General features: G+C 44.2%; 5 protein-coding genes and 1 long non-coding RNA gene across 31 annotated transcripts; 4 read left to right on the top strand and 2 right to left on the bottom strand.

Annotated features, from left to right (window-relative positions):
• The first annotated feature begins 37,527 nt into the window (after positions 1-37,527).
• Mapt (microtubule associated protein tau) lies at positions 37,528-134,959 on the top strand. 13 transcript variants are annotated; one of them, XM_041635545.1, is made up of 14 exons: positions 37,528-37,740; positions 85,799-85,908; positions 89,143-89,229; positions 91,996-92,082; positions 96,837-96,902; positions 100,069-100,809; positions 104,297-104,352; positions 108,473-108,605; positions 109,652-109,705; positions 112,217-112,482; positions 122,473-122,565; positions 125,813-125,894; positions 126,891-127,003; positions 131,148-134,959. In XM_041635545.1, the coding sequence occupies exons 2-14, from the start codon at positions 85,812-85,814 to the stop codon at positions 131,361-131,363; spliced, it is 2,091 nt and encodes a 696-aa protein (XP_041491479.1). In that variant the 5' UTR covers positions 37,528-37,740; positions 85,799-85,811; the 3' UTR covers positions 131,364-134,959. The 13 variants fall into 13 exon arrangements, with proteins under 13 accessions (XP_041491479.1, XP_041491470.1, XP_041491480.1 ...); XM_041635534.1 differs by lacking the exon at positions 109,652-109,705 and having other exon boundaries at positions 37,552-37,740; XM_041635536.1 differs by lacking the exons at positions 109,652-109,705; positions 122,473-122,565 and having other exon boundaries at positions 37,544-37,740.
• Positions 134,960-136,107: 1,148 nt separating this feature from the next.
• Positions 136,108-258,979, bottom strand: Kansl1 (KAT8 regulatory NSL complex subunit 1). Of its 7 annotated transcripts, XM_041635736.1 has the most exons (16): positions 258,964-258,979; positions 257,164-257,281; positions 213,854-215,225; positions 171,059-171,200; positions 164,504-164,602; positions 159,865-159,980; positions 158,171-158,366; positions 154,705-154,876; positions 146,378-146,560; positions 145,710-145,898; positions 145,208-145,359; positions 140,639-140,760; positions 139,754-139,811; positions 139,240-139,352; positions 138,115-138,367; positions 136,108-137,861 (listed from the first exon to the last, which is right to left on the bottom strand). In XM_041635736.1, exons 3-16 carry the CDS (start codon positions 215,140-215,142, stop codon positions 137,634-137,636), a joined length of 3,312 nt encoding a protein of 1,103 aa, XP_041491670.1. In that variant the 5' UTR covers positions 215,143-215,225; positions 257,164-257,281; positions 258,964-258,979; the 3' UTR covers positions 136,108-137,633. The 7 variants fall into 7 exon arrangements, with proteins under 7 accessions (XP_041491670.1, XP_041491669.1, XP_041491672.1 ...); XM_041635735.1 differs by lacking the exons at positions 257,164-257,281; positions 258,964-258,979 and adding an exon at positions 236,000-236,133; XM_041635738.1 differs by lacking the exons at positions 257,164-257,281; positions 258,964-258,979 and adding an exon at positions 231,872-231,970.
• Positions 258,980-285,677: 26,698 nt separating this feature from the next.
• Cdc27 (cell division cycle 27) lies at positions 285,678-341,765 on the bottom strand. 8 transcript variants are annotated; one of them, XM_041635777.1, is made up of 19 exons: positions 341,608-341,765; positions 327,096-327,171; positions 325,175-325,322; positions 324,551-324,676; positions 321,089-321,186; positions 320,586-320,740; positions 320,272-320,483; positions 319,088-319,202; positions 318,339-318,472; positions 311,791-311,890; positions 310,510-310,717; positions 309,338-309,510; positions 306,177-306,329; positions 305,471-305,679; positions 296,015-296,132; positions 293,727-293,855; positions 290,825-290,899; positions 290,054-290,210; positions 285,678-288,574 (listed from the first exon to the last, which is right to left on the bottom strand). In XM_041635777.1, the coding sequence occupies exons 1-19, from the start codon at positions 341,632-341,634 to the stop codon at positions 288,492-288,494; spliced, it is 2,496 nt and encodes an 831-aa protein (XP_041491711.1). In that variant the 5' UTR covers positions 341,635-341,765; the 3' UTR covers positions 285,678-288,491. The 8 variants fall into 8 exon arrangements, with proteins under 8 accessions (XP_041491711.1, XP_041491712.1, XP_041491714.1 ...); XM_041635778.1 differs by having other exon boundaries at positions 309,338-309,507; XM_041635780.1 differs by having other exon boundaries at positions 309,338-309,507; positions 318,339-318,454.
• A 28,579-nt stretch (positions 341,766-370,344) lies between these two features.
• On the top strand, positions 370,345-374,128 carry LOC121436247. Its single transcript, XR_005972668.1, has 3 exons — positions 370,345-370,499; positions 370,734-370,893; positions 374,101-374,128. It is a non-coding gene; the product is annotated as an uncharacterized LOC121436247 (long non-coding RNA).
• Positions 374,129-377,714: 3,586 nt separating this feature from the next.
• Positions 377,715-380,933, top strand: Myl4 (myosin light chain 4). The gene is made up of 6 exons (XM_041636020.1): positions 377,715-377,947; positions 378,107-378,256; positions 378,502-378,675; positions 379,118-379,195; positions 379,902-379,946; positions 380,804-380,933. The coding sequence occupies exons 1-5, from the start codon at positions 377,935-377,937 to the stop codon at positions 379,928-379,930; spliced, it is 444 nt and encodes a 147-aa protein (XP_041491954.1). The 5' UTR covers positions 377,715-377,934; the 3' UTR covers positions 379,931-379,946; positions 380,804-380,933.
• A 22,764-nt stretch (positions 380,934-403,697) lies between these two features.
• Itgb3 (integrin subunit beta 3) lies at positions 403,698-461,608 on the top strand. Its single transcript, XM_041636164.1, has 15 exons — positions 403,698-403,817; positions 419,237-419,322; positions 428,661-428,856; positions 429,950-430,202; positions 432,945-433,107; positions 433,724-433,885; positions 436,110-436,205; positions 436,782-436,871; positions 437,813-437,947; positions 439,867-440,296; positions 449,483-449,705; positions 451,291-451,391; positions 453,294-453,413; positions 456,830-456,996; positions 458,654-461,608. The coding sequence occupies exons 1-15, from the start codon at positions 403,742-403,744 to the stop codon at positions 458,717-458,719; spliced, it is 2,364 nt and encodes a 787-aa protein (XP_041492098.1). The 5' UTR covers positions 403,698-403,741; the 3' UTR covers positions 458,720-461,608.
• The last annotated feature ends 62,475 nt before the right edge of the window (positions 461,609-524,083 follow it).

The raw sequence follows: 524,083 nt of genomic DNA, 5'->3' as shown, positions 1-524,083 counted from the left end.
GAGGAAGGAAGGAAGGAAGGGAATTAGGCACCGATCTCATTTGAACTGTGGAGGACAGCATGTCTCCATAAAGAAAGACCCCATTGTCTAGGCCTTTTTCTTGGAGTTCGGTCAGAGCCCACAGGCATCTCAGAGCCCACCCCACTTTCAGGGAAGAAGCACATCACAGCAAACAGTGGCTTGAGACACAGTGGACAGGATAGGGTGAAATGCCTGAGCCCTGACACTGACCTGAGGTATTGGCAGACCCTCCCACTGCAGCCAGTGGCCATCTGGCCTGGACAGAGAGGCCACCATAGGTCCTGGCTCATTCCCAGCCCAGGCAGCCTCCCCACGGCTGGCCTGCGTCACTGGACCCATGGGGCAGGCTGTACCCCTGCCAGGCCTGAAAGGAAGGGCTGGAAAGAGTCCAGGCCTCAGCCCCCTCAGCCCTGAGTGAGAGGCAGGCAGGAGGCTTCCTCTCTGGGTCATGTGCCGCAGGAAGTTCTGAAGATGCCAGCCACCACAGGTGCAAGAGCCATGAGGCTGACACAGGCCTTCAAGGAGCAGAACCGTGAGGAGGGTCTGGTCAGGGCAACTAACCTTGCTTGTTTACCAGAGTCCGGGTGGGCAGAAGCCATTCACAGATCTGCTTAGTATGTGCTATTGGAACAGAGACGTACCCATAGGGATTTGGAGAACAGGCCCACACTGGAGTTAACCCAGCATGCAGTGGTCACCAGTGTCCCAGGCACCCCAGTGCAGCCAAATCTCAGCTCCTCGGTGGGAAATCATTCCTCCCTGTGAAAACCCAGCTCCCCCGGGGGCAACCCTCTATGCCCCTCTCTCCCCAGGATGCCTTGGGGAAGTTTTTGTGTGAACAACCTAAGCTCCAGAACTCACTATGGACTGACTCTTTCTCCGCACTCTGCTCCCTGCCCTCACCCGCAGGTGTCTCCCCAAACCCAGGCCTCTCCTCCTAGGACTCCTCTGAGCCCCATTCCTGGGGTCCCAAGCTCAGGCAAAGGAAGCACAGCCTGGGTGTGCAACTCATCTAAGTCCCTGCCTGCACCTGCTGAGCTGCTGGGCCCAGAGGGGCTGGGAAGGGGCAGGAGAGGCCCGGGGCCTGTTTTTGTTTCCTTTCTTTTCTGTTTTTCTGTCAAAGAACTACCACAGCAACTCTGCCTACTGCAAGCAGGTCTAGGCAATGACTCCAAGTCACTGTGGCTGTCACTGTCACAGCCTGGAATGTTTAAACAGAGACACAGAAACTCAGCTTCCTATCAGGTACTCAGCTGGGGACACATTTGAAAAGTAAGAGTTCCTGAGCCCAGTGTTCTGATCTGTACTTCAGTGGGACCAGGTTTCTATGGGTTTGAAGGGTCCCACCTCTGCCTCAAGCTGAGTCTTGAAAATTGGGCCCTGGTCCCACTATGCAGGGTGAGAAGACAGACAAAAGTTCAAGGTACAGAACCCAGGGCAGCATATATGTCCCACCATCTTCTCATAGATTTATGCCCCTGCCAGGGCCCTGGACCCACAAGTCCATTCCCCCCACAGAGGTTCAGACTCTGCTAGACTTTACTGGTCAATCCTTAGACAGGAGGAATTGAGTCAGTAAGATTTATCCACGCCCTATACTCTAGAATATTCTGACATGAAAGCAAAGGTTAATTTTATCTGTTCATCATGTATTCGACCTGATACATCATAGGTGCTCAAGAAAGTAGTCGTCGAACCAATTACGATGTAAATGAATACTCCCCCTTGTTAGCTGGTACTATGGGGACATAAAGTATCTTTACCCACTAAAAGGACAAAGTAGCATCACCTGGCCTGGCATTTGTGTCCAGTGTTAGGCCATCTGGGAATGAACAGAACCCTGTGCTTGGCACAGCCAGAAATCTCAGTGCTGCAGCTGCCACTCTTGGATGGCACTGTTTCTACCCAGAGACCTCCTTCTATGTGCCTGGCCCCCCCAACTTTGCAAGTCAGCTTCCTAGGGATTGAACTAAGTAGCTGGACCAAGCCATATTCTTCCAGAGCAGCCCAGAGCTGGCAGACTCCACCTGGGTGTTGGAAAGACAAGGACACAGGAAACTGCATGTGTGCGCAAGCACACATGAGTGCTACACTATATTGCTTCAACAGACATGCACGCACACACACACACACACACACACGTAGCAAGCTCACATTCCTTAGTATACACCTTACTACACACACACACACCTGTAGCAAGCTCGCATTCCTTAGTATACACCTTACTACACACACACACCTGTAGCAAGCTCGCATTCCTTAGTATACACCTTACTACACACACACACACACCTGTAGCAAGCTCACATTCCTTAGTATACACCTTACTACACACACACACACACACACACACCTGTAGCAAGCTCACATTCCTTAGTATAAACCTTACCACACACACACACACACACACACACACACACACACACACAGTCTAACCTGCTCTCCTCAGAGCCAGTCCTCCCCTACTGGGCCTTTCCTAGTTCATGCAGTTGGAGGCTCTGAGGATATCTATCTGAGCAGGTAGGAGACACCAGTCCCTGGTACATGGAGAACAAGCTAATGGCTAGCCAAGAGTGGCACTGGGGCTCAGCCCCTTGTGCTTTGCGTGGCCTCCAACAGTGGCCTTTACTCAGACTCTTGCTAGGCTTGGGGGCAGGCCTGGGTGATGACCATAGCTGCGGTCTGCTCCCACTTCTTTAGATGTGGGTTTCCGGCCCCGCTAGTCCTCTGCTTCCTGTATCGTCCAGCCTGTGGGACTTAAGGAAGAGCCAAGGCAAGAGCCTCAAGATATCAACCAAGGTTCCAGGTGGCCCACTTCCATGCCGAGGCTGCATCTACTTCTCCCTGATACCTCATTTAATCCCAATCAGTGCTCCATAGGCCTTCAACTTGATCCTTTTTTTTTTTTTTTTTTTTTTTTTTTGGTTTTTCGAGTCAGGGTTTCTCTGTGGTTTTGGAGCCTGTCCTGGAACTAGCTCTTGTAGACCAGGCTGGTCTCGAACTCACAGAGATCCACCTGCCTCTGCCTCCCAAGTGCTGGGATTAAAGGCATGCGCCACCACCGCCCGGCTTAACTTGATCCTTTTAAGGAGTTTGGTGACAGACTCCAGGGTCCCCAGCAGAGAGCCAATGAGGACCTGGGAGAGGAAATGAAAACTCAGAAAAAGCCAGGGCCTGCTGTAGTCAAACAACAGAAAAAGGACTGCACTCCAGGCTCCTGCCTCCCAGTCCAACACGTGGAGTAAAATCCCGTCCTCATCCTCCTAGTTCTTTGGAAACATACGTCTCCCCCACCCCAGGAAAGATCTAGGCCCATTGCTCCCTTACCTCATTTCCCTCAGTAGATATAGACACCACCAGTTCTGCATTCCCAATGAGAAGTTTTTCACCTGATGAGGTGTGGCACCCCCCCAGCTAGGGAGCAAGGGAGCACGCAGCTAGACCCGTCTCCCCGACCTGATCTTAAGTCCGGCATCACCTTTGTTTACCGAGACTTTGAACAAGTGAAACCTTCCCTGTGAGCCCACTTTGCCCTCTGTAAAGTGGACCAATAATACCTACCTGTGCTTTGCTTAAGTTAAAACATGCAGACACACAGCTGATACTTGCTAAACGCTTAGAACGGCTTAGTACGGCAGGTGGTGAGTTATACACCAGCCAAGTTAGCAGGTTTCCAAGAAGGCACCCAGTTAGTTTACCCAGAATCCGCTTCCCTGGAGGCAGTGAGTGGATGGTATGGGTGTCACTACTAGGAAGAGGCGTTGCTATGGGTTACCAGAACAACCAGACCATTGCTGCTGTTTTAGCCTTCAACCCTGATGTTTGTGTGCTCCTGTGCTGCCACCTGCTGGTCAATATATGTGTGTGCAGGTGCTGGAATAATATAAATAAGTCACTTTCCAGGGTTGTGGTGTCCCCAGTGGTCCATGATTGATCCTTTAGGATCTTATCTTTGTGAGGGAGTGAAAGCAGCCTGGGAAGGCATTGTGGTTCTGAGAGGAAGTAACTGCAGCAGGTAAAGGTGGGTAAAGACGATCCCTACTCCACACGTGGCTTGCCCGCCCGCAGACCACAGTGAGCCAGTGTTCTCAGGAGCAAAGGCTTCTCCACAAGGCCTGCCCTAGTGTGCGCATCTCCAAACTCACAAGAACTCATCAGCTGTGGTAGTTAATTCTGTTCCTAAACAAACTCCTCCCAGTGTGGCTGTTGTTTGAGACAGGTTCTGGCCTTGAACTGATGATTTTCCCGCCTCTGGAGATGAGAGCCCCCACGCAGTATTTTCAAGTGCACGCTCTATCTTTGTGCCTCTGGTCTAAGAATGCTCATTTAGGTGCCCCCTGATGTGAGAGTCTAGGAGAGCCAGCCCAAGCCTCACTCCCCGCCCCTCCTGGGATGACCCCACCCACCAAATGACTGGAGGGGGATTTCAAAATCATGGTGATCACAAAGGCCTTCCAGAACAAGAAAGAGAGAGAACAGCCTGCCCACGGACATTCAGCAAACCATCCCCAAGTACAAAGTGTGCTCTTGTCTCGCCTCTCTAGGCCTGGTTCTCCAAAGCCGCTTGCACACCAACCTTGGAGAAATGGTTGTTCAAATACTTTACCCATTTTGAATCAGGTTACTGTAAGCTACAGTATCCGGCAATTTTTGTAAGATGGATCTAGTGATTTTTTTTTTATTTCCAAAGAACCAGGATGTGAAAGTCTTTAAGCTCCCAATGCATTTAGTAAGCTATTTCCCAAATCACACGTGACAGCTTCTCCTCTCGTGAGCTAGAGCATGGAGGAGACCGAAATCGTCCCCAGCAGCAGCTCCGCTAACTTGATATGACAGAGAGTTGTATCAGTCTCGGTTTATACATCTCGAAGTTCCTGTGCGGCTGGATATCTACTTCCATACTCTGGTCTGTTAAGGGAACATTCTTCATTCCGGAGCTTAGAGTATCTGGTCAGTTACCGTCTCCTGCAAGTCCTACCCTGGAAAGCTCTTTGGGATCTGTCACAAGCTCTGTCAAAGCCATAGATGGAAGAAAAAAGGGGGGAGGGCTAGAGAGAAGTTGGAACCGCAGCTACCAAGTTACAGATGGTATCCTTTGGCACTGAGGGTAGCGACATTAATAAAAGACTGCGTATTTCCAAATAGCAAGAAGAATCTTCAAATGTTCTCTTCACAGTGAAATGATAACTGTTTGAGGTGATAAGTATTCTATTAATCACTCAACTCTGATCATTTTCACATCATATGCATGTATCCAGACACCAGACAGACCTCAAAGACATATGCAATTATGTGTTCAATTTTGTAAAATATAAAGCCCAGACAAGTGTGCTAGTGCACACCTTTAAGCCCAGCACTTGGGAGACGGAGGCAAGCAGATCTCTAAGAGTTCAAGGCCAACCTGATCTACATAGCAAGCTCCAGGCCAGCCATGACTATGTAGTAATAACTTGTCTCAAAACAATGTAAAGCCTGTTTCTAGATGCTGTCCCATTTACTGGGCCATTAGGATCCTTGTTTTTAAAAAAAAAAAATACAGCAAATATCTATTATTGATGGAGGAAGGTCATTGGCTAATAAAGGCACTGCCCTGGCCCATTTTATTGGTTAGAGGATAGGTGGGAGGAGTAAACAGAACAGAACGCTGGGAGGAAGAGGAAGTGAGCTCAGAGACTACACAGCTCTCTCGGGAGCAGACGCCTGAGAGAGACGCCATGCCCCGCTCCCGGCATGAAGCTCCGACCCAGGATGGACTAGGCTAGAATCTTCCCGGTAAGACCGGTTCTCACAGATTATTAGAGATGGGTTGATCGGGATGTGAGAATTAGCCTGTAAGTGCTAGAGCTAAAGGGCCAAGCAGTGCTTAAAAGAATACAGTGTCTGTGTAATTATTTCAGGGCATAAGCTAGCCGGGCAGGCGGCTGGGGTGTTGGGGACGCAGCCCCGCCGCCACCCTTATTACTTCATATTATGTCTCTCCAATGCCTGCCCAGCAAGTCAGTCCCCGCCCCTCAGCCTGGGGTTTAAGGCCACCCAGGTTCCGTCTCTTGCCCTGGCCAAACTTAGCTCCCAGGAGCCCCTGAGGACCTGAGTCATTCTTACATGGGTCTTAGACACTCACCCTCCCAATACCCACACTCTGTGGTTCTGCTGACCCAGAACTTTGTCCTGGTTCCCACACTCAATCTTCTCTGAGGCACCGCCAGTGCTTGGCAGTCCAGCTATGCTGGGTACTGTCCAAGGTCCTGGAGAGAAACTTGGGACCTTATCTACGGCAGAGAGGGTCTCACCAAGGAAGGCAGGTAGGTGGGGTGGAGGGCGCAGGTATGTCTCCCCTTTCTACTTATCTCTTCCTCTCCCCACCCCTCCTCTCCTCCTCCCATTCCTCCCTCTTTCTTCATTCTCTCCTTTTCTCTCCAGGGTCTGGTAGCCCAGTCCACCCTCAAATTCTCTATGTAGCCAACTAAAGATGACCTTGAACTTTTATCTTCCTGCTTCTGCCTTTATTCCCTTTATTCTGGGATTATAGGTGTGCACCACCTCACTTGGCTGTGCCTGAAGTCAGGACTTTGTGCATGCAAGCGCTCAGCCAACTGAATCACATCCCCAACCTTTTTATTTTATTATTTTTTTTAAGATGGGAGATTGTGCTGCTCAAGCTGGCCTCCAACGTCTGGGCTCAAATCATCCTTCAGAACTCAGTTTCCCTAAGAGCTAGAACTAACAGGTATATGCCACCATATACATCACAAGTGCACTCTGGAACTGGAGAGATGGCTCAGCTGTTAAAGGCTAGGCTCACAAGTGAGTTCTGATAGGGACCCTGTAGAGGCTAGCCATGGAGGCATAAACCTATAATCCCAGCACTTGGGAGGAAATCGTGAGAAAGTATCCAATTTGAGGTTAACCTGAACTATGAAGCAAGAATCATTAAAAGAAAAGTGTCAGGCCAGTGAGATGGCTCAGTTTACCATGCAAATCTGATTGCCAGAACTCCCCAGAGTTGATCCCAGAATTTACATGTTCTCCATGGTGCACGTGTCCCTCTACACATCATACATACTCAATAATAGTAATAATAATAATTTAAAGATCAAACAGGAAGAAGACAAACCCTTTGTCTTCAAAGAATAGAAACTTCCTCAGAGGAACTCAGGCAAAACAGCCACAGAAGTCTCACAGAACCAGGACAAACAGCCAGGCTGGGCTCATGGAAACAGGACCATGAAAACCTTCAGCCTTCCCATGCTTTAGCTTCTGTGAGCCTTCACTTTCTCCTCTGCCCTCACCGAGCTAGATGACCCTCTCATTTTGCTTTTGGTCCATGGAGGTATTGTTCCCGACTCCATATCCCTGCATCTCTGTCTAGGGGTCATCACCAAGGGCAACAGAGTTTATGTACTCCAGCACTCAGAATCTCAAGAGAGAGTGATTCTGCCTGGCTTTGGTTTATCATTTGGCCAGGCTTTTAATCTTGGCCGTGGATGAGCCTTTGGGCCCTTGATTCCTGGATCCACCTGTGGTTCAACCAGCCAAGGCTGAAGTGAGGCTAAGAAGAGCAGGGTCAGGTGGTGTGACGGTGGTTCCAGCCCCAGGTGAGTGTGTGCATAGCCAATTCTCCAGCTGTAGCGAGCAGCCTACAGCCTCTGCACTGTATGAAATTTTGTTTGGAATGCATATTCCTAGGCTAGACCCAGCCCTGCTAAGTCTAAAACTTGAACTAAGTTGCAGCCATTTGGGTGATTACATGTGAACCAGAATGGAAGCATCATTACTCTAGAGCAGAGGCCGCGTTTACGGAAAAGAGCCAGACAGTAAAGACCTCGGGCTTTGCTTCTTCCATTAAGCCTCCAGTGTGTCTTAGTTAGAGTTTCTATTGCTGTGAAGAGACACCATTGTAGACGGAAGTTTCTGATCTGCCTGGTCCTGCAGTTGTTCAGTCCCAAAGAAACACACAGAGGCTTATATCGATTATAAACTGCTTGGCCTCTTAGCTCAGGCTTATTATTAACTATCTCTTACAACATAAATTAACCCATAATTCTTATTTATGTTTAGCCATGTGGCTTGGTACCTTTTCTCAGTTAGACATTCTCCTCTTGCTTCCTCTGCATCTGACTCTGCCGTTCCTCTTCCCAGAATTCTCCTATTCTTGTCACCCTACCTATACTTCCTGCCTGGCTACTGGCCAATCAGCATTTTATTAAGCTACTACTAATGGCAAATCTTTACAGTGTACAAGAGCATTATCCCAAAGCACACCATGACCACAACAACTCTTAGAAAGGGAAACATTTAATCGAGTGACTTACAGTTCAGAGGTTCAGTCCATTATCATCATGGTGGGACACAGCAGCATGCAGACAGACATGGTGTTGGAGAAGGAGCTGAGAGTTTTACATCTTGATATGCAAGCAACAGGAAGTGAACTAACTCAATGGGCGTGGCTTGAGCATGGCTTGACCTCAAAACCCACCTCCACAGTGACACACTTCCTCCAACAAGACCACACCTACTTCAGCGAGACCACACCTCCTAGTGCCACTCCCATTGGGGGTCATTTTCTTTCAGACCACAGCAGGATGTGATGCCTAAGCAGCCGTACTCAACAGATAACAAAGAGGGAGCAAACACAGCAGGCAGAATTCTCAAGTGATCCCACCCCAGTGTCCTTGACCCAGGTAAAGCTCTCCCCTTGGGTGCAAGGCAGAATCTGTGGCTATGAAGTGATGCCTCCATGGTGCAAAGTGAAGACATTTCACAGACACAAGGCGAGTTCTTAGCTGCCTCTGAGGGAAGCAAAGGAGAGGCTGGCCCAGTGTGCCTGGCTTAATCACGTGAGTTCCTTAAAGGGAGTTTTGAGGTGGAACTGGAGAGGTGACTTGGTAGTTAAGAGCACTGACTGTCCGGGACCTGGGTTCTAGCTTCAGCACCCACACAGTGGCTCACAGCTCTCTGTGACTCTCGTGCCAGGGGACCCAATGTCTTCTAGCCTCTGTAGGAGACCAGGCATGCCATGGTGCACAGACACACGTGTGGGAAAACAACCATGCACATCAAATAAAAGTTTAAAAAATTAAAGTTTAGAGGTAAGAGACAATAATCCTTCCTGGGCAGTGATGTCACACGCCTTTAATCCCAGCACTTGGGAGGCAGAGGCAGAAGGATCTCTGTGAGTTCGAGGTCAGCCTGGTCTACAAGAGCTAGTTCCAGGAGAAGCTCCAAAGCTACAGAGAAACCCTGTCTCAAAAAAAAAAAAAAAAAAAAAAAAAACCAGAGAGAGAGACCCTTAGAGTTGCTCACCTAGAAGGTGAGCAAAGTGTCTCCTTGGAAAAGGTTCTGTGGAAGGGATAGAGAGTGACTTCCAGGCAACAGCAGGAAATGGGACCCTTAGTCCTTTGACCACAGAAATCAAACTATCTAACAACCTGAGTGTGCTGGGAGAGACTGTGGACACCCTGGGATCATAGGCCAAGTAGAAACCTTGATTTCAGCCTGGTGAGATGCTGGGTAGTGGACCCGGCTCCTGATTCACAGAAACCACAAGATGGTACAAGGTTAGAATAGTGTGCCCTGCAGCAACAGCAACGTAGCTCCCCGTGGCCATGCTCTGAGAAGGTCTTGCGAAAGCAGATGGGATGGGTTGGTAGTGCATCGGGCCCCGTCTGGAGTGATGCTGTGAGAAAGGCTCTATCATGCATAAGCAAACCATCCGAACCCACAAGCTACAGAGAGGCCTGGACTACACAGGAAAAAAGTGAAGGGACGGCCCGGAGCTGCTCAGTTCAGGCTCTCAGCCCCTGAGATGAGAACGGGAAGAGTGGTTCTCTATTTCCTACCAGAACTCTGATAACGGGGACTCACAAGCCATGCAGGAGTCATGACATGTGAAAATACCACGCAGTCACCAGTCTGGAGGAAGATCTGTGAGTTAGTCCTGGAGAACAAAGTCTAGGGTCTATATAGTTAAGGTGGAAAAGGCAAGGCTGAAAACCAGGTACAAAAGATATCCTCACCTTTGTCCAAAACAGTGGAAGGATACTTGGGACACTTTTGACAGTGGGTTGTCTCTGAGATTTGGGGCTCGGCCCTCGGAGGCAGTAGGTGGCTGGCTTTCCCCGTAAGTTCCCTGTCTTGTTATGTACTGCTCCATAATAAACAAAATCCAAACAGCATAATACGGTGCTAAACTTAATGTTCTTAGACAGGGTCTCCCAACTGAGGCTTGTCTTGGAATTCACTGTACAGCCAGACTGCCTCCCCCCCACCCTAGGATTATGATTATGAACCACCATGCCAGGTAAAAAGGTCGGGGGCTGGGCTATAAAGATAAGTCACTGTGTAGAGCTGCTTGTTGCACAAGCCCGAGTTTGAGCTCTACAGCCCGTGTAAAGGTAGGAGAGAACCAACTGCACAGTTGACTTCCACACGTGTGCTGCGTCATATGTGTGTGCACACTCACACATCATGAGCACACACAACAATAGGGAGCTTTTCTTTTCTCAGCTTTCCTGTGGTACTGGGGATGACACCCAAGGCCTTGCACACACCAGGCAAATGTTCAACTCGTTAATGTCTTCTGGAATTTTTATTTCCATTTTTTTGTTTGTCTGCTCTTGGTTTGTGGTTTTGTTTGTTTGAGGTGTGGTATCAGATTGATCTCAAACTCACCACGTGGCTGAAGATGATCTGCCTTCTGATCTTTCTGCCTCCTCCACAAATGCAAGGCTAGCAGGTGTGTACCAACTCGCCTGGTTTTGTGAGATGCCAAGGATTGAATCCAGGGCTTTATGCACACGAAGCAAGCACTCTGACAATTGAGCTAGACTCCCCCAAAGGTAACTTTGTTGCCTTTTCGATAAAGTTCATCCCTCTTTCTGGATGCTTCTCTTCTGACTATGGCACTTTCCACAGGACTGGGTGGCTCAGATGTGTGAGGATGGCAGCCACATCTTCACTTGGCATTGACTGGAAAAGGAACCGCATTTCCTGGGTTTGGTTGTTTGGCCAGGAGCCCACCTTGCTGGTCTGAGGTATAACTTCAGTGAGTTAGCCAGAGGTCGGATGGGTGATGAGGGGACAGGGGCTGACTGATGAAGTCCCATCGGCCTCCTCCCATGCCCACATGGCCAAGCAGTCACCTAAATGGAACCCCAGATGTTCCTTGTTTGACTGTTCGAGTTGCTGTGACAAAACCCTTAGGCTGGGAGGCTTAGAGACAGCAGATATATATTTCTTACAGTCTGAAAGCTGGGGGCATGAGGAGTAGATGAAGTCTTGAGTGAGTGTGCATCTTTTACATGAGCACAGCCATGTCACAGATGCTAATGCCTTAGACCCATGGGAATGGCGCAGCCTTCATCTGGTCTGAATACAGATGTTAACGGTGTACAGGCTATGCAGAAACATCTATGGCAACATCCTCATCCTGGATACCAGCAGCCTGAGACTGCTACCCTATAGAGACCATCTACTCCCTACAGAGACCACCTACTCCCTACAGAGACCACCTACACCCTACAGAGACCACCTACACCCTACAGAGACCATCTACTCCCTACAGAGACCACCTACACCCTACAGAGACCACCTACTCCCTACAGAGACCACCTAGTCCCCACAGAGACCACCTACTCCCTACAGAGACCACATACACCCTACAGAGACAACCTACTTCCTACAGAGACCGCATACTGAGAGAGTAGCGAGCCTTGCCTCCTGGCTCCTGCAGTGTATAATATAAATACACTAGGTTCCCAGGCTGCTGGCACATCTCCATAGAGCATACAGTCCCCCAAATTAAGCTTTGTGCTGACTCTCTTATTCCCTTTTTTGTTTGTTTTGTTTTTTAAGACAGGATCTCCCTCTGTAGCCTTGGCTGGCCATATAGATAAAGCTGGCCTCAACATCACAAAGAAATCCACCTGCCTCTGCCTCCTGAATGATGAGATTAAAGGCGTGCACCACCCCCTGCTGGATGGCAAGGTTTAATGCCATCATTGGCTCCTACCAGTTTCTTATGGTTACTGTGACAGCTGGTGACTCCAGACATCAAAAATCTATTTTCTCAGTCTGGAGATCAAAAGTGTGAAGTGCAGATTCCTGGAGGGCTGTGTGCCCTCTGAGCACTCTGGGGTAACTCAGGGTTTAGTGACCCCAGGATCTCTGCATAAACTCAAGATCCTTTTTCTGTGCCCTGTGACCTCCTCCTATCCCTTGGGAATTTTTTTATGTAGTGAGGATGGGAAGAAGGGTCTCATGTAGCCCAAGCTGGCACTGAACTTGCTGCATAGCTGAGAATGATCTTCAACTCTGGATATTGCTGGTTCTACCTCCCAACACTGGGATTATAGGCGTGCATCATCACGCCCAGTCTGTGCAGTGCTGAGGTCAAATGTGGGACTTGTGTGTGCTAAGTAAACAGGCTACCAACAGAGCTCCATTCCCAGCCCTGCTCCCCTGGGTCAGGAGGCTACCTCTGCCTGTCTCCTGTGCTTGGCTTTAGAGCCACATGGGTGACGTAGGACAAGCTCCTCCAGAAGTTCTTAAGCTACGTCTCTGAGACCCCTTAACCAGATAAGGTCCCATTCTCAGCATCTGGATGGACATCTATAGCAGAAAGTGGTCACTCAACTGACTATACCATCCTCTTGATCAAAAGCAAAGGCTCCACGAGGTACTAATGCTGTCCTGTCTCATCTTCAGATGAGCTACAATGACAAGATGCTTAGTTAACCCTTATCAGCGTCAGAGAGAACTTCAAAGAAACCAGGCCGGGTTCCTGGGATGACTCTTCCTGCCCACAGCCACCACTTCCTGCCGGGTTCCAGGGCTGTGGCTAAGAGATGAGATCATGCCCTCAAGGGGAGTCTTGAACGGCATCCTGGGAATTACAGGGCTGGTACTCTAAGATGCACAGCCCCCTTCTGCAGCTTCCGCTCTGCCAGCACAGGAGGTTTTACTAGTGCCAGGACTGCAATTAAGACAGAGACCATCCGCCAAATGGTGCATTCTGGGACCTCGGTAACAAGCTATCTATGCAGCTTATCTCTGCCAAGAAAGAGAGTTCCCAGAAAGCTGGAAAGCAAGCCGCATCCAGACAAGACTCCGACTGGATGCTCTCTGGGGTCACTAGGTCAACCATAGTGAATGACACGTGGACCCAGCAGTCCTGGTCTGCAGTGCTTGAGGGACACTGTGAGAATGAAGTCTATGACAGCTGGGGACACTGCACAAGGCAAGGGGAAAGGGAAGACCAGAGGGCCAAGGAGAACTGGACAGGCATGGTGGCAGGAACGGGATGGTAGGCTAGCCTTGGGCTCTCTTCCTAGCCATACTGCTGATTAGCTGTGTGAACTAGGAGATTTTTACAGAGCCCTTGGGGGGAAATGGGCAAAGAGTCTGAACAGGCATTTTTCAGAAGAAATACAGATGGTTCGAAAAGCACACAAAAAGGTGGCCGATCTGTCTAGTAAAGAAGGAACAGATTTTGAACAAGCAAGACATGAGTGGGGAATTTGATGGCATCTGAGTCGAACTCCCGGTGACGAGCGTTAGCAGCATTCATTTCTTAGCTTTCTCTCTTCTTCCCGTTCTTTATTTCTTTCTCTCTTCGCTGTTGTTGTCATTGTTGCTTTAAGATAGGGTCTAATTGTAGAGCAAGGCCCACCTAGAACTCACTGTGTGGTCAAGATTGCTCTCAAACTCAAAGCAATTCTCCCCTCAGCCTCCTGGGGGCAGGAATCCTAGGGTTTGTTGTTGTTGTTGTAAGGGTTTTTGTTGTGGTTGGTTGGTTGATTGAGATTCTTATTTGGTTTTAGTTTTTCGTTTTTTTATTTGTTGAGACAAGGTTTCACCATGAAGCTGTAGCTAGCCTAGAACTCTCTATCATATCAGTGGTCCTCAGCCTTCTCACGCTGTGACCCTTTTGGAGGTATCACAGTTCAGAAGGAAGGGGATCCTGGCAGTCGGGAGCCAGGGAACAGCACAAGCCACAGTAAGCATAGCAGCTTACAGCCCTGCTCAATGAAGGTTTCCCCAAAGTGACAGCTCTGCTCTGACAGGAGAGGGCTTCCCCAGGGAAGTTGTTACAACTCAGCTCTGGCCTCCAGAGTGTAGCAGTTTGGCTCTGCTAGAGGAAGCTTCCCGAGAGAAAGGGTCACAGTCCTACTCTACTCCGCTCTGCTTCTGACTCCTCCAGCAAAGTTGTAACAACTCAGCGCTGCTAAGGGAAAGCTTCCCCAGCAAAAGTGTTATAACTCCACTCTGTCTCTGCACTGACGAAAGAAGGTCTTCACCCAAACCTCGTTCATGGGATTTATAGGGAAGGAAGAATCCAGGAGAGTGGCTGCCTCTGCCAGGGTGGAAGAAGAGCAGCTGCAAACTGAACAGGCACAGGGCTTATACAGGGCTTCTTAGGGGTTGAACTTTTCCAGAAGAGAGTTTGGTTAGTTTTTCCCTGCTCCAGGATTGGTTAGTTTAGTTTGTTAGGGGCAGAGAGGGCTGAGCTCAAAGCCAAACTGTGTGTCTTTCACTGGCCGTTTTTGTTTTGTTTTGTTTGGGTTTGTTTTGTTTTGTTTTTTCGAGTTTTTCTGTAGCTTTGGAGCCTGTCCTAGAACTCGCTCTTGTAGACCACGCTGGCCTTGAACTTACAGAGATCCGCCTGCCTCTGCCTCCCAGAGTGCTGCGATTAAAGGCATGTGTGTGCCACCACTGCCCGGTTCACTGGCCTTTTTAAGCTTTTTGGCTCTAGTTTTGGGGCCAGGTCATATTTCTTTCACTGACTCTGATTCTAGGGACAAAGTGTGGGGTTTTTTTTGACACTGGTTTCAGAGTCAGAGTGCATTTTTTTTGGTTCTGGGTTTGGAGTTAAAGCATTTCTTTCACTGGCTCAGGTCTCAGAACCAGGTGTGTTTCTTTCACAGGCTCAGGTCTCAGAACCAGGTGTGTTTCTTTCACGGGCTCAGGTCTCAGAACCAGGGTGTGTTTCTTTCACGGGCTCAGGTCTCAGAACCAGGGTGTGTTTCTTTCACCGGCTCAGGTCTCAGAACCAGGTGTGTTTCTTTCATGGGCTCAGGTCCCAGAACCAGGGTGTGTTTCTTTCACGGGCTCAGGTCTCAGAACCAGGTGTGTTTCTTTCACGGGCTCAGGTCTCAGAACCAGGTGTGTTTCTTTCATGGGCTCAGGTCCCAGAACCAGGGTGTGTTTCTTTCACGGGCTCAGGTCTCAGAACCAGGGTGTGTTTCTTTGGCTGGCCCTTTCCCCTTAGCCCTTTAGTAAGTCAGTTCTTCATGTTGTGGTGACCCCCCAACCATAAAATTTTTTTCATTGCTACAGCATAACTGTCATTTTGCTACTGCTGAGTCATAATGTATATATCTATGTTTTTCCAATGTGCTTTCTTAAGTGACCCCTGTGAAAGGGTTGTTTGACTCCCAAGGGTGTCACAACCTACAGGTTGAGAACTGCTATTCTTTGTAGACCACACTGACTTCAAACTCACCAGAGCACTTCCTGCCTCTGCCTCCAAAATTCTGGGATTGCAGCCATATACCTGGATTGAATTTCTCTGGCTGCTCTTGGCTGCCATCTCCTTGCTCAGCCGTCAAAGGTCCAACCTCTCAAAGTCCAGCTCATTCTTTCCTAAGCCCTTTGCCCTGGTATCCTGCGGGCAGGCTTGGGGTTGTGTCCTCACCAGGGCTCAGGGCAGAGCCCAGACAGCCCAGCGACACAAGAGCTAGAGAGAACGGCAGGGTTCTCAAGACAGGACTCAAGGACAGGAACATGGTTTTCAAGTACAGCTCAGGGAGAATTAGATGTGGCTGGCCCGACTTCGCCCAATTACCCAAGCCCTATCAATCCATTCAATTCATGGTAGACCACAGAACCCAAGATGGACCAGAGTCCACACAGGTGGGATGCTTGAGGTACGTGGAGCTGAGAGAGGGGTTTTAGATGCGTGGATGGATTTTCAGGGCAATGTTCCCTCCCCTAACTAGAGACCATCTTTCCTTCCTCAACTCTCTCGAGACCATGGGTTCCTTCCTGCTCTTGCTTCTCCAGATCCTTGCCCTGAAACCAAAATTATTCTAAAAGTTTTCTATCAGCAGAGTTGAAGAGATGGCTCAGAAGTTAAGAGCCTTGGCTGCTCTTCCAGAGGACCTGGGTTCCCTCCGATACATCATCTTTCCTTGTTCTCTCTTCCAGAGGACCTGGGTTCCCTCCTGTACATCATCCTTCCTTGTTCTCTGTTTGCCTTTCTTGCAACCAGTTTCCCCCCCACTGTCTTCTTTTTCTAATATTTGGATATAGTCCTATCTACTCCTTTCTTTACTTTTTACTCGTGTGTGTGTGTGTGTGTGTGTGTGTGTGTGTGTGTGTGTAAGCTAAAGACCTCCATTGCCTGTCTTCCTTAGTCACTCTCCATCTTAATTTTTGTGACAGGATCTCTCACTGAGCTTGGAGCTTTGGTCAGGCTGGCTAACTGTCAAGCCCTAAAGATGCTCCTGCCTCTACCTCCCTAGTGCTGGGATTGCAGGTGCACCAAGTCTGGCTTTTCACATGGGTGCTGGAATCTGAGCTCAGGTCCCCCAGCTTGGAAAGCACACGTTTCCCCATCTTCCCAGCCCCTTCTGACTTTGGTTGATTGGTGAGATCAGCCATCCTTTAAAAACCCTATTGACTGAGGTTTCTGTCCTGCTTGGTTCTGCAGCCGTTCAGTCCGAAAGAAACACACACACAGGGGTCTACAGTAACTATAAACTGATTGGCTTAATTGCTCAGGCTTTCTTATTAACTAATTCTTACATCTTAAATTAGCCCATAATTCTTGTCTATATTAGCCACATGACTTTGTATCCTTTATCAGCGAGGCATCCTCGTCTTGTTTCCTCTGTGTCTGGCTTCCTCTGTTCGACTGCAGACTCAGTCTTTCCTCTTCCCAAAATTCTCTTGTTCTCATTGTCCCACCTCTACTTCCTGCCTGGTCACCCTGCCTATACTTCCTGCCTAGCTACTGGCCAATCAGCATTTTATTAAAACAATACAATGTAAGCGACAGGATACAAGACCATTGTCTAACAACAGAACCCCTCTCTAGAGGGTTGTATTTCTGGTGCCCCTACACTGGAGGCCTTCGATTTGTCCACATCTCCTGTGGCTTGGTTCCTCATGCTGCACACTTCCAGCGTGTCCTCCTGCCTGCTAGCCCACAGTTGAGCCCCACCCTGGGCAACTCTTCAGGGTGAAGGGGAAGGTGTTGGTTTGAGGCAGACTAGAGGGAAGGCAGAAAATCTTATTCTGTGAAGCATGGAATTGGATTTTCTGTGCCCACTGAGCCCTAGCTACCTCCACTTAGGAGAGAGCAATCAGCATATAACCACCAGAGGATAGAGTCCCTTACGTCTCCAACTAGGAAAACTATTGAAGTAGACTAGTTAGGATTATGAGCTCATTTGCATGGCCAGAGAAAGGATAGCCAGACAGGAGGTCCTCCAGAACCACAAAATTCGAAACATCAAAACTGTCCTTGAGAAGGAGAAAGGGTCCCAACAGCTCAGTTAATAGGTGTCTGTCTACATCACCCCACATCGGGCTGATGTCCTGATCCTGAGGCACATGAAGATGGGCAGGCAGGACCCTCCATGACCTCCCCCTCCTCTAACACTCAGCTCTGTTCCCTCAACACACCCCCCCCACACACACACAGTGCCCAGCCCTCACTGCTCACACCCTGCCTCCAGGACATTGGCTTCTGAGACGCTACTGTAGTCTGACTCTTCAGTAACCAGCCCAGATGGAGAGCGTTACTCAGAGTTAGCACTTCAGTGTTGACAGCTGATCTGCCCTGAAATGCGGCATTTGTGCGGGACAGAGGACAGGTTCTCACTTCTCCCAGGGACACTGTTTTCCAAAGGACTACAGAGTTTTTAAGAGTTGAGAAACTCTTAGAGGTCTTCTCCAACCCTCTTCTTTCTTCATGGGACAGGAGGAGCAGGGCTGAAGAGATGACTCAGTAGATAAAGTGCCTGTCACACAAACATTGGGGACTTGAGTTTGAATCTCCAGAAGCCACATAATGCCCACTGGGGTAGCATACCCATAATTCCAGTGCTCCTGTAGTGAGATGGAGGGTAGAGACAGGAGAATCCCTGGGAGTTTGCAGGTCAGCCGGGCAAATACAGCCAAGAACAAGAGACTCTGTGTCAGATGAGGTAGATAGTGAGAAAGGATACTGCAGGCTGTTCTCTGAACTCCGCATTTGTGCTGTGGCAGGTGTATACCTGAATACACACACACACACACACACACACACAGTAATGATAATAGTGACGCAGTTATACCAGACTTTTTAAGGACTAAAGTCAAAGTATATAACTCTAATTTTTTTTTCTTTTGTTCATTTGTCTGCAAAATGCTTCACCTCTACCCATGAGCACTCATTCATTGGTGGAAATGAAAAGGCAGGTCGGGGTCCTGTTGCTGAAACAAAACACTCCAGGGTACTGGAGAAGTCAGGACTAAAGCAGTTCCCTGCTGCACACACTGTGCCGCCACCCGGTTCATCTAGTGGACTCTGACCCTTGCTGTCCTCAAAGAGAACACCCTGGTGTCTAGAATCATCTAGTGTGGTTTTCTTCTTCACTCTGTTCATAATTTAAATTCCACACCCCAGGAGAAAGACGTGATTGTGGATGAGTTGACAAAGCACGCGAGTCCAAGATGCTGCTGTTAGACACAAGAGCCCCTCTGCGAGGGGTGGAGCCAGTGCCCCACATCCCATAGGAGAGAAAGAAGGGTACTCCCTGTGCCCATGCTCCGTGTGACCCTCGTGAATCTGGAAGCAACCAAGACACAACACACAAGTTAGAGGTTTTCTTTTTTAACATCTGGCTCTTTTAACTCCCTGTCTGTTAATGAGCTCTGTGCCCTGTTTTGTTTTGTTTTGTTTTTATAACTTTCTGCATTTGAGCTGGGCAGTGGTGGCACACCCCTTTAATCCCAGCACTCAGGAGGCAGAGGCACGTAGATCTCAGTGAGTTCGAGGCCAGCCTGGTTTACAGATCAAGTTCCAGGACAGCCGAGCTACACAAAGAAACCCTGTCTCAAAAAAAAAAAAAATTAGAAACAAAAAAGAAACAAAATACTTTTGCATTTGGATTGACTCCACCCACTGTTTTGAACTGGGTGTCTTTTTTGAATATGGGTTAATGTCTGTGCAGTGATGTGGGAAGTGATGTATGTTGTGCGTATTTTTCATTGTCATTGGTTAATATAGAAGCTGTTTCGGCCCAGGCTTAACAGAGTAAAGCCAGGCAGAAAAAGATATAGAGAGAGTAGGTGGAGTCAGGGAGAAGCTGTCCAAGGTGAATGAGGCCATACCTCTGATCCCTGGTTACCAGTGGCCTTTACACATCCTTTCCTGTCGGAACAGCCAAAACATCTGCAGGTATTGCCAGACGTTCTGGAGACAAGAACCTCTTGTCTCTCCCTGAGACCACCTGGCTAGAACCTTGTCATTTACAGAGGCCAACCAAGTTCAGCTTGAGGTGGAAGGAGAGAGGAAGAGGCAACATATACAGAAAGAAAGAACATTTGTGTCTAAAAATGAGGAAGGTGTGCATGTTGATTTTGTTGTAATCCAAATTTTCCCCCAAAGCCACCATTAGCAGTATTGCTAGTCCTCTGGCCTCTGCTTCAGCTGTGATTAGACAGGGCAGGAAAAGATAAGGAAGACAGATCCTCACCCCCACACTCACAGCTCCACCTGCTTCATTTCACAATCTAATAAAGCTTGACAGTGGCCTTGGGAGGGAGGGAGCGGGGTTTAATGAAAAGCTGCCCCTTCTAAACAATGACTCAGGCCTTTTGGAAAGCAGAGTGGCTCACTTACCTCCTCCACATGTGTCCCTGAGCAAGGGTGACTGGGGCCTCTCACTCATCTTCTATGTGGTGGTTTCTTTCCAGTTGCATTGCCATTCTTCTGGGGTCCCAGGCTGTGGTGGACCCTAGAATCACACCTATGGCTCAGGAGTATCCTACTGACTTGTTCATTTCTGAGTTCTCCCTGCTAGCACTGTTTTGGAATGAGAATGTGAAGAAACACAGAAGACGCACACAGTTGGCAGTTGAGGGATTAGAATGCTTGCTTAGCCATGCATGAGGGCCTGGGTCCTATAGTCCACCACACACACACACACACACACACACACACACACACACACACACACTTGCATCCACACACGTACACATATCACATGTACATACACACATGCTGGAATAAAGCTCAGTCTGAGTGATGAGAGCATCAGAGCATCTCATTCATCTGAGTCACTTCTCAGTGGACACCTCCAGTGACATTTGACCCTGAAAGGTTACACTTGTAAGCCCAACATTCTGGAAGTGGAGGCAAGAGGATCAAGAGTTCAAGATCACCCTTAGCTACATACGGAGAGCAAAGCCGATCTATCTGAAATACTATCATTAAATAAAACACAAAGAAACAAACCTACAAGACTAGAGAGATGATTTAGCAATTAAAACCATACACTGTTTGCTGTGGGTTGAATGAAAATGGCCCCAAAATGGAGTGGCACTATCAGAAGGTGTGGCTTTGTTGGAGTGGGTGTGGCCTTGTCGGAAGAAGCAAGTCATAGGAAAGCAGGCTTTGAGATCTCGTACATGCTCAAGCAACACCCAGTGCTGCCTGCAGGATCAAGATGTAGCCAGAATTATGACTGCCTGCATGCTGCCAGGGTCCGTCATGATAGTGGACTATACCTCTGAAAATGCAAGCCACCCCAATTAAATGTTTTTCCATTATAAGAGGTGCTGTGGTCATGGTGTCTCTTCACAGCAATAGAAACCCTAACTAAGTCACTGCTCTTGCAGAGGACCTGAGCTGAATTCCCAGCATGTATAACAGTGGGTTCACTACTGCCTATTACTCCAACTGCCAGGAGATAGATGATGTCCTCTTCTGGCCTCCAAGGGCAGCTGTACTCACATGTACACATACACATATATGCATAACCAAAAATAAAGCAAACTTTTTTTTAAAAAAAAATGTCTAAAGAAGAACCTATAGACTCCCAGGAATGTCTATGACCTCTAGCATAGCTTACTCCAGAAGTGTCTGACCTTGTGACATCCCAATGCAATGGTCTCACCAATAGAATTCAAAAAGATATGTTTAAAAAAATTCTCAACATTTTTGGTAAATTTATGAGTATTGTATTGCATTCATAGCTACTGTGGCGGGCATTCAACCCATAGGCTGCTGGTTGGCCATCCCTGGAGTTTCCAAGAAAATGGAAAGGAGGCAAGAGCGGATGTAGAGATGCCCATGAACGACAGTCTCCAGCTGCAGGAAGCCACATCTAAAGCAGAATTCAGGAGCTGGCATCCGGACAAGGACAAGGCAAGCCAGCCTGGGTGAATGGAATCAGAGCCCCCAGCACGGTGCACCTCGAAGCCCAGGGGGTTCTCTCCACTGCCCCAGCTGTCAGCTGATTGCTCACATTCCCGGGTGGAAGAAATTGACATTAGCCATCAGAACGACAACCTCGGCTACCTGCCCAGCCATGAGCTGTAAGAACCGTTTGGCAGGCTGACACTTTAGAAATTTCCATGCACAGTAAGACATAAACCACGGGGGCAGCTAACACCCAGGGATCTCCCAAGGCAATGACGGATGGAAATGCTGCCTGATGCGGCAATGTTTCATTTAATATTTTAGGCTGCAGGTAGTTTCTTCCGCAGACGTAGATGAAACAGAAGCCATTCCCCTGGAGGAAGAATCTCCTACCTGACACCTGAATACCCCAGGGACTTTTTATCATGGCAGACTACACAGTGAGACTAGAAGTTGATTTTTCAGGGCACACACGGTAATTTGAATTCAGCCATTTCAAACTGGTTTGTGGCGGTGGCATGAATTCTCATTGTTTTTAATAATAAAGACTTGGAGTCAGCTATCGGGAGTGAAAGTTGAAGGATCAGAGAAGCAGAGCAACCAGCCACTAGAGTTCTTACCTCTGCCCATGCTCAGACCAAAGGGGTGATCCTGTCTCTATGAATCCTCAGACTGACTGCTGTCTCTATGAATCCTCAGACTGCATCTGAGCTCCTGTCTCCTCCTGCTTTATATTCCTCTCTCCACCCAGCCATTTCACTCCTGTCTCCACCTCCCTAACGTCCACCTCTGCCTGGCCTCGATGGCTAGCCAGTGGCCTAGGTCTGCACTCTGATCTTCAGGGACGCTGTTTGTTAGATCGTAAACAAAATATCACTACAGGTATACTGACCCCTAATTATCTTTTTGGGTTTTTTTTCATACAATCATTTCAATTTAATTTAGAACAGGAGCTCCCATAACCCAGGCCAACCTCAAACTTCCTATGTAGCCTAGAATGACTTTGAACTTCCGATCCTCCTGCCTCCGACTCCTGAGTGCTGGCCTTACACATCAGCAGTGCTGGGGCTTGAACTCAGGGCTACATGAATGCTGGATGAACACTTAAAATTCCTAGCCTTTGCCTTTTAATGTTTAATTTTAAAATTAGACCTTACTGGGTTTTAGAGCAATTTTAAGTCTACAGCGAGTCGAGCAGAAAGTGCAGAGACCTCACAGGCCCCCAACTGCATGCAGCCATCCTTGTCCACTGCCCACAGCCTGAATAGAGAGGTACACTCATCACTCTTCATATGACATGATCAGCCAAAGCCCACAGTCCGCATGATGGCGTGTACTAGTCTGTGTTTTCTTTCCCACTGCTGTAACAAAACACCTGCCCAAGAGACTTAAGGAAGGGTTTATTCTGACTCACAGTGTGAGGTAGGGTCCATCTCGGTGGGAACATCACGGTAACAGATACACGAGATCTGGTCACATTGTTTCTGTAGTCAAGATGCAGGATGGCCAGCCAGCATGGCTTAATCAACAAGCCCCAGGGACTCTAATCTCAGGAATGGTACCGATTTGACCTCTGGCCTCCACACAAGTGCACACATTCACATGCACACACCACACATATACGTGCACATACAAAATAAATAAACCCCATCTACTTGAGAGCGGATGTTAACCATCAGAACATGTACCCCCATCCTAGGTCAGCATGGAACAGTTTCACAGCTTAAAGCCACCATGCTCAGTCTCCCCCTCCCGGCCCCGCAGCCTTCATCCCTGGCAGATGATGATCTCTGCGTGGCATATTTTGAGACAGGGTCTTCCTATGTAGCCCAGGCTGGTCTTGAATTTTCCATCCTCCTACTTCTGCCTCCCAGTGTTGAGGTTTCAGGCATGTGCCATTGTGTCTGGCTTGAGGATTTTTTATGCTGTCAATGTCTAACCGTGTATAACCGAAACCCTCTCAAGTCAGCTAATTTTAGATTTTTAAGAAGAATAAAGGTTAATAAATCGCCAGCAAGTCATTGTGCTAAGGAGCCAGGAGGTTGTGTCACCGTTGGGTTCCCTGGACTTTGGAGACAAGTTCATGTCTGTTGAAGGATAGCTAGATGAACATCATGCTTCTCTGGAACAAAAAAAAAAAAAGAAAAGAAAAAAGAAAAAACCCACTATGTAATTAGAGTCAGCGGTTGTTCATGGGGACGGAGGTCTACCTAGAGCAGAGGCGCAGGCTTGTGGTACCAGCACAGGTAAGGGGGAAGCAGGAAGGTCAGGAGTTCAAGGACATCCTTGGCTACATCCTAAGTTCCAGATCATGCCGGGATACATGAGACCCAGTTTTTAAAAGCAGAAAAGAAAAGCTTTTTCCCTGAACAGAGAACAGCTTGTAAAATAATGCAGCCGCATATGAAAGACAGCCTCCAGGTCATGAGACTGCATGCAGACTTGGAGGTGTTGATACACTTTAGAATTCTGGTGACTTCTTCCAAAAGGAGGGAGCTTTGCAAGTGACAGCACCTGCTGAAGTGAGAAGATTTCGGATCCTCTTTGGTAAGTTTTGAATTTGAGCATCTCTGAGCACCACCCAAGTGAGTGGGCTGTCCTCCAGGCTGAGATACTCAGTGTCAAGGTAAAGACAAATATGGGACGGTAGGGGAACTCATCTACCCAGGATCATCCTCTATCCTTGTTTTGTTTTGTTTTGAGACAGGGTTTCTCTGTAGCTTTGGAGCCTGTCCTGGAAATCGTGCTGTAGACCAGGCTGGCCTCAAACTCACAGAGATCCACCTGCCTCTGACTCCCAAGCCCTGGGATTAAAAGACTGGACCACCACACTGGGACGAATAGATCACATTTCAGCTGTATCAGAGGGAAGGGATTGCCACAGAGAACGTGACTTTTGGCCCCTTGAGCCAGCGCTGTGTGTGTGCTGCTGAGGCAAGCATCCTCACCCACCAGGATCTCTCCAGCTAGCTTTGACTGTCAGGCATCTCATCAGAACACTGGCCAGCAGTTAGGGAGATCAAATGCACAGAATGCTTGCTAGACTATCTAAGTACATCCCGAACGTGAACCTCTGAATGCAAGAAAGAAAGGAAGAAAGAAAGAAAGAAAGAAAGGAAGGAAGGAAAGAAAGAAGAGAGGAATGCAAGTTTTGAAAGCTGGCATCTGTCTCAAAGATATCTCCTGAGAAGTGCTTTCAGGAAATGTTCAGAAAGAGAGAGAGAGAGAGAGAGAGAGACTGTTCATTCATGATTGGAATTAGCAAGTGAGACGGCTTCTTCAAAGCTTCTGGGCTCTTCTCTAGTGTTTCCTGGTTTTGAGCTGATTACAAGGCCCTCTGTAATAAAGAAATATAATTGCCATTGTTTATTATTATCATGATAGCCACGTGTACTGCTAATGCTACATTCATTATTAAAGATTTAAATTTTAGCCAAAGCTTGTCAAAATATGGTCACTCTCCAGGTTATGTGTAAATCTGGTCAATAGTACGGTAGCAAGAATATCATGTGGCCAAGCATAATGGTGCGCACCTGAAATCCCAGCACTCAGGAGACTGGAGTAGGAGGATTGTGGGTTGGAGGCCGGCCTTGGCTATTGTAGGAGTCTATCTGAGAAAAAGCAACAAAACAATATTGAGCTAAAAGTGGGGGGGGGGGGTGTTCTGTGCTGTGTGCATGGCCTGATGCAGTCACAGGGTCTGGACAAGCAGAACGGGGGGGCCTGAGCGTCTGGAGAGGAACCATCATGACAGAAGCAGAGACTGGGTTGGTGCCATTCCGGCTAGAGGTCACATACCTTGAAGTCAGGCAGTCCTAAAACTGGACAGCCACAGAAGCAGGGTGTCCTCTAGACCTGTTGGGAGGAAGCTCACGTGACTCATTGTAACCTTCCAGGACTGTGCGATGAGACGCCTTCTCTACGGTAAGACAGACGCTTAGAGCAATTGTTAGAGTATCTTCCTTCTCAGGCTTGGATAATCACTTGTCACCCAACAGTCCCAGCTGGGGAAAGGTGGGCCAAGAAGTGTTCAGGTGCTGGGCATGGTGGCATCTTCCTGCAACCGCAGCACTCGGGAGGCAGGAGAATGAAGAGTTTGAGGTCAACCTGGGCTCTGTCAGCTTTTCTCAGAACCTTGAGGGGTAAGGTGCAGCGCAGAGTGCCCTCAGCTGGCTCCCGACACACACAGGACCCTGGGTTTCCTCCTCAGCACCACACACAGAAATAAAGAGGAGTCAGCTGTATCATCTTGCTGTGTGACAACACACCTCACAAGAAGCGAGTGTGAGGGAAGACTGGGTTAGGACCACTGGAACGTTTACAGCCCGTCATGGGTGCAGATGGCAGAATGAATGTGCGCACTCAGCTGGCTCCTCCTTTTTATTTAGTCAGGGCTCCAGTCCACAGCATGCTGCCATTTCTTCTGGCCTCACATGCCCGGCTCTCCTGGTCACCAGCCTGTGATCTGTGAGCAACTGCTCAAGTCTTTTGTCACACCTATGAGCTTGAACATCTTCTAACCTTGAACACTTTTTTAAAAAGTGTGTGTGAAGTGTGTGTGTGTGTGTGTGTGTGTGTGTGTGTGTGTGTGTGCAGCTGCCAAAACGCATGCGTGGAGGTCAGAGGACAACCTTCCTTCCGCTGTATGGGACCTGGGTGCAGAACTCAGGTAGTCAGGATTAGCAGTGAACACCTTCACCTACTGAGACATCTCAGTGCTCCGACCAACCTCCAACTTGACTGCCCAAGCAAAATGGTTGTGCCCTGAACTTTGAGAAGAGTTTTCCTCGCCACTGCCTCCCAAGGTGACAGTCTTTGGTTAGCCTGTAGTCTATCTCCTGGCGGTGGCGGCCTGTATCCATATACTGAGCCTACCCACTCTATATGCAGAACTCTTTGATCAGCTGGGTGAACAGGACCCTCGTGGAGACACAGGTATGTGCAAGGGGCTGGGATGTGCGGGGAAGGGGGATCCGGAAGCTTCCCGTGCAATGACTTGTGTCCTCTGCCCCTGCTCAACCCCCAGCTCAGATGTGCCACCCGCATCTCTCAATGACTGTGCCTCAACCTGCCTAACCTTGTGCTTCGGCTGGTCTGACGAGTCCCGGTTAATGAAGGGTAGGTGTGAGGTCATTTGGCATTCCGCTGTCAGGCACTCAGTTTTCCCCAGCCCTCCACAGCCAGGTGTTTCTCTGCATATGTATGTGGCCTGCTGCCCGTGGCCCAGTCTCGATCTGAGACTTCAGGGGCTAACACTGGCATTGTGATTCTCAGGCTGGGACACAGCGTAAGTATCACACGGCGTCCCTTACCATGGTGGGTACATGTAGCATCACAGACTCTGTGAAGCTGACAGCATAGGCTTGAACAGCTGCTGTACCTGAGCTGGGACCTGCCACAGAGCCCTTTCTTCTTGGAGACCCTGCTTAATGCTGGCAGCCTTTCATATGGGTGGGGTATTGGTCAAAACAGCATCCCCAGCTGTGGAATATGCTATCTCCAGTCCCAAAAGGAATTCCCAGACGCTGTTCTCCCTATATCACTCTGGGGAATATCAATCATGTGTTCTTTATCCAAAATTCTTGAGAGTAGAGTGTTCCGATTTCAGGTTCTTCTGGATTTGGGAGTATTTGTACAGACATAATAAGATGTCTTAGGTATGGCAGTCAAGCTGAAACTCAAAATTCATTCATGTTTTATATATACTGTATACACAGAGCTTGAGGGCATTTGTATATTTTTTTTCTTAAAAAAATAATGTTATACATTGAAACTTTTTTGGGGGGGAGATTAGGGAGCTGGCTTGAGTTTGAATCACCAGCACTGACATAAAGAGCCTGGCATGGGTGTGCCTGTACCCCACATTGCGTGGCAGAGACGGGGGTTTCTGAGAACCCAATGGCTGGCCAGCCTAGTCAAAGCAGCAAGCTCTGGTTCAGTGAGAGACCTTATCTCAAAGTAATAAGGTGGGGAGTGACATCTAACAGCCTTCTTTAGCCTCAGCACACGCGCTCACACACACATGTGCATGCATTTTACACACACACACGTGCGAGCACACACACACCAATACAAGGTTTCATCTTTCACTTGTAGTATCAGGCCAGGACTCAAAAGCTTCACACTTTTTTGGTTAGGGATGGTCTATGAGATGCAGTAATTTCATCGTCTGTGAAGTATGTGCCCAAACCATGAGATCCCTCAAATTATTACTGGTTTGGCAAGCTCCCTGCCTCCTCTGCCTCTCTATCTCTATGTGTGTGTCTATGTCTGTATGTGTGTATGTGTGTGGGCACATGCACACTCACACAGGTCCATACATGTGTATGGAGGCCAGCGGTCGACATTGGGGTCTCCCCTTTACAACTCTTCACCTTATTTTTTGAGGCAGGGTCTCTCACTGATCCTGGAGCTAACTGGATCAGCAAGACTAACTGGCCCGCAAATCTCAGGGATCCTTCTACCTCCGCCTCCCCAGGGTTGCGACCACAGGTGCACACTGCCGTATCTGGCTTTGTACATGAGTACTGAGTTCCAAACTCGGCCTCATGCTTGCATCGGTCACCTTACCAATGAGCTCCTTCAATTATTTCCCCCTCAACTGGAATTCATGTGACATACCACCACTTTAAAAATGGGCTTTTTGGCATAACCGGATATCAACATGTAGAAGAATGAAATAGATCCATATCTATTACCATGGGCAAAACTCAAGTTCAAATGGATCAAAAACCTCAACATAAAGCTAGCCACACTAAACCTCATAGAAGAGAAAGTGGGAAGTATACTTGAACACATTGGCACAGGAGACTACTTCCTAAATACAACCCCAGTAGCACAGACACTGAGAGAAACAATTAATAAATGGGACCTCCTGAAACTGAAAAGCTTCTGTAAAGCAAAGGACATGGTCAACAAGACAAAACGGCAGTCTACAGAATGAAAAAAGATCTTCACCACTCCACATCAGACAGAGATCTGATCTCCAAAATATACAAAGAACTCAAATTGGTCATCAAAAGAACAAATAATTCAATTTTAAAAAAATGGAGTACAGGCCTAAACAGAGAACTCTCAACAGAGGAATCTAAAATGACTGAAAGACACTTAAGGAAATGCTCAACACCCTTAGTCATCAGAGAAATGCAAATCAAGACAACTCTGAGATTCCATCTTACACCTGTAAGAATGGCCAAGATCAAAAACACTGATGACAACTTATGCTGGGGAGGTTGTGGGGAAAAGGGAACACTCCTGCATTGCTGGTGGGAGTGCAAGCTGGTACAGCCCCTTTGTATGTCAATGTGGCAATTTCTCAGAAAATTAGGAAACAACCTTCCTCAAGACCCAGTAATACCCCTTTTGGGTAAATATCCAAAGGATGCTCAATCGTGCCACAAGGACATGTGCTCAACTATGTTCATAGCAGCTTTGTTTGTCATAGCCAGAACCTGGAAACAACCTAAATGCCTCTTGCCCAAAGAATGGATAAGGAAAATGTGATACATTTACACAATAGAGAACTACACAGCAGAAAAAAATAATGACATCTTGAAATTTGTAGGCAAATGGATGGAGCTAGAAAACATCATATTGAGTGAGGTAACCCAGACCCAGAAAGACAATTATCACATGTACTCACTCATAAGTGGTTTTTAAACATAAAGCAAAGAAAACCAGCCTACAAATCACAATCTCGGAGAACCTAGACAACAATGAGGACCCTAAAAAAGACTTACGTAGATCTAATTTACATGGGAAGTAGAAAAAGACAGATCTCCTGAGTAAATTGGGAGAATGGGGACCATGGAAGAGGGTTGAAGGGGAGGGGAGAGACAGGGACAGGAGCAGAGAAAAATGTGTAGCTCAATAAAATTAAAAAAAAATAAATAAAAGGGGGCTTTTTACTCATCTGACACATTTTTGTGCATTTATTTGTTGTTGTTGCTGTTTTGTTCTGTTGAGATGGAGTCCTGCTCAGTGACCCTGGCAAACAAGGTACTACAGAGCCCAGACTGACCTTGAACGAGTGTTCCTCCGAACTCAGTGTCCTGAGTGTTGGATTATAGGCGTGCACCATCACACCCGCTGTCATCTGCTACATTTAGCAGGATGTCATTGAATAGAGAGAGACCCATGTGACGCTCTGAGGAATGCCCAGGTGACACAGATCCCTCTATATCAGGCTCAAGCAGGAAACAGAAACCACAAAGTCATCTGACCCCTAAAACTTTAATTAAAAAGAGTCTTTGGGCTAGAGAACTGGCTCAATTGGTAAAACACTTGCCATGCAGGCATGAAGACCTGAGCTCGGATCCCTGGCACCAATATAAAAGGCAAGTGTGTTCGTGCACTCTGGAACCTCAGCACTTAGCCGGAGGTGGGAAAGAGAGGTGAAGCCTGGAAGCTTGTCGATCAGCCTGTCTAGCCAATTGGTGAGCTCCAGTTGCAGAGAGAGCCCCTGTCTCAGAAAGTAAGGTGGAAAAGCAATTGAGGAAGATTTGATGACTCTGCACACACAAATGTACAGGTGCTAATGCAGGTGTGCAAGGACACACACGTGAGCATGTAAACTTGTGCACAACACACGAGAATCTTTACAGGTTAGGGACATAGCTCAGCTGGTAGAGGCTTGCTTAGTATACCCAGGCTCAGTTTTTTCCATCCGTTAGGCCTTGTTGCTGTTTAGCTCACGCCTGTAACCACAGCACTCGAAAGCAGGAGGACCAGATGTTCAAGGTCATTCTCAGGAGCCTGCATATTGTAGGGCAGCATTAAGCCTGGACTGGGCAGTGTTCGGGTAGAGAAAGTCCCAAGAAACACTGCTCCAAGCAAGGCAAAGCAGGCGGGTGGGTGCCCTACAGAAGCTATGGGCTCAAAAGCTGGATTTCCCGCAGTGCCAACCCCAGTGCAAATATCCTCAATGGGAAAGCCACAGCAAGGTAGACACCAGCGCTGGATATTCAGCTAGGGCCTAGAGCCCCTTTGGCATTCTATAAGAAAAAACAAAGCCAACCACACCAGAACCAGCAGGGAAAGCCTCTTCCTTCTGTGTGCTCACTCCAGGGCATTGAGTGACAAAGTTTAACCACAGACTCACCGCTAAGATGAACCACTTACTGGACCCAGCTCCATTAGCACTGAGCAAGTGACGAAGGGCTTGAGACGAAGGGCAGTAAACTGACCAGGCACAGCGGCATAGACTGGTAACCCCAGACCTTGGAAAGCAGAGACAGGAGGATTGCTGCAAGTGTGAGGTCAGCCTGGTGACTACACAGCTAATTCTAAACCAGTCGGGATTACAGAGGAAGCCTAAAGCTAAAATGGTAATAATAGTAATCATAATAGAAACTTCCACAGACTGGATTTTAACACAGGCTAGAAATTTTAGCACAGTCGGGATTGTGAACGCTTGATATCGGTTTTCCGGAAAGGGAGAATCAATTCACAGCATGTTTCAGAAACCCTGAATCTCTTCCAGCAAAGACAGCGCCTCTGGCTTGGTAGGCACTAGGGGCTGCTACTCCGCGGAGCCTGCTCAGTGTCTCTTAAAGTCTACGCTCTGTGAGCCAGAGCGGCCATTACATGGAGCTATGAAGGGAACCCCTCTCCCGCCTCCTCCATAGCCCTGAGGGAAGCCTTGTGCTCCTCAACTTTCCTATTTGCTTCTCACTCAGTGTGGAGAAGAGGAGGGGCTTCCCAGCTGCTATAGTTCCACTCCACAAGCCAACGTGTGTGTGTGTGTGTGTGTGTGTGTGTGTGTGTGTGTGTGTGTGTACTGGGATGAGGCAGGGATACTCAACTCTTGAATGTCTTCGATCACTCAGTCATTCTGACACACTGCTCTTGAATATGTCGATTTCGATTTGTTTTACATGGGAACCATGGAAATCATAGCTGTGTGGGGCTTATGAACCCGAGGGACTCCTGTCAGCCATGGGACGGGACTCCGTGTCTGTCTAATGAGTCAGAGCTTCTTTCTAGATGGAGACAAAAGAAGGCCCCATACTAAATGAAGACCATAACATATACCCTTTAATAAAGCAGGCACTAATTATCCTGGGTTTATTTACTTATTCCTCATTTTTAAGGCATGGTCTCATATAGCCAGACTGGCCTTGAACTCACTTTGGAGCCCAGTAGAACCATGAACCTTTGGTTTTCCTGACTTTACCTCCCAACAGCTGGTATTCTAGAAATTACTCACCAGGCCTGGCTTCCTTGTATTTTTTGACTTAGCATAGAAGCACATTTCTCAAAAATTTGGAAGCTGTAGTCTAGATGAGTTGAGGGTCACCACCACCATGGCTTGGGTCCTCTGGAAATAAAGACAGGTTGCAACAAACCAGGTAATATTAATCTTGTGCCTATACAGCAAAGGGCCAGTATTGTTCTGGCCTCTATTACTCTGGGTCTTATCAATTCCCGTGACCATCAGTGGGCCTGGCTCTGTAAGAGCATGTTGTGGGGCTGGAGAGACAGCTCAGTAGTTAAGATTGTGAGCTTTGCCCACGCCAGGTGCTCACAATCCTCTGGCCTCTGAAGGCACCTGCAGGCCCAGACCCATACCCACACATAGACACACATATAATTAAAAATAATAAAAAGAAATCCAGCACCCTATGTCCCTCATGCTGGTACCTACCGGCTATGTCTTGCAGGTCCTTTGGGGCACGTTCTCTTTTTTTCCTCATTAGGTCGTCTACCTGACTGAGTTACACTGTGACTTAATCCTGGTTTTTATTTAGCTTGTATTTATGCCAAGAGAGAGTTTAGGGGACAGACGTTCTGTTACATGTTAGTCTAGGGGAAGGTTGTATTTTCTTCCAAAAGAGATCGACAAGGGTGCTCCTGCAGGCTCAGAGCTGAGCTGCCTTGCTGGGAAGCTCTGCTTTTGGTGCTACTGAGCAAACTCCACTCAGTTTGGAGTGTCTCGGTGTTCTGAACACCTGACACGCCACACCAAACATATCACGTAGCATGCCAGTGACCTTAACAACCGACTCCTGCCCGTGTGGACTGAGTGTGCACAAGTGATCACAGGTGATAGGGCCCTCACTAACTAGCGCTAACACCCTGCTCACTCTCTGCTCTCTTGGACGATTTTTTTATTTATTTTTATTTTATGTGCATTGGTGTTCTGCCTGCAGGTATGTCCATGTGAGGGAGCTGGATCAGCTAGAATGGAGTTACAGACAGTTGTGAGCTGCCATGTGGGTCCTGGAAATCGAACCCAGGTCCTCTGGAAGAGCAGCCAGTGCTCTTAACCTCTAAGGCATCTCTCCAGTCCCCTCTCTTGGTCTATTACTAAGACCAGTTGTCCTGGGTTGAAGGTCATAAGCAGCAAAGAATCTGTTTACTAGAATGTTCTATCAACACCCGCCCAGGCTGGAGCCAGGAAAAGCTGAGCCTCCGTTCACCATGAAACAGCCTGGCAGAGCTGGGCTTCTTCTAAAGTTAACATGAACCATATGAGTGTCTGTGGGGCCAAGAGGACCTGGCCTTTATTCCCACATCTCTATCAGTCGTTGAGTATGGGGCTTCCCAGAACAGGAGAATTTATTTATTTTTGGTTTGTTTTTGAGATGGTGTCATGTAGCCCAGGCTAGCCTTAGACTTGCACAATAGCCTAGGATGATCTTGAACTTCTGATTCTTCTATCTCTACCTCCTGACTGTTGGAATTATAGGTATGTGCCACCATGAAGAGGGGGACTTTTGTAGCTGAGGCTATCCCTGGAGGTCTGAACAGCCAAGGGCCTGTCTGAGTTCCCCAGAACTGGGCATGTCCTCCCTGAAGATCTGGGCAGCACATCTTCATGTCATCACACACTGTAGCATGGTGATTTAATGTTTTGATAACCATACATAAAATGCATGCTATGTGTCAGGCGGCGGTGGCACACACCTTTAATCCCAACACTTGGGAGGCAGAGGCAGGCAGATCTCTATGAGTTCAAGGCCAGCTTGGTCTACAGAAGAGATCTTCAAGAAACCCTGTCTTGAAAAACCAAAAGGAAAAAAAATAAAAATAGAAAAGAAAGAAAATAAAGTATGCTATGTAATGTACACATTCTAAAGTGTGTGTATGTGTGTGTGTACATAGTTATATGTAGCAAATGCATGCAGGTGCTTGTAGAGGCCAGAGAGTGTCAGATCCCCTGAAATTGTAGTTACAAGCAGTTATGAGCCACCAAATGTGGATGCTGGGTACCACATCTGGATCCTCTGCAAGAACGGTGAGCGCTCTAACCACTGATCCAGTCCTCTAGCTGGCAATTATACATTTTTTTCTTTATGTGTTTAAAAACGTTATCTGAAAAGGGATTTCCTGAGATGTTAAAGGATTCTATGGTGTGAAACAGGTGAACCACTGTACTGTGGCTGGTCTGAGGTATCAACTTGGCACAGCTACAATCATCAGAGAGGAAGGAGCCTCAGTTGAGGAAATGCCTCAATGAGATTCGGTTGTAAAGCATTTTCTCAGTTAGTGGTCAATGAGGAGGGCCCAGGCCATTGTGGGTGGTGCCATCCCTAGGCAGGTGCTCCTGGGTTCTATAAGAAAGCAGGCTGAGCAAGCTATGAGGATCGAGCCAGTAACCAGCATCCCTCCATGTCCTCTGCATCAGCTCCTGCCTCCAGGTTCCTCCCTGTTTGAGTTCCTGTCCTGACTTCCTTTGGTGATGAACAGCAATGTGATAGTGTAAGCCAAATAAACCTTCTTCTTCCCAACTTCCTTTGTGGTCATGGTGTTTTGGTGCAGCAATAGAAACCTAACTAAAATGATCACTCTCTGATAACAGAAGTATGAGCATGACCTTCTTTCTTAAGAGAAACTGGCTTCATCTTTCTCTAGTAGCTTTCCACCCTCCGTCCTCCATGGTCTCCCAACACACTCATCACATCCATACAGTCTCATAACAGATTCAAGTTCAGTTTTCCCAGGGTGCGTTTAGCTCCCACCAACGAAGGTGGACAGTGGCATTTACTGAAATCCAGAACTCACAAGTCTCCTACATTTATTGATCTTTCAGTTGGGGACGACCATATAACTAAAGTGATCCCATGCCAGCCTCCGGGACAACCAGTACCTCCTCCACACGCTTCTCCCCTGCCTCCAGATGGACCCATAAGTAACAACCCAACTTCGTCCCCAGGAAGAACAAGGCTCTGAGAAGTGGTAGAGGCATACAATGGAAGGGGCCTGTTTCCATAATCTCTCAGGGAAGGAGAATTTACATACCCTGACCTGGAGTGCGTACCTGTACCACTGGAGTCTGGTTGGAACCATTAGTTAGGATCCGTCTGTCTCAGTGTCTCAGGTTTTGTGTGTGTGTATGTGTGTGTGTGTGAATACATTTAGTGGCAGAGCTTCCAGACTATCGATCTGGGGTGCCCGCAGCTCATCACTACATAACCCCATCTGAGACTATTCAATAAAGGAACTGAAGCCAGGAAAAGGTAATGAATTTGTCTAACCTCACATGTGATGGCTGAGATTGGGCACACAGTTCCTGCTACCCCTGTCCATTTCCTTTCCCTTATGCTAAACTGCCTTCTACAGTCCTGCATGTGTATGTTTGTGCTGGACCCAAGAGGCCATGAGCTTTCTATTTCAGCAGGAGGGAGGGGCAGAGGGATGGAAGGGGATACATTTTCTTGGCCTGCATTAGCGAGCCATTAGCTACCCACAGTGATCAAATTATCTGGAATGAACACTCAACTCCACATCACATACATTTAAAGGACAGACTCGCTCACAACTCTTTCTAGCATTCATTACCTCCATTTAGTGTGGGCAAATGTGAACATTCGGTATCGGGGGACTACAGTGTCATTAGGTCCTTGACAGTTCTCCATCATACTCTCTACTAAGGGCTCATAATGATAAGTTTGAATGTGAAGGAGTGTCACTTTGATGGTTCCAGATGACACATATTAAGAAAATAAAGTGTAACAAAAGCATTGACCTTGAAGATGATAATGACATAAATACAATTTATCATTTAGTGAGTGCAAGTTGTTACTGTATAAGAAACCAGACACACACACACACACACACACACACACACACTTATTAAATTGCCATAGTCAGATTTGTCATGCTAGCAACCAGCTCCCAAAATCTTGGTGGCTTCTGCAACAAATTTTAACTTTTGCTCATGTTGTATGTACTAGGCCCTTAGGACTTTCCACTCCAGGATCTGGGCTGTGGGAGCAGCCCCAGGCAACATGTCTTTTTAGTAGTGGGAAGGAAGTCAAACACAGAAACTTGCCATGTCTTACGTTTCTGTTTGGACAGGTCCGCATCACGTAGCTGATAACGGACAAGGGTGTATGATTCCCCACCCAGGAAAAAGCAACTACTGGAGACAACAATAAAATGCCAGCCCTGCAAGTTCCTCTTCTCGGGAACAATTTGGCTAAGTTCCTCTGTAGAGACCAGAAATATCCCTTCCACTTGGGGCGACAGGAAACGGCTTTGTTAAAATCTGAGCTTGATTTTGAAGGTTAGGTAGGTATTTGTGGGTAGGAGAAAGAACAGGGAACTTGTCGGCAAGAGGAACCCCAGAGCACAGAGGTAGGGAAGGGATTTAGTTAAGCAGCCCAGCCACAGAGTTAGTGATCTAGAAAAGTGGAACGGAGGGGTGTTTTGATCAAGGGGCAAATTGAATGCTGGGTCAAGGAGTCTGAGTGCACCTGTCTGGAAGCTGGGAGACATCTTTGGGCGAGAGACTGCCATGAAGGAAGGGATCACATCTGAAAACTGATCTGACCAGGAGTGCAGGTGGGCGGAGAGAGGGGAAACTGAGAGCGGGAAGACCACTAAGGTCCTAGATGTCAGAACTGAAGCAGGAGTCTTGAAGCAGGGTGGTGAGAGCTAGAACAAAAGCAAGGTCAGACCTAGAAGTTCAGAACCCGAGACTTAAGAAGTGAGAGCCGCTTCCATCATCCACCCGGAGCCCCCAAGACATTACAGTAATTAAATCCATAGGAAAAAGTTGGTGGCGCCAGAAAAATTGAGCCCAAAGCCTTGCATATTATTTGGTTCAAAGATTTTTCCATGTTTTGCTGCTAAGTATGCATGCATGTATGTATGTGTACCACGGGCATGCCTAGTGCCCTTAAAATCTGGAAGAAGGTGTGGGACCCCCCAGATCTGCAGACAGTTGTGAGATGCCATTTGGGTGCTGGTCCTTGCATCTGAACAGGCTCCAGCTGTCCAAGAGCTTTGGGCTTTGGGGAGATGAGAAACAAACCACAGCCACAGCCCACGGCTACCTGGCTAGAAAGAGGACTAATGCCCAATTTCCACGCGGAAGCCTGACATCCAGCAAGTGGCCATCTCCAGCAAGCACCTTAAAAATTCAGCTCTCAAAGGTGTCTCAACAAACGAGATAAAAATAACTGTGAAAATGCTTTGCAGTGTGGTAAGCCATCATTAAAACTTATCTATTTGAAGATTTTTCTTCCCTAGGGTCACGGTTAAGATACCTAGTGGGTTTGAATGCTCCTTGACTTAAAAAAAAATTTTTTTTGCAAGAAAATTCTAAACTGTATTATGATCAAAGTTAATCTGTTTCAAGAGGATTTGTCAAAGAAATAATTCACTTTGGCCATTAACCAAAAAAAAAGGGGGGGCGAGAAGAAAGCAAGCAAACAGCGGCCCTTGGAAAAGTGGCCTTTATCCAGAGGACCACATTTTGGGAGACGCCAGCAAGAGGCCTCGGGAGGGGGGGGGGGGGGTCCAACGAGTGCCGCCGGGCGAGCCTGCAAAAGTGAGCTGAAAAGCCAACAAGGACCGGCACGCCGCTCCGCCTCGAACCCACGGGGACAGAGGGAGGAGACCCCTGGACTAGACAAAGGCTGCAGCCCCAGGAGGCCGGGGTGCGCGTGCGCCACGGAGCACGCGCGTGCGCGCGGCGGTCAGAGCGGAGGCCCGAGGCGTGGCGGGACCCGAGAAGGGAAGCGAGGAGCAGGGCGAAGCCTGGCGGCGCGGGGATGGGGATGGAGGGCTGTGGGTCGCTCGCGCGCGCCCTCTGGTGGCCGGAGGGGGAGGCGCCCCGCAGGCCTCACTGCCCGCCCCTCCCCTCGCGAGTGTCGCGCTCCCGTGGCTCGCGCCTGCGCCGCCCGCCGGCCTCGGGAACGCGCTCTCTCGGCGGCGCGCGCGCTCCCAGTCTCCGCCACCCACTAGCTCCGGCACCAGCAGCAGCGCCGCCGCCACCGCCCACCTTCTGCCGCCGCCGCCGCCACAGCCACCTTCTCCTCCTCTGTCCTCTTCTGTCCTCGCCTTCTGTCGATCATCAGGTAAGTGCCGCAGCTCTGAAATCCGATCCCCATCTGCCCCCTGTGCGTCATCCTCCTGCCGCCCCTCGCCCCAATATGGATTTAGGGCGCTGGGCATCAGTCAGACGCAACGGAGGGGGCCTCGGCGCTAGGGAGCTGGGAAGGAAACGCGTGCAAAAGATGTACGCACGCGGGTGAATGCGTGTGTCTGTGTGTGCTGGGGTCCGCACCATCCATTCCACGCAAACGGGGGGAGGGGGCGTCTGTGCCAGCAGGGTGGGGCGCGGATGGCGGTGACCTAAGGGAGGGGGTTTTTCTGTGCTCTGGATCACAGCTTTTGCCGCAATGGGCGTGGGTCTGTGTGTGTGGATGGGGGTCCAATGATGACTCCCGAAACTGAACCTAAAATCAGATTTCTCTGTCCCCGATTGCCATCAGTCCCAAGGAAGGTGTGGATTGGATCCTAGAAAAGATGACTGCCTGCATGCCTCTTCCCACACCTCCCTGACAGGGACTCTGACGGGCCTTCACTGGCCCTGATTTAAGGCGGTGTCCCGCCCCCTCCCCTTTTCCTCCTTCAGAAGCCGGCAGGGGACATTTGGGGGCTGGGAGGAATCGAGAGGATGGGGAGGGGTCCAGGCGCTGTCACTTTAGCCGCCCTTCCCCCTGCGCGCGCTTGGTACAGTGACAGGGGCAGCCCCGTGCCCGAGAGAAGGTAGTGCGCGGATCCCAATGTGGAAGCTCGGAGGCAGGGATCGATCACCTGGCCTCGCGGTGTCTGCGGGCTTGCCAGCCGCGGTTCCCCGCTCGAGGGCTCACACCGTCACAGCCCAGCACAGACCTGCGCAGGGGCTGCAGGTGCATTTCAGGGCGGATTCCTTTCTCTGCGTTCTGCTCCCGGCTCCCGGCTTGTGCGCTCCCTGCCGGAGGCACGAGCTGGCGCGCAGGGCTCGCCCCTCACTGCGGCAGTGGGTGTGGACCTGGGTGGGAGAGGAGGGGGAGAGTAGGATGTGTCTCCTCCCCGCTGCTACCCCTCCCCCGGTTTTTTCCCCCTCTGAACGCGAGGTGCCATCTTTTTGCGGCGAGTCACGTCTCTATCGTAGCGTGCCAAGTGCCGTGGCCGGGCTTTGGAGGACCCGCAGAGAAGAGCAGGGTCATGATGATCCTGGCGTTTAGCTTCTGCGCCATGCTCACCCGGTCGTTCACCTGGGGTCTTCGTAGGGAGCTTGCTGCTTTGTTCGTAGAGGTTGTGTGATTTAGGATCTGCCCTCCTAGCCCTGGTTTTTTGGCTTTCGTTCGACGAGGATATTTACCCACGCGCGGCGCGCAGCTCCGTCGTTTTTTTTCCCACACCACTCATTTCAGACCCTTTGTTGGATCTACTGACCTGCTGGGGTCTAGTCACAGCCCCCAGGGCACGCATGGAATGTATGTGAACCCGCGCATCCCTCTCCCCCAGTTCGGCACAGCTTCCGGGAGCGTTAACTGAGCCACACGGGTGGTATTCGAGGTGGATTCTCGTGTGCAGGTGTCCTCAGAGGAACCACATCCCTCCCCACATCCAGGGAGTCCTGGGGACAACACCCCACCATGTTTCACTGCTAGGGGCTCCATCCCCCTCGGGAATGGGGGAGATTCGGCAAACTTGGCTTCCCCACCACCACCTTTGAGACCTCTTGCCTCTCCCGGTGGGAGAGTGTGAGGAGGGGCCCTGGGATGCAGCGGCCACACCCATCCCTCCCAACCCATGGGGAAGAGGGGGGAGGGTTAGGGGTTGCCATGGGAACCATACCAGCCAGAGGAGGAACCTCTGGGCGTTACCCGGCCCCTTACTCAGCAGAGAGTCGGAATCCTGGGGTAGACTGTCAGTGCCAGCTTGTCCTATTGGAAGACTCCGGGGAAGGAGCTCCCCATCCCTGACCTGAGCATTAGTCTCATCGGCACTGGCAACCACAGCCATCCAGATAGGCACATCTGCTGTATTTTTATTATAGGCATACTGACTGACATTATTTTGTTAATATTATTTAAATGAGGGACTTTCACTTAAAAGTCCACATTTACAACCCCCCCTTGAAACCGGAGAGGGATGGAAATCGAACAGGTCCTAGCAGCCTCCCCCATCCTGCAGTAAGCCCCAGTCTTCGAGGTTTTCTGGTTAATTCTACCACTGAATACTGGTGCAGGCGTGCAGTTTTGAAACCAAGCGAGCACCTCTTAAGGGCCTAATCGCCCACGTCGGCTGCCCAGCTTGATCTGCATTTCTGAAAATGTCTCGGCTGGGGGTGGAACGCCCTCTCCCGGCCAGACCGCGGCCTGAGGCTGTGGCGTCGTGCCTGGGCCCGCCCGATAGAGATTTCGAGCAGCTGAAGGATGGATTCAAATATGACCCCATGACGGACTGCTGGGAGCAGGATTCTTGATCCTGAAGAAGCCAGGCTCTTGGAGTGGGCGCGGAATAGGGAAGCCTGAGAGGGAGGTTTTCTATTGTGGCCAGTTGGGCAAAGGTGTCACAGTCCTGTAGGTGGGAGATCGACGGGGGGGGGGGGGGGGGGGGGGATGGAGAACATTTCACCAAGTGCAGAAACAAAGCATGGACCACGCGTCTTCGAATTCGCTCCATTTTGCACTGTATTGGCTGTCGTGTGACGTACTGTGGTCGCCAAGGCCTGGGTTGTTAATGAAAGATCATCAGGGGTTGCTGCTTGGCCCTTGTGCGGAGATTGAGAGGTTCCGTTCCTGGCTCGGCCCTAGCTTTAGCAAACCTGCTTCACTTCAGAGCTAGGAGTTTGTGCTGAAGCCGAGGCTGTGGCGTGCTGAGCCACCCTGGGCTCATCCAAAGGAGTTCAAGTACCCAACAAGAGCTAAGACTTCAACCACTACCTCAGCAGATGGGGGAGCCCTTTTATGTCCCCCGAGGCCCTATTCACTCTCTAGCGCTCAGAAACTTGTAGCTCCTAGTCTTTTTTTCCGGCTGGTTAGCATTGGGTGGATGGTGGGAGCTGGAACAGACAAACCATTCCCTCCAGATCTCTTTTGGCACCCGCCTGGGCTTTTCAGAACTGCCCAAATTTTGCAAGATCCCTGCCCTGCCCTTTCAATTGTCGGGTCTCAAAGCAGTAAAGGAAGTGTGGACCTTCTGTAGGTTAATTCTGTGGTTACAGTTCTGAGATGTCATCTGTGTTTGATGCTGCCGTTTGCGTCTGCCACATAAGAACTGCTTGCCGACTCGCCATTTTGCAAAGCTTCTCTAAATAAATGGTTATCCAGCTAAGTGTGCCCGTCCCTCCCCCAGCTGCCTGCAATGTCTGCTGATTTTTGTGCACTGTTTGCCTTGCTGGCAGATGTGTATAGATTATAGCAGTAACCTGGCTTGGCTTTGGAGGTCATTTTAGGATGATTTGAGTATTCCTTAGCTTGGCTAGGTTTTTTTTTTTTTTTTTGGCGGGGGTGAGGGGTGGGGGTGGGGTGGGGGGAGCTAAGTGACAGCCAGCCCGTGGTGTGTCTATCTGGCCCTGCACAGACCCTGTACACACACATGCATGGTGGTGGAAGGGCGTGGTTCTTAAGTGGCTTCTAGTGTTAGGCTCTGTTCCCTAGAGATGAACAAAGGAAACAGATAGTGCCCAGGAATTGCAAGAAGAAAACTTAGTAATGCTTTGATTGAGGTGAGGCCAGGCTTGTTCCCACCGGGAAAAGGAGCCCTTGTACTGAGCAAGCTCTTTGACCCCCTCGTCCTTGGAAGGCTAGACAGGGCTCTGGTGCCCTTTGTGTAGACTGACTTTTCCTGCTCCCCCTTTTAACATCAACACATCCAGTCCATTGATTTAAAACTTTAAGGATTTTTGTTTTTCTCCATCTCTCCTCAGCATGTTGTATGTGACTTTTGTGATTCCCTGGCTGTGTGTGAAAAGATGCATTGTCTTTCCAATTGAATATATGAACCTTTCCAACAATGTCTTCCCTTCTATGTGTTTTGTTAAGATTTTTTTGATCCCCTCCTAAAAAGGAATCACTTCAAAGGAGATTGTAAAAAAAAATAAAATAAAATATTCTTAGAGACTTACTACAGAGCTAGACATATAATAGGTATTTGGCCCATAATCATTTAACAGATAAGTGAATTAAATGGAGAGACAGAGGTCAGGAGGGTATCGGAGAGAAAGTAGAGTGGGATGCATATTCAAGGTCACAGCATCTGGGAAGCCTGGGGACAAATCCAATCTATTTTCCCGCGTGTCCAGCTGGTGCCCAGACAGCTGCCTGTGATCTACTGCTGCTCCCATAGCTTCCACAGGTGGCTCCCCTGCCCCTTGTTGGTGAAAAGGGAAGCGTGGAGAGGGGAGAAGAGGCCACCTATGAGGTGATCACAGTCCTGTTGCAGGTGACTGGAATGCAGGTGGGGACCCTCACCTTCTCCTCTCCCTCCACTGTCCTCCATTCATCAACACTTCCAAGACCGTCATTTCTCTTCACCCTCAGAAGCACCCCTCTGGCTACTCAACCCACAGGAATTAGGGGTATCTGGCCAGGAGAGAAAGAGAGACGTCCCTAACTGCTCAATGGATCTTTTCCTGGAAAATCATGGTCCTCAGATGGTGGCTGAGATGCCTGGAAAGTAGTTGTGTCAAAGAGGGTGGCTGCTGGCATCTTGTGGGTAGAGGCCAGAGATGCTGCTAAACATTACAGAGCAGTCCCCAAATGGCACTGTCACTGGCATGGGGAAGCCCTTTTGCAGAAACGGTCTTTCTCTGGCACTTTTTATCTCAGTTACATGCATTGCATGTCTTCTAGAACTGCAGGCTGCTGGAGGTGACCTCATATGGTCCTCACAGCTACCTCACAGAGTGTAACTGTTACCATCCCTGAGAGACAGAAATGCTGCAGTCAGAGAGATTTCATAACCAGCGCAGGATGCTCAGCACGTGGCATACAGCTAAGCTCCATGAGGTTTAATAGACCTTTGTGGGCTAGCCTGGGAACCTAGTCAGGCTTTCCAACTACCCGGTCTTTTTGCAAGAACCTGATTGGATCACAGGCTAGACTAAGTTACAGGTGTGTGGACTTAAGTGTTCGGTGTCTGATTTTGACATCTGGAGCAAAGGACTTTGCTCCATCTTGGTGCTCTGCTTATCAAACAGAGAGGGAATCTTCCCCAAGGACATTAACCCCCCACCTGATTCAGGGGTCCTGGACTCATCTGTTATGTGAAGGGGCAGCCAGGTGTGATTGACTCAGAGACAACTATTAATTAAGACTGGGGATGGAGGGCTGGGAAGATGGCTCAGCTGTTAAAATGCCTGTCCCCAGCATGAGGACCTTCCTGAGTTCAGTTCCCCAGCCATTACATAAAAGCTGAGTGCTGTGGTATGTATGTATCTGTTACCCTAGTGGCTGGGCAAGGATGGACACAGGTGGGCCCCTGATGCTCTTTCCAGAAAGTTTAGTCAGATTCACGACCTCTGGGTTCACTGAGAGATTCTGTCTCTACAAATAAGGTGAAAAATGATGCAGGAAGACACCCAATGTGATCATACGTACAACTATGCCTATATACACACACACGGATGCACACACATGCGCACACACACTCAAAGCATATATACACAAAGATTGGAGATCAGTCAGATTCAGCTGTGGTGGGGTGAAGTCATGAAGTGTTGGGGGATGTCTTAGATGCTGTCCCTCCCAGGGGTAGAGCACTGGCACCCATAGCTGAGGCCCAGCTCTGATACATATGTAGAGTTGTGGGCACAAGAAGCCTTCATTTCAAGCATCCCAGGTCTTCCTGGGCAACAGTGGCCCTGGAGGCTGTGCTGGCTGCCTGGTGAGACCCTGAGCTGCATTTACGTTGTTTCTGGTGCTACGGAGACTGCTTGGGCCACAGGCTCACTGCTGCTCTCTGTGAGGTGACTGCAAGGGAGCAAGACTCCCGCCTACTCCCCCCCCCCCCAGTGCCAGGGTCGGAGCCCACACAGTCACACTTGCCTCACTGCTGTCACTTTGCCAACCGAGTGGCTAGCCAGGAATTTCTTCCCTGCCTCCAGCTGCTAGACTTCGTGGGGAGGCAGTGTTGAGTTCACCCCAGATACATGTGGCATTCTGGATTGTTCCGTAGGGGTGTGCATAGAACGGGCTTCTGCAAAATAAGATCTCAAGTGACTTCCAGGCCATTATCTTAACCTTTTCTCTCTGCTCATGGTCCAGCAGGCTCTTCACTGAGCCCAACCAGCTACTCAATAGGAAATCCCAGAAAATGTATCTTGTACCTCAGCTACTCAAGGAACTGGTGTAAGTGCCTGGAGAGCAGGTGCCCAGCACAGAGCAGTGGCCTGCAAGCAGAGGTCATTTGGTTTAGAGTCCTTGGATGCCAGTCCCATCTCCCCCAGCAATCCAACATAAGGTGGTGCTTAGCTTCTGGGGGAGTTTTTTTTTTTTAATATATTCATATGTGACCCAGGGTATAATAATGCCTGACTAGAAGGTTCCCAAGGAGTTTAAATGAGGTGATGGGTGCTCACCATGGCCTGGCACGTGACTGCTCAGCAAATGGCATCCTTTAACAGGATCCTTTGGACGGGCACCTGTGATATAGCATATGGAGGTATCTTGAGCCACTATTGGAATATGCTGTAATGGATAAATTATACCAAGTAGGAACGAAGTCCAGATCCTCTGGAACTAGGCATTGTTGTCTGGGCGGAAGTGGATCTCCAAGATCACACACACCCAGGTTTAAATGTACACACAGGACTCTTGCCACAGCAGGGACTTATCTGTTGTCCCGCTTCTGTCTGCTTCCTTCCTGAAGCCCGCTCCATGCCAGGAATAAACTGCAAGCTCCCCACACCAGCCTTCCCTGCATGCCCTGCACTTGCCCTTCCTCCCTCCCTCCCTCCCTCCCTCCCTCCCTCCCTCCCTCCCAGGAAGGGTGACCTGGCTCCGTGTGTCAGGCCCAGAGGGCTTCTGATTTACTCATTCAATAAAAGCCACTGCTCAGGACTGAGAAAGTAATGGCGGTAAAGGGAAGGCCCTGCCTGTGGGGAGATTTCGAAAGGGGTGATTCCCATCCTTCAGAAGCCAGTAGGTAAGCGGCCATCATGGCAAATGATGTCAAAAGACAGAGTAATGTTAAGTAAAACACACTCCTGGGAGATAGAACCTGGGGATTCCAAACACTCAATAAGCAGAGCCGTGTGTGATTCAATATAACACGCTAAAGAAGTCTTCTCCGCCACGGGATCAAGACTAAGATCAGGATACATCAGTTTTAAATCATTTTAGGAATCGTTTTTAGTTTTGTTTGTTTGTTTGTTCAGTTATGTGTGTGTGAATGTGTGTCATGTATGTAAGGGTGCCCTCGGAGGCTGAAGAGCATCAGATCTGATCTCCTGGAGCTGGACTTACCTGGACTTACAGGTAGTTATGAGCCACAGGTGTGAGTGCTGGGAACCAAACCTGAGTCTTCTACAAGAACAGGACGGGCTCTTAACCACATAGTCATCTCTCCAGCTTCTTGAGCGTGTGTGTGTGTGTGTGTGTGTGTGTGTGTGTGTATCACATGTATTTATTTACTTAATGTGTGTGTATGCATGCCACAGTTCACTTGCAGAGTTTATAGAGCAGTCTGTGAGAGTCAGTTCTCTCCTTCCAGCATCTGCATCCTGGGTCTCAAAGTCAGGTCATCAGGCTTGGTAACAAGCGCTGTACCTGCTCAGACATCTCACTGAACCATGCTTATATTTTTTGGGGGGGAAAATGTATTTATGTGTGTGCAGGCTTGTGTGGCGTATGTGTACACATGCTATGTACACGTGGATATGCAGTGGAGGCCAGAGGACAACACCAGGTACCTTCCTACATTGCTTTCTACCTTATTTGTTTGTTTACTTATTCAAAAGTTTTTATTTGGGCTGGAGAGATGGCTCAGTGGTTAAGAGCATTGCCTGCTCTTCGGAAGGTCCTGAGTTCAATTCCCGGCAACCACATGGTGGCTCACAACCACCTGTAATGAGGTCTGGTGCCCTCTTCTGGCCTGCAGACATACACACAGACAGAATATTGTATATATAATAAATAAATATTTAAAAAAAAATTTTTATTTTATGTCTGTGGGCATTTGGTCTACCTGTAAGAGTGTGCACCATGTATGTGACTGGTGTCCACAGAGGCCAGAAGAGAGTGTTGGATCCTCTGGGACTGGAGTTACAGATGTTTGTGGGCTGTGATATTACTGCTGGGAATCAAACCCAGGTCCTCTGGAAGAACAGCTAGTGCTCTTAGTCATTGAGTCATCTCTCCAGCCCCTATTTATTTTTGAGGCAACATCTCTTGATGAATCCAGAGCTAGGTAATTGACTAGACTGGCTGGATCATGAGTTCTGGGATCTCCTGTCTCCATCCCTGCCTGAGCTCACCTGTTGGGGTTACAGATGAGCATCAGTAGCTCTGAGAACCTAAAGTAAGGGTTCCTAGGCTTGGTGGGAGGTGACTTGGGAGGTAAAATGTTTGTCACACACGCATAAAGACCTGAGTTCAGATCCCCAGCACCCATGTACAAGCCAGGTTAGGCAGTGTGGGTGCTCACGCCTTTAACACAGGCATTTAACCGATGTCTCCCCAGCCCCTAGCTTGTACTTACTTAAGTGATGCAATTGTTGTAGCAAGATATAATAGCTATGTGATGGCTCACGTTATATGATTAGGATAGCAAATAGGATAGACAGAGAAGGTTTCCCACAGCCTAGATGACCTTGAGCAAGAGCTTGGCTGTGGCAGGAGGCTGCCCTGGCAGCAGACAGGCCCTGTGGACCCCAGCCTTGACGAGTTGGTTTTTCATTTCTTACTGCAAGAGGCCAGGAAGGCACCTATCGGGGAGACTGCTGTGTTAAGTGAAAGGCAGGTGTATTCTTGCCTGTCTCTAAGGCCCCCAGAACTCCAAAATCCTTCGCATAGGAAACACATCAGGCTCAAATCTAAATTCCTTCGACCCCATGCTTGCCTGTTGTGACTGTTTGGAAACCAGAGACTGGGGTTGGGTGTCTCCCTCTATGGCCCCACATTTTAAATTTTTTTTTATTTTTTATGTATAAATGTTTGTCTGCATGTATGTCTGTGCACCATGCGTGTGCCTCTGCCTGTGGAGGTCAGAAGAGGCATCAGATGCCCTGGAACTGGAGTTACAGTTTTGAGCTGCCGTGTGGGTGCCAAGAATTGAGCCCAGATCCCGTGGAAGAGGAGGCGTTGCTCTTAGTTGCCGAGCTACCTCTTCTGCCCCTCCACGCCTTCCCTGAGCGCTCCATTTCCAGTAGACTGACTAGCCAGAAGGGTCCACTTGTCACCCCTCCCCCACTGCCCGGTCAGCGTTTGGGTTAGGGACAGATGCTGCCACCGCTGGTTTTTATGTGGGTGCTTGGGGTCTGAACCTGGCTCTCCATGCTTGTGTGGCAGGCCCTTCACCCACTGAGCCATCCCCACCAAGCCTCAGGAACACTTATTTCACCAAGTTATTTCTCTTGTCATGTCCTTCCCTGGTTGCCTCCCCCACCCCCCAAAAAATGGGTTTACAGATGAGTTAACAATCTGAGACCAGTCCTAAGAGAAGCTTAAAGACTGTCTTTAGTTACACACACCCATAAATGTGAATATTTGCTATTGAATGTCTGAAGTTTTTATATTGAGTTTGCTGAAAACCTGGTCACTTTTTAACTTTGATATTGGCAGTACTTCAGAATTCAAGTACATTTATGTTACTAGTCAGAGGAAAAGTTGGCTATGTGAATTCAACAGCGTAACCACCGGATGCCTCTGGGGCACAGTGGAAACCACAGTAGGAACAGGTCTCTTTCAAAGCTGCCCATGGCCTAGAAGACTTGGACAGCATTTGGGGAAATTACCAGCCTATTCCCTGCTTAGTCTTTTCCCAAAAGAACACAGGAAATACTGCATGGCCTCAATCTGTTCTGGGCACTTCGGTTCTGCCTCAGCCCCATACCTACGCAGCCAGATCAGACTAGGAAGATAAATTTTGCACACACACACCAAAAAAAAAAAAATCCTAAATTTGATCAATGGAAGATCCTTACACACTCCCAGGACCTTCTTTAAGCCTGTTGAATATTCTCCTCCAATAATCCCTGGGAATGACAGGCCTCCCGGGTGGCTCAGTGCTGGGCTCCTCCTCCAGGCTCCAGAGTCCCTCCCTTGGCTGTGCCTGGGAAAAGGCTAATCACGGCTGCGCTGTTCCCTGCAGAGTGCTAATGAGAACTGAGCGCACTGAAAATGCTTGCCTTTTGGTGACACAAAAACATAAACAATCACATCCTGGTGCTTAATGGCTGATGGAGAATTGCAGAAAAATTATCTTTTGATAAGCAGAATTCGTGCTATAAGTTGACAGTCAGGACCAAGGCTAAAAATAAGACGTTAAAAGATTTGATCCATCATTTGTCGCTGGCAAGACTGAATTAGAGAAGCTAGTGAACCGCTCACCACGTAGTCTTGGCCATCATCCCCTGCTGCATCCTGAATTTATTACATTTCCCAATGACCAATAAGAGATGTTCGGCAAAAAAGGAGAATTCCTGGACCTCTATGCTTTGCCTGTGAAGTGGGAATGATTCCGTCTCCCCTTGAAGTGGAGTGGATGGTAAGGCCTCAGCCTCAGTTTTCACAGAACTTGAATGAAACGATCCATAGGAATTCCTTCGGGAATCTCAGAAGTCAGTGCTCAGGGAGGGGTTGACTCCCAGCAGCCACTGCGGATGCCTGATCAGAGGTCCCTCGTGGGCTGAGTGAGCCCGATGCCTGACATGGTACAGCTGCTGCCACCCTGTCGCTGTTTCCCGCCAACCGGGGGCAGCTGGTCCCTGTGGTGAACACCAAGTCAGCACAGGCTGTACCCAGAAGGAAGAGCAGGTGGCCAAAGTCCAATTTGAACTAGCCACGTCTGTCCCTATTTTAGAGAGGAGGAGACCCAAAGTCAGGGTGCAGGGCACTAGGTGTGGTAACCTCCAGTGATTCCTAGCCCATGCCAATGCTGGCTTCTCCAGAAAGGGGCTGGGACTTCCTCTCGGGCTCAAACTGTGACCCTTGAATGGAATTTCCTGGGAGCGTTCCTATTTTTTTTTTAATGGAATTTTCAGTTTCTTCCTAATTGATGCAGGCTTGATACAGAACCTCGTATTCTAAATATTCCCAGGGTGGCTTCTGCCTGCCAGTCGGTGTTAGCATGTGACAAAGACTCAACTAAGGCAAGAGTAAACTAGAGCCGGACATTGACTTTGACAGCGTGACCCTCCGGTGGCTTATTACTGAATGGCTTCAACTGAGCGGCCGCTGAAGTTCATTGGCTTAGCCCTGTGCGAGGAAGTCGTCTTCTTGCCCTCCCAACCCCCAGGACTGGGGATTGAACTCAGGGCTTCATGTGTACTGAGCAAATGTTCTTCCAGTGAACCACAGCTGCAGCCTGAATGGAAGGGCTTCTGAAGTAGGGGGCCGATGGGAAATCTGTAGGACCATGGTGTAAGCCCACCCTGACAGGGGCTGTTGGCTTCCCCTCAAGGCTGGGCTTCAGCGTCTTCTGACCCCCACCTCACTGCTCCTTTAGAAGCCCAACACCCATTGCCGTATACTCCTTGCCCCCTGGGCTGTTGCAACCTGCCACCTTCCAGTCCCCTGTGTGGCAGACTCCAGCCTTAACGCTTTCCTCCCTCCACATCGCGGAGTGGACCTACGAGTTTCCTGCAGACACCACCCGGCTTTGTCTCTCTACTTCTGCTTTCACTGCTTCCAAAATGAGTTTAGTCCTTACCCTGGCATCATTATAGAAATGATATTTCCTAGAGAGAATTCTAAAATTTACGTCCAACCCATTTTGCGTTCCATTGCCAGACTCTCCTGGGAGCAACATGTTGTCAGTCACCCCCCTGTCCACCCATAAATCCCCAGTCATGTTCTCTGTCACCTGCTAAACCAAGCCTGCCCTCATGCCCGCCACCCAGACTCTGAACCTCTCATTCTCACTGCCGGCCGTATCTCCTTCATAGGTGGCACCACTTGCTGCTGCCATTCACAGGGCAGTCCTCCTATCTCAGCCTCCTGGGGGCTGGTATTACAGGGTGTGCCTGCTAGAACCCTGGGTGAATGCAGCCGTGTGCTCCTAAGCTATGCAGGCTGGTGCTGGGTGAGCCTGACCTGTTCCAATAAAACAAGTCTCTCCCTGCTGATCCACGGTCCCACTGGTCTGAACACCTAAAAATAAAAGGCACATTTTCTATGAGATACTTGATTGCTGTCTGTTCTACTTCAGACCAGCCAATCAGCCTGTCTCCCCCGTGATCCAGATCTGGCTGGCTGTATGAAGACACACAGAACACAGCAATTATTGGTTGAGTTTATTTTACTAAAAACTGTGCCTTGGTCCTCGTTCTCCCATGAGGTTGAGGGGAGCATTCTTTGCAAAGGAGCAAAGAAATGGGGGGCGGGGGGCTTAGGAAAGAGCCAGATGGTGCCTTAAACCCAGGTCTGTCCCGTCAAGCCCTTGGGGCTGCCTCCTTCAGGCTCCACACTCTCCGCCAACCCAAAGGACCTCTGCAGGAGCCAAAGGACCTGTCTGTAGTGCTAAGGACCTGGGAAGCATGCCCAGCGAACGGGTCACTTGTAACACGAGCTTGGAGAAATTATTTTAACCTGAAAACAAGCCTCTAAACCAGGCTGCTGCTTCATGCAGCCCATGACGGCAGAACCAAATTTAGCAGCATGGACTGGTCCACGCTTACCAAACCCGACTCTCTTAAAATCTTCCAGCTCACAGCCACCACAGCACCACGGGTTTCCGAACGATCAGGCTGGAAGATGGGTGTGAGGGGAGCAGTGTGTAAAGAAACTCAAGGAAGATTCAGGCAGTGTCTCCAGGGAGAGAGTTACTGGGGACAGTTGCCCTGACCAAGGCAGGCAAAGGCAGCTGCTGCTGCTGCCAGGAGGAGAGTCAGAGTGGGCAATGGGTTGGTGGACAGGGGACCCTATGGTGTGCATCTTCTAGTCCATTCAGCCCCTACCTCTGCACTCACAGACTCCTGTGCTTTGTTTAGTCTGGGACCCAGAAGAGGGGGGTGATGGGAACAGAGGGAGGTGGTCACAGGTGAGGCTCAGGTTCTGTTACCGGGAATGGCTCAGGGAGCTTCTGTGGTGTTGAGAATTGAGATCCACCTGCCACAGCTCCTCCTCCGACTGAGATAGTGTCGCTGTTCCTTGCCGCCTCCCACATTCTTACCAGCAGTTTTAAAGAATCTACCAGCTGCAATGAGAAGATGCCATATGCGAACCATTTCAGTCTATAAAAGGTATTCAGGGAAAGAACTACGAAGTTCTGCAAGAAAGTCCCTCAACTGAAGTGTGCAGACCCTGGAGAACAAGTCTCCACTTAGTGGGTCCTGCAGCACTGCAGACTGGGTGTCGATGGCAGCCCTGTATATGTGGGGCAGCAGGGACAAGGACAAGGGTCTCTCTCTCGGTGGCCCGCTAGACAGCCCATAGAAGATTGGTCACGTTGGTGTTTGGAAACCTCATTGTCAAAGGTTGTGCCACATAAGACTCATGGCTATCTTCACTGTGACTCTAATAGAGAGGCCCCTGGGGTGACCACTTGCTAGTAGGACAACCCCTGCCCCTGTGTGGGGTCCCAAACTTGCAAAGAACACTTGAACCCCAAGTTATAATCAAGGAAATAGTACTTTACTTTAAAATTTATGCTGGGCGGTAGTGGCGCACGCCTTTAATCCCAGCACTCGGGAGGCAAAGGCAGGCGGATCTCTGTGAGTTCGAGACCAGCCTGGTCTACAAGAGCTAGTTCCAGGACAGGCTCCAAAACCACAGAGAAACCCTGTCTCGAAAAACCAAAAAAAAAAAGAAAAAATAAATAAAATGTACACAGTGTCATTTAATTTTTAACACAAACCTGTACATTAAGAATTCTTGCTGAGCAGTGGTTTCACACGCCTTTAATCTCAGCACTGGGGAGGCAGAGGCAGGCAGATCTCTGAATTCAAGGTCAGCTTGATCTACAGAGCAAGTTCCGGAACAACCAGGGCTACATAGAGAAACCCTGTCTCAAAAAACAAAACAAAAGAAAGAAAAACATAATTCTTTCTCCTCTGACCTGTGTGAGAGGCTGCTGAGTAAAGTCTTTCTGCCTGAGTTTCATCTTTTAATCCCACACTGGAAGGAGAAAACCGAGCCCCAGAGGTTCTCCTCCTTCCTTGGCTGTGGCCCACATGTATATCATATGTGTGCTTGCATGCATGTGCGCACACGCACACAAAAATTAACATTTTTTTAAATTTAGAAAGAACACGAAAAGAAGACATCAAGACACTGAGATTTGGGGTGATACGGTAGGGTTCAGGAAAGTCGAGAATCTGAAATCACCTGACTAGTTTGAGGCAGATGGGGAACATCTTTTTAGATTTATTTATTCTTATTTTATGTACATTGGTGTTTTGCCTGCATATATGTCTGTGTGAGGGTGCCAGATCCCCTGGAACTGGAGTTACAGACGGTTGTGTCCTGCCGTGTGGGTGCTGGGAATTGAACTTGGGTCTTCTGGAAGAGCAGTCAATGCTCTTAAACACTGAGTCATCTCTCCAGCCCCCAGATGGGGAATTTGAACCCAGGATTTCCCCTTAATCCTTGTACTCACCTGAGTGGGTCCTGCCATTGTCAACTGCAGCCCTGAGCAGGAGGATAGACAGGCATCCCCCACATTCCCCTCATAGACAAAGAAATGGCTGCCTGGCTGCATTGGTTTGACGAGACCTGAGAGTTTGTACCAGATGATAAATAAAGACACAGGTTGCTTTCTCCTTTAAAAGAAAAGCTCAAACTATCCCACACAAGCTGTGCCCGGGCGTAGGTGTCGTTTGTGGCTGCAGTGCTCCCCAACACTGTAGCAATGAGGGATGGGTGAGAAGAAACTCCCACAGTCCAGGCAGCCCCATGGAGCTGAGGAGGAGTGGGTGGAGGCTGCAGGACTGACAGGCTGTCCTGGGAAGCATGTGGCTGCTAGAACTGGAGTGGCCGAGGGAGGCTAGGGACAAGGCCCACGCTCACCCAAATTTCCAGGGATCCAGAAGGAACACGAAGAGGAGGAGCCACCCCAGGTTAACACAGCCCAGTTAAGTAACTCGTCTTCGGATACAAGTTATTTCCCTCCCTGAAACTAAAGGCTAAAAACAGGAAAAAGAATTTAAAGATAATTGGTAAATTAACGAGTTTCTGTCTAGTTTCAAATCAAATCGATTTTACCCCCTTTCCTCATTGTTTATGCCCCATTATGTGTGAGTCCCATGACAGCGTCTCATTCCACTTTTTCAAGCCTCCCTGGGGACCAGGCTCCTCAGTTCGCCCATATGTTGAGGGGCATTTCCCCTCTGTGTCCTCAGCCCCTGACATACTCAGGATACAGAATGAGTGCCAGTCACCAGTGAATGAATGAGTGGGTATGGATTCATGAATGAAGTAAAGGAATGTACAGGGGAAGGACGTTGGACAACGGCCATGTGCGCATCTCTCTACCTTCTAGAGAGTAGTTACAGTTCTGTATTTGGATTTTACATGCTAAAAGTAGAAACACATGCACAATTTGGCAGTGTGTGTGTGTGTGTGTGTGTGAGAGAGAGAGAGAGAGAGAGAGAGAGAGAGAGAGAGAGAGAGAGTGTGTGTGTGTGTGTATTACAGTTGTCTTTTTAAAATTTAAATCGGGTGCCTTAAGTTCCCTGGATACTAGAATGGCACCATGAGCCATAAGTTCCTCATCAGTGACAATGGATCTTTGTGAACAGGCTTAGATCTGTGGCATGGACTGAAGACTAATCACCAGCACTCCAGCTGACTCCAGTAGTTGGGTTTCCAGATAGAGGTATCAAATCAGGGCTGGAGAGGTGACTCAGCAGTTAAGGACACTGGCTGCTCTTCCAAAGGGTCTGGGTTTGATTCTCAGCATCCACACGACAGCTTACAACTATCTGCTGTAACCCTAGTCACAGAGGATACAATGTCCTCTGCTCATCTCCAAGGGCACATGGCGTACATGCACACATTCAGGCAAAACACACACACACACATAATGTTTTCTTTTTAAACAACTGGAATTGACAAAATAAAACACAGGATGCCCAAGAACTGGAGAGATGGCCATTTTTTAAAAGATCTTCCTGTTCTTTCAGAGGATCCAAGGTACCCAGCTCCCAGTCCAGTAACTTCAGCTCAGGGGAATCCACTGCCCTCTACTGGCTTCCATGGTACCTGCACTCACCTGTCCATCTCCTACTCCCTCACATACAAACATAACTAAAAATATAATCTATGAAAAGCATGCAAGGTGTCCAGTTATTTTTGGACAGCAAAAAAATATTTTGCATTGGAGTAGGAGGCTACAGAATGTTCCCTAAAAGTATCTGGTCCTAACCCCAAGAGCCTATGACCTTAGTTGCTAAAGGGTCTTTGCAACCGTGGTTATAATAAGGGCCTTATGATGAAGAAGGGAGGCTGGGTTATCCTAGTGATTTTAGAACAGAAACAGGGGAGGGGACAAGCTAGGCCTCAGTGATGGGACACTCACCTGGCATGCATAAGGCCCTAAATTCAATCTGAAGATGTGGGGGAAGGGAAAGGGCACGAAGGATCAGAGTGATGTGGCCACACGCTAAGGATAGCTGGTACCACCTGGAAAGGGCTTTTCCTCCCCCTGACACCTTGATTTATTTAAATTTAGTTTTTTGAGACATAGTATCACTCTGTAACTCAGGCTGGATTTGAGCTCAATCTGTATCCCAGCTGGCTTCAAATCCATGGTGATTCTCCTGCCTCAGCCTCTCAAGAATTGAGTTTACAGGCTCGTGCCACCACACCCAGCTTTTACACTGTTTCTGCCACCAGAGCTGCCGCTAGGAAATTCACAGCCTGTGGGGCTTCCTGTCCTTACAATGATGGGTGGTGGGGCCCTGCTTAAAGGGGGGACATGACAACAGGCCTAGAAGGTGCTAGAAAATACTGCTGCGTCAGGATTCCCAGAGGACTTTCAAGGAAAGTGGGTCAAAGTGCCTCCATATTTTCTGTCATACCGCACTCTGAAAAGCACTGGACCGGACACTGTCAAAGACTGACATCCCATGTTCCCATGTGAGGAGCGCTCCTCCCAAGCCAGCTCGGAGGTAAGCACAGGCCAGCTCGGTAAAGGTTCCTTTTTATCACCGTTGTCTTTCATACCAGAGCGGTTCCCCCACACTCATGGGATCCACAGTTCTAGACCAACAAGAGATCTGGGGTCACCCAGAATAGAACATGGTTCTTAGACACCAGGATTGCTCTCCAAATACTCAGGGCTTATAAAGAGAAAACACGCTTCATGGGAGAAGGAGGAAAGGCAGGAGAAGAGAATGAACTTGCTATAATAGGCTGCCGCTCACCACGGTGAGATGTCCTCACTGTGCCCCAAATGGCAGAGATCCGGAACGGTGTGGGCTATGACCACAGCCTAGCGACCAGGCGGCAGAGCAGCACACTCTTGGGAGTTCATCCTTCCCGTGTGAGCAGAGGTTACACATGCAGAATCATCTGTCACATGACAGCCAGGGAGGAACTGCTTAATAGAACGTGGTCCTTAAAGAAAGTCAATATGTAGCTAGAGATGCACCTTGCATGCATGGTTCCTTGGCGAGCAGGGTGGGCATGACTGGTACAGTGAGTTAGTAAAGACGGCGCCTGCAGTCTGTAAAGCCACACTCAGAAGGAGAGACTGAACTCAGCATCAACGGCAGCCTCTGTGGGGAGCAGTTGTGAGTGGGACGCAGGAAAGGACAAGTTCACTCTTTTTTTAATCTCCCTTCTTTTCCCTGAGTGTATGTATGGCTTTGCTAAAGTTCACCTCAAAGTATGTACAGTAAGTTCACCTCAAAGTGGGGACACAGCATAGGAAGCTTCTTAACCAGATTGATTGGTGGTTCATGCTTGTAATTCTAGACTTGGGAGGCTATATCAGGAGGGCTTTAAGATCAGAAACAACCTGGGAAACACAGAGACCCTGTCCCAATCACCACTCCCTACTCTCGCCCAAAAGTTTAAGGCTTGCTATGAAGACTGTGCTTTCAAAAGGTTCCCCAGGTGGAGGTGACCAGGGTGGCATCCCTGGGGAGGAAGTTCTGATCTTCACTAACCATCTTATGTCACAGAGAGAGATGGAAGCTGTTGCACTATGCCCTTGCCAGTTAGCCAGAGACAGAGGAACCTTCTAGATGAGGCATAGGGATAGAATACCTCGGAGCAGCCAGGCAGTGGTGGCACATGCCTTTAATCCCAGTACTAGGGAGGCAGAAGCAGGTGAATCTCTGAGTTTAAGGCTAGCCTGGACTACAGAGCAAGTTCCAGGACAGTCAGGGCTACAAAGCATAGAAACTCTTTCTCAAAACAACAGCAACAAAATACATTAGGAGCATAGCATGCATAGGTGTGCACATGTGTCTGTGAAAAACATACATAGAACATATATAGTTGAACCCAGGAACAAGTGTTCTCATTGAGGCAAACATGGATGGGACAGCTGAGCAAAGGTGAAATGGGTTACTGTGTTTAACTCTCTACCTTGACATAGACTGGGACAATCCAACTAGTCACTAGGGTCCTACATGTCATGTGACCCCTCACAGACAATGCTGTTTTCTAATAGCAAATCCTCTTTAAATCAAAAATAACCCCACTGCTATTTTTTTCTCTTGGTGCTTTCATACAGACAGATGATCTCATTGCATGCTCCGGGCCACTCCAGGGCTGGTAGCATTTCCTGTTTGGCAGAGGAGAAACGGATGCTGCCTGTCTCCATCCCCCTGCCTCCCTGGGTGCAGATTCCACGCCCTGCTGCTGCCCAGTCCTTCCCCAAGCAGCCCATTATGGTGGGCAGAAGCCTTCCAGAATCCCTCCTTGCCCAGCTCGTGTGCACACGTGCACGCACAGACACACAGATACACACCACTTCCTTTGAAGGATGGAGAGAACCTTCTGGAGACTGCTCCTTAGGGACCATCTCTCCACCCCAGGAAGCAACCAGGGCACCAATCCCTCAGAAGGCTCAGTACGGCACAGCAATGGTGCTGAGCAGATCCCCTCCCCTGAGGCTGGAATTGGGCTGAGCATCTCCCACCCATCCCCCCCCCCAATCCCCAGGATCCTTCAGCAGACAATGGAAGATCAGCTTCCTCGGCAAATGCACAATTGTCCCCACTGGCATGAACAACTCAACAACGTTTGCTGTGGAAGAAAATCAATTAGGCGTGTGAGGTTTCACTGCCTAGGGAGGCAGGGCATTCCCAGTGGCAAACATGGTACAGAGAGAAAGGCAATGGCACCTGTGCTTTGGCCTGCCCACAGGGTTACCTGGAGGTCCTGGGGGCTCTTGGCCACTCACTGCGCCTCCCACCAGGCAGGCCCACTCTTTGCTGGATGTGAGATAACATGGACCCACCTCCTCTTGTCATCCTGCAGAGCAGGTAAGATACACTGGCAAGAGCCCAGACAGAAGGCCTGACCGTAGCTGTGTCTTGGCTGTCTGTAATGGACAAATGGCTTCACCTCTCTGAGCTCGGTCCCTCGTCTGGAAATTAAAAATAGTAGTGCCCCCCCTGCAGAGTTGCATGAGGAGTAGAAGTGATGTGTAAGGCGCCCAGTGAGCGGGCGTCCCACCCCTCCTGAGACCTACTGTGCTCACTTATGCTAGGGTAGACATGTGTGAAGGGCCCCACACATGGCTCAGCTGTGGGGAGCGTTTACAAAGCATTTACAGGGCCACACAAATGAAGGTAGCGACAGATTGACTCCATTTGCTACGCTTGAGTTTCTCCCTAAACCAGTAGGGCTTATTATTTTTTTTTTTAAAAAAAAAATAATAGATTAGGCCAGTTGTGGTGGCGCACACCGGTAGGATTTGCTGAAGGGGGCAGAGGCAGGAGGATCACGAGTTCGAGGCCAGCCTGGGCTACACCTTAAAAAAAAGTAGATTAGTTATTTTCTAGAGTCTGAAGTAACTCTCCCTGGTCTCGAACTTACTATGTAGCTGAGAATGACCTCGAACTAACTTCTGATCCTCCTGCCTCCACCTCCCAGCGCTGGGGTTACCGGGACACACTACCACACCTAGTTTGTGTGGTGCTGGGGATCAAACCTGGGGTTTAGTGCATGCTTAGCAAACACTTTACTGTCTGAACCATAACCCGGCCCCTCACCCCTATTGTTATACAAGTCGCGCGTGAAGAGATTTCCTATCACCTAAGATCCTAGAAAACTGCCTGAATTGCTTATATTATAGTAATGTATTTTTTAAAGCAGACATCATTTTGGAAAACTGGCCAACTCTTTTTCCACCCTTCTGCTCATATGGAGTAGGCCACGATCTGAATGGCGTGTGTCTGAAATGTGTGTTAGATCCTCAGCCCCCTCGGCGACGGGGTAAGGAGACAAAGCTTAGGTGAAACAGGGGCCCTCATGAATGAGGGTCTGTGGGAAAGACATAGAGTCCACCAGTGCTTCCGGCCTCCAGAATGGTGAAGGACACCTGCCTGTTGCCTCTAAGTCGCCCGGGCTATGGTTCCTACAGTGCCCACTGGACCTACTTTGCTGTCATCTGCCATGACCACGCCTCCCTCCTGGTTCTCTTCACCTCTTTCGTGAATTCTTCTCTGCTGACTGCTTCTACCTACATCAGGCATGCTGGCCAGAAAGAAACTGGAGGGAGGCTGCAAAGACTTCATTGTTAAGCCCCAGCTTCCCACCTGCCTCACCTCTGGAGACCCACAAAAGATCCCTCACCCCCAACACAGAGAGCTCTGCCCACGGTCAATCCTGGTTACTGAGCCTACACATCTAGAGTGGGTTGGTTTACATCTGTGTAGGCTACGTCACCATGGGTCCTCTTCTCCTCCCTGCCTCCCCACCTAACCCTACCCCTGAACATGGTAGGATTTAATTCTCATCTGAGTTAAAGGGGCTGAGACCATGGTAGCTTGGTGTTCTCAGAGTCTATGTCAAGCCCATGCTGTTACCAGCCTTGGCAGACTAGCCTGGGCACGTGGGTGCCTCAGCCAAGGGAACCTTCCAGACGTGCTAGGGGCTTACAGCACGGGTGCCAAGATTGTTCTTCCTAGGCTCCATCATGCTCAGACCCCTGAGCAGGACACACATGTGGTACAGGTCCCAGGCCTTGGGGCCATTTTTGGAGTTTCTATTTGGAGATGAGGGGGTGGCCACTGAGCATGAGACAGGTGGAACATTCCTGGTTCACCTCATCTTTCCGTAATGAGTTTGCACCCGTACACTTGCAGATTCTGTTTACCCCGCTTTAGGGAGACTGAGACTAACCATCCAATGGGCCCCTAGCTCTTTGCATCTTCTCTGGGCACTGCAGAGGTTGCTTGGCCCTACAAGCCCCAGTGTTGCTTCCTGGGAGTTCTTCTCCCCTCATCACTGTGAACTTTCTGTCTTGCCCCCCCCCCCGCCAGTCCACTGCCCACTTACCAGTGGTCTGGCACTACTCTTGCCCCTTCCCAGTCCCCCAGGACTACCAGACTGCAGCTGTCTCGTGGGGATAGGGTGACTGCACGGGCACCTTCCTATGAGCTGAAGTCCCACAGAAACACGGCACACATCCCTGTCATCTGCAAACCTACAGAGACTGCGAGGTGCAATCTGCAGGGTCCAGCTGTTGGGCCCAAGTCAGAGTAGCAGCAGATTGAAGGATAGTAGACACTGGTGTGCACCTGAGTCCTGCCTGGTCCTCAGCATTATCCAGTCCCACCCAGCCGCACAGGTCATTGCAGACATCACAAAGCTTTGCCGCATAGCAGGACAGAGACATGGCTCAGTGCAAATCCAGGGAAGTCTGACGGAGGAGATTTTTTTTCACTCTGTTTCCCTCTGCAGACATTTAGGTGAAAGGTTGCTGATAATGTCCTTTCATTTGTCCCAGCAGTTAGGTCAGGAACTGAAAATACTGGATCAAGACCTCTATGCACGTCTCCATTGTTTGGGGTTTGTTGGATTGTTTTGTAATCTTTAAAAAAAAAACTTCAGATTTATTTTATTTTGGTTGTATGAGTATTTTGCCTGCATGTGTATCTGTGCACCACACTCGTGCCTAGGGACTGTGGGGGTCAGAACAGGACATTGGGAAACCTTGGAACTGAAGAACACGGTTGTTGTGAGCCACACTGTGGGCGCTGGGAATTGAACCTGGGTCCTCTGCAGGAGTAGCAGGTGCTCTTTACCGCTAAGCTGTCTCCTCGTTGCTTTGGTTTTAGGACTGGGTCTCATGTAGGTAATGCTAGACTTGAATTCCTGAGCCTCCTACCTCCATCTCCCAGATGCTGGGATTACAAGCAGGTGGCCCCACACCTGGATTTCCATCAGGACTGAGTGTCCCTTACCGGTGGGAAACATGGAACAGAGCTGGCAGTGGGGACATTCCAGAAGCAGTTGTCCTTGTCGATGAACTCCATACCTGGCCTGAGGCCCTGACAGCCACTGTGTGTCCTTAAGCAAACCCAACCTAGCCAGAGTCCAATGGCTGCTTAGCATCCTCCCCCTGCACACGGGCTTTGAGTGCCGAGAGACCCAGCTCCCAGCCTACAGGGAAGGACAGCTGGCCCTGCGCGGGCTCAGCAGCCGACAGGGAAGGACAGCTGGCCCTGCGCGGGCTCAGCAGCCTACAGGGGAGCCTAAGGGTGGCACAGTAGTAGGTGACAGCACCCTTCTTATTCACCAAGAGATGGGGTATAAAAACCTCAATGAAGCATCATGCCACCGAGCGCCCCTTGCAGTTGCTGCCATGGGGCTCCTCCCACTGCCACTGATGCTGGCCTCTTAAGAGAATAAGAGCCCGGAACAGTCAGATCATCCTAATTTTCCAAGATCAGCTGCACTGCCATCAGGGCTGGCAAGACGACTCAGCAGGTAATGGCACTTGCTGCCAAGTCAGACAACCTGAGTTCAGAATTCACACAGTAGAAAGAGGGAGCCAACTCCAAAAACTAGCCCTCTGCCCTCCACTTGTGCACCCTGGAGCGTACACATACACACACATACACACACACACACACACACACACACACATGCACGCATACTATAATGTAATACAAAAATTTAAAAAAAAAAACAACTCTGCTGCGTCAAAATTGCCTCTTGGCACCAAGCATGGTGGCATATACCTGTAACCCCACCACTCGGGAGGCGGAGGCAGGCAGATCTCTGTGAATAAAAAGTCTATATTGTGAGTTCTGGGCTAGCCAGAGCTACAAAGTGAGGTCATCTGAAAAAAAAATCCTCCTGTCAAATGTTGGCAACTAAGCTAGGGAATTAATATGTTCCTGGGAGGTGTGTCTGATTTGGACTTAGTCTGGAGGGAGCACTAAAGGCAGAGGGAGGGTTTAACCTCCTTAAATGAGGGTTTGGGGACTGTAAGGAAGGGGGAGGGGGGCATCAGAGAGCAGGACCACCAGCAGCTCCAGGGAGCTGTGCCGCAGGGATGAAGCCCCATTCCAAATACCTCTCTCTGCCACTCACGAGCCACACCCTAAGGGTGCCTCTTGGGACTCATTCCCCTATGGAGAGGCATAGTGGGGTCTCCCTCTGCAGGATGTTGAAAGGATCAGCCGTGGGGACCCTGACTGGAAGCAGGATTGTACCAAATATCCTATCTCTTTCCCTCCGTCTGATGGCTGCTGCTGGGGGCCATGAATTAAGTGACTTACACAAACCTCTGCCTTCTGGAAGCCTCTAGCAACCAAGAACCAGACCATCTGGAAAAAAAGGAACTGGGGTCTAGATGAGGCTTGGGGATCTCACAGAACAGGACTCTCCCGTCCCCAGACCTAGGAAGGTCATGGCCAGGTTCACAGTGACACCTTCGTGATGGGTTTACTCTTGATCTAAACCAGAGTAAGACATTCTGGAGGTGCTCCACCTTCAGGCCCCTTGTGGCTCTGGGTGCTCCTGTGAAGATGACTCAAGTCCTCCGCATCCAGGTCTCCCGTGGGCTCGGTCACAGCTGTCTTGGCCAGGCTCACATCAGCCCTCAGTCATCAGTTCCTTCCTGAACAACACGAACCAGTGAGGGCGCGGATTCAGCTCCCACCCCAGTGAGTGCCTTAAGTTTCATTGACACAGCCATGAGATGTTTTGTGCACACACAGGAAGCTGGGGGGTTCAAACCCTAACTCTGCTGGGGTCGTGACTGTGAGACCCTGGGCAGGTCACTCAACCTCTCCGTGCCTCAGTTTCCTACTCTGTAAAGTTGAAGCAATGGGTTATGCAGAATGTAGTAAATTGAGAATGCTCTAAGTCCTTGCTCCAGAGTTTTTCTATCATAGGCGCCCTATGGGATGAAATGGAAAGACGATATTTAAGTATCTTTTACAAGCATTTCCCAAGCCCTCCGTGGTACAGTTCCCACCAAGCTTGGTAGCCGGCTCTGCCTTGGGTGTGACGCAGGCTGCAATAGATCTGTGTGTAGGTTGAGGAGGCTGCCCCAGCTGCAGGTGATAAACCAGACCACAGCTCCTCCACCGCCAGCTGGTGTCCACAGTCTACAGCTCCAAAGGTCATTTCCATGACACGCAGTGGCAGGCACTTACCACTGAGGCTCCTCTACTCGGGCTGTAGTCATTAGCAGGGGTCATGGGAATGGGGCATGTTGAGTGACCCCCAGACACTGGGCAGCTCTGGGCTGGCTTTCCTGCTTCCCGGCCTGGAGCCTGGCTAACCTGTTCATTCCTCATCTGCCCCCTGAGGGTAAACAAGATTCCCATCCGCGACAGTGTTGGGATGGTTCCCACTCAAAGTTCCCATCAAAGGCCAGAGCTCCACAGACCCAGCTACTCCTGAGGTGGCTGTGACAGCCTGTCCTCTGGCCCAGGCCATCTGCCCCTGGGCTCCTTCAGGAACTAAAGCATCCGTTTCCATTACACAGACACAGCTTCCCGTCCCCAGAACCATCCGCAAGCCAACTCACCCATCTCAGCCAGTAGAGCCACTCCCAGCCATGTGGAGTCATGGTGACAACCAGGACATCATCCCAATGGGAGCCATGCTGCTGGTCAGCAGAGGCCCAGCATCCTCTTGGGAGACTGAAGGTCCTCTGGGCAGTGCGGGGCGGGGGGGGGGGGTGCGTGCACACCCGGTTTACCCTCCTATGACCTCTCTGCAGCTGTATGGGGAACTGAATGGGCTTGGGATTTGTCTTGTGAGGAAGAACCCTTGAGGCCTGAGCATGGATGGAGGCAGGCTTGCTTCCCGCCTGCTCTACCCCCACAGACCAGTTACACCCTTGAATTTCTCCCCCCCCCCACACACACACCTCTTGCCTCCTGTGTCAGACAGAACTATGATGGCAATATACGGCTCGTGGTGCAAGCATTTCTTGAATTTTAGGTAAGAGCCAGGCAGAATGGGAGACCTGGAGTCAGTGGTCCCTGAACCCCTTCCCGTTGGGTTTTCACGTGAAGAGAATTTGCCGTGGGTTCTATGCTCCAGGACTTCCCCTTACTCCCTCCCACTCTGTCATCTCGGGCTCTGTCCCCACTCCAAAGGCACCTTTGTTCAAGCAGGTGCCTTACAGTACAGGCAAGAGGGAAGTATGGACAATTTGCAAGGAAGCCACTTGGGGTGGAACACACAGAGAGTCTTAAAAAAAAAACCAAGTTGCTGCTCTCTGATGCAGAATGTCACTTCCGGGAATCTGACCTAAAGAAATAATTAATGAGGAGACAAGCTTTGTATTAGAGCCAGACAGGGTGGCACATGCTTGTCACCCAGCGCCCTGCAGGCTCAGGCAGGAGGTCTGGAGTTGTAGGCCAGCCCGAGCTACATAGAGAAGTCTGTCTCAGCAGATGAGGGCAAACAGTGAAGACGTTTGCTGAACCTGTTGTTGATAGTGGAAAATCTCAGACAAGAACTCAGCTCCACTATTTAGAAGATAGTTATGTAGCACAGTGCTCAACCGTTAGAAAACTGGGCCCATGGAACTTTTTAAAGATATATTTTTATGTCTTTACCTACATATATGTATGTGCACCACATGTTTACCTGGTGCCCACAGAAGCCAGGAGAGAGCACTGGATCCCTTGGAACTGGAGTTCTGGAGTTAGATGGTTATGAACAAGTATATGGATGCTAGAAACCAAATCCAGGTCCTCTCCAAGGCGTGAGCCGCCACTGCCCGGCATCACAGTGCTCTTAATGCTGAGCCATCTTTCCAGCCCTCCAGTGTAATCTTTTTTTTTTTTTTTTTTAATTTTCGAGACAGGGTTTCTCCGTAGCTTTTTGGTTCCTGTCCTGGAACTAGCTCTTTGTAGTCCAGGCTGGCCTCGAACTCACAGAGATCCACCTGCCTCTGCCTCCCGAGTGCTGGCCCTCCAGTGTAATCTAAACTGTTTCAAAATGTACAGGACAAGCTAGGTGTGGTGGTGCATGTTTGTAATTCCAGCATATGGGAGACTGGGGCGGGAAGAGCAATGCAGGTTCAAGTCCAGCTTAGGCTGCACAAGTCAATAAATACTCATGTCTTAGTAAATACATAAATAGATTTAAAAAAAAACAGGAAAGAGGAACTGGGTGGAAAGATTAGCTGAGATGTCTCCATTGGCAGCGATTTCTATCTCTATACTTCATAATATAGGTACACATTACTTATAAAATACGGTGTTTAAAGTTGGATTAGATAGTCCACTGGTGTGTATCTGTAGAGCCAGCTACTCCACAGACTAAGGCAGGAGGATCAGTTAACACCAAATGTTTGGGCTAGCCTGGGTAAGAGTGAGATCATGTCTCCTAATATAAAATAGGTTGAGAATGTCTTAAAGACCTTTCACCACACTTGTCTGTAACCACAACATATAGTCTATCTTAGGCGTGAAAAACCTTAAATTCAAAGCCAACGTGAGCTGCATAGTGAGATCCTGTTTCAAAACAAAATGCCAACCAATTTATAAAGCATATGGTTGAACAATGGACCCACATGGCATGAGCCCACCCCAGCGAATGCCTGAAGTGTTTGGGATTAGGAGTGTTTTAGATTGAAGGGGGTGTTTTGGGTGTGGGGTGGAGTATTTGTTTAGATAAGCCAGTTAAACATCCTCTATCCCAAAGCCCTAAATCCAAAATTCTCAGAAATCTGAATTTTTGGAACATCAAAATGTTTTGGATTTCAGGGCTGGAGAGATGGCTCAGCACTGGTTAAAAGCACTGGCTGCTCTTCCAGAGGACCCAGGTTCAATTCCCAGCACCCACATAGCAGCTAACAATTGTCTATAACTCCACGATCTGACACCCTCACACAGGCAAAACCTGCAGGCAAAACACCAATGCAAATAAAATAAAAATAAATTTTTTACAAAGTTTTGGATTTCAAAGACTCTATGGAGAGGTAGCTCAGCAATTAAGAATATTTCCTGCAGGGCTGGAGAGATGGCTCAGTGGTTAAGAGCATTGCCTGCTCTTCCAGAGGTCCTGAGTTCAATTCCCGGCAACCACATGGTGGCTCACAACCATCTGTAATGAAGTCTGGTGCCCTCTTCTGGCCAGCAGACATACACAGAGACAGGATATTGTATGCATAATAAATAAATAAATAAATATTTTTTAAAAAAAAAGAATATTTCCTGCACAATTATAGAGACTGAAGGTCGGATCAGGCACTCCAAACTGAGCGTCCCAAACATGCCCATAATCCAGCTTTTATGAGGATGGGTGTAGAACGATCTCGGGGCTTGCTAACTTCCAGTCTAGCCTAGGAAATCTGTGTCCTAGGTTCAGGGAGAGATCTTGCCTCAAAGGAATAAGCAGAGAGTGACAGAGACTAGTGCCGTCTTCTGACCTGTAGACCTATGTTAATACACAGGCATATCACTCATAAATGAGTAATGATAATAATTATAACGCACGAGTAAATAAATGCATACATCTTTTTCTTGAGCATTTTAAGTTTTAGATTTCAGCTCAGGAATGCTCGCCCTTTTTGTTTCATTTTGAGACAGGGTCTTCCTATGCAGACTTTACTGTCCTGGAACTCACTCTGTAGACCAGGCTGGCCTCTGCCTCCCAAGTGCTGAGATTAAAGGCATGCCCACCTTGCTGGCCCGGGATACTCACCCCGGGGTAATATCATATGAGTGACTCAAGGGCTCTCTGTAGTAAATGGACTCATTATCTGAAGGGAAACTTTTCTACGGTCCCTCTGTGCCTTGCCCACTACTCAGCTGGAACATCACTACCCATCCCAATTCTTAGGAATATGGAAGCAGCTGATTCTCACATAGTGTATGTGAAAATATGGACATAAATATTCATGCGTGTAAATATGTGCTTGATTATATTCATAGTATAAAGGTATATACCTAAGTAGAGACAGGTGAAACGTAGCCCCCTTAGCAGTTAGTGAGGCTGGATCCTGGGCCTGTGGTGGTCACTGTATTATTTGGGCAACTCTACTGTAGGTTTGAAACTTTCCAAAATAGATATCGGAGGGAAGGGGCACCAGCCAGGCCTCTGCCCTTCGGGCACAACAGAAATTGAGGCCATATGGTTCAAAAGTCTAATTCCCTGAGTGTTGGTGTTCCTTACATGTTGGGGGTGGGGAGGTAACCCTTGGGCCGTGGTTGTCAAAAGTCCACACTTCCAGGGTGTTTCGCTCTACTGACTTGTGAGCTGGGAAGTCCTGGTCTGTGGTGGGGATACGCTGACTTAGCAAAGTGCACCAGCTGAAGCACGTACCTAGGCAGCCAGTTCCTCCCTGCGCTGTGGCGGCCCAACCTCCCACCCCAAACTATGGATTCAGCCCATCGCCTCTCCTCCATCTCACAACCCTTGCTTAGATTTCTCATTCCCTTTTCTGTTCCTATTTCTTCCTCCACTGCCTTTCTGCCAGTACTTATTAAACTTTAAATAATTCCCCTTGGGCTGACGAGATGGTTCAAATACAAACCAAACCTAAAGACCTGAGTTTGATCCTCAGAACCCATGGTGGATGGAGAGAGCCAACTCCTGGAAGGTGTCCTGTGATCACCATACGTGTGCCAGGGTACACATCCGTGCATGCATGCATACACATAATTAAAATCCCCCAAGTAGTAATAATTAAAGAATAATTTAAGTAAGCAGTTATCTTTATGACAAAGTAAAGCCAGTGCCTCTTTCATTCATCCTTAGCCCCCTTCCCAGCTGGGTATGATTTGGTTTGTTTGTGTGGGTGTTTTTGTTTTCTGTGCCGGGCCTTGAACCTAGGGCTTCATTCGTATTAGGTAGGTGCTCTACCATTGGGCCACATCTCTAGTCCTTTCTTTTATTTTCATTTTAAGACAAGATCTCACTAAGTTGCCCAAGCTGGCCTTGACCTCCTTATGTAGCCCAGGGAAGTTTTGAACTTTTGATCCTCCTATCTCAGCTTCTGGAGTAACTGGGATCACAGGCCTGCACCACCAGGCCCAGCTCCAGGCAGGTGTTTTTGTTAAGACATCCTTGACATTTCCAACATGGACACCCTCTTCCCAGGAATCCAGAGGCCTGGACGTGGCCTTTCTCCCTGGACCACTTGTAGCTGTCAGCAGAGCCAGGTAGATGCCTCAGTGACAAGCATGTCCCCAGTCACAGTGGCTTCATGACCAGGACACTGCCTGCTGTGTTTTCCAGCCTGAACTTCCTTGAGTCCTAAGGATTTCTGTAGTTTGCTTCCCCAGCCTCTCCATGTACAGCCCCTCTGCCCGGCCTGTCCCTTCCTCCCACCTCCCTTTCCTTTGGGTCTCAGCATGAATATTACTTCCCCAGGGAACTTTTCTCCAAACCTGTCCGGGCCTGTGACCTACTTAGTAGGAAAATACAGGAAGAGCTCAATAAAGGTTACCCACACCCCCAAGCAAACCCAAAACCCCATTGTTTATTAATCCCTGCTTACACCTCCCCTCTTTCCTTGTTGGTCTCCCCACCTGCAATCCAGCCCCCTAGTTCTCAAGTATAGAGTGTTCTTGGGTGTATTCATATCCACAGCATGCACTTGAGTGTGACAGATGACATTTCTTTTACTGTTACTAGATCCCTGATGCACAGGCTCCCAGGCAGGTGACCATGTCGCTTAGTCCCCGAGGCATCCACCTCTGACAAGCTAAGTGCCTGTACGGATGAGGTCTGGTGCTCCGAGGAGAGGTGTACCCACCTGTGGAATTTACGCAGTCACTGAGAACTAAAGGAGGGGACAGTGAGATGGCTCAGAGGACACGCAGCTGCCGCCCAGCCTGACAACTTATTCGGTCTCCGGATCCCTATAGTAGACGGAGAGAACCGACTCCTACAGCTGTCCTCGGACCCACCTTCTCATGCTCGTGCCGTGCCGTGTCAGACACACACACTACACAGATACATCGATAAATACATAAGTGAGTGAGTGGGTGAGAAAATTAAAGGAGAGAAAGCAGAGATGCTCTCCGGGGTCTTAGATGTTGCTTCAGCCCAGCACATGACAAAGCAGGAATTCAGGGCTCAGGTGGTTATGTAGTTCACCCAGGATCACACAGCCCACACATCAGGAACCAGACTTTGAACTCAGTTTCGTGGTGCTTTTATTTGTGAGATCATTACAATAAAATTGCATGTATTAAAAGAAAAAAAAGAACCAGAATCTGAACTTACATTTGTCCCTCCCACCCCCCGATAATTGTTTGATTTCCAAGATTAGCTCTTCTATCTATGACTTCCATCCCAAGATATGATCACTGCTGTTTAGAAATGAGCCCACCATAACTCCGAATACACCTATTTCTGCTTTGTCATCGCCGCCTGGTCCCTGCCAGCAGACCGGAGAAGTAGGTCACGGCTGCAGGGACCGGGCGCTGGCTATTGCTTCTGTTTCCGGGACCAAATGAAGGCGAGGCCCAAACCTGCCAGGAGTATCACCCTCCACGGACACTGCTCGGGTTTCATATCCTGACCCTGGGGAGCCATCGCCATCTTTCACACTGCTGAGCTTTGCCTTCTAGAAGCCTCTGCCTGTGGCTGCTGTGTAAAGCACTGTCTAGAGGAGCAGGCCTGGGCAATCACCAGGCGTTTGGTGAGCTAGGAGCATCCCTCTGCATTCTCCCAGCGGTCCTTGACAGATGACACCTGCTGGGTACTGAAGGCGGATTGTCCTGTATCCCATGCCATCATACAGAGCAGTTACATCCCCAGTCATTAGGTACCCAGAGCTAATCTTTGCTCTAACAGCCCCCTTCTCTCCATGACAAAATAACCATGGAATGAGATATTGTAACAATGACTAGAAAAGAAACAGTTGCTTGAATTAACTCTTGTATATCTCACTGTGACAAGATTTTTATGAAAGTTACAGTAAATGTCTGGGCATGGGGGCGCATCCCTTGAGTCTCAGACTCATGAAACAAAATCGGGTGGATCTCTGTGAGTCTGAGGCCATCCTGGGCTACATAATGAGTTCCAGCCCAGCCCAGAGCTGCATAGTGAGACCCTGTCTCAAAGCAAAATCAAACAAAATAATTAAAACAGATAAGTAAGTGTTAGGCAGGGTGTGTGATCCTTGCCCTTAATCCCAGCACGGGAGGAAGAGGCAGAAGGCTGAACATAAGTTCAAGGCCACCCTGATCTACATAGTGAGTTCTGGGTTAGCCAGGGCTACAAACAACCCTGTCTCAACTCCTCCCCATCCTGAAAAATAGTATAGAAAAGGAGAAGGGGAGCCGGACGTGGTGTGACCCATGCCTTTAATTCCAGGACTTGGGAGGCTGAGACAGGGTTGCCATGAGTTTGAGACCTGCCTGGATTGCATAGCGAGACTTTCGTCATAAAGGGGTGGAGGACCAGGCATATAAATCCATTAGAGCACTTGCCTAGCATATGTGAGGCCCTGAGTTCAGTTCCCAGCACTGCAAATGGAAAAAGAAAATACCCAAGTGTTTATTAGTATATCCCTAAGAAAAACCCCAAGTGTTTATTAGTATATCTCTAAGAAAACCCGCAAGTGTTTATTAGTATATCCCTAAGTTTTGATCTTATGATTGAAGCCTGACAGGGTGAAACTGTGTTTTATGTTATTTGAATTTTTTTTTTTTTGAGATAGGGTCTCACTCTATAACCCAGGCTGGCCTGGAACTGTGGCCAGTCCCCTGCCTCAGCTTCTCTTGTTGTGGTTACAAGCTTGAGCCACAACAAACAGCTCTCTGCTTTTATGAACCACAGCTGGATTGCTAATAAATGAATTTAGAGGGAAGGGAAGTGTCTGCAAAGGTCACATTTAGCAAGCATTAGACCATGCCCCAAGTTAGAGCTTTGCTTTTTATTCACCTTTTAACTTTAGACACTAAAAATCTTCCCTTTTCTTCCTTCTTATCCTCCTCCCTCCCTCCTTCCCTCCCTCCCTTCCTTTCTTTCTCTCTTTCTCCTTTTGTTTGAAACAGGCTCTATATCTTGGGTTGACTTCAGATTTGCTACATAGTCAATGATGACCTTGAACTTCTAATCCTCCTGCCTCCACCTCTGGGGTTACAGGTGTGTATCATCACACCCAGTTTGTGCAATTCTGGGGATCCAGCCCGGAGCTTTGTGCATCTTATATGGACACTGCACATCCTGAGCTATATCCCCAGTCCAGCATGGTTTTAAAAGGAGTGGAGAAATGGCGTGCGTGTGTGTGTGTGCATGCGTGCCCACGTATGCACGTGTGTGTGTGTGTGTGTGTGTGTGTGTGTGTGAAGCAGAGATGGTCTAGCAGTTAGGAGTGTAGTCTGCTCCTCTAAAGAACACTGGTTCAGATCCTGGCACCCATTTCAGGTGGCTCACAAGCTTTTGTGCCTCCAGTTCCGGGGGATCTGATGCCTCTGGTCTCCTTGAGCAATCGCACACATGTGTACACATCCAGATGCACATATATACACGTAATTAAAATAAATCTTTAAAAATAATATAACTCGAGTTAAGAAAATATAGCATGTCTAAGTAAAAATGTGTACTTCCTGATCAAAACTACAGTTGGCAATTCAGTCTTGCCTTTTCATATTCGTTCATTCATTCCTTTGGACGGTACTGGGCACGAGACCCGGCGCTACATCAAACATGCTTGGTGAGCACTCTACCGCTAGCCAACTCCCAGCTCTTGGCTCACACTTTTTTGTTTGCCTATTTAGCGTTTTTAAACGGGATCTCCAGTAACCAAAGCTGGTCCTGAGCTTGGCGCATAGCTGAGGGTGACTTTGAACTCCTAATTCCTCACCTCCACCTCCCGAATGCTGGGATTACAATGGGACCTCTGTGCCTGGCTCTTTTTTTTTTTTTCATACTTAAGCAAGTAAAACCTCCAGGTCGGTGACAGAATTGCAGGCCCTGGCCTTCCATCCCTCCCTCTTTATTGCTATGCTCTTGTTCAAGCTGGGAATCTGCTAGTTAACCACAGGGACAGGAGTCTCCAGGGCAGAGGCACATGCTGCCCCCAGCAGCTGGAAGTTCTGACTGCTCAGATCTTCCTCTTGAACACGTGTGTGTGTGTGTGTGTGTGTGTGTGTGTGTGTGAGTCCAAGTATGTCAGGAGAGTTGGGAGTGCTCCAAATCATTTCCACGGAAAGCAAAGCGCGGTAAAGAAGGACCCCTTTGAAAGGCTCATCTGGACTTTGCACGTGTTAACTCAATAGAGATGGCACCAATGGTTTATAGCTTAGGGAAAGTACGTCTTCCAGCGGGGTCTTATCACAGACAGCTATAGACTGCTGGCCGGTAATGCTAACCAGCTTTTAGTCGTGTGGTCTGGTGTTTCTGTTTTGGAAAGGGGAGTGTTTGTTTTTTCTGGGTTTTAATTGTTCGCTTTTACTGTTTTGAACTCTGGAGCCCACCTCTTTATTACTCGTCCTGGGGAAACTGTTTGTCCCCGACGGCACATCCCAGACCCGTGTCATTGCAGAGTTGAGGGAGGACTGTGGTATAGCTGGGTCAACCGTCCTCGGACTGGGAAGCTGAGGCCGCTAACACAAAATGCCTTCTGTTCAGAGCAGAGCAGCCCATCTGCGGGCTCTGAGACCCCATGGCCTTCCTTCTGGAAGGAGGAAAATGCTCTGGTTTTAGTGCTGTTCTTGGTGTTCCGACCATCTTTGCAGATTGACGTGTTCTCAGGTGGTTGTTTCTGTTTATTAATTTCTAAAACATAATAAGCAATGATATGTTAGATTTAAGAAGATAGACACAGTGATTATTGTGAGCTAAATTCTTTTTTAAGGCTTATTTATTTTTTATTTTATGTGTACGGGTGTTTTGCCTGCATGTATATCTGTGCACCACATGCATGTCTGATACCCAAGGAGTGCAGAAAGAGAGTGTAGGGTCCCCTGGAACTTGAGGGACAGCTGGCTGTGAGCAAACATGTGTGTGCTTGGGTTTGAACTTGGGTCCTCTGGAAAAGCAGCGAGTGCTCTTAACCACTAAGTCATCTTTGCAGCCCATGAGCTAAATTTCTTCCAGACTCCTCAATAGGAGGAGTGACGTCACTATCAGGCTTCTCTCGTAGGAGGAGTGACGTCACTACCAGACTCCTCATAGGAGAAGTGACGTCACTACCAGGCTTCTCTCTCATAGGAGGAGTAATGATGTCACTATCAGACTCCTCATAGAAGGAGTGACGTCACTATCGGGCTTCTCTCTCATAGGAATAACATCACTATCGGGCTCCGCACTGTGGCTTTGCCCCTTTCACTTACAATCATTAGTGAGCGCCCATATTTAAAAGCAGCTCACCAAATCTAAGTGCTACTTTGTTCTATTCTCAGAGAGTAGTATATATTGTGAGTTTTAATTTAATTTTTTAACCATAGTTGGGACTGATAAGATGGCCTGGTGGGTAAAGGTGCTGGTCACACAAGCTTGAGGACCTGAGCTGGATCCCCAGAGTCCACATAAAAGTGAAAAGAGAGAACCACAAACTTGTTTTCTGACTTGTGCACGCACGTGCCTCCCCATATCATACATACACAAACACACACACGCGCGCGCGCACATATTGACTTCCACATGCACGTGCCCCCATATCATACACACACGCACACAAGAGCACACACACCAATGACAATGATATTGATAAGTGAGATAAAGCTTAAGAAAGCCTTGGCTGGACAGTTGTCCAGATGATATCGTCGGCATTTGGTTCAGGTACCGGCTCCTTCATCACTAGACTTTTACTGGCCAGGGCTGCTGAGCAGGGAGACCCAGGCAGCACCCTGGCAAGTGTGAACCTACAGGGCATGACACTTCTAAGAATCATAGAAAGCTGGTGGCCGGGACAGTATGCATGTGGGCACAGTCCAAGGGGAGAAGCCAGCTTTTGTCACTGACTGGCTGAGCCACTTCCCACATCTCGCTCAGCCTCATCACACAGTGGCATCCTCTTTCCTTCCCACAGAGAAGGTGGACCCTGGACCTGAGGCCATCTCATGGTTTTTCTCCTTTGAGTCTAACCATTGTGGGTTACTGAGTGGGAAATGCACAAGCAAGCACTTGGCTCTGTCTGCATGGCTAGCTGCCTGTATCCTGGCCTCCTGGAATGACCTCTGGCGGCGTGGGGGCAGGGGGGTGATCAGCAGCTGATGCTATGCAGGGACTTGTCCCTCCTAAGAGACCTCCCCATCCTCCCCATTTTTCCAGCAGCCTGGGCAGCCGCCCCTGGGTACCCAGCCCTAGCTCCTCCTCTCTTCCCACCTCCTTTCTCCCCTCCTTCTCCTTCTGCTCACAAGGCCAAGGCCTCTTCAGAACTCCATTGTGCAGCTTGATAGTGCTCCTGGCCCAAGATTGCCTGGACCAGTGGTCAGGGGTGGGTCTGCGGGGGGGGGGGGGCTCCGATACTCACCATTCCTGTCCTTTGGAACCCAGAGGTGGCAAAGGAATCTGTATTCTGCAGGACTAAGTGGCTTCGCCAACAGCCTCCAAGTCCAAACCTGAGGGTGATGTTTTTCGTCCTTTGACAACTTCTAGCTCAGTCTCTGGCTCCTGTGGTCCTCAAGGAGCTGTCCCCTGAAGCTGGTGCAGACTGTCAGCCATCTTTAGGCCTCGTGTCTCTCGGATCTGGGTCCTTCTTATAGATGCTGTCCCATCCCACCCCCTCTTCTCTCTCTCCACTTCGGTAGTTTGCATGGTCGCACATGCAGGCCTGGAAGTAAGACATGAGGGGGGTGGAGTTCATCCTGAGGTCCACTCTTCCAGTCTCCTGCTCATTTCTGAAGTGCCTGCCCATGCGGAAGTATTGCCAGCGGTGTTGTGTGACCCTGATACCCTGCCTGCCCAATGTTAAGAGGAAGACATGGAAGTCTGTGATTCCTGCCTGTGTCTCCAGATTGTTCGATTTGGGCCCAACCCTCCAGGGAAGGAGCCGGGACCAGGGAGCCCAACCAGGGAATTCTCCCAAAGTGAAAGTGTGCTCAATAGACCTGTTTCTGACACCCCTCAGCTTCGTCTGCACTCCCAGACTTGGAGGGTGGCAGGTACCTCTGAAACCCTCCCTCCACCCCAGCACCTACCCTGACAGCCACCTGGCCTCCTTACACACGATCACCTGCCCTTTCCTGTTTATGAGCAGCACCTGGTGTGCGTCCCTCTGTGCAGGGATGGTTGATTGGCCGGCCGGTCCCTGAAGACATTTTTTTTGGCAGGGCCTTTTACCTATGCCCCTTGGCTTCCTGGTAGGGGGCAGCCCGCATTCCACCACTGCCCTGCCCTCTGGGATTCCACCTCCAAATACCAATCCTGAGATTGTACAAACAGTGGGTAAGCCACCTTGGCAGCTTAACACAGACAGAATTTCCTCAGCAACGTGGTTGAGCCAGATTGACAAGCACGGAAATCTGTGTACAAGCCATTCCTTGGGGTGAATTGCTTTTTACCCTGTGGAGCCAGAGAGCCCTGCTGGGCAGCTGGAGACAGGAACGCTGAGTCTGACCAGCACCAGTGTCTGCAGGCCAGCTGGGAGTCCTACCTTCTGTCCAGGATCAAAGGGCATCTCTATTTTTAGACATGGCCAAAGAAAAGAAATTTAATTTCATGCCTCTTATGCAACGTCTTATTTGGAATGTTTTGCTGCTAAATTTATTTGTTTATTTGCTTGTTTGTTTATTTTGTTTTTCGACAGGGTTCCACTATGTTACTCTGGCTTGCCTAGATTTACTATGTAGACCAGGCTGGACTTGAACATGTGATAATTCTGCCTAATGCCAGTCGTATAAGCACGGACCCACCACACCCACCCGACTGTGGTTTGGCTAGCGACTCCTGAGACACTAAGAGACCCAGATTAGACGTGCAGCATGTCCTAGTTCTCATTGACAGGTTTTCCCTCTTGATATGCACGTGTGCACGCAGTATACTCACATACACACGTGCACACACATGCATGTCTACATACATGCATGCTTGCACACACATGCACACACATGCATGCATACACACAGTACATGTATACACATATACATACACACATGCATATACACACATGCATGTCTACATGCACGCATGCTTGCACACACATGCATGCATAAACACATGCATAAACACATGCATGCATATACACAGTACATGTATACACATATACATATGCACATGCATATACACACATGCATGTCTACATACACACATGCTTGCACACACATGCGCACACATGCATGCATAAACACATGCATAAACACATGCATGCATACACACAGTACATGTATACACATATACATACACACATGCATATACACACATGCATGCACACCCGCTCTCTCTCTCTCTTCCACCCCACTGAACCACTGAAATGTTTTGTCGTTTTCAGTTTTCCAAGTAGAGCTTCATTTCCTACTATAAGCCTAAGTTCTTTGGGCTTCTTTCTTTTTCCCTCCCCCCTCCTCTCTCTCCCTGCACCCCACTACTCTCCTCCCACCAGCCTCCCTGTTTCTGGACATAATTCCTATCCAGACTCTCTTTGGATCTTTCTGCTACACAGTGGGCATTTGGCATCCAGCAAGGCTGCTGCTTCAATAGTGCGTCCTTGAGGCCCAGAACCTAAATGTGCCCAGGCCTCCTTTTCTGGTCTGTCCCTGACCCAGATTTCTGCTCTGTCCACTCTAATTGGTCCAGGTCTGCAGTACACTGCCAGCCCCTCCTCAGTGGGCCGGACTCTGGGGCAAGGGTGTTTTGTTTTGCCCAAATGAGAGTGTGTTTATTGCTCTTCATCAACTGTCAACATGGCGGATGTTTGAAAACACTGCAGTGGAGAAAATGTTCACTCACAAGGGGACATCTCCCAGGGGCGCGGGGGGGAGGGGGTCCCCAACATACTTTTGAAGAACGCTTGTTCTTCCTGCAGCCTGAGGATTTTTGTCTGCATTTACAGACACTTTCTATAGACGTAGTATTTGTGAACACTTTTCCCTGGCACTCTTTGCTCTCACAGGGACCTCTCTGTAGGCCCCTCACCCCTCCTACAAAGTGCTTGGCTTCACAAAGGGTGTGCCAGGACAGGGTTTTGGCATGGTCCCCGGGGTGTCACGGGACCAGGGGATGATCTCACAGGGTCTGCCATCTGCCCTGCCTGGCCAGAGGCTGCATCGGGAGGGCCAAGGGGCACCACGTGCCCTGGGCATTTTCAAACAAGAGCCCTTAGTGAGAACAGGCAAGTCTCACAGTCTTCCTTTGGCTGACGGGTGTTTCTCCCTCGTAGGCTCCAGGGGCATCTGCAAGGGCAAGCTTGGGTAGAGCATCACTATAACACAACCTGAGGAGAACCTCTTCCCCGAGAAGCTGTTTGGTGTGAAAATACAGTTGTCCCATAAAGGTTCAGTCGCACTAACGGACAATCAAACGCTAACGATAACCGCCAGTTAATAACTTATGTAGCTTTAGAAGCACATGTATCCATTGTTTAACCCCCACATCTTATAGGCAACTGAGGCTCAGAGAGGGTGATTGCTTGGCCTAGGGTCACACAGCTAGTAATGAAAGATCCAGGCAGTCAAGCCAGAGTATGTTGTGAACTCTGACCCTGCTGCCACTACACAGAAGGGCTGGGGCCACCGGACATGGTGGCCCATACCTGGACCCCGACCACTTGAAAGCAAGGGAGATCAAGGCCAGTCTGGGAAACACCCACCTCTCCGCTGAAGAGAGAATTCAAGCCTCCTTGTCCTTGACCCAGGGAGGCATTTCTTACCTGTGTCTGCCGACACCGTCTATTTTCTGTCCTTCCAAGACAACACCAAGATCAGGTCATTCATTACTGAGAGACAACTGCTGGTTAGCCGGCCCTCCTGACACTTCCCCCTCCCCCTGCCCCTCAGGACGGTGGCCTCAGACTCAAAAAATAGGAATGAAGACATCTGAAAAAATACCACCTGCCCTTCCCAGTTCTCCTCTCCCTTCCCCAACTTCCCTGTCGTTCCCAGCTAATGAAAAGTCTTTGCAAAAAGGGCCAGCCAATTGCTGCCTGTTCCCTGTGGCCTTTAGAACTCCTGCCTCCCCCAACCCATACGCACACACGCGCGCACACACACATACGCGCGCGCACACACACATACGCGCGCGCACACACACATACACGCGTGCGTGCAGACACACACGCGCACGCACACACACTGCTTATGAACAAATCCCCAACAAGCTGAGACTCTCCGATGGAAAGATCCAGGCTCAGTTCGTCCCCCAGACCTGCCTCATCTTCCCTGCTTCCCATTACCCGGCCAAGGACTGCACTGGGAGTGAGGAGCTGGCACCCCAACCTTCCCCTGAGGTTTTCCTTCATTCCACCTCTGCTGAAACCTCCCTTCCCCTCCTCTCCAGCGGACCCACCCTGTCCATGGCTACCTTCCCTCACCTCCCTCAAAGCAGAGCTCAGGTTAGCCCCTGAATGCCCCTCTTCTCTATTTTCCAAAGTCCCCTTTCTCAGTGGCCATGTTTCACGGCTACAGGTCTCTCAGGGCACAGCAATGCAGCCACTACTGTGACACCTTCCACACACGCATTTCCGTGACACTCACGGCCACCTTGCATGACACCCATAGCACTTCCCTGTTACACATGAAGGCCCTGCAGTTTGGCTAGGGCAGGTAGCCCAGCATCTCCCCTCTGGTGGGTTTCCAAGCTGATGTAAACCTGGCTTTTTGACTCCACACTGCTGTTTTGTCTAGCCAAGTGTGAGGAGAGGGAGATTCAGGCTCCAGTTCATCTACTAAGCCGGACTCACTGCATTCTGGGAGGAGGTGGGTCAAGTTGGGGGTCTTCCCAGTGCAAAGAGGCTTGATACAATGTGGGCATCTCCACATCCTGAGATCTGGGAAACCTGGTTTAAAGGGAAGAAAAAGAGTCCTCTGGAGGCTCTCCTGTGAGCTCCCTAAGCCCCTGCCATGTAGATGAGGCTGCACTTCCAGGTGCCTCTGGGGAGACAGATGAGGGCTGAGGAGAAAGTTCAGTGGGGATATTAGCCCTTGTGCAAGCTTGAGGACCTGAGTTCAAATCCCTGTGTAAAGCTGTCACGTGAGTGTCCCTAATCCCTGTGACACAGAAGGTAGAGACAGGACACTCTCCATAAGCTGGAGGCCAGCTAGCCTGCCGTATGCAGAGGCAAAGAGAGTGAGAAGGGAGAGTTGAGAAAAGGTCTCACTATATAGACCAGGCTAGCTTTGAACTAACTGATCTGCCCACCTTTGCCTCCTGAGCGCTGGGATTACAGGCATGTGCCACCTTTAAGGCTGAACTGTTTGGCAATATCAGTAGTGACAACAAAGCATTTAATTCAAACAAGCAAGCGAAATCTCCAGAAACTCTTACTTAAAACCAGAATTGTAACCGGGTGGTGGTGGCGCACGCCTTTAATCCCAGCACTCGGGAGGCAGAGGCAGGCAGATCTCTGTGAGTTTGAGGCCAGCCCGGTCTACAAGAGCTAGTTCCAGGACAGGAACCAAAAGCTACAGAGAAACCCTGTCTCGAAAAATAAAAAAAAAAAAAAAAAAAAAAACAGAATTGTAGCCAGGCCATGAAGTGCACATCTCTAATCCTAACGAGGTATTGGGGGAGGGGAGGGGGTAAGCAGGAAGATCATGAGTTCAAAGCTAGCCTGAGCTATATAGCAAGCTATTTCAAAAACACCAGAACTGTTCTCTCAGGCACAATGTGTGACTTCTCTACACTGGTGGACATGAGCCAGCTGACATCAGCCATGGCATCTGTGTGCACACGGCAGTGCCACCTCCTTCTCTGAAGCCACTTCCATTCATCTTTGCACACAAACGCTGACTGTTCTCCCATGATAGAGCCTCTGAGTCACCCCAGCTCCTCACCAGCATGAGCCTCCTCCATGTGTGCACATTTAATTTGGTTATTCTGCTTTACAGTGTGTGTGTGAGAGAGAGAGAGAGAGAGAGAGAGAGATCGATCTGTCTTCTCTCCAGCCCCCCAGAGCGCCGGTCCCCACCTGCCTTGCTAGAGAAGCAAGTGAAAACATCCAGAAGGATGTGTAGCCTCTGAGCTGCCAGGACCTGGCTTCGGGAAGGCGCGTATTTTAGCCTTGGAGGAGCCAGCTTACCCTTTAGCTGCAGCCTGATGCCCTGGCTCTTTTGTGTCCTTAGGGAAGGGATTTCCTCGAAGCCTGGGCTCCAGGGGAGGCTGGTGCTTCAACTTGTATGGAAAAGTGGAAGAGCTGGACCACAGGCACACACAGAGCATAAATACAAGGAGAAGGTCCTCTGAGGAAACTAGGGATTCCCTATGGGATGAGCCAATGATAACTCATGTAGCCCAGGCTGCCCTCAAACATGATACGTAGCTGAAGATGGCTTGAACTCCCTCCATCTCCCAAGTACTGGGGTTTTTTGTTTCTTTAGTTGGTTGGTTTTGTTTGGTTTAGTTTAGTTTTTCGAGACAGGGTTTCTCTGTGCAACAGCCCTAGCTGTTCTGGAACTCACTCTGTAGACCAGGCTGGCCTCGAACTCTTCGAGATCCACCTGCTTCTACCTTCTGAGGGATTTAAGGCATGCACCACCACTGCCTTGCCCAAGTACTGGGTTTTGAACCCTGGCTCTCTCTTATACTTTTTGTGCAGCTTCGAGAAATTAATCTTTCTAAGCCACCTGTGAAAGCAGGCGTAGTAACCACCTGTTGTAATAATTAAATAAACCAATACCAGGAACTGTTTGAAACTTGATTCCTGACCTTGGGAGAATTCTGCTTCCTCCTACAGACCCTGGCAGATTCAAGGGGAACAGAGCAGGGAAGGGGAGCAGAGGGGAGATGGGGGCACAAGCTAAAAATAGACTCTTTTTAAGTATTTTTCCACTTTATGTAATTGAGTGTTTTACCTGCATGTACGTATTGTACCACATGCATGCCTGGTGCCCACAGAAGTTGGAAAACGGCACTGGAGTTGCGTATTGTTGTGAACCACCATGTGGGTGCTGGTAACTGAACTTAGAACCTCTGCAAGAACAAGTGCTCTTAACCTCTGAGCCTTCTGTCCAGACCTGGATTTTTTGAGACAGGGTCTTACTATGTTGTCCAGGTTATCCTTGTTCCTGAGTGCTGAGATTATAGGTCAAAAATAGCCCTTGAGAGCAAAGCCCATTGGGAGGTAATTTGGGGATGCAATCCCTACTTACTTTTCAGCATATACACCTGATATCTATTTTTTATTTAATGGGTTTTGGGGCCAGGCCTGAGGCTTCTTTGTTGAGACAGTCTCATTATGTAGCCCTGATATTCACTATGTAGACCAGGCTGGCCTCGAACTCTCAGAGATCTGCCTGATTCCGCCTCTTGAGTTCTGGGGTTAAAAGCATCTGCCACCATTCCCAATTAGGATTTGTTGTTATTGTTGTTTAAAAAGAACAAAAGCAAACAACTTTATGGACATAATTCAAGTGCTGTAAATGTAGTGCGTGTTTTCAGGACATTGGCAAAGCAATGCAGCCATCCCTATTATCCGAGTCCAGTTTGGGTTTTTAACCAGAGGCGGGTGAGGCCGACCCCTCCTTCCTTCAGATCTGAACCTGGCTGAGGACGGCATTCCGCTGAGTCACAGCACGGGTGTCCGAGGTGATCCTGGGACTGACGTCTGGCGCCCCCTAGCGAGGCTTGAGCGCAATTCTGGTCCCCACCCGGCGCAGTCCTGGGAAGCTTCTGGGGTCCCTGTCTCTCGCAGTGCGTCTGCCCGCCCGCTCCGTTGAGTCACGGACCCCGGACCAGCCTCACTCCGGTTCCCCCCAAACTCCCCTCCCACTCCCCTTTATACAAAGGAATGATAGCTTGTGGGAAACGCAGCGGTGTGACACAGGAGTTTAAAGGTGGGTTTTAGTGTCACAAGATCTGAGTTTGAACCTTGCCCGCTCTAGCTATGAGGGTTACCCAGTTTCCTCAGGTATGAGAAGGTACTAATTCTTTCTCCTGGAGTGGTTGCCCTTCAGAGTTTAGCCTGTAAACTCCTCAGGCAGGAGTTTAGAAGCCACCCTATTTAATTACCCAGCTACCAAAGGTTGTTGAGGCCCCTCCCTTACCCAAGGAGCTCCCCAGAAACTCCAGTGCTGGTTACTAAACAGTGTTGCCGTGAGCAGGACCCAGACAATGAGGGACGCCTGGTGTATCTTTTCCTTAGCAAGAAACGCCCCCAGACCCGAGACCTGCAGTCCAGGGAGGTACCCTTCTCCCTTGGGAAGAAGGTTGGAAGATCTGGGAATTGGGAAAGACCAGGGCTTCCTTTTGGAGCCTGCAGGGACGTTCTCACCAGGGAACGGCTAATTGATATTTGTAGACTTCTGCAAGTCAGCCCCAGATGGGGGATCAGGCCCCAGCCCCATTGGGCACCTTGCCCCCAGGGTAGCAGGGTGGGAACCCAGAGGGCATCAGTCAGGTCCTTGGTAGACTGAAGTGTCTTAAAAACCTGTCAAGTCCCGGGGGTCCCTTCCGGCTCTGGGATTCCCATCCTGCCCACCTTAAAGGTTTCCAGTGAGCTCAGCAGCTCTGCCATGGAAAGGAACCCAGGGAAAATGGCAGACATGCGGAGGAGAGCAAGCATGGCTCCAGGAGGGCTCCAAAGGGGCCAGTGAGGGGGTCAGCTGCTGGGGGTTCCCTTGTCCACCTCCGGACACTTTAGAGGGCCACCTGAGATGTCAGATGGGGTGTATGGAAGACTTGTAGGCCGCTAGACAAAAGGGCCGGTGTCTTTCAGCCTGGGAAGTCCCTGTTCTTTGGAAACAGGAGCGCCTGGGGGCTTCATCTCCGCATTCCCAGGCCTCGGAGGGTCTGGTAAAGGTATGTGTTACATGTGATTAAATGTGATGAAAATGGCAATGTCAGCGGGATAGCCTGCAAGGGCACCCAGGGGCCTGTGGGGAGCACACAGTGAATAGCTCCTGCTTCAGCGGGTACCTGGTAAGCACTTCCTGATGCCGGGTCTTGGGGTTCTGAGGCATCAACCTAGACAGGTGCCCAGTGGGGCTCGTCTGCACCTGTCATCAGTGTGGGTCATAGGCTGGGGAAAGGGCCACTCCCTCTTGCTCGCCAGGGATCTCTTCTTTCTGGGGTTTTGGTCCAATGGACCCTCAAGGATGTTCCAGAACATTCTTTCCTTTCCTCACCATCCCTTTCTCCCTTCCTCTTCTCCTTCCTTTCTCCTGCCTTTTCTATGGTGCAGATGGAACACAGTACATGCTAAGCTAGTGTTCTACCATGGAACTACATGCCCATCTTGGCTTGGCTCCTGGGTCCTGAAATCCCCAGCTGACCTAGCCCAGCCTGGATGGTATAAAGAAGGACAGCTGCCCTCCCAGGACTGGGGGACTTCCCTACTTATACGGTTTTTCCTATTCCCCACAAAGGAAAGGAGCAGCCCTTGAGACGTGCACAGCTTGTTTATTTTACACAGTGAATAGTAGCCTGTGTTTTTAAGGATGACTTAATTTCTGCTCAGACCCCTGTAATTCATCGCACTTCCAGAGGGTGTGTCTGGCCCTCTATAGCCCTGAGCGGATGTTGGGGGTGTGTGCAGGGGCAGAAGGATCATTAGGTCATAGCATGGATGGTGGTGTCTGAGGGGGTCGAGTGGGACAACTGACCAATCAGACACACCCTGGACCGTCATCCCCAGCTGGCAAACTCCGGGGCATCACCCAAATGCTTGAGCGATGCTTGGCTCTCCAGCTGCGAAGTTCAAATGTATAAAAACTTCTAGGAATAGCCGAACTCAACATGGAAAGCAAGCAGAACCCCACACTGAAGATACAGGGAATACGGCCAAACCACCCTGAGTGTGAGTGATCTCATCTGATCCCAGAATCTAAGCAGGGTCAGGCTTGGGTGGGAGAATACAGGGAGAGACTACAGAGCAGGGATACTTGCTGGCAACTCATTTATTTTTAAATTATTGTTGTTGTTATTATTATTTGGAAGGGTATTGAAAATATACTGGAGCCGGACGGTGGTGGCGCTCGCCTTTAATCCAAGCACTTGGGAGGCAGAGGCAGGCGGACCTCAGTGAGTTTGAGGCCAGCCTGGTCTCCAGAGTGAGTTCTAGGTCAATCATAGTGAGACTTTGTCTTGAGAAAAGAAAAAAGGTGGACAGTGAATGAGGAGAAACACCTAACATAGACCTCTGGCCTCCATTTGCACGTGCATACATGAGCACATGCACCCTCTCAAGTGTGTTGGTGCGCACACACACACACCAGTAACTTAGTAAACAAAATGGAATACCTCTGTATTGAAAAAAAGAATCCCCTAGTCTTTAAAGCGAGTTCCAGGACAACCAGGGCTCCTTTACACATAGAAGCCCTGTCTTGCAAAACCAAACCAAAAATAAATAAATAAAAATTTAAGACTCCATAAAAACAAAGATCCATGAGAAAATTTTAATTTTAATGTGAGTCAGAAGGGGCGGGAGAAACATCCATATCATATAAGCTTATTGTGTTCCAGTTGTTTCTGCTTTGTTTTCTTTTTCAACTTGACACAAGCTAGATTATGAGGAGGAACCTCAGTTGAGAAACTGGCTCCGTCAGAGTGCCCGCAGGCGAGTCTACAGGGGTATCTTCTTGACTGATGATTGGCATGGCTAGACCCCGCCCACTGTGGGCAGTGCCACCCCTGGGCGACGATCCTGAGTTGTGGAAGAAAGTAGGCTGAGCAAGCCGTGCCGATCAAGTCAGTAAATGTAGTTCTTCCATGGCCTCTGCTTCAGTTCCTGCCTTGAAGTTGCTGTCTTGAGCTCCTGCCCTGGCTTCCCTCTGTGGTGTGTGGCCTGAGAATTGAAAGATGAAATAACCCTTTTTCTTTTCCAAGTCACTTGTGGGCGTGGTGTTTTATCACATCAGCAGAAACCCAATTCAGACAAAGTGAGCGGAATGGCCGAGTAGGACCTGGTAGCCTTGGAGAAGGGACGTTGTCTCTCAACAGAACTGCCCTGTTGTCCAGCCCCTTCTCCTGTCCCTATGGTGTCCCTCCACCCTACCTCTCTTTGCCCAGCCAACCAGGCCCCTGCCTCAAGTACACTTGTGGATTCTAATCTTCCAGTCTAACTTTGGAAGTCAGTCTACCGCTTTCTAAGGTGCAATCCCTGAGCCTACACCTTCCTTTCCATCTCCTCTACCCACCATCTAGTTCTGGCCTTTAAACTTTCCCCCGGGACCATGGCCGTCACCTCCCTGCCAGCAAGCACTCTTACTCTCCCTTTAGCCCTGCTCATCGCCGCCAAGTTCACCTTAGGACAGCTCTTTGGTGCTGTCCCTGGGGATGAGCAGAGTCTAACCCAGCCACTTCACCCTCCTCCAGACACTGCTATGCCCTGCAATTTAGTCTGTTCATCACTGACTGGGGGGACATGCAGGGGCTGGAGGAGGGTGCTGGCTGCCGTGGCAGAGGCAAATCTTCCTGTCTAGATGCAAGGCAGGGTGCTACCTGGGGTCCAAAGGGAAGACGGTTCTCTCTGCAAAAGTGCTCTCTTGGCTTTGTGCCCATCTTCCCTGTCTGGGGCCTGGCATATAGCCCAGTTGTAGACGCTTGCCTAGGAAGCAGAGCCCTGGATTCCACCCTCAGCACTGCGTGAACAGACACAGTAGTAACTAGTTTATGTAAACCACTCGGGAGGTGGAAGTTTAAGGCCATCTTTGGATGCGTAGCTAGTTTGAGACCCACCTGGGATACCTGTGACCCTGTCTCCGCAATCCATAAAAGGAGTTCCAGAGTCAGAGACAGGAGCTGAGATTGGGGTAGGGGTGTGGCTTACAGATATTAAAAAAAAAAAAAATACAGGCTCGGGTGCTGGAGAGATGGCTCAGCCGTTAAGAGCACTTGGCTATGATTCCAGAGGACCCAGGTTCAATTCCCAGCACCCACATGGCAGCTCACAACTGTCTGTAACTCCAAGATTTGAAGCCCTCACTCAGACATACATACAGGCAAAGAACAACAATGCACATAAAATAAAAATAAATTTAAAAAATTTAAATACTTTAAAAAAAATAAAAGACCCATGCTGAGCATGCATGGTATTAACTAGCCGATAGCCAGACAGGCCATGGTCCCGGGCAGGCCATAGTCCCAACCATCTGCCTGAGAGGCTGAGACAAAAGGATCCTTTGAGCCCAGAGGTTTGCAGAGCTGGTTTACAGTCAGTTGGCATTCACAGAACAACATCATCCACTCTTTCCTGACAAGAGAGGCCGCCAATCACCTTCCCTCCACAATGGCTGAGCTACTCTCTAGTCAACAGCACTTCCCAGTGACGTGGAAAGAGCAGGGGATGGCCACAGGTCAGCCGCGTCACCTGGTGGCTTTGGATATGAGCTAATGTGATGGCAGATGACTGACAGGGACATTGGCCACTCAAAGAGACTGAGCATCAGTCTTCTGAATGGGAAGTGAGGAAACTGAGGTCCTCGTACTGTGACTTGGGAGGAAGGGTGCCTCTCTCCTTGTTCCCCAACTCTACTGTCCTAAGAAGTCAGGTCCCTGGGCTCAGCATCCCAACCATAACTCTCTCTCTTGCCTTATTTTTCTCCAGGCTTTGAACCAGTATGGCTGAACCCCGCCAGTTTGACACAATGGAAGATCATGCTGAGGGCTACACTCTGCTCCAAGACCAGGAAGGAGACATGGACAATGGCTTAAAAGGTCAGTGAACAGCCATGCAGAGCGGGCCAGTCACAGTGGAACACAGTCCATGTCTGCTTTAGCAGGGGCTAGCAAGAGGGGGTCAAGTCCCACTTTTTAAAGGAACGGTTCATAATTTGTCGTATTCGATCATTAGTTTGAGTGGGCTAAGAAAAGTCAAAACTCATGTTTGAGAATTCACCTCCCCAGACAGTGCGACAAAGACTGGGGGAGAAGTTGTCACTCTTGGCTCTCCAGGACCGTCAGACCCTTAGCTACACAAACCTGGCTATCTGGCCATCTGGGAAGAATAGATTCCTCTGGGTTTCTGAGTATATCCACATTAATGAACTTCCTCAGCAGTGGGGCACAGCACGGTGCCGCTGGTTGGTAATTCCAGTACTCAAGAGGTAGAGGCAGGAGGATTGCTGCAAGTCCAGAGCCAACCTGGTTTACACAGTGAGTTTCAGTTCAGTCAGGACTGCATAGAGAGACCCCGTCTTGGACTGCCTTAGAGGCGGTTCAATGGATCAGAGCACTTGCTGCTCTTCCAGAGGACCTAAGTTTGGTTTCCAGCACCCACAGCCATCAGCCCACAAAATCTGTTGTCTCCAGCTTCGGGGAGCTAACATCTGTACTTATGTGGCATTTCCGGATTCGCACACACGTACATAAATAAAAAATAATAGAAGTTAATTTTTAAAGCACTTCTCAAGTTTAGTTTAATTCATTAAAACTGCAGTCTGTAATGTGGTCCTCTTGGTCACTGGTTGTCCATTTCACTGCGTGCATGTGTTTGGGAGCTTGGGGGTTCTCTCTCTCTCTCTCTCTCACACACACACACACACACACATAGGCACAGTTTCTATGATAACACTCTCTACACCTCTTCACAAAACAAAATCCAGCAAAATTATTCTATACTAATATGCCACAGAGAGAGAGAGACTGAAATTGCTACCCCTTGGAAGGTACTGTGAAACAAAAGTGTGTTGTCCTACCCATAACTGTGCTCCCCCAAAAGAGCCAAAGAAGCCTAAGATTTCCGTCAAATTTAGCCTTGCTGCTGAGGGTTTAGGATGGGCTGTTTGTAGGTGTGGGGTTGCTCTGACTTGCAGAAAGGATCACAGTTCTAACAACACTTCAGGAAAGTGACAAAAGGCTGTTTGGATTAACGGTGAGAGCAGAGAGTGTCTAAGTGGGTGCTAAAAGCTGGAACAGGACTAGATGTAGCCAGAGAGGCTGTGGGTGGGGCAGCTGGTCACGCACGTGTGGTCACACACTCTTGAATTAGAAGGTGCTTATGTGTTACAGTTTCCAGGCCTTCACACAGGGTGGGGGCTTCTTCTCCTTCCTCCCTCTGAGGATAATGTAAATGATGAGGATGGGGGTACAAAGCGAGTTTGAGGCCAGCGTAGGATACCTGAGACCCTGTGGTAAAGACAATATCAAGGGCCTTCTTTGACTGTGAGGTTGTGAAGCGTCTCGTCGCTCACTGTATTTGAACACCATCTGCCTTCCCTCTTTGTGCGCTGATTTGTACATAGAACCAGCTCCCCTCCATCACCCCAGAGTCTCACCGTTGCCCAAGGGGCAGCATCTGTCCTCCACTGAATGTCCCAGCAGCCCTGCAACCTAGCAAGCGCCATCCGCGCTCGGTGCTCCCCGCCCGCTGGTTCATCACAGCCCTGGCCAGACTTTACATCTCGTAGCTCCCTGGGGACCTCGCACTATCTCACTTAGTCTGGACCTCCTTGACACAAGCCTCAGGTTTGCCTCCAGCAGCTTTGTCACCTGAACATGCTTCCCTCCTTGTCTTGTCATCACCAAGGACAGGGAAGAGTTTTTTTTTTAAAAAAAAAAAAAATTATTATGTATACAATATTCTGTCTGTGTGTATGTCTGCAGGCCAGAAGAGGGCACCAGACCTCATTACAGATGGTTGTGAGCCACCATGTGGTTGCTAGGAATTGAACTCAGAACCTTTGAAAGAGCAGGCAATGCTCTTAACCACTGAGCCATCTCTCCAGCCCCCCAGGGAAGAGTTTTCTGAGACCGGGTCTCCCTATATAGCCCTAAGTATGGTACTCACTAAGTACACCAGGCTGGCCTTGAACTCACAGAGATCCACCTGCCTCAGCCTCCAGAGTGTGAGGGTTAAAGTACATGCATCACCACACCCAGCCCAAGGGCCATTTCTTGCTACAGTATTGCCTTGGCAACTATGGCCCTCAAGCCAATAGCCTTCGTGTGTGTGTGTGTGTGTGTGTGTGTGTGTGTGTGTGTGTGTACAGCCAGCTAGCTGAGAATCATTCTCAGTCTACACATGGTTGAAAAAACTGCCATCATGAGTGTATGGCTCCCACCTTCAAGATGTCTCGAGTCGGGAGGATGTAGCCTCCTAGCTAAGCACAGCTCTGGCCTGAATTCTACCTGAATTAGATTGAATGGGCTCCAGGTGGGCCGCTCTTTGTCAGCTGGTGGGTGCTCAGACTGCACCTGGTGTGGGTGTTTAATCTCTTGAGGAGCGTGAGGTGATACAGGACTTTTCCCCATGGCCAGAGTCGTTTGTCCATCGGATCCAGTGGGCAGCTGGGGATTCCCAGTCAACATCAGCACCAATGGAGGGAGGAAGGAAGGGAGAGAGGAAGGGAGGGAAGGAGGGAGGGAGGGAGGAAGGGAGGGAAGGAGGGAGGAAGGAAGGAAGAAGAGCCTTGCACATTCCTGTTGACACCCAGTGCTACCGTGAGCCCTTAACCAAGGCCAAATAAGACACACAGAACGACCACCACCTATGGTGGGTCTCACATGCTGGGCAAATAGCTTTCGTAATACATGCTTTAAGCACAGCCACGGTTACAAAAGTCCAGGAGAGTTAGCAAAGGAAACCCTTTGGCCAATATAGGCATGAAAGCGGGGGGACTTTTACTGCACCGAGGAGGTCACTGAGGTGAGCTCTGAGGCACCGTGACCTGAAGGTGGCAGGCCACAGGAAAGGGCTTTCTAGATCCACTGCCAGGTTGTCAATATAAGAGCCTTTGCCTCAGCTGGACTGGAGTAACTAAAAGCTTTGTCTTCTCCCACCCAGGAACAGATACACATCACCCACATCTTCATCCGGGGACCCCAGGGAGTGGAGTATGGTTGGGGGGGGGGGGGGGCGGAAGCTGGTCCTTTCATGGTTTCATCATGAGGATACAGCATCCACACCGAAGGTTCCTCTTGAGGTCTGAGCACTCACTGTATATGTTCCAGAGTCTCCCCCACAGCCCCCCGCCGATGACGGATCCGAGGAACCAGGGTCCGAGACCTCTGAGGCTAAGAGCACTCCAACCGCTGAAGGTGGGGCCTCCCTACTCCCACCAGGGCCTTCAGCCTGTGCTTCCCTTGCTCTGAGCTACCCCCTCCAGGCTGCACTCGCTGCTTCCTGTGTGCTGGCTGACTGAGCTTTCTAGGCGCTTCGCAGGGCAGTGCTTTGGGAGCTGGGCCCTGCTTCTGCGCTTGGCTCAACTGTGTGCCTTGATTGTCTTCATATGTGCGTGCTCTAGATGTTCCATGCTTGGAGAAGCTGGGCTGCGCAGCACAGCGGGGGCTCACACACTGCTCGGTAGGGTTCCCATCTGCATCCACTACCCTCTATGACCCCCTCAGCAGCCCCCACTTACTTTCTTTCAGGCATCAACCAGGGTCCAGAATGCTCATTTGGCTGAGGAGGGGGACAGGTCAGACACCTCCCTGCTCATGTGTTAGGAATGCTTTCTTGGGCTCTGGACTTTGCACAAGGAGTATGTTTTATCTCTTCTGATCTGTCCACTCCAGATATTTGGTGTCTGGATTGTCATGAAGCTGCTTGTCTTTTTCCCGAAATGCTCCCTGGTGTCTCTTGCTTCCCATGTGGGTCAGTCAAGACCACCACATTTCGCTGGGCAGTGGTGGCACACGTCTTTAATCCCAGCACTCGGGAGGCAGAGGCAAGAGGATCTCTGTGAGTTCAAGGCCAGCCTGGACTACAGAGGGAGTGCCAGGACAGCCAGGGCTACACACAGAGAAACAGAGAGACCCTGTCTTGGAAAAAGGGGAAAAGAAAAGACTACTGTGTTTGGCTGCAGGAAACGGAAAGCCGTTCTAACTGAAGAGGTTTACTAGTCCTGCATCGCATCATAAGATGTCTGCACGTGAGCACAGCTCCCCAGTGTCATTTGTGTGCTTCTTACCATCTCCTGCTATCCTAGGCGGTCGACTGTTGCTTCGTAGTTGAAAGATGGCCGCTGCACTCCCAAACACTGTATCTGCCTTGGGACCAAGAACTCTGGCTGGTGAGATGGCTCAGAGGGTAAAGGTGCTCATCCTGCAAGCCTGGTGACCCGAGGTCAATCCCTGGAAACTGTAAAGGAGACAACAGCTTCTCCATGGCATCATGGCCTGTGTCCAGATGGGCACATTACCCACATGTCCCGTAATAATGAATGAGAGCTGGGTGGTGACACACGCCTTTAATCCCAGCACTCAGAGGCAGAGTCAGGTGGATCTCTGAGTTTGAGACCAGCCTGGTCTACAGAGCAAGTTCCAGGATAGCCAGAGCTTCACAGAGAAACCCTGTCTCAAAAAATCAAAATAATAATAATAATGAATGAAAATTTAAAAAAAAAAGAACAAAATAGCCTAAAGGAGAAACCCTGTCTCAAAAAAATCAAAATAATAATAAGAATGATGATGAATGGAATTTAAAAAAAAAAAAGAACAAAGTAGCCTAAAGAACCCCAAAGCCAGATGTGTGACCAGAATTAAGAAACTGAGAGTTTTATATGAGTTCAGCGTGGCAGTTTCCGCTTGCATTCATGGGCCAGAACCGGGTCTCCGGCCAGCAAGCCTGGGGGTTTTGTGCATATTGTTTTTCAACCTATTGAGTAGAAGAAATCCAAGGAAAAGGACGCTGAGGACAACTTCTAACTAACTGTCCATAATCCTGCCCTTCCGTCTCTCGAACCTTCCAAGGAGGCTGGAAAGTGCACTCAGAAACCTTCCTGCAGCCCTGCGCATTATTTGGGAGTTCTATTAGAGAAGGAGAATTTGGCCTCCGCATCTGCCTTTGGAAAAGCCCAGAACACAGTTGCCAAGCTCCTGCCAATTCCTCAGCATGCTGGCTCATCCCTGAAGGATGCAGGCAGCAAGGCCTGGTGAGAACCTCCTGTCCTGAACCAGTGATGCAAGACATTTCCTGCTCTTCCTGTTAGGACGGTTCTGCAAGCTGTCTGCCACCCTGAGAAAGCCCTGAAACTCGATGCTGAACCTGGTGTGGCTTCCCAGACACAGCCCTCAGTGCTGCTCTGTGGGCATTGTCCTGGGAGAAGCTCCCGCTCACGCAGTCTGGAGTTTTATCTGCACTGGAGAGGATCGTAGTGAAAATGGCTTTTGTGGACTAAGATGCGTGGAATTCTGGGAATCTCTCAGAGCTACCCACTCCTCAGGTGTGCGTGCCCGGCATGCCTGGTGGAGAGACAGAGGGCTCCAGAGAACTTCTGAGTCGAATTGTTTCCCTTGAAGAGATGCTGCCCCAGCTCCCAGCCTGTGATCCCTATCTCTTGCCTCCGCAAGGCGGCTGGACCTGGCCCAGTTGTTGCCACATAGGGAACTCTGTACCTTTTCACTGGAGATTGGCCCGGCAGGGAGTTAGAACTGGTGGACCAACAAGGTCACCGAGAGGTGGCACTGCAGTTCTGTAAATGCAGAAACAAAGGCTCAGAGGTGACAGAGTGCTTGCCCCAAGCCTCACAGAACAACAACAGCCTCATCTCCTCCTCGGCTTCCTCACACTGCCTGGGTGCCCACTGCAGACACCCTGCCTTGCCATAAGGACCGCACAGTTGCCCTCAGGATTTCACCAGTTCTCTTGAGAACCCCCGGGGAATCAGAATACATCCGTCCGCTGTAGTACTTACATGGCCCCCTCCGGGCTTTCTAGGCAGGTGGCTTGGTGCCTCACTTCTTCCTGGGGAAACGGGAGGAGGGCTGCGGCCCTGCTTTGAGCTGGCTTTTCTTGCATGTGGCTGGCAGGCCCTGTCCCTGCACTGTATACTAAACAGAAGGGTGACTATCCGTGGTTTCCAGACGTGACTGCACCCCTAGTGGAAGAGAGAGCTTCTGACAAGCAGGCCGCTGCCCAGCCCCACACGGAGATCCCCGAAGGAACCACAGGTGAGGGCGGCTCTTAGAGCCCCAGGGCTGCCAGGGCCCAGCTGCCCGCCTTGAGCGGGTTGTCCTCACAGGCAGATGTGTAAGTGACTCTGGCTTCTGGGGATCTTGGCTAGTTAACAACGGCTGCCTTGGAGTCTAGACAAGGGAGTCTAGACAGGGTCCCCTGTTTCCTGCTGGATCCTGCCTCAGTCAACGTGTCTATTTGAGATGTCCTCAGCAAGATTCTCTGTAGAGGATAGACCTCTGCCTTCCTCACACTTTCTCCAGTTCCGGCTGTAGCAAGGGGCGGGTCGCACTTAGGGGACAGTTTACCCCTTGGGCACCAAGCATACTGTAGTGACCACATAACCGGGTCTTTTGGAAGGTCTGATGGGCTGGTCGTAGAGTTCAGAAGTGTGACCATATGTCCATTTCCAGGACTGTGCTGCTGCCTTCCAATCCTGTCTTTGTATCCTGCCCCACCCATGTGGACGATGGGGGAATTGATCAGACAGCAAGCGCACCAACAGAAAGAGCGCTGGGCTTGGCGCTGCTCGGTCATTCATAAGGCAGCCTGTGCAGGGCCCTGGACAAGATTCCTTGCAGCCCAGAGCCCTGGGTATCCTTCCCACGTGTCATCTTCCACGGGCTCATGAAGCTCTGGCAGTTAGTATGGTGAACCCGAGGCGTCCGGTTACCTACCAAGAACTATTTAATCTATGTGCGTGGGACATGTGGCAGTGGAGATGGGAAATGTCCCTTTCTGAGGACGGCTCTCTGCAACCATGCTAGTTAGTTATTCTTTTCCTTGTGATGACCAAAGATGTCTGACAGAAGTAGCTTAAAGTCTGTCTGGGCTCATGGTTTGAGGGGATGGGGTCCACGTGACAGGGAAGGCATGGTGGCAGCGGTGGTGATGACGCTGGTCATGTTGCTTCTGCAATCAGGAAGCAGAGAGAGATGGATGCTGGTGCTCATGCTTCCTCCTTTTCCCCCAGGACATCAGCCCACGGGATGGCGCTGCCCGTATGCAGGGTAGGTCTTCCCTCTGCAGTTAATCATTCTGTGAATACCCCTCAAAGACACACCAAGGGGTGCGGCTCCTCCCAGAGGAGTTGACTTTGCAGAGTAAACACCGCCTCCCTCGCGTCCTGAGAACGCTCATAACAGAGCCAGCAGTGCCATCCCCGTCTCTCAAGATGTGTTTCCACTCTGCAAAGTGATAGACTTTGCAAAGTAAGGGCTTCCGAGGCAGGTAGACCAGATGTTCTGAAAGCCTGGCCGGGCCTCAGCTTCAAGCATGAAGGATGCTTGAAGGCTACAGGACACCTTATAGGGTGAGGTCGTGGGTGCCTTGATTTTTGTCTCTGGCTATCCCTTCAAAGTTTTGTCGTGGAAGAAGTTTGTCTTCTGTCTGGGATGAAAATTCTCCCCTTATTCATCTCTCCTGGGTAATCAGAAATGCTTTATACTCTTCACGCTCACAAAACAGCCTGCAAAAGGCTAGAATGTAGCCTGGTAGAGTGCCTGGCTTAGCATATGTGAGACCCAAGGCCTTGATCCCTACCGTGTTATAAACTGAGTATGATGGGGGGGGACGCAAAAAGAAAAAAAAACCCACAGCTTATAACTGTTCATCAGAAGGGCCAGTCTGATGTGATAGTCAGGCCCACAGCCATGTTCTAACCCAGCCCCTACTCTGGGCCAGTGGGGCAGGTGTGTAGGAGGAGGCAGTGGCTGCTCTCCACTCCCTGAGGGGCTTATAGGCTGCCATTCCTCTCGTGGAGACAGCACTAGCTTCTCAAACATATCCAGATGCCTGACAGAAACGACTCTGGGAGGAAAGCCTTATTTTAGTTCATGGGCTCAGAGGGTTCCTAGTTGTTTGAGTCTGAAAGACCCCTGGTGCGGGAAGACTCTTACTCAAGTCTCAGGATAACACCCCCGCCCCCAGTAACTCACGAGAGACCGTCCTTGCTGCAATCACACGAGGCTTTAATTGATGAGATGAGATGGGAACCAGTGCACTGGGGCCGAGACTCATAACCCACACAGGGGACGATTTCGACCCCGAGTGACCTGGAGAAGGGGTTTTTATAGGAAGAAACCACAGCCCAATAATAGGGGCAGGGAGGGTGTCACCGAAAGTCACAAGGGGACAACTCCCTGCCTCTCAAGATCACTCAAGGTCATAATCAGCTAGTTCCTAAAATCACAAGGGGGAAACTCCCTGTTTGTCAAGTTCATTCTCAAGATTACAATCTAACTTTATCTTCAGCTAGTTCCTGAATCAAAGTCACTGAACTGGCTAATCCCTAGATTTTTGATTCTTGAGTGTAGCATTAGCGTGCTTTCTCCTTCATCCGCTTTTGTCATCTGCCTCCACCCTGGTCCATGGGACGGTGCTACCCACATTCGTGATAGGTCTTCACTTCAGTGAGTCCTACTGATAAATACCTTCAGACATAGCCACCTGTGCACCTCAGCTGTCCCCGAGGTGGTTCCAAATGCAGGTCAGGTGACTGTGAAGATTGCCCACCACAGAGCCCTTTCTTGAACCCTTCCAGAATCTTCCCTCTCAACTCCCATGTCCTGCTTCTTTAAAGATCAATGCCTCTGCCTCAGGTTCTGGAGGATGCGTCATCCCTCCTCTCAGGGATCTAGCTGCACACAGTGCCACCTCTGTGCAGGATGACTCATTGCCGCTAGTGACCCATTGGGCATGATCTAAGATGCTCCAGTGCCATCTCTGATCTGTGCCCAAAATTCCACGGGAAAAAAATACAGTCATCCATCTTGGCTGCGAAACAGGCTATTGCAATGGCCTTTTGTTCAGCCACCGTAGCGGGGCCAGCCCTCCCCTGACCTGTTGTGTTCCTTGGCAGGGCCCTGACTGCAGTCCACCAGATCTCAAGCCAGAGGGAACAGATGCCAAGTATCTGTCTCTAGGTGGTGCCTTGAAGACCACGGAGATAAGCTAGGCAGGCCAGCACAGGGCTGTTTTATCCTAGCCCTTGAGAACTAAGGTGGGAGGTTCAAGAGTTCAAGGCCTGCCTGGGGCACGTAGTGAATGCAAGGCCATTATGGGCTACATGCCAAGACCTATGGAGCACTCCAGCCCCAGGCCATTCACCTCTTGGTGGGTTTAGAGTCGGGCAGGTTTGCAGCTGTTGGTGGAGCTGGTGCCTTCTCTTGTACTCACTTGAACACATGTTTGATACTTCTTAGTGCACAGTAAAGCTGCCCAACCATGCTGTGTGACTTCCACTGCAGAAGGCCTGTCTTCCTGGAGAGCAGAGAACCTGGACCTCCCTGAAAATGCTCCTCCACCCCACCCCCAGGTGTTAGTGATACACCGTTTGGGTTTCACACCTGGGGCAGGACATGGAAGATGAATAGATTCTCCTGGTGCTGGGACACTGACTGAGTCCCAAAATGCCCACTTATGTCTGCTAAGGACTCTGTGACTACCTAGCAGGATTTGCCATCATTCTGAGCCTGTCTTCCATTTCCGTAATCTTGCTCAGACCAAATCCACACTAGGACTTTGCCTTCACAGACAGTTGAAGCAATGTGACCATTGTTGTGTTATCTGACACGGAACTGTCACCAAAAGACCTTCTGGGCAGCACAAAGCCCCTAGCCGCGTCTGAGCTGATAATTGGTGGGTGGAGAACTTCCGAGTTCCCTGCCGCCTCCCTGGGGCCCCACCCTCACTCAGCCATCTGGCTAGGTGCTTCCCGGACACCATGTGACTCTGCAGTGACTCAGGCTCTTTCCTTGCTGTGCTGTCCGTGGCAAGTGAAGTAAAAACTGGCGCGCAGTTTTAGGTACAAAAACTGTGCACCTTAGTCCAGAGACAAGGCTGGCGGTCAACCTTGCATGGTATGAGCATTTCTGGAAGGCGGCAGCCTGTGGTGTGTGTGCCTCAAGACCTTGAGATCAGCGTGGGCTGGCTTGCTTTATAAACCCCACCTCTGGACTTGTGTGTGTGCCATCCCGTAGCCGTGTCCTGATTTCTCCCGTGTTCTCCAGATAAGGGCGTACTCACTTGAATACGTCTCGTGCGCTCTGGGACTTTCTCAGCCTTCTTTATTTGGGGTGCCTGTCATCTCCTTAAATGGTTAAAAAATGCAGAGACCCAGAAAAGCTGCCCACTGGCCCTGTTGGCCTTGCTCCAGCCAGGTAGTGCTGGTTTCAGGTGTGATGTGTGTGGGGTGTAGAGGGAAGAAACTAGCAGCCTGGGGTACCTCCTGTGTGTGAGACTTTGTTTTCCATACCTTCGCTATCCTCCTACAAGACAAACCCCAGTCATCTTGAGGTTCCCAATGAGGAAACAGGCTCAGAGAGGCCAGGCAAATGGCAGATCCTAGGTCCACACCACAGCTGCAAACACAATCTCCCCCTGAATCCCTATCCTCCTGAAGTGCTGACCAGGACCGGCAGTGCCACTGTGAATCCTCTCTGGTCTCCTGAGTTCTGACAGCTTTGTGGAGCCAGGCAAAACAGCAGGACCTCTGACCCCTGCGGAGAAGCTCTTTCCTCCTAGGTCGCAGTCACCTGGAAGGTGTGTGGGTGCTGTGGGTTCTGTGTGAGCACCTCTTGTCACCACTGTCCCTAGCCGTGGCCTTTGCGGAGGAGCGGAGCACAGCAGCTAGCCCTGCAGGGCACACCCCTCCTGCATGGTTCGTGCGTGAAACACGAGGCACAGAGAGCACAGGTTGAAGCAAGTAGTAACTGTCTGCTTCTGTCCTCCCTTTGCTGCCTCGGACCAGCTGAAGAAGCAGGCATTGGAGACACCCCGAACCTGGAGGACCAAGCCGCTGGGCATGTGACTCAAGGTCAGTGGTCCAAACCACCCCTAGGAGACTCGGAGCTCAGGAGGAGGGAAATGGGAGCACTCAGTGGGCTCTACCTTGAAAAGACATCTTAGCCCTGAGTCCTAATTTACAAGTCCAGGAGACCTGGGGGAGTCGTCTTTATTTATTACACACGGAGTGTTCTAATGCCATTCTGATTCATTCCCGCGGTGTGTTTCAGGCTGGGGTTGCCCTTGCCTAGACCTGAGCAAAGTGGGCGATGCTCCCACAGCGTCCTCTGACCTGTCAATCATCACCATTGACCATTTAAGCTTCCATTTTTTTTTTTCCGAGACAGGATGTCTCTGTAGCGTTGGCTGTCCTAGAACTCTCTTTGTAGCCCAGGCTGGCCTCAAACTCACAGAGATCCACCTGCCTCTGCCTCTCGAGTGCTGGGATGAAAGTAAAGGTGTGTGCCACCACCCGGCTTCTCTGTGGTCTTCATGCCTCATTATAATGTTCTTCTCAGGGATCAAAGTGCTGCTTTCAAGGCAAGTAGCTTTCTGCAGCTGTTTATCAAAAATACATTTTTTAAAAGGAATTTTTTTAAACCGTAAAGAGTCTTGATTTTAGGAAATGGAGACCTCCAATATAGATACAGCATGAGCCGGCTTGTTTCCTATCATTTTTCTAGATAAACAAACTTGAATGTCCTGTATAACAGGGGGACTTACAGACGACAGAGGACCTGGGAAGCCGTGTCCTTCGCTCTATAAAGCGATAGAGGATTTGTCTCCTGTTAGCTGCGCTGTCTGCCTGTGAAGGACTGTGCCTCACTGGCCTCTAGCCTAGTTCATCCCCCTCCTTTTGGTGACTCGGATGCTAGGCTCCTGAGGAGTTAGGGGGGGACACTTTGTCAGGATCCTGGTTCTCTTGTACCCCTCCACCACTCCCAGAGTTTAAATGGTTCAGGTTTGTTTGTTTTTATTTGTTTGTTTGAGATAAAGTCCTCTCTAGCTCCAGTTGGTCTCCGTAGCTTCCAAGGATGACCTTGAACTTTTGATCTTCCTGCTTCTACTTTACCGAGGTTGACCACCACACCCAATTTATCCTGTGCTGGGGAGCAAACCCAGGGCTTCACATGGAGAACAGAGCTGCATCCTGGCCCCTGTTTCATGTTTGCTGAGTAGTTTACAGTATCCTAGAAACGAATGGAAGACCCTCCCAGCCCAGATCCTCCCTCTAAGTGTTTTAATGGGCCCCTCATCAGCTCACACACACACACACACACTACTGTGTGCGTGTTTACTTTGCAGCCCCTCGAATGGAGTCTTTGAAGGTCTTGCAGTGTATCAGACTCCAGGACATCCCAGCCAAAAATAATTTCTAGGGAGCATTTTCTTGAAGGTAGTGGAGGCCCAAGTCTGTTGGGTGGCATCATGGCTTGGAACCGCCTTAGCCTCTGGTCCATGAGCTGGCTGGTACTGGATAGCCAGACGCCGCCAGTTTCCCACTTCTGTCTTTATTGTTGTCTCTACTTGAGACAGACCAAAGGCCTCAGTAAGGAACCTGATAAGGAGCAGAATGGGTGCTTTTTGTGACAGTAGCTGTTCTATGCAGGGTGTGTTTATTGATTAGCTGTCATATGACAGCCTTGACACTGGGACCATAAATGAATGTAACTGTGAACTCAATCTGGCGTAATAAGGAAGGAGAGGGCCAGGCCGGAGTTGGGTCCTTTGTTAGTGAGCCAACCACAACGAGTACCACTGGGTTAGAGACAGCGGTTTAGTGTACATGTTACTTGTGTGTGTCCAGAGTTACACATGCATGTGGACACACATGTTCTCTCTTCTTCTCTCCCCCAAATTTCTTTTCTATATCCCCAAAGCCTTTGAGGTTATAGGCTTTGTTGGAGGAGAATTCGGGAGTTGTTTGAGACCTTTTGTTGGGACCAGGTAGGCTGTTCAGAAAATTCGGAATTACGAAAGTATGGTGGCACATGCCTGTAATCTCAACACTTGGAAAGTGGAGATAGGAGAATCAGGGGTTCAAGGTCATCCTTGGCCACATAGTGAGTTTGACACCAGCCTCAGGTACAAAAGACCCTGTCCCAAACAAGCAATCAGCAGAAGCAGAGGGTGCTCAGAATTGCTCAGTACGACTCAAGTGGACGCCCATCCTTAATGCACAACCCGGTACTCTAAAGAGGGTTTTACATGGCTATCACGTGATCCAAGTAACAACAATGGGCTCAGGCCAGCTGAGCTGGTGGGCGGTGTGCTGGCTGAGCAGTTAGAGCAGGGGTCCCATGGCTCCTGCCTTAGCTGGGGCAGAAGGCAGGCCAAGGAGGGTGACCGCAGAGCCATCCACGTGCTGCAGTTCCACGGAGAGGAATCGTACGGCAGGTCAGTCAGCAAAGCTCCACGCCAGCAATCACGGTTTGTGAATCTTCTAAATCAGAGCAAGGCCGGAGGTCAGGTAATTTATGATGCCTGTTGGTTCCACCTGCCCAAAGAGAGGAGAGAGACACACACAGAGAGACAGAGAGAACAGGGACCACTGTCATAACCCAGCGAAGGCCACCTGGAGCCCAGCATCTCCAGGAACTTGAGTTCTGTGAATGGTAGGTAAGCATGCATCTGAGCCCATAACCACATCCTGGACAGCCACAGAGATGCCAGCAGGCTCTTGCCCAGCCAAATACCAGAGGGCCTCAGAGGTCACCAAGTCCAAGTCTCCCTTTTACAGACAAGAACACTGGTGCCCAAAGAGGGCCATGCAGCAAGCTAGTGGCAGACAGACCAAGAGAGCATTTATTCCAAGCAATGAACTAGGCCTGAGATGAGCTCTTGTCTCTGTTGGGAGAGTCCTGGTACCTTTGAGGGGACTTTCATTATGGCAAGTACTACAGTCCCCTTTAAAATGTCTGTACCCTTGATAACCATTTGCCACCATTGCCTCTTCAAGCCCGGAGGAGGTGAGAGTGTCTAGGCAGTGGAGAGAGGTGTCTGAGAGGCTCCTGAGCAGGAACCTTAGTGTTCAAGTCCGGCCTGGACTGAGCACCGAAGTTTCTGGGATCTCACTGGTACCTCTAAGTAAAAAACAGTCAGATCCTCCAGGCTTGGTGATCACTCACTGTCCCCACAGCCTGTCAAGGTGGGCCTGCCTGTTCTGAAGCCCCCCTCTGCTGGATATCTCCACACAGAGCCGGAGAAGGTCCAGAATTTCCCAGAAAGTTTGCTTGGCGAGCCAGGGCGCCCTGAAGGCCAGGCTCCAGACTCAGGGATCTCTGATTGGATCTGCCAACCGGTGCCTAGCGTGTCTGGGGCTCCCCTCCTGCCACAAGGCCTCAGAGAGGCTACGTGCCAACCTTCGGGGACAAGACCTGAGGATGTAGAGAGAAGCCACCGGCCCTCTGAGCCGCTGCAGCAAGAACCGCCTCTGAAGGAGGGATGGGGCAAAGACAGGCTGGGGAGTGAGGAGGAGGTGGATGAAGATCTTGACATGGATGAATCATCCCAGGAGTCCCCTCCCTCCCAGGCGCCCCTGGACCCAGGCAGGGCAGCCCCTCAGCCTGTCTCCAGGGAAACCACTGGCATGCCTGGTTTCCCAGGTGAGGGTGCCGTCCCACTTCCTGTTGACTTCCTCTCCAAAGTCTCCACAGAGACCCAGGCCTTGCAGCCCGAAGGGCCTGGCACAGGGCCCATGGAGGAAGGGCACGAGGCTGCCCCAGAGTTCACATTCCACGTGGAAATCAAAGCCAGCATGCCGAAGGAGCAGGATTTGGAAGGGGCGACATTGGTGGGGGCCCTTGGAGAGGAGCAACAGGCCCAGGGCCCCTCTGTGGGAAAGGACACCCAAGAGGCTAGCCTTCTGGAGCCATCCGAGAAGCAGCCCGCAGCTGGACTGCCGGGAAGGCCAGTCAGTCGGGTCCCTCAACTTAAAGGTCTGTGGTTCAAGCCCCCTCACTCCTCCCCTGGTACCCTCCAGGCTGTGGACACTGTCACTAAGCTTCTTGCCTTCCTTGACTCCCGCACCCTGATATTCCAGGATAGCCACTAAACCCACCGCCTGGGCCGCCGCCCCCTCCCCAACCCTGCCGGCAGCCTCTAGTAGCACGTGTTCCTTTCTGCCCCCTCCCCAACCCCGCCCGGCAGCCTCTGGTAGCACGTGTTCCTTTCACGCTTGCCGTCATTCTGCACGTCACGGACACCTGGCCCTGTGCTTTCTGCCCTGTTTGGTTCTCTGTCCACTTGGCGTATCCACATGGTCCACCAGCCCGCCAGAGGTTGGGAGGCACGCTACAGAGAGTGGATAGCAGTGTCCCTCATTTTGGAAGGCTTATGATGTATTGCCATATTCACGATCTAGAACCTTCCCAGAGTTGGCATAATTAGTCCCACTTTTCAGGTGAGAAAACTGAGCCTCAGAGCAGGAAATTGACCTTGTGATAAATACCCAGAGTAAATAATGGTTGAAGTCAAGTTCAGAATCCAGTTAGGTCTTCTCTGAAAGGCACCTTCTTGCCATGGTCCCCCATACTGCCTTCCAGAAGGTGCTGGAGTGTATCCTCCTGGTGCAGAGCCAGTGAGTCCACCTGCCTGTCTTCTGATGCTCTCATCAACAGACAGCATGTCACATTGCACAGGTGACATCTGTCCCTGTGGGGGTGGCTAACAACCCCCCAAACCTCTGCCCAAACCTGCTTGCCTCAGGAATGATGGATAAAGTATTATCTTCCAGGTCTAAAGTGACCCTCCTGTCAGTCAGGGACAGGCCGGGTCCCTGTGTGCAGCCCCATCTGGAGCCCTGTGGAGGCTACAGGGTGGGAGCAGCCTCCAGGCAGCGGCATTCATGGCTTTAAGACTTTAAAATATTTGTCATCTGGGCCTTCGAATGGCTCAGTGGGTAAAGATTCTTGTCACCAAACCTAATGACGGAAGTTCCAGCCCCAAGACACACATAATGCAAGGACATACTGCCTCATGAGTTCAGAGGTCAGAGGACAACTGTGGGGGTCAGATCTCTGGTTGGCCTTTGACCTCCCTTTGCCTATGGTGGCATGTATATGGTACAAACACACACACATTCATGTGCTCTTGTATAATAAATAAACAAATATGTCCGAGTAGACTACTTGACGTTTTAGAATTATTTGTGGGGCCCAGAACCTAATGCTTCTTAAACACAGAGTGAAATGCATCTGCTAACTACTGACTAAATTCCACTTATAGAGAACACTCCAACATCATAAATAGAAGAGCCTGTCAGGACGGTGGCACAAGCCTGCCATTCCAGTCCATTCCAGCTAAGACAAAAGGATCACTGCAAGTTTGAGGTCAACCTGGACTACATAATGAGTTCAAAGCTAGCCTGGGCTAACTAGCAAGATGTGTTTTTGAAAAGACCTGGGCATGATGCTACACATGCCTTTACCACTGTACTCAGGATGGAGAGAAAGGGGGATCAGGAGTTCAAGACCAGACCCTTCTACATAAGACCCTGTCTTAAGGGGCTGGAGAGATGGCTCAGTGGTTAAGAGCATTGCCTGCTCTTCCAAAGGTCCTGAGTTCAATTCCCAGCAACCACATGGTGGCTCACAACCATCTGTAATGAGGTCTGGTGCCCTCTTCTGGCCTGCAGACATACACACAGAGAGAATATTGTATACATAATAAATAAATAAATAAATATTTAAAAAAAAAAAAAAAAGACCCTGTCTTAAAACAAAAGTTAAGGCAGAGTAGGGGAAACCTATGTCCTGTTTTAAACTCCAAGGCAAAGAAAGACAAATGACTGCCTTGGATTTTTTTTCCAAATTAATGTTCTATCAAATTCTGGTCCTCCAGGTGTTGACAGGTGTGTGAGGTAGGGGTAAGGATAAGACACAGAGAATTTAGAAGAGGAAAAAAACAGGCTAAACAAAGCTCAACAACTTCCACGGTTGTGGGAGTCATCGGAGCCTGTGCACAGGGACCCTCTAAGGAGTATGGGTCGTCTGGATTTCCCAGAGATATTTGATACCCTGCTAACATCTCCCAGAACAGGGCTTGTTCCTCCCTGGATTCAGGAAGTGCTGATCTAGCAGGCGGATTCCCAATAAGGGCAGTGATAAGTGGGTTGCTCCAGGGAAAGAATTCACCAGAACAGAAAGTGGGAGAGGGTGTTAGCCACACTCCAACACAGTCACAAAGGGCAGCTCAGCAGAAACTGCACAGAAGCATTCTAAAGAACTGCTTTCGCAGGTAGGGTCGGGATTACTCCATCAGGCTGTGTCCCAGGATCAATCACAACAGTTGGCGCTCTTGTGGTTATTAGCCTTGCGGAAATGGTGCGGTTTATCCCCCCTGAGTCAGAACTGAATTGGCACAGCCGTTTGTCCTAAACAGACACAACATGGTTGACAGAGAAATGAATGGATAAGATCCATGGATCTCCTATTGCCAGGCAGATTCCTGGGTACCTGTTGGTTGCATACCCAGCCTCGGTACACCCAGAGTCTGTATGCTACCTCCCAGATGACTCCTCCACAGTAAAATGGGGAGAACCCTGGGCTGGAGAGTCAGCGCTGGTCACTCTGTGAGTTCAGTCTTCATCTACTTGCAGGTTAACAGTGATGCTGGGTTCCCTGAGCAGGATGTGGCTTATCTGAAGGGCCCTGGGGAGTGACAAGGTGCCCTCATGGATGGGCTGTGTCAGCGTAGGAAGGACTCCTTCAAAAGCAGCTGGGGCTGATGTGGAAGGTTCCTGTTAGTGAGCTGCTTCGGGTTAAGGGCTACACTCTGCAGCAAAGGGGAGAATCTCCTCACTGGGCTCATCTATTCTGGTAGCAAGTGGCCTGGAGTGGGGGTTGGGATGGTCAGCATAAGATGGCCAAGAAGGTGGGGTAGGGAAATGGAGGTGGTTTCACTTCAGCCTTGAGGCCCTAGAGGGTAAGCAGAGATCTCACAGGAAAGCCAGAGAGAGAGAGAGAGAGAGAGAGAGAGAGAGAGAGAGAGAGAGAGAGAGAGAGCGCCCACTCAGATACAACCCACTCTGATACAAAGATCCTTAGCCTGGAGTCAGGACAGGCTGGGCTATCCTGTTCATGGCCTTGGGGAGTTTAACTGGCCTTGCATTCAGTGTGGTTGGCCAGGCTAGAGAGTGAGCTTGCCACAGCCACAGGTCATCGGGCACCTCTAACAGCACCTGCTGCCTTCCCTCTGCATGTCCCCACCCTCAGCCAGGCTGCCGCCCCCTCTTGCCAGGTTGCTCTGAACAATGGCCCTGTGTGCTGTGTGGTACTAACAATGCAAGATTCAGTAGGTCTGAGGACTAAGAAAATCAGCCTTGTGTCAACCAAAGGGAATTCACACCACCACCCCTCAACTCTGGTGTGTCTACAAACCTTAAGCGCAGGGAGTCACGTGCTTTCTCGTTTTGTATTTTCTCAGCTCGAGTGGCTGGTGTCAGCAAAGACAGGACTGGAAGCGACGAGAAGAAAGCGAAGGTGAGCTCCTGACCAGCCAGGAGGCTCTGCCCCGCGCTGTGTCTGCTGTGGAAGCGGTTGTCTCTAGAGTGCAGCTGTCATTTAAAGGCCGCTGCTATTTACAAAGGCAGAGTTTCTCTCTTGATACTTAGTAACTCAGTTCTTCCTCTTGTCATCTCCTCATAGTTTAAATAGAGGCGCGTGTGAGTTTTCTGTGATGAATGTTGGGACGTGCATTTCCCACCCTTACTAGCACCGATCTGGGCTCAGTAAACACAAGGTATTTAATATCTGCAGAGTACACTGGGCGATCAGAGAGGCGTGAGCTAGAAACAATCTCCAGACAAAAGCAGGGAGGGTTCTGGGTGAGCCCTCGAAGAGGAGAGCTGGGAGGCAAATGGGAGGAGCCCTGCTGTCTCCCATCCGCCCCACCCCAGAGCAGGAAATAGCAGACCTGGGAAGAAGGGACAGACAAGCTGAGGCTAGGGAGAATGGGCAGGTGGCCTTTGTTGCTGAGTTGTTTGTAGAATTGCTTAGGCTCTGAATTAGCAGCACCTCCTTGAAATGGAGTGTCGAAAAGTGTGGGATGGAAGACACAGATTTGTCAGTCTTCTGCACTCTAGCCCAGTAGATAAAGCATCCCGAGCCCCGCTCATCCTTTGTTTTTTAATCTGTAGTCCACTCCCTCCATGATTTTTTATCTTAGAAACCCCTAAAGCTGTGCAGTGGTGTCTTCCTGAAAAAATCCCACCACGGCCCAGATTGGATCCGCTGGGCAGCCAGCGTGAATGCGGCCTGGAACTACCTGGCCTGTAGTGGGCGCCAGAGCCTCAGTGAGTCTCCAGAGGTGGATGCTAGTGCTAGGATCAGCGGAGGTTGAGGACCACTCCCAGAAGACCCTGTTCTCCACTCTTTAGGACTCCTTGTCATGGGTGCTCAGAGAGAGGCAACTGAGCCCCGTGCAGAGACTTAGCCCTGCCCCACTTCTTGAACCGGGAGCGACAGCTGCTGCGTCAGTCAGTCGTGATGCTCATTTTGCTCTCGGGGAAGGGGCAGGGAGTCCTGGCCTCACCTTTCACAAGTGTGCATGTACTCTTCATGTATGTGTTCATTCAGTACACAGTCCCTGCCCTGGATTGGCTCACAGGATAGCAGGGGCAAGGCTGGGCCGAGAATGGTGCCCGTGGAAGGGGTCTTGTCCAGCTAGGGAAGAAGGGGCTCCGGTACCCGCTCTAGCTTTTCCCCCTTGCCCTTCCCTCCTGACACTGGTGTCACAGACTGGGCCCCAGCCCCTTCAGCGAAGGGATGAGGAAACACACAGGAACAGCACAGCAGTCTGGTCAGGACTCCACGGAGCACCCCCACTTGCGGTTCTTTATTCAAGGGTCTGGTCTCACCCTGATCATATCAGGGCCACCCTTGCTGGTCAGAGTCCCCAGAGCAACCATGAGTGTCAGCCCTCAGCCTTTAGGTACCCCTGGTTCAGGGAGCCGGGCCCTGCTTGTAGAACATCCAGCCTCGCAGACACTCATTTCCTCGGGTGGAATATGTTCTGGTGTTAACTTTGGCCAGATCAAGACTCTCTAGATAGCATTAAGATTAGTTTTGCCTTCGTTTAATCAGAAAGTATCTATGTATGTGCGTGTGTGCGTGTGCATATGCACGTTGTATGTGTGTGAATGCCTGTATGTGCGTGTATGTGTGTGCTCCTGTGGCATGTGTGTGTCCCCAGAAGCCTCTGCTTAACTCCAGCACAGTCCTCCTTAAAGGATTAGGATTCTGTTGGCATGGCGGAAAGAGAAGGTGGGTGTCAGTGAGCCCCAGTGGGTGCTTCTCCTGAGGCTGAGCGACCCATGACACATTGGTGTTCTTTCGGGGAACATCTTGCTGCCTTCTCTCCGACGGTCTCCCGGTTCTTACCAAGCACCCTTAAGCCAGTGTTCTGCAAGTAGAAGGCACAACAAGGCCCAGTTGCTAGAGAAAAAAAAATGTACCAGAACGTCTATCCGTCTTCAGCATCTCTTTCAGAAGTTCTGTGCTGTGTGATTTTAATCATGTCCATCCCACGGCAGCTGTGCAGCTTGTGTGTAACTGATAGAGGACAAGGTTGCCGTCCTTTCTTACTGACAGTGCTGCTTTGCCCTGTGGCCCGCCTTCTTTATGTTTAGTTTTTTTGTCCTTTGTTTCAGTTTGTTTCCCTCCCCCATTGCTGACTTTTATTTTGATTTTATTTATCTTTATGTTTAAGACATCCACACCCTCCTGTGCTAGAACCCTGAGCAATAGGCCCTGCCTTAGCCCCACACGCCCCAGTCCTGGTAGCTCAGACCCTTTGATCAAACCCTCCAGCCCTGCCGTGTGCCCTGAGCCAGCCACCTCTCCTAAACACGTCTCTTCTGTCACACCCCGAAATGGCAGTCCTGGAACAAAGCAGATGAAACTCAAGGTAAGGAAATAACCGTTGGTGAGGCGCAGGCTGCTGTACCATGGTGTTCAAACGCTCTCGTCCCCTAAACTCACAGGCAGCACTAGATGGTTGAAGAAGGGACAGGGAGGGGACCAGGGACTAGGGCCTGTGCTTCCTGCCCCCTCTCTCCTGAAAAAGCAGTCCCCAAGATAACCAGAGGACCCCGGCCTAAAAACCGAGGCTCTGAGCTGAGCACGGTATCTGATGCTTGTCACCAACTCCAACACTGAGGAAGATGGAGCTACAGAGTTACAGGCTAGCCTGGGCTACAGAGTGAGTCTCTGTTTAAACATAAAAACAGAAAAAGAAGCCAGGTGTGGTGATGCTTTTAATTTCAGCCCCTGAGGACTAAGATGTGGGGGCCAGCCAAGAATACAGAGAAACTTTTTTTCTTAAAAAAATAAATAAAAAGCCGGGCGGTGGTGGCGCACGCCTTTAATCCCAGCACTTGGGAGGCAGAGGCAGGCGGATCTCTGTGAGTTCGAGACCAGCCTGGTCTACAAGAGCTAGTTCCAGGACAGGCTCCAAAACCACAGAGAAACCCTGTCTCGAAAAACAAAATAAATAAATAAATAAATAAATAAATATAGCCACGCGGTGGCAGCGCACACCTTTAATCCCAGCAAAGGCAGTAGGATCTCTGTGAGTTCGAGGCCAGCCTGGTCTACAGAGCAAGTTCCAGGACAGCTAAGACTGTTACATAGTAAAACCCTGTCTCAAAAGCCAAAGTTAAACCGTGCAGTGGTGGCTTGCATATGCTTTTAATCCAAGCACTTCGGAGGCAGAGGCAGGCAGAACTCTGAGTTTGAGACCAGCCTGGTCTACAGAACAAGTTTGAGGACAGGCCCCAAAGCTACAGAGAAACCCTGTCTCAACGCCCCCCCCCCAAAAAAAACAATTAATTAATTAAAAAATAAAAATAAATGACGAAGAAAACCTCAGGTCCTTCTAGAGTTCCTATGGTAGCTGGCCACACCTCCAGGTGGGTGCATCCATCCCAACAGCTCCTTCTCTCTCTGCTTCCTCTGGAGTTTGTGGTTCATGTGGTTTCTTTGTGAAGTTCATACCCCGTCTAACGGGCATCTAACTGACCACCGGATCTGTAGCCACCCACAATCCGCTGATTGTGTCTGCCCCACCTGTGGCTCCCAGCTTTCCGCCAGTGTTCACAGACAAAGGTTCTTAGCACACCTAAGGAGTCACAGAGACCCCAGGGCCATGGAGAGAGAGAAGAAAAAGACGTGGCTTGGCTGTTGCGTGCTCTGCTGAAGGCCGAAGCACAAGTGTCTTCGGGAGGCCTCTGGTGAACCCAGCCTCCGTCAGCTACGTCTGTAGTGAGGAATCTGGAAAGGGGTGTCCCCACGGCCTGGTCTTCCTGGGTCAGCCTACTGGTCTACCCTGACCCTGGTCTGGCTCCCAGCACTGCTATCATTTTATAACACAGGCGAACTCACAGTTCATCTAAGAGGAGACAGGAACCTGATACTTGATGTGCCGGTGAACTGGGGGTGCTGTGTGCCCCACAAACCCTCGAGACTGTGCAAGACCCTTCCAGCATCCACCTCCACCTTCACCTTCTTCCAGTCGAGGTGGGAGGGTAGGGTTGACCTTTCCTTGGTGATAGTCAGTCACCTTTCCCAGTGGTGAAACCTTTTACCCTAATTCGGTTTACAGGGGGCCGATGGTAAAACTGGAACCAAGATCGCTACACCTCGGGGAGCAGCCCCTCCAGGCCAGAAGGGCACATCCAACGCCACTAGGATCCCGGCCAAGACCACGCCCAGCCCAAAGACCCCTCCAGGCTCAGGTGAGAAGGCTCTCTGGAGTCTTAATCCAGAAGCTTCCAGAAGGTGTAACGCTCGCCTCAGGAGGCCACTGACAATTAGAAACCCCTGGCACCGACTAACAGTTTGCTGCAGTTTGCTGAGTGCTGGAGCATCTGTCTGAGGTGGACAATGAACTCTTGCCTTTCAGCCAATGAAGAGATCTTGCTCATTTTGAAAGCATGAGGAAAACACAATCATGTGGCTAATGAGTGGCAGGGAAGGAGCATGCCCCCTAATCCTTGGCTCTGGGGAGGTAGCCCCAGCATGAGGTGCAGTAGCCGCTTTGGAGGAGCAGTAGCCAGGGCAAGACATCGTGCGGATCTCCCACAAATCCACCTCATGCAGCCGGGATGTTAGGAATCTTCTAGCAAAATTCAAGGGTTTTAGCTGAGCACTGACATGCCATGGTCATTACTCCGGCCTCCTGTAAATAAAATCCAGTTGGCATTGAGAACCTGACCAGGCTACAGTTGGCTGTTTCATGTCCAGTAGAGATACCAGGAACAGAAAGAACCCCTGGGGAGCTGCTCCCAGAAGGCACTTGATGCTATGTGACTGATTCTGTGCTGTCCGGCCTGCATTCCTGGCTCTTGGTGCCACTGCCCTCCTGGCCAGAGGCAGCCCCTATTGCCCGCTGCATGCTTCTGCCTGGCATTGTAAAGGGTACGGCCTGCCAGTTGGGCTGTGTTTACACTAAGTAACTGCATCTGCTATGTCCCTTGTGTGCTGATGATCTACTAGCATTAACGGCGCGTCAAGTGGATTTTCATCCCGGTGCTTTCCCTCAGCGCTGTGCTGGCCCCAGTCACACAGTAGCCTGGAGCAAGTGCTCGCCTTGCTCCTCCAATCTCACCTGCCCTTAGGTGGCTCCACACTGACGGCTGCATCTTCCTCACTGGTCCCGCACCTGTTCCTGCTTCTGTCTCTTATACTAGGTGGACCAGCCAGATGCTGCCACCTGAAGAACTCACAGAGACCCCTGTGAGCCTGATTATAATGAGGCTGTCTGTGGATTTTTCTTTTTAAGCTTCCAAGCAAGAGCAGAGAAAACTACCCCCTGCAGGGGCAAAATCTGAGAGAGGTAATTCCGGGTCCACTGCTCTGGGTGGGCCGACCCTCTTGGTGTGTGTTCTGCCCCTATGCTTGTCTGCAAGGCTGGGAGGGCCTCCTGCTTCCAGCCCAGGCTACCCCAGAGGCCCAGGTTTGAAACATCATGTTTACTTTTCTCCTCAAGTGTGGTTTGTACTGGGGGCATCTGTGAATACCATCCTGGGTGTCTGCATTTCCTTCAGGGACTAGGGCTATTTGTGGGGTGGGGAGCATATGCCTGTGGGGGTGCTGGAGGTTTGGACTGTCTCGAACCTAAGTTCTTTTTTTTTTAAATATTTATTTATTATGTATACAATATTCTGTCTATGTGTATGCCTGCAGGCCAGAAGAGGGCACCAGACCTAATTACAGATGGTTGTGAGCCACCATGTGGTTGCTGGGAATTGAACTCAGGACCTTTGGAAGAGCAGGCAATGCTCTTACCCTCTGAGCCATCTCTCCAGCCCTCGAACCTAAGTTCTAGTGGCAAAGTGTCACTGGTAGGCAGAGGGTTTTGTTGGGCTGAGTTTTTTTTTTTTTCCTCTTTGTTTCTTTTTCTTTTGTTTTGTTTTATTCTGGTCTTTTTGATGACATAAAACAAAGTAGAACTTGAGGGCTAACACCCAAGGTGTCCTTTAACCTACATGTACACATCATGGCCTGCATGCTCCTGCACTCATGTGACACACACATCATAGGCCATATACACTGCACACATCATAGGCCATATACACTGCACACATCAAACACACACAGAAAGTTTTGACACTACTGAGCATGTGGTATCTTCAGCATTTTTCAGACTTGATCAATATTTTGATCTTAGAATCTTAAGAATACACTACTTCACGTAAATATGTAGTAAAGAAAATGGCCGAAGTAAGTTTAGAGCAACTTCAGAAATCGTTAGAAGTTCTTGGGCTGAGTTTTTTTGTTTTGTTTGTTAAGAAATGTCATTTCTGGGTTGGGAGATGGCTCAATGATTAAGAGCACTGGCTGCCCTTCCAGAGGATCTGGGTTCAATTCCCAGCACCCATATAGCAGCTCACAACTGTCTGTAGCTCCAGCAACCTCATACAGCCTAACCAATGTACATAAAATAAAAAAAAATCATTTTGAAAAAAAGAAGAGGAATTATATTTCACTCTTGAGATGTTACAGACAGATGTGAGCCGCCATGTGGATGCGGGGAATAGAATCTGAGTCCTCTGAAAGAATAGCCAGTGCTCTTAACTACTGAGCCACCTCTCTGTCGGGGGTCTAAACCCCTACACCTCTCCACACACCCCCAATACCCTTCTCAAAATAAGGTCATGAGGGCTCCAATCCCCCACATCTTTCAGATGAGGACGTGGGCATAGTGAGGGTCATTGGCTCACTCAAGGTACTTCGCTAGTGTGAAGAAAAGAACATAAGTCACCACCGTCCTGTGTCCCAGGGGGCATGTAGGCAGAGCTAATCCCAGAATAGCGGTGGCTCCACATATCCCAGAACTTTGATGCTTTAGGGGTTACTAAGACCTGGAAGTGGAGACTGAACATTGGTGTATGGGCAGAGATTGGCTGCAGTAAGCGTGTTTGCTGCGATGTTTCTCCTGCGGGTTGGAAAGCCTAAGAAAGGCCAGTTTTGCAGGCCTCTATCAGATCTGGATGGGGGCCCAAAAATTTGCATATCACAGGTCCCATCTCCTGCCGAGAACAGCAGAGGTTTTCAAACACAAAACAAAAAACTTATGGGTGTGGGGGCTCAGTGAACTCTAGGTGTGTCTGCGGCTTACTTAGTACTAGCACAGAAGGGTGTGGGGGTGAAGGACGAAGGGAGAAGGATGGACAGAGCCTGCCCAGAAGTCCAGGCAGCCTTCCTGGAACTGATGGTGTTGGGAAAGGTGTGTGGGGAAGGGCATTCGCGGACTGGAAGGGCAAGGCAGGGTTCAGCAGTGGGGGGTGTGTGGCTTGTATGGAAAGCTCTGTGGTTCCTGCTTCGGCAGCCCTACAGTTAGAAGAGCCTGGATGTGCCCCTGGCAGCCTCAGATCTGCCCTGTGAGGGAAGGGTCTGGAGGATCCCAGCTTGAAGACTGCCCTGGGGCCCTGTCATTGCATCACCTCAGTTAAGGAAGGACAGGTAGAAGGGGGTTTGTGGAGCCACACCCCATCACTTCCTTCTTCAAGGCGAGACCTCAGCTCAGTGAAAGGGGGTGACACACAGCTCGCTAGAACCCATCTCCTGACTTCAGGACACGTCAGGGCTTGGGGAGAGTCGGGCCATCCCCGGAGGAGGTACCATGTGCTGGAGCACTGATGAGTTGAGAAATAGTTGTCACTGTGTCTAAGTGGCAGGGCAGGAGCAGACACTTCTTCACAAATGGGCCTCTCCCAGATTCCCCTCTGGAGCCTAGCAGTGGGTCACACACACACCCCACCCCCACCCCCGTCCAGTGGCCTCAGGGACTTCACAGATCCCCATCCACCTGGCCTCAGTTCCTTCCTCTCTCCCCACCCTCCAGGTGAACAACCAAAATCCGGAGAACGCAGCGGCTACAGCAGCCCTGGCTCCCCTGGGACCCCTGGCAGTCGCTCCCGCACCCCATCCCTACCAACGCCGCCCACCCGGGAGCCCAAGAAGGTGGCAGTGGTCCGCACTCCCCCCAAGTCGCCCTCTGCCAGTAAGAGCCGCCTACAGACCGCCCCTGTGCCCATGCCGGACCTGAAGAATGTCAAGTCCAAGATTGGCTCCACTGAGAACCTGAAGCACCAACCAGGAGGTGGCAAGGTAAGGGCTTGACCAGCTGCGCGAGTCAGGTCAGGGTGCAGCCTCCGAAAGGGCCCAGCACACAGGCCACCAAAGCACCAGCTCCTCCCTCCCTCTCTTTAGCCTTGCTAATTGGACAGTGGATTTCCCTGGGGACTGCCCAGGTTGGGCTTGGTCTTCCCACTTGGTTCTGGGGAAATTCGAGGTTTTACTATATGACTGTCATGAAATTTCGAGGCCCTGAGGCACCCCCTTCCTTGCTTTTCATCCGAGCATTGCTCAGGCTGACTGACATGTCCTCAGGGTTCTAGAATCTGTGACTGAGAGATTATGTGGGTGTCAGCAGGCCTGACTCCCCGCTGAGTTTCTCCCGAGTCGTCCTCTGTGCACCAGGGATGTCTTACCTTGAGTCCTAGGCTCATTTTATGAAGACATTAGCCCTGTGGGATTGGGTTCACTCTCCTGACCTCATTTCAACACAGTCCTTGATCTAAAGGTCTTATCTCCAAACATACTTCCATTGTGATGTTAGGGTGTCAACATGTAAATGAGGGAACACACAGTCTGTCCCCTCCCACCCAGCACCGGAGTAAGGGAAAGCCAATGAGGGACTTGACGCTGTGATCCATTGCTGAGTCTGCTGTCCTTGTCTTCTGGACAGCGTACTCCTGGGGCAGCACACCTCTGGGGTGCTAAGGCAGCTCCGCAGACTTTAGGGACAATGCTTAGTTGCTGGGGGGAAGTTGGCTATAGCCCCCATGGGTACCTTGCCTGAAGTCCTGTGTTTTGTTGTGGGAAAGCCTTAGGCCCTCCCATTCGCTCTGCACAGTGGGCTTTGCACAGCATCTGGGTCAAAGGACATAACTCGTGTCTTCTTTTCTCCAGGCCGGAGGCTGGCTTTAGGTTAATGTCACTGGGTATCAACTTGGACCATTGACTTGGTCCTAGCTTGTGAACCCTGAGAGTCACCTGTGCTCTCTGACCCCCGCAGATATCTACCAGCCTATTTCAGAAGGGGCCCTGGAGCCAGCTGTGACATTTGAGAGGACCACAAGCTTGAGGCCAAGCCTCAAAAAAATAGGCAAGCACATGGTGGTACAAATCCTTAATCCCAGCACTCAGGAGACAGTCAGGTAGATCTGTGGTATGTGAGTTCCAGGCCAGCCTGGTCTATGCAAATGATCTGCAGGCTAGCCTGCTTCAGAGAAAAGGAGGAAGAGGAGGAAAAACCCCACAAAGCCACATGCTTGCCTCTGAGGAAAATGAACAATGCGATTGCAGTGACTTGCTTTAGCAAACAGGCACACGGTGGCCATCAGCACCTTCCTGGTCCCAGTCCCAGGCCCTGGAGCTCCTCTGGTAGCCACCAGCTGCCCATACCCCCAGTGACAGGACGAAGCTGTGGGTGTGGAGCTGGACCCTCCCCGGGGAAGAGGACCAACGGGCAGAAGAGGATGTGCGTTCTGAACACCACGGCCAGCAGCTCCGTGTGCCGCTCCCACCTCTGAGCCAGGCCTACGCAAAGGCCCCTCTTGCAGAGGAAGAGATGATGACGGTTTATTTGTTGCTCACTTGTTGCATTGCAGGGGATGCTGGAGGGAGGGGGAAAAGTGTCTCTCGGCAGCAGCGGCTCTGGTTCCATAAAGATCCCATTGTGGCTTCCCATGTGGTTTATAGAAGGAAAGGTTCATGGGACCCGCATGGCTTGATCAGGACTTGAGCAGAGCTAACTCCGAAGCTACTCGGAGTCTCTGTCGGCACCACAGCTGCCATCTGCCATTTGACTTCATTGTCTCCAGACTCCTAGTCCTCATCCACTTCTCAAAAATGACTGTTAGGGCCGGCAAGATGGCTCCAGAACCCCCGTGGGTGGAGAGAACTGACTCCTGCAGGCTGTCCTCTGAAGTGCGCACCCAACAGATTAAAAATGTCAAAACAAGAACAAATGGCCTTGGGCAGTAGTGGCGCACACTTTTTATCCCAGCACTGCCTCCGGCAGAGGCAGGCAGATCTCTGTGAGTTCAAGACCAGCCTGGTCTACGAGAGCTAGTTCCAGGACAGGCTCCAAAGCTATAGAGAAACCTTGTCTCGAAAAAATCAAAAACAAGTGACCTCTTAGAAGCTGCATCTCGGGACACCTGTGACTGTCACTATCCCGGGTGTCAGGAGTTAGGACTTCCCAGACTCTATGAAGCACCTAACTGGTTCTCCCATCTTCTTTCCCAGCCTCAGCACCAAGACTAGGAGGCAGACCCATCAGGGCTTTTGTGGGACGCATAGTGCGCAGTACCTGCAACTCAGAGACCTTGAGGCTGACAGCCTGTCTCCTCACCACCCCTCATGCCAGTCTCGACTGCTGCCAGGCCCCTGTCCCTTCTGCCCCTTTCCTGTTCATGCCCCTTCCTTGCTGGCTCTTCCTGTTCCCATTTCAGGTCCTGGACAGCACTGTGTCCAGTGATCTCTGTCACTCTGGTGACCCCAAACTGGGCTCTTCAGTCTCACCCCTGCTGCCTACCCCTTGGGAACGTCAGGTTCTTGCTTTATCCTGAACTGCAAGGCCACCACCAGCTTAGAACGCCCTTCCCTCTTCTCTCTTCCCCCTGAACTCCCCTGTCTAGTTAGCCTTGAGCATCCTGATAACTGAGGGGAACTCAGCTCCCCGAGGCCTTGAGGGCAGTGAGCCCTCACGAAACAGGGCTGCTGGGTGTCATCAAGGACTCAGCAGAGCCTGCAGTGTAGGCAGAGGATGGTTGCCCTGTCAGGCCCTGCCCAGTGTGAGGTGGCTTGCCAGGTTGGACAGCTCTTTCAAATGAATACCAGGAACTGGCCTGAACAGGGAGTACAGCATTCTGCAACGTTCCGCAGAAGGAAGGGCTCGGCCGGCCCCATCTGAGGAACTGTGCTGGGTAGTAATGATGTTTTGCCCATATCCTCACAGGGCTAGAAGGAACAGCGTGACTTGTCCTGGGAGCGGTGACAGCATGGGAAGTGACAGACAGAGCCAAGAATAGCCTCCCTCACATTCTTTGAGGGCAGGAGGGTTGTCCTAACAAGCCTCAGCCCTTCAAGCAAAGAGCTACGCAATGACAAGCCATTTATTTTGGGTTGATGGACAGGGCCGGTAACGCCCCCTGATGAAAGATTCGCAGAGCTGAGTTGACATCTTGGGTCCCTGGAATGTTTGCTTAATGAGACCCTATCTCAGAATCATTAACCGCCGGCCATGAAAGGGCAAAATTCTAAGAGTCCTGAAGAGTAGGGCCAGGGATGTAACTCCATTGGCAGAGCGTTTGCCTCGCATGCATGAGGCCCTGGGTTCAGTCCACAGCACCAGATAGACACTTTGTGGTATGGTGCAGACAGGAACTCCCAAAACTCCAGAGAAGCAGGAGGATGAGAAGTTCAAGGTGGAGCTCCGTTGCTTGGATTATTATTATTATTATGTGTAATGATAATATAATATAATAATGTGATTTTAAAAAGAGCCTGGTGAGATGGCTCAGTGGGTTAAAGGTGTTTGTTGTTAAGTCTGACGACCTGAGTCCGATTCCCAGGGCCCATGATGCTGCAAGGTGTCTCCCGCTTGCAGGTTGTCCTCCAGGCTTCAGGTCCCCACTTCCCCCACAGAAAATGAATGACATGGCCGGGCAGTTAAGAGCGCTTGCTCTCGCAAAGAACCAGAGTTCCAGTCTCAGCACCCACCGTGGACAGCTCACAAACTGCTTGTGACTCTGGCCCAGGACATCTGCCACTTTCCTCTGACTTCCTTGGGTATCACACAGACAGCCAGCCAGCCAGACAGACAGACAGACACACACACACAATAAAAAGTACACTGGGGTCGGCGAGATGGCTCAAGTGAAGGGTGCTTGCCACAAAACCTGACCACTTACCTGAGTTTGACCCCCAGGACCTGGTGGAAGGAGAGAACCGACTCCAACAGGTTTTCCTCCGATGACCACAAGCACACTGTATCATGTTCACATCTCTACAGCCGCACAAATAAATACATGTAATTTACATTTTTGGGGGGGGACGGTTCGAGACAGGGTTTCTCTGTAGCTTTGGTGCCTGTCCTGGAACTAGCTCTGTTGCCCAGGCTGACCTTGAACTCCCAGAGATTCGCCTGCCTCTGCCTCCAGAGTGCTGGGATAGCTGAAATTAAAGGCGTGCGCCACCACCGCCCATGATTTTCATTGCTACTTTGTAACTGTAGTTTTGCTACTGTTATGAATCATAATTAAATATCTGTCTTCCAGTGGTCTTAGGTGACCCATAAAAGGGTCGCTCTTACCCCCAAGGAGTTCTCCACTCAGGTTGAGAACCACTGCTCTAGAGAATGGAGCCCTGGGAAGCCCACCTTAGATCGTTCTGTCCAGTGGCTTCTCACGGGGCATGAAATGCAGTGAGTGCTGTATTCTTGGGATGGAGGAGACCACGCGTTGTAAGTATTCATCCGTGACCGGTGAATCTGTGAAGGTGGAGGCAGGGAAACTGTAGTTCAAGGCCAGCCTCAGTTACGTAGTGAGTTCAAGGCCAGCCTGGGCTACCTTCAAAAAAATTTAATTATAGAAATTCACACACATTAAGTAACAGGAGGTGACAGTGAAGTAAGAGATGAAAGGACGTGCTAGGGGTGTGGCTCAGGGACCCAGGTCCCCTCCTGACACTAACACCTAACCTGTAGCCTGGGATCCTTGAGAGTTTGTCTTGTTCTTTTGTTTTGGTTTGGTTTTTTTGGGTTTTGTTGTTGTTATTTCGAGACAGGGTTTCTCTGTAGCTTTGGGGCCTGTCCTGGAACTAGCTCTTGAAATCAGGCTGGCCTCGAACTCACAGAGATCCGCCTGCTGAGCCTTTACCTGCTGAGCCATCTTGCTGGTCCATTAGTATTAGTATTAGTGGTATTTAGTTTTTTGAGACTTGCTATGTAGAAGAAGCTACATAGGTTTGCCCTACGATTCTCCTGGTTCAGCCTCCCAAGGGCTGGGGTTACAGGCATAAGCCACCACAATTGGTGCATAAGTATTCTTCTTTAAGACCTAAGAAGATCATAGGGAAAATGTGAAAACCTTTATCTGTTAATTAATTAATTCTGGGACAGGGTCTCCTGTAGCTCAGGCTAACCTTGAACTCACTCTGAAGCCAAGAATGACCTTGAATTCACTCACCTCTACTTCCTGGGTGCTGGGATTACAAGTGGGAGCCACTTAAAACAACAACAACAGGCTGGGCGGTGGTGGCACACACCTTTAATCCCAGCACTCAAGAGGCAGAGGCAGTTGAATCTCCGTGAGTTCCAAGATAGCCAGCGCTGTATAGTGAGACCCTGTCTTAAAACGAAAAGAAAGAAAGAAAGAAATTGCACTTCTTTCTAAACTAGTTTTTGGCTAGTGTTCAAGCATGGAAGCAGCCTGGTTGGCTGAGCAGTTGGAGCGCTCCTCTGAAGATTTCCAAGTCCCACAAGTCAAAAGTTTGCAGAGCCTGGGAACACCAAGGGCAAAGGGTTGCTATATTACAGGTGACCACCAGGTGGCGATGGAGCGCTGTAGACATCCGCCTCCACTCCTGGACCACCCATAGTTGTTGCTTCTCTGCAATGGTTATCTTTCCTGCTCCCTTGGTCTTTTTCTATCTCTCATCTCGGCTCGGCTCATTTCTCTGTTTCTGTCCATCCCATTCTCCTTCTCTTTCACCAATGGTCATATGGAAATATGAGTTTTTAAAAATTTTTAACATTCATTTAAGTGTGTGTGTGTGTGTGTGTATTTAGGGGTAGGAGTTGGAAGTGGAAGTGTTTTCAATGTATTTTATTTTTTGGACAGGGGCTCATTTATTCCAAGCTGCCCTCCTGTGGCTGAGAATGGCCTTGAACTTCTGATGTTCTTGCTCTACCTCCCAAGTGCTAAGATTACAGGCTTGCATTACCACATCCAGTTTTATACGGTGTGAGGGCTTGAACCTAGGGCCTTATGCATGCTGGGAAAATTCTCTATCAACTAGCCTACGTCCCCAGTCACCGTTGAAAGGACAGCCTTAATAGTGGCTGGCCTTGCTGGGCAGTGGTGGTGCATGCATTTAATCCCAGTACTTGGGAGGCAGAGGCAGGTCGATCTCAGTGAGTTCGAGACCAGCCTGGTCTACAGAGCGAGTTCTAAGAGAGCCAGGGCTGTTACACAGAGAAACCCTGTCTCGAAAAACAAAAAAAGCAAAACAATAGTAGCATAATAACAGTGGCTGGCCTTGGTACTTCATTGCCTTTCCCAGGTTGACTGGACTGAATACAAGCAGGCTTTCAGCATCCATCCCCGAGCTTTCTGTGGGCCCAGCTGCCCACACCAGGTTCATTGCCCAAATGAGGCATTGCCCTGGCCCACTGTCCAAGTGAGGCCCAGCCCAGCGCTGCTAGCACCACTCTGAAAGCTCCTTCATCTAGAGGCTTGGGGCCAAGAAGGGATCCCCCAACAGTTCTGAACCCAAGCAGACCCAGAACAAGGCCCACCAAGGACTTGAAATGGCTTTGGGGGTCTCTGGGAAGTGGGTAAATTAAAGTGGACCCGGCCAGATTCTCAGGACTGCTTCCTGACCACAGCCACTTCCCTCCTGAACAGAAGGCTCTCAGATGGAAACATCCTCTCCCTCGGGGGTATTTCCAGTGTCTAGTCAGAGCCAAAGCCCAGTTCGGCAGAACCGTATATGCCACTGTTGCTACGACTCAGGTTTCACAATGCCAACCACCGCCCTCTTCTCCGCACTCTGCAAAGGGCATTGGCTTAACGTGGCCAGTAACCATAATTCCAGTCTGCTTTGTAAATATCTGTCCATGCCAAAACCCACAACAGTGTGTTTCTTTTCCAAGAGGTTAGAATAAGAACCAACCACCCAGGGAGGTGGGGGTGTCTCTGTATGTGATTGCTTAATGTCCTGTGACTAATTTGGTTTCTTTGTATCCAGAAGACAGCTACCTTCCTCCAAAAACTGTTGTCTTTGTTAAGTACAGAGTTATATAATCATTCGTGTTTCCTTTTTCTCGTTGGCTTCCAGGAAGCTCAGTGCTGAATCTAAAAGCCCTAACTGCATATCTCAGTGATTACCCTGTGTTGTGACACCACCCTTTTATGTCTCCTTGTTTTAACTGAGTCTGTGTTTTCTTTTTTTATTGATATTTATTGAGCTCTACATTTTTCTCTGCTCCCCTCCCTGCCTCTTCCCTCCCCCCTTCAACCCTCCCCCAAGGTCCCCATGCTCCCAATTTACTCAGGAGATCTTCTCTTTGTCTACTTTCTACTTCCCGTGTAGATTAGATCTATGTACGTCTCTCTTAGTGTCTGCATTGTTGTCTAAGTTCTCTGGGATTGTGGTTTGTAGGCTGGCTTTCTTTGCTTTATGTTTAAAAATCACCTATGAGTGAGTACATATGATAATTGTCTTTCTGGGTCTGGGTTACCTCACTCAAAATAATGTTTTCTAGCTCCATCCACCTTCCTGCAAAATTCAAGCTGTTGTTATTTTTTTCTGCTGTGTAGTACTCCATTGTGTAAGTGTACCACGTTTTCCTTATCCATTCTTCAGTCAAGGGACAGTTAGGTTGTTTCCAGGTTCTGGCCATGACAAACAATGCTGCTATGAACATAGTTGAGCACATGTCCTTGTGGCACGATTGATCATTCTTTGGATATATACCCAAAAGTGGTATTACTAGGTCTTGAGGAAGGTTGTTTCCTAATTTTCTGAGAAATCACCATTCTGATATCCAAAGGGGCTATACCAGCTTGCATTCCCACCAGCAGTGCAGAAGTGTTCCCTTTTCCCCACAACCTCTCCAGCATAAGTTGTCATCAGTGTTTTTGATTTTGGCCATTCTTACAGGTGTAAGATGGAATCTCACAGTTGTTTTGATTTGCATTTCTCTGATGACTAAGGATGTTGAACATTTCCTTGTACTCCAATTTTTTTATTTATTGGATTATATGATCTTTTGGTGTCTAATTTCTTGAGTTCTTTGTATATTTTGGAGATCAGACCTCTGTCTGATGTGGGGTTAGTGAAGATCTTTTTCCATCCTGTAGGCTGTCGTTTTGTCTTGTTGACTGTGTCCTTTGCTTTACAAAAGCTTTTCAGTTTCAGGAGGTCCCATTTATTAATTGTTTCTCTCAGTGTCTGTGCTGCTGGGGTTTTATTTAGGAAGTGGTCCCCTGTGCCAATGTATTCAAGTGTACTTCCCACTTTCTCTTCTATAAGGTTCAGTGTGGCTGGCTTTATGTTGAGGTTTTTAATCCATTTGGACTTGAGTTTTGTGCATGGTGATTGATATTCGGGTCTTCTATTCAGTTCCAGAGTCTGTATTTTCTAATTCTAAACTGCTCCCGGTCTAGTTTTCTAGAACTCACAGAGATCCACCTGCCTCTGTCTCCCGAGTGCTGGAATTAAAGGTGTGCGCCACCACTGCTGGCTTATTTTTACAGAGGTATCATACTAGGCTCAGGCTGGCCTGAAGCTCACTATGTATGTAGTTCAGGAACTCCCCTTGTGAGAGCCTGGCACTGCCAAACGCCCACAGAGAGGAGCAAAACAAGCTGCTGGCTTTGTCAGCAGGGGGTCCAGGGAGCTGAGTCCCCTTTCAGGAGGCCATTTGGAGGACTGGATTGAGCGTGTTTAGAACACCTGTCGTTTCAACTTAGAAGTCGTGTTTCTAGGAGTCTGTGCCATGAAGATGATCCACAATACGGAAACATTCCTTGCCAAGATATGTTCACAGTGGGCTGTTCATACTGAACACGGAGTCGATGCAAATATTTGGTAGCCCAGGAACAGTCCGGACAGTGAGTTCGCTTCTGGAGAGCAATTTTACCCATCTTGGCTAGCAGCTATGAGGCAGACAGTAAGCCAGCGCTGTGGAGGAACTGGAGGCAGGAGGCCTTGGTGTTCAAGGTCATGCCTAGCTACACACTGAGTTTTGAGACCAGCTTGGGATACATGAGACTCTTTCCAAAATCTGAAACCATGTCTGTGAAAGATAAAAAAAAAAAAATCACTTTTTTATCCACGTAAACCAGATTTCCAATATTCAAACCCTAGGTCAGGGCTAGGTTTAGACTTTCCCCAGTGCCCCACAGTTTGAGAACAGCCAGTAGCTCCTCCAGCTGCCACCTCAAAGGGAAGGAGAGCTTCTTCTGAAGCCAAATGTGAGTGACCATGGTCCCAGAACATGAATTTAGGTCACCCCCAAATAACACATTCTGATCTGATGATAGTGTAGTGAAGGTTTCCTAATAACACAATAGAATGAAATTATAAATGGAGGTAGTTTTAAAAATTTTTTAAATTTCAACTTAAGCTGGTCAGGTAGTGCACACCCTTAATCCCAGCCCCTGGGGGGCAGAGGCAGGCAGATTTCTCTAAATTCAAGGTTAGACTGGCCTACGAAGTGAGTTTTGGCACAGCCAGGGCTACCTAGTGAAATCCTGTCTCAAAACAGGCCCCTCCCCCCCAAAAAAAGAGCTAAAAAGTATTTTTAAATATTTATTTATTGCATGTATGAGTGTGTGTGCCACTGCACGCATGTGGGAGGGGACGTGTGTAGTCTGGTGGCAACCATCTTCACCCTCACCAAACCATCCGCCATCTCAACTCAAGACAATTTGGCTGGGAACCTTCACATTCCAACTCTCCAGCGGCGCGAGGAATCTTAGACGCTGTCTTGCACGGGCGTGGGCTTTGGGGGGTTTGTTGTTTTTCTTCTGAGAACTGGACACAGGGGACTCCCTGTTTACACTCGTCACTCCACTCCAACCTTCCCACATCTGTTCTCGAGTCCCCAGTCCCATTTTCGTTCAGATCCATTTTGTGATCTCTGAGTCTAGTAGGTTGGCAGTGTGCCTTCTCAGGCAGCTTCCTTGCAGCCCGCACCCCCCAGGAGGCGGGGCTCAGACCTGGTTCTCCCCAGCAGCACGCAGGTCAGGGGTCACTGCGCTGGGTGTGGTCATCACTCATTCTCTTTTCTGGCTATCAAAGGTGCAGATAATTAATAAGAAGCTGGATCTTAGCAACGTCCAGTCCAAGTGCGGCTCGAAGGACAATATCAAACACGTCCCGGGCGGCGGCAGTGTGAGTACAGTCACACGCTCCCTGCAGTGCGCTGCAGCCTTTGCTGAGACACGTGTCATAAGTGTGTACTTGGGAAACATTGCAGAGAATAAATCCCCGCAGGCTCAGGGCCTCTGGTGTCCCTACACTTAGGTTTGCTGCCCCCAGACTCCCCTCCCCATGTTCAGTGAAGAACCCAGCAGAATCGGGACAGCAACTGGCTCCGGCTGGCCCTTCCCTGAGAAGCTGGGTCCCCGCAGTACCGTGCCCATGTCCCTAGAAGCCCCACAGCCTGCTAGAAATGGGCTGAAGACTGTGGCACCCAAGCCTGGACTGTCACCTCTCCGGAGCCTCATCTCTGGAACAGTTCTTCTGTGGATGGACGGTCCATATGATCTGAGCAGATGCTAAGGGCTTCCTGTCCCATGTCAACGGCAGAGAGGGTCCTAGTCACCCTCCATTTCTCATCTGGGAAGCAATTCCTAAGCCTCAGTTAAAGTTTAAAACCAGCCCCCACTCACCCCCCCCCCCAATACAGGGACTCTGGCTGCAAAGAGTCTAAGAGAGCTTGCGGGTGGTATCTATTGCCCGAGTCCGGTTTGCCAGAGAAGATTGCTTAGGGTTTTAAATTTGTCCTCTATACACCACTGGGGACCCAGCTTATCGGCAAGTGAGTCAGTGCGAGATGTTCTCAGGCTTCCCTGATGGGCTTAAAGACTCCAATATCCTCCTGGCTAGCCTGTGTCCACAGGGCAGGATATGCAAACTGGCCTGGGTTTCTCCAGGCCAATTCCTTCATCCCCAGCTCTGGGTCAGTCCCAGGAGAAGCCCTGGCTCTCTGAGAGAGTTCCTGCTGGCTCAATCTTGTGACTGTGTGCCCTGGCCCACAGGGTTTATTCTTGCAATGTGCTTCTGCCTCCTGCCCTGGCACCTGCCCTGCCTTCTGCCTCTCGGACCTTTGGCCCCAGAGCAGCAAGTGCTGGCCTTGTGGCTACTGCTTCTTATGCTTCCTCACGGTGTCTGCTGTTTCCTCTGTCCTCTACTCACGGTGCTCCTGCCATCCCCACCCTGTACTTGTGTTTTTTTGCTTCAGAAGGAGAGGCACGGCTGTTGGCTACACTGTAGTTATTGTCCAGCCTGATGCCCTCTCTGTGTACATTCAATAAACTGTTCTAGAAAGAGATGGGTGGGGGAAAGAGATGGTCACTAACGACTCCCATTGCTGTCTTTGTCCCTGGGCCCTTTAATGTTGTCATTTAGGGTGTGTTGACCTCCCAGCCCAGGCCTGCTGTGGTTGGGGAGGAAAGACAGGGCATCTGGTTTGGCTCATGTCTGGCCTGCTGCTGGGGCTGAAGGCTCTGGCTCCAGTGGGCTGCAGAGGGCGGATGCCCCTGCAGGGGAAATGGGGAAGAGCCAGTGCAGGGCAGCTCTGGTCACATGCTGGTTGCCTGATGAGGCTCCAGTGCCCAGGATGTCAGGGAACTTTCCTAATGTGTGCAGCAGTGTGTCAGCCTGTGGACTGACCTATGACCTTATATAGAGTCACAAGATAAACTATGGGCTGACCATGAGGACTGTCCTTGGCCTGTGGCCACTGTTGTCTACAGGATGGACCTGTAGAGAAAGCTCTCTTGAGGGAGGGAGCTGGTGGTTATAGCCTCTGGCATTTTGGGTTGCAGGATCCCTGGCCTGGACTGCACATCTGGCTTGTTGCTGGCTCTTGCTAGGGTAGAGGGACTTGCAGCAGGCAGGCTGCTCCTCCATCTGTGCCTCCTGGCTGGGCTGTGGCCTCCTCTCTAGGGCTGCTTCCCCACGCCCCGTGCATTCCTTCCTCCTCTGGTCATTCCAGGCTTCCAACATCTCTTACCCTGCCACACCCTGCCACTGACTCGAGACTCTACCTGGGCCTGGAAGAGTGAGGCTCTGGTCCCTCTAGCATTCCTGTCTCCTCTTGGAGATCTCAGGCTCCCATGGGTTACAGAGCGCAAGTTCTCCTGTTGGGGGAGCCAACCCCTTTGCTCTCCCATCATCACCTGCCCCAGAACTCCCACTATACCCTGGAAATGTCTGCAGAAAGTCTTCGGGACCATCTGCTCTTCGTCCACTTTCACAGGGGCAGGGTGACACCCCAGCACACTGACGTGTGACTCCAGCACACTGACCGGTGAGGCCACAGCCCGCCTCTTCCATCAAGTCCATTAGCAGAAAAAGAAACACATTGCGCGCACACACACACACACGCGCGCGCGCACACACACACACACACACACACACGCACACACCCCACAACACAGCATACAATCAGCACAGCTCTCCATGAAAATGAGAGGGGTCTGTCCGTTTAGCCATCTATAGAACCTTGCTTTGCCAACTCTCACATGGACAGGAGATGACCCTCTCCCTCACTGGAATGACCCCACTGGTGGCCTATATAGGAGACCCATTTGGAAGGTGGCAGTTAGTGACCAGCTCTCTATGCTGCAAGCCACAGTTCTGAGAGACTGCCTTCCAGGAGCCCCATCTACCTGGGTGGCCTCCTTCAGGGTGTTCTCTCGGGACGCAACTGTCATTCCCCAGAGCAGGCCTTTCTGCTGTGCCACATGAAGGGTCCTCGGGCTGGCAGGTCTCTCTGTGTGTCCTGTCTGCTCACTCACGCTTGCTGAGCCACTAAGCCTGTGATTTCTGCTGTGTGCCTGCTCTCCCTGTTAGTGTCACTTTGCTTTTTCCAATAGAGGATGAAGTGTCCAGGGGACACCACATGGCTCTTACCTGAGTCATAGCACTGTCCTGGGTCCTGTATGCCACCCGATGGTCCAGGGCTGTGGGAGTTTCCTGGATGTTCACTCCTCCTTGCCACCTCTCCTCTCTGAGTCCCTTCTGAGGAGATCACCTGGAGGCTGCAGGCCACTTCCTCCACTTCCAATCACTGTGTGTGATTGGTCTTTCCTCAGTGAAAAGATTTGTGTTTATATATTTAAATATCTGCTAAATAGTGTGATCAAGGACCAGGCGTCCCTGTTTTTCCTTGAGAGTTTCTTTGGGTTTCTGGAATTGAAGATGGTCCCATAGTCACTTTGTGAGGACCCAGTTTTCTGGGGGCGTGGGGATTGTCTGGATTTGGGAAGCATATTATCCTCCCTGAGTGGGGTGTATCGGAAGCTGGTGGAAGCCACTGGCAAGTGGTCCATTGGAATTTGCTTTGTGTTACCCCCCTAGTAACACAACCCCCTTTATTCTCTGTCTCATTCCCACCCTTTCTGACCTGCAGGTACAAATTGTCTACAAGCCAGTGGACCTGAGCAAGGTGACCTCCAAGTGCGGCTCCTTAGGCAACATCCATCATAAACCAGGTAGCCCTTGAGGAAGGCAGGCTGTGGGATGGGAAGGTGCTGGCTAGGCCGGCAGGTGCCTCCTGGAATACAGCAACCTGGGCAGTAAGCATTAAATGTGAAGGTGCTGTGTGACCCGGGAGGTGTGACTGTCCCTGCCGGCTCCTGAGCAGGGCTTTTCCAGCCTAGACAAGGGGTGGAGGGAGAGGGAGAACTGGTTCCAGATTCCATCGTGTGGCTCTCCAGAAAAGCCTGTAAGACAGGACCAGCCGTGGGACTGATTGGACCCCCAAAGGCCAGTTCTGTGGACATCTCAGCTTTGTCTCCGCCAGCACAGGGGTCACTTCAGCAGCTATGACATAAGACCTTTCTGGGCTGTTGTCCTACCTTCGCTGTGACTTTGTTTAAACAAAGCACCCTTCCCAGGATAGTAGTACAAGTCACCTCCCCTCCTGCTACACCCTGGTATGGTGACCCAAGTCAAAGAGGCAGACGGGGTTAGGCTCTCTCCTCATTGTGCATTTGACATGCAATGTGATTCCAAGGTCTTGAGGGGCTGTGGCTTCAGGATGCTCAAATGAAAAAAATCTCCATTGCTGGAAGTTTAGAGTTCAGCATGCCTTCTCCTGGCCAAGCTTCCTGTACCTTTGAAGCATCTCAGGAGAAAGATTTTGTGGAGTAAATACCCGATGTACATCTCAATTAGAGAAGGGGCAGGTGATTTGGAAGCCCTTACAAGGACTCCCTTGTGGCCAAGCCTCCTTCCAGATAAAGCAGAGCCCCGACAACTCCCAGAGGGTGGGCTGTGCTTGTGATCCCTGACCCAGCCTCTGCAGGAGTCAGAATGGGCACATTAATGAATGTTCCCTGCCAGGATGGTGACAACTAACCTAATTGCTATCAAGCCTCCAGCAGCCCCGGGCACTTTGCTCTGCAGGCCGTGACCTCATTTAATATATGCTAAGTCCCCCAGACCACAGACGATGACAAGAGTCTCTTGTGTGGGTTGTGTTCCAGGAGGGGGCCAGGTGGAAGTAAAATCTGAGAAGCTGGATTTCAAGGACAGAGTGCAGTCGAAGATTGGTTCCTTGGATAATATCACCCACGTCCCTGGAGGAGGGAATAAGAAGGTAAGGGGGGACAAATGGGGAGGTCACATGGGGAGGGGGGTTAGTGGAGTGAGCTAGGCCGGTCCTAGAAGGCCCCATATGGACTATCTAGCGATGGGTTCTCACCCTGAGCTCAGTGTACCAAGAAACACGGCATGAGACCAAAGACAGATCTTTTCCGCTGGTTGCCAGGAAAGCTAGCGCAAACTAGCGATACTGAGGATGAGCCTCAGCTGGTAGAGCGCTTGCCCAGCACGCACAGAGCCTGGGTTCTTTCCCAGCACTGCATAGACTGGGCATAAACTGTAATCCCGGGTGGAGGCAGGAGGGTCAAGGGTTCAAGATCACCCTTGGCTGCATCGTAGGTTTCAGGCCAGCCTGCACTACCTGAGATTCTCAGCAGACAGACAAAGGACAAAGTCTGCGGTTCTGAAGAGAAGTGCTCCCACTGCTCACACTGAGGCTGCTGTGTCTTGTCTCAGGGCTGAGGACTGGGTACCTAGTAGACATGGGTATGTGTGGGGTAAAGGCACACAAAGGTGTGTGTGGCTCCGAGCAAACTCCTCTTGCCCCCGCACAGGGTGTGATGAATGTAGGGCCGCCCTGGCTTCTCCTCTTTGGTACAAACCACCTCCACACTTGCCTGGCCCAGTATCGTGCAGGTAGTCTCCTCGGCAGGGTCCTCCCGGGAAATAACTGAACAGAGGGAATTTTCTGGAATCAGACCTAGCCCAGCACGAGAAAGGGTACTTACCCAAGGTGGCTCAGTTGTCTTTCTACTTGGCCATGTTGGGTGGTCCCTGGGAGTCCCCTGCCTGGCAAGTCCCTACAGCTCCTTGCTTTCCTCTGCAGCTGCATGCCTGCATCCACTGCTTATATAAAGCCCCTGGTGACCATGAGGCACCAGAACAGCTGAAACGCCTGGCCGGCACACACACAGCCAGCAGGCTGAGGGGTTCTTCCCCGAGATGGCCTATAAGGGCAGATCCTCTGGTCTTTAGGACCCCAAAGCGGACACAGACCTTTGTTGCCCGAGAGCAGGAGATCCTCCAGTCTTGGAAGCTGACAGAAGCTGAAGAAAGGAGGCCATACCTGAGGGTTACTGGGCAGGCTCCCTTCTCTGGGAAGGTGGGAAAGCCTCATCAATGGCCAGAGTTCTGCTAATTCTGCCGCACATCGCTCAATTTAAATACAAAACCTCCTGTATTTCGTTCCCATACGGGACCTCTTGGCCATAGGCAGTCATAGGCCTGACTCTACCTCAGTCTGATCCAATAGGACTGGAGCAGATCTAGGCCTTGGAGATTCCCTGGGTAAGGGAAGTTCTCCACCAACCTGGGAACTTCTATGCCCTGGGGGAAGCTCTGGGCAGGCAGGACTCCCCCGGGGGCCTGATGTAGGCCGAGCTTCAGTGTGCGGGCCTGTTTCTCCTTCAGAGAAATACCAGCACCCCAGAGGTGGGGTGAGATCCAAACAAAAGAAGGTCCCTGTGTCCTAAGACTGGAAAGCTGGAGACAGGTGGATCAGGAGTTCAAGGTTACCCCTGAGCTGCACAGAATTGGAGCCAGCCTGGGCTACCTGAGACCTTATCTCACAAAACCAGAAACAGCTGGCCATAGTGAATCAAACACCTTTAATCCCAGCGGCAGAGGCAGGCAGATCTCTGTTGAATTTGAGGGCAGCCTGGTCTATATATCGAGATCCAGGACAGGTGGGGCTAATAGAGAAACCCTGTAACACACACACACACACACACACACACGCACGCACGCACGCACGCACGCACATGCGTGTTTACATACACACGTTTTAATGAAAGATTCTCTCAAGTACAATAATATGGAAGATCCCTGTTAACCAAAAAGAAGAGCATACGAACGCCTGATTTTTCTCAATGTCCACAGTCAAGCTCCCAGCAAGAAGGACTCTTCACCTAGGGTCTCTGACCTCAGAAGTTGTATGGAAATACCGTGTGTGTGTAGCATACATATATGCACACTTGGCTCAAAGTCTGGGATCCAGAACAAGGTTGAGACATTTTGTGTCTACCCCTTTTATGTAGAGACATGCCTCAGACTGCTTTCTGCTTCCCTTTAGACTACTGGCTATAGCATTGTGTGTCTGCACCCGCAACTGTGTGTGTGTGTTGCATGTACATGAGTATGCAAGTGAGCACACCCATGTACATACATGCAGAGGCCAGAGCAGAACATTAGGTGTCTTTCTCTTTCTTTCACTGTCTACCTTTTTGCCTTGAGACAGGGATAGGGTCTCTCACTGAACTGGAAGCTTGCTGTTTTTGCTAGACTGGCCACAAGTGAGGTTCTGGGATGTAACTGTTTCCATCCCCAAATGCTGAGTTTACAAGTTATAGACATGCACAGACCTGCCCTGCCTTTTTACTTGGGTGCTGAGGATTCAAACTCAGGCCTTTGTGTTAGCAGAGCAAGCACTCCTATCCACTGAGCCATCTCCCTAGGCTTGTGATATCATTTCTTAAAAAGGGCTTTTTGGCATTACAACTTCTAGGTGGGTGCCACCTGAAAATACCTTAATAATCTTGGACAAAGAGTGTGTGTAGCTGTGACCGCTGGTACCAGTGATTCTACAGCAGGCCCTTTTCTCTTGTGGCTACCCCTTTGGTGCTTTTAGCAGCAAATTGGCAACAATCTAGCAAAACACAGAGTCCAGAGCAAGGGGTGTGTGTTCAGCATGCCTGAGGCTACGGGTTGCATCCCCAGCACAATTAAACAAACAAACAAACAAACAAACAAGGGATGGCGGGATTGCTCAGTGGGTAAGAGCACCAGCTGCTCTTCCAGAGGTCCTGAGTTCAATTCCCAGCAACCACATGGTGACTCACAAATATCTGTAATGAGATCTGGCGCCCTCTTCAGACCTTAGGCATACATACAGGCAGAACACTGTGTACATAAACATAATAAATCTTTTTTTTTTTTTTTAGATTTATTTATTTATTATGTATACAACATTCTGCCCGCACGCCAGAGGAGGGTGCCAGATCTCAGTACAGATGGTTGTGAGCCACCATGTGGTTGCTGGGAATTGAACTCAGGACCTCTGGAAGAGCAGCCAGTGCTCTTATCCTCTGAGCCATCTCTCCAGCCCCCATAATAAATCTTAAAAAAAGAAACATAAGTAAATAGTCATACATATTTAGGATAATATACCCATGTAAAATGATGCATGCAAAGTCACTGGAGGTTGTTCCTATTCGGCATTGTTTGTAGTTGCAGAGAAATGGAACCTCCCCCACTTCTGTCAGGGAGGAGATAGATTTCGATGTAGATGCTGTAATGGGATAGAATAAGTAGCCCTTGGCATGAGGAAGTTCTCTGTGGAATAATCAAGTATTAAGCCTGAACCTTGGTGGCACACACTTGTAATCTCAGAAACTGAGAGACAGAGGGATTCCTAAGGATAGCTAGTTCCAGGCCAGCCTGGGCTAAATAGTAAGATCTTGCCTTAAAACAAGCCAGGCCAGTGAGATTGCTCAGTGGGTAAAGGTGTTTGCAGTCAAGTCTGATGCCCTGAGTTTGGTCCCCAGGACCCAGATGTTAGAAGGAGAGAACCAACTCATACAAGTTGTCCTTTGATCTCCCCACATGCACTAGGGCACATGCATGCACATACACACACACATACACACACACAGACACATTCACACACACATTCACACAAACACAAATGAATGTAGAAAGATTAGACAAACAGCCAGGTGTGCTGGTACATGCCTTTAATCCCATCACTCAGGAGGCAGAGGCAGGCAGATCTGAGTTCCAGGTAAGCTTGATCTACAGAGCCAGTTCCAGGACAGCCAAGGCTACACAGAGAAACCCTGCATCAAAATAAAATAAAGGAATGAACCGGGCAGTGGTGGCGCATGCCTTTAATCCCAGCACTCAGGAGGCAGAGGCAGGAGGATCTCTGTGAGTTCGAGGCCAGCCTGGTCTACAAGAACTAGTTCCAGGACAGGCTCCAAAACTGCAGAGAAATATATATATATATATTCATATATGAGTGAATGAATGAATGAATAAAAACAGACAAACAAAAGAATGTTTTCTCCCTTCACAGAGTCTGTCAGTCAGGGCTTGTCTGCGTTCCCTAGGCTGTCACTCATCTCACCCTATACTTCTTGCAGATTGAAACCCACAAGCTGACCTTCCGGGAGAATGCCAAAGCCAAGACAGACCATGGAGCAGAAATCGTGTACAAGTCGCCTGTGGTGTCTGGGGACACATCTCCACGGCACCTCAGCAATGTGTCCTCCACGGGAAGCATCAACATGGTGGACTCCCCACAGCTTGCCACACTAGCCGATGAAGTTTCCGCTTCTTTGGCCAAGCAGGGTTTGTGATCAGGCCCCTGGGGCGGTCAATAATCGTGGAGAGAAGAGAGAGTGAGAGTGTGGAAGAAAAACAAAAAAGAATGATCTGGCCCCTCGCCCTCTGCCCTCCCCACTGCTCCTCACAGACCAGCCGACCGGCTTGTCACCTAACCTGCTTTTGTGGCTCGGCTTTGGCTGGGGACTTCAAAATCAGTGATGGGAATAAGAGTAAATTTCATCTTCCAAATTGATTCGTGGGCTAGTAATAAAATATTTTTTAAGAAAAACATGTAAAAACATGGCCAAACCCAACATTTCCTTGGGCAATTGCTATTGATTCCCCCCCCCCCCCCACCCCCCTTTGAGTCTTAGAGGGTGAAGGAGGCTCTGAAGGTTGTTTCTGGGGAGTTTTAAGGGACTAGGGCAACTGATTGCCACAGCCCCACCCTAGGGGCATCAGGGACAGCAGCAGCAACAAAAGGTTAGGAACTTGGTGTGTTTGTGGAGCTATAGGCAGGCAGGCGATGCTAATGTGTGGATGTGAAGCGGGCCTGAGGCAGCAAAGGCTGAGAGCTGGGTGTCAGGGAGTCAGAGGAGAGGGGAGGAAGACAGGCTCCTGCCAAGTCGCTTGGGAAGAACAGGTAGCCCCAGTCACCTGCAGCAGCCTTAGAAGGCACAACTGCCTGTTTGGTAAGGCCCTGGGAAGTATGTGCCCCTTCTGTAGGGCAGCTGGAAGGTGGTATCTTGTTGCTTGGTTCTCTGAAGGCTGACCTTGACATCACAGGGCACTGGTTTATTCCTCCCTCTCTGCAGGGTGGGAGTCCTGAGCTGAGGGGCTTCATTCTCCTCTCACAGAAAACCCTGCTTTACTGAGTTCTGAAGTTTGGAATTGCAGCCATGATTTTGGCCACTTCACAGACCTGGGACTTTAGGGCTAACCAGTTCTTCATAAGGACTTGTGCCTCTTTGGGGACATCCGCCTGTTCTCAAGCTTGGTCCTCTGGCATTTCTGCAGGGTGAGGGATGGAGGAGGGGCGGACAGGCCTCCCACCCCTCCCACAGCCACTGCAGCCCCTCCACCTGTCCATCACACCCACGTGTCTGCCGAGAGCCAGTCACTGCCGTTCTCTCATCCCGTCTCACTGTCCAGGGTGCTTAGCCTCCCCGCCCCCATCCTGGCCCTGGGTAGATGTGGGTAGTACCTGCTCTACACTAAGAGCTGGAGTCCAGGGAGGGCAAAGATTTGAAGCTCAGTCTCTAGTCCTACGTTCCACAAATCCAACCAGTGTGCCTGGTGATGACCCTGGACACTCTGTCTGCTTTTTTTTTGTTTTAAACTTTAAATAGTGGTTGCCTCCTAGGTAGGCCTGGCCCTCTTCTCGTGTTGAGCTGGAGGCAATTCAGGTGCCAATGTGTTGGCACCAGTAAGAGCAGACAAGACTCCCAGGGCAGGGCCACATTCCTCTCATCCTTCTCTTCCACCCCAGCTTGTGATTGCTAGCCTCCCAGAGCCCAGCCACCAGTAAGTCCCTGTGCACATAATCAGCCCTCCACACCCCAACTTGGGGAACATACCCCCTGGGAATGTTTTCCTCCAATCCCCATGGAAGCGGTGCTGCCTGCCCTGCTGGAGCAGTCAGACATCTTCATAGATACAGCCCTTCCCTCCCCGTCTACACCCTGTGCGTTGTAGTTGGATTTGTCTGTTTGTCTGGGTTCACCAGTGACTATGATAGTGAAAAGAAAGGAAAAAAGAAAAAAAGAAAAAAAAAGGATGCATGTATCTTGTAATATTTGTCAAAGGGTTCTAGCTCACCACCAGGGATGGAGGTCCTGGGTATTTCTTGGCTCCAGGCCAGTGCAGTGCTTCACTGCTAGGACACCCTATGTTTTCAAAGTTTTCCTCTGCAACTGGGACCTCACAGACACTGGATTGTGACATTGGAGGTCTCTTAGCTGCCCAGGCCTGAAACACAGGACCAGAGAGACTCCACCTGTCAGGGAGAGCTTCCTGCTGGCCTGTTTTGCAGAGTGAAGATGGTCCTGCCTAATCACAGCCTCATGTCCCACAGCAGCCCTGTAAGATGGGCTGATAACTACTGCATTCCGAGAGACAAGGGCATCAGTGTCAGCTGCGAGAGCTGTGGCCCTAGAAATCCCATGATTCTCCAGAAGACATCCTTGGGCCCTCACCACAGGGCTTGGGATGAACTGCCCCACTGAGGAAGGGGACATCGTAGGAGACTCCCTTGGTGTCCGAAGTGTCAGCCCACTGACCTTGCATGAGCATCTCCTACAGCTGCAGGGAAGAGGCCTCAGAAGCATAGGAGCCTCAGGCCCAATTCTATCACTTCTGGCTTGGATACAGTTAAGGAGTTAAGGACAGACACTGTGGATGGTAGAAGGAAGCAGCCAGCCTTTCCCATTAAAGAACAACCTATGGAGAAGCTCCCAGATGCTGACGGGCCCAATGGAGAAAAGGGAAGTGTGGCTTGAAGCATTGTCCCTTCATCATGGCTACCTATTCTGGTTTTTATCTTACTTCCCATTGTCCATTCTGCAGTTCCTGTCCTTGAATGGGAACACTAAAATATCTCTTGTAGGGAAAACAGCCCCAAAATAATTATTTGGAGTTATCAGGTCAGTGCTGGCTGATAGGCAGTTTACAATGAGTTTGGCTTGTGACTTCAGTGAGGACAATCCCCCAGGGGCACAGCACCTGTCCTTTCTTCCCATGCCTCCCTAGTCCAGAGCTGATGTCTTACTTAGGGTGGGCTAGATAGGGTATACCATATGCCTGGTTCCTCCAAGCTCTTAATTCACTTTATCAATAGTTCCATTTAAATTGACTACAATGGTAAGACTGTATCCTGTTTGAGATTGCTTTGTGCTATGGGGGGAGGGGGGAGGAGGAACATGTTAAGATATTTCACATGGGCAAACGGAAGCCTTGGAGTGTAGCCATCTGTAACCTTCATGATTATGACCACTTGCTAGAGAGAAGTGCCATGGCTTTAGCCTGGAGGCTTGTGACAGGCTTTCCCAAGGCAGAGACAGCCAGCTAGTTCCCTGCCTTCCCAGCCAGGTGTAGCTCCCAGGTTTGTGTAGGAATCTATGAACTACTCTTGTCTGCTGCCTTCTTTTGGTGTCCAGAGCCCACCATCCTGCCTCACCCTGGCTTCCTTCCCTCTAAGTCACTGGCACATCAGTTACCACTTCTGGACTGGCTTCAGATCCACAGCCTACAACTACTAGCAGTAGCCAAGACCTCTTCCTTTAGTCTGTTCTCCAGTGAAGGGCAGAGGTGGTAACCAACTATATGACTATGGTTTTATGAGCCTCCAAACCTCTCTCTGGCTTCTGGAAGGGTTACTTTGGGCAGTAGCTCAGTCTCACCCTCCTGATGGATTGTAGCCTGTGCAGTTACTGTGCTGGGCATGATCTCCAGTGCTTGCAAGTCCTATGATTTCTTTGGTGATTTTGAGGGGGTGGGGGAGGGACATGGAATCATTTTAGCTTAGCTTCCTGTCTGTGAATGTCCATGTAGTGTATTGTGTTTTAACAAACGATTTACACTGATTGTTGCTGTAAAAGTGAATTTGGAAATAAAGTTATTACTCTGATTAAACAAAATCTCTGTTCATGAGTTCCAAATACAAGAAAACAAATTTACAAGTTCCTTTCCATTGAGAATTCAGAACAGGAAATGAAAAGTAAAACCAGACATTGGAGCGGCAGTTTTGGGGTCCTGGAGATCTAGAGTACAGACTTGGTTTATTACCTTTGGCAAACTATCCTCAGACAAGGCTACATTACATTAGTTCCTAGTTCCCAGTTCATTTGAAGCAAAGAAGTTTGGGGTGAGGTGTATGAGATTCCTCACCCCTGGAACTTAAGTGTGGTGGTCTAGGCTAAAGTAAACTCAAAAGCCCATGTTGTAAATCCTACATGCATACCCATGTACTGCTGCTCTCTTACACCTTAAATCTTACTATAGATCTGCTAGGAATACAGCAGCTTCTTGCTTGCAACATCTCAATCTCTGCCCCAATTTAGTGCTATAGCATGTGACCAGAGGACTACCTTGGGTGTCAGTCTGTCCACCTTGAGACATTGTTCTCCTGCACATGTGTGTGCTGTTACCTGATTCCTTGCTGCTAAAGATTCTTGGATCTCAGCCTCCCATCTGACATAGGAACACTAGGATTACAGATGCCTGGCTTTAAGCTCACATTCAGGATCTCACACTGTACACTTCATCCACTGAACCATCTCCCTGAGTTCTTTGGTAATATGTCAAGGTCATATAGTCTTTAGATTTCCAATCTCAAAATACTTGTCTTCCCCAGTTCATTGATGTGCGTGGCCTCTGAAGGCAGCTGTTTTAGTCTAGTATATCCTGATGCATATAGAAGCAACACAAAAGCAGAAAAATGGAATAACAGCTGAGTCTTAGAGAAGGCTCTTAGCCTTCTTAGACAAAGTAATTTCCCCCAGGTAGCAAGAACCAACTTAGATACATGCAAATTACATACATTTTCATTGATCACTCCCCTCAAAGTCTGAAGGTGACAAGTAAAAATCCCCATTAAAGAGAAATTTGAAATTCTATACTGCTTACCTCTTAAAGGAACAATGAGAGGGAATAAATCAATTTTGCTTCACTTCAGAGCAGACTATCTCTTACCTTAGTCAAACACCCTTCACAACACCTAGCCAGCAAATCTCCAAACCCCAAAGAATGCTTGGGCTGCCACCATTGCCAGGCACACAGAGAATAGTATATCAAGAAAAGCATGACACATGACTTTCTGTATCTTTTTTTTTATTATTTTTTTCATTTTCCTTCCTTTTTTTTTTAAGCACTAGTCTGTGCTTTGCGAACAGAATCAAGACATTAACAAAGATCAGCTTCTCTGAAGAAAAGCATTTCTATAGAACAAAGACAGCTACATGTTCGCTGCCATTACACAGCTCAAAGCAGGAAAAGAAAATATTTACAAAATACAAGTTTTTTTAAATTTTTGTCTTTTTTTTGTTTTTTTTTACAATGCTAAAAGGGTTATTCAGAATTTTCAACCTTATAAATAGAAGAAGCACTTTATGCATAGGGATATGGTGCATTATTGTTGTTTAAAGAAACAATGACAAACCTTTTAACTTGCAAACAAAAAAAATCACTAATGTTGAAAATTGTGAAAAAACCCCAACCATTAAGCAGTCTGCCTACTATTTTTGTATAATTATAAAATGGCAGAAAAAGAAAATTCCTTTCCCCTCCCCTTTTTTTGGTGATGTGATCATACATAAGACAGGCACAAGGCTAACAGGAGGTTGGTGGGGACAATGGAAACCACAGCTAGGACCAGACAGTGTTCCACAGGCAAGGGGAGCAGAGATGAGGGAGTCTAAGTGACTGACAGGGACGTGAAAGAACAGGGCATGTGACTACTACTGAGTGAAAACATGGTAACAGAAGTGATGCTGTGTACTCTAGACTTCCTAACTTTTAGGGGTGTGGGGATGGGTTAAGCAGTCCAAACCCCTATCTTCATAGATGTTCTGAGTGGAAGGACTAACGTGTCTGTGTGCATGAACAGGAAAGATGGGAAAGGGTAGAATAGGGTGACCTGAGCAGCTGCAGCAGAGTACTGCAGCCAAGGAGCCAAGACAGATGACCGAATGCAGATGAAACTGGAAATAGGTCTTCAAGGTCCAGGTGACAAGGAGAAGCTAGTTGTACTGCTGGCTCAGAGCTCAGTGAGAAGACCTGGCCAACAGAGCAAAGAAGCTGGCTGGAAGGGAGCGCCAGCACAAGAAGACCAAGGAGGGGTGCCCAGCTAGAGCTAAGCTGGGTCAAGCCACAGACTGGAGGGAAGGGGTAAGAGCCCAGATTGCTTTTATTCTATCCCATCCTAACCTAAGGAGACTGTGCTGACTTGGAGCTTTCCACCCACTGCCACCTGGCTGGTCCACCCTACCCCACAGGTGCAAGGGAGAGGGTAATCATCTAACATTGGGAAGTCCAGTGATCCAACAGTGCAGAGGATATGCAGGACCAGGCCAGCAGGGTTTCTTCCTGAACTTGTCTGCCAACTGGAGGAAGTGCTCAGGTGTGACATGAAAACAAAACAAGGAAACAGAAACAACAAAACCAAACCAACCAAAGGAGAATCTAAATTCCTTAAATTCACTAAAAACTGTGAAAATTCCAGCATATGATGTTTGAATATCAAACGCAGAGATTTCTGAAGCTTTAATGCCAATAGTAGAGAGTCTATATAGAGTCTCATTTCCTGCTCATCTGTGAGTTGGGCGCTGAGCTGCGACTGCTGCTGTCAGATGCCGACTCTTGAGGGAGACAACAGGAGGTGAGGTGGGTGCCACCTCCGTCTCCCGACCAGTCTTGCTGCCTGAGGTGCGGCGAGTACAGCGTGCTGCCATGTCCTGTGCATCCAACTGCTCCTCACATTCTGCCTGGGGACTGTAGGCCAGAGGGAAGGTCCGCCGCTCCCATGGTTGGACAGACTGTAGACAGACAAGATATTCTGGTGATGACGACCTAGTTTCAGCTCATTTCCTGGGCCTTCACACTTGTGGCCCAGCGTTGATAACCAGACTGTCTACTACTATTGGGAGAAGTTTAAGAAGACCCCTCCCCTAAGGTGGGTAACCCAGCACATTTCTAGTGTACTTCAAAACAAGGGAGAGGAAAGCTCTATCTTTAGTATATGCTGCCTCCTCACATACCCTCCCGCCATTTAATGGAGATACCCCTCACCTGTTCATCTAGCCCCAGCTCTGGTGTGGAGCAACGGGTGTCTTCATTGGCCAAGTGTCGCAGACTGTCCCGAGCCACAGGGGTGAGGGGGGCTGAGAGCAGTTCTGGGCTAATGGGACTTCTAGGAGATTGACCATGGGAGAACTCTGACAGAGAGTGGCTACTACTGACATCAGGAGAGGCAGGCTGTGGGGTGGAAGGGTTGGCACTGCCCAACTGTGGGGTGGTCCGGCCGTCTGATGACCTGTAAGACCTATGAATCAACGAATAGACAAGCGAGTGAGTACCTAGGTAATAGGCATTTCTTCTGTTTCTTTCTGGGGGGCAGGGGTAGTGAGAGGAGGAGTTATGGGAGAAAAAAAAAGCATCTACTCCAAAGCAGTTAAAATTCGAACTGACAGTAATGATGTTCTAAGATTCATTAATTCCATTTGCTTCCACTTTTACTCACATGTAGGCATAAAAACATGACAACTAAAAAAAAAAAAACAAAAAAACAAAAAAACAAAAACACAAAATAAAAAAAAAAACCATGACAAATAAGCACTGAGTAACCATGAGTCTAAGAGAAAGTCCTGACTAGTGAATTCACAATAGGGACTAGTTGAGGTTTTGAAAACAAGTCAAAGAAAGATAGGTGGACTCCTGCCTCCGTCTTTTTAGTATAGTTTAGTGTGTGTGGGGAGAGGTATTAATGAGCATGAGCGAGGCAGAGGCAGGCGGATCTCTGTGAGTTCGAGACCAGCCTGGTCTACAAGAGCTAGTTCCAGGACAGGCTCCAAAGCCACAGAGAAACCCTGTCTCGAAAAACCAAAAAAAAAAAAAAAAAAAAAGAGCATGAGCACCATGTTGCAGCATAAGGCATGGAGTTGGACACCTTCTAGCTGAGTTTCTTCTACTGTGGGTTTCAGTAGTCAAACTTAGAGGGTGAGCACTTTGAACCCACTGAGTCATTTAAAGATAAGATTACAAAACCTGTCCTCATCAAAAAGAGGATCATATTGTGAGGCCTTCTAAATTCCTCCGGCTAAATCATCAGGAAACCAATAGGCCTGTAATCATACTTTCTTTGGCTACCATCCTCCCTCCTTCAACAGATTCTGGGAACCTGTGCCTGCCCATTACCTGCTGCCCCGACGCTGGGGTGGCACACTTGTGGTCCACAGCCACCTTGCCCTCTCCATCTCCTCACATTTGGCATGAAGGGCAGCAAATGCTGCATCAGAAAGGTCCTCAATCTGCAACAGAGCAGTTTCATTAATCTCTTTTTCCCAGGAAGCTAAGGTTATGAAATTGACAGAATAAATCTAGAACAACCCTCTCCAGAATGTAGATGCTTCTAGTTAGAGAGAGAGAAGACAATGAGCTCAAATTTGAAACCTTGTTTCTTTTTTTTTTCTTTTTGCTTTTCAAGACAGGATTTCCCTGTGTAATAGTCCTAGCTGTCCTGGAACTAGCACTTGTGGACCAGGTTGGCCTTGAATTCACAGGGATTCACCTACTTCTGCCTCCCGAGGGCTGGGATTAAAGGCCTGCGCCACCACCGTCCAGCGACATCCCTAAATCTTAAGGCATTTTGAGTGCATGCACCCATGACTGGTGTGTGTGTTCCTCTAAGACAGCATAACTATTGCATTACCTCCTCATTCTCTTCATCAGGACTCCCCTTCAGAGACTGAAGATCAACCTCTCGCCAGCTGAAAAACACAGGAATTTGAAAAAAAGAAAAGAAAGAAAATTATGGGACTGTAAAATTATGAAGCCTCACACGCAAATACCAACAAAGGCCAGAAACAGAAGCATCAAGTTGAGGCTGGTAAGACTGTCAAACTCAAGTAAAATTTTAACTGTTTAAATAAACACCATATAATATCAATTGATTGGTATCATATAGGACATATCAGTCAATCTTATAGGGGCTGGAAATGAAGATTTATAAGAAGTCTGATTTGATATTGGGACAACACGTTCAGTATTTTAAAACACAGTCTGAGTGGCCTGCCAGGTTGTGACCTTGAGTAGGTGGATCATACAAAGGAATAAGAGAAGCTATAACTTCACTCCTATCAAGCACCCACCCACCCTGCTCCACTAACTTTCCCACCCTCTTATTTGCTCTTGCTTTTTGAAACAGCAGTCTCACTATGTAGCCCAAGCTGGCCGCAAACCCACTGCAATCCACTCACCTCAGTCTCCCAATTGCTAAGATTACTGATATGAACAATCCATGCCTATAGCACAGGTTAGCCTTGAACCTGGCAATGACCATCTAGCCTCAGCCTCCCAAGGTCACAGATTACAGGCATGAGTTACCATGTCTGTTCACCCCCATTTTATTGTTTTTTTGAAGACCCACTATGCATTCGGGGGAGCTGGGATTATGAGTGTGGATTCATGCCTGGCCCCAGACTCCTCTTTCAAAAAGAAAACAACTTAGGGATAAAGACTGCTTGGTCAGAAGAGAAAAAGTAGATACAGGAAAACGGGAAGAGAGGGAGAGGAGCTGATTAAATAGGGCTTCTACCTTGGAGTAAGGATTTCTTTGTATTGTAGTTTCTCAACACGAGTTGTTGCAGCAACAGACATCGGGATAACAATGTTATTGATATCAAATGAGCTCTCTCCCCTTCTCCTCCTCACTGGCTGCTGTAAGACAAAAGTTTACATTTCAAGAGAGGTACAATGCGACAAATTTAAAACCATCAGTCATATGACAGGATGATCATGCACACAACACAGGTCCTGGGGTAGCAGTGGTCACCACAGTATCTAAACAGATTATCCCTGGCAGCCGAGTTTTTGGGGGCAGGGGCAGCAGGTGTTGGCCTCAAGGAGTAAATCCCATTTTACAAGGCTCCCTCTTAAATTGCTAGATTTTACAGGTGGGTGTCCTAGAGCCAATTTGGGTTCCTATTCCCTCATTCTCCTAACACTCTTCTTCTTCTTTTTTTTTTGTTTTTTTGTTTTTTCAAGACAGGGTTTCTCTGTGTCTTTGGAGCCTGTCCTGGAACTAGCTCTTGTAGACCAGGCTGGTCTGAACTCACAGAGATCCGCCTGCCTTTGCTGGGATTAAAGGCGTGCGCTACCATCACCCGGCTCTAACACTCTTCTTTTAAAATCCTAAAACCCCTGTTCCAGAGCTAGAGAGGGCTGTCATTAAGAGCACTACTTGTTCTTGGATAGGACTAGGGTTTAGTTTCTAGTACCAACATGGTGGCTCACAACTGTCTGTAACCCCAATTAGGGAGATGACACCCTTTTCTGACCTTTGCAGCCACATGTAGCAGTACAAATATATATGCAGGCAAAACACACACACACAATAAAATTAATCTAAAAATCTGTTTTACCCTTTCTCCTTTATCAACAACCCTGGCTCTTAAACACAATGTTTCCACTCTGTGGTGACTAGTTAGATTAAATGCATTGTTTTCTCTCATCAGAAAAGAGGCTCAAAAGGCAGGTCCACCTTAACAAACTATCTTACCTTAAGCTGCCATGAAAACCCTTTCCTCTTGAGGATCTCAACTCTTCAGCTAAGTCTGTACCAACCACTTTCTCAGCCCTTACATAACTCTTATCTATCTTCCTTTCTTTTTTTTTTTTATTTTTTGGTTTTTCGAAACAGGGTTTCTCTGTAGCTTTGGAGCCTATCCTGGAACTAGCTCTGTAGACCAGGCTGGACTTGAACTCACAGAGATCCGCCTGCCTCTGGGATTAAAGGTGTGTGCCACCACCACCCGGCTCATCTTTCTATTATGTTGGGGGAGAGAGGAATGGAAGGAAACTGAAAAGAAGGAACCTGTCTATAGCTTCCATCCCCTCACCCCACAAAGGAAATGTGTTCACAGTAAGTGGGAACATCAAATCTTTGGAGAACTAAGACTTTCAAGGGTTCAGTAACAAAAGGAGAGTATGACATCTATGGTAGACAGGACACTAAGAATGAATAAAGCCAGGTATGGTGCTGCACATCTTTAATCCCAATACTTGGGTGGCACATGTAGGCAGATTTCTGAGTTCAAGCTTAGCCTGGTCTACACAGCAAGTTCTAGAAGAGTTAGAGCAACATAGAGTGACCCTGTCTTAAAAAGAGTCCAGACAGAATGAATAAAGCAAAGAGCCAAAAGATCAAATCTTTTAGACAGAAAAAAAAAAAAAAAAAAAAAAAAGCCTCTATTAGCTGCTTCTGCCCGGAGAGCAAATATCTTATCCTGAAACAGCCTGTTAACTGTGAGAGGCCATAGGGAAACAGTGGGATGACAAACATGTTGTCATGGCAACAACACAGCTGGAAACACCCAAGAGCCTGCATTCACACTCAAACCACCAAGTGTGGCCAGCCCACAAGGGAATAGTAAGAAAGATAAGCTACTAGCTCCAACCAACTATTATATCCATCTCCTTGGAAGGTAAGATAATTCCATCATCTTAAGACACTGTAAGAAGCCGGGTGGTGGTGGAGCATGCCTTTAATCCCAGCACTCGGGAGGCAAAGACAGGCAGATCTCTGTGAGTTCGAGGTCAGCCTGGTTTACAAGAGCTAGTTCCAGGACAGGCACCATAGCTACCAGAGACCCTGTCTCAAAAAAAACCAAGGAAAAAAAAAAAAAAAAGACACTGTAAGAATATTAAAAACAACAGGATTTCAGATGGTGCCATGAATGATTTCAGGTCATCACAATTTTCAATTTGCTTCTTTATCAGCAATAGTAGACCATCATTAACCTCACAAAGTTTGGGTCATAGGTTAACTAAAATGGTTGAGAATTTTGGAAATCTTGCCTGGTTGAGTTCTGCAAGTTAAGCAATAGTGGCTGCACATCCAAAAGCTTCTGTCACTACCACATCTTGGCTGAAATTCCATGACCCACATAAGAAATGAGTCTGAAAGAAGCCTTGGGAGAGATAGTTTTCTATCTTTGTCAAGAATGAAACTCCTGCTAGAAACAGCTATGAATGTCCCCAAAGCATCTCAGGCCTCTGGGCTGTATCCTTCTCTCTTAAACACCCATTGTGCTAGCACTCATTCAACTCAACTTAACTACCTTTTCCAATTTAGAGTCAGAAAAGGGGGGAGGGTGGTAGCATTGAGAATAGTAAGTCATTTCTAAATCTGGTTTCACAACAGAAAGAAACAGGAGGACTCAGCCTAATTCTCTCAAAGTGCAGCCATATCTATTCTCTAAATTTTTCTAAGGAATTTTTTAAAAAGTCACTGGATTTCAAGACACACACAAAACAAACACAATTTGTTTAAAGACCACTAAGAAGATTTTAGTACAAGTAACAACTACTGTGAAGCACAGCTACAAATACCCTGAAAGACCCTGTCTTGCCCGCTTCGACAAGTTACCCCTTGCTTCTCAACCTAAATTTGGCATATCACTCTGCTTAATGGAAGAATCCTGATTCTCTGAATAAATGAAGCAATCAGAACCTGAAGGAGCTAGGTGTGGTAGTACATGTCTTTAACCCCAGAACTTAGGAGGCAGAGGCAAGAGGATTTCCGTGAGTTAGGCCAGTGAAATACAGACAGCCAGGACTACATAGATAAACCTTGTCTCAAAAGAAAGAGCCTAAAGGATTAGTACAGTGCCGTGCATAAAATCTGTACTTAATAAGGTTGAATTCCAAATGATCTAGTTCTAAATCAACACTCCCCAGACTTATCAGGGCTGACAGATGAAAAAAAGAATGCTGACTTACCAAGTCCTGGAGCTTAGAGCTTAATTTTTTTCTAAAATAAGAATTATTCTTTATCATCACATTATGTGAAACCCTTTCCTAGTGTTTGGCTGAGTGCGGTAGTAATACTACACACCTATTCAGACAAAGTCTGTGAGTGGAAAAGGTGAAAGAAAGCTTTTTGGAAAGGACAGTCTGGCCTGTAAGAGCAAAGACCAATATGAGTTTGTACCTCATTCCAAGAGTTTAGCGAGCACATTTTGTGAGCTTAGAGCTTCTATAACATCTCTTTTCTCAGGCCAAGGTTGTGTGGTGTCCTGGTGAGAGAGCTGACTCTGAAGTCAGTCTACAAGGGTTTGAATCACAATCACAACCCTCACAAACTGCCCTTTACCTTATGAAATACACTCAACCCTGTGCAGCCTTAGTTTTCATGTCCACAAAAATCAGGATTCATAATACTATTTATCAAAGGACACTGTAGGATTAAATGGGATGGTGTGTATGAACAGTGATCCTTTGGCCTCATCCTCCTGAGTGCTAGAATTATAGACCTGTGACATCAAGTCTAGTAGTTACACTTATTATTGTGATTACTATAAAAGGAATGCTTGGATAACTATACTTAACTTCTACATATACATGTTTATTTTTTTTTTAAATATTTTTATGGTTTATTTAACTTTATTTTATGTGCATTGGTGTAAAGTGTCAGATCCCCTGGAACTGATCTTCAGACAGTTGTGAGCTGCCATGTGGGTGCTGGGAATTGAACCCGGGTCCTCTGGAAGAGCAGTCAGTGCTCTTAACCACTGAGCCATCTCTCCAGCCCCCTACATATACATGTTTAATTACACTATGTTTGCTTTGGCTAAGCAAACAGATTCTTGAATAGGATTTGGTGGTGTACAAGGTAGTGAGTATGCTTTAAATGACCTTCCATTATGCCATAGTAACCTGCCGCATCCTACTTCTGCTCTGTACATCTGAAAAAGCATGAGTTCTGCCTTCTCCCTTCTATCATCACTCTCTATTCTTAGTATCCTACTGCCATTCATCAATAGAAGAAACAAGGAACTGTTGTCTTGAATGCCTTAAAAAATTAGGGCCATGGTATTCAAGTTCAAGGTGAAGCAGATCCTAAACAATCACAAAGCACCTTCAGAGAATCTGCCTCTAGAACAAAGGTCTAGACCTTCTAACAATGCCCTAGTACTACTTTCCTGGAAAAAATAAAAATCAACCATCAACAACAAAACCCACACCCATGCCTCTATATGATTCGTTTTTTACTATGAAAACCCGAGGGTCAAGTACTACAACTACACTCTACATTGGTCTCTAGAGTTATTATGAGTGCCCTGTAATCTGTAAAATGTCCTATCAACTCCACACAGGTACTTACAGACGTGCTGGCTGCAACCTGTGAGCCAGAGCTGGTAGGTGTTGTGGAGGTGTCTGATGAGGTGGAGAGTTGTCTCACCGGGGGGCTGTGTGATGGATGGTGGGTAGCTGTCAAGTAGCTCGAACTGCTCATGTCTGTGTGATGCTTCAACACTGCAGAAGTCAACAGAAAGGAGAGGAATACACTGCTAAATGGATATCATAACCAGTTCTACTTCCAACATGTTAGGAATGCCAGCAATGCATACTAAAGGCAAAAAAAAAAGTTTCTTTGTAGCCTAGAGGATAAAAAGTTGCAGCAACTAGTTGATGAGAAATAGGGGACTGGGCAGATGTTGTAGCATAAGATGTGACCTGCATTTAGAAGCAATAGTGCCCCGTGCTGTGCCTTTCTAGCAAGTAATGGTCAAAGCTTGGGGTAGGGGGTTTTAAGAGAAGCTTGGGCTGTCCCAGAAAGCTCTGAGCAAGTGCCAATGCAGGTAGAGGTGCCGGCCTGGCCCTACCTTCACTTCTCTCAGATGAATGGTCTCGCAATCTCATTTTGCTGTGGTTTGGGTCATGTACTGGTGGCGGCAGATTGAGCAAGCGCTCTGCTTTTGGAGCAGTCACTCGCTCCACCATGGGCACAGTCCCCACATCGTCTAAGTGCTGCCTGTGGGTCCTGTCAGGCCGGGTTTGGTGATGGGGCAGCTCTGAAGAGGGGAACAAAAAAGAGCTGTGAAGTACATTCACTCAAATCTTATTTGAGTTCTGAGCTCTTCAGTTCTTAGGCCAATGCTATATATCCAGGGCAGCATCATAGTCTTTGGGATTCAACCTTCTAGTTAATGGCACAATAGCTAAGACGGGACAGGGAGTCACAAACAGAAATGTTAACACCCAGGCTTCAGTCAGAAGTCAACCTGCCCACAGGTGGACCCAGTATGTTACTATTGGCTGTTCACTGACCATTTTGGGTTTTACTTGTTTGAAACAGTTTCCAAAGTCTATCTGAGAGCATCCAAACCAAACAGATAGGGTAGGTAAGCTGTGAGCTGAATTTGTATTAGGTAACTAAAAGTTTTTTCCAATCCCAGAATATTGGCATAGCAGACCAGTAACTAGAGAATATAAAAGTTATAAAATACAGCAATAGTGATTCCAGAAGACTCCTTAGTTCCCTAAAACTTACTGGCTGTTGTAAGGAAGGAGTTGACCAACTTATGCCTGTCTTTACGAACTGGATCTGACAGACTGCATGGCATGGGTGCTCTGTGCTTAAGTGAAAACTTTTTGGTAGGTTTGATCTTGTCAAAAGGCTTGTTTTGCCACTGAGACTTCAACATGCTCTGGAAGTGCAGGCTTGTGGGAACATCTGTAAGAAACACAAAACATCGTGGGTTAGTCCAAGAACCTGGCCTCTGGGCTCCTCTCTCATTGAAGGGTGTCTGGTTACTGACTCTCCAGGTCAATATACCCTTGTCAAACAACTTTCTAGCTTAGCAAAACCAGGGGATGTCATATAGAAGACCCATTTATGTGAACTTTATTGATGTATACCTAAGTAAGTAGTGCTACCACCTTGGCCTTTTATCTACAAGTTCCAGTGGAGGTAAAAATATAATACATTTTTTGTTATATTGATGGGAGACTTCGCTTCCCATGTTGATCTTATTGATGTGGCAGACTTTGAACATCCTATTTCAATTCTTACATTTAAACCTACTTCATTCTACATGTACAACCATGATGTACTTTTATGTTCCCATGGGGCCTAACTTCTGTGATACAGCACACCCTATGCTATCCAGGACCACAGAAGGTACTTTATCCTTCCGGTACAAGCTATGCCATCCTCCTTGCTCTAGAGTGCTATCATCTTGTCTTTTGATTATCAGTGTATTTCTTCTTTTTTTTCTTCCCTTTTTGGATTTTTAAGACAGGGCTTTTCTGTGTAACAACTTTAGCTGTCTGTGTCCTGGAACTAGCTCTTATAGACCAGGCTGACCTTGAACCCACAGAGATCAACCTGCCTCTGACCCCCCCCCCCCCCCAGTGCTGGGATTAAAGGGATACACAACCACCTCCCAGCCTATGTATTTTATAAAGCCGATCAGTTAATGTTAATTACTAGAAAACTAATTACAGTTTTTTACTTCCTCACTACTGTTTTCTTTAAAATCACACATCCCCAAAACCCTCTAAGACAAGGTCTCACTATGTAGCTTAGGCTGGCCCCCAAATTCCTAGACTCTAGTGATCCTCCTGCCCTAGTTTCCTGAATAGCTCTGACTGTAGGTATGGACCCTCATGCTCTAAGTTGTATTTTCCTATGAATTAAGTATTTTACTAATTCCTTAGGAAAATAATTTCTCTGTGAAAATGCTTGAAACAAACACAACACTTAAGAAACTTAGGCAGTAGGATTGCCATAAGATCTAGGCTACAGTCTAAGAGAATGTCACAATAAAATCAAATAGGCCCTTGAGAGCCATCTCAATTTAGGTGACCCACTGTTCATTTACAGTACATTTCTGGTCTATACTACTGCTTTTGATTTTGTGTGTGTGTGTGTGTGTGTGTGTGTGTGTGTGTCAGATCTCTCTATGAAGCCTTTGCTAGCCTGGACCCTGTTATGTGCACCAGGCTGGCTCTGGCCCAAGCTCAATTCCCTGCTACCTAGAAAACAAATGTCAGCCCTCAGGCTACAGGAACAGGGGAGAGGGGAAACCCACAAAAAACAAAAATTAAAACACTTGTGGCACTGCCTTGCTAAATACAGATCAAAGTGGGGACATGGGCATGGATAGAGTATTCTAGTACATGAACACACATCTTCTTCTTTTCTTCTTCTTCTTTTTTTTTTTTGGTGTTGCTAGACATAGAACCCAGGCCATGTACTTGCTACATATACTCAAGCCATATCCCTCCAAGCCCTGTTTAGGTTTTCTTAATTTCTTCTCTATGATATTTGGTAGCCATCAATAACATTTACCCCTCCACCCAACAGAGCGAAGTTGAAAACTGTGTTGATATGTACAAGAGGCTGGTCTTGCACTTACACCAAGCCCAACCTTGTGTTTTAATTACTGAGAATTATAGGTAATGTATGTTCTTTTACTTTTGGATTTTTTTTTTTTTTTGATTTTTCGAGACAGGGTTTCTCCGTAGCTTTTGATTCCTGTCCTGGAACTAGCTCTTGTAGACCAGGCTGGCCTCGAACTCACAGAGATCCGCCTGCCTCTGCCTCCCGAGTGCTGGGATTAAAGGCATGCGCCACCATCGCCCGGCTTACTTTTGGATTTTTTGAGACAGGGTTTCTCTGTAGTTTTGAAGCCTGTCCTGGAACTAGCTCTTGTAGACCAGGCTGGCCTTGAACTCACAACCTGCCTCTGCCTCCTCAGACGTGCACCAACATCCGGCACACACACACACACACACACACACAAAAGACAAGATTTCTTTGTGTAGCCCTGGCTGTCCTGGAACCAGCTCTATAGACCAGGCTGGCCACAGGCTCAGAGATTCGCCTACCTCTGTTTCAAGTGCTGGGATTAAAGGTTTATGCCACCATTGCCTAGAAAAACTCAGCTTTTTATTTTTAACCTTTTTTTAAAAAAGATTTATTTATTATACAATGTTCTGTTTGCATGTTTGAATGCACACCAGAAGAGGGCAATAAATGGTTGTGAGCCACCATGTGGCTGGGAACTGAACTCAGGACCTCTGGAAGAGCAGTCAGTGCTCTTAACCTCTGACCCATCTTTCCAGTCCATAATCAACCTTATTTATTTATTCATTTGTTTGTTTATTTATTTAGTATACAATATTCTGTCTGTGTGTGTGCCTGCAGGCCAGAAGAGGACACTTCTTTACAGATGGTGTGAGCCACCATGTGGTTGCTGGATATTGAACTCAGGACCTTTGGAAGAGCAGGCAAACCTCTGAGCCATTTCTCCAGCCCCCATACTCAGGTTTTAAAACAGGGTCTTGCTTCATATTCATAGCTCAGGCTGGCTTTACACTTGGGGTGATCATCTTGCCTAAGATACCAAGTGTTAAGATTAAAGACACTAGAAACTACACTTGGCTTTTTAAAACAATAACAAAAAAATTTATTTTTAAATTATGTGTGTGTTTGTGTCTCTATGCGTAAGGCATAAGCATACAGTGCAGGTATCTACAGAAGCCAAAGGCTTCAGATGCCCTTGGATCAATACGAGTGCTGGGAGCTGAACTCAACACGTATGCACTTAACAGTTGAGCCATCTCTCCAGCCCCCTCAATTCTGGTGTTTGTTTGAGATGGGGTCTCTCTGTTACGTACTCTGGCTATCCTGGAACTTGCTATGTACAATAGGCTGGACTTGAATTCAGAGATTCACTTGTCTCCAAGTGTAAGCCAACAAGCCATCCTCATATTGAGGTGGAGTCTACATGAAAAACACTGTCTCAAAAAATAAACTTCTGGGGCTGGAGAGATGGCTCAGAGGTTAAGAGCATTCCCTGCTCTTCCAAAGGTCCTGAGTTCAATTCCCAGCAACCACCTGGTGGCTTACAACCATCTGTAATGGGGTCTGGTGCCCTCTTCTAGCCTGAAGGCATAAACACAGACAGAATATTGTATACATAATAAATAAATATTAAAAAAATAAACTTCTATCTCAACCCACAAAAAAAGAAAGTAACCTTCCCACAAGATATACTATGTAACAGTGGAACAAATATTATGGGAGTTTGTAATCACTTAAAACAAACAAACAAACAAACAACTGGATTTAAGGCCTATTTCGTGAGATAGAACCCTTACCTGACACTGCTGATGTAGCCAAGAACCTAAAACTACATAGATCATAAACCCCTAATAGTAGTAGGGGAAAACCTACTATTCTGCTAAAGAAATATATCAATGAAATGATTCCCAATGACATATTGCTATACCCATAGATCAGAACATTATTCAACCCTCATCAGAGAAGCTATTTCTTGTAGTTGATAGTAAATAACACAGAGACCCACAAATGGAGAATGTGCTGAGAGAGATATTTTAGGGCATTTAGACCTAAATATGTCCTTATCAAACTCTTACTCCCTCAAATATCTATGAAGAAGAGAGCACAAAAAGATTCTGAGAGTCAGAAGTGGTATACAATTTCAAGCAAACAGCATTTTCCAGACACAACAGGACCAATGTGACTTCATGCATAAGACCTATACAGGTTCAAACTACACAAAACTGCAGTACTGAAAAGCAGAAGCAGAAAACAAGGTCCCACTCTAAGCAAAAAGCTATTTGCAGTTGATACCCTCTGAGAATGGAGTGTCACTGGTCTATCAACCACATCCCATGGCAGGCTCCATACCCCAGAGTAGTTGGCCAATACAAAATGGATTTCATAATTTTATGTGTGCTTTTTATTTTGTTCTATAATTTCTAATTTATTGATTTGTTTGGATTTTTAAAAAAGATTCATTTATTTCTTTTATGTATATGAGTGTTCTATCTGCATGCAAATCATTATTCCAGAAGAGGGCATTAGATCCCACTTTAAATGGATGCGCACCATCATATGGTTGCAGAGAATTGGAACTCAGAACCTCTGGAAGAGCAGCCTTAACCACTCAACCACTGAGTCATTTCACCAGCCCTGGATTTTCATTTTCACTTTTTTTAAAGTTATAAACGGATTGACCCATTAGCTCCATTTTTTTTTTCAGAGAAAGAGAAAAAAAACCATGAAGTAGTTGGGTATGAAGATGGGGAGGACCTAGAAAAAGTTGGAAGAGAGACAAGACTATAACTAAAATGTATCCTATCAGAAAAAAAAATTTAGTGCGTGCTTTTAATCCCAGCACTCAGGAGGCAGAGGCAGGGGATCTTTGTGAATTTTAGGCTTTCCTAGACTATAGAACAAGTTCTAGGATAGCCAAAAATACACAGAGTAACCCTCTTTCAAAAATCAAAAACACACAAAGAGTTTTAATTAAAAAAATATAAATTCCAGGGTAAAAGGGTATTTTCTTTGTAATATTCACCACTAAAACATTGTTTGGGTCTTCTAGTCTGTCTAGTTTATTTTAATTTTCAGTACTTGTTATTAAGCCCAGGACCTTGTGTGTATAGGCAAACACTCTACCACTGAGCTACAGCCTCGGCATGTGTTTAGATTTTTTGGTTCTTCCCATGTCCTAGGAAGAAAAAATTGTTCAGCTGTCTTAGGCTGAAGCTAACATGTATCATTGAGCCAGGAAGTGGTAGCACATGTCTCTAACACCAACACTCAGAAAGGCAGAGTATCTCTGTGAGTTTGAGGCCAGCCTGGTCTTTAGAATGTATGTTATCTGACTAGTCTCTGGTCTAGCTCCACTTTATTTTTTGTTTGTGATAGTATCTCATGGTTTAGTCTTGGCTGGCCTAAACCCCATAGAGATCTGACTGCCTTTGCTTCCCAAATGCTGGGATTAAAGGCTTGTGTCACCAACTCCAGTTCACATGGCGCCGGGGAAGGAATTCAGTGCTTCACCCATGCTAGGCAAATGCTATACAAATTGAACTATATCCCAAGCCCCTATATAAATGCCATTTTAACTGTACTCATGAATTTAAAGAAAATTTATAGCCCTCTTACTTCATTGTTAAAACTAAAAACAGGCCACTTTTAGTGGTACAATTAAAAAATTTATTCATTTTTTTAAATGAGGGTAAAAGGGTCAAGGCTATAGTTCAGTTGTAGAGTACTTTTCTAGGATGTACAAAATCCTGGGTTTGATTCCCAACACAGACAGACAGACACATGGAAAAGTGAAGTGAGGGATGGAAGATAAGACAAATGGGATGGGTAGGCTAACAAGGAGAGGGGGAAGAGGGATTCATCCATTATAAGTCCCTATTCTAAGTCCTAAAATAAATACACCTAACAGCTGAATGTGATGGTGCTGTTTCAAGCTCAAGGTTAGCTAAGACTACATATAGTGATATCTCAAAACAATACAATGTAAAACAGACTCACACTTGCCAGAACTTTACTGTAATTTCTTTTAATAGCTTCTATGAATGAATGAGCAGAAACTTGTTAAATTCCCCAAACAGTGGACAATACAAGTTCCTAGACATTGTTGGTTTGAGTATACATACTAACTGAATAGTAGTTATCCTAGGACATGGGAAGAACCAAAAAATCTAAACACGTGCTGAGGCTGTAGCTCAGTGGTAGAGTGTTTGCTTATACATACAAGGTCCTGGGCTTAAAAACAAGTACTGAAAATTAAAACAAACTAGACAGACTAGAAGACCCAAACAAAGACACGAGATAATCAAAAAATGTTGGGCATGTAGTGCTCGTCTGTATAATTCCAATACTTAGGAGGAAAGGAAAGAGGGTGATCACCAGTATGAGGTCAGCCTGGATACACACTATGATACTCTGCCACAAAAAAAAAAAAAAAAAGTAAAAACGCAGTAGAGATTAATTCAGTTATAGGATGTTCTACTTTCCATTTATATAAGATTAAAGTGTTATAATCAAAGAGGGTATAGTACTTTATCAGGTAAATAAAAGGAAAATACAAATTCATTATTAACATCATCTTAAATTATTACTTCCTCAAAATGAAACATGACTAGAAACTGCATCCTGAGTTCACCAAGTTCTGATATGCCGTGGTCGTAAGTCTGCTATTGGAGTATTTTGCAAAGCTCACTTCCTTCTCCTGCTGGAAAGCCACAGTCTCAAGTACACAGGCCGGTAGTTTCCCACAAAACAGCATTTTCATTGCTCCTTTTGATCTTTTTGTTGTTGTTTTAAGAAACAGGGTCTCACTACATAGCCTTGGCTGGCCTTGAACTCACAAAGATCTGTTTGCTCTGAGTGATGGGATTGTGAACAGCACCTCACCTTTTTTTTTTCTAAACTTTCTCAGTCATTTGAGGTGGGATCTTACTGCAGTATAGAACTTGTTATACCTACCAGGTGGGCCTAAAACTCAACTCATGGCAGTTGCTCTGCTTTTCTGCCCCCACCCAGGTGCTATGATTGTAAGTGTACACCATCATATCTGGCCCTTTTATTTTAAGACAGAGTCTATGTTGCCAGCAGAACTCCTCCCCCTAAGACAGGGTTTCTCTGTGTAGCCCTGGCTGTCCTGGAAATGGCTTTCCACACCTGGGTGGCCTCAAACTCAAGGGATCAATCTGTCTCTGCCTACCGAGCACTAAGAATAGAAGTATATGCCATGCCTAAAATGTGCTGAAGGTGACAACACAAAATTTCAGGATAAAGACTGTGATCCTAACAACTCTTATGAACTGATTAGGAAACAAAATAAAATTACTATTTATTTTTGTTATACAGGGCCACAAAACAGCTATCACTAAGCTGCTAAGTGTAGAGGGGGAAACATCAATAGACACTCATCCAATGTGTGATACATATCTGTGATTCCAGCATTCTGGATGCATAGGCAGGAGGATCAGGAGTTTAAAAGTCACTCTTGGCTACACAGTGAATTTGAGGCCAGTACAGAATACATGAGACCCCAACTCACACTCTGCTCCTAAGTGAGGAGTATGGCTTAGTAAGAAGTAACCATCCATAAAATACTTAAAGGAGTCAAAACAATACTAATCTTGCCGGGCAATGATGGTGCCTGCCTTTAATCCCAGCATTCTCTGAGTTCGAGGCCAGCCTGGTCTACAAAAGCTAGAGCTAGTTTCGGGACAGACACCAAAGCTACAGAGAAACCTTGTTTCGAAAAATAAACAAAATCCTAATCTTATCTCAAAAAAACGTGGGGGGGGGGGGGGGGGAGAGCAAGGCATGGTGGCACCTCTCTTTAATCCCAGCACCCTGGAGCAAATGCAGGCAGTGAGCTCAAGACCCAAAGCAGGTGCTGAGAACCAAACTCAGGATCTTTGTAAGAGCAATACAGCTCTTTACTATCATCTTTCCAGATTTTTCTTTGATTTTATGTTATTATTTAAGTATGTAGCCAGTGTACAACATGCACACCTAGTACTCATGGAGGCCAGAAGAGGGTGTTGGATTCTCTGGAAATTGAAGTCATATGGGTGCTGGGAACCAAACTAGGGTTCTCTGGAAGAGCAGCCAGTGCTCCTCTCAACTGCTAAGTAAATTCCAATCCCTTACTTTTATTTTAAATATTTTTATTTTATTTGTATGTATAAATGCACACCACGTGCATCCAGTGCACTCAGAAGCTAGAAAAGACACCCTGGAACTGGAGTTATAGATGTCTGGGAATCAAACTTAGGTCCTCTTCAAGAGAGCAAGTGTTCTTAACTTCTGAGACACTGCTCCAGCCCCTTCATATATAACCTCCCTGTCAAAAGATGACTTATGGAAGATGTTCTTTCCTATTGAATTACAGGTCAAACAGCAAAATTCTGACAAGTTTTTGATGACAGAAAGGGATACTGAGTATCTGACATCACTGATTTTCTTTCACTTGGAACCCTATCAGATCTCACTGGTTAGACTTAAAATTCTGATGTCTTTCTTACCATCTGGAAATGCTAGAACAGGGTGAACACAAGAATCCAACTGAGAAAGACGTTCCAACAGAGGGGCTTCATAGTGAATTTCAGGAGGCATGGTGTTTACGCTGCCTGAACCACAAAGAGCACAAGAGGGATTGACATCACAGCCAGAGCGGGTGGTGCTATTCCGGTTAACCTGTGAAAAGCAAAACAAAACTGACAATTTGTTCTAATAAAAACCCATCCTTGCTGGATATTGGCACATGCTTTTAGTCCCAATCACCTAGATCTCTCAAACTGTCCTCAACTTTCAAAAAACAAGACATAACTCATGACTGATAAAAATTAAACATGCACGTTGAATGATCCCATTCACAATTTTTCTATTAGATTAATTCCAAAGATACATTATTTTCTTTAAACTTCCTTTACATACAAAGAACAAGATAGAGTTAAATGAAAGTACCCCAAAGACTTAATTATTTAAAACTACAAGCTTTTTTCTTTTACATTTTTAGGCTTTAAGACAAAAGGCTGAGATGTCTAATACAGAATCCCTATAATCTTGTGCTACAAAGAACAAGCCCGGCACTTGCCAAGCATGATTCATGATGCCATCTAGGCAACACCCAATCTGCAAGATTCTGCCTGGGGAATGGCACTGTGAAAAGGAATGCTAGAAAAAAGACTAGTTATCATAATAAAACAAAACAGGAGCACTGAAACTCTACCCCAAACTGTCATCTCTCTTTCCCCCTCTCAGAATTCACAGAAATGATTTCATCTTAGTTTTCCCTATTGAATGCTGGCTTCTGTTATTTTTTTGAGACAGGTTTGTACTATGTTTCCCAGATTGGTCTTCAATACCCATGAATCCCTTATTCTCCTGTATGCCACAGTATAGATATGTGCACCACACCTGGCTTATAATTATTATGTCTCTTCTGTTTCCCCTTTTGAAGGAAAAGTGAAAAGAATGTCTCAGGTAGTCAAAGTTGACCCCAAATTCCTGATGCTGCTACTTCTACCACCCAAATGCTGAGAGCCTGTCGTATGTGTGTGTCTGAGAGAGAGAGAGAGAGAGAGAGACAGACAGACAGACAGACAGACTGAGACTGTCTGCCTGTCTTTGGAAGTGCTCAATGTTCCCTTACCCCTAGAATAACTGGATCAGCGCCCCTGAACTATACTCACAGCCCCTTCAAAGACATGTCTTCAGTACTTAAGAACAATGTGGTCTTTATCAACATTCTACAACTGCTTCTGTCTGAATATAGGTTGCACAGAGGGTCTAAATACAAAGATTAGGTTAGGTAAATTGAAGGGGAAAAGTCTAGTAAGCTGCAATGTTCAATACTACTAAAAATGATACTGAATACATTGTTGTAAACACAATTACTGTTTCAAGACAAAATTATCCATCCTACTCAGTTAATCAGGACTTCAAGATTGTAACTAATCAAACAACCAAAAACCTTAAACAAAATACAAAATCAAACCAACCAATGAACCAACCAGTCACCAATACACCTCTCAATTAAAATAAAAGATTTTCAGAAAAAAACAAAAACAAAAACAAAAGCTGAAGAGATGGTTTATCAGTTAAGAGCAATGGTTGCTCTTCCAGAAACCTAAGTTCACTTCCATATAAGTACCATTAAAAATCTATGACATTTACAGAACTTTTTAGCATGTGAATGTTGGGAATTGAACCCAGGTCCTTTTAACCCGAGCCACCTTTCTAGTACCCATAGAACTTTTTAAACAACAACAAAAAGAACTATAGTTATGCTTGATGGCAAAAAGCTTTCTTTGTGCTATTTATTTATTTAGACTTTTTTTTGAGCCTGTCCTGGAACTCTGTAGACCAGGCTGGCTTCAAACTCACTTGCCTCTGTATTCTGAGTGTTGGGATTACAGGATTACTACTGTTATGTCCCTTTTCAGTTCCCATTCTCTTTCCTAATTCATCCCCAATATCTAGATTGGGGCTCAAAAATAAATCTTTGAATTTGTATTCGAACAAAGAGTTTGTGATACATCCTGTCAATTTTAAAACTTAAAATCTAAGAGGCTAAAGTTCAAAACAATAGTCTGGAATTCAAGACCTTTTATACTTTATAATTTATGGTTAAGTCTCATTTTAGACTATTTCCAGTAAGTTTATTTTACTGAAACCTTTGTTCTAACAGCAGTATTAATATCTACAAACGATAGACATGTACACAAAACATCCACACACATAAAGTAAAAATAAATCTAAAAATAAGAACCCCAGAAGTATCAAAACATGGTACAGTCCTGTTATCTCAGCAACCCAGTAGGCTGAGGCAGGAGGACCACAAATTCATGAGTAAGAATTTTCATTTTTATCTAGTAATTGTATCATCAATACCTAGGACAGTTCAAAGTTCAACAAAAATTTTACAAAGGAGTAAATACATAAGAACAAAAGAATTCATAAAGGAAAAAACACTCTGTCCTAGTAACTTACCAGCCAGATACTCCAATATACACATTATATAGATTTCATAAGTTTCAAAAATAAACCCTGCTATTCAAAGACTAAATAATCAAAAGCTTATCACAATTATCTAGTCACCTCTATTTTCTGTGAACATGAACATATGTTTAGTAATAGATATTTGGAAACTGTATTGGAAGCTGGGCAAGGTGGCATATAACTTCATTTTCAGACCTAGGAAGTAAAGGTAGGAGGTCTAGGAGTTCAAGACCGGCCTGGGCCAACTAACAGCTACTGTCTCAAAAGCACAAAGAAAGCAGCAAAGAGCAAAGGAAGAAAGGAGGATTGAAGAAAATAACAAGGAAAAAAAATTGTAATGATTCTTTTTTGAAAGAAAGAGTATGTTCAGTTTCCAGGACCTAGGAGGGTGATTTACAACCATCTATACCCAAGCCCAAAGGGATCCTTCATCCTTTTCTGATCTGAGTACACCAGGCAACACACAGGGAACACATACTAACACACAGACTACTAAACAAAATTCTTTTCTTGTCTCCAAATTTAAAGGTGGGAGGAAGGAGCTAGAGGTGGTTAAGAGGGCATACTGCTCCACCACACCTGGTTAACACTGTTGATTTCAGCAAAAACAGTACAGGTGAGAAACAGAAGTGTTCACGGCAGCACTTAAAAACTTCCAGAGACTCTTCTTTTGTTTCAAAACTCAAGCCAGGAGATTTCAAATCTGGCTGCAGTCATCTAAGAGCTTTTTGAAAAACAAGACCTCCCAATGAACAAAGTATACATGTGAAACTGCCACATCAAACATGGCATGCTAACTCAAAATTAAAAGGGAAAAATAATTTCAATCCTAACTCCAAACAAACTAAACCAAGCTCTAGGGAGGAGCAGGTTTAGGAACTTAGTACTTTTTTAAGGCTCTCAAGAAACCTTGGGGGCTAACCTACTTTGAAAAGCATTAGGTAAATGGAGTGAGGTTGAGAAGAGACTGATCTTGCGAGTACTCACCTTCTTAGAAAGAGGAACAATGCTGCTGGGCCTAACAAGCCTCCGCTTCTTACAGCTCACTACAGGCCTTGTTCGGGCTGCCACACAGGTGCCATCAGATGATGAAGAAACTAAATTCAGCCGTTGCTTTTTATGTAATTGTTCCTCAGCATCAGAGCTATCACCTGGAACATGGTCCGCCAGGACAGGCTGAAGACTACAAAAAGGGAGGAAGATACATTTCAAAACACAGAGGAAACAAAACCTCTAATGTGGGCTCCATTTCCTGACTTTCAAATGTTCAAAGACACAAACAGGTCTTCTTTTACAGGAGCAGGTCAACTCTGGATGAGAGCACACACTTATCTCTGTGTGTGCCTACTCATAAGGCTCTCAGTGCACAACACCTATCATGTCTGAAAGGTGCAAAAGTCAATAAACTCAAGTATTCATTGTTAGCTTTTCTCCCATAACAGAAATATGTCTAACAAAAACTATAGAAAAAATTATAATTAATAACAATTTTGCAAATTTGTTTTGGAGTTTTTTTTGGTGTTGTTTTTGGAGATACGGTTTCTCTGTGTAATAGCTCTGGCCATCCTGGAACTCACTTTGTAGGCCAGGTTGGCCTCGAACTCACAGAGATCTGTTTGCCTCTGCTTCCCGAATGCTGGGATTAAAAGCAGAGAACACAATGGACCAGCCAATTTTGCAAACATTAATGAACAGTGTTAAAAACAGTTCTCCTGGGGCTGGAGAGATAGCTCAGTGGTTAAGAGCACTAGTTATTCTTCCAGAAAACCCAGGTTCAACTCCCAGCACTCACATGGCAGCTCACAACTGCCTGTAATTCCAGTTCCAGGGAACCCAAAACCCACGGCAAAAACACCAATGCATATAAAATAAAAATAAATAAATAAAAAACAGTTCTCCTGTGATAATGAATTCTAAAGATAAATAATATTTTATTCACATGCACAGGGAACTTAGGAATCTTCACACAATTTAACTATAGGATTTTTGTTGACGCCATGACCAGTCAGACAACGGTAGGTACAAAGGATTACATACATGTACTAAATAAAATAACTTGGTATTGGGAGGTAGATGCAGGTTGATCTTTGAGTTCGAGGCTAGCCTGGTCTACAGAGTGAGTTCTGGGCCAATCAGGGCTACAGAGAATCCCTGTCTAAAGAGAAAAAACAAAAAAACAAAAACCTTGGGCACAGTGTAAGACACACAAAGTATTACTCAATAATAGGGTTGCTTTAGTCAGCCCTGGCTGGGAATAACTAGGCACTCCAAATTCCTTTTTTTTTTTTTTTTTGCATTTTTTAAAAACTGATTTTATTGAACCATACATTTTTTTCCCCCTTTATTCTTTCCTAACTCCAACTTTTTTATTTTTTGAGACAGAGTTTCTCTGTGTATCTTTGGAACGTGTCCTGAAACTCATTTTGTAGACCAAGCTTGCCTTGAATTCAGACATCTGCCTGCCTCTGCATCTTGAGTGCTGGGATTTAAAGGTATGCATCACCAACATCTGCCCCCCCCCCCCACCCCAATTTCTTTAGCCCATTCTGGCCTTGAACTCGTGATCTTCCCACCTCCGCCTCTTTCACCAAATCCTACTGGTGTGTGCCACTACAACTGGCCAAATTCAACTTTTACATACATGGGCATTAAGCATGAGAAGTAAAGGAGATAAAAATTACCTGTTAACAACCCCATTGACAGGTCTCAGTGCTCCACATGATTTGGTAGACAAGGACTCTGAAATATGACTAACAGGAATACCATGGTTTTCTGAAGGCTGAGAAACAGACTCAATCTGAGTAAAGAAAAGAAATAAAAAGCACATTAGCACTAACCCCTGCAACACCATTTCACTGAAATCTCTGACATGGAACTTGAAAAACAAAATGTGGGGGCTGGAGAGATGGCTCAGAGGTTAAGAGCATTGTCTACTCTTCCAAAGGTCCTGAGTTCAATTCCTAGCAACCACATGGTGGCTCACAACCATCTGTAATAAGGTCTGGTGCCCCCTTCTGGCCTGCAGGCACACACACAGATAGAATATTGCATACACAATCAATCAATAAATTAATTAATGAAGTAGAGAAGATGGGAACATTAAAAACAAGTATATGACTTAAATAAAATAACTGAATGACAAAGAAAGACATTATTCTATGTAATGACAGTTGTTTGTAATCATAGCACTTCAGAGGCTGAAGCAGTGGGACTGAGACTCTAATATTTAACTTGACCTATGCTGATACACCTGCCTCAGAACAAAACAATTGCTTTGTAAAATTTCATTAGCTTTCTTCACGTAAGGGCTGTTATATAACTTGGCTGAGCCACACTCCTAAGGGATCTTAACATTTGATTAAAAGTAACTCACTGCACACATGTGCCATTCTCTCTGTTCTGTTTTTTTTTTTTCTTCCCTTCCTCCCCCAATTCCTTCTTTTGGACAGTCTCATGTATCCTAGGCTGGCCTCAAACTGACTATACAGTCAGGCTGACCTTGAACTCTGATTTTCTATTCCTATCTAGCATAGGATATACTATCATATACCCAGCTTTACATTTCTTTCTATTTATTTATTTGTTTGTTTAGATTTTTCGAGACAGGGTCTCTCTGTGTAGCCATGGCTGTGCTGGAACTTACTTGCTCTGTAGACCAGGCTGGCCTCAAACTCAAGAGCTCTGTCTGAATCTGCCTCCCAAGTGCTGGGATTAAAGGTTTGTGTCACCACTTCTTTACTTTAGGTTTCCTGATGGAAATTATTTAGTTACTTGCTGCCAATAAGTTGAAATGCAACTGAATTTAGTACATTGATCTTTTATCTCGAGACTTTTATATAAAAGGACTTATGCTTTTGAAAACTTCTGCATAAGGATTTCAAAAGTTTTGCTTTGTCTTTTCCAGTTTGAATGACTTGTGCACTAGCCATGACAAAGTACAATGCCTTTGCAACATTCCTTCTATACAGGCAAAAATGCAGTATGTTTTATAGTGAGTATACTTTTCTGAGGAAGTTTGCTTCTAGTCACAGCTCGCTGTCAATTTTATTTTTAAATTACATTTATTTGTATGTGAGTGAGTGCACACCAAAGGACACATGTAGAGGCCAGAAGACACCCTGTGGGAGTTTTCCTTTTTTCCACCACACGAGTCCCAAGTATTGAATTCAGGTCATCAGGCTTGGTGGCAAGCATTCTTACTTGTTCAAGACAATTTTGTTTTTTTTGAAACAAGACTATCCAGCTGGCTTCTAACTCTAATGATGCACCAATAGAAACCTTTTCGTTGTTCATGACACGTTCTGTTATATCCATTCGTTTGATCTGTTACTATGGCTAGAAATTTTCCCTTCTACTTTTTTTTTTTTTTTTTTTTTGATTTTCAAGACAGGGTTTCTCTGTAGCTTTTTGGTTCCTGTCCTGGAACTAGCTCTTGTAGACCAGGCTGGCCTCGAACTCACAGAGATCCACCTGCCTCTGCCTCCCGAGTGCTGGGATTAAAGGCGTGCGCCACCACCGCCCGGCTTCCCTTCTACTTTTTTCCCCATGAGTTTTGGATACACTGGAATTAAGCTATTTTGAAAAAAAATTTGCAAATACAAATTCAATTTCTTAAACAAAAATATGGCTATTCCTTTATTTATATTTGGTTCACTGTAACCACAAATGTTACCACTATTGAGTCAACACACAATGAATAGAAAATAGAAGAAACCTATCTGTACTGAACATTCACAGGCTTTTGGGGTTATTATTCCCTCAACACTGTATTTACACACAATGTATGTTATATTATGTATTAGAAGCTATTTAAATGTTATTTAAGAGACAAAAGTATACATGGGAACATGAGTTATATGCAAAATTACCATCTTCTCTATTTGATGTTTATTGATGGGGAGAGATAAAATAAAGGGGCAGTCAATCTCGAAACTGTATCTCTTAAAGAAACTGAATATTTCATCTATGTTGCCAAAGCAGCACTAAGCTGTTTATAAAATTTTATTATTTGTTTCTTTTTCTTTTCTTTTCTTTTTTTTTTGATTTTTCGAGACAGGGTTTCTCCGTAGCTTTTGGTTCCTGTCCTGGAACTAGCTCTTGTAGACCAGGCTGGCCTCGAACTCACAGAGATCCGCCTGCCTCTGCCTCCCTAGTGCTGGGATTAAAGGCGTGCGCCACCACCGCCCGGCAAAATTTTATTATTTGTAAAATCTGTAGTGTTAAGTCTTTATGTTGGCAATTTTATCTTTTCTCTTTTGTATTAATAACGACCTACTAACTTTACTATCTTTCCAGAAGACAAACGTTGATATTTGAATTCTATTGTTCATCTTGGTTTTGCCCTTTCTTTTTTTAGTTTTAAGATTTATTCATTTTTATTTTATATGTATAAGTGTCTTGCCTGCATGTGCAAGCACGCCCTGCAGAGGGCAGAAAGCACTGGATCCCTTTGGACTGGAGTCATAGATGGTTGTGAGCCTCCACATAGATGCTGGGAATCTAACTTCAATCCTCTGGAAGAACAGCCTGTGTTCCTAACCTAAGCTATCTCTCCAGCCCTCTTGGGTGTGCATTTTAAAAAAAAAAAAAAAAAGATATATTGGGGGGGGGGGGGCCTGGAGCGACTGCACAGTGGTTAAGAGCATTGCCTGCTCTTCCCAAGGTCCTGAGTTCAATTCCCAGCAATCACATGGTGGCTCATAACCATCTGTAATGAGGTCTGGTGCCCTCTTCTGGCCTGCAGGCATACACATAGACAGAATATTGTATACATAATACATAAATAAATAAAATTAAAAAAAAAGATATATAGGTTTCTTGGGGGTTGGATAGGCCTATATATGAATTGTTTTAATTAGGCTAACTAGTGAGTGGTTCCATTCCCTGGGATAGGGTTCTAGACTTCATAAAAGAGAGAGCTAACTAAGCACCAGAATCTATGGCTTTTGACTTCAAGACAGCTGATGGAATATGTTGACTACTTATGTCACAGGCTCCCTGAGTTCTGTGCCATGACACCGTATACCCTGGAAGTATGAGCATTCTTTCATCAGTTTAGCTGATCACAGCAACAGGAAAGGTAACCAACAGAGTTCAAAGCCAGCCTGCTAAACTTAGTGAGACTCGGTTCTCCATTCTTTTTTTGTTCGCTTGTTAAGAAACAGGGTTTCTCTGTGTACCCCTGGCTGTCCTGGAATTAGATCTGTAGACCTGGCCTGGAACTCACAGAGATCTGTCTGCCCCTACCTCCAAGTGCTGGGATGAAGGCATGAGCCACCACTGCCCAAAAAATCAGGTCGAGACAAGCAAGCAGAACCAAAGTAGCAGAACCAGGTAAAGACCAACCAAACATTCAAACATCTCTAAGCTCTTCCTTGGGAAAAATACTTTATTTCACCAAATCCTGAGTTCACACTAATAATAACAGAAAATAAATGATGATAAAGTATTTTGGGTTGCAGATGAAAGCAAACTCCTTAGTTTAACTTAAGCAACAACAACCACCACCATCCAGAAAGTCTCGTTCATCTATTGGGAAGCATAGCCAAAAGAAAACATTAACAAAGTCTATAGTTTTCAAAGACACTGAAACTTCTACCAAGTAATGTTACTATTCATAAAAGTCAGTACCTTTTTAAGGAGAAAGGATAAAGAAATGAAATAGGATCCAATAATGTAAAAGATTATTAAGATGATAGTTTTATTCTTATTACAAAATAAGAATCATTCACAAAAGTGTTTTTGGTATTTCTGCGGTATTCTCTAATCCAGTATTTTCCCCTTTGCTCTTTTATTTGTTCTTTGAGAATTTTGTACAGTGTTTGATCATACATCCACACCCACACACACCTGTCCATCTCCTCCCAGGCCCACTCTTTCCTTTCTTACACATCCAAATTGGTATCCTTAAAAAAAAAAAAAAGAGCCAGGTGTTTTAACCTCAGCACTCTGGGAAGATGAGGCAGGAGGGTCTGTGTATTCAAGGTAAACCTGATCTATATAATGAGTTCCAGGACAGTCAGGACTATGTAAGAGAGACTCTATCTCGAACTCCCAGCCCCTCCCCCAAGTTCAACTGTGCTGTCTGTATTCTTCTGAATGTGTGGCCTTCCCCTGGAAAAAACTAACTCCCTCTCAGCAGCTTCTTGGCACTATACTGGTCCAGAAGAGTTACCCTATCAAAACTGTATGCACATGTTACCTGTATGGTGCCCTGATTTCAACCACTACTCTGTAACCTTGTGTTTGAGCTGGTTACAATTGCTTGACCTGTTAAGAGCTACCTTATTTCTTTCCCCCCTTTCTATCTTTTATACTTACCAATTTATCAGTCCCATGATCTGTCTTCACCTCAGAACTAAGTGAAAATAAGTCTGTTGTATGGTCTGGGAAAGGTGCCTCCCCAAGGACTATCAACCCCTGTAGGACAAAGAGTAGAAAAAACAGTGTGAGCGGTATAAACTGCAAGCTTAGGAATTAATCTGAAATTGGTAGGGGCAGGGAATTTGTTAACCAGGTCTTTTCTCTTAACCTATGGCTCAAAAATAGCCTGGAAAAGCAGTAGCTTTACTCTCCTGAGATTTTTTTCAGGGTTTCAGGTACAGCTCAGTGATAGAGCACTTTAACCCTTCTGGGCAAGGCCTTGGATTCTAACCTTGTCAAAAAGGCTTCAACAAAAAGTTGAGAACAGTGACAAATTCAGCAAGATGTTGGGATTCAGATCTAAGCCAGAGAGATGATTCAATAAGTAGGGGAGCTTGTTGCTATGCCTAATGATATACATGAAGAAGAGAGCTGATTCTATCAGCTGTCCTTTGGCCTATAAGTTCTGACTGTGGCATATGTGTGCATATATGTGTGGGCACACCTACAAATAAATGTAAATTTAAAAGAAAGATTTAGACGCTCACACCCTCCTTTTCCTTTACCCTCATTCACCTGTCGTTCCTTTTATTCTGACCTACCAGATCTAGAATCTTATCAGAGTATTTTATTGTACCTGATAAATAATCAACTAGATTTTATTAGGTTAACATGAGCAACGGAAGGTTTTCAGTTAAATTGATCATAAATGTGTATAATTACTACACTGGGCTACTTTTGTGAATAATGAATTCATGAACTTAAAGAACTTTATCTGAGCACAAAAAAAAAAAAATAAAATAAAAAAGGACAAATGGAATAGTCTGTGCAACTGAACAACAAACTTCTTAAAACACGTCCCAAATGTAGATTCCTTGGAAACTAAATAATGCCTAAAATTGAGTCTGTGCTTAACGATTTCAAATCCAGGCTTTATAATTATCATATGAAAGAAGTTATGACAGCAAACAAAATTAAGTTTTTCAGTTAGCTAGTGGAACATGCCTATGATTCCAGTACTTGGGAGGCCGGAGTCAAGAAGATCTTGAGTTTGAGGCCCAACTGAAATACATAATAAGACTTAGCATTGAAACCAAACATTAGTAGCTTTGCTTTATCTGGCATGTGTGTATGTGTAGTAAGTGTGCATGAATGCATCTAATGAAGTTAATGTCAAGTTGTCTTTCTCAATCCCCCTACATTTTAAAGAAGCAGAGTCCCTCATTGAACCCGGAGCTTGTCAATTTGGGCCAGTCTAGCTCACCAGCTTCTCCAGGGGATCTTATGTCTCTGTCTCTCCCTATCCCCATTACTTCTCCCTCTTGACACTGGCTGCTCTTCCAAAGGACTCATGTTTAAATTTCCAGTACACATATGATAGCTTACAACTGTCTGTAACTACAGTTCCTGGTGATGCAGTGCCTTCTTCTGGTCTCTGTGGGAACTAGGCACACTAGTGATGCACAGAAATATAGGCAAAATACTCATACACATAAATGAAATTTAAGAGAAACTTCCATCTGAGTATAATGGCTCATACACAACAATAGAGCATTGAGGAAGATGAGGCAAGAGGAAGGCCACAAATTCAAGATCATTCTTCTGGCCAATAAAAGGACTGTCTCAAAAAACATAAATCTTAAAAATACTTTCTTACTATTTTGTTAAATATAAACAGACCCCCTAAACCTTATCACTTAAAAGTTAAAAAACTTTTTGCAAAAGGCAGTGTTCTTGTGCATTATTTCCGAAAAATATTCCATCTAAACGGCACACAATGGTAATGCTTATCATCTCAGAACTTGGACGGAATTCCAGTTCAAGGCCAGTTTAGGATATGAGACCCATCTCAGAAAACAAAAAGAAACTCATGAGGCTGCGATAAGTATTTGGAGTGGTGATTAATGGGGGAATCAAGACAAGATCTTGAAGCAGTTCATGCTGGCTCTGAACTCACAATTCTCCCATCTCAGCCTTTAAGAGGTTGGAATTGAAGATATGTACCATCACATTCATCTAGGTTAATTTGTTTTTAAACAAGGACCAAAAGATTAAGAATTGGGAGAGACCACAAAGGTGTATAGTCAAATAAATTATTAAAGTATAAGTCTTCAGCTGATTCCACTCATCTCCCTTCCATCTTATTAAATCCAGTGTGTGTATTGCACGCCCATGTGCCTCAGTCTAAGTGCTAAAATTACAGGCCTAAGCCGCCACACACCTGATTTAGCTCTTTCTGTATCCACCCCCACCCCTTTTTTCTTATTTCCCACGGAGACAGTTTCTCTGTGTAGCCCTGCCTGAACTGGAAATCACTTTTTAGACCAAATTGGCTTCAAACTCAGAGACCAACCTGTTTCTCTTTGCCTGGCACCGCTAGGTTTGGTTTCATTTTAATCTATCTTCAAAATTTTTCTTACATTATAATAACTGATGTATAATTTCACAGATGACAAATCAGGAAGAATAAAAAAATGGTAATGGACGCTCAAGATTGCTTATGGAAAAGAAGTTGCTGTTAACACCAAACCCAGCTTGGTCTCTATGCTTTTCCTCAGTTTTAATTACTATATGTGAAATTTCAATACGTGTTGAAATGATGAAAAGAACAAAAGAACATACAGAATGTGTTAAAAAGAAAATATTGTGAAGATAGTTTATAATTATCTGTCTGATATAAGCCTCTACCCAGAGATATCACCTCTGGAACTTAAAGATGCGTGAATGAACTTCTACATAAGAAAGAGCATGAACGTCAAATTACAGATGCTGCTAGAGATGGCTCAGCAGTTAAGAGCACTGACTGTTCTTCCAGAAGACCCGGGTTCAATTCCTAGCACTCACATGGCAGCTCACAACTGTCTATAAATCCAGTTCCACGGGATCTGACACCTTCACACCAATGTACATAAAATAAAGTTAAATAAATCATAAAAATATCTTTCGAAAGAAAAACAAAAGAAAGGTGAAATCAGTCAGGCGGTAGTTAAGGATAAATGCCTTTAATCCCAGCAGAGACTGATCTCTTGAGTTCATGGCCAGCCTGGTCTACAGATGAAGAGTTCCAAGATTAACGACGTTACAGAGAAACCCAGTCTCAAAGAAAGAAAAGGAGGAAAGAAATATTAATATATAAGCAAAGTAAATCAGGAGTAGTGAGATATATATATATATACACACACACCTCTATAATCCCTAGTAACTAAAGAGGCAGAGAGAACTTCAGCCAAACCTGAGGATAAGCTGAGTTACAAAGTTTAGGTCTAGGCTAGAGTGTGCTACACAGTAAGAGACTGATTAAAAACCTAAACACACAACACAGTACCATCATAAAAACAAAAACTAAAAGCCAAATGATTGCAGACACCTTTAACGAGTATGTGGAAGGCAGAGGCAGGAGGATCAGCCATTCACGGTCATCCTTGGTTACCCAGCTAAGTAGAAGCAAGTCTGAGCTAAATGGCACCTCGTGAAGGAAAGGATGGCAGAAAATGTAACTGAGTTTTCTAATCTGCAACAAAATTAATGCTTAAATGTGACAAATACTTACAAAATTTCATGTTCCCTACTGTACTCAAAGACAAATTTACAACTCAATAGCTATCACCAAGCATAAACTTATCTCATAAAGGGGGAGATATAATTCATGCAAGCTTGGCAAATCATGACAGCAAATTTTAGCAGGACTTAGCATACTTGTTTTTCTACAGTTTGCCATATTCTACTATCACAGGTGAAAAATATCCTCCCCCTTTGTGCGTAAAAAAGTAAACAATTAAAATAATTGCTAAAGTGAACAACAGCTCTGGAGATGGGCACTCAAATCTCAGCTCTGTGTGTTCATTTAAATGACCTTTCATTTCTTTATATTTAAAACTATGGAATAAATTAAATAAAAATTAAAGTGTGAGTTGGATCTTATGGTTCAAGCCCATGTCTAGGCTACTAAATGAGTTAATGACAACCTGGGTTACTTAGTGAGACCTTGAAGATAGAGCACAATCTTAGTCATTGTGCAGAATATGCAAAGGTGGAGAATTTAACCCTCAGAATCACCAAACTAATTAATCAAGATGAACATGGAGAACATTAAAATACTTATGATAGGGGGACCTGGAACACTCAAAAATAAAAAAGTCCGTATTATAGTGCTATATAAAAATCAAATTCATGTAATGTATAATTGAAGAAAGTTTTAAGAGTTAGCTGCTAGGCACAGTTGATGATTACCCCTTCAAAATTCATGCTGAGAATCTGAGGTTGTGCAGTTATTTCAAAGCAGTATCTTTGTAGATGACATCAAGTGAAGATATGCTCTTCAGTGTGGACAGTAAATACAACAATTTTTGTATACTTTATAGTTATTTACCTAATTTGTGTGTGCATGTTACATGCATGATATGTATATGGTACATGCCATATGTAGACTTGCTGTCCCTTCAAGCTTTATATGATTCTTGAGCAAGACACAGGCTGTCTGTTAGGTATTTTAATCAAGATGTATTTCATAATTGCTATTAATTCCCTAGGTCGAGCTGAAATATTTACGGTATACAAAGTAACAATGGATCAATTTTATAATGGAGACTATAAAACATACATGTACGCACATGCATTGAATGTATGTAAAATAGGAGAAGCAACAAAAATGACTGTATTATACTAGCCTCAGGAAACTCATTCTCAAATATATAAATTCACACTTAACTTATTAGCTGTAAAAGCCTCCAAGTAGACACTGAAAAGGTGTCTGTGACACAGTAATTTACTTGGGATAGGCACAGTTTCTTAGCTTCTACCCCACTTCACAATCTATGCCAAGCATTTAAAAAAATTCCCGTGACAACCACTTAAAGAAACTAAAATATTTACTAACACTGGAATATATTTTAGTTTTGCCCCCATTGATTTTTTTTTTTAAAGAGACGTTATTCAGGGAACAAGAGTACTTTAAGCTATGTCTTTGATGAACTTGTTTGAGTTCAACTGTCAAAGGCCCACACATAAAAAAGTAAATAAAACAAAATAGAAAGTCAAGTATAGTGGGGCAGTCTTAAAATCCTAGAGGTACGAGAATGGCAGAGATGAGCAGAACCCCAGGGTTCTGGTCTGCTAGCTCTGGTTAGCAAGCTCTAGGACAGACGCAAATGACTCTTTGTCTCAAAAGAAAAGATGGGCAGCATCTAAGGAACTCACCTAAAGTGTTGCTTTGGAGCGCATACGCTTTTGTGTGTACACTTGTGCACAGTTTTTTTAAAAGACTTTTTACAAGCATAGGGCATTTTAAAGAGCATTAGGCTTTATCTAGGCTATGCACTGGCCATGCAGCTCCCACACTATTTGTAAAAGACTTAGTAATAAGCATAAGTATATGCATGTATACTCTCAGAGGCCAAAAGGCACCTTACTTTTCGTAGCTAAAGTGACAGGTAGATGTGAAGCCAAACATGAATACTAGGAATGCTTTCAGAAGAGCAGGAAACACTATTAACCGCTGAGCCATCTCTTCAGCCTCCATCTTGAGCTTTAAAATGTTTGCATGAGACTGATGATCTAACTTAGCAGATTAATGGGCTTGTCAACCAAGTCTGATGACTTGAGTTGGCCCTCAACATCAAACTATTATAAAAAATGCTTTGCAAGAAGAATGTAAGCACCATGAAAGCAGGACGTTTGTTCTCTAATATATCCTACCAGAAACCACTGTGGGTACATGGTAAGCACTCAGTATTTGTTGAGGGATTTGCTTCCTATGCATAATTTCTCAAGTAAAATTCAAAACAAACGGAAAATATTTTTTCCAATACAGCTTTATAAGAAGAAACACTGCTCAATGTCACTGTAAAGATAATCAGTCCTCTGCAAATAGAAAATAAAATTCTTATGTTTTATCTAAGTTTTTGATAAGCTTTTATTGAATTTTTTTGCCAAAAAGAGAAGCCTAGCAATAATAGAGAATATGTCTAATCAAATAAGCAAAATGAAAAAGCAGCAGACTTCATGCCTTTCTCAAAATGAAATAGACAGATAGTCTGTAGTTATATTATATGGTATCTTTATCATATTTTTAATATTTATTTATTTATTTAAATATTTATTTATTATATATACAATATTCTTTCTGCATGTATGCCTGAAGGCCAGAAGAGGGCACCAGACTTCATTACAGATGGTTGTGAGCCACCATGTGGTTGCTGGGAATTGAACTCAGGACCTTTGGAAGAGCAGGCAATGGTCTTAACAGCTGAGCCATCTCTCCAGCCCCCCTTTTTTTTTTATCATATTGGACCAGATTCCATTGTTTCTAATCACATGTCAAGTGAACGTTACATTCTATTTTCTGAGCTACACTATAGTACCATCAGGCTTAGACCATTAAACTATTAGGTCAAGTAGTTAAACTATGTATTTTGATATTGTTAAAGAGTTATTGAAAGAATGGTAAGAGGTGGAAAAAAAGAGGTAATGGAAGATTTTAAACTCATCAGAAAACACCAGAAATGTATCCCTTACCTTATTAGCACGTATCTGTTTATAAATATCCGTTTGCTGACGAATTCGATATTCCAAGTCAGAAACATGGGCCTGAAGCCAGTTCCAGCGACTGACAATAGCTGCTCGGTCTGCAGCCCATCTCCATTCAGATCTGCGTTTCCTACAAGAAAATAAACTGAGTGAAATCCAAGAGCCGCATTACTATCTATACCAAATGGGAAGAGGAACAGAGTGGGTAGATTCTTATACAAACTAACTATGATGTAAAGACAGACAAAAAAAAAACAACCAAAACAGACAATCCACTTTCCTTCCAAAGCTAATTTAAGTAGAGGTAAAACTAAGTAGAGGTGTTTATTATACCCTGATACTGGGAGACCAAGTTTTTCCTGAAATTGCTTTAGATTCTCAGGAGATAAAAGACATTTTCTTTGTTAAAACAGTATCTTAATAAAACTTCTTAAATTCATTCTTCCTACCTACCTACCTACCTACCTACCTATCATCTATGTTTATTTTGAAGCAGGGTCTCCCTATGTAGCTCTATCTGGCCTCGAACTAAGAGAGATTCACCCGCTTCTGCCTCCCTAGTTCTGAGATTAAAAGTGTATGCTACAACATCCAGTTTAATAACAATTTTTTCTAATCTAAGAAGCCATTAAAAATTATTACAGCTACAGAAATTCAAACTTCCTGAATAAAGATAAATATATAAAACTTCATAGCAGAGAAGAAAGCTTCATATTCTTAGCCAGAATCATAACCTGAATGAAAGCCATTATAGAAATTTTACAGATAAAACTCAGAAAGCCATAAATAATTTACATAAATTATAAAATATACTTTTTAAAAAAATCTCAATTAAGTTTAAAAACTGATTTGCTTGGGTTTTTGATATTGCTGCTGCTGCTCTTTAGAGGCAGGGTCTCATGTATTTCAAGTTGGTCTTAAACTTGCTATACACCTAAGGATGACCTTGAATTCCTCATCATCCAGCCTTATGGCAGAGTTAAAGTTGTGTGCTATATTGGGGAAAGGGGTGGACATTTAAAATTTTTTATTTTATGTGTACGGATGTTTTTATCTGCACATATGTCTACTCATAGTGTGCATGTCTGATATTCATGAAGGCCAGCGAAGGAGTTGAGTTCCCCGTGAGCCACCATTTGAGTGCTGGGAATCAAATCCAAGTCTTCTAAAGAGTATCCAGTGCTCTCAAAACTACGGTGCCCCCTTACTAGACCCTACAAAATAGTTTTAATTGGAAGCAGAGAGCAGGAATTCAGAAAAGTGAAGTATGATCAAAACTTGAATGATCAGGTATTACAGACTTATTATAAAGTGGTAATACTTATGGCAGTGTAAGATGAACAGAAGACCAAAAGAACACAATACAGACTACCAAAATTGATAGGTGGATACATGAATTGTCAGCTCTTTACGTGGACAAAATTAAAATCATGTTTTGTTATGACTTGCTGCCATGATTCTGGGTTGTGAAGTTGCTTTTCTCCTATAGTCAATCTTAAAATATAAAAATAAGTATTTGAGACTTAGAACAGGTAAGAATTTTCAAGTAAGACACAGAAATACAATCAAAGTTTGAACATACAACAAAAACTTAGTGAACAAAGTTAAACAACACTTATTCATACCGTTTTCAAGAGTAATTTGGCTAGGTTAAAAAAAAAAGTACAAGCCCAATCACAAAGAAATTCTGCTTCTGAGAACACACATACACACATAAATAGTGAATATTTAGTATGCTTGACTCAACAATCTCTACTAACAAGTGCTTGTCCTTTAACTCTGTTCACTACATTTTTGTTATGTTGAAACTTTGTGTTTCTGTGTCTTATTTGATAATTCTTACCTGTTCTAAGTCTCAAATATTCATATATAATATATATGCTTCTGAGGCGTGCACGAGGAAATAGGTGCATTATGTAATCAAATTCTGCTAATGAAGGCAAATAAATTATAGTTTATTCCTTAAAATTTTTTATAGTAATAAAAATAAAATCAACCAGAGTTCTATATCGACATGACTAGATCTTAAGACAATGCTAAATGGAAAATTCACATAAAAGCAAAAATCAGCTGTAAATGTTATCACAGATACACACCATCATTAAAGAAATACGTTAAAAAAAAATTTAACGTAATACTAGTTAGCAATTACAGTATAAACCAATGCCTAATTTCAACAATACAGAATGAGAAAACATGGGGAAACACGACACACAGGCACGTGCGTGCGCGCACATACACAGACTATTATTCTTACAGATCAATTAAAATGTATAAAAATATACTTGGAGCTGACATGTAACAGAATCAGGGTCACTGTCACAGTTGGTGGATGAAGAATCCAGGCAGTCTCTTGACAATGATCCTGATCTGAGCTCATAAGCCTCCAAGTCTTCTCAAGAAACTGTTCCAAAACATGAATCACTTTAAACTATCCAAGAGAGACTGCTATAGCCAGTAGCCTTTAAGTTACCCACCCACTTGGGTGTGGCCTCTTATGCTATAAACGCCAATGTAAAGCATACATTCTCTTTCTCTTCCAGCTGCTGGATTTGGTTCCTGTTCCCCATTCATGCAGAGGAGCGTTATCTGTGAGTCTACCCCTGGTGTAGGAGGATATAGATATGAATAATTTGCATTAGTATAAATCTTGATTAATTGATATAAATTTAAGGTCAATTTTGTTATATGTATTTCTGATCTTGATTAAGGTATTGTGGTTGTGTAGTTCATTGAAAAATGTAATAATTAAGAAATATAGATTGTTAATGGATAATCATCTATAATAGTCAAGTTTGTAGTCATGTTAGATTTTCTAGATATGCATAGATATATTTCAGATAGACATTCTTCATATCTTTCAAAGACTACAGAATATGGCATTTAAAATGTTTTACTAACTTAGGACTTATCATGACAATGAGGCATATCTGCTCCTGGCAGCACCAATCTACTTCAAGAGGAAGATGGACATCAAAGAGACTCCTTATGGAGTTTGCCAGCCATTTGGGCAAGAAACTGCTCTTGCCTGGACTGGTTCACTGAACATGCAGTACCCGCAAAGAGATGACTGCTAAACTTGCCAAAAGGTGAGATGATCCTTCGGGGTTCCTGCTTCATAAGAGTCTGCGAGACATTCTGCAGGACACACAAAAAAAGTGACTAAACTGTCTTTAAAACTTCCTGCTTCATAAAAATCTCTGCTGGATACTATGGGCCTATAGGCTAAAGATGGATGCCCCAAAGGTACAAAAAAACTTTGGATGACTGTCCAGGAAATGAGATGTCTCTGTCATTTCAAGAGTTTTGAAAGTTGCTTATAATGTACTTTCTGTTAAAGTAATATTATATCCTTCTGGAGTTTTTGGTGGAATTTTAGAATTTATAAATATTGTTTTCCTTAGTTATTATAAAAGATAAAATATAAATATTGTAACTGTAATTCTTGCTTGATAACTGTTTTGTTATATGTAATTTTACTATGTTAAAGTTAAAGCCTTCCGTTTTGTTTAAACAGAAAAAGGAAAAATGGTGTAGGAGGTTCTTCTGTCTATGTGTTGCTTTCATTGGTTGAATAAAAAAACTGCCTTGGTCTTTTGATAGGGCAGCACTTAGGTAGGCAGAGTAGACAGAACTGAATGCTGAGAAGAAGGGCAGACAGAGAAAACCCCTGATCTCCTGCCTGGGACAGAAGCTGGTTAGAATCTTGCTAGAAAGCCACAGTTATGTGGCAATACACAGATTAACAAAAATGGTTTAAATTAAGATGTAAAAATCAGCCAATAAAGCCGGGCGATGGTGGCGCACATCTTTAATCCCAGCACTTGGGAGGCAGAGGCAGGCAGATCTCTGCAAGTTCGAGGCCAGCCTGGTCTACAAGAGCTAGTTCCAGGACAGGAACCAAAAGCTACGGAGAAACCCTGTCTCGAAAAAAAAAAAAAAAAAAAAAAGCCAATAAGGGGCTAGAGATAGTGGGCCAGGCAGTGATTTAATTCATACAATTTCTGTGTGATTATTTCGGGTGTAAGCTAGCAGGGTGGCCAGGACCAAAAGCAGGCCCGCTCCTCCTGTTACACACCCCTAAATAAATAACCTTTTATTATACTTAATTCTGAGCTATTGTGGGATTTCTTTTTAGAGTCCATCTTCATCTAGCGCCCAATGTGAGCATTCCCTGTGGAAGGACGGTTCACTGGTATCTCCTAGTAGGCTGAGAATTAGTGTAAGTAGGCACTCAGAATGAAATTTTTTCTCTGTCTTTTCTTGTAAAGGTATAGTGAAGAAACAATCTTTTAACTCAATAACTTAAGTGATATCCCTATAAGTGATCCCAATAACTATAATAACTATCCTTTTGGTAATAGAGAAAGCAGAGGAATTCTTTGTAAAGGGCCCACAGGTTGAGTTACCTGGTTGACAGCTCTTATATCTGTCACCATTCTCCATTTACCAGATTTCTTTTTAACAACAAATACAGGAGAATTCCAAGGGCTGGTTGATTCTTCAAGATGATGAACTAAGAGTGCACGTAAATGATATTGTAATTGTGGGTTTGGTAGATACAGGTGTGGACGTGAGTAACACGACTCCAGAATCTTGGCATCCAAATTGGCCTCTTTGAAGAGACACACGTTCAATTCCTAGGAACTGGAACCCTATCTCAAGTGAAACAAAGCACGAGATCAGTTGAATGCATAAGGCCAGAAGGACAGAGAGGAAGGCTGAGGCCATATGTGGGTAAAATCCAGTGAATTAATTTATGGGGTTGTGACCTGCTGCAGCAATGGAATACCCAGATTAACATTCCTGCAATCCCAGAGACTCTGGAAAGGATAATTAAAATAAGGTACTATACACAAAAGTCACCAGCCACTCAGGCTGTACAAGAACACAAAGCAACAGCAAACCTTTAGAGGTACAGGTACCAACAGCCCTACATTTAAAATGGTTAACTGAGAAACCAACATGGGTTAAACAGTGGCCTTTAACAGAAGACAAACTGCAGGCTTTAGAACTGCTGGTATAGGAGCAAGCAGGCAGGGCCTTGTTGATCCAAGCCACACCTACTTAGCATAAAAAAAAGCAGTTTTGATCAGAAAAGGATTACAGATATACAAAAGGACAGATTCCGACATAAAAACCTCTAAATGGGCCACGGTGTTTAAAAAAATGTATGCAGGCTTGTGAGAAGAGAGTATAGAGAGTCATAAATGGAAGTAAAAGGTTTAGAAAAAAAAAGTCTTTAAAGAGACAGATTACAGAGAGTCATAGATTAAAGAAGTAATGATAATAAATATTAAAAGTAATAGAGTAAAACCAGTAAGCCATGTAAAAATTGAAAATACAGAGTCTGGATTATGTATACTGTTTGTGCTTCCTTTGAATTTTTTGACTACGAAGGAGCTAAATTATATATATATATATATATATATATATTTATATTTTTTAAAGGTATTATCGTGCCTTCAAAATTTAGGTGTAAGGATATGTTGCTTTGGCAAAGAGGTTCTTCTTTTGTTTCCAAAGAGGATGAGAACCTGTGGAATCCTTCCAGACTAATATGGTTTGATGGTCCAAGACACCCGGCGCCCAAATTACTTTGCCCAACAAACAGCAGGAAGCAGTTTGGAGAGAATTACAGCCACATTCCCCAATATTGTTTATAAATGTTTGCTTACATTTAAAAGGAGATATGCTATAGAGACTTTCATTTGTATGGATCTTGGTTTATTGGTACAAATTTAAGATCAATTTTGTTTTATGTATATTTTTGATCTTGATAAGGTATTGTGTTTGTGCAGCTCATTTAAGAATGCAATGTATAATTAAGAAATATAGGTTAATAGAAAATCATCTACAATAGTCAAGCTTCTAATCATGTTAGATTTTCTAGATATATAGAGATAGATAGGAATTTCTCAAATCTTTCAGAGACCTTTAGAATATAGGACTTTTCATGACATGAGACACATCTGCTCCTGGCAGCACCAATTACTTCAGGAGGAAGATGGCCATTGCAGAGGCTCTTTATGGCATTGGCTAGCCATTTGGAAGAAAATGCTCTTGCCTGAACTGCTTGACGAGACTTACAGGACCCACAGAGAAATGACTGCTAAATTTGCCTAAAGGTGAGACAATTCTTTGGGGTTCCTGCTTCCTGAAAGAGTCTGCCAGACAGTCTGCAGGACACAGAACAAAGTTACTGACAAACTGCCAATATAGGCAGGAACTGTCTTTGAAATTTCCTGCTTCATGGAAAAGTTTGCTGGATATTATGGGGCCTGTAGGCTGAAGATAGATGCTCCAATATCACAGAAGAACTTTGGGTGACTGTCCAGGCAGAGAGATGTTTCTGTCAATTCTAAAGTTTTTGAAGTTGCTTACAATTAACTTCCTGTTTACTTAGGTATTATTATATCCTTCTGGAGTCTTTGATGGAGTTGAGGAATATAGTTTTCCTTAGATATGATAAAAGATAAAGTAGATATAAATATTATAACTAATTCTTGCTTGATACCTATTTTGTTGTATGTAATTTTTCTATGTTAAAGTTAAAACCTTCTTATTTAAACAGAAAAGGGAAGGTAATGTGGAATTCCCCTCTGTATGCTATGAATACCATTGGTTAATAAAGAACTGTCTTGGGCCTGTGCAGAGTAGAATAGACGTAGGTGGGGAAAGCTAAACTGAATGCTGGGAGAAAGGAGGGAGAGTCAGTGAGAAACCATGGAGTCTGACAGAAACAGACACACTGAGACTGCTGGTAGGCCACGGCCTTATGGTGATGCACAGATTAATGGAGATGGATTAAATTAAGATGTAAGAGTTACTCAATAAGAGACTAGAGCTAATGGGTCAAGCAGTGATTTAATTAATAGAGTGGAAGCCTCTTGTTTGTTCCCAGCTCCCCAGACTCCTGAAATAACCACACAGAAACTGTATTAATTAGATCACTGCTTGGCCTATTAAGTCTAGCTTCGTTTTGGCTAGCTCTTACGTATTAATTTAACCTATCTCTATTAACTTCTGTACTGCCACAAGGCTGTGGCTTATTCGGTAAAGTTTCAGTGTCTGTCTCCAGCGGTGGGGCTATATGGCTTCTCCCTAACGTTACCTTCTTTCTCCCAACATTCAGTTTAGTTTGCCCCGCCTAGCTCTGTTCTACCCTATCAGGCTAAGCCAGCTTCTTTACTAATCAATGTTATTCACAGCATACAGAGGAGAATCCCACATCCTACAACAAGAGATGAAATTTATTTGCTATCTCTGAGTTTATGTATTTTAACAACAACAACAAAGTTTTTTTTTTCTTGTATGTTGTCATGCCAGTTAGAGGAAAAAAGCAAAACACTTTAAGTATGTTTAAAAACATACTGAAAGATAACAAATTTCAATATAGCCAACTAAAACTAGTTCTGGTTTATAAATAATAATAGGTTTCTTTGTAGTTTACCTGAACTTCTGTTTTAATAGTCTTCACAGATTTAGGAGAGTATTACTATATACCTCTGAGGATATTCTACCAAAACAACATAGAATATTTGAGGAGAAAAAGGTCATAAAAACAAGCTCTATAATCAGTCTAAAACTATATGCTGAAAATACCTATTTCCCTTTGCAAATATAAGATTCATCTTAATGTTAGGTTAATGAGTCCAAATAAAAAAAGTAAAGTATTAGTTTTTGTTTTTAGTTCTTATTCTGAGGTTCCTTTGGTACTTAAAATCATCTTGAATGGTACAGTCAGTGGAAATATTTTGTTAGAAGAACCACTAAGTAATCTTTCAATGTGAGGACCAGGGTTCTTCTGTTTTTCTAAAAATTATACAGTAGATTCTGAAAACCATCAATGACATCTTTTCTACTGTATCACCACAGTTGAAAATTACCCAAATAAAAAAGCGCTGCCAGGTACTGGTGGCGCATGCCTTTAATCCCAGCACTCGGGAGGCAGAAGCAGGTGGACCTCTGAGTTTGAGGCCAGACTGATCTATAAGAGCTAGTTCTTAGACAGGCTCTAAAGCTACAGAGAAACCCTGTCTCGACAAAACCAAATGCAAAAGCACTAAATTAGGAGGGTCATGAATTTGAAGATAGCTTAGGCTGCCTAATAAACAGCAAGACATCCTCCAACACAAACATATAAATATATTTATCCCTGAGACAGTATGTAGCCTTACTGTCCTGAAACATGCCATACAGATTACGTTGGCCTCTAACTCACAAAGATTCACCTTTTGCTGGTAGGGTTAAAATTGAATACATAGCAGCAATACCATTTTTAAGACAGAAAGTGCGAAATGATCTGATTTTTGCTAACAGTGAAGTGAGAATTTGCTGTATTATCCCGTTCACTCAATTTATTAGTAGGCCATAAATCTATATAGGATTATTATCATCATCAAAACTATGCACTTTCATAAACCCCATCAATGCCTGCCAGTACTGCCCAAATCTGCAGAACAATACAAAGCAACATATTTTTTTTAAAAAAATATTTATTTATTTATTGTGTATACAATATTCTGTCTGTGTGCATGTCTGCAGGCCAGAAGAGGGGACCAGACCTCTTTAAAGATGGTTGTGAGCTACCATGTGGTTGCCGGGAATTGAACTAAGGACCTTTGGAAGAGCAGGCAATGCTCTTAACCACTGAGCCATCTCTCCAGCCCAAAGTAACATATTTTTATCCAAGATAAATTACAGAAAGTTACTGATCTCGCTAAAAGTAACAACAAAACCTAAATTCTGCACTACATCACAAACACCTGGCTCTGGTACTACCTCTAATCAAGTCACCTAGTTTTACTCAAGAAGGAAAATTTAGGAAGTACAATAAAGGACTTTGGGCTGATAAGTTGGCTCAGTGATTAAGGGCACTTGTTGCAAAGGACACAGGTTCAATTCCCAACACCCACATGGTGGGTTCTCTGCCTCCTCAGGCATTAGGCCCGCATGTGGTGCACAGAGACACAAACAGGAAAAATACTCATATACATTAAATAATAAAAACTAAACTAGCTAAATATGTAAATAAAAATAATAATAAAAGAACATGACTGGTTGAATTTTATTTCTCTTCCTTGAGATATAGCAAAAAAATTACATTAAAGCAACAATAAATATGCCAGGACTTCAGGGTGATATGTCTGAGTTTGTTTGTTTTTTTAATCCCATTTACAATCCTGCCTCCAGTTCTTTCTTTATAATCCACCAAAGAAAAACCCAATTAAGAAATCCAAAGTAAGGACTGAAAAGATTGCTCAGGTTAAGAACACTGGCTGTTTCTTCCAAAAGTCTGTACATAACAGCTCACAAATATCTATGAGATTCGATGCCCTCTTCTGGCATGCAAACATATATACAGGTAGAACACTATATCTATAATAAACAATCAATCAAATACTTCCGAGTCTTAATAGAAATCCTAAGTAAAGCTATGTTCAACCAATAATGGCAGGTTAAGTTATTTCAAAGGCTTCCAAGAGTATGAGAAAGAAAGCCTGGAATCTTGTTTAGAATTCATGAAACCAAAAGAAAAAAAGTAAGCAAAACTGAGGCTGTTCCAGAACATGCAAAGAATACAGCTGCCAGTATCCCAGTAAAAGAGTGACTAAAAGGTAAGAGGAGGAAATCTCACAGTTACTAACTCCAGGGGAAGCAAAAACAAGTATATTTAAAAGCAGTGTGAAATACAAAGTAGAATTAAAATAATGTTCAAGCAATGTTTCCACTTTTTACTTTTTATGATTCTAGAGCTGTAAATTGACCTTTGGAAATAACAGCAATAGTTATGCCTCATAGTTATGTTATTCATAAAATGATGAAATCCTACTATCAATGCAGTGTGTATATTAGATAAGAACATGTAATAACGATAACCTTGGCTTCAATTCTTTATCTTAAAAGGTAAAGAGAAAAAGGTGAAAGAATAAGATGAAAGAAATTTCTAACAGACAAATCCAAAAAACAGGGTTCTGTTTTTAAAGATTTATTTATTTTTATTTTATGTTTCTTGGTATTTTGCCTGAATGCATGCCCGTGTGAAGGTGCCAGATTCTCTAGAACTGGAGCTGCAGACAGTTGTGAGCAACCACGTGGGTGGGTGCTGGGAATTGAACCCAGGTGCTTAGGAATAGCAGCCAGTGCTCTTAACCAGTGAACCATCTCCTTAGCTCTGAAACTGATGTTTTTAGTTTACTTACATCTCTGACCTTTTGCTGTTGTTTTCAAGATAGAGTAGCCATGACTGTCCTGGAACTCATTCTGTAGACCAAGCTGGCCTTGAAACTCCCAGAGATCCACCAGCCTCTGACTCTTGAATACTGGAATCAAAGGAGTGCGCCAACACAGCCCAACATCAACTCTGACTTTCTTAAGCCTTGGTCTTTATAATTTAAAAATTCCACCCTAGATGATAAAACCTAGCTTCAATTAACATTAACCACTTCCTTCCAATTTATAGGCTGAGGAATAAGATATGAGTCAAGAGGAAAGACTAATTTGCCTGGTGTAAAATAACCCTTAAATAAAAAAATAAATAAATAAAAATCCAAGACAGAGGAAAGAACGTTTTTTTCAAATTTTCTCTTAGTTTATCCTCATTTTCCTTTCTACTAAGTTACAGCTTACTAGAGGTGTTTGTAGTAATAGCAAGCCCATTCCATTGGTGTTTTTACAATGCTGACACACCGTTCAAGAATTGTGTTTTACCATATTAACTCTGATGTTAAAATGAGATGTGTGTATGCTGGTAGATTATTCAGCCAAGAAGTTAACACATTTTCAATTCTCTCAACCCTCACTACCATTAGCAAATATTTAAATAACTATCATTTAGGAGCAGTGATTTTAGGAGGTAAGAATGTAAGAATCCTATTGTTAGGTTATTAAGATTTTTTTTGAGTAGTAGAGGACAGATAATAGCATGAAATGTTAGAATTATGACACCAGATTTATATGAGAATCTACAAAGATTCCTCTATGTTATTTATTATCCAAAGTATCAACTGAAACCTGCATGGTGGATAGAGTGGAGCGGACTATATTTTAAGGGAAATGCATGATATGTCAAGGGTCTCAGAGTTGGGGTGGTGGGGACTTTATATTCAAATAAGACATAGAACACCTAAGCAAAATTAGACCACACAGAGACATATGATGCATGTTTAAGCTTTGTGAAGCAATGTCAAGTAGTCTGTTCGTTTTGACCTCTGTGCACACATGCAAGAAAGCAACATTTTTGCTTGATGAATTGAAAAAAGTTAAAAAAAAATGGCCATCTGCTATGTTTCATAGAAATGCTGCTATAACCATTTTAGAAACAGCAATTTCTTCTAAAGAACATAACACTTATCAAAAGAAACCTTAACAAAGTTTTGTTACATGACCAAAAATGCTCCCACATAAAAAATCTAACCAAGGATGATCTGAGATAGAAGGTTAACTTGTTCTTGCCTACAGGAAAGCATATACATCACATGTATGCTTGGTGCCCAAAGAAGCCAGACAGAAGAGGATGTCAAATCCCTTGGAACTGAAGTTACAGACAGTTGTGAACTATCACGTGGGTGCTAGAAATTGAACACAGATGGTCTGTAAAAGCGGCCAGTGCTCTTTTAACTGCAGAACCATCTTCTCCAGGCCTACCCTCACATTTTAAAACTCCTACAGAAAAAATCTCCAAGTTAAGATTCCTATTTACATAGCTCCTGTTATTTGCTTGTACCTGAGTGTTCTTTTGGCCTCCACAAATGTTAATCTTTTTTTCAAATGACTGCAAGTTTTAGAAGCTTTGGGGTGGGATTAAGACGAAGATGCTTAAACTGTGTAGCCCAAGTTGTACTCAAACTTGAGGCAATTCTGCCTCAGTTTCCCAAGTACTTTGATTACAGGTGTAAATGAGCCAGCACTCTCAACTAGAAGTCATTATAAAGACAAGATCCCAATCATTTTACCTGCAAAGCTCTTAATGATTACAATAAAACAGCAGCCGATTCATTCAGATCTGAACATACTCTACAGTTTAAAAACCATTTTTTTTATATTTGTTTATTTATTATGTATACAATATTCTGTCTGTATGCCTGAAGGCCAGAAGAGGGCGCCAGACCTCTTTACAGATGGTTATGAGCCACCATGTGGTTGCTGGGAATTGAACTCAGGACCTTTGGAAGAGCAGGCAATGCTCTTAACCACTGAGCCATCTCTCCAGCCCTAAAAACCATTTTTGTTCTAAAAAATTGACTAATTTTTATGTCTTATCCGCTGAAGTAATATGAACAAGAAACCCTATACAAGGTCTCCAACCCAAGTTTCTCATTCAGGAGCTCTGAGGCAAGGTCGAATAATTTCTATTAGTTTCTTAAATGATGAACCAGAGACATGTTTAAATTAATGACTCAATTTAGCCAGATAAGGGTCAACCATGAGACTCCTTAACAATATCAACAATTTAATTAATAGAGGATGAGAGCAAGGCTAGACAAAAAAGACAGATTAAGCAAACAAGTCCAATTCCTAATATTAAAAGGAGAATCACTGCTCTAAATACAGAAATATTTCTAGACTAAATTTCTTGCCCAATTTAAGAATTCTAGGCTGGGCGGTGGTGGCGCACGCCTTTAATCCCAGCACTCGGGAGGCAGAGGCAGGTGGATCTCTGTGAGTTCGAGGCCGGCCTGGTCTACAAGAGCTAGTGCCAGGACAGGCTCCAAAGCTACAGAGAAACCCTGTTTCGGAAAAAAAAAAAAAAAAAAAAAAGAATTCTACATGCTCTCAGAATTTATGTATCAATTTCCAAGGCCGAATTATTCATTCTACACGCTACATAGACCAGTGGTTCTCAACCTTCCTAATGCTGTGACCTTTTATCACAGTTCATGCTGTGGTAAACATCCCAAACCATAAAATTATTTCGCTGCTACTTCATAACTGTAATTTTGCTACTATTATGAATTGTAATGTAAATACCTGATATGCAGGATATCTGATATATGACCCCTAAAGGAGTTGCAATCCTTAAGTTGAGAACTGCTGACATAGACAGTAAGGGTTCCAAAATGGCTGCAAAGCATGTTACGGGCTCATTATTATATGATTAACAAATGTCTGACACCAGCCTCAATATTTCTACTGACTAGGCCTTTTCTTCTTCCTATTCTTCTCTCCCCCACCCCCTGAAACAGGGTTTCTCTGTATAACAGCCCTTGCTGGCCTGGAATTCACTCTGTAGACCATGCTGACCTCCAACTCTCAGAGATCCACTTGCCTCTGCCTCCCAAGTGCTGGAATTACAACAATTGCACTACAGTGACAAATATTCAGAATTCCTTATTTCTAAAGAACAGAGGGGGAAGGAACAAGGAAAATGTGCCGTGTGTGTGTGTGTGTGTGAACAGCTAAAGCGAGAAAGAGTCTTACAAACAAATCACTCAAACATAGCACATAGCTGTTCACAGAAAAAAAAAAGGAGGTGAGGCATCCTAATAGAAATAATATTTGGAAACTTGGGCTTGCAGTTATTAAAAAAAAACAATTTCAGAGACCCTATATCAATCTATTTGAAATCAAAGAATTAAAGCACTTTTTACATAGGATCTTAGTGTTTTCTATTTTGGTTAAAGCACCATAATTTTCTAAAATAATTTATACCACACAGTTTCACACAACATAGAGGGCAGCCTACCAGGGAGGTTTGGATGATATCCACAGCTATGCTTAAAGGTCTAAATGAAGGTGCCCTTTGTCTTGCTCTTTCAGGTCTGAATCCATGGTAAGTAGCTTCATTGTTTCTGGGCTTATAACAAAGCAGTGTGTTCCAGTACAGCACTGTGATAGAAAAGAGCTGCTTAACTTAATGGAGGCAAGGAAAGAGCCAGGGTAGAGAAGAGGGCCAGGACAAGGTTACTTCTCCAAGGATATGGCCTCTATGTGGCTCTTCCTCTTAAAATTTCACCACCACCAGTTGAGGACCCTTCAACACATGTGCCTGTGGGAGAATTATCTTTTCTCTTCTTCCTCAATATTAAGTAATCAGTCTAGGACCTCACATCTTAAACAAGTCTTAAAGTCCCCATTTTTTGTTTTGAGAAAGGATCTTTATAAGTTACTTTGGCAGCCCTTGAATTTGCAATCTCCTGCCAGAGCTTCCTAACTAGGATGATAGGCCCCAACCAAGGCAGGACAGCAAGTATGTGACATTTCATACTTAAACTCTAAAAAGTGACATATGCATCATCTTTCTTCTATGTTTTTGGTATTTGAGAAGGGATTGTTATAATGCCAAAGATGGCCTCAATTTCCTTGCCTCTGCCTCTTGAGTGCTGGCTCATATCAGTATATAGCACGGGCTACAAATATTTCTCATGAAAAAATAAAAACATGAAAGAAACAGTACTTGAAATAAAAGAGTTGAAGCAAAATAACTAACTGGAATGAGTTTAGAAGGCATGATTATATACAATTCAGAACATGTTTCCTTCTCCCTACATTAAGTCTATTCCTTCCTTATTAAAATGAGGGTACTACCCTACTTCAAAGTGTTGTTATACCGGGCAGTGGTGGCACACACCTTTAATCCCAGTACTCGGGAGGCAGAGGCAGGTGGATCTCTGTGAATTTGAGGCCAGCCTGGCTGGTCTACAAGAGCTAGTTCCAGGACAGGTCCAAAGCTACAGAGAAACCATGTCTCGAAAACAAAAAAAAAACCAACCAAACAAACAAGCAAAAAAATCTCAAAGTGTTGTTACACTGACTTATTATTTAATGTCTCTAGTATAATGAAAAGTAGATGCATTATACTAAGTGTGAGCACAATCTCTAGATTTTATGTGCAGGTATGTGTGCACATACACGATTGTGGGTGACAGTGGAGGTCAGAAAGTGTCTGATCCACTGTAGCTGCAGTTACAGGCAGTTTTGAGTTGCATGATGGGAGTGCTGGAAATCAAATTTTAGTCCTCTCCAAAAGCAGCAAGAGTTCCTAACTGCTGAGTCATGTCTCCAGCCCTTATCTCTAGATTTGAGGGGAAATAAGTTATTGTTTTAATGTATTACATTGGTGAAGATGATGTTCAACAACAATAGCAATTGCACACAGGGCATTACATATGTACTTCTCAAATACACTGAATTCTGCTTGGAAATACTAGCAAGACCAAAGATGGAATCGTAAATTTTTTGTTTTACTAATTTTAGTAATTTCTGTTCCAGAATAATAAACTCTAATTTCCTGGCCCCTATATAAACGTCAAAATACTTTTAGCAAAAGAAATTAAAAAAACAAACAAAAAACATGTATGGGGTTTGGAGTGACAGCTTGTTCTGGCAAAGGACCTGGGTTCAATCCCCAGCTTCCACATGGCAGTTGAAAACCATCTGGCTCCATCCAAGCTCCAGGGAATCCACTGCCCTCTTCTGATCTCCAGGAGCATCAGACATACAAGTGGTGCTCAGACAAACATTCAATCAAACAGAGCATGGTAACACAACAGAGACAAACAAGTTCAGAATGTGGGGAGCAGTATAGGGTAAATCACCTATTTTAATAAGTGGATGAGAAGGGGATTATTACTGATTAAATAAGGTTTAAAGGACATAATAGAAAAAGATAGTGTGTTTAGGACATTTTCTAGACCCTGATCTGAATAAATTTACTTTCACATATACACAAATATATATGTAAATACATATAACAAAGAACAATAACTGAATGCTGGCCATTTATTACAATATGTAATGAAATAATTTTAGTAGGAAGAGTGTAATTTCAACCAAACGAACCACCATCCCTTTAGAATACAGGCTAGCATATATACAGGAAGAATAAAATAAAATGCATGAAATATGTATTTAAAAACAATACTGCAATGAGGGCTAAAGAAAATAAATGAAACATCGACAATATATTGATAACTATTGACACTTCCTAATGAGTTTCTGAAAGTCCAATTGTCTCTTTCTATACTTGTGAACCTATAAATGTCTATACAACTAGGTCATATGACTACAATTGGCTGGGCGATTTTTTGCATTGCTTTGCTTCATTTTAAAATAGAATACTTCTTTAAAGATGCCAGACCTGAGAGAGAAAGTGCCCATCTGCAATACAAACACCTGGATGGCCTAATCAGGACTTTCATGAGTTTAAGATCAGTCTAGGCTACATACCAAATACTAAGTCAGCCAGGGCTACAAAAATAAGACCTTGTTTCAAAACAACAGGTGAGATGTGTCATGCACCTATATGCATCCGTGCACATGCACACACAAGAAATGAAAATGTTAAAAAAAAGTACTGGATCCTGTACCTTCTTGCTAATTTTCTGACAGTTCTCTTGACAGACTGGACATTAGAATGGACATTTGAACATTTCTTCCTGCTCTATCTTCACCTATTACTGTTACCTGTTACTGAATTATTTAGCTATTTTCACCCCATGTCCCAATTTTTTTTTAAAATGCATGTCGGACTGGGCATGTCAGTACAGTGCCTATAATCCCAGTACTCAGGAGACAGGGCAGGTGGAAATCTAAGAGTTTCTGGCCAGCCATCAAAAACATGTCTCATATCCTTGATGACACTGTAATTCCACAATTAGATGATGGCTCTTTACTTTTTTCGTCCTCAAATTCTGAACTTTGAGGAACAATGTCTTATTTTTTTTAATATCACTGGAAGACCAGCACTTTAAACTGCAAAGATAATAAATAAATATGCTACATGAATCAAAGTGCCACAGAGGTTGTGACCATATAAAGAGCAGATTGCAAACAAGGCATAATTCCTAATATAAGATAAAGTATAACTAAAAAAAAGATATAAAACACATTATATACTTAAAACTTCAGGATTATTTACAGTAGTGCTACTTTACCAATTATAAAACCAACAGAGGTCAAGAATATAGCACAGCTGGCAAATACTCCCTGATCAAACCGAGAATCTAGTTTCAGATCCCCAAGCACTCATGAAAAGCTGGGCATGGTGGTAAGCAGCTAGCAGTAAGATATGAACTCATTGGTTATCCATCCTTCACAAATCAGTGAGTTCCAGAATCAGGAAGAAACCCTGTTTGGAAAAACAAGGGTAAGTAAGACAGGGTGGTCCATCAGCACTCAAGGAGACTGACTGCTGCCTGTGAATTCAAGGTCAGTCAGGTCATTAGCAAATTTCAGGCCAGCCACAGCTACAAAGGGACACCCGGCATCTCCAAAACAAGTAAACAAAACACTAAATAAATAAGATAATAGAGATTTGGGAAGACTCCTAATGTAAACCTATACCCTCTATACATCTGAACTGCCACACTTATAAAAACGAGTATAAATAAAATACACGAGCCAAAAATAAAAAGGGGGAGGATAGCAGACATTCCATTAGAATATTAACAGTCCACTGACTTGATTGTGTGACATAAAAACTGAAATGCATTAGCTTCTGCTCTTAACTAAAATTTAACACGTAGGTGATCAGATAGTCCAAGAATAAATTTACCAGGATTACATAGTCTTGACAGATAAAAACCAATGGGAATTGTGGTGAACAGGCAAGAAGAACACGACACCACAATCATCTGACCACCTCATCTCACACAAGCCATCCTAATTACCTCTGGAATGATGAAAAGGTTCCAGTACCCAGCTTGAGGCTGATGTACTTTCTAGAGTGTAAAGGATTCTGGCTGGCTGAGGAGCAAAATGCAGAGCTGGGTTACTACTAGTCTTAAGGAACAATAGCCTCTTTTGTAATAGAGCTTAGCAAAGTTTTCAAAAAATCTGGCATGCCTGCACATACATGAAGGCCAGGGAATAAACTTTAGGGAGTCATTTCTCTATTTTTATTATAGGATCCAGGGATGAAACTCAGGTTGAATCCTTGTGTAGTGGTATATGCCTTAAATCCTAGCATATTGGGAGGCAGAGGCAGAAGGACCTTTGTGAGCTTGAGGCCAGCTAGAATTCCGTAACAAAATTCTGTCCCCAAATAAAATAAAATTCAATCAATCAGACCTACACAGCAAGCTTTTCTTTCCCCCCTCCTGAACCCATTTGACATCCCAGGGTTAATTTTTTTCTTAAAGCTTTTATTCCTTGCAACATGATTTACTTGAGGCACATTCCATTTTACCCAAATTCAATCTTTACAAAAGAAGTATCATGGAAAGTGTGGTATAGTACCACATGGCTTACAGATCAGCACTTGGGAACCTGAGTTTCAGGACCTTATGCATAGGAAGACCATTTCAATAAACCATCACGCACAGTAAAACAAAAGAAGGAAAGACAAGAATTTGTTAAATGCAATCTTTTAAGGACCATTGGTGAATGGCACACAAAGCTCAACAGACACCTAAGATGTATTAGTGACTGAACCAAAAGAAGGACAATGAAACTCCACTTCCAAACCAGTGATCACTACAATTACACTTCTTTCATGCCACTGTTTTTATGAGTACTTTACCGAGTAAATGAAAATGTACCTGTATACTCAAAAACAAAACTTTTGAGAAAGATGTTACAAAGAGGGACAATACTGTGACAAAGGAATAAACTATGAAGTAACTGGATAACCAGGAGGTGGTGGCACACACCTTTAATCCCAGCACTCAGGAGGATGAAGTAGGCAGATCTTTGCGTTCAAGGCCAGCCTGCTCTACAGTGAGTGCTAGGACAGCCAGGGCTACACAGAGAAACTCTGTCTCGAAAAACCAAAAGAAATCAAAAGCAAAACAAAAATCACCAGAAAAAAACCACATCATGCACTGCTGTGGTAGGTTTGTCATAGATATACTAATATTCATACTATTTTTGACAAAGGTCCAATTTACATTACAGTTCAATCATTTTGTTTCGATTCTGAAAAGCATATAATGATATACATTCATAACTGTGTAGTATGTTATCTTCTCCCCCCAAAAAAGCCAGAGGACGGTGTTCCAACAGTTCAGCATCTTTATCATAGGAATATGAACTCTTCTGCCCTTACCAATTCCCTGTTTTCTATGACCGAAAGTCTTTCTGTAGGGATAAATCCCGCACCTTAGGGGGCGCGTTTGCCTCGGGCTAATGTCTGCCTATAAATTTGGCGAGCATGCTCGGAGCTGTCTCTTCTGCTTTCCTGGTCTCCGCAAGAAAGGTGGTTCTGTAAGTCGATTTCTACATTAAAACTATATATATTTTTACAATCTGTCTGCATTCGTTTACGCCGCTACATCTTTCCTTCTTTTTAATTTATATATATCCAGCATATATACAGGATATATAATTTATATATATCCAGCATATATATATATATCCTTCCTAAAATATTGTCAAAATATAGCAAGCTAATTGTTATGTGTTAATTCACATAACCTCTATCATCACCTCCCTGGCCCAAGTGACTATTTTCTCACTAGGGTACTCCAATAGTCCCCTAATCCTTATTCCCCTGTTCCTGACTATGGCAATAAAGCATTCCTTTCAAACTAGATCAGTTCAAATTTAAGTCCATACTCAAACTAGTAATGGTCCTGACCCCAGGCTGACTAAAACATCGGAAAACACAAATACTTACATTATAATTCATAAGTTAGTCATGAAGGAGCAACAAAATAATTTCATGTCACCACAACATGAGGAACTGTATTAAAGAATCACAGCATTAGGAAGGTTGAGAACCACCACCTTAGACTAAGGCCTACAATCCTAAAAACAAAAGCGCTGTAAGAGAAAAAGATGCTATGCGACAGAAACTCACATGGAGCCGATTGTATTAGGGGAAAGAAAACATCAAAGAGGAAAGGGGAGGGGGGAGACTAGCCTCTGGGGACAGGAGCAGCAGAATGGGACAGAAAGGGAGAGAGAGAAACAGAGAAAAAGAATGCAAGATGGGAGAGTTGGGCAGGTCCCACAGAGAATGCGCACTGCAGCTAGTGGCTGCAGCTGAGGATGTTTGCTGTCAGAGCCCAAAGGTCAGGCCAGTACAGTAACTGTCTCAGCCTCCCTTTAAGACCTTTCTGATTCTATCTTCTATTTCCCCTTGACTTAATTGAGCATTGCTTGCTTGCTGAGACTACATGCAGGTTCCATCTCAGCGATTTTGGCACCTGCTGTTTCTTCTGCCAGAAACACTTGGTCAAATGCTTATCTTTTATTTGTTGTTGTTTTGTTTTTTTCATTTTTCAAGAGAGGGTTTCTCTGTAGCTTTGTAGCCTGTCCTGGAACTAGCTCTGTAGTCCAGGCTGGTCTTGAACTCACAAAGATCCACCTGCCTCTACCTCCGGAGTACTGGGATTAAAGGCGTGCGCAACTACCGCCCAGCCAAATGCTTATCTTTATATACAAACAGTATGTCCGTAGTTAGACTTGAACCGTCCTACTTATCACTATATTGCCTATGGTTCTACCCTCTGTACATCCCTGCTTTATTTTTTCCCATAGTCTTTATCAAAAGAGGTGACAATTAATTTGTTATCTTGACAAACCCTCCACAAGAAAATAGGATTTTCTGTCTGGCCTTCAAAAATAAGCAGTCAGTAATTATTTGGTATATTGACAATTTAATGAATGATTAACAAATAATGATTCTTTAGGATGACATAACTGAAAACTGGTGGAAACTGAAGCCAGAATGGAAGGCCTAGCCTTTGCTTATAGGACTGAAATTCCTCTTTTAGAAATGTTCACAGCCTGAAAGGCTGGGTTTCTGTTCTTGGGAAATTCCCTTATCTATTTTTCAAGGCCCCAATATAGCAACTAAGTACATAAATATATTTATTTTACATTAGATAATTATATATATTTCATAAAAATACTTAAACAGGTATTCATACCATAAAATACAGCATTATTCATGTTTATAGCAAAAGTGCTATAAAGTTAACTGGCTAAAAAATACTGTGTGTGGAAGGTCCCTATCTACCAGATTATTTAGAAATAATAATAATAATAATAAATAATCTATTCTAATCAAGCAACTTTATCTCATGAAAACGAAAGGACTCACATTAAAAACAAGTGTCTAGCCCAAATAAACTTGTCTACAGGAGCACCAAGTGCCAATACCTTGATTAGGGTGGGAGGAATGAGTGCCTCTCAACTCTGCTTACAAAACAACTTCATGTCCTAAGTCTCTGGCTCCTAATTCAACAAAACCTACTCTCATGGTTGAGAATGAAAGAGGTAGTCCCTGTTATCAAAAGTAACAGCCCTTCTTTTTTTTTTAAATATTTATTTATTTATTATGTATACAATATTCTGTCTGTGTGTATGCCTGCAGGCCAGAAGAGGGCACCAGACCCCATTACAGATGGTTGTGAGCCACCATGTGGTTGCTGGGAATTGAATTCAGGACCTTTGGAAGAGCAGGCAATGCTCTTAACCACTGAGCCATCTCTCTAGCCCCAGTTCTCAGGTTTTAAAACACACAATGATGACAAGAGATGAATATACTTCATACTGTTGTCAGTAATACTAAAAGTGGCTACTACTTAGCAAAGTCTGAAGAACCTAATACTTGATATTCACTATTTTCTGTTATTTCTAACAACCTAACAAAATAAATATAACATCTCAGGGAAACATTTTTTTAAGAAATAAAATTGCCGGCTGGAGAGATGGCTCAGTGGTTAAGAGCACCCACCACCTGCTCTCCCAAAGGTCCTGAGTTCAATTCCCAGCAACCACATGGTGGCTCACAACCATCTGTAATGGGGTCTGGTGCCCTCTTCTGGCCTGCAGGCAGAGCACTGAGAATACTGTATACATAATCAATAAATAAATCTTAAAAAAAAATTAAAAATTAGCTCAACAAACACACACCTAGTCAATACAAGCAGAAACTCAGGCTCAGGTTTATATACTCAGTATGTAATGGATTCTGAATAATATCAGGAGACTACTGGAACCAATAAAAAGGAGGGGGTGGAAGTCTTAAAATATTTTAGTAGAAACTGTAATATAATTTCTCAACTTCATGAGTTTACTTGAGTCTTCCCCGGTCCTTTACAAAATAGTTGAGTACTCCACCATAGGTATTTAGTTGCTTTGAAGTAAAGAAAAAAAATGTGAAGATGTATCTGGAATATAGTCTAACAAAATGAATAATGATGTTAATAAAAGAGAACAAGGATACTACAGGAATTTCAGTTAGCATGTCTTAATTTTTAATTCATTGTTGTGAGGGAGTGAGGTGATGAGTATGAGAGTGTGGGTGCACACATGAAGGTCACATGACAACTGTCAGGTTCTCTATGTCTTGGGTTCCAGAGACTGTAATCAGGTTACCAATATTATGCAGCAAGCACTTTGACCTGAGTTAATTTTTAACTACCTCTAGACAGCCTACTTAAGTGGACCTATTCAGAGATCAGACAATGTGACCACACAATGTGGTAGCATTATGGAAGCAGATAAATATATTTAACAAAGCATCTTCTACCAAACAAGTACCCCATATTTCCTGCCAGTGAGTTCAAAAAGTCATGTTCACTACTCATTAAGGGCAGGTATCCAATCACAGCTGAGAGGTTTTCTGAATAGAAACCTAACTGCACTATCTAAAAAATTTTCCTTTTCCAAAAATGGAAGTAAGTTCCATGGTTCAAAGAGAAAAACAGAAAAACAAAGATGGTGTGGAAAAAAAACCTATGTTCATTACCTTCAAAATGGCAACAGTCTTTAAAACCCAAAGGCTAGTAACTCAACACCCCATTCTGTTAATTCTCAACTTCCTAAGCCAGTTGCTTGTGAAGAACCTAAAACAACACCATTCTATATAGACATACTTCAGACCAGAACACATTTCCCTTTCTGAGTCTTAACATAGCCCACAAAGTTCCTATTGGCTATGGTTCCTACCCGTACAGGATATTAAGGAGACACGCTAAACTTTCTTCCTTGTACTTATATAGTCTGGTCACACTGACAAACATTGGTAAGCCTTCTTTCAGGATGCTTAATTTGTGCTTTCCTAGACTAAACAGTAAGTACAATTTTTTAAAAATTTTTTTAAATATTTATTTATTTATTTATTTATTTATTATGTATACAATATTCTTCCTGAACTTCAGAAGAGGGCACCAGACCTCATTTCAGATGGTTGTGAGCCACCATGTGGTTGCTGGGAATTGAACTCAGGACCTTTGGAAGAGCAGGCAATGCTCTTAACCGCTGAGCCATCTCTCCAGCCCCCAGTAAGTACAATTTTAATCAGCAAATTAAAGCACTTTTTTGATGGTTATATTTCAAAGTGCTTTTGTTAGGACGGTGAACAAGGCAATCCAATTTCCCTAACAATAGATTTACCTTACAGACAAGGAATGAGACTAAAAAGGCCCAAACCATGTGTGCAAGTATTAAAAATAGTGTTTCTAATGGGAAACATAACGGGTAATAGGAGAGAATGAGGTGTCTTTTAAAGCTAGATATGAAGACCTTCATTTTTCCTTTTCCAACTGAAAGTGGCAGAAACATGAACCAGAGTAAAGAGCTGAACCAGGATAACAAAAGATGTGCAGCAAAGCTTGTAAGCAGAGGGACCCCAAGTGAAGAGGAAGGGGATACAGCTTAATGAGCATTTCATTAGTTTGCCTGAGCCCAGTGAGACAAGTGATAAGAGGTAAGAATAGCAAAAAGCAGAGCCTATATATCCTGTAGGAACTTTGTAGAGCCTCACTTTTAGGTTGTGACAGGAAGGAAATTTGAGCAGGGGTACAACATGTTATCATTTAAATTGAGGTCACGTGAATGTTGTTGGAGAACACACTGTAGAGGATCAAGAACATCGGGGATATGTAGAAGGCAGAGGTTGTCCAAGCACAAGATAAAAATAGGGCGAAAGTAGCTAAACTGCACAGTACCCTCTGAATTCAGAATGCAATTTGAAGGGAAGAGTTGACAACATTCACCAGTGGGTAAAACACAAGATATGGAGAAGGCCACACACAATGACCCTGACATCTGCCTCACTCACAGGAATGTTTCTGATCACCACAAATATAGGAGCCTTGGATGACAGATAAGTCCTTGAACACAGAAATTGTGCAATATGTTCTAGTTCAATGAATAAACAGTTCCCAACAGAACTAAAATGGTGTAATTATTTTGGTGAGAAAATATTAAGGCTACTGGGTGTGGAAACTAAGGACTTTTGGGGCAAAGAGAACATGATGTTAAACATTCACAAAATTAAATACAGGCAAATGTTTAAGTATAGAAGCCTATTGAGGGGACACTTCTCATTCTAAACACCACACATTCCCCTGAACTCATGTATGGAGCTGGAGATGGATCCATGGCTGAGAGCACTAGATGCACTGCCAAGGGACCTGGGTCTGATTGCCAGCACCTATATGGCAGCTAACAGTTGTCAATAACTCCAGTTCCAGGAGTTCGAACATGGTCTTCTGGATTTTGAAAATATTGTACACGTGATGCACAGACTTAAGTGCAAACAAAATGTACACATATAAAAGTAAATAATTCTTAAAAACTGCTCATTTACAAAGAGAAATCATACAATTTAGCCAACAGTGATTTGCTACAAGATTATAATTTTCTCCACATCTGGCAGGATGTTTATGTGCATATGCTTATTTTCTGAGACAGTATGTCAAAATGTATATTCTTATGTTTATGTACACAAAGCCAGAGACCAACTTAATATGTCATTTCTCATGTGTGAATCACCTTGTTTGTTTTTGGTTTTTCCTGACAGAAATTTCTCTGTGTATCCATTCTTAGCTGTCGTGAAACTCATACATATAATAAAAAATAAATAAAATTTTAAAAAAGATTGCTGAAGACATATTTTCCCCTCTTGTAAAAAAACATGCATGGTTAATGTACATAAAAAAGCATGCCTGGTCTATAGAGATGACCCAGTGGGTAAAACTCCTGGCATACAAACCTGACAACCTGAGCTTGATCCCCAAAGGGATAAGAACGAATTCCACAAAGTTGTCCTCTGACCTCATATATACACCCCTAAACCACTTAAAATTTAAAACCATAATACCCGGGATAGGTACTGTGAGTTTCCTTCCTTTAACCGTCCTGTAAACAACATTCCTTTGACTTTGGGAACTAACTCTCCAATGGAAAGAATTCTTAGAAAACATTAGCCAAAGCACAATAAAAATGGACTCAAAATTTTAAAAAGCATTCAAGTAAAAACTTCCCATTAGTAACTTAAGGAAATAAGCTTAAGCTTGAATGAACACACACAGCACACAAAGAGTCTGTAACACATTTTAAGAATAACATAAAAATCATCATTTCTCCGTCATTTTGAGATGGGTCAAGGCATAGAATAGCTCTGATACAACCATCTCAAATTTTAAAACACACACCTCCACAGTCAGATTAACATTTATTTCTACCCTAGAAAACTTGCAGAAAAAAATATCTTTAATACAAACAGAAAACTCAAAGTAGATCACAGATCCATATAAATAAAAAAATTACTGAAGCACAAACTTCCTGAAAGAAAGCATGAAGCAAAAACCTCAGAATCTTAGATAAGGCAAAAATTGATACAAAAGGCAAAAGAAGGTCAAAAAATAACAAATGAGCCACAGGATGGTATTGCTAAACAATGAGCAGGCATTATGAGAAATGTGGTTAGGCTATTTTCTCTTGGTATAAATATCCAACTCTGTACTTATACAAACCTAGATAGCATAAGAAAATCAATTACTCAATGTGGTCTTTTGAGGCAATTCAAAGGCTCGGTACATGTAAGATGTACTAGGATTCAACCAATATAACACCGCATACTATGTTGCAGCAAATTATAATAAGTAAGAAAACACTAACAATAAATAGTACCAGAGCCAGTAAGATGGATCAGCAGTAAGACTTCCTTTTCTGAGCAAATCCAGCAACCATAGCACATATGTTCACATACAACATGTGCATACAAACAGTAAAAAAAAATGGTTAATGATCTGAAGAGACATGTCTCCGCAGGCATACAAATAACAAAAAAAAATACTTATTAAAAAGATTATCAACATCATTCTTCATTAGAAAATCTAAAACCCAAGCTAGCCACTTCCTACCCGCTAGTATGACAAAAAGCAAATAAACACTGGAAAGGCATGTGCAGAGCTGGAATTCTCATTCATAGCAAACCAGATTATAAAATGATAGAAAAACAGGCAGCTTCTAAAAGTTAAGCAGAAGTTACTGTATGACTCAGTGATTACACCTCTAGGTACATGAAAATACATGTTTATACAAAGAAACTTGCACATGAGTCTTCATAGTAAAATTGTTTGCAGAGTCAAAAAGTGCAAAACACCCAAAGCACATCAAAAGATGAACAAACAAAATGTCTCAGACCCACACACCAGAATACTATTGGATCAAACAAAAAGTATTATCGCTGGATGTGGTGGCACATGCTTTTTTTAATCCCAGCATTCAGGAGGCAGAGGCAGGTGGAGCTCTACGATTGAGGCCAGACTGGTTTACATAGCAAGCTCCAGACCAACCAACACTATACACTATACAGTGAGACTGTTTCAAATCTCTCTTACCTCCCACACACAGAAATGACAAAAAAGTAGTAAATAACTGAGAACTAATATATGCAATATTATGATATATGCTAAAAACATCCTAATTGAAAATATCTAGGATCCAAAGAAAAATTTCAAGATTCCATTTGTGTAAAATATCTAAAAGCCAATCTATACAGGCAGAAAATTAATCATGACCCGAGGGAAAAGAAAAGGAACAATGTTTTGCTAATAGGAATAGTATTTATTTACAAATAATAAAAATCTTCTAGAATTAAGACAGTTGTAATAGAACTATACAAGTCTGCAAATATGCTTAAAAACAAAAAATGAAACAAAAATCCTTGTAGATTTTGTGTGTGTGTGTGTGTTTTAAACATTTCTTTCTTAAGGCAAAAAATGGTGGGGAAATGTATGGAGATCAGAGGACAACTTGCAGGAACTGGATCTCTTCCATGTGTCCTGGGAAGCACACTCAAGCCATCAGGCTTGGGAATAAATGCCTTTCCCATTGAGTCACCTTGCTGGCTCCTACTACATACTTTTAAAAGGTAATAAAAAAATGAATTATATCTCAATTTAAAAAAAGCAGCCAGATGTGGTGGTCCATGCCTGTAATTCAAGCAGCCAAGAGAATGAGGTAAAAAAAAAAAAAAAAACCCTAAGATTTAGACTAGACTGTCTCTAATGAAGGAATAAATGAAATCTTTAAGAAAAATTCTGGCCGGGCGGTGGTGGCGCACGCCTTTAATCCCAGCACTCGGGAGGCAGAGGCAGGCGGATCTCTGTGAGTTCGAGGCCAGCCTGGTCTAAGAGAGCTAATTCCAGGACAGGAACCAAAAGCTACGGAGAAACCCTGTCTCAAAAAATCCAAAAAAGAAAAGAAAAAAAAAAAAGAAAAATTCTGAATCAGTGTCAGGCCGTTGTGGCACACACTTTTAATCCCAACACTACATGAGGGAGGCAAAGACGGGCAGATCTCTGTGAGTTCGAGGCCAGTCTGATCAACAGAGCAAGTTTGAGGACAGAGTTGTTACAAAAAGAAACTGTCTCAACCACCCCCCCCCCCAAATACAGAACAGAACAAAACAAACTACATGGATAGATAGAAGAACAACAACAACAACAAAATCTGACTCTATGCAATCATAAAAAAAAAAAAAAGAAGAGGGTAGGGGTGGGTGTCTTGCCGGCAGCACATGCCTTTAGCCTCAGCACTCAGGAAGCAGACACAGACGCATCTCTTGAATTCAAGGCCAGCCTTGTTCTACACAGTGAGTTCCAGCACAGGGCTACACAGAGAAACCCTATCTAGAAAAATAAGCACACAAAACAAAAAACAAACAAGTAACAACACACACACACAAATATACCACTTTTAGGGGCTGGAGAGATGGGTCCAAGGTTAAGGGCACTGGCAACTCTTTACAAAGGTTCCAAATTCAACTGCCAGTATCCACATGGCAGTTCACAACTGTCTGTAACTCCTGCTCCAGGAGATTCAACACCCTCAAACAGACATACATGTAGGCAAAACAACAATATACAAAAAATACAAATAAACGGTCATAGAATATTATTTTAAGATATGTTACTTTTGTTTATGCTCTGGAGTATTTGTTTAATGATGTAAGATGTACTTGATTAAATAAAACTTACCTGTGGCCAGGAGGCTGTTAGCAACTAGCTGACAGGAAGTGGTAGGGAGGAGCCAAGTGGAGAAGGATTCTTAAGGAGGGACAAGGAGAAGCTTGAATGGCTTTTGGAGATATGGGAGGAGGAAGCTAGCTACTTGCTATTCAGTCTCTGAAGAGAATTCCACCTTAAACCTTGAATCTTGAGTTATTTAAAGAGACAGAGATTTAGTTAAGATCCTTTTGTAGCTTTGAAAAGAGTCAGTGCCTGAGGGAACAGAATTCCCTCAGGCTTCAGTCCTAACTATGGCAGGCTTGTGGAGTTGTTGATTCTAAAAGCCCCAGATTAAAAGGCAGCAAAAAGTTAAAGAGGACAACTGGTGTACAACATGGGTCACCAAAATGTTATGTGAAGTTTTACTCTTTTGACTTTTGTGAGGGCCCACCACCCAGCTCCCAAATAAGTCACACACAGAGGCTTATTCTTAGTTATAAATGCCTGGTTTTAGCTTGGATTGTTTCTTGCCAGCTTTTCTTATATTATCCCAGACTACCTTTTGCCTTGGGGCTTTCCTCTTTTCTTCTGTACATCTTACTTTTGATTTTACTCCACGGCAGGCTGAGTGGATGGCCCCTGACATCTTCCTCCCCTTGTTTCTCCTCTTCCTTGGTTATCCTTCTATACTCTCTCCCTGCCTGCCTCTCCTATCCTTGCTCCTGCCTATTGGTCATTCAGATCTTTATTAGGACATCAGGTGTCTTACACAGGCAAAGTTATCACAACCTCACAGAGTTAAATGACTGCTGCATAAACAAGTCACACTCTTAAAGTAATATTCGCCAACAATAAATGATTTTTAACAAAAAATAAACTGAAGGCCATTAGGGTAACTTAGCAAATAAACTTGCTTGCTACCAAGTCCCTGGGACTCACAAGGTAGATAAAGGGAAAACCAAATCTCACAAATCATCCTGCCTGCTCTCCACATTTGTACTATGCACACGGACACACACACACCCCGATACACACACACTCCGACACACACACACACACACGAATGAACAAATTAATGAGCAAATAGCTGTTTTGTTCTTAAAGTTGGTATCTGCAACTCACAGCCTGGGCTACAAGTCTCAAAACAAAAAGGGGGTAGTGAGAACTATATATAAATTCATTTCAATAAGGCTGTTTTGAAAAACTCCAAGGGTTTTCCTCACTTATGGCTGACCTAGATAGAAGAAAAAAGTGATATATAGTCTAGTAAAATGCCTATTCATCTTAGTTCCCACTCCCATTTATAATTCCTTTTAAGTATTTCCACTGTCCAAACACCAGAAACATTGTCTAAATTCTTTCTCTGACAGGATATGAACCAGTTTCTGGGTGACATCAGTTGGATCCACCATTTCAAGGGCTACCTTCTTAGAATAACTATAGCGTCAAATGGCATATGGTATAGACTAAATTTAAAATGTTGTCTTTGTTATTATTTTAGTATGTTTATATAAACTCAAGTGTCAAAGTACTCACAGAGTGCAGAAAGGACAACAGATCCTCTGGGTCAGGATTCTATCCCTGTGGTCAGAGTGGTAGGAAATCAAACTCCCGTCCTCTACAAGAGCAGTTTGCATCCAACCAGAGTCATTTCACCAACCCTATTATTATTACTTTGGTATTTACTTAAGACAGAGTAAAAAGTTCAAATTAGGTTTAGTCTATGTTAAGTTTAAAAAATAAAGATATTTGCTTAATACTATATATAGTTTAATATCTAGATAAAAGGTTAGGATGTGAAATTGCTCCAAATGTATAATTTTATAGTAATGGTATATACCTAGTGTGTGTTGCCTTGGGAAAGGAAGAAGAAAAACAGGGAGGAAAAGAAAAAACCCAGCAACACTCACACCCAGGTCACTAACAACATACCTCACTATTTTCTTACTAACAATACTCAACATCACTGATCACTATCAACATACCTATTTTCTTAACTAACGACTCAATACCTTTTGATGTAGAAATGTTCGATGAAATAATAACCTGGCCAGGTAGACCACAAAAAGAATCAATTTTTAAGGAAAGAGCAGGGTTGGGGGCTGATGAGGTGGCTCATCAAGTAATAAATGGTGTTTGCTGCCAAGCTTAAGTCTGAGCTCAGTCTTAACGATTACTAAAAATTCACAATACTTAAAGATCACTAACTGCTTCTTCATGTTTGCAAAACTAGACAATGTATGCAGCTATTAAAGTACCTATAGTTCTCTTTAAAATACTTAAACTATTTTAAAGTGGAAAAATGGTTTTCCTTGTTTTCTGAACTAAAATTTCCTTTAGTTTGCAAATGTGAATGTATATAAAGTGAAACATGTATTTAAATCCAGGAGAGATCTAGAGATAAAGAAAAATCACATTTATGAGTGGAGGTAAACCTGGGAAGAGGCATTGGGGAATAGGATGGTCAATGTGATCAAAATACATACTGTATGCATAAGGAAATTTAAGAAAATGAATAAATTATTAAAAAGAAATCTGCACACTTAAACTCAGAGGTTATCCAACAGAAGAAAGTTCAAAGAAAAATTCTGTTAATAGAAAATATTTCAGAAACCTTTAGACTTAGCTTACCTTGGAAGAAAACAGTTAAAGAGCTTTTCTTTCTGAAGAGTGCATATAAGAGTCAATGTCACTGGAAGTAGTGTGGCAGCTTAAAGGTCTAAGTCAAAGTCTTGAAATATTACACTTAACTCTTTCACTAAACTGATGGAAACAATAGGTTTGAAATAAGTTTCAATCTAGGCCCCCAAAACTGATAATATCTCTGCTACTATGGTTTTACTACTTACTACATAAAGTGTCCCACCACAAAAGTCAATAGTTTGGGGACACTATTTTGTTCTGTTTTAAATCAAACATCAATCTGAGGATGCAGCTAAGTGATGTGTGTGTGCAAACTAAGACCCTTGCTATACTGAGGTAAGAAAGGGGAATGTTATGATCAAAATCACTTCCTGACCCTTTTTCAGACAGATCACAGTGTTCTCATTGCTAATTAAAATTTAGATGAAGTTGTCAACTGATGTGGGAGTGTCATATACCAATCTGTTGATTTCATTGGTTAAGCAATAAAGAAACTGCTTGGCCCTCATAGGTTAAAACATAGGTGGGAGGAGTAAACAGAACAGAATGCTGGGAGGGTAGAGGAAGTGAGCTCAGACTCAACAGCTCTCCTCTGGGGGGCAGACACCTCAGAGAGATGCCATGCCCCGCTCACCCGGCCAGACGCACGCGATGAAGCTCCGACCCAGGATGGATGTAGGCTAGAATCTCCCTGGTAAGCCACCTCGTGGGCTACACAGATTATAAGAAATGGGCTAGTCCAGGTGCGAGAGTTAGCCTAGAAGAGGCTAGATAGAAATGGGCCAAGCAGTGTTTAAATGAATACAGTTTGTGTGTTGTTATTTTGGGGCATAAGCTAGCCAGGCGGCCAGGGTGCTGGGGATGCAGCCCCGCCGCTCCAATTACAACAGTCAACTTTCTTTAGTTTATCAAGGAAAACCTCCCCACTTCTAATTTGCCATAAAGATGATGAACCACCAATTAAACAGAGGCAGAAGAACCTCAATTTTCCAATCTGCCTGAGCTGTAGCCTAAGACCCAGCGCAAATACAAGTAAACAACAAAATAAAACAAACCAACTACAAATACATTATTAATAGTCTATAGTTTACAGATAATGTATGTTTCCAAAAAAACTGAAGATACTGGCCCCTCCTCCAGCAGTCATCAACAGTCAATAGTTCTTGATGGAGGATTAGGCCCTCATTTATGCCTGGTGTCTAAGCAGAGGAAGATGTTGGATTTCCTGAAAACTAGAGTTACTGATGGTTGTTACTGGTAACTGAACTCAGGTCCTCTTCAAGTGTAAAATGGGCTCTTAACTGTGGAACCATCTCTCAAACACCACAATTTTCTTTTTCTTACACAACCAATTTGCTAATGCAGAATCTGGAAATGACAGTCAATTCCTCAAATTCTTCATCTAGAGCTTTGAAAGGGGGTTCTGAGAGGATACTTAACAAGAAAGTATGAGGATCTCAGTCAGAACCCCCAGCACATGTCAAAAGCTAGGCACAGTCGGGCAGTGGTGGCTCAAGCCTTTAATCCCAGCACTTGGGAGGCAGAAGCAGGCAGATCTCAGTGAGTTCAAGGCCAGTCTGGTCTACAAAGCAAGTTCCAGGACAAGCAGGACTGTTACAGAGAAACCCTATCTGGGGTGGGGGGGAACGGGACACCCAAAACAAAACAAAACAACAACAAAGAGCTAGGCACAGCATACCTCATGACTGTAATGCCAAGGAGAAGGTGTAGATTGTAGGCTCCCTGGGCCTTGTTAGCTAGACTTTCTGGTCAATCATTGAGCTCTAACTTCGGCGAAAAAATAGGTAAGACCTCTAGAGAAACAATGGAGGAATGCATCACTGTCAGTATCTAGCTTCCATATGCATAAGACAAGGACGTATACTTACAGATACACACAGTTTCTCTCTCTCTCTCTCTCTCTCTCTCTCTCTCTCTCTCTTTTTTGTTTTTTTTCTAGACAGGTTTCTCTGTAGCTCTGGAGTCTGAACTGGAACTAACTCCAGGCTGGCCTCGAACTCACAGGGATCTGCCCGCCTCTGCCTCCCAAGTGCTGGGATTAAGGACGTGCACCACCAACCACCCGGTTCATGCACACTTTCTTAAATAACTTCCTATGGAATACTTTTGTGTTGTTAAAACAAAAATTTCCTTTTCTTAGGATTTAATAAAGTTATTGTTTAGCTCTTGATTTTCATCTGTACAATAATTTTATACAATTTTTAACATACACACAAAGTAAGGAGGCAGGGTTCCAGAGGATCAAAGCCAGCCTGATCTAAATTCAGTTCCAGGGCTAGATGGAGATCCTATGGGGGAAAAATTATGCAGGATCAAGATAGACCAGTTTATCAACTTTAGAAACCCTTTCTGTTATGAGCCAGGTATCACACAAGACGTTACAGATAGCACACAACTGTAATCTCAGTAGTCAAAAGAGGCCAAAGCAGAACTGTGAATTCAAGATCATTGTGACTATCACAGTGAGTCCCTATCAAAACGGAAACCAGCAATCAAAAAGTTCCACCTTCATCTGAAACGTGTCTAAGAAAAAACAATCTCTAAGTAAAACAAATAAAAGATGCTCCATCACATTAATTTTTCCCTTTTTATTTATTCCTTTGTTCCCTATTTGAGAAACCTAATAAGATGTTAACATACAATGAGCTTCCACAAAACATCTCAGAATGCACTCATTATTGTGAGACTTGATTGTGAAAAGCACCAGGATAAATGCTTCATTTAACCACAGGATTCTGAGACTTTCTCCATAGCACATATGAACAAGCTTTTAATTTTCACAACCATTTTATCCTCTTTAAACACCACAGGAAACAAGGTAAGCTGTCAAACCACATATCATGTCTATTTTGCATAGGAAAATATTTTTAACTAAAAAGTATAATATTGACAGGAATAGTGCTTTAAATCCAGCACTGGGGAGGCAGTGGTAGCTGTCAGTTCGAGGCCAACCTTCTACATAGCGAGTTCAAGGACAGCCAAAGCTATGTAGAGACCTGCCTCAAATAAAATAAAATAATGTAGTATTGCTTAGTCTAGCTCATAAAGTTACTAACTGTCCAAGCTGTTACCCAGGGTTCTTTCCTCTCCATCGATCGAGGCAAAGCAGAAAAATCTTCAAAGAAATTTTTTATAATATTTTACCTTTTATGATTATGTAAATAATATGCCTATTTAGCTGTCTAAATATGTATGTAATACTAGAAGAATATTTATATGGAAAAATGCATATAATAAATATATGGAGAAAGTATTACATTATTGTGTTCCAATAAAGATCTATTTACCATGTAACTTTCAGAATATAAACTTAGGAACAAAGGAGATCGATTTCTATTTTGTCAACACAGACTTCTGTGTTCAGCATTATGAATGCAAAAATAGGAGGGTCCCATAGACCCTCACCATAAAAACTCAGTGCAATATAAAATATAAGCCCTTTCGTGTTTGGGTAAAACAACAGTGAGTGCTAAGCTGCCAGATGTATCTAAAAAGATGATCATTAAGTATTATCCCTAAATAATCTCAAATATAAAGGTAACATTTAATACTAATCAATGATCCCACCAAATTAAAGCGTCAAGGGTATTAGAGCCACATAGGACTCTTTGACTACCTACCACCCATTCAACTTAGTTTTCCAAGAAATGATTTGTTTAATTAATTTATTTTTGTTTTGTTTTTTGAGATATGGTTTCATTGTGTAGCTCTGGTTGTCCTGGAACTCACAGAGATCTAATCGTCTCTGCCTCCCCAGTGCTGGGATTAAAGTCATACGTCACCACTGCCCAGCCGAAAGTAGAATTTCTAATCAGAGTAAGAGTAACCTTACTCAATATATTCTTTATGGCTAACTGGTTATTCACGGAGTATAACAAAATTCAAGTTAAAATTTTGCTTCAAAATCATAGAAAAAAACCTAAGTCACCATTCTTCAACAAAAAGATCTTCACACTGGATGTCATCCTTTAGTTTTCTTTCTCAAACATCAACATCTTTTTTTTTTTTGCCAACTTTTTTAGTTTCCATCAGAATCCTGTCAGTTTCCGAAAACCAAAATCCATCCACGTCATCAAGTTTCTAGTGTGTTAAATCAAGGAAAGATAATACTGGGAGTCAAGACCTCTATTACAGTAATGACTTTTTAACTTTAATAATCTTTAACAAGGAAGTCACCTGACATGTCACTTTTTCTTATTTGTAAATGACAAATTTGTGCTTGTCCCCAATCTTATCTCTAAAATTCTCCAGGACATAAATATTATACCTAGACCATTCTTTCTTCTATGTCTGTCACTCTCATTCAAGGTCTTATCTGAAGCAAGGCTATAGCAATGACCCCTCTGTCTTATACTACATTTAGTTTTATACTACCAGAAAGTCACCAATTGATCCAACTAACTTTACTATCTTTTTAAAATAAAACAGACATAGGTAAAACCTTACATATTTAATACCATCTATTATCCATGAAAAAATTAAGTTTGACATTTCTAGACTAATATGGCTATTGATTTCTGTACAATGACAAGACCACAGATAGTTTTTTACTGATAACCAATACAACAGTCTCTCTCTGAGTTCCCTCATCCTTAGAACTGACCCATTTTATCTCTTATTGAAATTATGTAATATCCTTGACCCAAAGTCAATTTGTGTCTCTGTTCTAATCTTTTTCATCTTAGTCCAAAGTAAATCACTCCTCCCCATCCAAGGGTCCAGTATTATTGCCCATAATATGTAAATTCCTACTAGAGGTTGTGGTATACACACTTTTAATCCCACCATTCAGGAGGCAGTGGCAGGTGGATCTCTGCTGGTTCAAGGTTAACCTGGTCTACACAGAGTTCAAGAGAGCCAGAGCAAAATATAGATCCTGACTCAAATAACAAAAACAAAAGGAAAAACCAAACAACTAATACTTTATAAATGCCCATGATATATACTTGGTACTAGGCACACAATGTCTAACAAATGCTTCTTTTACTACCATGATGGAGATGATAAAAATTAATAAAACCCAATACTCTTTAAACACAAGAACCAAACTTTTCATTCTCACGTGTCATCATTCCTTACTTCCAAAGTGTTTCCTTGCCCTTTTGAGGCAAAATTAATATGGATAACTAATCCAGAAAAGCTAGTCTCCAAATAATAAGAATCCACTGAAAGTTATTATTATTATTCTTTGCTCGGAGAATTCTGAACTCTTCTAGAATAGACACTGTGACTAACTTCAGGATGACATATTCGTAATAACTATTAAGGTAACTCCTCTGATCAAAGGGATGGGATAAAGCTTATGCACCATATTGAATGAAAGCCACCATCCTGCAAGGAATGTGAAAGCAGTTCCAGGCTATACCCTTCCATAAAGTTCATCAGTCAATCTTATTCATTGAATTAGAGATATTTGCTATCGGTGGTATAATAATAGGACTTGGAGGGTAAGGGTAAGAAAGGAGGATCAGGAGTTCAAGATCATCCTTAGCAACATAGTTCACTTAAAGGTTAGTCTCAAATTTTTAAAGAAAGAAATTAGAGCTGGGTGTAGTGGCAGACAAATTTAATCCAAGCACTTGAAGGGAGAGGTAGGGAGACCTCTGGGAGTGTGAGGTAGGCTGATCTATATAGCAAATTCCACACCAATCAGAGCTGACTGATGCCATCTCAAAAAAAAAAATAATAATTTTTTCTATTTTTTAAAATTTTTTTATTTATTTAACTTCATTTTATGAGCACTGGTGTGAAGGTGTCAGATCTTGTGGAACTGCATTTTCAGACAGTTGTGAGCTGCCATGTGGGTGCTGGGAATTGAACCCGGGTCCTCTGGAAGAGCAATCGGTGCTCTTAACAGCTGAGCCATATCTCCAGCCCCCTCAAAAGAATAATTTAAGACATTTGATGAACTAATACTCTAACACAGTGTATTTAGAGCAAACCACAGAAACATATTTTTTAAACACTGTTTTAGACATTTATGGAAATAACCCATATTTAACACAATATAAAACTATGGGGGGGGGGGAAGAGCTCGCATACACACAAGCAAGTGCACGCACACAAGCAAGCGTTTAGTGGTTAAAAGTATGTGCTGCTCTTCCAGAGGACCCAGGTTTAATTCCCAGTACCTATATGTCAGTTTACAACTATCTGCAACTCCAATTCTAGGAAACCTGACATCATCTGGTATCTGAACTCCACAGGTACATGTGCGATATAGACATACAAACTACATGTGTGGCACAGACATCTGTTGATGGAGGTGGGTCTTGTATCTATTTGTTGCTTTCATTGGTTAATTAATAAAGAAACTGCTTGGCCCTCTGATAGGGTAGAATTTAGATAGGCGGAGTAAACAAAACAGAATGCTGGGAGAAAGAAGCTGAGTCAAGTGAGCCGCCATGATTCTCCCACTCCAGACAGACACAGGTTAAGATCTTCCCTGGTAAGCCACCTTGTGGGCTACACAGATTATTAGAAATGGGTTAGATCAATATGTAAGAGCTAACCAATAAGAGGATGAAACTAATGGACCAGGCAGTGTTTAAAAGAATACAGTTTCCGTGTAATTATTATGGGTAAAGCTAGCCAGGTGGCGGGATGCAGCCTGCCGCTCATATTACAACAATCTGTGCAGCAAAAACACTCAATGATATAAAATATTTAAAAAAATAAAAACATAAAAACTATAGTAACAGATGAGGTGGCACATGTGTTTAATCCCCATACCAGGACAGACAACTACAGAGACACTGTATCAAAAAAAAAAAAAATGCAAAATCATACATATACTATACACATACACAATTCATCACTGGGACTATACATTTACCTAAAAAATTTCCATGTCACATTGTATCTCAGCTCTATAATAAATAGAGGACCCACTTCCTGACAGGTTATCATTTACAATAAAGTCTTAAGTATTCTCAACATGGAAAACAATCAACTATACTGAGCAAATTTTCTACTTACCTTTACAAGCCAAATTACTCCTGTGAATGTTTGACAGTATCTGCATATGAATTTCATATACACATGGTCAGAAACAAATGAATGTTAAGCAAGTTTCATCCTGTTTTCATCTTACATAGGCCTGTCCTCCCAGTCTTCTGAATAAGGATCTTGCAAAATCCACTATAGATAGGGTGTGCCAAAAGAATACTTGGAAAAGAAAAATCTCCTGGGAGAGTGCCAGTTTAAAAAGAATACTATTTTCATCTAACTGGACATTTATATAAACCCTGGACTGGGAGGAAGAATGCTTCTTTACCCCAGACTAAAACTTCTAAAAGGCAAATAAGTGAATGAAGAAGTCAACTATGCTTACTTCATGCATCTGAAAAGCAGATATCAAGTTGTGTTGATATGGACAGATCAGATGGCTTTACATACTTTATTTGTTCTACACATATCAATTTTACAATGTCACGGCTTTACTTTTATTTCTATGGCATTTTTCAGTAACAGGGACTCAAACCTAAGGGCCTTAAATTTACATTGATTTATTTATTTATTTATTTATTTATTTATTTATTTTGCAAGACAGGGTTTTATTGTGCTAACAACCTTGGTTGTCCTGGAACTTGCTTTGAAGGTCTCAAACTCACAGAGATCAACCTGCCTCTGCCTCCTGGGATGAAAAGTGTATACCACCACCAGCAAGGGCCTCAGATTTCTATTGGACTTTTAAAAAGTTACCATTTTGCAAGGGGGGGCAGCACTTGGGGCGCACATTACTGTTTAAAGTGAGGGTGGGTCTGGGGTTGGCAGCCCAACAGGGCTACATAAACAAAAAACAACAAAAGGTGGAGGGAAGCTAGACAGAGATAGCTCAGCCATTAAAGAATGACCACTGCTGCTGCAAAGGACCCAAGCTGGGTTCCCAGCCTGCACATCAGGCTGCTCATAACTGCCTGTAACTCCAGATCCTGAGAATCCAATAACCATCTATTCTCTGCAGGAACTATATGTACCATGTGCACATACCCACACACATACAGAATTTTATTATATGTACTTACCAATAAATACAAGACAGAAAGGAAATTGGTTTCTCATTTTGTTTTTGGGGAAGGGAGAGATTAAATGATAGTTTTCATTAGGGAGATTATTTTATCAAATATTATCATTCCAACAAGCAGTTTTACTAAGTGAAAAGGATTTTCATCTGGAACAAGATCTTTGTCTTTATTCTTACTATACCCCACCCTTCTCTTCCACTCAAAACAGCATAATCTTACGAACCGGTATTTTTCATTTCTGCAGGTGAACACATACCTACACTAAACAGTTAACTGCAAGCACACATACAGAGCATCACCAGGCTGGCTGCCTGAGAGAAACAAGAGGCCTCCTCCAGCTCTGCCACTGACTCCCTGAAGCTCAGGCTGACTCCCTATTAAAATATAAGTGTTGAGAGTTAAGTAACCAGGCCCCTCAACACACACAACAAAATGCAAGAATATCTCTGTTGGAACAGTGCAGACAGCCTTTCCCAGACAAGGAGGTATGACCCAATAATTACAAAACAAGTTAACAATAATGAAAAAGGTGCAATCTCTAAGTGTTAAGGAAGAAACTCAAGCCTAGAAAGACAGAATTAATTCTCAACAGCAGTTGAGAATTCTTTTTACTACGCTATGCACTCTTGAGGAATAATATCGCAAATTCAAAGAAAATAAAACTCTATTCCATTAATCCTATTTTCTGATGCTTGCAAAACAAGCTAACAAAAATAAAGCATCAGATGTTGACAATAAACAAACCTAACTTTGGCACTGAAATGACAGAAATGCAAACTAAGCAATGAAAACCAATCAGGATACTCTTCAATGTTCCTCCATACCTTTCAAGTTCTTGTAGTAACTAGATTTTTAAGAAGAAACTTTCTTTCTTTTTTTTTTTTTTTTTTTGGTTTTTCAAGTCAGGGTTTCTCTATGGTTTTGGAGCCTGTCCTGGAACTAGCTCTTGTAGACCAGGCTGGTCTCGAACTCACAGAGATCCGCCTGCCTCTGCCTCCCGAGTGCTGGGATTAAAGGTGTGCGCCACCACCGCCCGGCCTAAGCTTTCTTTCTTGAGACAGGGTCTCTCCACATCAGTGGTCCTCAACCTATGGGTCCTGACCCCTCTAGGGTCACACTATCCTTTCCACAGGAGTTACCTAAGACTACTGTAAAACAAAGATATATTACAATTCTTAAGAGCAGCTACATCTGCAGCAGTTAATGCCCCAAATTCTGACTTACCTTTCTTCAAAATCCCACAAGCATTATGAAATTTTCCCTATTTACTATTAAGAAATAAAAAGGTAGTTCCACTGCACCCAAAAATATCCAAAATTAAAGAAAGTCCTTCACTGCCATTGAATTATTACACACCAGCAAGTTTATTTGGAAGAAACAGATTTGAAGGCTTTAGAAGGCTACTACACAAATAGAACACAGGTTAGCATAAAATTAAGCCCAAAACTAAAGCATGAAACAAGAAAGAAAAAACAACATGAACCCAGGAAAGAAGTTTTTGAAAGGCTACTCATTCCTTTGGCCTGGGGAAATAGTTCAGTTGGTAGTGTGTACTTATCCCTAATGCGCAAAGTCCTGTTTACTATCAGAAACTTATAAGGCACAGTAGCAATCACATGTTATCTCAGCACTCAGGGTAGAAGGAGGAGGACCCTATCTCCCCAGCCCCGCAAAAAGTATAATCCCTCATCAGGCAGCAGTGGCGCACACCTTTAACCCCAGCACTCAGGAGGAAGAGGCAGGTGGATCTCTGTGAGTTCGAAGCTAGCCTGTTCTACAAGAGCTAGTTCTAGGACAGGCTCCAAAACTACAGAGAAACCCTGTCTCGAAAAAAAAACAAAACAAAACCCACAAAAAACAACAACAAAAAATTGGGTTGAAGAAATGGCTCAGCGGTTAAGAGCCTGTTCTACAAAACCAGTTTCAGGACACCCAGAGCTTTTAAACAGAAAAACTGTCTCAAAGGCCAAAATATAAAAAGTAAAGATAGATTAATTCACCTTCAAGTAAGCTTCCTTAAGTATATGAATGTAGGAAAAAAAAATGTGAGCTGGGTGGTGTGGGTGGTGATGGTACACGCCTTTAATCCCAAGCACTTAGGAAGCAGAAGCAGGCAGATATCTGAGTAAATTCCAGGACAGCCAGGGCTACATAATTAACTTGGCTGAATCAAAATATATATAGCCGAGTATGGTGGTACACACTTTTAATCCTCAGAAAACTAAAGCAGGATGATTTTTAATAAGGGCCAGCCAAAAGTGCATATTACAACTGATTTCACAAAACAAAAACAAGAGCTAAGAGTCAACTCAGTGGTTAAGAGTACTTGCTGTTCTTGCAAAAAAAACACAAGTTTTGTTTCCCAGTACACACACAGCAATTCATAACAGTCTGTAACTCCTATTCCAGGGAATTCCACATATCATCTTCTGACCTCCAAAGGCACCAGGCATATGCATGGTTCACATACAATTTGGGGGTATGGGGTTGAGACAGGTTTCTCTGTGTAGCCTGGGCTGTCCTGGAATTTACTCTGCTGGCCTTGAACTCAGATATTAAGAACTCAAATTAAGACAAAACAAAAATTGAATCTTATACACACACACTTGTGTAAGCATACACCATGCTTAAAGAACAGAATCAAGAAGTAAAAAGTGGATTACATAAAAGGGCAATGTTTATAAGATTCTGAAGCATTTTCGAGTTAGTCCTTAGAATATGATACTGTGAACTACATATTGGTCTTTTGTCTCCTGGCACCAAACTACTAGAAAGAATCCTTGGGGGCTCTCCAAAGTGATAATCTTTTTCAATGGTTGAACTGATGGCTGGCATCCAGAAGTAACTTGCAGATGGGAGCTAGTCACCAGAAAGACAAAGGTGGGCTTAGACCACTGAAATTTTTGGTCCTACCCACAAAACAGAAGTGAAAGGTAATTTTAATTTCAGATCTATCTAGCCAAACTTCCCAATAAAAATCAAAAGGGACAGAATCTAGAACGTCAAGATAGTTGCACACATTAAGGGGTTTCTAGAGAATAGAATGTGGAGTAAAGACACTGAATCTCTGCACCTCCCTTCCTCATCTCACCCATATGCATGTATTCACCTGTTTTCTTTTTAATATCAACAACAAAAAATGACAAATATTAAGACAGTGTTTCTGCGTACTGAGTTGCTAAAGCAAATCAATCAAATATGAGAACCAAATTTTAAGAATATTGATTTATAGCCAAGTAGTCAGAAGCACAGATAAAACAATCTGGGGTTAGCAATTGGTTTTCTGAAGTAGTACTGGGGGGCAATCTCGAAGACTATATCCTCCTACTGTGAGATCTGGCACAATTACCTCTAGAAATATCAGAATTAAAATTAAATTACAAGACAACCAGCTGCTATCCACTACAAGTGACTACTTCCTTGTTGAGGGGGGAAATTAAAACTATTCATATTCATGGTCACGGATGCCTTCTCTAGGTTGACTGTTAAAGACAGTTGAAAGCAGAGGGGAAACAAGTTTGCTTTTCCAACACAAAGAAAATCTCTTAAAATAGCAGACCAGGTAGGGAAGTTGAAAGTGCAATGGAAAGCACTGCTAAATTTCAACCAAGTTAACTAAATCATCACTTGTCCCAACTTCCTAAAAGCAACAAAATGTCAAGTTACACATTAAGGCTTAAACCATTCTATAGTTACAAAAAAATCTACTCAGTTATGTTTTCTAGTTTCTTTTCATAAGATTTTAAAAACTTTTAGCACACAGCAACATATTATAGCAGAAATGCCTTCCATTTTTCCACTTCAGGTATATGCATTTACTTACCTTAAACTAGGAAAAGATTAATGCAACCTAGTGGTCAACATACAAAGATTATATTCTTTACAAAATGAGGATTTAATTAAATCTTGCCCCACTATTTTACAAGAATGACAGCATCATCATGGGTTCTACTCACAGGGGTACATGGCATTGCTCAGGATCAGCTCGAGTCAGCTCTTCCTCTTCAATATCGGACTCCCCTCCTGAACTACTGTCCGTGACATCTGAATCAAATGCTTGTTCACTGCACCTCAGATTGGCTATGCCACTAGCTGTAAATCTCTCCAATTCTTCTGAAATTGAATCACTTTTCAAGAAGTTGCTAAGTCCCTCTGAAGTGGTAGTCTCACTGGCAGCTTTTCTCAAGGCAGCTTCAGCCTTTCGGGTCAACATCAACTGGCTCCGGGACCTCAGGGATTCCAAGTTTGGCAGTTTACTCAATGTCTTTTCCAAAAACCCACCCAGTTGGTGCTGTAAATGCCTCTCCACCTGCTTGGCTTGCACAACCTGTAATCGCTTCTGTAACCTGCGGGCACGGATCTCAATATCAGCCTGCCGCCTTAGCAAAGCTGTTATCCTTGTGTCAGAGTCTAAAGCACTAAAACGAATGGAAGACAGAGGAGACTTTTTGACCTCTAACTTAACATTTGTCAGGTTAGAGCTGGAGTCTGTACTAGGTGATAACCTACTGCTTCCTTGAAGTGCCGGCTGTTCCATGGAATTGACAGAAGATTTGTTTGCAGTACTATTATTGCTGTATAGAGTTGTGTGTTCTATATCAAGGCTTCTATGTGGAAGAGTGCAATTGGTCATACCCCCCTTCAAGTTCCCAGAGTCAAATGCCCCCACTTCACCTCCCCGCAGAGCAGATGAAGTGAGAGACCGTTTTCCCCCATTGAGGGAACTGGAATTGTCATGATCCGAATGTGTTGAACTTTTAGTCAATTTCTTAGCCAACCCATTTACAGGCGCTTGTGGCAGAGCTGTCTGACCACTTGTATTCATGGTTCTAAGGTTTTCTAAGGAAAACTCCAAAACTGGCTGTCTCCCCAACAGCTCAGCTCGGAGTTCATAGGACTGAGATAAAAGAGGATGAGATTTAAGGACTGTCTGCTTGCTGAAAACCCCTTGTAATTTCAAAGACTCCTTTGCAGGAACAGATGTTACATCAGAGCAGAGATAAGATGCCACCAATGGTTGCAGCTTTCCCAAGTCTTCCTTGGTAGGATTATTTCGGAAGTCTAGACCGGAATCCTCTGCAGCAATGGCTTTTCTTTTGGTTCCGTTGGCAGAAATAAGGATATTGGCGTTGCCGTTATTTTCGGCACTGCCAGGGGACAAGGTGGAGGATGGGGGAGCCAGTTTGAACCGGATGTGGTGTGCTTCAGCTGCTGCGTCAGTGAGAGCGGGCGCCATCGCAGCCATTCAGCACAGAGAGACAGGAAGTCCAGCCTCTTCCAGTGCTGAGGCCAGCTCCACGGCCCCTTACTGCCTCCCCTGAGAACAGACTGAAAGAGAGAGAAAAAAAAAAAACAGAAGTCAGAAATACAAGGACATTCAAAAACAACACACATTTTCAACAGAAGCACCACTTGAGGCTATCATCCAAACTCTGTCTCCAAAAAACGAGAATTAACTATGAAACCATTCTGGAGTCTTCATATCGTCTTTCACTTGGGGTAGGAGAGGAACACAATCCTTTTACAAGAAAATAATTTAACCCTTTGGGCCACTTGTTAACTACAGGTTGAATATTGTCAAAAATAAAAGTCTCATTCTGAAATAATCACAGATCTTTGTCAGGTAGTGGTGGCACATGCCTTTAATCCCAGCACTCTGGGGGCAGAAGCAAGAAGATCTGAGTCTGAGGCCAGCCTAAACTACAGCATGAGTTCTACGATAGCCAGGGCTACACAGAGAAACAATGCCTTGAAAATCCAAAAAGGGGATGGGGGCAGGAAGAAAAAGAAAACCTCTTTAAATGTTAAATTATTAGATTTAATGACCATATAAGATGAATACCCAGTAATAAGAGAAAAGAAAATTTCTTATTCTCATTAAAAAAAAAAAAAAGTTATGCCAAGTCTTAAGGATCTGTGTTATTTTTCTGCCTGGGAATCTAGCTTTCATAAACTTCCTCACAAATTTACATTGTTATTACCAAGCTAGCTACAACATGATGTAACATCAATTTGCTTCATTTTCTTTTCTTTCAGATAGCACATAGTATCTTTTCTACTGGGCTATTTCTCAGCGCAAATCTGTGTCTTCAAATTAATAGTCCAACATAACCCCGTCTCCTTTACCCAAAAACACATCAAAAGAAATTACACTCTTCACTTCTCTAGAATAGCTTCCATCACCACTGCACTCCAGGAAAGTGAACCAGTAATGCCATTATCAAATTATTATTAAATCAACAGTCCCATTCTGACTTTCTTCTAAGCATTAATTAGGTAGTGTTAACTTTCTTGAAATTTCCTTTCCTGATATCCTTAGCATTGTAATTCTAACCTCTTCTTCCTTTTGAACCTCTTAAAATGTTGGTACTGCCCAAGATTTCTTTCTTTTGCCTTCTCCCTGAATTCACTTACTTAGCAACAACTACTAGTATAAGAACCACTTACTCTCAGAAAAAAATTCTGAGGGGCACTCATTAACTTTCTAATCCTCTCAATCTTGGAAGTTCAGAATTCACTTTCTTCTTTCAATGAACTTTTTCCTTTCTTGTCCTAGCTCATTTTCTTAGTGACATACCTCAATTAACTGCTGCTTCTTCATTCCCGATTCATCTATCTGGGTCTGGAAGCAAAAGGAAACCTATATAAAGGGCTACATCAGCTACCCCTAAAAGCACAATCTCTGTACCGCTGAAGATCTCAAAATACATGCCCCGCCCCTCAATTATTTGGTTGCTGTTGCTGGTGTATGTGTATACTGGTGCTTGTAGGCACACTTATGCCCACAGTGTGAGTGTAGCCCATTAGAAAACTTTTATCAACTGGCTGTCTCCTTCCACAGTAGATTCTAGACACGGAATTCAGGTCATCAGACTGCAAGTGCACTTTTACGTACTGAGCTGTCTCACCAGCCTTGAAAGACCATTTTGAAGGCCAATTTTTCCACAATAATACTAAAACATCATTTGCCTTAAAAAAAAAAAAGAATATAATGGGGACTAGAGATGGCAGTTAAGAGTAATGTCTGCTCTTCTAGGACCGAGGTTCAATTACTAGCACTCACATGGCATCTCACAATTACAACTCAAGCACCCAGGGTTTTGACACCCTCATAAACAGACATACACAGGCAAAATACCAACACTAAAAATCATTAAAAAATAATAATTTATTTTTATATTTATTTTTGGATGGGGGTGTGTGTGCATACTACAGCACACCTATAGACGTCAGAGGGCAATGTGCAGGATTTGGTTCTCTCATTGTACCACGTGGGACCAAGCAATGGCATGCAGGCCATTAAGTGCCTTAAGCTCACTGAGCCATCTCTACTGGCCCTGCCCTTTACAGACTGTGTTAAACATTTGCAATCAGAGTCCAAAAACAAAGATAAGTGAAACTGCTGGTATTTTAGAACAAATCAAGACAATAGCACCAAACAATTCAAGTAGTCACAGTATTCCTCATTTGTACCTTAAAAACTAACGCGATCCACATTAAGATGTTCTTGGGGCTGGTTAGATGGCTCAGCAAGATGCCCACCACCAAAACCGACCATTTGTGTTTATAAGCGATTCCTTTAAGTAGTCCTGTTTTCCAGACATGCACTACAGCATGAGCCTATCTACAAACAGTGTAAAAAAATTAACTATCAGTAGATTTTTAAAAGATGTTCTTGATATAATTTTAAAACTATTAATTTTCAATAATTACATCATTTACCTTTCCCTTACTGCCCTCTAAATCCTCCCAAAAAAAAAAAAAACCCTCCTTGCTCTTTTTTCAAAATTCATGGCCTTTTTATTTTTTGTTACATTTATAAATATAACCAGCTCAGTCTACATGTTACTTTGTATTCAGGGCTGACCATTTTTGTATGGGGTAACAAATTGGTGTGGGCTCCCAGGATTTTATTAACTCTTGACTCCCAAGCGCATTTTTGATAGTCTGTGTTGAAAGGGAAAATATGTGTAAAAAATTTCAGCTTTATAAAATCTCAGGAAAAACTCTTTCCCATCTTAAAATCTTTATTTTTTGAATATTCTGTATGCATGTATTATCTGTGCACCACAGTGTGTTATTGGTGCCTGAGGAATTCAGGAGAAGGCACTGGATTTCCTAGAACTGGAGTTATGGATGGTAGTGAACCACTATATAAACACTGGAAATAGAACACCAATCCTCTGGAAGAGTTAAGAGTTATCTGTGTGCTCTTAACCACCAAGGTGTAGTGATATTTTGTTTGTTTTATCAAATAAAGCTTGCCTGAAGATCAGAGTGCAAAGGTAAGCCACCAGAGGTCAGGGGTGGTGGTTCACACCTTTAATCCTAGTACTTGGGTGTCCCAAACCTTTAATCCCAGCCCTATTGAGGTGGAAACAGGAAGAAATAATGGCTAGACAGGGAGAGGAATATAAAGCGGGAGACGACAGGATTCCCCCCTTTGGTCTGAACATTGGTAGAGGTAAAAGGTCTCTCTAGTGGCTGCACCCTCTGTTTCTCTGATCTTTCAGCATTAACCCCATACCTGACTCCAGGTTTTCATTATTAAGAACAATTAGAATTCGTGCTACACCAAGTCATTTCTCCAGCCCCACCACTGTTACTTTTAAGTTGTCAAGTTGAACCAGCCTTCTTTTCAGAATACCATCTTTTTATAAAGATTTATTTTTATGTGTATGAATATTTTTCCTTCATATATGCATAAATTTATGTATGTGTGTGTACTGTATGCATGACTCATGCCAGAGAAGGTCAGAAGACAGCAAGGAATTCCCTAGAACTGGATCACTGAGTTGTCATATGGGTACTGGAAACTCTTTGCTGCTCAGCCATCTCTCCAGCCCATGGAATACTATCATTATGTCACAAAACAGATAGATGAACAATGACTAGTCAAACCAGTACAAAGCACAGCAACATAGCCTGGATACCTCAAGATGGAGTGTTTGATGCCTAAATGAGATACTTAGCTAGACCATACCTTAAAAAACCTGGGTCATTAGCAAATTTCTTTATAAAATGAACAAAGTAAAACTCACTTCAAGGAAAATCACTAATATTTGCTGGCAATGATAAAAATCAGGGCTTTCCAGTATTTCAAAAAACTGTACAGAGAACCATGAGCTTTAACCAACTTAAAAACATTAGTTGTGGCGTCTACATGAATTTCTGTTAAGTTTCAACACTTAGAAGCTCTGTGAGTGACCAAGTGTTACAATTTTGTTAGAAAACTCATATATGGGGCTGGAGAGATAGCTCAGAGGTTAAGAGCATTGCCTGCTCTTCCAAAGGTCCTGAGTTCAATTCCCAGCAACCACATGGTGGCTCACAACCATCTGTAATGGGGTCTGGTGCCCTCTTCTGGCCTTCAGGCATACACACAGACAGAATATTGTATACATAATAAAAAAATAATAATAGTAATAATAAAGTTTGTCTCTATAAAAAAAAAGAAAACTCACATATGTGTAAAATCAACTGCAAGACAAAAGATTTTAATGTAACAGAGTATAAAAACTGAACTGATTACTCAGGGATTGAGACAAATTCTCACACAGCCTAGCCTCCTACTTGAAGGAGTTCCTTCTCCCTCTGCCTTCCCAGTGCTGAAGTTACAGACAATACCACCATCAGATTCTCAGTAACTTTAAAAGTGAAAATAGAGTCTTGAGACCATGAAGTTTCTATTCACTAAACTAATCCTCCTACCAAAAGAGAGGAATAACTTCCAATTTGAGCAAGTATTCCAAGTGAGCAGGTTTGGGGTCACATCATGGCCTGTTATCAATTACTTAACTATTCTGTTCCATCAACTTCATCTACTTATAGACCTATACCACCTACCTTTTAAGACTGCTGTGATGATTACAAAAGACATTTTCATTTACTTAGCCTATTCATCACCATTTATGCCCCAGTAATGCTTAAGCATGCATGGACAGCCCATTTATGGCAGTTCTCCAGTTGTTCTTATCCTGGGTAGTCCCAGATGCTCGTGTTACTGTCAAGCCCAAGGTTTCACCTTTATGCTGTCTATCCAGCATTTTGGGGGCCTATTACCTGGCCAATATTTGATTATCAACACAAAGGTTAATATGTAAGAAATAAATTCACTGGGTGTGGTAATGCACACCTTTCATCCCAGCACTCAAAGAGACAGAGATAGGCAGATCTCTTGTGAGTTTGAGGTCAACCTCCTCTTTACATAGTGAGTTCCAGGCCAGCCAGGGCTACAAAGACCCTGTGTTAATAAGAAATAAATTTGTGTGCACATGTGGGAATGGGTAGAATGACCACAGAAGACAGAAGAGGACATCAGATCCTCTAGAGCTGGAGTTTCTAGCAACTGGGTGGTTGCTAGAAATTCAGGTCCTCAGGGAGAGAAGCAAGTGTCCTCAGCCACTAAGCCATCTCTCTAGTTCACATAAGACTTTTTGCATGCCCAAGTGTGCATGTGCATTGAGTGTGTGTATAAAACAAAGAATCTATTATATCATCATTATACTAAGTACTCATGCACGTAAGAAGAAATCACCAAAACATTGGATATGGAGCTTAACAAATTTGCTTCATTAATTACAATTGCCATAAAATACATTTACTACCGGGTAGTGGTGGCACACGCCTTTAATCCCAGCACTTGGGAGGCAGAGACAGGCAGATCTCTGAGTTCGAGGCCAGCCTGGTCTACAAGAGCTAGTTCCAGGACAGCCAGGGCTGTTACACAAAGAAACTCTGTCTCAGGGAGAGGGGAAAAAAACCACTACAATTTAAGACTGTTTTCTTACTTTATTTTTAATGTATCAATTTTTTAAAAAAAAATTTGTAGTGGGCTTTCATAAATGGAAGCAGGAGGACCAGAAGTTCAAGGCCAACCTCTATTACGAAGAAAGTCTAAGTTCAGTCACAATTACAGAAGAATTTGCCTTAAAAACTAAAATTAATTTTTTAAAACTTTTTTTGTGTATGAGTGCTTTGCTTCATGGTAGGTGTACCACAGGCATGTCTATTCTCAGAAGTCATAACAGGATATCAGATTCCCTGGAACTGGAGTTACAGCTGCTGTGAGGCACCATGTAGGTGCAGGGGAACCTAATTCATGTCTGCTGCAGGAGCAAGGAGGACCCTTAACCATAGACCCAACTCTCCAGCCACCAAAATTAGATTAAATTAAAAAAGAATGAGTAATGAGATGACCAAAGAATTTAAATTATTAACTATTCATATAAAGAAATATATGCAACATGGAATAACAATGCTATCTGTATTTACTGATATAAAAATATTGTTAAACAAAAATAAGCACTACACAACTTAGAAGTCCCATTTTGTTTTATAAGATAGGTAGTGAAATTTTGTCCTTTGTAATGGCTACATCATAAAAGAGTATTAATTATCAATAAAAGAGAGACAGAAAATAAGAGAAAAAAGTTTTAGGAAGTCAAAAATATGAGTAAAGCGAAACATGCACACTTTTCTTCCTTTTTTTAAATCAAGACACAGTCTCAACTATGTAACTATGACTGTCCTATAACTCACTATGTAGACCAGGCTGGCCTTGAACTCACATAAATCAGCCTACTTCTACCTCACAAGTGCTAGGATTAAAGGCATGTGCCACTATACCCAGCAACCATAGTATACTTTCTTAAAGTTAACAAACAGTGAAATGTTAATGAAAACAATCACAGCAATCTCAATCTTACAAATCCCCAAAAGCGCGACTTAACAATCCAAAACCAAAAGACAGCTCAGAGTTCATTCCTAGAACCAATGTAAAGGTGGAAGGAGAGAACCAACTCCACAAGATTGTCCTCTAACCTCCACACGCACAATGTGGATCACGTGTGCCCACAAGCCCCCCCAATATACAAATACAGTAAGCTTTTTAATTAAAGGAGAAAAAGGAGACCAGAAATCCTTTAATAAACAAAACAAAGTCTGTTAAATTTGGGGCTGCAGAAATGACTTATTGGTCAAAAGCACTAGCTGCTCTTCCAGGACTTGAGTTTGATTCCCCACACCCACATCTCACAATCATCTAACTCTAGCTCCAGGAAATCCAATACCCTCTCTTCTGATCTCCACATGTATCCAAGTGAGGCATAGACATACATGCAAGCAAAACATTCACACATACTTTAAGCTTATGATAAAGCACTTGTCTTCAAAGAAATCAAGGCATGTGGGCTGGAGAGGACCAGGGTTCAATTTCCAGCAACCACACAGCAAACAGCTCACAAATGCCTGTAACTCCAGTTCCAGTATATTTACGGCTGAGATTATATTTTCCAATTTATTGATGGAGTTAATAAATTCCAGTCTAATGTATGTTTAGTTTTAGCTAATCAAGTAGAATACAATCTGACAAGAACAGATGGCTCAGATGGGCACTGGGATGGGAGGCAGAAGCAGAGGCAGGCAGATCTCTATTCCAGGACAGTCAAGGCTATACAGTGAGACCCTGTCTCAGAAAAAAACAACAACAAAGAACTGTGTAGTACCTGACTATGTAGTACCTGCTGACACTGATATAATTAATTTTGTGAATTGAGCTTGCATAAACAAAAGGATCACCAAAATCAAGGTATTTTAGCTAAAGGAGAGCTGGATAATAGTTTCTCAATTCCAAAGCAATATTTTAAAGACAGGAAGATGAAAATTCATTCAGAAAACATTTTGGGAGGGCTGACAAGATGGTTCAGACAATTAAGGAGTGGGCTTAAGCCTAACCACCTAAATTTGATCTCAGAACCCACATGGTAAAAGTAGAGAACATAACTCCTATGGGTAATCCTCTGGTCTCTACTCATAGACTGTGGCACACATGCACACAGACATATACAAGCATACATAAACACATGCAAAAAGTTTCAATTAAAAAACTTACAATCTACTAATACCATGGACAGCATCGTTCTGAGGAACTAAGACTGGATGGTGTTAGTTACATGGTTCTGTGTTGTGTTGTGATTCTATCACTCTTACTTGTGATAAAGTTCCAAAAGCAAACTAAAAATCAAGTGGCACTTGGAAAACAAAAATATATGCCCAGAGGGCAATTTCTCAACCATAGCATTACTAACATCTTGGATTGGAAATTTTTGGCATGGTGGAAATGAAGGACAATTCTATGCAAAGCAAAATATCTGACAGAATCTCCAATTTAATAGATGCCAGTAGTACCTTCTGCGGGAGGGGGGAGGGCACGGCTCAGACTGTCAAGTGCACCCCCAATGACAGCAAAGCAAAACCACAACTCCCTAAGAACTTTTAGCTAGACGTGAAGTTTTCTCTTCCCACTGCACTTCTGAGTAATATAAGTCAGAACCTACATATAAATACTTCATTTTTATTCCTTTTATAACCCTAGTCAGCAACTCAGGTGAAGAAAACTTACCTGTAAACATGTATTCCGAGGGGAAAAAAGAAAAAAAAAAAAAAAACCCAAGAAAAAAACATGCACTTGAAGAGACCCAAGCAGAAGGCTTAAGGCCATCTGGCTAGCCATTGAGGCAAGTATTACAATCAACCAAACTTATACTGGAAATAAAAGCAAAAATCAAATAAGAAAATCCTACTGTCCCTAACAAGACTTCTACTAATGGAATTTTCAACATTACCTCATTACACAAAGCAAAATTTTAAAAAAATAAAGCTAAAAAGAACACTTTTTAAGCACAGGAAGGTTAAAAAAGCATATATAAAGCTGGCAAGATTTTGGCTGAGCTCTAAATCTAAACATCGTTAAAAGTTCAGTATGGAGGGCTGGAGAGATGACTCAGAGGTTAAGAGCATTGCTTGCTCTTCCAAAGGTCCTGAGTTCAATTCCCAGCAACCACATGGTGGCTCACAACCATCTGTAATGGGGTCTGGTGCCCTCTTCTGGCCTGCAGGCATACACACAGACAGAATATTGTATGCATAATAAATAAATAAATAAATAAATAAATAAGTAAATATATTAAAAAAAAAGTTCAGTATGGAAACTTTTACAAGGACAGAGCCGGGCAGTGGTGGCGCACGCCTTTAATCCCAGCACTCAGGAGGCAGAGGCAGGTGGATCTCTGTGTGTTTGAGGCCAGCCCGGTCTACAAGAGCTAGTTCCAGGACAGGCTCCAAAGCTACAGAGAAACCCTGTCTCGAACCCCCCCCCCCACACACACACAAAAAGAAAACACAAGAACAAGAAAATGGTGATGTCTTTTCTAGTGAGAGGCTCTAGGAAACCACAGGACATACCAACACAGTTAATATAAAGAATGTTCTTGAATATTTAGCATATTAATAGAGAAGGCAATTTTAAAAAAGAAAAGGCAATTTTTTTAAAACATTGGGAAAGTACTTTGATGTGGGACCATGAATGGCCAACATTTACTCAGGCTTAAGATAACCAGATTACCATTAAGTTTCTCAAATGTAAGCTGAGTTCTGAGAGAAATCAGTTGGATAGACGGATTACAAGTTAAAATAGAAAAAAAAAGTCTAGAGATCAAGCATTAATGACTAAAACAATGCAATGAAAACATCTAAGATTGTCATCAATGATGTGGGATGTCCTTCTGTCTATGAGTTGCTTTTACTAGTTAATGAATAAAGCTACTTTGGCTTACGGCAGGGCAGAATATAGCCAGACTGGAAGACATATACAGAGAGAGTAGGCAAAGTCACAGAGACATTACAAAGCTGCCGAAGGAGACAGATGTCATGCAGCTGCCCAAGAAGCAGGAGGTAACAAACCACGAGCCTCATTGTAAATATAAAATAATAAAGAATATGTTAATTTAAGATATAAGAGTTAGCTAGAAATACGCCTGAGCCATCGGCCAAACAGCTTTGTAATTAATAGTTTCTGTGTGATTATTCGGGCCTGGGCAGCCAAGAAATGAACAAGCAGTCTCTGTTTACAATCAAAGTAAAATACTCTCAAAGCTTAAACTGGGAAGGTGAAGGGGCTGAAGTCTACATAAAAGTCAAATATATGGTATATATAAAAGTGTGATATTTACAAAGACAACATACATAGAAAGTTCTCTCTATCCATCCCAATGTCACCTTCTTTATGATCAAATTCTTTCACTGATTATTTCTCAGGCTCAGATTTGGCAAATCCTCTCTATTACTAACCCTATCAGTGCAGCCCAAGTCCTCACCAACTCACACCTAGGTCAGCATAACAGTTTCCTGTTATTTCGGTAGTGAAAACTATGGTTTACTTTTTTTTTTTAAGAGTGATTTGTTTTTATTTTATGTGCATTGGTGTTTCACCTGCATTTATGCCTGGGTGAAGAGTGTCATATTCTCTGGAACTGCAGTTACAGACAGTTCTGAGTTACCATGTAGGTGCTAAGAATTGAATCCCGGTTCTCCAAAGAGCAGACAGTGCTCTTAACCACTGAGCCATCTCTCCAGTCCCCTATGCTGTACTTCTTATCGCCTTACTTCCATACTCTTGAAGTTGCTATATTCTTTTCCTCACAAGTTCAAATTCTTCAAAATGAAACTTAAAAATAAGCATCAGAACAAGTATACTGCAGGATATCATGGACCTAGAAACTTCCACCCCACAGACTTACTACCTCTACCTGAAAGACCTTTCTGTCTTTTTAGTCCAAAACATCATCTCCAGAAACTCCATAGAATTTCTCTTCCAAATGTTCCAACTGCCAATTTATTAAGTCTAAGAAAAACAGAATTCCTTCACAGTTTTCTTTTTATCCGATTATCACCTTTATCTAGATAGTATAATCATTAAGTACTATCATGGAGACAGTTCCTAGGCATGCCTTCAAATACAAACTAGTTTTGTTAAAAATCTAATTAAATGACAGAGAGAACTTGGGAGATGACCCAAAGAGCAGCTGGAATAAATCAGATGATATACTATAGTTTCAGAAAACAGCAACAGCAACAGTGATCACTCTGATCAAGTAACTAGAAGCAACACCACAGGACACCCCTCTCCCCCAAATACATCTTTTGGTCTTCAGAGAGAGAGAGTTTCTCTGTGTAGCCTTGGCTGTCCTGGAACTAGCTCTGTAGACCAGGACTGTCTCGAACTCAAAAGATCTGCTTCACTCTGCTTCCCAAGTGCTAGGATTAAAGGTGTGTGTGCACCACCTCCCAGTAGTAGTCTAATAAAAATATATGCATATATACTGTGGAATGTGCTAAAGAAGAACAAAGTATTTTTAAAATGTGGGTCGAGCCACCTTAATACTTTCCTATGGTAACAACTGAGCCTCTTACCTAAAAATGTGTCATAATTACTAAGGGTATGGTAACTAGAAGATAGGTCATGAACAAGGCTGTTCATGGGGCCAGAGAGAAGGCTCAGCAGGCTTACTACCAAACCTGACTTCTTCAATTTGATACCTGGAGTAGAACGGTGGAAGCAGAGATCCAACTTTCTTTTTTTTGGGTTTTTGTTTTTGAGACAGGGTTTCTCTGTAGCTTTGGAGCCTATCCTGGAACTAGCTCGTATAGACCAGGCTAGCCTTGAACTCACAGAGATCCGCCTGCCTCTGCCTCCTGAGTGCTGGGATTAAAAGCATGTACCACCACTGCCCGGCAGAGATCCATCTTTCACAAGTGGTCCTCTGACCTTCTTCCCCCCACCTCCACAAGAAGACATGTACGGAATCTTACATGCTTTTTTAAAAATTTATTTATTATGTATATATAGTGTTCTGCATGCGTATCTGCCTGCACTCCAGAAGGGGACACCAGATCTCATTACAGGTGGTGGTGAGCCACCATGTGGTTGCTTGGACTTGAACTCAGGACCTCTGGAAGAGCAACCAGTGCTCTTAACCGCTGAGCCATCTCTCCAGCCCAGTCCTCTGACTTTCACAGCCGGGAAGCATGCACACCCACATGCCTACATACACACAGAGAAATAAATATAAAATGTTAAACTGCTATTTACTAACAATAAATGTTCTTTTACTATGTCTGCCAATGTTGTTTTACATATAGTCTTACTTAATCTTCACAGTAACTCTGTTCAGTAAACCTACAGTCCTTATTTTATAGTGAGGAAAACCTAATGTTTCAAGATAAGTAATTTGCCCAAGGTCACACTAAGTTGTACAACCACAATCTGGCTAAAGAGTTATTTTTTTTTAAATCCATGTATATATGGGTATACCTATTGCTTGTAGGCCTAAGGAAGCACAAAAGGGTGTCAGATCCTCCAAGTTCCAGACAGTTGTGAGCAGTCTCATATTGGTGCTAGGAACCAAGCTCCAGTCCTCCAGAAGAACAGGAAATGCTCTTAACAGCTGAACCATCTCTAGCCCCGGGCTCATGCTTACACGTTTACAACTTTATACTAAACAGAGTTCAAGGCTAGGTTTAAAATGGAAGGTTTAACATGGAAGGGCCTTAACTGCTTGACATTAAAACTTGAATTTTAATTTTTAGAGGAAAGTCAATGAGAACACGAAACTCTGTTATTTCCAATATATATTTATTAAAATATATATCAAATATTTTACTAAACACCTACAAAGGATAACAAGACCCAATAAAGGAAAACACATTAAGAGACTCAGACACAGACAGAGAAGTAGTCAAGGTAGGTTTTGCACAGGAACAGGTCTAAGTAGAATTCAGCATTACACAAACAAATGCAAACAAGCATACAGATAGAGAAAAAAATTCCATTCCATCATCAAACTCAAAACTAATTTCTGTCCTTCAATAAATATTCTTTATTCAAATGAATTGTGATTTCAATCAGTGGTTTACGTTCTAACCAACACCTCATTACATGTCTACTAATGTCAAGTCTAAACCACAGGAAGAATAAGACACTAAAAATTGTACAACCTCATTAATGCTAAAAATAAGATATAAATTAGGTGTAAAAACAGATTTCCGTGTTTTGTCTTAAGGAGTAAGGAAAGTTTCTAAGACAGAAACATTCTGAATGATTCTAAGAGTGGGTAGTTTACTCCACTTCATGCAGACACCGAGTTCGAAACTCATAGGCTCAAGGACCCTGAAAGTATTGCAATAGATACACAATCTGTTTACCCCACTTTCCCAGAAGACACTTGAGCTGAACAAGTGGGTCAAAAACCAACTCCATCCTGAAACAAAGAAGCAGTGTAGGACAATCTAAATTTTTATAAGCAAAGTGAGAAGGTGTTCCGTGGGAAGAATGATCAGCACGTTCACCGTAACTCTAGTGACACTGGACTTACTTCAGACCCTCATTAGGTACAATAATTAAGGCAGTAGCAGTAATAATCTCCAGCTCTTCATCCTTCTATCCATTCTCAACAAGTCTCCAATCTTGCCTATACATATCAACAGCAAGAAAGGGAAGGAGGAAGATCAGTTTATGGGATGCTTAGATGAATAATAAATTCCAAATTCTCTACTCCCTTAGCATTCAACATTATCTGAAGCTCTCTACATTCTGCCCTCACTTCACTCATCAGAACAGGCTATATCTCCTGCTCCTCCTTTATGTTTACCCATTCTACCATTTCAAGGTTCAGCTCCAAATTACAAAGTCATGCAAGTATCCCTCCTTCCTTCGAGGCTGAGTTAGCGCTCTCTCCCTCCAGCCTCATAATCTGTACTACCTTGACACTCTGAGCAATAAATAGCAGTCAGTATAATATAAACACAGATTTCATCTCATCACTCATTAGGCTATGTATTTCTTAAATAGACAATATGGTTTGTGTTAAATCTATTTCCTACAAGCAGCACAGTGCCAGCAGACCAATACATCCTAAGTAACCCAAGTGTTTACACTGAAGAATAAAATGTAGATCCACTAGAAGAAAGTTAATGGAAATGTCTGATCATGAGGTGATACAATCTAATAAGTTATTTACCAACTGAACAGAGGGTAAACCTCATCAATCTCAAGTTCCACTCATTCATATAGCCAACTACCTATACCCAGATTGGAAAGCTTAAGACAAGGAGGTTTCACTACATGGTCCTGGTCTGTATGGAACTCACAGAAAACTGCTTGTTTCTGCCTTCTAAATGCTGGGATTAGAATCTGTTTCACAATCATTTGGAAAAATTTTTAACTATATTAAAATTAAATTTGGCTACATTATACTTTGAAGGCAATGTCTACCAAATCTTAAATGCAATTACTCAAACTTTTTATCTAGCAACTATATACTTCTAGGAATCTACCCAACAGAAGTACTTTTATTGGTGCAGAAGATATATGTAATCTTTTCAATGAACTGTAATATTTTAAAAAAAGTTTAAATTTTAAAAATATAAAACCATCTAAGAAGTATGATCCAATTTATGCATGTTTAAGACATAGAAACAAAGAAAGAAAAGAATGTGAGAAAAATTTAAGATTTGTCTGTGCACACCCATAAAGGCCAAAGGGCAGCACTGGATTTCCTGGAGAAGGGCTTACAGGTGGTTGTGAGGCCACCTGGCATACATGCTGAAAACCAAACTTCAGGCTTCTGCAAAAAACAGGAAGTACTCTTAAACGGCACCCCCGCATCTCTCCAGCCCCAGAATGCTTTTTTTTCAAGGATGATTATAGAGTCAAACTATTAACAGTGTTTATCTATTTCTACACTATCATGAATTCAAATTCCTTACCAGTCTTTAGCTCACAGACGGAAACACACAGAGCCTTTATCTCTAACAAACTTGGTGGTTTTGAACAGTCATAAAATTAGAGACTTCTTGAAGAGCCCAAGGATATTAAAAAAGAAAAGGGTTATTCTCCAGGATTCAAAATCAAATTCCAGAATTCCACCAAAACCTATTTTATCCCTTCAAATTGAATTAATGATTAAAAACATTTTCCAAGCTGGTTGGTGGTGGCTCACGTCTTTAATCCCAGCACTTGGGAGGGAAAGACAGGGAGATCTCCGAGTTCGAGGCCAACCTGGTCTATAGAGTGAGTTCCAGGACAGCTAGGTCTACATGGAGAAACCTTGTCCTGTTAAAACAAAGAAACTTCTCCAATACCAGAGAATTGTTAAAAATTAATACTATTAGCCTTCTTTTGTTCCATTGAATTACTACCTAAAAACAAAACAAAAAGCCTGAATTACATACAAATATACGTATACACATATATTTGAGGTCTTCATATAGTCCCTATTCTCCACATAAAAACAGCGTAGAGAAACTTTCAAGACTTAAATATTTCTTTGTGCATATGTACATGGGTGTTGCTAGAGATCCCCCCTGCAGAACCTCACAAGTGCCAAACAAACAAACAAGCATTCTACCACTAAGTTACACTCCTGCCACACAATACACTTGCATTTATTTAAACATTCTATAAAATCCCTGCACTAGTAAACATCAGAAACTAGCCCTAACCCTCCTCTTCACTCTCTTGAAGTACTAACAAGTAGTCAATAAAGGCCAAACAGCAAATACTGAGAGAATCTGAGTTCTTATCTTAGCAAATTACTCAACCTTAAGAAAAACCTCAACATTCCCCCGCAACTGAATTTAATCAGGTTTGACCTTAAACTGCACTATTTTCTGGGTTTGTTTTTTTTTTTAAAAAAAGAAATTAAAAGGGGAGAGACCTTATTGTTTATGCCCCTGAAGCAACTTTTTCTAAAGATCAGAAACTAATATTTACATTTGTAACTAAAATCTCAGTTCAGAGTCCTGGTTCAAGTAATAATTGTTGGTAACAAAAATTACACTGAATTTAGCTCTACTTTACATTTAACAATGTCATCAATTAGAGAAGAAATTTACCTACAAAAACTTAGAACTAGCAGATCACCGCCTCAGGAGGCAGAGGCAGGCAGATCTCTGGGAGTTCGAGGCCAGCCTGGTCTACAGAGCAAGTTCCAGCACAGCCAGAGCTTACAGAGAAACCCTGTGTGTGTGTGGGGGGGGGGGGGGGGTAACAGGGATGGGGGGATGACAAACCAGACCTTAGAACTAGAATTTTAAAACAACAAATTCAGAGGCAATGATTACATAAATAATTCTTTGGCATAGTCATTCAAATGCTAAAATTCTACGAAGCTGGGGCGAAATCTTAGAAAAGCAGACTTGTGGAAAATAATTTTTATGTAGGGCATGTTGTCATACACCTATAAGCCCAGTACCCAGGAGACTGATGCAAGGTTCTTAAGTTAGCTGTAGTGAGTTGGAGGCCTGCCTAATAGACCATGTTTTGAAAAGCTCTGAGTCAGCATTACAGTTTAGCACCACCACCAAAAAACAAAACAAAAAAAAAAAAAAAACAACCTTTTTCTAAACAAGTAGCATTTGCCAAGCTATGGTAGCCAACACAGGATAAAGAGTTTAAAGGGGGAATAAAGAAATGGATTAGAGAGTTGCCAGTACCCATACCAGGCAATTCACAACCAACCTGCAACTCCAGTTGCAGGGGATCCGATGCCACTGGCCGCCAAGGCATCTACACTCCCTCTCAAAAAAACAAGCATACACATAACTAATAAAAATAAATCTTTTTTAAAACCTAAGAAAAAAAAACCTTAAAAGGTACCCCCTCACCTAGGTTCATAAAGGTTTAAAACAATCATTACAATCATTAAATTTTTCTTGCAGACTATCCCTGTTTGCTTTTCTTTCAAGACTGGGTCTCACTATGTAGTGCAGGCTGTCCTGGAACTTACTATGTAGACCAGGCAGGCTTCAAACTCAAGAAATTCACTTGCCTCTGCTCGTGCTATTTCACCTGGCTCCCAAGTTTATTTTTCATTCATGGGAAATTGGTTACCTCACCCTATCAAAATTTAGAAAAAATCTTAACATTTAAAAAAAAAAAGGTATCTATTCCAGCATTTGTGAGTACAAGCTTTTTGGTAAATCACAACTATTATCTAGGTAAGTTTTCCCAATAGCCTATATTCAAAAGCCAGACCTGTAGCTAAACACAAAAACAAATCCCAGAGTATTGTCTTCACTGTTAGCTTTGAAAGACCTGTCTTTGTATCCTTTCTTCATTTTAAATAAACCCCTACCTTCATTGGTTAGGCTGTTTTGGTCTCAGGAAGGATATTTTACATTAGTGTCCTTGTTCACAGACAGTGCAGGTGCCTCAATAGAAAAAAAATAATAAAGGACCCCGACACCTTGCCTGCAGACTGTTTAGTAAAAAACAGATTTGGATCATTTCCTTTACCTAAAAGAAAAACAAAAAATAACTTCTTTTTATTGTATTGCTTTTGAATTTTCTTTAAATCTACAATAAGAATAATTTTTCAATCTGAACATATTTATAGTTTCTAACCTAATAAATTCCATACTAGTTCACAGACACTAAAATATGTGCAAAACATGACCAGAGTGCATGAAGTAATTTGTCACACAAAGTAGGACTCTTATTGGTACTTCCCATTCCCCAAAGGTAAGCACAAAACTCAGATGGACAACTAAAGACAGCATGAATTAGGAAAGTCCTGTGAGTAGAGGCAGGAAGCAATATATCTGAATGCTACCTGTAGTCTGAGGACAGTTATCACTGTCACATACTTATCTATACTATTCTAAACAGGTCCTGGAACTGGAAGCAATATTTTATATATATATCATGCAAAATTTTTTCCAGAAAGTGACTTGCATTTCTGTGTCTTTTTTTTTTTTTTTTGGTTTTTCGAGACAGGGTTTCTCTGTGGCTTTGGAGCCTGTCCTGGAACTAGCTCTATAGACCAGGCTGGTCTCGAACTCACAGAGATCCGCCTGCCTCTGCCTCCCGAGTGCTGGGATTAAAGGCATGCGCCACCATCGCCTGGCTGCATTTCTGTGTCTTAACTGCCTCACTAGAAAGGCGGTGGAGAAGATGATCCCTAGGAACCCCCACCCAAAGAAGGTGAATAGGAAAAGGTAAAGATTCCCATTTAAACCCAAAACTTTCTATATACTGCATAGATTAACGTTTTAAAGAGGATCTTGAAAAAATTTTCCAAAATAAGGAAACAATTTCACTCACAACCACAACTACTCAATATTAAACTATCATTTAAAACAGGCATCACCAACCACAAAGGCCACATGCTTGTAGAATAAATGAAACAGGCCATATTAAACATACCAAACCTAAAATTTGTTCGCTTTAATAGTGATTAATGCTGGGTGTGGTAGTGCACCACCTTTCGTCTCAACAGAGAGAGGCGGGGCTCTGTGAGTTCGAGGCCGGCCTTTAGGACTGTTACAGAGAAACCCTGTCTTGAAAAACCACCACTACCACCAATCATCATCATCACCATCATCATCTGTGGTCAAACCAACAAAATTCAAGCTGGGCATAGTGGTGCACACCTTTAATCCTAGCACTATGGAAGCAGAGGCAGGTGGATCTCTGTGAGCTCGAGGCAGCCTGTTCTACACAGGGCTTGTTCCAGGACAGCCAGTGCTAAACAGAGAAACCCTAAAACAAAACCAAAAACCAAACAAGAACAACAAAATCCAGGGTCTGAACTATAGAAACAGTGATTACAGTGTAGCACTACTAGAGATGAAAAGATACTGGCAATGATTCAAGGAGAAAAAAATACAAGGTTCTTTCCTTCTCACCTTGATAAAAATTCACAAGTTAAACGTTTTCTAGAATTTTCCTCAACAGAATAATAAGTTATCAAAGAGTGCTCTGCAGATTTTAACATTATGGCAAAACATGAAAGACAGATACTAATGGTCTGAATAAGGTTTTTATGAAAGATGCAGCAACCCAATAATTCAGATTCCTATAGGTGGAAAGTCCAAAATCTGTAATATGTAACTGACGACTCTGATTATGTACAAAACAAACCATAAATATTTGCTTCACATATACTTGACTGTGGTAGTTATCAAAAATAAGTAAGTTCACCAGAATAAAGATGTTAAGAACTTATGTGACAAGCCGGGCGATGGTGGCGCACGCCTTTAATCCCAGCACTCGGGAGGCAGAGGTAGGCGGATCTCTGTGAGTTCGAGACCAGCCTGGTCTACAGAGCTAGTTCCAGGATAGGCTCCAAAGCTACAGAGAAACCCTATATCGAAAAACCAAAAAAAAAAAAAAAAGAACTTATGTGACAGCTGATATTCCCCAAGTAGTTCACATTTCAAAAGTAAAGTCAAACCACTCCAAGTTCTGAGATCACAACAAATCACAACACATATTCTAAAGGTCAAAAGATCTGTACACTCTGTTAGCTAAACCTGGTGGAAATCCAATTCAGAATTCCATGACTAAGGATCATTATCTCATACTTATAATACATTTTCAAAATTTCCAAGGGATGAGCATTTTTACCTTGCCTTATTTTTAGAACACATCACATTGCACCTATCACATGACATGATGTAACTGTTAGCAAAGAAAATGGTTCAATCCATTGATAACATACATGGCAGGAAAAACAGATCAATGATACCCAAGAATCACATTTCATATTTATTTTTTAAACTTAGTAACTTACAGGGAAGAAAATGTACTTTTGGATAATTAGAATTTATCCAATCCTGGGAAAACTGTCATGAGGAAATAGGAAACCTAGTAGCATGCTTCTAAAACAAGAATTACAAACAACTTCTCTATCAAAAAGGCAACAGAGAAACAATCAAAAGTATCCACTGTTGGGGGAAAAAGCCTCAACAGACAACACCTGCAATTAATTGAAAATTTTAAATTGGTGAGAGTATGTAAGACGAGGAACTAAGTACAGCCCATGGGAGAGGGGGAAGGGAAACACGCCCACTTTATGCCTTTGTAAATACTGGTACTTTAAATAACCTTGAAAAGAAAAACAAATACGTGAGGAAATACAAACTACAGACCATTCTAAGAAACAGAAGTCACTTAAATGTAACGATTGTCCTTACTTGAAAGTAGTTTTGAGAAGAAGTTCTGTAACTATATCATGATTATGCAAGGCAAGGATTATGTAATTTTATCGTTTATTTTAAAATGTTCTCGGAATGTATCAAAAAAAAACCCACAAAACACTAAAGCATTGTGATCTCTTCAATGGACAAAGGACCGCTTCCTTACCTACAGCTTAAAACATTAACATATACCCCCAAACAAACAAACAAACAAAAACCCACGATGATTGCTTGCCACGTGACGAAGGATATGGCAACACAAGGATTGTGAATGGAGGGGAGGGAAGCTAGGTTGGAGGACTAGCGAGATTTCTCTTAACTTTGGGGACTGCAGGATTCGGGTATCTCGATCCTTAAGGTACCAAATTCTAACCCCCAGGAGTTGTACAGCTAACACCCTCAAGTGCGGTTTTATTAATAGGTCACGGGAAAATGCTCCAGTGACCTCCAGGATAAAGGAGGAAAAAACAGGCGGAGGAAAGAGCAATTTAAAGTGGCGCCATCATGTCACCCCTTTTCCCCTAAGGCAATCAATAAGCAATAGTTAAGTAACGAGTTTCTCTAAAAATCCACTTTGGGATTCCAACATTGGAAAACAAAAGGATTTCTAGGTAAAACATAGGGGGGTAGGACTGTTTACAATATGGAAAACAATTATAAACTATTTGCTGAGAATCGAAAGACCGTCAGCCGGAAAACAGGCCCCCCCAAAAAAACAGTAAGATTCCAACTCAAAAACAAATGAATGCCTCTTCCTCTTTAGTTACAAAAAAAAAAAGTCTGCCTGAGTCTAGATCGAAAACGCAAATGACCTCAATATACAAGCAACAAAAATGTTAACAATCAGAGTTGTGATTCAAACCGTGAAACAGACGTACAAGACGTGTTCAAGCAAAGAAAGGCCTTTTGCAGTCAAGAGAAGTTCAAGGGAAGAGCAAGAGTTTGTTTTTGGTCTTTTTAAAATATATATGTATATATACGGAAATAAACCATGTTCTCTGGGCCGCCTTTTTAAATAGAACGCCAAAGGAAAGCCCGGCGAACGAGGCGGCAGCTGGTGGGGAAGGGCCCCCGCACACCCCCGCCCTTGGGGCGACTCCCAGCCCGGACCCGCAGCGGGGAAGCCCGGAGAGGCCATTTAAAGTTCCGGGGATTTTTCGTCCCCTGCCCTGCCTTTCTAGTTACAACTAACAAAGAGAGGGAGAAATGGGAGCCACAGGGAGAGCGAGGAGAAGGAGAAAGGGCAGCGGGAGGAGGAGGAAAGGAGCAGCAGCAGCACCTACCACGTGATGGAGGAGCGTAGCCCGGGCGGATTCGGCCCCACAAAATGGGCGCAGTTTGCAAACAGCCCCCCGGCCTGGGCGCCGAGGACCAGCGGGCGGAGGCGCGCGGCGGCGGCTCCGACCCGGCCCGCCGCTCTCCTCCCCCCCGGCGCCCGGAGCCGCCCTGACTTTCCGGGCGGGGGGGCGAGGCGAAGGGGGAGGGGAAGGCGGCGGCGGGGAGCGGCCGCTTTTTCTTCTCTTTTGAGCCCTTTCTCCGGCCTTCCTCCGTTCCGGCAGGTCTGGGCACGGTCGGGCACCGCAACCCCGGAGGGCGGGCGGGGGCAGAGGGTAAAGCCGCCCCCCCTGCCCCGCACAAACAAGCGCCACCGTCTGCAGCCCGCGCCCGCACCCCGACCGCCACCCCGGGCTCTTCTTCCCGGCCGGGGAGCGCGCTTCGGCCGCCCCCCAAGCCGCCGCGGCGAGACGAGTCGGCTTCGCTAAGGCGCTTGGTTCTCCCGCCGGCTCGGCGAGCGGTGGCGGTGGCGGCGGCGGCACTGGGAAAATGGCGGCCGAGCTCCTTTTCCCTCCCCCCCTTTAATCTGAAGCGGAGGGAGAATGGAGCGAGCAAGCGAGCGGGCGAGTGCCGGGGACACGGGGAGGAGGGACAGCAGCGCCTCCGCCGGCTGCGGCTGCGGCGGGCCGCTCCGCCCCGGCGCGCCGCCAGGGGGCGCCCGCCGCGCCGCCCCCGCGGGCTGCCAGGAGGCGCGGCCGCCGCCGCCTCAGTCATGGCTCCTCGCCGCGGCCGCTGCTTCTGCACCTCTGTTTGCGGAAGCCGGGGCCCGCTGCCTGGTACGTGCGGCAGCGGCACGCAGCACTGCGGCAAGCGGCGCGGGGCCCTCGCTCCGACCGAGGTGAGGCTAACCTGAGGCGCTGAAGCCGTCACGTTCCCTCCGCACCGGGGCTGGCGGTGCCGCGCGCCGGTATGAGGGGAGGGCGGACTGGCGCGGCAGAGCGAGAGGACGTGAGCGAAGAACTGTGTGTACAGTGAACGAAGGAAGCTGCTGCCGCCACACTACCCCAGGGCCAACCGTGCTCTGAGCGGGCAGGAAGCTCCCTGACCAGTGACGCGGTCCCTGCCACCCGCCCTTTGTCCTACACCCTGCTCTGTACACTGCAGCACACGGCTGGCTGCTAGCCCTAGCTCCACGCTCCGCAGCCGCCAAACCAAAAAATAAGCGGACGCCATTGCGCAGGCGCGAGCTACGGTCGACTCCGGGCTAGCCCGGGCAGGGGCAGCTGGGACCAGAGGGGAAGTGATGGCCCACCAGCGCCGGGCCCTCTGGGAACTGTAGTTTTCGTTAAGAAGCCCGCGTCTTGTTTTAGGTTTCGTGGTTTGCCAGATCCGCCAAAATAGGCAAAAAAGCATTCGTTACACAATGATATTTATGTTTCCTGCTACCAACAAATTAAAGTTCACTGCCCCGCTTAAACTTCATCAATGAACAACAAAAACAAACTTGCCATGTTCCTACCAGCATTGACTTAGAAGTGGTGGCACCTTATTCCTCATGACAACTAGTTTGTGGGCACGATATTGATTCTTTCCTCCCAAATAAGGTCTTAACATAAGATATTTGTTTTTCTGGATTTAAGAATCTCAGTATAATGCAAAGTGCCACATTACACAAAGTACAAATCTACCACACTTTAAAGCTAAAGATGCTAAAAATCAAATACCATAAAACTAGTTGCAACAACTAAATCACCAAACTCAGCAGATGAAAAGGATAAAGTCTATCAAAAAGGAAGATGCAAAATGCTCAATACTTTTTTTGTGTGGTTTACCAAAGCCAGTTTCCGGTGTTAGTGTCACTTAAGCGTCTCAGAGAAAAAAAAAAAACCCTTTAGTTACAGAGGTTTGTCAGCCCACAAAGTCACTAACTCACCAGGTTTCTGCCCAACATCTCCATCTATATTTCTCTTGAGTTTCCACCTGTATTCTTTTTTTAAAATTATACTCTCAAGCATAATCTTGGTTCTCAAATATACAGGAGGGCAGAATAGAGTCCTAACGTCAAATTACACATGGATAAACTGATGTATGTATGTATGTATGTATGTATATATATATATACATACATACATACATACATACATATCCAGAAAAGATCTTTAGTTTGGGCTTTTTAATTCAAAATCTAGGTAAGATTTATTTAACTATATACATATATGATATACACAAATATCCACATAAGTAGTAATGCTACAGAAGATGTTTATACATAATTCCAGGACCAACAGATGGCAAAAGAGAGCCCCAATCTAAAGATTATGAAATCCAAATTACAAGAATGGCAATACCAAACAAGGCAAAGCTTTCTTCAATGTATACTTAAATATTAGTGAAAGAAACTCATCACAACATGATCTTGCTACTATCCCAACTCTTAAAAACTTGATGATCTAGCTAGCCAGTTCATGGTGGCCCACTCCTTTAATTTTAGTACTAGGGAAGCAGAAGCAGGCAGATCTCTGAGTTCAAAGCTAGCCTGGTGTACATAGTTCCAGACCAGCTAGTACTACATAGTAAGATCTTGTTTCAAACAAACAAAATAAAGACATTTTTAACCTAACTTTTGGAATAGTCATAGTTGGACTGTCCAATTGGCCAAATATTTTACTGGTTATTAATTAGGACTGAACAAGAAGAGTGGAAGCCACCTAGGAAGACTCTGAAAGAACTGGGAGAAAGCCATCCATCTTAAAATAAAAAACTAGTACTCCTCCCCCCCACACACACACTAACACTTTAAACTGTTAAGTTATCTTACACCATTAAGATGCCACCAGCCTCAAAATAGGCAGAATGGATAGCTGGCATTGACTTTGGCCCTGATGACAGTTACATCATTGTAACAACTAATTCTGACATCTTGATGACTTCTGGACTTCCGGCTATATAAAAACAATATAATATTTGCTTTTTTTAAAAAAAATATTTATTTATTTATTATGTATACAATGTTCTGTCTGTGTGTATGCCTGCAGGCCAGAAGAGGGCACCAGACCTCACTACAGATGGTTGTGAGCAACCATGTGGTTGCTGGGAATTGAACTCAGGACCTTTGGAAGAGCAGGCAGTGCTCTTAACCTCTGAGCCATCTCTCCAGCCCCTAATATTTGCTTATTTAAACCAGCTGGAGTTACATTTCTCACACCTTAAGTTAATAACATAAGGATTTATTTCTAAAATTCTAGAGTATGCGCTCCAGGAGAACCTGTTCAAAAACAAAAAAAAAAAAGGTATAGTCTCTCTCCCCCCTCCTTTTTTTGTTTTGTTTTGTTTGTCAAAACAGAGTTTCTCTGTGTAGTCTTGGCTGTCCTGGAACTTGCTCTGTAGACCAGAATGGCCTCAAACTCACAGAGATCCATCTGCCTCTGCATTCTGAGTGCCTTCCTAGCTCAGTTTGGTAGAGCATGGGACTCTTTTTTTTTCTTTTTCTTTTAAATTTATTAGATTTTTTAAAAACTACCAATCCAAGTTCCCACTCCCTCCTCTCCTCCCTTTCCTTCCACACACCCTCCCACCCCATCCCCATCTAATCCTCAGAGAGGATAAGGCACATTGTTTTGTGGAAGGTCAAGGCCCTCCCAACTATATCTAGGCTGAACAACGTCTATATCCAAAGTGGTAACACACATCACTGCCTGACTTCTAGTGGCTTAGTTTCGCCCTTCTGATCTTTAGGCAAGCTTTATTTATTAAAACATAAATAAAGTATCACTGCACCACCTGGTTAGCTTTCCTTTTATAAATCCCAACTAAAAATCAAGACAATTTTCCTATTCATACTAATACCACAACTCCAGAATTACATAAATATACTCACTTCTAATATTCATAAAGAAAAAAATAAAGCTGGGCTTGGTGGTGGCACACACCTTTAATCCCAGCACTCAGGAGGGCAAAGGTAGGTGGATCTCTATTAGTTCTAGGCCAGCCTGGTCTACAAAGTAGACTCCAGGTCAGTCAGGGCCATTACAAAGAGAAACCATATCTCAAACAAACAAACAAACAAACAACTTCTAAAGCAACTTCATGATTTAACTATATTAGCAACTAAAACAGTAACATTCAAAACCCTAACTGTGAAAGCACTTCTAAATCTAGAAATAGCCTGGGAATAATTCAAAAGATAGCATTAAAATTCAACCCAAGCCATCACAATAGCACATTGTAATCTCAGCCATTCAGGAGTCTAATGCAGGAAAATCCTGAATTTGATGCCAGCCTGGGCCAGGAAGGGTTACTCCACATTGGCAGAGAGCTTACCTAGCAGGCACAAAATCCCAGCCAACCCGTCATTGCATACTCCAGACATGATGGCCAAACCTGTAATCCCAATACTTAGGTGGAGGAAGGCATTATCTTCTACAATACAGAATTAGTTCAAGGCCAGCAAGGGATACATGAAACCGTGTCTAAATAAGTCAATAAATAATTTTTCATAAGTTAGTTGCCAATTCAAAAAAAAACATAAAATCTGTTCTGATAGCATAGCAAACCTAGGGATTTTGAAAGGTGACATCATTCCCTCCAAATGAAAGGTGCATCATTCTAAGGCAGGGTCATTCCACCCCCAAACCCCACGTCCGTGTCTCTGTGTATGTTTCCGTGTTTGTGTTGGGGAAACACATTATCTATGTGAATGTACATAACCATAAGGAGGCCCAAGGAAGACTTCAGCTCTACTATGTTGCTTTACACTTATTTTTTGAGACAGGGTTTGAACCAAAGTTCACCCATTTTGGCTAGGCTAGTTAGCCACAAACTCTTGGATCTACCTGTTTCTGACCTCAGACAGACAGTGCATCACTTTTATGAGGATGCTAGGTGTTCAAACTGAGGTATTTGTGCTGGTACAACAAGTGCTCACTGAGCTATCTCTCCAACCTAACCATTCTTTCTAAAGCCACTGAATTTGGGGTTCTATGTATACATAAAAACATACATTGATAGAATAAGAAATTTCTAAAGCAGGGGGCTGGAGAGATGCCTCAGTGGCTAAGGGCACTAGCTGCTCTTCCAGAGTTCCTGAATTGAATTCCCAGCAACAACATGGTGACTCACAGCCACCTATAATGGGATTTGATGTCATCTGTCTGATTCCCTTTTCTGTCCTGCAAGCATACATGCATATAGAGCACTCATATACTAAATTAAAAAATCTGTATTTAAAAAAAAAAAAAAGGTCTGAGCCGGGCGATGGTGCTGCACGCCTTTAATCCCAGCACTCGGGAGGCAGAGGCAGGCGGATCTCTGTGAGTTCGACCAGCCTGGTCTACAGAGCTAATTCCAGGACAGGCTCCAAAGCCACAGAGAAACCCTGTCTCGAAAAACAAAAAAAAAAAAAAGGTCTGAAGCTACTGAATAAAAATAAATAAATAAATAAATAAATAAATAAAATAAAAAAAAAACCTTTAACACCAGTATCCAGAGGCAGAGGCAGGCAAACTCTTTGAGTTTGAGGCCAGTTTGGTCTACATAGCAAATTCCAGGATATCCAGAGCTATACAATAGAGTCCTTGCCTCAAGGGAAAAAAAAAGGGGAGAAAATTTGTTTGGGTATTAATTTAAACAAATATTTTAAGAAAATCAGCAATACTTCTGCCAAGATAAACAAAATTATGTAACAAAACACAAAACTGTTATCTTTTCCAAAACAGAGAAGTTTTCTGTTTATTGGTAATCATTAAGAGATTTTGTTCTTTGAGACAGGGTTTTCCCATGTAGGTCAGGCTAGCCTTGAGCTCATGAACAGCCCCTGCCTCTGACTCCCAAATGGTAGGTTCACAGGCTTGCATTACCATGCTTGGCAGAGAAGGTATTTATAAAAACAAGATTCTGAGAGGACTTGGATAGAGGATAGAATTCAGACTAATTCAGACCATTCCTAGAGAGACACACACTGCAAAACCCACACAAAAAAACCACATGTTCAGATGATGAAACCTGAAGACATCCAACAAATCATCAAGGGCACAAAGTTATCAAAGAGATGTTATGTTACTGAGAACACAGGAACATGACTAGAATTCAGGAAATGCTTAAGTCTCTATCTTACCTTTGTAATTCATTTACTAAAAAAAAAAATCCTATTAATTTCCTCAATAGGTTTTTCATTTTTGAGTTAGACTAAAAAAATAAAAAACTCAGTATTTTTTTCAACCATATTCCACATTAATTCCTACAATCACATTAAGACACAAATTTAGCCGGGTGGTGGTGGCACACGCCTTTAATCCCAGCACTGGGGAGGCAGAGGTAGGCAAATCTCTGTGAGTTTGAGACCTGCCTGGTCTACAAGAGCTAGTTCCAGGACAGGCTCCAAAAGCTAGAGAGAAACCCTGTCTCGAAAACACCAAAAAAAAAAAAAAGACACAAATTTAACAAAATTATCCCAAATAAACTAATTTCAAGCAAAAACAAAAACCATATAATAACAAATTTCAACTATTTTCTATGTTAAAAGAAGAGGAAAGTCAGGCATGCTGGTGTTGTGTTTATAATCTCAGCTACAAGAGGCCAAAGTAGAAGGATCTCAAGCATAGGCCAGCCTCATCCACACAGCCAGACCCTACCTTGAAAAAGGAAGATGGGCTGGACACATGTCTGCAGAGGACCCAGGTATGATTCCAGCACCCACATAATGGCTCACAACCATCCAGAATCCAACACCCTCTTCTGACCTCTGCAAAGCAATAGGCATGCATATACACATATGCAAGCAAAAGATAGTTCTAAAATAATTTTTAAAAAAATACTTTACTAGGCAATATATTACACACCTGTAATCCTAGTATTGGGGAGAACAAGACAGAAGGATCAAGAGTTCATGGACAGTCTGGGTTATATAGTGAGTGACTTTTGGATCTGCCTAAGGACAAAGAAAACTATGGTAAAAAGAAAGGGGGAAAAAATCTCGCAATTCCTAGAATATCTATGATAGTACTATCAAAACATGACCTTGTCCAGCTGAGCAGGACAGCACAGACCTTTAACTTAAGCACTTAGGAGCTCTAGAGCCAGTCTGATCTACATAGCAAGTTGCAGAAATGCCAGGGGCATAGAGTGTAAGACCCTGATTCAAAAACAAAATAATTTTTTTTAAAATAAAACCTTGGGCTGGGCGGTGGTGGTAAACATCTTTAGTTCTAGCAATTGGGAGACATAGGCAGGCGGATCTCTGAAAGTACGAGGCCAACCTGATCTATAGAAAAAAAAACAGTAAATCTATCCAATGTTATTTTTAAAATGGCAAAAGAAAAAAGATGAAAGCTATCGAAAAAAGATGAAAGCTATCAATTGACAAAGATCAATTAGTAAGATGTTAGTCGCTTCTAATTCTCTCTTCTGGCACCTTTTTCAGAAGACTGTCTAAATCATTATAAGAAGTCCAAAATGAATTGTTACTTAAAAGCATAACCAAAATGAGGTAGCAATGCAAGTACCCCAATTAAAAGAAAAGTTAAGGGAGCCAAGTAGGCGACAGGGACCTAAAGTGTTAGACTTGTCACCTCTACCCTAAGTGTCTCAAAATAAATAAAAGGTTTACAAAGGGAAATTTTGTGACCTAATCAAATCATATTTAATTCTGCCTTTTCCATTCTCAAGTGTTTTCTGTTGCCCCAGGAGATATTTCTAGGTTTCTTCCATCTTTAACAGACTTTTAAACATCAGTTATACCTTTAACTTTTTATTATCTTCATTGAGTTATTAGGAAATTAGGCACATTTCAATTAAAGTCATTATCACTCTGATACCAAAACCAGACAAAAACCACATGATAAAATTATACAGATCAATGTCCTTTATGATATAGTCATAAAAATCCTTTAAAGCAAAAATGAATTCAGAAACATACAAAAAAAGGATGACCTTTGCTAAGTGTGGTTTTCTCCCAGTAATTCAAGGTTAGTTTAACAGCTGTTGCAATACACAATGTTACTAGAGGACAAAAACCACATGATTAGAGCTGGAAAGATGGCTCAGCAGTCAAGAGTACTAGCACATGAATGATTACATCTCCAGTCCCAACACCCTCTTCTGGTTTCCTTAGGCACTGCGCACATGTAGATACATGACATACATACAGGCCAAACACCCACACAAATAAAAATCAATCTTTAAAAAAAAAAAATCAATACCCATGTGACAATCTAAATATTTTTTTAAAAAAATCACTTGGCAAATTATAATAAAAGATATTTAAGAACCAGGTAGTGATGGTGCACGCCTTTAATCCCAGTACTTGAGAGGCAGAAACAAGCAGATCTCTGTGAGTTCAAGGCTAGCCTGGTCTATACAGGTAGTTCCAAAACAGGATCCGAAGCTACACGGAAAAAAACTGTCTCAAAAAGCAGAACAAGCCAGGCGGTGGTGGCGCACGCCTTTAATCCCAGCACTTGGGAGGCAGAGGCAGGCGGATCTCTGTGAGTTCGAGACCAGTCTGGTCTACAAGAGCTAGTTCCAGGACAGGCTCCAAAACCACAGAGAAACCCTGTCTCGAAAAAAACCACAAAAAAAAAAAAACAAAAAAAAAAAGCAGAACAAAACAAAAATAGAATTTAACAAGCTAGAAATTGAAGGAAACTTTCTCAACTTGATTAAATGGTAACTATGAAGAATTCATAGTTGAGTTTGTTTGTTTGTTTTTTGGGACAGGGTTTCTCTGTGGTTTTGGAGCCTGTCCTGGAACTAGCTCTTGTAGACCAGACTGGTCTCGAACTCGGAGATCCGAATGCCTCTGCCTCCTGAGTGCTGGGATTAAAGGAGTGCGCCACCACATCCTGGCTGATTTTTGTTTTTTTTCTAAGATATGTAGCTTGGGCTGGCTTGAACTTGTAGCTAACCTCCCACTTCAGACTCTTGAGTGCCAGGAATATACTAGATCTACACTGCTATAAAACCAGACCTAGAGAGAGAGAGAGAGAGAGAGAGTGAGTGAGTATGGTGTGTGTGTGTACGTGGGTATAACATTCATACTTTGGGGGGAAGAAGGTTGAAGGGAGGACAGGGTCTCACTGTGCAGCCCTGGCTTGTCTGGAACTTATTATTTAGACTAGGCAAACCTTGAACTTACAGATATCCACTGCCTCTGCTTACAAATACTGGAATTAAAGCTGAGCAAGACCAGATTCAAAATCTTGGTAGAAAAATGCTTTCCTCTAAGATCAAGAATAAAACAAATTTGTACACTATTACTACTTCTAGTCAATATTGTATTAAAGGTTATCTAGCATATGCAAATAGTCAAGAAAAAATAAAAACATCTGATAAAAAAGAAAAAATAAGACCACTTTTATTTGCAGAGAATATAATCTTGTATATAAAAAAATCCTAGGGCTAGAGATGGCTTAACAGTTAATAGCACTGATTGCTCTTACAGAGGACCTAGGTTCAATTCCCAGGACCCACATGGCAGCTCACAACTGTCTGTAACTTCAGTTCAAGGGGACCTGGCACCCTCATACAGACTTATATGCAGGTAAAACACCAATGCACATAAATTAAGTATTTAAAAAAAGAAAAGAAAATCCTATACAGAACTAACTGGGTGTGGCACATGCCTGAAATCCGCTAGCACTTAGAAGTGGAAGCAGAAGGCTAACCACACTACTACATAGTAAATCTGAGTCCAGCCTGGGATGCATGACAGAGATCCTGTCTAAAGAAAAGAAACATCAGAAAACACAAGGAGGAAATCACAAAATATTGGCACTAATAAATCCAATAAGGCTATGTCATGTCAATATACAAATAATACGACCGGGTAACAACACTTACTATCCTGTGGAACTTGCTTCGTAAACCAGGCTGGCCTTGAATTCACAGAGATCTGCCTGCCTCTGCCTCTACCTCCCAAATACTGACATTAAAGGCATGCACCACCACTGCACGTATAGTAATTGTATTTCTACTGAGGAGGTGGCTCAGTGATTCACTATATAGCCCCAGCTGGCCTCAAACTCAGGTTGATCCTTCTACCTCAATCTTCCAAGTGCTGGTATTTACAAGTATGCGCTACCTACAGAGCTCAAAAAAATACTATTAAAAAATAAAAGCCTCAGGCCAGCAAGTGGCCTAGGAGGTAAATAAAGTCCTGTTTCCAAGCCTTATGATGGCCTGAATTCAACCCTGAGGACCCACATAGCGAAAGAAGAGAAACTAACTCATACAAGTTGTCCTGTGATCTCCATACAATTTCCATGGTATGCTTCTGTGATCTCATACATACACAAGCACATATACAAAATAAATAAATGTACAAAAAATTTTAACAGAAAAATAAAACCAGGGATAGGATGTTGTTCAGCTAGCAGAGTGCTTTTGTGATACGCTTGAAGCACTGGAACCCATCCCCAGTACCACATAAACCATCCTATAGTTCCAAAACTCATAAAGGAGAACAGGAGAATTACACGTGAGTTGAAGGCCTGCCTAGGCTCTATGAGCCCCATCTCAAAAATAAAGTAAGTAAATGAATACCAAGTGTGGTACTATATGCCTGTAATCCCAGAATGTGAAAGCTAAAGCCAGGCCTTGTAGTCTACATAGCAAGACTCTGTCTCAAAATAAGATAAAGGAAATGAAAAGGTAGGTCTGGGTGATTATTATAAATCCAGGAGAGGAAATCAAGCTGTCAAAGACCCAGAAAAGGTCAAAGGAACGAAGAGGCTAAGGCAAGTTTTCCTGAATATTAAATTTAAAACCATGCATCTTCAACTGAGAAAATATGAAAGCCAAGGGACAATGTGATTTATTTTTAAAAGACAGAAAAATCCAGTGCTGGAGATATGGCTCAGTGGTTAAGAGCACTGATTGCTCCTAAGAGGACACGGGTTCAATTCCCAACACCTACACTGGCATCTCATTTACTGGCTGTAACTCTAGTCCCAGGGGATCCAATGCCCTCTTCTGTACTGTATAGGCATAGCACACAGACATACATGCCGGCAAAACACCTCTACATAAAAAATTAAAATTAGGAGGGCAGTGGCGGCTCACACTTTTAATCACAGCACTTGGGACATAAAGGCAGGCGGATCTCTGAGTTTGAGGCCAGTTTGGTGTACAGAGTGAGTTCCAGAAGAGTCAGGAAACTCTAAGAAACCCTGTCTTTAAAACAAACAAACAAACAAAAAAAAAAAAAAAACAATGGGAGATGGCTCAGTGGTTAAGAGCACCGCCTGCTTGTCTAAAGGTCCTGAGTTCAATTCCCAGCAACCATGTGGTGGCTTACAACCATCTGTAATAAGATCTGGTGCCTTCTTCTGGAGTGCAGGCATGCATGTAGGCAAAATACTGTATACACAATAAATAAATAAATCTTTAAAAAAAACCAAAAAACAAATCAAAACAAAGCAAACCATGGAGGGAAAAATCTATGGGTTATCAACAGAAGGTATACGAAGTTAAAAACATATTTCAGGAACTACTTACAAATATGAATAAATTCACCCTAGACTCCTACAGGATAGAAATCAAATTCAAGAAGCCCTAAGGTTCTTTTTTAGGCCAATGTAACAAAACCTCACCCCAACATTCCTTAGTGCCAATCCAGTCAGAGATAGTTGAGAACCTCAATGAAGCTTCTAGTTACTACATGACAAAGGGTTATCAGCAAATTGGCTCTGCTTTTCCAAAAGCAAATAAAGTTGTTGGCAAAGTTCCTCCCATTCTCTTTATTTTTATAAGTGTAACAAATACATAGCCTTCTATTTCGTACTTACAATCTTTTATAAGGCCTTGCATCCTGACATTCTTAAGATTTAAAAAAAAAAAATCCTCCAAAAGGCAGACGCGGAGGTCAACACCAGGAATCCTAAAGCACTCTAGGGGTACAAAAGCAGAATCATCAAGCCCCGCCTAGTTTAAACAGTGCTGTAGGCAGTACAGGCCGGTCTGCAGAGTGAGAAGCTGTTTCAAGAAACAAAAACAAAACAATCTTCAGGAGCTGGAGAGCTGGTTCAGCAGTTCAGAGCACTTGTTCTCTTCCAGGAGACTCAGCACTTACATGGTAGCCCACAACCAACTACAACTCCAATTTCTGGAGCTCCAACACCCTCTGCTGACCTCTGAGATCAATAGGCACTTAGTATGGTGGTGCATATACATACATGCAGGCAAAATATCCATACTCTTCAAGTAAAATAAACACAACTAAAACCTTTTTTTCTTAATCTTCAAAAATTTTTATTTCAGCCAGGCATGTTGGTTCCTGCCTTCAATCTCAGTACTTAGGCGGTTAGAGACAGACAGATCTCTGTGAGTTCCAAAAGAGGCAGGACTACACATTGAGACTCTTGTCTCAAATTAATTAATTATTAAGTTTCAGCAGCACATGGTGGGGCAAGCCTTTAATCCCAGGACTTGGAAGGCAAAAGCAGACTCTGTGAGTTCAAGGGCAGCATGGTCAATACAGAGTCCCAGGCCCACTACCACCACACAGTGAGACCCTGTCCCAAAAAGAAACTGGAGGGGAATGGCTCATCAGTTAACAGTGCTTGCTCCTCTTCGAAAAGACCTGAGTTCAGTTCCAAGCAATTGGCTCACAACTGCCTATACCGCCAACTGCAGAGGATCCAATGCCCTATTCTGGCTTCCTTGGGCACTGCACACACATGACACATATAAATAACAATAAATCTTTAAAAGTAAATAGAGGCTGAAGAAATACTTCAGCGGTTGGAAATATTGGTTGCTCTTCCAGAAGACCTGGGTTAATTCCCAGTGCTGACATGGCAGCTCACCACTGTCTGTAATTGCAACTCCAGGGGTTCCAACACCTCCACAGACACATACAGGCAAAAATACCAATGCACATAAAATAAAAAGTAAATTTTTTAAAAAGTAAATAAATATCCCTTTACAAGTCACAGCACTAAAGGTCTTCCACAGTACAGCGGTTCCGTAGTCTGAATTTTTATCTTGCCCTTTTATCCCAACACTCAGGAGGCAGAGACAGGAGGATCTCCGTGAGTTCAAAGACAGCATGGTCTACAGAGTGAGTTCCAGAACAGTCAAGGCTACACAGAGAAACCCTGTCTCGAGAAGCAAAAAAAAAAAAAGAAAAGAAAAGAAAGAAAAGAAATTTACCCTTAAGCATAATTTATCTTTATATTCCCATTCATCGTGTTGCTCCATTTAGATATAGCCTCAATTTTCTTTAATATAAATATATAAATATAAATAATGCTACAATTAATATTTTATTTACAAATTTTTATAAATATCCTTTTCCCCTTTGGATAAATTCATAGAGCTGGAACCCCCCAACTGAAAGACATTTTTAAGTTTATTGATATGTGCTGCCCAGTATCTTGAAGAAAAATCTGGTCCAGTGCACATTCAGAGTTTAGAGAATTTTTAGCATCTCTGACAGTTTAATTTGCCAATTTAATAGGTGAAAATCATTCACTTTGTATACCTTTAATTAGTTATCAGAATAAAAATGTTTTTCATATGCTTCTTGGTGATTTGTTTCTTTTTGTGAACTTTCATCATTTTTACTTTCTCTTGACAAACTTGAAAATCAGTTGAGATAATCACATAAATTAATTTTGGCTCCCCCTGCTGGTCATATATAACTATGATCAAGAAGCAGATAAACCGGATACAACTATTGTTACAAACACCACATACACACAGTGTTCTTTGTCTCTTAAACTTATACTGAACATTTTCTAGAAAAGGTGAAGGCAAAATCACTCAATGTTTAAGAACAAATGTTAACAGTTCCCTACCAAATATACTACCTGACTGGTACATTATAGGTCTACATTATTAACTTTGCTATACTTTAATTATATGAAAACATTCTGGTTACTTTTTGACACTGGAGTGTCATCAAAAGCAAGCAGAAGCAAAGGGCTGAGATACAGCTCAATGATAAAGTGTATGCCAGCACAAGTCATAGGTTGAATCTGAACTGGAAAGAAAAATAAAAAGAAGAGTGGACGGGCTGGAGAGATGGCTCAGTGGTTAAGAGCATTGCCTACTCTTCCAAAGGACCCGAGTTCGATTCCCAGCAACCACATGGTGGCTCACAACCATCTGTAAAGAGGTCTGGCGCCCTCTTCTGGCCTTCAGGCATACAGACAGAAAATTGTATACATAATAAATAAATATTTTAAAAAAAAAAAAAGAAGAGTGGAGGGGAGCTGATAGTATAGTCTGGCAGTATAGTGCTTCCCTAATATGCATTAGGTCATAGGTTTGGTCCCCGGCATCACAGAATGTAACTGTAATTACTGCCAGCCCTCATCCCAAAGCTGCTTACACTTACCAGCCTGGACTCTACTGGCAAAGAGTTACGCCAAGACTGGCAAGCAGATACAGCTGGTTCAGCTTTTCCATTTCTATTGTCCTAAAGATGTATATCTCACTGTTCTTGGAAGACCCAAGTGGAGGATCACCGTAAGTATCAACTACATAGAGGATTTCAAGTCAGACTGGGCTACAGAGTAAGACGGTCTCAAAAACAATAAAGAGGTATGTCCCAATGTCCTTAAACAATCTACTCCAAACATATTTACTAAGTGCAAGCAAAGAAAATAAAAAACACTCAGGAGGTAGAGGCAGGTAGATCTCTTGAGTTTGAGGTGCAGCCTGGTCTAAAAAGTGAGTTCCAGGACAGCCAGGGCTGTTACACAGAGAAACCCTGTCTCAGAAAAAAAAAGGAAAATAAGAAGAGCCAGCCTTCACTCCAGAAGAACTTGGGGACTACACAAAGTGAAAGAGAAGTAAACTAGTGGCCACTCAGCATTAGATGTCCTAGATGTGGAGACCCACAGCAAGCAATACAAGCACTGCACACTGAGAGACCAGGGTTCACAAGATACATTCAGTGACATCTTGTGCTATTGTTAATTGTTATTGTTAATGCTACTGTGATAACTGTTATTAAAGAAGTAGGAGGAGAGCTAGGCGGTGGTGGTGCACACCTTTAATCCCAGCACTTGGGAGGCAGAGGCAGGCGGATCTCTGTGAGTTCGAGACCAGCCTGGTCTACAAGAGCTAGTTCCAGGACAGGCTCCAAAACCACAGAGAAACCCTGTCTCGATAAAGAAAAAAAAAAAAAAAAAAACAAAAACCTGCCAACACATCTATACCTCTGAGTGTGAGATGATGTAGCCAGGCTATCAAGAACACTTGGCTAAAGCAACTGAATTGTACCTCAAAAGCTGAAAGAGCCAAAATAGAAAAAGAATATGATCATTTAATAAGATCTACATTTACCAGGTCACTTCTGATAGAAGCTTAGAAGATAGGTGGCAATCAAAGAGAATAAATGAGGTGACTGAAACGTTATGCAGGCAAAAAAAAAAAAAAGTCTGAACACAGAAAGCAGAAGTGAAAATGAGCAGGAAAACATTTATAAAGAAGGCGGAAGGCCAGAAAGATGGCTCAGCAGGTAAAGGGAACTGCTGCCAACCTTGACAGCCTGAGTTTAATCATGGTGACCCACACAATAGGAGTAAAAAGTGGATCTGATCCCTGAAAGTTGTCTTTTGATCTCCCAATGTGCACTGTAGCAGGTGTGCACAGACACACGTATACAATAAATAGTAACTAACAACTTGAAAATGAATAATTCAAACATAAGCCTGAGTTTAAAAAAATAAACCTCAGGTGATTGAGGTGGCACAAGAAAGACTCTGGAGGACATTGAAACCCATCTTGAGTGATGGGTTGGATAACAGTACTGTCCGTAATCAGGATACAAAGATAAAAAGAGGTTGGACTTGCAAAAGTAATGAGTCCACTTTGTTCTGTCATTATCATATCTAATACACTGATTTTAAAAACTTAAAATATAAAGAGATAGCTACAGGGAGATATCAAGGAAGTAACTGTGATTGAAGATTAGAAGACTAGGCAGAGCCAGAAAACACACACCTGCAAATCATCAGCATACAGAGTCATTTAGGGCTCACTACAGACTCCCCCAGAGCTCCCACACAAGATGAGGAAACAGGGTCAAGGAAAGCCAGATGATTCTTAGGAGCAAAAAAGGGAAAAAGTCTACAAAAAAAACTGCAAAAGACTCGCAAGAAGTGGCACTGATGACAGGATCACCCATCACCCACTTTATTTGTTGTACTGTGTAACAGACGTTCTTTGTTAGTTTTTGATTTTTGAGACAAGGTCTAATATGTAGCCCTGGTTGGCCTGAAACTCACTATGCAGACCAGGCTGGCCTTGAATTCACAAAGATCTGCCTGTCTCTGCCTCCTGCGAACTGGCATTAAAGGCGTGCGCCACCACGCCTGGCCTGAGTAAAGTTTTTTAGGGCTTGACCTTGCAGCCCTCTCCTAAAAAGACAACATCAATCAACTCAAAATCACTGGCCAGGAATGGTGATATAAGCTAGTAATCCCAAAGGGGTTCAGGCAAGAGAATCACCAGTTCAAGGCCTGCCTGATCTACCTAGTGAGTGCCAAGCAGCCAAGATTATGTACCAAGAATCTGTCTTGGGGGGAGGGGGAGAGCCTCTAGACCAGCATGCAGCTCAGCTGGAAAAATGCTGCCTAGCATGCAGAAGCCCTGGATTTGGGATCACTAGCGCTACATTTAAAAAAAGGTGGGGGGGCAACCTAGAGAGATGGCTCAGTGGTTAAGAGCACCCCCTGCTATTCTTACAGAGGACCTGAGTTCTATTTGCAGCACCCATAAGGCAGTTAACAACCATCTGTAGTTCCAAGGGATTTGATCTCTTCTTCAGAATGCCTTAGACACCAGGCAAATATGTGGTACACATATATAGATGCAGGCAAAACAATCATACATAAAATTAAAAACAAACAAAAACACCAGGCATGGTATGGCTATAATCCCAGCATTTAGGAGGTGAAGTTCCAGGTCATACTCAGCTCCATCATGAGTTCAAGGCCAGCTTGACCTACATGATACCCTGTTTTTTTTTTTGGGGGGGGGGGGGGGTAATTCTTGGGGACTGGAGAAATAGAGCAGCAATTAAGATCAAAGATCCACATATGATACCCAACACCCATCCAGGCTGAGTGATGCACATCCATCACCTATATAACTCCAGCTCTAGGAGATCTGACATCCCCTTCTGGCCTTCCTGGGTACCCACACACAAGCAGCACACACAGACACATACATAATTAAAATAAAAAAAAAATTTCTTTTTAAACTAAGATTCTGACGGGCATACCGGGCGGTGGTGGCGCACACCTTTAATCCCAGCACTTGAGCAGCAGATGCAAGCAGATCTCTCTCAAACAAGGCCAGCCTAGTCATCGAGTGTTTCACTCCAGCCAAGGCAACAGTGAGAATTTGTCTCAAAAAAAAAGTTAAAAAAACAAGCAAGAGGGTTCAGCAGGGAAAGACTCTTGCCACTCAATTCACAGAAAACATATAAAGGTACAAGGACAGAGCAAACTCAATAAAGTTGTTCTCTAACCTCCACATATACCCTGTAGCAGCATAACAGACATAATTATAACAAAATTCTTTATGTGTGAAAAGAAATAATATTTTAAGCTTGTTTTGAACCCCCCCATCTTCCCCCCAAAGAAGGCCAGAAACAACAGTAAGTATCTACAGCGCAAGCGTTAGGAGGTGGAGATGAGAAGATCCCAAGCTCACTGGCCAAGTAACAAAGCCTATATGGTAAGCTCCAAGTTCAGTGAGACCCTGTCTTAAAAAAATATGGTGGACAGTCATTGGGGATGACACTCAACATTGACCTCTGGCCTCCGTGTGTGTGTGTGTGTGTGTGTGTGTGTGTGTATGTATACCTACCTATATATACACATACACCACGCACACACACATATACATACACACACACATTAAAAAAGAAGCTAGGTGGTGATACACACCTTTAATCCCAGCACTTGGGAAGCAGAGGCAGGTGGATCTCTTGAGTTTGAGGCCAGCCTGGTCTACACAATGAGTTCTAGGACAGTCAGAGGTATAGAAACCCCGTCTCAAAAAAACAAACAAATAAATAAATACAAAGAAACAGGCTGGTGAGACACCTCAAAAGGTAAAGACACTTACAAGCCAAGTCTGTCAACCTGAGTTTGATCCTCAGAACCCATACAGCAGAAGGAAAACTGTCTCTTCCATGTAAGCTATGTGTACACACAGACACTCAGAAATAAGAAACATTAAAAAATAAAAATTTAGGTGAGGTGTAACCATACACACCTTTAATCGCAGCACTCAGGAGGCAGAGACAGGCATGGATCTCTGTGAGTTCAATGTCAGCCTGGTCTACAAGAGCTAGTTCCAGGACAGGCCCCAAAGCTACAGAGAAACCCTGTCTCAAAAAATTGTTAAGAAGCAGAAACAACAACAACAATAATAATAAAGGGGCTGGAGAGATGGCTCGGTGGTTAAAGAGCATTGCCTGCTCTTCCAAAAGTCCTGAGTTCAATTCCCAGCAACCACATGGTGGCTCACAACCATCTGTAAAGAGGTCTGGCGCCCTCTTCTGGCCTTCAGGCATACAGACAGAATATTGTATACATAATTAATAAATAAATAAATAAATTTAAAAAAAAAATAATAATAATAATAAAAAAAATGTGACTTGACTCACTGGTAGCAGCACTCGCCTTTAATCCCAGCACTTGGGAGGCAGAGATAGGGTGGATCTCTGTGAGTTACAGGACAGCCTGGTCTACAGAGTGAGTTCCAGGATGGCCAGAGATACACAGAGAAACCCTGCTTCAAAAAACAAAGAGCTAAAGAGATTGTTCAGTGGTTAAGACCACTGACTGCTCTTCCAGAGGATCCACATGACAGCTCACAACTCTAACTCCAGTTCCAGGAGATCTGACACCCTCACATAGACATACTTACAGGCAAAATACCAATATACATAAAATACTAATAAATAAATAAAAATGTAACTCCTATCTGAAAATATAGAAAAAAGCACAATTTCTGTCAAATTAAATATATTTTGAAATGTTCTTAAGTATAAAAATGGGAAGGAAAAAAATTCTTTATGGTGTATGCCTGTAATCTCAGCACTTGAGAGGCTGAGTCATTTGAGTTCTAGGCCAGTCTAGGCTATACAGCAAATTTTTTTTTTTTTGGTTTTTTCGAGACAAGGTTTCTCTGTAGCTTTGGAGCCTGTCCTGGAACTAGGTCGTGTAGACCAGGCTGGCCTCGAACTCACAGAGATCCGCCTGCCTCTGCCTCCAGAGTGATGGGATTAAAGGTATGCGCTACCACTGCCTGGCCATACAGCAAGGTTCTACCTCAAAACAACAAAGTTTAGACTTAGCACGTTTTACAATGATCAAACGATTGGTAGGGAACATAAAAAAAAAAAAAAAAAAAAAAAAAAAAAAACAAGACAGCTACGTAACTACATTTTCCCAAGTAGTTAATAGATAATAATTCATACACACTAAAGGACACTGACTTTTGGTCTGTATTTTTGTCATGCCAAAGGACTGTGATCTAACAGTAGAAGTTATAGTATTATAATACCCCAAATTTACCAATAATAGAGGTAAAACATTAAACATTACACACATCTTTAAAAAGTAGGCCTCAGTATATTTAATATCTTAATGCCAAAGTAATAGCAACATGAAATCTAATATACTAATCATAGAGGTCAGCAAGTCCTAGCACAAAACAGTTGTTAAGAAGCAGAAACACAGGGGCTTGGAGAGATGGCTCAGCAGTTAAGAGCACTTCCAAAGAACCTGGGTTCAATTCCCAGTACCCACATGGCAGTTCACCAATGTCTGTAACTCTGGCCCAGGAGTTCTGGGACTTCACACAGATACACATGCAAGCAAAACAACAATGCACATAAATAAAAATAAATATATTTTTTAAAAAAAGAAGTGGAAACATAATTATACAAGGTCTTCCAGTTCCTAGGCACTCGAATTATAGGTTGCTTCCCCATTCAATCCCTCAAACTGTAGCATGAGAAAAAGGCTGGAAAGAATGTGTCGCCTTGGACCCTTATCCATTCTCCAACAATATTCAACTCATTATCCAACAACAGCAGCCAGAACATACATGAGGATAAGATTCAGTCTACATTACCTAAAGATTTCCCCAAAGTCCAAATATTTCGGTTGCACAGACTGCATTATTTTGATTTCCCCCGGTACACTCTTCTGGCATTAACTAAGCAGATCACCACAAAACAATCTTAACTATATTGTTATCTAACTCTCAAGGAAGGCCAGGCTGACAGAGGACTTCTAGCACTACTTATCAGTTCTTGGTCCTTTCTCTCACTTCCTCACTCTCACGCCTCAAGTTTTGTCCTCTGTTTAGTCCTAACCAAGAGTTCTTTTGCCATCTCTAAACAGATCAGAAAGAGCCATAAGAGACACAGAACAATCATAGAAAGTTTTTTTTTTAATCAAATGGTCACCGTCCACATGGCCCAAATAAGAAAGGTCTGCCCTGTGAGAGAAAAGACACAATGGCTACCTGTTGAAAAACATTAGTGTAAGGGTTCACGCACTGGCCTAAGGAGCAGCACAGCATTCAAAGAGCTGTACACATAAACCTTAATATACTATATGAAACTTCATAGTAAACAAATGGTTAATGACACATCTTTTGTAACACATGAATCAGCTACTGATTTGCAAAAGTGGGACACACCCAAGTTCATATGACTCCAAAGTACCTGTTTGAAAATGGACCTAGAAGTCTGAATTGCCAACCCATCTACCAAGTTTAGAACAGAATTTTACAAATATGTAAGCTGTAATAATTTAAAGTTTAAAAAATGGACTCATCATTACTATAAAAGTTAATTTGAGAACTTCATTAATATTTTAACATCAATAACCAAGAACAGCAATAACACAAATTCTAAGATGCTAATTGTTCTGAGGATGAGTATACTGCAAGGTAATTGAAGAATAGCAAATTCAAGAACACTCTAGATAGATCTGGTCAGAGGCCAACACCTATAATCCTATCTTTTGGAATGTTGAAGTAGGACATTCATGAAGTTAAGGCCAAGCTCAGCAACATAAAAAGTTCCAGACCAGTCCAGGCTACAATGCGACCCTGTCTCAAAACACAAATAAATGAACAAATATTCTTGCTTCTAAATACACATATGAAGTAATAAGGAAAAGCCAATCCATCTTACCTTAAGAGGCATCCAGATAGCATTCATAGTGTCAGGAATAGTTTAGACGAGACTCAGAAAGAAGCAGGAAGAGACTAAGGAATTCCCTCAGTTACCACGGATAAGGAAGTGGGAAGATCTGAAAAGGAGGAGTTTTCATTTAGATGGAAGAATCTAGAATATGTAAATAGCTTATTCTATCTGGGAAGGATATTAAGTGGCAACAGCCTACCCATCCTAAAAAGTGTACAAGTGCTAGGTGTGGTACACACCTTTAATCCCAGGACAGAGGAGGCTGAGGCAGGCTGTTGTCTAGGAGTTCAACACCGGCCTGGTAGACACAGTGAGGGGGGTGGGGTGGGGAGGAGACTGTCAGGTAAGGCTAGAGATGGTATCAAACAAAGAAAAGGGTAAAATATACAATTCACTTTGGGAAGTGCATATGTGTATCTCTAGATGTGTGTAGAAATATTTTACACCAAAGGACATAAATTTTAAATAATCAGAAACTACTTATCAAAGATTCAGAAAACCAAAATCCTAGAGGAAAAGTTATTCTCCCAGAGAATTTCATAAGCACTTCTGAAAATGATTTATTAACTAACCACCTGAAAAAGTCTACAGCTACTTTTATTTAATAAACCTAAAACTTTTATGACAATTCCTATGTCCTAACTTTTCTTAAAATTGTTTCAGAGCTGATTCTAAATAATAATAATAATAATAACTATTCTTCACTGAAGTACTACAAGCAAAAACGGGGGGGAGGGGAGAAAAGACCCCTTCTTGCCCAGAGATCTTTAAAAGCAGACCAGAGGAACTGATTTTGAAGATGGAGGGTGTTAGGTTTGCAGGGACTCAGAAGGATGGACTAAATGACCCTTGTAGGAGCCTTAAGTCCTAAGCCTGAATGAAAATTCCAGCTTAACCAGTTACTGCTTCACTTAAAATGGAGGCTTGCCCGAGTAGGAACACAAAATAACACACTCACCTCTCTAAAAATAATTTCTTAAAAATCAGAGTCAAAGCCCCCCGTTTTTTAAATAAATAAATAAAGCTCTGGAGTGGGTTTGCTCCCTCTCCGCGTTTTGTCACTTCGGTTAGGGAGACTTGGCATCACTTTGCTAACCGCTCATCGGATTTGGGGGGTGGGGACCAGAGGAGTTTGACTCTTGACCCGACTCTCAGGCAAGCCTGAGCGCCCCCCGCCCCCACCCCGTGACGCGACGCGACCCCCGGGCGGCGAGTCCGCGCCCCTCCCCCGCCTCGGACCCTTGTCCCGGAGCTTCCCCCACCCCCCGCGGCCCGCGACTCCTCCGGCCCGGTCCCCATTGTTAGGAGGGGGCCGCCGGGGCCGGGGCTCGCGGCCCGGAGCCCGTGGCCGTTGCCCGACTTGCCTCAGGAGGGGGCGGCCCGAGGGATGCTGCTTCCCGTCCTGCCGGCCGCGGTCCGTCCCACCTCGCTCGGCCTGGCGCCCCGGGGCTCCGCTCGGCGACCCCCCCCTCCGCCACAGGCCCGCTGACCGCCAGTCTCCGGGTCCGCCGCGGCCCACGGCCCGAGGCCCAGGCTTTGCGGGTGGGCGCCGGCCGGGGGTCTCCGCGCCCCACACATGCGTCCCCGCGTCCTCAGCCCGGCCGCCTTCAGGGCCCTCGGCGGCGCCCGCTCCCGCGACCCCTCGGCCTCCCTCCGCCCCGCGGCGGCGTCTCCCGCGGCGTCCCCGGGACGGGACGCCCCACTCTGCGCCACCATCACCCCGACCCGCCGCGCCCCCACCCCCCGGGGCAGCAGTGCCAACGGCAGCTCCCCCGGCCCCGGACCTACCTGCACGGCTCAACCAAGCCTAGAGTGGGGGGGGCGGGCAAGCTTCCGCCCTCCTCTGTCTCTCATTGGCCCGTCTAGGGCAACTCGCGTGCGCCATTGGCTAAAAGTGGACGTCCGTCAGAGCTGTGGGGCGGGACGATTGGGTGGGGGGGGAGAGATGCTGGTGCCTCGGCGTCTCTGTCTCTGTATCTCTCTATCTCTGTCTCGGCCCTAGGAAAGGAGAGGCTTGAGCTGGACAGAGGTGGAAGAGGGCCTAGTGAGAGAAATAAGACTAAGAATCCCCACAGAGCTTCAGAGCAATCCATCACTCAACCCTAGCCTCAGTCCCTCAGGTCCTCTTCTCTGTCACCCCCAACCTCTGCCCCTCACCCTTCCAGGTTCTTCATCCAGGAAGCGATGTGATGGAAACCTGCCCGGAAGGCCATAGGGAGAAAGATGCTGTATATGTACATTAAATACACACATATAAATGTTTATTTATAAAGTCAAGCAGATTTGAGGTCACGAGGGCCTGGAAAGGCCACACATCTCACAGACAAGGAAGGAATTGAGAGAGCTGATAGACAAAAATCACTCTCAAAGGTGGTGACAGTGGTTATCTCCTGGGATGAAATGGACTTCCCAGGAGACCAAGAGAAAGACTTAAGCTCAGGCACATCCTTTGTGGATACTGATTTTCATACCATTCATAAACATTCCAACTAAAAAATATATTAATTAGCCAAGCGTGATGGCCTACTCCTATGATTCTAGCACAAGAAACTAAGGTGAAAGAGTATTAAGTTCAAGAGCCAGCTTGGGCTACAAAGAGTATTTAAAAAAAAATTTTTTTTTAAATTTTAAACCAGGTCACAAAATCAGAAACAAATCACAAGAACACGGTCCACCGAATCAACTAACTGGGGCTCATAGGGACTCACAGAAATAGAACTAACAATCGGGAGCCTGGTTAAGTCTCACCTAGGTCCTCTGAATGTATCTATGGTTGTATAGCTTGCTGTTTTTGTGGGACTCCTAAAAGTGGGAGTGGGGGGTCTCTGACTCTTTTGCCTGTTTGGGGGACCTTTTCCTCCTATTGGATTACCTCGTCCAGCCTCGCTATTAGGGTATATGCCTAGTCTTACTGTAACTTGTTATGCCAAGTTTGGTCGATACCTCTAGGAGGACTGTTCTTTTTTGAAGGGAAAAGGAAGAGGGATAAATCTGGTGGGGGGCAGGGGGAGAAAGGGGGAGTGTAGGGGAGAGACTGGGAGGAGAGGAGGGAGAAACTGGGAGGTGATATATGAGAGAAGAATAAATTCAAAAGAAAAGAAAATCAGGACAACGTCCAGATTTAGCAGGGAGTCTTACTTTAATTCAGTTTCAAATACCAGTAATAAATGACTGTGTCTCAAGGAATCCCCTAACATGGGAGAGAGCAAGCAATCCCCGGATAAGGAGTTTGACATGCTAAAGGATCAATTTTTCCAAATCATAAAAGGAAAAACAGCTAAAATTAGGACGAAAAATAATGGCGAGGCAGCATGAAGGCAGAGGAGCATGGAAGGGTCTATTACAGAACAAACACCAAAACTATGAGAGCCTTAGGTCTTGAAGCTACTTAAAGGATGCTTTAGGCCCTAGTAGACACGTGACAGCAAGAGCCAAAAAGGAAAGACCCATAAATCAGAGGTCTTAACTGTTTCGGTGTCAGTGACACACAGGGACTCTTCCTCAGAATGTCTCTAAATCATATCAAATGCATCTAGGGTCCCAGGAGAATCACTTGGGGTACAGAGAAATTCAAAGAAAGCTAGTTCTACTAATGTATGTAGAATGCGCTGGGTATGTGCCCCATGTCCAGGGAGGCTAGGCACTGATCCCTGGAGTAGCTGGAGTTACAATCTGCCGGAACCACTGTGTGGGTGCTGGAACAAGTCTGGGCCCCATGCAAGAACAAACAATGTGCCCTCTGAACCTCCAGCCCCTAAAATTTTAGGACAAGCATGGTGGTACATATTGCTAATCAAGGGCCTGGAAACTGTGTAACAAAAAAAAAAAAGGGAAGTTTTCAAATTATTGTTAAAAATATACTATAGCAATATAGGATCCTCTTAATAATCAAGTAATAATTAGTTGAGTGACATTCTAACTTCGAAGTCATAAATAAGTTGCATTCTTAAGAAATCTGAAACAGCTGTCAAACACTATGAAGTCACAACACACTGGTGACAAAGTCACAGGTACTGCTAAAGCTACTAAGGTTTGTTGTCGACATTCCCAACTGGAGGAAATGTTAATTTTTTCATGATTTGGAGCAAAACTTCATGGAGTTCTTAATGTGTGGACCAGAGACAAAAAAATAAAAAATAAAAAATAAAAATAAAAAAAACTAAAGAAATTATCCACTTCACCCTCCATGTACTCCCGGCCACTCCTCCTTGTCTTGTCTTTCCCCGTCCCTTGCCTCCAAATACTTTCTTGTGTTCCGCACCCCTGCAGATGTCTGACCACCCTGGGACACAAAGAACAAGGGACTAGAACGAGAGCTGGAGAAAGAATATATATGTATCCTGTCTCTCTTCAAAGGAAAAGAAAGGGCTGGGGAAGAGCTGACTGGGAGTACTTGTCCAGCATGCCCAGGGACAGAACGGGAGAGAAGGCTTGAGGCGTGTGGCAGATCTGTGACCGTGAGGAAATAGAGGCTTCAGTGGGATGTCATGAGGTATGTCGTTAGTTACTCTCAAGATTCACAATAACATGAGAAAACATCCTTAGTCAGGTGTGGTGGCGTTGGAAACCCTGCACTTGGAAGATCCCGATGGGAGGCTACCTTGGGCTACACAGCAAGACCTATCTTTATTTTACTTTATTCTGGATCCTGCCTCTTAATTGGGGGAGGCTGTGAGACTGAGTGGAAGTAGAAGGGACACAGAAGAGCTTGGAGGAGGGGGATGTAGGGCTGGGAATGATCTAAACACAGTACGCACATGTGAAATAATTTTTAGAAAGTTCTCTATCTGTTCACATTTCCTCAGTTGATTAATTCTGCTTGATCACCTTCAGTGTAACTCCTTGCTTATTTGCTACAAAATGGGCCAGTGCAGGGAAGAGGGAGGTGGTTCTGTGGTTTAGAGTGCCAGCTAATCTTGCAGAAGTCCCAGGGCCAGTCCCCAGCACCCATATGGTGGCTCACGAACACCTGTAACTCCAGTTGCAGGGAATCTGATGCCTTCATCTGACTTCTGCAGGCACACACGTGGTGCACATGTGTTCATGTAGGCACAAGCTCAAACATATAAAACTAAATTTTTGCCGGGCGGTGGTGGCGCACGCCTTTAATCCCAGCACTCGGGAGGCAGAGGCAGGCGGATCTCTGTGAGTTCGAGGCCAGCCTGGTATACAAGAGCTAGTTCCAGGACAGGCACCAAAGCTACAGAGAAACCCTGTCTCAAAAAACCAAAAAAAAAAAAAAAAAAAAAAAAAACACCTAAATTTTTATTTTATTTTTTTAAATATTTATTTATTTATTATGGACACACTATTCTGATTGCATATATGTCTGTAGGCCAGAAGAGGACACCAGACCTCATTACAGATGGTTGTGAGCCACCATGTGGTTGCTGGGAATCGAACTCGGGTCCTCTTGGAAGAGCACGCAATGCTCTTAACCACTGAGCCATCTCTCCAGCCCCTAAATTTTTATTTTAATTTACTGGATTAGAACTGAGTTACCTAGTATATCTAGGCTCTATCCCCAGAACCAACACATACATGCATGCATACATACATACATACATACATACTTACACATACATACATACACTATTTGCTTGCTTCTAAACCAGGTGTGGTAGTTCACACTGTAATCCTAGCACTCTGGAAAAAGAAAGATAACCCCAAATTTGAGACTAGTCTTGTCTTCCTAGTAAGTTCCAGGCCAACATGGGCTTCAGAGTGAAATCCTCTCAGAAAGCCCCCCAAAAAAGAAGCAAGGCTTGGTGACATTTGCCTTAATCCCTGCACTGAGAGATATATGCAAGAGGTCACCCGCAGCTACATTGAAAATTTCAGGCAAGCCTGGACTACATGAGACTCTGCCTTAAACAAAGAAAAGGGAGGGATAATAATAATATATAATAACAACAACAACAGCAATGTTTTCCTATTAGAGCTATTATGAGAACTTAGTTAATATATGTAATAGGTTTGTTATTTGTATTTTAGAGACAAAGTTTCACTGTGTAGCTCTGACTGTCCTGGAACTCACTCTGTAGAACAGGCTGGAGCTCACAGAGATTCCCCCTATCTCTACCTCCCAAGTGCTGCATTAAAGGTGTGTACCACCTTTAATGGGTTTTTAGCCCAAAGGGCTAGGTGATGTAGTTCAGTGGTCCAGCATTTGCCTAGTAAGCATGAGGTCCCACATCTCTTCTCTAGCACTGCAAAAAAATGTGCCTGATACAGTTAACATGCTCAATCCTTAAATATCATTATTGCTATATTTTTTGGTATCTTATATTCCAGACCATCCCATGAAAATTCTGTGATGATTATTTGTATTAATGATGATGAGAAACAGCAAATTAGATAAAAGAGAAGACTTACCCCGACTCCTGTTTCTCACTTAAATATTTCAAGGCTTGACTATCCCATTTGTTTTTCCAGTTCTATTTTCCATTCTTCGGAGAAGGAAGACCAGCCTTTCCTTAAAGAACTTTGCGTATTCACTCAGTGGGAAAGGAAGGCTGCTCTAATTACGTGGGGCTAATTCCCAAAGGCCATGCGTAAGTCGATGCGTATCAATGAAGATCAGCCAACCCTGTCACTACTGGAATGGCCCCTGTGATATAATCCTGGGAAATGAAGATGGACATGCTCCATGTCCCAGCAGCCCCACTGCTAGCTTTATAGAAAATGTGGAATCATAATAGCAGTGTTTCCTAAAAGAACATTTCAGTAGCAGTGTGCCGATGGCCTCCAGCTGGAAATGCCCCAGATGGCTTACCGTAGCATGGCTAAATCGTGGGTTATGTTGGGCAATTTGGTTTGCTTTGGTTGGTAGGCTGGTTTTGGCATTTGGCTGTTGTTTGGGAGTCTGTTGGTTTTCGGTTTGATGTTTGTTGTTGTCTGTTTTAAGACAAATTCTTAGCCGGGCGGTAGTGGCACATGCCTTTAATCCCAGCACTCGGGAGGCAGAGGCAGGCGGATCTCTGTGAGTTCGAGGCCAGCCTGGTCTACAAGAGCTAGTTCCAGGACAGGAACCAAAAAGCTACGGAGAAACCCTGTCTCAAAAAATCCAAAAAAAAAAAAAAAAAGAAAAAAAGAAAAGAAAAAAAAGAAAGAAAGAAAGAAAAAGAAAGACAAATTCTTCATATGCAGCACAGCTTAGCTTGGAATTCATTATGTGGTCCCAGCTGGCTTTGAACTCCTGGGCATCTCCCACCATCCACTTCACTAGTGCTGAAAAAGGATGTTTGCGGTGCCATGCTCAGCTTTAAATTGTAGTTTTCTTGTTTGGATTATTACTATGTGTGAGAGTGCATGCCATAGCCCAGATGTGGAGGGCAGAAAAAAACCATTCAGGGATTGCTTCAATCCCTGGAGCCCCGATGAGGTTGAAGAAAGAAATCCAAATCAAAAAGTGGTCCAGGATGTCCACAGGTGTGCCAAGTATGTACACACACTGATAAATAAACATACGAAAAGTCATACATTTTGTGTTATATTTAACAATAAGAATAATTTAAAAAATTTTTAAATTTCTACAGAAAAATAAACAAGATATGTAACAAAATATAAGAAGCAAAATACAAATGGGTCTTTCAAATTTTTAAATTTCATTTTTTTTTTGATTTTTCGAGACAGGGTTTCTCTGTGGCTTTGGAGCCTGTCCTGGAACTAGCTCTGTAGACCAGGCTGGTCTCGAACTCACAGAGATCCGCCTGCCTCTGACTCCCGAGTGCTGGGATTAAAGGCGTGCACCACCATCGCCCGGCTAAATTTCATTTTTTTATGTTGTGTGTGGGGTGTGCACATGCAACAACACTTGTGTGGAAGTCAGAAGACAACTTTTCTGGGGTGGGGGTTTCAAGACAGGGTTTCTCTGTGTAGCCCTGGCTGTCCTGGAACTCACTCTGTAGACCAGGCTGGCCTCGAACTCACAGAGATCCTCCTGCCTCTGACTCCTGAGTGCTGGGATTAAAAACGTGTGCCACCATTGCCCGGCCCAGAAGACACATTTTGGGAGTTGGCTCTCTCTTCGAGTGGGTCCTAGGAATTGAACCAAGATCAGCAGGGTCACCTGCAGAGTCTACCCTCTGAACCATCTAGCCAGCCTCCTGAAGTTTTTTCCTTAAGAGATTTATTTATTTTATGTGTATGAGTGTTTTGCCTGTATGTATATATGCATCATGTGTATGTCTGGTACACTAAATGATGAGAAGAAGGTGTCAGGTCCCTTGGAACTGGAGTTACAGGTGGGTGTGAGCCATCATGCAGTCGCTGGGAATCAAACCCAGGTCCTCTGCAAGAACAAGTGCTCCAAACCAGTGAACAATCCCACCACCACCACCCTGCAAAATGGTTTTTTTTCTTTCTTTTTTAAAATTTATTTATTGGGCTGGAGAGATGGCTCAGAGGTTAAGAGCACTGGCTGTTCTTCCAGAGGTCCTGAGTTCAATTCCCAACAACCACATGGTGGCTCACAACCATCTGTAATGAGATCTGGTGCCCTCTTCCTGACTGTAGGCATAAGCAGACAGAATACTGTATACATAATAAATAAATAAAATGTTAAAAAAATAACTTATTTACTTAATTTTGGTTTTTCAAGACAGGGTTTCTCTGTGTGATAGCTCTGGCTGTCCTGGAACTCCCTATGTAGACCAGGATGTCCTTGAACTCAGGAAGATCTGTTTGCCTCTCCCTCACAAGTTCTGGGATTAAAAGCATGTGCCACCTCTGCCTAACTCTTAATTTTATTATTGAACTAGGATTTTATATGTAAAATCTGATGGGACAGTAAAGAAAGGGAATTAGCAGAGGGGAAGTGACAGTTAGATGTCGTCCTTCCAGACAGACTTGTGGGAGTCTAGTCTGTGAGGACAGAATTCAAAGGACCTGTGACAGTAGGGATTGGACAAAACTCAGATGGTATGGAAGTCTGAGTGTAACTAGCCCCCATAAACTCAGGGATTGGCACTATCTGGAGGTGTGGCTTTGCTGGAGTAGGTGTGATCTTGTTGGAGGAAATGTGTCACTTTGGGGGCAGGCTTTGCGGTCTCATCTATGCCCAAGCCATGGCCAGTGCTTCAGTTCATTTCCTGTTGCCTTCAGATCAAGATGTGAGGACTCTAAGGTCCTGCTTCAGCACTGTGTCTGCATGCATGCTGCCTTGCTTGCCACCATGAGGATAATGGACTAAACTTCTGAATGTGAACGAGCCCCAGTTAAAAGTTTCCCTTTGTAAGAGTTGCCACGGTCATGGTGTCATAATCATGGTGTCTCTTCACAGCAATAGAAACCCTAAGACAGACAGTGTACATAAAGTGTGTTACATGTAGCACTGAAAACCCAGCCCTGAGAGACCTGCTTTCTATTCAAACCAGGATGTAGACACAGACTAAACTTTTGTTTCCTGGCCACCCAGAACCCAACAATTACACAAAAACTATATTAATTACAATGCTGTTTGGCTAATGGCTCAGGTGTATTTCTAGCTAGCTCTTATTTCTTAAATTAACCCATTTCTATTAATCTGTGCATCACCACGAGTCTGTGGCCCATCAGCAACGTACTGGTGTCTTTCTCTTTTGGCACCTACATGGCATCTACCTGACTGTGCCCTCTTTCTCCCTTCATTCAGTTTAGTTTTTCCACCTAGCTAAATTCTGTGCTGCCATAGGCCAAAGCAACTTCTTTATTAACCAATGTTAATAAAATATAGTCACAGCATACAGAGAGGAATCCCACATTATCCCCCCTTTCTGTCTAAGTAAAAAGGAAGGTTTTAACTTTAACATAGTAAAATTACATATAACAAAACAGTTACCAAGCAAGAATACAGTTACAATATCTATTCTATTTGTATTAGGCAAAAATTAAAGAAAATATTCCATCATCTATCTTACGTTTGTGAGTCTAAAGTTTTGTATGTAATCTATCTTTCAATACAACTAAGGAACACTTTAACTATCTGTCGTCAACTCCATCAAAGACCCCAGAAGGATATAATATTACCAAAGTAAACAGGTAGTGCATTGTAAGCAACTTCTATAGTTCTAGAAACAACAGAGACATCTCACTGCCTGGACAGTCACCAGAAGTTCTTTTGTAACATTGGAGCATCCATCTTTAGCTTATAGGCCCATAATATTTGTCAGACTCTTCAGTGAAGCAGGAAACTTGATGATCTGTTCTGCTTTGTACTGGCAAAGTCCGTCAGTTGCTTTCTTCTGCGTCCTGAAGAATGTCTGACAGACTCTTTCATGAAGCAGAAACCCTAAAGGACCATCTCACCTTCGTTTGGTAAGTTCAGTGCTCATTTTTCTGTGGGTCCTGCAAGTCCAGTTTATATAGCATACCGTCAAGTTCGTGCCCAAATGGCTAGCCTTATCACTTTGAAGGCAAATTCCATAATGAGTTTCTTCAATGCCCATCAGCTTCTCTGAAGTAATTGATGCTTCCAGAAACAGACATGTCTCACTGTTGAGAAAAGTCTAAGTTCTTAAAACCTTTTAAATGCCATATTCTGTAGGTCTTTGAAGTATTGAAGATTGTTTATCTAACTGAAATATATCTCTATATATCTATGAAACCTAATAACATGACTACAAGTTTGACTATCTATTAATTGTAATTTTAATTATGCATTACATTTTTTTTTTTTGGTTTTTTGAGACAGGGTTTCTCTGTGGTTTTGGAGCCTGTCCTGGAACTAGCTCTTGTAGACCAGGCTGGTCTCGAACTCACAGAGATCCGCCTGCCTCTGCCTCCCGAGTGCTGGGATTAAAGGCGTGCGCCACCACCGCCCGGCTTATGCATTACATTTTTAAATGAGCTGTATAAACATAATACCTTAAACAAGAGTAGAAATATGCATATAACAAAATTGATCTTAGCCATTTTCTTTTCTTTCTTCAGCATCTAAGCACATTTTAAAGCATACTGTATCTGCTCAGGAGGTTTCTTAGTCTGCACCTGACTTTCTGTGTTATGCAGCATTTTTCTGATCACATGAGCTAAACTGTTAACCTGCTAGGGCAGCAGCTGTGTGGCTAGCTTCTGGCCCAGGCAGATGGCTATGCTCCCTTCAGTTTTGTGAGAGCCTAGTCTCATGCTCCTGAATACTGACCCCAGGGCCACATCTACCCGGTCCAGCTCTGGGAAGTTGCTGAGTGCTCATGAACAGCAGTTGGCTGTTGTGAGTTCCTGTGGAGAGATCCTGGTGGTGATGGCAGTGGCAACAGCTTGCATGACTCTCCCTCAGTGTGGTCAAACACGATGCTGGGCACCAAGCTGGACCTTCTTGTGGGCCACCAGCTCACAAATAACAGCACAGAGACTTATTATTAATTATGAAAACTTGGCCTTAGCTTAGACTTTTTTCTCAACTAGCTCTTATAACTCAAGTCACCCTTTTTCTATTAATCTACATTAATTTTGAAGAGCTCCACATCTTTTTTTTTCCTGTGGAAGCAAATGTATAACCTCCAATATGGCTCAATTACTTCTCCTCTGTACCATAGGTCTGACTTCTTCAGTGTCTCACTAGAGTCTGTTGAGCACCAAGATTTATCCCTCTGACTTCCTTCTGATTTGGCTTCAGCTCTTTATTGAACCAATCACAGTGACACATCATTACACAGAGTAAACAAATATTCTGTGACAGATGGTAACTTTAAAGATATGCTGTCTGTGGTACTTAATGCATTAATAATTTATTTAGGCTTGAAGGAGAGTGAGAAATAAAACTTAGAGACATCAAATTTTTATTACAGTTTAAATATTAAACATTTTAATTTTATACTGGGGGGTGGTGGCTCATGCCTTTAATCCGAGCACTCAAGGCAGTTAGATCTCTGGGTTTGAGGCTAGCCTGATCTACAGAGTGAGTTCCAGGACAGCCAGGGCTAAACAGAGAAAAGTTATCTCAAAAAAAAACAAGAAAAAAATTTAATTAGAACTTTTTTGTATGTGATATGTACATAAAAGAATATTAGGCGTTCTATTCTATCTTTTTCAGTCTTATTCTTCTTTGAGACAGTTTCTTATTGAACCTTGGGTTATGGTGGTAGCCTGCTATCTCTGCCCCACAGCACTGAGGTTATAGGAAGAGAGCACAGCTATATCCATCTAGAGATTTGAACTCAGGTCCTCATGATTGCACAATATTCTTACTCTGCAAGAATTCTCTCCAATACACTAAACATTTTTTAAAATCCTTTGTGTGTGTGATGTATGTGTGTGATGTATGTGTGTGTGATGTATGTGTGTGTGATGTGTGTGATGTATGTGTGTGTGAGATGTATGAGTGTGATGTATGTGTGTGTGATGTGTGTGTGTGTGTGATATATGTGTGTGGGTACAGGCATAAGGATGCCACAGAGCATGTGTAGCAATCAGAAGACAATTTACAAGATTGGATTCTCTGTTAAAACCTTTCATAGGTCTTGAATAATGACTTCTTAAGTATTCACTTCATATTTAAAATTTTTTCAAAAAAAATTTGTCCCAGTTTTCCTCTCCGCTGCTATGATAAACACCATGTCCAAAAGCAATATGGGGAGGAGAGGGTTTTGTTGAAATATGTGTTGCAAGCCAGGCAATAGTGATGCACACCTTTAATCCCTGCAGTCAGGAGGCAGATGCAGAGATGTGAGTTCAAGGTCAACCTTGTCTACAAGGTCAGTTCCAGGACAGGCTCAAAAGCTACATAGAGAAACCCTGTCTCTGAGAGAGACAGACAGACAGAGAGAGAGAGAAAGAGAGAGAGAGAGAGAGAGAGAGAGATATTACAGTTCATCACCCAGGTTAGCCAGGGCAGGAGCTCATGGCAGAAACCTGGAGCCAGGCTGAAGCAGAAAGCATGGAGGAAATGCTGACTGGCTTTCTCAGTGACCTTTCTTATACAGCCCAGACCCACCTTCCCAGATAGCACTGACTACAGTAGACTGGGCCCTCCTGCATAAATAAGCAACCAAGTATTCATCACAGAAAGGTGAGAATCCAATCTTAACTGGGAAATTCTTCAGTAGGGATTCTCTCTTCTCAAATGACTCTAGGAATTCATAGTTAGCTTCAGCTATCAATTTGACAAATTGCAAGAACCATTAGCATAAAAGACCTGATCTTGGTATGATGTGGTGTTGTCCACTTAGTCCTAGCAGATGGGATAGGGAGACAGCAGAATCATTAATTCAAAGTTAGTCTTATCTACATGGCAAATGTGAAGTGGACCTGAGACAAGTGGCACTTGGTCTTAAACATGGAGGTGGAAGTTTGTGACCCATCAGCAGCTCCTGAATAAACACACTGAGAATGGTATTAGTTAAGAATGCTCAGCTGATAGCTCAGGCTTATTACTAACTAGATTTTACATTTAAGTTAATCCATATTTCTTATTTATGCTATGTCACATGGCAGTACCTTTACGAGGACATCATAGCTGCTGCTCTTTCAAAGTTACCAACAGCCTTGCCTTTAAAGTGGTTAACTGACAAATCTGTGTGGTAGAACAATGGCTTTCGACTTCAGAAAAGTTACAGGTATTAGAACAGCTGGTGCAGGAGCAGTGAGATGCTCCGCATATTGAAGAACCAGCCAGTCCTTGGAATTCTACCCACACAGGTTTGTCAGTTAACCACTTTAATCATTTTCTCAGAAGCATTCTTCATTTCACGGTTGTTTCTGAGACCGGAAGAATGGTAATCTGCTTTCCATTGCTGCAATAAATCAATTTCCCATAAATTCATTGCCATGTCAGGCATGTATGGCTTTATTTTCCTACCGGTCTTTCTGGCCCTATACACTCAACCCAGCTTGCACTTTGTTTTACCTGAGATAAAGTTCTAATCCCTAGAATATGAATATTTACCTCCTGACACATCTATTCCTGTATCTACTAATCCTTCTGTATCAAAGCTATTTGTATGTTTAGCTTTGGTTTCTGATCATTTATAGCATTCTATACTGATGCAAATACATCAGGAAAGGCAGGTTATAAGTCTGGAGAAATAAGTAAAGTGGCTCAAGGGCCTTATAATTCAATACAAAAATCAGAGTTGTATGTCATTCTTACAGTATTATTACATTCTTCTGAATCTCTTAATATAGTTACTGACTCTCAGTATGCAGAAGGCGCTGTCTTATATATCAAAACTGCTAAACTTATTCCAGATGACTCAGAATTAACTGTGCTATTTATTCAATTACAACATGGAAACAGAAATAGAAATCATCCATTGTATATAACATACATCAGATTCCATATGGGTCTACCAGGCCCTCTAGCACAAAGTAATGATGAAATTGATCATTATTAATAGGAAACGTTCTAGAAGACTCAGAATTTCATAACAGCAAAGGAAAGATTTTTTTCCATTACTTGTCAACAAGTCAAGAAAATTATAAGGAAATGTCCTACTTGTTCTTAGTATAACCCAACTCCATTACTTGCAGAAAGTAACCCAAGAGGTACTTAAAGAAATGAAATTTGGCAAATGGATTTGTTTCATTTTGCAGAGTTTGGAAAATTAAAGTATGTGTACCATACCTGAATATATACACATAATATGCATGTATGTGTACATATTCATATATTCAGGTTTTCAAAGGGCAACTGCTTTAAGCTCTGAAAATGTTGATTTTGCAATTACACATTTATTTGAAGTTATGGCCATTATGGATATACCTGTATAAATTAGGGCTGACAATGCTCTAGCATATGTCTCTAGTGAAATGAAATGTTTTCTGCATATTATAACATAAACTATATTACAGGCATACTACACAATCCTACAGGACAAGCAGTCATAGAAAGATATAATTGCTCTTTGAATAATATACTTAATAAACAGAAAGTAGTAATAAAGACCCATAGAGATAGATCACACAAGCCTGGCATTGTGGTGCACACCTTTAATCCCATCACTCAGGAGGCAGAGGCTGGTGGAGCTCTGTGAGTTTGAGGCCAGCCTGGTCTACAGAGCAAGTTTCAGGACAGCTAGGGCTACACAGAGAAACCGTGTCTGGAAAAACAAAACAAAACTAAAAAGAGATATTTACACAGTGCCTTATTAACTTTAAAAGGAAAAACAGTTGCAGAGAGATATTGGGTAGTAGGGAAAAAACCCTGCTGGATTAAATAAGCCTGTATATTGTACATTTTAAAGATGTGCTGACCTCAGAATGGAAACCAGGATATGTGTTGTATTTTAGAGAGATTTTGCTTTGATTTCCACAGGAGAAGAAAAGCTGTGGATACCATCAAGATACAGAAGATTAGAATTGAACAGGAGAGTCCTCCTGAACTTATAAAGACTAATAAATGCTTTTTATTTGGTCACATATGAAAAAATAAAAATATTATATTTTTAATGATAATTTACCAAAGGTACTTACTGGCATGAAAGGAAAAATGGGTTCTCTTAAACTATGTGTCTTAATTCCATGATAGAATGTTAGACTGTAGATTACCATGTTGCCCACACCATCTTGGATATCAACTTTTAAATCCAGTTAAGAGATTTAAGATGTTTTAAGCAAATTCAAAGGGTTACTACAGTTCAAGCTTGTTTTCTACATCTCTAAGAGTTGGAGTGACTTAGTGCTAAGATAAAACATTTGATCAGGTCAGTGATAGCCCATGCCTTTAATCCCAGTAGAGACAGACAGATCTCTATGAGTTGGTTGTTTTCTAAATTCTTGAGTTACTGTGAACAAGGTGGTGGTGGTGCACGCCTTTAATCCCCCCACCCAGAGACAAAATTCACGTACAGCTACTGTTTGGTATGTTTGCATACTAGAAAAACCACATACCATACTTAGAGATTATTATTGAAACCCTATACAGGATTACTAGAAATTTGAAATGAATTTCCCTTATGACCTAAAAATAAATACACTTTAAGATTGAATTTATAGAAGGGGGATATAGGGATATTTATCCACACAAACCAAGGCATGCTTATTTCAAATTTTCAAAAAAAAATTAGTTAAAAGATCATATTTTTTATGCTCCCCCCAAAACATTTTGCCTCAGCAAAGATATAACCTGCCAAAGAAAGGAACTCCCCAAAGTTAGGGGCAGGTCATGGCTTTGTTTTTGTCTTTCCAGGAGAATAAAAGCATCCAAGTAAGGAACCCAGAGACCACTGGACAAGTGAGACATTTGAAGAAGGACGGATCATCAAGAGAAAATGTCCCAAGAGAAAGAGTAATTAGCCTAATGGGATAGTGTACCTCCAACAGGGCAGAACTTCCTAGATCTTCCCAAATGCTTTGTTTCTGCTGCTCTCTGCAGACATAAGGGGCACTTGGTCTTTTCGTGGTCCCAGTACAAGTAAAAATTAAAGCTGACTTTGGAGTTGGAGTGTGGCTCTCTCCTTCTCTAAACCCAAGCAAGCTTGTTAAAGGAAAATTCAAAACCTCTGTCTCATGTCAGAAGAGCCACCAGATGTGGGACAGAAGAAAACCAAAATTAAGGGACTATTCTATTACCACTAATCTCATAACTCTTTGGTTTTGTTTTGACTCTTTAAAATTTTTCTTAAAGGGGGGCTGGAGAGATGGCTCAGAGGTTAAGAGCACTGACTGCTCTTCCTGAGGTCCTGAGTTCAATTCCCAGCAACCATATGGTGGCTCACAACCATCTGTAATGAGATCTGGTGCCCTCTCTGGCAAGTAGGCATATATGCAGACAGAACACTGTATACATAATAATAAAAATCTTTTTTTTAAAAAAAATTTTCTTAAAGTATCAATATTATCTCAAAATCTATGAGATTATTATACACATATAAACTTTCTGTCCTGATATTAGTAGTCATATAGAGTACTAGCTAATTCTAGAAATAAACCTCACCAACCTTCCTGTATGTGTTTTGGGGTTTGAGTCTGAAGCAGGTAACTAGGAACTGAATTTGTGTTCCCCAGATGTGCTTACCCGTTGTGGTCCTCTAACCTTTCAGACACTTGCTGAATCTGCCATTTAAACTGTTTACGTTTCCTATGATGAACCATGGCCATTTGGAGCAGAGACCTCTGAGATCCAAGAAGACCACAGGGCCCCGCAACGACAAATCTACCTGGGTTGTGCTAACTCCACTAAACTGACAAACACCACCCAACTTCAGCTTCGAACTACAAACTGCTCAGGACAACTTCAGAGTGACTAGCAAAGATGGTCCAGCCTCTCAAATTGCTCCAGCCAGGACTTGAGATGAGCCCTGCACTTTCCCATCACACAGAGACTGGACAACAAATGATACAGGACTTGACGGTTACGTCAATTTTCTCAGGATCCCCTAAAGAGGCCATGAGCCCCCAGACAACAGGAAGCAATTTTAAAGAACTTGATGCTCACATTCCTGAGAGGAGGGGAGGTGGGGTTTTGATCTTTTGGTAGGTTATAGGTAATTTTGTATTGTTTAGGCGGGTTGGTTGCAAATTGTTATTGGTCAAGGTGAAGATGGAAACTAAACAAAGTAGGTTAGATTAAGGGATTTCTTTCTTCATTTTTCTTTCCCTCCCTCCTTCCCTCGATCCCTCCCTCCCTCCTTTCTCTCTCTCTTTTTCTTTCTTTCTTTCTTTCTTTCTTTCTGTCTGTCTGTCTGTCTGTCTTTCTTTCTTTCTTTTTTTCCTTTCATCAAGAGTTGGGAAAAAAGTAGGGGTGAGGGATGAAAAAAAGAAAAAAGGGGGAAGGTATGGGAATGACAGGATAAAAGGATAGATTATTGAATCTACTTTTAAACTAAAAAGCAACTGTTAATCTCATTTTTTTTTTTTGGACAGGGTCTTAAAAAACCAAAACCAACAAAACCATACCAGGGGCTGGAAGGTTATATCAGTGGTTAAGAGCACTGGCTGCTCTTCTGGAGGACCCAGGCTCGATTCCCAGCACCCACACGGCAGCTCACAACTGTCTGTTGTCTTCAGTTCCAGGGAGTCCAGACAGTCAACACATGAAATAATAAAAATAATTTAAAAATATGGATCTTGGCTGGGTGATGGCACCACATGCTTTTAATCCCAGTACTAGGGAGGCAGAGGCAGGCAGATTTCACTGAGTTTGAGGCCAGTCTGGCCTACACAGCAAGTTCCAGGACAGCAAGGGTTACACAGAGAAACACTGTCTTGAGAAACAAAACAAACAAAATATATAAAAGAATATTTCTTCAGTTTTGTGAGGTTCTTAACAGCAAAAAAATTTTAATTCAGTTTTTTTTTTTTTTTTTTTTTACTTTCCACAGGAAGTTTTTGTCATGTGATTGCTCATATATGTGTATGAGGGCCTTCCTGTGTGTGGAGGCTGGAGAATACTCTTCCTCAGCTGCCACCCATCTTCTCTTTATTTAAAATATTTTTTTTTCAAGATAGAGTTTCTCTGTGTAATTCTGGCTGTCCTCGAACTAGCTCCATAGACCAGGCTGAAGTCTTGAACTCACAGAGATCTTCCTGCCTCTGCCTCTTTAGTGCTGGGATTAAAAGTGTGCACTACTACTACCTGGATTTTTAAAAATAAAAAAACTTTTTAACCTGTGTGGGATTTTCTTCTGTATGCTGTGATTACCACTGATAAATAAATGGATTGCTTTGGGGCTATAGCATAGCTATAGGGGAACAGAGCTAGATAGGAAAAACTAAGCTGAATCCTGGGAGAAAGGGGGCCGAGTCAGGGGAAGCCATGGAGCCACTGCTGGAGATAGACAGGTTTAAACTTTACCGGTAGGCCACGACCTCATGGTGATGCATAGATTAATAGAGATGGGTTAAATTAAGATGTAAAAGCTAGCCAATAAGAAGCTAGAGCTAAAGGGGAGATGGGGAGAGTAAAGGGAGAAGGGGAGAATGGGGGGAACTTGGGGAAAAAGGAGGATTGGGATAAAGGATTGGGATAAAGGATTGGGATAGGGGAGCACGGAAGCACAATTCTTAGTTAAGGGAGCCACCTTAGAGTTGGCAAGAGACTTGAACCTAGAGTGGCTCCCAGATGCCCAAGCCAAGGTCCCCAGTCAGTTCCTTGGGCAGCTGAGGATAGGGAACCTGAAATGACCCTATCCTAGAGCAATACTGACGAATATCTTGCATATCATCATAGAACCTTCATCTGGTGATGGATGGAGATAGAGACAGAGACCCACACTGGAGCACTGGACTGAGCTCCCAAGGTCCCAATGAGGAGCAGAAGGAGGGAGAACATGAGCAAAGAAGTCGGGACCATGAGGGGTACACCCACCCACTGAGACAGTGGAGCTGATCTATTGGGAGTTCACCAAGGCCAGCTGGACTGTGACTGAAAAAGCATGGGATAAAACTGGACTCCCTGAGCATGGCGAACAATGAGGGCTGATGAGAAGCCAAGGACAATGGCACGGGGTTTTGAACCTACATAATGTGCTGGCTTTGTGGGAGCCTAGCCAGTTTGGATGTTCACCTTCCTAGAAATGGATGGAGAGGGGAGGACCTAGGACTTACCACAGGGCAGGGAACCCTGACTGCTCTTTGGACTGGAGAGGGATGGGGAGAGGAGTGGGGGGAGGGGGAGAAGGGTGGGAGGAGGGGGAGAAGGGTGGGAGGAGGGGGAGGGAAATGGAAGGCTGGGAGGAGGTGGAAACTTGTTTTTTTTTTCTCCTTTTCTCAATAAAAAAAAATAAAAAAAAAAGAAGCTAGAGCTAATGGGCCAAGCAATGATTTAAATAATACAGTTTCTGTGTTATTATTTAGGGGTTTGAGCAGCCGGGAACCAACAAGGGGCCTTCTCCAACACAGTCCGTATATTATGGGTATGCAGTACCCATAGACCAGAGAGGGCATTGGATCTCCAAGTACTGGCGTTACAACAGTTGTGAGTAGGTGTTGGGAATCCAACCTGGGTCCTCTGGAAGATCAACCAGCGCTCATATCTGCTGAGCCATCACTCCAGCCTTGGTTTCTTTTCTTTCATTTAGAGAGAGGTTTTCTAACTGGCCGGATGCTTGTCTAGTAGGCTAGAATATCCTCCCCATTGGCAGGATTATGTTCACCACTGAGCCTGACTTTGTCTGAGACAAGGTCTCTCTAATGTAGTCCAGGCTGGCCTCACAATCATAGGTACCTGTCTCCTAGCATGCCAGAAATAAATAAAGGAGTGCGCCACCATACCTTTGAAGGATGATTAATAAAAACTCAGAGACAGAGAATTGGGGTTCAACCTGAAGACCAGAAAAGCAAAGCAGCCAGCCACTGGCTCTTATCTCGACCAGTCTGAAAAACAGTGATCCTGCCTCCAGGAATCTCAAAATGAGCCTGAGCCTGAGAGCTGTCTCCCCCCATTTTATACTCCTCTCTAGTTCTGGGATTAAAGGCCTGCATCTCTACTGCCTGGTTTCTATGGCAAGCTAGTATGGCTACTGGGATTAAAGGTGTTTGTCATTGCTGCCTGGTCTGTAAGACTGGCTAATATAGTTGTTTACTTTTCTGATCCTCAGGCAAGTTTTATTTACAAATGAAATGATACTACATACCTTGCTCTCCCTTGTTCTCACATTTGCCAGGCAAACACTCATTGAGCCATTCCCCAGCTCAGCTCTCAGAATTTTTTTGTTTTTGTTTGTTTTTCGAGACAGGGTTTCTCTGTGGTTTTGGAGCCTGTCCTGGAACTAGCTCTTGTAGACCAGGCAGAGATCCACCTGCCTCTGCCTCCCAAGTGCTAGGATTAAAGGCATGCGCCACCACCACCCAGCTTGTGTTTGCTAGACAAGGTCATTAATAGCTTCTGATGGCCTTGAAACTGTCAGTGAAGATGACCTTGAACTCTTGATCCTGTCTCCACCTAACAAGTGTGTGCGCGCGCAAAGCTCAGCAATGTTCTACAAGGGTAGATGGTGGTTTTATGTAAATGAAGGTTTTGTTCCAAATTATTCCATGGTAGAATTCTGATTTAATTACCCTCATCTAGTGGGTCTTTTTATTTTTAACATTATTCATTCATGTATGTGGGTACATGTCTGTGTGTATGATGGGCATGCATGTGGACAATTTTGGGGAGTCAGCAGCAACTGCCTTTACTGGCTGAGTCAACTCATGGTCCTCCATTCCCCTTGCCTGTGATGTCTATTCTTGGTTGTCAACTTGACTATATCTGGAATGAACTAAAACCCCCATGGAGATACACACCTGTGAGGTATTTTTGCTTAATTGAAGTGGGAGGATCTACTTCTAATCCTAACCTTTGAGGTAAGAAAACACACTTTTAATCCAGATCTTTTGGGTTGGGAAAATCCACCTCTAATCTGGACCAAGCCTTCTGCTGGAAGCCTATAAGAACAAGGAAGAGGGAAGCTTTTGGTTTTTAGCCTGCTTGCTCTCCCTAGCTAGTGGATTAGAGTTTACTTCTCTGAGACTCTGGCATATACTGAAGACAGTTGAGACATCCAGCCTCGTAGACCATTTAACTATTGAATTCTTTGGTGTAGGTCCTTCTTTGTGTTGCTTGCATTGGTTAATAAAGAAACTGCTTTGGGCCTGTTGATAGGGCAGAACTTAGGTAGGCAGGGAAGACAAAACTGAATGCTGCGAGAAAGAAAGTAGAGTAGGAGAGACGACATAGATCCTCCGCCTGAGACAGAAGCCGGTTAGAATCTTTGAGGGTAAGTCACTGCTTTGTGGCGATATACAAATTAATAGAAATGGGTTAAATTAATATAAGAGTTAGCCAATAAGAAACTAGAGCTAATGGGCCAAGCAGTGATTTAATTAATACAGTTTCTGTATTAATGTGGTTATTTCTGGGCTAAGCAAGCCGAATGGCCAGGACGAACAAGAAGTAGCCTCTCCTTGCAACAATTCTTGGACCCTTCGTTCATAGGCAACCATTGATTTACAGCTGGACCATGTTTGGAAATCATGCTAATGAATCCCCTTTCTCTAAATATGGCTTTATTATATGAGCTGTTGGAGAACCCCAACACATTGCCCTCCTAACCAATCTAAGAAGGACCCGGGTTCAATTCCCAGCACCCATATGGCAGCTCTCAGCTGTCTGAGAGTCCAGTCTCAGGGGATCTGACACCTTCACACCAATGCACATAAAGTTAAATCAATCATTTAAAAAAAAAGTATAGCCGGGCGGTGGTGGCGCACGCCTTTAATCCCAGCACTCAGGAGGCAGAGGCAGGTGGATCTCTGTGAGTTTGAGGCCAGTCTGGTCTACAAGAGCTAGCACCAGGACAGGCTCCAAAGCTACAGAGAAACCCTGTCTCAAAAAACCAAAAGAAAAAAAAAAAGAATTTTATCAGTGGGGTAGGAAAACTTGACAGTATGCCACCAGGGCAGGCAGTATTCTGTCTCCTTAAAAGGTGAGAAACTCTGCCTACCTTCTTTCTTCTTCATCTCTTCCAGCTCCTGTCCCCAGAGGTCTCTTCCCTCCCCACGCCCTCTATCTCAATAATTCACCTAAGCACTTAAGCTGTCTGCAGGTCATATTTGCCTGTCCCTCACATGATGTGAGCTCTCACCTGCTGCCAAGGTCCCTCTTGCTGAATCTCCCCCCGCCCCCCGTTTGTGTAAACCTGGCTGTCTAGGAACTCGCTCTGTAGACCAGCCTGGCATCGAACTCAGAGATCTGCCTTTCTCTGTCTCCCAAGTGCTGGGATTAAAAGCGTGCACCATCACCGCCCGGTCTGAGGTCACCACTTCTAATCCCACATATTTTTAGGCCCTTTCCCTGGAGCTGAGGCATAAGGTCAGTGAAGTCCAGTCTGTGTTCTGCCTTGCGCTTTTGTGTTTTCCACTTTCCCCGGGGACTCTGCTTCCTTCAATTTCTGTTCCATTCTGCTGTGTTCCACTGGACAGCTCTGCTCCACTGCCCACCACACACAGGCTTATGGGGGCGTTGTTAAGTCTGGCAATGCTTTCCACCACGGACAGATGACTGACGTCTCAGCGACTACTGTTAAGTTAGTATTTGATTCTGATTTTAACTTTATTGTTCTCTGACGACTTCATCTACGTATACCATGCATTCCAGCCATGTGTGCCACATTACTCTCTGACCCCCTCCCACTGCAGGTCAGTGTATGCTCTGTTCTAGTCTTGGATTATTGGAGGATGAGATTCACAACTAGGCTACTGCTGTTATTGACACCCCCAGAGGTCTCAAAATTCTTTTCTTTGATAAATTATACTTCCTTTTTTTTTTTTTAATGTGCATTGGTGTTTTGCCTGCATGTACATCTGTGTGAGGGTGTCAGATCCAAGGAGTGGAACTACAGACAGTTGTGAGATGCCGTGTGGATGCTGGGAACTGAACTCAGCCACCTCTCCAGTGCCCTCTTTCTTTTTAAAAAAATATAATTGGCTGTAGAGATGGCTTAGTGGTTATGAGCAATGGCTGCTCTTCTGGAGGACCCAGGTTTGATTTTCAGCACTCACATGACATGTCTTGTGGCATCAGAAGTGGAGCACATACGTACATACAGGCAAAATACCCACACAAAATAAAAATAAATAAGTTTTAGAGATGGGGCTCAGCAGTTAAGAGCACTGTTTTCTCTTCCAGGGGTCCCAGGTTCAATTCCCACCACGCACATGACAGCTCACAGCCATCTGTAACCCATCCCAGGGGATCCGATGTCCTCATACAGACATACCCGCTTGCAAAACATCATTGCACACAAAATAAAAATATTTTTAAAAAATTTAAAGAGAATGCAACTACATTTATTAGTTTATTATTTCTGTGTATGCGTATGGGCGCACACACAGCAGTCAGGATGCCTTGCAGGAACTGCTTTTCTTCTGGATCCTAGGACTGAAGTCAGGCTGTCAGGTTTGGCAATAGGTTCTTATACCTGGTGAGCCATTTTGCTGGCACCCAATGTTTCTCTTTTTCTTAATACAGATGCCATTTCAGAACTGAGTCATAATGGAAACTACTGAAAATTCCCAAGAGTAAGGATACAGTCAGTGGTTTTGAAAGGCAGCTGAAGTATAAATGAATGTTATAAATCGGGATAATCAAAGGAAACACATTGAAATGTTAGTAAATTTACAGGACATTCCATTGAAAGAGAAAAATTATTGGGGTCCGAAGATAAGGCTCAGCAATAAGTGCTCCTGCTGCTCTTACAGAGGACCTGAATCTATTTTCCAGTACCCACGTCAGAAGGCTGACAACTGCGTGAATTCCAGCTCCAGATTTAACACCTTGTGGCCTCTGTGCAGACTGCACTCATATGGCCTACATACACACGCACACAGACACATCCAAACACAAAACACAAAAGAAAAAGAAACTAAGAACTACTGTTGGGGGCTGGAGAGATGGCTCAGTGCTTAAGAGCACTGCCTGCTCTTCCAGAGGACCTGGGTTCAATTCCCAGCACCCACATGGCAGCTCACAACTGTCTGTAATTACAGTTCCAGGGGACCCAACACTCATGGCGAAACACCAATACACATTTTAAAAAAAATTAAGAACAGAACTACTTTCTGTACTGTCAAGTTGCTTCATATGTCTCCTTGCTTAGAGATATCTCAACTGAGAAAGTACTGAAGAAAATCTAGCACCTTATATGTGTTCTTTGGGTGTCTTGAAGAGGTCACACCAATCCAGCTATAAGTTCTAGATTAGGGGGTCACAAAACTTTCTCCATAAAAGCATTATCATAAATATCAGGCATGGAGGTGCACACCTATAATCCAGCATTTGAGAGGTAAAAGCAGAGGAATCAAGAGTTCAAGGCACCCTGAGCTTCATTAGACCTTGTCTTAAGACAGTAACAAAAAGCACCCCCAAAACAGACAGACAGACAAGCAAACAGGTTGGAAGGCACTGAGGATAGTAGGGGTACTGGCTGCACTGGAAGAGAACCAGGGCTGGGCTTCCAGCACTCATTAACTGTAATTCCAGTTCCAGGGGATCTAACACCTCTTTCTCAACTCAGGGGGAACCAGGCATGTACCTGCTACACAGACATATATGTAGGCAAAGCATCCATACACATACAGTAATAAAATTTTGAAGTCACACAAAAAGAAAAACAAAGAACTTGACCAGAACACCAAACCCCACAACCCTCGCAGTGACTATGAAAACAGTGAGTGACCAACTTCACCAGAGGAAAACAGTCATAACGACATGTACAGATGGGCACAGCTTTTTACATATATGTAAACAAGAAAAGAAAACTGGTAGCAATTGACAGCCGCTCCAGGTCATACGCTCACTGTTCTCTACAGACTCAGAGGAGCAGTGTTTGGGGATGCCTCACCAGTTTCTGCATCACCTCCATTTAACTAATGCCACAGAATATCTGCAATGGCTTTAGTTTTACCAAGCACTTCAAGCACTGCTTGAAATCCTGTCAGGTTGCTAAGGACAGATTTCATCTTCTTTGTACCAATGAGAAAAAGGTTCATAATTCATTAAAGTTAATTGTTCAAGATCACTCAGTTAGTGAAGCTTAAGACCTATATTTTTAGATACTAGTTTAGTGCCTTCAGAACATATGGGGTTCCAGGGCCGTGGAGATGGCTCAGCAGTGAGAAAAGGTGCTTGGTGCCAAGCCTGATGATTTAACTTCCATCCATGGGACAAACATGGCAGAAAGAGAACGAACTCTAGTAAGTTGTCCTCTGGCCTCCACACACATGCTGCGGCATGTACCTATGCGCATATAACACATACACGCACAAAATAAGAAAAGATGCTGCTTCAGATTAGGTAGCAATGTCTATAATTCCAGCATTTGAGAGGCTGATAGGAGGGACAGTGAGTTTGAGGCCAGCATGGACTATATAGCAGATGCTGTCTCAAAAAACCCAAACAGAAAAACCAAAATCAAACTCCCCAAAAGCAAAACAAAACAAAATGAAACAGAAAAACAACAGTCAACCAAACAAAACTCGGGGTTATGCAGCCTGTAAGTCAAGCTACATGGGATGCAATGGGAGGAGGACCACAAGGTTCAAGGCCCATGGGTTACGTAGTCCAAGGTCAGCCTGGGCAACTCAGCCAGCCTGTATCAAACTGAAATTATTATTATTATTTTTGGTTTTTCGAGACAGGGTTTCTCTGTGGCTCCAAGCCTGTCCTGGATCTAGCTCTGTAGACCAGGCTGGTCTTGAACTCAGAGATCCGCCTGCCTCTGCCTCCCGAGTGCTGGGATTAAAGGCGTGTGCCACCATCGCCTGGCTTTCAAACTGAAATTAAAAAAAAAAAAAAAGAAACAAAACAACAGAGTTGTGGGGCAGAGAGATGCCTCTGCAGTCAAGAGCACTGATAACTCTTGCAGAGTACCAGGGTTCAATTCCCAGCACCCACATGACAGCCCACAACTGTCTGTAACTCCAGTTCCAGGGAATTCAACTCCTCACACAGACACTCATGCAGGCAAAACACCAATTCATTGCAAAAACAGGGTTCTACTTAGTAAGCAGTGGCAGGCAGATCTCTGCAAACTCATGGCTAGCCTGGGCTACACACTGAGCTCCATGACAGCTAGGGAGGGCTACAAAATTGAGACGTTGTTCAAAACAAAACAGATAAAAAGATGAAACACTCCAAACCAACCAACCACCATCACTGACAAAAACAAAGAACCATCCCCCAAAACAGAGGGTTCTAGATACAGCCCAATGGTAGAGCACTTGCTTAACGTATACAAAGCCCTGGATTCAATCCCAAAGCCCTGGATTCAATCCCCAGTACACAATCAGAAACACACACACACACACTCACATACCACACAAGATTCTCTCTCCAACTCAGCCTTGAAGGAAACACATATTATCTGTACACTCAGCTTGAATCCAGAAGTTAGTTCCTGGCTGTTGGAACAACACGGTGAGACCTGTCTCTAAGAAAGTACTTGTTTTCTAGGCAAGAGACAGCACTTTGCGTCTGTCCTTCACTGTGTTTAGGTGACAGTAAGCGGGGCTTCCCAGGGAAGTCAATCTCCACGCTTTCTGTGTTGTTCTTCTTCCTCCAAGTCTGAAAAGACCTTTTCATTTTCCCTTTCTCTGAGATAAGCTGAATAAGTTTGCAAACTAGTGTAAAACTTAATTTTGCATATTCTATTTTCCCTAGATCTTAATTTTCATGTACATTTACACAGGGTACTTCCTATGTAGCTAAAATCATCTTGAATTTCTGATATTGTCTCTAGCTCCTGAGCACCTTACAGGTACATACATCATGGCCAGTGAGCACTTTGCAGGTATATACATCATGGCCAGTGAGCACTTTGCAGGTACATACACCATGGCCAGTGAGCACCTTACAGGTACATACATCATGGCCAGTGAGCACATTACAGGTTTATACATCATGGCCAGTGAGCACCTTACAGGTACATACACCATGGCCAGTGAGCACCTTACAGATACATACATCATGGCCAGTGAGCACTTTGCAGGTATATACATCATGGCCAGTGAGCACCTTACAGGTACATACATCATGGCCAGTGAGCACTTTGCAGGTACATACACCATGGCCAGTGAGCACCTTACAGGTATATACACCATGGCCAGTGAGCACCTTGCAGGTACATACATACATCATGGCCAGTGAGCACCTTACAGGTATATACACCATGGCCAGTGAGCACCTTGCAGGTACATACATCATGGCCAGTGAGCACCTTACAGGTACATACATCAGGACTAATTTACTCAGTGCTGGGGACTCAATCCAGCCTTTGGAGATAGGCAAATGTCCCTAGACTTTATTTTTGGCAGTACTGAGAACTTGGGGCTTTATGAAGGCAAATGAGGCAAGAGCTCTCCCACTGAGCTATATCTTCAGCCCAAATCTTGATTTGTGTCTGTGTGTGCTGGTGGAGGCTGGAGGTCAGTATCAGGATAGACTTCAATTACTTAGCTCCATTTCATAAGATAGTATTTCTTTGAAATTGGAATTCATTGAATGGGCTGGACTGACGGGCTGGCCAGGATCCTCTCACCAGCTTCCACAGTGCTGGAATTACAGTCACGTAACATCTTGCCCAGCTTTTTATAGGGCTCTAGCTGCAGATCTAAACTAGGCTTCATTCAGCTTTACTAACTGAACCCCTCCCCCCACACCTTAAATTTAAGACAGTGTTACTCTGTAGCCAAGACTAGCTTTGAGCACAGCTCACGCCTCAATCTCCAAGCACTGAGATTACATATGAGCCGCCATGCCCAGCTTCAGACTTTAAATTGTAACACAAATGCTCTGTGTCCCAAGGGGACTTCAGAAATGACATCTCTGAAGAATGACCTGCAAGGTTGCAGCTGCTAATAGAGAGGTTCTGCAGTTTGAAAATAATATATTCTAAAAATTACCATTGTTTTTATCATAATATTTATTTTGAAATTCCAAATAATACTAAAAAGGGTATGAACTTTAATATAGATATATATTAAAAAGAGTGTAAGTAAAAACTAGAGAAACATTGTCCCAGCTCTGGCAGAACATGACACCGACTTTCGTCACTGCACCGCTGTGACTCAGGATCAGATGCGGATGCACAGCTTTAACACTTTGATTATAAATTGCTTTCAAAAGTAATTTATTTGGACTTTCCATATCCTTTAATGAACTGTAAATATATTAACAGAAAAGACTTTCCCCCCAAAGACTATACAATTTCTGAAATAAGTCAGGAAAAGCAAAAAGGAGACACAAAAGTACATTGTTTCAATGCAAATAGAACACACACATCACACCCACACTTGCATTTCCCAAAGAAAATGGGCGGTCCGTTATCTGTTTCAGCCAAGACCTATACCGTACTCTGGCTAATCAGAGACTTTCAAACTTTTTTTTTTTTTTCAAAGAGAGTGTTTTAATAGACTAAACACTGGTCACCACTGAGTTTTGTTTAAGGTACAACAGCAGCATGGTTCAAATGTTACTTGCAGTTCTTGGATAAAATAAAAATTTTAAGTAACGAAATACAGAAAGAGTTAAGAGACCACCTTTCATTGTTTTGAGTACCATCTGTTCTCCTGAAAAAATATTCTAACCTTCTAAAATCCTGGTGTGATAACCATTTCCACAGGAAAAGGAAATCCAATGCTCTAACATACTCTGGGCGAGAGTGTGGATTTATATGTGCACGTATGTGTAGGTGTGGAGAAAGGACAGCGAAGTACTTAGTATTCTTAATTCCCTTCAATGCACTGTCTGAAATTTAAAACAAACATCTGGCTTACCAAAGTGTGTTTCTGGTTGTTTGATCCCCATTCTTTGACAAGAAAAAAAACAAAATTAAAAAACCCAGAAAAAGACAGAAAGAAAAAGAATCCTAAGAAAAGTGGCTACTGTGTGGAAATAACGCTTTGACACTGAAATGTTAAAAGCAGGTGTGAGGAACCATGGAAGCTGGCCAAAGTGTTTGCGACTGTCTCTTGAGCCAGCCACTGTCACTGGCCCTCTATCCTTTGTCTCAGAATTCAGTACCAGAAAGTCCTCTGGCACAGGACCGAAGTTCCCACTAAAAACAAGGTAATTACACTTCAAATTAAGTTCTGCCCTTAGCTTTCTCTAGTTCTGCAACAGAACTCAGGGGAAATTTTTCTATGAAATGCTAGATCTGATAATGTAATATATTTATGTATATAGCTGGCGTATGATTTGCTAATTAAAAAATAAATGACAATTAAACTTTCCATAACTAATGAATACTATGTTAGAATGGAAGTGCTAGCCTTTGGGAATTTTTCATGGTATTCACTCATTCCCAACTTTTCCTTTTCCTCATAAATTATTTCTTTGTAGACAATACACACACATAGATTCAGGCAGGAAATTATATTAAAGGCTCCTCTGGCACCTAATACCTAATCCAAGACTCTGACTTGAATTAATAATGGTATCTAATTCACATCTGGATGAGAAGATTATGTAACTGATAGGAAATGACCGAGTCTACAGGCTAAGACATTTTTTCACATCTTTGTAATCCACCTTATTTCACAGCTCGACTATCAACTACAAGTAACCAGTGGGTTAAGGTTCCTTCATCAAATTATCCAAAATAATAACTATAGGCCTGTAACTCATAAGAAACTGTAATTTGTTATATTCTGACATTGGCACTTAATAAAATGTTAACTAAGGTTTCTCTAAAATTTTAAATACATTACAATAAAGGAGATACACAATTTAAGACTTCTTAAATCTGTTACTGTGAAATTCCAATAATTCCCGTTTTATATGCATAATTAGATCTTTAAAACTGTGGTCATTCCCCAAACACAACAACCCATATTATGATGAACTCAGGAAAGAATCTGTCTTGTTCTAAAGAAACTTTCCCTAGGCTACAGCTTCTGGTGACTCACACTACTGACAAGGACATGAAGCGAGAGCTGAAAAGAATGCAACTGACCTCACAAAGGCCACCACACATTCCTGCACTCTATTTTCATCCCAAGAGAAGACGCAGACTCACGTTAGGTACAACTCCAATTAAGGCTTCTCTACCACCATCTCCAGTCTCTCTGCTGGTCTCATACTGGTTCTTCTAATAAACCTAAGTGGTTAAGGGCCTGGTTTTGGCTTTTCACCAGGGAACCACTCCATCATCTGTGAATGTTAAAGGCGATCCCACAGAGCTCAAAGAGAAGAGGCAATATCTTAAGACCAACTTTAAAAGTTTGCAATACCAAGACAACAATGATCAACACTTTGAAGATGAATAAATTAGAATTCTTGGTTAGACATTAAAGCATTCTTGCCAAGAATAAGTGTACACTGTATGGAGGGATATTTGACTCCTACATACGAGTCCCAATAGGCCCATGACATTTGCTTATAGGAGACACTCCAAGCTTAAGGTAAGTTATGTTCCTTGGCAATGAACTTACTCTGTTATAGGCATTGTCTTTTATTGTTCCATCTGGCACTTGCTAACACCATTCTCGAAGAACCTAAAAATGAAGGTCAGTCACTCTGTTTATCAGGAACAGAACCAAATAAAAAACAGAATTTTGGAAGAATGACCAGAAGTTCTGGTTCATCACCATTTCCATATCTAATGGTTCCTTCAAGATAAAACATAACTCTTCCTTCCATGATAGCTTCTCAACTAAGGGAGACTAAAGAAAAAAAGAAAAAGTTCCCACCCTTCCCCCCAAATTGTCATTCATACTGGTAAAAGAGCCAGTCTTGTTAGCAGCTAAATATTGCACTGCCTTTCATTCTGTGTAGTCAGGGTCCAATGAAAGTGGCACACTCTTGGTCTGATGATGAACGATGACAATGCCGGCTCGAGAGTTAAGACTCAGTATATGGAGGGACAAGAGACGTGTCAGCAGTTGCCATACATCCAACACTAAAGTCTCATTTCCAGAACTTAAAATTCATCACTTTCAGCTGCATGAAGCTGGGTGTCATCTGCGTCTGTCATGCTGCTCTCCTGGGATTCATCTGTTCCCACTATAAAAACAGAACAAAAACGAAGTGTGGGACAACTACTTCTTAGTGGTTCATGAAAATACGGAAAATTTCATTACATTCAGAGATGAGACCCCATAGACCATAAAACTACTAATGCTACCTAATAAAACACAGACACACCCCTGGTTTCAAGACAAGGTTCCTCTGTTTAGTCGTGGCTGTCAAGGAACTCACTTGGTAGATCAAGCTGGCCTTGAACTCAAGAGATCCACCTGCCTCTAACTCCCCAGTGCTGAGATTAATGACATAATGACATGTGCCACTAGGCCCAGCTTCAAGTTCTATATTGTATGGCATGCCTGGAAGTTAAACTTACTGTATTTAACTTTTTAAAATAATGACTAGTTGTTCTTTGGGCTCAACTTGAACTTACTGTGTAGCCAGGGGTGACTTCTGATGCTCCTCCTGCACTCACCTGCTGTGTTAGGATTATATACATGAGCAGCGCAATATGGGCTGTATAAAGTTCTGGGATCAAACCCACGGCCTTGTCCATACTATAGACAAGAACTTGACCAACAGAACAACTTTCTAGCCTCCCCCCACTTTCCAATTAACCCCGTATTCCTACCCTAGGAGTTAGAAATAGCTCTGCAATTTAAAAACAGCTACAGCAGCGATGTAGGAAGTCTTTCTGTATTTCAGTTGCTTTTATTGGTTAATTAATAAAGAAAGAAGCTGCTTTGACCTGTGATAGGGTATAATAGAGCTAGGTGAGGAAGACTGAACTGAATGCTGGAAGGAAAAAGGCGGAGTCAGGGAGAAGCTAAGGAGCCACCAGAGGAGAAAGGTGCAAGATGTTAGCTGGAAACTTGCCGGTAGGCCACAACCCTCATGGTAAAATATAAAATAATAGAAATGGGTTAACCAAAGATATAAGAGCTAGCTAGAAATATGCTTAAGCTATTGGCTAAACAATACTGCAATATAGTTTCTGTGTGATTATTTTTGGGAGTTTGAGCGGCTGGAAAATGAATGAGCAGCTTCCCACAACATAGCAGCAATATCAAAACAAGCTAACATCTCTGCTAACTCCTAACTGACTAACTTTATGGACAATCCCTGATAGCACACAGAAACATGGAGTAGAACCTTCAGTTTACAAGAGCGGTACTGGGATAATAAAATTTTACTTAAAGATGTTCACTAAGTTTTATCAAGAAATTTCCAATTCTTTCTATTAAAACACATAAATATTTGTAAATATGCACTCTATTACACATCTAGTTTTTTTGATTTTCCTAGGACTGCTACTGTAGAGCCGATGTTCAAAGTCACTAATCTAAGAACTAGTTACTTGATAGTAAATGAACTCTGGTATTACACCATCATAATTAATTTCTCCCAAATTTCTTTTTCTATAAAGAAAACGCTGCCATTAGGAAAATAAAAAAGCAGCCCACAGGTTCTGCACAGGGTAACTTTCTGAACACTATGGAGCTTACGTATGATACTCACTGATCTGTTCCTCTTGGGTTATTGGTTCCTCATCATCTGGAAGGTAGCGTTTGTCAATTGCCTCTTTAATCTGGTTATTAGCTCCTTTAGGATCTAAATCCATAGCCCAAGAGAAATTCATCAAGGCAAGGTGAGTTTGACCCAACTTCTTGTAAACCTACAAAGAGACAGTGGCACTTCATGTCTCAAATGAAATTTATGAAAACATAAATTGAGCTCCTGACATCTGAACTCCAAGTCCATTCAGGTGGGGAGGATGCTTTTATCCCACAGACGATTTCACATTAGCATCTAAGTGCTTTTCCTTATATCATCAGGTATTATGTTCAGAATTCCTTGCTCTGTTTCTCATGTAGGGAAGAGCAGAACATTAACAACTGGAAGGAAGACTATAAGAGCTCCATGTCTGGTGTTCCGAGACACGATGTCTGTCCACGGACAGTCCTGGCTGGCTTTGAACTGGAGCAGTCCTCTGCCATAGCACCTAACTGCTGGGATTACAGCACCATGCCCACCTACAATATCATCTATTTTTATTGGTTTTTCGAAGTAGGGTTTCTCTGTGTAATAGGCTCTGGCTGTCTTAAAACTCATGCTGTATCCCAGGCTGACCTCAAACTCAGAGATCTGCCTGTCTCCCCAGTGCTGGGATGAAAGGCATGTGCTGGCAAAAAAAAAAAAAAAAAAAATCCTATCTTTAAAAAAAGGAAAGAAAAGGAATTTATTGTTTGTTACAAAGTTGGAGCATAAGACCAAAGCCCACATTTTTACCTTTCCTATTAAGAAGTAAACGAGGGATTCTTTGGGGACAATCTGTTTCAGTTCTTCAAGTTCTTGTAAAGCAGACTGAAAAAAACAAAGAGAAAACTTATGAGGAAAATTAAAATTCTACAGTGCTGACTGACCAAGTGTAGTCAGATTCCCAATCCTAAGAGTGTGCACTTTGTGTTGCATTAATTTCTCACTGTGGTAAAAATAAAATGCATAAAAATTATATGAGACTAAGAGATGGCAGGCATTCATCAGACAAAAATCGGAATCCTACATATACCACATTGCTTAGAGATGCGAGAGCTGATAATCCTGGCTTCTGAAAGAAGAAATAATCACACGTCTGAAACATGGGAAAGGACTGTGAACACAAGGCTTCAGAAATAATCACATGTCTGAAACATGGGAAAGGACCATGAACACAAGGCTTCAGAAATAATCACATGTCTGAAACATGGGAAAGGACCGTGAACACAAGGCTTCAGAAATAATCACATGTCTGAAACATGGGAAAGGACCGTGAACACAAGGCTTCAGAAATAATCTCATGTCTGAAATATGGGAAAGGACTGTGAACACAAGGCTTCAGAAAGTTGTCCCCAGACCTCCACGTGTACACACACCCCTCCCTCATATAAAGGACAAGTAAATGTGAATCCCTCCCCCCCAAGATGGCTTCTTCTCTGTGTAACTTTGGTTGTCCTGGAACTGGCTCTGTAAACCAGGCTGGCCTTGAAATCACAGAGATCTGCCTGCCTCTGCCTCCCAAGTGCTGGGATTAAAGGTGTGCACTACCACTAGGTTCTACATTTTTTAAAAAGTACTTACTAAGTCATCTTTATAACAGACAGCCCTGCCTGGGATACAGCTCAGTGGTATAGCCTGTGTCCATCTTGGGGCAACCCAAGGTTTAATTCCCAACACTGAAGAGATGGGCTGTGTGTGTGTTTTGTGGGGGTGGGGTGTGTTAAGACAGACTCTATTGTAAACAGTAGAAGCAATCAGGGCAACTAAGTGAAACCTAGTTAAATAAAAGTACTACCCATTCTCTATGAACAATGGATATGTTTTTTTAAAAAAAAATATTTATTTATTATGTATACAATATTCTGTCTGTGTGTATGCTTGCAGGCCAGAAGAGGGCATCAGACCCCATTATAGATGGTTGTGAGCCACCATGTGGTTGCTGGGAATTGAACTCAGGACCTTTGGAAGAGCAGGCAATGCTCTTAACCTCTGAGCCATCTCTCCAGCCCCTGAATATGTTTTTGAAAAAAAAAAAAAAGTAGAAAGTTAGCATCATGGTATACTCCTACAATCCCAGTAGTCAGAAGGCAGAGGCATGAGGATCCTGAGTTTGAGGTCAGACTAAGCTGTTAACAAGACCTTGTTTAAAATTAAAAGCTGGGAGTAGCTAGCTCCAGAGAACTGGACATCTTTGGTCTCTGAGGGCCCCTACATTCAAGAACATATACCCACATACAGATACAGACCCCTGCACATAATTTAAAAAATTATACACGTTGTATCAACGTTCAAGAGGATTCTTGCTTTTTTTTTTTAAAGCCCTCTTTGTGCCAAAACAAAATATAACTTAGGTTAAAAAAAAAAAATTCCAGGGGAAATAGTTTAGTTTTTTTTTTTTTTTGAGACAAAGCCTTATGTAGTTCAGGCTGGCCTCAATCTCTATATATACAGCTGAACTCTTGACCCTCCTCCTGCCTTACACTCTTGAGAGTACTAGGATTCAGTAGTATCTCACCATAACTGGTTCCGTTAATATATAAATATTAACAGAGGATTAAGTGAAGAACACAAGTTGCAGAACAATATGCAATATATATAGCTGTCATCATTATGATTGAATTTTTCAGAAAAAAATTTCATCTCACTTCATGTCTCTTTTCTCTCTTAGTTTTCCTGATATTTATCTTCCCATACTTCTAGGGTACTAAGTTGGAAGTCCCTAAAGCAGAAAATGTGACTGCATTATTTACCACTGTTTTCCTAGAAAGGCAGCAGGTACTCAATACACATTTTTTCCTCCCCCTTTTTGAAGAAGTAGATTCCACCCAGGCCTCATGCATTCTGTTCACAGCCCCAGCGTAATCATGACCGTTGCAGTGATTCACCAGCCACTCTCCCCCGCCCTCAGTCCTAAAAGGGGGACGCTCCGGTCTCTCTAAGATAATCCCTTGATGTACAAAGAGCCTTTCTAGACATGGAATTCTAACACATTTCTGAATCTAGGGGTATTTCTACTTATTCTTTTTTTTTTCTGAGACAAAATTTCATTCTGTAGCTTAAAATATACTGCAATATTCTGTAGCTAGAGTAGAGCTAGTGGCAATTCTCGTAAGTACTAGGAGTAGTTCATGCAATAATAATATGAAACTAAGAACCCCCTCAACAGCTTTTAAAAACAGATAAGAGTTTAAAAAAAATCAAATCATCAATAACACCTAGGCTCTTAAAAATGTTTGTTTATTATTGATTGATTAATTGATTGATTGAGGCAACGTCTCTCTATGCACCTCTGGCCTATCCTGGAACTTGATATGCAGGCCAGGTTGGCTTTGTAGTTTTTTTTTTTTTGTGTGTGTGTGTGTGTTTTTTTTTGTTTAAATATTTACTTATTATGTATTTACTTTATTATGTATACAATATTCTGTCTGTGTATATGCCTGCAGGCCAGAAGAGGGCACCAGACCCCATTACAGATGGTTGTGAGCCACCATGTGGTTGCTGGGAATTGAACTCAGGACCTTTAGAAGAGCAGGCAATGCTCTTAACCTCTGAGCCATCTCTCGAGCCCCTGTAGTTTGTTTTTGTTTTGTTTCGTTGTTTTTGTTTTTTTTAAAAAGATACAATACAAAGTAGAAGAAACAGATATAAATTTTACCTTGTATTTTTCATTTGCAAATAAAACTGAGGCTCTGTGAAATTTGCATAGAGGGTTCTTGGGATCAATAACAATGGCTTTGTTTAGGGTATCCAAAGCCTTCTCCGATTTTTTGAGTGCATGCTGAACCTATAAGGAATAAAGTAAAAAAGAAAGGTAAGAAGCAAATAACATAATTCAAAGCATTATCAAGAATAAAACTTTTAAGCCGGGCGGTGGTGGCGTACGCCTTTAATCCCAGCACTTGGGAGGCAGAGGCAGGCGGATCTCTGTGAGTTCGAGACCAGCCTGGTCTACAAGAGCTAGTTCCAGGACAGGCTCCAAAACCACAGAGAAACCCTGTCTCGAAAAAACAAAAAAAACAAAAACAAAAAAAAAAAAACAAAAAAAGAATAAAACTTTTAAAGAGATGAGGCTATAGTCTAATTAGATTGTCTGCTGGGTTTAAGTTGACTAAGTAACTCATTACTAACTGTGGTAGTTGGAATGAGGATGACCCCTGGAGGGCTCATATGTTTGAATACTTGGTCCCTAGTTGGCAGGCTGTTTGGATAGGATTAGGAAGCATGGTCTTGCTGAAGAAGGTGTGTCGTCACTAAGGGCAGGTTCTGAGGTTTTAAAAGCCCAGTGTTCCCTTGTTCCTTTGCCCCACCATCATGAAGTTTAGCCCTCTGAAACTGTAAGCCAAATTAAATGCTTTCAAAACTGCCGTGGTCATGATGTACCACAGCAACAGAAAAATAACTAAGACACTGAATGATTAACAGATATCTCTAATTCTCTTCTAAGTCCAGCGATTGCTCAATTATAAAGATAGCACACTGAGGGCCAGAAAAACTGACTGGTTGGTAAAGACCTTGATCTTAGTTCAATCCCCAGAACCCACTAACTCATGTAAGGTAGAAGAATGAACCAATTCTACTGTCCTGTAACTCCCTCCCAGTAACAACAACAACAATTATTTAAAAAGCACCCTGAACTCCAGAGATATTAAATAATACTCTATAAGAAAAAAACCTAGGTACTCAGACCCCTAAACCTACCACAGTGTGCCTATGATAATAATCATAATTCAATATCTTAAAAAAGATGTATTTTGAATTATGCATACATGTGTGTATGTGTATGTGCACATGCACATGCGTGCTGGTGCCTGCGGAAGTCAGGGGCCCGCAGATTCTCTGGAGCTGGAATTACAGGTGGTTGCAGGCTGTTCAAAGCAGATGCTAGGTACCAAACCCGGGTCCTCTGCATAACCACTTCTCCAGACCTATGATTTGAGCTTCACAGCAGATAATTACCATGAAGTCTAAAAGGAAGTATAACTTGGTTTTACCCTTCAGAAGAAAAGCATTTATCATTTATGCAGGCAACATTTCTAAAGGCTTATTATGATCCTCTAAAGATTAAGCTATGTTCAAAGGAATTGTTCTTAAATCCCGTGTCACTCAATTATCCCTTATAGTCTGGGCTACATAAAACCGTCTCAGGAGAAACAAAACAGATGTCTGGAGATATGGCTTAGTAGTTAAAAGTGCTCTTGTCTAGGTGCAGAGTTTGTTCACTTCCCAGTACCCATGTCAGGTGGTCTACAACTGCCTATAACTTCAGCGTCAGGAGATCTGATGACTTTCTTTGGTCTCTCTGGGCATTTGCAGACAAGCAGACATATCTGATAATACACATTAAAAAAAAATTGAGAGGGGGTTCAGCCCTAGCTGTCCTGGAACTAGCTCTGTAGACCAGGGTGGCCTTGAACTCAAGAGATCCACCTGCCTCTGCCTCCCGTGTGCTGAGATTAAAGGCACATACCATCACTGCCTGGCTAAAAATAAAGTAACTCTTAAATAACAACAAAAAAACATCACTTGAGTCACAAATATATAAAAAACAAACAAAACAGAAAAAGTATACAAACACAGGGATCCCCCCCACCCCCAACCCTTCCTCTCTGGAGATAGTCCAAACTGGCCTTCAACTTCATTCATAGCTGAGAATGACTTTGAACTTGTGATCCACCTGTTTCTACCTCCAGAAAGTGTTAAGATTCTAACTGTGAGCCATGCTCAGCTTTTTTCAGTGCTAGAGACCAAATCTATAGCACCCGAGCTACACCCTCAGGCCCACAAAGCATTTATTCATGAAAATCAAAAGGTGAGTTATAGCTATAAAAGACTGAGATACTGATTCATGGACAAAAAAAGCCCAGTTTTCATAATAACCATTATTAAGTCACTTAAAGTATTTTATAAGGGAGGTAAGAGAGCTGTGTTTACAATGTTACTTACTACTCCAATGTGGCAAAGTAAGACTGAACTCTGAGGGTTGATATCAAGTGCTTTCTGGAAGTGCATTTCTGCAAGGCTGAACTTCTCTTGCTTATAATAAATCATTCCTAAACCATACCTGAAATTGTAAAAAAACACAATTTAAAAAACATATTTTTTGGCTAGTTTATTAATCCAACTATCAACAGAACACATATGGTACCTGACATTTTAATACACAATGGAAAAATAATGTTAAGTTTTATGGAGAGACAAAAAGTATTAGTCATAATAAAAGTCACTGAAGCCTTTTAGAAGACACATTTTAATAATAAATTAACCCAACAGGTAGAACTATGATCATGGAGGAAAAGTAAGCCGTATCCTTATACTCACTAATCTCGACTTAACCATTAATTCCTGCAGTGTGATGTGTGTGGCAAACATTTTGCTAAACTGCCCCCATCCCTAAGAGAGGGCTTCTCTGTGTAGTCCTGGCTGTCGGGGAACTCACTATGTAGACCAGGCTGGTCTTGAACTCAGAGATCCTCAGTTTCCCTAGTGCTGGGATTAAAGGTGTGCACCACCACCTACATTGTTCTTTTTAGGTACCTGTACCGGCCTTGAATTCCTGGCTCAAGTAATCTTCCTATCTTAGCCTCCCAAGCAGCTGGTAAATAACTGCATGTGTCACAATGTCTGGTTCTAGTAAATTCAACCTCCTTTTTCTCTAAGTCACATTTTATATGTGTAACAACTGTTTATATAACAATACAATTTACACATTAAGCAATACTTTAATAGAATGATTTAAACAAAAGAAAAAAGTAGAGGGGAAACTGCATGTTAGAAAAGCCTTTCTTCCAGAATAGTTCAAAAAGAAAGACCAGGTTTGCATAATCACTGTCATGAAGGAATAACACATGTTGAATTCTTTTGAAATGTAAAAATGGTTCTTAGTATATCAGTGCAAAAAAAGTTGAATTCACACATCTGTGGTGATGTACTCTAACAAATATAGCTTGCCTAAAGATCAGAGGGCGGAGCTAGCCACGAGTTAACCATAGAGGTCTGGATGTCTATACAGACAGGAAGTGATATGACTGGGCAGAGAGAGGAATATAAGGCAAGAGGAGATGGAAGGTTAACAAGAGTTGGGTGTGGCTGCTCCTCTCTCTAATCTTTTATTTTTATTTTATTTTTGGTTTTTCGAGACAGGGTTTCTCTGTGGTTTTGGAGCCTGTCCTGGAACTAGCTCTGTAGACCAGGCTGGTCTCGAACTCACAGAGATCCGCCTGCCTCTGCCTCCCAAGTGCTGGGATTAAAGGCGTGCGCCACCACCGCCCGGCTCTCTAATCTTTTAGCATCTACCTCAATATCTGGCTCCGGGTTTTTATTATTAAGACCAATTAGAATTTGTGCAACAATTGGTACCCAACTTTATAGCACAAATTCGTGAAAAAGCCACTTGCCTGTTGTCTCTGTAGTCACTGGCACAAGCAGGAGCTTCCACCAGTCACCATCTCTGTATGATTACACAATGAATGGTTTAAAATTAGAACAACTAAATGAAGGGATAATCAGTTTAACTGAGATTGATATGTTAATTATCATTTTGATAATTGGTCTGATAATTCTCTAAAAATGTTGGTTGATATGAGTGCCAAGATACAGGCCTTAGAAAAACTTATTGAAACAGATCATAGAGATATTCAGATTCAGACAGAGGAATTTAATATAGAACTAATTTCAGTGCTATGTCATAAGATTAGGTTGTTCTTAAACAAACATCTTTAATTTATCCAGTCACCTTACAAAAACAACTGCCAAATGATAGATATCCCCAAGACTATGCAAGAGTTGAATGGACTCCTGTGAAAATGTTGTATTTAAGGAGACTCAAGGAAGCAATAGTCTCATGTGGCATGCATTCACCTTTCGTGAAGCAAGCATTCCTCAAGACTGGAGAGACACAGTTACAGCAGTTTTGGAGTTTGGTCCTCAGTTACAATGGGGGACCTGGTAGAAAGATGAGGCTAAGACTATTGAACTAGAGGTATGGAAATATTCCAAGACCAACTTCTTGGAGAGGGATATTATGCGGATGTACAAAGACAATCTCTATATGATGGCCACACTAGCTTTGAATGTTTCGGACAGAACTGAAAAAAAAAATAGGAAAGAAAATTGAGTCATTTACTAAGGTTATAAAGGACCCAAAGGAAACCCTCACAGATTTCTTACAATGACTGACTTCAGCATTAAATAGAATGATACAAAATTCAGAAGGTCAACAAATAATAATTGAATCTCTGGCTTTTGAAAATACTAATGCACAATGCAAAAGGGTAATTAGGCCATTAAAGGCAAGATCAGCACCTTAGAGTAATGAACCCGGAATATAATCAATATTGAATCAACCAAATTCAGTTGAGTTGTTTTCTGTAACTGTGAAGGAAACTCTTTTCCAGAGCAATGAAAGAACCTACTGCCCTAATATAAGAAACCATACTGCTTTGGATGATAGAACAACTGTAGAAGAGAGAACAAAAAAATCAGGAGAAACCATAAAGCAAATACCCTGGCAAACTTCTATAAGTGAACAAAGACCAAAATTAAAAATATGAATAAAAGAAATTGTCATTGAAGGTCTTGTAGACATAGGTGTGGATGTAACAATAATTCCATCAGAATCTTGGCATCAAAATTGGCCTCTTCAGGAACTAAATGTTCAGTTTTTACAAACTGGAACTTTAACTCAGGTAAAAGGCACAAGATATGTTGAATATATAGGGTCAGAAGGACAGAGAAGAAAATTAAGCCATATGTGGCTAACAAAGCAAAGAATTTATGGGGATGTGATTTGTTACATTAATGGAATGCTCAGATTAATCTCAGAAGCAAACCATAAATTAACAAATATTTCTGGGAAAAATATTAGAAGGTATTATAAACAACAGTCACCGACCATAGGCTGTACAAGTGGGCACAACAGCTGCCGATCTTTCAAAGATACCGAGACAGCTCCGTCTTTAAATGGTTGACAGACAAACCTGTACAGATTACACAATGGCCTTTAACAACAGAGAAACTGCAGGCTTTAGAACAGCTGGTACTGGAGCAACTAGATGCTCAGCATATTGAAGAATCAACCAGCCCTTGGAATTCTCCTGTATTTGTTGTTAAAAAGAAATCTGGAAAATGGAGAATGGTAACAGATCTAAGAGCTGTTAATAAGGTGATCCAGCCAATGGGCTCTCCATAGTCTGGCATTCCTGTGCGTTCTTTTTTTTTTTTTTTTGAATTTTCGAGACAGGATTTCTCCGTAGCTTTTTTGGTTCCTATCCTGGAACTGGCTCTTGTAGACCAGGCTGGCCTTGAACTCGCAGAGATCCACCTGCCTCTGCCTCCCGAGTGCTGGGATTAAAGGTGTGCGCCACCACCGCCCGGTCTGTGCGTTCTTTATTGCCTAAAAAATGGCCTCTTATAGTGCTTATTTAAAAGATTATTTCTTGGGGGCTGGAGAGATAGCTTAGAGGTTAAGAGCATTGCCTGCTCTTCCAAAGGTCCTGAGTTCAATTCCCAGCAACCACATGGTGGCTCACAATCATCTGGAATGGGGCCTGGTGCCCTCTTCTGGCCTGCAGACATACACACAGACAGAATATTGTATACATAATAAATAAATAAAATATTAAAAAAAAAGATTATTTCTTCCCTATATATTTATAAGAAAAAGACAGAAATTTGTCTTCACTGTGCCTACTTATAGTAATTCTCAGTCTGCCAGGAGATATCAATGGAAGATTCTCCCACAGGGAATGTTAAATAGTACCATCCTGTGCCAATATTTTGTATGTCAGTGACTGGAAATGATACGTAAGCAATTTCCTCAATCTATAGATTACCATTACATGGATGACATTTTACTAGCTGGTTGAAATGTAGGTATTTTAGAAAGAATGTTTGAAGAAGAAAATTTTACCTTGCTGGAGCTTACAAAGAGAAGATTCTATTAATTATTTAGGACATAAAATAGGTCTACAAAAACTTAGACCCTAAAAGGTCCAAATTCCGATCAACTGCAGAGTCTTAATAACTTTCAAAGATTGCTGGAGACATTTCCTATCTAGAGCCTACTATTGGGGTAAATCCGGATAAACTGAGTAATTTGTTCACAACCTTAGACAGTGACAAGGACTTATGTTTCTGAGTTGATTCTAAAAGGAAAATTGGGACTTTGTCCATTAGCAGGAATATACCCAGCAGAAATTATAGTACCTTTGAATAATGATGAAATTGACAAATTATGGGCAGAAAGTGAACCTCAGCAAAGAGTTTCCAGTAATTTTTTCAGAGAGATTAACAATAGTATCAAAAAAGCAAGAGAACTCAACTTATAAAGAGAACTAGCTAGATCCTTTCTCGCACTGTATGGGGAATACCAATATTAGGAGCCCTTCCTTCTAAACTGATGCAAAGAAATCAGGAAAGGCAGGTTACAAATCAAAAATTTGAGTGAAGTGATCAAAGCCCTTATGATTCTGTCTAAAAATCAGAATTATATGCTATACCCAACAACGATTCCACAATGACTATAACACCACTAAGCTGACAAACATCACCTAAAGATTGGCTTTAAATTACAAATTGCTCAGCACAATATTGAGGTGGCTAGCTGAGATGATCCAGTCTCACAGACTACTCTTGCCAGGACTTCAGACAAACCCTGCAGTTTCCCATTACGAAGAGCTGGGCAACAAATGAAACAGCTACCTCTCCCAGGACTTGACAATTAACCCAATTTTTTCTTTTCAGGATCCTCTAAAGATGCCACTGCATCCAAACAGCAGGAAGTAATTTTAAGAACATGGCACCTGCATTTCCAAGAGGTGGGGTGGGTGGTTTTTGGCCTTTTATTGGGTTATGGATATTAGTCATTGTTTGGGGGTGTTGGTTACAAGTTGTTATTACTAATGATCAGGAAAAAAGCTGAACAAAGGAGTTTAGATTTAGGGTTCCTGTTTTAAAAAGAAAAAAATGAGGATATAGATATGATAGGATATAAGGGTAGATTATTGAGTCTACTCTGAAAAAAAGAGATATAGAAATAGAATAAAAAGGTTGATTATTGAATCTATTTTTACATCACAAAACTATCACTAGTTTTAAATACTTTACATTGATATGGATTATTGTATATTGATACAAATTAAGGTTATTTTTGTTAGAACATACTGTACATACATTCCTAACCTTGTTCAAGGTATTGAACTTATATAGCTCAATTAACAAGGAAACACAAATTTCTAGTCCTTGAAAGTTATTACCAACTATGTAGGATAATAATGCAGATTAGTAATTAGTCACCTATTACAATTGAACTTATAGTCATACCAGGTATGTTTCAAGATCAGACAGATATATAGACAGGTCATCTTCAAATATTTCAAAGATCTGTAGAATATGGCATTTAAGATCTTTAATGACATAGGTTCTTTTTTTTTTTTATTAATTTATGACAATGAGACATGTCTGTTCCTGGCAGCTCCAAACTATTTCAAATGATGGGTTATCGAAGAAACTCCATATGAAGTTTACTTTCTTTTAATTTATTTATTTATTAGGTATACAGTGTTCTGTCTGCATGTATGCCTGCAGGCCAGAAGAGGGTACCAGATCTCATTAGAGATGGGTGTGAACCACCATGTAGTTGCTGGGAACTGAACACAGGGACTCTGGAAGAACAGCCAGTGCTCTTAACTGCTGAGCCATCTCTCCAGCCCCTGGAGTTTATTTACTTTTTGTGTGGCAAAAGCAAGCCACCAGGCTAGAAAGTGCCCTTGCCTCGACTTCTGACAGAACGCTGTCCAAACTGGACAAGCAGGACACAAAGGAAAGGACTGCTGACCTCTGACAAGACAAGGAGGGACAGCCCTGTAGAACGTCCTGCTTCACAGAAAAGTCTGTCAGATATGCTAGGTCTGTAAACCAAAGACAGATGTCTCAATGCTGTAGAGGAACCTTGGGAGATTGTCCAGGCAGCCAGCTGTTTCTGCCATTTCTCACATTTTTTGGAAGTCACTTGTTGCACTTCCTGTTTACTCACGTAATATTATTACCTTCATGGGTCTCTAATGAAGTTGAAGATGTCACAGTTATAGTTATCCTTGTTATGAGATTCTGTAGGGAAATTCACTAAAGGGGTGTAATATGTATAAGGCATTGAGACATAAAAGGTTACTGTTAGGTTGGTAATCCAAGTTAGGATAGAATAAATTAGGTACAACATCTTGGGCTACCAAGATAGGATATGAAGTATTTTGTCTGAATTTGTCAATTGCTAAAGGACTAGACATTGTTGGTGTATTTATCACCTGTATATTGAATATAGTTATTGTACTTATTGTATATAATTTTTCTTATATTAGTTATAACCTTTTTTAAAATTTTAGACAAAAGAGAGCTGGAGAGATGGCTCAGAAGTTAAGAGCAATGGCTGCTCTTCCAGAGGACCCAAGTTCAATTCCCAGCAACCACATGGTGACTGGCTCACAACCATCTACAATGAGATCTGGTGCCCTCTTCTGGTTTTCAAGCATACATGCAGACAGAACACTGTATACACAATAAATAAATCTTTAAAAAAATTTTAGACAAAAAAGGGGAAATGTGTTTTTACTCTAACAAATAAAGCTTGCCTAAAGACTAAAGGGGAGAGCTAGCCACTAGTTAATAACAGAAGTCTGGAGGTCTGTACTGATAGATAGGAAGTCATATGGCTGGGTAGAGAGAGGAATTTAAGGTGGGAAGAGACAGGAGCTTGGTCCCTCTTTCGTCTGACGAGTTAGCAAGGTAAGAGTTGGCTGTGGCTTGCTCTTTTCTCTTATCTCTCAGCATTTATTCTGATATCTGGCTCCTGGTTTTTATTATTAAGACCAATCAGAACTCGTGCAAGACACAACCCCCCCCCCCAAAAAAAACCTTAAATGAAGTTGAAAATAAAAAACATTTAAGTGTTATATCTGCTTCTGTGACTCATGTATCCTTGTGCCTATATTTTGTCTATTTTTTCATCACCTCATGATCTTTCTTAATTTTTTGACTTTATCCACACTTACATGTTTACATATACAATACAGTATAGGCTAGGATATTATTTCTTTATGCTTTATTATTCGTAAATGCTTAACCTGTATACTATTTTATATTTATTTATTTTATTTTTTAAATATTTATCTATTTATTTATCTATTTATCTATCTATCTATCTATCTATCTATTTATTTATTTATACAGTATTCTGTCTGCTTGTATGCCTGCAGGCCAGAAGAGGGCACCAGACCTCATTACAGATGGTTGTGAGCCACCATGTGGTTGTTGGGAATTGAACTCAGGACCTTTGGAAGAGCAGGCAATGCTCTTAACCGCTGAGCCATCTCTCCAGCCCCCTATTTATTTATTTTTGAGAGTGCCTCCAATTCATGTTGCCAAGGATAATCCTGAACTTCATTTCTACTTCATCAGTACTGGGATTAAAGCATGAGCCACAAGGTCCAGTATATATAGTTCTGGGGACAGAACCCAGGGCTTTGTGCATGTAAGACAAGCATTTTATTAAGTGGGTTAAATTTTATCTCCCCTCCCTGACTTTATTTTGAGACAGAGTCTTGCTATGCAGCTCTGGTTAGTCTGGAATTTCCTATACAGAAAAAGCTAAGTAGTAGCCAGGTACATGCTACCATAACCAAGTTCTAATTAACTTTTTAAAAAGTGCAGCAGAGTAAAACGTTTCAATATTATGTCTATGTGCATGTGCCAAGGGACATATGTGAAGGTTAGAGGACTCCTTCTATCATGTGGGTCCCAAGAAATGGAATTTAGGTTACTACGCTTGTGTGGCAAGCACCTTGAGCCATCTTGTTGGTACTCTGTTAAATTTTTCCCCCCTCTCTTTTGAAACAAGGTTTCACCATGCAGCCCTTACTGGCCTAGAATTTACTAGACAAGCCAGGCTGGCATCAAACTCAGAGATCTGTCTGCTCTTCCCCCTGAGTACTGGGGATAAGACTATGCACCATTACTCTTGGCAATGTTAAATGCTTCCTCCCAGTGATTTATTTATTTGTATTTTATGTGTTTGAGTGTTTGTCTGAATGTTCATATGTACACCAAGTGTATTCCTAATGTACAAAAAAAAAAAAATCAGAAAAGATCATCAGAGCCCTTGGAACCTACAGCTACAGAAGGTTATGAACCATCATGTAGGTTCTGGGAATAGAACTCAGGTTCTCTGTAAAAGCAGCAAGTATCTCTTTAGCTCCAGGGTCCATGAAAGAGCCCACCTCAAAAAACAACATGTGTCACGCCACCTCCTGCAGAGTCTGTGTGATTTCTCATATAGGCTGTGGCACAAGTTTCAAGGAAGAGTGCCTGCAGAGAAGGTGTGTGTGCTTCCTGCACTGGAGCCCTTGCACTTTTGGCATTACCTGCTTATGTTCTAAGGAATGCAGTCTGGTTTCTTCTGGAAGGGAAAACATAAGTTTCCAGAGTCTACTGATGAGCCATTGCCATATACAGGGAGTATATGATGCTAATGGAGGAAGATGGGTTAACATTAAAGGAAAAAGGTTTTCAGGTTTAATCTGGTACTCAGTAAATGAAGAACAAAAGGCAAAGTTAACTAAGCAATTAAGACAGATTCAGCAAAGATGGGATAAGGATAGAAGAGAGAGATAAATGCCTGTAACGTCGAGACTGGTTTTGGGGAAGGATTGAAAAGGAGTTAGAAATGTGGAGGAGAAGGAAAGAAGAAGTTCTTCTGCATAGATTGCAGAAATATAAAAAGACCGTAGACTGTGTGACTGTTAACCACAACCGCTTGCCCTTAGCTCAAAATGCCATGAACTCATAGGCTAGATGAAGATTTATATCGAAACTAATGCCTAGCCACGTCTAGCATGACCAACCAACTCACACCAAGGACATCTGATGAAAATCTATCCTCATGTATTTGATACAATGATTCTAATAATAATCTGTAGCGCATGAAAAAACAATACATGTTGTAAGCAATCTTTCTGTATAAAGGATGAGCCTCATGCCTAATAAAGATACATTCAGATGCAATTCCTTTGAGTCTTGTGTCTGCTTGTCATTCGCTGACTTCTTACCCACCTATTCCTGAGACCCTGTCCCTTCTGTCACAGTGCCCCTGCTAAGCTGGTCTGTTGCACATAATACAAAAAACACATACAAGCATAACATCCATACATATAAAAAAGAAAAAAGCCACTAAGGGCTGGCAATGTGCTTGCTGCTGAGCCTAATCCACACAGTGGAAGAAGAAAACCAACTCTTGGATATTATGTTCTAACCTCCACATGTTTGCTGCAGCACACACACGGCATACATATACGCACACATGCAAACAAATGAAATCAAAATGATTCACTGAGACTTTGTCTTCACACTTACCATGCATTATAATGTCTAGGGTTTACTCTTATAGCATTTCGAAAACATGCTAAGGCTTTGTCTAGTTCCTCAGTTAACACAAACTCATGTCCTAATAGAGTATAGGCGTAAGCATAATTTGGATCAACCTGGATAGCTCTTTGGAAGAATTTAATTGCAATATCATGTTCCCGTTGCAGACTGAAACAATTTCCAGCAGCACACCAGGCCTGGTAAAATGGAAACAAACAACAACAATCAAGCACAGTTACAGTATTTTATGCTTTCTTAAAAAAAAAAAAAAAAAGTTATCAAAAGTAGAAACTCAGTTTATTTAGAAAATTAGTTTCTAATTTTTCTTGTATCTAAACTTAATTTTGACCTTAGGAAACATATGTGTGCACACATTTAAGTGTGTGGGTGTTGTTCCTTGCTTTCCACCTTGTTTGAGACAGGGTCTATATTGTTCAGTTGTGTGCAGCAGGCTAGCTGCCTGCAAGCTTTTAGGGGTTTGCCTAGTTCTGTCTCCTCCCTGAAGAGGTGCTGGGATTACAGCAGTTTACACTATGCCTAGCTTCTACAAGGAAGGATGAATGGAGGAGGCTTTTCTGCAGCTTCTTACCCTGTTATCTGACTCCTGACATTTACTGATAAAGAATAACTGAATAAACACTTCATTAAACAAGTAAAGGAAAAGTGACTATTATTAAACAAACTGTAATCATACCTCTGGTGAGTTCTTATCCATGTCTGTTAAATCTTTTGAAAGAACTGAAAGAGCAACATCTTTCTGAAGATGCCAAAGTGTTGTAGAGTAGATCTCCATACCTTCAACTCTGTAATTCTCAATCCTTCTAACTTCTGAGAATATTCTTTCAGCCTGAAATAGAAAAGCGAAGAGAAGAGAAGAGAAGAGAAGAGAAGAGAAGAGAAGAGAAGAGTAAGGGCAAAGATGTTGCTACAGTTTACATATACAGGGCAATGCTGGTCAAAGTCTTCACAGGACCTAAATTCTGAAAGGATTATGCTTTATGTGAATTAGCAACAAGGATAACTGAACAAATCAACTGTAGGAAGTCAAATACTGAAGCAATCACTCACATTTAGTCTGCTTTTTGCATTTTAACTATGGGTAAAGACATGAAATTTGAAAAGAAATTTCTCTAAAAAAGAAAGAGGGGGCAGGAGAGGAGGCTCAGGAGTTAAGAGCACCAGCAGCTCCGCGGAGGAACTGGCTTTTGTTTCCCAGCATTCACATGGTGGCTCACAACTTTCTCAAACTGCAGTTTCAGGGGATCTAACACACTCTTCTGGCACCAGGCACATGTTTGGCACACATACAAAATAAAATTTGAAAGAGAGGAGTAGGGAGAATCTACTGAAAGGCTGAGTTTAAACCTTTGCGGTATAAACAAGGTCAGTTGGCTGCCAACTCTAGGGCACACTGGAAGTTGAACCATGACCTGCATGGAACTGCTGGGTTCCAATTGCCCTTTCCTAAGGTCTCTCTTGTTCTCCTTTTTCCTCAAAATATTCACAATTTCTGGAACTGTGCATCTTGTTTAAAAAACTTTAGAACTAGGTCCTACTGCGCGGTGATGGCAGAGGCACGTGGATCTCTGTGAGTTTGAGGCCAGCCTGGTCAACAGAGCGAGTCCCAGGACAGGCTCCAGAACTACACAGTGAAAGCCTCTCAAAAAACCAAACCAAACCAAACCAAAAACTTTATTAAAAACAAACAAACAGCTTTATAAATCCAACATATCCCCTAGTTTTATCACTTTATTAAGTTCAAAATGAAGATGACAGAAAATAAGGGAAGAATTTTTGTTTTAAATATTTACTTTTGTGTACGTATGTCACATACATGTGGGGACCCAATGTCAGAAAAGGGTGTCAAACCCCCAGGGATGGAGTTAGACTGCTGTGAGCTGGACCTCTGTAAGTATAGCAATTCTCTTAGTTGTTGAGTCATTCTCCAGCCCCAGGAAAGCACACTGATGAAACTGGGAACTTTTGCCCAAAACATGTTGATTTGGCATCTAGAAATAGTTTGATGTTTTATAAGTTCCCTCAAATCTCTTAAAAGTTGTGCGTTAAGTTCTTCCAAAGGACACAGGCTATAAGATAGTAGACACAGCAATTTGCCACACAGAAATACCTTTTGCTTTCAAAGTTTTCAGAAACTACTGTGACCTTGCAGAAGTAATTATTAGCTAGGAATGAAATTTGCTAAAGTAAGAGGACTGTGGCAAGTCTGAGACCAGCCTGAGCCACACAGTGAATTCAAGATAAGCGTGAACTACATAGCAAGACTTTGTCTCCCAAAAATAAAAAAGGAAAGCAATCCAGGTATGATGGCATATACCTGTGATTTCAAGGCTAGCAGAATGAATACAGTGAATTCAAAAAAGCATTAGCTAGCTACACACACAAAACCCAAACAAACAAATAAAAAACAAGTGATTATGAACTATGCAAACAGGAAGACAGGAAAAAAATACTAATTAAAAAAAGTTGAAAGGCTGATGATGCAATTTTCAGTTGGTAGAGTTTGCTAAGCATACATAAAAGCCTGGAGTCAACCTACATGTGTATTCATAAATTAGGGATGATAGTACATCCCTATAATCCCAATATCTGAGGAGGAAGGGGGCAAGAGGATCAGGAATTCTAGGTCATTCTGGTTTATACAGAGCCAGAGGACAGTCTGAGCTACATTAGACCCTGTCTCAAAAACAAAACAGGCAAGGTGTGTGGTGCATGCCTTTAAATCCCAGCATCAGTGTGTGTGTGTGTGTGTGTGTGTGTGTGTGTAGCCAGGGGTATCAAGTAAAAGATCCTGCCTCAAAAGAAAACAAAAAAAAACTATTATAAGGACATTATGCCTTCAATTAAACATAAATCATCTTTACAGATATAGTAAGCAGGTTTGTTTGTTTTTGTGCTGGGACTAAAGGTGTAAACCATCACACCTGGCAACAGCATTAAGTTTTAAAACATGTTAAATAATAAACATTCAGTTCAGTATACAATTCTGTATATTTTATAGAAAGAATTTACATTATAAATATTGATTACATGGCAAATATTTTCCTATTCAACTGAGAATAGAAATATTTCACATAACTTGATGACTATTCTCTACGAATCCTTTACAAGTCCACTAAATTTAAATTATCTCTTAATGCAAGAAATTATTTTTTTTTTGAGTCAGGGTTTCACTGTAGTTTTAGAGCCTGTCCTGGAACTAGCTCTTGTAGACCAGGCTGGCCTTGAACTCACAGAGATCCGCCTGCCTCTGCCTCCCAAGCGCTGTGATTAAAGGCGTGAGCCACCACCGCCCGGCTTGCAAGAAATAATTTTATTTAGAAATTATTATGCTAGCTAATTTTATGTCAACCTGACATATGCTAGAGTTATCTGAAAGGAAGGAACCTCAATGGAGAAAATGCCTCCACAAGATCCTGCTCTAGGGCTCTTTCTTTATTACTGATTGATGGGGAAGGGCTCCTGGGCTGGTGGCCCTAAATTCTTTAAGAAAGCTGGCTGAGCAAAGGCCCCGGGGAGCAAGCCAGTAGGAAGCATTCCTCATAGCTTCTGCATCAGTTCCTGCTCCAGGTCCCTGTCTTGCATGAATTCTGACCTCACTGCTTTATATGGAGCTATGAATAAAATAAATATATCATTTTCTCTCCAAGTTGCTTTTAGTCATGGTGTTTCAATACATCAACAGTAATCCTAACTATTATACATACCAAGAAAATAATTATATAAATATCACATAATAAACTAGTGAATATTGACCTTTTAGATCTAGCCTTACACATTAAAGTTAAATACTCTACAAGGATATATGCATAGGTTTGTATATCTTTGCATACTTACCTGCATGTATTCTGAAAGCTCAAAATAAGCCCGTCCAACTTGGCACAATACCCAACCAGTACTGTAGTGGTGAGAAGGTAGGTGGCTCAAAATATTTATAGCTTCTTTGCAGTTATATGAACACAAAGCTAAATAACCTTTTCCCATTTCACGAAGAAGACTCATCAAACCTTCTAGGAGAAAAAAAAATATAATAAACAAAGGAGAAAAAGACAACTTTGGTTTTCTAAAAAACCTAACCACAGATTTCTCCTTTAAAAAAAGTTCCAGTATCTGGATGGCAAGATTGCTTGGTGGTTAAAGCATCTTGCCACCAAGCCTGATGACCCAAGTTTGATCCCTGGGACTCCAAATGATGTATGCTAAAAACTAACTCCTACAAACTGTCCTGTAACCTAACACACACACACACACACACACTCTCAAATAAATGTAATAAAAAATATTTTAAGGGGGAAATGTAATCAAATAAAAAATGTTTTAAGGTGGGGGCTCAGTTGTTAAGTGCATTTTGTGTCCAGTTCCAAACCTGTAGAAATATTTTATTTATATTTTAATAAATAAAGCTTGCCTGAAGTTCAGAGAATAAAATAGCTGCACTGATCAGCCTTACAGACCTGACAATGGTGACAACACACCTTTAATCCCAGTAGCCCCCTAGTTGCCATAGAAACTGGTGGTAGCGGTGCACGTCTTTAATCCCAGCCCTAGAGAGGAATATAAGATGGGAGGAGACAGCTCTCAGACATAGTCTCATTCTGAGATTCCTGGAGGCAGGATCACTATTTTCAGACTGAAGTAGAGGTCAGAGCCAGTGGCTGGCTGTTTTGCTTTTCTGACCTTCAGGTTGAACCCCAATTTCTGTCTCTGGGTTTTTATCAATCGTGCTACAGTTCCCAGCATCCACCCAACAGCTCACAACCATCTACAACTCCAGCTCCAAGGGATTCACGCCCTATTCTGGCTTCTGTGGGCATCCATCCATCCACAGAAATACAAAGAGACAGAAATTTAAAAACATAAACAATAAAACATTTTTAATGCCAGTATTTATCTAAAAACAATGAAGGCATGAAGAAACTTAGTTAAAATACGTGTATAATAAAATAAAAACAACAACAACAACAACAAAAAAAAAACCGCAAGGACTACAGAAAGCATTTATAACAGACCTGCGGCTGCCTTTTGTAGGTTAAACGCCTGGATCTGAGGTGTGATTGTGGATATTTTCCCTTCTGAAATGATAGAAGAGTCCAACTTTGTAATTTCCAGACTGTCATTTATGCTGGGTTGAGTTATTCCTCCTTTATTAGTTTTACTTTTTGTTTTTCTGTTTGGGATTTTAGGTGGAAACTTCATTTTTAACTTTTTGCTATTCTCCTGTAAAAAGGGATAAATTGTCATGCTTATCACACTCAAAATTATTTTAGACGTCTTCATCGACATTTTCTCGAGTACTACACATAGAATTGCATAATCCTCATTAGTCTCTTTGTCTTAACCTGAAATTTTATAAAAACAAGTTTTCAGAAACTATTTTTTGTTTGTTTTGAAACAGGTTCTTACTTTTTGGCTCATGCTGACCTGGAACTTGAAGCAATCCTGTTTTTGCCTCCCAAGTATTGGAATCACAGGAATGAGCCAGCAGCTCTGACAGTCATTTCATTTTAAATACAATAGGTTAATAATAAGTTAATAGTGACTGAACTCAGTCTGCACTAAGGGTAGCTCTTTTCTCGTTCACTATTTAAAAATAGGAAAATGCAACACTAATTACATCAAAGCACTATAACCAATGGCAAAAAACATTGTATATATCATATCAAAAGTAAATTATTAATAATGTCAGTCAGCAGACCAAGAAACAAAATATCCCCTCATCTTTTGCTTTTAACCTTTAAAATAATTCTAGGAAGATAATAACATGATTGAATTTTCACTCCTTCTTTCCTCAGTGATAACATGTAAACCACAGACCCCATGAATATTTCCTAGTACTTAATGAATTCTTTTGCATGTGTATACAGTTTTGTGTCATTTCATCAAACAAAGGCATTTGTGCAACCAACCACAACAGTTATGGTGCAGAATTATTCTTTTAGAGCAAACCCATTTGCACTACATTTGAATAGCTGCATCCTCCCTCCAGCCTTATTTCCCGGTAAGCAACTGACACTTTTATTATAATTTGGTCATTTCAAGAATGACACATTTACCCAAGGACTAAGGAGAGTCACAAAAATTATAGCTAGTTCACCAAATAATAAATTATTTAGCTCAGCATGGTGGTGCATCCCTATAATCCTAGTACCCTAGAAGTTAAAGCAGGAGGAAAGCAATTTCCAGACCAGCCTGAGCTATATAATTTTAAACAAAATTAAAAACAAAAGTCTTTCCTTGTTTGAGATGGGGTCAGTGATGCATAGGAAGCAGTAAGCGACTGTGACCTTTACCTTGGTTGTAGAGCTGTCACTAGTGAAAAGGCGGGAACTTCTCCGAGGCAATGCGTTTGGGGGAGATGTAATGGTGGGGCTCAATACCTGAGGTGTTGTACTAAAACAAACAAAACAGACATTTTAAACCATTTACTTAGCTTGTGATCATTAGCTATTGTCACAATTCTACTTTATTAAAACATTCATTCATCATAGAAATATTTTAAAATTGGTCTTTTGCTTAGTTCCCTTTGGTTCTCTATGAAAACACAGAATTTAAAAATTATTCACAGGGGCTGGAGAGATGGCTCAGCAGTTAAGAGCACTGACTGCTCTTCCAGAGGACCGGGGTTCAGTTCCCAGCACCCACATGGCAGCTCTCAACTGTCTGAAGATCCAGTTCCAGGGGATCTGACACCTTCACACTAGTGCACATAAAATAAAGTAAATAAACAATAAGAAATATTAAAAAAAAATTCACAGGCTGGATGAATGGCTCACTGGTTAAGAGTACTTGATACTCTCCAAGAGGACCCAAGCTTTGCTCCTAATGCCCACTCTCTATGGCTCACAGCTGCCAGTAAGTCTTGTTCCAGAGGATGCTATAATCTCTTTTGGCCTGAGTGCACAGCATGTACCAGTATGCACAGGACAACCCCCCAACCCAATTAAGTCATTATAGAGTGGAGTACAGTAACAATCTTCACTAACTGAAATTAGACATTTTTACTTAAAACAATCTAAAAAATAACTTCTGAGTGAATAAACAAATACATCTACAAACAATTGTCTGGGGGCACCCATTGGCAAGCACAAAATATTAAGTAAAAGGAAAAGTTGGGCATGAATAATTTTAATGTGTAGTATCTGCTAGTAAACAAATATCACTAGAATAAATAGAAGCTTGACCAGCTAAATCAAAGGTTTCTTTTACTTAGCTAAAAAGAGTATGATCATCACTTTATACAGGTCTACTTGAAAGGCGAACTATAAGACAAGAGTTCTACTTTGAACTGAATGGTGGTCCTCTACAAGAAAAGAAAGAACTACCTGTTGAGTTGAGCCATCTGTCTGACCCAAATGTAAATACACACACACACACACACACACACACACACAGAAAAGGTCTTGTTGTATCCCTGGTTGGCCTAGAACTCTCTATGTAGATCAATACAATCTTGAATTCACAGAAATCTGCCTGTCTCTGCCTTTGCTCAGCTAAAAATGAATTCCTGCTTTAAAGATTTGGTTTATTTTATTTTCTTTGACACAAGAATCTAGCTATGCAACTCTGGCTGTTCTGGAATTCACTATGTAGAGCAGGCTGGCCTCACACTCAGCCTCTCAAGTGCTGTGAATAAAGACATGTATTTCTACACTCAGCTATTTTTTATATCATGCATATACACCAGTGCCTGCATGTATACATATGCACCAGGGGTATGCAGGCAGCTAGACGAGGGCATCACATTCCCTAAAACTGAAGTCACAGGCAGTTGTAAACCACCCAAATAGGTGGTGGGAAGTGAAGCTAGGTTTTCTGCAACAACACCCAAGTTCTTAACTGCTGGGCTGGAGATGGTCCTAGGTTAAGAGAACTGGTTGCTCTTTCAGGGGTCCTGAGTTCAATTCCCAGCAGTCACATGGTGGCTCACAGACATTGATGATGAGAACTGGTGCCCTCTTCTGGCATTCAGGCAAATATGCAGGCGGAACATAATAAATCTTTAAAAAAATTCTTTGCTTTGAATTCAATTATAACTTAGTTAGGCAGGGTGTAATAATGCTGATAATCTCTATAATAAAGGAAGCTGAGACAGGTTTTAATTCAAGGTCAGTCTGGGCTACAGAATGAGACCCTGTCTCAAAAAAAAAAAAGCTAAAATGATCTAATTAAGACTGAGTAAGGGTACAGTGAGACCTGTTTCAAAGAGCAACAAAAAGAGTAGGCAACAGGTCTGAGGATACAGCTCCTTAGCATTGCACAAAGCCCTGGGTTTGGCCTCTAGCATCACATAAACTTGATATACTGCTAAAGGGCTTGTAATCCTAGCACCCTGGAGGTACAGGCAGGTGAGCAATTAGTTTAAGGTTATTTTCAGATATACAGCAAGTCTGCAACCATTCTAGGATACATGAGACCCTGTATAAAAGGGGGGAGAAGAGACAGACAGCTTACAGACTAAGTAAATCTAAATACTTCATAACTTATGGGTAATTATTATTGGTTGTTCATCTTGGTTTCCAAATATTCTTGGCAAAAGCAACATAAGAGACAAAGGGTCAAGAAGCAGAGAGCTACGCTGAGTTCTTTCTCTCTGGTTCTGACCAGAGTCCAGATGATGAAATGGTGCCATCCATACTCAGGTAGAGTCTTTCCACCTCAACTAACCCTATTCGGAAAACCTCTCAGACATGCCCACAGGCCAGCCAACCTGATCTAGACAATCCTTCACCAACAGACCTTCCAGACCCTGCCGCAACTTAACAAATGAAATCAACCCTCATATCACCTGTCTTGGTCAGAAAGTTTTAAAAATAAGAAACCAACTAGTAAGTAAAACCTGTTTAGAGCTACTTTTAATCCATCCTAGACACAGTTCAGTGAAGGGAATCTTACCTAGTAGTAAATTTTACCTAGTAGGAACATTTTGGGGGAATCAATCCACTCTTTTAAAAGCTTTATTACTTACCATTATTATATATATATATAATATATATTATTTATTTACTTTTTATTTCATGTTTGTGTGTTTGCCTTTATATAAGTTTATAAGCATCACATGCATGTAGTAGCCTGCAGAGGCCAGAAGAGGGCATCAGATTCACTGAAGTTGGAGTTACAGTCAGTTGGAGCCCACCATGTGGGAAGCAAACCCCAGTCCTCTGCAAGAGCAGTCAACATTCTTAACCACTGAGTGATCTCTCCAGCAACAACTCTCGTTTATAGTATAATAAGAAATTTATCTTATCAATGTGATTACTTATAAAAAAAAAAAGAATTCTGACAAGAAGTGGAAAGGAATAATTTTATATTGCAGGGTAGTTTATAGGGAGGACAAATCTAGGAACAGTATAAGACTGACTTAGAAGACTGCATAAGGGTGACATAATTCTCCATCAAAGAAAAAGAAAGCTACGGCAGTTTTTAGGCTTAGAGGTTAGGACAGAAACTTTTCTATGTTTTTGTTAAGGTTCTGCTGGTTCCAAAGACTCACTTGATGCAAGTGGAGATTTCCCCCAAAGTCCGAGGAATCAGAAAATATGTATTTATTTCATATGATGTGAACAGTGTCTGAATTTTAAGTTTGTATTTGGTTAACTCGGAGCCTGACAATAAAAGGTGCTTGGCATATGTGATTATGTGTCAATTACTATAACATTTATTTTTTTTAAAAAAAACATTTTATGTGTATGGGTCAGAAGGCATTAGTTCCTCTGATATTAGTGTTATAGAAGGTTATGAGTCACCATGTGGATGCTGGGAGACAAACCTCGTTCCTTTGAAAAAGCAGTCATCTATCCAGTCCCAACATTAAAAGAAAAAAAAAGGTTTAACTAGCATCACTGTTTTAAAATATGATGGGGAGGGTGGACCGGAAGAGATGGCTCCCGTATAACTCCAGTTCCAGGGGATGGATGCCCTTCTCTGGCTTCTCAGGCACCAGGCATGTACATAGTGCACAGGCATACACACAGTTGAAATATCCACACACATAAAATAAAATGTCCTGGGAGTTACCAACAAATACCTTGGGAAATTCACACAAATGAATCTTAGAGGATAATTTATATAAAGAAAATGATGGGCTGGCCATGCTGGGAAATCCTTCATATGCATGGTAACAAAATATTTTCAAGGGGCTGAGAGATGGCTCAGTGGTTAAGAGCACAGACTGCTCTCTAGAGGACCCAGGTTCAATTTCCAACACGTATATGGCAGCTCATAACTTTCTATAACTCCATTTCCAGGAGACCCAACACCCATGGCAAAAATAACAATGCACATAAAATTAAAATATATACATACAGCACCAGGCAGTGGTGGTGTACGGCTTGAATCCCAGCACTAGGAAGACAGAGGCAGGTGGATCTCTGTGAGTTCAAGGCCAGTCTGGTCTATAGAATAATAAACTAGTATAGGCCCCAAAGCTGCAGAGAAACCCTATCTCGAAAAACCAAACGCAAACCAAACAAAAAAAAATATAGTTAATATAAATAAATAATAAATACAAGGTGTGTGTGTATGCATACACACATTCCCACCCTAAGTGTGTAAGCAGAGGTTAGAAAAGGGCCGCAGACAGCCTCCTCTATGGTTCTTTATTTTCATAAGTCAGTCCCGCACTGAACCAGAAGCTCATTTTTTTGCTAGGCTGGCTGGCAGTAAGCTCTCTGGATCCTCCTGCCTCTATCTCTTAGTGTTGGGGTTATGGGCATGCCTGGCCATGCTCAGGTACTCATGTCTCACAAGCAAGCACTCAGGACTGAGCTACCTCTCCAGTCATCCACCTTATTTTTAAAGACAGTCTCTATTAAACCTGAAGTTCACAGTTTTGGTTTGGCTGGCCGGCAGGAGAGGTTCCAGGACCTGCCTGTCTCCACCCAACATTAGGGTTAGAAAGAAGCACATGTGGACACACCCAACTTTTATGTGGGTGCCGGGAATCAATTTGAACCCAGGCCCTTTTGCTTTCACAACAAGAACATATATCTGCTGAGCCATCTCCTCAGCTACGCCCTACTCAGTAAAATTTCTTTTAAAAAAAATGACATCTAGGTACAGCGATACTCTCTTGTCATTACAGCTACTTGAGCCTAGTGAGACTAGCCTAGAAAACAGAAAGACTTCCAGAGAGGAAACTGCGGTCAGAATATGAAATAAATAAATATTAAAAAAATAAAGATGAAGCAGGTTTTTTTCTGATATGCAGAATAGGAAAAATTCATTACCATGACACATTACAGGAGATGAGATGACTTTTTTTAACGTTTAAACAATGATATATTGTGGGGGTTAATATATATATGGATACAAAACAGTTATAATATTCCCTGAGAGCATCAAAAAGTACTGTTGTAAGGGTTCACCACTTGAAGGCACATTTGATATATTAAAATATACACCATAAAGATGTCTTTGAAAAGAGAAAGTTGCTAAGAAATGCTTGGTTGCTTATATGGCAGTAGTCAATTGAGTTTCTCTTAATGCCCAGAACCCATCTGTGACTGGTTATTGGGAAAATGGGGTCTCCACAGCTGTAATCAAGTGATGATGAGGTCATAAAGGTGGGTACTGACCCATCCAGTATGATTGACATCCTTACAGGAAGGGAAATCTAGATACAGACATGGTCTTGTCAAGACAAAGGAAGACATGAACTATGCTGTCACAATCCAAGGATGGTCTGAGTATGGAAAGATCCTCCCTATAGACTTTGGAGGGGAAATGTTCCTCCCAACCTGATTTCAAACTTACACATTTTAAAGCTGGAGAGATTATTAGCAACATGGGAAGCAGGAAAAAGAAAAGGAAAAGGAAAAAGAAAGAGAATAAATTTGGTTTAAGATACCCAGTTTGAAGCCGGGCGGTGGTGGCGCACGCCTTTAATCCCAGCACTCGGGAGGCAGAGGCAGGCGGATCTCTGTGAGTTCGAGGCCAGCCTGGTCTACAAGAGCTAGTTCCAGGACAGGAACCAAAAGCTATAAAGAAACCCTGTCTCGAAAAATTAAAAAAAAAAAAAAATTACCCAGTTTGAGAACAGAGTGAGTAACACCTGGTCAAAAGGCTTTAGATGACAAGTATTTCAGATTTCAGCTAGTTTGGATTTCGAAATATTTGTATAAAAATCCTTACTAGTTAAGCATTCCTGATTCAAAAATGATAATATCTGAACTATTCCAAAATCTGAAGCCTTTTATGTAACACTGGTGCTCAAGGTCTTGTATTTTAGAGAAGTTTGGATTCTCAGATCAGGGGCTCAGTCGGTGTACTTCACTACTTGTAGCTTAGGAAAGTGTCCTTGCTGCCAGTTCGAAGCCAGTGTGGGATTCATAGTGAGTTTCTGACTATTTAGGGTCATATCAAAAAACAAAAAGAGAAAAAACCAAACAAGCAAAAACCAGTAACAACTGCCTGCCCTACAAAATAAAAAAAAACCCCAAATCCCACCACTCAAGTAATTCTTATAACAGGACTCCTGGCAACTGCAGTCTGCAAGTTGGCACCACTCCAACATTACAGTGATAGTGATTTCTTTTAGATAGTCAAGACTGTAATCAGTGACAGTCTAAAGTTTGACTTTATGATCCATGTATTGAAATAAATAATGGGAGGAGAATAAAATCTGATTTGCCATGCGTGGTGGCAGACATCTTTACACAGAACTTGGGAGGCAGAGGTAGCCAGATCTCAGCCTGGTCTACACACTGAGTTCCAGGACAGGCAAGGAGTAAAGAATATAGAGACTCTGTCTTAAAAACAAAACAAGTAAAAACTAACAAACAAACAAAAACTTTAAGGAAATAGACACCATAAAAAATACCTTAGACACCATAATAAATACCTTGTTTGTGGGCCAGAACTTTGCGTTTGTGCGACAAGAATTGGAGTGACCTCTCGACTATTTCCACTCTGTGAGAAGACAGACTTCGTTCCAGTTTGACCCATTCTGGCAACAGACTGTAAAACACAAAAAGTCTAAGGTTTGTGATTATAGATTGCACTGTAAGCGACAACACTCTATGATGTTCCTATCTGCATCTTCTCAATGAAAACAGCTCAGGGTATGTGTCATCTTAAAACAATCACTACTATCACTATATTGTGTTAAAAGACAGCTATTTGCCTCAATATTTAGGAATTAATTTGCTATATATAAAGAAAACAATACAACAAGATTTATACTTTTCCTTTCGTATTTAGTAACAGAATTAAACAGGAGTCTAAGGAGATAAAAAAAAATCACGTGGTGCTTTTCTAAATTCTAAAGACACTGTTCTTTTGCTTCACAATTCCTTTCTAGTTTCTCTAATGTTTCACTTATTGCTTTCTGCTTGCTTGGAAGGGGAAGAACAAGGTCTCTGCCTCGTCTGACATAATTGTTCAATGTGATAGAAACAAATCTTAAACATAGTTAAGAAATGAATTAGATGTATGTGTCTGATGTATCTGAAAGGCTGTGACAATAACATTCTTTTATAGTTTGGTAACTCTAAGGAAAGAATAATTATATAAAGTTGGATTCTCTCTGAAATAGAGACTGGAATTTTAAATAAGTTTCTTTACCCAAACTACATTTTACACAGAAAATACCTTTTTTGTAGGGGCTCCGGTGGATGGCACGTCAATTACAGAAGGTGTGTTAGTGTAGTTTTGTAAATAGGATCCATCTCCAGGACTTGGGGTTTCTAATGGCAAAATCCCAAAACTGAGAAGAGGTTGAAATCAAGGTGTCAAAAAGTCATCAAGGCATATATAAAGCAGCAGTATACTTAAATTAGAAGGTCTAAAAGGAAGAGAATGGCAAATCAGTCTTGGGGCAGTGAGGATCTGAGGGGCAGATTTAAAAATGAGCTGTGAATGTAGAGTACTCCACCCACCAGAACTAAAAAAAAAGGACAAGGACCTAAATTGAACAACAGTTGCTGATCTTAGAAATAGACTGCCTTTATGAAAGCTAAGATCCAAATGACAAAAATAAATTCCAATTCTTGGAACAATGGAGACAATGTCCTAGAAATTACTGGCAATTACCTAATAACTATCGATATAGTTATCCACTGGTCTCTGTAGATGCCGTAATCAATCTCCTAGTCATGCTATTTCAATACCTTCCTGGCTTTGAGACTCATTTATAGTCTATTTTTTTGTGAGTTTTGTTTCATAGTTCTCAGTATATAGCCTTTGTGGCAGGTTATTGTATAAATACATATACCATATAGTTTTTAATAATTTTGACAACATATTTTAAAATGATAGGTGTCAATTTTCTTCTAAGTTTTAGAAAAATGAACTGATAACATTGCTGTAACTATATCATAAACAATATTTCAATTTTTACTGCTATCTGTAGATGCACAGCCATAAATAGTATCTTTCAATACATATACTAATTGGGTCATATTTTAAACACCTTTTACCTCTGCTTTATTTTGAGAAAGGTCATTATATGCCATAGGCTTCTAAGTAGCTGAAGAGAATTTTGAACTTCTGATTTTCCTGCTTCCACCTCCCAAGTACTAACTAGGATTACACATTGAAGCCTTGCCCACTTACACAAGGATCAAACCCAAGGCTTTGTGTCCACTATGCAAGCAATCTACCAACTGAGCTACAATATCAGCCCTCATATTTAATTAAAAAATTTTATACATGTATTTCTTCAGAATGCCACTTTCTCACACTGATTTAGGTAAGATGTTGCTTATATTAACTTGCATTATAATTCAAAGATTATTTACATTAGAATACATTTTAAAATATATTGTGTGACTTACCTTGGGGTTAATGGGCTAAGAGCAGTTGGTCCTCCTAATAAACTTCGACCAGTTTTTGGTTTATTTTGAACCTGTTTAGACAATATGGAAGTACCCGTTCCAAGGGGGACATTATCTGGTGAAATTACAGCTGAATCAATGTAAGACACGGAGGAATCTGTATTTAAGGAGTACTTTGAATTGGAAGATTCTAAGTTCAGTCTGTTTAATTCCTGAAACAGAAATTTTCGCTCATGTCACTTATGATGCACTGTTTAGTTCCCATAATTCTGCTGGGTTTCAGAATATTCTGAACATGAGAAGGATACACTTACGATTGTGTCCTGGGGTGTTTCTGTAAGAACTGTCTCAGGCTGTCTGTGAGATAAACTGTGGTTAGATACTAGAGTTGTACAAGTGTTGGGCAAACAGCTGCTAAAATTCTGTATAGATGTTAATTTAAATGTTTGGTCAGGATCTGGCTTTTCACCTGTGAAGACCAAGAGACAAAAAACAAAAGAACAACAACAAAAAAAACACCAAAAATTTGCCTCTGAAGGATAATCTCTTTTCAAGTATGCATAATTAGACAGAAATAAAGTCTTATTTAGAGTTTCAAAATTCTCCTGTCCATTTAAGTTAATCAATCTTACCCCTCCCAAAGCACAAACAGTAATTTATTGTGGAAGTTAACCCGTAAAGATGTAAATTTGGAAAATAAATTACAAGTTTTAAATATCATAAATCAGAGCCAGTAAGATGGCTCAGTGGCTAAATTAAAGGTCGGCTGTCCAACCTGAAACCCGAGTTAAATCCTGTCCCCATCTCATAAGCTTACCTATTTCACATAATGATTCAAAGGGAGACCAGAGAAAAGGATTTAAACTAAGGCTCTTTTGGTAACATTCTGATCCTTTGGCAAGCCGATCTGTCTTGCTGTGGAGAGAAACAATAAATTAAACAAACTATAAACCCCAAAGCTTTTCTTATAATTTTTGATATAAAAATCAGATCACTCTTATATATAAGTTCTTACAGCATTCTTTTTGAGGCTTCCCTAGGTTCTTAATTTCTCTTGCTTTCTGAGATTATGTCATGTGGCTCCAATTAGCCTCAAATTCAATCTTCCTGTCTCAGATGACAGGGTTCTATTACTGTGCTCTGTTCTCATTGCATTCTCAGACTTTTAAATTTGTTGACAGATAAAAAACAAGACCGGGTATGACAAAACATACATGCTCTAATCCCAACACTTGGGAGGCAGAGTTAGGAGGATCTTTATGAGTTTACGAGTCTGGTCTACTTGATGAATTCCAGGCCAGTCAAGGGCTACACAATGACCAACAAGAAATATAGAAAGGAGACAGCCAATGCTTCAATTTTTTACTTGTTTTGAAAGCAATTTACATGAATACAAAAATTTAAATGATCAGATTTCTTGTTTGTGTGTGCTTTCAAGACAGGGTTTTTCTTTGTAGCACTGGACATCCTGGAACTTGCTCTGGAGAGACAAGTTTTATTTTTTATGTATGTATGTATGTATGTATTTATTTATTTTCATAGCCCTGATTGTCCTGTAACTCACTTTGTAGAGCCAAACCAGGCTGGGCTTAAACTCACAGAGGTCCGCTCATCTGCCTCCCAAGTCCTGGGATTAGAAGTGTGTGCCATGTAATGAAGAGGGAGACTGATGCTAACCGGGTATAGAAAAAATTAGTGTTGAAGCCCTGGACCAATTATACCCTGATCACTCTGGGAAGTATCAGAGTGGTCCGACTGCATGTTAACCTTTTAAAATGGAGAAAAGGAGGGTCAGTAGTTAAGATTCCTTTCAGTTTAAAAAATAAACAAGACACATAAGCAAAACAAACAAACAACACACACACACACACACACACACACACACAAACTCTAGTTGGTTCAAGGTTCAAATTCTTAAGTAAAACTACGGGATAAATAGACTGTTTAATGTGCAGATTGTCAGTAAAGAACTCTTTGGAGAAGTTTCACTTCTAAGCTTTCAAGTGAGCACATAACAGCATAAATTTAAGAAGATAAGAATGTGGGCTAGGGGTGGGGTGGGATCTCATGGTAGAAGAGTTACTTAGCCCAGCACTGAGAGGAAAAGGAAGTGTTGTTCATAAAAACAATAAACATGGACAAAGACAGGAGGAACATGAGGCAGAAAAATCATACCTAATACCATTCAGATGAAATCAAGCAAAAATAATTGTCACAAGACTGACTAAATCACCTACCAGAATATAGAAGTAACTTAAAAATAGGAAATGAAGAAAAGGCATATAAAGGCCATTTTCTGAAATCAATAAAGTTAAAAGTAGCAAATTAACCCATGGATATTTTCTTTTCTTTTTTTTTTTTTTTTGGTTTTTTCGAGACAGGGTTTCTCTGTAGCTTTGGTGCCTGTCCCAGAACTAGCTCTTGTAGACCAGGCTGGCCTCGAACTCCCAGAGATCCACCTGCCTCTGCCTCCTGAGTGCTGGGATTAAAGGCGTGCGCCACCACCACCCGGCCCCATGGATATTTTCAACATAAGCTTAAGAAAACAAAAAAAACACAGGGGCTGTGGAGTGGGCTCGGGGTATAAGAACGCTCACTGAAGAAGCACAAGGACCTGAGTTCAAATCCTCAGCACTCATGTTTAAAAGCTGTGTATGACCATAAGTGAGTCTGTAACCCCAGTGTTGTGGGGTCTAGTGACTGCCAGGATGAGTTTTCGGCAGGGAAAGAAACCCTGATTCACAGAAGGTAGAGTGATGTAGCAGTAAAACCAATGTCCTCCTCTGGCCTTAGTGCACACATGTTGCAAACACAGAATAAATAAGTTATTTCAAAAAATGCTAAAGGAAAGAGCCAGAGAGACCTCAATATCTGAGGGCTGACTTAAGCTTCTGTGACTATCCATCCCTTCTACACTTGTTTTCAGCAGTTCTAAAGGAAGGGTACTTTTCTATCTAACCTAATCATATTTAAAGAATATTTCTGCTTCCTTTAAGATTTACTTTTTTCAACGCCCACTCATAATTCTATCGATCCCTTCAAACAGTTGATTGCCCTCAAACATCTACTTTCCTTGAGAAGTCTTCTTATGGAAAGAAAGGATTTTTTTTGCTACCAAGTCTCTTCTATTGTACATTTTACTCCCTTCCTTCCCACTCGGGGCCAAGGATGGAACCCAAGGCCTGTCGCACTGTGCTGGGCAAGGACTCTGCCACCGAGCCTTTTATTCTTCTTAACCAGTAGAACCAGTAGGCTCTCACTTGAACAAAATCTTGCCTACTTTTTATCAATTTCCATCTATTGTTTTCTTCCTTCTCTATTACAAACAGGGTGGGGACTGTGAGTTTAATACTCCCAGGACCAAATACTTCTTGTGTTTAGCTGTAAAGAGAGAATGACCTCAACTTTCTTTGAATGAATGACAAAAATAATAATACTTGCATGGTAACATCCAACTCCATTTTTAAGTAAATGAAGATATTATCTTTCCTTATTCTAGTTCACAAGTTTTATGAATGACTTGATGTAACACTTTTACACCTGAAAATAACCTCCATATTCAACAAAATCATTTATTCTGCAAAAGTGTCATTTCAAGTTTGTTTCTAGACAAGAGTCTCACCACATAGCTCAGCGTAGCCCAGAAGTCACAACACAGACCAGCTGGCTTTGAATTCTTAGAGATTAGACTAGATTGCTTCTCCCTCCCAAGTGCTGGGAGTAAAGGTACGTGCCACCACTGACTGGCCATTTTTTTGTTTTGGGAGTAGGCTTCAATCACTTCTCTCATAATTGTAACAGATAGCATTTATTACATGCAAAATACTTCATGGGCAGTTATAAATATTTTCTATTAATCTACTCGACTTCTAAAGTACTTTTTAAAAACTGAGGGAGACTCATGTTACTATTATATAATGATAATTCTAAGTTCATGCAGCTAAAAATTCACTTCAAAGATTACTATATATTGATAGAAAACATAGTCTAGTACCAAAACCTGCCTTGAAGTTTAGAAATAGTAGAAAGTCTAGAAAGGAGTAGTAGGAATATTTAATATCAAGAAAACAAATTTTCCTCGCTTTTTTTAAGTGAATCAAACACACAAGTGCTCTCTTTACCTAAGATAAGAGCTTGTAAGAGTTTTTGAGGCTATGTGGAGAGCAAAATGGGATCAGCATTGCTACTATTTAACAGACTTAATGAGGTCACAATGAGGTCAGGAACTACATGTATATGCATGAGACCCTTTCTGGTATTCTGAATCATTCTCACTTACCAATATACATGCCCCAACAATGAAAGAGTAAAGCAGGCTGAATCACCAAACTCATTGACAATATCTTCATGGCTTTTTTGCTTATTAAACACTCCACCAGATAAGATTTGTTCCCCTTCTGCAAGCCTTTAAAATATAAATTAATTTTAATACCAATATAAAAGCTCTTCATAAAGATATCTTCATTATTATCGTGAGTCTAATGACAAATATAGTGAAAAGTTAACAGTATTTTTAGAATAGTGGCAATCATGTACTTGGAATCATTGAGAAGCTAGAAATTTATGACCTTAAACTTTCAGTTTTGTCTTTAAAATCAGAACTCATTAAAATTCAATTTCTATATGGACAAATCTAGTCTGAACAGCAAATGTATTACTCATATTAAAACAAACATTGTTTGCATGCTTGCATGAAGCCTGGGGTTAGAGATCCCCAGAACCAGAAGAGAATTATCACCATTATAGTGAAATCTTCCATGATCAAATTAATGCCATAGTCAATTTAGTAAACATTTCAATTGTTACTCAAGAGAAAGGAAGAAGTCAGAAGTTTGTTAGAAGAATTTTATCTAAAATTCAATAGACATGTAACAAAACTAGCTAAAGAAAAATTAATACTTACTTGCTGAGGTCAACACAACATTTTGCAAGCAGGTATTTACACTGTGGGGTAGTACAACTGTGTCCTTTTAAGAGTCTATATGCTTTATATGCCTTTCCTGAGCGGTAGTAACAGGTTGCCAATAAAAACAAGGCTTCTTCTGAATGTACTAAGACATTAAAAAGAAAGAAAATAAATTGCTACTAATCAGCATATTACATAGTAGTTACTCAATAAACAAGTTTAGCAAAAAAGAAATTAAGCCTATCATGTAATTAAAAATAATTATTAATTCAAATCTGAGCTATGGAGAAATCAATTCTTGACAGAAAAGGTAAAGTTGGTGGCCCATATCTGTCTGTAATCTCAGCACTCAATGGGTTGAAGCAAATAAATCACGTCAAGTTCTAGGTCAGTCAGGCTATATATATATAGAGAAAACCAGAAAAAAACAAACAAACAAACAAACAAAAAAAAGTCAGTTTGCTAGTTTCTGATCATCTCTCCACAAGAACCAGGTAGTAGACACAATGGAGCTAGTGATATCTTCTGTAAACACAGAGGAAATGCAAACAAACACTCCTACCCTTCAACAGACACCAGGAAAGCATCTTATTTTAGGTAATAGTTTTCTAAATAGACCTCTTATGAAAAAAAAAAGGTAAATTTTACTAGGAAGGGAAAAATAAACCTTATTACTAGAGTCAAAATATTTCTTTTTTTTTAAAAAATATTTATTTATTATGTGTACAATATTCTGTCTGTGTGTATGCCTGCAGGCCAGAAGAGGGCACCAGACCCCATTTCAGATGGTTGTGAGCCACCATGTGGTTGCTGGGAATTGAACTCAGGACCTTTGGAAGAGCAGGCAATGCTCTTAACCTCTGAGCCATCTCTCCAGCCCCATGAGTCAAAATATTTCTGCATTAAGATGAATGGATTAAAAAAAATTCCTCTCTAACACCAAATACTAAATTATATTCAAGATAAAGCAAAGTTTGGGGCCTGGGAGATGGTGTAGTTGCTGCCAAGCCTGAGGGCCTGAATTAAATCGCTAGAACCCACAAAGAAGAAAAACAACTCTTTCAATCAAGTTACTTTCTGTCTTCCATATAAGTCACAGCATATGCCATCCCATTAAAAAAAAAAGTAAAAAATTTTCTGAAGAAAAAAACATCAGGCATTGTGATGCACACCTTTAATCCCAGCTCATGGGAGGCAGAGGCAGGAGAGCTCTGTGAGTTCGAGGCCAGCCTGGTCTAATGAAAGAGTTCCAGAACAGCCAGGACTGCTACACAGAGAAACCCTGTCTTGAAAAACAAACATAAACCAACCAACAAACAAAAAAGACAGGCATAGTGGCTCAGGCCCAAAACCCAGAACTTGGGAGACTGGGAGTTGAGATCAAGGCCAGTTTGGGAGGGAGAGCTTGACTAAAAACAAAAACAACAGATCTCAAGTGAGTAAAGTGCTCACATTCAAAATACCAGGACCTAACTTCAATTCTTTGGATTCTGGTACATGCTTATAGGTAGAGGAAGAATTCTGGGGCTCACTGGCTAGACAGTCTAGCCTACTTGAAAAGTTTTAGGCAAGAGACAGACTGTTTAAAAAAAAAAGTGCAAAAATGCCAGAGAAACAACACTCAAGGTTGTCCTATGGCTTCTGCACACACACCCAAATACACAGGAACACACACAAACAAGGCAGAGAGGAGTTAGAAAGGTAGCTGAGCAATTAAGAATATACAGTGACTGGGGTTCGGTTCCCAGCACACACATTTAGGCACAACTCTAACTCTAGGGGATTAATAACTTTAGAGGATAATAAAATAAGAAAAAATTTAAAGACAGAATGAATAAATCTTGATAGTCATAAAAAGTGATGGAATTTCATATATTTCATTCATTTTTGGTTCTATACAAATGAATAGATCACAAACCTTCTGCATACAGTCGCTCTGCGAGGAAAACTGCGTCTCGGTAAGCATAGTGGTTTAGTGCTTGCCATATAGCAGCCTGTGAACAGAGGGGAAAGGCACATAAATACATACTTCTGGCACACAGCCTTGAACATAATACTCAAGTTCTTATTTGTAATTTATGTTATTTTTGTTTGTGCATGCATGTGTAGCGGGTGGACGTGTGTGTGGCATGGTGTAACAGGAGGTCAAAGGCTGACCTCTCTCCTACCATGTATGCCCTAGGAATCAAAATCTGGTCATCTGGCTTGGCAGCAAGTCTGTTAACTTGCTGCAGCATCTTAGCAGCCCTGGTTATTTTTATTCATTTTACATGTGCGTGCAGGCACTCAGAGGTAGGGGGTGGGTAGATCCCTTGGAGGTGGTTATGAGACCACATACAGGTGCTAGGAACCCTGTGGGTCCTCTGTGAGAGCAGCAAGTGCTCTTACCAAGTGAGCCATCTTTCCGTCCCACTTTTACCAATTTAAGTGATAAAACTGCAACAACCAGAATAAATTCTAGTGTGCTAGAAGTTTCTCACTATATGACTTCTAACATATCTACATTTACTCTCTCAATCCTTGCATCAACTTCAGATCTCCTACCTCTGTATATCCTTTTTCTCCACCAATAACTTGTTCATCCCCAAAACCTAGTTTAAAATAATAATCCATAAAAATTCCTTAGCCCATTCTTCTTTTTACCCTCATTCCTTTTATGAGATAGATTTTAAATTTTTATCCTTTTTTTTTTTTTTTTTTTGGTTTTTTGAGACAGGGTTTCTCTGTGGTTTTGGAGCCTGTCCTGGAACTAGCTCTTGTAGACCAGGTTGGTCTCGAACTCACAGAGATCCGCCTGCCTCTGCCTCCCGAGTGCTGGGATTAAAGGCGTGCGCCACCACCGCCCGGCTTTAAATTTTTAATAATGTGGTAGAAAGCCGGGCGGTGGTGGCGCACGCCTTTAATCCCAGCACTCGGGAGGCAGAGGCAGGCGGATCTCTGCGAATTCAAGGCCAGCCTCTAGTTCAAGAGCTAGTTCCGGGACAGGCACCAAAGCTACAGAGAAACCCTGTCTCGAACCCCCCCCCCCAAAAAAAATAATAATAATAATATGGTAGAAGAAAAAGCTTCTTAATTTTTTTTAAAATAGGGGACTGGAAAGAGAGAGTTCCAGGCTATGGATTCTCTCTCTTTCTCTATGTACATATGTACGTATGTACATGTTTAAATGTGTCATATTTCTATGAATAGTTAAATACAATTATTCCAAAATACTTTCATACAAATCAATTCAATAATGCTCAATCTCATGAAAAGGAATATTTACAATACTGAATATCATCACATCACACTAAAGAGATTCATTAGGGCTGGAGCAGTGGTTCTCAGCCTGTGGGTTGAAGTAGTTATGAAGTAGCAAGGAAATAATTTTATGGTTGGTGGTCACCACAGCATGAGGAACTATAAAGGGTGAGAACCACTTCGATAGAGGGTTTTCTACTGATTGGGAAATAAAGATGGGATAAGGAAAAATAAAAATCATAAGGCCACTAAACAAAAACAGGATCTGCTAGAAAGGTTTGCTGGATTACTCTAGGATTCTGCAACCATTAAAGCCATTTTTAAAAGTACCAAACATATGCTGTGCAGAACATCTAGAACCCTCATAAAATGCGCCTCCATATTTGCTAATTTACTGACATGCTATTAGGCAAGGACTCTATTCCTTCTTATGTATTTGTAGTATATATCAACACAGCACAGCAGTAATAAATACTAAGTGTTCAAATTTTTTTCTGTTTTTTAATTTTTTTTATTTGCAGATTCTGGCAAGATTTACTATTGCTCATCTTTAGCCCACTCTTCCCTCTACACCCCTCCTTTTATTAAGACAAGGTCTCACTCTGCAGTCCTGCCTGGCCTTGAACTCGCTCTATAGACTAGGCTGGTCTCAAACTGAAAGCGTAATGTGAATCTGCCTCTGCCTGAGATTATAGGTGTGCACTTACCACGTGAGCCATCTTTCCAGCTGAGAATTACTAATTTAAGTGTTAAAACTGCAACACCCATAGTAAATTCCACATTTCACTAAAGTATGACTTCCACTTTTTTTTTCCAGTTTTTTTTTCAAGACAGGGTTTCTCTGTAGCTTTGGTGCCTGTCCTGGATCTTGTTCTTGTAGACCAGGCTGGTCTCCAACTCACAGAGATCCGCCTGCCTCTGCCTCTGTGCTGGGAAAGGCATGTGCCACCACCACCTGGCTGACTTTCACTTATATACACTCTTTTGAAAACCTTGTGAAAACTACAGAGCTTCCCAGATAAAGGCATATATAATAAAACTTGCACGTTTCGAAAACCTGGTGTATATCTGAGGTTTGCTATAATTTAAATATATACTGAAAGCTGCATACATTCTGAGACTCATAAATACTCTCATCCTATAAGAAACATTGATATAGCTGACAGGAACCTAGTGTGTGTGTGTAATAGACTAATAGACTCTCAATAAATATTTGTAGAATTGATTTAAATGTTTTTAGATTTATGTATGTATGTATGTATGTATGTATGTGCAGGGGGTTTTACTTGCATGTATGTCTGTATACCACATGCATGCCTGGTACCCAAGGAGGTCAGAACAGGGTGCTGGATTCCTTCAACTGGAGTTTCGGATAGACCCGGTCTTCTGCAAGAACAAGTGCTCCTGTCCAGCCCTTTCTCTTTCGTATTTTGAAGACTACTATATTATTAGTGTCTTAAAAAAAAAATATCACACAGGCGCTAAGAACAGGAAGGAAATAGCTTTTAATCATACAAAGTCACAGGTGTTGGCTAAGTATACAAGTGAATGAGTGCTTCAATCAAGTTCATTCCAGATTAGAAAGGTTTTAATTGGCTGGTTAGTGAATGTAATCATAATTTGCAGAACCAATCCTAAAGAAAGAGATCTATGCCAGAGTACATGTCTTTGATTCCAGGAATTGGAAGGCAGAAAAATCTCTGTGGGGACTAGGCCAGCCAAGGCTAAAAAGACACTTATCTCAAAATAAAAACCTTAGTCCATAACAGAATTTTCTTTCCTTAATAATTTCCCCCTTAACTGGGCGACAATGACACGCACCTTTAATCCCAGCACTCAGGATGCAGAGGCAAGTGGATCTCTGTGAGTTCAAAGCCAGCCTGGTCTACATGAGCTAGTTCTAGGATAGGATCCAAAGCTACAGAGAAAAACAAAAACATTTCCCCTAAAATTTCCACATATTTTTTACTGAGCCAACCTATTAGTTCAAAGCATGAAAACAAAGAGAAAAATGAGCCTCCTAATAAGACGGGAGTTGTGCAGACCAGGCAACATTTATTTCCAGCTTGACACAGTAAGACAACAGTGACACAATGGATATAATATAATATAATATAATATAATATACACAAGCTATCTCATGCAATTTCTTATTTTCAAAAAGGCCTCTTCTTGGAATTTTATCTGATCTTACCACCAATTTTAATTGAAATCCATTATGAAGTGGGATGGATCTGCTTTTCAGCTATTGTTTAATTCCAGTGTCTGTCTCCTTCAGTAGCTACATGGCGTCTCTTTGACTCCGCCTACTCTCCATATCTGTTAAGATTTCTTACCTGGCTTTACTCTGCTAGGCCGAAACAGCTTTATTCACTAGCCAATAGAAGTAACACATATACAGAAGGACATCCTACATCAAGGATGACTAGAACTTTTGATCCTCCTGCATCCACCCTCCTAAGAGCAGGATTACAGACACGCATGCACTACCACTACTGGTTATACAGTGCTGGAATTGAACCAAGGACCTGTGGACACTAGGCAAGCATACTACCAACTCAAGTGACACCATCAGTCCTCAAAGTCCACTCTTGTGTGTTATATAAACAGAGGTCAAAGACTGACTCTCCACCTTAGTTTTTGATATAGGGTTTCTCAGAGCCTTGAGTGGCCCGACTGCACTAAACTGGCTGGCCAGCAAACCAGAGGGATCAATCATCTTATCTTTCTTTCCTATTGCTGGGATTACAGGTGTGTGCTGCCGCCTGACTTTTCACATGGATGACAGAAATTAAATTCAAGCTCTCAGGTTTGTGTGGGAAACACCTCACCAACAAAGCCATTTCCCCAATACCTTATAAAATTGATTACCTTTATGTGTATGATTGTTTTGCTTACATGTATATATGTCCACCATTTGTATGTCTAGTAACCAAGAGGTCAGAAGGGGGGGTACTAGAAACCCTGGAACTGGAAGTTATAGAATGTTGTGAGTCTGTAAGTGGTGGGTAATGAACCCCAATTCTCTGTAAAAGCAACAAAAGTGCTCTTAACTCCTAAGTCATCTCTCCAACCCTTCAAAATTCATCCCTCCACCCCGAGACAGGGTTTCTTTGTGTAACAGTTCTAGCTGTCCTGGAACTCATTCTGTAGACCATGCTGGTCTTGAACTCTACCTTCTGAGTGCTGGGATTAAATGCTGTCTATTTACTTGAAAAAAAAAATATATATATTTTTATGTGCACACAAACATGTGGTTTTTCCCCCCACTGTGCTTATGTGTGTCTCTTCATTTAAAGTATAAGACTCAAGGACTACAGATACAGTTTAGGAGTTAAGGACTGGAGTTAAAATTCCCAGCACCCACATCGAGGCTCACGGCCATTCGTAACTCCAGCTCTAGAGGCTATGACATTTCTGCTCCCCACAGGCACCTGTACTCATGTGATCACACAGTCTCCCAACTAAGAACTGACTATATAAAACAAAACCCCAGTGAAGTACGGGAATCCCTAGCACATATCTGGTGACCGTGCAAAACAATTTAGCTGCTGTCATTGTTATCGTTCTTCCCTCATCAAATGATTCTCCTTGGAAAGCTACACAAAGCTTACGAAATTAGTGTCAACAGAATAAAGTACATTCTTTCTAGATATTCAAATCAATTTTGTCTTAATCGTCTTTTAAAAGCAATTTTCAGCTCTACTGTCTAAAGTTAGAAAAATTCTGTACCATTCACTAAAAATTCAGTGCATTTCCATTCTTCAAACTTTTTGTAGCCATGTGGTAGCTTATGCTATAACCCAAGAACTTGGCAGAAGACAGGAAGATCAGGAATTCAAGACTAGCCAGGGCTACATAAGGGTCTGTCTCAAACTAACAAGAAACCCTGCAGAGCTGGAAAGATGTGTTAGCTGGTGAAGTGCTTGCCTGGTAAACACTGGGACTTGAGTCTGATGGGCACAGCGGTGTAGGCTTCTAATTCCAAGGCTGGACAGGAAGAAACTAAGAGATTCCAGGGACTCACGGACAATCAGTCAGCTTAGCCTACAATAGTGGTTGGTCCATACATACCTGGAAAACAGTCCAGGGCTCTCTGGTCTAGAGTATTGCATGTACCTTCACATCATTCAGCACTCTTATTCTGCTTACTGCTTTTGGAAACAGCATTCATCCACTAAACATAACAGACAGCGCACCTATCTTGATGGCCACATGATTCTGACTTTGCATAACAATATAAAGTTCAGCAGATAAAAGCACTAAGGCTAATGACCTAAGTTGGTCTCCAGATCCCATGATGGAAGGAGAGAACCAACTTCAGAAAATTGTTCTCTGACTCCCCATATGCATGCTCATGCACACTCAAACATACACACACAAATAAAAGATACCTAGCCAACTTAAAGTTCTTCATTTTGTTTATTAACTACAATATCTGCAATATTCAAATTTCTACTAGCAATAAGAGATTATGAATAAGCTTCTTCAAAAGGTTTGGTCACTCATCGGGTGATTTTGTTTCTTCTTCTTTTCTTCTTCTTCTTCTTTTAAATCGAGACAGGGTTTCTCTGTAGCTTTGGAACATATACTGGAACTTGCTCTGTAGATCAGGCTGGCCTCCAGATCCGCCTGTCTCTGCCTCCGGAGTGCTGGGATTAAAGGCGTGCGCCACCACCGCCTGATTGATTTTGTTTTCTTAAATCATACAGTTTGGAAACTTTTTTGTTTGTTTGTTTTTTGAGACAGGGTTTCTTTGTGTAGCTTTGGAGCCTGTCCTGGAACTCACTCTGTGAACTAGGCTGGCCTTGAATCCAGAGATCCTCCTGCCTCTGCCTCCTGGAGGCTAGGATTGAAGGCGTGCATGCACCATCACTGCCTGGCTGGAAGCTCAATCTTAAAAATCAAACATATGGGTTGGTAAGCATGAACTCCAGGGCAGGTGTTTAACATGCTATAGACTAGCCGGGCGGTCATGAGGCACACCTTTAATCCCAGCACTTATAAGGCAGAGACAGGAGGATCTCGGTAAATTCGAGGCCAGCCTGGTCTACAGAGCAAGTTCCAGGACAGCCAGGGCTATACAGAGAAACCCTGTCTTGAAAAACCAAAACCAAGCAAGCAACCAAAGATCAAGGGGGTGTGCGGGCAAATACTTTAATCCCAGTGCCCAACAAGCAGACGCAGGTGCATCCAGTAAGTTTGAAGTCAGTCTGATATATATAGTGAGACACTCCCTGTCAAAACAAATACACTCCCAAACTCATAAATCAGTAGAGTTAACAGCCCACAGAATAAGAGAAAATCTTTACCAGCCACAAGTCAGACGAGGGGCTAACATCTAGAATTTACAAAGAATTATAGAAATTAAATACCAGGGCTGGAGAAATGGCTCAGTGGTTAAGAGCACTGACTGCTCTTCTAGAGGACCGGGTTCAATTCCCAGCACCCACATGGCAGCTCACAACTGTCTGAAAATCCAGTTCCAGGGGATCTGACACCTTCACACCAATGCACATAAAATAAAGATAAATAAATCATAAAAAATTAAAAAAAAAGAAATTAAATACCATAAAACTACCCATTAACAAATGGACAAATGAACCGAAGAGGCAGTTTTCAAAAAGTCAGAATGGCTATCCATCACCACAAACCTTGACAACAAATGTCAGAGAGATATGGTGAGAAAGGAACCTTTATCCACTGTTGGTGAAGCCGCAAATTAACAGTCATTGTAGACTCAGCTATCTCACTCCTGGGAAATACCCAGAGAGCCCTATACCCTTTCCTCCACAGGGATATTTGCAGCCCAGTTTATTGTTGCTTTATTCAATATAAAAAAATTACTAGAACCAACCTGGTTGTCCATCAACGAATCAGATAATGAAAATTTGGTATACATAAAAGATGGAATACTATTCTACTCTAAAATTTTTTTTTTAAATTGCAGGAAAATGGATGGACCTAAGTATTATTCTAAACTATCACTATTTATTTACCTAACATTATTCTAAAGTATATAATACTGAGTTTACACAATCTCAGAAAAAATCTTTTCTAATCAATAATACATGTATGCACATAAACAAATGTTCATGTAGGTATAGCATTATATGAAGAAAAGAACAATAGGCAAAATGTAAGGAGATGAGGAAGGACTGAAGGTGGGCAATGAATACTAGTTATGAGAGGACAAAAAGCAAATTTTTTTTCTAATTTTGTAATGGAGTTTTTGGGTTTGGGGGTAAACAGTGCATAATATAAAATATATCTGATACTAAGATTAAAATATGTGATACACTTCAGATATTCTCCTTTGAGAACTTAAGAATTTTGGATTCTGTAGCAATCTACCAAAGAGTCACTCAGAAAACAACAGGACAGAAGAAATTAATTCTAACTCAACTTAGCAATTATTTCTTGAATGTTTATTACAATCTCATAGCCAAATTCAGGGAGATAAAAATGATTCCTCTGACATTGATGAGAACAAATCACTTCTGAGCCTTAATCACACGGGCTAAATAGAACCAGGAAAGCCGTGGGCGAATAATAAGATCTTGTCCCAAAATAAGAAATAAAAAAAAAAATAATGAAGATTTACCCAGAACATCAATCCTTTCTTAGCATCAACAAAGAGATGGGCCACCCCAAATCTGTGCTTAGGTATCGATGCCTGGGTGATAGATAGGCCACTCACTGAGGGAAAGGGATGTGGAATGGACTGTTCTCTAGCATTACAAATCAAGAGCTAATGATGAACCCAGAGCTAAACTCAGCACCCTGTCCAACAGATGGTGTAGGCCTCTCCTAAAACAGCACCCAGGGCACCATTTCTACAAATTAAAAGCCAGAGAAGTTGCTAAACAAAGTTAGGAAGCCAAACAGAGCAGCATTCTTTCCTTCCTTTCTAACAAAATGTTGTAGGAGACATTCCACTGAGGAAATTAACGATCTAGTCCTGGGTGTTTTCAGATAAAAGATGAACCAACAGCATAAAGCTGTAAATTCTTACTTGCTATGTATTCTTTGTGTACACTGTATGTACATGCATTCATGTGCTTGAGCATTGCCAGGTTGATGTCAGGTGTCTTCCTCATTTGTTCTTCACCTTTAAAAACGAATAACTTTTTTTAGCTGTACACTGTATACACATGTGCACATGTGTGCAGAGGCCAGAGGAAGACATCTGGTGTCCATCTCCATCCTGTTCTGCCTTGTCCTCTTGAGACAGGGTCCCTCTGATAAGCCTGGAACTTGTTGAGGCTGAGTTAGGTAGCTAAGCCATAGTCGACTTTCTCCATGTTTGCTAGCAATCCAATCTCAGGTCCTCGTGCTTGTGCAGCAATTCCTCTGCTGACTGAGGCCTCTCCTAGTCCTACCATCTATTCTGATAATATCAAACTGGGTTTTTTTTGGGGGGGAGGGGTCTTGTTTTTGAAGCTTGAGGATAACTTGTACTAAGTAGAGTTTAAGAAAAAAAATAGTACAGGTTAGGTGAAGATTCTCACGGCTACCACAAGGGGAGATGGAGAAAGGCTGTGTCTTCTACGTTAAGTATGGAATAGAAATAGACAACTTGGGCTGGAGAGATGGCTCAGAGGTTAAGAGCACTAACTGTTCTTCCAGAGGTCCTGAGTTCAATTCCCAGCAACCACATGGAGCCGCTCACAACTACCTGTTGGCTTACGTTCCATGTGATCCAAGGCTCTCTTCTGGCCTCCAAGGGCACCTGCAGGCATGTAGGGGCATGTGCATATATAAACACACAAATCCTAAGAAAAAGAAAAGCAGCTGGGTGGTGGTGGCACACACCTTTAATCCCAGCACTCAGGAGGCAGAGGTAGGCTGGTCTCTGTGAGTTCGAGGCTAGCCTGGTCTATAGAGCGAGTTCTAGGACAGGCTCTAAAGCTACAGAAAAATCTTGTCTTGAAAAACCAAAAAAAAGAGAGAGAGAGAGAGAGAGAGAGAGAGAAGAAAAAGCATTCCCAAGAATAAAAGTGGGCTAGTAAACTAAGGAAGAGACCCAAAAGTGAGGTTTTGTTGAAAAACAAAAGAAAAAAGGAGCCCCATTGCACAAACTTGCCTCTAAGTTGTTATGTAATAGAGAATGCCTTTGAACTCCTTATTTGCTTGCCTTTGTGTCTCAAATGCTAGGATTACAGGCTTACATTGTCACAACTTGCTGAAATAAAATTTTATTTGTATAGTTTAAGACAGGCTTTCACTATGTAACTTAGGCTAGCTTTAAATTCACGGTCCTGCATCCATTTTCCAAGTCCATGCACCACCACACCCAGCTCAAGTATCTTTTTTTTTTAAAAATATTTATTTATTTATTATGTATACAATATTCTGTGTGTATTCCTGAAGGCCAGAAGAGGGCGCCAGACCTCTTTACAGATGGTTGTGAGCCACCATGTGGTTGCTGGGAATCGAACTCAGGACCTCTGGAAGAGCAGGCAATGCTCTTAACCACTGAGCCATCTCTCCAGCCCCAGCTCAAGTATCTTAAATGTAAACTGTACTCAGATTTAAATGTGACTGCTATGAATTGTTTGGTCTTATATTTGACAAAAGAAAAACAAAGTTGTTTTAAGGCCAGAAAAACAACAAGAAAGAAAAGCTTTATAAAAAGTAAGGTATGAGAAAAGAAGGGAGAGGGAATGGGAGAAAGGGAAAAACCCTAACAAAAAAATGTCACAAATTACAGAATTTATCTCATACATTACTATCTAATTTCAGTAACTCTAGTTTTTACCTATCTGATAGGTTATTTTTTATGTTTCTGCTTTTGAGACAGGGTCTCATTTTGCCCAGGCTGGTCTCAAACTTACGACACAGCTGAGGCAAGCCTTGAATTCCTTGATCCTTTTTTGCCTCTATCTCCTAAGTGCCGGGATTGCAGGCACGTTGCCATCATACCCAGCTCTGTAAGATGGTTCTGTATCTAGGTGGTTTTCTGACCCCACATTAAGCCATGTCTGGTGGGGGGCATTTTTGGTCTCAAAATGGAGGAGGCATCTGGTAAATAAACAGAGATGCAGTAAAACACTCCTTAATACACATAGAACCCACTCCACTTTCTCCAAAATGTCAATCCTGCCAAAATTAAAAATCCTGGTCCACATTACCAAGTAGCGGGCCATCCTCCAGTCTATGTATCTAACTTGTCTTTTCCTCCTGGTCCCAACACAGCTCTATTAAAACTGTCTTGAAGGCAGGGGTAGTGGTACAAGTTCATAACCCCAGCACTCCAGAGGCAAAGAGAAGAGCATAGTAAGTTATAGGCCAGCCTGGGCTACAAAGAGGGTACAAAGTCAGTCCAAGATTCACTATTAATACACTAAATCTAAATCTTCCATCTTAAATGTGAAGTCTCCTGTAATCTGATTCTGGTTACTCAAACCCTTCTGTTTTCAGCTTCTATTCTAGTTAAGAATACAATATTTTACTGTTTCTCCCTAAATAACACTCTCATCCTTGGGCTTTTGCTTATGCCATTTCATGCCAAGAATATTCCTCCTCCTTTCCAATTTCTTAGGTTTCAAATTCTACTTGCTCAAAAGCAAGTATTTCCTTTTTTTTCCTGACCTACAAAGATATCTCTTTCCTGAATTCCTGTATTAGTATCTGTATAATCAAATGCATACTTAACATCCAATTTTTCCTGCTAATCATTCTCCATGTTCTCAGGACTAGAACCCTAAGATTAGGAATTATGTCTTTATAGTTGGTAGTTTCATAAGTTATCTCCAACTTCTTTTCTTCTAATCAGAATTCTTAAATGTCCTTTTGAATCCTCCCCCAATCCTAAGAGGCAGAAAAGCATATATATATTTTTTTATTTTTCTAAGGGATTAGTTTTAGCTTTGGGAAGTTTTGAATTGTGTTTTGTTTGAGAAAGGGTCTCATGATACAGCCCTGACTATGTAGACCAGGCTGGCCTTGAACTAACAGATTTACCTGCCTTGATCTCACAAGTTTCACAAATGGTGAGATCAAAGGCATGAGCCACAACATCCAGCTGGATTTTTCATTGTTAAAATAGTACCACCAAAATAAAATTAAGGCAATCATTTTTGATACCAACTCCAGGAAGCCCCAACCCCATGTTTCAACGGTTCCACTTCCCAGGTTATTTCCTGAATGTGTTTCTACTTCTACAACCCTTTACCTACTTTCCCATTCCACTACTACTTTAGATCCCTCTGACTCTAAAACTGCTGGCTTACTCCTGAGCACGGTACCTCTCACAGAGAGCCAAAGTAGGGTACTCTTTCAATCAATCTTAGATGACACTTGGGGAAATCTTACCCCAAGCCAAAAGTATTTCTTCATTATTTAATAAAACTCCAAAAGAATATGTATATAAATAGTACCCAAATTACTTTACTTTGTTTTTTTTTTTAAAAGATGGTCTTATGTAGCTCAGGCTGACCTTGAACTCAGCATCTTCCTGCTTCTAGTTGGAGTTTCAGAAGCAGGCTAACACGCAGGGTTTTTATATCCAGTTACTCTATTGCATATTAAAATCATTTTCAAAAGGCTTGTTGACAATTTTATCCGATACTTCTGTGAAGCTTCACTTACAGAAACAGTTGATATAGCTTTATCAATTGATACATCTATATAAAATGCCTCCCTCTTAAAGCAACAACAGAGTAGTGAAAAGGCTCAGAGGGTAAAGATGCTTGCCACCAAGACTGACACACACGTGCACTCACAAGAAGCAAATGTTAAACAAAACACCCTACCAACAAAAAACACCACCAATTTTATCAAGTGAACTTTTAACAAGCATCCAAATTAATACTTTGGTGAATGCCTTTAATCCCAGCCAGGCTATATAGTGAGACCTGCCACAAAAGAAAATTTTGCTTTGAAATAGGAAAGATTTTTTTTGGGGGGGGGGTAAGGACTCAAATACAAAATAATACTTTTTCTATGAGCATTAACTTGGGGAAGGGCTTATATTTAAGTCTATTTGGCACATTCTGCTCGGTAGTCCATGTAAAATCTGTAAAGGGGGGAAAAGTAGGAACAAACAGTTGAGCATTATTTGTGTCAACTTTGTCCTGTGACTAGATCACCAGGAGCAAAACAAAGAAAATGTTTTCAACACTATTTTTATCCCAATATATGGAATGAGTAATTTTTTTTTTTTTTTTTTGGTTTTTCGAGACAGGGTTTCTCTGTGGCTTTGGAGCCTGTCCTGGAACTCGCTCTGTAGACCAGGCTGGTCTCGAACTCACAGAGATCCGCCTGCCTCTGCCTCCCGAGTGCTGGGATTAAAGGCGTGCGCCACCATCGCCCGGCGGAATGAGTAATTTTTAAAACACTTATCTTAATATTGCTTCCCTTCATTCTTTGATACCAGGTCTTTCTCATCTTCAACAGCATTCCTGCTCGAAGTTAGCTCATTTTTCCCACTGTCTGAGACCCCCCTTTAACTACTCTTTTGTTGTTAGCTTGGGGTTTTGTTTGGCTTTTTAGACTGTGTCTCAGGCAGCCCATGTTGGCCTTGAACTTACTCAGTAGCTGAGGATAACCTTGAACTACTGACCTCCTGCCTCTGTATCTATAAATGAAAACCCAAATTCTCACCCCCTCACACCCTAAAACTTCTTACCATTATCCTACACTCTGATGAACAAAGTTATGGAGGAAAATAAAGGGACATAAGTGTACTATTGCTAGCAGGATTTTAAAGATGAACCGGAAACCTGCTGGATTCTGTCTCCCATAAACAATATAGTCTACTCTCGTACGCTTTAATATAAATTAAAATTAGTGATTTACACGCTTTCACTGCAACTATCATATCATACTTTAGAAGCCTTTTGGATCCAGAAAAGCAAAAGAATCAGCAAAACTACAGTATAAAATAAAAAAAACCTAATTATCCGAATTAATTGCATGTTAGGCCTCAAAAGGGTCATACAAGGGACTCTACACTAGGAAGAGAAATTTGGAAAGAAACACAGCTTTGGAAGAACTGATACAACGTACGACGGCACGTACAGTTGCGAAGATACAACCCAGAATTACATTAATTCAAATACTAATAGCTGTCACCATGTAAACGCAGGCGATGAGGCTAACCATGGAAAACAATTGCTGCGTTGGGAAGCTAAGGAAATGCCTTTCTGACGCATTAAAATATTTGCCATTTGTTGCCAGCCTTACCTCAGGCCATTCGCAGCCATTTCTAAAATCGGTTTGCTTTATAACTTCAAAATAAAGTTTATGGCTTAATGGCAATAATTTAATGGAGGCCAACTCTGGTCATGTCAAAGATCATACGGAGGAACAACAAATCTCCCAAACCTGGTCCATCACCAAGGGACAAAAGGTTTCAGATGTGGCAGCGGGGGAAATGACTTGGCAAGGCATCACACACTTTGACAACAGCAGCGTGTGCGTCAAAGCATACCTTGGTGTGGTTAAGGAATGGACGAAGAGTGAAATGGACGGGAAAGCAATTATCTCTAATTTCTTAAACGCCTTCTAAATATGCATGATAAAATGCCTCTCGATACCCAATGATAGGTCATGGAAAAACCCAGTCCTGCCCTGTCGCCCACTCCCCTGCTTGGTTGGGTGTTTGCACCGCAGCAGCGGGCCTAGGAGTTCCCTCCTCGGACCGTCATTGTCCGGTGGGAAATCCACTGAGCGAGAACGGTAACGTGGACAGGAAAGTCCGCCACCGAAACAAAAACTAGTATCAAAAATACGGATAATTTTACCTTCTTCCCTCGACCAGCTCACGTAAAAGAAAACACCAGGAAACTTGCCCCACCAATGTGAAATCCCACCAGCTCGGTTCTAAAGCGCTCCTGTGTCGGCCCCCGGGGCGCCGAGCACTCGGGGCGCCATCTCGGCCCCTAGTCTCCCACCGCTGGCAGGGCCCCCGACTACCAGGAGGGGAATGGCCGGACGCCAGGGCCGACGGAAACCGAGTGATTCCCGCCGAACCGCGCTCGCACAAGAGGCGAGAAGTAGTGCGAGACCGGGACAAACCTCGGCTGAGGCCGCGGGCCAGGCCTCGGCACTGACGAAAGACAGGTAGGGCTCGCCGAAAGGGAGGCGGGAGAAACCGGGCCTAGGCCGCAGCAGGCCGCGAAGTGGCTGTTCGCTGCCTGCGACCCAGGCACGGCGCCAGGCCTCGGAGCAGGCGCTAGCATTACCTGGACAGGTTCCTGCAGCACCGTCATCCTTGAGGCTCAGGCCCACTTTCTGCAGTGCCTCAGGCCCCCCCCGTAGCGGCTCCGGCCCGGCCAGCCCCGGCTCATTTAAACTCACCAGCGACCGTTACCGGGGGATGGGGGAGGCCGAGTGGCTGCCGAGTTCCTCCGAGCGCTACACGGAAATAGCCGAAGTGGAGAGTGCTAAACGAGGAAGAGACGGAAAACCCCGAGAGAGGTCGGAAATACCCGAGGTGCGTCGGCGGAGGCGGAGCCCGTGGCCGGAAATTGTCGAGTGCTACCGGAAATTGTTGGGTTGGATCCAATCGGAAGTTCCTCTTCTCAGCCACGCCTTCGCCCACACACGCCACGCCCAGTCGGCCACGCTAACTGGGCCACGCCCAAAGAGCACCAAGTAGGATGGGCCGGGAGGGAGGGATCCCGGAGACCGCGTTCTGCGGACGGAGCTAAGGTCTGGCTTCGCGCCTCCGTCCTTCTGCATTGTGCACGGTAGATTCAGCGAAGGGTAAAATACTAGTTTGGGGTTGAATTTAATAAAGTCTTTTGAGTTTTGATCATTATCCACTCCTGGAAATTTCTACGCAGGCCTCTGAGGAAAATCGAGGAATATTTGGAACATTGCCATTCCCCAAACACATAGGACTCCTGTACAGAGATTACGGTGTGCTGCAAAGAAAAAACGACTAGGCTGCGCACTAGGGGTGGATCGCCAGTACCAACTAAACCCGACGTACACGCCTGCCTTGGGAGGTGGATGCAGAAGGATCTAGAGTACAGGATAATTAACAAACTAGATAGCGAGTTCGAGACAAGCCTGGGCTACATGACACCCTGGCTCCTAATGAAAAAAAAAATATCTGTGTAACTGAGAGCTATGTTATGTGCTACCTGTTATGATGATGTAAAACTTCAACCTCAGAGAAGAGGGAAATAAGTAGGGATTAAAATGACGGATGTCGATACAGACACAAACAGAGGGCTTAACGGGTTTAACGTCTACCTTTTTGCCACATCCTCAGAATAAAATAAGGAACTATTAAAATCTCACTTTTCATCAGACAAGAAAAACTTTTGAAAGTTAACTTTCTGTTTGGAATCCTTTAAGTTGGATGTGAAACTGGAAGTCTCCTTTCTCCCGTTGATAACTGGGGCTCGAACCTCTCACTGCGGTGCATACTGAGCATACTGAGCGAGTGATCAACCACTGAGCTACATCCCCAGGCCTCTTGTTATCTTTTTTTTCTTTTTCTTTTAAAGTATTGGAGATATGTAGGCTGTCTTTAAACTTTTAAATCCTGCCTTAGCCTCTCAGACTACTGCTGGCACCAGGCCTAACTCTGAAAATCAATCAATCTCACCCCCAACCGTTCATTTCCACATTATGTACAAATGATGAAGTTATTAGCATGTGTCCCTCTTGTCCTTTGGGTGATGCTGGAGGGAAGTCAGGTGCCATCCTCTTTTTCCTCTTCCTCCTTTCCTTCTAATAGATTTTATCGTTCTCCATCAACCATCGCTAGACATTGCCCCATGCCCTGTGCTTTTGTTTGTTTTATATTTTTTGAGACAGGGTTTCTCTGTACCTTTGGAGCCTGTCCTGGAACTTGGAACTTGCTCTGTAGACCAGGCTGGCCTCGAACTCACAAAGATCTGTCTGTCTCTGCCTCCCAGGTGCTGGAATTAAAGGCGTGCGCCACCAGCGCCCGGCCATGCCCTGTTATTTTAGTGGGATTGTGTTGGATGAATTAGAGTGGGAATAGACATCTGTGCTGACCTATAGAACAGCCTCTAGCTATTTAAAGTTCAATTTAAATCACACGAAATCCTTCAGATAATAGTCACAGCCCAAAGTCCTATGTGGTAAGAGAGTCACACAGACATAGAATGTTGTCATGATTGACATAGCTAGATCTGGAGCACATCTTCACCCGTGGGTCCAAGGCCTTGTTCTCGCTATATCTGAGCCTCTCAATTCTCCCCCACAAAACCTTTCTCTCATACAGTGATCGCTCACCATTCGGTGGGCTATTCTAGTTTGATTTTGTGGCTGTCAAGCAAGACCATGAAAATAGAAGCTGTCAGGCCCCTTCAAGCCTAGATCTATATAAGTCAAACCTATTGTTTCTTGCTGGTCACTTTAAGACACAGGATCAGCCTGGATTCACTAGGAGGAAAACAAGCTCCATCTCTCAGGGAAGGAGTGGCAAAAGGTTCGCACCATGGGAGGGGTTGTTGGATCATCTTTGACTTCTTCCCCGGACCCTGGTTCAGACTCATAGCTTTGCAAATATAAGGCAAGCACTACCACTGATGTACACCCTCAGCTCAGGCCATCCTTGGAAATGGTCTGCCATATCAGGTATAAGATGAGAGAGTCTGTCAGCGGGAATGAAAACCAAGGGATGGGAAGAGGTAATACCTTACACGTTGACCCTAAAAGCTCAGCAGTCCTGTAGATTTAGTCTGGTAATTTAGGATGCTGCGGGACTATGCATCAGTCACCTTTCTTGCAACTCTGACCAAATAACTAATAAAGCAACTTAAAAGAAGGTCGTCGGGCATCGTGTCACGTGCCGTTAGTCCCAGCGCTTGGGAGACAGAGACAGATAGTCATGCGTGTGTAGACCAAGCCAGCCTGGTCTAGTGAGACCCAGGACAGCCAGGTACCCTGTCTCACAAAAGAGAGGGGGTTATTTTGGCACATGGTTTGAGAGTACAGTCCCTTCTAGTGGGGGGAGGCATGGCAAGAGGAGCTTGAGGTGACTGTCGCATGGCACTTGCAGTGAGGAAGCTGAGGGAGAGGGAGGAAGGCTAGCTCCCTTGCTTGTTTTTATGTAGTCTGGGACCCCCACTCCACAGAATCTTGCAACTCATACTTAGGGCGGTCTTCTCACCCCAACGAGCCTGTCCAGAAACTCCCTCACAGACAGTCCCAGAGGCTCACTTCCACAGCTGGGTCACAGACAGACAGTCCCAGGGGCTCACTTCCACAGCTGGGTCACAGACAGACAGTCCCAGAGGTTCGCTTCCACAGCTGGGTCACAGACAGTCCCAGGGGCTCACTTCCACAGCTGGGTCACAGACAGTCCCAGAGGCTCGCTTCCACACCTGGGTCACAGACAGTCCCAGGGGCTCACTTCCACAGCTGGGTCACAGACAGACAGTCCCAGGGGCTCACTTCCACAGCTGGGTCACAGACAGACAGTCCCGGAGGCTAGCTTCCACACCTGGGTCACTCTACAACCTGTCCTGTTGACATCGAGACGAACCATCGCCAGTTATTAATTATTTGGAAACTTTTATTAAAACAACCCAAAGCTGTGTTAAAACAATTTAAAGCCGTGTTTGCATGCTATAGCAACCACACAGCATGATTAATGCTGGATTTGGGGTTAATTTATACACTGAACGGCTCTGTCACGTAGGGTGTGTCAACTCAAGTCTCGACGTGTTCACTGGAGTTCTGTAAACCAAATGTAGGTTTACAACAGGGGAGGTGGATTTTGAGCTTAGAATGTAATTTTTCCAAAACTCCTGTTCCATAAAAAAGAACATCTTGAGGCTGGGCAGTGGTGGCGCATGCCTTTAATCTCAGCACTTGGGAGGCAGAGGCAGGTGGATCTCAGTGAGTTCGAAGCCAGCCTGGTCTACAAAGCAAGTTCCAGGACACAGAGAAACCCTGTTTCAAATAAAACAAAACTAAAGAACATCTAGGGCTAGAGAGCTAGCTCAATCAGTAAGGGCTTGCCTTACAAGCATGAGGACCCGGGTTCAGTCCCTAGGTCTCATGGGCAAAAGCCGTATGTAGTGGCTCACAATTATGATCCCCGGAGTTGGGGTAGCAAAGACAGGCATATTGCTGGGACTCATTGACCGGCCAGCTCAGTCTACTTGGCCAACTCTAAGCCAATGTGAAATCCTGTGCCAAAAACCAAGGGGGAGCCAGGCATGGCAGTACACGCCTTTAATACTAGCACCAAGGAGGCAGAGACAGACAGATCTCTGTGAGTTTGAGGTTAGCCTCTTCTGCAGAGCCCAGGGGAGCCAGTGCTACTCAGTGATACCCTGTATCAAACCAACAAACCCCAACACAACAAACCAAAAAATCCCACCAAGGTGAATGGTGCTTGAAATGACACTGGGGACCTCCACATGCACACACACACACACACACACACACACACACACACAGCCTTTCTTCTGACTATTGATTACCTAGTTAATAGTCTGTCATGTGATTTTCTACTGATCCATGGCAAGTCTACACTATTTGAAATACTCTGATGGACTCCTGTTGGTGGTGAGCCTAGCCTTAAATGGCTGACTCATCGCTCCAGCCTATCCAATGAGTTCTTTTGTTGTTGTTGTTTTTGTTTTTTTGAGACAGCATTTCTCTGTAGCTTTGGAGCCTGTCCTGGAACTAGCTCTTGTAGACCAGGTTGGCCTCAAACTGACAGAGATCTGCCTGCCTCTGCCCCAGTGAGTTCTTTTAGAGCATTTGACTTATTTCTGTGCCTACCTGGGAAGGGAGAGCCTCAGTTGAGGCATTGCCTCCCTCAGACTGGTCTGTGGGGCTTATTCTTGATTGCTCACTGATGAGGGAGGGCCCAGCCCACTGTGGGCAGTGCTAACCCTAGGCAAGTATGCCTTGCTGTATGAGAGAAACAGCTGACTGGGCTTGGGGGAGCAAGCCAGTAACCAGTGTTTCTCTGCGGTTTCTGCTTCAGTTCCCGCCTCGAGATTTCGGCTGTGATCTCCCTCAGTGATGGATGCTTACCCGGAAGTGTAAGAGGAAATAACTGTTCCCTTTCCAAGTTACTTTTGGTCATGGTGTCTGTCACAGCAACAGAAACCAAACTAGAACACTGGCTGACCTACTTAAACTTACCATCTTGCCATTACTTTGGTACCCTGCTGTTATCTAATATCGAATATGTGTATCTAGTGATGGGAGTTATATTTCAATAAGCATTAGCCTCCAAATGTAGATTATTTGTTTTAATATTTATTTTTAAAGATTTGTGTACATGTGCATATTTTGGTGTGAGTTTACGCTACGTGTGTGTGTGTGTCTGTGTGGGCCTGAAAAGCTAAAAGTGGGCATCAGATCTCCTGGAACTGGAATTAACTGTAAGCTGTCTGACGTCGATGCTGAGAACTGAACTCAGAACTTGAGAACATCTACAAGAGCAGCACGTGCTATTTAAACACTGAGCCATCTCTCTAGCCCCATTTGAAAATATAAACTTATTTTCTATATTATTAACGTGGGTACATGTGTGTGCGTGCATGCATGCATGCATGCATATGCTCATGGTTGAGTGTGTACTTGCATGGTGCACACGCAGAAGTCAAAGGACAACTCTAGGGAGTCAGTTCTTGCTTTCCTTCTTGCTGACACGGGGCCTCTCCTGTTGTTCCGGCCACGCTAGCTTCCTTCAGAATTACAGAGTCCAGCCACCACAACCAGCCTTTTTATATGGCTTCCAGGAATTTAACTAAGGTTTTTAGGCATATACAGCTAGCTCTTACTTACCGAGGCACCTCATCAAGATCCCTACACCCCCTTTTCGGAGACAGAGTCTCATGTATCCCAGGTTAGCCTCACATTCACTATGTAGCTGAGATTGACTTTGAACTTTCGATGTTTCTGCTGGCACCTCCTTGAGCGTCAGTTACAGGGGTCTGCCACACACCCAGTTTATGCCCTGCTGGGCTAGAACCCAGACTGTCATGCATGCTAGGCAGACACTCTATCAACGGAGCTACACCCACAGCCCACATTGTTTCTTTTCCTTGGCCTGAATCTTAATATATTTCACATTCAGCTAAATTTGAAGGTCTGAACTTTTGTCAGAAAGCCAGTCATAGGAGCTGGGATATAGCTTGGTTGGTAACCTGGTGCCTGGGACCAGTCCCTAGCACTCCATATAGCTGGGTTTGGTGGTACGTGTCTGTGATCACAATGCTTGAGAGCTGGAGGCGGAAGAATCAGAAGTTCAAAGTTATCATTAGCTACACTGCAAGTTAAAGGCCAGCCTGGGCTACACGAGACCTTGTAGCAAAAATAAAAAAAAAAATTAAGAAACAAACAACAGCAACAAAAACCAAGCAAATAAAGAAAGGCAGTCACAGTATTATTGTCAGAGGCCAGATCCTGAGGAAGCAGCTTCGAGCACACTCAGCAAGAACATTCTTTTGCTGAGTGCCTCCCCACCTCACTTCCCGCCTGCCTTCAGTTGACATCTTCTCCTGCCCAGGAAGGCCTTATGCCCTCTTTATCTTACTTGACTTCAAGGCTTCTCCCACCACACCACACTTTCTCCTTCCTCTTAGTAGCTTCAGCCTTTGTGGCATTGATAACACAGACCCCTGTTGCCATCACCCTCCCCTCCCCCACTGCTCTGTTTTTTCTCAATCTCCTTTGCAGGACCCTATCAGCCTCTTTGACTTTAGAGGGCTTCAAGGGGCCCATTTTAGCCTTTTCCTCACCCTGCATATCCTTCCTAGGCAAACCTGCTGACTCTTGTGGCCTCCATTTCTTATCTACAAATAATTAAAAAGAAACGGTATCTGTGGTCAACCTCTTATTAGAATTCCTGACTCAAATACTTGGCCAATTAGATGTTTCTATTAGAATGTTCCACAGGCACTTTTCTCAGGATGGGTCCTCTATTCACCCTGCTTGAGATGCTTCCCCCACCCCCCAAAAAAGCTTCCTAACCTGATTGAAGATAGCACTGTCTTTTACGTTGTTCAGTCACTTTGCTGATGTTGGGGATTGTTGTAATAATTGGAGCGGCGGGGCTGCGTCCCCGGCATCCCCGCCGCCCACATGGCTAGCTCTAGCTTATGCCCCGAAATAATTACACGAAAACTGTATTCTTTTAAACACCGCTTGGCCCGTTATATCTAGCCTTTTCTCGGCTAACTCTCACACCTGGACTAGCTCATTTCTTATAATCTGTGTAGCCCACGAGCTGGCTTACCAGGAAAGATCTTAACCTGCGTCTGTCTGGAGTGGGAGAATCATGGTGACTCCTGACTCAGCTTCTTTCTCCCAGCATTCTGTTCTGTTTACTCCACCTACCTAAGGGTTGGCCTATCAAATGGGTCTAGGCAGTTTCTTTATTAATAAGAAATCACTCCCACATCAGGGGATCGGGTACAGCTCAACAGTGCTGATGGTGCACCCTGAGGAGTCCCCCTCAGTGTCAGTGGCTTGGGGCCACTACTCAACTGTGGCCAGGATTCTTCGTTAACTCTGCAGAAAAGAATTTCAGAGCAGGTCCTGGTGATGGGAAGCCATGGGGTTTATTGACTGGGAGAGGATCTGTAATCTATGTGTGCTTTGGGAGGGTCACATGAGGGCACTGGGAGAGCATTGTGTCTAAGCGCTTCTGCAGCAGCCATGCAAATGACCTGGGGGCTTGTGGAGTTACATCACTTAAAGGAGTGCCTCTATAACTGAGGGAGGAGCAGAAACATGTTGGTCTACTTATTTCCATAGCAAAAGAAGAATTTGGGGGTGGGGGTTCTATAATAGCTCAGCCTCGAATTCATGGGAACCCTGTGTCCGCAGGACGAGACTCACTATTCTTAGACTGGGCAAAGAATAATAGATTGTGAAAACACAACAAGAGTAAGAGCGTGGGCCTCGGGAGGCAAAATGCAAAACAATGAGGAAGATAGGGGTTAGGCTGACAACATCTGTGCGCATTTCTCCATCCTTGGGTGGCGTGCTATTGGTTTTCTTTTTGTCAACTTGACCCTGTCTGGAGTCATCTGGGAGGAAGGAACTTCAGCTGAGAAAATGCCTTCATCAGCTTGGCTTGTGGACAAGTTTGGGGGGCACTTTCTTGATTCGTGATTGATGCAAGAGGGCTCAACCCATTGTGGGGAGTGCCACCCTGGGCAGGCCATTCTGGGTTGTATAGAAAGGCAAAGTGAGTGAGCTATGAGGGACAAGCCAGTAAACAGCATTCCTTCATAGTCTCTGATTCGGTTCCTATCTCCAGGTTCCTGCCTGAGTTCCCGCCTTGGATTCCCTCAGTGATGGGCTGTAACCTGTAAGCCAAGTAACGTTCCCCACCCCAAGTTGCTTTGGGGCTGTAGTCTTTTTTTTTTAAACTATTTATTTTAATATTTGTCTGCATGAATTTCTGTGATCTATTATCACATGTATGCCTGATGTCCACATAGGGCAGAAGAGGTACTGGATCCCTTGGGACTAGAGCTAAAGATGGTTGTGAGCCACAGCGTGAATGTGGGAAATCCGGAAGAACAGCCGGTGCTTTCAACCACTGAGCCATGCATCCCTCCAGTCCCCTTGGTCATGGTCTATATCACAGCAATAGAAGCCAAACTAGGAAAGGTGGATATCTTCCTCCTATCATAGGGACGGTGCTTTTCATGTGTGAGTTTCATTGCCTGCTTTTAGGAGTGAAGGAAGGTCAGGGCTCAAGAGTGTAGCTCAGTGGTAGAGCACTTGAGCCTGGGTTCCATCCCCAGTACCACAAAAAAATCAAAAGGAAGGTCAGATCGTCCCTCTTGCATCTGCTGTTTTTCAAGTGCCTTTAGCTAAAAATAACCAGCGTGTCAAGGCAGCATATTTGATTCTCTACAACCCTACATCTAGTTACAAATATAACTTCTCGTTTCTTCCTGCTTCTAGTCTTTCCTGTTCCCAAAATAAGGCTGATCAGCTCAGAATCCTGTCTCTACCCACCCTAAGGGTTTCCTTCCAGACTCTTTACCGCCCTTCCCAAGGCCCTCCCAGGTCTGCTCCCACCTGCTGGGTCAGCCCTGGCTACCTCTCTTGGCTTTCCACCCAGCATTTCAGCTGCACAGAACATATTTATCTGTTCCTCTCCCTCAGAGGCCTTCTGTGCCTCTCTCCTCAGACACCCCCTCTTCGTTTGTCTGTTGTTTGAGTTGGGGTCTTAAGTAGCAAAGGCTGGTCTCCCCTCTCTCCCTTCTCTCCCTTCCCTTCCCTTCCCTCTTCTCCCTTCCCCTCCTCCTTGTGCTTGGAGGAAAGGTCATATGTGGGCACTGTAAGAAGGTTGCCAGAAAGACAGCTCTCATGAGAAGCTGCTTGCTGGCACCTTGACCATAGATGTCTAGCTTCTAAAACTGTGAGAACATAAATTTCTATTGCTCTTGCCACATAGTCTGTGGCATTTTATTATAGCAGCCAGATGCTGTGGTTATCCTATTCAAGTCTTGTCTTCCAGTAGGGAGGGCCGGCTCATTCTCTATATTGCTCTTTGAAAAGCATTAACTGTATAGAAGAAGATGCTTAAAGCTATTGATTGTGATTAAAACAGAATCCTTTATATATGTTACCTTTCCTTCCCAAAACGCTTTACCTTTATTCTCTCTTTATATATTTTATTTTATGTGCACTGGCATTTTTGCCATGGGTGTCGGATCCCCTGGAACTGGAGTTACAGACAGCTGTGAGCTGCCATGTGGTGCTGGGAATTGAACCCCGGTCCTCCAGAAGAGCAGTCAGGGCTCTTAACTCCCAGGCCATCTCTCCAGCCCCTACCTTTATCTTTTAGCAGATGAGTTTTATTTGTCTTCTCAGCCTCATCTCGGTACCTTATCCCCAGAGGGCTCCTGTGCTGCCTCATCTAAATGACCAGCTCCACCCTCTCCCCCTCACAACAGCTCGCTCTTTTCTCTCACAGAGGCATGGTCACTGTATTCTTTTTTTCTAAAATTCCACAAGGGCACCTTGCACAGTGACAAGATCTCAAAAATATACAGTTTTGTAATACCTGGTGGCTAAATGACTTACATGCTTAATTTTAAGTCTTCTATTCTTTGTTTGTTTTGTTTTGAGACAGGGTCTCACTATGTAGCTCTGCTTGTCCTGCAACTCAATATTTAAACTAGGCTGGCCTCCAACTCATTCACAGAGATCCGCCTGCTTCTGCCTCCCAAGTGCTGGGATTAAAGGAATGTGCCTGGCTTCTCTTCTCTTCTTGATTCTATTTTGAACTTTTTCCCCCCGGTATAAAAGATGAAGGGATTTAGATTGAAAGCAGTTTTTTCCACCCCAACTGCTTGAGAACCAGCTGCCTCTTGAGCAGCAAGTGAATTACACAGCCCAGGATGTTCATGGCGAGCCACCTGCTTCAGAGGAATCAAGTGATTCCTTTACAGAGGAATCTTCCATAGTCTTCACCCTAGGGAGCGTGGGGAGACAGCTCAGTTGGTATTGTCAGTTGGTGTTGCTTTGACAACGGCAGGCCCTGAGTTGGGTGGTGTGAGCCTGTAACCCCAGTCCTGGGGAGGCAGAGACAGGCAGCTCTCTGGGCCTCCCAGCCAGCCAGCCTACATGTGGCAAGCTCCAGGCTACTGAAGATCCTTTTTCAAAAATCCAAAGTGGGGAGGGCAGAGGCTAGAGAGATGGCTCAGCAGTTAAAAGCAGTCATTGCTCTTCCAGTGGTCCCGTGTCCAATTCCCAGTGTCCATTTGGCAGCTTTACAACCATCTATAATTATAGTCACATGGGATCTGATGTCTTCTTCTGGTGTGCAGATGTACCCATATATACAAAATACATAAACAAAAAAGTCCAAAGTAGATAACTCCTGAAGAATGAGGCTCAAGGTTGACCTCTGGCCTCTATACACATGCTCATACATATACACACACACAGATTCACATTCTTACACACAGTATATCCTTCACCCTAGAAGACACCAAGACCAGTACATAGCACAGAAGTTCAGGAAAAATGAACTAAAATACACATGAGCATACCAGATGTCATCTTTGCATTTAAACAGTCTCAGAACCCATTTTGGTGCCTTTGGCATGATTTACGATTCTCTGGGTTATAGAAAAAAACGAGCCAGACAGACATAGGCTTGAAAGATATGGCCTTGTATGGAAAGCAAAGGTTCTCAAGAAAACAGTGAAAAGAATGTAAGCACCCAGGGAAGGAAGTGTTGGGGCTAAAGGGGGCAGTGGTGGTGCTAGAAATAGAGAAGTAAGGCCAGGCGTGATGATGCATGCCTGTAACCCCAGAGTCAGAGAGGTCGAGGCAGGAGGAAGGACCAGGTTCCAAGTTGCACAATCAGATCAACCCCAGCCTGAGCTTCACGACACTGGCTCAAAAAGACAAACAAAAACAAGGCAGAAATAAAGATCTGGGAATGACTTCTTTTCCAGTGACTGTGTAAAATTTCCAGAAGAGGATAAATATCACAGAAAGTTAAAAAACAAACTCAAGGTGGTGTCTGAGATGTTTAGATAGTCCCAAACTGCATCTCGAGTGAAGCGAGCTATGTACGATATGTGCTCCTTGCACTAAGGCTCGCATACCAGATGCACAGGTAAGGTACAAAGGAAGGATGGCTGGGCTATGGGCTGGATCAACAGTTCGGGGTGCTGCTGTGTGCTGGTGGCCATGAGGGAGGTGGTGGCTAAGAAGGACTGATACCCCTCCCCAATAAACGTTTGTGCTGGAAAAAAGAGTACTTGCTGCTCTTACAGAGGACCTCGGTTCGACTCTCAGCACGCACTTGGCCACTCAACCGCCTTTAACTCCAGTTCCAGGGTATCCATCCAATGCCCTAGTTTGGCCTCCAGGAGCACCAGGCACACCTGTGGCATAGAAATATGTTTACACAAGCAAGACATCCATACACATACAATAGAAATAAATAGCCCTTTAGGAAGGGCCGGACCTGAAAGAAAGCTAATTTGCTTGCCTGAAGTGGAGGCCTTGGATGTTTGCTTAAAATTTTGGGTTGGTGAGAGTTGAAAGCTGAAGTTCCAGGCTGATGAGTTCAGAGTTAATAAAACAGACTTGGGGTGGTGGTGATTGATCTGGAAAATGATCTCAGGAGAAGGGAATTCAAGGGAGATTATGCTAGCAGCTGAGGATTATGTGAATTGGAAGCGAGAAAGCCCAGGGGCTAGAAATGCCACTGAGAGATGTTGGGGGAGTCTAGGCCTTCCTAAATGTCCGTTTTCCTAACATCTTGCCTGCTTAATCTGGAAAAAGATCGGGAATTGAAGCAAATTGTGTATTGCATTATGAATTTAAAGAGAATACATATGTTATAGCGAATATGATAACATATATGTATATTAATGAAAAGTACTGAGAAAGATTCTGAAAGCATCCAGGCGCTAGCCAGAAGGCTGCTTGGTGAGGACAGACTTAGAAGCAAATATCTAAAGTTATCATCTCTTTTTCCCCTCAGATAGGTCCATATGCCTGCCTGATCGCTAGATCAAAAATACCTGTATCATTTGCACATCCACGTTCAATGCTGCTCTGCCCACAGTGGCTAGGAAATAGAATCAGCCTAGCTGTCCATCAACTGATGAATGACGTGGGAGTCCCCTTTGTGTGCTGTGAATATGTTTCATTACCATTGGTTAGTAAAGAAGCTGCTTTGGCCAATGGCTTAGCAGAATAAAACCAGGCTGGAAATCCGAACAGAGATATATAGAGAGAGTAGGCGAAATCAAGGAGATGCCATGTAGCTGCCAAAGGAGACAGCCGTGGGTCCTTACCAGTAAAGCCACAGCTTTGTGCCAATATATAGGTCAATAGAAATGGGTTAATTCAAGGTGTAAGAGCTAGCTAGGAATATGCCTGAGTCATTGGCTGATTGTAATTAATATAGTCAGTGTTGTAATTAATATAGGTTCTGTGTGATTATCCGGGGCTGGGTGGCCGGGAAACGAAAGAGCAGTCTCTGTCTGCAGATGAATGGATAATACACATGTGGTACATGTACACATTGGAATTTTATTCAGCTGTAAAGAAAAATGAAATGATGACGTTTGCAGGAAAATGGATGGAACTGTGAAACTGATACACTGAATGAGGTAGCCCAGGCTTAGAAAGGCAGGTGAGGCAACCAGCTTTAAAAACTGAATCAGAGTTCCTGTAGAGGCCAGGAAACTGGAAAGGAGCCATAAGTAGGGCTTATGGGAGGGGATAGTAGAAAATGTGTGATATAAACGTAGAGAAGGCGTTATTGAGGGTAGAAGGGCTTAAGAGGTGATGAGAGTTGGGAAGCAGCAGAGAGGACGGAGAAGAGGGAGCGTTAAAAACTAAGAATGTGGGCTGGAGAGATGGCTCAGAGGTTAAGAGCACCGGCTACTCTTCCAGAGGTCCTAAATTCAATTCTCAGCAACCACATGGTGGCTCACAACCATCTGTAATGAGATCTGGTGCCCTCTTCTGGCCTGCAGGCATATGTGCAGGTAGAGCACTCATACATAAATTAAATAAATAAATATTTAAAAAGTCCCAATAATGTGTGAAAAATGTCATATGGAAACCTACTGTTTTGTAAACTGATTAAAAAATAATTTAAAAATAACTGGATCAGAAAGAGAGAGAGACAGAGACACACATACACACACACACACACATACACACACACACAGAGAGAGAGAGAGAGAAAGAGAGAGAGAGAGAGAGAGAATGCACATGTTCTTGAATAGGTTCTTTGTTTTTTCCTTGACTAAGTTCTAGGCACACTTTTAATTAATTCTTAATAACAGAACAATAGATAAAACACAGACACAATTGTATTCTCTTCCTCCTTCTAGGTAGAGTCTCATTTAGCCAAGGATAGCCTTGAACAAATTTTGTAACTGGGGCTGGTCTTGAACTCCTGATCCTTCTGCTTCAACCTTCCAAGAGTTAGGATTACAAGTGTGTGCCGTTCCACTCTCTCATATTCAAGTCTTTAATATTTACCATGGTCGGCTTGAAGAGACATTGTTATTTTTCTTGTGTTGTAAATACACTATTTGGAAATCAGGCACAATGGGTGGATAAAGCCTGTAATCTCAGCATTTGGGGAGATGGAGACAGGAGGATCAGGAGTTCAAGGTTAAGTAGACAGTCTGAAGCCAGTCAGGGCTCTGTTACACATTGTCTTTAAAAAAAAAAAAAAGCAAAAGCCAGGGCTAGGAAGCTGGTTTAGTAAGTAAGAACACCTTCTCTGCAAGCATGAGGACTTGACTTAGCTTTCCAGCTCCCACATAAGAAGCTGAGCTTGGCTGAGCATGCCTGTTTCCACGGTATCATTCAGCTGAGACAGGCAGATCCTAAGAGAGTTCACCGGTCAGCCACTGAAGCCAAAATGGCCAGCTTCTGGCTCAGTGATAAACCCTGTCTCAAGGCAATATGGCAGAGAATGACAGAGGAAGACATCTGACATCCTGTTCTGGTCCTTGCAAGTACTCACGTGCACATTCAAGTCAAGTGCGTACAACACACACACACACACACACAGACAGAGAGAGAGACAGAGACAGATTAAAAAAAAAAAATCAAACCAGAACAGAAAACCCTTCACAAGTCTAATTTGCATCATCAGGGAGGGGCTAGGTTTAAAACATTCATCTTCTTCCAGTATTTATGGGACTGGTTCACAAGTTCCAGGACCCTGGGTGGGAACAAACACCCATAGATGTCCAAGTCTTTTGTACAAGATGGCGTAAATGGTATAGTCTTGTAGATAACTAGGCCCCTACTCCATTTTACTGTAAACCATCTCAGCTTTTCATATCATACTCAGTACATGTAAATACTGTGCGAACATTAGGACAGGATCCAGTGATGTAAAGAGTTTGCATAAGCTCAGACACAATTGATCTTTGTCGTTTGAGAGAGGGTCTCCTTATGTAGCCTAGGCTGGCCTCCAGGCTTTTAACAATCCTTTTGCCTCAGCCTAACGAGTGCTCGGATTATAGTCATGCACCACCACACCCAGATTTTCAAATATTTTCCTTCTGTAGTTGGTTGGATCCATTCATACAGATCCCACAGATACCCATGACCAACTGAACTGCATTTGGAGTGTTGCTGTTGAGAAAGGCCCAGAAGTCAGTCAGAAATGTGGAGAGACCTAAGCTGTCTGGGAAAGATGCTGGGCCTTTGAGACATAGTTTTTCCCCCCAGATAGGACTAATGTATATTGTTATGGAATATCTTACACAATCTTCGTATTTGTCAGCATGTTAAAGCTATGTGTGGACGGTGAGTTTGCTGTGGCCCCTTATTCACCTTAGCAACAGTCCTGGTGCATTATGGGCACCCAGTACCTGTTGGCTGAACAGATAAATGTGTGCGGAGTGGATACAGGAGATAAAGGCAAGAAGGCGAAGGCAGAGCTCAGAAGAAGGCTCAGAGGCAGCGGCACTCACCCCAGCCCCGGGGGAAGCCACTGGCTGTGTGCTAGGGAGGAAGTGGGAACTCCGGAAGCCAAAGAGGAGACATCTTTAGCACTGAGAGTCCATTCCTAGACCATCTAGAAAAGAATGGCTGCTCAGGCATCTCCTGCCTTTCCTTGACACCAGCTGTGTCAGGACCATCTCTTTTGTCCTAGGGTAGTGTCTTGTTGTAGTCTCTGGTAGATACAACCTCATCATAACCTTGGCCAAGTCACCCCAACACCAGCTGTCCTGCCCTCTGTTCGCTGCTTTCACTCCTGTGGGAGAATCTTGTCCACCATTTGTTGGCCTCCCGGGGGCCTCCTCAAAGGATGAAGTTCACAGCCACTTTACTAGGCTGTCACGACCGCCTCGACCAGCAAGGATGATGCGACACCGGAGCTCTTCTTGCAAGCAGTTTTTTTTTTTTTTTTTTTTTTTTTTTTTAAATATTTATTTATTATTATGTTTACAATATTCTGTCTGTGTGTATGTCTGCAGGCCAGAAGAGGACATCAGACGTCGTTACAGATGGTTGTGAGCCACCATGTGGTTGCCGGGAATTGAACTCAGGACCTTTGGAAGAGCAGGCAATGCTCTTAACCACTGAGCCATCTCTCCAGCCCTTGCAAGCAGTTTTATTCAGGACCTTTTTTACAATTGTATCTCTCTCTCTTCTCTCCCCAGGCAAGCCTCTCCCAACCCTTAAATAGGCCTGGGCTACCAACCCTGGATAGCCACGTGGGCACCGTCCATTGGTCCACGCATACGCAAATCGCTTGCGATCACCGGGTGATGATCGCAAGAGTCTGGTCTTAGCCAAATAAGGAATTGTTTATCAGAGAGCGCTCACTTTCGGGATCGTGGAGGGCGGAAGCCAGCGCCACTTTTAGGCGTGGCTCCACGCAGCTCTCTACACTAGGCCTTAGTACTGAGGGATTATGCCAGCCGGCCAGGTGCCAAAGCAGACCCTGCCCCCCCTCTCTCTCCCCACCCTAGGAAGTCTGAGAGATAATGAGAGATAATGTAAAGTGCTCCAAGAGCCAGTCTACCGTGGTCTGGGAAATGTAACTTTAGGAGCTGGTTGTGTAGCCCCGGCAGTAGAGTGCTTGCCTAGCGTACATGAAGCCCTGAGTTCAATTCCGAGCACTACATAAACTGGGCAAGCCAGCAGAAGCCTGTAATCTTGGTACCCCAGGAACTGCAGGCGACAAGATCAGAAGTTCAAGTTCATCTTTCCATCTGAATTCAAGGTTAGCCTGAGCTACTTGAGACCCTGCCCTTCAGAAGAGAAGTCAAGACCTTTGATTTCAGGCACTTCCCCCTTTGGAGCCTGGACCTTATGGACCCCTGGGTCTGCACTTTGTTCCTCTTTTTTCCTTCCTTCGTTGGTGGGGAGCGATCTTACACTCAGGGGTTGACTTGGTCGTTCTGATTTACAGCCTTCAGTGGTCCGCCAGACCTCCCTTGTTCGAGTGCTCTCCACCAGTTTCTTTTTAAAAAAGGTTTTGTATTTTTAAGGGTGTGTGCGCGCGCAGGTGTCCTCAGAGGCCAGAGGCTTTGGATCTTTTGGAGCTGGAGTTACAGGTGATTGTGAGGGACCTGAAGTGGGGACTGGGAAGAGAACTCCAGTCCTCTGCAAGAGCAGGAAGTGCTCTTAGCTCTGGAGCCATCCATCTCTGTAGTCCGCTTGCTATAGGCTCGCCTCCCCTAACCGTACCTACATAGGCAACCACTGAATTTTTTACCATTCTTAAAAATTATCAAATATGTGTGTGTATGTGTGTGTGTGCCCATGTGCAACAACATGTATGGAAGCCAAAAGACCACTTTCTGGAGCCATCTTCTCCCTCCATGGATCCTGGGACTCAAGCTCAGATTGTGTATTTTCCTCTTATGTCATACCTCAGTCTAGATTCTAAATTTTCGCCAGAAGTATTTAATCTGTGTTTAGATTTAATGAAATTCATCATAGCAGGCTTTCTCTTAGGTTACCTACCAGCTCCCAAATCACAACACAGAGACTTATTAGTTGTGAACACTCAGGCTTATCTTAAGCTTTAGCTCTTATAACTTAACCTGTTCATTTTGCCTCGGAGCTTTTTACCTTTCTTTCCTCTGTACATCTTACATTCACTGCTCGTGTCTGGAAGCTGCCTGGCTTCTGGACCCAGGCGTCACCGCCCCCCACCCAAATCTCTCTTCTCTCTCTCCTATGTATTTATTCTCTTTGCCCGCTCACCAGCCCTGCCTATCCCTCTTCTGTCTAGTTATCAGATATGCAACTTTTTATTAGAACAATCAGGCGCCTTAGGCAGGGAAGGTGAAACCGTAGCACATCTTTACATAATTTTAAAAATGCAGCGTAAACAAATGTAACACATCTTTACAGCCTTAACAAAAGCAGCAGGACACAGTTAAAGAAATACGCTGTAACGCAAACAAATGTAACATGTCTTTGCCAATTAAAGTAATATTCCACAACAGGTCACAGTTGGAACTGTAGGCCCACTCGCCCAAGTTCTCCCAGGAACACTTAGGTCTTATAATAACTCAATCAAGTGCTAAAATGTGCATGCAACTTGACAGATCTGTTTGTTTTGGACAGACTGAGTCTAATTTGAAGTCGCTTTCAAAACTATACCCAGAGTTCAAGGCCAGCCTGGGTTACGTGGTAAAACTTTGACTCAAAAAACTAAATCAGGCCAAACCAATCACACAAACAAAATCCTTATCTGTCTGAGTTAAGTAAATTAACCAACTCTTCTGTCAACTCAGTATTAGCATGAAACTGAGAGCAGTGTCTTATGGACGGAAAAGCATCTCGGGACTTGTCAGTTCAGCCCAACATCCCTCAAGGAGTTTTTGTGGTTGTTGTGGCTCATGTACACAGTGCTGAAAACTTACACGTTTGTTTAAAAAACACATTTGTTTTCATTATGAAAGGTTTCAATTTCAGCAATAAAACTTTTATTTATTTTTTGCATGGGGGTCTTACTATGCAGTCCTGGCTATTCTGGAATTTTCTATGTTCTGGAACTCATAGAAATCTCCTGTCTCTGTCTCCTGGGTTAAAGGTGTGTGCCAACATGCCAGGCAGTGCCAACGTCAAGTTTTTTATTCTAAGTTTCAAATAACTGTTGTCTCGCCTTGAAGTTTTGATTTTAGCTTATCCATATGCAATGAGATTATATACACAAATTTATTTTTTAACAATTGAGACTTTTAACTTACTATACTTTCAAGATTATGGGTTGGGTTATGAATGCTTAAAAACTTTTAAATTATTGCCAGTTCTGAGTATGAGAAAAGACAGTGTGACTATAGGAGGCTGTGTTACTATATAGAAAAGAAGTCACCATCGTCTAGTCCCATCCCAAGTCATGGCCATAGAATACAATGATAAAGAACAAAACGTCTCACTGAAGACGGACTTAGATCTCTTCTTATGGGGTTCCATCACATTTTGGCTGTAAGAGAAAACTCTATAAGTACAAATAAAACACCAGAAGCAAAGTATCTTTTTGATCAAATAAAAACACGTTACTCAGTGGTGCACACCTTTGATACCAGCACTCGGAAGGCCGAGGCAGGTGATCTCTGAGTTTGAGGCCAGTCTGGTCTACAAAGTGAGTTTCAGGACAGCCAGTGTTACCAAGAGAAACCCTGTCTTAAAAAACAAAACAAAACAAAACCCAAACTAGCCAAATCACAACAGCAACAATTAAAGAACAAAACAAAACAAAAAGTAACAAAAGAGAAATGTTATTTGTGTGATATTGGAAAAACTCTGAAAACGTATTTGTAAAATTCATCAATAATTTTATAATTTTTAAAAAAATGTTTCAAGACAGAGTTTCAATGCAGCTTTGGAACCTATCCTGGAACTAGCTCTTGTACACTAGGTTGACCTCGAACTCACAGACATCTGCCTGTTTCTGCCTCCCAAGTGCTGGGATTAAAGGCATGTGCTACCACTGCCCGGCTAAAATGTTTTATTTTTTTAACCCTCTTAATGTGAGTGAATGTTTGTGCATGAGTTTCATGTTCTGTGAAGATCACGTGTCTGGTGCATTTAGGGGTTTGGACATCTTAAAAACTGTCTTTTCCAATGAAAACATTTAAATAAATATTACCTCTGCTCGGATGGGTGGCGTGATGTGGGATTACCTCTGCTTTTGGATCTCGCCACATTCAAGCACAAGCATCGCAGTCACCAGAACAAAACTCTTGCCTGTTTTACAGCATCCATTAGGAAGACGCTGTCTGCTAGGCAGATGAAGCGTTCATTCTCAAGAGCTAGTTCAGTGCACACGACTTTGGACCCCCTCTTGTCCCTTCTTTCCTCTGTTTTCATTATGCACATGGACCATCGTCTCTCACTGGATCACGGTGAGCTGGGAAGTTGCTGTGTGTCATTGGTGAGATCACTGATGGCTGTGGACTTCCTAGGCCACACAGATGTTATGGAAACATCACACGTGATGTGAAATTTCACATTACACCAAGAGTTCCAGTGTCAAAGTCACACATGCCCAACATGCCTGTAACATCTGGGTCAGAAACAGTAAAACATCGACGCTATCCCTCAAATCAGTCAGTTGGAACATCTGTTTCCTTTCAGTAATCCCCGAGAACAACCGCAGGTCACACTTCTCCAGCAAACTTCTCACCAGTGGTCATGATGGACACACAAGTGACTGTGTTTGTCTCTTGAGCCCAGATCATTGTGGGGAGCAATCAGTTCCACCTGCTGGGATTTGACTCATGATCGTTAAAAGCTGTCTTAAGGTCGCACCTAGTCACAGGACGTGGTACCAATTCATCTGAAAGAGCAATGACCTAAGGATCATTTTCTGTCCGTGTGACCACCAAGAACATGGCTGCAGCAACTGCACCAGCCTCATGTGTACTAATCAGAGCCCCATCTCATAGAAGCCCTGCTGTCAACACCAGAAATGCCTTCCCCTCGTGACTCTGTCTGAAATGTTTTTATAGAAAGCATCATCCAAAACTTTCATAATTTTATAACTCCTCAGGGAACCACTTCAGTTTTCTCCTGAACCCCTGACCTGCTTTATTAGTTTTTGATGCAATTAAAATATGAAATAGATGTGTGTGTGTGTGTGTGTGTGTGCTTGCATGCATAAGGACTTGTACGTATGTGCACTTGGGGTTGGTGTGGGGATGCATATTTGTAGAGATCAGAGGACACTCTCATTCCTCAGGCACTGCCCAACTTTTTTCCCCACTGGCCTGGAACTCACCATATGTAGACTTGGCTGGCTGGTCAGTGATCCCGGGGTCTGCCTGTCTCCACCTCCCAGCATTGGGATCACAGGCATGTGCCACGCCCTGCCTTTTCATTGCTCTGTTTCACAGGCTAAAGATATTCCAGAACCTCCTGGTTCAAGCGCCAATTTAGTTATCATTGTTACCAGATTCCTGAGGGATGCAGTCAGAAGCTTTCCGACAACAATGCCTTCCTCGTTTCTTCAGACTTGAAGTGGTTCGTTAGACGTCGTTAAGTAACTCATGCTTCTCTGTTAGACCAAAGACTTCCAGCTCATCTCTCCACTTCCATTTTCCTACAGTTTCCAGATGCTTTTATAATTTTTCAGTCTCCACAGAAAGTACTTTCTCTTCACACTGTGGACTTCTTTCCAGTCTTTTGTAACGTATTTGGTCAGGAGCGGCAGATCTTTCACTAGAGGGCTAAGAGATCGTTGAGAGATCTTCCATTTCTTGGTCTGTATTTTATAACTGCTGGAGCAAAGACCATACTAACTTTTTAGTGTGTGTATGTGTGTGTGTGTGTGCGCGTGTTTGGGGATCAGAAGACAGCTTTGGGGACTCAGTTCTTTCCTTCCCCCATCCTTGTCTGCCCTGTCTGGGGCGCACAGAAATGGCTTTCCCAGTGGAGCATGAAGATCTGAATTCGGTCCTTAGCTCTCATGTAAAACCAGGTGTGGTGACCCGTGCTTATAAACTCAGTGCTGGAGTGGGGTGCAGAAACCGGAGGATTCTGGTGGCTTACTGGACCTCCAGTTTAGCCAAAATGGCAAGCTCCAGGTTTGGAGTGAGATCCTGTCTCAAAAAAGAAAATGGAGCCAGGTGTGGTGGTACAGACCTTTAATCACAGCCCCCAGGGAATTGGAGGCAGATGGGTCTCTTTGAGTTTGAAGCTAGCCTGGTCTACATAGTGAGTTCTAGGATAGCCAGGGCTATGTAGAGACCCTGTCTCAAAACTATCTATCTATCTATCTATCTATCTATCTATCTATCTATCTATAACCTATCTGCAGTAGTTTGGATGTAATTGGCCCCATAAGCACATAGGGAATGGTTCTGCTGGGATATGGCTTTGTTAGAGTAGGTATGGCCTTGTTAGAGAAAGTGGGTCACTGTAGAGGCAGACTTTGAGGTCCCGTATTGGCTCAAGCCACACCCAGCGTCTCAGTTCACTTCCTGTTGCTTGCTGATCAAGATGTAGGACTCTCAGCTCCAGCACCTTGTCTGCCTACATGCTACCATGTCCCGCTATTGATGATAATGGACTAAACCTGTGAACTGTAAGCCTCCTCATTAAATGCTTTCCTTCATAAGAATTGCTGTGGCTATGGTGTCTCTTCACAGCAATAGAAGCCCTAACTAAGATACTAACCAACTGACTAACTAACTAACTAACTAACTAGAAAACTAACAAACACCACCAACAAAAAGAAAGTGGAGACGGGGCTGGAGAGTTGGCTTAGCCATCCTTGTAAAGGAGTCAAGTTCAGTTCTCAGCACCCACGTCAAGTACCCACAACTGACTGCAATGGTAGTTACAAGTGATCTAACTTTCTCTTCTGGCCTCGTTGGACACCAGCACCCTTGTGGTACATAGGAACTCAGGCAGGCGCGTGTGTGTGCATGTGCACACGTGCGTGCACACGTACACACATACGTAAATAAAAATGGGTAAAATAAGGTGGAGAGCAATCGAGGAAGACACTTGATGTCAACCTCTGGCCTCTACATGAACCCAAATGTATACAACACACACACACACACACACACACACACACACACACACACACACGGAAGAGTCACAAACAGCTAGTGATAGCATGTCATTCCATTTTCCAGTGGAGAAATCCTGGAGCACAAAGAATTTAACTGGCAAGTCCATGGTGCTAGGTCAGGGCTTCCACCCAGTCTGGCTCCTGAGTGGGCCTTGACCTCTCCTGCCAGCTCCTTTATGGACATGGATTAAGGAGGCACTGTTGACTGCGGCAGTGCCTGTGATATCCAGGCTTATGAGACACCGATGAGAAGGGAGGAGGATGGGTGACAGTGACAGAGTATTAACAGCCAGCACTGTCGTCAGCAGCATTCAGTCCCAGGAAGGAGAGTCTATCTCTTTCAGGGCAGGACAGACACAGTGTGGTCAGAGGTGACAGGCAGAAAGAAGAGGGTGCTGATGAACACAGTCCATCTCAGTGCGCATGTCTCTGAGCCGACACCTCACGAACACCGGCTGGCAGGAAATCCTATCACATGCATTTTCAATCAGCTCCTTTTGAAGTCCGTCTAGTGGGAGCATGGATGATGGAGACACTCCGGCTCAGGTGCTGCTAGCCAGTCCCACAGAGGTTGCATGTAGGCTGCCAATGCCCACAGGATAACTCTTCACTCTCCAGGGCCTCTCTTCTTAGGTTGGGCGACACATGCTGAGGGGCAGGTCCCTGCTGATGGGTGAAAATTCAACATCAGCCATCGGGAAACAGAATGAGGAGGATCAGAATGTGGGGCCTCTGGCTCCAGCTTCTGGAATCTCTTGAGAGAGTGAGTTCATGTGATAAGAGTCTGGTTGGGACTCTTGACCACATACATGGCTCCTTCCCAGAAACCATAGTGCTCTTCCATTGCTTCAAGAGTGCCAGACTCCTTTCTCCTGGGGTTGCTGAGAGTCAGAAGAAACATATAACATGCTCATCCCCACCCCACGTTGGGGTGCCCCAAGGCCACAGATCTCAGGCGATCTGGCTTTTCTTCTGAGGAAGCAGGCTGCTTGGTCCTTGGAACTCATGCTTTTGGCGAGACAGTATTTCACAGGCTCTTTTTTAAGCTGCCACCCTGCCCCTCTCCATCCCTTTCTGACTCTACTTCCTCATTTCTAAACCCACACTTCACGGCCCTTTTAGCCACCATCACCATGCGCTGTCCTTCTTTCCTCTGAACCTCGCTGTCTCCTGGAGGGCTCTGTTTCTGAGGAAACCTGAGAAGCCCGGCATCCTCTGCCTGGAGAACTCATGGGAAATTCAAATCTCTTGCTGGGATGCTATTTCTCACAAATCTCACAGTAGCTTGTGATGTTAAAGGTCACGACCCTGTACTGGAAATGGCAGAAAAGGCTTCAGCTATACCACAGCATGCTCGAGAGAGCCCTGCAGACCTGATATTCTATCACTCCAGATTTCTTTTTAAAATATTTATTTTGATGGTTTTAAATGTGTAGGTATGTGTGTCTGCTTGGATTATGTGCACTTGAGTGCTGGTGCCCTAGGAGGTCATCGGCATCGAGTCCCCTGGAGCTGGAGTTAAAAACAGCCGTGAGCCCCTTGATGTGGGTGTTGAGAACCAAACTCTGATCCTCTGGAAGAGCGACAACTGCTGTGAACTGCAGAGACATCTCTCCAGCCCCTCTAGATAATTAAAAAAAAACTTTATTGCACATAAAACAGACCATTCTGGTTATATATATTTAAAACAATCCTAGTTCCCTCTCTCCCTCCCATCCTCCCACTCCTCCCACCTTCTCCCCACCCCACTCTTTTTTTTTATGGTGCTAGGAACTGAACTTAGGGTTTCATAAATGATGGACAGGTGATCTACCTCTGATCCACCTCCCTGCCCAGATTAAAAAAACAAAACAAAACACAAAGCCACACCCCAAAAAGCAAGAAAAGTAAAACAGCCTCCTAGGCCTGCCTTTTGAGGCTCACGTGAGTCCATTTCTTTCTAGAATGACAAAAATGGTTGGTGTTTAAAATGGTCAGCAGGTGAGAGATTTTGTTTATTGGTTATGTAAAAAAAAATGTAAAATAGTCAAACTATTTCTTTGAAAATGTTTGTGAGAAGCCGAGTATGTGAAACGCACAGGAAGGAGATGGTTCATTGTGTAAAGTGCTTGCAGGTGTGGTGGTGTGGATGAGGGCGCCCCCCCACAGGCTCATATATTTGAAGGCTTAGTCACCAGGGAGTGGCACTATTTGAAAGGATTAGAAGGATTAGGAGGTGTGGTCTTGTTGGAGGAAGTGTGTCATTGGGTGGACTTTGAGCTTTTGAAAGCCCGTGTTAGACTCACCCCTCACCTCTTGGCCTGCGAATCAGGGTATTTAGCTCTCAGCTGCTGCTCCGTGCATGTCACCATATTCCCTGACATGATGACAATGAACTAAGCCTCTGAAACTGTAAGCAAGCCCCTAATCAAATGCTTTCTTTTATAGGAGTTGCCTTGGTCATAGTGTTTCTTCCCAGCGATAGTGCCTAAGACACAGGGCAAGAACAAGAATCTGAATTCGGATCTTCACCTGCCACTTGTACCATACTTGAAACCTCAGTCCTGGGTGTGTGTGGTTTGGAGACAGTTGGATCTCCTGAGTTTCATGGCCAGCCAGTCTAGCCAGTCACTGAGCTCCAGGTTCAGTGACAGACTCTGTCTCAGAAAATACGGTGGAAATTGGGCATACACACCAGAGAGACACACACAAACACAAGACACACACACACAGACACACACACACAGATAGACATACACACATACATGAATAAATAAATAAACACACACAAGGAAGCCTGGAATAATAGTTTGTGTCTGTAATCTCAGTACTTTAAAGGCTGAGACAGGAGGATTGTCATAAGTCTGAGGCCAGCGTGGGTTACATTATGAGTTTTAGGTCAGCCTATCCTACATAGTGAGACTCTGTCTCAGAAAAACAAAACCAAAAACAACCCAATGAGTCCTGAGAGATGGCTCTGTAGTTAAGAGCACACACTGCTCTTACAGTTGACCTGGGATCAGTTCCTAGCAGGCATGGTAGCAGCTCATAGTTACCTGTAAACATGCGTTGTGGAATATTCCTGTACACTGTGTGAAGATGTGTCACTGTGATTGGTTTAATAAAGAGCTAAACGGCCAATAGCTCGGCAGGAAGTACAGAAGTGACTTCTGGACAGGAGAGCTCTGGGAAGAAGAAAGGTGGAGTCGTCAGCCAGATGGAGAGGAAGTGCTATGGCCAGTACAGAGTAAAGGTCACTGAGCCGTGTAAAAGAGTGCAGAAGAAAAGATATGCATTAATTTAAGTTATAAGAGCTAGTAGGACAAGCCTAAGCTATAAGCCAAACTTTTATAATTAGTTATAAGTCTCTGTGTCATTTCTTGTGAGCTGGTGGCCCAAAGAAAAATTCATCTATAAACACACACACACACACACACACACACACACACACACACACACACAATTTTAGAATAAAATCTTTAAAAAGTTCAAAATGAAAATAAAATTCATTTAATAAAAATTAAAGAATCAAATCAAATTAAATACACAAAGGCCAGGAGGCTGGTTCGGTAGACAAAAGTAATCTGCTGCCAAGCCCAGAAACCTGAGTTCGATTCCTGGAACCCACACGGTGTAAGGAGAGGACCAACCCCTGCACGTTGTCCTCTGACCTCCACATGCCCATGGCTTGCCTCTCCCTAACCAAAATAAACAAATAACTGTAAAAACCCAAACCAAACCCAACAGGAAAGGGTGCTGCTTAACAGCTGGTGGTAGAGGGAAGCCCCCAGACCTGGTTTCTCTATCCCTTGGTACCAGAGGAAAGTCCTGGCACTAGGATTCTGTTGAACGTGTTTCGAAAGTTTCATGTAGGAGGCCAGCTGGCTGTGGCCCACAGAGATTCTGTGGCTGGTGAGTTAGCTTCCCCAGGAAGTCTATAGATCTTTCTCCATACAAACACTCCAGGATGCTTGTCAAGGAAAGAGGCTGGAAGTGGGAGGAGTGGGAGGGGGCAGCAGAGACTGAAGGGATTGTGTTTCTTATTTTCTTTCCTCATCCCCAGACACCTAACTTCAGCCCAAGTGAAAGAGATCTGGGAGGGGACTCGCAGGCATAGAAAAGGATGCAAGTCTTGAGTTGGCAAGGGGTTGGATTTGAAAAAAGATTAATTAACTAATTTCTTTGTTTTGTTTGTTTGTTTGGTTGGTTGGTTTTTTGAGACAGGGTTTCCTCTGTAGCTTTGGAGCCTATCCTAGAACTAGCTCTTGTAGACCAGGCTGGCCTCGAACTCACAGAGATCTGTGCGCCGCCACCGCTTGGCTTGACTAATTACTTTGTGTTTGTGGGAACAGAGGTCAGAAGACAGCTTGAGGAATCAGTTCTCCCTACCACCTGGTGGACTCTGAGGACAGAACTCAAGCTGACAGCTTTGATAGCAGGGGTATCTTCCTAGAGCACCACCTTCATGGCCTTCAGGCATCAAGTCTAATAGGTGAGAAGAAAGGGAAGTGAGACAAAGGTGAAGGCAGAGGCACCTTGAAAAGAGAGATGGACCTGGACTGAGTTTCAGTCTTTCTTTAGTTTGGGGGGCAACTTCTGGTAACTTTTCCGGCCTCAGTTTCCCTTGAAGGTTTCTTTGCTCAGCAGTGACTAGCATAGGTGCAGGCAGGCCGTGGGAAGGGACAGTGTGGTATAAGACAGCACACACACTTGGAGTTGATTTAGCCAACCCAGTGCAGACAGCATCTGAGCATCTCAAAGTCCCTCTGGGTCTTAGATTCTTCTCTAGGAAGGCTGTGTGGCGCAAGGTAATCTGAGCCCCAGGGTACACTATAGGCGTTCATAGTGTTCATAGTGATTTGGGGCTGTTTAGGGAACTGGGGAAGGGGCAGATGTTTGGCTCCAGGGTACCTGGAACTGGAGGCTTAGGAGCTCAACTGGGACTATTCTACGGATTTTGGCTTCTTGTTGTTTGAGACAGAATCTTTTTATGTGGCCCAGGTCAGAAATCTCGGTCTTCCTATGTCAACCTTTTGATGGGATTACAGATATGTTCTACTTCTCCCAACTGGTAATCTTTATTTTATTTTATTATTTTACTTTATTTATGTAACCCAGGCTGGCTTTAGACTCACTACAAAGCTGAGGATGACTTCCTGTTTCTGATTTTCCTGCCTCCCCTTCCTGCGTGCTGGGATTACAAGCAGGTGTCACCATAGTGTTTGGTTTTATGTGGCGTTGAGAATCGAACCTAGGGTTTTGTGCGTTGGTAAGCCTGCTACCAATTGTGCTATATTCTCAGTTCATATAATCTTGTTTTATAGGTGAAGAAATGGCTTAGAAAGACAGAGTTCTGCTCTGACTTCCTTGGTTTTGATCTTGTGAACTCTGCATAGTCTAAAGATCCAGCTCAACACAGGTGTGTGGTAGACAGACTTTTGGGGGCTGTTTTTCTGAATATCATTGACTTTCATTTTTTTTCTTTTCAAAACATCACAATTGTTTAAAAATTTTTCATTTTTAGGAAGTGGAAAAAAAAAAAAACCAAGAAACTGCTACCATTCTCCTCTCCCCTCCCCCTAGATCTCCTTGAATGGTTGGTTCTCACCTCCCATTCCCTTCCTTCCCTTCTTTCTGTTTTTTGAACTGTGATCTGGCTATATAACCTAGACGGGCCTCAAACTCACGATCCCTGTGTCCCTGTGTCAGGATGTCAGGTGGGCATCACTCTACCCTGTTTCCATCCTGCCCTTCCTACTGTCACCTCCACCCCATGTTTCTTTTTCATATAAATGAGACTGTAATATAAATTATTCAACTATACACATTAAAATCAGATATACCTGTCTTCCAATCCCAGATCACACAGCTAATCATTTGAGTGACCTTGGCCAAGTTATTTGTGTGTGTGTGTCCTGAGTATATTAATAGTATCTACCTTTTAGGATTAAGGAAGATTTAATGAGATAGTATAGGAATAGAATCCAGTAGTACCTGGTGCATGGTAAGCAACACACACACACACACACACACACACACACACACACACACACACACGCTCCAGTGGCGCCTAATGAGTTAGAGACCGAGCAAACATTAGATCTTGAGGTTTCTAATCTCTAGCCTCCAGACTTTGCCATATCTCTGTTTCTTACCCGGATCCCCCTGGGGCACAAATGTGCAATACTTGCTAAATGAACAACTGTGGGTGGAGGGTGGATCTAGGGAGTTGAAGTCTGTGGAGTTCCCGGATGCCTGCCCTGGACAATGCAGGGTTTGGCCCTGTGGGTTGGGAGCGTGGGGACAACAGGGCTGGCTGGGCCAGCTGTTGCCTCAGGGCTCCATGCCTGGCCAGTTGAGCCTCTAGGGCAGAGACTGGGGCTCTCAGCTTAAAAGCTCTTGGCTTCAAAGGAATGTGTAGTGGGCTGCCTCTGCTCAGGAGGGGCTAAAAAAAGCCTCAGTCACCCCGGACTATGTGTGAGGGTTATCAACGGCTCAGGTCAGCTCATCTCTCTCTGACCACTCTGGCGCTTAGGAGAGGGTCTGTTTTCCTGCCCCCTCTCTGGTTTCCACCAATTGGCAGGAAAGAATCCATCTGCTCCAGAGGTGCAGGCTGTGAGGAGTGAGGTGTGTGTATGGGAGGGGGAGTGGAGAGGGAACTGGTGGCCCCTAACTGGTGACAATTCTGAGATGTCAGCTGCACCCTGCTGCTGTTTCTTCCTTTTATAGCCTGCAGCCTAGCCCTCGCTCTCACTCAGCCCCTCTGTGGGGGCTCCTGCCCAGGATAAAAGCAGAGGGAGGCCTTCCAGTCTTCCCTCTTCTTTCTCAGGGGCTACCTCTCCTCTTTTGCTTCCTTTTTAGGTCCCACCTCCACTGGAGCTCCCAAGACAACATGCCTCCCAAGAAACCTGAACCTAAGAAGGAGGCTGCCAAGCCAGCCGCAGCTGCCGCCGCTGCTCCAGCCCCTGCCCCAGCTCCTGAGCCTGCCAAGGACTCTGCCTTTGACCCCAAGAGTGTGAAGGTGAGTGAATCTCGGCCCATCAGGTATGGGTAGAGAGAGCACCAGCTCCTATTCTCTCTGTTGCTGAGGGATCTGTTTCTCTCAGGCCAGACAGACGTGAGGACCATGGCATCCGTGCCCTATGTCATAGCTCCAAGGGCCAGTAAAACCAGAACTAGACTCAGAGGCTTTCTGAACAACAGGGCGTTGCTCTGTGCACAGGTGTCAGGCCACTCCTGATTAGTGGAGCAGAATCCAAGATGGTGGTAGATGCAACTCGCCAGCTTTTGTAAAACGTTGTGTGGGGGAACGACGGTGAAGCAAAATCAGCCTTTACCTAAAGTGGGAGATGATTCTATCTTTTACAATCTATTATTTTATTCTCTCTGTGTGAGTGTTTTACCCACATGTATGTCTGTGTAACACATGTACGCAGTGCCTACGGCCAGAAGAGGGCGTTGGGTCCTGAAGAACTGGAGTTACAGATTGTGAGATGCCATGTGTGTGGTGACGACCAAACCTTGGTCCTCTGGAAAAACAGCGAGTGCTCTTAACCGTTAAATTATTCTTCTAGCCCCGAGAGGTGGAGTATGTTTATGAAAAATAGACACGTAATAGCAACTAGTGGTATAGCTGGAGTGGGGTGTGAGCAGCCAGTGGGGTCCTCTAGTGTGCCGGAGCGTGGGAACCTTCACCATAAATACACAGTTGGAAAGAAGCAGAGAAGACAGGAGCAGCCTGGGGCCTTACACTGGTGGGCCACTCTTTCATGGCCACAGGCTGACGGGCTCACTCCTGCCTGAGACTCCTCTACCCTGCGTAGGAAGCTGGGCCTTCTTTCTTTAGTCTTTCATCTTGCTCCCTTCATCTGGCTGGTAACGGCCCCCGCCCCTCCCTGGAACTGGTATGAGCCCCTGTTGACTGACTGTCATTTTAGGCCTCCCAGCCATCTGTCCCAGCTGCTGAAGGAATGAACCAAGAAGGGTTGGGCCTGGGAAGGAGGGGGTCTGAAGCTTCTAGAGAGGAGCAGTTTGAAGACTTGGCACAGGGCTGGGAGCCGTCAAGTGGCTCCTGGAACCAAGAACTATTAATATCAGGTCTGGAGTGGGGGGCCCCCTAGGGGATCTCACAGGACAAGGCTGGGGGGAGATGAGAAGTACAGGAAAAGGTTCTGTGACACACAGGCAGAGAACCTGAACCCAAGGCTCTAGTTGTGTGGGCTTCTATAGTCTTCTCAGGATCGAACTCACATCGGAGACTTCAGACAGTCCTTTATCGGGGGAGTCAAGACCCTGTTAGCCCTCCCAGGGGGTTAGCAGGATTGACTTGTCAAAGGGATGAAGGAAGTTGCTCCATGCCTAGACTTGGTTGTGTGACTCCTTGTGGGGAAACTGAGAGTAGTGGAAGCCCCCCATAGTACCTGGGGGCTTCCTGCATCATCTGTCTTCCCTAAAGCTGAGCATCTGTGCCCCCAGGAGCCCCCCTTGCCTTTATTTCTGATTTGTCAGATTAAACTCCATATTTGGTGCCTGTTGTCTGGACAGCTTCCCAGTGGCATCAAATGAGCTCTCCCCCCTTTCAGCTGTCACTCCCCTCCACTCAGGGAGCCAATCCCCGCTCACACATATATTGCCCAGTTCCTTTGTTTATAAGATCCCTTGACTGCAATGAGAGCAGAGACAAACCTGAGCCTATGGAATCATGATAACCATGTGGTCAGGCTGAGTGCATCTGTGTGTGTTTGTGTGTCTAGTCCTGGGACAGAAAGCATCGTAAAGCAAGGCAAGCTCCCTCTCCCCTGGTGGGTTAGTGTAGACCTCGCTTTGCCCCATTTACCTCCGCACTTGGCAAAACCACTCTCGGCTGTAGTCTCCTGGCTGAGCCCCTGTGGTGTCAGTTCTGGAAGAAGAGGTGGGGCGTGGCCTGGTGGCACATGAAATGCCGCAGGGGTGGCACCCAGCACCACTAGGGAATGGAAGGCCAGGGCAGAGCAGAGTGGGAAAAGACACTAAACTGTCATCCAGAACTGTTAAAACGATGACTCACGCTCGGTCACCTCAGTTCAGTTTCCAGAACTTCCCACCTGGGCACAACCATGTGTGCTGGGGGGTGGGCACCCCAAATCCATTTCTTCATTCAACACGCTAATTTTTTTCCTTTTTTTTAAAAAAATATTTATTTATTTATTTATTATGTATACAATATTCTGTCTCTGTATATGTCTGCAGGCCAGAGGAGGGCACCAGACCTCATTACAGATGGTTGTGAGTCACCAGGTGATTGCTGGGCTTTGAACACAGGACCTTTGGAAGAGCAGGCAATGCTCTTAACCTCTGAACCATCTCTCCAGCCCTCAACACGCTATTTTTGAGTATCTACTATATACCAAACACTTTAGTGATAATAAAAGTCTCGATCCCTGTGTGTGCGTGGGGAGGATAGGGACCTGGTTTTATTGAAATAGACACAGATAGGCAGTAACAAAGAACCCAGGATCTCACTAGAGTGCCTGAGAGGAAGATGGTGTGGGATGGGGGAAGGGAAGGCTTCAGTCAGTGAGGTGGGAGGGGATTCCAGAATGAACGGTAGTGAGCACCCAAAGCCAGAGAGGAAGCACATCTAGACAGGGCATTGTGAACTAGGGGAGTGCTGGGGGTGACAGGGAGAGCGGCTTGTCCATGGCTGTCTAGGGTGAGAAGGAAGTTGCTGTAGACACAAAGGAACTGTAACACGGGTCACTGTAGGCTCTGGGACTACAGTGTAGGTAGCTAACTTCTCTTTTGTTTCCTCTTGACAGTGATTTCTTGTTAAGATTCATTTATGTGTATGACTCTCTTGTCCACATGTATGTATGTATACCGTGTGCGTGTCTGTTGCCCTTGGAGTCCCGAAGGCAGCATTGGAACCCCTGGAACTGGACTTTCAGATGGTGTGAGCCACCATGTAGTGCTAGGAACTGAATTTGGCTCCTCTGCAAGAGCAGCGATGGATCTTAATTGTGGAACCATTTTGCCAGCTCCACCCCTTCTCGCTTCCCTTCTCAGTTCTGAGAGAGCCATGAAGGGTGCACTATGTCATAGATTTCCAGCTTTGGCCCGTTCATCAGGAGACTGGCTTACACTCGGTCCGGTGTCCTTCCCTCTTCAGTAGTGGCCTGCTGGAGGTGATCCTCCCCTTTGGAAGCCATCAGCATTCCCTGCCCTCACTCCTGTGTTTCTTTCCCTACAGATAGACTTCAGTGCCGACCAGATCGAAGGTGAGTGTTGAAGACTCCGTGTTCTCTTGCGTTTTCCAGAGAAGGAGTAGGGGTCCTTGTGGCAACCCTCTTGTCACCCCAGCAGGCCCACCAGGCCCAGTCCTGGGCGCTTTAAGTGGATCAAATCACTTCATTCTTCAAATGATCCTGTGAGGTATAGCACCTATCACTGCCGCTGTTTCACAGGTAGTAAAAATGAGGCTCAGAGACTTTGGGTGTCTTGTCCATTCTCACGGGGCCAGCAGTGGTGGGTCCAGGATGTGAATCTGGGTATCTTACTCTAGACCTTTGATTTTAGCTGTCTTTTCAGAATGGTTGAGATACAGTTGATGCTGCCACCTTTACCCCACCCCCTCCATCCCCCCACCCCAATCTGTGAGGATATCTGGAAGCTCTTCTCTCTGTTCTTGATACTGGAAACACTCCTGAGCTAATGGGCTCTCCCTCCTTCATCATGAAGAAAGTCTGCAACATGTCTACCCTCCCTGGTGGCGGGGCCAGGAGTGACTTGTGGGTACTTGGTCCATCTGTGGTCTCTGTTACCAACTCTTTCATTTTTCAACATAGACAATTGAGGTTTTCCCAATCTTATATAAATCATCAGTCAATGCAACTTTAGGACAAATCTCAAGGGGCTGGAGAGATGGCTCAGTGGTTAGAAGTGTGCACTCTTCTTGCAGAGGACCTGAGTTCATTTCCCAGAGCAGTTTACAACCACCTGTAACCCACATGGACCCCATACCCTCGCAATTAAAAAAGATAACCTTTAAAAAAAGAGAGAGAGAGAAATCTTGGGATTTCTCACACAAGGATGTACTTGAATAATCAGAGAGACCTTCATGCTGTCTCCATGTAGGGGGCATTAGCATCTTTTCTCCAGTGGTCTCCCTAGCACCGGGTGAAAGATGTCTGCCTTTGAGTTGTAAGGTTAATGATAGCTCCTGTCAGTTTCCCTCTAAGAAAGCCGTATCAGTTACTTACACACAGAACATGAGAACCGGCACATGCGTTTCGAGGCTGGTGACAGGAATCTGTTTCTGTTATAGGCCATGGAGTCTCACTGTAGGTGATAATTTTTTTTAATATTTATTTATTATGTATACAATATTCTGTCTGCGTGTTTGCCTGCAGGCCAGAAGAGGGCATCAGACCCCATTACAGATGGTTGTGAGCCACCATGTGGTTGCTGGGAATTGAACTCAGGACCTTTGGAAGAGCAGGCAATGCTTTTAACCTCTGAGCCATCTCTCCAGCCCCTGTAGGTGATAATTTTGTAGACGCCATGGAATTCTTAGGGCTTTCTAGTTAAACGCATGCATCTGTAGCTACTTCAACCCCACGGCACCAGCGAGGACTGGAAACTCACTCAATAATTAGCGTCTCGTTTCCCACGGGAATCGTGGTGGAAGCTCGCCAAGACAGCTGCTTGAGTTCTGCTCTCCCGCAAGGTTTCCAGGCTGGGGTAGCTCTCTGTAAATTTAAACGCTCTCGCTCTGAAGCCCCCTCTTCCCTGGGGGTTACGAAGGTTTCTTCTTTACGTTTCATCCGTGTTGTCTCTTCATTTGCTTTTTAGTGAAGCTGTAGCTAGGGAGTGATTTTCTTCCTGTCTGCCTTCCTCTTTCTTTCCCTCCCTCCCTCCCTCCCTCCCTCCCTTCTTCCCTCCCTCCTTTCCTCACCTCTCTCTTAAGACAGGGTCTTAATTAACTCAGCCTGGCTGCAAATTCCCTTTTAACTGACAATAGCTCCACACTTCTGATTCTCCCGCCTCCACCTCCCAAGTGCTGGGGTTCTAAGTGTGTATGACCACACCTGGTTTATGTGGTGCTGGGATTGAATCCAGGACTTCGCCCCTGCCAGGCAAGCTCTCTCCTGCCTGAGCCACATCCCCAAGCCCCAGCTGATGGTTTGGTTGTGTTACAGTGAAAAGGGCATTCTTGGGGAATCAGGAGACTGCTTTATTGTCGCCAGTTCTTCCACGATGAGCCATACGATGTTTGCCCTCCCCCGCCTTGTCTTCCTGGTTCGTTTTATTTATGTGTGCTTACACATGCCCTCATGGAGGTCAGAAGCAGGCATCAGATCTCTTGGAGCTGGATTTACAGGCTTTTGTGAGCTGCCCGATGTGGGTGTTGGGTTTTAAATCGTGTCTGACAGATTTAAGCACTCTTAACCACGGAGCCATCTCTCTAGCCCAGGCGTCTCTTCTATAAAACCTAATTTTCTTTTATTCAAAGCGAGGTTATTTGGTTCTGTCCAGTTAAGAAGTCTTGTGATAATTCAGCATCTTGTCTACATCCATCCGCCATCTCTCTGGAGCTAGTTACCACATTTTTCTAAGCTTTGCATTTTCTGGGTGCTATGGCTCCAATTTCCTTATACCCCCTCCCGCATAGAAACCAGCTTCCAACTGTTGACTTCTTCTCTGACCCCTTGCCAGATCTGCACAACCTTTTAGAACAGGGCTTCCACCATGGGGCTCTTTGTCTCAGGGGGCAGCTGCCTCATTACTGCCGTGTGCTGTCCCTTGATAGGGTTGTTCCTGCCCCAATGGCTCTGTTATTCCTAGTAGTAATTCCAAGCATTAACTCTTTCATGTGGTCACTGGGATCCCCAGCAGGAAGAGTTGTAAGTAAGTCTGAGGTACTCTGCTTTGACGGTGGAATAATTTGTAAGTAATTCATATGCAGCCTTTAGGGAAGCAAGCAGTTCTAAGTATCTGGAAAGGACTGAGCGTGGCCCCCCGTCCCTCTACAGTAGCTCGCTGTTGAGCTGCTTTACCCCCGCAGGAACCAGCTTCCAGCTGTTGACTCTGCTCTGATTGCCCCTGCCAGATTTGTATATTCTTCTAGAACAGGGCTTCTGCCATGGGATGCTTTGCTGCCCCGTTAGCTACCACAGTGTGCTGTCACTTGAGGTTGTCTGCTTCTTTGTCAAAGGCCTGAGGTGACTTCAGGGCCCCTACCAGTTCACATTATTCCAATAAAGTAACCAAATCCAGATAGATGGAGAATTAGCTAGACATGGTGCCACATCTCTATAATCCTGGCACTTGGGAGGCAGAGGCAGGAGGATCAGAGGTACCAGGTTATCCTCTGCTACCTAGCACATTTGGGGTCAGCCTAGGCTACATGAGACCTGATGAACAAGCTGATGAAGAAGTAAGGCTGTTTACAAAGGGCCCAGGGATGTCTTAATTTGGCCTTTCCCCTTAGATACCTGTTCAGTGTGTCAGGTCTCTTTTTTACTGAGTTAGCGCCAGAGGCAGGAGACATGGGAGCCACCTTGGTCTGTTCTCTACCCCTGTTAGCCACACACTTGGCACACTTTGTGATCCTACCAGTCATATATGCAGGTGAACACTGTGTCCCCTCTTACGGCTAAGAACCAGAGGACCCACAGAAGTGTCATTTTACCAAAACCCACCGGTAGATCAGCGGCAGGCCTGGTGTGATCTGACTGTGGCCCCAAAGTCACCTTGACTGACTCGCAGTTGGGAACAAGCGGTACTGATAATAGCTGACTTTTGAAAAGGTCTTATCACTTCGTAAGCTGTCTCAGCGTCCTGTCACCTTCCAGGACACTCACAGTGACAGGGATAGTGGGCGGAGCAGGAGGGAACTGAGACTGGCCTGGCTCTTTCCTGCTCTCCTAGGCAGAGCCAAACTGAAAATCAGGGAAACCTTCCTGGCAGGCATAAGCGACTTGCCTCTACCAGGGGAAGGATGTGGGGTGTGGAGAAGCAGGGAACTGGCCAATTCTCTAACTGACCGGGAGAAGGGAGCCAGAGACCAGTGCTTGGATAAGTCATGGGGTCCCCAGGTGAGTTTGCTTGTCAGAAGATGGGGTTAAAGCAGCTTCAAGAACAGCCTGGAACAGTGGCTTAAGGGAACTGCTACATTCTTTAATTACTCCAGTGAGCAAGTCACAGCCGCTGCCTTCTCTCGGGGCAGGAGGCCGTAGCTGCGTGTCTCTCTACAGAGTTCAAAGAGGCCTTTTCGTTGTTTGACCGGACTCCAACTGGAGAGATGAAGATCACCTATGGGCAGTGTGGGGACGTGCTGCGGGCCCTGGGCCAGAACCCCACCAACGCAGAGGTGCTGCGTCTTTTGGGCAAACCCAAGCCTGAAGGTTAGTGTGGGATTAATGTCTAAGTATTTCAACGCCAATACTGAATGGTCTAATAACTGGAACCGGTGCAGAGTTACATGGATACATTTTTTCCCTCCAATTCTGTTGGCTTATCTCCGTGACTCTGCCTGTCATCGACGGTGTGTCTCACCCTAAGCCCTAGGTGATGTCAGGGTTGGGAAGGCCCCTTGGCCTCTCCTCCCCGGAGCATCTACTTGAGTGGTGTTCTCTGTCTGCCCATGCAGAGATGAGTTCCAAGACCCTGGATTTCGAGATGTTCCTGCCCATCCTGCAGCACATCTCCCGCAACAAGGAGCAGGGTACCTATGAGGACTTCGTGGAGGGGTTGCGGGTCTTTGACAAGGAAAGCAACGGCACGGTGATGGGGGCGGAGCTCCGACACGTCCTTGCTACTCTGGGTAAGTCAGCTGGGCAGAGACCAAAACCGCCTGAAAGTAGCTGAAGTTTAAGAGGGGCCAAGTGGCATAGGATGGGGCTTATCTAAGGGTCCCTGTATCTGGCAAATTCTAATCCAGGGCCTGTTTCCCTGGCCTCTGTGGGAAACCCCTGGCCATCTACCCCAGGAAGTGGGTTTGCCTAGCAAGCACCAGGGGTGGGAGAGAAGAGTTGGCAGACCAGGGGTTACTCCTGAGGCCTGCTGTGGACTCAAGCTTTCTTCCCTTCCATTCGCCACTGGTGCTGGGCCCTGAGAGACTTGAGCCGTACCTTCCCAATCCTTTGCCAAGGCTTGGCATTAGACTTTTCTCAGATCCAGGGGGACTTTAAGCCTTTTGAGTGTTTCTGTCTTTTCCTTCCCCTTCTCTGCCCCTTGTCATTACAACTCCGTTCCCACACCCCCAGGGGAGAAGATGAGCGAGGCGGAGGTGGAGCAGCTGTTGTCTGGGCAGGAGGATGCCAATGGCTGCATCAATTATGAAGGTATGGTTCTTTTTGGCTTCCCAGGGTGCCCAGGGTAAGAGGGGAATGTGGGGTGGGATTGGCCAGCCCAGAGGCTGCAGATGTGCATCTCCCATGGGCTGTGGCAAATTCTCACTGGGAGGTGTTTTTTTTTTCCATCTTGGGAGTGAATATCTGATATAACAGCAGGGGCGTTAAAAAATATATATTATTACTGTTGTGTGTGTATATATGTATGATATAAATGTTGGTGTGGGTACACATGTGTGTTCAGAGGTCAGAAGATAATTTTCAGGAATCAATACTTCCTTCTGCCATTGGTTCCGAGGGACTGGACTCAGGTCATTAGGCTTCTGTGACAAACGCTTGTACCCTCCGATCCATCTTATTGGTCCAGGACCTTGTGATAAGCCATGTGTGTGACTTTGATCAAGTCACTTGCTGTCTCTGAGCCTCAAATGGGGGGGGCATGCTGACAATTTTGTAAGTTGTGGGACTCTATGGTGATGATGTCGTTCATGTCATCTGTCTAATGTCAGCACAGAGGGGACATCTAGCAGAGTTTAGGTCTTTTCCCCTCTTCTGTCCTCTCCACGACCCTCCAGTAAGAGCATTACCACCTACAGAAAGGGCATGGCAAGGTTGGAAGGGTGGACAGGAAGCAGTGGAGAGGAGGGCGGAGCTCCGAGGGACACTTTGTATGACTGATTCTCGATTTCTTTCCTAGCCTTTGTCAAGCACATCATGTCTGGATAGAGCAGATTTCTCAAGGGTGAGTTCTGCCTCTTCCTCGAGGTCCTTTCTATGTCACATGGCTCAGAAGTCTTCTGTGCCAGGTCTGTGGAGCCAAGATAGGAGGGCGGCCTGGGGCTCCCAGCTTAGTGCTGGTTCTAGCCCCATTCCTCTCCTGCCCAGCCCCCTGCCCTTGGTCTTTTGCCTTGTCTTAGTTAGCGGTTCTATTGCTGTGGTAAACACCACAACCAGATGCAACTTGGGGAAGAGGGTTTATTCAGCTTGCAACTCTCAGGTCACACTCCATCACTGTGGGAGCCAGGGCAGGAGCTTGATGGACAGGAACCTGGAGGCGGGGCCTGAAGCAGGGGCCATGGAGGCTGCTTACTGGCTTGCTCCTCATGGCTTGCTTGTCCTGCTTTCTTACATAGTTTAGGGGTATCCAGGGGTGTCCAGAGTGGCGCTTCCCCTAGTGGATTGGGACTTCCCACAATTATTAATCAAAACAAAAAACAAAACAAAACAAAAAAACCAAACCAAACAACAAAAAACAACCCCCTACAAACGCGCTTACAGGCACTTTGATAGAGGCATTTTCTTGACTGAGGTTCTTTTTCTCAGACAACTCATGCAGGCAAAACAACATCAGCAAAACCCAAAACAAAAAAGCCAAACAGGACATGGCCTGTTTTGATCATTGCTGTTCTGCCCCTTGCCTCTCCCTAGGTCTCTAAGGCCTGGGCCCAGCACAGGTTCTTGGGGTATGACACCCCAAGTGACTTATGTCCTTTACTTCAGTCCCTTGGTGTAGGGCCCTCCCCATGATGTGGGGCTGTGAAAGGGCATGGGATGTGGCAGGGTGACAATCTCTCTTCATCTAGCACGTTTGTTCTTCAGGTGCTTGGTCCTGGGTGAGAGAGCGAGAGACCCGTGATGGCTGTCACAGAGTCTTGGACTCACGTCACACCGCAGCTCCACAACCTCTCAGACCTACGGCCTTCCCTGTGAATAAACAGCCTAGCACCGAGTCTCACCAATCCCTCGACTGCTTTTTAAAACCCATCGATGGAGTTCATTTGTGTGCGCGTGTGTGATAATGTCACCCGAGGCCTCGTGTTCTTGAGAAATGGGTTGGATCTGGGAGCAGGGGGACAAGGACGAAAGGTAATAGCATCAGACACGGGAGCAAGAGGCCCTTGAGGGGCCTGCAGCTTGAGGCCCCAGGGGTCTCATCCCCCTCCAAAGCTCCTTCTCTACTTTGTCACCCTTAAGTTGAAGGTGGGAAAAGGAACACCTGGGGCTGTCAGTCTCCCTTATGGGGTCCTTGCTTCTTCTGCTCCTTTGAATCATATCAAACACGGAAACACACACTTGTGATCACCATGGTAGAGAGGCAGAGGCAGGAGGATCAGACCATGGTGAGTTACATAGCGAGTTTGAGGCCAGTCTGGGCTACATGGAGCCATGGGCTACATACAGCCTGCTTTTAAAAAAAAAGTGTTAGCTCAACACTTGCTTAGTATGTGTAATTACATTAGATCCCCTTTAAAAAATGTGATTAAACATCTAGAATACAGACTTTAGCAGGATAGCCATTTTTAATCAATTCAGTTGTTGTCTTAATTAGGGTGTCTATTGCTGTGAAGAGCCCATGACCACAGCAACTCTTATAAAGGGAAACATTTAATGGGGTGACTTACAGTTTCAGGGGTCTAGTGCATTATCATCAAGGTGGCACATGGCGGCAAGCAGTCAGACATGGTGCTAGAACTGAGAGTCCTACATCTGACTCTCAGGCAGCAGGAATGGTTTGTCTCACTGGGTATGCCTTGAACATATATGAAACCTCAAAGGCCACCTCCACAGTGACACACTTCCTCCAATAAGACCACACCTCCTAACAGTGCCACTCCCAGTAGGCTTTGGGGCCAATTACTTTCAAATGACTGCAGCAATGTTAAGAACCTTTGCACTGAGGGCCTGGAGGGATGACTCTGGTCAAGAGTGCTCGCTGCTCATCCCGGGGACTCCAGATTTAGTTCCTGGCATCCATATCAGACGTTCACACCCACTTGTAACTCCAGCTCCAGGGGATCCAATACCGTCTTCTGACCTCTCTCTCTCTCTCTCTCTCTCTCTCTCTCTCTCTCTCTCTCTCTCACACACACACACACACACACACACACACAGATCTTTGTGAGTCTGGGGCTACTCTGGCCTACATAGTGAGTGTTAGGACAACCAGGGGTTTATAGAGAGACCTGTTTGAAAAATGAAACAAAACAAAACCCCCAAAAACCCTAGCATGCCCCAACCATAAAAGGAAAAAAAAGGAAACAAATCTTTAAGATCTTTAGAAACAGTAACAACAATAACAACCCCGACAACAGATGGGTGCGCACTCATTCTTCTCTGTCCCAGCGGGGCCCAGGACGCTGGTGTTGCTGTTCTGCTCAAACCCACAAGAACTCAAGCCGCTGGTATACTGTCTCCTCACGTGTGAGCTGTCCTGGAGATCTAAGGTGGCTGCCGCTTCTCAGTGGCTGGTATACTGTCTCCTCACGTGTGAGCTGTCCTGGAGATCTAAGGTGGCTGCCGCTTCTCAGTGGCTGGTATACTGTCTCCTCACGTGTGAGCTGTCCTGGAGATCTAAGGTGGCTGCCGCTTCTCGGTCATCTTGTCCACTGAGGAGCGTTCAGGAGCATTTCCTATACAGTTGACCAATACATGCCCTTTGTGGTGTTGGGGGTTTAGCCGTGTGAAGACAGAAGAAACTCCTGTCCTTTAACTCCAATGGGGAGACATAAGGAAGGCTCTGGCTGCGGGGCCCACCCTATGGATTCACGGGAAGTGATGGGCCACAGGGCAGCTGCCATGGGGAAGGAAGAACGGCTGAGTGTGGCCGAGCTCTCTGCCTCCCCAGGACTTAAGACAGTAAACAAAGTTCTCAGCTCAGGTTTCCATGGAGCTGAATGCTCTCCATCAGAGAGGAAGGACAGCTTGGTGGAAAGTCCCCTTAGCAGAGGGAATGAGCGGGAGGCAATGTCCGTCCCTGTCCCTGCCCCTCCCCCCACTTCTTCCCAATTCTGCACCAAACTTCTGACACAGCCCACAGTCTCTACTCCCTGTCGGGAGGATTGAGGAAAGTGGACCTTAGAGATGATGTGATCATGGAGCAGGGTCCTTTAAGGACAAAGGCAAACTTCAGAGAGTATAAAACACCATCAGTGTCCTGAACACCTCCTCTGGTGCCTGTCCCTGTGCTGAGCAGACCACGGCCATTCCCAGCAGCCCAGGAGGTGGGAGTTACCGTTCCCATTCAAGAACATTAAAATGTAACAGTCATAGTAAGGGCTGGGGATGTAGCTCAGTGGTGAGCTCTGGGCTAGTGTCTGTGGTTCAATTCCCGTCAATAACAACAGAAACAGAAATACACAAATACTTTTGGGTTGGTGAGGCGGTTGATGTTAATTGTCAACTTGAACCAATCTAGAACCACACAGGAAGGTAGGCTCAGTGAGGATTAGGTTGGCCTGTGGGCTTGTCTGGATTTTCTTGATTATATTAAGAGAGGCGTGCTGACCCACCCACTGTGGGGGGCACCATTCCCTAGGTAGCGAATCTGGGATTGTATAAAGAGTGGAGAAATCCGGTAGAAGGTAACTTGATGGGCACATCGCACCCACTTAGCAGAACGACAGCTGAAGCATGATCACTAGGGCCTGTGCTCCCCCTAGTCACGGATGTTGGGCTATTTACAGCATCAGGCGTGAATTCCACCCGGGGAGCAGGTCTCAGGCTTGCCACTTTGTGGAGGGGTCACATCTTTCCTGGCTGATAAGTAGAACAGCAACATTAAAATTATTCTGATTCTTCAAGATCTGAGCCAGGCTCGGCCCTTCACTATTGCTCCCCCCCCCCCCCCCCATCATAGATAAACACTCCTCTTACCCAGAGGTCTCAGCTTATTCTCCTCAACAGAGTCACCAGGTTGAGAGCTGAAGATGTCAGAACTAGAGGCCTTTCGATTTCCAGTGTCACATAACCACCTGAAGGCAGTGTGTAGCACAGTGCCACCATGTGTTTGGCATCCTGCAGAAACTGGTTATTGGGGCATTTAAGGTAAGTTGTATTAGTAATGGCTGGAGGTGCTATGTCTAGTTCGACCACTAGATGGTGGAATTGCAACAGCGTGCCTCCACCAGAAGCCCCATGTGTGGCCTCAAGTTCACAGCCTGGGCTGGAAGAAATTTCGGAAGTCATTTAGCTTATTTTGGGGCCTTTGGACAAATGGAGATCTTGTTTATTTTAAAAGAAGCACAGCAATTAGTTAGCCTGCGAGCTTCATTACAGGGTTTTGCAATGAGGGTCATGGAGAAGCCATTGTGAAAATATGGATTCCCGGAATGACCCAATTTGACTCCTAAAGCATGTACCCACTTTCCCTTAGTCCCATAGCTTGTAAGATAAGAGGATAGACTGGGTCCTCTTTAAAACATTTTTTGTTACACTTAATTCATTTTGTGTGTGTGTGTGTGTGTGTGTGTGTGTGTGCGTCTGTGGAGGCAAGAAGAACATATCAGATCTACAGGACCTGGAATTACAAGGGTGCAGGGAACTGAACTCAGGTCCTGTAGACGAGCAGCAAACATTCTTAACTGATGAGCTATTTGGCCTTCCCTCTACCTTATTATTTGGAGGCTGGATCTCTCCTTGAACCTGGAGCTCAGTGATTTGGCAAGATTGCCTGGAGAGTGAGCTCCAGGAGTCCCCATCTCTCCCTCCCTAGTGCAGGCATTACAGAGTAATGGGCTGTCTAGTTATATGTCCATGTGACACAAGCTAGAGTCATCAGAGAGATAGGAGCTTCAGTTGAGAAAATGCCTTCATTTGATTGGCTTGTAGACAAACCGTAGGGCTTTTCTTAACCAGTGATGGATGGGGCGGGACCCAGCACAATGTGGGTGGTGCTGCCCCTAGGCTGGTGATCCTAGGCTCTATAAGAAAGCAAGGTGAACAAGTCATGAGCAGCAAACCAGTAAGCAGCACCTCTCCATGGCCTCTGCATCAGCTCCTGCCTCCAGGTCCTTCCCTGTTTGAGTTCCTGTCCTGGCTTCCTCCAATGATGAACTATGATGTGGAAGCATAAACCAAATAAACCCTTGTTCCCCTACTTGCTTGTGGCCATGGTGTTCATCATCGCCATAGCAACTCCAACCAGGACACAGAGGGAGGCTGTTGAGTTTACCCGTGGGCCCTGGAGATCTGAATTTAGCTCCTCGTGCTTGAGCTGGATGCAAATGATCTTGTGTACATGAGCTTTGAGCCTTCAGTTGTGAGCAGTATCATGAACAGATCAGTGTGAACACACACTAGAAGATTCTTCAGGAAACAAAGCCACCCAGGATTTCTCCTTCCGTGAATCTATTCTCTACCCAAAGGAAAATAATAAATACGTGGAAAGTAAAGCTATGTTAGGGGGCAGAATAGAGAGTGTCCTGAGGATTAAGGGAGGGATGAGGACCAGAGCAGCAAGAGATTGGAGGAGGAGAAGGAGGAGGGAGGAGGGCTTCATGAAATAGGTGTGTCAAACATGTAGACAGTTAAGGATGCTGGTAAGACCTTGTATCTCAGCTCCAGGAGGCTAAGGTAGAAGGAAGTCCAGTTAGACAATTTAGTTGGCAAGATGCTGTCTAAAAAAATGTAAAAAACAGGGGCTGGAGAGATGGCTCAGAGGTTAAGAGCACTGGCTGCTCTCCCAGAGGTCCTGAGTTCAATTCCCAGCAACCACATGATGGCTCACAACCATCTATAATGAGATCTGTCGCTCTCTTCTGACGTGCGGGCATACATGGAGACAGAATGTTGTATGCATAATAAATAAATAAATCTTTAAAAAAATGTAAAAAACAAAAAAGAAACCAAATCAGGCATAGTGATCAACCCTTTTAATCCCAACACTCAGGAAACAAAGACAGGAGTATCAAAGGTTCAAGGCTATCCTTGGTCACATAGTAAGTTCCAGGCTAGCCTGAGCCATATAAACACTATCTCAAAATAAATAAATAAATAATACACACATGGCTGGTGATATACTTACTCAGCAGTCGACTGTCTGCCTAGAACATACATCACCCTAAATTCAATCCCAAGGGTTAAAAAAAACCCAAGAGCTGTATGCATTGCCCTGAATTTTAAGATTTGGTTAACAGGAGACAGCAATGAAAGAGGAATGAGGAAGAGTCCCAAGAATAGTATTTGGGCTGAGTAAGGAGAGGGGCAGAAAAAGGCATTGAGAGAGGATGGGAAGAGACGTGCTCAGGGATGCAGCCACTCAGGCCGGGAGAGAAGACCTCTGGGGACAGCCTGGGGAGGGACTCGCTCTCAGCTCTCCTGCTCTGGTAGGACCATAGAGGCTCCCAGAGATCGGCAACCTTTGTCTAGTTCTGACTTTTCCTTAAAGTAACACAGCTCACTTCCACAACCCTAGCACCCAGAGAGACTTTGGGGTCAGCCTGGGCTACAGAGTAAAACCCTGTCTTAAAAGCACCCAGCCAAAAACAGTAGCAAAGAAAGATCCCTGTAACACAATTGCCATTTTCTACATACCTTGAGTGGGGCTCATTATCTTCCCAGATAGGATATTCCACTAGAGGAAAAGCCCTAACACATTCCCCCTAGGTCCCCAAGGTTTCCACTGCTGCTCTTCATCTGTCTCCCAAATGGACCAGTAAGATCTAATGTGGCAGAGCTGGAGATACGGCTCAGCAATTGAGAGTGTGTACTGCTCTCGCAGATGACCTGAGTTAGGACCCAGAACCCTGGGCAGCTCACAACTGCCTGCAACTCTAGCTCCAGGGGATCGGAAACTGTCTTCTGCCTTCTGCTCTTGGCAAACACCTGCACTCATGGGCACATACCCTCACTGAATGGGAAAACTCATTGATTCGGCTAGGCTGTCTGCCCAATGAGCTTCAAGAATCTGCTTGTTTTGTGTCTGCTCCCCTTTCACCCCGGAACTAGGGTTACAGGCACAGGCCATCTTATGTCAATTTTTATGTGGGTCCTGAGGATCCAGACTCCGGTCTTTACACCTGCATGGTCGGCACTTGACTGACTGAGCTATCTCCCCAGTCTTTGATACTGTATTTAAATCTCATTTTGAACTCAGGTCTTCGAGGTTTTAGCTTTCTGCCCCTTGCCATAACTTTAATTCTGCAAGGATCACTTAGCTGGCCCTTCCTGGTGTTGTGTAAAAGAATGTCGCAGGACTCTCTTCCCCCAACCCTGTCAGCCTCTGGGGACTCCCTTCCTCACCACCCTTTCTTGTCTAATTGTTTGCAAATTGCATTGTTAGAATTTCCCCGCAGAGCATGTTCATTCCTTTTGTGGTAGCAACAGGGATCATTAACCATAAAAAACTCTCTCGCAGGGTGCAGCGCCTGTGCTCCTTTTCCAAGAAGAGGTTTTGGGCTTTGCTATCATATTTTCCAGGGGTTCAGGGATCCATAAAAGGTCAAGAAGTGCGGTTTGGAGTCTTTGTGGGATTCTGTTTATCTTGCTGGATATTTTGACATTGCATCTGGCCAGGCCAGTCTTCCTCCCAGGCCATCATGAACTTGACAGCAGCTCAGAACTGGCTTCATTTCTGCCCCTCCTCCCCAATTCTGCCCTGCCCCTTGCCATTCCTTGGGGGCTTGCTTTGGTTGAGAGAGGTGTTCACAGTTGCAGTTCTTTCTCCTGCGGTCCCTCTTTTGGCAGCGGGGGGGGGGGGGGGGGGCCTTCTCACCGAACCCCTCTGTCTGTTCTGAGGCAGTCTCACCACAGAGCCAGCCTGCTCAGGAACCTGCGGCCATCTTGCTTCTGCTTCCTGACTGCTTAGAATTACACATGCTCAGTAAGCCTCTTTCCAGAACCTTCTGGATCTGTATAGGGCACGTGTCCCTCACCTGGGCTTCCCCCTTCATACATGTGTGCTCCCTCCCCCGCTTCTTGACGCTCAGCATGCACATGCGCCTTCTCCTACCAGTTTAACTTTTCTTTAGGGTGGCGTCCATTGTCAAACAAGAATAACTCCCATCTCCCAAACATTTGGTCATATGCAGGAGAGCATATGCACCTTCAAAGATTTACTTTTTAATGAAGTGCACGAGTGTGTCTGTGTGTGGGTTTGTGCATGTGAGTGGAGACGCCTGCGGGAGGCCAGAGATGCTGGATCCCCTGGAGCTGGAGTTATAGGCGGTTGTGAACCACCCAGTCTGGGTGCTGGGAATTGAACTCTGGTCCTCATCAACAGCCGTACACACCCCTAGTCTCTGAGCCATCTCTCTAGTCTCTACTTGCAAGAAATCTTAATCACTTTGCATTTACATACATTGTCTATGGTATGAGCTGTTGGAGACAGAAGAGTCAAGTTGTAACTTAGCCAATGCAGGGACTGGGACTTAGAGTGTCTCAGATTTCCTTGGGAGACTTTGGCGTTGGAAAATATGAGCCAGCAGTTTGGCTGGTCTGGTCTGATTTCACCTTCTCAGACTTGGGGCAACAGAGGAGATTCAAATAATGGCCTCCTTGGTCCTGCCCCTTCTTCCATTATATTCCCACCCACACCAGCCCTCAACTCAGCCTCCACATGCTGAAAAGAAGGGTTGCTGGGCAGTGGTAGTGCACACTGCACTCTCTTAATCCCAGTACTTGGTAGACAAAGGCAGAAAGATCTCTCTGAGTTCGAGGCCAGCTTGATCTAAGGAGTGAGATCCAGGAGAAGCTCCAAAGCTACAGAGAAACCCTGTCTTGAAAAACCAAAACCCAAAAAAGAAAAAAGAAAAAGAAAAGAAAAGAAGGGCCAAAGAACTAGCTTAGAAAACTACAGTCATTAGCTAGAATGTAGCTAGAGTTCATGCATTACCTTGCTATTTATTGGGTGCATTTTATTGTTGATATTGTTTGAATTAGAATTAATTCTCTCTCTTCTCTTCCCTTCCCCTCCTGGAACTGGATGGAATCCCAAAGCCTTGCTCATCACACTGTGCCACTCTCTCTCCTCTTTCTTTTGTTGTTGTTTGCTTGTTTTGTTTCTAACGACAGGGTTTCTCCGCGTAGCCTTAGCTGTCTTGGAACTTTTTCTGTAGATCAGAACTCACAGAGATCCGCTTGCTTCTGCTGGGATTAAAGGCATGCACTATCACGCCCAGCCTACCTTACTAGCTCTTGAATTAAAATTTAGCCTTTTTGATATGTCTTACTGTCTCATTTCTTACAATGGTGACTGATATTTTGCCTGGACTTTGGGGTTTTTATAAACTTGAATAACATCAAATTATCGCCCTAAAGGAATGCTAAGTGTGGCGTGGAAGCAGAGTCATGTATGGTGCACGACGCGTGTAAAAGGCACCAAGGAGAAGACAGATGTAGTGACGGAGGCACTGAGAAAGGAAGTTGGGATGGACTGGCAAGATGGCTCAGTGGTTGCTGCTCTTGCAGAGGATCCGGGTTTGACGTTCAGCACCCACGTGGGATCATTAAGAAAGGTATTTTAAGACAACTCTTTGGCACTCGCACCATTTTACCATTTCCTAAAGATAAGAGCCAATTTGCATGTAAATGAGATAGATGTACTTGGTTACTTTTTGATAGAAAATTGTATCATATCTAAGCATTTAATTAAGAAAAAATGTAGATCATCTTCAGCGTTTTCCAGAATTGGTTGATATTTTGATTTTATAATTGTCAAAACTGAGAATACTCTTTATACCGAGACATAGTACACAATGGCAGAAATATATTCAAGACCATTTCAGAAATTGCTGGAAATTTGCTCCAATCTCAACCCCAAATTCATCAACCAAATAATTTTTTATTGTTTGAGAATTTCATACATGCGTATAATGTCTTGATCAAACCCGCTTCCTACTTCCTCCCCTTCCTGTTCTTCCCATCTCGCTATTCCCTTCCAACTTCACGTGGTCTTCTTTTACAAACCCACCACCAAGTTCACTTAGTGGTGCCGGTGTGTGCACAGATGCAGGTCCATCTCATGGGCTGCAGGCAGCCTCTCAGGGACCACATCCCTGAGGAAAACTGACTTTCCATCAGCAGTTATCAAACAACCAATTTTGAGACGGGGGTCCTTTGAACTCATTGCACATCACCAGAGCTGACCTTTGACCCTGATCCTCCTGCCTCCGCATCCCAAGTGCTGAGATGGAAGTGTGTGTCACCGCACCCAGGGCCTTGCCCATGTCAGGCAAGCACGCCTTAACTGAGCTACATCCTTAACCTTCCCTTAATGGTTATTAAATAAAAGGCAAGGCAGAAAACTGCAAACAGCAAACTTTAAATCAAGCACTCTGATGCCGCCCAGTCCAAAGGCATACTAACTGGATACATACTAACTGGATACATACTAACTGGATACATACTGAGTGTGATGGTAAGAAAACGTGTAAAGTCTTTGTTTCCTACGAGCTATTATGTTTTTATAAAAATGGAAAACTTTGTATGCACAGGAGAAACTCTGTAATTAATAGCACATGTCTTGGGCTGCTGAGATGGCTCAGAGGCTCATGGCGCCTGTTGCCAGGCCCGATGACTGAGTTCAATCCCCAGAATCCATGTGGTGGAGGGGGAGCGCTGAGTCCTTCAAGTTGTCTCCCGACATCCATGCATGCGGTCCCCCAATAAATAAATAAATAAATACATATAATACAAACGTAAAAGTAGCATATGTCTCTAATCTGAGCTAAGGTGTTTTGGGCAACATTATGTGATGGTACGTGAAACGCAAAAACGAGCCTGTTGTATGGTCAGAACCAAAGCTGCTATAAATCACGTGATAAAATAGCTCAGATTCGTACTGTGTTTGATTTCGAATAAAGTTTTGGTCATAGCACATTAAAGAAAAACCTCCTACTGTCGCCAGGTTTTCTGGGACCCCCACATTCAGTTTGTAATTCCATATGGGGTTGTGATCCCCAGTCCAAGAGTGTGGGATTCTTTGGAGGCAGACAGCACAATGCCGGGCATATAAAGGAGTCCTCAGTGTGTGGCAGTTGCGAACGCCGGGCATATAAAGGAGCCCTCAGTGTGTGGCAGTTGCGAAAGGGTTGCTGCTCTCTCCGTCAGCATACAACTTGTTCCGCGCGTCGCTTCAGTAATTCAGAAAAGGTAAACTGTGTGAGTTCATTTTACGATCTCCACAAAGGAAAGCTTAGAAAACTAGATGCTCATTGACTAAGGATAGTCCAGGTCTGAAGGTTTACCACGCAGCATCCTCTGACCACTGAGGGAAATGGGTGTGAGGGTCTAGATAGAGACCCAAAGGTCCAAAGGAAGAATCCTTTAAGAAGCAGGGTGAGGAAGGCAGATGAAGACAGCCCCAGGATTGTTTCAGGAGTGTGAGCCCCTGAGTGTCAGAGTCTGATGGGTGGGGCACAAGAGTCGAGAGAAGGGATGGAGAAAGGAAGGTGGTGGTGGGGGGAGTGACCTGCCTGGAAAAGAAGGCAAGATTGGCTCTTTCCCTCTAACACCCCTATATCCAAGGAGTCTGGGATGATTGGAAGCATCACCCCAGTCCTTGGCATACATCCTAAGCCCTTTCCCTTGGGAGTTGCCTTGGTCCGGACTTCACCTCCAGGAAAGCCCACCAAACGCTGACGACTCCCACAGGCTATTTAGGCTGGGGCGGGGGGGGGGGAGGAACATGTGGTTGCAGGTTTTCATGGTCTCTCCCTCTCTGTCTTCACCCCTCCCCCCATGCTCCCTACCACCAGGGAGCACTGCATTCATTAAACGTGGGCATCTTTGATTTGGTCTAATCTGGTCTGATTGGAGTTATTTTCCTTCTTGGGAACTTCTTCATGGCTTCCCTCTGCTCCTTCCTGGGGACTTCATCATGGTTGTCAGATGAGGGCTGAGGACTCCCGGGTCTTCCCGGGTTGGAAACAACCAGGGGCACATGGAAGTGAGGCCCGCTGCTGCAGGAGATTCTGCTCCAAACTCCCAGTCTCCCAGTCACCCTACTCTTCGTCATCCTTCCAGGGAAAACCTGAATCCCGGGAGGGGGATTGTTGTGTTTCACTGAGGCCTTGGTCTAATGCCTGGCTTTTTCCGGTGCTGTATCAGGATTCAGTCAGACAGAGCTGGTGACTCCTTGTAATAGTCAAGGCAGGAAGTGGTCAAGACCTAGAAATAGAGCAGGCAGTGGGGGTGGGAGGGTGTTACTGGCTGGCCCTAGGTGCCTTCTTGGCACAGAATTCCTGGGCTTGGTTTGGGCTGCATGGCACTAGAGATCAATTCTCTACGGGCTCCTCAGTTTTATTTCAGAAAGCAAGATATTCAAGCGCATTTTTTTTTTTTTTTTTTTTTTTGGTTTTTTGAGACAGGGTTTCTCTGTGGCTTTGGAGCCTGTCCTGGCACTAGCTCTTGTAGACCAGGCTGGCCTCGAACTCACAGAGATCCGCCTGCCTCTGTCTCCCGAGTGCTGGGATTAAAGTCAAGCGCATTTTAGTCAAAAGATGGGAGCTTTCCCATCAGCCCACAATGAAACAGTCAAGGCTGTCTGGCACCTTGTGCCTTATTTACAGCGAGGGAAACTGGATTATAGAGTCAGCTTCGAGTCAGATGGATCTGTTTTTAATCCCATCTTTGCCACTAACTACTTGGGCACTCTTAAGCTAATTACCCCGTCTCTCTGAGGTGCTGTTTTTTGCTCATGTAAAATTAGGATTCTCGTGTCTATTTTGTGTTCACTGAAAATAAGAAGTATAATGGGAAAAAAGTTTAACATAGTATTTAGCCCCTAATACTGCAAAAATAAATGGCAAGTAATAGAATAATAATGAACAACATAATAAATATATTTTCATACCTCCAAGGCTCAGTTTCCATCTCTTTAAGATGCGCTATTGTAGCTGTGCTGTGGTAGTGCACACCTTTATTCCCAGCCTTAAGGAGGCAGAGGCAGGTGGATTTCTGTGAGTTTGAGGCCACCCTGGTCTAACAGAGCGAGTTCCAGGATAGTCATTTACACAGAGAAAACCCTGTCTTGAAAAACCAAACCAAAACCAAACCAACAACAATAAAACAAACAAACAAAAAACCCAAACCATGAGAACAGGAAATGATCAGTATTTAATGCTAAATATGGTGGGTGCACTCGGTTTCTATTTCCTATCCTTAGGAGGAACTCTGGGGGGTGGGCCTGGCTCAGGAGCCATCATGGTAAAGGAAAGTAGCCTAGCATGAAGGAAGGAGGCCATTCCTTTGCCTGGAGACCTGTGGAGCTAACTCCTCTCACCCTCTTTCTTTGTGGTGACGGGGGGCCCACACCCTGGGTCCTGCATATGCTCAGGGAAGTGAGCTAGAGCCCTAGCCTTGGAGGTGACTCTTGGAGCGAAGTGTCAAGGGACTGGGGAACCACTGACTAGGTCCTGCTTCTACAGAGAGGCTGGCAGAGTGGCAGAAACAGTGGTTAAGCTGTGGACAGTGGCAAGGTTGAGGCCTTCCGGTACCCTAGAGCTCTAGACGCCAGGATTCCCCCTCTGTTCTTAACCCTTGAGGTTGCAGACCCATTTAGAAGCTGGCTAAAGGTAAAGTCTGTTTTCCTTCTTGGAAACAGAGACAGCGCACAAGCGTCTGCCTACTAGAGAGGGTCCACAAAGCTCCCAAAACTCTTTGGTGAAGAACATCTCCCTGGCAACAGAAGAAGCAGGTTTGCCAGTGCTTGGGACGAGGGAGCTTGTCTTAGCAGCACTATTTCAGAGCTAGGGAATAGCCACTGGCTCCTCTCAAGGTGTAGCATAGGGGCAGAAGACCGGACCCGGATCTTTGGTGAGTTTGTTCAGCACCGACAATGCCGTAACTTACCGTACCCTCTTGTCTCAGTTCAGCCAGCACTGGTGAGAGCGGACAGCTAATGATAGCCAGCGGCAGCAAAGCCGTTGGTTTCCTGACTTGTAGGCAGATGTTGGGACTAGACTGAGAACCCAGACCCATATCTGCTGTCACTTCATCTCTTTAGTCTCATGGAGAAAACATTTCTTTGGCTCATAGCTATAGAGGTTCAAAGGCATGGTACCTGCATTAGTTTAGTTCCGGGGAGGGGGGGGAGGGGGTTGGGGAGGACCCTATGGCAAGCGGCAGATGGCAAAGGGGAAGTGTGTGTGGGGGGAGCAGTACATCTTCAACTGGAAGAAGCACATTGGACAAGGCCAGACCTGCTCTTTTTATAATAGCATTCTTTTTTTTTTTTTTTTTGGTTTTTTTGAGACAGAGTTTCTCTGTAGCTTTGGTGCCTGTCCCAAAACTAGCTCTTGTAGACCAGGCTGGCCTCGAACTCACAGAGATCCACCTGCCTCTGCCTCCCAAGTGCTGAGATTAAAGGTGTGTGCCACCACCGCCCGACTTATAATAACATTCTTAGGAAGAAATGACAAAGGGTCTTAGGGACCTGCTGAGTTGGCCACGTGTGAAGCATCTCACGCCTCCAGTGGCTTAGACCTCCCGTAAGGCTCCAACTCAAGGCTCACACTGCCTCCCAGTGAACAGAAACCTTTGGTGGGATACAGTCAGACCACATCTAAACAGCAAGCACAGGAGGATTAATCAGGAGAGGAGCGGCAGGCTCACATTCCTGAGCTATTATTACACACCAGCTAATGAGCTAAATGAATGTCACTTCAGTCCCATCTCACAGGGCAGGGAACAGAAGTTTCGGACAGTTAAATGCCTTCCAAGGGAAACTGTGAAGCTGAGATTAAAATTCTGGCTATTTTCAGCCAGAACCTGGAGACAACCTAAATGCCCCTCAACTGAAGAATATGGATAAGGAAAATGTGGTACATTTACACAATGGAGTACTACGCAGCAGAAAAAAGTAACGACATCTTGAAATTTGCAGACAAATGGATGGAGCTAAAAAACATCATTTTGAGTGAGGCAACCCAGGCCCAGAAAGATAATTATCATATTACTCACTCATAAGTGGTTTTTAAACACAAAACAAAGAAAACCAGCCTACAAATTACAATCCTAGAGAACCTAGACAACAATGAGGAACTAAGAGAGAAATACATGGATCTAATCTACATGGGAAGTAGAAAAAGACATGATATTCTGAGTAAATTGGGAGCATGGGGACCTTGGGAGAGGGTTGAAAGGGAGGGGAGAGGCTGGGAGGGGGCAGAGAAAAAAATGTAGAGCTCAATAAAAATCAATAAAAAAATTCTGACTATTTTCAACAGTCTCCTTTTTAAATTAAAAATTATTTACTTGTATGTGCATGTGGTTGTGTGCATGTGTGGCCACTTAGGAGTGAAGGTCAGATCCTCCATGTAGGCCTCAGGGATCTAAAGTGGTCAGGTTTAGTCTCAAGGGCATTTACAGAGCCATTTAACCAAGTTGTCTCTTAGACAGGTGAATAAGGACACCGGAGACGTCTAAAACGCGTATTGGGAGCTGGGTAGCGGATTTGTTCTTACTAGAGCTGAACCCTTGGAGTTGGGCTGGGGGACTAGCGACTTAGAGAGGCACCAGAACAAGAATTTGTGGCCAGGGCACAATTTGAAGCCAAGAAGTAGCCCATATCAGAAGGAGGCATCTTTCGTCTTGAGGATTAGCTGGGGAAGGTTTATGAATTGCTTTGAGGACATGGCATGGGATGTCATGTGACGTCCTTGTGGGCACAGTGTTTCCGTCCAGGCTTGATGAGACTGTCACATATATGTGGAGCTGGGATGCCAAGTTGAGAGGCTCTCACTTTTTTCTCAGCAGAGGCAGGGCTGGCTCCATGAAGACGTAGTTTCCTTCTGAGCCTGAAGTCGATTTCCCAGGGCCCTCGGTCATTGCATCCTTAGCTTCCTGGGAGCCGTCAGGCACATGGGAAACATTTCCCAATGTGGGCGAGTGACTGATAGGGCCAAGTTCATTCCTCCCAGTTTCCTTGATCCCTTCCAAGGGTACTTTCTAAGACAGCTTCCAGAACAGTGAAACTCTAAGTTAGGCCTTTTTATTTTTTTTTTTTAAATCAGTGTGAACTCAGTAAAGCTCATTCTTCTGTGAGCCAAGGACCAGCTGGGTCATTTCAATGGACAGAAGGAGATCCTCTGCCAAGCATGTAGGAGGAGAAGCCTTTGAGCCAAGAAGCTACATCACACTTCGTCTCCTTAACCAGAGGAGTGGATTTTCACCAAGAGCTCTGCAGTCTTTTCACAAATTATCGCACCGAGAACACCATTCTCTGCGGTGTACCGGTTAGGGGTTTTCCTAACTCTGGTCTCATAGAACCGAGTAGCCTGGAGTGTGGCATGGGATCAGGTGTGTGTGAGGAGATCAGTAGACACTAGGGGAAAAACACGGAAAGCAGAAGACCAACAACATGACTCGGGGTTGGATGGTGGGATGCATGCTTGTTCATGTAGGAGACTCACTATGGCTTTCTCAGTAGTTCAAGCGAGAGCTGGACACTGGGGGCTGTTGATGTGGGATTCTCCTCTGTAGGCTGTGAATATATTTTATTACCATTGGAAAATAAAGAAGCTGTTTTGGCCAATGGCTTAGCAGAGTAGGAAATCAGGACAGAGATAGAGTAAGAGAAAGTAGGTGGAGTCAGAGAGATGCCTTGTAGTAGACGAAGGAGACAGATGCCAGAACTTTACCCAGTTGGCCACAGCCTCGTGGTGATACACAGAATAATAGAAATGGGTTAATTCAAGATATAAAAGCTAACCAGAAATACCTGAGTCATTGGCCAAACAGTATTGTAATTAATATAGTTTCTGTGTGATTATTTGGGTCTGAGCAGCCAGGAAACAAAAGAGCAGTCTCTGCTATAGGTTGCTGCCACCTCTTGGAGATGTTGTGGGGTGGGGAGTGAACCCAATCAGAGTGACGATTCAGCTCATGCCCCAGGAATAAGAACCACACTCTAGAGTGAACAACCAGCTCCCGAAGGGCTACTGATGGCAACCATGCGCAGGAAGAGATGCTCCACAAGAATCACAATCCTGGAGATGCAAATCCAAACAAGTAGGGTTGGATGACGGGTTGCTATGGCCCCAATCCAGAACCTTCTATCCACCAACAATACCTGCACGTGGATGGTTACGCTATGCATATGAAGGAAAAGGCTCTAGCAACCAAGGAAGGCAGGGGAGTGTACTCTGGTAACCTCAGTACAAGGAGGCTGTGGCAGGAGGATCACGAGTCTAGGGTCAGCCTGCGTGGCATAGAGAGATGCTGCAACAAAAGCCAAAACAAATCAAATGTAGAACAAAAGACTACCCAGATGTCTGAGGATGCTTAGAGACATGAGTTTGATCCCTAGATCCCTGGAGGGAGAAGACCGACTCCCCGAGAGTTTTCTTGACCTTCTCACGTGTGCAGTGGCACGCACATGTCCCTTCCCCAACAATAATAAATAAAATGAAACAGTAATGAAAAGATTGAATGTGGAGACACTGGGAACTGAGTCAGTATTATATAGTTAATAATTATATTATAATTATATACTTTTTATAATACATAAATTTATACTTACATAACAGTCAAACAAACCCTAAGAGAAACAGATCCTTAGGTGAAACAGAATTAGTTGATAAGAATTTTGTGCGCGGCTGTGTATGAGCACATGTGTCGGGTCTAGAGGCTGACATTAGATGGTTTTTGTTTCTTTATGTCACAGGGTCGCAAGCATGCCAGAAATAAATAAAGGAGTGCGCCACCATACCTTTGAAGGATGATTAATAAAATCTCAGAGACAGAGAATTGGGGTTCAACCTGAAGACCAGAAAAGCAAAGCAGCCAGCCACTGGCTCTTATCTCGACCAGTCTGAAAAACAGTGATCCTGCCTCCAGGAATCTCAAAATGAGCCTGAGCCTGAGAGCTGTCTCCCCCCATTTTATACTCCTCTCTAGTTCTGGGATTAAAGAACTGCACCTCTACTGCCTGGTTTCTATGGCAAGCTAGTGTGGCTACTGGGATTAAAGGTGTTTGTCATTGCTGCCTGGTCTGTAAGACTGGCTAATATAGTTGTTTACTTTTCTGATCCTCAGGCAAGTTTTATTTACAAATGAAATGATACTACATACCTTGCTCTCCCTTGTTCTCACATTTGCCAGGCAAACACTCATTGAGCCATTCCCCAGCTCAGCTCTCAGAATTTTTTTGTTTTTGTTTGTTTTTCGAGACAGGGTTTCTCCGTAGCTTTTTGGTTCCTGTCCTGGAACTAGCTCTTGTAGACCAGGCTGGCCTCGAACTCACAGAGATCCGCCTGCCTCTGCCTCCCGAGTGCTGGGATTAAAGGCATGCGCCACCACTGCCTGACTACAAACAAAAAACTTAAAGAAGAACAGGGACCTGACTGAAGTTGAAGAGATGAGGAATCTCAACAGAGAAATTGAAAGCAAAAAGGGAACCAAAAGAAAATACTACAGTTTGAAAAGCAGATTTTTTTTTAAAGCAATGTCTGAAGTGGCAATCCTTCCCCGATAAACTCAGCAGAATTAGGAGAGGCAGAAGAAAGGATCAGAGATCATGAAAAGAGCTCAGTAGATTGCTTCACACTACAAGCAATAGATGGATTGAAAAAAAAAAAAAAACCCGGGTATGCATCTGGGATTTGTGAGATCTTAGAGCCCATCCCAACAGAACAAAACCCGAGCCTCAGCAGTGTGCAAGACACCATTTAGTCTAAAACATGTAAAGGGAAAAAATATTTGAAGAAATAATGGCTAAAGGTTTCTAATATGTACAGTGAAGACAAACCACTTATATATCTAAGTTTCTGCCCCAGAACTCAAACATAAATGCAAAGTTACCAGAGAGTGAAGTGGCTTTAAAAAAAGTCAAAGACAAAGAAAAAAATGTAAAGGTAGTCAGGAGAAAAACTGGGACAAACTTAACAACAAAATGATAGTATTGGATTATAATAACCCATGGAATAAGTATCCATGGGCTCATAGTGATATGAATCTATTAATTTTAGAAACAGAACCAGGACAGCCCTTCCTTGTGTAGAATACTAATTAATCCCTTGAAGGAAGTAGGAAAGCCCCGTTAAACACGTAGCAGCGAATGTCGCAGTTATGAAACACTGATGGAAAAATTACAAAATAAGGGAGACACCAGTGAGAAGCACTTACTTGCTGGCAGGCCTGACAACCCACTAATTTTGCCATCCAGCCTTCATCACTTGTTCTTTTCTTTTTAAAATTACATTTCATTTATTTACTTGTGTGTGTGTGTGTGTGTGTGTGTGTCTCACCCCCGCCCTTCTGCCCCCAGCCCTCAGTCCACAGTGGCTTGTGTGGCAACGGGCGGTGGTGGCGCACGCCTTTAATCCCAGCACTCGGGAGGCAGAGGCAGGCGGATCTCTGTGAGTTCGAGACCAGCCTGGTCTACAAGAGCTAGTTCCAGGACAGGCTCCAAAACCACAGAGAAACCCTGTCTCGAAAAACCAAAAAAAAAAAAAAAAAGAAGCAATCTTGTTGGGGTCAGTTCTCTTTTCTGTTCTCTTCCGTGTGGGGCTTGGGGATGGAACTCGGGTCTTGGGACACAGAAATAAATTACCTTTCTTATGAAATATGCATTAATTAATTAATGAAACATGCATCAGTAACGAAGAGGAAAATGGTGGCTTTATAGCGAGCAAACCTGGGCAGATACTATCATAACTATGTCATCAAAGTCAACCTTCTCAGTAATAAGACATATTAACATTACGTGCTCCTGAGGTTATCTTCAAAGGCAACCATGCTGATCATTTTTGTGGCATTCTTGTCCAAAATGAGACAATCATGAGAAAACAGAAGACAAACTAAAAAAAAAATTGGCGACTTTTCAAAAACATCTAAGTGATGAAAACGAAGAAAAAGTGACACTTTACACCTTGCTGGACATTCTTCCTGGCCTTTAATCCCAATGGTTATTCTCCACCTAGAGTCTGTTTGAGCAAGCGGCTTAGACTTAGGTCTGCATTCTCATGCACTCTACTCAAAATGGCTTTCCTGGCCTCAGCTTTCAGGGGACCTGCAGCTCCCAAGCTTGATTGCACAGACCCAGGCACTCAACACTCACTGGGTGTCCTAATCCAGGATTCTGGGAATGGGCTCTGATTGGCAGAGCTCTTAGCATACACACACCCTTGTTTATTATTCTGTATCCACAAAGCATGCCACTGGCTGAAATATGGCCACCAGGAACTGTCCTTGTTCACTTAGGGTTTAGAGAGCGGGGCGAGGAAGCAGTTAGAGAAAGAGGGTAGGCCATCGAGCCAGGCAGTGCCTGCATCTCTGCCAACTGCTCCGTGTACTCTTCTCGGCACAGTTAGAAACCATCCCTTCAGTTTTCCAATCAGGGATGATGTTTAAAAAGTAAGACTATGCAAATGTCAAAGATTGAAGGAGAGTTGGGAGAAACGATGGCTAATACAACCGAGATCCGGGATCAGAACAGGACAGCGGGAAGAGCAGCACAGCTCGAATTCTGTAACAGGATTAGTTCAAAACACTGAATTAACAAGCTATGTCTTTGTTTGGTAATTGTGATGTGGACATTAGGGGAAGCTGGGTGAAGGACAGAAGGGGACTTTCCTTAGTCCTTTATAATGACAAGATAAACATACTAATTTCAAAATGAAAAGTTAGGGTGTGGGGAACCAGCTAGAACAAGAAGATAGGGAAGAGAATAGAAAAGATAAACTTCAGCAGAGACAGTGGAGTCAGCACACGGTGGGACCTCTTTGTTATGGCTTGAATGTAAAATGGCCCTCACAGGCTCATTTTGAGGTCCCCAGTTGGTGGTGCAGATTTGCGGTTTGTGGATTGTTTAAAAGGTAAGTCCTGGCTGGGAGAAGGGAACTTTTGAAGGCAGTAGCTCAGTTCCAGGTTTCATCTAATCCTCCCTACTTCCAGGTCTGCTGTCACAGGGTGACCAGCAGCCTCAGGTCCCTTTCATCAGGGACTAAGCGACTCCTGTTACCGGGTCTTCTTTGCCACGATGGACTGAGAGTCCCTCAAATTTGAAGCCAAAATGAATATTTCTTCCTTTAAATTGTGTCTGTCAGGTATGTTGAGAAAAGTAATATAATACTGGAAGCACTAAGGGGAGGGCCAGCTGACTGACCCGAGTTCCATCCCTGGATTCTACGTTGTCCTCTGACCTCAATGTGTATGATGGCATGCATGTACCTGCACACACCACACACACACACATACACACACACACACACACATGCACGCACACACATAGACACACACCCATACACACACATAGACACACACATATAGACACACACACAATGAATGCAATTAACTTGAGGATATAATAAGATGGGGGTACCTCTGACAAGCTATAAAGCTATTTCTAAGAAATATCATTAAAACCAGAGTGAAGTAACTGGAAATTAGGCATATTTGTTTAAGGAGAGTTGTAAGTGTTGCTAATTAAAAAAATAATTAACTTATCTTTATTTTATGTGCATTGGTGTTTGGCTTGCATGTATGTCTGAGTAAGGTTGTCGAATCTCCACAGTTACAGACTATTCTGAGTTGTTGCCATGTGGGCGCTGGGAACGGAACCCAGGTCCTCTGAAAGAGCAGCCAGTGCTCTTAACTATTGAGCCACCTCTCCAGCCCCAGGAGTTGCTAAACTTCAGATGCTTTCCAGAATGAAGGCAAGTGTTTCTAGATAGAAACTCAGAACTATACAATGGTACCAGAAACAGGAAATATGTGGATGAATCTGATTTCCTTATTTAAGGGATTAAATAACTGTTTAAAATTAAAAATGACAAAAATTACTGCTTTGTGTGTATGTGTATATGAGGGTGTGTGTGGACAAGTACACATGTGTGTAGTTGCAGGTACCTATGCGTGGACGGGGCGCTCAGAGCATGAGGGGGGTGTTCTGCTCTGTTACATTCTGCCTTATTGTTTTAAGCTGAGGTTTCTCACTGAACCTGGAGCTAGGCTAGCTGCCCGCCAGCCTTCCCATGGCACTGGGCTCACAGGCCAGCGTATGTCTGTGCTTGGATACGGGTGCTGGGGATTTGAACCCAGGTTCTCATGTTGTTCCAGCAAGCACTCTTACCCATTCAGACGTCTTTCAGCCTCACTAGTATTATTATTTTGCTTGAGATGGGATTTCTATGCAGCCTAGGCTGTACTCGGGGAATGGCCATTCTCCTGCCTTACCCTCAAGTGCTGGGACTGAGACGTGTATCGCCATGCTCTGCTATGGCTCACTTGCTATGTAATAGCATAAAAATGCAATTTTGGTGGGGCTGTGGTGGCGCACACCCAGCACTTGGGAGGCAGAGGTAGGAGGATCTCAGTGAGTCTGAGGTCAACCTGGTTTACAAAGTGAGTTCTAGGACAGCCAGGGCTATACAGAGAAATCACATCTTGAAAAACGAAGAAGGAGGAGGAAGAGGAGGAGAAGAAGAAATAGATAAATAAATAAATGCAATTGTGTGAACTAATTTGTACAGTTGTAAAGCCCTTACCTGTTACACAAAATGCTATAATATCCTGGTGTTGGGGAGGTCTGAGGGAGAAGTTCTCACCTCTGCCTAGGATGAAGCCGGAAGATGAGGAGTGTCAGACAAGATGGCATGGAAGAGATGACATTTGAGATGCTTTGAAAAAATAAGTGGAATTTTCCAAATGGAAAGAGGAAGGGAGGTCAGTCAGATGGAAAGGCATGGGACATTAAGGAGTGAAAAGAATCTCCTGGGGGAAGAGCTAGTGAGGGGTCAAGGAGTCAGGTCTCTTCTTGCCACGCCCCTCCCCCAAGGTTTCCTGTAGCTCAGGCTGGCTTATATTGCCCTATGTACTCAAGAACTACCTGGAACTTCTGGTCCTCCTGCCTCCTTAGCGCTGGAATTACAGGCATACACCATCACTTCCTGCTTTTGTAGCGCTGGGAATGGAACCCAGTGCACACAAGTAAGCGCCCTACCAATTCCGCTGCATCGCCAGCCCTACTCTCGTTTTTCACCGTTCTTGCGCCAGGATTCACAGCCCCAATCGCTTCCTATGGCCTCAGCTTCAGTATTTTGCAACTTTTGATCTTCTAGAGGTTTCCTATCTAAGGGAAGACCCAAGGAAACTAGCATAGGGGATAGGAATAACAGGCAAGTGATCTCTTGGGGGGGGGGGGGGACTAACAAAAATAGTGAAGTTGAGTTTGGAGGCAATACAGTGACTGCCCTGAAACGGCCATAAGACACGTGCTAAGTGCAAGTAAACATTTCTAGACAGAGGCTCTTCACAGATCCATCTTTTCTAACACAAGTTGGAGACGTGGAAATTGCCAAGAAGGCTGCAGGGAAAGCTTTCGACAGCTGCCTATTAAAGAGTGACAGAGAGACTGAATGAGACTGGAAGAAATCAGAGTCAGGCTAAGTGAAGTATCAGTGTGTTGCTGTCTCTGCGGAGGTGGGACTAGAGAGTCCAGGAAGTGGCCCTGTAGCAACTTTCTTTCCTTCTTTTCTTTTCTTTTTTTACCAAGCACCCAGGAGCAAAATCCCTGGGACCCAAATGCGCACACGACCCTGTGGAGCTCGGTCCCCACTAGTGAGTTCTCAGGTGGATCCTCGCGGTAAAGGAAGGGCTGGGGAGGGTTCTTAAGAGAGGCGTGCCAGTTTCCCCCATAGCGCTCGCTGCCTCAGGCAGGGTCCGGACCGGCGCCCGAGGGGAGGGAGCGCACGCCCTTGGCCCGCCCCGCGCGTCCCACCCACTGCGTCCCCTCCTCTTCCCTCCCCTCCCGCCGCGGGAAAAGCAGCCTTGGGCTCTAGGCTCGCCGTGGCGCGCGGTGTGTGAAGGACAGCGGACAGGATGCGAGCGCGGCGGCCGGGGTGGCTCTGGGCAGCTCTGCTGGCGCTGGGGACACTGGCGGGCGTTGTCGTTGGAGGTGAGGGAGGCGAGTGTGCCAACTGCCATGGGACCGTGGGACCCCGGAGCTCGGGCTGGGAAGCTGAGGAGCTGGGGGGCGGGTCCTTCCTCCGCTGGCCTCGAGGGCGCGTAGCGGGTGGCAGAGGCAAGGTGGGGCTCCGCGGGGCGGCCCCAGTGCTCTGGCAGAGGGATGCGGCTCACCTGCTTGGGTGAGTTCGTACACTCGGGGTTGCCCCTTTCTCCGAGTAAAGCACGTCTCTCCCCTCGAGTTTGTTCATCTGGCTGCTCCACTCTTTAAGGGGGAGCGTTCGAGCTCGAGTCCTTTTGGGACAGATCTCGCAACCAACACGCCCTGACTGTGTGCTGGGAGTCAGCACGGACATCCTTGGGGCTGGCTTTGTCCTTTCTGCTTGCAGTTCACACCATCAGTTAGTTGCCTGGGCAGTCAGCTTTTAGTCTCACTGGTGCTGCGGTATGGGGAGTGGTCCAGTCAACAGAGCCCTAGGGGAGCGGGAGGTGATATTGCTGGAGGTGGAGAAACTGAGGTTCTGGGTCAGCTGGAGCAAGTTAAACCCTGCAGATGCGTGTGTGTGTGTGTGTGTGTGTGTGTGTGTGTGTGTGTGAGATAGGGTCTCACGTATTTCAGGATGCTTCACACTGTGTAGTCGAGGGTAACCTTTAACTTCAGACCCTCCTGTGCCTTCACTAATGAGTGCTAGGATTACAGACGGGCACCACTGCCCAGGATTTATGCGCTGCTGGGAGTTGAACCCAGGGTCTCCTCATACCAAGTGCCCTTTATTAATTGAACTACATCTCCAGACCCAGACTAATTTTTTTTTTTTAGGGTAAAATTTTATTAAGTTGATTTTGAGGCTAAATTTTAGTGGTCACCTTCAAGACCCTTCCGTGATGATACAGATAAACCACCATGGGCCGGGAAGGATGTTTCAGGAAAACTTTCGGTTGCCCCTTGTTGCGGAAGCTTCCCAAGGACAGATGAAAACTGTGATCTTTACCCTACATTGGACGAGCCTTGTGACCACAGATCAGAAAGCAGAATCTCCAGCATTGTGCCCTGGAGATGTTTGAGACTCTGGTAGCTGCTGCTTGCCATTGACTGGGAATGGGGAAACTTACCAGAAAACATGATGTTTCTTACAGATAGACAGGCTAACTTCCTTGAACGTAAAACCTTAAAAAAACTCACCACTTCTGAATTTTAAATTGACATAAGATGACAGGGTGTGCCTATGTAAAGTGTGGAAATGCACACACAAGTACCCTGTGCAATCAAACCAAGGAGCTGGTGTTCTTTGTTGTGTCTGATAACTTCCAGCTCTTCTCTGCTATTTTCTTGAGATGTATTTCAAACACTTTGTGGTTTGTTTCTATCTATAGCTTTCAAAGTAACTCCTGGGTGTCATCGTCATCATCGCTGTTATCATCATCTGTAATTTGAGAAGAGAGCCCTGAGTTCACAGATGGTGCCTAGATAGCAGGGTGCTTGATCAGCTCTAGTGAGGATGAAGTATATCTGCTACTTTGGTCTCTCACTTTCTCGCACCTTTCCTGAACCCACGTATTACTTGTTGGTTTAGTTCACATAGTTGCAATGATCCATACAGGATCACACTGCTCGGGTATAGCTAAGTCTGGGTCTAAAGATTCTTTAATGGGATGGGGAAGGTGGGGAGGCTGGACTGAGAAAGTGGGAGGACCTGGATTCTGTCCCCAGAACCTATTTAAAAAGGTTGGTGTAGTGGTGTGCTTGTAATTCCAGTACTGGGGAGGAGACAGAGGCAGACAGCTCCCTGGGGCTCACTGGTGAACCAGTCTGGTCTACTTGGGGAGCTCCAGGATCGAAAGAGATCCTGTCTCCAAAAAAAGGTGGTATTTCCGAGCAATGATACCCAGGGTTGTCTTCTGGTCTCTGCCCAGGAGCAATTGTAAATGAACATGCATGGGTAGGCGCACATACGCACCAAAACAAACAGACGAAAGCCGCAAAACCGCTAGGCTATCTGTTCCCAGATCTGCTGTGATCGAAACACCCCAGAGAGGTGACGGCTTGTGCTGAGCTAGCCTCAGACTCCCTCTGAGGAGCAGGTGGAGTCCTGTCGAGGATCAGAGGACTCCAGAGCACCCTGTGAAAGAAGTGTTAAGTATCATTAGGTCCCCAGGGAAGCAGATGTCCTGGGATGATAGGACAGCTGTTTGGGGACACGCAGTGTTGAAGGGACACAGAAGGAGTGAGGTGGCACAGAGAGGCTGTCCGGAGTAGGAGAGTCTGCTGTAAGGCTACAAGAGTTGTGAGTTTCAGTTTTTATCTACAAAGATAATCATTTATTTTCATCTGAATACTGGGTTGGGTGGCTTCCTCCTATTTAGTGCTTAGCCTAAGTAGGTCAGAGATGGAGTGCTTATATTTCTTCTAGAGTTTATATTCTGGAAATTCTCCAACGGAAGACCTCTTTCAGAATTCTCAGGGCCTGGAGAGATGAGGAAAGGGGAAAGGGCCCGCTGGGGTTTAAACCAGCAGGATGTAGGTTTGATTCTTGACTTTGCACCTCATTGATCATGTGATCTTGCTAGTGTCTTAGTCATGGTTCCTCACCTGTAAAGTGGGGGAAAGTAGGGCCTTTATTGCACAGACTAAATGAGACAAAGGCACAAATTGAGTGTTCTATAGATGGTGGTTCCTGTTGTCATTACTTTTCCTATCAATCACTGGTGTGTACTATGGACTGGAGACCAGAGTTGCCGCTACTTCATGCATCAATGCAATCCAGGCTTCCAGTTGAGAATCCATTTCTCACATCCTCTTAATTCCGCCCATTTCTCTTTGGTGGCTTGGCACATTCCAGCCCCTCTGGTCCTGTAAGAATCTACAGAGAAGGCCCAGGAGGAGAGAGGCCCACACATTCATTTTTCCCCCAATGAATCTCAACTTTGTAAGATGAAGGTGGTAAAACCTAACACATAAGACTTCAGTCTCCACAAAGAGAGCAGTGTCTGTTTTGTTCAACACTGTGCCCGGTGCTTGGCACACAGGCAACAAAAGAACTATGTAGGGAATGGTATAAAAAGCTATCTAAGCCGGGCGGTGGTGGCGCATGCTTTTAATCCCAGTACTCAGGAGGCAGAGGCAAGTGAGTCTCTGTGCGTTTGAAGCCAGCCTGGTCTACAGAGTGAGTTCCAGGACAGCCAGGACTACACAAAGAAACCCTGTCTCAAAAACAACAAGAAAATAAACAAAATAAACAAAGACATCTAGAGGTGATGTCTCTTAATTTGAAGAAATCCAATATTTTTTTTAAATATTTATTTATTTATTATGTATACAATGTTCTGTCTGTGTGTCTGCAGGCCAGAAGAGAGCACCAGACCCCATCACAGATGGTTGTGAGCCACCATGTGGTTGCTGGGAATTGAACTCAGGACCTTTGGAAGCGCAGGCAATGCTCTTAACCTCTGAGCCATCTCTCCAGCCCCGAAATCCAATATTTATACATTTGTAACCTCAAGTGTTTTTAACTGGTGTGTGTGTGTGTGTGTGTGTGTGTGTGTGTGTGTGTGTGTTGCTGAGAACGGAATGCGGGGCTTTGTGCTTGCTGAATGTGCTCTACTGCTAAACCACACTCCCAGCCCTTTGGCTGTTCGGGCTTTTGCACTGTTGCACATCTTCCGACCAAAGAAGGATGAAAACACAGGGATCCTCTGAAGTGTCTCCCATTTGTCCTGTCTTTGGAGGAGTCACTAGAACATTCTTTTCTGTTCTTCCCCTCTGGTTCACGAGCGTGATGGCGAAGGTGACATGTGTCTCCTGCTAATAGCATAATATAGGACGAGGAGGCCGTGGTGTGAGGAGGGGAACCGAATGTGACTCTAGGATTTCCTGATAGAAATTCTCCCTTTGCAACTCCCTGCACTCCCCGGGTCTCTGTTTATCATCTCCTCCCAGCTGCAAGGATCCTGCCCTTGCTGGCAGGAACATCCAGGAAGCATGCCCACAGGAACCGCAAGTCATGAATCAGCAGATGGATAATTAACCGGGCAAGGGGTATGTGTGTGACTGAGCAGCTTCGGGGACAAACTACCCTCGTTGCTGCCCACAGGCTGGCCTGCTAGAACTCACCATCCCCTCCTCTGCCTTCTCCACAAGTGGAAGAGTCCTGTGCCTACCGCTACTCAGGTCACCAGTGGATATGAACCTAGGAACTGGGAATGAGGCTGCCCAAGGCTTCTTCTCTTTGGGAACTGACAGAATTTATTGGAACTTGAGACTCTGCAGCAAAATGATAAACTCTAACCTTTCTCTCCAGGCACATGGTGTCCCCAGAAAATTCCCACCCCTTTAAAGGGCTAGAGTTGGGGGTGATTAAGAGTGCTTGCCGATCTAGCAGAGGACCTGAATTTAGTTCTAAGAACCTATGTAGGTGGTTCCCAACTGCCTGGAACTTCAGTTTCAGGGGACCTGACACTCTCTTCTGATCTCCCTGGGCACCGAACACATAGTGCACACACATACATGCAGGTACAATACTCATACACATAAAATAAAAACATATACATCTTAAAAAGGAGGATTGGGCTAGAGAGATGGCTCAGGGGTTAAGAGCATATAGTATTCCTCTAGAGGACCTGGGTTTAGTTTTCAACACCCTCATGAGACAGTTTCCAACCACCTGTAACTCCAGCCCTTGCATGCATGTGATGCACATAAATTCACGTAGGTACAGAGAGAGAGAGGGAGAGGGAGAGGGAGGGAGAGAGATGAAAATAAAGAAGTCTTTAAAAATGAGTATCACTGAAGTATAACTTATTGTATCATGGAGTTCAGCATCCTCACTGTGCAATTCTGTGTACTCTTGATAAAGCCATACAGTCAAATAATCGTTACCATCATGAAGATGGGGAGTATTTTCAGAGAAGTTCCCTCCAGCTTTGTCGTGAATCTTCTCTTCCCATTTCTGGTCCCTGGTAACCACTGATCTGTCTCCTGTCCCCATAGATCTGCTTTACAGAATGTCAGTGAGATAAAACCATGGTGTGTAGACTTTTAAGTCTGGCTTCTTCTACTTGTAATGTACTTATAGAATTCCAAGAGCTCCCTGGGGCCATCCTATCCTCCTGCAGTGAGATATTACCTTGAAAGCGGCGAGGCTATCAACGCTAAATCATGGAGGTGCCATCAGTGTTCAAACTGAGAGACACACACTGCCATGTTCCAGTCAACAGCGGTTCCAGATGCCAGATAAAGACCTGAGAATTTTACATCAGTCTCCTCTTTTTACTTTTATTTTTCTTGGTACTAAAAGCAACAGATATTTTCATATATATTTTTATTAGTTTTCCAAAAATATTTTCACACAATGTGTTATGATCCTTTCCCTCTCATTTCTTCCTCCAACTCTTCCCAGGTTCATCACTCCTAACTTGGCCTCCTTTTTTTCTCTCTCTCTCTCTCTCCTTTTTTTTCTATAACCCACTGTGCCCCATTCATGCTTCCTATATACTCGCGGGTGTGGGACTACACACTGGAGCAGGGGCCATCTTCGGGAGGGAACACATCCTTAAAGAAAACTGACTCTCCAGCCCCCAGAGGCCATCAGCTGTCAGGAGTGCTTCAGTTAGGGGCGGGATCTGTGAGCCATCACCCCTCTGTGCCGGAATGCAGATTGACAAAGGTTCTATGATTGCCTCACGTCCAGAAGTCAGTGTGTTCCTCCAGTCCTACCCAACCTCTGGCTTTTAGAATCTTTCTGCCTCTGTGACAGATGTTTTGTGGTCAAATATGTCACAGTTCTTCAGGCCAAAGGGCTGGTTAATACACTTGGAGCCATTCTACTGAGCATGTGTTTGGTAGCAGCTCTGAAAAGCAAACCCAGCAACTCCGTAGAGGTCACATTCCTACAGAACACTGCTGTCATCCCTGCTGTTCCTTTTCCCGGCAGGTCGGGGAGGAAGAGTGAGGTAGCTTCACGTTCGTCGTTATAGAAAGCCTGATTTTGTAGTTGCTGGTGTCCCAGTTTGACCCCTCTACAGCATCCTTAGGCAGGCAGGTGGTGCGTTCTAGTCAGACATTTCCCGCTTGTATGAAATTATCGCCTGTGTGCAGATGAGTTTTCCTGTACTTACATGTGTGCTACATGCCACTTACATTTCCGTAGAAAAAATTCCTAAGAAAAGAGCAGTGAACCTGCAGTTAAGAATTACATCATGTTACGGCTCTGTAGGCTTTTATGTCTGTTTGCTGGATGGCTGAACAGGTTGTCTTACCTGTGGGGCATTGTCCGATATCTCAGAAGCTGTGGAGTGTGTGAAGAGGCAGACAGAGATTTTCTTTTGCTCTGGTCTTGTTCTCTCATCCCTTACTGGAGACATTCTTCCTTAGCGATTTGGAATCTCTACGGGAAGATTCTTTGGGAAACAAGAAGTCCCGAGGTTAGAATCAAGCTTGAAATATGGCACTAGAAGAGAGTTCCAGAATGTTGACAAAAGGCATGCCCAGTAGCCACTTTATAGGTCCCTGTAGTCGATGCTTTTTGTGGATAAAGTCTTCGAGGAAGAGAATCTGGTCTGTGAGCTCTCGGAGAGTTCCAAACCCTGGTGTCATAGATAACTGTCCGAGAATAAGCCCTTGCCGGAGCTGTTTGCTCATGAGGACTGTGTGTGAGCATCTTGCCTGAGACCAGAGAGGGCTGACTCTCACTCTTAGGCACCCCACTCTTGAGAACGGAGCACACTGCCCTGAGCAGCTCCAGAAGCCCATGGGGAGAGACTGGTCAAAGATCGCTCTTCCTCATTCTCTTCTAATCAACAAATATTTCTACATATGATGTATAACATATTTTAAAATGTACACATTGGGAAATGGCTAAACCAACCTGCATACCACATGTGTTAGCTCACAGAGTTATCAATTATTTCTGGCGAGAACACTTAAACTGCTTATTTAATTACTTTGTTTTCTTTTACTTTTCCAGACAGGGTTTCTCAGTGTAGCCCTCGCTGTCCTGGAACTCCCTCTGTAGACCAGACTGGCCTCGAACTCACAGAGATCTGCCTGCCTCTGCTTCCCAAGTGCTGGGGTTCAAGGTGTACAACACTAACCTAGCTAAACTGCTTTATTAAAAAAAGAAATTTTCAAGTAGAAGATATATAATTGGTAACTCTAGTCACGGTGTTATATATAGATCTCTTGATCTTTCTTCCATTCTGTAATCTGGGCCAGCATTCTCCTTCTCATTGTATCTGACAAAGCTTATTGTTGTATTCCTGACTGGCTTTGGGATGTTGAAGATGTAGTTTGTAGAAGCCCACCAGGCTCTGGGGAACCTACATTAATGAATACAAACACAGAAAAGGAGGCAGAACCAAGGACATTGAAAATTAGCCTTACTTTGCTTTTAGAGAACAAAAGTGATCCAGCTTGTAAAAATAGGCAGTTCAGGGACCGGAGATGGCCCAGTGGGTAAGAGCATTTACTTGAAAGCACAAAGATCTGAGTTTAAATCTCCAGAGTCCATGTAAAAGGTGGAGAGTGGTAGAACAGGACACCTGACATCTGTGCTTCCACATACATGGTGTGTGCAGCTGCACACACAGGTGCACTCGAAATGAAATAAATGAACAGCGCAGAAATGCAACAATGTAGACAATGCAGGTTATTTGTAGGTTCAGTTTAGACACCACTGTTGACAGTTATCCTAGAGTTCCCCTGTATATATGTCCTCTGTATCATTATTGTTGTTTCTCAAACAGGACCTCCCATGGTAGGATCGTTGTCACTTAATAACATCCTCTAGGCATCTTTTTATGATATTTATTTTTATTTTATGTGCATGACTGCTTGCTTACATGTCTGTGTGTGCCCTACATGCACAGCTGGTGTCTGAAGAGGGCGTTGGATCTCCTAGAACTGGAATTACAGGTGGCTGTGAGCCTTCATGTGGGTTCTGGGAAATGGACCTGGGTTCTCCACAAGAACAAATGCTCTTAACCATAGATCCATCTCTCCAGCCCCTACTCTATGTGTCTTTTATGTCAGCTTATGGATTTTCATTGTTTATTCTGAAAGTTATAGTTCTTGCAGGAGATGGCCAAGAGAAGAGTGATATATAGGTATATCAGAATACGCTTATCTATTATGTTGGCATTTATCTGCTGGTACAAATAAAGTCACAGAGATATAACCTTGTATATTATGTTCATCTGTGGAAGTGTTTCTATAAACTTAGTTTCTTTTCCCCTGTCTAGTCCCTGCCTTCAGGGCATCACTGGGCTGGGTGTCAAACAGAGCATGGTACAGGCATGCTTCGTCTGTTCAGTGAATGAGTCAGTTGGGAGTGGAGCTGGTGTGAGTAAAATCTTCCAGACCTCTAAATGCAACATTTGACCCAGATTTTAGGTCATAAAGAAGAAATGTTCACTGGTGTAGCAAGGAACCTTGCATATCTATGGATTCTAGAGTATCCATGGTCCTGTTGACATTTTCTGGTTCTGGAAGAATTGGTTAGGGCCAATAGCGCCTCAAAGGTCCTCTGATCTAGTTCAGTGTGTCTTTACAGAAAAGCTAAAAAGAGAGTTTCAAAGAAGTGAGGGACTCACCAAAATCACAAACTAGTTTAGTGACTGGTGAGGTCTGCTCCTGGAGACTCCTGTCTCCAGCCAGGGTGATTTCCTTCCTACATCTCACCAGAGGCAAAGGGCCCTCTTACGTGTGACTCTGAGGTAAAAGGAAAGATGAGGTGCATTTGTGGTGTAGGGAGTATAGCTGGAGTGAGGATGAGGGAGAAGGAAGTAGCTCATTTATTGAACATGGGGGTTATTCACATATGTTACCTCACATAATCCTCATATAGTAAATACTATACCCATATTTGGGAGACCAAGTTGGTGGGGAGGGGATAAAAATAGCTGTCTGGGTTTTCAGAGCTTGTCTGATAAAGCTGGGTGGTTGTCTAAGTCCTGGGGAGCAGTTATAAATCTTGAAATAGGCATGCGACCTATTTTAAAGAGAGCACCAGAGAAGCATAGGGGTGACCCTGCGATCTTATGGTCTGCAGAATGGCAAAGCAGACTTTAGACCTCTTGAACTATTCTCTGCTACATCCACTCTGTCCCTTGTTTCACTGGCCCTGCTCTATTTCCGGAATTTCTCTAGAGCTAGGTGTTAGCTTTAGGCCACAACTGTTCATAGGAAAGGGTCTCGCCGTCTTCATCCACAGCCCTCTGACTAACCCGTTTAAAGATGGTGACCAGATATGATCTGGCTTCACTTATAAAGTGTCTCATGACCAAAGGGTCGGTGAAGTGGGATGACCAATAGTCAAAACATATGAACCTTTTCTAAAGGGAGTGTACTTGCTCAGGTTCAAATCCTTTCTCAGTTCTACATGCCTAGCCCATCAACATGTCCTGAACTACATCTCTAGCTGACTGCACCATTAACACACTGCCCTCCAAACCCAAACCACTGACATCTGTTGCCCAGACTGTTTTAATAATATCCTACTTGATCCACTCCCCTGCTGGCTTCGATCCTGTCTGTGTGCCCAATGACTGAGCTTCTCCCTTCCCTTCTCGAATCCCTTCAGCATTCCCACTGAGTGGTGAACACCTCTGCCTCTCTCCTCCTCCTTCCTCTGTCTTCCGGCCACTTCTTCAACAGGAGGAAGTCTATCCAGCTCTGGTCTTGGTTCTTTGGAGAATGCTTCCCACAATCCACTCCTCAGCATCACTGTAGAATGTCAGCTTCCCAGAAAGTCCTCTCTGGACCCCCTTCTCCAGATGAGATGCTCTCATTTATTCTACCTTGCTTTGTGTTTAAGCATTTGCCTATGTCTCTGCCGTTGGTTTCTTTGTCGCCACTTTCCTCACTGAAACACGAGCATCACAGAATCAGGGCTTGTTTAGGTCACTCGTGTGTCTCCAGCGCCTAAGAGAGTGCTGAGTAGGTGCTCCTCAAATGCTTATTGAGTGAATGAATGAATGAATGCTGGAGTACTATTGATAAATATTGGGCAAATGAATGAATGAAGGCTAGTACCATTGACAAATATTGGTGGAAAGTTTTAAAACTAAAGGAATCTCTCATTTGATCTTATCTGTGGTCGAATGAGACATGGCAAAGTTTCCATTCCAGGGTGGCTTTTTTTTTCCCAGTTGATGGAAATATCTCAGGACACCCTTCATCAAAATCATGCCATACATGGCTGTAGAAATGCAAATCCACTTAGAATTAATTTCTTAGGGCTGTTGTGACATAAATTGGACATCAAAAAATGTATGTCTGGGATTCTGAGTGGGACCCGTCTTTGCCTCTTTGTAGCTTCTAGTGGTGGTGGGTACCCCTTGGTACCCCTTGGTACCCCTTGGTACCCCTTGTCCCTCCAGGTTCTGTCCCTGACGCCACAGGGTGTTTTCCATCTGTGTCTGTTTCCACCTGGGATTTTCCCTTCTTACAAGGGTATCAGTCATCTTGGATTACTGTCCACACTAATGACCTCATCTTGTTTACATCTATAAATTTCCAAATAAGGTCACAGTCACAGGTACTGGGGGATTAGGACAGCAGGATTATCTTTGTGTGTCAGGGGATATATTCAAACCCATAACATATTTTAATACTTACTCTTGATGGAGGCAAACCACATATAATTTCTATTATTAAATTCCACATTTAATTGGCATTGGTACACTTTAAAATGATTTAAACTCTGAAATCAGATACCCCTGCATCCATGGTCTTCAATTTGATGAGATACTGGAGTCTGAGTTCTCTACCCCCTCTGCACTGCTTCTTGGGCCATTTGCTCCTTAGCACAGAAGTCCCTGTTGCCTTGAGCGCCTCCGCTTTCTTCTTTCCTTCAGCTGCTGAGCTCCCCTTAAGGGAGAAATAAAAACCCAAAACATCCTTCGCAACGTGTGCTTGGTAAGGCATGTGTGCACACATAGGGCCATTAGCGTGAGAGACTTTGTTCGTTGACTCATTCCGGAGCCTGCAATGGAAGATCAGGCACCACCTGGTCACCTAGCATCCCCATGGACCTCACTGGGAAGCAGCTACATTTCAGTGGCAGGATTAAGGCTCCTGGCCAGGAATTTTCTCTGGCAGGCAGTAGGAAAGGTCTCCATGGTGCTCACTAGTGTGGACCATCTTCCTTTCTCACCCTGACTAAGCCCTGAAGGTCTCTGGCCTCATCAGGGCGTCCTGTCTCTACTCTTTGACATCCTGTCTCGTTGGACGGTATGTCCTCAGCACAGCCTTTTATGACTTCCCCTGGTTCCAGCTCCCTTCCTCGTTTCTTTTTTGCCTATTTTCCCCCACCCTTTATCTCTTTTCTGGTTCTGCAAACCAGGCCGATGTGCCAGACCACAGCCGTTTTTATTTCTACTTTCCAGGCAGATTCCTTGGCTGGCCTCATCTGACTTTCCCAGTGATTGTCTTTTCTCGGCCATGGTTCCTAGGTTGGATTTTTGAACACACACATTCCTTGCTCTGTTTAGATTTTCACCTCATCGTGATACTTTCTGGCTCCATACTCCCATCTTTAACCCCCTGCTCAGGGTTTAATTAGCTTTGTGCCTGGTGTCCTATAAAATGACTTTAAGGAATTCTAAAAAAGTAAAATAGTTGTCTACTCTAAATAGCTTGAAGCTAAGGATAAAAATGGCCACAGCAAAAACAACGCTGGCAACAATCTCCATTGAGCACTTTATGCATGCCAGCTCTTGCTTTCAAGGATGGTCCTTTAAGCATTACAACCTCCTGTTGAGGACCAGGTCTGGCCAATCTTGCTTGGCTCCTTGGGTGAAGTCTTGGGAGTCATCCATTGTCTTCACTGACATTCTGGTGAGGCTCCCCTTTTCTCCAGGAAGCCCCTCTGGACTACAGAGGCCGAGAAGGCATATAGGCTTTATGAATGACTGGAAACAGGCCTGGGGGAGGCCCACATGTTCAGAAGGGAGGGACAGCCTGGGAGCAGCAGTCCTAACTTCTGACGAGTCAGCCACTTTCAACCACTGCATTCCAGGACTCCTGCCCTTTGTGGCAGGGCTGGTTGGGGAGATTGTTGGGGGATCCTTGGGTCTTACACTTTCAATCTGGAATTCATTAAAAATAAAAGATCAAGGGACGAGGGTAACCACGACTTCCTAAAGGACAGATCCCCGCAGCTCGGCTCATCCTCTGAGGTCAGGGACTGCTGGTACCCTGGGAGGGGCCTGCTGTTTTTTATTTCACATCTGGCCAGGCTTTCTATTGCAGCTGTAAGTCAAGGACTCATAGGGAATGCTAATTTTAGAATGGATGAATGGATAAATGGATAGACTGGGAAAGGTTTTGAAAGTAACTTGGGCTGTGCTGTTGAAATGGCTCAGGAGGGTAATGGCGCTTGCTGCCAAGCCTGAGTTTGATTCTCAGGACCTACCCAGCAGAAGGGAGAACTAACTGTCTTGAGTTGTCCTCTGGTCTCTACACTGTGGCATACGTGTTCATACATTCTTTCTCATTCTCTCTCTCTCTCTCTCTCTCTCTCTCTCAAAACAAATGCATGTAATAAAAAAGAACTTGACAGTACCCATATACCTACACTTTTCATTTTAACTATTTCCTCTCTTTCTAGTGAACATTGATGATATTTATGTCCAGGGTCACTCTTAGCTGCTAGTCTCCATGGAAATGCCCCTAAGAGGAAAACTACCTAAAATAGTCCAGGATGGGTTCCTGTCAGAACTCTTCTGATGGGGTTAATGAAGAGGGGCTCTGACCGTATCCCCGGGGGAGAACAGCAGTGAAGCTGAGATCCTGCCAGGCTGCGCTTGAGGGAGAAGCCTTGGGTGGCACTGTTGGCTTTGTAGGCTCGGAACCTGGCCGGCATCTGTGGAAAGATCAACTACCTTTTCTCTGTTACACATTGTGTTGTTGAGGGCTGCCCCACTTTGGTGTGCTGGGGCCAGGCTTGGAATCGGTGCCACAGCTGCTAGCTCACGAGCTCTGTCTCTTGTGCGTGCACACACACACACCCACCCACTGTCTTTCTCACACACATAGGCTCACTCACACACTCACACACACACACTCACACACACACTCACACACACTCACACACACACTCACACACACTCACACACACACTCACACACACACTCACACACACACACTCACACACACACTCACACACACTCACACACACACTCTCTCACACACACACTCACACACACGCATACACACACGCACACACACGCACACACACACTCACACACACACTCACACACACACTCTCACACACACACACTCACACACACACGCATACACACACGCACACACACATGCACACACATAGGCTCACTCACTCACAGTCACACTCTATCTCACTCTTGCACACACACTCACACATATGCACACACTCAGGTTTTATTCATGTCTGAGAATAGAGCTCTGGGAGTTATTCTTGGGCTTGTAGTGTTGTCTCATTGGTGACACCTGGAGTAGAGAAAGCCTGTGGAAGCAAGATGGAGCCAAGCCTTCGAAGAAACCTGAAGCGGTGCTTCAAGGATTCCATGTGCAACCCAGTGTTTTGAAGAGATTCATGATCGTCTATATTGTCTGAGGTTCCACTGATATATGTATGGTTTATGTGTTTATATATCTAAATGTAATACTAGATATTGAAATAGACTCTTGCTATGACTGGCCTCATACTTGCAATGTAGAACTGGCTGGCTCCAGCTCATGACCCTAATCTTGCTGTAGCCACCCGACTGCTAGGGTTATAGGTATGCACTACTAATCCTGGCCTACAGGTTTTAGTCTAGAATTCCGGTGTACTGTTTAGAAATGAGCTCAGCGGCAATGAGATAGAACTATTTAGCCCCAAACCTTTCAGTTGGCACCAGTATGTCTTTGGACTGGTTCAGACAGGTAGACAGGCAGGCTTCAAGGGTTCCATGGACCTATCTTTTTCTTCCCCCCTCCTTGTTCCTCCTCCTCCTTTCTTATTTTATTTCTGTACTGGGGATGGAACGCAGGGCCACGTATATGCTAAACATTCATTGTACTCATGAAATATTTTTCTAGGCTCTTAAAATGTAATTTGAAAAGGTATTATTTTCATATATACAAACAAGAAGAGCATCTGTCAAAAGTTTTAGTCAGTTGAAATAGTATGGGAACCAGAAAGACATTGGGACTGGTTCCAAAGGGAATTCAGGAAGGGGGTTTTATAGCTGGCCAGACATATGGAAATGAATTAGCCATTGGGTTTTTAAAAGCAGGCTAATGTCTGTAAAACAGTCAGCTTTAGCCTTACTTATTTTCTCTACCAGGTAGACACCATTGGTCATTTTGTTAGAAGAGATTCACATGCATTTTTCTCATAAAAATAGATTTACATTATCATAAATTTTCTGTGTTAATCTCTACCAGTAAAAGTTGTAAGATACCCTGATCGGTCAAGACAAAGATACAGATAGTCACCAGGCAGCGTTAGCACATTTAATCCCCAGCACTGAGGAGGCAGAGGCAAGTGGATTTCTGAGTTTGAGGCCAGCCTGAACTACAGAGTGAGTTCTAGGACAGCCAGGGCTACACAGAGAAAACCTGTCTTGAAAAACCAAGCCAGAACAAAACAAAAGGTGCAGCTAGTCCCTGACCAGGGCAGGTCATTTTCTGAGTGTGTTCTGTTTAGATGTTGAGAGAGACAGAATCCAGTCATAATAAAACAGATGTTTGCCTAGATGAGGAGTTTTGGAGGTCTTGGGAAAACCCCCAACTACTTAGGATAATTTCTTCAGAAATAGATTTGCTGGGGACAAAGCCAGAAATAGCAGTTATAGGCAAAGGAGGCACTTCAGAAACTGGGCGAGAGAACTAACAGGCAACTGGAAAAGCGAGAAGGAACCGATCTTCATCGAATGCTTGGCCTCCAAGACAGAGGTATTGGGACATCTGTTGAGACGGTGGGACACAGCCATTAAAGTTACCTTACCCCACCACCACAGTATTTAGGTGTAGCTGTAGTGCACCTGGGCCTAGGTCCTCTGTGCAGTGGCTGTGACAGCTGGAGAAGGCCCCTGGTCATAACTCTGGGCCTAGGATTTTCATTTGTCCAGTGTAGGTATAAAACCATCACTAATTAAAGCCATCCTATTGGTTCTGATAAGACATTTTTGTCTGTGGCCCAGTGCCATCAGCTGCTGTCACTGTGGCCTCCCCTACTAATATGGTAATGAGTCCCCATCTTTTTAATTTTCTTTCTTGCTTATCAATAGCCCATGTTTGGTAAATGTCCATGGTAAAGTTAGGGCATGTTTGTGTGTACCTGGGAAATGTTCACCTGAGTGTTCGAGAAATTTGGGGTAGTTGGGGTAGGATGGTCCCTGCCTTGAGCAAATGAGGTGTTAACGTCTTTCTTTGTCTTCTCATTGTAGAGTCCAACATCTGTAGCACCCGAGGCGTGAACTCCTGTCAGCAGTGTCTGGCTGTGAGCCCTGCGTGTGCCTGGTGTTCAGATGAGGTAAGGAGCCTGCACCTTATTTTGTCAATGCTCTCACTCCAAAGGAATCTGAGGAAGTTTATTCCGGAGCCAAGCGTAAGTGACAGTGGCCAAGGTACACGGATTTAGGTTGCTTCAAATGCTGTGTTCCCAACAGGATGACCAGTTTAATAAAGGTTTTATTGTAACAGAACAAAGAAAGTAACAAACCAAGGTGTTTTAAAAACACATCCGTGAGACATAAGGTATGGTGGTTTGCAGCAAAGAGGCAGAGTCCCTGCTATAAGCTTCTGGTGCACTAGATAGCACTCCTAGCCTCTGGGTTGGTGCGAGCTAGGAGTCTGTTTGCAAATTCCCAAAAGGATTTTACTTGACATCTTAACCCAGATGTGGGTGACAGATGTCTATTTAGGGGGATAATATAGCTCCAAATAATTTGACTCCCAACCTGTAGCATTCATTTAGCCTTGTAGAATGATCAACATGGGTATGCCCCCCAAACTTCAGTTCACACCCCGTTTCCCTAGATTTAGGTGCTTTTGTGTAAGCACAGACACATGGGACTCTTTCCTCCCTCCTGAATGCAGTCTCTTTCCCCTGTGGAGCAAGACTAGGTGAAGCCTTCCCATTGCTGTATGGTGGGAAGCCGGTACCTGAGTCTAGAGCCTGCTTTGCACTCCTAGGCCCAGCCAGTTTGCTTGGGCCTCTTTTCTTGTAGCGACTGTTGCTACCCTTCACCAGGCTGTGCTTGCTTTGGGCTAGACCATCTCAGGGAAGAAGGGCTTTAGTCTCGAAATGAGAGAGGGGTGCTAGGGTGCACAGAGGGTGCTGTGGAGGGATGCTTATTTTCCCCCAGAGTGAAAAAACAAAGCTAAAACCTGAAGAGCAATCCTCTGTTTGTGTGTGTGTGTGTGTGTGTGTGTGGTGTGTGGTGTGTGTGTGTGCATGTGCACGCGTGCAAACACATTCTTAGAGATCCCTTTTCCTTCTCTTTGATGATGAGGCCCTTCTGTCTTCCTTCCTTCCTTCCTTCCTTCCTTCCCCCCTCCCTCCCTCCCTCCCTCCCTCCCTCCCTGAGGTGTCAATGGGGGAACAAGCACAGCCCACAGGAGAGGGTCAGCCATGTCTGACAGAGAGTTTGCTGTGTCTGAGGCCCTAGGGAATGAGTGTGTCTGAGGGAATGCTGTGTTTGTGGCCGGGCTGGGAATTGGGAGCTGGCAAAGGTTGATGCGGGAGGTAGGGGAGGTGCATGTGCCTGGAGAGGTTCCCAGCAGTTACAGAGGGAATGAGTCACTACCCCCAGCAGATGTCACCTGAGCTGCTAGCTGGCTCCTGAGCCACCTGTGGTCAGCTCCCTGACCAGCCTAACCCTCCCCTCACTCTGTCTGCTTCTCTTCTGGATCCTCCGAGTTTCCTAAAAAGGCAGTCTCCTGGGCAGACTGGGGAGGAAGGGAGCAGAAGGCTGTGTTTATCCCCTAGAGGAAGGCTGCCAGAGCCTCCGAGGAGCCGGCTCACACACAGCTTTGGCCTCTGCACTGTTCAGCACGGGAACCGCTTCTAGAGGCAGCTGTCTAACATCTGGGCCAGACTGATCTCATTTAGCAAATGAAACATTCTCTGGGGCTTGGGGAGGGTAAGCCCTTCTTCTCCACCCCCGCATGTGCCCCTCCCCTCTGGGCTGCGCTAGAGGCTTAAGTGTGGCGTGGCTTCTCCCTTTTCATTTGTCATATCCTTTTGCCTTTGCTCGCCATCATGGCTTTGTGAAGCTTCCTTTCTAGGGAAGTTGTAATTCTGTAACAATCCCAGGAGAAGGAGTCGGATGTGGAGGGTGTCTTGTTGAACTGGCTGCCCCAGAGGTTGGCTTGCTGGAGCAGAGGGGAGCAGAGAGGACCTCCCTGAAGAAGACCTAGTGTTGCTCAAAAGGCTCAAAAGACGTTTCCCCCTCCTCCCCTCCCTTTCAACCTGAAGTTATTGTAGGCAAGGGAGTCTTGGGGGAGTCTGTCCTTTAGAGGAGGGTCCAGCCCTGTCCCATTCTTCTCTTCCCTATTTTTACCCATCTGGGTCTTAAGGGGACAAGCTAGAGCTGGGCCCTGACCAGCCGAAGCCCTTCCTTAGCTCGTATGAACAGATTCGGAATATTTATCGGTCACTATGGTGAATCTTTGCCCTGTGGGGCAGACTGAGGGGCCAGAGGTAGAGAGGCTGGGGGAGGACTGGCCTATTATTGATGGGGTGGAGTCAGGAAATGGGTGGCAGTTAGGACCAAAGGAAACGAAAGAATGGAACACAGTGGATGACGACATCTAACATCACTAAGTGAGGAGGAGGAACGGGATCCGGGGAGTCTGATGTGGGACAGAATGTGTCAAACAGGGAGGAACCCTGGATTAGGACGAGAACATGGCTCTTATCTGTTCCCTGAGGGCTTCCCTTGCACAGGGCAAGCTTAAGTCTTGAAAGTGTTTGGATTTTGACTTAAAACAACCAAAGGTGGGGCTGGGGGTGCTGCAGAGCCCCCTGCCTCCCCTGCCTTGACTGTCTCAGGCGGTGCTGATGTTGGCAGTGCCTCTGAAAACAACTGGTTGGGCTCAGCTTCTGGTCCTTAAAGGATAGCAGCTCTTGGGTGTGTATAGTAAGCACTTGGCTGGGTCAGAGGAAAATAGAGCCAGTGTGTATGAGTGGGGTGTTTTGGGCCCATCTGCATAGGGTGTGTTCTTGGCCAGATAGATAGATCCATGGTTAGATAACATGGGTTTGGGCAATGTGCTCTCTTTGGTCTATACAGCTAGCGAAGACCCCGGCTTCACACAGCGTTAGACCTTGTAATCTTGTCTTACGTGGTATCACACTGGAGTCTAGAACTTTCCAAAGCTATATGAAGTGTTTGTTAAATATAACGGCTCCCAGAATGGACCCTGGACCTATTGCATCAGAACAGATTGTTATGGTAGCAAGGGGGATATCATAGCTACTGGTGGAGGCTGGGACTGGACAAGGTGGGTGGAGGTAGAATTGGGGTTGCCATATAAACACAGAGTACCCAATCCAAGTTGGATTAAACCATTTTTCATCTTGGTATGCTTTGGATATTTTCTAAATTTGGCCATCTTTCTAAAAGGGCAAAATGCTGGGAATTGATGCACAGGCCTGAGCACATGTTGCAAGGTGGACCAGCTCCCAACCTGACATCCAAGAATGAAAGGGGAAGAATGGGGTTTGGGACTAGAAAGGAGAAGACTCCAGTAGGACTTCCTTCTCTGCATCTGCAGGGAAAGGCTCAGGACACACGTGTGTGTGTGTGTGTGTGTGTGTGTGTGTGTGTGTGGTGTATTAGCGTTTCGTGATCATGTCTGTAGTTTCTTTTTATTTATTTATAACTTGGAGCACAAGGTATCTACCTTGAGTTTGTCCCAAAATTTGTTATTGTAGAAAAAAAATTATAGTAGGTGTGGTGGTTTGAAAGAAAATGGCCCCCAAAGGGAGTGGCACTATTAGGAGGTGTGACCTTGTTGGAGTAGATATGGTCTTATTGGAGGAAGTGTGTCTCTGTTGAGGCAGGCTTTGAGGTCTTATATAATGCTCAAGTCATACTCAGTGAGACAGTTCTTTTCCTGTGGCCTGCAAGCTATGGGACTCTCAGCTACTTCTCCAGCACCATGTCTGTCTGCATGCCATCATGTCCCACCATGATGATAACGGACTAAACTTCTGAAAATGGAAGCCACCCCACTTGAATGTTTTCCTTTATAAGAGTTGCCATGGTCATGGTGTCTCTTCGTAGCAAAGACGCCTCAACTAAGACAGCAAGTCTGACCATGTAACTCAGTTGGTAGAGTGTTTGTATTACACGTATGAAGCCCTGGGCTAAACCCAGTACTTCATAAACTGGGCGTGGCAGCCACATGCCTGTAATCTTGGTCCTCAGGAGGCAGAGGTAGGAGGATCAAGGTGAAGGCAGAAGTTCAGGGTTGGGCTGTGGAGATGGCTCTGTGGGTAAGAGGACTTGCTGTGGAAGCATGAGGAGATGGGTTCAAGTCCCCGGCACCCCTGGAAAAGCTGGGAATAGCCACTCGTGCCTGTGATTCCAGGGTTGAGGAGCAGAGACAGGTAGATCCCAGGAGCTTGCTGGCCAGACATCTTAGCCAAAGCAGTGAACTGTAGATTCACTGAGAGACCTTCTATCAAAAAATAAGGTGGCTGGCTGTGGGGGCTCACGCCTTCAATCCCAGCACTGGTGAAATAGAAGCAGGCAGATCTCTTTGAGTTTGAAGCTAGCCTGATCTATATAAGGAGTTCCAGGGCAGCCAGGGCTACATGGCGAACTCTGTCTTAAAAAAAAGAAAGGGAAGTGGAGAGGGATGGAGAAAGACATCCAATATCCTCCTCTGGCTTCCTCGTGTGTGTGCACAGGCACACTTACACATGCATGTGTCTGTGTGCATAACATACACATATAAGCCGGGCGATGGTGGCGCACGCCTTTAATCCCAGCACTCGGGAGGCAGAGGCAGGTGGATCTCTGGGAGTTCGAGACCAGCCTGGTCTACAGAGCGAGTTCCAGGACAGGCTCCAAAGCCACAGAAGAAACCCTGTCTCGAAAAACCAAAAAAAAAAAAAAAAACAAAACAAAACAAAAAAACAAAACAAATAACATACACATATACACCATAAAAACAGTTCAAGGTAATTTTTGCATTACACACATGAAGCGTTCAAAGCCAATAGAACAACAATAGAAGTTCAAAGCCAGCCTGGGCTAAATGAACTTCTGCCTCAATAAAAATAAAACAAAACAAACAAACAGACAAACCTCAAACAAATAACACAGTGGTAAGAGTGTGTCCTCGTCACCAACAAAGCGTGAGTCCTGACAGCTATAGACTAAAACGCCTTGTTTTCCTTTATCTTGTCTCCAAGCTTCTCTCTGTGTTCAGGTAATTTCCTACCCTTACTAAGTGAGCCAATCAGACAGCAGTGTCGGAGTGGGCCCAGGGAGATAGCTCTGTGGTAGACAGAGCCTGGAATACATGTCCACTCTTAGTACTGAAAAAAAGGAGAAAACTTCAAACCCTTGCCTCCCCCAGGAGAGAGCACACCGTACAGTGGCCGTTACAATGATGACTTCAGGAAAGCGGCCTCTGCCCCTTACCCGGGACCCCCAGAGGATTTGAGTATATTTGACTCACACTGAGACTTTGGATTTTGAAATCATCTCATAGTCTTATTTTAGCCCCTGCCCAGCCCTGTGAGACAGAGATCACAGGGACTATTATTCATGCTGTACTTTTCCCAAACAGAATTAAGGGGGCCTGGACCTAATAGAATGTGTCAGTCTCTCAGGAGGGGAGGGGATCCAGCAGCTCACAGAGCTCAGCCCCGCCCCACAGCCTCCTACCTCTGTGGGTGATCTCTCCCCACCATGGGGTGGGGCTTGACTCTTTTGTGTAGCATCCGGTTTGGGTGGGAACTAGAACAGTTAACATCAACCCGGTTTCTAGTTTTCTCTTTGAATGACCTGGAGATAGCCCTTCTCGAATCTGGGCCTGGGGTGGGAATGTGGCCAAGTGTGTTGAGGACATCGCCTTGGTATCTTTGGTATCTTCCCAGGGCAGGAGGCTCTCAGGAAGAGCCGGGCCAAGGATTCTGTTAGGTTTCTGACTTCTGACTTCAGCGATCACCAAAGGAGGGAGACAGCCTGGTCTTATTTTTCCATTTACTTTTTATTTTTATTTTTCAGTGTTTATTTTGATTTTTCTAGGGACGTTCGTAGAAAGCATAACAACTGTCAGCACATGTGAGCTTGTAGCTCTCTGCTTATGGAGACTGCAGTTAGGAAGTAGGAGTGAGGAAAGCCTCTACCCAGAGCATGGTCCCCTTGCAGAGCTTGAGGATTCTTGGTGGGCTTGCAGTCCTCCCTCAGCTTTCTGGTCCCCCCTTCCCGGTCTCCCCCTCCTGTCTCTGTCTTGTTCTGGAGAGGCTCAGCTTCTCTGGCAGCTCGGTGATCTAATCATTGCCTTTTCGGGAAGGTTTTCTCTGAGGTCTGTGGGAAGTGGGAATCACAGATAAGATTGGTGGTGTGTGTGTGTGTGTACTGTGTGGGTAGTGTGTGTGTGTGTGTGTGTGTGTGTGTGTAAGGGTGGAATGTGTATGTGTGTGAAGGTGGACTGTGTCTAGTGTGTGTGTAGTATGTGTGTGTTTGTGTGTGTGTGTGTGTGTGTAAGGGTGGAGTGTGTATGTGTGAGGGTGGAATGTGTATATGTGTGTGTGTTAGAGAGGTGGGTAAGGGTAGAATGTTTGTGTGTGAAGGTGGACTGTGTCTAGTGTGTGTGTAGTATGTGTGTGTGTGTGTGTGTTGTGTATCTGTATGCTTACACTGCTACTTTTGCCACCTACACAGGGCAGGTCTTCAACTCCTCAAAGGGGACCTTTTGAGGTTTAGAATGTGGGTGTCTCTTGTGGCCTGATCCCTCTGCAGGTGTCCTGGTGCCCAGGTTCTATATAGCTGGACATGGAGGATATTGCCCATCTTTAGAATGTGGGTGTCTCTTATGGCCTGATCCCTCTGCAGGTGTCCTGATGTCCAGGTTCTGCACAGCTGGACATGGAGGATATTGCCCATCTTTAGAATGTGGGTGTCTCTTGTGGCCTGATCCCTCTGCAGGTGTCCTGGTGCCCAGGTTCTGTATAGCTGGACATGGAGGATATTGCCCATCTTTAGAATCTTTAGAATGTGGGTGTCTCTTGTGGCCTGATCCCTCTGCAGGTGTCCTGGTGCCCAGGTTCTCTATAGCTGGACATGGAGGATATTGCCCATCTCTCCTCACACTTCGCAGGTCTCTATCTCCCATCCTGTTCTCTGAATGCCCGGGGCATTTTTTTGCTCTGGCTCCTCCCAGGACCATTCCTCCCAACCAGCTTTACTGCGTTTTATTACATTCTCTGTGGAATGCAGTAAAACTTCCTTTATGAGGCTGCTCACAGGTAGAAAGCCTGGGCGGCATCTTAGTTGTGTGGCGCCCACGTTCTGCGACTCTGGGCAGTCAGCTAACTTCTTCAGGCCTCAGGTTTCTAGCCCAGAAAGTTGTGTTCTTCGTTGGTGAAGCCTCACCTGTGAAATAAGAATGAGTAATTCCCGCCTGACCAGGCCATCAGCGTTGCAGTGGTTTGTGGCGTCCTGTCCCAGCCTAGCTGCAGAGAGTGCTCAGTAAATGTTAACAGTAGCTTGGGAATATTGGTAGGCTAGAAATCTGAGGCCTGAAGAAGTTAGCTGACTAGGTTTTTTTTTTTTTTTTTTTTTTTGAGCGGGGGGAACATGGTTTGGAAGGTGCTGTTAGGAAAGTCTGAAGACCTATACATTGGGAAATAGGACCAGGTGGGGGTGTGTCAGCTTTCAGATAATCTCCTCGACCTGGCAAGTGCCAGCTAGACATACGTTCAGGCAGTTCTGGTTAAGTACGCTTAGTGCCGGGGTATGACCCAACCGAGGGCATCGTGTTCCCTAACCCCAGGAAACTAAGGTCCAAAGTGACTTCTATGGGGTCACACGGCTAGCTAGCGGTGACCTAGCTCTGGGGCCTGTTTTCTGATTTCAGTGTCCTTCCAAGAACAGTTAGTTCTTGCATGTGAGCACACACAGAGTTCCAGAGGCTGAGGGCATCTATGTCAGTGTGGTTTTCGTCCAGGGCGAAGGAGGGTCAACAGCCTGTCCTCATGGTCGTTTCCCAGCTTGTGGGGCTTATTCACAAGGAGCTCATTCAGGAATTCCTTATCAACACTTCATATTAATAGCTAACGCTGACTGAGCACTTACAGTATACATACATGGTCGTTTTTAGCCTGGCATGACATCCCTGTGAGGGAGGGTTCTTCTTGTTAGTTCTTTTTAAACTAATTCTTTTTGTGTTTGTTTGTTTTTTGAGACAGCATTTCTCTGTAACTTTGCAGCCTGTCCTGGAACTAGTTCTTGTAGGCCAAGTGGCATCGATCTCACAGAGATTTGCCTGCCTCTGCCTCCCTAGTGCTCGGATTAAAGGCGTGCGCTACCACCACCTGGTTTAAACTAATTTTTCGTATTGTGGTAAAATACATATAACAGAATTTACCATCTTAACCTGTGTGTGTGTGTGGGTGTGTATGGTGTGTACGTGTGTGAAGATCTATTTTGTGCGTCTTTCTCTCTCCACCTTATTTCTTGAGACTCAGGGTTGCTCATTATACCTGGAGCTCAGCAATAGGGTTAACCGAGCTGGTCAGCAAGCCCCCATGGATGCTCTTGGCTCCACCTCCCTAGCTCTGGGTTTGCAGGCATGTGTCAGCAGACCCCCCCCCCTTTTGTTAAAACATGTGCTGAGCTCAGTTCCTCACCCTTGTGCAGCAAACACTTCTGACTGAACCATTTCCCCAGCCCTCCTAAGCATTCCGCTGTATAATTTTTCCATCTTAACCATTTTAAGTGTACACTTGAGTGGCATTAAATCTGTTTGTAATGGGACACCCTTATAATCATCCATCTCCATAACTTAATTTCATTTTGCTAAACTAAAACTCTGGGCCAATTAAACAACTCTTCCTTCCACTCCTCCCTAGCCCGCAGCAACCGTCATTTCCCCTTCTGTCTCTGTGGTTTGATTGCTGTTTGTAGCCAAGGAAGACTTTTACCCTTCACATTACAACTGAAGGAACTGGGCTCCGAGAGCCGGGTGTCGTGCTCTGGTACCCAGTCAGTGGGGACACTGGGGGTCAGTCTGAGCTCAGCTCGTTCATTCCCATGCTCTTACACTTTACCCTCCCTGTCTCCCCTCTGTCACCTGTGTCCTCGGTGAGGAGGGAGACAGGAAGCGCACAACCAAGACCTTATAAAGCAGCCAGTATCTAACACAATAGCTGTAAGTGGTTTTAACCTTGACCTACAGAAAGAAATACCTCATGTATTATTACTCATCATGTATGCTAAATCACTCATTATGTATGCTAAATCCCATTCCCCAGTAAACAACAGGTTCCCCATCTTACATGGAAACTTTTATTTATATACTCAGATATTTTCTATTCCATTCAATTCAATAGTAAACCCGATTTTGCGACTCACAGACTGCTTTCTGTTTCACAATTTGGAAAGCACTAGTTTGCCAGACGCCTTACTTAATGCACCCTCCTCTCACCTGTCAATCACGAACAGGTACTAACTCAGCCTGTTTGCTCTTGCTGTGTGTGTCCCTAGAAAGGACCCCAGCACTCCTATGCTAGATTAGCTTCAAAAGACTGGGTAAGATCTAAGTCATTGGGAGGTGACGTGTCATGCCGAGACACAGCCTTGCTAGCTCTGATGTCAGGCCCCCCTTGGGCTCCTGTCTCCATAGGCTCTGCCCCAGGGCTCACCCCGCTGTAACCTGAAGGAGAACCTGCTGAAGGACGGCTGTGCTCCAGAGTCCATTGAGTTCCCAGTCAGCGAGGCCCAGATCCTGGAGGACAGACCACTCAGCGACAAGGGTTCTGGAGACAGTGCCCAGATCACTCAAGTCAGCCCCCAGAGGATTGCCCTTCGACTGCGGCCAGGTAGGCACAGGGCTCATCTTGGGGAGACACCCAGCACAAGCGGGCAAGGGACATCCATAGAAGGTCTGAGCAGGAACTCTGGGGGTAAGGGGCAGCATGCACGAGGAATGGGGTGGAAAGAGGAGTGGGGGCAGTTGTGGGTAGGAGAATGGAGGAAAATAAGAGGAGTAAGGATTTGAGTCAGAAGGTCTGAGTGTGAATCCCAGGCCCACCCTGTTACCAGTTATTTGATTGGTTACTAGTTACTTAACCCTTCTGATGCCGCCTCCTCTTTTATCTAGTCTGCAGCAGCTTTTTTTTTTTTTTCTCTTTCAAGACAGGGTTTCTCTATGTAACAGTCCTGGCTATCTTGGAACTCACTCTGTAGACCAGGCTGACCTCTAACTCACTAAGATCCTCCTGCTTCTGCCTCCTGAGTACTCTAACTCACTAAGATCCTCCTGCTTCTGCCTCCTGAGTACTGGGATTAAAGGCGTGTGCCTCCACCATCCGGCCAATTTGTGAGCCTGTTTTCCACTACAGGGGATAGGGACTAGTTAGGAGCAGATGAAGTAGGAACTAAAGAGGGAGGAGTATTGGGCTAAGCTTGTCAATGTTTGGCCTGAATAAATCAGTAAGAGCTGGAGAGAGCCCCACTATATGCAAGGCATTATGGGATTTGGAGAAAAGCAGGGTGCTATTTATTTAGTTTTGAGACGGGACCTCTGTTCAGCCTGAAACTCGCTGTACAGCCCAGGCTGGCCTTGAATTTTCAGGAATCTCCCTGCTTCTGTTGTGTGCTTGCTGAGAGTACAGTTGTGTGCCACCGTACCCAGTACAGTTCCTGTCCTTCACAGAGTCTGACCTGTAGTTGCGGTCAAGAGTTGTCTGACTTGGGATAGTAGATCTGAGGACCAAGAGGGTCACACACATGAGGATTTATAGCGGGAAATCAGAATGGAAAGGAAGAAGTTCAAGAGACTGCAAGATGAATGGAGTTACAATGGGGGGGTGGGGTGGGAATCAAAACTTTCAAGCTTAATTTGATCGGATGGCTATTTGTCTCCTGTGGCAGAGAGGAGGAGAGAAAAACCAACATCCTTTTGTCTTCCAGATGACTCGAAGATCTTTTCACTTCAAGTGCGGCAGGTGGAGGATTACCCTGTAGACATCTACTACTTGATGGACCTGTCCTTCTCCATGAAAGATGATCTGTCAAGCATCCAGACCCTGGGTACCAAGTTGGCTTCCCAGATGCGCAAGCTTACTAGCAACCTTCGGATTGGCTTTGGGGCCTTCGTTGACAAGCCTGTATCACCATACATGTTCATCTCTCCACCAGAGGCCCTCAAAAACCCCTGCTACAGGTAACACAAGCCAGTGAAGCACCCCTTCCCTTTGTCTCAGGCTGGTCCAAGACCTGATTGCCATTTTAAACTCCAGGTTTTATTTTCTTTAGAAATTTATTTTTATTTCTATGTACGTGTATGTTTTCGTGTCTGTGTGTGCCAGCTGACTGTGGAGGCTGGAGAAGGGTGTCAGATCCCCTGGGACTGGGGTTACAGGTGATTATGAGTCACCTAACATTGGTACTGGCAACCAAATTCTGGTCTCCTGGAAGAGCATCAGATGTTTTAACCACTGAGCCATCTCTCCAGCCCCTTGGAGGTTGTTTGGTTGGCTGCTTTATGTAAAGCCATGTTGTTTTCAACTTCCTCTCTGCCTGGCAGCTGGGCTTACTATCTGGAGTATTACGCCAACAGGCTCAAAGCTGCTAGGGGCTGCTAGGGTTCTACACAGAAATGTCATTAGCTTATTGGCTTAGTCCCAAATGAATAGACAGGAAGAGGAAAGTGCAGGGCGGATGAGGTCAAGAGTGGAGAGAGGTCTCGGTGAGTGAAAATATCGCTAAGATTTCAGAAGAACTGGTTCTAGTCTCATTATTCTAGTCATCAAGAGCATAAATTTTCCAGAGTTGAAATGCAAGAAAATTAAGTCACTTTTTCAAATTTTTAACAGTATATAAATAGTTAAGTTCTCCCTCTCTCTATTTGCCTCCTTTATAAAAATATATATGTTTAAATTTTGTTTCATGCATATCAATGTTTGCTTGCATCATGCACGTCTGTGTACCATGTGTGTGCCTGGTGCCCTCAGAGGCCAGAAGAGGGTGTTGGATCCCCTGGAGCTGGAGTTACAGATGGTTATAAGCCACCATGTGGATGCCAGAAATTAAACGTGGGTCCTCTGGAAGATCAGCTAGTGCTCTTTTTATTTTCCTTTTTCTTTTGGAGACAGGGTTTCTTTGTGTAGCCCTGGCTCTCCTGGGACTCACTCTGTAGACCAGGCTGGCCTCGAACTCAGAGGCTCACCGGCCTCTGCCTCCCAAATGCTGGGATTAAAGGTGTGCGCCACCACTAGCCTAGGCAGCCAATGCTCTTAACCACTCAACCATATCTCCAATCCTCACACCCTTTTTTTTTCCGAGACAGAGATTTTTGCTATGTAGCGTAGGCAGGTCTCAGTCTCCCGAGTGCCATATTACAGGCACGTGCCAACCCATCGTAACTTTGGGGTTGGAGGAGCTCTAGAAATTGAATTTGGGATCTCATGTTTGCTAGGCAGGCGTCCTACTGCTGAATGACGTCTTCAGCCCTGCGCCTCTGTTTAGCCTCTGCATTAGTTAACTTTTCTTGCTGTTGTCACCAAACACTTGGCGGAGGTAACTTAAATGGGGTAAGGTTTGCTTTGGCTCATGGCTCAGAGGATGTAATCCATCATGACAAATAAGTCATGAAGTCTAAAGTGGCTTGGTCTGTGGTTGCAGGAACCTGTCGCAGCTACCTGCTACATGCCACAAGGGCTGGCAGTGGAGCTGACTGGAACAATCCAAACAAAACGAGCCCTGGCCATATAATCCTGTTTACACCAGCGAGGTTCTATGCTACAAATATTCTGCAGCCTCCCTGAAATGTGTCACCACCTGGGGACCAAGTATTCAAACACACGAGTCTATCTCCTGTTCATGCTATAGCAGTCTACTATTGAATGGCTTACTTGATGGAGACTGTAAATGTATGGATAGTAGTTATTTAAAATGATGATCATTGGGGCTGGGGAGATGGCCCAATGGTTAGGAATGCTTCCTGCTCTTCCAGAGTCCAGTACCCGGGTCGGGTAGCTCTTAATCCGAGCCTGTAGCTCCAGCTCAAGGGGATCTGATGCTGTCTCTGGCCTCCCTAGGCGTCTGCACACATTTATTCTTTCTGTCTCTGTCTCCTCTCTCTTCCTCTCCCCTCTCGTATTCTCACTCCCCACGTAATTAAAAATAAAGAATATTGAAATGATGGAAAGGCATGGGCTTTCTTTTTATCTTTTAAACAATTCTACGGCACAGTTTTTCAGCGTCTGTCTGGGCTATCTGTTTCCCCAGAAAACACATCCGGGGACAGCATGGTCTGTAAATTTGCTGGACACCTGCTTTATTGTTGCACTGAAAAAAAAGAAGTGTTGCTGATGCCAGCCATGATAGCTGGAGCCTTCCCCTTGTGTAACTGCTTTTCTTGGTCTTGCGATAGCTCTCATGAGATAAGCGCCATTATGTTTCCATATACAAACCTGCCACTGGGCTACGCCTCCAACCCCTTGTCTTCATTTGGCTTGTGTATTACTTACTTGTTGCTGTGCCCCAAGTACTTTCTGGAACGCAGGTTTAGAAAGGCTGTCACAGAGCCCGTGCTTGGTAAATGGGGAGCTGGACTTTAATCTGTCTTGTCTGGTTTCATTGCTACCTTTCCTGTCCTTTTGGCTATCTGGGGGTACGATTGTGGTGCCATAGGTAATCTGAAGGACTTGAAGTCTAAATTGTCTCAGTAATTGTGGTTCTGTGGGACTGGAGTGCAGCTGTGGGATAGCACTTTTATCTGGCATGCATGAGGTTTTGAGTTCAATCCCCAGCACTGCAAAATAAAAATAAAAAGAGAAAACCCAATATGATATGGACCTAGTCTGGGTATGCCACTGTCCATATCTGTCCCTCTCTCTTTACCTGACCCTCAGACCACCTTTACACCACAGCTTCTGCTAAGATGACCTCTCACTCCCCTCAGTATGAAGACTGCATGTTTGCCAATGTTTGGCTACAAGCATGTGTTGACGCTAACTGACCAGGTGACCCGCTTCAACGAGGAAGTGAAGAAACAGAGTGTGTCCCGTAACCGAGATGCCCCGGAGGGTGGCTTTGACGCCATCATGCAGGCTACAGTCTGTGATGTGAGTTTGGAGGGCAAGGGGTGCCAGGTGTAGCTGGTACAATTCAAAACGGGGAAGGAAACAGTTCAGTTGGGGATTTCCGGTGTGATGGGGGAGAGGAGCCAAGCAGGACTTGGTACAGTATGAGTAATCAATTGTTTCTGCTACACAGTCTCTCTTTATAGCCACACCAAGGCCACAGCTAACACCTCTTTGAACCACAGTAACCCCAGACCTTTCCTAGGGAGAACAGCGGCCCACATGTTCTGGTATTATTTCAGAGTCAAGCCTGGGTTAACTTGACCTCAGCAAAGCGAGCAGATCTTAGGGTGAGATTTCTTCTAGCCTGGGCCAATCCCAGGGATACAGATGCCTTCCTGTCATGGGAGGAGTTATGTGTGGAGCTGAAGAAGGCAGGACTCAGCCTCCCTCCCTAATCAACAATGGGCTGATTAAGGGAAGAAAGCCTGGAGTGGAAAGTTCTAGTTTATGTTCCAAGGCTTGGGGCTGAGCTCCCTCTTCAATTCAGCTTATCCAGCTCTTTAGGTACGGAGGTTCTGGGGTCTTTGTTTTGCACTGATGATGTAGCTGAAATTGCCGTGTTTTTTTTTTTTTTTTTTTTTTTTTTTTTTAACAGGAACAAATTGGCTGGAGGAATGACGCATCCCACTTGCTGGTGTTCACCACCGATGCCAAGACCCACATTGCACTGGATGGAAGGCTGGCAGGCATTGTCCTGCCCAACGATGGGCAGTGTCACATTGGCAGTGACAACCATTACTCTGCCTCCACGACCATGGTGAGATGCCTGGTCCCCCTGTGGTCCTCGTTCACTCTGATAGGGCTGTCTTATTCCAGGCAAGGGTTTTGTGTGAATCTGAGAATGGCCTTTGCTCTGGGCATTATGTGGGGCTCAGCTAAGGCCTGTTTCTGCCACATCCGAATGGGGCACCCTCATTCAGGGTATAAACGGTCTGACCACGAGAGATGACCATGCCTGTGTGAGTGTTCACACTGACTCCACGGTCATCAGCATCAGCATCAGCATCAGCATCTTGGCATCCAGCATGTGCTCAGGTGTGGTTACTGGAGGAAGATGGGAAAAGAGCACAAAGGTCTCACTGATGAAATGAAAGACCCAGAGAGCAGCGCCTCTTGGGGAAAGGTTAAAGGGCACAGAGCCATTTGGTTTGAAGGAAAGATGATTTGTGGATAATTTAGGATGATAGGTAAGAAAACTCCTGAAAAGTTATTTTATATGTTTTAATTAACTATATATAGTTAATTAAGAGGAAAGCAATTGGTGTCAGTCGTTAGGCAAATGTAGCTAAATTTAAAATAATAACACTTTGGGTAGTTGGATTAAATCTTGACTCTTTGCCTGTCTTGTCCCCTCACCCCTTTGTTTTCTTGAGACAGGGTCTTGCCATGCAGCCCAGGCTTGTAATTCTTAGTCCTCTTGCCATCACCCCACGGATGTGAGGGTACATTCATGTGACACTATGCCTGCTTTGTTTATTTCTTTATGGAGGAAGGGTCTTGTTCTGTATATAGCCTAGGCTGGCCTTCGCCTTGCAATCCTTCTGCCTCAGTCTTCCGAGTGTTGGGATTAGAAATTTATACTACCATGAATGTTTTTCCCCCAGCGTCTCACAATAATATATGATAAGTGTTCACCCACTGAGCCATCCACAGCCTACTCTTTATTTTCTAAAGTCAATAAATAGAGGAACCACCTTACAGCTGAAAAGTGATTAAAGGCAGGAAACTGAGCTGGAGATCTCATGAGAAGTTGAGCACTGTCAGACAATGGGCAAGTTAGCAACATCAATACTAGTTTATACAAGGCATTGGCCAGGAGCTGGGAGATGAAAAAGCTGTAAGGACTGACTCTCAGAAGGCTTTTGGCTTAGATGAAGAGAGAGGCTATATTCCAACATCTGTATTAATAGCACAGAACACATGCTGAATGCTAGGTGTCTGATACAATCAAAGGCTGTCGGCAGGAAAGGAGGAAAAGCTCTGTAGAAGCTAGGGTGGTCAAGGAAGGCCTTGTGGAGGAGGTGAGCTTAGGCAAAGGAAGAAGGAGGATTGCCAAGATGAGGTCACTCCAGTGGCAGGAGGAATGTGCTGGAGCAGTGCTGAGTAGAAGAGGGGTAGGGGAGAGTGGTGGTTGGTGATCATTCAGTAGGTGATCCATAGAGCGAGGCTAGACAATTTGCCCAGAGCTTTAGAGCAGGATCAATAGAGCGAGGCTAGGCCATTGCCTAGAGCTTTAAAGCGGGATCAATAGAGTGAGGCTAGACCATTGCCTAGAGCTCTACAACAGAATCGATAGAGTGAGGTTAGACCATTTGCCCAGCGCTCTATAATAGGATTGATAGAGCGAGGCTAGACCATTTGCCCAGAGCTCACAGCAGTGGGTCCTAACTCATGGGGCTGGCTGGAATCTGAGTGGGAAGGAAGGAGCTTGATTTCAGAACACCACCAGCCCAGGGCTCACAGCTAAGTTTGCCTTGCTTTGTCCTTCTCACTCATCTCGTGTTCCGGTTTCTGTTGCTAACAATACACTAGCACAGACACAGTAAGCCAGAAAAGACCTTTAGTTTTGTTCTTAGAACTTGGCGAGTTTGAGTGACCACATCTGGTCATCATCTTTTTTGGCTGAGTCCCAAGACTCAGGCCGGCATGAAGCAGAGGTCAGGGAGTATGTGTATGGGTTTCTGTTTCATTGTTTTCCTCTTATAAAGTTAGGGGGGATTCAACTCTGGGGGCTTCACCACAATGACCTCTAACCCTGTTTATTTCCCAGACACTCTACTCCTAAATACTGTAGAGGGTTTGTCTTCACCCTTCCGCATCTCACAGTTTCAACACATGAAACCCAAACCACAATACCTCACTTTGATTAGTGGATAAAAATCTTAAAGTTATACATTTCCCTGGTTGTACCCCAGATAAGACAAGTTCAAAGGCTTAGCGTCCAGGGAAGCATGAATCTTCACCTCTTCCCCCTTTTCCAGGATTATCCATCTCTGGGGCTCATGACTGAGAAACTATCCCAGAAAAACATTAACCTGATTTTCGCAGTCACTGAAAATGTCGCCAACCTTTATCAGGTAATCATGCTTCTGGGGCTTCTGTCCTGTCACCAGAGATGGACCTGTCCCAGGTGGCCAGCCCATGCTGACGGTATCCAGGGACCTGACCAGGAAAATCCTTTCTACACCCATTCTCTGGGTACTTCACATAGTTCTCCCCGTAACCTTTCCCCTTCAACCTCTAACCTACTAGGAAGAGGGTGTTTGTGGTGGTGGTGGGAGATAATTCAGTGGGAGGAGGGGGCATAAAAAGGTTTCCTACTTTTTCCTCAGGAAAATCTGCTAGATCTGTTCTGGTAGTGACAAGTGAGACATCCCACAGTGCCTTCCAAACTTCATTTTAAGACTGCCAGTCTGTCAGTGGGTGGCGCACACCTTTAATCCCAGCGCTTGGGAGGCAGAGGCAGGCAGATCTCTGAGTTTAAGGTCAGCTTGGTTTCGAGAGCGAATTCCAGGACAGCTAGGGCTACACAGAGAAACCCTGTCTTGATGTCTCCCCCGCCCCCAACGACAACAACTGCCAGTCTGACTAGGGGACTTTGAGGAGACCACTTTCCCTCAGTAAGCTATGGGTGTTTTTGTCTTCCTTTCTAGAATTATAGCGAGCTTATCCCGGGGACCACAGTGGGAATCCTGTCTGATGACTCAAGCAATGTCCTCCAGCTCATTGTGGATGCTTATGGGGTAAGGCTGTTGGCCTTAGGAGGGACACAGTGGTCAGTCTGCAATGGAAACCTGATACATTCCCTTCAGCGATGAAATTTCTTAAAATGAATGGGCCTTGAGGCCGTGCTTGGGTCTGGAGGTGGAAGGGATGGGGTGGAAACAATACAATATGGAAGCCTAAACAAGGGGACGAGAGGCTTCCCTTGAAAGCCTGAAGAGGAACTTGATTAAGAGTGAGGGAGGTCAAGAGAAGAGAGGGAGAGAAAGAGAGAGAGAACTTGCATGAGGGTGAAGGCAGGGGAGCCTCTTCAAAAACAGCTTTTCTCCCCAGACATATTCCCAGGTCAAAGGAGTGGTCTGGCTTTATATGATCTTTTAGGAGTGGTAGGTATTTTCATATCACGTGATTCAGTTGAACACGGCCTGTAGAGAAGCCAGGTACTCTGACACCGAGAGCTGTCAAGTCACAGTACAAACTGCTTTGGGACTCTGTCCCGAAGAGAGCTGAAGTGTATGAACTGACCTGGGCTATGGGCTCAGGCCTAAAGGCGCAGGCCCATGTTCTAACAGAGCCAAGGTCTTTGGAACCCTGACTGCCTTTCTCCCACGCGACCTTCCTGTTTCCCTCTTGTGTTCCTCGAGGTAGAGGATGGCCAGCTCTGGGAATGGTGGCATCTTTTGGAGAGAAAATGGGCCATGAAGGAAGGCCAGGGAGGAACAGGACAGAGGTAGAGGGGACGGCAGATGTGGGTTAGATGTACAGGGACAGCTGTGGGGCAGAATAAGAGATAGCCAGGTCCTAACGACACCCAGAAGAGGTGACTGGGCAGAGACCATAGGGCAGCAACTGGCAGAGAAACCTCAGCCTCAGGCAAGTCCCAGCCCACTGTGTTGGCTTTGAGTGGGATGGACTTGGCTTTTGTCTGTTTCCTTACTTTCTTTTGTCCTTTTCTGCTCAGAAAATCCGCTCTAAAGTGGAGCTGGAAGTTCGTGACCTCCCTGAAGAGCTGTCACTGTCCTTCAATGCCACCTGCCTCAACAACGAGGTCATCCCAGGCCTCAAGTCTTGTGTGGGACTCAAGATTGGAGACACGGTGAGGTGGTCTAGGCAGGGGCTGATATTGAAGCTGTGACCCGGGACCCCAGAATCTGCGTGTACCTTATTGTAGGCAAATATAGGTGAATCCACAGGAGCCTTTCCAAATGGCTATCGGGAATTTATCAGAAAACACTCATGAGGTACACAACAAGGTAGATAGTCACCGAGGGCTTCTGCTCTGCCGGGGTAAGGGGAGGGGAGGCAATGAAACCAGCAGTCTGATCTCTGACCACCACACAAGAGAGGGAGAGCCTGCCCCCCTCTTTCTTTTAAAGGAGTTATATCAGCAGACAAGAAGCTCCGCCTCTATTGGGGCTGGAGAACCCAAGGTCATGAGCGGGGTGAATACCCACTACACCCCAACCTTTTCCAGAATTAGAAGTTTGATTACGAGAGCTCTTAATCTTTCCTCTTGAAGTGTCTGCTGCCTAAGGTTTACTTCCTACCAGTTTTTGAGAACTGTTGTAGATTGTTTCCCGGCTGCACAGACCCGAATGATAACACAGAAACTATATCAATTACAACATTGTTTGGCCAATAGCTTAGGCTTGTTTCTAGCTAACTCTTACATCTTAAATTAACCCATTTCTGTTAATATGTGTATTATCCCAAGGGTGTGTGCTACTGATAAAGTTCTGGCTGGCCGCTGGCATCTTTCTCCTTTGGCAGCTACGTGGCATTTCTTCGACTCCGCCTACTTTCTCTCTCTATCTCTTCGGATTTCCCACCTGGCTTTACTCTACTAAGCCACTGGCTGAAAGAGCTTCTTTAATAACCAATGGTAATAAAACATATACATTCTTACAAAGGAACATCCCACATCAAACCTTCATATCGGTTTGCTGTGTTCACACCTGTACATCTGATTACAAGTGAAATGATCTCTACCCACCCAGAGTAATGTCTTTCTTTTCTCTGCAGTCTATCATCTGTAGACTTTTGCGAACCACTGACTGTGTGCTAGGCTTTATTCTCGCTCATGAAAACAATCCAACAAATAGCAAGCAGAACAGGCAAAAATAACCACCCACCTTGGGACTTAAGAGTGCAAATGTTCATCTTGCCCCTCTGTTCCCTCCATGGTTTTCTTGATTATTATTCTTTTAAAAGTTTATGTATATGGTTATTTTGCCAGTGTGTGTGTGTGTGTGTGTGTGTGTGTGTGTGTGTGTGTGTATGTGTGTATTTGGATATCACGTGGGTGCCTAGTGCCTGTGGAGGCCAGAAGAGTGTGTCTGATTCCTTGGAACTGGAGTTACAGATGGTTGTGACCTGCCATGTGGATTTGAACCCAGGCCCTCTGGAAGGGTAGCCAGTGTTCTTACCTTGCTGAGCCATCTCTCTAGGTCCCCTGGTTCTCTTTGTTTGTTGGTCCTCCTCTGCTCTCTCCAAGGGACTGGTGGATGGGAGAGAGGAATGAAGAAAAATAGGTCTTTTGGTCCATTGCCCTGTATGTTTATTTCCTAAACATATGTGTTCACAGCTCACAGCTCACACCCTCCAATGACACTTTATACTGCAATCCCTCAGGTTGTAACTGACCACTCTATGGCATGGTGTGATGCAAAGCAGAATTTTGCGTGTCCTACTGTTAATATGTAATAATAATACTCCAGCAGGCTTGGTTGGCATCACAAATCCTGTCCTGCTTGAGCTGATTGACTTCTCAGGAGAAAACCAGCCTTTTATTGCTAGGCTGTAACCATCTGTCCAATTAAATAGGTCCCAGTAGTAACTATGATGCCAGTGTAGCTTTTACTATGTAGCCTTTGACAGAATTAAGGTCAAGAAACTCCCCACGGCAGTTGGATTTGACACCCAGTTTTGTTGTCCTTGGTAGGGTGCAGCACAACGTTTCTCTAGGGCGGGTGGTACCCAGATCCACTTAGGTCTGAATGTCGTCTTTCCATCCAGGTGAGCTTTAGCGTCGAGGCCAAGGTACGCGGCTGCCCCCAGGAGAAGGAGCAGTCTTTCACCATCAAGCCTGTGGGCTTTAAGGATAGCCTCACCGTCCAGGTCACCTTTGACTGTGACTGTGCCTGCCAGGCCTCTGCCCAGCCCCTCAGCCCACGCTGCAACAATGGCAATGGGACCTTTGAGTGTGGAGTGTGCCGCTGTGACCAGGGCTGGCTGGGATCCATGTGTGAGTGCTCCGAGGAGGACTACCGGCCCTCTCAGCAGGAGGAGTGCAGTGCCAAGGAGGGCCAACCCGTCTGCAGCCAGCGGGGCGAGTGCCTCTGCGGCCAGTGTGTATGCCACAGCAGTGACTTCGGCAAGATCACGGGCAAGTTCTGCGAGTGCGACGACTTCTCCTGTGTCCGCTACAAAGGGGAGATGTGCTCTGGTGAGTAGGAGCACACAGCTGCGTGCTCAACAGCCATGCGCGCATGCGCACCCCAGGCGCCATGTGGGTGCCATGTGGCGGGCTTGAGGTTGGCGAGGGAACTGGGGATCCATTTCACTCAGAGCAGAAAACCAGAAATGAGCAGAGGAGGGAACCTCCCAACCTTGTTCGTGGGGCATAGGGAAGCTAAGATGAGGGTAGGCCGGAGGATCAACTTATTTTTCATTAAAAAAAAATCAGCCTCATGATAAACTATTAGTGTTCACAGATGGAAAATATGATATTGGAATATGCCGTAAAGTTCATAATAATTTTACTTGAATTTATCCTTGTAGCACCAGTAGACAGTAGTGGTATATATGCAAGATACTGGGCACTTAGAACAGTATTTGGAAAATGATATACTTGTACTAAATGTTATCCCTGTTCTATTATCTGTTCGTAACTATTGGTATTTATATTCTAGGCCTGTGCTATCCAAGGTATCCACTAGCCACATGTAACTATTTAAACTAATTGAGAGAGAAACCATAAATTCAGTTTTTCAGTTGGTCAGTGGCCACGTGCCTAGTGGCTATCATAATGGACCATGGGGATACTGAGCATTTTGACATAGCAGAAAGTTCACTAGAGAGTTACAGGAGAGACTTCCTACTAGAAGATTAAAATTGTGTGTGTGTGTGTGTGTGTGTGTGTGCACATGTATGTATACGGGTATAGAGACCAGAGGTGGGCATTTGGTGTCTTCCTCAATCACTTCCCGTGTTTGGGAAGGACCAGCTCAGCCGGGGCATTGGGACCTACAAGACCGGGTCTCAGGAATAGGTGGGTAAGGAGTCGGCGGATGACACACAGATCCAAGACTCAAAGGAATTGCATCTGAATGTGTCTTTACTGGGTGTGAGGCTCATCCTTTATACAGAAAGATTGCTGAACTGCGTGTATTGTTTTTTTCATGTGGTACAGATTATTTTTAGAGTCATTATATCAGATACATGAGGATAGATTTCCATCAAACAGATGTCCCTGGTATTAGTTTCGATATAAATCTTTATCTAGCCTATGAGTTCATGGCATTTTGAGCTAAGGGCAAGCGGTTGTGGTTAACAGTCACACAGTCTACGGTCTTTTTATATTTCTGCCATCTATGCAGAAGAACTTCTTCTTTCCTTCTCCTTCTCCATATTTCTAACTCCTTTTCAATCCTTCCCCAAAACCAATTTCAAGACGTTACAGGCACTTATCTCTCTCTTCTATCCTTATCCCATCTTTGCTGAATCTATCTTAATTGCTTAATTAAGTTTGTCTTTTGTTCTTTATTTACTAAGCACCAGATTAAACTTGGAAACCTTTTTGCCTTGAATGTTAACCCATCTTCCTCCATTAGCATCATATACTCCCTGTATATGGCAATATCTCATCACTAGACTCTGGAAACTTAAACATACTGTCTTCCCTTCCAGAAGAAACCAGACTGCATTCCTAGAACATAAGGTAATGCCAAAAGTGCAAGGGCTCCAGTGCAGGAAGCACAGCACAGACACCTTCTCTGTGGGCACTCTTCCTTGAAACTTGTGCCATAGCCTATGTGAGAAATCACGCAGACTCTGCAGGAGGTGGCGTGACACATGTTGCTTTTTGAGATAGGCTCTTTCATAGACCCTGGAGCTGACCAGTTTGCTAGGCTAGCTGGTCAGTGAGCTCCAAAGATTCAACTGTTTTTGCTTCCCAGTGTTGGGGCTACACACATGTAGACATGTATGTGCCACTGAGCCTAGATTTATTTTCCAAAACATGAGTGCTGTAGATGTGAACTCAGGTCCTCATGTGTGCAATGCAAGCTGTCTCTCCAGCCTGGGGACTATAATGTTGAACCTGAAGGGTCTGAATTGTCCTTATTGAAAAATCTAGCCGGGCGATGGTGGCGCACGCCTTTAATCCCAGCACTCGGGAGGCAGAGGCAGGTGGATCTCTGTGAGTTCGAGACCAGCCTGGTCTACAGAGCTAGTTCCAGGACAGGCTCCAAAGCCACAGAGAAACCCTGTCTTGAAAAAGCAACAAAACAAAACAAAACAAAACAAAACAAAAAAACGTAGTGCGCCTCTGAGGCCTATTGATAACTTCAAACTGGCCCCAAGGACCACTGTTAGGCACTTTTCTGACCAGGAGAAGCCAAATTGCTGTGAGTATGGTCTTTATCTGAGTACTCTCAGGGCAATGGACAGTCTGAGCTTTCTTCTTAGGCTCTGGAGGAAGGTTTATGTTGGATTGTAGTTGCTATGATTTAACTCTGTTTGGGACGGACAGGCTGCAGACTTGGACTGTTGTTGCTGTGATTTAACCTTGTTTGGGACGGACAGACTGCAGACATTTTCAAGTTGGTTGGAGCTGGGTTCTGGGTATTCTGTGTGATCAACTGAACGGAGAGGCTCTACTTGTTTTCTGTGATAATCTAAGACCCAGACAGGCTTCATTTGCATTAGGGTTTAGCCGGCTGAGCTCAGTTGACTCAGGTGTTCACTTTAACGTGGTGGCACATGTCTAAAATACCAGCATTATAGGCTATATATAGACTATAATCAGGAGGTCAAGGTCATCCTCAGCTACACAGCAAGTTTATGGTTAGCCAACACCCAACCATCACCACCACCACCACCACAAAGGAACTCAATCAAAAAGACAAATATGCCATGACCAAACTGTTCCCAAGGGGCTGGAGAAACGGCTCAGTGGTTAAGAGCAGGTGCTATTCTTGTAGATGACCTGAGTTCAGTTTCCAGGTGGTTCACCTGCAACTCCAGCCACAGAGAAGCTAATGCCTCTGACCTCCGAGGGCACCAGCACTCAAAGCGTGCATGCCCAACATACACTTAAGTAGAAGAATCTTTTAAAAACATAAAACGTATGCACCACAGACGTAAAAAATGATACCTCTTCTGATCCGTGACATTGTTTACTTCAGTCACGTCAGCAAGTGTTGGGGGAAAGCGGTGTAACTATTCACTACAGCAGTGGGGAGAGACCAGGGCCCTGATGAGAACAGACATACGAGAGCAGTTTGAACTAGGGAATCAGGGCTTTCAGCTCATTTGAGCATCTAATAATATTTCTTCCATGTTCAGACCACCAAAGACTCACCCAAAGGAGCAAGCTGGGAATGCTGGGAAAGGCCTACAGAAGAGCCTCCGGGCCCCTTCACTCCTCCAGGGTTGATTGGTTCCGGTCTAGTGTGAGGTCTGTGGGAGGGATCCCAGCCAGTGTGTGTTGGTTTTGGCTCCCAACCCTAAAGCCTCAGCAATTCCCACTCTCTGAGGTGTAGATTTCTGGTCCTGTGTGCTCACTCTAATCCACTAAGGGGACTCATTTGGCGGCAGCACCCATTTTTTACTGCTTCTTGCCAGGGTGTCTGGTGCCCACCTAGCCTCACATCTTCCTCTTGTGACCACTGTTATCACATTCCCAGAGGCACGTGCCTGTGGAGTACTTGGCATCATGCTGACATTTGGTTCACACGGGTGAACAAGGGGTTATGCGTGGTTCCAGCTCCTCAGTGTCCCTCTTCTCCGAGGCCTGCCTTGTGGGGACCATAGGACAGGAGTGCCTGCTCTTTTACTAGCCTGTGAGCTCTGAGCATGGCAGGTGGTCCTGACTGACTCCTCCCTACTTCAGGCTTGGTGTTTGAGGTTGCATGAGTCTCTAACCCCTACCACAGACAGCAGGGAGATAGGACAGGCACCCTCCTCCTCAGGTTCTTCCCCGCCCCCGTTACACACAGATAGGCTTCCTCCGTGGGCTCTGCAGGCTTCCTCCGTGGGCTCTGCCCTGTGCTCTAGCCACACGCGAGGACCAGGTGTCAACAGACAACTTTCCGGTTTAATAATAGATGGAAGTGTCCTACACATAAGCAGTCTCAGCCTGCTAGAACCTGGAGATGTCCGCAGAGTCCCCAGAGAGACTCATGGATAGGGGAGACCTGGGCAGGTTCATGGAGGTGGTGATGTCTGACGGAGCTCAAAGGAAGGCTGGTTCACGTAGGAAAGGAGTGGAGTCAGTCTGAAAGTCTGGCTTGGCAGGGAGAGTAATCACACACCCTCTGGTTGGAACCCTCCTCCCTCCCCTTCCTCTCCCATTTCTTGCTCCCTCTTTTGGCTTTGCTGTGAACCCAGCCTAGGGCCCACTTTGACTGGAGAGGTGCCAACACTGTGACATTACTACACTGTGGTTTCCTTTAAGGGCGGCCTCTGCCAGGTCTCAGGGTCAGCCTGCTGGCTCTGGCTACCCACTTCCATTCCCATCATCACTGGCCCAGCAGGTCATCCTGTCAAAGCTCACTTTGTTTTGCTTCACAAAGGGAACACTGTGGGACGAGGGTTCTGCGGAGGCTGAGGCCTCTTCTGAGTGCTGCCAGGCCTCTGTGGCATCCTTCTTTCCCCATCCAGGCATCGTGGCTAAAGCCAAGGCATAGTGGGCACCATGGGGTCCATTCTGTTGTCTGGCATACCCACCCCAAGCTGCTGTCTGGAGGGCTGACTGATTACAGTTCACAGCTGCCTTTCTTTGGCGCTGACAGGAGTAGCCTTGCCTTCAGAAATTGACCAAGGACTGGTGAAGGAAGGTTCTACCAGGGCACTTCCTTTTCCTCAAAGTAGTCCTAGCTCTGTGGTGCCATTCATAATTCCAGACTCTCCACGGATTCAGGCTGAAGGGAGTTTCTATTCTAGACCACATAGCTGCTGTGTGTGTGTGTGTGTGTGTGTGTGTGTGTGTGTGCAAGCATGTGCATGCACACGTGCATGTGTGGAAGTCACACGATCACCCTGAGTGTCATTCCTCAAGATTTGTCTACCTTGCTTATTGAGACGGGGTCTCCCGCTGGTACCTGGAGTGTGAGCGGGCTCCAGCCCTTTTCCTGTTTCTGCCTTCCTGTGCTGGGTCTATAACTATGTCTCTGCACACCGGCTTTTTACATGGGTGCTGGGCATAGAGCTCAGTTCCTCTTGCTTCTGTGGCAAGCACTTTACCATTTCCCAAGCCTAGTTGGCATTTGACTGCTTCCTTCCTCCCTCCCGTCCTTCTCCCCAGTAAAGAGCCTAGCCATAACCATGCCTCTAGAGAACCCAGCCTAAAACAGAGTATTTCTGTTCCAAGCTTTCCTCCAGCACCCACCCCCGAAGTCTCTAGATATCCCTGGGCAGTCTGCTTCTGGCCCCATCTTTTGTTCTTAATTTAAAACATTTATTTATTTAGGTATTTCAAGACATGGTTTCTTTGTGTAGTTTTGGCTGTCCTAGAACTCGCTCTATAGACCAGGTGTGCCTGGAACTCACAGAGACCCACCTGCCTCTGCCTCTGAGTGCTGGGATCAAAGGCATGCGTCACTACCACCCAGATTTTTTTTTATTTTTTTAAGAATGATTCATTTTTATTTCATGGGCCTGTTTTGCCCACATGTGTGTCTGTGTAACGGCGTCGAATCACTTGGAACTGGAGTTATGTAGACAGTTGTGAGCTGCCATGTTGGGGCTGGGAATTGAACTCGTGTTTTCTGGGACAGCAGCCAGTGCTCTTAACTGCTGAGCCATTTCTCTAGTCCCATCTTTTAAAAATATATGTGGGTGCTCTGCTGTGGCAGTCAGAGGAGGGCATTGCATCCCCCTAGGATTGGAGTTACAGACACTTGGTAACCCACCTTGTGGGTGCTGGGACTCCAACTCCAGTCTTGGAAGAACATCTAGTGCTTCAACCCCAGTGTATAGCCTTGTCTGGCCTTGACCTCGTTTGTTTAGCATATCCTACAGGCTCACCACAACTGGCCCACCTGTTCTAAGAAATATTTCAAGCAAGTGATGCAGCTGAGTCTTAGTTACATGTTTGCATCTTGAATGGTGATGTGTTTCTGGGAGGACATTGCCAGAGCCATCAGCAGAGGGACCCATAGTGCCCAAAAGACAGCGGGCCCAATGACAACCCTCCCCACCTTTTTGGAGCTACTGATGTGGTTTCCAGACCATTATTTGTTCCTCGCCTTTCCTCTGATTAACAGTTATGTTTTTATTATCTGTCCAGTTCTTCCTGATGCAGAGCTCTAGAGAATGGGTCACTTTTGGTAGTGTTAACTTCCAACTTTTAAACTCCTCTTTATTAACAGGACACACCGTCAATGGCTTTATCACTCTGAGACATCAAATCATTAGTGTTCTGTTGTCTAGGTAGGGAAAGTGCTCTAGGTCACATGTGCTGGAGATACACCTTCCCCAGGGGACCTCATATTTATAACAGAAGGAGCAGAAGCACATTCGCCTATCCTGACCACCCAGCAGAATGGCACTGAGCTATTTTAATTTCAAAAGAATCAAGCAGTCGCCTCCTAAGTTAGGACCTGCTACTATGTTTATCAAATCTCCAAACTCTCTGACGTCAGACAAGGTGGAAATGGGCCTGCATTTTTGGCCTCCACAGTGCTGGAGCTGAGAGTGCTGCATCTTGCAGGCAACAGGAAATCAACAGCTGTCCCACTGAGTGAAGCTTGAGAAAAAGACCTCAAAGCCCTCCCCACAGTGACACACTTCCAACAGAAAATGTGACCCCGATTAAAGGTGTGCCCTCCAGCCTCAAGGTCTGGACTAAGGGTGTGTATCATCCAGCCTCCTCCAGCAAGGCCACACCTCCTAAATAGTGTCTTTCCCTATGAGTGTGTGGGGGCCAGATACATCCACACTACCACAACATAGAAGCAGCCACAGTGTGCTGGCAGAACATGAGAAGACACTTGACTCAACTTGAAGAGGTCAGAAAAAGTCAATGGGAGGAAGGAACACATGAATTGGGCCTTAAGGATGAATGAAGAAAAAAATGAAATTTATGCCCTGGCAATGATGAAATACGCATGGGCAGCCCATATATGGTGGTTCTGTTGAACTTGTCCATATTGGGTTTCACGGTCTAAGTTGATGAGGACGACTGACCAGGTCTCTTCCTCAAGAGGGCACCAGATCTCATTACATATGGTTGTGAGCCACCATGTGGTTTCTGGACTTGAACTCAGGATCTTTGCAAGAGCAGGCAGTGCTCTTAACTGTGGAGAGGGATTTGAGAAGACACAGAGTTAAAGGTAGAAAGAACAATATGAATGGAAACAGGAGGCCACAGAAACAGTGCAGCAGAAGGGAATAGTCCAGGGTGTCGACTGATGTGTGGTCACTCAAGGCTGAGCCCTGACTCTGCTGTGTGTCAGCTGTGGCCTGAAACAAGTTCTGTGAGCTTTCTGACACAATGGGATTGTAAGAATGAATAGGGTAACTGGACAATAGGATGATAGGATATGACATGTGCTTAGCACATGTTGAATGCTCAGCAAATGCCCATGGACATTATTGTCATTGCTGTGAGTACTGGTGGCACAACTTCCACTGGGAATATTTAGTTCCTTGGTTTTGGGAAGTAGTACAGTTCTCTAGATGGCTTCCAAAGCTGATCTACTGTGCTCTCGGCTACACAGGGTAGTACTTTCCAATCTTCCTAATGCTGTGGCCCTTTAATACAGTTAGTTCCTCCCAACTATAAAATTATTTCATTGCTACTTCATAACTGTAATTTTGCTATGAATCATATCATTAATATTTGATATGCAGGATATCTGACACACAACCCCTAAGGGGTTGCAACCCAAGGGTTGAGAACTGCTGACCTAGGGCAGCAGGATGTATTAATTTTTTACGTTGCTGTTATAAAATACCCAAAAGAAATGAAGGAGGAAAGAGTTATTTTGGCTAATGATTCCAGTGGGTTCAGTCTATGTTTGTTTGGTCCCAAATGCTTTAGGCAGGACAGCGTAACAGCTGTCTCCTCTGCTGCTCACTTCATGGCCAACCTGGAAGCAGAGAGAGCAAGCCAGGAATTGGTCAGGGATATATCAGTTATGCCCTACAAGGACCCAGTGACCTATTTCTTCTAGTGAGGCCCCACCTGTCAGGTCTCCAAAATCTCTCAAAATAGCATCACCCACTAGATCGAAACACAGGCATATGGAGGAATAGTTATGAAAGACAGGATGTGCCGGTGAGGTTGGATGCTCATGAACCACGCCTGCAACATCAGAAATTAATTATGGCAAATGTTTTTGCAGCTTTGGTGTGGGGAGGCAGAGACAATAATTGATCAGCTGTTTGGTGGAGGCCTCTGGGCTATGTGTGGTCACCGCTAACCAGTTTCTGGCTGTCTACCTTTGGAAAATCTCTTTTCATTCAGCTTTCCTCGTTTTCTGCAGCATTCTCTCTATGGTACTCATGGGATTTATTTAGCAGTCCTGGCTCTCAGCAGGCTATAAGATAGGTTCTATTTGTTCTCTGCTTCCTTGGCTCTGCTGGCTGACTGTAGGCTCCCAGTGCCTGTCTGGCCTTGGGGACCCTATCCTTCTCCCTGCATACCCAGGAGTGCTGTGTGTGCCTTCCCTTCCCAGCATCGGCACAAGGCTGTGCAGGGTTTCTCCATCCCTCCATGCTCACTACAGAGCACTTTCTCATCTCATGTGTTCCCCTTCAGAGCCTTGCTTCTCACCTTGCAAGGTGACAGTCAGCTGCTCTGAGAAACACAGTACTGGAGCTTGTTGGTCGGTCCATTATTTTGCTGAGGGAGGGGTTAGCTTGTTCAAATCAGAGCTTGTGTTGGTGTCTGACTTAACAGGGAGAAGAAGACAATGACAATGATGGTTGGCCTTTCAAGCCGCATCGGAGAGGAAACATTGTCAGGTCAAAGGAGACGTGTGAAGGGCCTGGAGGAGCTTTTCACCATCACCAGCTTCATTACCATCTGGTGAAGTTCCCGGATGCTCTGTGTGCGCACAGGCTATAGATTCTTGCCGGACCAGCCCTTGGGGTTAAAGAGCTGGCTTTAGTTCTCAGACTGATGCTGGCAGAGAAGGCAGAAGGATTCAGAACAGGGCAAGAAAAAAGACAGGAAGTATGGTAGACACAGATCTGAATATTCCTCTGCTTTCCAGGTCTTCTTCCTTGGGGTGCCTACATGTTCTCTGTGTCTGCTGGGTGGAGCTTTGCTGGCAATGAGCCAGTCCCTCCACTTACTTGCAGGATCACTGTGAGTCTGGCTGAAGGAACGGGGTGACAGTAGCCTGTTGTCATGGGACCGGCTTCTCACCAGCTGGTCTGCTGTCCTGTGCTCTGTTTGTAGGCCATGGCCAGTGCAACTGCGGGGACTGCGTGTGTGACTCCGACTGGACTGGCTTCTACTGCAACTGCACAACCCGCACTGACACCTGCATGTCCAGCAATGGGCTGCTGTGCAGCGGCCGCGGTAACTGTGAATGTGGCAGCTGTGTCTGTGTCCAGCCAGGCTCCTACGGGGACACCTGTGAGAAGTGTCCCACTTGCCCAGATGCCTGCTCGTTTAAGAAGTGAGTGAACAGTCTGGAGAGAGCAGGGAGGCTGGGAGAAGGGAGAGGGGCAGGGAGGCTGGGAGAAGGGAGAGGGGCAGGGAGGAGGGGAGAAGGGAGAGGGGCAGGGAGGAGGGGGGAAGGGAGAGGGGCAGGGAGGCTGGGAGAAGGAAGAGGGGTAGGGAGGCTGGGAGGAACTAAGAGCCACCCCCCCTCCCCAGAGTTCCCAGCTCCCAAGGATCTGGCTTGGAGAATGGTTTGCTCCGGCCAAATTACTACTTTCTTTTTTTCCGTGATGCCTTTCTTTGGGAAGGCTGGAGGTGGTACCAGCTGTGCAGGGACCAGAGTGGTAGCAATTGCAGCAAGCCCTCTCTTCCAGAGTGGCACCACGAAGCCCTCTGCATTGGGAGGGGAAGCAAACAGGAAATTCTCTCAACATTCCTATGCAGTGTTCTGATCCCTACGGGAGGTGCAGGGGCTGGCGTTATGGTGGGTGTCTGGTGAAATGGGCATTTTGCCACTATAGAATTGCCCTGTTTGGAAGTTAGAGGAAGCCCAAGTTTGTGGTTCTGCCATTGTCGGGTTCACAGTTAAACACTTTGGCTGTGGTAGGCTCAGTGCTTAGAAGAAAGAGCCTCATGCTGGGCTAAACACTTGGTTTTCACTGCCTTGAAATTCTTAGCTGTGTTTGAACAGAACTATAATTTTTCAGTGGACTCATAAATCACATGACTAGTTCTGACCTTAAACCTCCCAGAAGTGATGAGAAATCACCACCCCCACCACCACCATCACCACCATCACCATCACCACCACCATCACCACCATCACCACCACCACCACCACCACCACCACCACCACCACCATCACCACCATCACCATCACCACCACCATCACCACCACCACCATCACCACCACCACCATCACCACCACCACCACCACCACCATCACCACCATCACCATCACCACCATCACCACCACCACCACCACCACCACCACCACCATCACCACCACCATCACCACCATCAGCACCACCATCACCACCACCACGATCACCACCACCACCACCATCAGAATCACCACCACCACCATCACCACCACCACCATCATCACCATAACCACCATCATCACCACCACCACCATCACCACCACCACTACCATCACTACCACCGCCATCACCATCACCACCATCATCACCATAACCACCACTACTATCACTACCACCGCCATCACCATCACCACCATCAGCACCACCATCACCACCACCACCATCATCACCATAACCACCACTACCATCACTACCACCGCCATCACCACCACCACCATCACCACCACCACCTCCACCATCGCCACCATAGCCCTTGAAGCTCCATGAAGCCTATTTGATCCTAAAATCCCAGCAGTCAGGAGCTGAGGCAAGGGGATCAAGTTCAAGACCAGATTAGGCTCTATAGCGAGGCTCTGCCTCAGATCCAGGGTGGGTTGGCCGGGTCCTGTCTGCGGGTGAGGAGGGCTTCATTACCGAGCTCCATGGTACTTTCCAGGGATGTGGTACACTTAGGGCTGTTCCCCCTTTGCTTTAGCTGCTGTGTACTCTCTCCTCCAGGGAGTGTGTGGAATGTAAGAAGTTCAACCGGGGAACCCTCCATGAAGAAAACACCTGCAGCCGGTACTGCCGCGATGACATTGAGCCTGTGGCAGAACTGAGTGAGTCCGGCAGGTCTTAGGGGGTCTCACACATCCCGGCTGTGTATAGTTCCATCTCCACCTCAGAACCTGCAGGCTCCCACCCCAAGGAATGCTGTGCAGGCCTGATGTGCAGTAGGCACATGGCGAAGGCTGGCTTTCCGAGAGTCTCCTTCATCCTTGCAAATGTGTTCAGCAGCCCACACCTTCTGCTTCCTGTGGTCCCAGACTCAGCAAGAGCCTGTGCCTCACTTGTAAAGGAAGTACAAGTCAGATGATTTTGAATTTACCCTTAAAGGAGAGGAGGGTGATACACTAGATTTTATAGACGGAAGAAACCAAGGTGTAGGCCTGTGACGGTTCACCCCTAGCTTAGAAGGTGAGTAACACTGGGCCTGGTGGCATACACCTGTAATCCTGGGAGTGTTTAGAGTAGCTTGCAGAAGACCTGGGCTCAGTTTCCAGCACCCACACGGTGGCTCACAAACACCTGAAACTCTAGTTCCAGAGGATTCAATGCCCCGTTCTAGCCTCTATAGATACACGTAGACATGGTGCACAAACATACATATGCAGGCAAAATACCCATATATATAAAATAAAACCCAAAATCTACTAACAGTGTTAAATAATTCCCAGGTTTTTGCTTACAGCTTGTTGGTTTGGAGAGAAACCTTCAGCATTGTAGATACATAATCATGACTGCTCTCCTAAAACCCTTTTGACTTTCTGGAGCCCCCACCACCCTGAAATAAGATGGAAGTATAAACAGGGGGAGCAAGATCCTTTCTTAAAGTTATTCTGTCCTGAACTTCGTACTGTCTTTAAAGATGATCTTCGCTGCTTCCAATATATCTCTTACATTATCTGAGTTTTGGGGGACCAGGTAGTGCCCAGGAATTGACAATCTCTGCACAGACAGCAATTGCCCATGCAGACAGGAAGTACCTCTTCACGTGAGAGCTGCCAGAAGACAGCTACTGGTGTGGGGGTTATAAGAGAATCAGGTCTCTGGACCTGTGACTGATAGCAGAAAGGGGCTACCGTGAGGTGGGCGTTTAGGGGTTGAGGAAGTGGAATTTTCCACACTAGACTTGCTGTGATTAGATCGGGGGAAAGGGTATTTATCTGACTCACTGAGTCTCTTTTTCTTCATCTGTGAAAGAAAATCGGTGGCTCCCACCTACAGGGAGAGTTAAATGACATAAAATAGGTGCGAACACATCGTAGGTAGCTACTCCCTCTTTCCCATCTCGGCTTGTCCAGTAGCTAACCGATGGTTCTCTGATGCTGTCCTTGTGGGTTTCGCTCATCTGCAGCCATCAGTATATGGCAAAGTCTATTAGTGGAGAGGAATCCACAGCGTCTAGCAGGGACTCGCAGGTTCCAGAATGAGAAGGCTGAAGCCTGCAAAGTCTGATGGGAGTCAGGGATGGGGGATGGCCGTGAGAGGCACCGCGGATTGGAGCAGAAATGAGGGGACTAGCAATGGGAAAGCCGAGGAAGCTGGAGGGGAGGGGATGCCTACTGTGTGTGCGACTGTTCGATGCTACCTAATTCTCATGGAAGGTGGGGGCACCGGTTTCCTTTCATAGATGAAGATGATGAGGACAGATCACAGATTCTAGGTGCTAGGGACAGGCTCTAGATCAGAATGGACTGACTTTTTAGACTGTTATCACATGCCCCATTCAGAGGAAAGAATAAGAGCCAAAAAGGGCCCGCGAGAAACCAAATTCATCACCACAGGAGACTCAGTGCCAATTGCCAGGCATGATCTCCATCCTGGGCATCTTGCCCAGCGTCGGAGAGTTTCCTGTCACGTACTTTCCAGACATCCTATGACCTGGGTTTGGGAAAAGCTCTTCTCCTCTGGGACGTGACTTGTTTCTCATTCTCCATGTACTCCCTTCCGTCTGTCAGCCGATACTGGCAAAAACGCCGTGAACTGTACCTACAAGAATGAGAACGACTGTGTCGTCAGATTCCAGTACTATGAAGACACCAGCGGAAGGGCCATCCTGTATGTGGTCAAAGAGCCGGGTAAGTGAGCCCTGAGGCCCTGGCCCTGGGGGAAAGAGACTACCTTGTTAGGCAGGATTTTCTATAGTAACCCTTTCAAACAAAACAGGCCAAAGAGGTGAGGGGGTCATGTCATGAAGAATTAGTAAGAAAGGGACTCACTGGGGCTGGAGAGATGGCTCGCATAGTTGAGAGCACTTGATGCTCACACGGAGGACCTGAGCTTGGTTCACAACCACCTGTAACTCCAGCTCAAGGAGATTGCACACCCTTCTGCTGGCCTCTGCAGGCAACGGCTCTCACTCACATACTCTGACACAGACACAAACACATACACACAATTATAAATGATTTTTTTTTTCCTTTTTGGAGGCAGGATTTCTCTGTGTAGTTCTGGCCATCCTGGAACTTGTTCTGTAGATCAAGCTGGCCTCATCTCTGAGATTGGCCTGCCTCTGCCTCATGAGTGCTGGGATTAAAGGTGTGCGCCACCACTGCCTGAGTAAAAATAAATCTTAAAAAAAAATAAGGTGACTTGTTAATTGAGGAGACAGAAAAATAAGGAGAGGAAGGAAGTGAATATGGATATCTCTAAGAGCAATATACAGCCTGGGTTTTTTTTCCAGGTGTTGATGTCAAGGAGTTCGGAACTTAAGTTCTAGGACCTTACAGTACAGGACTGTGTTATTCTGTGGGATGAAGTGTACACATTAGGGGTGACAACAGCTTCCTGCTCACCACGTAGATTATCGCCATCCTTACCCTAGTCGTACCTGCATCCCTGTGTGTTACAGAGGGCATTAGGTCTTTGCTTTGGGGTCTACTATCACTTTGTCTTTTTGTCATGCCATCTTTGTTGGTGCGCCTGTTGAATAACTTCTCCAAGTCGTCTGGCTTGGGATTTAGAGACTGGCATCTACTCTAGTTAAGGGGAGCAAAGGTGATGATCATCTGGGATGGTCACAACCCTGGAGGATCACTTGGTATATTCTCTGATAGTACATCCATTTCTTCACAGTGGGAAATGGGATCCCAGGTCTAGTGACCTACACTGCTCTTGGACTTGGTGGTGCTGGAAGTAGAACTGACGCCCTCACGCAAAGGCTGTATTTCGAAGTCACACTCTCAACCAGAGGCCAACATTTCCATGGTTCTGCCTCTGCCTCTGATTTGACCCAACTCCCCGTTGTTTCCAGATGTTCCAGCTTGGAGCAACATGGGCAGCTGGGGTCCTGAGTGTGGAAAGATATTATTCTCTTTCCCGCTATTTCCAGATGTTCTAGCTTGGAGCAGCATGGCGAGCTGGGCTCCTGAGTGTGGAAAGATATTCTTCTCGCTGCCTTCACCATCCCATGGTCTTGCAGATGTTTTCTTTGAAGGGTTGAGTCACTGCAGGGCAGTAAAGAATATCTCCAAATGGAATCAGTCACATGGACTGGGCCTCCGAACTGGATCCTTTTCACTCTCTAATAGGGCTGCCAGAAAAAACACGGTGTGTTCCATGCAGTATTTAGTCCACACACACTAAAATAGTAACTTGTTTATCGGAAGTCAAATTGACCTGGACTTCCTATACTTTTGTTTACTAAATCTGCCAACCCTTCCTTTGAGGCTGTGTGTGGACCACTGTGGGTCCCCTGCTGTGCTTGTGAGGGGCCTCCAGAGGCACTTGGTCCTTATTGTCTCCTGCCTTCCACCCCTAGTGGGGACAGGCTGTTTTTCTTTAGGCTTCTACCTGTGTTGCCGAGACCACCATGTAAAATTTCACTTTGAGGTTTGAGGGTCAGCCCTAGCCCAAGCTTTCAAAGAATTCACGGTTGCTTTTCCCAGAAGAACTGGGACCCTTTGCCCCTGGTAATTTGGACCCTGGAACCTCAACTCTCTCCAGGAGCCCCTTAATTATCGATAGGTTGTAATTTGCTGGGTAGGGAAATGGCCAGAGTGGTTTGTGGTGGTGGTTGTTTTTGTGCAATGTGTGGTGAGCTAGGGTGTCTGTTTAGAGAAGAAGGTGGGAGACAGCGGGGAAAGTGGGCTTGACTTCCTTCCCAGACTCATCAACACCCATATATACAAACACCTGGTTTCATAACACTGGAGGTTGCCGGTATGAGATCACTTGTTGGACACCTGAGGCTTATGGGAAGCTGAGCTCTACAAGATACAATCAGCTGACCCATGAAAGAATGACATAGCTTGTCTGCTTTGGTTGTTGACTTTGGGGTTGAACAAAGAAGTCAGCTTCCAATAGGGTTAAGATGACTAAATATTGTCCTGGCTGGCAGGTATCCTGGTCTCTAAAGATGCTGAGAAGGCCACCAAATTTATAGCTCTCAGGGATGTAAATATCTGGACCAGGGCAAGAGACACAATTGCCAATGGGACAGTAAGCGAACAGGCTCGGTATGAAAGCTTCACCAGGGACAAGGGAAGACTCGGTATGTGAGCGTCACCAGGGACAATGGCTGCTAGTGTTTATGGAGGAGGTCATTTTGGGCCAGGCGCTAGTGTGAGCTCTTTAAATCTATTTAGCTTAGTCACTGCTCGTCACAAGCTCTTGAATGAGTGTGAATAGTTGTTCCATTTGAAAGATGGAGAGACAGGAAATAGAGACCCAGAAAAGTAAATTTATTGAAGGTCAGATAAGCAAAGTAAGTATTAAAGCCAGCATTCAAACCCAGGCATTCCTGGCTCCAGAGTGCCCAGTGGCACAGATCCAAGGACAAATCACACTTTGCCTGTGTTTAGGGAAGAAAGTGGAAAGAGATGAGGACTTTGGTAAGTAAAAAACAAATGTTCTGGAATATAAAAGGAAGGGCTAGCTGCTCTGGCCTCTAGTTGGTGGCTGCTCTGTAGGGATGTGAGTTCTAGTATTGGCAGGTGTGTGTGTGTGGTGTGTGTGTGTGCGCGTGCGTGCGTGTGTGTGTGTTTGTCGTGCTTTGGATAGAGGCCAAAGCTTTATGGAAACACTGTGATTAGTCACCCCCAAATCAATTTAAAAAAAAAAAACTGGTTTTGAGATTTATGTGTCTGAGTGAGTAGTCTGCTTGTATGTAGAGGCGCCGTATGCATGCCTGGGTACCAGTGGCGGTCAGAAGAGAATGCCAGGTGATTCTTGGCCACCATGTGGGTGCTGGGAACTTAATCTGGAATAGAATATTAATCTGAAATAGCAACAAGTGCTTTTAGCTTCTGAGCCATCTCTCCTCTAAGTTCTAGAGTGTACGCTTGGGTGACCCTACACCGAATGGCTACGAGTCAGCCTGAGAACCCCGATCTAGACCACTCAGGGCAGACTGCTGCTGTCCTGAAGATTGTCCCCTTTTAGAAAGTGATGAAATTACTGTTCTCATTGTCCTATTTCCGGTCCTTTGTTCATCTGTTAAGACCTCATTCCTAGCCATGTTTGGTGACTCCTGCTCTCTGCCTCTGCCTCCCAGAGTGCCCCAAGGGTCCTGACATCCTGGTGGTCCTGCTCTCAGTGATGGGAGCCATTCTGCTCATCGGTCTTGCCACGCTGCTCATCTGGAAGCTACTCATCACCATCCACGACCGGAAGGAATTTGCTAAATTCGAGGAAGAACGAGCCAGGGCAAAATGGGACACAGTAAGAGGCTGTGCTGGGCTTCGTGTTTTCTTAAGTCTTTGGTTCAAGAAGTGAGGTTGAGGCAGCAGATGCTCACAGTGGTTGGAGTCGGCCCCGACAGCCGTTCCCTGGCTGTCCTCTGTTCTAGATCTTGGGAGACGGTTTGACTGTCCTTTTGTCTTTATACTTCATGGAGTCCTCTGCTATACAGTGACCACATGTCATGATCATTGTCTGCACACGTAGGCAACTGTGATGAGAGGAGATGCTTACCCTCCAGCGGAGGGAGACAGGACAAATCCACATCACGAACATAGAGCACACTGTATTGCTGTGAGGGAGTCCCAAGTTTAAACGTGAACAGAAAGCAACAGAATAGCTAACATTTACTGAGGGCTGCGCACCAAGAAGTGTTCTCAATGCTTTGGACACCTTCCTTTGCTTTATCTCTGTAAAAGCCCCTTTGATGGACAGTATTACCATCCCATTCGATAGTTAAGGAAGCTGAGGGCAGAGAATTGAAGGGGCTCGCCTGACACAGAAGGAATTCGGTGACTATAGGAATCCCTTTCCGGGTCAACCTCCTAGATGTAGTGGCAGGATATTGGTTTCCTTCACTCTCTCCTTCCAAATTCGGCTTCTCTGGGGAGCCCAGAATGCAGTTTATCCCGATTTAACCAAATGAGACTTAAAAAACAGTTTGTGTGAGGGCGCATGCGCGCCATGCATTTGTGCTGAGGTCAGGGCACAACTTGCAGGAGTCAGTTCTCTTTTCCTTGTGGGATCTGAGGCTCAAACTCAGGCTCATCACGGTGCGCAACCGGTGCTTTACCGCCGCTCTGCCGGCTTGCCAGCCTATCAAACGGGCGTTATTTCAGAACCATCTGTGTATTTAATTTTAGTCCGTTCTCCTTTTGCTCATTTTATTTTTCCTGGGCCTGCCAAGTGACTGTTTGACTCTAGAGTGTCCAGAGTGAGGCAGAAACTTTATTCCTGGTGACCCCAGACTTTGTCTCCACTGGACCCAAGAAGCAGACAGAGATGGTTCTATGTTTTTATGGCTATGTAGAACATTTTGCGCCACCAAGGGATCCAAGAGTGTTCTAAATTTCTTGAACTACTATTGGGTGTGGGGAGGATTCATCACTTTTTGTTGGGAAGTAATTTTGGAAAGCCAGTGAAGGCCTTCTGTTTTCCTGAGTACGCAACAGGTTAGCGGGTAGCCAGTGATTCAAGAGATGAGATCAAATAAGCTAAGAATTATTCCAGCAAAGCTCTGTGTTCTGACCCCTACATCTTCCTTTCTGGCTCACATCGCCTGGCACTGCCTCGATGGAGGAGAATACAGGCTAGGGAGAGAAGAAGAGACAGGAGAGACTGGGTAAAATGGCGTATTGTTTGGGGACTGCCGAGAGCTAATGGGCACCCACCACCAAGAGCTCCAGGCTAGATTAGAGGCCCTCAGAAGCAGCAGCAGGCTCGCAGCTCACCATCTCGCCTCTCCTTATTTCCTGTCCAGTCCCGTCCTCGGAGCAAAAGTGTAAATATGACACCGGCTGCCCCTGACAGTGCGCTCTAGAGAAGGAGGTCTTGGGCTAAAGTCTCAGATGAAGTTCAACGGCTGAGAGTGAGGAAGTGCAAGGAACTGACCGTGGGCTTCTCTGTGTTCTCTTTGCAGGCAAACAACCCCCTGTTTAAAGAGGCCACCTCCACCTTCACCAATATTACCTACCGGGGCACCTAACGAGAAGAGGTCATCCTTAGACCATTGTCAGACTAGTCCAGGGTTGTGGGAGTCTCTGCCGTCATGTTTACAGGGGACAGTATTTGTGGGTGGGATTTGGGGCATGGATCGGGATGGACTGGAAAGTGTCACTGTGTGGGAGTGTATCTCTGTGTGTGTTTATAGATATGTGTGTGTTGGGGGTGGGGAAATGTGTAATTTAAGACTTGTCATGTGTCCCCAAAGGCAGTGCTCCACAGCCTTTGTCCTCAGAATCCCCCCTGAAGGGATTCTCTCTGCTTGGCTTGAGGGGAACTGGAGGCTGAGCAGTGCCCTTCAATACCTGAGAAGCCCCCTTGCCATGTCAGGTCCTTCTCCCAGAAGAGAAGGGCAGGGCTGAGGTGTTTCGTTCCAGAGGAAGCAATGCCAAGCCCTGGCTCTATACTGCGTTTGTAAGTTTCTGGTTCTTGGTCCTGTCAACAGTTCCGGTAGGAACTGCTTGGCTTTGAAGCCCAGTTGTGTCATTTGCGCCTCTGCCCACTCCCTTCCCTCAGGCTGACGGTGGCGGCCTTTGGGGAGAATCGAGTCCTCAAGAGTTGCCTGCGTCTTTTGCCATCACCTCAGCCCTGCCATGGCTTTCTCATAAGGAAAGTCCTTGCCACCTGGCTCTTTGGCATGAAGATGGCAGGGCCACTCAGGGGTCCTCATGGCCTGGGGACGTGCCAGCACCGCCAAGCTCACAATGGCAGGATTTGTGTAGAAGTGTCATTGTTGCGGCTCTTACCTCCCACTCCACGTTCTCTCTGTTACAGACTTTTGCTATGCACTGAGGAGATCGCTCATGACCAAACGCTTTCCCCTCAGGGGAGAGGTCTATCCCCACTCCCCAGGTCTTCTGCTCCTCTTCCCAGGAACCTCCACACACCTCAATCCCTTGCCTCTGTGTGCTACACCCATCCATGGGGCTGACTGTCTTTATCTACCTCTTGGGTGTCTTGTGAAAGAATCATTCCCATTAGTCTGCCCAGCAAAGTGTTGGGGAGGAATGACAGGCCAGTTGGGTCTGCATGTGTGGCCTGTTCTCCTGTGGGTTATACGACCTCATTTTATCTCAGCCTTTAATCTGAGAGGTGCAAGTGCAATGTTATTTGATTCTCTCTGGGGACACCCAAAACTATGATGAGGTTCACCACTCTAAAGGAGCATGTGCATAAACACTTGCATTATTATATTTGTGATCTCATGATGGCAGAGGAGAGCATAAGAAGCCCACAGACTGTGTGGGCGACAGGCACTCCCTTGGGGCATCTTCGTAACCTGCCTCTCCCTTGCTGGGCCTCTAAGGGTTCCCTCTTCTGGGAAACATGCGAGGATGGGTACGTGGACATACTGGGCCTTTCTCAAGGAGAACAATAAAAACCGAGCCCCATCACCTAAAGAAAAGAGACCTATTAACAGTGATCTCGATGAGTCCTGACTTCAGGGCTGCAACTAAATCTTTTAAACGTTGAAAGCCACATTTTTTCCCCTCTGGAGTTTAGTTTTTTGTTGTTGTTGTTTGAAAAATGATGAGTTTGGACCAGCTACTTGGAAGGTCTATTTCAATTGTCAATTTTCTTTTAACTCTTTTGAAAGACAGGGTCTCATGTAGCCCAGGATGGCCCTAAACTTACTATGTAGCCAAGGATGACTTGAACTCTGATCTCCCTTTGCCTCTGCCTCTCAGGTGCTAGAATTACAGGCATGTGCTATCATACCTGGTTTATACAGTGCTGGAAATAGAACCCGGGACTTCACACATGCTAGGCGAGCCACTACCAACTGAGTTATATTCCCAGCTTTTATATCAACATCCTAGGATGCTGGGATTGAATATGGCATCAAGCATGCAGCCAAGAGTCTGTGTGTATAAGGGGACTGGATGGAATGCTGCTCAATGGTAGAATGCTTATGAGAAGGCCTGGGTTCGAGTCCCAGCACTGAAAACTCTGTGTGTGTGTCTGTGTGTGCGCGTGTGTGCATTGCTGTTTCTAGTGTTTGTCTTTCAGTTTTAAGATTTGAATCCCTTGGCTTTTACAAGAGCAGATGTCATTTTCATAGCCTCTCCGTGAGTCTCATTCTTTCTCAATCCCTACATCTGTTGGTAATGGGTGCATCTAATGGAGCACTTAGATATCATCCAATTAGTTCTTTCTCGTTCACTCTGCATCCATTTGCATCTTCATGTCAGGGAAGACCATCAGTCAGGAGTGGCCGATCTAGGAGTGAGTGCTGAGGACAGGCCTTGAGAACAGGAACAAGCTGATGGCGGTCCTGTCTTGTCCTTGGTTAGGAGGTATTCTATGGTGGAGGATAAGTGAGGGAGGGAACAGGAAGGATGGTCACAGATCTAAGAAGTTTAGACATTAACCATAACCTTTAGCTACTAAGGCAGAGCCCATGATAGCAGAGAAGATGGTTCAGATGAGGAAGAAGGTGAGCGGGAATCTTGTCTGATTCTGAAATGAGGCCTGTGGTTCTTGATGACCAGCAATGCCTGTCAGTACACGGGAGTCCCTGTGGCTGTTTCCACCAGAGGCCGAGGATCAGTCTGTTTGGTATCACGAGGGTGACCATCTAAAATTGTCATGGCATTGAGCAGCACAGCACGGAGGGATCGTGCCTTGTTCTTTTACAGGTAATTTCTGTCCAGGCTCAATGTCTGAGGACAATAATAAGAAAGGGAACACGCCTGCTTGACATATTGTTCCAGTTGGAGTCAGTTGTTTATTTCCCAGATATTCGGAACCTGCCCACAAGAGCAAGACATTTCTCTTTGTCAATTTCTGGTTGGAATTACTTAAGCACCTTCTCAACTTCCACTGATTTGTGTAATGGAATTAAAATGTGCTTTCCAAAGGAATTGGCCTAAGGCTACCTCAAGCTTCCTGTGTTGTTATTTGTTTTCTCTGGGTGCAAACAGTGTCACAGCTTCCAGAAGTAACAGAAGAGTGAAGACTGGGGGAACTGGGGCTAGCTTCGGGATCCAGAACTTTGACATTTTCAAAATGAGAAGGTCATTACTTTCTAAGGTTTTGTTTTTCTTAAATTGGGGATTTTTTTTTTCTTTTAGGAACTTTTGAACCCAAAGCAGAACAGACTGTCAACATAGCCTAGGTTTTGCCGTGCAAATCAGAAACCAGTGAAGGCTTGATGGCAAATTATCTTCAGGACCATTTCTATACCTAACTTCTATTTCAAACGGCGGGTGACAAAGGGTGGCCTCAGGACCAGCAGTAGCAGAATCACCTAGAAAGTTTAAAAAATTGAAGTTGAGGGGCTGGGGAGATGGCTCAGGGGTTAAGAGTGCTCTCTGCTCTTTCAGAGGACTGGAGTTCAGTTCCCAATCGCCTGCAACTCCAGTTCCAGAGGCTCCCCGACTGACTTCCTACTGCACACACATGCATGTACAGACAGGCACAGACAGACAGACAGCAGACAGATACACTCATACACACGCTCACAGAGAAAGGAAAATTGACAGCTCTTGTCCCAGCGCCACAGTCATACATTCTGAGAAATGTTGAGTATTTCTGTTGCTGTGGGAGTGTGGCCACGTAAACCTGGGGAGTGGAAGTGAGTCACTTCAGGAGGCCTAGCGCTACACAGTTGTTGCCTGATCCAGGGCAAGAAGACATATATATATATATATATATATATATATATATATATATGTATTTACAGTAAACTTAAAAAAATAAGTAACTAGAAGGAGTACACACTAAAATAATGACTGAAACAGAGTATGGTAAGTACACAACCATCAACACGGCTATTATCAAGTACTATATACTGTATACAACTGTATGTGTTACACTTCGGCAGCAACAGGTTCCTTTACATGCTTATATATTACATGATAGCTATGATGTCACTAAGTGATAAGAAAATTCAACTCATTATAATCATATGAGACCACGGTCATATATACAAAATGCTATATGTCATATAAGGACTGAGTAAGAAAATCTGAGGGGATGGGAACAGAGAGACCAGACCTGACACAGAGAGTGAGAGACTTGGGACACTTGCCCTAAATCAGAACATTCAACCATCAGATCCCTTTTCCCCAGCATTTATGGGACCCCGAAGAAGAGGAGACAGAAAGAGTAGAAGAACCAGAGGGGATGGAGGACACCAAAGAAACAAGGCCCTCTAAGTCAGTACGAGCAAAGCTGCATGAACTCAGAGACTGAAGCAGCATGCGCAGGGCCTGCAGGGGTCCGCACCAGGCCGTCTGCTTATATATGATTGCTTCCAGGTCGGTGTGTCAATGGGATTCCTGAGGGCGTGGAAGACTGGGTCTCTGGTTCTTGTGCCTTCCCGTGAGCCCCTTTCCTTCTGTTGGTTTGTCTTGTCCAACTTTGATGTGATAGTTGTTTTTGTTTTACCTTATCATATTTTATTTTGTTGTATTTTATTATTATCTCTTAGAAACCTGTTCTCTTCTCTTCTAAAGACAGAAAGAGTGGATCTGGGTGTGAGAGGAGGTGACAAGGGAATGGGAGGAGTGGAGGGAGGGGAAGCTGTAATCAGGATATATTATATGAAAAAATAATCTATTTTCAAAAAAGGGGGAAAAATCTGAGGCTGGAGCCCAGCAATCTGTTTTTAACATGCTGTCCCAGTGATTCTGCTGAACACCTGCTTGAGAATAATGAACTTAAGAATACTTAGTAGCCACTGCTGGTATGTATGTGTCTTTCTGACATAGAAGCTTAGCATTAGCTCAGCTACTATACTGTAGACATTAACTGGTGGACAGGTTCAGAAAATCAGATATTCATTCAGACGAAAAATCTCTTTAAACATTTCTTTTAAAAAAATTAAATTCATGGCCACAAATTTCTTAAAAACAAACAACAAAAGCTAGTAGAAGCAATAGATCTGGGTCCCTGGAAAACTAGCATACAGATACGTGACTATAATAATAACCTCCTTTGCCTCATAAATTCCTTATATCATGGACATTTGGGAGACACTGGAGAAATGACTCAGTGGTTAGGAAGGCACAATTGCTCTTGCAGAAGGCACAGATTCAGTCCCAGCACCCGCACAAGGCCACACACAACTGCCCTCAACTCTGACTTCTGAGGGTCTGGTGCGCTCTGCTAGACCCTGTGAGCACCTGCACACAAGAGCACATATCCTGTTCATTAAAAAAAAAGTCTGTGAGGGCATGGTAATACAAGCCCAGCACTTGGGAGACAAAAGCAGACAGATCTCTGTAAGTTCCAGGCTAGCAGGAGTTCACAGTGAGACACTGTCCTCTCAAAAAATCTTTAAAAATAAACATTTGGGGATGGAGAGATGGCTCAATGGTTAAAAGCACCCACTGTTCTTCCAGAAGACTAAAGGTTCAATTCTCAGCGCTGACATGGTGACTCATACACATACACACTGTTTATAACTCAGGTCCCAGAGGATCTGATGTCCTTTTTTGGCCTCCTCAAGCACCAGGCATAAATGCGGAGTGCAGACATATGTGCAGACAAAACTCCCATACAAATAAATTTAAAAACTTTCTTTTTGGTAACACAATATACAACATCATAAAAGACTTGAGTGGACATGGACAATCATTTCCTGCTGAATCCCATGGGATTTGCCACAGCCGTATCACACTCCATCTGTCCAATCTTGTGAGAGTCTCGGCGTCTTATTTCCAGTGAGACATTTGGTGACTAAATGTCTGGGGATGGGATTTTTGTGTCACTGTTTCTCTGACAGATGTTTGAGAAGAATACAAGGGGAAGAGTTATTTTAGTTTTGAGTTGTTTTAGTTTTGAGGTTCCAACCCAAGGCTGGGCGGATTTGTTGCCTTTCAGCAAGGCAGAAACTCTGTGGTGGAAGGTCATGGTGGCTACTGTTCTTCGCGGTAGACAGAGGACGACAGACGAAGGGCTGGGGCTGAGATGGACGTTCAGAGGCAGACACCTCCAGTCACCTGCTTCCTCTAGCCAGGCCCTCTCTCCGAGTTTTTACCACCTCAATGCCATCAAATTGTGAATCTATCATTATTTGATATAAACATAATATCAACAAATCTGTTGATTAGATCCAGAGTATTTACTATCCTAGCACCTCCCTAAAAGCCCTCCGGTTGCTGCAATGGAGATGAGCCTAGGGCAAATAAGGTGTTAGCATTTGTGTGTGTGTGTGTGAGGCGGGTTGGGGGGAGGTATTTTGTATCCAAATCCTAACATTCTGCCCTCAGAAACTTATGTCCATTTTCTAATGGAAATTTCAGTTAGTCTTTTCTCAAGAGTCTCCAAGGTATCATCAGTGTCCCATTGTGCAAGTCCCAAGTCTCCTCCAAAGAGGTTCTAAGCTGGGGACCACTGTGAAAAATATCAACAAACAAGGTACATGCTTTAAGAAACAATGGGGATGATTCAGTGAGCACAGCCTGATGACCTGAGTTCAGTCTCTGGAACCCACAGGAAGGTGGACAGAGAGAACCAAGTCCACGACATTTCCTCTGACTTCCACATGCCCTGTGGCCTATGTCTGTCCACACACCACCTGCACACACACATAAAAATTACAAGAATAATAAAAATCTAAATAGGGGAATTGCAGCATGGAAATAGCAAGACTAAAGCATGACCTTTGCCCTGCACTGCAAATCATCCTGTAGCTCCGAGTCCTGCACCTGGGGTGTTGTCAGCCATGATGTGCTGGGCAGCCCTGTCCCTGTGGCCTTGCCCTGTGCAGCCCACACGGCTCTCCTAGTAGGCTGGGTCTGTTTACTGCCTGCGGCTATCTTCAGAGGAGTCATTGTTCCTGCCATCTCAAATGTTCTAGAGTCTCCACTGCAGTTTTGGCTTTTTTTTTTTTTTTTAAATAGCTGTGTGCGTTACTATCTCCAGGGGTTCTGACCCTGCCATGCATCGCCAGACCTCCGGACCTCCTTACACCTTCCCTTCTGATCTGAAGGAAGCCTTCCTGACTTCACAAGGTTTGCTTTTGTATACCTGAAGACCCAGCCTCACACGGAGAATGCCAGTGCTTCTGGGGGTTCGGGATGGTTGAGTATGGAGAAACTTCCCTATGGAGTCCCATGCGCCAGAACAATCAGGATCTCCCTTCTCAAAGTCTCTCAAATAAGTTTATGCCTCTGCTCCACTTCTTGCTCCAGTTGTCTCTGAAAACTTAGCTCAGAGCTGGTGACATGGATGCCACCACCTGTGTGTCTTACTGCCTTGAAATTTCCTCCACCTGATAAACAATTTATCCTTTAGATTCAGTCTCATACACTGTCTTAGGGGGGGGATGGACAATATGTGGACATGATTTTGTGTGTGTGTGTGCGCGCACGTGCACACTTGCTTGAATATAACACAAATGGCTTCCAGTCCCATTTCCAACCAAGTCCTCATTTCTGTATGAAACTTGATGAATGTGATCTGTACCTGTCCACATCTCAGAGAGGTTGGTACGTGGAGCAGCAACTCTGTTAGGAGTGTCTAGAGCAGGGGTTTTCAACCTTTCAAATGCTGCGGGCCCTTAAATTCTGCATGTTGTGGTGACCTCAACCATAAATTCCTTTCATTGCTACTTCATAACTGTAATTTTGCTACTGTTATGAATCATAAATATCTGTGTTTTCTGATGGGCTTAGGTGACCTCTGTTGAGAACTGCAGGACTAGAGGAAGTGAATCTACAGTGGATATTACAAGGGGGGATTTATTAGGATGGCTTACACAGTACCTGCTGGGGAGGCCAACGACGGCTGCTGCACAGGAAAGGCCGAGAACACCCGACAGCTGCTCAGCTCATGAAGCTGCATGCCTCAGCAGCGCTGCCACGGTCTGGTGCTGAAGGCCTGCAGTGCTGCTGTCTTCAGTCCGCAGGGGAAGGCTGAAGAAGCTGGGTTCCGGTGCCAGTGAAGGATGTGCCGCAGCACTGGCTGCCAGCAAGTTGACGCATTCACTTGCAAGTGGGCAGACAGCAAAAGCTTTCCTTTTAGACTTCGTATCTGGGCAACTGAGGAGATGCCATTGACTCTAGGGAAGATCCTGAATCTCAGTTAGTCCTTCTGGGAGGCAGGTTCATCGACTCAGCCAAAAGTGGGTTTGAGCTGAATTCTGATCTGGTCAAATGAACAACTAAAATTAACTATCCCAGCAAACAGGGGACAGACTATCTTTGAAAGTGAGTGGGGTGCCAACTAAAGGCAAGGAGCCTGGTCAGAACAAAAGGAAGAGGAGGAGGCTAGCCAGACAATGCACACTCCATTCTCGATCAAGTGTGTCCAGCCCCATGATTTTTTTTTTTGTTTTCGTTTTTGAGACAGTTTCATGTAGCCCACTCTGAAATCACTATACAGCCTAGGATGACTTTAAGCTTCCGATCCTCCAGTCTTCACCTCTTGAGTGCTGGGATTTGAACCCAGGGCTTTGTGCATTATAAACAAACTCTACAAACTAAGCTACATCCGTGGCTACTCTAAAAAGAATCTAAGAAAAACATTCCACAATCAATTGTTTTACAAAATATGTTAGCTGGGCTTTCCAGTGACGAATGCACTACGGCAGGATTTGGAGGGGTCGGGGATGAGTGTGCAAATGTCACTTTGGCGGCCAGTGGAAAAATATTGATGGGTGTGGGCTGGATTTAGTAGCTGTTCCTGACAACTGTAAGCATCATGGAGACAGACTGTTAATAGCACCCAGCATATTTTCCCTTAGTCTTACAGCCAGACGTTCCACGTCAATCTAGATAACAATGCAAATGAAGGAGGCACATGACACTACGGGGAGAAGCCTGGCTTTTCCCTTTCTTTTCTGTAGGCTGGGATGCAGAAGAAATAGATGTAAAGCAGCCATGGCTGACCAGGGAGTGACCTAGGGGACTGTGTTCATTACCTATTCATACAGAACAAGTTCCTTCACAGTTTAGCAAACTTAGAAATACCGCTGCCCGGTTTCTGCACTCCTGGATTCAGGAATAACTTTCACTTGGTGGTTTGGGCTCAGAGTCTCATGATGTCGAATTCAAACTACTGGCTAGGACTCCAGTCAGCTGAAGGCTCAAAATAACAGCAAGATCTTTTTTTCCAAGAGGTCTTACTCAATGGCCGCTGGTGGGAGGCAGCCAGTCCATGCTGGCTGGTAGTGACAGGCATTCCTTCCCAGTGGGATACCATCATGGGACTGCCTGTTTGGTGACTTTTCTCGGAGTTGAGAGACTAGGGAAGAAATCGCAATGATTTCCGTGACTTAGTTTCATCGTATTACATCGTAAGCCATCGTCTAGTCCTGTAAGCAGCTCACCGAACCAAGCAATGTTCAATTGAGGATGAAACAACTGCCACCCCTTGAGCAGGTTCCATCTTTTATGGGCAGAGTTGCTGTCTCTCCTTCCCCAAAGATATCCACATCTAATAGTGGAACCTGCGGCTATGCTACCTTTCATGGAATAAAGGGCTTTGATATATTTAAGGATCTTGAGACAGATCCTGGAGTATCTGGTCAGTATACTTAGAAGGGTCCTTTTGACATCCAGGAGGGTCAGAGTAGGAAATGTGACAACAGAAGTAGGTAGAAATGAACTGGCCCCCAGTCAGTCAATGTGCATGTCCTATAACAGTGGTTCTCAACCTGTGGGTCAAGGCCCCTTTGGAATAGAATGACTGTTTCAGAGGGTTTGCACATCAGATAGCCTGAATATCAGATATTTACATTATAATTCCTAACATTAGAAAAACTACCATTATATACATTGCTACAGGGGTAGCAATGAAAATAATTTTATGGTTGGGGGGTCACCACAACATGAAGAACTGTATAAAGAGTTGCAATGCTAGGGATTTTGAGAACCACTGGCCTTGAGCCTGGAGCCACATCTTCCAGAAGGATTGCCCCCTTTGATTTTATCCCTGTCAGGCCCATTTTGGACTTTTGACCTCTAGACGTGTTAGATAGTAAATCTGTGTTGTTTCAGTCACTAAATATGTGGAAATTTTTTTTAACAGCAATAAGTATTTGTGGATATAGTCTAAAATCACCACTGTCTAGCCTCTGACCACAAATTATGTTTAGTTCTCTCACATGTAAAATAAACTCACCCCTCACAGCCCCAGAGTCTTATCCCATCATAGCATCAGCTCGTATCCATTCTCTTGACAGATACAGGAGCAGAAGATTATGTTTCCTGGGTATAACCCCTTATATACAGCTACTCAATTACAAAGCCCTCAATCTGAACTCCAGTCAGTCTAGGTTGTCTGGGCAGTGAGCCCCAGGGATCTACCTCCGTCTCCCAAGTACAAAAGCCTGCCACCAGGTCTGGCATTTTGATGTATGTTCTGGGGATCAAACTCAAGCCCTGCTGCTTGCAAGGCAAACATTTTCCTGACTGAGCCATCTTCCCAGCTCCTTTTTGTACTGTTTTGTTTTTGGAGACAGGGTCTTGCTATGTTGCTCTGGCTAGCCTGGAACTCATGGTAATTCATGAAGTCTCTGCTTCCCAAGTGTGGATTACAGCATGCATCACCAGGTTAGCTCCTTTTCTTGTGTGTACGCTCTCTTCTAAGAGTTCCTGGCAATAAAATACTCAGTAAAAAAAGTGTGCTAGTCTCATTAAAATCTACCAAGTTCCAGCACGAGATTAGTCTCACAAATCTCTTTAAGATATGTTTATTATGGGCTTCTGCTGATGGACAAAGACTTTATGCTTCCTTAGACACTAACTGATTTTTAATAAAAGGACCCGGAATACACAGGAGGGAGATGGCAATCTCTTCCATAAATACTGCTGAGAAAATTGGATATCTACATTCCAGAGAAAGCAATTGGGCCCTGTAACACATAAAAAACTACTCAAATGGATAAAATACCTACATGCAGTTCTAAAACTGTAAAACTACTAGAAGAAAACAGGAAGTTCCATGACATTGGCATGGGCAAAACTTTCCCCTTGACCTTGAAAGCAGAGGCAACGAAAGCAGGAACAGACACAGGCTATTAGCAGCAAGAAAGTTTCTGCACAGCAGAGGAAGCAAAGGCAAAGACACAACCTGAAAAGCAGAAAAATATTTGCAAACTACACTTCTGAAAAGGGCTTCCAATTCAAACAACTCAGTAGCAAGAACGGAAATAATTCAGTGAAAACAGAACAAAGGTCCCGGTGAGCCCACCCTGCTCCGTCCCAGGCCCTGGTCAAACTCACTCACAGACAACCAAAAGTCGCAAAAAGGACGTGGGGGTGTTGATGGAGGTGGGAGGGAGATAAGAGGAGGCAGGGAGTGGGAGCAACCAGAATGCACTGTGTATGTGTAGGCAGTTATCAAAGAACAAATTTCATAAACAATAAATAACTAAATCTTTTCACGTGTGGGGACAAATGGCTAAAGGCTCTTAATAAACATTTCCTGGAAGGAAGACAGGCCGACGGATATCTAAAAAATATTTATCATCATGCCTCATTAGGGAAGTGAAAACCGCTAACGGTGAGCTATGACTTCATATTTGTTAGAGCGCCAATTACGACAAAGGCAGATGCTGAGTGCTGTGAGGATGTAAAGACACGGGCACTGGGCTGGGCAGATCTTATCAATTTGGCATGAAGTAGAGATATCTGGGGAGAGGCAATAATCAATTGGGGGAATTGCTAAGAAGAGGGAGTCTTAACTGAGAAGTTGATTTCATCAGATTGGCTGGTAGACATGTCTGTGGGGGCATTTTCTTGATTACTTAATTGACAGAGGAGGGCCTAGCCCACTGTGGGCAGTGCCACTCCTGAGCAGGGGTTCTTGGGTAAATAAGAAAGGTAGCTGAATGAGTCTTGGGGGGAGGGGGGGGAAGCAGGCCAGTTAGCAGTGTTCCTTTAAGCGCCTTGTATACTACTGGTGGGAATGTAAGCCATTATAGCCATCATGGAAAAAGGATGGAGGGTTTTGAAACAACAAGTAGAAATATTATATGATCTAGTAATGCCAAGAGAAGGGAAATCAGTATATCACAAGACAGCTGCACAGCCATGTTTATTATTGTACTATTCTTGATCGCCAAGATTTGACAGCAGAAGTGACTGCCAATTGATGGATGAATGGATAAGGAAGGTGTATACATTCACAGCTAAAGATTATTTTGGCCTTAAAACAGGAAATCCTAGAAGGTGACAACATGAAGGAAATGGATAGGCATTTTGCTACAAGAAATAAGCCAGGCCCAGGATAAACATCATCATGTCACATGTATGTGGAATGTGAGAACAGATGTCTTGAAGTAGATAATAGATTGTTGTTTGTCAGAGAAGTAGACAGAATAGGGACGGGGGATTGCTCAAAGGGTACAATATTCTTTGATGTTGGGTTGCGGGTGCCACAGTAGAGAGAGAAAGAGATGCTAAATCTTTATTTTCTGAAGGAGAAGAGGTTCCAGGTTGGCCAGGAGGTCTTAGGAACAAGATTGGTGCAGCTGCAAGCTCTCACACACACCAAATGCAGACTCTCCAGAGAAACAACTCTTCAAGGTTTAAAAAGACTCAAAACAATTTCCCAGCCGCTACTGACCAACCCAAACATTGGAAAGCAAAGGCTTTTCTGGAACCCTTCACTCAAAGCCAGACACAAGGCTTTACTATCCATTTCACATAAAGCCGGATGTAAAAGGCTTTGGGTACATGTTGCTGCACTGCTAAGTTCTGGCTAGATAAGAGGGATGCAGTTTGAAATCTGTTGCATCATGTTCACTTACTATTTTATGTATTCAGTTACTATTATGTATTTTATGTTTAAAAATTGCCTGGGGAGTAAATTTCTTTATTTATACTTAGAATTAAATGAACAGTTTTACTGTTGGCTCCTATTTCTGACTTTTAATAATACACAATATTCTAAGAAACACATCACAATCATTATGAAAGCCCCCATTGTTCCCCTTTGGGCTTCCCCAAATACACTTTCCTGCCCCCTACATAACCTTATTCTAGACACAGAGTGCAGCATTTTTGCAGGTTTAACTAAATATCAGCCAGACACACCCTGCTCTTGCAGCACTGATGTCAGCTGGCAGCCACTTGTGGTGACAAAGCTAAGAAGTAATGGACATGGGCACAATGCTGTAAAGGACAACAATATTCAAACCCAGATAATTCTTTCATGTCTGCAAGATATGCTTTTATACGGCTCCCCTTAATCCAAGAGGGTCCCATGCCTCACTCTCTCTGTAGAAGGCAGACATTGGTAAGGCGCTCTTTTCCCATCCACCATCCCACGCTTCTCCCGCCAATATAAGCTCCTGTGTATGTATCTTTATGATGGAGCTGTCATCCCACATTTTGCCTTGTATTTTTCCCATTGGATCATTCTAGATCCTATCACTGATTCTAAATGCTTCGAGTCCAGGGAACTAACTCTCAACAGTGGCACTATGTGTACTCCTGAGGCCTTTTCCCTATTCTGTGTGTGCATGCCTTCTCTGCTCTCCAGAACTGTGAGACACGGTGAATGCTCCAAGTGTCATGTTCTCCCATGCTCCCAACTGTCTCCATTGACTCAGCAAAGTTCCCAGGACTAGGAGTTGTAGCTTGTAATTCCAGATAAGAGATTTGAGAAGCATTAGCTCTCTGCTGAAACTTGAGGGAAAATATTCGAGAAAGACCAGAATTTCCCGGGAAAATTTCAGCTGCTGCATGTGTGACTGACAAAGGAAACCTAAAAACCGCCCAAAGGATCAACAATATCATGAGAGAGGAAAGAGCCTGCAAGTTACAGGAATTTTCCTATGCTGTTCTGTAGACCACTGGTTCTTGCCAAGTGACAGTCCGTTTCCATAGGTGCCTTGCCCCAGGGAAACCAGTTGGACAGGTCAGTCATATGTATATGATCTGAGACTAGGCTGCATGGCTCCTGACAGGTTACAGTATGAGCAAATTCACTGATCTCATTATAAAGGTAAGATACTTGAAGGCCAGCAAGATGGCTCAGAGAATGAAGGTTCCTGTTGCCAAACCCGATGACATGAGTTCAATACCCAGAAACCACAAGATGGAAAGAACCAACTTCTTAAATCTTTCCCTATTCTCCACATGTATGCTATGGCATGTGTACAGCATTCCCTCTAAAAATAAAAAATATGCAATAAAGTTTTTGTTGTTGTTATCTTTTTTTTTTAAAGACTCTTTGTCACAGACTTTTGGAGAAAAGTATTTTCAAATCAGTCTTTACTTCTCAGCATTTACAAAATTCAGTACTGTCTAAAAATCGTTTATAGTCACAGAACTGGATTCATAGACCGCAGGGATACAATAGCGAGGGAAGCCAGGCATCATCTTTGTCTCCCTGCTAACAGCGTTTCACCAGTAGGACGACCCCTTCCCCATCCTCTGACCAAGGAAGCAGCTGGGCCCAATCAAAGCAACAAATGGGACAAATGACCTTGAGTTGCTGCCCACTGGAGACCAGGAGGCCTGGAAGGTGCTAGAAGCGAGGGTGGAGGTAGTCCAAGGATGGGCAGCCGACAAACCTGAAGTTAGGGACAGGCCACAGTGGGGCAGAGAGCACCAGAGAATGTCAGAAAGCTGAGCAGGAGGCAGCTGGGACCACAGTCGGAGAACAGTCTCCCAGTGGTGTCCACAACCGGCCTCGGTTGGATCGGGGTGAGGTCACAGGCCCTTGTGAGGTGTGGGGACGCGCGCGCCACCTAGGCGCTTTCCCGGAGGCGCCCAGGCGGCAGGTGCTCGCCAGCTCAGTGGCTGACCCGGAAGTCTGGGAGGACCCCGTGGCGGGGTCTTTGCCTGACCCTCTCAAGGCAGTTCCATGGGCGGAGCTTCGGGCTGATCAGGTGATCTCAGGGGCGGGGCCTCGCTGGGAGGGCGCGCGAGAAGGGGCGGAGCTAGAGCATCCGTGGGAAGGCTCGACGTGCAGGGCCCTCAGGAGACAGAGGGAGAAAGGCCAGACTCGCTGAGGGGAGGATTAAGCCGTCTCTGAGGCTGAGAATGCATGCTAAAGGAGAAAGCGAACCTCAGTGTAACAGGAGGAAGGAACATTCCAGAAAGGTGGAGAGGTATCCCGGTGGTCAGTCAAATGGTTGTCCTAGGTAGGTGGCGACTTAGTGGCCGGGAAACTTGCCTGCGCCTTTGGCTGTTAGATCATTTGTTGTCATGTTGAGGAAGTTTTCTGTGTTTCCGTGTCTACTCCCAAGGTTTTACCTCACAAAGGCAGGGCCGGTGGGAATCCTCCACAGCATAAGTTCTTGCGTGAGGCGGAGGTTCTCTTGTTAAGCAAATATGATACCTGGAGGTTGATGTTTGAACATTCATCAGTGGCGTTAGCCATAATAAGATTCGGTCTGCAGTTGTGGAAGTCTGTCCTAGAATATTAATAATTTACATCAGAAAAAATTCACTGATGGTTGTAACCAGCACTGTAATACGACTAACAGTGTAATGAATAGCTCTTCAAATAGGGATTGAATATTAGTCAAAAACATTGTGAATTAAAGAAAATGTTGGTTATTACGTTTGTATGACGTGAAAATCTTTCGTGTGGAGCCAGGTTAAAATACCTTTTGTTTGCAAAAACATTGACTCCCCCCCAATTTTTTTTCAAAAAGCTTTTAAATTATGTGTGTATGTGTGTGTCTAAGTGGCTTTATACACGTGAGTGCCGTGCCTGAGGCAGCTAGAAGGAGGGCATCAGAGTCCAGGGAGCTGGGTCATAGGCAGTTGTAAGGTCTCTAACATGGGTGCTGGGAACCCAACTTGTGTCCTAAGAGCAGTATTTGCTCTGAACCTCTAAGCTGTATCTCTAGCCCCATGCAGTAGTGATGCTTTGAGGTAGTTATTTTTTTCATTTATTTATTTATTTATTAAAGATTTCTGTCTCTTCCCCACCACCACCTTCCATTTCCCTCCCCCTCCCCCAATTGAGTCCCCCTCCCTCGTCAGCCCAAAGAGCAATCAGGGTTCCCTGCCCTGTGGGAAGTCCAAGGACCACCCACCTCCATCCAGGTCTAGTAAGGTGAGCATCCAAACTGCCTAGGCTCCCACAAAGCCAGTACGTGCAGTAGGATCAGAAACCCAGTGCCATTGTTCTTGAGTTCTCAGTAGTCCTCATTGTCCGCTATGTTCAGCGAGTCCGGTTTTATCCCAGGCTTTTTCAGTGTGGTATTGGAGACCAAGAGTTTTGGAGCTAGATTTCCCGAATTCAAATTCTAATTCCTCTTCTGGTTGTGTTTCTTTAAAATAGTGAGCAATATGGGAAATAAATTTGTCAATTATCAATGTGTTCATCGTAATGCCTACCACATATTAAACACTCGGTAACATGGTGGTGGTTGTTTTAGAACTTCTGTATCTTAGGGTTTATTTGAATAGATATAATTGGGCTTCTCTTTCATGTCATTTGACATACATTTCTCTACTTCTCTGTATACTAAGAAAGTGAACTTAAGAAGCTGGGTGATCTCTAATTTATCATCTAATAGCTCCTTTTTCTAGCTTTTACCCACCAAAAGCCATTTATTAGGTATCATATTCTGAAAGTTACATTTAAGAGGCAAATAAATATAATTCTTTTGCCTTTTAAACAGGAGTATAATCTTTTCTTTTTTCTGTTTTTATCTTGTCAGGAAATCCTTTCATATTATTGCTTATTTTGTATTCATTCATCAAGACCTTTGAATCCCAAAGGACAGAATTTACCTCCAAGCAGAAAAATGGAGAAAACACAGTTATTTTGCAAGGTAAATTATTGAACACAGTTTTTTTTTAAAAAAAAAGATTTCTTCTCCTTCTAAAATTAGTTTTATGATTGCTTTTTATTCGTGATTGTTATATTTAGAGGATGAGCCTGCCTAATAGCTGATGGCTCCCGAACTCTTTTAATAGACATCCGTTGGAATAATTCAGCAACAACGTAGTACTATATCAAAAGTGCTTCTAACACATATCATGGTATTCTGTATACGGAAATTAGAATGTGTAAATATGTATTTTCTCTTTTTGGTATGATAATTTTTAGGTGATCAAGCAATTTAAGCATTTGTCAAAGTGGCTATCCCATTTTGCATTCCTGTCAACATGAGATAGGTTCTTCAGAGAGGGGTGGGTTTCATTAGCCCCTTGTCCTCCTGTGACAGGATGTGGATAGGCTCAGTCTTGTTGAGACCTTGTGCAGATAGTCGCTGCTGCTGCGAGTTCACGAATCCCATGGCACACCGTGCCTGGACACCAGAGTCCACACCACTTGCTCCCTTCTAGCCTTTTCATTCTTTTTACTCCTTCTCTGACATTCTCTGGGCCATTTATGGGTGGACACTTGTTTTAGTTACTGTGCTACTGCTGTGAAGAGACACCACGGCCAAGGCAACTCTTACCAAAGCAAGGGTTTAACTGGGGGCTTGCTTACAGTTCCAGAGGATTCGTCCGTTATCGTCATGATGGGGAGCAGACAGGCATGGCCCTGGAGCAGCAGCTGAGAGCTTTACATGATGATCCACAGCCAGCAGGGGGAGGGGAGGAGAGAGACAGAGAGAGAGAGACAGAGAGAGACAGACAGAGAGAGAGAGAGAGAGAGAGAGAGAGAGAGAGAGAGACACTGGGCTGGGTGTGGGCTTTTGAAACCTCAACATCCACTCCCAATGCCCACCTCCTCCAAACAAGGCCACACATGCCCTAACAAGGCTACCTCTTGATCCTCCTGAGACAGTTCCTCAAGTGGGGACTACGCATGCAAATACAAGAGCCCATGAGGGTCATTCTCGTTCAAACCACTGCAGTATCCCATAGTCCTTTATGTTTTGACCAGTTGTTTATATTTATATTTTGACTAGTTATGACTAGCTATTTTTGTATTATGACTAGTTATAGTCACTACTGACCACTGTAAACGGAAGCATCTCTTATAAAAGCTAATAGCACTTCCCTGTGGCCATAAACATAGTTATTTAGAAAGCGGTTGGACAGGCACATCATTCAGTGAAAGAGCTTCCCCACGAGGGCTTATGACCCTCCTGGCTGTTGACCAGGCTTACGGTTAGATGTGTGAATCCCCCTTTGTGGAGCAGGCATCAGATCCAACCAGAAAGTGGTTGATTATCCCCACAATTAGTTTGCTATTAATTTGCCTGTGAGCTCATCTTGCTTGGCCAGTCAGTATTGTTGCACCCAGGGGCCACAGTCAAGTGAGACAGTTGTTGACAGTTCTCTCCCAGCAGCCTGTGGAGCAGCTTCTAGCCTGCTGGGTCAAGCCAGCAGAGAGGGAACATTTTAGCTTGGTTTTCCTATATGTGGCGTCTTTAGCAATGGTCCTACTAGCTAGCGTCGGTGGCAACCAACAGCCATGACAACTGTTAGCATATATTATTACAAGTATAGTCACCATGCAGTCAGTACATTAGAGTATTAAAACATTCCTTCAGTTTAACTGAAACTTTGCCCCCTTTGATCCTTAACTTCCCTTTCTCTATCCTTCCTCTTTGATATCAGTCTGTTTCTATTTGAGAATTTCATACATGCATGCACTGTCTTAGGTATAACTTATTCTCTCTTCCTCACAACTCCCCCTGGACGCTCTCAACACGTCTCCTTCCTAACATCATGTTGTTTTTGTTTTGTAATAACCCACTGAGTTCAGTTGGTGCTACCCAGATACATATGGGTGTAGTGAGCTGCCAGCATCTTAAACAAGTTCACATTTAATTTCTGTGTGTGTGTGTGTGTTTACATGTTTACATGTACATGAGTGCAGGTGTCTGCAGAGTCCGGAAGACAGCATTGGATGCCTTGGAGCTTTAGTTATAGACAGTTGGGAATCTAATGATATGAGCGATGGGAACTGGACTTGGGTCTCTGCAAGAGCAATGTGCAATGTGCACTCCTCCCTGCTGAGCCATAACTCCACTTGCCTAAAGTCTCTTGATAAGTGATATGCCTCTTATCTTTTGTAAATATTTATTATGTATCAATATTATGACTCCATGTATGCCCGCACTCCAGAAAAGGGCACCAGATCTCATTACAGATGGTTGTGAGCCACCATGTAGTTGTTGGGACTTGAACTTAGGACCTTGGAAGAGCAGCCAGTGCTCATAACCTCTGAGTCATCTCTCTAGCCCCCCCAGACACACCTCTTGATAAGCACTTTTCGCCTATATTTTTATGAGACCGATATTTTGATTTCCATATGTAACTAAGATCTTACATTATTTATTTCTCTATGCCTGGCTCATCTAATGCAGCATATGCCTTCCAGTTCCTTTCACACTTTTGCAAGTGACTGCTTCTATTTAAGTCAGTATGGTATTGTGCTGTGTCTATGAATATTTCCTTCATTTACTTACCAATCATTGCACACTTGTTGGTTTTTATGAGTCCTGCTAAAATGAACACGGGAATACTGACATCTCTTCAATACCTTGATTTTAGCTTTTCTTAGTTGCTGTATTATGTGACGATTATGTTCAGGAACATCTATACTATTTTCCAAGTTGGCTGTATTAGTTTATGTACCCACAATTGTTGTGGAGCATTATTTTTTAACTGTGTAAAGATTTGTTACATTTGTTTCTGCCTTTCTTAATGATGCAAAGATGTGTTACATTTGTTTTATTAAATAAAATTAACTTGGGGTCAGGAGACTGATTCAGTAACTAGCTGACAGGAAGTGGCAGGGAGGAAATAAGTGTAGCAAGGGTTCTTTAGTGGGGACTGAACAGAAGGACACCCCCCTCTTTTTTAGTTTTTATACTTTTATTTGCTCAGGTGCATTAATTTAAATCAATTGTTCAGGGCCTCCAGCACAACACTGAATATAAGTGCATATTATCTTATTATTTGTCTTGGGGGGAAAGTTTTCTTTTTTTAAGATTTATTTATTTATTTTTATATTTCCTCTTCATTCTACACACCGGCCCCAGCTTCCCTTTTCTCCCCTCCACCTCTTCCCCATCCCAAGCCCTACCCACTCCTCACCTGAAGAATGAATAAATAAAATGAGGCACATTTACACAATGGAGTATTACTCAGCAGTAAAAAACAATGACATCTTGAAATTTGCAGGCAAATGGATGGAACTAGAAAAAAACCTTCCTGAGTGAGGTAACCCAGACCTAGGGGAGGACTTGCCACCTGTGAGGATGACCCTTTTCTCAGGAGAGGAGGTTCGCTACTTGCTGTTTAGCCTTTCGGAGCTAGCAGGATTTCACCTCAGCCTTTGAGTCCTGAGTTCTGTAGAAGGATAGAGATTTAGGTAAAGTTTCCTTTAGCAGCCCTGATAGAGCCAGAGTCTGAGGGAACAGAATTCCTGGCCCGTGTGGCTGAACTGCTGCTGGTAGCTATGGAGTTGCAGTTGTTGGCTGGGACAGCAGTTGCTTAAGGCACAGTCACTGTGTTGAATGCAAAACAACATTTGGTGCCTAATGTGGGGCGCTAAAGTGTAGCTGTTTTTTTTTTTTAATTCTTTGGGGGCCCACCACCCAGCTCCCAAATGAATACACAGATATTTATTCTTAATTATAAACACCCAGCCTTACCTTGGTTTGTTTTTAGCTAGCTTTTCTAACTTCAATTATCCCATTTCTCTTCAACTATGTTTTGCCTCTGGGTTTTACCTTTCTTTATTCTATATATCTTTCCTTCTTACTCTGTGGCTGACTGGGTGGCTGGCCCCTGGTCTCCTTCTCTTGCTCCTTGCTTTTCTCTTGAGTCTAGATTTCTCCTCCTGTTTATTCTCTCTTCCTGGCAGCCCTGCCTGTTTCTGGCTCCTGACTAGCTGTAGGCCATCCAACTCTTTATAGACCAATCAAGTGTTTTAGACAGGCAAAGAAACACAGCTCTACAGTTAAACAAATGCAACATAAAAGAATGCAACATGTCTTTGCATCATCAATCAAATATTACATAGCATAAACACATGTAACACATCCTAAACTAATATTCCACAAGACACCATCACAATACATATTTCCCCTTTCCTCCACATTTTGGTCAATTAATCTTTTTGATAACAACTATTTGTGAGGGTTAGGGCTTTCAACTTGACAGACTCTAGAATCACTTGGAATTCTGTCAATATTTTTTTTTGATTCTTTTATTTATTTTTTTATTCTTTGAAAATTTTATATATGTATGCACTATATCTTGGTCATGTCAGCCCCAGTTCCCTTCTTCCTGCTTTCCCAGGGATCTTCCTCCCAACTTCATGTTGTTCTGGGCACTTGGAGCCCATTATGGTTCCATACAAATTTTAGGATTGTTTACATTTCTATGAAAAGTAACATTTTAATTTTGATAATTTCATCAATACTATTGGTTACTTTGTGTGATACACAATATGTTTTTCCAATTTATGACATAGTGTATTCATCATCTATTCTTGTCTTCACTTTCATATTTTTTTATACTTACTTATTTTATGTGTATGAGTGTTTTGCTTGCATGTCTTATACGCACCATGTGAATTCCTGATGCATGCAAAAGTCAGAAGATGGCATTGGATCTGGAGTTATAGATGGTAGTGAGCTACCATATGGCTGCTGGGAATTCTTTGCAAGAGATTAAAAATGCTTTAAAGTACTGAGCTATTTTCTCCAGCCCCTTCTTGAGTTTCTTTTATTGTTCTATAGTTTTCATTGTTACATTGTTATCATTCTAACAGGCATATAGTGGCTTCTTGTTTAATTTGCTATTTCCTAAAAACATGACGTTTTTTCATAAGCTTTTTTGATATCTGTACATCTTAGGTGGCAAAATTTGTTCAAAATTTTTACCCATTTCTAAATTTGCCTTCATAATACAAGGATGAATGCATCTGCATGCACACATGTGTGTATACACATATACATGCAACATGCACAGTTATTTGTATATTTTAGAATAATAATTCTTTAATAAATGTGTCCTTTGCAAATATGTTCTCCCAATGTCTCTGGCCATCCTTTCAATTGCTTGATGGTGTTTCTCATAGAGTATGTATTTTCATGGAGTGCAATTTATAATTTTTTTCTTTCGTGGACTGTGCCTTAGGTTTATATCTGAAAATAGTTATTTTTGTGATAAATGATTATTTTGAAAGCATGTTAAAAAGCTTTACACCTATATATATTCATGAATGCTGTGCATTTTATAGTTATACAGCATATTAAGAGATATATATATCTTCTTTAGAATAATAATGTTTGACTGAGTAAGATTTTTTTTAAAAAACCAAACTCCCTTTAGCTGAATGTTCTATCTAATATGTACATGGGAAGCAATATGCATGATTATGACTGTTGATTATTCTCAGACAGGAGAAAGCATTGATGTATCACTTCAAGGCTCTGATTGTTTCACAACTAACTTGTCATCAAGAAATATTGAAAGCAAGAAATACAGCAAAATTTCTAAAACAACACATAAGAAAAATTCATCTGAATGTAAGGGTTTCATCCCAGAATATAAAAGAATGTAAGTTAAAAACTTTGAATTTACACTATGGAATTATTCTTTTGCAAGTTTAAGAAACCCCGACATGCATCTTATGTGTTCTGACGGCAGGAGTGTGCGCATTTGTGCTCATTCTTTTAGAAACATAGCTTCAGCGGCTGCACAGCTCTTCTTAAACCTCTAACTTCAGGTGCATCTATATGGCAGTCTAAAAGGCAGAGCTCCAGTTAGTTGGGAGCAGTGGTCCATAGGTTTGTAAGTTTGTCTTAAACAGAATTTAAGAAAGACACCTGGGCTTGGGTTTGTAAAAATTAGATCATTTGAATCTTGTAGCTCTTCTCTCTCTCCTCTCTCCTCTCTTCTCTCTCTCTCTCTCTCTCTCTCTCTCTCTCTCTCTTTCTCATTTCCTTTGACGCCAGAGGTCTATATAGGTGACTAAACGTAGGACAGTTTCAGGGTGTGTGTGGGGGGGGGGCTGAGGGGATAAGAACAAGGTATTGGGATCTCAGGATAGCAATTTGGGAGGGTTGGACTTAATGGGGATATAGCATCCAAAAGGGCAAGGTATCTACTAAGGAAGGAAGTGGATAAATGATGACATTTTCTCTTATTTCACAATTTTCTTTTTTTTTTAAATTTATTTACTTATTAAGGATTTCTGCCTCGTCCCCACAACCAGTAGCTGTAATAGTCAAAAACACTACAGGACAAATGGCCCAAGAGCAGCAGGAATAATAAATAGAAGGAGAGGCTAGGCAGAGGAAGAGAGATTTGCTGCATCCTGATACAGTTTTAAAGTCTATGATATTTAGCAGACAGCTGGAAACTTGAACACCGATTCTACATTTGTTGATACTAAGAAATGTCTATCAATTTTTATGTCATAATGATGTTTTAAATGTTTTTTAAAAAAAACAGGCCTTATAGAGATGTTTATTAAATCGTTACAGATAAAATAATACTGATGAAATATGTGCAAATGAAATAAATACTGAGACTTCAAATTTATAAAGGATGGAAGCAGGAATAAAAGGTGAAATGAGGCCACATATGCCATTATTTGAACTGGGTGATGGTACATGGGGAGATTAGCATATCGTTTGGAAATGTCCACAATCAAAGTTTGAGAGGAAGGCAAAGCTATCCAGGCAGTCCAGCAGTTATTCTAATTTCTGTGTCATTTAGATATGAAACGTCATTATTCCTGTATAGAGAAGAAAAATCCACCGAGTTTTCAGGATCAAAGAAAATCAAAAAGAAAAGTTTACAAGTACAGTTTCATAGTAAAAGAACTGAGGTGAGTTGAGAGTTTTTGAAAATTTCCTTTTTGTCCCGAGCCCCAAATATTCTTGATGTTTTAGACCAAGTGTTGAAATGTTTTTTTTAAAGCATTTTTAAAAGTTTATTTATTTATTTATTTTATGTGGACTGATGTGTGTGTATGTCTGTTTGAGGGCATCAGATCTTGGAGTTACAGACTGTTATGAGCTGCCACGTGGATGCTGGGAATTGAACTTGGGTCCTCTAGGAGAACAGCCAGTTCTCTTAACCGCTGAACCATCTCTTAATATTTTAAAATTTAAATATTGCTTCTTCCTCTTCCTTTTCTTTTCTTATTCCTGTGATGGTTAGTGCCAATTGTCAACTGGATAAAATATAAAATTACCTCAAAGATGGGCCCTCTAGGCATGTCTTTGGGGGAATTATCTTGATGACATTGAGGTGGGAAGTACTGTCCACTGTGGGTGCCACCATCCCCTAGGCTGGAAATCCTGCGCTTTGTAAGAGTGGAGAAATTGAGCTGAGCAAGTGTGCGTACATTCATTGTTCTCTGTTCCTGATGGTGGATGTGAGCAATTTCCTCAAATTCTTGCTGCTATGGTGACATCCATGCTGTGATGGACTAGAATGAGGAGCTGTGAGACCAAACACCTTTTCTCCCTCGAGTTGCTCTTTCAGAGTATGTCATAGCAATAGGAAGGAAACTAAGATATTACTCCTTTATTTCTGCTTTTTGTTTGATTGATTGATTGGTTTGTTGTTTTGGATGGCTTCTCATTGTGTTGTCCACGCTAACTCAAATCTTGGGCTCCAGTGGTTTTCCTGCCTTAGTTGCTTAAGCAGCTCCTGGGACTACACGTGTACACCACCATATCTGACTTTCTTCTCCTTCCCCTTTCTTTATAAAAATAAGGCATTGTATCCTTTCAGAAAACTAGATTTACTTTCCCTATTAAATTAAACTTTTAAGTGTGTTGTGTGTTCCAATTTTTTTTTTTTTAGTTTTCATTCTGACCCTGGTGTTCCTTGGTTGGTGATATACATCTCCACTTGTCATCTTCACATGGCCCTCACATGGTCTTCACATGGTCCTCACATGGCCCTCACATGGCCCCCACATGGTTTTCACATGTCCTTCACATGCCCCTCACATGGTCTTCACATGGCCCTCGCATGGTCTTCACATGACCTTCTTGTGGTCTTCACATGGCCTTCACACAGCCTTTGCACAGCCTTCACATGGTCTTCACATGGCCTTCGTGTGGTATTTGCATGTTTTTCACATGGCCTTCACGTGGTCTTCACATGGCCCGCACGTGGTCTTCACATGGCCCTCACGTGGTCTTCACGTGGCCTTCGCATCGTCTTCCCTGCATCTGGATCACAGTCTCTCTTTCCCTTATCATTTACTAATTTATTTATTTATTTCATTTTACATTCCAGCCACAGTTCTCCTTCCCTCATGTGAGCCTGTATTTTTTCATTCACATGTAGGAGATCCACATTGTTGAGAAACAAGTGATTTTCTACCTCTCCAAGATATATATTTTTGAAGATAGGGTCTCACGAGGTAGCTCTGGCTACCCTGGAACCTTCTGTACAGACAAGGAAGGCCTTGAAGTTTTGGTGATCCTCCTGCATCTGTCTCCTGAGTGCCATGATTACAGGCTTGCAGCAACCTCATGTCTGACTACAAAAGAGTCTTTCTTTTCTTTTTTTACTTCTTCCTCTTCTTTTTTTTTTTGAGAGAGAATTTGCACCCATTTCTGCCTTGCATTGCACAAATTTTACAAATTTGGGATCTAAATGTTCTGATTTTCTTGGCTTATGCATTTGAATTAAATATTCATACATGCCTAGAGATTGGTCATAATCACTATGAGCAGAAGTTTTTCTTTTTTTCCTTTTTCCCTCTAGCTTAGAGTTGAGACAAAGACTTTATTCTGTGTGCTCCTCCACTGGGGTTAAATTTTGTTATTGTTGCTGTTTTTCCAGTCTGGTACTTAGAACATTACTTTTGAGGACATTAGCTTACATGGAACTTTAGTACCAAATCCCATCAGTTTCCTGGGGCCTGAGTCTTCTCTGCATAGTCTTCAAAGCTCTAAGATTCATGTAAAATTGAAAACATGTATAATGAGTTCTCTCGTTTTCTGAAGTGATATTTTTCTATCTATCTGGTCAGTTGTCTTTTTTGAATCTTCTTTATACATGCTACAGTTAAGTGGTTAATTTATTCAACCATAAGGATACCCTGAAATAAAATTACTTCTATCATTGGAATAACCAGTGGTTCTCCACAGGATTTTGCATGTATAGCTAAAGCCTGTACAGGAGCCTAACCTGGTAGATGAGTCAACGTCTTAGTTTGCCATAGGTTTCCCCTGTTCTATAAAATCTTTAATCTATTAATTAAAAATGTTAATTAGAAGGTAATTAGTTATAAACTTAAGAACAATGGTGTTTCCAAAGAATATTATATAGTTTAAAGAAGTTTTGAGTGCATATGAAATGTAATGTAAATGTCAAGGTTTCTACCGGGAGTGTGGGTAAGTGAGACGCTGGGTGTGACTGCCTTCCAAGAGGCTAGTGTTCAAGGATGCTGGGTGACCAGAATGATCTCATGACCAACACACTTGCTTTCGGCTCTAGATCGCCTCTCCGTCCCTGAAGGTGGCAAAGGAGAAGACGGCTGGGAAAGAGAGCACTTTGTACAAGTTGCCATGCCACTTTGGTAGTCACAAGTCTTCACTACGCCCTAGTTTATCTTCCTCAACTCCTCGGTATTCAAATCATTGTATTCTGATTTTCAAATGAGGGACTTGTATTTAAAACTTTTCTCTGCATTTATGTATCTCTTCTGTATATAGACTGCCATTAATTTGTTTAAATGAAAGACTGTGACCTTAGGCTCAGGCAAAAATAAGAGCACTGTATGTGGGATTGGAGGACTTAGATTGTATACTGATTGGTCTCACACCCTATTTTAGTGCTTGTAAAATTCACATTGCATCTTGGGCCTTACTTTCTATTTTTTTAAGATTTATTTATTTATTATGTATACAGTGTTCTGTATGCATGTATGCCTGCAGTCCGGAAGAGAACACCAGATCTCATTACAGATGGTTGTGAGCCACCATGAGGTTGCTGGGAATTGAATTTAGGACCTCTGGAAGAGCAGCCAGTGCTCTTAACCTCTGAGCCCTCTCTCCAGCCCTACTTTCTACATTTTTAAAGAGAGGGTCTTATGAAGTAGTTCTGGCTACCCTTTGTCGACCAGGCTGGCCTCACACTCAGAGATCCTCTTGCCTCTGCCTCCTGAGTGCTGGAATTAAAGGTGTGCACTGGCTCCATGTGTGTGTTTGTGCACATGTGTGAATGCCTGTGGGGGCTAGAAGTGGGGAGTTACAGGTGGCTGTGAGCCACCAGGTAGGGATCCTGGAAACTAGACAGGTTTTCTGGAAGAGCAGCAGGTGCTCTTAACCACTGAGCCATCTGTTCAGCCCCTCACTTTCCACCTGTGTACAGGAGTCTATGGACTCTTAAGACCTCTGCCAGCATGACTGATTGTGGCTTTAGCTGTTTACATTTTGCGTCATATCAGATGAGTCCTTCTCTCCAGACTGTTTATAGCTGATGATGGAATCTGGGAGTTCTTTATTTTATTTTTGCTGTTTAAAGAGCTCTTATTTGTCATATAAATACCTTTCTTTGAAGAATTACTGTAATTTGTATTAAGAGCAGGAAAAACTACAACCAGAGCCAGCAGCTAGTGAATCTCTCTGTTGACAAGGTTAGGTTCTGCTCCCTGCAGAGACATTGGCAGGAGCAAGGGGAGGGTTTTGGGGTGATAAAAGCAACTCTTATTGCCCGGAGCTCTTTAACAAAGCTACTCTGGGTTGAGAGGTAGCATGGGGCCATAGTCCCAGCGCCAGTGAGGTGAAGGCAGGAGGATTATCAAGAGTTCAAGGTTAGCCTGGCCACTTGGTGAGACTGTATTTCAACAAAACACCAAAATAAAACCAGGAAAAAATAAAAATTCAAGATATTTATAGGTTTGCTGATAGTTTTCTGTGGAGCTTTTTATGAATGTCCTCTGCTGCTTTCTAATGTGGCCCTTTCTCTGACAGGAGGAAAGAGGCAACTTCTAACCTCTACATGACATTATATGAACAAGTACATGAAGGATACCTAAAATACCAAGAATTAAGTGGTAATAAGAAATTCTAGAAATTATACCCCCTCCCTCCCTCCATCCTTCCCCAACACTCCATCTTCTCCCTCCCCCTCCTTCTTCCCTCCCCATGCCCTCTGTCTTCCCCCTTCCTCCCCTCCCTCCATCTTCCTTCCTTCCTCCCCTCCACCTCAGTTCTCTCCCCTCCCTCCTTCTCTTTCTATGAAGACCCCGCTGGACCCAGATCTGCCAATCTTCTGCACACTTGGTTCCCTTTAACTTTTGACCAGATTTTCTTGTGTTTCCTTTGACACTTTCACTGTTTCCCTCAAATTCTCAGTCCTATCACCTATTCTTTAAATGCATTAAAGATAAAAAAAATTAGTTAAGATTTACTTCTGTCTTAGGGCTACAATTCTCTCTGAGAGCTCAGCTGATAAGGTGCTTGCCATGCTAGCACGAGGAAGTGAGCCAATTCCAGCATTTACATGAAAAAGTCTGGGCATGGCGGTGTACCTTTAATTCCAGCCCTTGGGTGGCAGAGACAGGCAGATCCCTGAAGCTCCCTGGCCAGGCACCCTAGCCCAGTTGGCAAGCCTCAGGTCCCATTGAGAGACCTTGTCTCAGGAGACAGGCAGAAGACTCATGAAGGTTGGCACTGAGCCTGACCTCTGACCCCTTCACACTTGCACATACACACTCACACAATCTGCTTATCTACAGTCTATGAAAGTAAACATTTTAAAGCCCATTTCTTTGTAAATGTCAAGAACATTTAGCATGAGAACCACCTCCTTCACATATTTTTAAGTGTACAATGCAGTATTGTTATTTATGTGTATAATATTGTACAAATCCCTAGAGTTTATTATATGCAATTGAAATCCTATATCCACGGGTGAGTGACCTCTCTTTCCCCTCCCTCGGTCCTCAACGGCCACAATTACAGTCTTTGCTTCTCATGTTGGACTCTTTAGATAACTAGTGTAAGTAGAATGATCTGCCCTGTGCTTGGCTTATTTCACTAAACACACATCTTCCAGCTTGTTCCAACCACCACATATTATAATAACTATTTCTTATAGAAGACTAAATGAATGATATTCCATGTGTATGCACCATGCTTAAAAATTAATTCATCTTTTGATGGCTGTGGTCTATGTAGTTTGTTATATGTATTGGCATCTATGAATACTGCTGGTCACAGATGTGAAAGTGCTATCTTATATATGTATTTGGAGATGGCTTCTTGTAGCCCAGGCTGGCCTCAAACTCACAATGAGGCGGAGGATGGCTTTGAACTTCTGACTTTCCTGCCAGCACCTTCCAAGTGGTGGGACTGTAGCTATACATCACCATTCCCAGTTTATCTGATTTCATTAAAAGCAAACCCAGAAGTGAGGTTGCTAGAGCAAATAGGTTTATTTCTTTATAGACAGGTAATAAAAGCTATTGGGAAGAATCTTACTAAACATCTTGCTCATCCTACCCACATTCTTAGACACAAATTCCCTTCACATTCTCCCTTTATCTGTCTGGAAATGGCTCCCTTTCAGCAGATGAATCCTGTTACATTTAATTTATATTTATTTATACATCTCTGCTTCTACAGGGTCATATATATATATATATATGCACATAAAACTTATATATACACATATATGATTATATATGTATATGTTTTGTTTTGAGACAGGGTCATACAATGTAACTCTAGCTGGCCTGGAATTCACTATGTAGACCAGTCTGGCCTGGAATTCATAGAGATCCCTTGGCCTCTGCCTCTCGAGTGCTGAGATTAAAGGCCATCACTAAGTAGAGCTATGTTCTATATTAGAAGTTTCTCCTCCCTGTTCTCATTCTTTCTCCTTCTCCTTCTCCCCATGTGTCTTCTCTTTTAATGTGTATGGGTGTTTTTGCCCAAGTATGTTTTATACCATATGTGTGCAGTACTCATGGAGGTCAGAAGGGGCATCAGATGTCCTGGGAACTGGAGTCACAGACAGTTGTGAGCTGCCATGTGAGTGCTGGGAATCAAACCCTAGTCACCTGTATGAGCACTGAGTCTCCTCTCCAGTCCAGAGAAACTTCTTAAAATAGTTTCTTTCATTAACATCCCATTGTTTTCATTTTCCATCTCACTGAAATCTGTCATCTAGCTCCATCCCTCCACAAACCTTTTATTAGCATCCTAATGTTACTATTTCTTCAGTTTATTTTCCTTTCTTCCTCTCCCTCCTCCTCCTCCCCCTCCCTCCCTCCCTCCCTCCCTCCCTCCCTCCTTCTCTCCCTCCTCCCTCCCTCCCTCTCTCCCTCCCTTCCTCCCTCCTTCCCTCCCTCTTCTTTCCTGGCCCATCCTTCTCCTTCCCACCCCATTTCTCTTAGGGTTTCACTATTTAGCCCAGGTTGACCTGGAGCTCACTATGCAACTCCGGCAGGTTCAGAACTTTGATCATCCTGCCTCAGCTTTCCTGGCTATTGAATATTTTTTTTTAATTTTTGTTTCATTAAACTAAACAGAATTCAGTTCAACAGACATGTTTTGAGGGAGAGGAGCACCTATGAAGTAGGACTGGGAAAAATAAAGTAGCTGTCATGCCTTCTAGAAGCAGTAAGAACGTAGAACATTTTGGTTGTGCTATATCCTGAGTGCTCCAGGAGCAGACGGGACAAGTTCAATGTTCTAGACACACCCAAGTCACAGGTTAGAGTTTAAAGGGACAGTTTGGGTAAATAAAAATGTCCTCCTCTTTCTCGGCTTAGTGCTCATTACTGTTTTCTCTGGTGAGAGTGTGGGATGATCAGGATAGGTAATCATTTTAATTGTTTCCTTATGCCCATGCAGCACTTCCTAAAGCCTGCATAATTTTTAGTAAAGTTCGCGAGGGTAAGATCAATGTGAATGATTTGTCAATGATCCTCCACATCCTGAAGATTTCTATGAGTGACTCAGAAATGCGACAGGTGCTGAAGACCACTGACATTGATGGTGAGTTTTCTCTGCAGTGTTCTGCACACATGAATGTAAGCTCTGTTTAGCTCACTAATTACAGATGATGGGAAAGCTAAATGACTATTTACAAGATATAATTTTTATTATGTTTTAAAAACAGTATTTACAATGATATTAAAAAGCTATAATCCAGGTGATTGTAATTGGACTGATTGCTACATTGGATTATGAGACAGTCTCATCATTGGACAATGAGTGAGATGTTTTTATTTAGATTTTAGTAGTTATGTTTTATTAACAATGAAATCAGTATCTGACCAAGTCTCTCCAGATGAAATCTAAGACCTTGACAATAATTTGCATCCATCCATAAAGTTCATGAAATGGCCCATTTTTTGGTTTGTGCAGTTTGAGGAAAGTGCTGTCCTCAGTTGTATGCTCTTTATTCCCTTTTGTATATTTTCATTGTTTTGGGTATGTGTTTTTAAAAATATTAAAAAGTTGTATTTATTTAAATTTTTTACAAAGTTTGTTATATATAATCTTTGAGTTTTATATTAATATTATTCAAACAAGATTCCTTTTGTATTTTTGTATGCTACTTCTTGTTTGCTTAATCATTTGTTTGCTATTATCCTGTGTGAACACATCATATTTTGTCTTTCTGGTGCTTAGATCATTCTGGAATAAGCACCCTGGCATAATGAAAGAGGTAGTTCCTGAAAGGCCTTGGTCTACCAGTGACACCGGTGACATCACTTCATTTCACTCTCTTTGGTGTTGGCGTGCTTATCCCAGAAATGTGCTGGCTACATGTCTGTCAGGAGCGGTTGTCACAAGCTATTGCAGGCCACGATGCAATTACAGCTTATAGCAATTGCTATTTCAGATGTCAACCCACCAGAGGAAGTATTCTCTGATGGGTACCCTGTCAGCAAGGCTTGTAGATCACTGACTCTGAAAACTGCTACTTTCATTTGTAATTTCACTTGTGCAATAACAGTTACGATAACTCCTCATTATCATGCACTTTCACGTGATGTGTATATGTAATCTCACGATAGCATCTCAGAATAATGGGCTCATATATCTGTGGGTGGTCAGTAAGATGACTTTTCACTCAGTTACATAATTTAGATACATAGAATCTATGCTGGAACATTCTTTATCACTAGATCTATTTGTCCCACAAGGACTGTGGACACTTAACAGCCTGCTTTGTTCTTTTGCTCAGATTAACTGCTCACAGTTAGCTCACTTTCATCTCAAAGCAAGTTCAAACTAGACTAAAGGCTTTTTGTAAATAGATGATAAGTTTGAAATCTTACAGAAATGCACAGGGTCAGAGGTGCAGATGTCTAGTGAGGTTGTTAAACAAAGCACCCTAAGAAAAACATGCCAGCTCTTCACTTGCCAGTCTGCTACCAATAGACCTACGTCTCAAAGCTTATCTCACCGGGTACTGTACACCCCACCATCAGGTCACCGTCTCTCTCCTGTAACTTCACTGCCTGGCGATGTGTGTAACTTTTCGTTATAATTTTCAAAACTGACTGTGGGACAATAGTTTATGTCAAATTATGTTTTGAAGGTTTTGATTTTACTTGAAAAAGTATAGAATGGAAAGGTTACTAAAGTTTTTTTAGTGAGGTAGTGTACACATCATTATGTCAACATTTTATGCCTGATTATATAGCTGACAATTTTTAGGAGGTAAGAAAAATATACCATATCTCTGTGATTATAAATATTTATCATTTACTTTAGCCTAACTTACATTGAGTGATGTCAGAGAGGGAGGGGGAAAAAAAGAAAATGAAAAAAGCCAGAGAAGCCTTGTGTGGTGGGAAACACCTTTAATCCCAAATGCTTGGATGGTCAAAACAGAAGAATCGTAAGTTTGAGGTTATCCTTGGCTACATGATGAGTTCTAGGCCAGCGTGGGCTTCCTGAGACCCTGTCTTGAAAGTCCAAACAAGGAAAAAATGTTGAAGAAAAATACACTTATGTTTGAGGACTCTTTGTTTTTCTTTGATTTCTGAATATGTCATGCAGACGTTAGAGTACTTGTGTGTGTGTGTGTGTGTGTGTGTGTGTGTGTGTATGTGTGTAAAAGAGAGAGAGAGAGAGAGAGAGAGAGAGAGAGAGAGAGAGAGGGAGGAAGAGAAGGAGGGAGGGAGAGAGAGAGAGAGATTGATTTTGTGGTGCTAGAGAGATGACTCAGTAGTTAGGAATGTTTGCTGTTCTTGTGGAGGGTCAGGGTTTGGTTCCCAGCCTCCATGTTGGATAGCTCATAACCATCAATAACTTCTTCTCTGTGAGGTCTGACGCCCTCTTCTGGCCTCTACAGGAACTTATACTAACATGCAGGTATTCTTCCCACCCCCCCCCCACACACACACTCACACACACACATGCATAATTACAAATACAAGTTTGATGGAATCATGCATAAAGAGCAGGAAAGTACTGATGATTCTAGTCTGTAGTATTCGTGATATTACTGAAATGCTGATCATTAATATGGCATTCAAAGTTTTTCCTGGTAAGTTCTCTCTCTCTCTTCTCCACACAATGTAAAAGAGTGACTACTTTTGCGTATAAGCTATGATATTCTGATATCAGTTAATTATACTTACATTTTCAGTTTACATTTTCAACTTAATGGGTTTACTGATGGACTTTTTCTCCTTGTTTCTGAACCATCTTTATAGTTAATGGAATGCTGGATTTCACAGATTTCCTGAATGCCAGGAATGATGCTTCTCATTTGACCTCTCAGAATCCAGGTAAAAATAATATCAGAAGTATAAAACAGAATGGTTTGATAGCAACTGGCTTTATTTATTTTTAGCAACTGGTTTTAATGTGGGGCTAGATAGACGAACTTATGTCTTCTTAGAATCTCATTTTCTGTTATTCCATAGTTTAGGCAAATTAGACATGATTATTTATAGATATTTTTTCTCTCTCTCTCTCTCTCTCTCTCTCTCTCTCTCTCTCTCTGTGTGTGTGTGTGTGTGTGTGTGTATTCCATGTCTGTGAAGGTATCCACAGAGGTCAGAAGAGGATCTGGTTCTGGAGTCAAACTCCAGTCCTCAGAAAGAGTGTCAAACACTCTTAACTGCAGAACCATTTTCAGCCCCTAATTTTTTTTGTCATAAAAGACTTGTATTGGGGCCAGTAAGATGGCTCCCCAGGTAAAAACACTTGCTACTCAAGGCTGACAACCTAATTCAATCCCTCGATCGCACATGCACAGACACAAGCATCCCAACCCCTGGACCACTGCTGCAGCTTCATAATTTTCTATCACCAAACTTCTGTTTTCTCTGTAACTGCTAAGTCATTACTAGATGAATTATTTTATTTTTTATGTATGTATGTGTAAATGTTCATTTGTATATGTGTGTGTGCACATGTCACAGTGTGTATATGGAGGTCAGAGGGCATCTTGAGCGCCGATCCTAGCTTTTTACCTTATTTGAGACAGGGTCTCTTTGTTCTTCCTGCTGTGTACACCAGCCTAGCTGGGGTGTGAGCATCTATTGAGTCTCCTGTCTTCTTTCCCATCTCACTGTACAGATTACAGACATGTGACACCATGCCTGGTCTGATGGCGGTCCTGGGGATTAGAACTCATATCCTCATACTTTGCCATAAGCTTTTGACCAATTGAGTCATCTCCCTAGCTCTTAGGCTAATTCCTTTATAAAATCTCTCTCTCTCTCTCTCTCTCTCTCTCTCTCTCTCTCTCTCTCTCTGTGTGTGTGTGTGTGTGTGTGTAGGTCAGAGGACGGCTTTCAGTATTCAATTATCTCCTTTTGTAATGGGTTCTGGTGTTCAGGCTTAGGTTGTCAGGCTCTTTTATCTGCTGAACCATCTCTGTAGAGTATTTCCCAGAAAGAATCTACTTCCCTAGTTAGTCATAAACCTATACTCATGTTGACTTCATTTCATGTGTGTTTTTGTGCTGTGTGTGCTTGTTTTCTTTTCCAGTGACAATTCTTTCCTCACTCCATCACAAATCTGCATATAATCCCTCCCTAAAACTTCAGATACTTACCGACTTCCTAATTACTTATTTTATGTTACAGATAAATGATAAAGTGATCAGAAGGATATTTATATTAGTTATAGAAGCAATACTTCCAAAAATTTGTGACTGTTAGTGTTTTTCATTTACATGTTAGGCAAGATCAATTTCTTAGCTCAGTCCTTGGGATCATGTGTTTCTGCAGTCAATCAGACTCTGTTTCTTTAAAATCAGTGTGGTAGTATCTCATTCCAGGAAAAGCAAGCAAAACTTTTTTTTACTCACTCACATAATGTCATTGAGCACCTGTTGGATGTGCAGCAGTCACATGGGCAGCACTCACGTGTGCAGCAGTCACATGGGCAGCAGTCACGTGTGCAGCAGTCACGTGGGCAGCAGTCACATGGGCAGCACTCACGTGTGCAGCAGTCACATGGGCAGCAGTCACGTGTGCAGCAGTCACATGGGCAGCAGTCACGTGTGCAGCAGTCACGTGGGCAGCACTCACGTGGGCAGCAGTCACGTGGGCAGCAGTCACGTGGGCAGCAGTCACGTGGGCAGCAGTCACGTGGGCAACAGTCACATGGGCAGCACTCACATGGGCAGCAGTCACGTGTGCAGCAGTCACGTGGGCAGCAGTCACGTGGGCAGCAGTCACGTGTGCAGCAGTCACATGGGCAGCAGACACGTGTGCAGCAGACACGTGTGCAGCAGTCACGTGGGCAGCACTCACATGGGCAGCAGTCACGTGGGCAGCAGTCACGTGGGCAGCAGTCACATGTGCAACAATCACATGGGCAGCAGTCACATGGGCAGCAGTCACATGTGCAACAGTCACATGGGCAGCAGTCACGTGTGCAGCAGTCATGTGTGCAACACTCACATGGGCAGCACTCACATGGGCAGAAGTCACGTATGCAGCAGTCACGTGTGCAACAATCACATGGGCAGCACTCACATGGGCAGCAGTCACGTGTGCAACAGTCACATGGGCAGCACTCACATGGGCAGCAGTCACGTGTGCAACAGTCACGTGGGCAGCAGTCACGTGGGCAGCAGTCACGTGTGCAGCAGTCACGTGTGCAGCACTCACATGGGCAGCAGACACGTGGGCAGCACTCACATGGGCAGCAGTCACGTGTGCAGCAGTCACGTGGGCAGCACTCACATGGGCAGCAGTCACGTGGGCAGCACTCACATGGGCAGCAGACACGTGGGCAGCAGTCACGTGTGCAGCACTCACATGGGCAGCAGTCACATGGGCAACAGTCACGTGTGCAGCACTCACATGGGCAGCACTCACGTGTGCAGCAGTCACGTGTGCAGCAGTCACGTGTGCAGCACTCACATGGGCAGCACTCACATGGGCAGCACTCACATGGGCAGCAGTCACATGTGCAGCAGTCACGTGTGCAGCAGTCACGTGTGCAGCAGTCACATGGGCAGCAGTCACGTGTGCAGCAGTCACATGGGCAGCAGTCACGTGTACAGCAGTCACATGGGCAGCAGTCACGTGTGCAGCAGTCACATGGGCAGCAGTCACATGGGCAATAGGTAAGATACTTGCTTTTCCCATTTGATTTTTTACTTCCTGTTTAGATTTTCCTTCAAATTCCCGTAACTCTGGGTTTCTTTATCTGCTTGTCATCTGACTGTTTTCTGACTATAAACTTCTCCATATAGATTCCTAAGAATAAACTTCTTTGTAATAGACTCCATAGTTGTTAAATCGTCACTTATATTTAAGTGTCTATTGGTTTCCTGTATTCATTTTATGCTTATAGTTAAAATGTTTTGAGAGTAATCAAGTTTCTTTTATTCCCTCTAAAACAACATATATAATAATGTATATATGTTAATTTAGATATAATATGTCTACACACTGACCTCTAAAATAACTTCAGCCCCTCCTAGCTCATTACACATTTAATATTGACTTTAGAATACTTTTTTTTTTCTATTTTGAGGCAGGATCTCATCTTACCCAGACTGACTTTGAGTTTGCTATATAGCTGAGGCTGGCTGTGAATTCTTGATTGCCCTTTCTCTACCTCCTAAGAACTGGGATTACAAACACTGCCACTACACCCAGTTAGAATATTTTTATATACCACTATTAACATATATGCCCACAAATACATGTATACATAATATTTTTATACATTATACATGTATTTTTGTCAAGGTAAATGAGTTACCAGTGAGTAACAAGGGAAAACCAGAAAACCTAGATCTTATAGAACCTAAAAAAACAAACAAAAACAATGGAGCATATTATTGGAAACCAAGAGATCTCTCTCCATTTTCCTCGGTGGTGTAGCCACTGGTAAGGTGCCTGTGCTCCTGTAACCATAATTAAACTCATTGGTTCAACAGTAGCGACAAAAGACCTGAAGGGAGAAGGGGGAAGGGGTTGGTAAGAGTGAACAGGTGGGGAGGGGAACAAAGGAAGGGCAATGCAGGTGATTATGTATGGTTTACATATTTTCAATGTGTGAAATGTCACCATGAAACCTATGTGTCTAGGGTTACTTTTTCCTGTTCTCCAGGAAAAGCTGTTAATTCTCACAGTTGAATCATTTTTGTTCCTCCAGAATTTCAAGATGTCTTGAAGATTTTTTCTAAGATGAAAGGTGGTCGTGTGGCCACTGATGAAGTGGCAGCTTTTTTGGATGGCATGGGTGTTCCAGTAAACCCCGAGACGCTCAAGGATGTGATAAGTCACTCTTATGTGGACAGTGAGTTATCTGAACTCTGCTTACCGGTTCTATTTCAGCTCCTGTGTCTTCTTTCTCGATTTTCCCTTTTGCAGCTGGTACTGCTGACTGATATTGGTAGTAAAAATTAGTGTAGAAAAATTGAGAAAATTCTAAAATTATTCTATTTTGATATATTTCCCAAAAGTTGAGAATAAAATGGATGTTTAAAACTTAAGCACTGCCAGGCATGGTGTTATAACACTTTGAATCTCAGCCCTTGGGAGGCAGAGGTAGGCTGACCTCTATGAGTTAGAGGCCATTCTGGTTTCTGTGAGTTCCAGGCTAAGCACGGTTAGTCATCTAGTGAGGCTGTGTCTTAAAAACAAACAACTCAACATTGGGATGGTGAGATAGCTCAGTTGGTGAAGTGCTTGCCTTGTTTCATGAGTACTTGATTTGACCACAAACATATGACACACATGCATACATATATGCATATGTATGTATATGTACATATACAATAACAATAAATTAGAAGTTAAAGTCTGAAAACATTCAGCCCAATCTCATCTTCAATGGTCATTTCTTGTCCTTATAGATGGGTCATTTCTTAGAGTGGGAAGAAAGAACGTTGACTTCAGAAATGACAGAGAAGTCTTGAATTCTCAATTTTATTATGTAGCTTTGGCTAAACTTCCCTATCCTCTTTGGTTATTCTCTACACAGCATAGCTTGATTTAAAATATTATAAGGATATATGAGAGGTTCTATATTATGCTAACATTTGACCAGAAGATATCCTACAATAATAGATTAATTAGTGATTGATTAAATGATTTGTTCATTCAGCAAGCCAGTTAGTCTACTGTGCCTGGAGTAATGGTGGGGGGAGTACAGGTGGCTAAGATACAGTTCTAGTGTGGACAGAACCGTGTAAATCGTGATGCTGTGTGGTAAATGCCTGTAGTGGGGTGTTTGTAGGCTGCCATTGGAAGTCCCAGGGAGACATTATCAGAGAAGGTGATGTCTGAACTAAATCCTAAAGATCAGTAGGGTTAATTGGATGAAGTGATGGTGAGGAATGAGAGAGACAATGTAGGTTGATATAACAGTTTGTATAAACAGGACAGAAAAAAAAATCAGGTATTCTATCCTTTTAAGTGGGCTTCACTGTTTTTTGTCATTTTCTAGAGGTGATTTTGTGGAGCTTGGAAGATAGAACTAAGCTATGCATAGTTCTGCAAGTTTGTTATTTGTTTGTTTGGTTTAGTTTTTTTAGAATTTATGCGAGTGTTTTTTTTTTGCCTGCATATATGTATATATACCACATGCATGTCTGGTTCCCACAGAGGCCAGAAGAGGGATCATATTTCTTGGAACTAAAGCTATAGACACCTGTGAGCATTGTGTTCGTTCTGGGAACTGAACTTTGGTCTTTTGAAAGAGTAACATGTGTTCTTAACTGTTAACTCCTTTTGGCTTTAAAGCAGGCTTTCACTCTATCTTAGACCTTCCTAGAACTCATTTTGTAGCCTGCGCTGGCATTGAATCTGTGGAAATCCTTCTGCTTCAGCCTCCCATAGCTGCAGCTTATTATTTCTGATGAGCCCTTGCATGGTAGGTGTGATAGGCTCATGAAAGTGGAGATTTTTAAAGACAAGTTTCAAGCCATATTATCTGATAGTCTTCAGGGTATGCCCTGCTAGGGACAACAGGTTATATGTGAAACTATTGCGGAACCTTCTGTTTTGGTTTATGGTTTCTTGCCTAAGTCTTTAGGTCCCTAGGTCTCCCATGTGATTTGGGGAGGTAGATTGAACAACGGAAATGATTCCCAAGGATTGTTGTAGGAATTGGCTGTAAACATCTATCACAGAGGTTGTCATTAGGAATAGAGGGGTGGAGGTAGAAAACAAAGTCATTCCCAACAGCTCTATTATTGTGAAGTTTTCATATTTTAAACTCTGAGATATTTCTGATAACTACTTCCCTACTTTAATCCAAAAGAACATAACTTTTCTTTGGACTATCACAGTTCAACCTCCCAAGTCTACCCAAACCAGCTTTGATCCCTTTACACTACAGGCAGAGTGATTTGTTCAAAGCATAGATCTGATTGTATTACCATCCTCATGGATTGTTCAACAGTAGCGCTTGGGATAAAGAACACTTTAAGGTGCTGTTTAAGGTTGTGCTAGCTAATTTTATGTCAACTTGACACAAGCTAGAGTCATAAGAGGGAACATCAATTGAGAAAATAAGATCAGGCTGTAGGGAAGCCTGTAGGGCATTTTCTTAGTAATTGATGTGGGTGGGCCTGGCTCATTGTGGGTGGTGCTACCCCAGGGCTGGTGGTCCTGGGTTCTATGAAAAAGCAGGCTGAGCAAGCCATGAGGAGCAAGCCAGTAAGTAGCACCCCTCCGTGGCCTCTGCGTCAGCTCCTTCTTCCAGGTTCCCTCCATGTTTGAGTTCCTGTCCTGACTTCCTTCTATGATGAACACTGATGTGGAAGTGTAAACAAGTAAACCCCTTCCTCCCCAGCTTGCTTTGATCATGGTGTTACATTATAGAATTATAATTAATAAGCCGGGCGATGGTGGCGCACGTCTTTAATCCCAGCACTCGGGAGGCAGAGGTAGGCGGATCTCTGTGAGTTCGAGACCAGCCTGGTCTACAGAGCTAGTTCTAGGACAGGCTCCAAAGCCACAGAGAAACCCTGTCTCTAAAAAGCAAAAAAAAAAAAGAATTATAATTAATATAATTATTACATTTATTTAATTATAATATTTAAATTATACATTTTATAAAAATTATAAATTTTAAACTACAATATTTAAATAAGAATTATTCAAAATATTATAATTATTATATAATCACATTGTATTCTCTAATAATTATGATTATTATAGAAAAAGGTTATTTTATAATAACATATATTTATAATCTTTTTATAAATAATATGTATAATATAATAACCTTTTATAAATAACATAAATATAAGTTAACTGACCTTTACTCTCTGTGTTGTGTGTATTGGGCTTTGAACCCAGGGCCTCAGGGGTGTTAGACAAACACTCTGCCAGTTTCATACCTCCTGGACCCATGAAACTCATCTTAATAGGTGTGTTTGGTGATGAGAGTTAAAATCAACCAGGAGGTACCTAAACTGAGCAGAGAGGCAAGTTTAACTTCACCGAATGAGAAAGTTTGGTACAGAGCAGTGGCTCAGTACTGTAAGAAGACTGATGGAAAAGTGGGAGGGGTAGGGATCTAGCCACTGATAGAGAATATCCACACAACTTCAAACTGTAGCATAATTGATTTTTGTGCTTTTGTCTTTAATTACAAATAATTGAAACAAGTTGATTAACAGAGAAAGGCCTCTCCTGGAGGTGGAGAGATGATAGTCTACAGATACTAATGTGAGATCAAGACTCTGTGAGAGCTGGGTGTGGTGGCACATGCCTGTGATCCCAGCACGTGGGAGACAGAAGCAAGAGGGTTGCTGTGGTGTAAGCTCAGCATGGAGTACACAGTGAGTTCCAAGTCAGCTTGGGCTATAGCATGAGGTCTTATCTCAAAAACAAAGCCATAACCATCTGGAGTACAAGCGCTGACAGTGAAAACTGCTCAGGAACCTTCAGCGTTTGGGTAGGTACTGGTTTTTGATAGTATGTGGTATGGGGCTCTCCACTGTTTTGCTGAAATATTAAGGGAAATAATGACCTTAGGAAAAAAAGGTTTGGATCGCCCACTTACGATGCGTATGTAGAGGGACTGTAGACTTATGTAGAAGGACCCACACTGTACTGCTCTTCTAGCATCTCTGACTTGGTGCTGTTCTCTACAGCCTTCGGTATATTTTGTTTATGGAAAATCTTTTTTAAGTGATAGGAGGTAGATATTTTGCTAAGAATTGAGGAAAATAATCGAAATACACATTTTCTGTTCTTGAGTCCACAATCGAGAAATTGAGACAAAGGAGTAAATACTTGAAGTGTATAAATACTTAAATTTATAAAATGTTAATTTGACCGTCTAGCAAAGACACTTAAAATGTGGCTGTTTCCTTTGATAAAGAAACTCTTTTATTAAAGGGAAAACCATGGTCTTAATTTTATACTTCATTGTGTACCTAGATATTAATGAACAATTCCAGGTAGTGCTCAAAACTCATAATTCCTCTGATTCCATCTGCACACTCTTCTGAGTCATATTCATATTATATTCAAGCTGACAACTATATGTATGTTCAAAAGTAAATAGAAGTACTTTAAATTACTTTCTATTACAGGTAACCACACGGTGGATATTGGGGACATTTTATTTGCTTTGGATGATCTGCAGCAACAGTATGAAGATGTCTGTAAGGGACCTTTGTGGCCATAAGTTTTGTTTATAAGCAATATTCAAGTTAACTCCTAGCCCACAACTTTTTAAACTCTTAGAATGAGTATTGAACCTCCTTCCCTAACCTTCTAATCAGGAAGACCAAAACAGAACATTCTTTAAGCCTGCCTTCCTAATGTCAATTATGTAGCACTAGTATTTCCCTGACTCTAGTTCCTTACAAATTCTTTACCATTTCTGATTATTTGGTATAGTTCTCCATTAAGTATATCCCTTTTGCTCTTTTCCTGCTCTTTATGTCACATTTTAAATTCCCTTTTATTTGTTTAAATATAATTTGGTCAAGATTATTCTAATAATTATAAAAAATTTTGTAGTTTGGTTAGCTTATTACAAAGAGGAAGTCCTGCCTTAGGTTTTCCAGAGGTGATAATTGATATTTATCCTTATAACTTCGTATTACATGTTGATTTTTTATTGACATTAATTTGTTAATTGATTAATTGACATATATACACATGTGGAAAGTGTGATAATTTTTGGAATGAGCATACTTTTTGATTCAAGATAATCAGCATTCCCATCTCCTCAAACATTTATCATTGTTTGTATTGGGAACTTTCAAACTTTAAAAATTTTTTAGAATTTTTGAGAGTAAACTTCCTGCTGTGTCCTCAGCATACATACTCTTCCCACAAAATCCATTCTTATAGCATATTTATACACCAGTATAATTCAGCATTGTTAATAAACTCCTGAAAACTACTTACAGGTGATTTGTATCTCATGGACTGTGTGCGTTCCAGCTTCCCCTGTATCTTAGGGACTGTGTGCATTCCAGCAATGCAGAAGTGTTCCCTTTTCCCCACAACCTCTCCAGCATAAGTTGTCATCAGTGTTTTTGATCTTGGCCATTCTTACAGGTGTAAGATGGAATATCAGAGTTGTTTAGATTTGCATTTCTCTGATGACTAAGGGTGTTGAGCATTTCCTTAAGTGTCTTTCAGCCATTTTAGATTCCTCTGTTGAGAGTTCTCTGTTTAGGTCTGTACCCCATTGGATTATTTGTTCCTTTAATGATCAATTTCTTGAGTTCTTTGTATATTTTGGAGATGAGACATCTGTCTGATGTGGGGTTGGTGAAGAGCTTTTCCTATTCTGTAGGCTACCATTTTGTCATGTTGACCGTGAAGAACTTTACAGTACATTTTAAAATGAACTGCATATATATAATACCTTAAACAAGAATAGAAACACACATACACATACACACATATATAGTATATTATAACAAAATAACCTTTAAAATGTATCAATATACAAAAATTCATAATAATGTGAAATATTTGAGACTAGTAATTGCTTTTTAATCTAAAAGTAGATTCAATAATCTGCCTTTTAATCCCATTATTCCAATATTCCCCTTTTTTATTTTCAGAAAGAGATCCCTGAATCTAATCTCCTTTGCTTGGATTGTTTTCTCTGGCTTTGATCAGTAACAGCTTGAAACTACCCCTCCATATGATGATAAGCATCCATAACCCACTGAACAAACAAAAACCACCTACCCTATCTCTTGAGAATGTTGGTATCATGTTTTCTATATTGCTTCTTGATGTCTGGAGGTGACGGCTAAAAATCTTTAGGGGTCACTGAGAAAATTTGGATAATGGTCAAGTCCTTCGAGAGCTAGCTGTTGTTCAGTCTATGTGTGATAGGAAAGTGTAGAGCTTATCTGAAGTCCTGGCTGGAGTAGTCTGTGAGGCTGAATCATTTTAGTTAGCAGCTTTGAAGTTGTTCTGGAAACAGAATTTTGAGGGAACTGCAACAGAGGCATTCTGAGAGGATGAATCACCTGGGCTACTTGTCTTCGTTGGTGTCTGGTCCCCTTTTTTCTGAAAATACACAAACTTTTAAAGGTACTATACATATCTGTATTAATACAAGTATAGATGTGTGGTGTGCACAAATCAGTTAAAGATGTGTTTTGTTCATTATTTGAGCAGGTAAAAGGTATCTATCAACTTTATAAGTCTGTTTGGACTGTATAACCAAACTGCCATGAGTACTCTGTAGCCAACAAGCTCTACCATGTCTCTTCTAGTCTCAGAGTTGTTTCCATGTAGAGGGACGAGCTTATATGTCATCTGTCTTGTAGTTTTTCTTGGTTTCTTCCTTCATGTCTGCAGCCAAGATTTTCAAGAGGTCTACCTCAATCAAATCTGGCCTTTATTAATTTAGAAAAAATCCATAGCTTTTTGTTTGCTATGGAAAGGTATAACCTCTTCCTCAATGCAACACATTTCTTGACTTCCACTCTGAAGTTAAGACATCTTTAAAATATGTAGGCTGGTTTAATTTAGCAATTTTTTCTTCCTTCCAGTGTCTTTCAGTTTTTCCTTTGCTCATCAACATCAAAAAATTCAAAGTCAACTAAGCACTATACAGGATCCCTATGTATTTATTTTTCATCCTTACATGGTTTTTTCTTTTTATATATTACTATACTATTTCTTTAAAGACTTTATTATTTTAAAACTATTTTTTATGACTATACCCATTTTATTTTCTTTCTCCAGTATCTAAATATATTTTTAGGCATACTGTACCTAGTCAGAGGTTTTCTCAGCCTGGACTTTTTTTCTTTTGCATGTCTACAGCACTTCTCTGACCATTGAGCCAAACCTTATATGATTGTGACAGTCAGGTTACTGCCATGTGGATCTTCTTAGCACATGGTGTTGGTGGCTGGCTCTGTTACCTTCAAGTAGATGAGAGCTAAGCCTCATGCCTGTGGGCCCTGGCCTGGAGTTGTGTTTATCTGCTGCAGCTCTGGGAAGTTTTTGGGTTCATGCTACCGCAGGCATTTCTGTTTAGTCTTTTTTTCTTCCTAGTAGTGCACCATTTACATGCTCAGCTGCATAGAAAGGCCTCTGATAGGAGTCATGCCTCTGTACACCATAAGCACTGGAACAACATGATAGACTATGGTTACTAGGAAGCTGTGTCTGGCTCCATGTTCAGAACTTTCTTTTTTCAGCTTTCTCAGGCCCTATGTGAATTTATGTGCCCATGTTGGGCACCAAATATAGCAAGTCTTTTTTTGTTAGACTTTCCTTGGGACCGCCAGCTCCTCAATAATGACATAGAAACTTTTTGTTTTTTTTCGAGACAGGGTTTCTCTGTAGCTTTGGACCCTGTCCTGGAACTAGCTCTTGTAGACCAGGCTGGCCTCGAACTCACATAGATCCACCTGCCTCTGCCTCCAGAGTGCTGGGATTAAAGGTGTGCACCACCAGCACCTGGCTGACATAGAAACTTTTTAATAATTATGAAAGCTTGGCCTTTAGTTTAGGCTTGTTCCCAACTAGCTCTTATAACTCAAATTAACCTGTTTCTGTTAATCTATGTTCTGCCGTGTGGTTCTATGCCTCTCCTCCATTTTGTATGTCTGACTTCCTCAGCATCTCTCTGGCATTTCTTGTGCACCTAGATTCTAACCCTAAGTTCCTCTCTCTCCCCTGAAGTTCCGCCTATTCTCTCCTGCCTTACTACTGACCATTCAGCTCTTTACTAAACCAATCTCAGTGACACATCTTCACACACTGTACAAATATCCCACAACAAGTAGAGTTGTGTAAATACTTTACAGTGTGTTTTCATACCCAAAGTCTCCTTCAGCACCATCACATGGATTTTTATAAATGAAATTGTAACTTCAGATGTTTCATTTTCTAGATTTGTGTCTTTTGTATCAGATTATTTCTGCCTGCAGCCAATGAGAATATTCATGAGAATAATTACTTGGATCTTAGCTTTATTAACAAATGCTCCCCTTCTGCAACTTACTGTAGTTCTGCACACTTACAATGAGGTATTTTTAATTGTATTGCCTTACTAGCATGTTATCTTTCTAAATTTGGAGGTTGAGAACAATGCATCCCAGCAGAGTATTTTATTTAATTTTAAATAGATTTGAGTGAAAGTCTTTAAATATAATAATCTGTAAGATTGTACTGGTTAATAGTTTGATCATTTAATCACCGGCCATTCCAGCTTCCTTAAACTTTGTTTTGTATATTTAAGCAATCCATAATTTCTAGATTGGCCTTTATGAGAACTTAGTTGTTTTGTTTGAATTTTTGAACGAATCATACGAATAAATGAAATCAAAATAAAATAATGTATTTCTCTTACTTAGCAATTATGGATGAAGCCACTTCAAGTAAAAGATTATCAAGTATACCAGGACACCATCTACAACCCAGGAAGAAAGGGAGTTCAATTTCCAGACTGTCTGAACCTATCACATCAAAAAATGAACCTCCCCTTCAACCTCTCAGTAAAACCATGGAGAAACACGACGAGCCTGAAGTTAAACAATCAAAAACTTCCTTACAAATAAGAAGACTCTCAAGTCGGGTTGACAGTAATCAAGTGGGATTTCAGGAACCATACCCAAAGATTCAAGATTCAAAGTCTAAACCATCTATCCCAAGGAGTACTACAAGCCTTGAAAAGTTAAATACTCAAGATTCAAAGTCTAAACCATCTATCCCAAGGAGTACTACAAGCCTTGAAAAGTTAAATACTCAAGATTCAAAGTCTAAACCATCTATCCCAAGGAGTACTACAAGCCTTGAAAAGTTAAATACTCAAGATTCAAAGTCTAAACCATCTATCCCAAGGAGTACTACAAGCCTTGAAAAGTTAAATACTCAAGATTCAAAGTCTAAACCATCTATCCCAAGGAGTACTACAAGCCTTGAAAAGTTAAATACTCAAGATTCAAAGTCTAAACCATCTACCCCAAGGAGTACTACAAGCCTTGAAAAGTTAAAGATTCAAGATTCAAAGTCTAAACCACCTATCCCAAGGAGTACTACAAGCCTTGAAAAGTTAAATACTCAAGATTCAAAGTCTAAACCATCTACCCCAAGGAGTACTACAAGCCTTGAAAAGTTAAAGATTCAAGATTCAAAGTCTAAACCACCTATCCCAAGGAGTACTACAAGCCTTGAAAAGTTAAAGATTCAAGATTCAAAGTCTAAACCATCTATCCCAAGGAGTACTACAAGCCTTGAAAAGTTAAATACTCAAGATTCAAAGTCTAAACCATCTATCCCAAGGAGTACTACAAGCCTTGAAAAGTTAAATACTCAAGATTCAAAGTCTAAACCATCTATCCCAAGGAGTACTACAAGCCTTGAAAAGTTAAATACTCAAGATTCAAAGTCTAAACCATCTATCCCAAGGAGTACTACAAGCCTTGAAAAGTTAAATACTCAAGATTCAAAGTCTAAACCATCTATCCCTAGGAGTACTACAAGCCTTGAAAAGTTAAATACTCAAGATTCAAAGTCTAAACCATCTATCCCAAGGAGTACTACAAGCCTTGAAAAGTTAAATACTCAAGATTCAAAGTCTAAACCATCTACCCCAAGGAGTACTACAAGCCTTGAAAAGTTAAAGATTCAAGATTCAAAGTCTAAACCACCTATCCCAAGGAGTACTACAAGCCTTGAAAAGTTAAAGATTCAAGATTCAAAGTCTAAACCATCTATCCCTAGGAGTACTACAAGCCTTGAAAAGTTAAAGATTCAAGATTCAAAGTCTAAACCACCTATCCCAAGGAGTACTACAAGCCTTGAAAAGTTAAAGATTCAAGATTCAAAGTCTAAACCACCTATCCCTAGGAGTACTACAAGCCTTGAAAAGTTAAAGATTCAAGATTCAAAGTCTAAACCATCTATCCCTAGGAGTACTACAAGCCTTGAAAAGTTAAAGATTCAAGATTCAAAGTCTAAACCATCTATCCCTAGGAGTAGTACAAGCCTCGAAAAGTTACCGGATAAAAGCGATATTTCTACCATCTCAAAACTTGAGAGGCTAGCTGTGAAAGAGCAGCCCAGCACCCTAAAACCAGTTGCATCTAAGGAAAAAGCTACAGTTAGGGCCTTAGGTCAGTGTCCCATGTCTCAGTTAGGACGTAGGTTCTGGAGTGCTTCAGTCTTTGCAGACATGGGCTGCGTGGGCCAATCACTGAACACTTCCACTTTTCCCCTGAATATAGTTAACCTTTTAGTTGTTAGCCTCTGTCACCACCGCTGCTGATATACAGACCAGTGGATAGGATTCTGTGATTTTGGTGATAATTCCTGGGAAAGGGTGGAGATAGGTGAATCTTTGGAGCTTGCTGGCTAGCCAGCTTAGCCTAAACTGAGATCTCCATGCCAGTGAAAAACCCTGTCTCAAGAAACTTGGCAGATGTCACCTGAAAAATATCTCCCAAGGCTGACTTTTGACCTCCACCTTCACATGCACACATGTCCATATCCAGTCCCACAACCTGCACACTTGCATACACACACACATGGGGGGAGGGCGGAGAGAGGGGGGAAAGAGAGAATAGAAGGTGTATTTTTCTTTGGTAATTTTTTTGGTAATTTATTTGAATATGTAGGAAATCTGTGAAATTTTAGAGTCCCACAGTTCAAATATGTGAAGATATTCCCAGTATGTCAGGTATTAGTTCTTGTGGATGGAAAATATTAGAAATAGAATAATGAATACTGTACTTCTTAGGTTTCTAAGGCTATGTGGCCCTCATAAAAGATAGTTAATGATTTCTGTCTTTTTGTTCTTCTTCCATCATGGAAGTACCTTGGCTGGAACTTAGTTATGTGCTTCTTAGAGTCTGCTGAAGTTACTCTATCATGTCTGCTCTCTTTAAAGAAACTTTACAAAAACACATGATCATTTAGTGCAGTACTTAAAATAAGAGATTACTGAAAAAGAAATGATTCCTACACTAACATGTAGCTCAAATAACTCAGTTGAGGAAAGAATATGACCCATGAAGGAAGATGACGGGTATTCAATCTGGTTCCTTTTCCAGGCTGCTGTTACTGGGTGTTAGGTAAGGAAGTCCTGGGTTTACAGAGTGACAGAGTTTAAACAGTTAGTCCACAGGTAGAAGAGGCCTTCAAAGCAATGACGTCTACCCACCTGGGCATTACTAAATCAAATGATGTCACTCACCACTTCCATATCATGTTGTGTATGTAAGGAAGAATGAGATCATTCTTCGGCGTAAATAACTTCCCTAAAAATAGAGTAACAGGGACTCTATTTTGTGCGACTGCCTCCATTACTCAAGATTTTAGGTACCAGCATGATGGTTCGTATCTGTAACCCCATGAGTTCAAGGCCAGGTTTGCTATGCAGAGGGTGAGAATCTAGTTTAAGATGCATAGTGAGATACTGTTTCAGAACATATTAAAAAACAACAAAGGGATTTTGGGAGCCACTATTGCTTTAGCTACATATAATCATCTTACATTTTGTGTATTTAGAAACCGCCCATGGGGCTATCAGTAAGCTCCAGAAACGTTACATTTCTCCAGATGAGCTTCAGTCCATTTTACCTGTGATGGGGATTACCTTATCAGATAAAGTCTTCCAGAAGATTGTGCCAGAAATCATTAATAACGGTGAGAACTTGCTAACTTTAAACTTTTGAGAAAGGTAATACTTTTGTGGGGTTAAAATGGTGGGGGGTATTCCTCTTATTGAGGAATGGAACAGAATGAGCCGTTCTAAAGAGTAAGAAAGAACAGATACAGGACTGAGGGAATGGCTCTGTGGATAAAGCTCTTGCTGCTCAACTCTGAGGATCAGAGAATCTCTCTAGCCCATCAAAGCTGATCAGGCATGGTAGTGTGTGGTCTCTCTCTCTCACACACACCCACACACACATCGTGCCACTGCCTCCGCCACCTTCACCACCACTGTCACCATAGCCACCACCACCACCTCCACCACCATCACCACCACCACCACCATCACCACCATCACCACCACCACCACCATCACCACCATCACCATAGCCACCACCATCACCTCCACCACCATCACCACCACCACCACCATCACCACCATCACCACCACCACCACCTCCACCACCATCACCACCATCACCACCACCACCACCACCGCCACCACCGCCACCACCACCTCCACCACCACCACCACCACCACCACCACCACCACCTCCACCACCACCACCACCACCACCATCACCACCACCACCACCACCACCATCACCACCACCACCACCACCACCACCACAATCACCACCACCACCTCCACCATCACCACTATCACCACCATCACCACCACAATCACCACCACCACCACCACCACCACCACCACCACCATCACAATCACCACCACCACCTCTACCACCACCACCACCACCACCACCACCACCACCACCACACCATATATATACACATTCCACACAGACAGGAAAAAACAAAGAAGTATGAAAGTGGAAAAAGGTAAAATTAAAAAAAAACAACCTTGTGAGTCCAAGTTACTGGATTGCTTTGGAAAACTGGCATTGCTTTGGCAAGGCTCCACATTGCTGTCTGTGCTGTCTTCTAGCTGTAGAGACCAGGGAGTAAAACAGGGCCTATAAAAATTTCCAATCAAGCCGGGCGGTGGTGGCACACGCCTTTAATCCCAGCACTCGGGAGGCAGAGGCAGGTGGATCTCTGTGAGTTCAAGACCAGCCTGGTCTACAAGAGCTAGTTCCAGGACAGGCTCCAAAACCACAGAGAAACCCTGTCTCGAAAAACCAAAACCAAAAAAAAAAAAAAAAAAATTTCCAACCAAGTAGCTTGGATTTAAGAAGTAACTGACAGTTCTATTCATAGGAGGGATTTGGAGCTAGTAATTAAGGTAGCAGTTGAACCCTTAAGTTTGAGAAGGCTTTTGTAATCAGAGAGTTTTTTTCTTTTTTAAATTAAATTAATTTATTTATTTTACATCAGACCACAGTTTCCCTTCCCTCCTCTCCTCCCATTTTTTTCCCTCCTACCGCCCCTCTGCTTCCCCCCTCCTTCCACTCCTCCTCTGTTTCTGTTTAGAAAGGGGTAAGGGGCAGGCCTCCCATGGTTATCAACAAAGCATAGCATATCAAGTTGCAGTAAGACTAAGCACCTCCCCTGGTATTAAGGTTGGACAAGGCAACCCGGTATGAGGAATAGGTTCCCCAAAGCCAGCCAAAGCATTAGGGACAGCACCTGCTCCCATTGTTAGAAGTCCCACAAGCAGACCAAGATGCATAACTCTCCCCAAAATGCAGAGTGCCTAGGTCAGTCCCATGTGGGCTCCCTGGTTGTTGGTTCAGACTCTGTGAGCGCCTACGAGCCCATGTTAGTTGTTTCTGTGGATTTTTGTGATGATCCCTCTGGCTTGGACAATTTTTTCTCTCTTCAGCAGGATTCTCCAAGCTAAGCCTAATCTCATAAATTAAAAAAAGAGAAACAAAGATATGAACTGACCGAAATCAGTAAGACTCATTTTAGGAGAGTGTATGAGGGCAAAATAGGGTGGTGAAATTAAGGATCAAGTAAGTTTTTTCTCTTAATTTAATGAAAATGAAAACATACTTTTAATGTAAAATCTATCGGAATGTGTAATTTAGATTCTTTATCTTACAGAAAGTGGGTTGGCGAATTTAGATGACTTTATCGTGGCAGTCTCCAAGAGGCACAATTTTTCTGAATATGATGGTAGGTAGAAAATTTGATTCAGAATGACTTGGAGGCAGAGCAATTAGGTGGAAAAGAAGGTTCAATAGAGCACCGTGAACTTGCTTCTGTGTGGCATGGTGGAGCATACCTCTCTAATCCCCACACTTGGAAAGCTGAAACAAAGAATGGGGAATTCAAGGCTGAGCTACATAGCTTGTCTCCAACACAAACAAAACAGAGCTTAAAATGAAACAAAACTAAGCCAAAACAAGAAGAGCTGAACTTTTGCTTTGAGATGAACACTCACTACCACATTCACTACTGCTGTGGCTCTTAGGCAAGTCAACAGCCAGCTTGTAGAACTCCGTGTCTACTCGGTAACTTGATGTCTCATAGGCTTGTCGTGCTACCTAGAGGTCAGCAATACAAGCGATAGCAAGGAGATCAAACGGGTGATTGGCCTCATTGGTTAGGAATTAATTTTCAATTATTCATAAAGACCTGTTTGAATGAAATACTAATATACTTTACTTTTGTTCAAGGACATTTTATGAGGCAGTTATTAGGTTATAATTTATACATATAATATTGAGCCACTCACTTATTTTTAAGTAAGTTTATAAAGTTATGCAATGGTCACCACGATCCATTGTTGTTTTCATTTTTTGTTGTTTTTTGCTTGGAATTATTTTGTTTATACAAATAGTTTTTAAAACAAGATTAAAATATGAAATAAAATACTTTATCTGAATGTTACATTTGAGAAAACCTATTTATTTTTCCAGCTCTTACTTTTTCTTCAAATGATTTATGATACCTCTCTTACTTAAAAATTTAAGTTTTTATTAGCTCTTTGAGGGTTTCATACAATGTGTTTGATTATATTTACCATCCACCCCCAAGTCTTCCCAGATCTACTCCATGAACTTTGTGTTCTTCTTCCTCCTCCTCCTTCTCCTCTTCTTTTTCTTTTTCCTTTTCTTTCTTTCTTTCTTTCTTTCTTTCTTTCTTTCTTTCTGTCTCTCTCTCTTTTCCCTTTTCCTTCTTTCCTTCCATCCTTCCTTCTTTCTTTTTCTTTTTCTTTTTTTTTTGGCTTTTCAAGACAGGGTTTCTCTGTCTGGCTCTGGAGCCTGTCCTGGAACTTGCTCTGTAGATCTGGCTGGCCTCGAACTCACAGAAATTCGCCTGCTTCTGCCTCCCAAGCATTGGGATTAAAGGTGTGCACCACCACCGCTTTCCCCCCTCACCCCTTTTTTTCCTGTTCTGACTAAAATATGAGCAAAAGGCAGTGAAACACATGTCCAAAAACAAAAACGATATGATCTATGTTTTGGAACAACAGTAATATATTTCCACTACTAAATTCTGTGTAAATAAAGAAGCATTTTTTTTTTTGTGAATTTTTTCGAGACAGGATTTCTCCGTGGCTTTTGGTTCCTGTCCTGGAACTAGCTCTTGTAGACCAGGCTGACCTCGAACTCACAGAGATCCACCTGCCTCTGCCTCCCGAGTGCTGGGATTAAAGGCGTGCGCCACCACCGCCTGGCCAGAAGCATTTTTTTTTTTTAAAGAAAGAAAAAAACCTTTAAGACGAATTTATGTTGGCCAAATATTTTTGGATGCGTGGCACTCCACTGGAGCATGGCCTTCTCACTAGGAACTATACTCTTAGAGAAAACTGTGTCTCCATCCCCTAGCAGATAACGTTTTGTCAATAGCTCCATGGCTAGGGCTGGGATTGTGTGCCCAGCTTCTATCTCCATGCTGGGATTTGGCCTGGCTTGCGCTCGTGCAGTCTTTATACATGCTGCTGCAACTGCTGTGAGTTCATAGTGCAGCTGCCCAGTTGTGTTCAGAAGACACCGTTTCTTGTAGTCGTCCATTGCCTCTGGTTCTTAGATTCTTTCTGTTCCTTCTCCCACAATGATCCCTGAGCCTGGGGAGGAGGGCATGTGCTATATACATTTAGGGCTGAGCCTTCTGTAATCTCTTATTCTCCACACCTTGGCCAGTTGTTCTCTATGTTGATTGCCACCTGCTCTAGCAACCTCTTTAAAAACTGTGCATATATCTGTATGCACACATACCTATGTCTGCTTGATTTTTTTATTAATTTATTTTTTCTCAGTTTTATTAGTTCTTTGAGCATTTCATATAATGTATTTGGATCACATTTGTCCCTCCTCCTATTCCTCCCAGATTTCCCCTTTCTCTTCCCTGCTTACCCAAGGTTGTGCTCACTTTTAAAAATACTCATCAAATGTAGCTGACACTGCCATATACTCTTGGGTGTGTAGCCTTGCACTGGAACATGCTCAGCCAACTCAAAGAAAATTGAGTCTCCCCTTTCCAGCTTCTATCAATAGGCAGTAGTCCCTTAGCTAGGAGAAGTGCAGAGAATAAGAGACTGTGGAATGCTCAGCCCTAAATGGGGCAACTTTATCATATCCCCTCTTCCCAAGGCTCAAGGATAGGGGACAGAAAGAATGCAAGAGCCAGACGTGGTTTATGACCACAAAGAATCAGTGTTTTCTGGACACACAGAGCAGTAGTAGCATGTATGAACGAACAGCAGTTGAGACAGCTTACAGAAGACCTGTCGCAAGCTCAAGCTAGACATAATCCCAGCATAGAGGGGGTCGGCATGGAAACCTGTATATTTTGGAAGAATTTATTTTAAGAATGATTTCATGGCCAGACATAATGGCACACACCTTTAATCCCAGCACTTGGGAGGCAGAGGCAGGTGGACCTCTGTGAGTTTAAGGCCAGCCTGGTCTACAGAGTGAGTTCCAGGACAGTCAGGGCTCCATAGTAAGACTGTCCCTCAACTCCCCCCAAAAAGGGAAAAAAGGAATGCTTTCCTTATAGCACAAGTCTAACAATTTAAATTTAGTGAAGGACTGTCCAAATGAATAAAGTTTAGGTTTTAAGCCATTATAAAAGAGATGTAGGACAATTATTTTTAAGTAATTATATTTATATTTAAAGAAGATTAAACTAAATGAATTTACCATGTACCAAACTACATGTTCCCACAAAATACTATCTCAATTATCAATAAGGATGGAAGGTTTTCTATGTATGCTTTTGCTAATATGAAATAAACCACCAAGGAATTTTAACTTTTTGAATTAAATAGACCATTCTCATAAGATTTTTCTTTCTATACACTTTCAGTGGTGATACTGTCAGTATGATGAAGTTGGCATTTCTTAGGTAGGAATCACATAGCAAAGTAGAATATTGTTGACTGATCCTGTTATTTACTGATTTTTAGCCCTGAAAATTGGTGTCTGGAGGTACAGCTCAGAGGAGTGTTTCCCTAGCATGCACGTGAGCCTGGGGTTGATCCCCAACATTACAGAAACCATGCATGGTGATTGAGTATCAGAAGCTCAAGATTATCCTGAGCTACAAAGGGAGTTTGATGCCAGCCTGGGCTAATGAGACCCAGTCCTCAAACAGGAACAAAGCCTGAACAAACAAACAAACAAACACAAAACACCCCTTAAAGCATTCTGATTATGCAGTTACTATGCAATAATGTCTAAAGTGATTTGTATTTTTATTTAATGATAGATTTGACATTCATCTTCATACTTGTGAGGTTTTTTTTGTTTTAAGTTTACTTAATTCTAACATGAACAAATTTATTTTCAGCATTGAATGATGCCATTGAAGGCATTAGTAAAATTCAGAATGAAAATGTTGCTTATGAGGATCTAGACACCTGTCTTCAAAATTTTGGAATTTTTCTTCCTAAGCCAGAACTAAAGAAGATCAAAGAATTAACTGAAGCTGATGGTAAATGATAAATTTTCAAGGAAACTGTTCTCAGAATAATGACTTCATTGTTTTTGTTAGAAAAAGCGTCAGTAAAGGACAGTTCAGAAGCACAGCTAAATGCTCGAAGTTCGTCATCTAGAAATAGCCAGTGTTAGTAGTCTTTTCAGATACTCTTCCCAGGTAAAACTCCAAAGAAAAAGGAAGCCAAGTTTTGATCTTGCTGCCTGACAAGGTGAAGGTCAGGACACAAGGCACTGAAAGGGGCCAAGGTGCCGCCCTCATGCCAGAGCTGTCCACTCACAGTAAAAGCTTACCAGTTTGGGGTGCCAGTGCCCATGCAACCGAGTAGAATTTTTCTTAAGGGAGAGAGAGGTGGGCTAGTCAAACAGTTGGGGTTCCACGTGGACGAATAGTTGAGTTAATAACTATTGATTTCTAAGCATGGTGTATGAGAATTCATTATAATGTTTTGAGTTGCATAGATTTACAACCTTCTACTTAAAAAGAAATAGAAAATATAATCTGTATAGAGCTTGTATAGAGAAAGTATGACTTCATTTGGATATAAGGGATGATCTGAATGGGAACATGTCCTACGTTGATAGGTTTAGAGACTGAAACCAGTCAGTTCTTCCATCCAATGCTATTTAGCTTTTGGGAGGAGCTGAGATCTGGGAATGCTGAGGGTGCTATGACCATAGATTAAGACTGTCATTTCTCTAATTTGTTTGTCTAAAGAAATTCTATCAAAATTCAGGCTTTTATGAGCCAATTCTAGTGTTTGTGTGAATGAACAATGTCAGAATAGTTAAAACACCCCTAGCCCATGTGTGCAGAGGTATACATGAATATTTTTATAAGATACTAATTAGTCATCTGACAGATCACTAGGCAATGACTGCGTCACTTTGTGTTGCTAAGTGTGGCTGTAATCTTTTCATTACTTGCTTTTCTTAGAAAGTTATTGCGATAGTGATAGTGTCTGTGAGAGGGTACAGGCAAAGAGAAAGTCACAGACGATGAGATAAGGGACTTCCAGACATTCACGAGCACACATGGACAAAGTGAAAGGTCAGGTGACGTGCACTAAGAGTGACAATACTGTGCACTGTTTGGAACAACTGTCTAGGAAGTGTTTGATTTTTGCTTCTAAATTGAATTGCCTTTTTTCTTTCAAAGCATATATTTTAGTGATTAGTATTTTATAATGGATGTAGTTGTATCTTTTTTATAATTTTCAGCATTTGTCATAGTAATTTAATTCTTGAAGATATTAAAGAAAATATTTCTCTTCCCTTTAGAAACAAAACCAGTGAATTTTAAAGAGTTTATTGATACCATGATGAGCAAGAGCGAATACTTCTCTCAAAAATTAAGTACGTATGAATGTTATTATTTATGTCGTATGAAAAAATCAGAATTTTTTCTAGTCTAGTTCTTAGGTAGAGTTTAAGCTTTTTATTTAAATTCCTAAAAAAGTAGCAAAACGCTGGGCGTGGTGACATACATCTTTAATTCCAACATTCGGGAGGGAGATACAAGGGGATCTCTATAAGTTCAAGGCAACTACTCTACATAGTGAGTATCAGGACAGTCAGGGCTACATAATGAGACCCTGTGTTGTAGTTTGAATGTAAATGGCCCCCATAATCATACAGGGAATGGCACTATTAGGAGGTGTGGCTTTGTTAGAGTAGGTATGGCCTCATTGGAGGAAGTGTGTCACTGTGGATACGAGCTTTGAGTTTTCCTATGCTCAGGATACTGCCCAGTGTCTTAGTTGACTTCCTGTGGCTTGCATATCAAGATGCAGCCAGCATCACATCTGCCTGCATGCCACCATGCTCCCCACTATGATGATAATGGACTGAACCTCTGAAACTTTAAGTGAGCCATCTCAATTAAATATTTTCATCTATAAGAGTTGCTGTGGTCACGGTGTCTTTTCACAGCAATGAAAATTCTAAGACACCCTGTATCAAACAAACAAACCAAAGAAAAGGTGCATGTAGTCCTAATTTTCAGCTAGAAAGACCTTGTAAACATTTTAGTTTTAACTATAGACTTATAGTACTTATAAATAATTATAAATACTTATAGTAATTACAGATATTGTATTATGGTTACTCATATATAATATTTATCATGCACTAATACTGAATAATTTTCATTACCCCATGAATTCCCATATTAATGCTATAATTTTTTTTTAGAAGAGAAACCTAAGATACAGAGTTCTCCTTATTTTAGGCCTGCTTAGCACCACACATCTGGTCCACATTAGCGTTATGATAGAGCTCAGATAAAGCTGTGTGTTTTCAAAATCCACATTGTACCATCCCATGGTGCTCTCCCCTCAAACTTTGTATCCACTAGTATAGACCTACAGGTAAGAGTCATTCTTAATCGACTTTTCCACTTTGGCCTCAGTGCCACACTGCCCCCTTCGTCTCATCCATCACAGTGTTTTGCTTGTTTGAGATGAGGTGTATGATGTTTTCCAGGCTGGTCTTAAACTCCCCATCCTGGGTTCAGGTGATTCTAAAGCCTTAGCTCTCTGGGTGCTGGTGGCACACCGACATGTGCCAAGGTAGTTGGCCATTCTCAGATTCTTTAATTGGTGCTTTAAAATTTGATATAAAAATATGTTTCCTGGCTGCAGTGAAAAAAAAGCCTGCTGCTCTGGTCTACAGGCTTTCTAATTGTTTGTTGGGCTATTTATGTATTTATTTGGTGGTAGGATTAGGCCCAAGTATTGACATGCTAAACTACATCTCTAGCCTCAGTTCCTTCTATAAAAAGATGCATTGTTCTACACTAACTTCCTATGGAAACTTAAAGTGCATTTTGCTAAATCAGTTTTCATCTTCGTCTTGTTAACCTTTTAATTCTAGTACCCAAGACAGTGTTGGCTCTTAGTCTCTACCCACTACCAGTTTATCAGCATTTACTTCTTGATCTTGTTTAATGGCTGCTGCTTTGGTGGTTGATTTTTAAATATCAGCATGACCCCAGACTCCATTCTGGATCCCATCTTTGAAGGTTGTTTCAGAGTGGAGATCTTACTGCTTCAACTGTCCCTCTATTTTTTGACTCCCAGTTCATCTCCAACTCTTCCCCAGCAGCTTCTTTTTCCTGTGGGAAACTCTGCACACGCTACTATTTACTTAGCTTCTCAGGACTGAGTGGTCCTAGTCTTCAGCCTCCATTTAATTCTTCATTGAACACATCTCCATTCTCCAATTACATCCTGATTTGTCATCTTCTCATATCTCCATTACTGTCACCCTTGTGACAGCCATCACAGCCAGCATCTTTGTCTCTGAAGCACTACAAACTTTCCTGCCTGATCTTCCAGAGACCCGGTTCTTTCTGTTGCAGTAGGGTGGTCTTTCTGTGATCGGGAAGAAGATAATTTCACCCTCCAGTTTAAAATTACACTAATAACAAAACTTTCAATATAGGAAGAAGGAGACAGGGGAGAATTTTGGGAAATACAGGAAGTAAAAATATTTGATTTGTTGTTTTTAAAAATTGAGAACATGAGCTGTGTGGTGGTGGCACACACCTTTAATCGAAGTACTCAGGAGGCAGAGGCAGGTGGATCTCTGTGAGTTTGAGGTCAGTCTATTCTACAGAATGAGTTCCAGTACTCAGGCCTGTACAGAGAAGCCACGTCTCAAAAAACACCCCTCCCCCAAAGGGAACAAGGGGCCAGAAAGGTGACTCAGCTGTCAAGAATTCTTGCAGGACTTTGGACTTTCCACAGGGCAAGGAACCCTGACTGCTCTTCAGACTGGAGAGGGAGGGGGAGAGGAGTGGGGGGGGAGGAGGAGAGAAGTGGGAGGAGGGGGAGGGAAATGGGAGGCTGGGAGGAGGCGGAAATTTTTTTTTTCAATAAAAAAAAAAGAATTCTTGCTTTTCTTGCACAGGACTTGGTTGGGTTCCCAGTACCCACAATGAGCAGCTCACAAGCACCCTTATCTCCAACTCCAGGGGATCTGACATGCTCTTCTGCCTTCTGTGGGCACCTTCATGCAAACTTGTACCGCTACACATATACACACAATGAAAAGTAAAGTCTCAACATTTTTTTTTAAATGTTTGGGAACTCAGACTTTTAAAAATCTAAACCTCAAGAAAAAGTGTTATTTTTGTGTTATTGATGGTTGTACTCAGGCCCTTGAGTATGCAGGGAAGCTGCACCATTGATCTATACTCCCAGTTAGGAAATTATTTTTTGTGATTACCCAGGAGTGAGGGAATATATTCTTAAAAAAGTTCAGAACTTCTAAGACATATTATTAAATATTTTATTGTGTTTGATACTTGAAAATTGGCTGTTCATTTATGTTATATTTAATGTTTATCTAACCCCCAAATCCCTATTGTCAATTATTCCAAATAATAGTTTGTTATGTTAATATCTTGGATAAATATATTATGAAACTTGTATTTTTGTCCTTGGCTTAGTGTTGCCAGATGCTATTGAGAGACTCCACGATCTCAGCAAGGACCAGATGGATATTCCTCACTTGTGGGACACGCTGTCTAGTTTGAATAGTCATCTAAAAGAGGATGAATTCTTAGATGCTGTGAAATTAGCAACAGTTGATGGTGGGTATTCCAAATATTAAATTAAGAAGTATTCAAGGATTAATGTTGCTGTTTTTAATGATAAACAATCAAACAGGTATGAATTGAGCTCTAACTGTGAGAGCAGCTTGTGTTTCTTTCATGCTTAGAGAATGTTTCTTACATCTAAGAGCTACCTGTTATTTTCCTTGGGAGAAATATTTATTCAAGACTTTTGCCCATTTAAAAAATAGAGTTATATATTTTCTTGTTGTTAAGCATTTTGAGTTCATTATATATTTTAGATTAGTAGACCTTTTATCCAATGTATGATTTGAGAATATTTTCTCTCAATTCATGGGTGAGTGGTTGCTAGTTTCCTGCCCACAGTGTGTGTGTGTGTGTTTCTGTCTGTCTGTCTCTTGCTCAGTCTGGCTATTGTTGTTCTGAAAACCATTTTTATTTTGATGCAGTCCTGTTTGTCTATTTTTTCTTGAGTCAGCTGTGCTTTTCAGGTTCTATCCAAGAATTCTCTGCTAGAGAAGATGGCATGGAGCATTTTCTCTGTTTCCCCCAGCAGTCTTTTAGATTCTTGTGGGGGTCTCTGCGGCCTTCATGGCCAGCACAGTTTGCAGGAGGAAAGAAGGCAGTTCAGCTCAGCGTGACTCAGTAGCCAGTGCTGGCTCAAGCTTCTGGAGTTTGCCTCTAAGAGGTATATTTAAGCACAGCACAATTTGGTGAATTATTCTGTTTATCATTAACCAAATACTGCATGCACAACTAAGCTAAATCAAGATCAGATGTGACTCCATCAAAACTCTTTGTAAAGTCCATAAAGATAGGCTCTATATAGATTGATTGGGGAAAAACAAAGTTATGATAAAGGTCTGAGAGAGGGTCCAGGGCTAGAGAGTATCCACACAGATAATGAGGGGTCACCAGGCCAGAAAGCACGCCAAGTCCAGTCTTTCGGTTGGATAACTGGCTTTGCATTCCTTCCCTTGAAGGAACAACCCTGTGTGCTTAGCATTCCAGGTTTCCCTAATGCTTGTCTGGGAGCATAAAGACCTCCATGCCTCCTACAGAATCAGATCTCAATGAGGCAGAGTGTCTAACAGCTGAAATAATAATACATAGATTTAGGAACTATAAAAAAGTTCATATATTGGCTGTTTTATATAAAACAACAGTATCTATTTTTATTTTAATCTCATCATGTGTATACCAGTGAGAAGAGACTGGGAGACTGGGGAAATTGAGATCTGTTTGAGTCAGGGTATGTCACGGCTCATGCATATCATCTCAGCATATTTACATAGTTGAAGGAGGAAGACTGAGAAGGCCAGCATGGGCTGCATAGTAAATTCAAGCCAGCATGTACTACCTAGCAAGAACCTGTCTTTAAAAAAAAAGGATAAAGTACCTGTTCAAATTTTGTGGTAATATTTTATTATTACATTAGTCAGGATAGCTGACAGATTTAGAGGCAAAACCTTTGTATTTAGGTAGATTCCAGATATTTCCATAAGAAACAGGAAAATGTAGTACAGTATAGGAATGCAGTTTTATTATATAGTTCCTAGGAATTCAAGTGCTAATTTAAAACATATGTCAGATAAAAGGCAGGATATTGTATTTGTAGCTGTATTTGAAACCTGTAAAGTAGGACTTTGACTGCTCGGGGATGTGCCTTGCCTGGCCCCTGTGCTTTGTTGTAGTTTGTGATCATCAGCTACAGAATCCTAAGTCTCCAGCCTAAGCTTCCTTGGTAGTGGTTAGGAAAGAAAGTTGCTTCTGTCTCCCATTTGTCCCTTGCTAGTTGTCTGGAACGTCCATGCTCTTCCATAAATAGAAGGGTGTCAGCCTTGTCAGACTCTATGTTCAAAGAACCTTCAGGTTGTCTATCAAAAGTTTCTTCTTCAGGCAAAGTCTGAACTAAAACTGAGACCTATCTCTTATTTTTATTTAGTACTTTCCTCTACATTTTATGACTATGGGTTGTATGGTTTCTCTTAATTGATGGAAATTGAGGACTCAGTTTAAATTCTGCAGTCTTACCTCTTTCCATAAATCAACCTGTTACTAAAAAAAATATGATTCTTAAGCATAAACCACATGATTTGCATTTTGTAGATTGGCTCATTGACTCTGACTTTTGTTTAGTGAGGGTAATCTAAAATATTTTTCTCACAAAAGGTGACAAAGTACAACTTGATGAATTTTCAAAAGCAGTGAAGGACATGCGGGACACCCTCAGGCTAAAAGGTAAATTATGGGTGTGGAGTGGGGTGGGGAGATGGCTTTGCAGATACAGTGTTGCCATATGTGCCTGAGAATCTGAGTTTGGATCGTTAGAACACACAGAAACCCCAGGTAGATACAGCATCTGTCTATAATTCTAACTCTTAGAAGGCAGAGACCTGGGACACTCGGAGTAAATTGGCTGGCTAGATTAACCACATTGATGGACTCTGATTTCAGTGGAGAGATCCTGCCTCAATGAATACAGTGAAGAGTGATTGAAGAAGACTCAGACACTCAACCTTGACATGCATGTGCATATGTACACCTGCATCTCCGTATATGTGAACACACATGCAAGCATACCACATACATGCAGAGAGGAGAATGGGAAAAAGAGGAGGGGGAAGCAGGAGGAAGAGGAGAAGGAGAAAAGATACTGGAACTAAGATTGTAGCTTGGTAGAGCCCCTGTCTAGTGTGCAAAGAGATCCTGGGTTCAATCCCCCAGTGATAGTTAAGAAGGAAAGAAAAGAATGAAGGTAAGTAAATTATTTGTGGCCGTTTAAACTGTTTATTTTGATAATTTGCTTTGATTTCTAGCTAACATATTTGCATTGTTCTGATGGAAGGCAGATGATGCTTAGTTTGATGAGAAGTTGGCAGCTTTCAGGAAAAAAGGACTTTTTTTTTTTAAATATGAAGCAGTCCACTGAAAGATCTATTAAATTCCATCTTCACTTCTTGGACTCTATGGGAAATCTACTTATTTTTAAGATTTATATTTATTTTGTGTGTGTGTAAGTGTGTTGCCTACTGATATGTTTGTGATCATGTATGTGTCTGGTACCTTTGGCAGTACAAAGAGAGCATTGGGTCCTTTGGAACTGGAGTTATGGATGGTTGTGAGCCACTAATGTGGGTGCTGGGAACTGAACTCTGGTCCTCTACAAGAGCAGTCAGTGCTCTTAAATGTTGAGCCATCTTTCCAGTTCCTCTCTTAGTGGTTTTTTTTTTTTTTTAACATTTTCTATGTATAAAATGTTCCTATGGCATTTTAGGCCTCAGGCTTAGAACTATTCCATGGACTGCTTTATTTTATAAGATCTTTCAGAAATCTATTTCCTTTATTGTAATATATTATTGTTATTTATTATTATCTCATCACTTTTTTGTACTTCAATAGTTTTCTTCTATACTATCTGACCTCTAATTTCACTTTCTTATCTCCAGAATTAAGAAGCTAATAGCATTATGTTTACACAGCTATTAGGATCAAATTTAGTAATCCATGTGCAGTAATAACATGACATTGGGAGCATGTTATGTATTGAATAAAGAGTTACAACTTGATATCTAATTTTGAAACTGGAGGGCAGTGCTTGGAAAGACTGTTGTTCAGGACTGGTGACATTCTTATAAGGCGGGGAACAAAGTAAACTAAGTCACAAAGTGCTGATGTTAGTTGGGCACCTGAATATGAGAGATGACCACGGAGACGAGGAAGATGGCATAGCCACCCAGTGTAGATAGGGCTGGGAACTTCTAGGGAGAGTTATGAAGGCCAAGAAAGGGTTAACACAGCAGAACTGAGGCTGCTATCTTTGGAAAAGCCTGTTTGGAAATTTGGTGGCACATGGGAACTTGGCTTCTAGAATGTTCCCTCCTTTACCAACTTACTAGACTTACTTGCAGAGCTTGGAGGCATCAGAGAATAGCGTTTGTAAATTTCTATGCTTTCCTTCAGTATGTACACATAAAAGCTTATTATTATTATGATATGTAAGTATGATGATGTATGTGTATGATATATGCATATGGGCACATACATGCCTCAACACGTGTGTGGAGGTCAGAGGACAACTTTCAGGTGTTGGTTCTCTCCTTCCACAGGGAGTTTTGTGGATTTAACTGGTTTTCGTCAGGCTTATGTAGCAAGTGCCATTACCCACTGATCTGTCTTGAGACCCTACACAGGATTTAATAATTAACCATGGACTACACAGACACAAGTCTTTATTATTCTGTTTTTAAAATGAGAGCTCAGTTCTATGATCAAATGTCTTTTAAAATATGTATTTCTAGAGTTGAAGGAGATAGCCGTAGGTCTTAACTCACTCGAAGGTGAGAAGATATCTCGGGAGAATGTGGAAGATTTTCTAGAGAATCTTGGGATTACATCATTTAAAGATGAAGTGGAAAAAATCCTTCAATCAAATATTGTTTCTGGTGAGCATTTACACTATTCTCAGGGTTTATCAAGGTGTTTGTTTTAATCTTTTTTTTTTGTAGGAGGACTTGCAAAAATGGTGTGCATGTCTAGAGATGTTCAGTTATGCTTCTGAAAACAATATCTTTGACAAGAAGCTTTTCCTTTAAAAATCTACTCTTTTGCAGTTATAAAAATAAAGAAACCTTTTAACTAAATAAGCCATTAAAATAAACAAGCTTCAATTTTTGGGGGAGCACTCTTGTTAAAGTCCTTCTGCTTGCCTTGTTCCTTCCAGTGAAGGATGGCTTGAGAATTTAAACCGAGTAGAAATACTACTTTGCTGCTTTGGGCCAGCTGAAGTTACAGGTCCTTCTTGGTGCCTGAATTCCATGTCAGGCCAAGTTGGAACTAGTGTGTCTGCAGCCTTGTAGAGCTGTGGTAAGAAATGACAGCTATCAAAGAATTCAAAAGCACTTTGTAAATAAAGTGTTTAAAAAACTGAAACATTTTCAGATGTTTATTTTAATATTTAAATAAATTTAAATAAATTTTGAAAATGACTTTGCCCAGGAATCTGTACTTTTCACTTCTCTTCTTTCCACTCTAGAAGACAACACGGTGAGCGTTAAGGACTGTATGGAAGCTCTGAGAGACAACTCGAAATTTTCCAGCTACAATGGTAAGAGCTTTCTGGTCAAATTGTCACAAGGCAGCAATTTGGGATCCTTCGGAGGGCGTGTAGTCAAGCATTACGTTTGATGCCTAGTCTCCACAGTACCCGTTGTGATTGATCCGCTTCAGCTTGTGTGTGTGTAGAGTGGAAATGCACCTGACTGTGGTGGTTAGAGCAGGGTCTACTCCTGGTGGCTCGCAGAGTGAGGGCTTCACTCACTGAGCATCTCCTGGGCTCCTGTTGTTGTCTAAATATTTCCAGCCGTGCACCATTTCCCCTTTGATCTGACAGTAGTGTTCGGGGTAACTCTAAATCCCACAGAGTTGTGGCTTCACCGCTGCCCTATAGTGCAAATTCTAATTGGTCTAAATAAGAAAAACTTGGAGTCAGATGGCGAGGTGAATGCTGAAAGATCAGAGAGACAAAGGAGGAAGCCACAGTCAC

Source organism: Microtus oregoni, unplaced genomic scaffold (assembly GCF_018167655.1).
Source record: "Microtus oregoni isolate MIOR12 unplaced genomic scaffold, Mior012 000048F_ref0000485, whole genome shotgun sequence".
Lineage (NCBI taxonomy): Eukaryota > Metazoa > Chordata > Mammalia > Rodentia > Cricetidae > Microtus > Microtus oregoni.
Note: the sequence above shows the minus strand (reverse complement) of the source record. Positions and strands in the feature narration are given on the sequence as shown.

Coding starts and splice junctions, on each gene's coding strand:
- Itgb3 (XM_041636164.1), top strand. CDS start 403,742: ATGCGAGCGCGGCGGCCGGGGTGGCTCTGGGCAGCTCTGCTGGCGCTG. Junction 403,818..419,236: donor GGCGGGCGTTGTCGTTGGAG/GTGAGGGAGGCG, acceptor TTCTCATTGTAG/AGTCCAACATCTGTAGCACC. Junction 419,323..428,660: donor GTGCCTGGTGTTCAGATGAG/GTAAGGAGCCTG, acceptor CTGTCTCCATAG/GCTCTGCCCCAGGGCTCACC.
- Kansl1 (XM_041635736.1), bottom strand. CDS start 215,142: ATGGCTGCGATGGCGCCCGCTCTCACTGACGCAGCAGCTGAAGCACAC. Junction 154,877..158,170: donor TTGTTCCTCTTTCTAAGAAG/GTGAGTACTCGC, acceptor TGCTTTTCACAG/GTTAACCGGAATAGCACCAC. Junction 138,368..139,239: donor CCCCAGCGTCGGGGCAGCAG/GTAATGGGCAGG, acceptor GTTGATTCATAG/GTCTTACAGGTCATCAGACG.
- Mapt (XM_041635545.1), top strand. CDS start 85,812: ATGGCTGAACCCCGCCAGTTTGACACAATGGAAGATCATGCTGAGGGC. Junction 109,706..112,216: donor AGGGGCAAAATCTGAGAGAG/GTAATTCCGGGT, acceptor CCCACCCTCCAG/GTGAACAACCAAAATCCGGA. Junction 112,483..122,472: donor ACCAACCAGGAGGTGGCAAG/GTAAGGGCTTGA, acceptor TGGCTATCAAAG/GTGCAGATAATTAATAAGAA.
- Myl4 (XM_041636020.1), top strand. Junction 378,257..378,501: donor GGGCAAACCCAAGCCTGAAG/GTTAGTGTGGGA, acceptor CTGCCCATGCAG/AGATGAGTTCCAAGACCCTG. Junction 379,196..379,901: donor TGGCTGCATCAATTATGAAG/GTATGGTTCTTT, acceptor TTTCTTTCCTAG/CCTTTGTCAAGCACATCATG.
- Cdc27 (XM_041635777.1), bottom strand. CDS start 341,634: ATGACGGTGCTGCAGGAACCTGTCCAG. Junction 325,323..327,095: donor AGAGCGACTGTATGCAGAAG/GTTTGTGATCTA, acceptor TTAATGTCTTAG/TACATTCAGAAGAAGCCTTG. Junction 324,677..325,174: donor TGTTGTGTTGACCTCAGCAA/GTAAGTATTAAT, acceptor TATATTTTAAAG/GCTTGCAGAAGGGGAACAAA.